The sequence below is a fragment of the Rhinopithecus roxellana genome, chromosome 21, assembly GCF_007565055.1.
Source record: "Rhinopithecus roxellana isolate Shanxi Qingling chromosome 21, ASM756505v1, whole genome shotgun sequence".
Classification (NCBI taxonomy): Eukaryota; Metazoa; Chordata; class Mammalia; order Primates; family Cercopithecidae; genus Rhinopithecus; species Rhinopithecus roxellana.
The window spans coordinates 29080275-29573154 of record NC_044569.1 but is presented as its reverse complement, the minus strand read 5'-3'; the positions used below and the strand labels follow the sequence as shown (position 1 = coordinate 29573154).

At 36.3% G+C, this 492880-nt stretch overlaps 1 protein-coding gene and 1 long non-coding RNA gene across 2 annotated transcripts; both read right to left on the bottom strand.

Annotated features, from left to right (window-relative positions):
- Nucleotides 1-13119: 13119 nt before the first annotated feature.
- On the bottom strand, nt 13120-449057 carry DOK6 (docking protein 6). Its single transcript, XM_030925729.1, has 8 exons — nt 448641-449057; nt 288381-288488; nt 256193-256307; nt 176982-177101; nt 157663-157852; nt 120881-121019; nt 103048-103165; nt 13120-20979 (listed from the first exon to the last, which is right to left on the bottom strand). The coding sequence occupies exons 1-8, from the start codon at nt 448704-448706 to the stop codon at nt 20840-20842; spliced, it is 996 nt and encodes a 331-aa protein (XP_030781589.1). The 5' UTR covers nt 448707-449057; the 3' UTR covers nt 13120-20839.
- LOC115895458 lies at nt 386055-387843 on the bottom strand. Its single transcript, XR_004055626.1, has 2 exons — nt 387630-387843; nt 386055-386189 (listed from the first exon to the last, which is right to left on the bottom strand). It is a non-coding gene; the product is annotated as an uncharacterized LOC115895458 (long non-coding RNA).
- Nucleotides 449058-492880: the final 43823 nt, after the last annotated feature.

Sequence of the window (492880 nt, the reverse complement as noted above, 5' to 3'; positions counted from 1 at the left end):
ACCACCTCAGCCTCCCAAAGAGCTGGGATTACAGGCGTGAACCACCGCGCCTGGCCTTGTTATTTGTATTTATAAGTGCATGTAGTGAAAAGGGTCAAAGGGCTGTACAGTTTTTTTTTTTTTCCAAAACATAGTAGTCCCTTGCCCTTCCTCATTTTCGTTACCTTGAGACAACAGATTTTACTACTTCTAACTCATTTTATTTTTCACTTTCTGGATAGCATGCTTATGACACTAATACATTTTTTCAATTTTAGACATTCATGATTCATTTATGTCTTCCTCTCCCCAAACTCACCACATAGAATACTCCTCTCATGTATCTTTCAGAAATACTTGTATTAAAATATGGTTATATCAATATTTGCTGTTTATTTCTTATGACCTTGCCAGCACTCTTAAACCACATGGTAAAAATGATTTTGCTTTCCCTCCTACATAACTTTTTTCCACTAGAGCTAACAATTGTCATTTTGAGGACTTACTTTTTCTGTATTTACCATAAATTGATCTGAAACTCCTCTGTGATGCAGCAGGAATTCTAGCAATTTCAACTTCCTGAGAAAGACTCCATTAGAAGCTTGACTTGGAGCTATAATGAGAGTCACACAATTGCCATCCTGGTGTCTCCCTTCATCCAGAAAAAGAAGAGGGAGGAATATATGAAACCTAGAATCCACTCTAAAAAATTTTCCAGAACAAAAGGACATGCATTTCCACATTGTAAACATTTAACAAGTGCCCATAACAAGGGAATAATAAGTCTACTATGTTTGTTTTTGTGTCTGTAAAAGTTGGGTTATGGTTGTAAGCATGAAAACAGATACTGACTGTTGAAGGAAAAAAAAAATACGAGGTCAGGAGTTGGAGACCAGCTTGGCCAATATGGTGAAACCCTGTCTTACTGAAAATAGAAAAATTAGCGGGGCTTGGTGGTGGGCGCCTGTAGTCCCAGCTACTTGGGAGGCTGAGGCAGAAGAATCACTTGAACCTGGGAGGCGGAGGTTGCAGTGAGCCGAGATTGCACCACTGCACTCCAGCCTGGGTGACAGAGCGAGACTCCGTCTCAAAAAAAAAAAAAAAAAAAAAAAAAAAAAAAGTTAAGTATTTGAAGATGGGGTGGCTCATAGAATTCCCAGGACACCCGATGGAGTAGGCTTGCAAAATAGAACGTGTCTCAACTCCAGTGGGAAACGAGGCAGGAAGCACAACTAACAATTTGGGCTTCAATACCCTCCCTAGAACACGCTGCAGCGAACCTGAGCAGCATCACTCCCCCATGCCCGGATGAGTCCTGAGCCCCCATTTTTATTCACTTGTTCCAAAATCTAGGTCTCTTAAATATATCTGGGAGGCAGCAGCTGGTATCTCCCCCTTCAGCTTCCATAGTGACAGCTAGGGTACAACTTACTTTCCAAACAGAACACGCTGTGACATTCCCTCCAAGCTCGCTGAAGCACTCGAACCGACAAATGTCCCTACTCGACCAGATGATAGTTTTCTTAAAGGCAGGGTTTAATGTACCCTTTTGTAAAGGTTTCAAGGCCCTATCTAATACCTGAGTTTATTCCAGATGTATCTAAATATATCCGAGGTTCTTTTAAAATGATGAAAAAACAAAAACAGTATATATCAATATTCTCAATTGGCAGTATTGCAATAATGGCCAATAGTTCATTTTTAATAACACTATTGACACTGCATTTGGATATCAGGGTTTACTAATCATCCGCATTCATACGTTGCATATTTTTCTAGACTTTAACTTTATTCAAATCTATTGATTTTTAAACCTGCAACTTATGCGTAGACACAGGTATACCTTTACAAAAACTATCAAATTTTTTGGTAACATACTACCTCCAAAATTTCAAGTAAGAAGTTGCTTTTTGTCCATTTTTAAATGGAAATCTGCTAATCAAAATGCCACAAAATTATACTGTGTTTCATTTGACCTATGGAAACCAATATAATTACAGGAAGAAAGCAGAGTCAATCTTCTACCTGTGGTCAAATAAGTGGAGGCCCTTTCTAGACTAAGTTCTCATGAGTTTAAAATACCAAGCATGAGTTCTCCAAATTCCTGAAAAGGAAGTCTTGTGTTGTATTGCCAAGTCAAATTTGTAAGACATAAAAATAAAACTTGAGAAGAAGCTATGATTAACTTACTTTCTTCATTCTTCAAAATTTACATAATCTCAGCTGATTTTATATTTTTATAAAATGCATTCTTAAGATATATCCATATTCAAGCATGTATTCATTACATCCTTTATGCCAGGTATCCAAAAGTACTTACAGTGACTAAGACCATTATTCCTTGATCAGCTGCATGAATAAGACTTTGAACTCTCCAGTATACTCTCGGTGGTACTAAGTTTTCTGAGTAACAGCTTTGGATGTGGCTTCAGTTGAGCTGATTTATCCCACACTTTATTTTTATCACATAGTGGCCCTCAGAAGCAAATTTCGATTTCTTTTTAGTTCACATAAAAATGTACAATGAAATGTAATGGCTCAGTAGCTTCTAGAGATATAGATTACCCTTCTAAACTTTCTGTAATTTTGCATGTCTATTTGATAATTCTTTCAATGGCTAAGGAATAGCTATCTTTTGTTTTTCTTTTTAAATATTTATTTGTTTGTTTATTTATTTATTTATTTTGAGACGGAGTCTCACTCTGTTGCCCAGGCTGGAGTGCAGTGGCATGATCTTGGCTCACTGCAACCTCTGCCTCCCGGGTTCAAGCAATTCTCCTGCCTCAGCCTCCCGAGTAATTGGGACTATAGGCATCTGCCACCACACCCGGCTAGTTTTTGTATTTTTGGTAGAGACAAGGTTTCACCATGTTGGCCAGGATGGTCTTGATCTCCTTACCTCGTGATTCACCCGCCACGGCCTCCCAAGGTGCTGGGATTGCAGGCGTGAGCCACCAGGCCCGGCCTTGAATAGCTATCTTTTATAAAGTTGAGCTATTGACAAAAATATGCTTTACTATGTGCTATAATTTTTAAGGCAATTTCTTATATGCTTGCTTTTTTTAAACAACAAGATGGTGGCAAGATAAATGTTATTATCCTGATTGACAATTGAGGAAAACTAGATCAGGAGAAACTGTGTGCCAAATCGTCCTACGGCAGTTTAAGATAGGAATTGTAATTCTCAGAATCTTTTTCTTTATGTTTCTGAGTTAGAATTGGCTGCAATGGAATTTGCATGAGATACGGAAGGTGGATGTGAAACATTAGAAATTACTCTTTGTAGGTCATTTTAGTCAATATGGTGATGGGCAGATGGAGAGGGCCTGGCATATCCCAGCTTGTCCTTTCTCTACTGCATGTCTGGATCATCTTCTGACTGACAGGGCTGCTATAGTCTTAGCTACTGCTGTCGGTTGGTTGCAGAATGGCAGAGGTAATAGCTGTCCAGTGGCAACAGCTCGCAGAGACCTCTTAGAAACTTCCCTTTCACATCCAAGTAACAAGATGCAAGGTCAGTGTGTTTACAAAAAGGAAAAGAAAAGTCTATTGGTTTTCTATATGCCAGAAATGAGCAATTCGGATTTGAAATTTAAAAAGCAATGATGCCATTTACCAGAGCACCAAAACCAGTGAGGAACTTCTGTATACGTTCAACCAAATGCATACAGGATCTGGATGCTTTATATCCGTTACTGTGCTCTGCTCACTAGTTTAGGACTTTTATGGATAGATCCTTTGGCGTTTTCACACAGATAATCATGTCTTCTGTGAATAAAGATACTTCCTTTTTTTTTTTTTCAATCTTTATACCTTTTATTTCTTTTCCTTGTCTTTATTGTAGTAGCTTGGACTTCCAGGAATAGAAGTGACAAGATAGTGCATTCCTGCTTTGTTTCTGCAGGAGAAGCACCCAGTTTTTCGATGTTAAGTACGATGTTAGCTGTGAGTGTTTTGTAGATGTTCTTGAACATCAAGTTGAAGAGCTCTCTATTTTTAGTTTGCTAAGCGTTTTTTTTTTTTTTTAAAGTTATGAATAGATGTTGGATTTTGTCAAATGCCATTTCTGCCTCTCAATGAATACAAGCATATGATTTTTCTTCTCTACATTGTTGATGTGGTGAATTACTGATTTTTTTAACGTTGAACCAGGCTTGTATAACTATACCAAATCCTGCTTAATCGTGGTCTATAATTATTTTTACACAGTACTGAATTTATGTTATTAATATTTTGTTGAGGATTTTTTCATCTAAGTTTATAAAAGATATTTATCTGTAGTTGTTTTTGAAATGTTTTTATTTGGCTTTGATATTAGATAATGCTGACCTCATAAAATGAGTTAGGAAGTGTTCCTTCTGCTTCTATTTTCTGGAAGACATTGTGAAGATTTGATATTTCTTTCTAAAATGTTTGGTAGCATTATACTATTTTTTGGAATGTTATCTGTTATAGATGCAATTTCTTTAATAGATACAGGACTATTCCATGTTTCTATTTCTCCTTGTATACATTTTGGTAGCTTTTGTTTTTTAAGGAGTTGGTTCGTTTCATCTAAGTTATCAAATTTGTTGTCATAGAGTTGTTCCTAATATTCTCTTATTAGCCTTTGACACGTATGGCATCAGTAATGAGGACCCCTTTTTCATTTCTGAAATTATCCAAGAAAACCTAACGATTCTGAAAGTATATATACTAACAAGAGTTTGAAGATACATGAGACAAAAACTATTTGTGTATTTTCTCATTTTACTTGGTTAGCCTTGCTTGAACTTATGAATTTTTTTTTATCGTTTCAAATAATTGGCTTTTGGTTTCATTGGTTTTTCTTTAGTTTTTGTTTGTTTTTGACGTCCTTGATTTCTGCTCTAAAATTTGTATTTTCTTTCATCTGCTTGCTTTAGATTTATGTTCATCTTCTTTGGTTTCTTAAGATGGAAGCCTAGATTATTGATTTTATACGTTGTTTTCCTTTCCAATAGTGGCACTTAATGCTATAAATTTCACTTTGTTCCACAAGTCTTGGTAAGCTCTATTTTTATTTTCATTTACTCCAAAATATTTTAAAATTTCTTTTGATATTTCTTCTTTGAGCCATGAATTATTTACAATGTGTTGTTTAATCTCTATATATTTTGGGATTTTTCTACTTTATATCTCTTACAGATTTCTAACTTAATTTCATCATGTTTTTAAAACATTCTTTGTATAATTTCTATTCTTTTAAATTTTTTCAGGTGTATTTTATGGCCCAGAATATGGTCTATCTTGCAGAATGTTTCATGTGATCTTAAGAAGAATGTTCGTTCTGTTGTTGTCATATTCTACAAATGTCCATTAAATCAAATTGATTGATAGCACTGTTCAGATCATCTGTATCCTTTCTGATTTTCTCTCTTCTTGATCTATCACATACTGATAGATCAAGTGATCAAGTCTTGTTAAAGACTGCAAGTATAATAGTGGATTTTTCTATTTCTCCTTGCAGTTTTGTTAGTTTTTGTCTCATGTATCTTGATACTCTTGTTAGTACAAATACTTTCAGAATAGTTAGGTTTTCTTGGAGAATTTACCCCTTTACCACATGTAATGTCCCTTTTATTCTTGATAATCTTTCATGTTCTGTCTACTTTTTCTGAAATTAACACCACTTTCAGCTTTTTAAAAAATTAACATTAGCATCTCACATCTTTCTCTATCCTTTTAATTTTAAATTATCTAAATATTTATATTTAATGTGCCTTTCTTATAGACAATGTATAGTTGCATCCATTTGTAAATTCACTACTTTTTTTTACGTATAAATGTTATGGATATATAATAGTTGTATATATTTGGGGGATACATGTGATGTTTTGATACCTGCATACAATGTGTAATGATCATATTGGGTAATTGTGATATCTATCACTTCTAACATTCATCTTTTTTGTGTGTTTAAATCCACCACTTCTAATTGGTACATTTAGATTATTCAAATTTAAGTGATTATCGACATAGTTGTATTAATATCTACTATATTTGTAACTTTTCTATTCTTGCACTTGTTCTTTTTTATCCTCACTTTTTCTGTGTTCTCTGATTTTAACTGGGGTTTTTATATGATTTAATTTTCTCTCTTGACATATCTTTCATTGGTCAACCTAGGTTTCTCTCCTTTCCCCCTTTTTTTTTTGGTATTTATTTTATTTAGTGTTGTCTGAGCTACCTGAGTTGGTGTCTATCACTAATTTTGGCAAGTTCTCAGATTATTACTTCTAACATTGTTTTGCTCCATTCTTTCTTCTTCTCCAATTATTCAGTAGTCTTGAATGTTCTGGGTTTTTCCCACTCTTTTGAATTTTAGTTTGAAAAGTTTCTATTGACCTAGCTTCAAAGTCATTGATTCTTCCTTCAGGGATTCCAAGTCAACTGATAATTGCATCAAAGATATCCTTCCTTTCTGTTACTATGTTTTTATTGCATTTCTTTTTTATTCCTTCTTAGTATTTCCATCTTTCTTCTTACATTATCCATCTGTTGCCTATTATTTTTCATGAGAGCTCTTAACGTATTAATGATAAATTCCATGTCTGATAATTCTGACACATGTATCATGTCTCTATCTGGTTCCAATAATTGCTTTATCTCTTCAGACCATGACTTTTCTTCCCTTTTGATGTTCTTTGAATTTTTCTTTTTGAATTTTTTGTTGCAAGCCAGATCTGGTGTGTTATGTAATAGGAACTGAGGTAAATAGGTCTTTAGCTTGCAGACTTACCTCAATCTGACTAACTATTAGACTGTGTTTAAAGTCTGTTATAACTGTAGGCGCTAAACTTCTTCAAATGCCTCTAGTGTCTCTGTTTTGTTTGTTTATATGTTTTTCCCCTTCTTGACTTCAGACTTCCCTAAGTGCTCCTCTTCGGAGAGACTTTCTGTCTTGCAACTCTTTCCTCTGCAATTCACTGTTATTCTATTGGAGCCCTGTTGGTGTAGTGCTAAGCTGTGGGAAAGGAGAGTGTTCTATAATCTTACAGGGAAATCTCAGTCTTTTAGTGGGTCTATGTCTGGGACATTCACAGAGCTTCTCCAGTGGTGTTGCTTGCTTATCCTCAACTCCCTTTCCTGGCTGCAGCATTCCCAATGTATTTCTTTGAAGGCCTGCCCCCTGTTGACTGGTTATTTACCCTCTTTCCTTAAGTGGAACAAGGAGACTTCAGGCGCTGGGAGGAAGTTCGGGAATTGTGTTTGGCAGAGTCCTTTCCATCTTTGTTACCAAGAAGGTTCATGGCTTATTTCACAATGGATGTCCCTCTCCATCTGTTGCCAGAGCCACGAGGAGATTTCTCTTGGGTCCTCATAATAAGAACCTTGGAGTTTCCTACAGGAAAAGCCCTTGAATGTGTAGAGTGCCTCAAGAGCACAGCCCCCATGGGTTTCTTGCTCACACTAGTCCACAAACAGATGCCAGGAATTCACCCAACTTACCATATAAAGCCTTTACCATATAAAGGCTCATATGACTAGTTTATGACTCCAGTGCTTTGACTCCAGATAAATGGCTATTGGTTGCCGTATCTCTCTGGATGTATCTGTATCTTCAGATTTTGGGATGGCAGTTTGCTCAGGACTTTGGTTCTCTAATAGGTCTAAGAAAAGTCATTGATTTTCAGCTTTCCAGCTTTGTCTTGTTATAAGCATGGCAGCAACATCTTCCATGCTCTTAACATGATGGCACTGAAGGCAGAAGTCAATCTCCATGTATAAACATTTTAACACATATGTTTTATCTTGATCTCTGACCTGTCTCTTTGCTCTGACTTTCTGATACTGCACGAGGGTTCCTGTTGCTGGACTCCATTCCATCTGACTTGCTCCCATCTAGGCTGCTCTTTGGCTCATCTTTATAAATCACATCCAGCCGACAAAATACTTAAATGAAAATGAAGCACATATTTATTTTTTAAATAAATACGAAATAAAGTATAGACATCGATCTGAAGATGAGTAGGAGATCGTACTGAGTTTCTCTGTTTATGCTTGGATCAACATCAGGCCTTATACAAATATTCAAGTCCAGAGGCAAAAGGTAATAAGGAAAATTTGTATCACAAGCCACGAGGAGATAACATGTCAAGTCTGCGCGATTGGAAATAAACTAAAGATGAACTGCTGGGGGTGCTCACTCGTCACAGAGCTCAGTCTACAGCACCAGATTTATAAGCTTTTTTGGGGGAAAATTCTGTTAAAATAAAATGAAATATGAGTCACAGGGTGGTGTTTCACTCATATGTGTTCAATATTAATTCATTTTAAGGTTTAGCTGCACAAAAGGTAAATGAGAATTAGAAGACTCCATGGTAAGAGAAGCCACAGAAGTAAAGCATTGTCCAGGGTTCTGTGTCTATATATTTAAATATTAGGCTTCTGAGAAAAAAACACAACAGGAAGACAGATGAACACAACAGAGGGCAGAAGGTCTATATGTCCTGAGGCCTTTTATGCAACATTTGTTAGTGGAATGTTTTTTAAGAATGTGTGAGAGAGTCATTTCAATGTGAAATAAAGACCTACGTCTACAGACTTGCCTCATAGTTTGTTCACTCCATATGGTCCTATGTAAATAGTGAAAAGCTTTTATAAATAGATCATTTAATAATCTCTTAAAGCTGAACCCCTTTTCTCTCTACATGTTAGTGGAAGTAGTGTTGAATATTTTCTATTAGTATAGATAAACAAATGAACAAACAAACCCACTATTGCCCAAAACAGGTTACTATCTTTCCCAGGTTAAGGAAAAGCTTAAATAATAACTGACCGGTAAGTATCACATGGCATTTAAGCTTCAGGAAGAATATTGGGTCTAGATAGAAACAAAAAAGTCAAATGCGATCTCTTTTACTAAATAGTCAATGGTAATGATCTGAACTACATGAGAGATCATAGTGTTCTTATATATTAAAAATAATGTCCCAAGCCCCATCCATAAGCTTAAGTTAAACACATGGTTAAAAATACCATCAAAATGTTATCATTTACAAGGTAAAACACCATAATGTAACATCTCTTGGAGTATAGTGTCTCTTAGATACCTATGTGTTTAACGTCTCATTAAAGAGTTAGACACTACAAATGTCACATGAAGGATGGAGTTACATTTTGTTCATGAATTTAGAGAACATTTTGTACTATGTGTAACATTGATTTTACCTGAGATATCAATTGTCACCCCAAATCAGTCTAAGTTGTGCATAGTCTTAAAAATGCAATGAACATTATCTCCCATTAAATGCCTACTCATCCCACTTACAAATTCTAAACTTAAAACAATTCAATTTTAGTTACATTTCCTAGTCAGATCTCTTGATGATCCACGCATTTTAGAATTTAGAATGCCATCCCTTTTCACTATTGAGAAAAAGGGTCTGATATGAGGAATGAGAAGGAGGGAGGGAGGAGAAGAGAGCTGAGTAGAACATTTTAAATCTATTTCTTGTAACATTTTTCTTTAGATTATTCTGATGAGAGTGAAGTGACTAGTTACAGTGAGTAAAATGGGTTATTTCTGAGTAGTGGTTTTAATAATCTATTTTTTTTGGGGGGAACATGAATTTCCAGCTCTATATTTGGCTCTTTGAAATGTACTTAGATTTGTTAAAAACCATAAGCCTCAAAAACAGCAGGTTACCTAAAAACAGCAGGTTATCTATAACTTTTAATAGATATTGGAACAAGAAAGGAATTTCTTAAGTCAAATGGTACTCAAAGGACAGTCATTAAGCAAGATTAGACTGAGTATACCTACCTCATGGCTTGAGGTGTACACTTCTTCTCTGGATGGTGAGCCAAATCTTACAGAAGGGACCAAATCTTACCCACTTTTGAATTCCCAGTAATTAGAACATTCAACTCATGCTTTTAAGATTGAATTTTGGAATAACATTTTCCCCCTTTGGCTTCTTCATAACCAAAGTTTGCAAATATTCGGAGAGTATTGAATATTTAGAATGGATCTCTGTAATTCACACATGAATAGAAAGTAACAATGAGGCCGGGAGTGGTGGCTCATGCCTGTAATACCAGCACTTTGGGAGGCCAAGGTGGGCGGATCACTTGAGGTCAGGAGTTCGAGACCAGCCTGGCCAACATGGTGAGACCCCCCCGTCTCTACTAAAAATACAAAAATATTAGCTGGGCATGGTGGCACTCGCCTGTAGTCCTAGCTACTTGGGAGGCTGAGGCAGGAGAATCGCTTGAACCTGGAAGGTGGAAATTGCAGTAAGCCGAGATCGTGCCCCTGCACTCTAGCCTAGGAGACTCCGTCTCAAAAAAAAAAAAAAAAAAAAAAAGACAATGAGTGTGTATTTGTCTTATATGCAAGTTTGTGTCAAGAGAGGAAAAAATAGAGGATATTTTAAAAATGAGGTTTAAAAAATGTATAGAACGCAAATAGCAACAGATATATTTGGAGTTATGTTAGATTTTGTTATCTAATAATTTGCTTTCTTTTTTTTCTTTTAAAGAGGATTTAAAACATTTATACATTTCAAAAAACAGAGACAATTTTGGAGTTATGTTAGACTGTGTGTCTAGTATTTTTTGTGATTAAAATGCAGCCTATTTGTGGGGTGGGGTGGGGTGGCTGCTGGGGAAGAGAAAGAGGAGAAGGAGGAGGAGGAAGAAGGAAAAAGTTCAGACATAGCTTTAAGAAAGGAATTCCGGGAGCTAGTGAGGATGGTCTCTCTTGCATTCCCTACTTCTATGCATTTTCATGTCTCCTACAGAAAGCCATATATGCATTTGCTGTCACAGCTCCACACTGACATTGATGCATATCAAATGGAATTAAAAGGAGTCCAGAGCAAAGATCAGGAGATGTTGCTTGTCCTCCACTCATGTTTTGGTGGTAGCAATTACTCAATAAGTAGTGATTAACTGGCTTTTGCGATCAGACGAAATCAGCAGGCTAATATTCTGAAGATACCTACATATTAGTGTAATTCATACTTCCGTGAATGTTTTGATATTCTATCCAGCTCTTGCTCAAACATTTATTTTAATAATTTACCATATGGATGCTAAAATTAGATAAATCTTTTAAAAATATATATTTTTTACTAAACTGGAAGTAAAAATAGTTGATGTTCTTTGTACATTACGAAAATAGCATAATTGCTATTGGGCTGTGCCTTGTGACATATATTTATTAAATACCTTCTTTGATGTTAGCTCTAAGCTTATATAAACCTTTACATTATTTCTAAAGACACTTTCCCAAGTAAATATAGTCTCTATGATTTTAATAGTGACAAAAAGGAAAAGAAAATTCATCAAGTTCATACCACCAATTCGTTATGAAGATGTGTCACTGAAAATTCATATTCAGAATATGCTGTATTTCATTCAGTATTGACAAAGAATGGGTGATTTCATCGTCATTGGCACTCCAGAACATTTTTCAAACTCTATTGCCTGCATAAAATGGAAAGGTCTCATACATTTTTCATTGCTTTCTTCAATTCATGAATTTGGCCAGACTTACCCACTGAAGGGCATTTTTTTTTTTTTTTTTTTTTTGAGAAGGAGTCTCGCTCTGTCGCCCAGGCTGGAGTGCAGTGGCCGGATCTCAGCTCACTGCAAGCTCCGCCTCCCGGGTTTACGCCATTCTCCTGCCTCAGCCTCCCGAGTAGCTGGGACTAAAAGCGCCCGCCACCGCGTGAAGGGCATTTTTAACAGTACTGACTGCTTGATTCCTTTTCTCTCACCCAGTTTGATTTCTCTGATATTATTGGAGCTTCACACTCTCTTTAAAAGCATTATTCTCTAAAAGGAAAAATGCTCATAACAAATTAATCTAATAAACCCATAAGAAATGCCCAGCTAATATTTAAAGGTTAAGTTTGAAAAATAGATTCTATAAGTGTATTTCTAGACAGGTCTAAATCTGAGTGACAAAGGCTACTTAATTATGGGCTGAAAAATAAAAGAAGCCATTGATAACATAACAGCATGATATGATAGTCATAGCTGCATGCATTTCACTTTTGAAGTTAAATTTTTACCAAATGATGTTCATTTTTTTCTTTTTTCTTTTCTTTTCTTTTTTTTTTTTGTTATTAGAGGGTGAGCAGAGTTCTGTAGGAAAAGCCATTGTCTAGCTGTGCGACATTATGCAAGCCACTTAAGCTCTCTGGATATCTTTTTTTTTTTTTTTTTCCTTGAAGGCTGAGTCTCACTCTGTCCCCCAGGCTGGAGTGCAGTGGCACGATCTCAGCTTACTGCAACCTCCGCCTCCCAGGTTCAAGCAATTCTCGTGCCTCAGCCTCCTGAGTAGCTGGGATTACAGGCATCTGCCACCAAGCCCAGCTAATTTTTGTATTTTTAGTAGAGACGGGGTTTCACCATGTTAGCCAGGCTGGTCTTGAACTCCTGACCTCAAGTGATCCACCCGCCTCAGCTTCCCAAAGTGTTGGGATTACAGATGTGAGCCACCGCACCCAGCCTGGATATCTGTGTTGGGATTACAGGTGTGAGCCACCGCACCCAGCCTGGATATCTATGTTGGGATTACAGGTGTGAGCCACCGCGCCCGGCCTGGATATCTATGTTGGGATTACAGGTGTGAGCCACCGCGCCCGGCCTGGATATCTATGTTGGGATTACAGGTGTGAGCCACCGCGCCCGGCCTGGATATCTATGTTGGGATTACAGGTGTGAGCCACCGCGCCCGGCCTGGCTATCTATGTTGGGATTACAGGTGTGAGCCACCGCGCCCGGCCTGGATATCTATGTTGGGATTACAGGTGTGAGCCACCGCGCCCGGCCTGGATATCTATGTTGGGGTTACAGGTGTGAGCCACCGCGCCCGGCCTGGATATCTATGTTGGGGTTACAGGTGTGAGCCACCGCGCCCAGCCTGGATATCTATGTTGGGGTTACAGGTGTGAGCCACTGCGCCCAGCCTGGATATCTATGTTGGGATTACAGGTGTGAGCCACCGCGCCCAGCCTGGATATCTAAAAGTGTTAATCTCTAGTGTCATTTTCAATATTAAATTCTACAATTCCTTCAAACCATAGTCAACCTAATAAAAATTCAGTTATATTAAAATACGGAGTTAGGAAAACACTGGAAATACATAATAAATTATCGGTAACCTTTCATTTAATAAAGGGCCTTCTTTCACTTTATTTTCAAAATAGCAAGCTAATAAGTGAAGGAATAAGTAACATTTTAAACATTAGCAGAATACGATTGTCAGAATTTTGTTTAATTACAGTTACATTTCATCACATGATAACAAAAATATAAGAAAACCAAGTAATATTACAGTGTTAGCTTTATTAAATAACTTGTGGGTAAAACCATCAATTTTGTTGTTCAAAATCTCAATCATGCAAAGTTGTGATGTAAAGTAGTAGTTTTGAACTGTTTTACCTTTAAGTGATGGAGCAAATTTTAATAGTGCACAACTTCATAGCAATATCATTCGTAAATTTTTTAGAATTATGAATAAGACATTGTTAACAATAGATTAGGTTTATTTATTGATGGTTAAGATAAAAACTATGACTTCAGAAGAAGATAATTCTTCAATTATGTATTTCATGTATTTTTACCAAGGGGAAAAATCACACAGACAGATTTAAAAATAATTTAATTTCCTAATTTTATTATTGCCTCATTATTATAATATTTTCTGTTCTGCCAGAAATTCACATTTCAGTTCCAGGGACAGCTGTTGCTTTGTATCTCATCCCAAAACATAGTTCAGCTAGTTTTTAAGTACAGATGTCCCCAAATTATCATTTATCTAGAATAGATTGTTACTAAAAATGAAGTACGCCAAATCATGTATTTTCCAACAGAAGCAAATTTATAATGGGTGTTTTTTTTTCTTAACAAGGGCCTAATGTCCAAAGTTATTTCTTATCGAAATGATCATAAACATTATATTGAACCAGCTACAAATGACATCCCTTATGATGTACAGTAGAAGACTTCACAAAGTATATATAAATTAATTAAATAAAGATTTACAAAAAGCAAATATATAACACATTATTTAATATATTTTAGAGATTCATAGGGATAAGGATTTTGCAGGATGGGGTAATTCTGTGTGGATCTATTAAGGAAAAGGTAACTTCAGTGGAACACACAGAGTGGGTCAAAAGCCAAAAATGTATGTGTGTGTGTGTGTGTGTATGTGTGAGTATGTGTGCGTGTGTGTCAGCATGCACTAAGGTTGGGGTGGAGGGGGCCTCTGCAGGTCTTGGAAAGTCTCCTGTCATCTGCAATAAAGATGGAACTGGCTTTTATGTCAGGGAGCAGCCTGAGTTGTTGATGTCCTTTAGGCACTGCTTGCTATAACTAAAGTAATACAGTATCTTACAACTGGAAAGAATCATACTCTGTTATCAGTTTTCACAACACAGTTGGAGCTCCCCCACTCTACCCACTGATACAGATATATATATTTTTATAAGAGTAAGCATTATTTCTTGAACTATGCACTGTACATGTGAATCTGAATTTGATTTCTAATTATTTCATATTGACTTATATTTTGTTAATTTCTGATGGATATTTAATATCAAGATACTACTATCATCTTGTTCTTTATTTTCCCTGGCTTTCAGTCCCTCTGTAAAATAGTTAATGATCTGGAACTACTTTCTCAACCATTTTCAGATGCTTTCTTTGAGAGAAATCCTGCAGTGACTTAAAAACATAAAATCATTATCTCAGTTTCCTTCTTTGCCTGACTTTGGGTTTCTGAATTTCGGACACCCGATAATAAGCAACTCTTTTGAGGCTGTGGGTCTCTTGAGGGAATTAATATAACAATTCAGTCCTAACATTAGCACAGCAACAGGCTGAGGGTGTAGATCTTGCTCCATTCGATGTTCAATTAAGTGCAGAAAGGGTTGATTTTATGCTCACAGTCTAAAATCATCCTAATAGCAGGAAAGAGTGAGGAACTTAATTGTTTCAACAGCTAACGTGGGCCCCAAATAATGATTAGAAATTTAAATCCATTCATTCTTCTGACAATTGGAATGTGGAGTTCAGACAACGAAACAGGCATGGAAGATAACTTTTAAAAAACTTACTAGTTAAACAGAATTGTAAGAGGGAATATTTCTATTACAAATGTATTTTTCCTCTCTCCTTCAAACATTAATATTTATAAGATGTTAAAATCTTAGGAGAAAAATGTCTGAAAATTACAAGTATAATGTGGTTTTCATATTATTTAGTAATTTTAACATATTTCTTATTTATCTAAACTTCAGTTAATTTAAATCATTGTCTACTGAAGTTTATCAGGAAAAACCTAATGTATAAGGTATTATAAAAAAAAGTAATTTCCCCAATTTTTGTTGATAATGGAAGCTTCTTGAGGCTCACATGAAAAAAATGTAGCCCTGATGTTATCAATTATGCAACAAAGTTGTGACAAATGCCATAAATAATGACACCATAAAGTGCTAGAAAGTGATAAAAATTCCAAAAATTATAATCAATTACTATGTGATTGTGATAACTTAGTAGGACTACTAAACACAAACACCTACTTAATGTTTTTTAGTTTGACTACCACTTTAGGATAAGATTGAATTTCAATGAACTGAATGACAATATACAAGTAAATAAAGTTTATACCAATCATTCATGAGCTACCGGAAATCTAATGAATTGCTCCATAACGCCTCTCTACTGGTAGAGTTGGTGATGGGTTCAGCAAGAGTAGAGGCGTCTGAAAATCTGGGAAAACACTTAAATGTACAAGGGTTTATTTATTTTGAGGCCATGTGGCATTTCTCAGCTCCCACTACGTCAAACTGGGAAACACCTTGGAGCCAGGAAACATTCCTAGACCAGGAGCCTGGAACTACGAGAAACGATTCTTGGCTCCTTCTTTGCCTTTAAACAAATTACAACATCCATGGGTTTCAGTTTTCTCCTGAGGGAAACACAAAGTGGGACTTTATTCTACATGACCTTTAAGGGTGCTTCTAGATCTAGCTAGCATTCCACCTGCCTGGAAAATGTGCCCAACTTCCACAAGACTCTATAAACTGTCTAGTGCCTCCTCTGCTGGTGTAATTGCACAAATGCTACAAGATTCACATCCTTGAGTAAGAAGGTGGGGATTTGTGGCAGATCCACAGAGAAAATGTGGGTAATCTTCCAAATGTGTTTATAGAGAACGCACACACGAGAGTGTTGATCTCGTTTCACAGATCCAGCCCTGCCCACCAGTCTCACCGACAATTTATGTTCATGATAAAATTCAAATGAGGTTGGCTATATAAAAGTGATTCTCATGTTCCTGAAGACACATTTGACTGTGGGGACTTGGCTACACATTCTTTCTTGTTAAACGTTTTGCACTAAGCCGAAAGACGCATCTTTGTGGGGAATGTAGTGTCTTCCTCTAGTGACATTAAGACATAAAGCAACAGATGTCCTCTGTAAGTTGCATACTTAGTATGAGGCGACGGGGAAGAAGGCCAAGTCCATGACACCGGCCTTGGGTTAGAATGTTAGAAAGGTAGAAACCAAGTGTTACTGTGGACATTTAATCGTATTCTTTATCATTTAACCTGAATTGTTGCCTTCATGACTAGTTGCCATCCTCCCTCTCTATTCTCTCCATGGGAAACTGCACTTCATAAATTTCATCGTCTGCAAACACACACTCCATAAATTTCATAAGCTGAATTTGTGTGGCATGTCACCCACTGTTACAGCTATTAATGCATATCCAGTGGCAAATTTTTATCGATTTTGAGAACGCTGTGTTTGGGAGATCATATAGTTAATGACTGATGAAGTAATTTGAAATATTTGAAATTGCAAGGTATTTACAGACATGAGCACAGGATTGGAGAAACATGTATAATTTTCACTTTGTGCAGTCTTCAATATAATATTTTAAAATAAAACACGAATTGTTAAAGCCCTAAATCTCAGTTCCATTAGGTGTATACTGCCCACTTACTGTGCTGTGTTATAATAATCAAAACTGGAATATAAGTTTTTAGGAGAATATCATTTCCTTAGCTTGTTTTCACTGCATCACTAATGGCCAATTTTATTAAATGGCTCAAATAATCTAGGGAGTAGGGTCCCCATGCTTTTTTTATGAAGTTTTCTGAGATACTGGCCAAACAAGGAGGGGCACACATCAATTTTTATGATGTGTTTTTAATATCTACAATAAAGATATGACATGCAATAAACTGGATCTGTAGAAACTACTACTAACAATGTAAAGTTATTTATCAGTCCACTGTTTCTATACTGAATAGACGGTATAAGAGGTTCACCATTTTATAGGTGATGAAAGATTTTCAAACCTAATTTCCCAATGAAGACAGAGAAGAATTGTGCAAGATACTAGGACTAGTTCTCTAGTTTCTATTTGGTGAAAAAGGTGAGGTTTATGTTTTATAAACATGTTTCCATCGATTTCACATGCTCTATCAAACAGCATCTTCCCTCAAATATAAATACATATTTCTTATTTTATTGATTTCAAATTGTGGCAGTGGCCAGAACCTATTGATTCATACATATTTGCAACCTGCATAAATAAATTAGTTCTGAGTGCTTATTGTTTGTTCAATAAGTAAGTGAAAGATGTGTTTTCTTTTCTACCTCTGCCCCCACCCCCCAGAATGGGAAACTATTGAATCAAAGTTGTTTTGTACTTTCCTGAATTTTAAGTGTAATGTCATGTGTCAGTCATGTGTACATTAATTAATATTATCAGAAGAAAAAATTGGGAACATATAAAGTAAGTCCCCTCATGTCATCTTTCCTCTAGGCTTTGTCTGTTTTCAGAACTGCTATTCCTTACACTGAGTTCCTTTATCATTGGTCTCTTCCAACCTGATGCAGAAATGGTGACCATCTATTTATCTGTACAAATCTGAATGGAATTCAAACTGAGTCACTTTCAGAAGGAGCCAAAAGTTATCTTTGGTTCATAGTAATTCCTCCCTCACATTGAAAAAGACACATATATTAAAGATATCATACAATTTCTGAAGGGAGAAATGACTTACAAAGTGTAGAGGCATCCCCAGTCAAAAACCTACGAACTCAAGCGAGTGGTGTACATATCCATGACCCTTCTGGTTGCTCCAGTGAAACTGATTTTATGAAGTGCCAGGAGACTGATACAGTGACTTTCCATCTTTGGTTCTGGTAGAAGATTTATCTGTTTGTTATTTTTATTACAATGAACACTGCTTCATGTCAAGTATATTAGGTTAATATAAGTTCTCCTGTCTGTTCATTTAGCAGTCTTGACTCAGCTACGAGTGTGAGTGTACTTGGAGGAGTATGCTAGAATTAAGCTCTAAGAATGTACCATGAGATAGATGACAGCATTATCCTCATTGTGATGAGATCTGGTTACAAACTTGGGAAGCAGATTTCTCTCACACCCTCTCTTTTTACGACATCATTTTCAGAATGAACTGGACCAAGGTTATGCCTGATCTTTGGTACTCCTTCAGTTACATTCATTGGTAATGATCAGAATCAAATGGAGTTCTTGAAGCAATTGCATGCAGGTATTTGTCTCCTAAGAAACAGATGCAAGAGCAGACTCTTCTAATTAGCAGAATCCCTCCCTGGACTCGCTGTTTGTGCTTCCAGCACATGAATAAAGCTGAGTTGTGAACCAGGACCCCTGAGGGCCGTTCCCCATAAGTCCCTTGTAGAAACTTGTGGTGTCTAAGCAACAGCTCAACTGAGTGAGCCGGCGAGAGGCTCGCTCTGAATGTGGCCCCACTAGGAACTGTGCTCAAATGATCTCAGCTGGGAGTTGCTCTGGTGTATTTGACTAAAGACATTTCAAAAGCAAATGCCATGTGCCAAAGAAACTCACAAGTGTTTAACCCCAAAAGCTATGATTTCAAGGAAGGCTGTACAGTTGTAGGAACCAGTCATCTGCTCCTCTGCTGTGTCAGCAAAATTCACAGTGCAGAGAACTTGGGTAATTTTCTTTTTATCCCTGAAAGCTTAGGATAATTATTTTTTGCAGCCGCATTAACTCTTATGATTAGTATCTTGATGGGGTTTTCATACCTAGTGGAGTGATTTGGAGAGCGTAGGTAGTTGCTGTAAGTGCACATTTATCTAGGAGGGATCCGGAACCACTTTTATTTGGTAGTAATTCACTGAAATGAATTGTCAGTCTGCAGTCAAGCTATAGATAGGGATGAAAAGACCACTCATCAGAGATCAGCAAAAAAGGTACCCTTTCAACAGACTAATTTGGATAGTTTAAAAATTTTTCCTATTAAGAAAAAAAAAAAAACAAAAAAAGCTGGGTTTTCATCTTGCGTGACCTGAGTTCACTGTTCTTTAAATCCTCCCTAGCGTATTTGAGAGATAACCATCTTAGGCACAAAGCGTCAGATGATTCAGGCAGGATAATTTTTATTTTTACTTGAGTTAACTCCAAAATTAAGGGCAAATATATCTTTGTTGACCTGAATTAGCCAAACTCTTTCAGTCTCTGTGGAAATCACTACCTCCCTTTAAACACTGTAGGTTTGTAATCAGTGTCAGGGATGATGAAAATTATATTTGATCCATTTCTTATAATCTCAGACAACCTGTGTCCAGTAAAAGAAAAAATAAAGCCCTGCAAGTTCTGGTTACACAGTAAATAATAAGCCCTCAGTGGTTTTCTGAGAACAGCATCTATGGCATTTTAAATATTGGTATCCACAATCCTGTGCCCATTTTGTTCTTCTCTTTATTGCAAAATAGCTGAGTTCTTTTTAGGTGTATTCTTTCTTTCCTAAAGAGCTTTTCATTTAGAACCTCTCTTTTCTCTCAAGGTTAAATGGAAGCTGATCAGTATTCACACGGAAACCTCCTCACGTAGCTCAGGTGGACGGCCAAAGGGAGTAACGCTGTCAACAACAAGGAAACACTCATCAGAAAGACAGTGTATGACATGACGTGTAGGACAGCTAGACTGGTTCTTTTGCTTCTGAATGTTCCCCTTCTCACATTTTTGCTTACACTTGTCATGGGAACCGACTGGATTACATATACTTTTGCTAATAAGAAGCCTTTTTTTTTACAGCACTATTTTTAAAATAGCTATTCAACAAAACAATCTTAATTTTAATGCACCAAATTATGGTTTTCAACAATTTAAGTGAGCATATCCTGTCACCCTCAGCACATGTTTGATATATACTTGTTATATATAGATGGATATAGCAATATCCATATTTGTCTACACACACACACACACACACACGCACACACACACGAGTAGAGCTACAGGGCCCTGCCTAATAGTGTGTTCTGAATTTCATGTTCCTTTAATTGTCACTGGGTTTATTTATATGCAGCTATGATGTCATTTGTAGAGCTTACTGTATTTGTCCCTGTCAAAACTTTAAAAGCCACAGAGCTTGTGGAGGGTCACCACTATGTCTAAGGACAGACCCTGTGCTCAGCTGGGAGGACTGCGCTGTGAGATGAGAGGTGCCCACCACCCAGGCATACCCCAGCGTGGGCAACTCTCCCCAGTGCTGAGGCTTCTGCTACTGTCAGACCCAAAGAATTTTGTTTATTTAAATAACTGTTCATACGATTTGGATTCCATTCATGTGAAACATAGATTCCCCCAAAGAAATTCAATAAATAAAGGACTTAGCCACTGAATCAAGGAAGCAGAACTCCAGTTTTTAACCTTCCAATGGAACTGGGGCTAGAGCAGACCCATTTCAATTTGTACTGCAATTGGTCTTCCAGGAGGCAGAGGGTGCAATGACCCCACAGACGGGTCCAGGACAGACTGTCTCTCTAGTCAGCAGCGGCTCTCTGTGTGTCATTGGATGAGGCTGGAGCTGTAGCTGAAGCCATAGCTGCTGGACCGCGACAACGGCTGCTGGGCCTCTTCGCTCTGTTCCGGGGCGTAGCTGGGAAATGTCTGTGCACGAGACATCTTTGAGGTACCAAACCCATGACCTAGAGAGGAAGAAAGGAGAGCTCTACTGAGAAACAGATTCAGAAGCACAAAAGATAGACTATCTATCTATCTATCTATCTATCTATCTATCTATCTATCTATCTATCTATCATCTATAATTCTATAATCACCTATCATCTATCTATATCAATCATCTATCATCTTTCTATCAGATGTCTATCAATCTCCGTTTTTAAGAACAATAAACAAGGCAGCAGCTTTCATATCCTCAATATTGAGCTCAAAATAAGTTGGTAAAAATTGAGCAATTTTGTTGCCTTGATTCTTGATGAGTTAAAATGTATTCAGAGCTCAATATTTCCTCCAAATGTACTTTGCCAAAAATTCTGGATGCCAGAGAGCTAGGTAGATTTTCTAGGGAATCTCAACCTTCTACTGTTCTTCAGCTTTTGAAATAAAAGCAGAAAAGCTTTTCCCCAGAAAAAGCTGTTTTTGATGGAGAGCCTATAAGCTGCTTTCTTTTCCTTTATGCTCAATTTCAGTATACACAAGAAAATTACACACTTTCTTAAAATCTCTGGGAACAGGCAAGCTGTGCTTTACCCTAACCAGTAACCATCAATTATCAGGAAAAGAGCTTTTACAATGATAGAGGTAGAGATTCTGACTTATCCCAGCGGGTGTGTGTCACCATCACTGAAATCACTTCATGATATGGTTAACCCAAACAATTAAGCTCAATGGTTACCAAAATGGCCTAAAAGTTAAATTCCACACAAAATACATTTAAAGAAAATTCTGTCTATGCTTTTGGTTGTTCAGCTGCACCCCTGCCATGAGAAATAGTCTATTGCAAACCAAAAACAGAAGTGATTACCGAAAACTTTTCAGAATGCTAACAAAGTACAGAGAAATGCATGCATGCATGCTAACTAAGGCTTCCGATGAACTTTCCAGTCGTTTCCTCATCTTTATTTATTTGTTTTTTTCCCCCTCATCCTTTTTAAGCCAGCAATTATTCTTCATACATGAGAATGATTTGTATCTAATGGATGAGCTTAGAGGGAGAAGAAAAATAGATGTAGTAAGTCACGCTCTTTCAGAGTTTCTGTTTTACCCAAAGAAGGGGCTGTGCTGAGTCTGATTTGTGTGTTATCCGATCGCTTGGACGAGGAACACAGAGAAGACAATCTGTTAACGCCGAGCACCGACCATCTCTGTGTCAGGCTCCTCAGGTGGCTCTGTCCTTGGCAATGTCACTCGCTTTAAGCCTGTTTTATTGCCAGGTGTGTTTGGCGACGTGGAAAATACTCTCTCAGTGTGGGAAGCTTGGTATGCAGGGAGGAAACGCAAATGAACTGGGTAGTAAAAGGCTAATTAAAACGGAACCACTTAACCACTTAGTGGTAGAAACACTTAAACGTCAAAATACTGGGAGAAAAATCTTGCATTTAAAAAAGTTATTTTAGATTCACAATGTCTTGGATTCTGTTGCTGTCCACATCAAGGAAAGCCCCCCAGGCTCACCAAGAGTGGATCAAAGAGAAGAGGGGCTTTTCCCTCGCACCTCCTGCCCCACACCCCTGGCTCTGCCGGAGCCAGTCCTCTGAGTTTCCAGAACTTTCTGCCCCACAGCACCTGGAGGCTCTACTAGTCCCTCCCTTCCCTCTCTCCCAGGATCCTGCCCTGCTCTCCTCGCCTGGCTTGCAGGCCTGAGGGTAGTGATGCTTCCTGCTGTTGCACATGCCCGCATTTTCTCATCGGTTCCCCCAGCTCTTTAAGCAGCCTCCTCCTCAAGTTCTTTTAATTTCAGCAAGACCCTGATGATATAGCGAAGGAAAAATGAAGCAGGACAGAGGAGGGGAGGAGTCAAGAGAATTAAAGGATGGGTTAAGGTAGTGATTAGGGAAGAAGCTGGGAGAGGGGTTAGGGGTGGGACCAGGGGAAGGGGCTAGGGAGAGACTGGGAGGAGTTATGGGATAGACTAGGGGAGGGGCTAAAGGAGGAGTTATGGGAGGGGCTAGGGAGAGACTAGGGGAGGGGCTAGGAGAAGAGTTAGAGAGAGACTAGGGGAGGAGCTAAGGAGATGAGACTGGGGAGAAGCTAGAGGAGGAATTAGGGAGAGACTGGAAGAGCTGGGGAGAGACTAGAGGAGGGACTAGAGGAGGGATACGGGAGGGGATGGGGAGGAGCTAGAGGAGGAGTTAGGGACAGAGTAGGAGTGGAGCTACGGAGAGACTAGGAGTGGAGTTAGGGGAGGAGTTAGGGGAGAATCTAGGGGTGAGGCTTGGGGAGGAGTTAGAGGGACTAAGGAAGGAGTTAAGGTAGGGGCTAGGGAAAGAGGAGCTAATGGAGGGGCTAGGGAAAGAAGCAGTCATGAAAATAACTAGGGGAGGGGCTGCAGGAGGAGTTAGGGGAGGAACTAGGCGATGAGTTAGGGGAGCAGCTAGTGAAGGGATTAGGGAAGGGGGAGGAGCAGGGGGAGACTCTAGAGGAGGGGCTAGGGGAGGGTTTAAGGGAGTGATTAGAGGTTAGAGGTAGGATCTCTGGAGCTAGAACACCAGGTATATATGTTGCCTCTGCTACTTCCTAGCCTGTAACCCATCTTAATGGAATTACTTCATCTCTTGGTTTCTCAGTTTCCTTGTCTAAAAATTCTGGATGATATAGTGGCACTTAGCTTCTATGATCCTTTTGAGTATTAAATCAATGAATTAATCCATGCTAAGTGCTACCATCATGTCATGGTGGTCTCCAAGCAGGATTGGTAACTAGGGAGGTCAGCAAAGGCTCCCTAAGGAGGTGGCATTCTGGCATGAAGAAATGACAAAGTTCTGATACACTAAGCTGATACGGGAAAAAGCACTTAAAAGTTTTGATGATTTTGTCTCATCTTACCATTGACTCTACATGATAATTCATAGTTTCTGTAATTGGAGATACTGGCATTTATCAGCATAAGACAGCTAGAAAGTCTAAAATTAAGATAATGCTCCTGGCCTTGGTTTTGTCCTGTTATTTTTTAAAAAAGTTTTAGACATATCTGAAAGAGAACAAATGCTGAAGCATCTTTAATTCACACTACTTGTGGGCTGAGAACTGAAGCTTAAGTTGAAAATTCAAAATAGACTTTGCCTATTAACACGGTTTTTTAAATCCTAGAATCTTAGATGTAAAAAGTCAATCATGCGATTAACAATCATCTATTAAAATAATTCAAGGCTCCACAGGAAAGACAAAGTATGGAAGCATGACTTCTAGAGTACACATGCTGTTCTGAACGATGGTCAAACACAGACAACAATAAACATCAAATCGAGAATCCATACAGCCAGTGCTATGCCGGGTCACAGAAGACAGCCAACGGGGCTTAGAAGAGCAAGTTATAAAACTGTACACATCACTTCAATCATCACAAATAGCTTCCCCTGCACGGTGTGCAAACTCCCCCACTACCATGGGCTTTTGAAACAGACAGACTTGAGTTCTTCCACGCCTTCTGGAGCCTCATTTTTTCTGCATGGGGAAAATATAGTTTCCCAAGGTATTTTCAGGATTTAAATGAAACAACATATAGAAGACACCTAGTATGACAGATATGCAATAAATGTTAATTTTTTTTTTCTGCCCTAAAGGGGTGATATTCTTGCACTTTTTTTTTGCTGAACACCTATGCTTTCTCCACCATCTCAATATGCTGTCCCTCACTGGTATGGTTCAAATTTGTCCTCCAAAGTTCATGTGTTGAGAGCTTAATTTTCAATGCAACAGTGTTGGGCACTGGGGCCTAATAAGAGGTAATTAGGTCATGAGGGCTCTATCATCATGAATATGTTAATTTCATTGCCACAGAAGTGGGTTATCACAGAAGTGGCTTTGCTATAAAAGTGAGTTCTGCTCCTTCTTGCTGTCTCATCCCGTCTTGCCCCTCAGCCTTCCACCAGAGGATGATGCAAGAAGAAGGACCTCACTAGATGTGGGCCCCTCAGTATTGGACTTCCCGGTCTCCAGAACTGTAATAAATACATTTCTTTTCTTATTAATTACCTAGTCTGTGGCATTCTGTTATAGCAACACAAAAAAGACTAAGACATTCACTATGACATACTTAGAATATTTTCCCCCTCAAGGTCAGCATCGCTTTCTTCACCTCTTCTGTGAAGAAGTTCTAGTCTAATTAGAATTTGAATTATGATTTTTCTTACTGCAACCATTTCTTTACAGATAATTCACAAATGATGCTATTTAATACATATTACAAAAATAGCATACCTCAATCAGTACTCTATACGTGAAGGTTTTGTAAATGCTGTCTGATTTTGGCAACAATGAGTATGAGAATAAAAGAGGGAAATAATTAAGCATTTTCAATGTTCATTTGAATTATGCCCCTAGGCAGTGTTGATGGAAGCAAAACAAAATAAAAATCAACTTTGTGGCTTAAATTAAAAACCTGATGCAACAGACTTGCTCATCACACTATACAAGGACTCTAGTTAAATGTTCCCTAAACTTTTCCTCCAGATCACCCACTAAAGACAAATAAGGCCAATATGTACCTTTGGAATCTGAGGGATGCTACAATTTAAAAGCAATAAAATTGCTAATGGTTATTGACTTATTTTAAAAGTCTTCTTACCTTTACTAATCTATTGTGTATTCATGTTTGTTTTAATAGAAAATACTATTTTCTACCCATATATCTAGGTAATGTTGACAATCTAGGGGGAAAAAAATATCACATTTATCTTGTAGTTCAAGTATACTCTGAAATGACACTCGTACCACCACACCCACCAGTTTCTCACTAGGGTATGTATACACGCCCTGGAAATGTAGTCCCATTCCATCAATAAGAAAATATATTGGCTACAGAGACCATTTAAAAAATTCGCTTCATTCTGCCAAAATTATATGACCCTCTCTCTAATTCCAGGAACTCAAGACTATCACACAATAAAAGCAAAACTACTCTAGTCTTAAAAAGAAGTTTCTCTGCTGTGTCATAAAAATCCAAACTAGTAATGAACTAGAAGGAGCACAAATTCAGTAGAAAACAACAATCAAATTGAAATGCAAAACCAAAGATTCACATTATGAATGGAAGAAAAAATGGAGACTGACAGCACATAGTGAATATCTTCTCCTTCCTGAGGAATTAAGAAATGTGTTGTTGCTTACACACAGTTACCAACAAGGGTTCCCTTTTGGCTAACCTCTGAATTTTTATCTTAATAACACTGATTTTATTCTTGATATACACTATGAAGGAAATTGTTTTTGTAGAAAGTCAGAAAGATCCCAAAGCATAAAACTTGCAGTATTAATTAGTAAAAGACAGTGGTCCTGGTAAAGCTATTTAATAGTTTGAATGTATGTGTTTTATTACTTTGTTAGAATCTGGGGGAGATAAAAGGGTATTGTCCCTATAAATAACAAAACAAAACAACAAACAATGTGTTAAATAAGTAACAAAGTCATCTGATGAGGACACAAGCAGCCCAGAGTCAAAGCATTAACAGTTGGGCCTAGATAGACACAGAGGAGACCCTGTCATCCTTTAACAAGTAGCTTCTAGTCATTAGAGGAAAAAGGAGCGGGCAGGCTGCAGACGTAAGCATGGATGGAGGGTGGAGGACAGAATGGAAGGAAGGACTTGCATACAGAAGACAGCCCATTTATTCCACGGGCTCTGACTGCAATGAGTTGGGGGCCAGAAGCTTCTTATGGTGATATGGTTAGGCTTTATGTCCTTACCCAAATCTCATCTTGAATTGTAATCCCCAGGTGTTGAGGGAGAGACTTGATAGGAGGTGACTGGATTGTGGGGTTCGTTTCCTCTATGCTGTTCTTGTGATAGTGGGTGAGTTCTCATGAGAGCTAATGGTTTTATAAGTGTTTGGCAAGTTCCTGTTTTGCTCATTTGCTCTCTCTTGACTGTGGTCATGGAAGACGTGACTCTTTCCCTTCCGCCATGATTGTAACTTTCCTGAGGCCTCCGCAGCCATGGAAAACTGTGAGTCAATTAAATCTCTTCTCTCTATAACTTACCCAGTCTTGGGTATGTCTTTATAGCATTGTGAAAATTGACTAATACATACAGAGTATCTAATAATTGGGCAGTTAAGTAAATGTGAAAACCAGACCGGAAGTAGAAGCAACCCAGGGCTCTCTACAATATCTTGTAATAAATAAACTTATTATTTAAATGTATATTTGTATATTTTTTATTAATCGATTACAGTTGCATATATTTTGAGAGAACACATGATGTTCTGAAACATGTATAGAATGTGTAATGATCAAGTCAGGGTAATTGGGATATTCATCATCTCAAACATTTATCTCTTTTTGTGTGGTGGAGTCCTTCTCTTCCAGCTATTTTGAAAAATACAATAAATTATTGTTAACTATAATATCTACTATATTATGGAATATTGAAACTTATTCCTTCTAACTGTATTTTTGCTTCCATTAACTAACTTCACTTCATCTCCTTTTCCCCCTTTCCCTTCCCAACCTCTAGAAACCACCATTCTACTCTCTATCTCCATGAGATCCACTTTTTCAGCTCTCACATATGAGTGAGAACTTGTATAGTTGTCTTTTTGTGCCTGGCTTATTTCACTTAACATAATGACCCTAGTTCCATCCATATCACTGGAAATGACAGGATCTCATTCTTTCTTATGGCTGAATAGCATTCCATCATGTATATGTACATTTTCTTTATCCATTCATCTGTTTATGGACATAGGTTGATTCTATATCTTGGCTATTGTAAATGGTGCTGCAATAAACATGGGAATGCAAATATCTCTTTGACATACTAATTTCCTTTCTTTTGGATATGTACCTAGAATGGGATTGCTGGATCATATGACAGTTCTACTTTTGTTTTTTTTTTGAGAAATCTCCATTTTATTTTCCATAATAGCTGTACTACTTAACATTCTCACCAACACTATGTGAGCGTTCCGCTTTTCCACATCTTTGACGGCATGTTATTTTTTGTCTTTTTGATAATAACAGTCTAAATGGGGTGAGATGATATCCCATTGTAGTTGTGATCTGCATTTCTCTAATGATTAGTTATGTTGAGCTTATATATATATATATATATATATATATATATATATATATATACATGTATCTGTTTGCCACTTGTATATCTTATTTTGAGAAATGTCTATTCAGGAGTTTGCTTATTGTTACATTTTGCTTTTTTTGCTACTGAGTTGTTTAAGTTATTTGTATATTCTGGTTATTAATTCTTACTCAAATCAATAGTTTAGGAATATCTTCTCCCATTCTTTAGGTCATCCCATTGATTTGTTAGCTTTTTTTCCCTTTGCTGTGCAGAAGCTTTTTAGCATGATATAATACCATGTGTCTATTTTGCTTTTGTTTCCTGTACTTTTGTGGTCTTACTCCCCAAAATCTTTGTCCAGACCAATGTCCTGTAGCATTTCCCCAATATTTTCTTTTAAGAGTCTCAAGTTTTAGGTATTAAATTTAAATCTTTACTCCATTTTGAGTTTTATATGTGGTGAAAGATGGGAATCTAGTTTAATTCTGTGTATAAATAACCATTTTCTTGGCACCATTTATTAAGCAGACTGTCCTTTCTTTAAGGTATGCTGTCTGCATCTTTGTTAAAAATGAGTTGGCTGTTAAGCGCGTGGATTTATGTCTGGGTTCTCAACTCTTTCCATTGTTCTGTGTTTCTGTTTTTTGCCAGTACCATGCTGTTTTTGTTACTATATCACTGTAGTTTAATTTGAAATTGGATAGTGTGATGTCTCCAGCTTTGTTCTTTTTGCTCAGGATATCTTTCGTTATTTGGGGTCTTTTGTGGTACCATGTGAATTTTAGAATTGTCTTTTCTACTTCTGTGAAGAATGTTATTGGTATTTTGATATGGATTGCTTCAAATCTGTAGATTGCTTTGGGTAGTATGGACATTTGAACAATATTTATTCTTCCAATCCATGAACATGGAATATCTTTCAATTTTTTTTTACTCTTCAATTTCTTTCATCAGTATTTTGTAGTGTTCCTTGTTGTAAAGATGTTTGACTTCTTTGATTAAATTTATTCTTAGGTATTATATTTGTATTAATAGCTGTTGTAAATGAAATTGTTTTCTTTATATTTCATAGCCATTGTGAATGAAATTGCTGTCTTTTTTTTTTTTTTTTTCAGATTGTTTGCTGTTCATGTATAGAAAAACTGCTGACAGGCCATATGAGTAATGAGATTGAAGGAGTAATAAAAGTCTTCCACCAACGAAAAGCCCAGGACCTAGTGGAATCACTGCTAACTTTTGCCTAATATGTAAAGAACTAATACCAGTTTTACTCAAACTATTTCAAAAAATTGAAGAGGAGATAATATTTCCAAACCTACTCTATGAGGCAAGTATGACTCTGATACTAAAACTAGATAAAGATAGAAAAAAAGAGAAAACTACAGGCCAATATCTCTGATGAACATAGATTCAAAAATTCTCAACAAAATAGTAGCAAATAGAATTAAACAACACATTAAAGACATCATTCACCTTAATCAAGTGGGATTCCTCCTCAGGATGCAAGGATGGTTTAACAAGCAATAAACATGGTACATTACATCAACAAAATCAAGGACTAAAACTAAAACTAGATGATCATTTTAATAGATGCTATAGAAGCACTTGATAAAATTCCACATCCCTTCATTATAAAAACCCTCAATGAATTGGGTGTAAAGGGAACATATCTCAACTGAATAAGGGCTATTTTTGACAAACCCACAGCGAATTTCATACAGAATGGGGAAAAATTGAAAGCCTTTCCACTAAGAACTGGAACAAAATAAGAATGCCCACTTTTACCACTTTTATTCAACATAGTACTAGAAGTCCTAGTCAGAGCAATTATGCAAAATAAAGAAATAAAGGGCATCCAAGTTGTAAAAGAAGTCAAAGTATCCTAGTTTGAAGGTGTTATGATCTTGTATTTAGAAAAATCTAAAGACTCCACCAAAAAACTCTTAGAGGTGATACATAAACTTACTAAAGTTGCAGGATACAAAATCAACATATATTAATTATGCTTAGAAATACTAGGACTTATTGCCAACATCTTTTCTATAAACTGTATCTGAATTTTATTCAATTTGTTTTCATTATAAGTCAAACCAGACTATTATGGTTATGGTTTGATCATTGTGCTCTCCTAGAGTGCTTCTGAAATTCCTCTGGAGATCTCAGGGTCTCAGCTTCGTGACCTTAAATAGATTTGTTGGGGGTGTTCAGGCTCATGTTCAGCACATTTGAGAAATGGGGACTGAAGATCAATGGTTTTAATCCATAAAGACAGTGATGTGGAAAAGCCATAATATAATAACCACTGTTCACTGAGCATATATTTCATGTAGATCCAGTACTAAGTACCTTAGAAATCATATTTTTAAAAATCCTCATATCAACTCTGTACAGTGAGATTGCATATTGTGACGGCTTTTATGTGTCAACAGGAATTGGTTAAAGAATGCCCAGATAGCTGGTGAAACATTATTTCTGAGTGTGTCTGTGTAGGTATTTGAGGGAAGGTTAGCATCTGAATCAGTAGACTAAGTAAAGAAAATCTGCCCTCACCAATATGGGCGGGCATCATCCAGTCCATTTGGATAGAACAGAAAAAGGAGGAATGGCACATTTTCTAACTGTTTGAACTGAAACGTCCATTTTCTTCTGCCCTCAGACATCAGAGCTCTGGGCCTTTGGACTACGGGATTTACACCATTGGCTTTCCTGGTTCTCAGGCCTTCAGACTCGGACTGTGTCACACTACTTCAGGTCTCCAGCTTGCAGATGGCAGATCATGGAACTTCTTGGCCTCCATAATAAGGTGAGCCAATTCCCATAATAGATTTCCTCTTATACATCTATATGTATCCTACTGGTTGTATTTCTCTGGAAAACCCTTACTCATACACATATCTTCGCTTTACATGTGGGAAAAAAATAAATTGGAAGCCTAGAGGTATTTAGCAATTTGCCTAGCACGACAGTGCAGAAGAAGTCAGACCTAGGTTTCCTGGAAACAGAAGCCAAAGCATTGCCTTTAACATGTTCTACGTTTCCTTATAGAAGCCCTTTAAACACATGGATCACTTTAGGATACAGCACAGTTTCAGAGAAGAAGTAATATTAATTTTCACAACTCAATGCATTAAGACTTGGTTCACGTACCTTCAAAATCATGAAGTGTGTTGCTGAAGAACAAAAAACAATTCAAACAAGTAAAGCTATGTCTTAGTCTGCTGGGGCTGCCATAATAAAACGCCACAGATTGGGTAGCTTCAGCTACAATTGTTTTCTTGAAGTTTTATAGGCAGGAAGTCCAAGATCAAGGTGTTGGCAGGGTTGCTTTCTTCTGAGGCCTCTTTCCTTGGTTTGCAGATGGCCATCTTCTTGTTGTGTCCTCACATGGCCTTTCCTCTGTGTGTGAGCATGTCAGTGTCCTAGTTTCTTTTTCTTATAAGAACACCAGTTGTATCAGATGAGGTTCTACCCATATGACCTCATTTTACCTTACTTATCTCTTTAAATATCTTATCTTTAAATACAGTCATATGTGGGTTTGGGGAGTCAACCTATGTATTTTTGGGGGGATAAAGTCAGTCTGTAACAAGATAAAAATCAAAATGAATCAGGAGACATTAATTCATGACATCTTTTCTTTTTCTAGGGATTTTTTTTCTTCCAGCTTCATTGAGGTATAATTGGTAACAAAAACTGAACATAATTAATGTAATACAACTTAGTGGGTTTGGACGTTGGAACAATTATTTTCTTGGCCTTTACTCTGGGAGGTATTTGCACTTGTTTGTGAAATTATATAATTTGGCTTAAAATTACATACAATGATTAAATATGACATTCAATTTCTGATTCTTCAAATTGTCAAAAAATTATTTTTTAATTTAATGGCTGTTATATGGCACTAGGTTTCTGATGTAAACTGTCAAACTGCATTGCACTAATTTACATTCCCACCTAACGGATATAAAAGTACTTTCTTTCTTAACATTAGAAAGATAAGAATATTATTAGATTTTTAAAAATCTTTTTTCCAAGTTGAATACAAAAAATTGCATTTCATTGTTTAGTTAATTTCTTTTTTTTCCTACATAAAGTATTTAATTTTTTGTGGTCAAATCTGTCTTTGTGTTTTCTAGGTTTTGTGTCTTGATAACAAGTCTTTCTTCACTGCAGTAATATTAAAATGTTTTCTCCTACTTTCTTCTTAATACTTTCATACATTTCTTCTAACTTTAGCTCTTTAATTCATTGGGAATTTATCATGGTTCTCACCATAAATTAAGGATTCCTGTATTGTGTAATGGCTAATAGTATAAACTCTAAAAAAAAAAACTTGGTTTGACTTCCAGCTCCACTACTTACTAGCTGGTGACATCCAGAAAGTTCTTTACTCTTTCCCTCAAGTTCCTCAGCTGTACAATGGCAATCAGGATAGTTTCTACTAATAGAATCATGTATTAAATGAGTTAGTACATAATGGTACAGAATAATAGTATATTACAATAGAGTTAGGTTTTATCCTGTTTAGAATTTTAAAAAACTGCTCTTTGTTTCCAGTGTTTTAGGCTTCATGATGAAAAGCTGTATTTTTTTTTTTTTAAATTAAGGAACCAAAGTCTCTTATTTCCAAGAAATATTTGGAATTATTAAAATAATTTCTTGTTAATTATTTCCTTCCATTTCTCCGTGTTCTCTCCCTCTTTTCCACCTCTATTCTCTTTTTCTGGATCATTTCTTAATTATATATTCAAGTGCTGTACTGATCTGGTGCTTTTCTAATCTTGTCTATTTTCACTCTCCTTTTTGCTGCTTTACTATGTGGGAGATTTGTGATTTCTTTAACCTCATCTGTGAGATTTACGGAATTAAAAAACATTCTATTACCCAAATGTTAATTTGTAAAGGCTTTTATTCCCCTTCTCCCTTCACTCCCTCCCTCTCCTTTCTCTAACATTCATACATTATATATATAATATATTATAAATATTATGTATACATACATTATATATATATTATATATATAATACATCAATGTATTGCTATTAATAATGGGACTTTCATCTCAAAGCTGTGGTTCTTTTTTGTTTATCTCGTAAGTGGACATGCAACTATTCTTTACTTATATCTTTAAAACTTAGATCGAAATATTTGAATGGGAAAACTGCATATCATTTAATGTTACGTAGTGCTCAGCCCACAGTTATAAAAAGACTGGTGGGTTAGCAACAATATCCAAACACTAAAAAATAGTGAATATAACGTAGTTTATAATAATTTGATTTGTCTTGAAGATGGTTTAATTGGATTCAAATGGAATTATATTTTAATAGCTATTTTATAAATTCTCCATAATAAAAATAGTCTTATATATCTTATTTTAGTCAATGAAGCATTTATTTGTTTCTGTTGCTTGCATTTAATTTCTCTTGTATTTTAATTATAGTAATTACCTAGTGAGATACTAATTTTCTACAACTGCGATCTCTTTGCAAGCTTAGGTGAATTCTTTATCATTAGCAAATAGATAATTCATTTGAATAATTATGAAGTTTATAAGCAATCTGTGACAGACAGTAAAATGGTAAATGTTAAAATGGCATAATCTAAGTGAAAACATTATATAAAGACGGGAGAATACATGAAATAAAAATTTACTAATGTTGATTAACAAGAGGAATGGGAAAATATTTCATAATGAAAAATTCAGGTATTTAGTTTTTAAACTATAAATATTTCATTGCTATTTTCAAAGGCTCAGTTCTAAACAATATTATATTGAAGTATCTTTGTTTTCATTTCTGAACATATTATTAGAGAGTTTTAATAATCAAGGAACTATTTAGGATGATGAAGTACAGTGTTCCCCGTTTAGATAGAGATCTGAACTCTAAAGTGAGCTATTTAAAGAAATTTACTGAAACATCACATTTATGTCCTATAAATCAATAACAAGAATAATACATATAAGTTTATAGTCCTTAAATGATATATTAAGAAAAAACTTGAAAATTTTGCTACAATTCTTTTCTAAAAATTTAAATGAATGCAAGAAAACACATTTTCATGAGAATGAGACGTCTCTGCACAATATATACTTAAAGATTTGTTACAAAAGAAATTTTGAATGTTACGTACATTTACAGAGGAGTCAGTATGCAGAAAGTTCAGACTACACATGAGAAACATCATGAAATTATTTAAAATTTACTATCAGGCATTCATATAATGTAGCACAATTTTATTCTGTGGTAGATATAAGGTTAAGCTTGCATTTAGTCCAAGGACTTCTGAAATGACTTCAACGAGATGTGTTAAAAAATTTGCTTAACTTGATAAGGATCTGAATTTTCATCTTACTTTCTAGAAGTTTAATATATAATTATCAAAATGAATTACTAAAGAAGAAGTTTGCCTAGGGCTTTTCTTTCTGATAACTGATTAGATTAATTTTTCAGAGATCTGGGAAGCATTCTGATCATCAGGAACAAAATTTTGACTTTTTATATTTGTAAATACCTCCCTTTGTCACTCTTATAAGGCTACAATGCTCACATGGTCATGGCTTTAAAATTTTTATGTTTCACCATTATGAATTAGGCCCAAATCCAAATGGCAAGTAGAAGCAGATGAGATTGGGAATGGAGAGGGAACCAGTCATGGAAAGTTTGTTATACTCTACCAAACAGATTGGATAATTTTTTCTAATAGGTGATAGGAAACTTTTGAATGATTTTAAGAAAGTGAGTGATTGGATCAGATTTATGGTTTGGAAGCTCACTCAATGGGACTACCAAGTAGCTGTTTTCAACTCTGTTTCCACCATACTATATCTGATGGGTAACAATTTATCCCTAGATCAAACATTTTTTTAATGCAAGACTAGTACAGAGATAAAAAGAAGCTTCTGGTTTTATTTGCGTTTCCCAAGATTTAGTAACAATTCTCCATTTTCTGCAGCAAATTAGTAATCCTCTAGCATCCAATAGGATAGCTGAGAATTGCGGACATAGATCTATGTAAGAATGGGGCCAGAAGGGTTGGGTATGGTAGGGAATTGAGAAAGTTTATTCTTACTGAGAAAAATCTATAATTATTTATTGCAGTTAAGATCATGATTCTAAGGTCTGAATTATACAGTGAATAAACCATGCAATAATTTCAGAGCCTAGAAATCTGAAATCTAAACAATTTTCTAGTTAGTAACACCTCCTGGACTGGATATTGCAATATATTTCTACTGTATTGTAACCATCCCAATAGAAAGTAAGAGATCTGAGATTCATGAAAATGGAGTCAAGATTGTAGGAGAAAGAAGGACTTTTCTTGACATTCCTAATGTTTTAGGAGAACACTTTTCTAGGTGGGTTTAGCAACTCTTATTAGCCATGGTACCACTCTACCAGCAGGCAACAATAAAAATTGTCATCTTAACCCCTTATTAGTCTTTAATTTTTAATTAATTGGAAGAATATATTTGAGATATATTTTTATAAATTATTTTTCATATTAAATACTAATGGTTTTGGCTAAAAAAAGTATGTTTAGAATAACTGCTACTTTACAATATTCTGGTCCATGTTCTGATGGAACCCTACAGGATAGGGAAAAGGCTGAGAGTATAGATGCCAAGGCCAGTCCTAGCACTTACCAGCTTACTTTGGGTCAAATATAATCACATATCAAGTAGCAGAGTGCTGGGCTCATGATAATACTGAAAGGTTAGTGAGCACTAACAGTGTCAGATTTACTTAATCTGTCAATTTACAATGTCAATTTACTTAATCTACCTGATAGGTCTATAGGAGAGGTGCTCTTATCCTCATTCTTAGATGAGGACACTGAAGTACACACACAGTAACGGTGGAACTCACGCTACCAGCTCAAAACTCTTCACTGACCCCCAAAGGTTAACACTGTCACATAGCACAGTGGTTGGGTGGTTGGGGAAAAGGACAATATTTTGCAAATAAAAGCATATTTTACAGGCAAAGGTGCAAGGCAAGCATCATGCTTTTTTTTTTTTAATGCCACACAGTTACAAGATTTTCAAGAGCACAGCATAATCTGAATTATTTGTATTTCGTATGTACTTGACTATGAGAATATTTTTTCCCAAACATTTGTTATCTCTTTATGTGTTACTTTTGTTTCATAATTGTGAAAGTCAGAAACATTAGTGTTTCTGTTTTGTTTTATGGGTAATAACCATTTAATAGAATAGAAAGTTAAATCTTGAATAGAAGTTATGATTGATAAACCATTTGCAATGTTCTTGGATTACATTGATGACAATGGGTTGGCTAATGTTCCTAAATTCACCCTGTGCTCTCACTACTGCAGTAGAAGATAAGAGTATTTTAATGCAAACCATGTATGTTTACATAATTAATAACACTGACTTAATGCAAATTGGTAAATCATATAAATTAAGTTTTTCTAAATCTTAACTACATCAAAGACAGAAACAGTTTATGTTTGTTTGAGTCTTTTTGTCTCTAAGCCTGCATGCAAGTCTCTATACCTCTATCAAATTTGAAAAAATAAGGAAATAGATAAGCATTAAATAACACTAGAAAGAAATTTAGGAAAATAGTTTGAATTATGAGATTTTTCTAAGTACAAAAGCAGTTGAAGTTGAAATGAATGGTCATTTGTAATTTTTCAAGACTAAGACTAAAAGAATCATACCCTGGGTATAACTTCTCTCAGTCTTAACTTCATTCAGTCCTGCAGAGCCTCAATTTAAAGTGGCTTTCTCTGGACAGAGTGGTACCAATCTCCTTTATTAGCTACCATTTGGGTGTTCATTAACACTTCAGCCTGGAATCAAAAGGGGTCATGACAGTGAATGGGTTTGAAGTGGTTCATAAACTATCTTTGTTAAAAAATTTAAAGGACACTGGGTGCAGTGGCTATCACTTGTAATCCTAGCACTTTGGGAGGCCAAGGTGGGAGGATCGCTTGAGCTCAGGAGTTTGAAACCAGCCTGGGCAACATGGTGAGACCTCATCTCTACAAAAAATACAAAAATTAGTTGACATGGTGGCATATGCCTTGGTCTCAGCTACTTGGGAAGCTCAGGCAGGAGGACTGCTTGAGCCCAGGAGGGGGTTGAGGCTATAGTGAGCTGAGATCACACCACTGCACTCCAGCCTGGGCAACAGAGGGAGAACCTGTCTCAAAAAAACTTTTTTTTTAAGAAAAATAACTAGTATAACAAGGCTGTCTGATGTAAGTTTCTGTTTGCTCTTCTTGGAACACACACCACACACAGCTCAGGTTGCTAGCATCATCTAATTGATTATAACTTTTGATCTTCAGTCACATAAGTTTCTGACTTGTGCAAATGTATTGTACTTTTAGAGTAAATGCTATTTTTTTTTGTAGACAGCTCTTTCCAAATATAAATTCTATGAAATGATCATAGAAGAACCTTGATAGAGATGAGTGAAGCAACTCAAATGGGTCTCATGGGAGACAAAAGTACAGAGTCATAGAAGGAAGGCACCAGGAAGATGCTGATATAAGAGAATGGAGAATACCCCTGCTTCACAATTAATTCCTTCGTCTTTAAAATACACACACACATACACACACACACCTCCTTCTCCTAAGGACTCTTTGTGGTTCGAAATGTGCTTCTCCAGCCTCAGCTTTCTAGTACCATCCTGACACCCTCTGCTCTAATGGCCCTCTTAGAAACTACACGCAGTTTCCAGAAAAAGTAGGTTCTCTGAGCTGTGGCTTGGGCTTCTTTCTTGACTAGGAAGGCTCGCCCTCACACTTAATTGAACTTCAACTCCTACCATGGTAATTACCATTTTTTTCTTTAAGAATTTATCTAGGGACCGGGCGCGGTGGCTCGCGCCTGTAATCCCAGCACTTTGGGAGGCCGAGACGGGCGGATCACGAGGTCAGGAGATCGAGACCATCCTGGCTAACACGGTGAAACCCCGTCTCTACTAAAAACTACAAAAAACTAGCCGGGCGACGTGGCGGCGCCTGTAGTCCCAGCTACCCGGGAGGCTGAGACAGGAGAATGGCGTGAACCCGGGAGGCGGAGCTTGCAGTGAGCTGAGATCCGGCCACAGCACTCCAGCCTGGGTGACAGAGCGAGACTCCGTCTCAAAAAAAAAAAAAAAAAAAAAAAAAAAAAGAATTTATCTAGGAAGCCTTACATGCTCTTCCCCACCATCCTGCCCAGCCTGAGTTGGAAGCCACTTCACTCTGTCTGTTAGCATCCTCTGCGTACCTCTATTTCATCTCTCATTTCCTTGCTTTTGTCGCTCCTCTATAAGATTATACTGAGTCGAGAAGAGGAAGCTTATTTACTTTTGTGTCTTTGGAGCCTTGTGAAATGCCAGGCACACAGCAGGTACTCAGTAAATATTAATGAATAAAACTATGAAAAATGGATGCAGCAGCTCACTCCGGTATACACAGAATGGAACACAAAATAAAGTACAGATGTCTCATCTTGCCCTGCACGTTTTTGATTGTTAATCATTACCTGTTGAATCAAAGTACTTTAATTATTTAGCCTGGTCCTGACATGGGGAAATGATAATCCTTTATAAAATAAAAATGTAAAAATACTATAAAGCTAAATGTGATTGTCAATGTATGCTATAGGTATAAGTGTGAGATAAGGAAATTACTATTTCTTTTTTAAAAACTTTCATAACTTTATTATAACCCACTGGTCCCAACAAGTATAACAATTTAAAGTATTTTTTAAAAATCTAAACCGATGTAGATTTAGAGAGAAAATGAAGAACGTTTACTGATAGACTGTTCTCCATGAGTCTTTTGCCTTTCTGCATGTGTTGTGAGCAAAGGCAATGACTACCTTGTTCTGGATTATCTTTCTGAGGATATGTCAAGAAACATAGGCCTTCAAAGGTCTTCCTCTGAAGCCAAAGGAAGATTTGTTTATTCCAGTACAAAAAAGATAATGTCTTTTTCTGGGGGAAATGTCAGGCTGGATTATTGCCTATTATAAAACATTGGGGCTCCCCAAACTTGTAGTTTCCCTCCTGTGATACAACTTACTTCATGTACAGGTGCCACCTGAACCTTTTTGCATCATCTTGTGGGAACTGGGATTCAGGAGACCATCAAAAAGGCTAATACTTTAGTTAATGCAATTGCTGTGAGTAATAAACTGCCCATTGTCTCTGACCCAGCAGTATCATGTCTTCTGCCAACATCCATGAAACTGTGGCAGGCTAATTTGTTAGTTTACAAGTAGGGTAAAAATTTCAGGCCCTTCACAGTTCTTGACAATGTCAATAAGTAGTGATATTTAACAATTCCCACGCTAAAGATGGAGCCTTCAAAATTTTTGCTGGATTTGACATTTACTCATTATTTAGTAAGACTCTGCTAAGTTTCAGTGCCATCCTTTCTTGATATGAAATACATATCAAGTCTTAATTAGATAATTTATGTTACAGTGACCAACTGGATAGTTTCATAGGGAGAGCTGAATAACCTTGTGATATATGAGAAAGAAAGAATGAATACAGACAATTTTTTTTTCGCTAGAGAAAAGAAAATTAGGTAAGTGGCCCTCTTACCAATAAAATTCACAGGACCGAATTAAACTATTAATCACAATTAATTTCCAGTAAAGATAGTTCAGTTACCTGAGAAGTGTTGTTTAAATTATTTCTCATAAGACACATAGAGTTTTGTTGTTGCTATTGTTTTGATGGCAATAGTCGTCAAAGGATTTTTTTTTTTTTTTAAATAGCATGCTGTCAACATAAATATGAAATGGAAAAAAATCAGAGAGCTCATGTGATTTTCACAGGGGAAAAATTACTTTAGGACAGACACAAAGAAGATAAAATGAATGACTCCTGTGGTTTTAGAATCAAGCTTTTATCCTGTTAGAGCCATTGTTAAAAAGAGTGAAGCGTGTTTTAATTCTGAATATAGAAAATTGTTCTCAAAGATTTGCTGCCCCATAAAATTGCTCCAAGAGACTACTCCTATACCACAATAGGGTACTTTTAAAGATGGAAAATAAAGAGATTACAGGGTAAATAGCCTATAATGATGTGTGTATTACTCATAACGGTGATGGTTAACATTCAGAGGATGATTCACTAGAGAATATATCTCTTATCAGAATTCTTTTGTTAAGAGAGCTTCTTTTTATTCCCTTCACTGCCGCCCCCATAACCAACAGTTTGAACTGAACCGAAAAGATGCAGACATAATGTATTTTAGGGAAATCTGTTACTGGCTGTTAGAATGTGCAACAGAAAGCAGAGAAATGTGGGCCCACATAGGAAGTATGATGCGGGGAGTATGAGCAGGAAGGCGAGACTCAGACATGCATGTCCTATCGGTAACTTTCAATTATTGACTTTTCTCAGGATTCTAGACCATTTTAACCACTATATATATAATTTTCATAGCATGGTTGACATGATTGTATTAACAAAAATATGACAATGTAATCCATGAATGGCCAATGAATATTTTTTTTAAATTTAATTTTTATTTTAATTTTTTTTAAATTTAATTTTTATTTTCAGGGGTTCATGTGCAGGTTTGTTACATACGTAAACTTTTGTCATGGAGAGGTTTGTTGTATAGATTATTTCATCACCCAAGTATATAGCCTAGTACCCATTAGTTATTCTTCCTGATCCCCTCCCTTCTCCCACCATCTATCCTTCTATAGGCCTCAGTGTCTGTTGTTCCCCTCTATGTGTCCATGTGTTCCCATCATTTAGCTCCCACTTACAAGTGAGAACATGCAGCATTTGGTTTTCTGTTCCTGCCTAAGTTTGCTAAGGATAATGGCCTCTAGCTCCATCCATGTTCCTGCAGAGGATAAAAATCTTACTCTTTTTGATGGCTGCATAGTATTCCATGGTGTATAGAGTATGTTATTTTGATATTTAGAAACTGTTGAGTGAATTAGCTTTTTAGTTTAATAAAAATACATTCTGATGATATTTTCATATTGATTCTGTATGTTTAAATTTATATGTTGATGTTGCTTTAAGTTTCTGGATGGGAAGATACATGATATAAAAATAGCAAGTTTAAGGCCAAATGTCTCTGTTACTCTTCATTCTTAGTATTAATCTCTGCACCCTGTGGAGATGATCCCATGCACAGAGGCAGCTTGATTCTTGCTTGAAGTCCACTGGTGTGTATTAGTAGAAAAAATGATTTGGGATTCTGCTTTTTGCTTTCTCCTGACAGTTGCTATTTTAGAGAGATTGATTAAGTTTGCATGTATAAAAATCTATGTAGCAGAAAATATAAGCATAACAATTTTTGTTCATTAAAGTATTTATGATTTGGGGTATTAGTGTAAGTACTAGTATAGGATACTAGGTAGTGGTAAGATCATGGCCTAAACATTATTCACAATAGCTAAGATAGGGAAACAACCTAATTGTCTGTTGACTGATGAATGAATGAAGAAAATGTAGTACACACTCACACTATATGAAAATATACACAAAATAGAATATTACTTAGCCTTAAAAAAGGAGGAAATCTTGCCATTTGCTAAAACAAGCCTGTCTAACCTGCAGCCCAGGACAGCTACGAATGCAGCCCAACACAAATTCATAAACTTTCTTAAACATCATGAGATTTTTTTTTTTTTACAATTTTTGTAAAGCTCATCAGTTATCGTTAGTGTTAGTGTATTTTATGTGTCACCCAAAACAATTTTTCTTCTTCCAAGGTGGCCCAGGGAAGCCAAAATATTGGACACCCCTGTGCTACAATCCAAATGAATCTGGAGGATATCGTGATCAGTGAAATAAACCTGACACAGAAGGACAAATACAGCATCATTCCACTTATATGAGGTATCTAAAATTATCAAACTCATAGAAAGAGGGTAAAATGATGCTTTTCAAGGTCTACGGGGAGGAGGAAGTGGGAAGTTGCTGTTCAACAGGTCTGAAGTTTCAGTTATGCAAGATGAGTAAGTTCTAGAGGTTCGTTGTACAACATTGTCCTTTTAGCACTGCATTGTTCACTTAAAGATTTCTCAAGAGGGTGGATCTCATGCTAAGTGTTCTTACCACAGTTAGAAAGCAAGAAGATGGCCTGAAATCCTATTAAATTTCTGGGACTGTACATGCTGGAATGAAAATGAATCCTGTGCAAGTTGCGTGAGTTCCCCTAGGAGAGATTTTCACATATTCTTGCAGCCAGGATAGCAGAATTGTGAGGAGCTGCTTGCTTGTTTGATGAGCAGCAAAACATTTTGGGTTTAAAAATGTGCATTAATGACATATTTTACTCTGGATTTTTTTTTCTTGATTGTATGCATACTCTTCATCCATTGAGAGAAACATATGCTAAAAGAGATGGCTACTGTCCTACGATTAAGATACTGATATGGATTAGATTGAGTGATACTGGTTAAAAGTAAGAAATATATGGAACTCAACAATAGAAAAAGAGTTTACTGTTATGGAGACGATACTGCCTAATACCCTTGTGTACTTGTGAGGATATTTCTAGGTTCTAGATGAAAAGTGAACATTCTCTGATAGCAAAAAATAATAATAGTAAAAACAGCACTCCTTTATATGTATGTAAAACTTTGGTTTTCTCTGTATTTTAAAAAATTTCTTCCACTTAACCCTTACAATAGCCCAATGGTAAGTATCCTGCAGGTTTTGCTGGCGATGGTGGGAGTCTTGTGTGATTATTGGTGGTTGTGCCAAATCCCAGGGCTATGACTGTGGCTTTTCTTGTTGCTTCTCAGGATCTAACTAGGAGGCCTTTATCATCTCTATGTGGCTCCAGTTTTTGGCTTGGGGCCTGGTAGCCTTCAGCAGTGTCATGGGACTGTATACAGGCTGTGGTGGTCTTTGGATGTATAAACTTAGTTAGGCTACAGCCCCAGTTATTCAATCAAATGCTCATGTAGGTGTTGCCCTGAAGGTATTTTGTAGGTGATTAAGGTTCATTATAAGGAAGATGATCTTAGGTCATTTGGGCGAGCCTGATTCTATCAGTTGGAAGTCCTGAAAAGCAGGCTGAGGATTTCCTGGTGAAGAAGAAATCCTTCAGGTGGACAGCAACTTCAGGCCATATCCTGGAATCCCAGCTTACACCTGCTGGAGGCCTGGTCCCTGGACTTCAGATTTGTCTAGTGTTACCCCACAATCACATACACCAGTTCTTTGAAATAAGCGCCTTAGTATTTATCTTCGATTGGTTCTGCTTCTTTGCCTGAACCCTGACTGGTGCACAGGAGTGTCCACTGTGAACAAACTCAGCCATCTCAGAGCACATCCCCCTCACCACTCCCTCCTGGTTGAGATGTCCCTAGATGTGAAGGAACCACACTGGAATGGGACGTGCAAATGAGAATGATTCTGGGAGAGCCCCTGCTGCCAAAATGCCCCCTGTTCGCAGGCCAGGGATGCTTTGTATCTTGGGGAAGTGTCAGGAGTCTGGTGGTTTTATAAGGTACTCAAAGTTCATGGGTTTTGAACTTGAAGGGGGCTCCTTCATTCCATAGGTATTTGTAGGAGAAGGAGGTGTACAGTGTATGTTTTGTTTGGAGTCCCAAGGAATCTTGAGTTTCTCAGTTCTTTAAGAAAGTCCAAACCTCAGAATTTTGATTTTGGCAAGCTTTCTTAGTTTAAATGGGCCTTTGCTTTAGTCTAGACATAAAATCCATAATTGGATTAAGGGTAGCCAGGCAGTTTCTCTGAGATGTTGCAGTTGGTGGTGAACTGGTCTCTGGATGCTCATGTTGCATCTAGCATGTGACTACTGGCATCTTGGACTATACTGTTGTTAGAGGATGACTCTGGACCTAATCACGTCCCTTCCAAAATGCGTATGTTGAAGCCTTCACTCACAATGTGACTGCACTTGAAGACAGGACTTTTAGGAAGTAAGTAAGGTTAAATGAAGTCACAAGGGTGGGTCCTAATGCTTTATAAGAAGGCAGAGAGAGAGAGAGAGAGAGAGAGAGAGAGAGAGAGAGAGAGAGAGAGAGAGAGAGAGAGAATACAGTTCTCTCTTTCCTCTCTCTCTCCATGCACACACACAAAGGAATGGCCCTGTAGGACACAGTGAGAAGGCGGCTGTCTGCAAGCCAGGAAGAGAGCTCTCAGACTTTCTGCTTTCAGAGCTGTGAGAAAATATATCTCTGTTGTTTACACCACCAGTCTGTGGTATTTTGCTATGACAACCTGAGTAGAGCAAGACAAAGACTGACTTTGGTAAATGTTAGAGATACCTCTTTTAGGGTCAAATAACCTTAAGGATTATTTTTATTATTTTCATTTTTTTAAATAAGAAGAAAAATGGACTTCTTTCACTAAATAAATTTAAACATCTGAAATGATCAACGGTACTGATCACAAACGAAGAGTCAATTCAAGATGTAAACATTTACCCAACAGCTGCCATAGTTGTGTAAAATGTTTCATGAAAGAATAAGAAAGAAATGAATGAATTGGGCTCCATACTCAAGGAACTAAAGCTTACTACTATCCAAGAATAGTCAAAAGATAATACCTCTAGCAGTTTAATTTGCACATCCTTTGGTGTTTATTGAAGCTATGTGTCTACTTACTACTTACATGGGCAAAAAGAAATGTGCGAGAATGCTGCTCTCCTCTTCACATTCAAGCACCAAATACAGAATATTTTCCTTTTGGGGTTTTCTTGAGGTTCCTACTGGTAGACATTACCACAATTTTTGCTAAGACCCTGTTGAAGTTTTTGCTGTTAAAATTTGCTATGGTTTTGACCTTTTCTTCTCCTCCTATGTCCTATTTACTTTGCATTCAATGGTCACGAACAGTTCCAACACCAGCGGTTCTGAAGTTAACCTCCAAGTCAAAGTCTAACATAGAGTGCAGGGTTCCCATGTAGACTGGTCTGGTTTAAATCCTAGTTTGCCTTTAATGAGAAATCACTGAAAGGCTCCAGGTTTTGTGTTTTTAAAATGGGATAATAATACCTACTTCATGGCTTAGGCTAAGTAAAAAGTATAGTATGTATTTACTCCTGTAAATGCTCCATACATAATATTTATGTTTATCATGGAGGAAGATATAATATTCCAAAGTAACAAATCTCCAAACTTTGGTCTGAAAACATAGTCTCTTTACTGCTAATCTGTTTTAAGGTTGTATGGTTAATTCACTAATTTGCTCATTGGGACTGTGGTCTATGTATAATGAGATGTGTGGTCACAACTGTCATTATGCACAGTTCCTGTTATTTGCAAGAGGAACATATTGCACAAGAGACATAAAAGGGTAAAGTCTATTGGCAGAGAAAAATATAGGAGCAGCTGCTGTCATTTCAATGTCCAGTAGATCAGGAGATTTGGAAAGGGGCCTGGCAATGCCGTAGGCCTTTCGTGTCTGGAATTTGATCCTTCAGTAACCCAAAATAGGAGCAGTGGGAGTGGGGAGGGCCTCCTAATGGATTTATGAGCCTATTTTATTTAAGTTTTGAAAATATCACTAAATGGAGGATGAATTGCTATGTTTGGTCTTTTTCTAACATTGTCATTTATTATCAATAGATTTGGCTTTGCTCCATTTCTCCTCTTAAGTCACAGTGTGTTATTTTTGGAAAACATAATCATGTCCACAGAAACTTGTGTTTTCCATAAATCCTAGAAGACATAAAATGTAGGATAGAAAGTGCAAGTGGATAGGCATGTAACTGGCAGGATTATCTTTATGTAAATATACTTTATCAATGAAACAGAAAGTAGGACCAAAACAAACAATTTTAAGCAAATATTAAAAGTCTCAAATGACACATATATGTTTGTATGTGTATATATATCTATACACACACATATATATATGCATGTATGTTGGTATGTATGTATCTACTATCTATATCTACCTGTCGGTCTATCTAGATAAAAAGATAAAATTGAATCCTATGAAATAACAGTTTTGTAGATCATACCTCTACTGTAAAATATAAGTAATTTCACACAGTTCAACTTAAAATACATAGACGGAATGAAGAATTACATGGTTACTATAAGACTTTCTCTTACCTGTTATTTCATTTGCATTTATTTAAATTATTTATTCCTGCAGCGTCATTCTTATGTGAAAGCATGATCTTAATATAAACAGACTTGCAGCACTAATCACATTAACACTGCAGATGTGTTTAACCTTATTCGCAGTCCCAAGTAATTACCACAATGCAAATTTTAGCACGTATCTCTATTGTATATTACTGCTTTGTATTTAATGTTTTTCCTCTCATGAGTTCCAAATCACAGAAGGAATGTACATTTGTCGCAACAAGTGAGATAATACAATATAAAGGTGAACAAAGGCAAAGTGAATCTTCCCTCCTTGTCCTCCCTTCCTTCTATGTCACCCCTGAAGTATCTCTACATCTCTATTTAGTTTTCCCTGAAGGGAATCTTATCTCACAGGAGGATGTGTGGCCCGCCTCCCTCCCTTCTTTCTTCCTTGTGCTGTCTTTCATTTCCCATTAACTGATTGCCTTGCTTTTCTTGGTGCAGTGTGTTGACTCCCCTGATTCACTGCATTGCAAGTTATCGTTCTGGGGGTAGGAATTAAAGGGAACAGAGCAGGCAGCTCATTACCCTTTCATTTCTATGGGTGTCAGATTTGACCACAATGACCTCAGAAAAAAAATACCAGAGAAGAGGGATTACCTCGCCACCTCTCCATCTTACCTTTTTTTTCTTATCTGGACACTCAAACCCTGCTAGTCCCATGACACCTGATATGGTTTGGCTCTGTGTACTCACCCAAATCTCATCTTGAATTGTAATCTCCATGTGTTGGGGGAGGGTCCTAGTGGAAAGTGCCGGAATCATGGGGGTGGACTTTCACCTTGCTATTCTCATAATAATGAGTTCTCATGAGACCTGGTGGTTTAAAAGTGCATGACACTTTCCCCTTGTGCTCTCTGTCTTTCCTGCCACCATGAGAAGACATAACTTGCTTCCTCCTCACCTTCCAACATGATTGTAAGTTTCCTGAGGCCTCCCAGTCATGCTTCCTGTTAATCCCATGGAACTGTGAGTCAACTAAACCTCTTTTCTTCATAAATAATCCAGTCTCAGATAGTTCTTTATAGTAGTGTGAGAATGGACTAATACAAGCACGAACCCTGTTGTGAACTGTGCAGGGGAAGGATCTAGATTGTGGGTTCCTTATGAGAATATAATGCCTGATGATCTGTCACTGACTCCCATCACCTCCAGATGGGACTAACTATTCACCTGAAGGGGCCTTGGCCTCAGATGACACACCTCACTCAGGGCCAACAGAGCCTGAAAAGTGCACACACATTTTGGTTGCACTGCAAATTTCTGATCAGGAATATCTGGTCTAGGCTACCTTTTTCATTTCTCTTTCGGGGTGGCTCTTGCTGCTGACTACTGGCCTCTGTATTTTCATTTGGTTTTTTCTGTATTGATTTTCTCAAGGTCACACACTCCAGGCCATGGGCTTTCTCTGACCCCCTCCCTGGGTTACTCTCCCATTCCTTCTCTGCTACCAGAGCCCTCCCTGTGTCAGACACCTGCCACTCCTGGTCTTCTTCTGCTGGTGGCTCCTCCCTTTGGCACTACATCCTCTTGGTGGCAGGTCACCTGCTTAATTGAGGTAGTAACATGTATGTATATTGCCTTCAAGTGTCATAATGTTTTCACATATAATTACTTCATTTAATTTTCAAAATAGCATTGAGAAATGAAAGAGTAAGACTTGTTCCTACTTAGCACTTGGAAAAACTGAACCTGAAGGAGTTTGCATGATTTTGCTAACGCCTTTGCTAGGATTCTTAGGTTCCAGTGAGGTCTAAAACCCAGATTGCCCAATTCGTAGTTTGTGTATTTGCTCCTGTTTACCATGCTCTAGATGTCCTCTGTGCTCTGCTTCATAGCTCTTCATAGCTTCTGAAACACCAAGATCCTTTTAAAGACAAAGGTTTCCTTAAGTTCCCCCCTCCCACCACTTAACCCCCAAGATGAAATCCAGCTTGCTTATTAAAAAAATTGCAATCTTTAGAGATTCTTTAACTTCCACCTAAAGAAAATGACCATCAAGGTTAGAGGGTTTCCCTTTCTCCTAATTTATTTATTTCTTGTTTTTAGCATAAACCATGCTTCTATTTGGGCCTCTCCAATCACACTGCACTAGATCAGTAAGCATAGAAACATTAGGGGCAACTTTTTTATACTCCCAGGGCACTACAGGACAACAATCTAGCCTTCTCACAGCATTTCATTAAATACTATTTTAAACATCCTAATAAGAACATACGTTCAACCTGGAAACTCCCACACAGTGACAACTTTCAATTAATTACATGTATGTTTTTCCCTTGGTATGATCCTTTTTCATTACTATGTAAAACAATGGCTGATAAGGGCACCTCGAACTTTGAAACTTCACAAGTCACTTAATGTCTCTTGGGCTTGAGTTTACTCATCTGTAAAATAAAATAGTGCCCTTGTGAGGTGCAAGTTTGGAAGTCAGGTACGCATGAAGTAGAGTCTTGACACTGTCTATCTGCATAAGATGAAGCTACCGTGTTCTAGTAATCAGGTGAAACGTGCTTGATGCTGTACTGGTATCTTGCAATTTTTTTTTTTTTTATGTGTCATGGTCATATGGTTAGGCTTTGTATCCCCACCCAAATCTCATCTTGAATTTTAATCCCCATAATCCCCACCCAGGAGAGACCAAGTGTAGGTAATTGAATCATGGGGGCATTCTCCCTCATGCTGTTCTCATGAAATCTGAAGGTTTTGTCAGGGTCTCTTTCCACTTTGCTCAGCATTGCTCCTTCCTGCTGCCTTGTGAAGAAGGTGCCTTGATTCCCCTTCACCTTCCACCATAATTTTAAGTTTCCTGAGGCCTCTCCAGCCATGCAGAACTGTGGGTCAATTAAACCTCTTTTTTAAAATAAATTACCCAATCTCAGGCTTTTAGCAGTGTGAGAACGAAGAACGTAGGATGCTTTGACTCATTAAGTCAGGATTATTCATGCTGGTTATTCAAACCAGGTAGTGTTGTCCTTCAACTGTGCATCCCCTTGAGAGGTAGGTTCTGGTAAGGAGCTGGCCATCACAGGACATCTGCAATTTGCCTTCAGATCCTCGGGAGCTGACAGCAGCCTGTTTGTTGCCACTGACAACTGTCTGATCTAGGAGATGTGACCATTCCTCAGTTTTGCATGGCAATTTGTTCTTAAAGATTTTTCAAACATATACTAAAAAATGATATAATTTATCATCACAAAAATGGGTGTTGGATGGTGGAGAGACAGTACAGTATTATCACTATATTCCCTATTACCTGGAACACACAGTACAGGGTAAAAGTATCTTGCAATTGAATTGAGTTAACCAAGATACAGGCTGAGAGTATGTAACTCTGGAACAACAAACATGAAATTATCTTTACAGAGAGGGTCTCTCTAAGGGACAACTCTAAGATTCTACCCTCTGTGCTTAATTTTCCCTTCACTCTGCTTTATTTGTCTTTATGGCATGAGCACTCTTTAACATTCTGTTAAATATATTCTTGTGTATATATATATTTATTAAATATATTCAAGTATGTATGTATTTATTAAATATATTATAGTCTGCATATTTTTTGTTTGTTGCCTGCCTCCTCTTTGCAAATGTATCTCCATGAAGGCAGACTTTGTATATCATATATATCACATAGAAGATGTTCACTAAAAATTTATTTTGTCTTGAGGCATAACAAAGTCAAGGTAACTTAAATGGCAGTGGGATATTCTTAGGGAAATCAGGAGATCTGAGGTTCCTTCTGACTTTACTGTCTAGTACCTCTGCATTCTTGTCACAAAACTGGAAAAAGTGAACAGTGTTGCCTGGAATTTAAACATATATCAGAATCACCCAAAGGGTTTGCAAAACACAGATTCTTGGGCTTTACCCATAGAATTTCTGGCTCAGGAGGTCTGGGGTGGCACTTACATTTCTTTTTATAAATTAATTCATTTTTAATTAACCAAAATTATATATATTGATTGTGTATAACATAGTGTTTTGAAATATATATATATTTCAATATATATATATATAAATGGAATGGTTAATTCAAGCTAATTAGTATATGCATTACCACATACTTAACATTTTTTATAGAGACAACTTAAAATCCACTCTTAGCAATTTTCAAGAATACATTTTTATTAACTAGTTATCATTTTGTACAATAGATCTCTTGAACTTGTTCCTCCTAGGTAACTGAAATTTTGTATCTTTTGACCAACCTCTCCCCAGTCCCTCAGCTCCCTGCCAGCCTCTAGTAACCACCACTGGACTCCATGTTTCTATGGGTTCAACTTTTTAAAATTCCATACGTGAGATCACATGGTATTTTTTTCCGCTCTGTGTCTGGCTTATTTCACTTAACATAATATTGTCCAGGTTCATCCATGTTTTAATACATGATGGATTTCCTTCTTTTTAAAGGCTGACTACTACTCTACTCGTTTGTGTGTATGTACCACATTTTCTTTATCCATTTATCTCTTGATGGACACTTAGCTTGATTCCCTATCTTAGCTACTGTGAATAATGCTATGGTAAGCATGACAGTATAGGTATATCTTTGATACACTGATTTCATTTCCTTTGGCTAAATACCCAATACTGGGATTGCTGGACCCTATGGTAGTTTTATTTTTACTTTTTTGAAGGACCTCTATACTGTTTTCCATAATGGCTTTACTAATTTACATTCCCATTAGCAGTTGTGCAAGGGGTTCCTTTTCTACATATTGTCACTAACACTTATTATTTTTTGTCTTTTTGACAATAACCATTGTGATATCTCATTGTGGCTTTTATTTGTTTTTCCTTGATAATTAGTGATGTTGAGCATTATTCATGTATCTTCTGGCCATTCTTCTTTTGAGAAGTGTCTATTCAGGTCCTTTGCCCATTAAAAAAAAAGATCAGGTTATTTGTTTTCTTGCTTTTCAGTTGTTTGAGTTCCTTATATACTTTGAAGATTAACTCCTTATCAGATGGATGGCTGCAAATATCTTCTACCATTCTGTAGGTTGTTTCTCCACACTGTTGATTGTTTCCTTTGCTGTACAGAAGCTTATTAGTTTGATGTAATCCCATTTGTCTATTTTCATTTTCATTTCCTGTGGTTTTTGAGTCATACAACATCAAAAAAACATCGTTGCATAGGTCAATATCATGGAGCTTTTCCTTTATGTGTTCTTCTAATAGTTTTACAGTTCCAGGTCTTACATTTAATTCTTTAATCCATTGTTAGTTGATTTTTGTGTATTATGTGAGATGTGTCTAAATTCATTCTTCTGCATGTGGATATAGTTTTCCCAACACCATTTACTGAAGAAACTGTTCTCGGCACTTTTGTCAAAAATCAATTGACCATAAATGTGTGCATTTATTTCTGAGCTCTCTATTCTATTCCATTGGTCTATGTGTCTGTTTTTACAATAGTGCCATATTGTTTTGAGTACTTAGCTTTGTAGTATATTTTGAAGTAAGGTAGTGTGATGCCTCCAGCTTTGTTCCTTTTGTTCAACATTACTTGGGCTATTCAGGATCTTCTGTGATTCCATCAGAATTTTAGAATTGTTTTTTCAATTTTATAAAAAATGTCATTGGAATTTTGATAGATATGGCATTGAGTCTGTAGATAGCTTTGAGTGGTACTGACACATTAATAATATTAATTCCTCCAATCCATAACCACGGGATATCTTTTCATTTATTTTCCTTCAATTTCTTTCATCAATGTTATATGGTTTTCTGTGTACAGGTCTTTTACCTCCTTGGTTGAATTTATTTTGAAGTATTTGATTTATTTAATTTTCTGTAGCCATTATGAATATGATTATTTTGTTGACTTCTTTTTTTTGTTAGTGTATAAAAACACTACTGACTTTTGTAAGCTGATTTTGTATCCTGCAACTTTACCGAATTCATTAGTTTTAACAGTTGTGTCTGTTTTGTGTGTGTGTGTGTGTGTGTGTGTGAAGTCTTAGGGTTTTCTGTATATAAGATCATGTTGTCTGCAAACAGGGACAATTTAACGTATTCCTTTTCAATTCGGATGCCCTTTATTTCTTTTTTCTTCCTGCTCGCTTTAGCTAGGCTTTTCCAGTACTATGTTACATAGAATTGGGGCATCCTTGTCTTGTTCCGTATCTTAGAGAAAAATTTTCAACTTTTCACTCTTGAGAATGATGTTAACTGTGGATTTGTCATAGATGGCCTTTCTTATGTTGAGGTACGTTCGTTGTATACCTAATTCATTGAGGTTTTTCTTTTTATCATGAAAGGATGTTGAATTTTGTCAAATGCTTTTTCTGCACCTATTGAGATGATTATATAATTTTTGTCCTTCATTCTGTTAATGTGGTATATTACATATGTTGTGAGTGTAAGATTTTCCTGTGTTGAACCACCCTTGAATCCCTGGGATAAGTCCCACTTGATCATGGTGAATGATCCTCTTAGTGTCCTTTGAATTCTGTTTGCTAGACTTCTGTTGAGGATTTTTGTATTTATGTTTATCAAAGATAAGGACTTGTAATTTACTTTTCTTGTAGGGTCTTTGGTTTTGATATCATGGTAATGCTGGCCTTGTAAAATAAGTTTGCACGTATTTTCTCTTCTTCGATGTTTTGGAAGAGTGACAGGAGTTTGAGAATGACTGGTGTTCTCTATTTTTTAAATGTTTGGCTGAGTTCAGTGGTGAAGGCATCGGGTCCTAGGCTTTTCACTGATAGGAGACTTTTATTACTGATTCAATCGTTTTTACTTGTTACTGTTCTGTTCAGATTTTCTATTTCTTCATGATTCAGTCTGGATAGATTGTATGTGTTTAGGAATTTTTCCATTTCTTCTAGGTTATCCAATTTGTGGGTATATAGTTGTTCTAACAGTGTCTTATGATTCCTTTGCATTACTGTGATGGTAATGTCATCAGTTGTGATATCTCCTCTTTCAGTTCTCATTTTATTTACTTGAGTCTTTTCTCTGTTTTTCTTAGTCTAGGTAAAAGTTTGTTGATTTTGTTTATCTTTCAAAAAAAAAAAAAAAAACAAAACCGAGTTTTATTTCTGTTGCTCTTTTCTATCGTTTTTCTTGTCTCTAATTCATTTACTTTGAGTCTGATCTTTATTCTTCCTTCCTTCTGCTAACGTTAGGGTTATTTTGTTGTTCTTTTTGTAGTTTGTTGAGGTGTAACATTAGGTCATTTGAAACAGTTCTTTTTTGGTGTAGGCATTTATTGGTATTAGCTAACCTTTGAACTGCTTTTGCTGCTCCTCATAAATTTTGGTATGCCGTGTCCCTTATTTGTCTCAAGGTATTTTTAAATTTCTCTTTTAATTTCTTCATAGATCCATTTGTTTTTCAAATCATGTTGCTTAATTTCCATATATTTGTGAATTTTCTAAAATTCCTCTTGTTATTAATTTATAGTTTTGTACCACTGTGGTCAGAAAAGAGACTTGACAGGATTTCAATCCTCTTCAATTTGTTCAGACTTGTTTTGAGGCCTAACATATGATCTAACATGGAATGGTCCATGTGTGCTTAGAAAAATGTATATTCTGTTGCTATTGTATGGAATGTTTTGTATTTGTCTGTTAGGTCCATTTGGTCTAAGGTATAGTTTAAGTCCAATGTTTCCTTATTGATTTTTTTTCTCTGGATGATCTATCCATTGCTAAAAGCAAGATATTGAAGTCTCTTATTCTTATTGTTTGAGTCTATCTCTCCCTTCAAGAATTTATTAATATTTGCTTTATATATTTAGGTGCTCCAATTTGGGTTGTACATATGTTTACAATTGTTGTATTCTCTTGATGAATTTACTCCATTGTCATTATATAATGATCTTATTTGTTTCATTTTACAGTTTTTGACTTAAAGTCTATTTTATATGACTTAAAGTCTATTCTATAAATGTATAGCTATCCCTGCTCTCTTTTGGTTTCTATTTGCATGGAATATGTTTTTCTATCATTTTACTTTCTATTTTACTTATCATTTCACATCTATGTGTGGTCTTAAAAATGAAGTGAGTCTCTTATAGGCAGCATACAGTTGGGTCTTTCTTTTTAATACCTTCAGCCATTCCATGTTTTTGATGGACAATTTTAATCCATTTTCATTCAAAGTAATTATTGATAAGCAAGGATGTACTACTGCCATTTTGCTATTTTTTTGTTGTTGTTTTGTAGATGATTTGCTTCGTTCTTCATCTCTTATGGTCTTCCTTTGTGATTACACGATTTTCTCCAGTGACATACTTTGATTTCTTACTTTCTATTTTCTGTGTATCTACTATAGGAGTTTTTTTTGCTTTATGGTTACTGTGAGACTTATATAAAACATCTTATAGTTATAACAGGTTATTTTAAGCTGATAACAGCTTGACTTTGATTGCATTAGAGAAACCTCCACACTGAGGACTTGCATTTCTAACAAGGTCCCAGGTGATGCTGATGATGCTAATTTAGGGTCCACACTCTAAGAACTACTGGCCTAGAACATTTATAAATTTCTATAGACTTTGACATTTTGTGATTGAGAGTAACAAATAGTGGTCACTATCAATAAACTGACGATAAAACTGTAACTTGGCATTTTAGATAATAAGCAACTAAGATATAGTTTGCCCATAATATATTCATCAGCATCTCCTGACAAGGTCTGTATAAAACTTGATGTAAATCCAATATTGATTCTACTTTCCATTTGAATACATGATGTACTTGATTGGATCGAGATTACATTTTAGAAATTTGTAGACATAACAGTCAATTAGCATGCAATCTGATTACTAAATGAGCTTGTCATTTAACATAATGATATTATATTATAACCTGCCCACTGGTGTGAGTCTCTGATTACCTAACCTTCCTTGTAAAATATTTATCCCTAAGGCTGATGATAATGGAACTATACTGATGGATAAATGAGATTTATACTGTATTTCTGTATCTTAGAAAATTAAACCAAAATGCATTTCTGGACCATCTAGTTTGTTTCTAGTCAGGACACAAGCTGCAAAATTTATTTTTCTTATCTATTATTCTGCTAGGTTCATGAGTTCTGAGGGAAATATTCCTATTTTCCTGCTTAATACATACAGGGTAAGCTCATTAATTACACTGAAATTAATGTGACATTTAGTGTAGATACTCTAAAATACATTTGCATTGAGTGTTTGACCTTTTACATTATTAAAAGTTAGAAAGTGCTAAAAATTTAACATACAGCACAAATCCAAAAATAGAATTAGCATGCTTCTGAACTTCTTTATATTTTGTTCAACTATCTTCCAATAAGAATTTCTTGGCAGCAAAACCATCTAAGAAAACATAAGTAAAACTAATTTCCTAAGCTATGTGGATACCATTAATGACATCATTTATTATACTAATTATAATAGAACAAGTAATTCTCTATGGCTGGGGCTCTACTAGACTGGAAGACTAAAAATGATCCCAGAAAAGAAAGAAATTTAGATGGATACAATAAAAATTTCAGTTTAAAACTTTGAAATGTGTCCAAGAAACTTTGAAGAAAAAACAAGAAAGCAAAAACCCTATACTTTCTCAAGTAGAAATTTAAATACACACATGTACTTCCCATATGCATACATAATCTTTGTTCCAAAAACCACAAAATTAATAATTAACATACATTGTTATAATAGACTTTACCTTCATAATAAAGTAAAAAACGGGTTTGAAAGGATAGGCACCATTCATATTACTTTTCTTAACAGCTTATTTATATACTTGTACCTCAAGAAGTTTCAGTTAAACATATAAACTTTTAGCCAGTATTTCAAGAAAATGTGTATTGCTTGTTAACTGACAGTTCTCAAACATTATCATACATATGTTTTACATTAGATCAGGAGTTTTTGGTGAGAAATCTGTTTGGAAATACTATGGTCTGTTTGATTTATTTTGTTTATTTCCCCACATGTGCATGAGAGGGTTCTTAACAGTGTTATGGTTTTATGGAACATCAAGTGAAGAACATCGAACTGTAGAAACAGGTTCAATCAAAATTATAGCACCGCCTACTTTGCAGTGTAATTATTTTATTTTTTATTACTTTGAGCACATCCAGAATACAGAAATATGTATTTTAAAAAGGATTACATCTATTTTATTTTGCATAGAATATTTAATCAATGTATCTCAGGTCATTATTTCTCATTACTCACTTCTTTCATAAAACCTCACAAGGGCCTTCAAGAGCACCTTCACACCCTGTCCCCCATCTCCACCCACTATAGAAGGACACAACATGTGAAATAAAACCAACCTATATGTGCTCATGAACTTTTACCCTTTGAGATAAAAACACTTTCTTCATGATGAGTTTAGTGTCTCAACAGTATGTTTGCCTCTGTTAGAGAATAAACCATAAATGCAGGAGTGTATTTCTTTATGTGCTGTGCAGTTCCTGATTTATTGATAGCTCTTAATCATAATAATCAGCAAGTTAGTGGGTTTCGAATCTCTCCTTCATAAGCCTCTGTTTTAGCCATGTAATTATTTAAATGTAGCTTGCTGGGAATTACTGCCTTTGCTTCCACAGTACAAGGACTCCACCTTACTCTCTGAGCAGAAATTTATTTTGACCTTTCCCCTGTTCATATTCCTTCACACGTTATTTATCCAACAGGGCATATACTCCCTTTGGTAGATACTTGTCACCAAAGTCAAAGTCAGAGAACATTTGACTACACAATAACAATACCAATTGGTAGTCTGTGTCAGTAACTGAGGCTGCAGAACAAGCATATGTGTTAATATGAAAACATTTGACTTAAGATTTTCTGAGAAAGCTTAAGTAGTCTTCTGGTTGAAGGCTGAACTGGTTTGGTCCTGAATCTCATCCTCTGGCATAATTCTGGCCATAGATTGAAGATAGAAATAACAATCACAAAAATCATTGTCCCAAATGTGTTAATGTGTTGATTCATAAACACAGATAAATAACAATTTTGTTAGTACATGCCACTGATTTTCTAGCCTACAGACTTAGAAAATATGGAGAGTTCATATAATGTGTATAATTTATCATAATGTCTCCTTAAAAAGTATCTCTGTTTCTAATTAAAATCAGAGTTAAAAGGAATAATTGACAATTGTATATATGTATATATTCTATTCTTACAGATTGTGAAAACTCTGCCATCACATAGTAAATTGAAGAATTAAACCACTTGTCAATATAATTGAAAGGAGATTTTCTAAACGTCAACAGCACAAACAAAATGTCTTCATTTTTCTGAGCAACTGACCTTCTTATAAATCATAAGCCCACTTTGGGATAATGAATTATAAAGTTAAAAGTCTTGTTTTTCATTGTCTCAGTGAAAACAACCTTCAGTGAGACTCCTCAAGTCATCTGAACCTAAATCTTTATTCACCAAGTTAAAACAACAGACAAACATGGTCTCCCCCAGTCATTTTTCTCTTTGTATTGCTCTCTTCTGGGAACCCAGACATTAACCTCAAACATTTGGTTTAGGGAAAATCAGTCCTCTTTCTGACATTTCTAGTTTGAATTACCTCTGTTTTCATTTGGCTGAATTGTTTTTGGTTTATATTTAACCCAAACTCATGTGAAATAGAGATATAAGGGAGAGGTTTTGTTAAATTAAACCAAAGTGACTTTCTATTTCTTCCTTCAACTTTTCTGCACTATACTTCTTCTACAGTAGGGGTCATAGCTATTTTTTAAAAATAAATCTCTGTTACTCATTAAATCTTCCCTTTGGAATTTCTTTCATTAGATTTATCAAGAGTAAATGAATTCTGTAAAATTGTGAGTCATGTTATTTCCTGCTTGGTGCATTTTTATACAGTTTTCTTGCATTTGACATATTAACTTCTTATTGCAGGTGGTTTTGCATTTTATTTACGAAGAATTTTCTCAATGTTGTACAAATGGATTTTCCTTTTTTCTTGCCTTACTATGTAGTGATTGGGAAACTATTATCAAATGTGTGTGATATTGCTAGGAATTATAATATTAACAAAAGAGCATTTCATAAAATTGTTATAATTACCAGATATACATGAAAATGTTTAGAAATTTTAATTCAACAACATAATTACTTTTACATTCAATAATTATTTAATAATATGGTAAAATGCTTCTGCAAAGTGTTAGGTGAAAATGGAGGATTTATAATCAGATAAATCAATACAAAAATAGTATATGTAACATCATAAAACCAACCAAATTTTTAATAATGGACTTTCAATCTATCTTTCATATATCTTTTAACAGCTACTAATGATCATTTCTTCCTTTTTTATTAAAGTTATTAGAAATAAGAGCTAAAGGAGATAGTTTCTTATAGCAATTCCTACTTTCTTTGGGTTAAATTTTTATAGAAAAATATTGTGATTTATCTTTTGTGTTGGTCAGTTTTCTATTGCTATAAAGACTACCTAGGACTAGGGCAATTTATTAAAAAGAAAAGAAGAGGTTTAGTTGGCTCACATTTCTGCAGGCTGTACAAGCATGGTGCCAGCATCTGTTCAGCTTCTGGTGAGGCCTCGGGAAGCTTTTAATCATAGAAGAAGGCCAAGGGAGAGCCAGCATATCACATGGTGAGAGAGAGAGAGCAAGACGAGGAGGCCTTGACAGACTCTTTGAAATAACCTGATTTCGTGTGAACTCACAGAGTGAGAACTCACTCATTATGGTGATGACAGCACCAGGACACTCATGAAGGATCCACCCCCATAATCCAAATATCTCCCACTAGACCCTCCTCCAACATTGGGGCTTGTATTTCAACATGAGATTTGGAGGGGACAAAACCTCCAAATCATAACATCTTGCATTTTTAATTTTAATAAGAAAGACATAATTCTTCTTTTTTTTTGAGACGGAGTCTCACTCTGTCGCCGGGGCTGGAGTGCAGTGGCCGGATCTCAGCTCACTGCAAGCTCCGCCTCCCGGGTTCACGCCATTCTCCTGCCTCAGCCTCCCGAGTAGCTGGGACTACAGGCGCCCGCCACCTCGTCTGGCTGTTTTTTTGTATTTTGTAGTAGAGACGGGGTTTCACAGTGTTAGCCAGGATGGTCTCGATCTCCTGACCTCGTGATCCGCCCGTCTCGGCCTCCCAAAGTGCTGGGATTACAGGCTTGAGCCACCGCGCCCGGCCCATAATTCTTTTTAGAAATTTGAGATAAGATTTATTTCCATAACAAGTACTGATGCTCTGTGACTTACTACAGGGTAACTTCTGGATAAGTCTGAGGATGTAACTCCATCATCAGTCAAGGAGCATACCGAATGCATGTGGCTTTCTTGCCATCATGTAGTTGAAAAATCGTTAAGTTGAACCATGATAAATCGGACACTATGTATATTTGTTGTGAGCACTCTTTACCAGGAGAAAAAAGACACAGTTCCTGTTCTCAGGGAGCTTGTGATTTACTGTAGAAAGAGATGATTGCACTGTTAAACACATATTCATATAAAACGTTATGTGCCTTATCATGGGAGGGTGGGGTTCAGATGATATGAGAGAACCCTTGGCATGGGTGGGCCATGGAGTGCATAGGGTGGAGGAAAAAGGGTTCCCAGAACTAGAGCATCATAAAAGGCCTCTGAAAGTGATGGTGTTAAAGAAGAGGACTGAAATTTGAATTTTTCCTCCTTCCTTTGCCAATGTTATTTATAATATGTATTGACAATAGCTAACAGAAATTGCTTCTTATATAAGCCTTACTTTCTTTTACTCAAAACTTTGCAAAAACAATTCTGATTACTTTTACCTGGAGCAGGGAAAAGGAGCCTGGGTTAGGTTGCCCAGGCAAGGGAAAAGCACATAAGATGGTTTTAATCTGAGAGAAAGAACAGTGACTTTTGGTAATTAAAACATCAGTATGGCTGACTTGGCAGCCCAGGTGGACCGTGAGAAGAGGTGGGAGAAAGGGGATGGAGTGAAAATACAGTCTATAGTGTAAAGGTCCTTAGAAGTCCTGGAAAGCAGTGCAGACTTTAACACAATGACCACAGGGAGTCATGACAATGGGACCGTAGCAGTCATTTCTACTAAGATCATGCTTGCCGCAATGCAACGGATGGATTGCAGCAGCCTGTAGAGAAGACGAGTTTGGGAAACCACTTATGTGGCTGTTTAAACAGTTTATGGAATCTGCCAATATTTGATGGCCTTGAAATTATCATTTAAAGATAGAACTATTTATTAAAAATTAATTAATGAATTTCAATTTTGGCACTTAATAGCAAAAGCAAGCAAGCAAAAAAAAAAAAAAGATCAAGAAACAACCTAGATGCCTGACAATCAGTGTTGGTTATATTAATTATGCTACAGACATGTGGACTAGAATACAATATGGCCATTATAAATGATGTTGTTTAAGAATATTCATGGGCCGGGCGCGGTGGCTCAAGCCTGTAATCCCAGCACTTTGGGAGGCCGAGACGGGCGGATCACGAGGTCAGGAGATCGAGACCATCCTGGCTAACACGGTGAAACCCCGTCTCTACTAAAAAATACAAAAAACTAGCCGGGCGAGGTGGCGGGCGCCTGTAGTCCCAGCTACCCGGGAGGCTGAGGCAGGAGAATGGCGTAAACCCGGGAGGCGGAGCTTGCAGTGAGCTGAGATCCGGCCACTGCACTCCAGCCCGGGAGATAGAGCGAGACTCCGTCTCAAAAAAAAAAAAAAAAAAAAAAAAAAAAAAAAAAAAAGAATATTCATGATTGGGGAAAATGCCCAAGACATGTTGCTAAGGAAAAGGCTGATTAAAAAGTAGTCTTAAAGCCATGAGTCACTGAAAAACAAACAAAAAAGCAAAACAACAACAACAAAACAAAAAAAACCCCATCAAACTAAACAAAAAGGCTGGGCACATGTTTATACCCAAATACCAATACAATTGTCTCTGGAGATATGAATGAATTTTAAAATAAAAAATTTCATTTTATCCTTGATGCTCTTTTCTTTTCCCAAATTTTCTTTGGTGGCCATACATTATTTTACTCAGAAATACATGTACTTTAAAATAAATCTGTTTGTTGTAACCATAAAATCATTAAAGAAACATTTCAGAAGTCATGTATCATGTTATTTGAAAAGAATGTAGTGTAGAGAAAAGTCACACATTTCTTGAAGAACAAAACACCATTCTCCTGCCTCAGCCGGCTGAGTAGCTGGGACTACAGGTGCCCGCCACCATGCCCGGCTAATTTTTTTTTGTATTTTTAGTAGAGAGGGGGTTTCACCGTGTTAGCCAGGATAGTCTTGATCTTCTGACTTCGTGATCTGCCTGCCTCAGCCTCCCAAAGGATAGTGGTAACATTTCTAATCTGTGCAGTGTCCAAACTGCTCAGTGGCTGATTCAGAGAGGCCAGGTTAAATAAGGGCACGTGATATGAACCACTGTAAAAATGATGTCCCGTGCTTTTCAGAGGTCACTTTCATAAGGAAGAAAATAGGTAGGGATGGCATTGGGAGTTATGCCTGATGTAAATGACGAGTTGATGGGTGCTGACGAGTTGATGGGTGCAGCACACCAACATGGCACAGGTATACATATGTAACAAACCCGCACGTTGTGCACATGTACCCTAGAACTTAAAGTATAATAAAAAGAAAACAACAACAAAAAAAGAAAAACAATCTATCTTTCTGAAACTATTATAGAATTGAAATAGAAAAAGTCTGAAGAAGACAAAATATTCACATGAACACTTTTCCCCCCAAATTATCAGTTCTGACAAAATAAAGTAACAAAGCTTTTTGTGTTAAAGCAATTGTATTACACATGTATACAGATAAAGTACATTGGATGAATCATGTTTAATAATAGCATTTAATATCTTTTCCAGAAGCATAATGGGCAATTTTTCCAGCATAAGCGATTTATGAAAAAAAGAACTAAACAGAAACAAAATAAATGCGGGATGATTTAGCTTCTTTGTTATAAGCAATTTGAAAATGTAATGGGGAAGAGGAGAAACTAATTGTAATACTGGAAAATTTTAAAGTCCCACTTAATGAGATGTCATTTGGTAAGCAGAGTATCTAAAGGAAAATATTAAAATACTCTGAAATTAGGTAAATCCATAGATTAGTGGCTTTATATTTCATTTACTGTTTCAGTGCAATAGAAAAAGTAAGCCAAATTGAATGGCTCCTATTTTTGTGTGTGTGTGTGTGTTTTTAATAGAACATAGGGAAATAAAGAAAAACTAAAAATAGTAAAAATAATTCCATAAAAATAAGCTGAACTGCAAATATTTCTTTCCTGCTGATTTCAATTTGTTGCCTTAAACTTGTATATACTGGGAACTGATTCCCAGCCCTTGAAAGACAGCTATGATAATTACTTTTATTTCCTTTTATATTAAAGTCAAATGGCTTGGAGAATCAAGTTGTGCGGTTAAGTTTAGAGGTTGCTCAGCTGATATCTGAGACTGAAGCCACTGAAGTGTGAGATAACCGTAATAAAATGGCTCGGTCATTGAGGGCACCCTAAAACTGATTGATTCTCAGAATAGAACCACACCTTAGATTTATTATGCTGTATCTTCCACAAATGGCTGAAGCAGTCTGATTACTTAAGACATTGATTCTGCATGATAAACCTATTACATTTATATCTCATGGCCAAAACTTGTTGTGGAAGTAGTTTTCTTTATAGCGCTTACTGACTTGCTGGGGGTATTTTATGATCTTGAATGCTTGTCAGGAAGATATTGGAGATAATCAAGCAATGCTGAAGAACTACATATACCTTTCTGTTTATACAGAGTTAATGCAGAAACATTTTATGCTTTTTTTTCACTTTTTTCCAAGAATGGACAATTTTAGTGATTTCAGAATGACAGGTGCTTTTCATAGGTGATTCTGTTAGTTTTTAGGTCAAAGACGAGTCAGGATTAATAATCTCATTTACAAAATGAGGTTAGGTGTTCCTAAATTTCAAATATTTAATCTTTTTTAGTTCGTCTTCAGCATATTGCTGCTGACGATAAACTTCTTAAAAAATAGGAACTTCTAATTTTGAAACATCTTAATGGATTATAGAAAAACCATCTGAAAACATTTAAAATGTCATGTGAAGTATTTCCTTTTAGCTCACAACTCCATTTTTTTTGCTTATAGGTAAGTATACTAGTAATAATAGTAATACTTGGTAAAATAATAGCAAAAGTGATGACAGTTAAGGCTGAATGTAAGTTTACTATGTACTAGGGTCCATGTTTTCAATAATTACATTAAATTCTGTTTAAAATCCAGTGACTTGCTCAAATGATTTTTAGTTCTGTTTTGTACATTAAGAAACAGACACAACATAGTTGTTAAGTGTCCTGCCTGCAGTTGTATTGCTAGTACTTGACAGAGGATTCCAGTGAAGTTGGTCTCATCTCAAAACCGTTCTCTCTGCTATGAAGGATAACAATAGGAATAAGTTGAAGTTAAAGAACAGATCATGAAGTGAAAATGCTTGTCTCTATAACATAAAAACTCGTAAATGGTAATAATAATAAAGAAAATTACAGAGAGAAAAATTACATAGAGGCAACAATCATTTTGTTGTTGTTGTTGTTGAGATGGAGTCTCGCTCTGTCCGCCAGGCTGGAGTGCAATGGTGCGATCTGGGCTCACTGCAAGCTCCGCCTCCTGGGTTCCCGCCATTCTCCTGCCTCAGCCTCCCGAGTAGCTGGGACTACAGGCGCCCGCCACCACACCCGGCTAATTTTTTGTATTTTTAGTAGAGATGGGGTTTCACCGTGTTAGCCAAGATGGTCTCGATCTCCTGACCTTGTGATCCGCCTGCCTCGGCCTCCCAAAGTGCTGGGATTACAGGCGTGAGCCACTGCGCCTGGCCAACAATCACTTTTTTTTAGCGCACTAGTACCTGCCTTAATATTTGATGAAAGAAAGAAGAAGAAGAAATGACTACAATATAAGGCTTAGTGATAGCACTATGAGGAAGTAAGAAAATATTACAACCTAAGAACTAGGGAGAATAAGCTCTATGCAATGTTATCTGTAATACCAAATAGAAAACAGTAAGTGCCAAATAAGAAAAGGAGGAAAAAAATGTCATGGCAATTCAAAAGAGGAAAAATTACATCTCATTGGTAAAACAGTGAGAAAGTCTTAATAAAATAAGTAGAAGACATCTGATTTGCAATAATACTTAGTTATGTCAAATTTATTCTGTATATTATTTTAAAAATTAGTAGACTAAAAATTGGACTGTTATTTTTCCTAGTGCTAGCAAAATAGAGGATTACTGCCTCTGCTTTGTTTATATTCTGCCTTAATGTATGAGCATATTTTGTAAAGGTTAATATAATCTCAAGATGTTAACTTCCTGAGGCAACACTCTAACAACTTTACAACTTCACATTTTTCACATTTAATATGCATTTTCAGTGGGTAAAATCATCTGACTACAGTGATGGCGGCATTTCATTCCCATAAAAAAGATATAACTCTTCTCAAAGAATCTTAGATGAGTTATATCTGAGCAATGCCAACACATAATTAAATTTAAAATCATTTCTATTCTTCCTTTCAGTTGGTGAGAAGCCCTATCATTTGGGGTAGGTTTTGTGCAGTTGTAAAGTATTGGTTTCTAATTATTTCCTGATAAATACAGGCCATTTCATCTATCAGGAGGTAAGTTAGTAATTGGAAATAATCGATTAATTTCAAAGAAATTACTAGACTGACAGATACAATTTCCAGAAAGAGTTATCACTATAGTCCAGCTTAGTCAGTTCATCAAAAATAAGCTCTTTTCAAGAATCTTACTAAAAGAAAACATTAAGTCAGACTCAGGATTTATTTAATCTAAACTTTACCCTCTTTTCAAGATACCAGCCTTAGGAGGAGCTATGTAACAGCAAATAACTTCAGTGTTCTAGGCTGCTCAAGAAACGAGCATATGAGAATCACAAGCCAATGCTGCACAGATTCCTGCAGCTGGCTTCACAGTGTGGGATCCTGACTGTGCCTCTTTTCTGGACATGTGTACTTTGTCTAGTATTTGTACACATGTGCTAATTTGACAGGTACACTTTCTAAATTCATTCATGATGGGGAATTGCCAGTGACTTTAATCTTTCCATAAACTTTATGTCATGAGAAAGACTGGTCTTTTTTTTGAAATCAATGTGTGCTATGTTTTGTGCACAGCACACTCTACTTTTAAGGATAGGTGTGTTAATGCCTATCAGAACTCTTACTGTCAAAGTACCATCAAAGATGGTGCAGTCTTATGTTCTTAGATGGCTGGCAAACAGGGGAAAGTGAATAGAAATTGCCATCTTGTGGCCAGCATGTATTAGGCTTATGTGTATTAATAAAAAGTTAATTAAAATGGAAGGAATGGGCAAGGAGGGCACTCTGCTCTTATCATTGCAGACAGATTCTTGATAACAGTTTCTCATTATGTGAAATGGCAGAATTGGGGATCAGAGAAATTATTTGTAAATGTGGATCCCAAAGCCTTCTTACAAAGCAAGCTAAGGCTCGTCTGTGAGTTTCCAAGACCCTTCTTTGGAATTTTCATCCTTTCTGTCACGCTGTTACTGAGCTCACATTGAAGCAACAGGAGTTGCTGGGATCCTTCTCTGCCTCATCCAGTAATTGGGACTCTGGCCACAGCCAGCTTTCCCTGCTCTGCCGCTGCCCAGATAATTGCTGTGACATTTCATTTCTCTCTTCTCTGAAAGAAACATCCAGGCAGAAAACTCATTCTTCTAGAAAGTGCCCCAGGCCCTCTGTTACAGGATGAGTACGGATCACAGTTCAGTGGCTGGCTGTTTCCCTGCATGGTCAAAGCTGCTTTCCACGGTTTGATTACTCAGAGGAAAAATAAACCTGAGCAGACCCATAGAGTTGTTTGTCTCTTCTTTCCCACTTGTTAGGAGGTGGTTAAAAGCAGATAAAACTTCTCCTTAAAGACCTTTACTTTGAGTGCTGCAAGACATTCCATTTATCCTGACTGCCAAATGCAGAAAATTCCCAAACGGGCTGTCGTTAAATCAATCAGTGTGTATAATGAACGAACTTTGTTATAAAGAAGGCCTGGCCCTCTGCCTAGCACACAGTTGGTGCTTAGTAAACATTTGTTAAATGAATACAGGCGTCAGAGAACTGGAACCTTTTTCTCACATTAAACAATGTTGTTCCAAGATCTTTGTCTTGATTTCTGCTTTCTCTGGCAACTGGGTTGTGCTGTCTTTCAATAGATTACTATTAAGTTTTGTAAGATGTTCCTACACACTGTTTCATAATTCAAAATATAAATATATTTTTAGCTCTATAGAAATAGCCTGATATCCTTCATCACATGTTTTTAAAGAATGAAAGATTTTTACGCCCCTTGTAAAACATATTCTGAATGAAAGAAATGGAAGGGCTAAGCATTTTAAAGCTTAAACAGCCTTTGCTACCAACTGATATATATCTTATATGAGAACTGTACAGCTCAGAGATGATCATCTACTTTTCTTGGTTGTTTAAGAGGTTAGTGAACAAACTGGGTTGAAAACTCAGGTGTTGTAACTCCAAGAATAATGGAGTTATTGTAAATGAAGTTATATCAGATGTCCCCAACCTTTTAGCACCGGGGACCAGTTTCATGGAAGACAATTTTTCCATGGATCAGGGTGGGGAATGGTTTCAGGATGATTCCAATGCATTACATTTATTTTGCACTTTATTTCTATTATTACATTGTAATATATAATGAAATTATTCTATGACTCACCATAATGTGGAATCAGTGGGAGCCCTGAGCTTGTTTTCCTGCAACTAGACAGTCCCATCTGGGGGTGATGGGAGACAGTGACAGATCATCAGGCATTAGATTCTCATAAGGAGCATGGAGCCTAAATCCCTCGCATGTGCAGTTCACAATAGGGTTCGTGCTCCTTTGAGAATCTCATGCCGCTGATCTGATAGGAGGTAGAGCTCAGGCAGGAATGTGAGTGATGGGGAGTGGCTGTAAATACAAATGAAGCTTCACTAGCTTGCCTGCTGCTCACCTGCTCTGTGGTCTGGTTTCTAACAGGCCATAAACCAGTATTGGTCCTTGGCCTGGTGATTGAGACCCCTGCTTTGCATCCTATCTGGAAGTAGAATATGATGAGTATGGTGATGGAGTGGAATCTTACTCAACTCATTTGGCATATCTGTTCTGAAATCCCATTCTGTGAAATAAGAGACATTGTCAATGTTCCCACTGCCAGTATTCCTAAGGCAAAGTACTACCTCATTTAATGAAACAGAAACAGTGGATTTTAGAGCTGAAAAACCATAATGGTAAAAAAAACATTTTTTGATGGAATTGAAAATAGGCATTCTTTTTACATTTAATTACTTTCTCCTTTCGCTAATGACATTAATGCAGACCTCTGGCAGGGTGCTTGCCCTAGAACAGTGCAAAAGGCAGATACTTCTGTAGAAAGCTAGCTACAAGGAATTTGAGTATTTGATAGAATTATGTATAATTGAATAGTACTGAGGATGGTTGGGAGGGAAGCTGTGAAGACGGGGCCCCAGTGACATGGAAAGTAGGCAGGATCCAAGTGATGACCACCATGAGACACATATCAGGATTATTTCATGAATTTACTGAGCAAAATGAAAAATTTCCATTCAGGGTGTTGGGAGAGTGGTCTGCCATTTATCACTATGAGTATTCATCTGAAGCTTCATAATTCTGTCAGAGATATTAAATAGAAACAAATAGGAAGAGGAGTATTTGGCTAAACTTAATGTCTATGATATCACAGCATCTCAACAAAACAAGAGAAGAGTCCTCAGTTTCGTTGAGTGTGGCTTTTACTTTAATATCCCCCTGGGATTTTGTCCTATAATTCTTGGTGTAGGGTTATTTTTCTTCAAGGAACAATGAAAATGCCATTTATTTTTCCCGTAGTGGTGATTTCTTTCTCTCCAGATGTGCAAAAGATGTTGGGAAATTGCTATCTCTCCTAAGAAATCTTTTCTCCCCAGTAGTGAAAAGAACTCTGAAAACTTGGGTTTAAATTCTGGCTCTATCACGTTCCAGTTATATGATTTAATGCAATGTTTCCTAAAAGTAAGAAAATTTTTACATTGAACCCTTTCCTCAGATCCCTAGGAGTCTTAAGTTCCCCTGTTTAAAAAAGATTGTATTTAAAATAAAACATCATTTTGTTATTGTGATATAGGTGTCCATGCAACCATAATTACACATGTAAAGTGGCCTGGAGTTGTGTGGAACTAAAGCAATGTCACTTTATGAAACTCTGGTGCAGTAATCAACTAGCTGGCCTTTCTGTCAACACCTTGGTCTCGCCATTAGCCAACACTTTCTTTATGTGTGGACCATCAGTTGGACACAAATTCCTTGGAGATAGGTAAAAATAGTATATGCCTAGGACAGTGCCTTGTGTTTGTAGATAACTATTTGTGGATGCTAATCTATATTGAATGGATATGTCTGTTTTTGTTACCGTTTCAAAAATTCTATAACCTGAAAATCATGGTCAAAGTCTGAAAACTCACCTGAGAACTATAAGTCAATCTACTGAGTTACTGTTCTCAGCTTTCAGCCTATGAAGCAGTATACAAATGATACAGTTTCTTGATCCTCTGGTACTATTTATTAAAAGTAGGACATTTAATACAATAAAAGAAAAATGATGCTGCAAGTAATTGTTTCTAATATTGGATATTTATTTATCTATTTCCTAGAAGATGACTGACTATAAAATTGAATACATTTTGTCACTAAGTTATTCTTCATTTTCAATGTCAGTCTTTGTTTCAATGGCTCATTACTAATTTTCAATGGAGACTATTATTTCTTGTTTTTCTATAATTTGCATCACTTTTTATTATCTCCTGAAGGACGATTTAGCAAATTGATCAAGGACAGCAAAACCTAGAAAAGCATGTAACATGTTGTAATTACAAGGTTCAAATGACTTTATTGTTCTTATTTTTGATGGGTGACATTCTCTTACATACTGGAATTTGGGTCACAGTAGCAATGCACCTAGTTAGAGCAATGAGACAAGAGAAAGAAATAAAGAGCAGCCAAATTCAAAAGGAATAAGTTAAATTATCCTTGTTTGCAGATGATATAATATACTATTTGGAAAAAACTAAGGACGCCACCAAAAAAACTATTAAAAAAATTTAGTAAAGTTGCAGGATACAAAATCAACATATGAAAATCAGTAGCATTTCTATATGTCAGCAGCAAACAATCTGAAAAAGGAATTAACCAAGGAGTGAAAGATCTTTACAACAAAAACTATAAAACACTGATGCAAGAAATTGAAGAGGGCACCAAAAAATGGAAAGATATTCCATGTTCATGGATTGGAATAATCCATATTGTTAAAATTTCCATATTACCTAGCAATCTACAGATTCAGTGAAATTCCTATCAGAATACCAATAACATTCTTCACAGAAACAGAAAAGACAGTAAAACTACAGAAGATACAGAATAGCCAAAGCTATCCTGAGCAAAAAGAACAAAACTGGAAGAATCACATTACTCGACTTCACATTATAATACACATCTATAGTAACCAAAACAGCACGGTAATAGCATAAAACAGACACATAGACCAATGGGAGAGTATAGGGGACCCATAAATAAATTCATACATCTATAGTGAATTCATTTTTGACAAAGGCACCAGGAACATGCATTGGAGAAAGGACCATCTCTTCAATAAATGGTGCTGGGAAAACCGAATATCTATATGTAGAAGAATAAAACTAGATCTTTATCTCTCAGCATATACAAAAACCAAATGAAAATGCATTAAAGACTTAAATCTAAGACCTGAAACTATGCAACTATTAAAAGAAAACATTGGAGACACAATCTAGGATATCGGACTGGGCAAATATTTCTTGAGTAATACCCCCACAAACACAGGCAACCCAAGCAAAAATGGACAAATGGGATCACACCAAGTTAAAAAGCTTCTACAACAAAGGAAACAATCAACAAAGTAAAGAGACAATTCATACAATGAGAAAAAATATCTGCAAACTCCCCATCCAATAAGGGATAATAACCAGAATATATAAGGAACCAAAAGTAGAGCTACCATATGATCCAGCAATCCACTAGGTATATTCCCAGACAAAAAGAAATCAGTGTATTGAAGAGATAGCTGAACTTCCATGTTTATTGCAGCTCTATTGACAATAACTCAGATTTAGAAGCAACCTAAGTGTCCATTAACAGGCAAATCGATAAAGACATATTCAGCTATAAAAAGAATGAGATCCTGTCATTCGCAACAACATGGATAGAATTTGAGGTCATCACTTAAACTGAAATAAACCAGGCGGCACAGAAAAACAAACTTTGCATGTTCTCACTTAGTTGTGGGAGCTAAAAATTAAAACAATTGACCTCATGGAGATAGAGAGTAGAATGGTGGTTACTAGAGGATGGGAAGGGTGGGGTGGGATGGTTAATGGGTACAGAAATATAGTTAGATGGAATAAATAAGACCTAGTATTTGATAGCACAACAGGATGGCTACAGTCAACAACAATTTATTTAAAAATAACTAGAAGACTATATTTGGATTGTTTGTAACATGAAGAAAAGATCAATATTTCAGGTAATTTACCCTGATGTGATTGTTCTGCATTGTATGCCCACATCAATATATCTCATGAATCCCATATATATATATATATATATATAGCTATGAACCCACAAAAATAAAATTTCTAAAAAGAAAAAAGCCCAATAGCAATGCAACCCTGCATTACTGCACATATTACTAAATATAGAAAACCAAGATCTTAATATTGTCTATATAGTATTTTAAGAATATAAATATTCTTATTTAGCATATGCTTTAGATTGCATAATTAATTATAAACACGTTCTAGACCTTATAATTTAGTGGTTCTCAGAAACACAACAATTTTTTTAAGTTATACTTTAAGTTCTGGGATACATGTGCAGAACCTGCAGGTTTGTTACAAAGTTATACATGTGCCATGGTGGTTTGCTGCACCCATCAACCCATCACAGGTTTTAAGCCCTGCATGCATTAGGTATTTCTCCTCATGCTATCCCTCCCCTTGCCCCCCAACCCATGACAGGCCCCGGTGTGTGATGTTCCCCTCCCTGTGTCCTTGTGTTCTTATTGTTCAACTCCCACTTATGAGTGAAACATGTGGTGAAACACAGCAGCTTTTAAATTTGCACAGGTGCCTGGTGCTTCTCCTGATGGATTAAGAGACATCCTCTCCTTTGACAAAACCTCTGGTCACAGATAATAGAGGACTTGGGGTTTGGTCTGTACCTCTTGTTCAACCCTGACGACCTTGGTCTTGTTACTCCATTGTAGCAACAAAGGGGAGTCAATAATGCCTTTTCAATAATGTGCATGTGAAGTCACAGGGGATGTAAAGTGTCTTTGTGTTTCAGAAATAGTGGAATATCACCACAGACTCACACTGCAGCCTTCCCTAATGTGCTTACTGTTGTGTAGGGGACTTAGTGGCAGAAAACTTGCTGGATAATCAAGTAAAGAAGAAAAAGTGTTCACAAATTTATTCTAAAGATGATATTCAAATAGTTCCAGCTGATATCTTAATGGTTAGCATGGACAGGTTTGGGAAAAAAACTAGGCTTAATATATTTAATCTGTTTGAGGTAGTTAATAAATTGATACAAATTTTGGCAAAAGAAATACTGCCAAAAATGTTTGTAAAAAGTTTCTTTTTAATGTCACCTTTGGGAACATAAACAATCTCAGCTTCTCAGTTGCTTACCACCCCAATAGAAAAAGGGGCAGAGTGCACAGCAGTTTGTGTTGTTGTAAAATACAGAGATAATAATTTCAGTTTCATTTGTTGAATTTCCTTTTTATTTTAATTACACACACACACACACAAACACACACGCATATACACACCTGACCCAATATAATGGATCATCCACTTTATAGTTGAGTTGGGAACATTTAGGGAGATTTACCAATATAATGCAAGCATTAATTTTTGATTTGGAAAGAATAAACTAGAATGAAATAAGAGTAAAAGGTCCTATAAGAGGTATTTAGTTTACTTGTAAAGCCAGATTTTAGATGCATATATACTATATATTATTTTATTTAACAAATATTTAATAATTTTTATAAAGCCTATTAATAAGTACTAATCACTGTGGAAGAAGAAATTTAGAATTAGGGAGACAAAATTGTACCAGCATCATTTTTCACAATTGTCACTTTGACTCATGGTTATGTTTGTAACTCAACTATATGGTCTTGGTTATTATTATTGGAAAGAATTTCTTACAAAGTAATAACAAAACATCATTTATCTTTAAAGAACCTCAATAAATGCCCGCTAATTTTCTGTTTTAAGGAACTGTTTATTGGGAATACCATCCTTGTTAAAACGAGTTGAAGTCATATACTCCATTGTATTATAATGAGTTGCATTATTTCTGTTCTTTGGTTATTCATGGGAAAACATTTCCATTATTTCATGAGATAGCCTTGCTGAAAGTGAAAACACAGGGCAGCTGGACCAATTTTTTATGCTCCTATAGCTATTTCTCACCAAGGAGTCTGTCTTCATTACCTGGTAGCGATTCTGTTACTGACATGGGTACGTTTAAGAGGCATTATGATTACAGTTTACACATTCTCATTACACTAATGCATATTGTTTTATGCCGAACACTTTTGCCAGTCTTCCAAATGATCAGTTAGGACGCCTTGGATAGCTTTACTCTCTGTTCGTTAAGTGCCAAGTTTAAACAGATCATATGCTTAACATTACCTTAATGCTGGAATCTCCACCTACTGCTTAATTGTTATGTGTTGCATATCATTGAAAACTTCCATTCTACACAATGAAAATGGAACAGAACCCTCTAATTTCTTCTCATTACAAAGAGCCCATTTATGCTTACAAATTGTGGCTGCATTCTACAGGAAGTCAGTCATCCCTCCGTGTTTGTGAACTACACAATTGTTTAAGTGAGTGAGAAGACGACTCAGGAGATTTCTAGATTCCTAATGACATTAACACACACAACTAGTAACGTGCCAGTTCTAGTACCTTGTTGGGTGTGTATCCTGCTTTGTGAGGAGAACTTTAGGGCCCCCAGTTTAATCCAGAAGAGACCTAGATTACCCTTGGTTATTTAATAATCCTTTAGGCACTTGGGAGTTGCCTTCTAGACAAAGTACAGATGTTTGGAGACTTGAGGATGCCATGCAAGAGTTCTCTGCCATTTAAAACCCTTGCCCCCCAGGTGGCTCCAGAAGGACATTGGAGGATTTCATAATATCTTAGAGCTGCTGGTAACTCAGCAACTTCTGCAGAAATACACTTGTAAGTGGTAGCACCTGTTGGGTATGGACACCCTCAAAAGTAAGCTAATTGCCGAGACCGAATGTATTTAGTCTAAAGTGCATGCAGGTAGAGCATGGAGGAGAAAGCAGACTAGTTAAAACCCTTTCGGTATGACAATAAAGATAGTTTGTCTTTTTGAGAACTCATTTGGGTCTTCTCCCAGGCCCTAGAGAAGCACATATTCCTTCCCTTCCTGTATCTGTCTTAGCTAAAAAGTTTGAAAACAGGTACTGTATCATATTAGAACCACTTTTCACTTTGAGGTAGTTTAGCAGTGTGCCCTAGATTTCTGTTTCTGGTTGTAATGGAATATCTAGGAATGAGCTGGCTTTACCTTTTGGTAGTAAACAATTAAATAAAACTGCATCAACATATAAAACAATTGATTTCATACACTGGACAATAGGTAGCACAAGACTGTGACCCTTGACAGAAGAAAAACAAATAAAATGACTTTCATGATTCTTTCTTATAATGTATTGATTCAATTTTCTCTTCCACTGTCAAAGAGATGAACCCAAGGTGATAATCTGAATGGAGGTCCACATGCCCCCTGTCTAAATACTTATGTTACAAATAAAGCGAACATACTGTAAAAGGAAATATGTTATATTGTCCTACTTTGACAAAGCCATGTAATTATGACCAAAAAAAAAAAAAAAGTGTACTGGATCTTAAGCTAGTTATACAAATATTTTCAGTTTGAGAAAATTCATCAAGTTTTGTTTTGTTTTGTTTTTTGAGACCAAGTCTCACTCTGTCGCCAGGCTGGAGTACAGTGGTGTGATCTCAGCTCACTGCAACCTCTGTCTCCTGGGTTCAAGCTATTCTCCTGCCTCAGCCTTCCAACTAGCTGGGTTTACAGGCGTGAACTACCATGCCTGTTTAATTCTTATATTTTTGATAGAGATGGGGTTTCACCATGTTGATCAGGCTGGTCTCAAACTCCTGACCTCAAGTGATCTGCCTGCCTCAGCCAGCCAAAGTGCTGGGATTACAGGCATGAGCCACCAAGCCTGGCCATCAAATTGTATACTTGGGATCTGTGGATTTTTGAATTAGGTCAAACAATTTGAAATTGCTGGTATTTAATCACTTTTGACCTACAAAATTAGAAATCACATGGTTCAACATAACATACCCACATGTATGAATTTTAAAGGACAAAATGTCTGCAAAGTGTCAAAATTTACTGTCTTTAATAATTGTGCATGTCTCAGTGTTTTACTGGTCATAGTGCAAAATGTTCCTTAGGTACCTTGTAGGGTGTGTATCCTGCTTTGTGAGGAGAACTTTAGGGCACCCAGTTTAATCCATTGTGCTAATGGACTACCTTCTGAGTGTTTTTGAAACCATACATTGTATGTCAAAGCCAGAAAATGAACACTTGCTACTGGTAGGAAATAACACTTCATTATGCATTATTCTTGTGTTTAAGTTCTGAGGAAAATTAATTGATCTCACCACTCAAATTTTCCCCATCACTTTCTGTAATATAACATTACCGTTATTTCAACTCTACATCAATCTCTTTTTTCCATAAGGCTGACTCTTTATACTAAAGATTATATTCAGAATAGGAATTAGGTTAAGCCACAAGTGACTCATTCATTGAAAGCTCAGACTTATAAAATAAAGGGAAGCAGTCTGTTTAACATATGAAATATGCTTGTATCAAAATACAATTTTTAAGATCAACACATATTTCAAAAATCAAATATAGGATTTTTTTGCTAGATTATTATCATGTGTTTTGGTTGTTTTCTGGGAATACAGGCCTCAGATTTCATATTAAGCGCAAGTCAATGAGTTTTTAGATGGTCTCAATGTTAAGTTTTGATTTATTCTTTCAAGCATGTGGAAACCATTAAAAAATAAATATAGGTGTTTTTTCCCTTTCCTCATAAGAGTATTTTAAATATCAAACACATACAACAGGAAAGCATAATTGATAAACAAAACCAAATACGCAAAAGTCTTTTACGTAGTATAACTTCCCCAATTCTATAATACTGAAGATATTTTAATTGGCATTAAGACTAGCTGAGTACGTGTGACTTAATTTGAAGGTCTAACTCTGAGAGAGCATTACCTTTCTAACAGAGAGGTAGAAGAGCATTTTAATCATATTTGATTAGCATTCACATTTAATAACTATATACCAAGAGTTTCCACAAAGTATTATGGTACATAAATCATAAGAAAGGAAGCAACTGAGAAATGAATAATGTAATGGATAATGTAATGTCAGGAATGAGGAAAGAAACATCAGAAATATGGCAACAAAGCACATTGAGATAAAAAGGCGGTAATCGAGTTTCAAATCAGGCAACGGAACAAAAAGAATTCTTGAGGTTGCTAGATCTGCATACCCATGGACTAATGGCAAATCTGTTCCTAAAAGAAGATTCCCAATAACTGGTACAATTTAGGGGAAAAAAATCTGCCCTGATTTAATGTCTTGATGCTCTTCCATATTTTTCACGTGAATATCCCTTTTTATTGCTAAACCACAGTGGCCTTGGCTGCAGAACGAGGGTCACGGGTTTTTATTAGAATTGAAACAGAGACCACCATAGTTATATAGTTTGAGGAGATAATTATAGATGTCTGGGCAAAACAGGACCAACAGAATTTCAAGACCCAGTGCATAAAAATGTTTTGCTGAACCAAATGTGTAATTGCAAACCTACATCTCAGAATTAAATTCTAGATTTGATGAATAAGATACTCAGTAAGACATCATCCAAATAATCTTTAATTTAGTGTCCAGCTCCAAACAGACAATCTTATCTTCTTTATCAATAGAACATTGCTGATGTGGGACTGTCATCACACACATAAGAGTTCTGAGAAATGGAAGCATTTGCTGAATTATGTGTCCTCTATGACAGCAATAATGGGAAAAGCAAGTCACCACAGACCGTCATTTGCCATCGCATTGAAAGGACACTGAGTGTACTTTAATTATAGCGTGTAACATGAGATTATGCTTCTCAGTTTAAAGTGTTGCCTTAGTGTTTATGGCATCGGGTTTTCAATTGCATTTTCAGCACCAGAATGGGTGACAAACAGTCTCTATGACTTTGAGATTTATAATGATAAAAACATAGTAAAGTCCATTTTACCTGCATTTCTTTAAGGTTAATGATCCATGACCAAGAAATGGAAAATCTGATGAATCTCTCATTAACTTTTCAAAAACACAGTGTGAAAATCTTATATAAAAACAAAAGTTATCTATCTTGTGGAAATAGATTTTTTTTTCTCCCTATGGAATAACTACATTGCCATATTTGATAAGGGCTTAGGAATAGCTTATGAATTAAATTAAACTAATGAAGTTTTTTGGATGGAATAAAATGTAGTCCAACATGAAGTGATGATGGATAGCCATTTTCACTTAATCTTAGGCAATTTTTAAAGAAATTAATCGCAATTTTACTTGTACAGTAAACTACAAGTGCATCATAACATTTAATATTAAATTGATAAAGTGTGTTCTTTTGATACTGTAATATGAGAATAATTTATTTATATATAAAAAACTCCATACAAAACCACGATGCTTTGTCTAGGGCAAAGCTAACAATTTAATTAAAGATAAGTCCATATTTCATGTCTAAGAATTATGGGATTCTTACTTTAGAATATAAATATTATTATGCCCACATATATTTATCATTTCTATATCAAAAATTAACCTGTAATCGGTTATGATGGTAATGATATTAACAAAAGGGTGGAAAATTTTTATTATTTTGTTTTATATTTTTGAGACAGAATCTTGTTGTGTCGCCCAGGCTGGAGTGCAGTGGCATAATGACAATTCACTGCAGCCTCTGCCTGGGCTTAAGTGATCCTCCCACCACTCAGCTTCCAGAGTAGCTGAGACTACAGGTGTGTGCTGCCACACTTGGCTAATTTTTTGTATTTTTTGGTAGAGATGGGGTTTATCCAGGTTGGTTCGAAACTCGTGGGCAGAAGTGATCAACAAGCCTCTGCCTCCCAAAGTGCTGGAATTACAGACATGAGCCACCACGCCCAGCCAAGGGCATAAAATCCTTAAATATCACTTGGTGAATATTTAATATTTTAAATATAAATTTAGAAACATGAATGCACTAAAATTTTATGCTTTTTGAAAAAGTAAATGATATTCATTGAAAATTATAAGAATCTTAAAGAAAAATTGAGTGTAGGCGTTCATATTTTTTACATAACTCTACAGATAAATCAAGTGCTTAAATATAAAACCAGAGTGTTGATTTGGATGGTTTTGATTATAAATAATTAAAAATACAAATACAAAGTGATTTTAAAAAATAAAGAGATAGCTTGAATTGTGTCTAGAAAATCCAGAGGTCATGTAGAACTCACAATTGGTTGATCTGGCCACTCAAGAATGCCATCAGCACCTGGATCATACTAGAACAATGCTGCTCAAAGCATGTAGTGTATAAAACACAAATGTAACATTACATTTACTGGTAGATACATTAAAAATGCAAAAAGGAAGAGATGGAATTAATTTTGATAACATCTTTTAACACAGTGTATCCAAAATATTATCAGTTCCACATGTAATCAGTATAAAAATTATGAGATGCATTTTTTCATGCTAAATCTTCAAATCTGGTGTGTGTATCTCTCTTATAGTATATCTCAATTTGGACTAATCACATCTCAAGTGTTCAACAGCCACATGTGGCAATGGTTATTATATTGGATGCACAGTGCTAGTGTTGGCTTCACTGTAGCGTGGTCACTCTTGTGGAAGGACGTTGGCTACAGCCACAGTAGGAGCTGTCTGCTCTCTCAGTTAAGCCTGGTGGGTGAGAAGTACTTTTGAACAAAAGGCTGAGATGCAAGTCTCTTTCATTGCCCGGGTCATGTCTATCCCTGAATCAATGGCTTTGATCAAGCAAACCAAATATACCAATTAAGCTCACTAGTGCGGCCACACCTGGAATTGAGGTGCTGTCAATTTCTTCCAAAGTTCATGGGTTACAGGGCACACACATGCTGGCTACTGAAATGAGAATCTGGAATCCACAGAGAGGGAAAAAGAGTATGGGTCACACTTCAGAGAGGATAGTAGGAGTGAATAGCAAGCTTGCGTTTTAAATCACATGTGACCTGTTTTGATATATTTTTAAAATAATAATTTTCTTGCAAGTTTTTTATTTTTTATTTTTATTTTTTTGAGACAGAGTCTCACTCTGTCACCCAGGCAGGAGTGCAGTGGCACAATCTCAGCTCACTGCAACCTCAGACTCCTGGGTTCAAGCGATTCTCCTGCCTCAGCCTCCCAAAGTGCTGGGATTACAGGTGTGAGCCACCACACTTGTCTTGCAAGAGTTTAATGAAACATAACTTGTTCTATTGTCTTGTGGAGCTAACTTCTAAGATAGTTTCTTCAGGAAGATGCATGAAGCTTTAGAAAATCTTAGAACACATATTCCAGATAGTTCTGGATTTAAAAAACTCTGGTCACTGACAGAAAAAAAAGGAACTTACTTTTCAAGACATCCACTCTTTCTGTAGTCTCTATAGCTAATCTTTCCACTTTTTTCACAGTAATTATTTTATTAACCATGGGCTGTAATAGAACTGCTGTATTTTTCATTCTTATTTATTAGTTGTCCTAAGCTAATTCTATATTACAAATATGAATTATGAACTGCCCAATTCCAGAAATAATTATTTTTGTTTAATGAAATATCTCTCTTTTGCTAGAAAATATATAATTTTACTTGTTTATAACCATAACACAGTTTTCTTTCAAACGTAAATATGAAGTCGAGTGCTCATCTGGATAAAAGATCACTTTTACCTTAATACATTTTTATTTGACAGGGAAAACGTCACAATTTTAGAAATTTAACTTCCAAATGATTCAATTTGCATAAATTGGTAAATGATTTCAATATCTGAAAATGTTAATTAAAATAACCAATATTATATAACCCTCATAACACCATTCTAAATCTACTTTGAAGCCTAGCTTTTCCATCTGTAGTTGAGACAATTACTCCTAGAATATAAAAATTTCCATGCAGATACGGTCTTTTCATAAGCTTTACCCACTATAGTTTCATTTTCTTGGCATATTCATATGTTTAGGTGATAAGTCATGTCATAAATAAATCATGATATCACTAACATTTATTTCTGATTACAGATAATATATTTACAATTAACACTAATGATAAAACTAGAGCTGGTTTATTCCAAGTCATGTACAGTTTTGCGTGTAGAAGTATCCATGAACAGGTGGTAAGTGATGACATACATAACCAAGGGAGCATTTCTTCAAGCAATCTAGGAATGTCATGGGAGAAAACATCAGTCAGGCTTACCAACTAGACACTCTTCACTCTTCCTTTGGCAAAAGCTTATTATTTTTATAGCACTATAGAAAAAATCCTTTTTTATTTAAGAGTGCAGATGAAGTCTAGAAAAAACTGTCTTCTGACAGTTTCCTCTGAAAAATTTAAAGGGAGACAAACAGATGATCAGTTGAATTTTGGAATCTATTTTCAGAGTGTTTTCTCTTGGTAGCTGAAATTGTTTGTGGGGATTGCAAAGACACAGTGTACACCATAATATTTCTGACAAATAGCCGTCTGTCATCCAGTGAACAGAGAAATCAGTGGGGATCTACAGGCTAAATTAAGAAATCCCATAGCTACTACACATGGCTCTACCGTAGAGAGGCCATAAATATCTACATCTTGGTGTCCATTGAAAAATAAAGAGAACAGAAACACAGAGCTTTCTTCGTCCTGCACACCTTCAGACACATATAACATGATCACATGATTTTCACTTAAAATCTCAGCTCAGTTTTGTAACTTGTCAATACCAAGGTCTCAATTGAATAATGAATACACTCGCATACATACCAGAAGATATTGATTGTTTAATGTTGTATTCCGTATGGAAAGACAGACTCTGTCCCTGAAAGCTTTATATTCTATATTACTGAAACATAACCTTCAAAGTTTCAATGTTTCTTTTTGTTTGTTTGCTTTCTGAGATGGAGTCTTGGTCTGTCACCCAGTCTGGAGTATGGTGGCACAATCTCTGCTCACTACAACCTCCGCCTCCAGGTTCAAGTGATTCTCCTGCCTCAGCCTCCAGAGTAGCTGGGACTACAGGCGCACACCACCATACACGGCTAATTTTCATATTTTCAGTAGAGACAGGGTTTCACCATGTTGGCCAGGCTGGTCTTGAACTCCTGACCTCAAGTGATCTGCCCACCTCAACCTTCCAAAGTGCTGGGATTACAGGTGTAAGCCACTGCGCCTAGCCAGTGTTTCAAATAGGACCTCAACCTCCCAAAGTGCTGGGATTACAGGCGTGAGCCACTGTGCCTAGCCAGTGTTTCAAATCGGAAAATATATGGCTATTTGGGGCAGGTAAATCCTGGGCATGAGATTTACTGAGGGAGACAATGCTGGAAAGAGCCTTTTCAACAGCACAAAAATGAGGTCACAGTAAGCAGCACCAAAAATATGAAGAAAAATCCTAAATTATCTTGATGACAGTGAGTATGTAATGCTTTTATTCTTTTGTATTTTAGAATTGTTTTTAAAACAATTATATTTTCAGAAGTTTTTGTTTTCTCAAATGTGAAGGTAGGACCATATTTTCATGCTCTATTATTTATATAATTATAGTTATTTGTACAATTCTAAATAAAATCTTTTCTTTTTCCAGTAATAACAGAATAAATAAGATACTGTGATTGAATTTGAGTTATTTTTTCATAAAACTGTGAAAACATGAAAAATATGGCAAATATAATTTATTCACAGTATAGAAAAGGATAATTCCAGGTTTGAAGGGCACCAGAGGTGTTGCATCTTTTGCCAAGAAAACCAATTAAAAGCCCCCTGCAGGCTGGGCGCGGTGGCTCACGCCTGTAATCCCAGCATTGGGAGGCCGAGGCGGGCGGATCGCGAGGTCAGGAGATCGAGACCATCCTGGCGAACACGATGAAACCCCGTCTCTACTAAAAATACAAAAAAATTAGCCGGGCGTGGTAGCGGGCGCCTGTAGTCCCAGCTTCTAGGGAGGCTGAGGCAGGAGAATGGCGTGAACCCGGGTGGCGGAGTTTGCAGTGAGCCGAGATCGCGCCACTGCACTCCAGCCTGGGCAACAGAGTGAGACTCCATCTCAAAAAATAAATAAATAAATAAATAAATAAAAATAAATTAAAAAAAAAAAGCCCCCTGCATATGAAGTCAAATGGACTATGATACAGTGGCAGATTAAGAACACAAAAATACACATGTGCACACACACATACACACACACACACACACACACACGGGGCAGAGAGAACTCTCCTATTGTTATGGCTAAATTATCTTTTAAGCACTCAATATTTTTTAATTTTTTCCTTACAAATCAAAAGAGTAGTAACTTGGGATACATATTCTTTCTATTTACAATTTCTATTACAACATAATTACAAGAATTTAATAAATAGCAAGCATAACAACACTGACATTTCTTGCCAGAAACATATTGTCGTTGTGTGTGTGTGTTTGTGTAGACTGTGCTCCATAAAGCTGTGTAGGACACTGTGCTCAGTAGGTACTTGGGGAATTGGAGATAGTCTCTGCTTTGATAATCCAGTGAGCGTGCAGGGACATATCTGGAGTAGGGTAATATTAATCCACTGTTATCTGGACCTCTGAGTACGTTTAGCCACATCACAAGTAGGGATTGTGAAAAAGGCATTGAGTGAAAGCAATGGTATAAAATGAGGGTAAAAATGGGAAAGTACATGACCATTTGGGACAGATAAGTCCTGGGCAACAGATTTATTGAGGAAGACAGTGCTGGAAAAAGCCCTTTCAACATCATGCAGATGAGGTCAGAATATGAAGCACCATAAATATCAAGAAAAATCTAGAAATTATCTTGATGGCAATAAGCATCTAATGCTTTCTTTTTTGTATTTGTATATTAAAATTGTTTTTTAAATTGCAAACGATAACCCGATTTTTGTAAAAGATTCAAATAGAGCAGAAGTGAGCCAGTAAAATTCTAACCACTCTGCTCCTTCCATCCCCATTCCACTCACTAGGAGGCTGGAGTTTGAAGTTCCATGTCTAAAAGCAAACAAGGCAAACATACTAACAACGGCAGTACTCTGCTATATTTTCAGAAGTCAGCAGTCACAATCCTTTAGGCTATCTCTTCAGATATTGACCTTCAGATTATTAAATAAAAATGGTTTTAAAAGCTGAGTTTTGAGTTTTAGGTATTACAGATTTTCTTCCTACTATGGAATATGAAGATTTAGTGGTCTGAACCACTCCCTTCCTTCCTCATACACACTTTCCTTCCTTTCATCCTCAGAATAAGTACATTTTAAAAGCAGTATTTAGTGTTTGCATTAGTATCACCAATCCAATTTTTATTTATAAGCCAGCCATGTAGTTTACAGTGGTTTCATGTCTGTTTTTCTCAAACATCTGAGTTAACTTCTGAGTGAATTGTTTATTGCCTTGTTTGTAAGCTTGCTTGTGTGCATGGTTTTATTCTGCTTTCTGCACTGCCTCGGTCTCTTCCAGGTTCCTTTTTATGCAATTTATTTGCTATGGCCTCTGTTTTTTATTTCATACTTTCCTCAAATATCTGGTGACCCCCTAAGTGGCTAACTCTCATGCATCTCAACCCATCTCGGCATCTGCTTCTCAGAGGACCTGAGTTAAGCCATAGGTCTTCCTTTATTTCAGGAAAGAATTCTATATACATCTTATATTCATTCTCTATTTCAGGAAAACCTACATGTTCAATTCCTTTATTTGATTTGTGCACAAACCCATATGTTTTCCCTCTCTCTGACTGAATTTCTTTGTTACTTTATTAATGCCTATTATTTTCTGAAGTTACTATAGTCTCTTTTCAGCTACAATTACTGGATTTCTAAGTGCTTATAAAAATTGTTTTATTTGTGTGAAGCATTTATCATTATTTTCAATTTACTTTGATGAGCGCTTTGTCTGCTTTATGTCCTTTCCATTGTCTTACCTGTTTTTGGATTTCTTGCAACTCTTTCAACCTGTTAAATCGGAGTGCCGATTTTCATGATTTCCTGAATGTATAGAGAAATATTTTTGAAATTTTGTTTCTTCTTCATTTTTCCCTTTGTTGATTTTCTCTTTTAAAATATCTTTATCATCTGCAAACAGATATCATGCTGAATCCTTTATGCTTTTTTTTTTTTTTTCAATGAAGGGGACAGTCCTATCTAGACCTAATACTTGTTCTGAAGTGTAGGGGTTGATGAGACGGAAGAGGTGGGAGATTGGGTAGAAGGTCATTTTGAATTAAATATTTCATCTCAGAATTCTCTGGCCAAACTGGGTAGTCCTTTGTGATGGTCCGTTAATGTGTATTGACAACCGAGTCAATTGTTGGGGTAAAAAAAACACTAAAGATGGCTGTCATTTTGCAGGCCTGGATAAAAGAGAGGTTGGTGGTGAGGTCAGGAACATTGTTATGGAGTTACAAGTGGAAGAGACAAAGTGCTTTGCTAAGCACTTTATGTATAAAGCCAAAGGATGTTTTTAGCATAAATAATAGGACTTGAGAATATCATACCTCTGATATAATTCATCAAAATTTTATTTCTATTAAATAAATCTGAAACTTTAAGAATAATTTATTTAAAGAAAATCTCCATTAATGCAGTAAGACATTTTTCTTAATATTAATGAAAATAATTATCTTAAGGAAAATGTGTTGACAAAAAAATTGATATGTAAGTGATAGTATGTCAAGGCTTTGAAGAAGTTAGTTTTACTTTTTTATCCTGTCTTTTTAAAGAACTATGATAATTAAAGTAGAAGTGAAGGAAACTGATGTCATGTCTAATATAGATTTCACATGCCTACATTTCTTTAGAATATATTGATACCTCTTGATGAATACTGAATTTTATCAAATATTTTTCTGTACCTGTATGGATCATCTCATAATTTTAGCTTCCATTTCCTAATATAAAACCATTTATTAATATTTTATTGTTAAAGTAGCCTTACCTTCTGGACTATATACAATTAGGTTGTGATGATGTCTTTAGGATTGATGTTTGTGACATTAGTTGATTTTATCCTATTTTTGTATCATCCTCATCTAACCTACATGGTTGAGTGCTTAACTTATTAATTTTCCATCCCTATTTTCTTCTAAATATGTGTAGTGAAGTCTATAAAATTTTCTCTACCAACTTAGCCACATCTCATAAATTTTGATGTAGTGTTTTCATTATCTTGTAGTTCCCATATTTAATAAGTTCCCTTACTGTGTTGTCTTTTATTAAAGATCTTATAGATGTGTTCTTAAATTTAAAAAGTATAGGCTTTTCGGCTTTTAATTATTGGTTTTTATTTGTATTGCATTATGATCTGAAAACATGAGCCCATGTTCTATAGGCTCTTGATTATTTTATACATGTTAAGATGTGTTTGCGGCATCTTATATTGTCAAATTTTGTTAATGTTCCCAGAATGTTTAAAAACAATGTGTATTCTCTGATTTTTGTTTTTGCTTAAGCTTGTTTTATGCTGTTTAATTTCTATTTCCTTAGAAACTTTTTTCATGCAGTCTAATATTTATAAAACGTACCTTTTTAAAAGTCTCATTATAATTGTCATGTTTTCAATTTTTTTGGTTGAATCATATGAAATGGTTGTTATTTAACAGTACTGACCTATGATTATGGCAATTTCAATTGGTTCCACTTAATAATTCTGTCCATTTTTATGTATGTGTACAATCTTAAAATATACTCAAGGGAATATTTTATCAAGAGTTCAGATATATTGCCTCTTGCTGATGAATCTTTTTTTTATAATGATAAAATGTAATGACCTTCTTTTCCCAAAACTTTGTGTTTTGCCTTGCCTTCAGTTTACTTTCAACTTTCCTGTATTGTAAACTTTAGATGTTTTCTGTTAGAAACAGCACAAAGCTGGGCTTTTAAAACTCAATCTAAGGTTTTATTCCTTCTCTTTTATAACAGACGAATGTCATCGTTTTTGTTTCTTTTGAGTCTACATATTTATATTTTCTCTCTCTTATTTTATAGTGTCCGTTATAATATTTACTTTTTTCTTTCTATATTTTCTCTACTTCTAATTACATTAATTTTTAAATTTCCCCTTTTCTCCTATTTACTTGTTTAGATGTATTTATAATCTTTTAGTAGTTTACTTAATGTGCCCGCTTGACCAAAAAGTAAAATCAAATGTACAATATAAAAGTATCCATACTTTTGTTTATTACCTTCCATTTCTTGTTACTGCTATCAACTATTTTAATTCTACCTTTTTTTTAAACATCTAAAACTTATTCTTTATTACTATTACTGTTATTAAAGTTAATGTATATTAGGTTTGGTCACATTTAACAGTATCTTTACTTCTTCTACTCCAATCCTTCTTTCTGAGTTCAAATTCATTTTCCATTAGTACATCATTTATTTTCTTTAGGGAATTTTTGTTTGGTAAACTCATCATTTTACAAAGATGAATCAATTTAGTCTTTATTCTTACATATTTCAGCGATAAGAGTTTTTAGTTATTTGAAGATGGTTTTCATTATTTTCTGGCTTTTATTGCATCTGGCCTCATTTCTTGAATGGTTATGAAATTCTTGGCCAACTAGAGACACCATTTCATCACTTCCTGTTCTATCTCATTGCTATTGAGATATCTGATGTCAATCTGGTTTGCTGTTCTTTTGTAGATTATCTGTCTTATCTCTCTGATTTTAAAATTTCCTTTTGCATTTAGAATTGGAGAGTAAAATTGCAATTTTACTCTCGTGTTTCAAAGTATGAATTGCTTTTTATTTTTTTCATGCTGGAACTCAATGTACTTCTTCAATTTGACAAGTCATACCATTTGTCTAGTCTGTAGAATTACCAGTTATTATATATTGACCTCATCCCCATTTGCTGTATCATCTCCTTTAGGAATGATTATTAAATCTGTATTCAATATTCATATTCTATTCTGTATGTTTAAAAATATTTTATATTTTCCACCTCTTTAATCTCTCTGTGTTGCATGCTGAATGATTTCCTCCTTTCCTATAACTCGTTCATTCTCTCTGCACTTGTGACTAAGTTACCACTTTCACAATTCAGTTTGTAACATTAAATTAACTGTGGTAAGAACACCTAACATGAGATCTACCCTCTTAACACATTTTTAAAAAAATTTTTATTTCCATAGGTTATCAGGGAACTAGTATTTGGTTATATGAGTAAGTTATTTAGTGGTGATCTGTGAGATTGTGGTGCACCCATCACCTGAGCAGTATACACTGAACCCAGTTTGTAGTCCTTTATCCCTCACCCCCTTCCCGTCCTTTCCCCGAGTCACCAAAGTCCACCAAAGTGTCATTCTTATACCTTTGCATCCTCATGCCTTAGCTCCCACTTATGAGTGAGAACATACGATGTTTGGTTTTCCATTCCTGAGTTACTTCACTTAGAATAAATCTCCAATCTCATCTGGGTTGCTGCAAATGCCATTAATTTATTCCTTTTTATGACTGAGTAGTATTACATTGTGTGTGTGTGTGTACATATACACACACACATACATATATATTACAGTTTCTTTATCCACTCATTGATTGATGGGCATTTGTGTTGGTTCCACATTTAATTGTAAATTGTGCTGCTATAAACGTGCATGTGCAAGTATCATTTCTTGTATAATGACTTCTTTTCCTCTGCGTAGGTACCCAGTAGTGGGATTGCTGGACCAAAGGGTAGTTCTATTTTTAGTTCTTTAAGGAGTCTCCAGACTGTTTTCTGTAGTGGTTGTATTAGTTTACATTCCCACCAGCAGTCTTAACACATTTTTAAGTATACAATGCAGCACTGTTAACTAAGGACAGATCTGTAAAATGTGTGCATCTTGCATAAGTGAAACTTTATACCTGTTCAACAGCAACTCCTCATTTCTCCCTCTCGCAGACCCTGACAAGCACATTCTGTTCTCTGCTTCTGTGAATTTGACTATTTCATATACTCCACATAAATTGAATTATGTAATATTTGTCCTTCTGTGAATGGCATATTTTACTTAGCATAACGTCCTCAAGGCTCATCCATGAGGTAGCATACGGCAGGATTTCTATCTTTTTTGAGGTTGAATAATATTCAATTGTATGTTTATACCACATTTTCTTTCTTCATTAATCTATCAACGAACGTTTGTTTCCCTAGCTTGGCTATTGTGAATACCACTGCAATGAACATGAAAGTGCTAATATAGCTTCGAGATCCTACTTTCTTTTTTTTTCTTTTTTCTTTTTTTTTTTGATAAATACACATAGGTGGAGTTGTGGATTTTACGTAGTTCTATTTTTAATTGTTTTGGGAATCTTCATACTATTTTCCATGGCAGCTGTACCATTTTGCATTCCCATCAATGGTGTACAAGAGTTCCAATTTCTCCACATCATCACCAATACTTTGTTTTTTGATTTTTAGATAATTAGCCATCCTAACAAGTGTGAAGGGATATCTCATTGTGATTTTGATTTGCATTTCCCTGCTGATTAGTGATGCTGAGTATCTGTTCATGTACTTATTAGCCATTTGTATGTCTTTGGAGAAACGTCTGTTCAAGTCCTTTGCTGTTTTAAAAATTAAGTTATTAGTGTGGGTTTTTTTTTTTTTCTGCTATTGAGTTGTAGGAGTTCCTTATATATTTTAGCAATTAATCCCCTATCAGATATATGGTTTGCAAATATTTTCTTCCATTCCATAGGTTGACTGCTTCCTCTGTTTATTGTTTTCTTTACTGTGCAGTTGATTTTTAGTTTGATAAAATCCCACTTACCCACTTTTGCTTTTGTTGTCTGTGCTTCTGGTGTCAGATCCATGAAACCATTGCCAGAATCACTGCCTGAAGCTTATCCCTGTAGGAGTTTTATGGTTGGTTTCAGGCCTTAAGCTTTGTCTTTAAACCATTTTGAGTTGGTTTTTGTGCATGGTGTAAGATAGGGGTCCAATTTCATTCTTTTGCATGTGGATATCCAGTTTTCCCAGAGAGAGACTATCCTTTTCCCATTGTGTCTTTTTGGCACTCTTGCTGAAGATCAGTTGGCTTTATAATGTTGCGATTTGTTTCTGGGCTCTCTATTATGTTCCATTAATCTATCTGGCTCTCTTTATGTTTTATTGTTTTAGGCATATTGCTTTAATTATTGGAGCTTTGTAATATACTTTGAAATCAGTGAGTGTGATCCTTCTAGCTCTGTTCTTTCTCAAGATTGTTGAGGCTATTTGAGGTCTTTTCTGGTGACACATGAATTTGTGAATTGTTCCTATTCCTATGAAAAATACCTTGGGATTTTGTTGGGAATTGCATTGTCTCTATGGATCCTTTAGAGTAGTACATGCATTTTAACAATATTGACTCAATTCGTCAATACAAGATGTCTTTCCACTTATTTGTATCTATTTTAATTTCTTTCCTCAATATTTGTTTTATTTTATTTTTTTAGAGATGGGGTCTCATTCTGTCACCCAGACTCGATTGCAATGGCACAATCATAGCTCACTGTAGTCTGGAACTCTGGGGCTCAAGTGATCCTCCCACCTCAGCCTCCCGAGTATCTGGGACTACAGGTGTTCCCCCAAAAAACATTTTTTTTTTTTTTCTTTACTGAGGTCTCAGTGTGTTGCCTAGAATGTTCTATATTTTCAGTGTATCAGTCTTTCATCTCCTTAATTAAATTTATTCCTAAGTGTTCCTTTATCTTTGCCATCATTTTGATATATTTCCTTTATAACATTCATCAAGGTCTGAAATTATCCTATATGTTATTTTCTTGACTTAATTTTTTTTGGTATCTACCTTCATGTAGGTAAATACCTAGTTTCTTTTCTTCATCTCTCTGTCTCCAGCTATCTAGAAATAGCACATAAAGCAATTCAATGCACAGGTGGTAAATGGATAAATAAATGAACAAATTAATAAATCTACTGTAGTTAGCTACATGCTTTTTTAAAAAATAAGATGGTAATGTACATAGAGATGGTGACCACGATGATTTTGTGCTCTGTAAATGAGATACATCCCCAGGATCTGACACAGCCCCATAGATTTTGATTGAAAAAAATCAATTCCACTCCTAGAAATGTTATTGTAAACAAAGATTATATACACTGTGCTTATTGCAACATTGTTTATAATAGTAAAAAGCAAAGGATAAGGTACAGCGTGCTAAACAACAGAGCAATGGTTAAATAGAGTTTGCAGTAGAATATTATGCAGCCTTTAATTGCCACTTAGACTTTGTTTCAATTCTACCAGAACACAAAAACATAGCAAGTAAGTGCATATGTAGTATGATCTTAATTTTACAAATACAACAAATATATATATGAATTTTATCTTGACCTATACTTTTATCTGTGTATCTATACTTATATTTAAAAATGTTAATATATGGCAGTGATGATTTTTACCTTTTTATTCACATATTTCTTCACATCTTGAAGAAACTGGCTATTTCTCAACTAGGCTGTATTTATTTTGAAATTGATAAATTTGACCATTAATTTCACTTAAATTTAACGTATTTATACCTTGGAATTCCATCAGATTTTCAGAAATCATACTGCCTTAACTTAAAAAGTTACTTTTCAATGGAAAGTACAGAAATTGTTTAAGGGTAATAAAGCTTGTCTAAGAAGACATTTACACTTTTGTTATGGAAGTCACATGAACTAACAACACAGAATAACAACAGGGAGGCTCCATATGTAAGCATTAATGCCTAAAGGAAAGAAAAGGAAATATGTAGGAGAGTGGAAAGTGTAAGAAATGGAAGGGATTTGCAACAGGAAAAGTGATTCTGAAATCTCCAAAATAAGACACTTCTAAAGAAGTTGAAATGAGGGAGGAACACATTTGAATGTGCTATAAAGCTTAGTTAAAAAGCTTGAAAAGTAATAATGAAAAGTAATGGCAACTCTCACGAGTTAAACCCATTAATTTACATATACGGTTCGCTTTAAATTGTTCCACAAAAAGAGCAAGGCTGTTATATGTGATTTTTAAAAGCAGTGCCCAAACTGTATACAAGTCATCTTTGGACGCCACGGACTTTACACAAATTGCTTAGATGGCTTCCATCTGGGTTGTCTCATGTAAAGCACATTTGAGAAGAGCTGTTGCCTGCTTTTCGGAAGAATCATTCTTGTAAACCCTGATTATACTTCAAAGAGAACGTCCCTGGGCAGAAGGGTAGAGATTATACACGTTTCACTTCTCTCTGTTTAAACTCTGTTACCTCAAGGTAGTTATGTAACTTTCCCATCTGAGTGACAATCTAGCTAGAAAATCAAGACTGCCTGCATTGATAATCCCACTCTTCGTCGTTTGGCAAGTTATTTTACCTTTCTGTGCCTTGGTTTTCTTATTTGTAAAATGGGGACAATAATAGCCCTTACCTTGGAGAGTTGTTGGGAAGATTAAATATCATGAAACTGTCAAGAGCTCAGTAAATATGAGCCCAGCTGACAATGACACTACCTCTCTCCATTTATAAAAACTCCACTCGTAACGATCTACCCTTTCAGGGGTTTGTGTGGTTTACATGAAATCATATTTGGATATCACCTAGCATAGTATCTTGTTCATAGAAGATTGCTCAATAAAATACCCTTCTTCCTATAAAAATTTTCAAACATATTATGCCTCCTCTCTTGCTATTCAGACCATGCAATCTGTTTGAAATCAGGTAAATGGTTCACTCCCACCCATTTACTGATTGGAAAAGTTAAATGAACATTGAATGGCTGTTAAATTCTGAGCAGGGGTGAGATCTCTGGCTACCTGACTCTTAGTGTCTCATTGCTTTCAGAAGGATGAATTCAAGTGCTGAGATCCAGGAAATAAGTAGATTAGGAAATTCACTATTGGGATTTTAAATTTTACATACATCAGTTTATTTGACATGCCTCTAAAGAAGCTGGGACATTAATGTAGAGACAGCCTCAGACAGTAAAACTGATTATGCTCTACAATTTGCTTTTTTGTTGTTGTTTTTGCACAAAATGTGGGATTTTGGTAAATGTAAGAACAATGCTAAATTATACTATCAAAAGTTTTGACAATTTAAAAAATATTTTAAAAAGAAATTTATAAATGGTAAATCATTCTCGAAGAAAAGTTTCAACTCATCAGGATGGTGTTTATCAGAGTTACAGATATAAGCACAGGGTGTTTCTTATTCAACAGCTTTTTTGAGCACATACAGAATCCTAAACTGGAAATGATAGAGCCATAGACAATGGATATTCTTCAAATATACACTAGAGAGGAAACTATTTGAAGAATATCCATTGTCTATGGCTCTATCATTTCCAGTTCTATCATTTCCAGCTCTATCATTTCTTTTACACTAGAGAGGAAACTTTCCATGTTTATTTGGAAGAATGAACTTTCCTGATGAATAAAAAAATAAGTACAGTTTTTGTCCTAGAGTTGTAATTGTCAGTAAGAAATATTGTTCTAAAATCATTTTACATATATGTAAAAGACATTGATAATGCTTACCATTAAACATATATGTAAAAGAAATACTATGTCACTGAGAGTTTGATATCAAACTTCTCTTTCTTGTATTATGAACAGTAAAACAAAAATAACACAAAAGTTCTAAACTCCCAACCAAACTAATATAATATAGCAATGGCAATCAAAAATTTCTAACAGCACTCCCAAACTATATTCTTCTTCCTAAATTAAATACAGGCATTGAACACACACACACACACACACACGCTTCAAATCTTAGCATAAATTCCTCTTACATAAACATATAACCATGTTCCTGAGTTTCAAAATATTGGGTGGTTTGAAGCTTGAAGCAACAAATTTTCAATGAGCATCTATTAATTGTTGGAGAGCTGACAGGTGCTAGACCTTTCAAAGAGGTACTTCACACCTGCCCACCACTGTGCTAGATGTGAAGGACATATTCAGGCTTAAATCAACATCAACTCTGCAGTTTATTCTCTGGCAAGTATAATTTTAAGGATGTTAATTTCCTGATGTTTCTTATCTTTTATTATCTTTCAATCATTATCAAGTCTCTGCCGTATTCTGCTTGGCAGGCAGAGGAAAATAAAGGAAAACTTTTTCAAAATACATGTATTGAACCTATAATTAGGGATGGAGAACATTTAGTTGAAGGGCCATAGACAGAGATGAGATTAAGAAAAATCAAACAAGAAATAGAGATCAAGGAGAAAAAAGGCAATTGAACATTTTTCCCTCTAGGTTCTTCTTTGTAGTTTATAATTTGTGAAGCTTGGCCTAATACATACATTTTTGAGGGAGTAATATGACAAGCCATATATGGTCAACCAGATGCTCCTCTCTTTCTCTGTGTATATATGTGTTTGTGTGTATATACATACACATGACAAAGACAGTTGAGCATCCATGTGTTAAAATCTGTCTGTATTAACATTTGTCTGTATTAATTAATCTGGTTGTATGGACATTTCCCTGAACTAATACTATGTACTGTTTACTCCCTTCTGAATAAAATCAAATATATATATGTAGAATTTATTTGACATGCCTTTAATATCTATTCCCCACAAAATCTGATTAATATAGAACTCAATATGTTACCTCTTTTACTTAAAAAATTCAGTAGGGGAAGCTTGATGGAGAAAAATACAGAGACTGAATAGACATTTTAATTTCCACCAAATTTGAATTAAAGAGAGTGAAGCAATTCATTTTAATAAAACCATTGGTGGATTATACTAATCCAATGTAACATCTGGAAACTCTTACTCTTTTATTTAGTAATTACTTGTACGTAACTGGTAAAAAGTGATTAAATGGCTGATTTGGTGTATTCGCACTGTGAATCCTCTTTGGATTTTAATTTGGGTGATGCAGAATAATTTGATTAGTAATGTAAATCTTGTTGCTAGCCTCTAGTCCAGCCAGTAGAAAGCACCGTAAGAGAGAATCGGTGTAGTATTAACTGGCTTGAGAAAGCTAGTCCACATTAGGAAAGAGGCTGGGGCCTCATGGAGGAAGAAAAGTCTCTGAAAGGCTTCCAGGCAGTTATGGTAAGCTAGTTAGTAAGAACTGATTTGGGGCGGGAGGGTAAGTAGTAGGGTGGGTGTGGATGAGTATGTTTGGGTGTGGGCATCTCCTCTGCACTGGGCTGAGCTGAATACAATCCTTCCATGAGTTCTGCAACCCTTGGGTTGGAAAAAGAGGCTCTAGTTTGCCTTAGGCTACCTGGACTGAGCCATATAAGGCATGGGAGAAGTGTTTTATCTGTTTAAGGTGCTATTCTTGTTCACACTCACTGATGAGAAGAAAAAACTTAAATGAAGACTTAAGACTGAATTTTTTTCCTTGTATTAAAAACTTAGAGTGAGAGTTAAGCTTAGGTTTAGTTTTTCTAAAACCTTAAAAACTAGAAACCATTTATTAAAGCTAGATTTTTTTTTTCTTTTGAGATAGACTTTCTTGCTCTGTCACCCAGGCTGGAGTGCAGTGGTGCAATCATGGCTCACTTCAACATCTGCCTCCTGGGTTCAAACTATTCTTGTGCCTCAGCCTCCTGAGTAGCTGGAATTACAGGTGTAAGCCACCATGCCTGGCTAATTTTTTTTGGTATTTTTAGTAGAGACGGGGTTTTGCCATGTTGGCCAGGCTGGTCTTGAACTCCTGGCCTCAAGTGATCTGCCTGCCTCAGCCTCCCAAAATGTGGGAAGTACAGGAGTTAGCCACCATGCCTGGCCTAAAGCTAGATTTTTATAGTCCTTAGAACCAAACAAATTTCCCCAAGCACAGTAAGAACTCTGTAATAATATTTCCAAGTCAACACTGGAATAAATAGGAGTAGGATAGCTTATCTGCCTCTGCCAGAAAAAGAAACTTCATAGTGAGAGTTTGGTTTACAGCGAACTCTTAAACAACACAGTATGGACTGCACGGGTCCATTTATATGTGGATTTTCTTCCATCTCTGCCACTCCTGAGACAAGAAGACCAGCCTCTCCTCTTCTTCCTCCTCCTCAACCTACTTAATTTAATGATCCACCTCCACTTAATGAATAGTAAATATATATTCTCCTCTTTATGATTTTCTTAATAACATTTTCTTTTCTCTAGGTTACTTTATTGTAAGAATACAGTATGTAATACGTGTAAAACAAAATGTGCATTAATTGATTAATTATATTATCAGAAAGGTTTCTGGTCAACAGCAGACTATTAGTTAAGTTTGGGGGTGTCAAAAGTTGTACATTGATTTTTTTAAATAAATAATTTCGACTTTTTTTTATTAGATTCAGTGGGTACATGTGCAGGGTTGTTAGCTGGGTATATTGCATGATGCTGAGGTTATGGTTACGACTGATCTCGTCACCCAGGTGGTGAACACAGTACCCAATAGTTAATTTCCAACCCTTGCCCTCCTCCTCCTTCAGTGTCTACTATGGCCATACTTGTGTCCATGTGTAACCCATGTTTAGCTCCCACTTATGAGTGAGAACATGCGGTATTTGGTTTTCTGTTCAATTTGCTTAGGCTAATGGCCTCTGGCTGTATCCATGTTGCTACAAAGGACCTGACTTCACTCTTTTTGATGGCTGTGTAGTATTCCATTGTGTATATGTACCACAATTTCTTTATCCAATCCACTGTTGATGGGCACCTAGGTTGATTTCATGTCTTTGCTATGGTATACACTGGTTTTAGCTGTGCAGGGGTGGGGTAGGCACCTCAACCCCCATGTTGTTCAAGGGTCAACTGTACTTTAATATATTAATAATAGTTAATAATTATTGAATGTTGACATCTTATGTTGATGATCTCATTTAATGAGATGAGAGATAATACTATCTTCTTTTAGAGATCAAGGAATAAGCTTAAAAAGGTTGAGTAAATTGCCCAAAAATCACGTCAGTCAGTAATGGTAAAGTTAATATTCAAACTCAGGTCTATTTGACTCCAAAATTCAAGATTTTAATCTCTATGGGTAACATCTTCAAGATAATTGAGCCCCAAAATTTGTTTGATAAAATCTTTCACAAAATTACTGCCTCACGATCCAGTGGAATAAGTAGGTTTATAAACAAACACATTCATATAATAAAGTTAGACACAAATGTCTCTGGGAGCATGGAAAAGGAGGTGATTAAGACTGCAGGATGTGAGGAACATTTCACAGTGGGGATATTTCATGCATTTTTTACTATGTCTGCTTTAGGGAATAACTGATTTATTTATCTCTAAAAACTGACATCCAGGGAGACATTTCCTGCCTTTGACTTACCTTTCTTAAGGTATGGGCATGCAATAAATGTTTATAAATAAGGTTTAATGGACAGAAGTGTTTCTTCTAGAAAGTGGCTCCTGTTTTAAGGGCTGTTGCCAAATGGCTACCAGGCTTCTTTTTACTTCTGTTGCAAATTTCTGTATTTTTAAAAACTAGCTACCAGAGGCTTTTTATTAGCTTTGTAACTTGAAATACAAAATAGAAAATCTCAACAGAAGCAATTTACATATAATGCAGTTTGAATGGACAGTAGAGAAGGACAGAAGGTCATTGCTGAGCAAAGAGGAAACAAAATCTTTGATTTACCTCCTTAATCTATGGCAGGACTCTATTTACCATTTTCTGAAGGTTATCTCTAATTCTAATTGCCTATTTCCATCCTGTCCTTCTGAGAAATTGAAGCCACAGACACCCTTTCCGTGAGTGTCAAATGCCTTCTGGTGATTAGGTATGCTTCCGTGCTGACATTGGTGGTCTGTAGCTTAATTACGGATATGTAGGGGCAAAGCTGGCTTTTGGATATTAATCAGTGTTACTGAAAGGAGAACTCCTAAAGCTACCACCTTTACAAATGGTATATCCAATTATTCTTGATTCAAAGAGTGTAGTTGTTCAAGTTGTTTTTTAAAAGAGGAGTCAAAGTATATTCCACATTATTTTGTGTGAAAATAAGGGATTATCATATGTATTAGTCCGTTCTCATGCTGCTATTACGAAATACCCGAAACTGAGTAATTTATAAAGAAAAGAGGTTTAATTGGCTCACAGTTCTGCATGGCTGGGAAGGCCTCAGGAAACTTACAATCACGGCGGAAGGGGAAGCAATCATGTCTTTCTTCACCTGGTGGCAGGAGGGAGAATTGGAGCGTGAAGGGGAAAAAGCCCCTTATAAAACCATCAGATCTCATGAGAACTCACTCTCACAAGAACAGCATAGGGGAACTGCCTCCATTACCTTAGGACCTCCCATGAGGTCCCTCCCCCAACATGTGGGTATTACAATTTAGATTACAATTCAAGATGAGATTTGGGTGGAGACACAGCCAGACCATATCATCATACATCAGAAAAAGTTCAGTCATCACATGCAGTCCCATAAACCTGCTCACTGGGCACTGTGTTCAGATCATATTCTTGACCCTCGTTCTCACCATTAGTTTATAGAAGAAGAAGATGAACTAATGCGAGGGAAAGGAGCAAGTGTAGAGAGACAGATTTTGAGCCATCATGTTAAAGGGGCAGATCTATAGCATTTCACAGTCCTTCCTGTGTTCATGAAAATAAAGACTACTAGTAGCAAGTATTTGTGCTCAGTCAAAATGATCCTAAAGCAAAAAGCAGAAATGCCAACAAAGACCTCACCTTGTGTAAGAAGGGCCTGGGGCTCACATGTGGGACTAGACACGATTCCTTTATATTCAAGAGAATTTTTCTCAGGTCTACCCTTATGGTGGAGGATGTGGTCCTGATGTCGCATATCTCCATGTATGCTTTATAATGCATTGCTAATTCATTTTAGAATTCAATAGGATTTACTGAGTGCCTGCAGTACACCTGGTACTGTCAATGGCTTTTACTGGTTTGATTTGTCATTTTCAATAAATGCTTTTGTCATCTTCACAAATCCTGACTTAAAAACCCTGCTATATAGGCTGTCATCTAAATATGTCTAATGGTGATTAAAAGTCAAGGTGTGAGCCCTAAAGTAAGTAAACTCAGTAATCTGATTTCCTTGTTTTTTTTTTTTTTTTTCTTTTTCTTTCTTTTTACTCCTTCCTGTGCCCCCCTCTTCAACCTCTCTGTTTCTTTTCTCTTTTTTTAATGAGTGTTCCTTGGGGCTTTCAAAACATTTCCTACTACATTTCCCAATGCCTTGGAAATACAACTGTATGAATATTAAAACAAATAGTATGTATTTACTTCTGAGTTGAGAGTTTAAAATCATGTTCATCCCTTTATGGTTTAGGTTTCCCTAAGTCTAGAGACAACGTCTCTAGTATGAGCACGATACAAACATTTTTTCATAAGTACAGAGGAAGTTAGAGAAGTATAAATAAAAAAATCACTTTCTAATACAAATCAACCATCCTTATGATAATCTGGCAAAAAAGAAAAGGAATGTCTGTTTACCACTTCTGCAAGAAGAGGTGGCATAACTCGACCTGCTGCAAACCACTTAGGGACAGAGATTTTTAAACAGTTTGCTGCCAAGTACTTAGAACAACATGTGCTTGTTAGAAGCTAATTATTCCCTTTTTCATTCTTCTGATTCCAGACTACTAGAATACAATGGGGAAATCACATTAACTTATTCTTTCAGAGCACCCTTCTGGGAGTAGCCTGGAAAGATTAGGCAGATTGTATTGGAGATTCTTATTCTCCAAAAATGAAGGTAGATGCAGGATCTCCGTCAGGATACGTCAGTCTTCAAGTGTGTATCTAGCAATGAATGAGAGAAATGAATACAGCAAAACTGAGCTAAGTCAAAGCTTTGAGGCTGACAGGCAACTGAAGTTATAGGTAAGTCCTACTATAGAATGAATTTGTTTTTACGTCATGCTTTTTAAAAAAATTGAGTACATGGGTTGCTTATTAATGAATCTTAATCTCTTAAACTTTAAATATATGAAAATTTCCCACTTTTGTTTTCTGAATGAGGTCTGCTAAATTTAATTCATATTGATCCCAGCTTCACCTAAAACATATTTGAAAATTCTAAAGATATATTTTCATACCTCAGTCCTACCTGTGGTTTACTTGACAATGATACATTCCCATCTTGCCAGACTTTTAATTTGATTTGGTAAAATCAGTGATGACAGTTGGCTGACGATATTGTCCTTTTTGTAAAGAAGAGGTAATGACACTTTAAGGAGCACAGCTGAAAAAGCGAGATTCAAAATAACTAGATTTTTAAAAAATTATTTTTTAACACAGGGTCTTGCTGTTTAGCCCAGGCTACAGTGCAGTGGTGTGATCATGGCTCACTGCAGCCTCAACTTCCCAGGCTCAGTGACCCTCCCATCTTAGCCTCTAGAGTAGCTAGGACTACAGGCGTGTGCCATCATACCCTGCAATATTCATTCATTCATTCATTCACTCATTCAGAGATGGAGCCTCACTATATTGCCAAGACTAGTCTCAAACTCCTGGGTTCAAGCAATCATTCTGCCAAATTGCGGGCTTGGCCCTCTACCAAGTTGAACCCTCTCCCCCTCCCCCTCTCCTTCTCTTTTCTGTTCTAAAGCTTTTTAATAAATGCTCACTTCTGCTCTGAAACTTGCCTAGGTCTCTCCTTCTGCCTTATGCCCCTCAGTAGAATTCTTTCTTCTGAGGAGGCAAGAACTGAGGCTGCTGTGGACCCATATGGATTCGCCATCGGTAACTTGGGTAACTCAGATATCTGCCACTGCTAACATATTTGGTCCACATGACTGATACCTTCCTAGTGGCCATTGGGCTCCAGACAATCCTTAGTGAGGAAAAGCATCCTCTCAATATTCAAGAGTCACCCTTCTAGAGGGGACCTCTGCACTGCCCATCGGTGGGACAAGACAGTGGTGAAATCCTGCCCTTGAATCTGGCTGGATACCACTTTCACCAACTGATGCAGCCAACTCAGCCCTGCCGGGTAGCAATGAGCCAAGATCCACCGAACCACGACCACCCCTCTGTCAGCAGGAAGAAGTTACAGACCTTCATCCATTTTGCCCCAAAGATTTGAGGTTTGGGACTCTTGACGTGAGTAATGTTACAGCAGGTAGCTAGTCATGTATGAACAGGGCAAGAGAGAGAAGCCCCCCTCCCAACATATACCAGGAGTGTTAGGCAACAATCAGCTGATGGTCAGGTAGTTGTTAACTGTTTTGCTAAAGTAATAATTGGTCACAGCCGGCCCCAGGGAAAGACACGCTCTTAATGGATAGAAAACACCTGAAACTGATCAGCAGCTTCCCAATAAGATTTCAGGAGGAGTAACAATTGATCACAGCCGGCACCAGGGAAAGGCACGCTCGTAATAGATAGAAAACACCTGAAACTGATCAGCAGTTTCCCAGTACGATTTCAGGAGGAGTAACAATTGATCACAGCCGGCACAAGGGAAAGGCACGTTCTTAATGGATAGAAAACACCTGAAACTGATCAGCAGCTTCCAATAAGATTTCAGGAGGAGTAACAATTGATCACAGTCGGCACCAGGGAAAGGCACGCTCTTAATGGACAGAAAACACCTGAAACTGATCAGCAGTTTCCCAGTACGATTTCAGGAGGAGTAATAATTGATCACAGTCGGCACCAGGGAAAAGCACGCTCTTAATAGACAGAAAACACTTGAAACTGATCAGCAGCTTCCAATAAGATTTCAGGAGGAGTAATAATTGATCACAGTCGGCACCAGGGAAAGGCACGGTCTTAATGGACAGAAAACACCTGAAACTGATCAGCAGTTTCCCAGTAAGATTTCAGGAGTAACAATTGGTCACAGCCAGCATCAGGGAAAGGCAGGCTCTTACTAGATAGAAAACACCTGAAATTGATCAGCAGCTTCCAATAAGATTTCAGGAGTAGGGAGAAGTAATGCAAGATCCCGGAAGTACACCAACGTATAAAACCCGAAGTCACGAGGTCAAGCTGCGCACTTGCTCTCTGGAGGCGCCTGCTTTGCTCTCTTCCAAGGTGAACTTTTCTTTTCCTTCCTTTTCCTTGCTGTTCTAAAGCTTTTTAATCAACTCTTACTTCTGTTCTGGGAAAGAAAAGTAAAACTTTCAAAGTGCTGGGATTACAGGGATAAGCCACCATACTCGGTGGATAACTAGATTTTTAAATGTAGTTTTGTGAAAAACGTACATGTTTATGGAAGGGTACTGAGGTTCTGAATTTCTCTTTTTAATTTCTTCCCTATTTTCAGTAGTTTTATTCTGCCCTGATTCTATTAGGGATTAGCACCTAGCCAAAAGAAAAAAACAAAAACAAAAACGTTGAGGCTCTCCTTGCTCTCTGTTTTGACTATTACAACAGAACGAAGGAAGAATAAAATGACCATTATCAAAGTATAGCAACTTTTTATCCATCTCTATTATGTGCCTGCCTACTGTCAATCGCCTATCCCCTTATCTGGATACTTAAATTTTTATATAACAGGGAGAGGTATACAGGGTGGTAAAATGTATTCTGAGAAGCACACAGTACAGAAAGTAAACCCACAGTGTAGTGAAATGTAACTTCCGTTGAATATATTTTATAAACATTTGACTTTAGTCAATGCATATTCTGTAAAAACTACAATCGCCACCAACCAACCAGAGAAGCATGAAATATTGAGATTAAACTAACTGAAAAGGCATGTCAAGCCCTTGACTTTGAAAGTTAATATCAGTGAGATAAAAGTATTTATTACGTCTATGCTATATGTAAATCAACATCTTCAAGAAGTCTCTGGCAATGTTTTAGGATATTTCAGTGCATTCTAATTTTTTATCGGATGCATAAGAAATTATTGCAGAAATTGTGTATCAGTCTAAATCTTAGCTCTGTCTTCAGAAAACGTTTTCTTCCTACTACTATGAAAGCAATAGTTTATTTTCTGGAATTATAGGCCAAACCCCTTGGCAAACTAGAGTTATCCATTACACTACTTCTGACCTATTTCCATGTTTTTTTGTATTAAGAGCATTAATCTCACTTTTTGCTTAGAAATTTGATAGTTTTTTCATTTAGACATCTTAGTTTTCAAGCGAATATCAATATTTACGCGTATGTTTAAAAACCTTATTACAAGCATATTTTCGAATTTTTCATCACAGAAATGGGCAAGGTTAATTTTGCATGATCATGACTCAGGCAATTTGAGTGTGTGGCTGCTGGCATCTGAAGAGGGAAAAGCAGGAGACGCTTGTCTTATTCTTGAAATTGCCAAACCAGTCCCCACTCATCGGCTTTTCTCATCCCTCTAATCCTTATTCTATTAAATATTTTCTCACAAATAACGAAGATACTGTTAAATACAGGCAGTCAAGTTGGCCCATAAGAGTCCCTTTAAAATATAACATGTAATTGCCTTCAGTAAGTGACTAAAATCATTCCAACTGCTTTGCCTTGTAGAGCACATATTTAACTATTAATGTCCATAATCGAACTCCGTTAGTCTAGTTCGGAAACCCTGGCAAGCAAATATTCCTATAAGAAGACATTACTTCAGTTTGTTTGCAACAAATTTTTTTGTCAAAACTTACAGCATTGTTAATAGTGAGCAAAAGCTAACGTGTGAAAAGTCTGAATGTCTAACTACCAGAGGGTCATAATTGGTCATTCTTTTCCCCAGATATTTATTGGATGCTTATTATATTCAAGCCTATGGTGCTCAATAAATGTTTATTGGATGAGTAAACGCTCTCGGCTGTGTGGGTTTCAGCCTTATTTTCTTAGTTTCTTGCTTCCTCCAGTGTTGGCCAGCTGTTAGTTGCTTGTAGTTAAATATTTTATTTGAAGGGTAAGATTCAGTTTAAAACAAAAGGGAAGGAACGGGAAGACAACTGCCGAAGCTGGGTTGTCTGCTGCTGTCAGAAATCTGCTAGCTATTAATTTGATTCATCTGGCAAGCTATTCTATGCTAGTTAATTGAGCATTTATCATTAGAAAAACTACAAAGGCAAAGTATCTACATGTGGCCCCTTCTACCCTGCATCCTCTCCAAATGGTTTCTATATTGAGGCTTTGACTAAACTTTAAGACTTTCATGGGTAGGTTTATGTACCAGTTCATGGCAGAGCCTTAAAGCCTGAAGCCAGCCTCCTGAACTGATATTGAATCCTTTCAAGGAAAAAGATGCGAAAAAAGATCCTTCATAAAACACAGCATGAAACAGACCTCCACGTTAGCTTTTAGCTTTTGATAATGTGCTCGGTATAATGTTTTAGTCAAGTTCTTGTGCCAAATTGGGTCCTTAGCCATTACAGTAATCTTTGGAATTTTTTTTTACCATGAGTGTAGGAAACGATAGCTTTTTAAAAGCCACTGTAAATCTCGGCTCCCACTGCGGCCAGTGACAGCTGATAAAGGGGAATGGGAGGAAAAGCAAGCAATGCAAATACAAAGCAATTTGCATGAGTCAGTCCACCTGGAGGAAGCTAATGGAGGCGCTGCTTTCCTACTTTAAGGTGACTTGCCTTGCAAACTGTAGATCTCACCAACGCTGTTCTGACGAGTGATGTGATGCCAGTACGCGCTGCGAGGAAGAGATACTGATTTGGATAATGTCATTGGTTCAGTCAAGCTTGTCTGAAGCTAAAAGAGAAAAGAAAATGTGTGTTAGGCCTTGTTTAAAACTGAAATCTGCTCTTTTAAATGTTCAGGGTTAAATGAGTGGCAGATGATAGAATCTGCTGTAGATACCTACACGGTCCCCTGTGTAAGGATAACTTTTAAAGTAAAAAATACTCAAAAATGTGAAAGGAATACTTGTAAACAATTCAATCTAACTCATTAAGAGAACACTAAGATGGTACGAATGATTCCAATGACTTGTAGCAATGGGGGAATGCTGGTAAACACTCAGGGCATGATCAATTGTAGTCACTCCGCCCAACACAGTTACTTAAATTTCTATGGACAAGAATTATTTGTATTACTCTCGGCTTTCTACAATTTAGAGTTGTAAAATAACTCAAAGGTGCCAGCCTCTTCAGAAGCAGAGACCCATGAAAGGTTTACAGAATACCTGTTATTTTTTACCCATTTCAATCTAAAAATTTTTCCTTACATGTCCTCCCAACCTTATACAATGGGTATTTTCTCAAATAGACCTTTATTCCTTGCTCCTGTGATAGAATCTTGTACATACTAAAAAGGTATTCTCTGAGAAACACTGACAAAATTGTGGCATGTTTATTCGAAACATTTTAAGGATAGCTGAGAAGATTCACACAAGATCACGTACTCAGCCACGTGATTAGTTCAAAGAAAAGTTTACATTGCGTTTTCAAGAAATAGCTTTGTTAATGCACAAGAAATTTCAAGTAACATGCAGAAATGGTTTTATTTAGCCTTCGCACACATGTCTCGGACCCAACCTGAGGAAATTGTTTACCTTTGACAGACAATGAGTAATCCTCTAATGAACAAAATCTCATTTTCTCTTGGATGCCTGACTCCTGGCAAAACAGAGTTGCAAAGATGATCTGTCAAATCTAAGCTTTGAGTGCCTTTCTGCTACTGTGGTGTGTACCTTCCACGGTGCTCCTGCACACTTCGTGCCCAGCCCTTGATGCTTGGATGAATCACATACTTCTACATCCAGCATTGGATTTGACTCTCGCCACCCTTCATAGAAGATGCTATCAGGAAAGTACCTGATATGACACAACAGGTCGTTCAAGGCCACAGAAAATTAAGAGGTTCTTACATTTTAATAGAAAGTGGAATTAAAGAGCTTGCACATATTTCATTTTACTTAGTGGTAAGACATTTCTGGAGCTGCTACGTCTTGTCACAAAAGTGCCATACTCAGTCTATTTAAAAGTCTGGCACTGTTGAGGTATCTTTTTTTAAAGATGGCTCCAAATGGTAACTTTGCAGCCATTCTTTGTTTTTCAAAATTTGGTAGACTTCAAAGTTTTCCTGCTTATTACATAAACAGGTGAACTATCCACATCCACATCCTGTGGTTGGTGTTTATAGGGGTGGGGTTCTAAGGAGACAAGCTTTTGGGTTATAGAGCAGTGCTTTCAGAATCTTTTGGGTGGTTTGGTAACAATAACAATGGCAGGAGACAGCCAAATGCCTAGGCAGATAAGAAAGTGTCCCCGGAGAACCTCAGACACACCCAGGTCATTGTACACAGGGGACTTGTCTAAACATGCCCACGGTGTTTAAAAAAAAAAAAAAAAATCTGTCCCTTAACACATGTGCAGTAAAGGAAATGAATGAATGTAGGGTGGCTCAGACTAAGGGGTTCACGTGCACACTGGAAAAAATGGGATGGAGACACCAGGAATTCACACCTTATGCAGGGGAGGAGGAGCCTGGCCCCTTCAGCTCCTGTGTGGTGGCCTGGTGCTCAATCTGAGGTGGGAGCTGGCTGGCGGGACAGCTCTTTGCTGAGGGCTCCCCTTTTGCTTAAATTCCACTTTCCTCACCCTTCAATGTGTTTGCATGCCTTAATTTTTCCTGGTTGTGAGACAACCTGGATTTAGCTGAACTAAGGAGCAAAAAAAAATCCTGCATCAGCAATAGACGCTTCCAGTTTTACCCTGGACCTAACAGTGGGCGGGGGGGACTCTGCAAGTAGGGCTATGCACATTGAAAACATGCATTACACCCTCATGGATGGAAGTCCACCACCATAAAGAACTAGAGGCGAGGCTCATTTTTATGAAAGCATTATTGGGAGAAAAGATAGGACTTCTAAAGTCAATTTCCCATATGAGGCATAAACTTAATTAAACACATAAATCTTCAATTCATGTCAGCAATGCCCATTAATAACAATTAATCCATAGATTCAGTCTCATATGAATCATGGTTCTGTCTACTGTCTACTCTTCCTTTTTCTAATATAATTTATTACTCAGCATACAGTAGATCACTGGTAAATTAATCTTTCCAAAATGTGATGAAAGTGCTTTTTCTATTTTTTTCTGGGAGACATTTTTCATCCCAAATGGTCAGTTTTTAAGCATCAGGAAAATACAGTTAGCATTTTTGTTTGCTGGAAATATAGCTGGAAGCCACTGGATAATTCTTCCACATGATTTCCTTCTGAATCTCCCTGTATTGTTTTACACCTCAAGTTTCTCTACTTTCCCTCTTCATTGTTTTCATGTTCTAGGATGCTTTTAATGATATTCTATTTATTCCTTAGGTTTCTCTCTATTCTACTTCCATAATTTATTGCTGAAAAATGGAAAATTTATGTTCAAAAAACTGGATTTTCTTGGGATCTTTGCGAGGGATACAAATCTAGTCTCCCGTTTCTCAGAATGTCTAGATGTTCCCCTGGATTTTAGAATAGAGTCCATTCCCCATGTGTACCTTTTGTATTGAGTACTGCTGTAGACTGAACCGTTTCTGCACAAATTCATATGTTAAAGCACTAACCCCCAAATGAGTGTATTTGAAGATAAGGCTTTTAAAAGAAGTTAATGAAAGTTAAAGGAGGACATAAGGGTGGGGACCCTAATCAAATAGGACTTGTGTCCTTAGATGAAGAGGAAGAGACCCAGGGACAAATATTTAGAGAAAAGGCCATTAAGGACACAGCAAGGAAGCACCCATCTAAAAGTCGAGAAGGCCTCAGGAGAAGCCAACCCTGCAGGCATCTTGATTTTTTGCACTTCCAGCCTCCAGAACTGTGAGAATTTTTTTGCTGTTCAACCCATCCAGTTTGTGGTATTTTGTTATAGCAAGCTGAGCAAACTAATATGAGTACTCTGTCATGGGGATTCTAAGTGGTGTAGAATCTGATTTTAACCAGCAATTTTTAATTTTATGAACTTTAAGCAATGTATTAGAAAGTGACCAGATTTGTGCAATGACTAAGACAGTATTTCAAGCACACTTGATGAAAAAAAATTTTTTTTTTTTTTTTTGAGATAGGGTCTCACTCGGTTGCCCAGGCTAGAGTGTGGTGCAATCTTGGCTCACTGCAACCTCTGCCTCCCAAGCTCAAGCAATTCTGCCACCTCAGCCTTGCGAGTAGCCTGGATTACAGGCGTAAAACTTCTTTTGATGACAGGCTTCAACAAGAGGACACACATCCTTAACTATTCAATTAAAACTCATCCTTAACTATTTTCATATTATAATAATGCTTCAATTAAAAGCATTAAGAAAAAGCTTAAAATGCTATAGTAATTTCTTAATTGAAAAAGCAATGCATCAATTTGACCAGGAGGAGTTTTAGGATCATAAAAGCATGTATAAAGCAATTTGTGTTTATATTGCACATTTATAAAAAGTTGAGATTTCTAAATGTATTAAGAAATTAAACAAGATGGATACAAGTGTTCGAAGTTTTCATTCCTTCTCTGCAAGGGTCTGCTGTATTTTTTTTTTTAAGTGGACTTAGTTTTAAAAAAAAAAATAGCTATACAAAATTCTGCAATCTTTGTGCCAGAATTCCCTTGGTATTTATAAGACTATTTCCTGCAGGCAATGCTTCTCCTTTTTGCATAGGTCAGGATTTAGAAAGAATGCTCTAGCATATATGCAGAAATCAACTAGATCAGGAAGCATTTAGTTGTTGATACACTTGCCATCACTTTTTGCCATTTTTGACTCTAACTCTGGCTTCCTTCTATTCTTCTGAAACGGCAGTCAGTTTTCTAGGATATGAGCAATGAATCGGGAGTTACTTAGCATCTGGCAAGAGCATAGAGATCACAGCTAAAGTAAGCCTGGAGAGCAGTTAAAACATTTGTGCTTTGAGAGGGACAACTGACATCTCATCACAAAGCTAACAGTCTAAGAAAATAAGCCCCAAAATGTACCATACGGAGACTGCATTTTTGATACCCTTGTTCGAATATAACACAGAATGAGAATTATGCTGTCCTCAAGGTAATGAGAAAAGACCCTTCTCCCCAACCAGAGAAGTTTAGATTTTAGAGGGCTCTCGGAGAGATAGAAACAAGAGTGGGTTCTTTGTGTTTTTCCCATTTAGGCAATATATAAATACTTTTATTTATAAATGAGATTCGTAGATGATATCAAAGATTCCAACTGTCATCTCTCCTCGCCTAAACTTCGGAAGATTCTTTTGAACACATTTCATTGAAAAAGTCATTTTTAGGAAACAATTTGTCCTGTCACTCTGGCTTTGCACTTTTGTTACTATATTTTCAACTGTTTGTACAGCAAACAGCCTCAGAAGATAGAAATGTCTTCCTCCAGGAAACAGATCTGTCCTCTGCCTGAACAGGACAGTACAGATCCTGTCTCCCTCCAAGGAAAAGGCTGGGCAGGGTTGCTAGTAGCCCCCTGATAAGATTGGGAGTTGCTAACTCAGATCCCTTGGCTGGGGCAACATGCAGCAGCATCCACCCTGGCTGCTCCACGTGACTCTAGGACCTAGGGACCAGGGAAACCTGTGGAAGCATGAAACTCAAGATGCTCACTGTGCCTCAGGAATCAAGTCCTGTCTGACTCAGGAGTTTTTTTTTTTCTGCCAACATCCATGAAACTAATAGGCAAGGGAAGCAGGGCTAGTAGCATCTTGCCTGCTTTTGCTAATCTGATTGTCTCTTCCTATCTCTTGAATCTAAATTACTGTATTAAATTTCCTCCATTGAACTGTCTATCATAGACTCCATTTACTTAAGTGGACCCTGAATAATACAAAGGACTGCCTTGCTGTGTCCCAAATTTATTTACTATATCCACACTGAAAGACATTAAGTTATTTCTGCTCTTTTGCAACTAAAACTTACAAATCTCAATACTAAATTTTGAGAAAAATTTTAGAAAACATTTAGGTTAGTATGCCATCTAGGGACTTTAGTTTACATATGTATAAGTAGAATTATGACTGTTTCCGCCAAAAGTCATCAATTCTCCTAAGGTTATTTGGTGTCTACATTTTAATACAAAAACCATCATTCTTTAGGATTTTTTTAATACATGTTTTTATAAGTCATATGTTGAATTTATATATTTGGGTTTTACTTTGGATAATGTTTCCATTTTTATATTAGAGCGACTTGCTTTCATTTATGTAAATTTATATTTTTCAGTTTTTCTTATTTTGTGCTTGTGCTAATTTCCACCTGCTGTTTTTCTTAGGTTGTCTTCTTGATCTTTTTACCTTCTCAAGTATTTTTAATTTTATTTAATAAAAGCATTTGCTTCTGGGTGAAGTAGAATAGAAAGTATTCTCTCCTAAAACTATATAATTGTAAATTGTAGCTCTATTTCCTTTTTTACATAAAGTTATTGCTTGTGTATATTAAGGTAATGATTTTGTGCTTTTTTTTTTTTTTTTTTTTTCTTTTTTGTAGAGACGAGATCTCACTATGTTGCCCACGCTGGTCTAGAACTCTGGTCTCAAGTAATTCTCCCACCTCGGTTTCCCAAAGCACTGCCATTAGAGGTGTGAGCCACTGCACTGGGGTGTTTGTGCAAATTTTTTTATTTAATGTTTTAATCAGAATATGCACTGAGTAGTTTCCATATATTAAAATTCAGTTTTCATTTTTAACTATATGGCCAATTTCTGTACATCTTATTAGGTACATGAAAAGATACATTGATATGGAATCTCTCTACTATATACACTCAAATATACACAAAGTAAACACTATTTGCTCTGCATTTTCTGCTCCATATATTTAATTTTTAATCTGTAGCGACATGAAAGTGTTAATTTCAAATGGACAGAAACATCCTGGTCATTTCCTCTTGTATCCTTAAGTACTTTTTAACTACTATAAATTGACAACTTATATATTTGTGGGGAACATATCATGAATACAAGTGAAATAATCTAACAACCATTCAAATACTTTTTTGTGATAACATTTGAAATTTATTAGCAATTTTGTAAATGTATAATACAGCATTACTAACTGTATTTGCCACAATAGAACCCTCAAAATCAAAATAAAACATACTCCTCCTGCCTATTACCCTTTTGACCGTCATCTCCCTGTTTGCCCCCAAGTCCCTAGCCTTTGTAGACACATCTCCACTTTCTACTTTTATGAGTTGATTGCTTTAGATTTGGTTTATAGGTGAGAACATGTGGTATTTGTCTTTTTGTGCCTGGCTTGTTTAACTTAGCATAATCTCCAATTCCATCTGTTGCTGCAAATGACCGTTTTCTTTTTTTAAGGCTAGGTTGCTGCAAAATGAGTCTTTTTTTTTTTTTTTTTAAGGCTCAATACTATTCCACTGTGTATGTATGCCACATTTCTTAATCCATTTGTTGATAAACACTTATGCTGATTCCATAAACTGACTATTGTGTAACATGCTGCAGTGAATACAGGAGAACTGAATCTCTTTGAACTGATTCAAATCATTTGGGTAAATACCTAGAAGTAGAATTGCTGGCCTATGGGGTAGTTTTATTTTTAAATGTCTGAGGAACCTCCATGCTGTTTTCCACGATGGTTGTACTTTGCATTTTCAGCAACAGTGTTCAGGGGTCCCGGTCTCCTTTTCTCCATGTCCTCACCAGCACTTGTTACCTTTCATCTTTTTATAATAGCCATTCTGACATGTGTGAAAATATCTCATTGTGGTTTTATTTGCATTCCCCTAATAGCAATGTACAGCATTTTTTATGAACCTTTGTAGCCATTTTGTCTTTTGAAAAATGTCTACTCATGTTCCTTGCCCATTTTTTAAGTACTATTTTATACATGACAATGGTGTTTAATTCACAGCTTTGTTTTATGGTTCTATAACTTACTGTCTCCTTCCTTAGCTATTTTATTAAACTCTCCTTTAAACGTTCTGCCCAGGCCTAACGTTCAACCTCACCTCCATCTTCTAGCCACTACCCTTCCAAATGAATAAGAATCTCCTGTATTTTCTCCTAGGAAGTCTGGACTTTCCTTTCAAGAAACTGTTGTTCATCATCTCTTAATATCTTCGTTTCATCTGCGCTTGGTCTAGTAATTATTGAGCATTTTTAACACATATATGTTCTCTATATAATGCCTTTTCCTCATTTTCAGCCAAATTCAAGTATTCTACATCTTATCTTTTTCTACATCTTATCTTTTATATCCCTTCAGTTACTTTACCCTGGTATTTGATCCAGAACTTTTTTTTTTTTTCCCAGATGGAGTCTCACTCCATTGCCAGGCAGGAGTGCAGTGGCACAATCTTGGTGGCTCACTGCAACCTCTGCCTCCCGGATTCAAGCGATTCTTCTGCCTCAGCCTCCCAGGTAGCTTGACTACAGGCACGCACCATCACACCTAGCTAATTTTTTTTTTTTTTGTATTTTTAGAAGAGACAGGGTTTCACCATGTTGACCCAGGATGGTGTCTCGATCTCTTGACCTCATGATCTACCTGCCTTGGCCTCCCAAAGTGCTGGGATTACAGGCGTGAGCCATCGCGCCTGGCCAACTCATTGATTTTTATCTACTTAAAATCCTCATAAAATTCCTGTAAGATAGGAAAAGGATGAAGTGTCCCTCTTTAAAATGAGAGGATGCTGAAGCTTTGAGATTAATCGACATTCCTAAGACCATATATTCTGTGGAAGCAAAACTGGAATCATGACTGTTCTATGCTTTTGTCCTTTTTTCACCATCAAGAGATTCTGTATAACATCTTGCCTCATCATTAAGTTCTGGGGTACACATGCAGGATGTGCAGGTTTGTTATATAGGTAAACGTGCCATGGTGGTTTGCTGCACCTATCAACCCATCACCTAGGTATTAAGCGTAGCTCGTTTTCCTAATGCTCTCCCTCTCTCCACCCCAACCCCCAACAGGCCCCAGTGTGTGGTGTTCCCCTCCCTGTGTCCATGTGTTCTCACTTACAAGCGGGAACCGAACAATGAGAACATGTGGTATTTGGTTTTCTGTTCCTGCATTAGTTTGCTGGGGATAATGGCTTCCAGCTCATCCCACGTCCATGGAAAGGACATAATCTCGTTTCTTTTTATGGCTGCATAGTATTTCATGGTATGTACGTACCATATTTTCTTCAGTTTATCATTGGTGGGCATTTGGGTTGATTCCATGTCTCGGCCATTGTGAACAGTGCTTCAGTGAACGTATGTATGCATGTATCTTTGTAATAGAATGATTTCTATTTCTTTGGGTATACACCCAGTAATGGGATGACTAGTCAAATGATATTTCTGGTTCTAGATCTTTGAGGAATTGCCACACCATCTTCCACAATGGTTGAACTAATTTACATTTCCACCAACAGTGTAAAAGTGTTCCTATTACTCCACAACCTTGCCAGCATCTGTTTGATTTCTGCCTTAATTTCATTATTTACCCAGAAATCATTCAGGAGCAGGTTGTTCAATTTCCATGTAGTTGTGTGGTTTTGAGTGAGTTTCTTAATCTTTGAGTTCTAATTTGATCGTACTGTGGTCTGAGATACTGTTATTTCAGTTCTTTTGCATCTGCTGTGTGATTTACTTCCAATTATGGGAAAAATTTTAGAGTAAGTGCCATATGGTGCCAAGAAGAATGCATATTTTGTTGTTTTGGGGGTGGGTCTGTCAGGTCCACTTGATCCAGAGCTGAGTTCAAGTCCTGAATAAGTTTGTCTCGATGATCTAATATTGATAATGGGGTATTAAATTCTCCCACTATTATTATCTGGGAATCTAAGTCTCTTTATGGGTCTCTAAGAACTGGTTTTATGAATCTGGGTGCTCCTGTATTGGGTGTATACATATTTAGAACAGTTAGCTCTTGTTAAATTGACCCCTTTACCATCAAGTAATGCCCTTTTTTGTCTTTTTTGAGCTTTGTTGGTTTAAAGTCTGTTTTGTGAGAAACTAGGATTGCAACCCATTCTTTTTTTTTTTTTTTTTCCGATTTGCTTGGTAAATTTTTCTCCACTTTTATTGAGTCTGTGTGTCTTTGCATGTAAGATTGTTCCCTCCCTTTAATCTGGGCTTCTTGGTGATTGCTTTGACTAGTATAACATATGGTAGGTGTGACATTGTCTGCTGTGGACAAGACTTCTAAGACCTTTATGACAGCTCCTCTTCCTCTCACTACTTCTGAGTCACCATGTAGGGCTGCATACATGTAAGACTGCTATGGAGTGAGGAAGCTTCAAGTAACTATGTGGACAAGTCATGCAATTCAAGGTTTAAAATCCTTCTTAGAAAACCACCAATTTTCTTACAGATGGGAAATCAATATGCAGAAAAATTCAAGAATTTGCTCAAGGTAAAATCTCAACTACAGAGCTCCCAATAGAAAACAGTTCTCTAGACTGAGTCCATTGCTCTTTAGACTTTGATGCTGATATCTTCTAGAAAAAGCTTCCTCCCTAATATTACAATGTGGACATTCCATCCTTATCCTTTGAGAAGACCTAAGTTACCAGGAAGGTGGGGCTGACAGATGTTGGGAATTTTATGAAGGTATTGACAACCCACACCTCTTCATGCTTTTACCAAAAATACGACCTAGGTAATCTTACTGTTTTTGAAATTTTTTCCTTTGTTGTTTGAGGCTTTTCTTCCCCCTGTGATGAACATTGATGCTAATTTGTGTTCACTTACATAAAATTCATTTGTATAAAAAAATGCTGACTTTCCTTTTGCTCTTTAGTGATTGCCTAAAAATTTAAAAATTGGATTAGCAGTTGAGACAAATCTGGATACAACTGAGAGAAGAAATTCAGCATTTATAAATTGACATTTATGAGCCATTCTCTATGTGCCTAGCCAATGTGCAAATTGGTCTCATATGTTATACCACTGAATATTCACAAATTGTCAACAAATATGCCATCTGAACTTTACAGACAAGGACAATGAGGTGCAGAGGGATAATATAATTTGTTCATGGTGACACAGCTAGTTGAGTGACTCTGAGGTTTCAGAATCCTGATATTCTTCCCTCTTCCCCATGACTCTCACTGTAAAAATTACTGGATCTCTCTCCTCCAGGATACAGATAAGAATGAGAATTACACCAATTTGGGTAAATTTCACAAAGCCAGAGCAGGAATGCGAGTGCCTGTTTCTCATGTTCAAGACAGAACACCGCAGTATGCATGGCAGAATCAGAAGGTAGTTAACAAACATGAGCTTTGCTTTCCACCAGCCTGTTATCGGGTATCCACGGCTGCCTCCTAATTGGACCTCGGGAAGGCACATATATTTTTTTAAGATTCAGTTTTTCCTTATCTTTAAACTGGAGTCAATGTAATCTATCTTAAGTGTTATAAATATTGTATAAGAGGTACTTAGGGAGTGAAAAGCATAGTGTTTGTCACATGTTAAGTGCTTGGTAAAGATTGCTGCATTGGAATTTCTACTCCTGCATAGAAGTGGCATAGACCAGAGGAGTCTACATGTGTATATGTGATCAAGACACAATTTTGTCCAAACTCTGAGGTATTAAAATAATGACAATTAAGACAGACATATTTTGATCTAAGCCTAATTACCAAATAGAAATACAACCCCACAAATGAAGGAGGAATAGCTGAATAATACAAGCAGATGGGGAAAAGTGGAACAGATGAGAGACAAGTGAGACAATAGTAGCAGAATGTGTCCATGTGTATGCATGTGTGCATTGTGTGTGTGTGTGTGTGTGTGTGTGTGTGTGTGTGCATTGTAAGCTGGGAAGAGATAGCCATAGCTTTCTCTGTATGATGAGAGTTAAGAAATGCCTCTAGGGTACATAGGGCCAGCACGTTCTCTGGTATGACTGACACAAGAGGGTGAAAAAATAAGAAATATTGTAAAGGTACAAGTGGCCAGAAAATACACGAAGTGACATGTGAAATGTACGTCAATTGTGAAAAGAAACGTTACACTGTTTAATCAGAAAATGCTGCATACAAGTGTTTCAGTTGAGAACGCTGAGCTTTATTCTTGGAAAAGGACTCCTGAAACCTCTGAAAACCGTATGAGAAGAGAGACGCCAGAGACCTTAAGCCAGCCATGCTTGGCACTCTGCACTCATTAAAACAGTCCTCTGAAGTTTGAAGGCTTATGGGCAATGGGCCTCTCACAGACTTGGTTTAATTTTCAACAAGGGACACCTCACACTTAATCTTCCATTTTATTTAAAATAAATGGAAAGGAATTAGAAGATAACTGCTAAGTCTACCAGAATGACAAATAAAAGGTAATATTTACATGGTCATTGAATTAAAGTTGCTAGATGTTATTTAATTGAACTTTGTAGGATATTGTTTTAAACCTGAAAAAATGGGTGTTATTGTATATTTCAAATCATGTATTGGCCAAGTGCGGTGGCTCTTGGGAGGCCGAACCGGGTAGATTGCCTGAGCTCAGGAGTTCGAGACCAGCCTGGGAAACATGGCAAAACACTCTCTACTAAAATACAAAAACATAGCCAGGAGTGGTGGCATGTGCCTGTAATTCCAGCTACTGGGGAGGCTGAGGCACAAGATTCGCTTGAAACCAGGAGGTAGAGGTTGCAGTGAGCCAAGATCACGTCACTGCACTCCACCTTGGGCAACAGAGTGAGACTGTCTCTAAATGAATGAATGAATAAATAAATAAATAAAACTACGTATGAACCAAAATACTTTCAGGAAGTCTGAAAATAAGCTGAGTTTGGGAATAACAGCAGAAACTGTCATTCACTTTCAACACCATTTCCGTCTGCAATCAGTAATGCATTTAACAACATGTATATTTTTAATCTCTATCTCTATTTCTATTTGTAAGTAGACACAGAGCTGCTCTTTGAATATAATGAATATGATAAATACACATAAAATGTTAAATTTCTTAGTGATTTAAAATCAAATTTTGGGTTTTTAAATTTAAAAAAGTATAAATATATAGAGGCTATCATTAAGTTCATAAAATTAATTTCCAGTATCTGCATGTACTGAAAGCTGGGATAAATTTTTAGTGATGGTTAAAACAGTTTTTCCCACTTAAAGCTAAACTGTTTCTTGCTAGCCATTTTATGAATTGGCTCATAATTAGTGAGCTTTTACTAAAGACCAGGTGGTGGTCTAACACTGTGAAGTACATATTATGATGTCGTTGTGCCTCACTCGGCACCTTTTAAAGTACAAGTAACTGAAGCACAGAAAATGTGACATGCCCAAGATCACATAGCTCCGTTGCAGTCTTTCCCTGGAATCAACCTCCTAAATCCTACTGTGTTCCTTCTACAAACTGTGTTTGTGTTCAGTGAACACATCCCAGGAACTGACACCTCTGCTCACATTCACTGGATGTGGTCTTCATTATCTTCCCAGGCAATGCTTATATCAACTTAGATTTTAGTGGCCTACATTTAAAAAATACTTTTATCGCATTGGTTCAAAGAAAAGATAATCTGAGTCATTGGGTTGTTATGTATGTTATAATGTCTGTATGTTGGATCATTTTGATGAACCTTTGAAATCTGTTACTTTCATTTAAGAGAACTATCCTTGTGCAGCTTTATATTGTTCGGTTCCAGCAATGCAAGTAAAAGAAACAAAATTGTATTTAACACAAATTGCAGTCTTTTGTGTTAGGCAATGATTTTTCATATACAGAATCAACTCTGATCTATTTGATTACATTTGAGAAGTACAAACATATCCATATATTCATGCATGAAAGCATTTTCTGAAATGACATCTAAATATCAAATTTTAAGGAAACAATAAATTTAAACAAAGAACGCTAGTCTAGTTTCTACTCATATCATGCAAGAGCACCACTGATTAGACAAATATGTTTCTTCTTGGGTGTGTATATGTGTGGGTTTTTTTTTTTTTTTTTTTAGATGGAGTTTCGCTATTGTTGCCCAGGCTGGAGTACAATGGTATGATCTCTGCTCACCACAACCTCTGCCTCCCAGGTTCAAATGATTCTGCTGTCTCAGCTTCCTGAGTAGCTGGGATTACAAGTGCCCATCATCACGCCCAGCTACCTTTTTGTATTTTTAGTAGAGACGGGTTTCGCCATGTTGGCCAGGCTTGTCTTGAACCCCTGACCTCAAGTGATCTGTCTACCTTGGCCTCCCAAAGTGCAGGGATTACAGGCGTGAGCCACCCCACCTGGCCATATGAGGTTTTTTTGTTGTTTAGACTAAATTTTCTTTAGTGTTCTGAAACTGAACAATAGTGAGTGAATTGATTAACTGGGATCACAGATTCATTTTCACATTTTCATTATCGACCATAATAATTCTAATTCAGCTTGTGCTGTTTCGTCACAATCCATGACTATCAGTAAAAAATATTTCACAAATAGGCAAGTGGTGTATTTCCTGGCAGAAAGCTGATCGCTGTCAGCAATCATAAAAGCTCTAATCTTAAGATTAATATTGATAATATTGAGTGATAAAATCATGAATAGAACACTGAATAATAACTTTACCTGTAGTTATTCATTTTTTTTTTTTTTTTTTTTTTTTTTTTTTTTTTTTTTTTTTTGAGACGGAGTTGCCCAGGCTGGAAGGCAATGGCGTTATCTCGGCTCACTGCAACTTCCACCTCCCCCTCCCGGGTTCAAGCAATTCTCTTGCCTCATCCTCTGGATTACAGGCACCCGCCACCACACCCGGCTAGTTATTGTCTTTTTAGTAGAGGCGGGGTTTCACCATGTTGGCCAGGCTGGTCTCGAACTCCTGACCTCAAGTGATGCGCCCACCTCGGCCTCCCAATGTTTTCTTTTCCTGTTCACCAGAGCTTAGGAAAACCACAGAATTGACAGCTCTGGAGGGCAGCCCATTTGGCAAGTCCCACTGATGATGTTTTTAAGGCATTAGACAAAGTCTTGATATCTTCCTGGCATTTCAACAGCACCCATGCTATTTGTCCTTACACTGTGTGCAGAGCTTTCCTGGTGAGCAGGAGATGGGGATTGCGGAACAGGAACATCCTAAATGCTGTTTTTTTTATACACTGAAATTCTCATTTTGTGAGGGTGTTTGTATACAAATGTTTTTAAATTACTTGCAATGTTATAGAAGATTGGAAATTACTGACAACCCCCCCACCACTAACACACTTCTTTTTGCTTACTTATTTGGATGTAGCAGAAAAAAGTTTTTCTCATTCTTGTCTTCTCAACTGCTCTTTACATGTGAGCATTTTATAATTGCTTTAAACATAAAAGGCACATTTTAAAAGAAAGCACCTTTTGTTTAATGTGCGTGCGTGTGTGTGTGTAAAACAGGTCAGTGAAAATCTAAAATTATTTCCAGTTGGGGCCTTGTCCATGATGATTTCAGCCTATACTCAACCTTAACAGCCTAAGTCACATGGATGCATTCATGATACCGTTTCTGATGAATGACTTCTATCACAAAGAATGTCAACTTTCTCTGATAATGTTGCACATGCACGTCAAACCAGCTGCAGATACTTTTGGCAATGGAATCCAAAGAACTCTGCTAGCTCTAAGAACAAGAATGATCTCTGTGAAATGGAAACATTTCTAGAGATGAACATACTCTGTTCAAATATCTAGCTTTAATTTTCTCAAATATTTGAAACACATTCCTCAAAAATAGTTCCAGTTTAATATGTATTACCTTAGCTTAATTCTTCCATGTATCTTAAAACTCTTTTATAGTAAGAAACGGTTGTTGAGACATTATTTCTCATTTGAGTTTGTTTATCCAACTTTTGAGTAACAATTTTGTTATTTTAAATAGCAAATGAAGAATTAGAGTAAACATTCTTTCATACTTGTTGAAAGTTTTTAAAAAAGTTTTCCGTGGCCAGGCATGGTACACCTGTATTCCGAGAACACTGGGAGGCCAAGGAAGTTGGATTGCTTGAACCCAGGAGTGCAACACTAGCCTGGGCAACATAGTAAGACCTCATCTCTATAAAAAACAAAAATTGGCTGGGAATAGTGGTGCAGGCCTGTGGTACCAGCCAGTTGGGGGCTGAGGCCAGAGGATCACTTCAGCCCAGGAGGTTGAGGCTGGCAGCGAGTTGTGTTCACACCACTGCACTCCGGCCTGGGTGACAGAGCGAGACCCTGTCTCAAACAGCAACAAAGAAAAGTTTTGTGCATGTAGAGGTGGTATCTTTAAAAAAAAAAAAAATCTGGAAGAAACTGGAAAACTTTGCTTTTGGTTGTAGTATTTTGGAGATTGAGGCATTTATCAACTTTTGAAGCAGCTTGCACTTGGAAAAGGATTAGTTCAGTTCAGTTTACTCTGAAGGACAAATGAGCCGTAGAGTAACTCTTACTAGCATTAACCTGCAGAGGAAAGCATAGTTGTGAAATTATTTCTGAATTTAAACCACTCTATTGACATGTATGCGCTGAGTGATAGTCTCTGGTTTTGTAATTTCTAGAAACATTTTTGCTGAGCCTGCTGTTTAAATGTTTGTTGCACTCTCTCTTCTGTCTGTCTCAGCACTGATGTCGGGTACCCACGTCTGTGGTGTACACCCTAGTTTTAGGCTGCCTGCGGTTACAGTGACTGGATCCCTTATCTCATCTCTGAGCCATTAACAGCAATTACTTGACTCCAGTCCTTTGACTTGCTTCTCAGTGGCACAGGACAATGAGGAACATACAACATCAACAAAAGTGAATTAAGTTTTGTTTAGCAAATATTTTGGCACAACATTGTTAGAAATACTTGAAAGTGTGAAGGATATTATGTAGCCATAATAGCAACTCTTGTTGTTTAATGTCAGTCCAACATCACCCTCATCCATAATGAACGCTTTCATGGTACTTCTATGTGCTTGGTCTGATTCTTAAGCACTTTATATCGATGAATGCACAGAAACCTAACAACCAAATGAGTAGACTATTACATGCCCTTGTTACAGATAAAGGAAAACCAGAGTTAAATAACTTGCCCAAGATTACACAGCCAGTAAGTGGTGGTGTTGGGATGCAAGCCCAGAGCCTCAATGGGGGTATTCTTCTTTATGGCAGATAATTACAGTATGTGAAAGAGCTCTTGGCATTTCCATCATTAAAATATAATTTAAATCACTCTATGAGCTTTTGCTTGCTTAAAACAACTATAAGAAGTACAGAGGTTAACTAATAGCAAGTGACATCATGGTTAACCCCATGGTTAATTTTGGTTGAAAACAAGCACCAGCAGATTGAAAATATGGGCTGATGATCAATATGCATGACTCTGAAATAATTTGAAATTTGATATATTCTTCCATGTGATTTTAGTCACTAGAAAAACATCACATTTAGATAATTGTTACAATGGTTTAAAGTTTACCCAAATCTTGCTTAGAAGATTGAAGTTTTACCAGCCCCCTCTCATGATTCTTCAGTCAATCCCACAGTCTCATCTTAATCATCCTACAAATACTCAAGCTACTCTTTCATTTCTATGGGAAGTCCAATGTCCTGTGCTGCCGTTTCCCTCCTGAGGTGTTAGGAAGGCTCTTTTTAACCATACCTCAGATGGAGAGAGAAATATAGGATTGAGAAAATTAGAAGTGCATTAAGAATAAAATAGGATCATTTAAGCTACTTCTATGTTTTCTTTTAAAACATTTTATTTTTATTTTATACTTAAATATTTCATAGAATTTTGGAGATAAAACAAATAGTAATATAAAACTTCATTGTCTTTAAATTAGAATAGACTTAGAGAATTATAGATGCTTCCCAAATACCACCTGTCCTTCTATAGATTAACTCAGATGCATCTTTATAAATCCTAGAGAAAAAATAATGCTCATCTCAAGATTATAATCAATAGTCATTTCATTGTTTGCTTTTCAAGCAAATTAGTGATAAAGCTTATTTTTCAGCTTGTCATATTAATAAAATTTACTACTTTTAGATTCTTTACTAGATGATTTTTTAGCTTGATCCTAAAACTGGACTATAGTTCCAGGACAAGATAAACAAATTATTCTGTTGTCAACTAGCATAAGCTCCTTCTGCAAACATTTTATTACATATACAGAAAAAGCTAGAAGTTTTAGAGCACATGGGATAAAAATAAAGATTAAAAAAAAAGTGGAACCCTTTCTGGTAAGAACTTAATTTTCCTAGTTATTTTGAGCCCATATTTAAATCTGATTATCCAACTGTATGTGGGGACATGCAGACAGCATTGCTTCTTATTTCATTATGCACTCCACTCTCTCTGACATCCAAGGCAACAGATCTTACATAGGTATATGCCAGAAGTGCAGGGCTCATACTTGGTGGCCACAAATAACTTCCTCTGTGACATATTGAGTAGGATATTAGAGAGGTGAGAAGGTAGGGTAAGCCCTCAGGATCCAGGGCAGGGTGAACACCCAGGCGCTGACATGAATGGCCCCACACATACATGGTGTACATCAGACCCCAGTGACATTCATTTCCAAGCTGACAGGTTACCAAGGAAGGGGCCTTACCCGGGCCTTCTGCTCCATTTCTAGCATTAATCTTTCATGTTGCTCAGCTATGGCCAATGTTGCAGAATGGACCTTCTGATAGATCATTTCTCCTTCCCTTGTTTGAAAAGTGAATAGTCCTTCTCCTGTGTCACACATTCTGTGAGAACAGAGATAGGGAAAGAGATGGGTCTCCATGTGTTCAAGTACGTAACAGTTTTCCACATAGACAAAACCCTTACCCTTGTGCCTCCTCCTCCTGACCTCCACAGGAGTTAGTGAGGCTGATCCTCAGCCATAAGCAAACGAACCAAAAAATGCATCTTTAAATGGTACATGCAAATGGAATTAAAAATAAAAATCCATGTATATTTGGATGTTTAAAAATGAAGCATTCACAACAGTATAAAGGAACAGAAAAAGTGATTTAGATAATGACAGTGGGTGCTTTCCAATATTTGAAGATTAAAAACAAATGAATTACAGTATTTTTATCTGCCATTATGATAAGACTATTATGATATATGGACAAACATGTATGAGTTATGTCATTTCTGACATAATAAAATTCTTATGTCAATTCAGGGAAAAATCAGAATGCAAATTTTTTTCAACTACCTAATTAGAATTACTTTTTAAAAACATTTTTATTGGGAAAATTCCACTGACATAGTTGTTATTCAATAGGATTATAGGTAAGTTTTATTAACAAAGGCTAACTCTAAAATGGAAAATACTTTAATATTTTAAGCTAGCTTTTAAAGTTTTCAGAAAGACCCACCCAATATCAATATGTTAATATTTGGATATTGGCTATTAACTGGATTTCTGTGTTGATTTTTCAGGTTACATCAAGTAATTTTTAAGTTATAACATAAAAATATTCATGAGGAAAACTTTGAGCACCAAAAAGATTTTAGATTCTTCTGATTCTCCAAGGAGTTTTCAATAGAAAAGAAATGTCTCAAGAGGCTCCCGACATTACAGAGGCTGCAACTGTGATCCCTTAGGGCCCTATAGAGCCAGCACTCAGCTTCTCTGAAAGAGATCTTAATAAAATTCGCACAGCGTGAAATGGAAAGTCTGGGGGAAAAATGAAGAGTTTTCACAAAGTGAAACAAATGAGCTTTTTTTGTTGATTCAGAGGAGTAAGGAGCATCAGCAACAAAACCATTGATAAGTAGCGAGTGCATCTTGAGGTTGAGCTTTTTCATCGTCATCTGAAAAACAGTGCTTATTAGCCTTTGGAAACGAGATAATGGAGACACAAATTGTTATTTCACAGAGTCATTAAGATGTAAAGGTCGGACGGGCGCGGTGGCTCAAGCCTGTAATCCCAGCACTTTGGGAGGCCGAGACAGGCGGATCACGAGGCCAGGAGATCTAGACCATCCTGGCTAACACGGTAAAACCCCGTCTCTACTAAAAACTACAAAAAACTAGCCGGGCGAGGTGGCGGCGCCTGTAGTCCCAGCTACCCGGGAGGCTGAGGCAGGAGAATGGCGTGAACCCGGGAGGCGGAGCTTGCAGTGAGCTGAGATCCGGCCACAGCACTCCAGCCTGGGTGACAGAGCGAGACTCCGTGTCAAAAAAAAAAAAAAAAAAAAAAGTAAAGGTCGAGTGCTTGTCCACTTCCTGGGATTTAACTCTGCCCTGCGCAGGAGCTTCCCCGTTTACAGGAGGCATTTTTGTCTCTGAAGTAAAAACTACTGTAAACTTCATCCTTTGATCATGAACTAAGGCATTTCAAACAGCACAAAAAGCAAAGAAACTTTAGGTAGAAGATGCTGTTTCTTCAGTGAAGGTCATGTTTATGATTTTTGTCAGCCATGTTGGAATAAATGGGTTAGGTGATATGGTTTGGCTCTGCGTCCCCACCCAAATCTCATCCCAAATTGTAATTCCCATGTGTCCAGGGAGGGACCTGTAATCCTCACATGTGGAGGGAGGGAAGTGATTGGGCGGTTTCTTCCATGCTGCTCTCCTGATAGTGAGTTCTCACGAGATACGATGGTTTTGTAAGTGTTTGGAAATTCCTCCTTTGCTCTTCTCTCTCCTCCCACCATGTGCTCTTCTCTCTCCTCCCACCATGTGAAGAAGGTCCTTGCTTCCTTTTCACCTTCCACCATGATTGTAAGTTTCCTGAGGCCTCCACAGCCATGTGTAACTAAGCCAATTAAACCTCCTTCCTTTGTAAATTTTACCCAGTCTTGGGTATTTCTTCATAGGAGTGTGAAAATGGACTAATACCCTAGGTTTCCCTTGTTTAAAATGTGTTCTTTTGGGGCTGTTAGGGAACAGATAGACTGTTTCATATCTGTCTAAACAGTCTTGTGGTAACAAGCCAATACTACAGAATATAATTAGGAGAAAGAGGAAACAATTTAGATGGCATTTGACTTGCTCCTCAAAGCATGGTCCACGGATCAGCAGCATCTGCCCCCTGGGAGCTTGTCCAGACCGTCAAATCTAAATGTGCATTTCACACACCCCCAGGTGACTCACATGCCCATTATATTTGATAATGACTCCAGAACCTTCTCCACAGGCCACCATTTCATTGAAGAGGAGTGGGAGATGACACGAGAGACCCACAGGAGGACACATTAGAAGGTGCATTTGCACAGCTTTTTGAAGACTGATATATTTCTTTTCAAAGGGCAAATGAACCCAAAGAACCATTTCCTTAACTTGGGAAAAGCTAAAACAGGTGTTAGTTACATTTCAACCCCCAACTCCCTTGCCGACAAGATGCACATTCCTCAATTGCATTTGTTTTGTGAAACGGAAAATATGGATGACATGTGTTTACCCTGACTTCAAACTAGAATTCTATTGATATCTGTAGACAGTTGCGAATGTAATCTCTTTATATCTAACAATGTCTTTGTACAAAATGAATTTTTTTTTTCTTATCTAAAATAGTGTTGGATAATCTCTAAGGTTTCTTTCAGCTCTGAGGAATATTCTAAGGCCTCACAAAAATTCTAAGAGGTAAATAGAACTGGTACATTTGTTTCCAGAATTTTCTTTGTTTTTGTTTGATATTGTGATAGGGATTTAATAACAATATAGGACTCAAAAGACTAGGGCACCAATTTCAACCACAATGTTCTAGCCTGTCATATAAATTTATCATATAATTTTCAAGTAGCTACTATAACCTAGGCACCATTTGGGGCCTGAGACTTGAATAGGAGGGAAAAATATATATGGCCTATTGCTTCTGAGGCTTTTGAGTAGTGGGGAAAGGCCAGCAAGAATCACAAACTTACTGTGATATGTGCTACCAGGGAGAAGTATATGGCCATGAGGATGACAATTGGGGATTAATCTGAGCCAGTTATTTTACCTATTAACTTCTTACCTATAAAATCACCAACAAGAATTTCAGTTCTTTTTAATTAAATGAAGTAATGTATGTGATAGTGAGCAGTAAAGGGTTAATGTAGCAGGCCCCAGTTGGTTATTCCAACCCTGCACATTCTTCATTTCTATTGGTTATTCCAACCCTGCACATTCTTCATTTCTATTTTTAGGATGGGCCTATGGCTGGCTTCTGGGATATGATCTCTGGGACCTTTTGGAATACTCTGCCTGTTTCTGTAAGTCCGAGACCTTGGGCCATGCTGCACCCAGTTGACCAGATACATTAATCCCAACAAAGGATAGCCCAGCAGGAATGCCTGTTTTCACTCTGATGCAGCCTGGAGCCTGAGTAGCGGAGTCAGTCCTGGGGGTGCTGCATGCCTACACGACTGACCCCCAATAAAAAAACCTTGGACATCGAGGCTCAAGGGAGCTTCTCTGGTTTACAGCACTGCATGTGTTGCCACACATCATTGCTGGGAGAATTAAGGGTGTTCCCATGCAACCCCACTGGGAGGGGCCTTGGAAGCTTTTGCCTGGACTCTCCTGGTCTTTATCCCTTGTGACTTTTCCCTTGGCTGATTTTAATCTTATTTCTCACTGTGGTGATACAAACTGTGAGCATAATGTGTTTTTCTGAGTCTTGTGAGTCTTCTAGAGGATTATCGAGCTGGAGGGTGGCCTTGGGAACCCTTCCATCTGACACTGCCAGCATGTGCTAAGGAGTCAATATGTTTTAATGTAGTAAGAATGTAAAATTCCTAGTCTTTTCCCTAAATGTCTGTCTGTCACTGTGGAATCTAAGAGAATATCCTCTTTATCCAGTCTCACCACTCACATCCAGAATCACTTGCAACAACAGTACTTGTCAGACTTACTCTGTTATGTTCTGGTAAATAAAAAATAACCAGGGATCATGTGGATGTATATATTTGAAGGAAAGTGAACTCCAAAGGGTGTTCCACTATTCATGGTTCTTAGTTGCCTTCAAGGGCAGAATCAGCCCTAACATGGTGCATGGAGGAATTTTCTGGAGAAAAAATTCCTAGCATTGAACTACTAGACCACACCCCTTTTTTCTTGTCTGTAACTCTCAAACTTGGCTCTCTATGAAGGCGTGACTTTGAAATGCCACTCTTTCTTCCCACATGATGTGTGAAATAAATTTATCAAGTCAAAAATTATGGAGACATTTTACTTAAAGTAAGTGTAGACACTTTAAGATAATTTTTTGTGGGTCTCTAGATAAAATTTTGCTGCAGATGAATTAGTTGACATCTGGCAGTTTTGTCCATCTTCACAGCTGTATGATTTCTTTCTCACTAAGTTTTACAATATTGTATACATATTTAATAACCAGATATTTAGTCTCCTTGAATGCAGAAATTTTAAACTCTCAGTAATGGGGTAGAGTAAGGAGCATGTTCCTAAAAAAAAAAAAAAAAAAAAAAAAACCCAGTGGTATTTCTGTTCAGTATTTAAAATTTAATGTTTAATTATAGAACATAATGAAATTCTTCAAAGCATAGCTTTTCCACAGAGCAGTTAAAACCAATTAACACTTTTATTCTGTTAAGTTTAATCTTTATTGTCATTTAACAATGCTAGAATTTTACTTTTTTTTTTTTTTTTTTTTTGCTGCTATGAAAAGATTGGTTACTCTGAGTCAGACTTTGATCTAAGAAATTGGGCAAAATGGACAAGCAGTTTGTAAAAAAACAGTACAGAAAAGTCAGTAAAGCAACAGTACAGAAAGTCAAGAAATAGACCCAGTTCATGTAACGGTTAAATATATGGTCAAAGTAGAGTCTCAAATCAGTTAGGGAAAGCCGACCTCTTCAACAAACTGTTGAATGGTAGCCATTTGGAAAAAAAAATTGTGAATCCATGTTTCTTCCTCCATTGATAGAAATTCCAGAGAAAGCAAATGGGGAAAAAAAAAGCACCACAAGAAAATATCAAAGAATTTCTATATGAACTCAGAAAGGAGAAGGGATGGATTTCAAGTGAGGATTCAAATAAAGTCACAGAAGAAAAGATAGATGAATCTGCCTGTGAAAATACTTTTTAAAAATAATAGAAATCATAAGATCATAAGACAAAAACAAGATGGAAACTCAAAACATTAATTTCTCATTTCATCTAGCAACATATTTTAGAAATTCAATTCAGTAGTAGTCATAATAAATAATAGTATTCAGTGAAGAATAAGTTACACTGTTTCAGGGTTTACACATATTAACTTTTTTAATGCTCAAAGAACTCTGAAAAAATTACGAAAAGTAACTTTCAGGTGAAAGTAATATGTAGTGTGCTAATTGTGTAAATGTGTGGGACAAAATTTCAGTTAAATAGGAATAAGTTCAAGAGATCTATTGTTCAATGTAGTGACTATAGTTAATAAAAATATATACTTTATAAAGAGGGTGGATAAGTGTTCTCACCATGGAAACTGATGACTATGTGAGGGTGATGCTTATGTTAACTAGCTAGATTTAATCATTCCGCATGTTTGTGTACTTCAAAATATCAGGTTGTACACAATAAATACAATTTTATATCAATGTAAAAAATGCATGGGAAGAATGTATATGCATCTTTGCATGTGCATACACTAAACTCCGGAAGCATGTACAAAAACTAAGTGTTAACTTATTGGGGGAAAAGTGAAATAGATGGGGTTTAAGTATAGAAGGAACATTTTCACTAATCTTTACATGAATGATAAAATAAGGAAAAGTTGTAGATTTACTTACAGTAAATTAAATTTTTATTTTCATAGAGCAAGATGTTGCCTCTATCACCCAGGCTGGCGTGCAGAGGCATGATTATAGCTCAGTGCAGCCTTGAACTCCTCGGCTCAAGTGATCTGCCCACCTCAGCCTCCTGAGTAGCTGGTAGTACAGGCTGACACCACCATGGTAACACATGCTTACTTCCCCTTGTGCCATGATTGTAAGTTTCCAGAGGCCTCCCAGCTATGTTTCCTGTTAAGCCTTGTTAAGAACTGTGAGTCAAGTAAACCTCTTTTCTTAAATTACCCAGTCTCGGATAATTCTTCATAGCGGTGTGAGAAAGGACTAATACATATGCCTATAAGGAAATCTTGGTTTTAGTCTGGGTTCTGCTGCCAACTAGCATTGTGAAATGCCATTTAACCCTCTCTAAAATTCAGCTTTTAAATGAAAGAGCTAACATAAACCATATCTAAGATACACATTCGTGCCCAAACTCTACAACTCCTCCACCTGTGTACTCTGTGATGACACGATTATAGTCACGTTTATTAAAATCTATCTTTTCACATCTTTTCAAAGTTTTCATTTTCCCTATTCTGTTTTTTTTTGTTTTTGTTTTTGTTTTTTTTTTTTCTTTAACTCAGTAAGACGACTAGTTGAGTCTCCCTGAACACTCTGGAGTTTGGCTTTAGTAAATATTAGAAAATATATACATATAAGGTGCTCTTCTATTTACCTTACTTTATGCCTCAAAAATTCAGAATTAAAAAAACCCAACATGTGAAGATGTGATGTAAGTCATAAGACCTTAATTACCTCAATATATGATCACAAATTATTACCATTATCCTTATTATATAGTTACATGTTAATAAGGATTTAATGGGAAAAAAATTTAAAGATTTACAGATGATTTTATATTTGCCCTGTATACATATCTCCTGGAGGCTTTATTGTAAAGATATCAGATATTCCCTGACAATTAGGAATTTTAATATTTTTAACTCCCAATGTTAATCACAAAAAGCACCTCATGTACACCTTAAATGTTGACCCAAGCAAATGAAAATTATCAGTCTAATGGCTACAGAAAAAGTATTGATTTTTATAGTTTCTGATATGAAAAAAAGAAAAATGAATTATAAAAGAAACATTGTTTTTGAATGGTCCCTTTGGTGCTAGTGTACTTTTCTGAATAGAGTAGATAAAAGTTAAATACAGAGAAGTGATACGTTCTTATGTTCCCAGCTGGTGTAGACTTGTTCCTATTTTAAACTTGTTTGAGGGATCTGAATGTATCACATGGAGCAGCTACTGATCTATACTCACACCTATTTTTGTGGTGAAGAGCTAATAACAAAAGAAGACAAGCAGAAACTTGAATTCTGTCATTTATGAAGTAGACTTTCCTTTTTACATGAATTTAACTGCCATGTTACGATTGGGACAGTTTTTAGTTTGTCCCAAATTTTAATAGTTATTTAGTCTCTGCGTTAGAGAAGAGTTATGCTTTTTTTCACCATTTTGAGGGGAACCTAAAAACAAGAATTATATTTCTTCAGAGCAAAAAGCATGTAATCAGGGTTTAAAATTATATTTGTATTCCTCTTTTGCTTTAAATATAGTGAAGATAATTTTTTTAATCATGTGAAAGATCCTTTCAGCATTTCAACTGACTATCGAAGACAAAGGACAAAGTATCATAGCCAAATAGAAAGTAAATGTAAGACTGGATTTGATTTGACTAAGGATTGACTTTTCTTCTCAGGTCATATTTATTCATTTGTCAACATATTTTTGGGCACCACCCACTTGTCTACTTGTCAGGTACTGTATTAGATTTTAGATTTTCAGAGATAACCATATTTTTTCAATGGAAGATGTAATATTTTTTAAAATCATATTTTTAAAAACATTACCATTATGAATTATATTCTCATATATATGCATTTAACTTTTTATTTAAAAACTGAGTAGATTATATAAACTTATATGGAGATTAAGAACTTGTGTTACAGTTTTCTCTAGAGATTTTTAGTTGACAGATCACTGATAAAGTACTATATTTTTTTAGTTGGCATTATCAAAACAAGCTACCCAGTAAAACCACAAAACACAAATCATTCTAAGATACTCAGAGCAAATACCGACTGGTATTATAAAAGATGTAGGCATATGTTTGATCTACTGAATTTTTTTTAATTTTTAACATTGTATTTTGATATATTTATTGTAGAGCTAGGGCCTCTCACTCAGGCTGGCCTCAGGAGATTCTCTCACCTTGGCCTCCCAAAGTGCTGAGATTACAGGTGTTAGCCATCACATCCTGCCTAAGGTACCAATTTTTAATTTCTTTTGAAATAGAAATAAAATTTACTAAAATGAACAAAATGAATCTATATAAGGTTTAAACATTAAAGAATTTCAAGTGCAATTACCTAGACGTTTTATAATTTCAAACATCAAATGTTCATTTCAGCTTACTGAATTTTCAACCTTAAATTTTTAACTTCATTTTAACACATTAAATTGTATTTCTTAAAATTTTCATTGAAAATGTTAGTGAATAGATAGCTTGAATCACCTTCAATGTAGATGCTAAGAAGCGTAGAGGACATATCTCCCTATCAAAAATAAAAGTAGCAATCAGTTTGTATTGTTCCTTGATATCTTTCATCTTCTTAGTTATACAGTGTTAGGCTCGTCATGGTTCATACTAATGAATTCTAGTTTAGGAATGGACCAATCACTTCTGTTTCTCCTGCTGAATTAAGTATAAATCTGTATTATAGTACTTCTAATATCTCATTATCTTTATTTTCACATTACTTTTTCCCAACTAGACTTATCACAAGTAGATAGGGAGGAAAAGAAAACCTATAGAGGCTGGCAACTCAGTCCATGAATGGGGATGTTGGTGTTTGAGACAGGGTGGTGGGTTTCCACCCAGGATCCTGTAGAAGTCAGAGCAGGCTGCTTGGTGGCTGGAAAAACAGGAGCATTCCTAACTGTTGGTTTGACTCCAGTTGTTTTAGCTTTTTTACTTGGCTGGATCTTATTATCTTCCCTCTTTTCCTTCCATATTGATTTATCCTTTCTCTAAGCTTTCTGAAAACCCTTGTCATATTTGTCCTTCCCATCATCTTAACACATGTTTATTTTGTTCTTATTTCTTCTTATGGCTTCCTTCTTTGACCTTTAAAGATTCTTCTTTTTGAAGGTCTTTATTAGATTTTACAATAAAACGTTGAGCCACTCCAATTTCTTAAATTTGAGAATGACGTCTTTTTACCTGTCTTATTTGTTTGCTTCCTAGATCCCATTTTTACATTTTCATTTGCCCTCATATTTGGGGGCACATATCCAGATTTGGTTATTTGAACAGATTGTGTGTGGGAATTTCCCTTGGCGGAGTGTATTTTTCACTTCGGTGACAGCCAATTCCTATTCTTCAGTTGGTTGGAATCTCAACCAACATGCACAGAGTTGCTCCTAATCCTCATTTCTTACTGGTACCCATCTACCTCATTTTGGGAATGGAATTGAGATAGTTTCCCACCTCCTGTTAGACTTCGTGATTCTAACTGTGAAAGAAAGAACAGTAAAGTCTGGTCAAGCTGATTTCAGTTAATGTTTTGAAAATAAAACCTTCACTTTTTGCTCAAGACAAACATGTTGGTAGAAAAGAACAATTGGGACAGCTACAATGAAGGCAAAATAATTTCTTAATTGATGCTAATTCAGGTAATGGTAAAAAAGCAGAAACAATACAAAACTTGAGTCCTTTAATAGAATAAAGAAAGAAATAACAAAGCCAGGTTTAAACCACAAAATACAGGATCTTTGGTTGAAGTGCATTGACCTGTATTTACTATTTGTATGTTGACTGTGTGTATGTGTCTGTGTATATGTATATATGTGCATTATATATGTATATGTGTGTATATAACATATGTATATGTATATTACTTTGGTCTGTTTCTCTAGAGGCTTCCTAATTAACACAGCATGTATATCTTTGTCTTCTGACTTCTCCAGCCCTCTTCTGAGCCCATGGAAATCTGATTCTGACCCTGGGGAGCTCAGGTGAGGGGTGAGTAGGATGAATGGGATGCATTGCAGGTGCTGTCCTTGATGCCACACAAATCATGGTGGTGCTTGAGAGATCAAATAATATAGAAAAAATGCATTTTAAATGAAGAATTTTCTTCTGTTTTTGTGTTTGCATCACTATAGACATTGCTCTTCAAGTTATCTTTCTCCTGAGATCCAGGTAGACTTTCATTCTCTGAACCAGCTTGTAGTTGAGAAGATAAGAAAAATGCTGGCCAGCAGATCCGAGGAGACTTTTTCTCTTCCACAAACAGCTGCAGACACAGCAGAACTTGGGTAAAGGAGGGCAGGAAGTTACTGTAGTGCAATGGCTTTACTTTATTTTTTTCCCAGTATACTAAGGACTTTTCTCCACTGAGAAATTATTGTGGACATTTTCCCCTAATTTGCCATGGAAAGTATTATTACAGCAAAAGAAATAGGAAGTCAACATTTCATTTCTGAGATTCGGAGTAAGATTTGAGTCACTAGCCAGGCAGACTTTGATGAATTTGTAAAAGCCAAATCTAGATGATTAGGTCAGCTTTGCTGTAAATCGGAGCTAGGCGGAGATTAGAATATGATTTAAGAGGCAACCTTGTTCCATCTGGACCTGGGTGACTGTGAGAAAAAAAGTTAGAAAGCATTGGGTGAGACTTAGATATCCCGATATCTGTTATCTGAGTGAACATTCTGGAGAATGCAGGAATGTGAAATAAATTGGTCTCTAGATAGGTGAGCTAAAGGCTACACTCCTGACTCCCCACTGCCTACAACTGGCTTCAGGGCATCCAAAAATTCCAATGTGGAGGACTGGAGTCAGGGAGCAGGGTGTGAGAAATCTAGGATCGAGGAAACTGGCCAGGATCAGGGGTTTCAGTGGAGAAGTGACAGCGCATCTGCAAAGCCCAAATCAGTTCAGTTATATTTATTACAGCAGATGCCAGCCTGGAACAGACCAGACCACATGAGGCTTGAATCAGGGGTTCCTTTTATTCCATAAGGTCATGTAAGATTTTTGTGTGTTTAAACATCAAACTACATAAAACTAGGAAGAAGGGACAGAAAATAGTATCACCAAGGTGAGTCATCTGAAAGGGGTGATTTGAAATAGCAAGCTATAATTACCCACTTCCCGGTGAGAAGGGGTTCCTGAGAAATATCCAATAAGAAACAAAGAATTCACACTTTCTTAACTGCATCAGGTTGTGTTAAATTCTTGAACCTGCTACAGTTGTAAAGCATCTGCAATTTCAAATAGGAAAACTTGCACTCCCTTGTCTATGAAAATTAATTGGCAAAGGGTTTCATTTATTGTGGTCTCACATTTATCTAGTCATCAGGCCAGATTTACAGTCTCTCCCTAAATTTGGGGAAAATATTTTTTCTAAGTTTTTGCCCACACATCTTTCTAATTCTTCCATGACTTCATTCCTGGCTTCTACAATCAGCTGGGGGTATGGAATGAACTAAATATATTTTATTTTGATTCATATTATCACTAAAGAGGCTCTTTTCATTGTCAGAAAGCCATACACAAAAAGCCAAAATTGTATTTTTAAATGTTGAGCATATAGAGTGATATGTGCCAGAACATGCTCCATTGACTTAGATTTCAATCACTTCAAAAAGCAGTCTGCCATGGCCTGAATGTTTGTATTCCCCCAAACTCATGTGTTGAAACCCTATTCTTGATGTGATGGTAGTGAGAGGTACGGCCTTTGGGAAGTAAATAGGTCATGAGGGCAGAGCTCTCATGAATGGGATTCGTGCCCTTATAAAAGAGACCCAGGCCCGGTGCAGTGGCTCATGCCTGTTAACCAAGCACTTTGGGAGGCCAAGGCAAGAGGATTGCTTGAGCCCAGTAGTTTGAGATTAGTCTGGACAATGGAGTGGGACCTTGTTGCTACAAAGAAATAACAAAACTTAGCCAGGCATGGCAGCATCCACCTGTAGCCCCAGCTACTTGGGAGGCTGAAGTGGGAAGATTGCTTGAGGTCAAGGCTGCAGTGAGCGACGATGGTGCCACTGCACTCCAGCCTGGTTGACAGAGTGAGACTTTTAAAAAAGATCACAAAACAAAACAAAAAGAAGCCCAAAGGAGCTTGTTTGCCCTTCTACCACGTGAGGACAAAGCATGAAATCACCACCTGGGGAGGAGTGGGCCTCCCACCAGACACCAAATCTGGTGGCATCTTGATCTTAGGCCTCTCAGCCTCAAGAACTGTGGCGGGGAGGGGTAAAATATATATACACACACACACAAAATATCTAATGTATATATACACACAGACACATACACATACATATGTGTCTGTGTGTATATATATGTGTGTGTGTATATATTATTTGTTTACAGGCCACCCCATTTATGGTATTTTATGATAGCAGTCCAAATGGGCTAAGAGTCCAACAATAAAGCGAGGTCACTAGGGCAAGGCATATTTAGGCACTGGGCTCCTTTCTGCTGTGGTCATTCACACGCGACATTGAGAGAGTTTGCATTTGGAGGCTAACAATATTCTCCCCCACGAGATTAATGCTTAGCCGGAAACTAGAGGAACGGTATGGGGTGAGAAAGAAAGTAGCAAATAAACAAAAGATTAAAGAACAAAAAGATGAATGGGAAAGGTCAGTAGTCAAATGGTGATAAAAATCAACAAGGATTGAGTCCAGAGTATGATTCAAACAAGAACATTATTCAGTGAACAAGCTAGTTATAATCTGAAGACAGTAAAAGGCCAAAGAAGGGGAGTGAAGATCCGAACTAGCAGAGGAAATGAAGTTAAACTTATAAAAATGATTTTCAAAGTCTTATCCTCATGGGATATTCTAGACATCCCTCTCCATGCTGCCCACACTTCTGGCTGGGTGTACCGACTGCATTTCCCTGATAACTTAAGCTGCTGGCTGGTGAGATAATCAAATTCTTCCCACTCAGTGATTTTTCATCTACAAGACACAGGAGTAACCACCAGCGAGAGAAGTTCGATTGTGAAAGAGAAGCAAAGGAAGATGATGTGTCCTTAGTGAGGGTGCACAGCCTCTTCCTCCATTGTTAGCTCTCCATTCGGTTTTGCCTGATGCAAGGCACACTTTTTCATATATTTAGATTCCATAGCTTTCTGATCATGGGTACTGAGTATTTTAAATACACTTTGGGGTGGGTAGGGTGGCTTACACCTGTAATCCCAGCACTTTGGGAGGCTGAGGCGGGCAGATCACCTGAGGTCAGGAGTTCGAGACCAGCTTGGCCAACATGGTGAAACTCTGTCTCTACTAAAAATACAAAAATTAGCTGGATGTAGTGGCTCACACCGATAGTCCCACCTACTCGGGAGGCTGAGGCATGAGAATTGCTTGAACCCGGGAGGCAGAGGCTGCAATGAGCCGAGATCGTGCCACTGCACTCTGGGCAGGGTGACAGAGTGTGAGACTCTGTCTCAATAAATACATATTTAAAAATTAATAAAAATAACACACTTTAGGTGATTTCTGCATATTTAAGTTCCAAACTACTACTTTTAGAGCAAGCCGAGGGTAGTTTCCTGTTCTTTCGAACATGAGGAAAGAACTAAGGGCTGCAGAAAGCTTTCTCACAGGACCCAATTCTCATTAGCTTGTTCTCATTCAACAAACGTTTATCCATCCCTTGTTGCATGCAAGGTACTCTGTCCAGCCAAGTATGTGACTGCAGGCTGACGGGTGGTGATCGGGAAAGCTGCCCGAATGAGTAAGATTCTGACGCTTCTTTGGAATAGTTTATCCTCTGTCTGCCACCTCCAGATCACCACATCTCCATGACTGGACCCAAATAGTCATTTCATATTTCCAAAAATACTTTGTTATTAACACCTTCAGGAGAATTCAGGGGCTCATGGTAGAAATGAATGAATCATGTACATAACTGAGAAGTATTTATACAGAAAGTTTTGGTTTTCTGGAAAGGGTAATTTCAGATGTTTAGAAGTAAGAGCCATTACAATGTTTTACAAGCCACTGGACTTCATAACATCAGAGTCCTGGTGGGTCAGGAGAAGGAAAGGAGACAGCACTCATCAGTAGCAGACAAGAGCAACTTAGCATTCCATATAATCTTGGAGAGAGCTGGTCTTAAGTGCCTCAGGTAGGTATTTTAACAACTGGATCCTCTCTGAACTCCAAACACCCGCTTCTTGAGCAGTGATGTAAGATGGGGGAGAAGACAAAATGAGCTGGCTGCCTCACTCCCTCTCCAGCTCCTGTCCCAGCTTGAGATGAAATTGTATTAAAGTGTAAAGAAGGTGGGGTATACTGGAATATCTTCTACTTTTCTCAACCCAGCACCAAGTGTTATAAAGAATGGGATAAAAATGCCATAAGGAAAGTTGTTGAGAGTAATTTACTCTTCTACCCTTGAGACCTAATGGAAATTCAAGCACTATATATTTTATTTTATTTTTCTTAATGGTCAAAGCCCTTGGCTGCATATTGTAAATACCTATCATGGATCAAAGCAATCTCGGTGAAAAATATTTCTTTCAGCTTTGCTAGTTGTTAAAGCTCCATGAAATGTTCATTTTCAATGCTATCTTCTCTATGAACAAAAGATTTGTCTGCTGCTAAGCAATATCTAAAGTAATATCTATAGGGTTTCATTTCTCCTTGTATGTAAGGATGAATTATAGAAACTCCATCACATAAGGTTTTGTATTGCTCTGTTGTCTATGATTTTAAGTACTTGAGCTACAAAATTATTTATATAATTCCCACTATTTTTTCCTTCCAGGGATTGATTACACATTTCAATTCCCAATGATAATCTCTCTTGCTGCTTTCATTAAGCATTCCTACAAAATGAAGGGGAAGATGGAATTAGCAAGGTAGAAAACGAGAGAATTAAAAAGCAAATCTCCTGTGTTTCTTTTCAATGAATATTATGTCAAGAAATAAGTAAAGGTTTTGAGACCAGGCTTACAAGGTTGCGGTGCACGAGAATGCACAGAGCAGTGGAAAGGATACCCTGCAAAGTTCAAACACTGCCTTCTGAAGGCAGGTGGCATCCTGGGGAGAAACACTGATGAGGAATCGACAGGCCCTGGGCTCAGCTTGGATGCCTTGGAAAAGTCACCTGACCTCCAAGTCTGTGGCTGCCCATCTCTAAAACTACTGCCTTTCACACCGTAGAGGGTTGCTATGAGGATCAAAATATGAACACCTTTTGAACACTGTCAGGCACCGTGAAATAAAAGATATTAACAGTGTGATTACGAGCAATGATTTCACAGGAGCCCTACACTGCCTAGAGAGCTAAAACATCCTCCTCTGCAAATATTTTCCTGCTGTGCTTTATAGTATCATTGGCCTCTGCCACCTTCCCCAGTGGTGTTGCATTTTCTATGTTTAGAGATGGTGTTTCCTGTTAGACTGGCCCACAATACCCCTGACAGGCCCAATCATACCCGAGTGTGTGTTCTATCGAACTAGCAATTGTCCCTATCAGAGAGTTTGCCTGTGAAAAATGGCTTCCCCTCGTAAAGTGGCAGCTTTCCACAGAGGAAATCTGCCCGTGCTTTCGCCAACACAGACAACACTGGAGAAGGGAAGAAAAATCGCTTTACTATTTCACTAGCTCATGTAAAGGTCATTTCTCAACCTGTTTCTTGTGCAGTGGAAGGTGTTGATTACATAGGTCTAGTAATGTTGCCTTTTTGAATTCATTCTTGTTCTCAGGGGCTGTGCTATCTTCCACCTAGACCAACTTTTATTACATTTAGTGCAGCAGAGCATGCAGGTGATGTAGTTAGAACTGTAGGTGAAATAACCCATTTCTATACCTATTGTCAGCTTTAGGCATATTTAATAGAAATGCAATATAAAAATATTTATAGTTGATTAGGATTGGAATAAATAAAGGCTTAGTTTCTGATTTTGGATTTGGCTGACTTTATTTTTCTCTGGGGTTCTTTTTAAAGCATTAATTTTCCTTAGCACAAAGAGTAAGAAAACAATTTCTTTTAGAGAATATTTCTAATTTCTTGAGTATTTTTGAATTATTGCAGGGTTCGTTTTAAACCAGTCTGACTAGTAGATAAAGGAAGGCTATCTATTTCCTCAGGATCCTGGGCTGTTATTTTCTATTTTGATGCTGATTATTTGTCAATATTTTAAATTAACATAAATATGACTGAATTTAACTTTAGAGATAAGTATTTTGCTGTTAATGCAAACACATGACAAAAAATCTAATTTACAATTTAAATTCCAGAGTTGAACAAAAGCATACTGGATTCAGTTTCCATAAACAGAGGTTTATGTTCAGGGTTGTGCGAATAATGATTTATGTGACCTTGACTGTGCCCTGATATCTAATCTCTGTCCTTCCTTGTTTTGTCTATCTGGGTGCTTTGCCCCGGGAAGCTGACCCTCTCTGAGACAGGCACCAAAATGATGGGCATTTTGGGGAGAGGAATATAGTAGCTGTCTCTAAAACTTGGTCATTAATGTCCTTCTAGTTCTAGATCAAAGGAAAAACGTGTCCAGGCTGAAACAGTAGGCTTACACTTAATGAGGATGTCCCCCACACCAATGAGGAGTTGCTAGGCTGTTTGAAAGCACTCATTTGAAGATAAGAATAATAACTTGGATAATACCCTCTCTTATAAATATGAACTAGAAGTTCAAAAGTGTAAATAGGAATAGTATTAGCATCCTTTTCCTCCCTGAAGAATCTATTAAGAATATCAAAGCTCTTCAAACAGTGATCAAAAGTGACACACAGACCCAAACATACGATTTCATTTTATAATATGGAATGAAGGTGTCCATTGAAAAGAGGTTTGAAATAACATCACATCTTTTTTGAAGGAAGTTTCAGTTTCCCATCAGTTATCATAATATTCCAAATCCATACGAACCCTAGAAGTGACCCTTTGCAGTCTAAATTTTCTCTTATTAATTAAGGCTTTTTGTTTAAAGACAGGTCAAACAGGTTTTATATGGTATATTCATAGTTTGCCTTACAGAGAATAAACTTTCAATGATCCTTTAGCTTCATTCTATTTTAAAAAGACAGCACTGTTTAAATTAAATTTTTTTAGGTTGTTTTTTGTAACTGGAAGAAAAATAATTTAGTGGTAAGTTTCTATAATTTCTGTTCTCATTAATAAATGTATGAAATATTATACTTTAAATAAATTCATAATGGTGCTTCTACTGCATTTTAAAAATTCCTTCCAAGGGAGACAGCTTATGATAAAACTAATATAATTAGCATTTTTTGATGGATGACTAGTGTCAAGACACAGAGAGGAAAATGCTTATTGCAGTTAAAGAATGCACCTGAATGTGTACTGCAAACAATAGCACAATGTGATTGAAGAAAATAAATTAAACTTATATTTTGTTTTCGACAACCAAAACATTGTTCCTATTTTTATAATTTACATTGTCATAAGCATATTTTTATGGAAAATCTGATGTTTATTTTTTGTTAAAGATCTATAGCCAGTTGCCTTGGAACCTCTGCTGAGTACTTCATCAAGCACCTGCTGTTTGAAGGAGGGAATGAGCCAGAATAAAGAAATTCTCACTCTTCAGGTAAATAGCTTAGGCTATGCATGTCTTCAAATAATTAAGCAAATATTTCTTGGGGCCTATAATGTGCCAGGAACACATATGCTAGTAGGAGAAAAGAACTTTCAGAGAAGGATGTTAGGTATATATTCTATAACATTTTATTGCAGGGAGCTCCTGACAACACAAAAAGGGAACCTTTTAATCTAACGTTTTGTATGTAATTATGGGTATGTGAGGATAACTACTTCTTTATGAACTGAAGAAGGCAAGACTTGGAATTTTTATGTAATCTTTGTGCTGCTGAACACAAACATTTAATAATAAAAATGATAAAGTCAAGATTTAACCTACAAATACCCTTTTTGGTGGGCTTTGTACATAAGGCATTTTAGTACAAAAGTACTAAACTGCATGTTTCCCTCATCTTTCAGTCAACTGCTGTGTGCTCTCACCCCAACTCTCAGCTTTTTGGGGGTTAGGGGCTTAGGGTCAGAGGTTTAATAGGCAACAGAAAGAGAAAGGAGAATGGCTGTCTCTCCTGTGAGAGAGAGGGGTTCCCAGATGGGTCTTCCCAACTTTTCCCTTCTCACTCGAAATTATTTTGGCTGCTTAGGGAATTTCAAATGCAAGAATAGGCGAATCCACCCCTTAACATCTCCAAGACTCAATGTGGTCTCCACAGATTCTCTGTTGCTGTCCTCATCAGCTGTTGGAATATGGAATCCTCCCATGGAAGGTTAAACAAGGCAACTTTCTAACTTATATAAGCAGGGCATTAACCCCATCGAAGAGTTACACTTCTTAAAGGTACCTACTTAGAAAACGCATTCCTCTATTAATATTTTTTTATTTTCTATATTCCGGTTCTTTGACATCTAAGGCCTTGATGCCACTGGAAGGACTCCCCCTACCACGGTTAGCCAAGTCCTAGAGATAGTAAATAACTCCCTGAAGGTGGGCTTATTCAAATGCAAACCAACCGATATGGAGCCCACACCCACCACCACTTCCGTCATCAGACTCTAACTGAGCCACTGTCTCTCTGCCCTGATCACCCCAGGGCCAAGCAGCAGCTTCTATGCTGCAGAGCCTGCTGAAATTTCCAAACTAAGGAATCCTATCCTTGCTTGCTTTGGCCTGCCAGTTACACAATGAAGGCTCTTAGCCAGTTTCCCTCTCTCTCTCTGCCTGTGACCAACCTCAGTACTTCTTTGTGGCCCCCCGGAGCCATGGCATGCTCCCTCCTCTTGGGAACAGGGTCACAAACTATATTTTCAAAGAAAATGATGTCCTTATCTATTGACCTCATCATGCCTAAATAATAATAAAACCTATTAAAACAATTATCCATGTGTTCTAGGCAACTTTTTATTTGTTTATAAGCACTTTTTAGGTGCAATATGAAATATATTTCCTCATTGTCTATCATTTTCGTATTTTTTGAAGTTTCTCAAAGCTTGTGTTTTGCCCAGTGAGAAATATAAATAGGCTTAATGAATACTTTCACACATTAATGTTTATATTACAAAAGCTTTTGTCATAAAAATAACATGTATAGAGATTAAGATCCAGAAATATATCTACATTGGGTCTTAGGAGTTTATGGAATAAAATGAATCAGTCTCGCCACCTGTGGTGCAGGAAGGGTGTGACAGAATTACTCTTTAGACCAGAATTCATGAGTTTATATAAAGCAATCAACTATGTTTAAAATTCTCAACTGGTGAGTGGGTAAAGGAATTATAGTATATTCTTACCACAATAAAACAGAATAAACTCCTATATGTGAAATGCCATGGAAGAATCTAAAAAGCATTACACTCGGTGAAAGTGGCCAGACATGCATTTAAATGACATTCTAGAACAAAGCAAGACTATGGGGATAGAAATGAAGTCAGTGTTACTCAGGTGCTACAGTGGAGTAGACGGCTTTGCTCACTTGGGTACCCATTTGGAAATTAGAAATAATTAAGAAATTACTTTTAGGAAAAGGAGCAGAATTTGAAACACCACTTCAGGGCATAAGAATGTTTTTTTTTTTTTTTTTTTTTAAAGCTAGTTTCTGATTATAAGTAACCAGAAGAAGACTTTTGTTTTTGTCAATTCTGCAGAGAATCTGTTATCTAAAACAACTATGAGCAACTACAGACACAGTCTGAGAATTTTCTGTAAAGGGCAATAAGGGTTCTGAAACAAAGGGACATTTTGAGTCAGATTAGCACAGGAAAAGCAGCGTGTACACAGTACAGAATTAAGAGAGCCTGTACAAATAAAGACACAAGAGAAAATAAAGCCCTAGCTATTTCAGGGGTTAAGGTTTTCATGATTTCCAAAATGAAGAGGAAACTGAAACACTTGTATTAGAACATCATTGCAACGTATTTATAGTTTGCCACTTATAATTATACTTAAAATAGTTGCATATTAAATTGCCTCATAGTTCTCATTGCATGGTGACATTCTCAACTAAGTTTTTCCTGTTGACTCCTCAAAGGACGGCTTTACAGAATAACATGGATTAAATGAGCCTCAAATTACAAATTCCCTCAATAATCCGGTAGATAGAAAAGAATACCGTCTCACCGTGGCCCTGCTTTATCTGGGGGAGGGTTCGATGCTGTACTCTGACCTCCATAAGAGATACAGGTCAGTATCTCAGCCTGCTTAACATGATTGGAGAAAATACCAATGACTCGATTTGAATAGATGTGGGATGCAGCTGCTGAAACGATGTTGCTAAGGCATTCCTTTTTCTTTTGATTAGACTTTACAAAAAAATAATTCCAGCAGAATAACAGATGGTTTTGTGTTCTAGCTCTCTGCTAAATGAACAGTTTTGCCAATTATCTTAATAGAGTAGTGATATAATGAATACAACCTCAGATGTAAACCAACCAATCCATAGGCCATACCCCAATCACTTCCTTCATCAGCTTCAAAAATCCCTAAGTGCACCAGTAGAATGGTTTCAGAGCCAGTAACAGGAAAGCAAATAGAAAGTCAAGGGGGACTTTCAATGCCAACAAGACCAATTCAGATCCTGATCTGACTTGTTTCAAATACAATCTCTTCACAGAGTAATGGAGCATGAGTCTGCCACACAGAACTTTAGAGACAGTCCTTTATTTCAAAGACTGTAAAGTTGGAAGAATTCATTCATCTGCAAAGTCAAATGTCAGAAGTTGTGTTTCCCACTCCTCATCAGGCTTGTGGTTAACAATGCACGTGACTGACAGTTCTATCATGCAACAGGGTGTGTGAGATGGCGAGAGCTGATGCCTCTACCGTCTGAAAAGTTGCTAGACCATATGCTACTTAGTTTAGCTTGTGTGCATCCTGCCCTGGGATCCGATTTCCACTTTATCTTTTAAAATATAAAACCCTGGTGCCCTTTAAGTTCCATTACTGTCTTAAAGTTTTAAAGAAGACATCCATGGGTCCAATTAATAATGTGGTTTCCATTTATGGTGTGCTTACGTTTTGCCAGGCACGTCATCATTTCTTTGTGTGCATCATCTCACTTAATTCTATAAACAACTGCATGGCCTGGGCAAAATTAATCTCGTTTTTAGATTAGGAAACTAATCCCTAAAGAGATGAAGTATCTTGCAGAATCTAGACCGATTTGGCTTGTAGATTTCATATTCTCATTCAAAGCACTTCCTTACATGGCCTTAATGTGACACATGTGTAACGTAATAGTGCACAGTCATATAGAAAGGATTTTTCATTCTAGAGCTTTTCCCTAGGTAATGAGTGTCTCATATTGTATTTATTATTAAAAAACCACATTAAATACATATATAAAGTAAGTTTCCATGATGATTTGTTTTCTGCATATACATATTATTCATACCAAATCTTTCTTGATTTGTGTATTGGAGTAATTCTGTGAGTCAATGAAAGCATAATCCAACTTACCTAAATGCTTTATTATAAATACATTCATCACATTTTGCACTGCATAGATGAAATACTTATATGAAAATATTGCTAAATGTTTAATGATCAAGGTGAATTGCCCTGCAAAATTTCCTTCTAAGTTTTTATTCAACTTCTGTGGTATATTGGTATTTTTAAAAATCTCTGCAACGTTTATTAGTTTTTTTCTTCTGAGGCAGATATATTGCTAAAAATTTATTTTTATGGCTTATTTATAAAAACATCAACAGCATAATTTCTGTTCTAAATTTATTTTACTTATTTCACATAAACCATTTTTGAGCATATTGGTGCGTGAGCAAATAAAAAGGGTGAAATTATTAAGAGAATTTACTAAATACCAAGTTACTGATATTTAGAAACAATCTAAATATAGAAACACATATAGAAACAATCGGGAGGCCTGGGACAAAGCAGAAGAGGTCTGGACTGTCCAGGCAGCTCCTAGGGCCCCACTTTTGCCTTTGGGTGTGCATTGTATGGCTCAGATTACACCAGGTCTGCACTAGTGCCCCCAGCAAGAAGTATGTCAGTTAGGAAATCTCTCTTTTATATCCCAGCTGTTTAGTTTGTCATTCTCCAGAAAGCTCTGCCTCCTAAATCCGGAAGCTGTAGGTCTATTTACCATAGGTAATCCTAAACTAGAAGCGTCCTGCTAAGAGCAGTCTGTATATAGGGGGTCATCTTTTTAGTCAAGTCAGTAATCTATTTACCAGCACTTACCAGTACTTTTACAAGGAGATGAGACTGCATCACCTCCTGTCCCGCTGGAGGTTCCCTTTAGTGGTACTTGAGACAGAAATGGTCATAGATTAGGTGTGTACCTTCCTCTAGCATGGTGGGACACATCCTTGAATCTATAATTTATTTTCACCACTTTTCTGGGAGTACTGATGAGGGTTAGAGCCAAGACTGGGAGCTTAATCCTATATGATTCAGCAGCCTCACATTTCAGGGTGATATACCATAACACCAATGCAGATCTACCACCTGGGAGTTTCATGGTTCCGCTTGAAAAGAAGGAGGTGTAAAAAAAAAAAAAAAAAAAAAAAAAAAAAAAAAAAAAAAAAAAAAAGGTATGATATAGAAATCCAGCACTCCCTTTGAGTAAGATAATTAAACAGCTATAAGAGTAAGCACGGTATGGATGCAAGTTTTGTGAGGCTGAAAGCTTATACAATTTTAGAGGCCATTTTACTTTAAAGAACAAAAATAATTGTCATGTACAAAATGACAAATATGATTACATGTGAACAGGGTGCAAGGTCACCTTTAACAGAGGACTCCTGAAGTCATAACTCATTAGTATTTCAGCAAATTCTGCCTGTACATAAGTAGGATATTTGTGCTAAGAGAGTTGCATTCTGTTGTTAGGAACCTCCTGGAATATACCTAACATAAATAAAAGAGATCTGGTTTGCAAGAAGCTTATTCAACAATCCATGCTACCTCCCACGGTATTAATTCTCTAATTCTATTTTGGTATAATGATGACAGAAATGAACATATCTGACTTTTTAGCTACCTGCATACTTCTAAACCTTTTCTTCCCTAATTCAACAAAAATCTTTATGAACTTCAGATTTCATTGAATAATTGTCACAAGTTCTACCTTTCATTTCTTTGTGCTTTTCCCACAACTGGATTAATCATTTTTAAAACAATAAAGAATGGCTTTCTCATTCAACTGGCTAGGGATAGACTGTGATCTGGGCATCCTGAATAGCTCTTAAATAATAGGAACTCAGTGATAATTTGTGAGAGAGTAACTGATACCCTTGAGACAATCCAGCATGCAAAAAATCTCCAAGTTTCTAAATTGTAGCTGTAATTTCAAGGTCAATCTCGTATATCTTGAAAGCAATATTTTCAAGTGTCTCTTCCACCTGTGTAATCAAATCAGTGAAAGATACACTTTTCTATTTAGCACTTCATTTACTGGGGATTTTGGAGAAGTGAGCTTCCAATGCACATTTTGGTTGTTGAGACAGAGTCTCACTCTGTCATCCAGGCTGGAGTGCAGTGGTGTGATCTCTGCTCACTGCAACCTCTGCCTCCCGGCTTCAAGAGATTCTCCTGCCTCAGCCTCCTAAGTAGCTGGGACTACCGATGCGTGCCCCCACTCCTGGCTAACTTGCGTAGTTTTAGTAGAGATGGGGGGTTCGCCATGTTGGCCAGGCTGGTCTCAAATTCCTGGCCTCAAGTGATCTGCCTGCCTCAGTCTCTCAAAGTGCTGGTATTACAGGCATGAGCTACTTTACCAGGCCTCAATGTACATTTATAGAAAGATAATCAGCATGTCCAGAGAGTTTGGTGGATTGTATACATTTATACACTATTTGTCTAGGTGTTCTTTCACCTGAAAATTAGTATTTTCCTATTTTACTCTGAGTTGTAAACTGTACCCTTCAAAATAAACACAATAATGTCCATTGCCTCTTTCATAATAGTTTCTTCACAGAATTGATTTTCTACATAAATGTGATTCAGAAAAGGTTAATTTTTTATGCCAGCATAGAGAATGATGAATAATCAATTGTCTGGTTTTTTTGAGTTTTTTAGGGTGACTCTATGGAAAAAGACAAGTACCTAAAACAGAAAACAAGTATGGGGCCTGCCACGAATGGTTTTGCCTATAGAATTCACGAAGTTTTAAAAGTCAGGAAAGTGTTTTTAATTCTGATACAAAGTGGTATTGTTTATTTTCCTAACTGACTTGACATCAGCCCTCCAAAGTAGGATAAAATTATTTGGCATTTTTAATGTATTATACAATTAAATAATTGAAACACATCAGGCAATAAATGGGCAAATAAACATGTGATGCCCTGAGGAGTCTTTGGACAAACAAATGTCAAAGGAAAATGGATTGTTCAGAATTTCAAGGAGTAAATATATTTTCATATTAAAGAATAGAGTAGCATTAGTTTTTCATATATATTAATTGGAATCCAAGTAGATGCTGATTGTCCAAAGAAATGATTCAGAAAATATACCAACTAATTGGTTTGCTTTTAATCAACATGAAAAGTAAAATTTAGTAAAAGTTCTACAAGTAACATAATTTTTAACAATGTATGAAAATTGCAGTGGTTTTTATCACAGATTTGCTAAGGATGATATCATTTGAATATCTGTTACCTTGTTCGTCATTAAAAGATTCCACTATCATCGGGATTGTATATCCAAAGGTAATGAATTCCATAGGTGCTAAGTGCCTACAAAATTTACTTGTAAATTAAAATATGTATTTGGAAACGGGTCTGAGGGAAAGCATATCATGGACTCAGGATCTCTGTGTATTTGTTTTCTTTGCTCCTCTAATAATATGAATTGGAGGTGTCTTATAAAGCCCATGTTCCAGGTGCCATATATTGAAAAGAAATTTGAAAGCTTTTTCTCATCTCTATTTGAAGGGTTGATTAACTCTTTCTCTGGAACTAGAGACCTAGCCTGAAGAGTAACAGCAGACAAACCAAAGCTAGAGGGTAGATCTAAGATCAGCAGCAAATATTGAGCTTTACGCTCCCATAACCTCTAGTGTCTCTGTATCTTCTATTAAGATATAGCCTTGCTTGGGTCAGGTGAAAGTACAGCTAGTTTTGAATAAACCAAGCTACCTATTTCATCTAAGTCAACTCTTCATGGTAAAATAAACGGAACAAAAAAATACCCAATTTCATTTGTAGTTTAATCGGTTTTTGTTCTCATGGCAGATTATCCTATGATGGACTGCCTTTAAGACAATTATGAATCAATGATCTACTTAGAAATATTAATGAAAAAAATATTGTCTGGAAGTTCTACACTTAACGCTAATTTTGTTCTACATTAGCACTAATTTTGCTTTTTGTAATTTAGTATCTCCTTGGGTCAAAAGATAATGTTTTCCCATCTATTAGTAATTGCTGTTGGAATCTCTACCACACAAATTAAGTTATTTGACCTCCAAACCAAAAGCTGAGATGTATTAGCAAAGCTATGTTATCACAAGAAGAACGTGTGTTTTTGCAGCACTGTGAGATTTGGATTGGTTTTACTATGTGTGTGCAAACTGACTTTGATTCTTGAGTTGTATTCCCTTCATTTGTGAGAAGCATAAGAATACCTATTTTGTAGGACTTTATGCTATAATGTATGTGAGAATTAGAAAAATGTTTGGAATATATTCAGTGTCCAAAAAGTTAGTTTTTTCCCCTTTAAAGTTTTGTTAAACCTCTTCTGATCTGCTTCATTTACAGTAATGGAAATTATTAAAAAGAGTAAGTTTATAATTTTTCTTTTCCTGAGACAGGGTCTCACTCTGTTGCCCAGGCTAGAGTGCAGTGGCATGAACATGGCTCAGTGCAGTTTCAAACTCCTGGGATCAGGTGATTCTCCCACCTCAGCCTCCAGAGTAGCTGGGACTAAAGGTGCACACCACCACGCCCAGCCAATTTTTTGTATTTTTAGTAGAGATGGCGTCTCACTATGTTGCCAAGGCTGCTCTTGGAACACGTAGAGCTCAAGCGATCTGGCAGCCTTGGCCTCCCAAAGTGCCGGGATTGTAGGCTTGAGCAATGGTGCCTAGCCAGTAGTTTAATTTTTTTTAATGTCAAGTGACCAGGAAGTTATAATAAGATGGTGAAAAATCTAAGCAAGTAAAATATTAGAAGGAAATATAAGAGCAAAAAATAGTTTTGAAAGAACAGATTTTACACAATTTGAATTTTATTTATAACAAGAAAAATCTTTTTTCTTTTTGCTAATGCTGAATAACCCAGATAATTTTAAATTCTTTAATTTTAGTAAAACATAAGACATTGTGAGTTAATTACCATGATCAAGTACATATGTGTCTGTAAAAGATAATAACGAATTTATAATCTCTGTCTAGAATTTATTCAACACCAAGGAAAAAACCTTGTAAATACAAGAGCAACTATAATTTTTGACCTTCCTCCTAGACTTTTGTTGTGAGAGGTTTAACATTTTCCCAACAAAACTAGATGACTTGAATCCACATGTATCAACTTATTTTTTAAAAAAACTATTGCAATAAAAAATGGGAAAAAAATTAATATTTGTGTCAGGAATAAGCTAATTTATTTGACTAAGAATGAAAAATATTTTCATTTATAAGGCATTTTGACAAGACTTTGGCTATTGAATTTAAAAATAATAATTTCAGGACTCCATTCCTTAGCACTCATTAGTAAGATTTCAAGCCTCAGGTTGTGAGGCTAACGCATGTGGTTATCACCACCATTAAAATAAGTGAAGCCAGAGTCAAACGATGGATGTTCTTGAAGGGCACATTAACTTGTTTTGAAAAGTCCCCTTAAAGAAGATTTCACGAAATGTCCTAAACAAGGACAAAGTAGTGATACTGGCAATCGCTCTCCCACAAAGAGATGCCCTGCTGTGCTTTCATACTTGGTTCATTGTTTGTAATCACTCTCCTGCAGCTCAAGCTACAAAATCATGCTTTGGTGTTTTAGCGTTTTTCATGAAAGAATGTTGATTTCTCCAAAGGAAAGGCTTCTTTTTGATTCCCTATATTGCCCTGTCCAGTGTTGTGCGTGTAAAAAAAAAAATAGGTGTTTGCCAAATTTAATCATCTCTTATACCTGTATTACAGCTTTCAAAGCCCTTGTATCAAAGCACTTTTTTTTTTTTTTTTTTTTTTTGGAGACAGAGTTTTGCTCTGTCACCCAGGCTGGAGTGCAACGGCGCGGTCTCGGTTCACTGCAACCTCTGCCTCCTGGGATCAAATGATTCTCCTGCCTCAGCCTCCCCAGTAGCTGGGACACTGGCACCCGCCACCATGCTCAGCTATGTTTTGTAGTTTTAATAGAGAAAGGGTTTCACCATGTTGGCCAGGCTGTTCTCGAACTCCTAACCTCGTGATGCCCCTGCCTTGGCCTCCAAAAGTGCTGGGATTACAGGCATGAGCCACCGCACCCGGCCTCAAAGCACATTATTTCATTTGATCCCCATATCAGCACTGAAGGTGGATATAGCAGAGTATATTTTTATCAGGTTCTCACGGATGAGGAAATCAAGCCTTGGAAAGGTTAATAGAAGATAACTGAAGGTGCAGGGAAAGTGCTGGCCCATGCAGAAGTAGAGTGATTCATTCTCCCATGTCGTTTCAAATCACGATTGCTCAGACTATACTGCCCTAGGTACAGTGCGCATTATAAATTATTAACCTAGTTAAAGGATTCATTATTAAAATATCCTCCACAAAGTCACCAGATAGACATATCTAAAATTTAAATCTATGTTTACTTGCTGCATTAAAAAACACTCCTTGCTGCCTATAAGATAAAGTCCAATTTATTTTCTGACATGACATAGAAAACACTCCTGCTTTCGAGCTTTATCTGACTTTCTAACAAACTCTCTGCCCATTTTATTCTTACTGTAATCTCCAGCAGCTAAAATCCGCTAAGAAGGAACCATCCATGCTCTGCCGGTGCTATGCATAGTGGAGAGTAACCTGACCCCTCTATCCTCATGCCAACCTCACACTTTACCTTGAAGTCCAATTCATTTTTTACGATTCGCTGTGCAAATCATCATCTTCAGGGAGCCTTTCCTGAGTCCCTACAATGAAATTTGGTGCCCGTTTATCTAGACAGGACTGTTCTCCAAATGTCTCATGCTCCTCTTCATTCCCTGCACCCAGCACAGTCTGGATACCTTATCACTAGTTCCCAAGAAAGGGCTACAAACAGAAGGGACAGAGTCATCTATTTTCTGATGTAAGTGTTGTCCTGATTGTCTAGGACAGTTGTCCAGAATCGGAGTGGGACTAGCATGAGCGAGAGATCAGTTTCAGTTGCATAAACCACTGAGACTTTGTTCATCACTTAAGTGTACTTGATCCTAATAGTGGTGCAGTGATAAGTGAATAAATAGCCCTAAAATATGGGGCACTGAAATAGTGGCTGGGCCAGGGATAAAGGAAGGTAGTAAGCAAGCTAGGAGAATGATATTTAGCAGTGAGATATTCGGTAAAGCTCTTGCCTCTTAGTAGAACTTGTGATAACTTGGTAGGCCGATTTCATGTCTTAAGAGTTTCCAGATTGTATGGACAAATGTGAAATTTAAAAATAAGAGGCTCTATTCTCCCTGTTGAAAATGGGCAATTATCCTTCCTGTTTCTTAGGGCATTTAACTTGAGAAAACTTTCGGTTGTAAGCACTTTCTCCTCTCTTTGAAATGTAAATTCTTCTGAAAACCAGATAGGTCTTTTGTTTAGCTTTAAGACCCTAAAATGCCTTTCTCAAGGACTCACGAACCATGCCTTTGACATGTAAATCTGAAGGGAGTGGCGCCCCCATCTCCTAGTTTCTGTGACAGAGGGTGCCTAATTTCAGGTGCTACTTCTCTCCAACTTGCAAAACTGTCTTTTGTCATAAAGATACAAGAAGTTTGTTTTTCCTCTGCATAAAGTCCAATTAGTCAACACAAATGGTTACCCCAATTGCAAGGATGAGGAATGTGTGACAAACGTTGCTGTCAAGTTCTCTTGCTTGTTTATCTTGAGAACCTGCATGTATTGAGTTGTACCTGGTTGGCTATATCCAAGGGTGGGATTCTCCTTCTGTCTGCAATTTCTTAGCAGAAATAATGGAGTGTGTGTGTGTGTGTGTTTATCACCTTTATGAAGATTTCTGCATTGGGAGATTTTGTTTTTAATTTTATTCCTCCAACAACATCTAGGGAAAGCAGTTAGATAACAAAATGTTAAGTGTTTGTTGACTGATAAGGTACTAAAAAGAAAGAGGCTCTTAGAAGGAAATTGAGAAGTTTCAAGCAAAAACGAAAGGCATTTGAAAAATTCAAAACTAAAATTGGTCTCTCTGTCTCTGAGACAGAGACATTTAATAAGTGTTTAAGTGACAAAAGCAAGTTAAAGCCGCCTCAAAGAAAACAGCAGATTAAGTGTAATCTCCACACCTGTTGCTAAAACTTTTCAATTAAGGTGTGTCCAGGTAAAAAGCAGCTCAAGGGTAGGATGCCCATTATAATCTGTTAATTAGATAAAAAGGACCCAGGGCAAAGAATTGAGTGAGTGCTGCCCCTACAAAAACCTGACAAAGTCAAGGCAGCTTTCAAATCAAAGACAGAGTTTTTGGGGAAGAAATAAACAAGCAAATCTGAGAAGTAGATCTCAGAAACCAAAACCAAAACCAAAACAAACCAAGAAAACACTTCCTTGGTACAAGTGATTGTCACTAAATATACAAGAAATCTAGTACTATTTTGACAAAGTTTTACAGGAAAAAAAGGCCCTAAATAAAAAATATTTGTAACTTGTTAAAATTCAGTAACCTTCAGATCTCTACTACAACTTCTCAGGGTAGAATGTGGGCTGAGAAACTTGCCACACTTCAAAGAGAAGATTTTCCCAATGTCCAGTTTGAATATGGACAAGAAGGATAATGACAAAGGAAAATGCTCCTGGTGGGCCGAGGGCAGAACCAAGTGGAACAGAGGATTGATACGTTCTTCTCAAAGAGGAGAATGAGGGCCCAGCCACATATCCTTGTTAATTCTGGATGAAGACCCTGAAGATATCTGGCAAGCAGCATTTCAGAATTACCAGGACCAGGTGCTGTTGCCTGCTTGCCTCCCAAACTTTCCCTTAGGAGTGTTTGCAGGGGTAGGCATCCCACCTGTCTTAAACCAGTGTTCCTTGGGCCAGTGTGGGTAGAGGGGAAAAAAATAACATCTTTTTCTGGATCATTCTTTTGGAACTATAAGAAGTCATACTGGCCGGGTGCGGTGGCTCACGCCTATAATCCCAGCACTTTGGGAGGCTGAGGTGGGCAGATCACGAGGTCAGGAGATCGAGACCATTCTGGCTAATAGGGCGAAACCCTGTCTCTACTAAAAATACAAAAAATTAGCTGGGCGTAGTGGTGGGCACCTGTAGTCCCAGCTACTCAGGAGGCTGAGGCAGGAGAATGGCGTGAACCCGGGAGGCTGAGCTTGCAGTGAGCCGCGATCGCGCCACCGCACTCCAGCCTGATGTACACACTGCTGCAAATTGCCTGCAGACTCTGGACTCTGAGCTATAATCAGTGGCTTGCTGGATTGCTTTCTGGGTTGTTTCCCTTAAGGAACAATTGAGTGTGTAGGAAGAAGAGAAAAAAGGGATCTTCGCTCATCAGAAGATATGACTGTGGCAGAGACAATATGCTTACCAAATATTCCACATACTCCTCTGCGTTTCCCCACTTGCCCCCTTGCAGACGGGGGGTGAGGGGGCTGTGGGAGGCCACCTTCTGGATGGTGGGCTATTAATAGAAATAACATGCATTGCCACTGTACTCAAGTATTTAAATGTTTTGTATTACTCAGCCCAGGCTGCCATAAGAAAAACATGACACAGAGTAGGTGACTTAAACAATGGAAATGAATTTTCTCTCTAGAGGCTGGAGTCTGAGATCAGGGTGCCAGCATGGTTGGGTTCTGTTGAGGGCTTTCTTCCTGGTTTGGAAATGGTCACCTTCTTGATCTGTTGCCCACATGGTCTTTCCTCCACATGGCAGAGAAGAGGGGCCGAGAGGTTTCTTCCTCCTCATAAAGCCACCGATCCTATCAGATTAGGACCCCACCCTTATTACCTCATTTAACTTTAATTCCATCTAAAAGGACCTATCATCTCTGGTTCTTGTCATAAAGATATAAGAAGTTTGGGGGTTCAGGCTTCAACGTGTGAATTTTGGGGAGAAACTGAGTCCATAGTATGCTTGTTGGAGGATGTTCCCACGTTCTTCCCCGGCTATGCGTGGCAATGAGGTGGGTTAGCATGAAGACGTCTCCGTCACAGGACGGCAGCAGCCTCGGTTTCTGAATCCAGGTGTTCTGGTGATCTGTCCAAGCCTGCATCAAGCATAGCTTGAGTGGGAAATAAACCTTTGTTGTATTGAGCTATTGAGATTTGGGGTTGAGATCATTAACGTTTTTAAAATGATCCAACTGAACCTATGTTCCTAATATATAACCCTCCTGGGATGTATTTTATTACAATTCCTATATTATATTGAAATGATTAGTTGATCTATCTTACCAAGTACACTATGTGCTCATTAAGGGTAGGGACTATGTTACCCATCTTTATTTCTCTAGTTCTTACCATAGTGTTCAATAAATGAAATAAAGTAGCCCAGAGAACAAATGAGGTTTCTGGTGCCACAAAAAGATTTAAATCATATCTAATTGCTACTCCATACTTTGTAATTAAAACTCAAAGTCCTCCATGAAAAAAATTTGCATCACGATTTATTCAATGTTTTTTAAAAAAATCGTAGATCTATATAAACCCTTGCTTTAATTCCAAAGAAAGAAATCTAAGACAAATTGTTTAGGAACCTAGTGCCTTTTCTTTCCATGTGTCTAATTTGGTAAATTTCTTGCTACGATAATACCAGTTCTGATTATTTTTTTCCCCTAGGAGAGAGCATTGATTAAATGACTTAGGAAATTGTTTTTATCGAGTAATGGAGACTCTGATCTTAGTTATTGCTCAATTAACTTTAAAGTTCGATACATTTTTATTGAACCCACACATACTTTAATGTGAATTGCTTTTTACTAATTGATCTATAGGAATCACAATGACAGTTTTGGTCACCTTTTAGGCTTCTTTTACTCTCATTCAGAAAGTTCCTAAACTTCATTCATAGTCATTAAATCAAGAATGATTTCTGGAATCAAGAAGATAGTCAAGAGAGATGTAAAGTTCTGGTTTGATCTCCTCCCGTGATTTGTGAAATGTCACCACATTCACTCCTAGGTTTCTGTAGAAGCACATGTTTTTACATTTCAGTATTTCTGAAATTGGGGTATATTTTGTTATGACATCGTCTATGGAATAGCAGCCTCCAAATGATGGCTGCCAGGTGGTGGCAGTGATGTGGCTGCTGTTGCCTGTGTGCACAGGCTCAGGATTTCCTGACTTCAGTTGAAGCCCTGTGCACTGTTGGTACTTCATGTCTTGTGTTTGACTATATTTTAGTTAATTGCAATTCTTCAGTGTTTCAGTCAAGAAATGTTTTAGCACCGTTGAAAAGAGAAACACGTGACCTTGTCTAAAAACTTACTGTGGACACCTTCTGGTAGATAAAGTTTGCACCAACAAGCATAGAAAACTTGCAGGACAGTTCTCAGTAGTTCAGAAGAAAATCTTAGTCACAGCAGTACACTCTTTTATGAAGAAATGTGTACCACTAACACTCTTGATGGCAAATCAAATGATATTTTGTAAAACAAAACAAAAAACCCAAGGGCATTGATAACTGTGGGTTAGTACAGAAAAGTTGGCGTTCATATGTGAGAATGTTTTGGAAATTTCTTAACTTAGACCTTATAGCTTATATAACAATCGTATGTATTATGTATTAATTATATTTGTATGCTTTTTTATCATATTTAAGAACGTTCTGCATTATCTTTCCTCTTAACCACTTGATTATGCATTAGAGAAAAGATTCTTTCTCTTTGCATCCCTGACCAACACAGGTTTAGGAATAAGTTAAGCCTACCTATGACATCACAGAATCCTTAATTGTATGACACATGACATTTGCTTCCACTAACCACCTTTTCATAATAACTATATAGAAATATTTAGTATTATTTCACATTTTTAATTGTTAAAAATTAGTAACCAGGTTTTTCCCAGGTTTCTAAATGGAAACAATATTATCAAAGTTAGTGAGACACATTTTAAACACCAATTTTGTACTAGTAAGCATCAGGCTGAATATGGGTGTTTGTTTTGAAAAATAATTCATACAGAAGATCAGGGGCTCACCTAAATTTTGGCCATGCAGGCATTTGAACTCATCTTGATTTTTACTTACAATATTTATGAGCTAATATGAAGTAAAAATATCAAGTCAGCAGTTAAATAAAGGAGTTTTGTCTTTCACAGGATAAAATTGTACATAATCATGAATCTTATCACTTTCTCTGAAGGTCTGTTATTTTTTGTCATTTTCTTGAGAAAATATGCTTGCATGGCAAATTGGTTGTTTTTACCTTTAAAATGCAAAGTTATGATTCTTATGGTAAAAGAGCAATTGCTCCAAGCTGATGTGAGACTATGAATACATCTAGGCGCCATGCTGTGCTGAGGACTATTACCATGGGGAGTTTCCTGGTCCTTGTTCTCCTTCTGCCCCACACTAGGTGAGTGCTCCTGGAGACTTATGACATATAATTATAATTACAGGGGTGACTGAAGGATGCTTCTCCAGAATAAATGATGTAGATCCATTCCTACTGTTCATGTCTACATTTCAGGTTTATAGTAGAATTTAACAATGCATTTGGAAAAAGTGTGTCAGTGAAAAAAGAATTTTGATATATCTAATTGTATTATTTTCACATGTAGTATTTGTACTAATACTACTATTAGTACATACAGTAGTATAAATAAATGGCTAAAATTTATACCAAATGACATGCCTTGGGCAATGAGCTAATAAAACCTAGAAAGTGTTGGCCTTTGGCCTTTGGCTTTGGTTTGCTAGGATGACTGGCCATGCCTTACCTGCCAATCTGCCCTCTAAATTGTCCCCAGTCTCATCACCAGTGACCCCATCAGTCCAGACCCAGGGAACACAAAGTCCCACTTTTATTTCTCTAGATAAAGTATGAACAAGACCTTCCCCCACTGGCTCCTTTTAACAAGAGCAAAATCATCTGGAATTTACAAAATAAATGCAAAAAATTATGGATAATTTCTCAGTCAGTTTCTCAGTCACTAAAGAGCAAATGACACCCAAAATTTAGAGAAGGAGAAAAACACAAATGAACTGTGTCCAAAGGACAGAACTCTAATCTCAAAGACAAAGAAACAACAGAGGGAAAAAAAGATACCAAATTCCTCTATCAAATAGAAAGATCTTAAAAAACTAATGTGGACAGGTATAAATGGAGTGAAAATTCTGAATAACCATTTAAATAAGAAAATGACTTATGTAAAATTTTGAGTGGCAGTCTATTGAAATGTTGTAACAGACAAAATGGTTAAATTGTTTTCCATAGAAACAGGAAGATAGGCGTATCTAGAAGGATCCAAGGGAGGGGATTCTAGAGGTAGTGCTGGTAAATGATACAAAAACAAAACCCTAACCCCAACAAAACCTCAACAACATCCAATTCATATATATATATGAATATACATATATAAATATATATGAATTTACATATATAGGAATTTATATGTATATGTAAAACTAACTGATATGGTTTGACTCTGTCCCCACCCAAATCTCATCTTGAATTGTAGCTCCCAAAATTCCCTCATGTTGTTGGAGTGACCCAGTGGGAGAGAATTGAATCATGGGGGCAGGTCCCCCCATACTGTTCTCGTGGTAGTGAATAAGTCTCATGAGATCTGATGGTTTTATCAGGGGAAACCCCTTTCGCTTGGCTCTCATTCTCTTGTCTTCTCTCATGTGAGACGTACCTTTCTCTTTCTGCCATGACTGTGAGGCGTCCTCAGTCACGTGGGACTGTGAGTCCATTAAACTTCTTTCTTTTGTGAATTGCCCAGTCTTTATCAGCAGTGTGAAAATGGACTAATACACTAACTTTGAAAGCCAGTAAAAACATAAGGTGCATCGGGCCGGGTGCGGTGGCTCATGCCTGTAAATCCCAGGCCCAGGCGAGTGGATCAGGAGGCCAGATCAAGACTATCCTGGCTAAGACGGTGAAACCCCGTATCTACTAAAAATACGAAAAATTAGCTGGGCGTGGTGGCGGGTGCCTGTAGTCCCAGCTACTCGGGAGGCTGAGGCAGGAGAATGGCGGGAACCCGGGAGGCGGAGCTTGCAGTGAGCTGAGATCGCGCCACTGCACTCCAGCCTGGGGGACAGAGTGATACTATGTCTCAAAAAAAAAAAAAACAAAAAACATCAGATTTTAGGTCAGTGAATCTCTAAAACATGTCAACTCATTTTCATAGTCATAATTTTAAAAATAATAAACATCTTAAAAATTCATTTTCTTATTAGAATTTATATTTCCCAATGGCTATCAGAATGTGATTACACTATTACACTCTCAATATCTAGGTAGACAGAAATAGTTGAACAAGCTCATACGTACTAAGTCAACACAGGATCTAATGCTTTTCAGAGAAATCAGTGTGGTAGAGACTTTAATATTACCTTAGTGCAAAAGGGCCCCAGACTGGTAAAATTACTCCAGCGCAGGTTTTTTTTTTTCTCCTTAAAATTTTAAGAGACATGGGACCTACCCTAGCTGGCTAGACAGATGATATTAGAATGTGACCTTGAGTAAATATTTAGTAGTATTATAAGAAGAAAGTTATAAACTTAAACATATTATATCAAATGCAATGAAACCTCACTATAATTGCCTTATAAGACCATGAATTCATTTTAAGAATGTGATAAATCATGTCCCCTGGGTGAAGATAGAAGCATTAAACATCTCCTTCTCATATAGAATCCCCAAACCTAAGTCTTATCTTGGATGTGTGACAATATCACAACGGGGTCATAGCATAAAGACAATGATTTGGTTGGTTGTATTTTATGTCTAAATCCGTGTTTATTAATGATTGTGAAGCAAGGATTCATTTCAGACGCTTATGGATTTCAACCATATGCTGTGATCAAGAAAGCAGCATATTTGCCTAAAAGCAATATTTAAATAATTTTATTTAAAACTTTAAAAAATATTGTTTGCTTATTGAAAAACACTCATAAAAACAAGGCAAGCAAGGACACGCTACATTTAATTTTATAGAGATCCTTTTGAATACAGGCACACCAAAAATATAGTATTGTAATAATCTTGCAAAAGATAATTACATTCTTAAAATAATTACAAGACCAGTTTGAGTTTGATGGTAGTGTAAGAGACTGAAATTATTTTGAATGGGGTAATTAGCCTGCCAAAAAATTAACAGAATTGTATTCATATTATTAAGACTCTGAAGAAATTATGTATTTGCTAACTTTTACCCTGAATGAAAACAGTGCTCACTGAGGGCAATGGATGGACAGAACTTTCTTTCAGGACTCCGTTATACAACTTCCCGCACTTGGTTGCTGCATTAGATCTTACCTTCCTGACTCAAATGTGAACCACGTTGAGTCCCGACCATATCTCCTCAGTGAGCTGAGAGGCCACATCACCAGTTTGACCTTGGCATTGTGGATATCCCAGAGATAGATATTTTCATGAGTGATCTGCATTGTGCATTCACCATAAATATCCAGATTTGGCGTAGGCATAAGATACACATTGAATCGCTCTGTGAAGAAACGAAGAATGGAGAAGATTAAGTGAAAAGAGGTGTGACTGTTGATGGCCGTATGATATTAATTTGTTTATCTACAGACTGTAGGAAACGTTACCACATCCCTTGGTGATATGGATAAACACTGTAGAACATTACATATTTCCAAATTTGAGACAAGGAGTTCATTACAATCTTCGGAATCATTAATTCACTCAGTCAACAACTTTTCATAGCATGTATTGTCTATGGTGATGATTAAGTAGTTAAATTGTACAATGGAAAAATAAGGGCAAAACTTAAGGGAGTCTCTGGCCAAATTGTGCTTATAGTCTGCTCCTTCACACAATCTAAGTGATTATCACAGATTGCAATTCCGGTGAGGAATATCTTATTTGCTCGACTTAGGCAAGATCTTACTGGAGTTTTACCTTTGTTGACGTGAAGTATTTAATGCACACTCAGACTGACTCACTACTTAAGCACTGCAAAAATAATTTAGTTTGAATCTCAAAACAAATTGTAGTCATGGTCAAATTTAGCATATGATAATTGCAGATATTCATTACAGTCTTCCGCAGAACTTAAGACATTGCTTTGGTAAGCAAAATAAAAATACTTAACTTTTTTCATTCCTGGATATCCTATGGTCAAAAATATGATTATTAGGCAATCATTCCAAGCCTTACTTTGTAATTGTGTATCTCAAAGGCTATTGCAAAGTTATGCTGCCTTTGATTCCCATTTAAATGCATTAAATAGATTTTATTTTGAAAAACTAGTTGTAAGTTCTAGGAAGTAAACTTGGTATGCCTTACAACATACTCTATAAAGCATCCCTACTTCCTAGCACCATATCCTTGGTTTACAGTAAGTGTCCAATAAATATTTGTTAACTGTATGAATGAAGTATATCTATGCCATGATGAATTAGGAGATGCAAGAATTGAAGAATTACAAAAAAAAGTCATGATAACAAAAAGTTTAAGAATTATTGGCAGATGTACCTCTGTGGGTTAGGACTTAATTGTGAATAGTGCTTTAAAGTCAGTGCTGTTGAATTATTTTGAGAGATGAAATACTACAGCTGCAGATGGAAAATGATTGATATGTTTAGGAATGTACTATTCATAATATAATCTTAAATGCTACATGTTTGCTGGTACTGAGCTGAGATTGTATAATAGATTATTTTCTATTTTACTTAGATATTTCACTTAGTAAGGATTCTCTGATGCCAAAAAAACAATATTCGGATTCCAAATTAACATAAGCATGATAGCTTAACATTTACTAGCCATAAAGACAATATTTATACTCATGTGTCTTGATATTTTGGACAACAGCTTATCTAGTAATTCAGTCTTTTAGATTGACCCATGAAACTAATATGTGTATGGATTTCACATTCATTTCTTAAGAAATGACAAATTGCAATCAATTATATGGCTGAAAGCTGAAGAAAGAACATTGCCTCATTAATTATCTGCAAGGAAAAGCCCAAAGATATACATATTCCCAATAGCTTAAAATTCTTAGGTGCAACCAACTAAAGTATTAACATTTAGCATTAAACACATCACTCACATTCCCATCATAATTCCCACGCCAATGGGATTAGTAGTAAATCAAAGGGGCATGATCTAATATAAAACTATAAATGAAACTTGGACCCAAAGGGTTTACACAGGAATATAGACAATGTCTGAACATCAATCTTCTTTTCTTTGGCCAGGAACCTTTTGATAAAGTTCAGCTCCTACATGTGGAATTAATCATGTGTCAGTGGCACCTGTTATGCATAGAGAAAATATTGTTACAGAAATGGAAAGCAAAACATTTCTTTACATTCTTTCCTTTCCATCAATTCCAGAGTCTGAATTAGCAACCAAAAAAAATTGCAAAAATGCCAATAAATAACATTTTTTCCAAAATATTGAAGTAAACATCCATTAACCAGTATTGTTGCTTATGGCTGTATTGACCCTTGATATTCATGCCCACAGTGTGATAGTTAAAAACAGAACGTTAAAAAAAAAAAAAAAAGGATCTTGACATTGAGTGTCCACCAAGTAGATGGTACATTAAACATGACCTGTAACAGTGGACCCAGAAGGACCATTACATTTTCACTGAAATGTTTGTGTGCTCAAATGTTAGCAGATAGAGCCTAGGAAAAATAAGCAAGGAGAGAGTATAAGCATCGCACCGGACACTGGAAAAAGCTGAAAAAAATCAAGTAAGTGAATTTAATAAGATTCACATGATACAGGGCTCTATGTATCTCTATCTCCATCTCCGTTTCTATCTCTATGTATATCATCAAGGCCCATTTTAAAAAAAAGTAATTGGACAACTTGCCCTAAGGGAGTTTTTCCAGGGCCATCTCTAGTCAATACAAGCAGGTGAAATTTACCTGTGGTGACCCTACCCTCTTGCCTGCCTTCTGCTTTCCCTGTCCTCATATACTTTTTAACCCAGCAACTCAAGTCAACCCTTCTTGTTATGGTTTAGAACCCTCCAATCTTCCTTTGGATGCTATTTCTTGCACTTTTGAAAGAAATTATACTAAGATATATTTTCGATTTTCAAGTATTCAAAATCTATTCTCTCCTAATGCCTAATTTCTAAGAATTTCAGATTCAATTAAAAAGTGAACAAATTTAATCCAGCAGAAAAACTAGGCACATAAAGATGAAGGCGGCACATTATGTTACCTAACTATACTTACCTGAATTCCATTATAATGAGGAAGGAAGCTTTCTGCCTTGACAATGAATGTATCATCGTATTCTCTTAGTAGCTTAATATACTTTGTTTTACTAAAACATTTGTTAAGGTTTTGCTAGAAAGACCATTTCAAAATGGAGTGGCTAAAATTGGCTCAATTAAAGTTATTTAAAAAAAATTTTTATCTTTGTGAAACGATTCTATCAAGCAGGCATTTTAAATCACTCTCTAATTATGCTGCTTTTTAAGAACCCACGTTTGGTTTTCATTTACTATACCATTGGTTTTTCAGACTTCAGTGTGCATTAAAATTACCTGGAGGCTTTGTTTAAACAGAATGCTGGGCGCCCTCCAGTCTTACCATTTCTGGTACAACAGGGCTGGATTGGAGTCAGATAACTTACAGTTTCCATTTATTCCCAAGAGATGTGGACACTGCTGCTTTGGGGACAACACTTTGAGAACTGTTGATTTGTGAAATTCACTTTAAAATATTGCTAGGGAAGTAGCAATATTAGAGAAACCATGAGGAATGACTTTGGAAAATGATGCCATGTACCAGCAGAACAAAACAGTACTTTTTTTTTTTCCAAAAGTGTTATCTAATATCTGCCCAAATAAATTAATCCCATCTAAACCGATTCGTGTCTGATTTTGTAAGAAAGTTCTTATGCTAATTGGAACAAAAGAAGAGACAGGAGCATAGGAAGAAAGGAGATATATGGAAAATGGTTTACAATTTATCAAGATATATGTATTCCATCTATTTGCCTTATCAGATGATTGACAACAACAATAAAACATTACTAAAGAAAACGAACACATTCCCAAATACCCAAAAGTACTGAAAAGGAGACTAATTGTCTAAATAATAATATCCTAAAACATAAATATTCTGATAATCTGTGAAGACTGCTGAATGTATGAAAAAACAAATTTTTGAAAAGGTTATGTAAAAACAAATATCAAATCAAAATGTATTCATTCATATAAGATTTTAAATTAGTTAAAAAGTCCCAAACACATTGCCCATGAATTTGTACATTGGTAAAATGTAGAGTCCCATATTAGCTAATATGTGAGAAAGTATAATTTTATTTTGAATGGTTAAAACAAAAAAAGGGTGGGATATTTATTAAATATTATAAATATATAATTATACTATAATAAAGTATACAAATAATTTTATTATAATAAATAATATAAATATTGCATCCAACAAAGATGCTAGTATTGAATCTGCAATTATGTTTGCAAGGGCATCTTTTTCACTAAAGCTGAATGATGAGAGGTCCAAAGCAATAGGCTATGCCCAGAGAAGTCCTGAGATACACGGGTAAGGCTGCAACTACAACAAGAGTCTAGACGGGGCTGCAAAACAAGGCTTAGATGAATTGAATAGATCAAGGTCTGGCAAGACAGGGTGACTGCACTCAGGGAAAAGGGGCAGCGAGGCTCCAGGTGGAGCGAGAGCGGACTGAATGGGTCATCAGTGCCAAGAACTGAAATCTTCCCTGTTAGCCAGTGAGTTTTTAAATAGATCTATTTTATACAGGAACAAATCCAAGTATAGTTGTGAGTCTGAGACTGGCAGGTGGAGGTAAGTGGGGCTCGCAGTTGCCTTGAGAAGCAAAGGATCAGAGACGGGGGTTTCTGACAAGAAGTAACACACAGAAAACAAACGGGTAACAAGTCCTTCAAACAACCCCTTGATAATTCCCTTTTGTAAGAATACAGATGGAAAACTATGTTTAATGGAGAACTGTACAGGAAAACAGACATATCTGTTCAGCAAAATTTCCCTTATGCTAGGTAGAAATATATAAATAAAAATAGGCTTTTGGAATTTATGTATTAAATAACTGCATCTGCACATGGTGAACAGTGTATTGTGACTGCATAGACATAAAATGGATTTTTGTATGTTAGAAGAAATTTGAAAAATGTCTACTGGAAGCCAATAGAGTCTTTTTTTTTTTTTTTTTTTTTTTTTTTCAAAGAAGTTTCAGTTGTTAGCTTGTTGCTGAACACTTTTATCCACTGTATTCTATTTCTTCCTCTACTCCAGAAGTCATGGGTTTGAAGGTTGGGTCAAAAGGAAACAATGGAACATGAAACAAAGTGTTACACTTAAATATTCAGAAACCAACAGATTCATAAATATTAACTCATTAGGTTTTCCAGAGAGGAGTTAAATCTAACATTATCTTCAGCTAAGTGATAAATGTGAACTCTTTATACTTTTACCTTCTCTTCCTGTTAAAAGCCAAAAATGGTTCAAAAGAAGAAACTGTACAAAAGGAAAGGCACTATTGATTTAGATCGTTGGTGACATAATGATTTAGGCTGTAAACAATTCCTTGTGTAAAACTGAACCTGTATCCCTCATGAGGCTTAAATATTTGTTAAAATTTATTAAAATATCTAGGCATTAAGTTAACTAACATAAATAAAAATCTTACATAAATGTATAGAGTAGATGTAAACTGGTTATATGATTTAAAATAGCTGTAAGTATTGGATAATTTGTTTACATATTTTTTTCATTCTGCTGTACTTTATACTCATGTATTGTTTTTCCCATAAGTATACATAACTAGAGTCACAGTCAAAACTTGAATGGCCCGGGCCTATCTGAGCGTAAACTGCAGATGTCAACCCTAAATAGGAGAATTTCACTTCATTGTTTCTATTAGCGAGTGATTCCATAAAGTTAAGACTCACTTCTATATACAACTAACCATTCAAAATAACTGTAAAGATTTAACTGAGATTCTCTGATGGCAGGAGTCCTCGAATTTGTTTCAAAATATCACATGATGAAAAACCCAATATTTATGGAAGACATTGTTTAGGTTCAATCTGTTACTGTAGCTAATTCATTAAAAGACCCAGATTTAGTAGGATGCAATTTAGGAAAATGGTTTTTCTTCCAACCCTGCTCTCAGACAACTATGAAATTTCCTCTCCTTGCCCCTGGCAGTATCTCAGGCAGAGATTAGTGCTTAATTCACTATCGCCCATAAGGATATTGTCAACTTCACGTCTCAGATGAGATGGCTGGTGTAATTTGATAATTTTAAAATCTCAAATGGAAGTTTCTCCTCTTTCAGGTCAAGTCCATTACTGAGAGTCCAGCAATGAGAATGAGAAAGATAGAGTATGCTTTTTCCTGCTTGTTCCATTACCGCCTTTCCATGGCAACTCCCCCTAACCCCCCGTTTCTTTTGCTTTTGACTTCTCCAGGGTAAGAATAATGAAAAGAAAAGAGGGTAAATTCCTTCTAAATAGTTGTTACTATTGAAAGTTCTTCTTTATTTTTAAATTCTTAATGACAAGATGTATTCAAATGCTATTTCTCTCTTTGGGGCATACGGTATGTTCCTAAGAACCATCCCCAAACCTCAGATGTCTCCCCTGCTCCCTGAAGGGGAGGTGCCTTGATTAGACATGGAGCCTACTACCCTTAGCTTCTATTTTCTGCGTTCCACCTTTATCTTTCTGCTGGAGCTCCTTCTCACAGACAAGAGTTGTCCTGGTGTGGGTCTTTTCACGATGAATCAAGCTTAGCTCACTGTAAGGTGTGCACTTGTCCCACCGAATGTGGCAGGGTATCTTGTCCAATTGCTGACCCATTCTCCTTGTTTGGCTATCACAGACAGCCTCAGACCCATCCTGCATCCTGATCTCAGGTTCACCATGGTGAAAATTGAAACCACTACTTCCCCAAACTCAGGTTCTTCCCCAAACTCTCTTGCACATTGCCCAGATACCAGCTGGGGCAGCACGACTTGATTCTGCAGTTCTACCAGCATGGGTGAGGTGAGAAGCCAGTCTCCCCTCCTGACAACCAAATTCTACAAGTAGTTCTCTTGCCCTTCCTCTTTCATGGGGCTTGAGAGGGGTAAATGCCCCCTCCTTTCTACTCTTCTCCTGTAAAAGACTTTCAAAGAATTATCTTCATGTCTCTCTCAACATTTCTTGGTTCTTTTCACCCACTATCCACAGCTCTGTGGCTGCAGTACAGAGAAAACAAAGTCCAAATATATATATATATATATATTTTAGATGGAGTTTTGCTCTTGTCGCCCAGGTTGGAGTGCAATGGTGCTATCTCATCTCACTGCAACCTCTGCCTACTGAGGTAGTGATTCTCCTGTCTTAGACTCCCTAGTAACTGTGATTACGGTCACCTGCCACCACGCCCAGCTAATTTTTGAATTTTTACTAGAGATGGGATGAGTTTCTCCATGTTGGCCAGGCTGGTCTCAGGTGATCCTCCTGCCTCAGCCTCCCAAAGTGCTGGGATTACAGGTGTGAGCCACTGTGCCCGGCCCAATTCTATATTCTTTAACACTTCTTACCTACCAATTAAAAATGGGTATGAAATTTTAGTAAGAATACAAAACTGCTAAATGGTATTTAGGCAAAAGACCAGAGACATTGGCCTAATATTAAGTGTTGATGAGTAAGTCCTCAAGAATCTGGTATTAGAAAAACTAATGCTTTATATTAGTTTTTCTAATATATATCTAATATCTAATAGATATAATAATTTATTATTGAGTTTCATATCAATTTGGAATCTAGATTCATCCCAGTGTTTCAACAGTGTGCTTTGTTTTTTTCTTAATAGTTATAGGAAATGCCTAATGGAACTAAATAGAGCCAGATATTACACAGAAGATGAGACATTTCAAGATCATTCTGTTCTTTATAATCTTATTTCCAAAATTTCTATAGCAGACGATTATTGCAGTGGTCACTCTTCAATTCTAGCAGCTTTAGAAGCTGAACCACACTGAAAAAGCAGATGTTTGCACATTTAGACCCATCCTTAGATCTGTATAATGCAATTAAACCTTGAATAAACAAAACATGGTTTGTGCTTGTCAAAATTTATAGAACTCTTCAGAAATTGTGACTCCATCTCCACCACAAAACTAAAATTCATCAAAATTTATTTTATTATGTAGAAACCAATAGATTTAGTGGCCAGGTACCATCTGCCCAGTATCGAGGATCACTGTGAATCGGAATGCTTGCATTTGTTGATCAATCAGCAGTACTTAAAAAAAAAAAAAAATCCACAGCATCTTTTTAAAATTCCCCAGAAATTTCTTTTTTGCTTTAAAACAATTGACTATTGCATGGATTTTATCTGCATTTCCAAGTATAGCATGTTCATGGCAGCAAATATGGTAAATTATTTTTAAAAATTAAACTGCCAAACCTTAGAGATTTGTTATACTGTATCTTAACATACAAAAAATTCACACAGTTACTACACTGAAAGTATTTAACCTTGTATATTGCACTTATAAGCATTTTCAGACACTATTAAATATTTTAAGGGGCCGAAAATTTTAAGAAATGCATAATATTACACTATATAGCTATGCCATAATTTATCTGTTAATGAATATTAAAAGTAAACCAATTTTCATCTAAATTAAGATGCAATAAAATAACCAATTTTTAGCGCAATTTGCTGAATAATTCAGTCCTTTTATATTGGTTCATAGAGTTTACTGTACTATATTCTTTATACATTTTAGATAATTTTTAATATCTTTGATTATTAACTTATATTGAGTACTAAAATCTGAATCACTGGAGCAAATACTATAAACTTATAAGAATCACACATTGCCAAATTGCTTTCCAGAAATTCCTTACCAATAAATATTCAAAATACATATAGAGTGAGTCATTGTAAATGTCTTTTGCCAGATTTATCAAAAATTACAGTCTACTGTTTTTCTTGATTGTGAGAATTCTGTATATTGGAAACTTTCCTGAAGATGTTTATGACAAATCATCTCAGATTTTCATTGGTTTTGTTTACATTACTTAGAAAACAATTTTATTTTCTTTAATTTTTGTAATAAGTCCTTCATTCTTGAAAGTGTGAACTATATTGTGAAATATAATGGAATGTCCATATCTTGCATATAATGTTCTGTTTTGACGAAGGCACAGCAAAGACATGCAACACTTCTGTCCCCACAGAAAGTTATCTTACTCCACTTTTCAGTTGTCCAGGTCCTCAGAACTACCACTGATCTGATTTCTAACACTGTTAGGTTAGTTTTGCTTATTCTCTGCAAGGTTCTTGTGGACTGATACCAGCACATCATGACTTGATTCCATCTGTCACTTTCCTTTTTAATTTTTTGATGGCATTTTCTTGATGAGCAATAGTTTGAGTTTTGATGAAGTTCAACATTTCTTTTTATAGTTTGTGCTTCCGGTGTTTTACATAAGAAATCTCTGTATATCTCTAAGTTGCATCCATCTTAAATTGATGTTTAACTGGTGTGCATAGGCGTTCAGGTTCATCATGTCACACAGATATCCAGTCATTCTAGAACAATTTATTTTCAGATGTTTTACTGTTCTCATTAAAATGACTAATACGTTTATGAAAAAGAGCGTTGTCCTTGCTTTGGGAGGCTGAGGTGGGTGGATCATCTGAGGTCAAGAGTTTGAGACCAGCCTGGCCAACATGGTGAAACCCTGTCTCTACTAAAAGTACAAAAATTTGACAGGTGTGATTGCGGGGGTGGGTGCCTGTAATCCCAGATGCTCAGGAGGCTGAGGCAGGAGAATCACTTGAACCCAGGAGGTGGAGGTTGCAGTGAACCGAGATTGTGCCACTGCACTCCAGCCTGGGCAACAGAGCGAGACTCTGACTCAAACAACAACAACAATCACCTATTTGTCCACATGTGTGTGTCTATTTCTTCTGTCTATTCTGTTCCCTGGATCTCTGTGTAGCCTTTGTCCTAACTGTTATAACTTATAGTAAGACCCGTAATTAGGAAAGACACCAGTTTCAACTTGGCTTTTCCTTTTCAAGATTATTTGGCTCGTGTTGGTCTTTTGCCTTCCAAATTCATCTAAAATTGACTTGTCAAGTACTAGAAAAAAACATGTCTAGTTTACTGGGATTATGTTGGATTTACAGATCAATCTGTGAAGACTGATATCTTAATGACATTGAGTGTTCCAATCATAAAAGTGGTTTATGATTCCATTTATCAAGACCTTTTAAAACTTCTCTCAGAAATATTTAGTTTCCAGTGTAGGGGCTTGGTGCATCCTTTGATAGTTTATCCCTCAGTATGTGATGGTTTTTCATGGATTTGTAAAAGGTATTTTAATATTTAATTTTATAATAGTTAATTGCATTATATAAAATATAAGTATATATTAAAAAATTTGAATACCAACTTGTTATCCTGCAACATCATTGAATTCATTTGTTAGCTGTAGTTACTTTCTGGTAGGATTTTAGGGTTTTCTGAGTACACAATCTAGATTATAATTTTTTGTAATTTTAGTTTATTTTCTTGTCATATTACATAGACTTTCAGCAAAATGTTGACTAGAAGTAATGAGAAAGATATCTTTGTCTTATTCCTAACCTTAAGAGAAAAACAGTCAGTACTTTACTCTCAAGCATGATCTTTACTGAGAGCTTTCCAATGATGTTCTTCATTTTGTTTCTTTTTGGTCCTAGGTTTTGTGGGTGGGTGTTTGAGAAAGAGTTGAGCTGTCACCCAGGCAGGAGTGCAATGGTGTGATTGCAGCTCACTGCAACCTCTGCCTCTTGGGCTCAAGCAATTCTCCTGCCTGAGCCTCTGGAATAGCTGGGACTACAAGTGCGTGCCACCACACCTGGCTAATTTTTGTATTGTTAGTAAAGATGGGTTTCACCATATTGGCCAGGCTCATCTCGAACTCCTGACCTCAAATTATGCACCCGCCTCAGCCTCTCAAAACGCTGAGATCACAGGGGCGAGGCACCATCGTGCCCGGCCTCTATTCCTTGGTTTCTGAGAGTTGATTTCATAAATGAATTTTGAATTTTATCAAATGCTTTTTACAGATGAATTATAATAATCACATAATTTTTCATCCTTCATGGATTAACATAAGGAAATATTTTGATGGATTTCTGGGATTATTTCATTATTGGGCTATGCCAACATTGGTCAGGGTGTATTATCTTTTTTGTATAATATTGGATTCAATTTCTTAATATTTTAAAAGCCATTTTAGGCTTAGGTTCATGAAAGATACTTGCCTGAAATTTCCTTTACTTGTATAAACTTGGTCTGGTTTCAGGTATCTGAGTTATAGTGACCTCATAAAATGAGTTGTGAAATGATCTCTCCTTTGTTTTCTGAATAGTTTTGCATAGCATTAGTATTATTTCTTATTTAAATGTCTGATATAATTTAACAACTATATGGAACTAAAGTTTATGTATAGGAAGTTGTAGAACAACATTATTTTTAAAAATGTTTATAGAGCTTTTTTGATTTCCTATTTCTCGAGTAAGATTGTGTAATTTGAAACCACTGAATGATAGGAAATTAGATTATTTTAACTCAATCTAAGAAAAACTGTTTAAATAAAAATAATTTATTCAAATTTGTTATTAAAGCTAGTGTCATATTATCTTGTTTTATTTATTATGTGTGGTTCCTGTTTCCTTTTTTATATTTTAATTATCTTCATCCAGTGAACTTTAGAGGTATAAATGACATGTTGCTTTATTTTCCAGAGCTATAAGATACTATTTTGATTTTTCCATTATGGCAGATGGAAAATTTAGGGCATTTCCTCCTCCCCCAAATCCCCCCTCAAATTTCTTTAATATTTATTGTAGTATAATCTGGGATTTGGGAATAATATTGTTGCTATTAAAGTCTTAATCTGTGCTCAAAGAAAAATGTAGAGCTTTATACAATATATTAAAGTGAAAAGCTACAAATTAGTTATTGAAATATCTATCTCAAGAAATTTGAAAAATAACCAGCAATGAAGCCCAAAACTGTAGAGCAAGTGAATTATTAGTAATAGTCAATGAGAACAAAAATGAATAGAATTAGACAATATATATACAAAGTTTGCCAGGGCTGTTATAGCAAAGTACCACAGACTGGGTGGCTCACTGTTCTGGAGACTGGAAGTCCAAGATGAAGGTGCCAGCAGGGTTGATTTTTTTTCTGAGGTGCCTCTCTTCAGCTTGTACTGGGCCATTTTCTTCCTGTATCTTTATATGGTTTTCCCTCTGTGTCTACCTGTGTTCAAATTTCCTCCTCTTACAAGAACACCAGTCATATTGGATTAGGGCTCACCTATATACTCTCCTTCTGCCTCAGTTACCTCTTTAAAGGTATAATAAGTACTATCACATTCTGAGGTACCCAGGGGTTAGGACTTCGACATATACATTTTGAGTGAAACAAAATTCAGCCCACAAAATACAGAAAAGAGGTTTAACACATACGCAAGCGTCTAGTGATGCCGACTAAGAAAAGCCACACATGACCAAAAGGAATGAATGCAAAGGTTGCCACCATACTATAAAAAGATGTTAAAATGATAATGCAAAGATACTAGGATGAAATTTTTGCCAGTAATTTTGAAACTTTTCAAGCAATGGGCAAAAATCAATGGTAGATTTTTTTTAAAGCTAATTATAATTGACAGTACGTTACCCCCAGTTTTCAAGCTTTCATGTATATATGAGCATCACTGGAATTGTTAAAATTGAAATGTCTGGGCTCCACCTCCCGATGTTTACTTTGTAGGTGTGGGTGAGCCCAAACTTCCCTTGTTTAATGCGCACCCGACGTGAATGTGATGGGGATGTTCACACACATCCTAGAGAAACTGACCTTCCTGCCAGGCACTGTGCTGCCTGCTTTCCAAGTCATATCTTATTTAGTCCCCGTAACAATCCTCTGAAATAAGGATTGTCATTATCCTCAATGTGCAGAGTAAGAAGCAGAGATTAAGAGAATTTTACTAATCTGACCAAGGCCGCATAGTATGTAAAAACTAGAATAGTATGATGACATACTAACTTTGTCAACTTTTTCTGACAGGGTATGTATTTGACTTTCCAGCTTCATACAATATTTTGTTTTAGTACAGCAGAAAAAAAAATGGACAATCAAAACACGTACACCAAAAAATGAAATGCCAATATTATATGTTGAATTTATAAAGACTATATTGTTTCTTTTTGTGTTAAATTGCATTAATTTTCTGTCAAAGGAGGACTCACTTATCCCATTTTTTTTTTTTGTTCAAAGTTCAATCCCTGAGCACCCTTACCTTTTCCTCTAGACCGAACTGAAAGCTGGCAGAACTGATGTAGTCACAGGAGTTGGCAGAGGAAAAGTGGTTGTCTTATCTCGTTTCTATGCACCTGTATGCCAAAAAAGTTCCTTGTCTCTGCTTTCCTGTGCCATGTCAGTTTCTGCTTCCAGGTAATATCTAGGGTCCAGTCTGCATCTAAGGAAAAGTTGAGCACCCTCTCCATGCCACACTCAGTTTTGAGAAAATTCAGGTTCTTTACTTTCTTAAATCTCTCTGGCTTCCAATAACATTGTCTGCTAATTGTCCTATGCCTTTCATTAAACCCAATAGGGAAAATCACATTCTAGTCTTCTTTTGAAGAAACCTCCAATTTATACGAGATGACATAAGCAAGTGTCACTACCCACTTGACCTCCCATGGAAAGAGGAAAGACAAGCGATCTATTTCTTTGTTTCCATAAAACTCTTCTTTTCCAAGCCACTCTTTTCATCTTGTTGCACATACCTGGGAGCAGTAATTCTGGATTCAGTATTCTCCCCTAAAAGCTTTTCCCCTTACATAGACATGAATGCTTTCAAAATCTGCATCTTTATCCTTACTGTGCGGAGGGGATGTTCCCAGGGCAAAAGAACCAGGATTGGTCCTTTGGTGCTTCAAGATATTTCTTCATGCATACATCTCCTTTATAACAGTACAGTTAGACACAGAAAAATGGATCATTTAGATTTGACATTGTGAGAAGAGAAGCACTACAAAACATCTTTTGCTTTCCTGAAGCATATATGGCAAAGTATAGGGAGAAATAAATATAGCTTTGACCTTTTTCTGGTGTAGTGTGTATTGAAGACCACGTGAGAAAAGTGGTGGTTGTAATTTGTATTTTTCAAATTATACGTGGTGTCTGTATAAATCAAATAATAAAAGTAAAATGGTACAACACAATGGCAGGCAAAATTGCTATGGTTACATTCAAGACTTTGTGTTGCATCCATTAGTGTCATCTTATTTCTTCTAGAGGGGCTGCTTCCGTAATCATTGCCTTGCAGCTTTCCCTGTGGATAATAACCTCTGTTGATTATATCAGCATTTGTAAATATGTGTTTCATGGAACACAAATCCCACAGAATATGAATACATGTTATGTGCAGAAGGAGGTACCTAGGTCACGTGAGTTTGGGAAATGTTGGGTTATACAAAGTTAAACAGATTTATTATAGGACTTCTCAACAGCTTTACTAATGTATATTGTGACTATCATGCTGGGCTGGTATTTGTTTCTTAGGGCTATTATAACAAAGTACCAACAACTGGTTGGCTTAAAATAACAAATATATCATCTCACAGTTCTGGAGGCTAGAAGTTTGTAATCAGAGTGCTGACAGGGCCATCCTCTCTCTGGCTGCTCAACAGAAGAATCCTTTCTGGCTTTTTCTAGCTTCTGGTGTTCATGGACAATGCTTGATGTTCCTTGGCTTGTGGACGCGTCATCATTCCAGCCACATGACCATCTTCTTGTGCATCTTCACATCATCTTCCCTCGTCCATATCTGTCTGAGTCCAAACCTCCCCTCTTTATAGTGACAGATGTCATTGGATTATGGCCAACCCTAATTACCTCATTTTAACTTGATTGCCTTTACAAAAAAACTATTTCCAAATAAATTCACATGCTAAGTTATGGAGGGTTAGGACTTCAACATATCTTTTTGGAAGGGATACAATTGTCATATAGTATCAAGTTCAAGCGACTGATTCCCTCGCTTCAGGGAGCAGATCATCATCATCAGAGTAATATTTTCAGGAACTCACTTTGGGCAAGGCTAGAGCGTATGAGTGGCAGTTTAGAAACTCAGACGTGGGTATGCTTGGGTGTTTTTCCTGGTGCAAGAGTTGGTTTTGCTCAGTGTCATCCCACAGACAAAATTATTACCCTGGAAAACTCTTTTGTTTGGTTATAAAGAATATACAAGTGAATAAGGTTCACCCCAGATCATTAAGATACTGGGGGGAAATCCTCAAAATAGAGGTTTATTGTTGCCATTGTTTTGTCATTAACTGGTTATTTTCCACATGAGTAAGGTCCTGCTAGTATTGGCTTTAATCATTGATGGACATTAAGAGTTTCAGACTTGCCTGATTGAGAAAGCTAATTTAGAGGAGTAAAAAATAATTATAAAAATAAAAGTGCAGGCTACTTTGATTAGAATTAATCTCATCTCTACCACAGTACTTTTGTTTTTATTTTGGCATATATTTTATTATACCTGAGATAGTAGATTGTGTCAATTTTTGTATCAGCTTTTCACTTCCTTTCCATATGTCATATATTCTAACTCCTGTTGTGAACTCATAGATGGGGTGTATTGTGCTTCTTGACTTTGGGCTTGGCAATAGGACTTGCCTTAGCCAGTGGAATGTTAGTGGACATGAAATACGCAAAGGCTTAAATTGTGTTGCAAATCTGGGCATACTATCATGCATTACTGTTATCTTTTATTTTGATAAGTGTGCTTTAGGAAGTTGCAAGTGTAAGGAGATTGAGAAACAGATGAAACAGACCCTGGCATTGTCTGCAGCTTGGAGCCAATCTCAGCACAACCCAGTCTAACTCAGCCCAACTTTAGCCTTTTTACCCGTGCCTGAACAATGAAGATCTGCTTATAGGTCTGTACTACTGAGATTTTTGAGGACCAAGTATGCACTTTTCTGTGGCAGTGTCATCTGAAGTCAGAACACATTTTCCTGTGTGTGTGTGTGTGATTGTGCACGTGTGCATGTGAACTTGTGTCCATGTCACTTTCCCTATACCATGTGAGATTCTGGGTCGATATGAAAACAGCTGACAGCAGTAGATAAAGATGATTACAGCAAAGAATTTAATCAATAACCACTTTTATCTCAGCAACACACATTATCTTTCACCTTTAAAAATTATTTGCATAAATGTCTCTTCTTAGCTAGTCTCAGGGTAAATAAGACCCGGCTGTCTGAAGAGGCAGGAAAACACGAGAGAGGAGAAGTAGCAATTTTGAATGTCAAAAAATGCTGTGATAAAGACTAAGCGGTGTGACTTTATTTAATGATAGAATACTGCAAGATCACCACAAACCACATTAATGTATTTAATTACAGCAATTCTGCACACATGCATATCTTAGCTCTTAGGGAAAAAAGTTCAAACTAATCCAAGCACATTACTGGCAAAATAATAAAATCATGTTTCTGATGAAGATTAAGTTATATAATTTAACAGTAAAATGTCTTAAAAAACTGAATCTATCGTGACAATTCTTTAATAAAAGATTATTCAATCTCTCTATATTAGTGACTTCAACCATGTATAAGGAAGTTAATGATTTTGTTTATTTTAAAAGATGTTATGCTTGAAGAGTCTAGAAGAGTGACTGAGAGTCAGTGAAATGACAGCTTTAAAAGTCAGTTATTTTTAAAGACTTTAGTTAGCTAAAATGCTTTCTCTACACATATAAGTAAAATAAGTGAGTATATTGTCTAAGAAATAGGTATCTACTCCAAGGCCTGGGTGGGAGGGTTCAAATTGACGGATGCGATATCTTAGTCTTTACCATGAGGTTTTATAACTTGTAATTTTTTGAGGGAGCATTCTAAATTGGAATTATCATAGGTGTGTGAGAAGCCTGTTGATTAGAAAGTGAGAAAATTGGGGTATATACCTAAGAAATTGTGCCAATCTCCATATGTATAGTTTTTTCTGTGTGTACACACTAGATTATTGAGCTAGCAAGAGTCGAGTCTGAGATCTTGATATTGCCTCAATGTTTATTCCTTTTATTATTCTCCTAAAGTGTTAATGCCAATTTTAAAGAGGTCTAGCTGGCTCTGAATAGGCAAGAGGAACAGAGAAAAGGTGTTATCATCAAAACTTACGGAAGCTCTTTAAAGAAGGGGGTGCAGACTTGACGAACCCTGAGCAATGGCTGTATCCATGGCCTTGGCAGTCAAATAAGGAGCTTCCTCCAAGGGGAAGGAATTACCCTTTTCCAGCTAAATAATTACTCATAGATTTGTTGACTATATTTTTAAAGCACATATATCCTTTTTTTTTTGAAGTTAGGATTCTTAAACATAATTAATCTAAGAAAAGCATTTATAGCATTGGTGATGTAATTTCAGTTCCACTGTAAAGTATATGCAGGAATTATTTTTTCTCTTTATTTTGACTGTGTGTGTGTGTTTTAAAGAAACGTGCTTTTGATGTAGCTTTGGCATTTTATTCTGTTTGTCCTATTCTAAAATAACCCTGTATTAAAATTTCTCTTTATGTTCTAGACAAATTACTTTGACCTTCTTATCAAAATAGAAATAAAATTATGAGAAACCAAAGAAGTACGTTGTACATTTGGATGGAAACCATATATATCTCCAGGTCTTCAAAGTAAAAAGCATACAGTCCATGTGGCTAGAGACACAGTATTTCTATTTATAAGCTTAATTTATTCACTTGTATCATATTTCCTTTATGTAGTACTTGACAAATTTTTATCAGAAAGAGGTTTTTCCTTTTCTTAAACTGTGAATGAAGAGCATCCATTTTAAGCAGCACGATTATGGAGCCTCTGTGCTTAGCACTACTCTCAGAAAACAAATTGGAGATGAAATTTGAGAGTGTGGGAGAGGAACTGGAATATAAATCTGAAGCTAAAGAGCTACAGAAATGATTTGGTGACTTTCTAAAAACTCAAATGGAAGCAATGTCTGGTACTTATATATGCTCATGAGCAATTAGCAGAAAAAAACTTTTTTCATTTTAGCAACAAATAAAAAATAGTACCACAATGGGCCATGAGCTAGCAATGGTTGTTGACAGTATTATTAGTAATAATGAGATTATAATCATCATGTGCTATCATGTGCTCTTTTACCTATGCTATCTAGTTTATGACCCACAGATAATTCAAGAATTTCTTTCTTTTTTCTTTCTTTGAGATATGGCCTCACTCTGTCACCCAGGCTAGACTACAGTGGCCCAATCTTGGCTCACTGCAACCTCCGCCTTCCAGGCTCAAGTGATCCTTCCACCTCAGCCTCCCGAATAGCTGGAACTACAGGCACACGCCACGTGGCCTGCTAATTTTTGTATTTTCTGTAGAGACAGGGTTTCACCATGTTGCCCAAGCTGGTCTTGAACTTCTGAGCTCAAGCAATCCACCCACCACTGCTTCCTAAAGTGCTGGGATTACAGGTGTGAGCCATTGCGCCCAGCCCAGAATTTCTTCTTAATAAATAGTGTCAAATTTCCTCAATATCCTTCAACCTTTCAAAAAACCGATCATCAAAACTTAGCAACACTAAAAAGTTTCTATTTTCACACTATTCGATCATCTGGTGGTGGTGATAATATTTTTAAAAATGACCTCACAATCAATGAATATTGACAGACTGAATAATATTACTTCAATTCTGTTATTTAGAGTTGCTAGTCATGAACATGCAGTATAAATCGTTATGAGACATTAGAAACTCTTGTTAAACTAGAGAACGGGATAGTAAGTAAACACCATTAGAAACCAACACCTCAGTTTTGTCAAACCCTGAGATTTTACTCACTGTACTTTCCTCCTTGTAATATTAGCCAAATGTCCTAAAAGCTACTGATAACCTGATAAGCCAAATCTGTTAATATAGACTCTAAATCTATAACAAGTCTCAAGAAACTGGAGGGATGCTAGCCATTCAAAAGCCTTCTGTAGAACAAGTTAACCTATTAGTTATTTATTGGGATAAAAGGCAAGGTCACAGACAAGAAGTTGGGAGACCTGGGTTTGTACCTTAGCATTTTCTCCAGTTGTTACACCAGTGTAGAAAAGTTCCTTAATAACTTGAACGTTCAGTTTATTTTAATATTATATTTATATATTTGAGACAGGATCTTACTCTGTTGTCCAGGCTAGAGTGCAGTGGTGTGATGTTGGCTCACTGCAACCTCCTCCTCCCAGGTTCAAGCAGTTCTCATGCTCTGGCCTCCCAAGAAACTGGGACTATAGGCACGAGCCACCACACCCAGTTAATTTTTGTATTTTTAGCAGATGAGGTTTTACCATGTTGCCCAGACTGGTCTCGAACTCCTGGTCTCAAGTGACGGGTCACCCTTGGGCTCCCAAAATGCAGGGATTACAGGTGTGTGCCACTACACTTGGCCTGTTTGATTTAAAAAATATGATTGGTCTAAAACATTTCTGAGCTCCTTTCCAGTTTCAAAGTTCTACAGTTACAAGGGTATTCTGAAGTGAAGGAAGGCAATCTCACACCTACCATTCTGTTCCCGCTGCACTCCTGCTGCCAGAAGGTCGGGCTCCCCAAGGCTGATGTCATTGAGCCTGGTCCCCAGACACTCCATGCAGAGGTGCTTGCACCACTCCTCGGCCTCCAGCTCTGAAAGTAACCACAACATCACCAGTCAAGCAATGCTCCCTAGGAATGATGGAAGAAGAATGTGCCCTTAACCATTTTCCCAGGTAACTGGCAAGAGTTAAGAACCTGCCTTTAAAAAACAACAAAATACTGTATCTAGGAAGTGAAAATAAGTCTCAAAAATTATTTCCCACTCTTTGACATTATATTTTTAAGTGGTTTATCTTATTTGTAGTACTTTACCTTATCTACAAATAATAGTCTGAGAATATTTGTTTCCTATATAGCATAGTTTAGATTGACTTTATTTGGGGAGGAAAATTTACTTAATAAATTAGCCAGGTTTAGTTACCTGGCTAACTTATATATACTACAAAACATCATGCTTTACATTATATATATACACACCACACATGCACACACGCACACACACATAATATATATATACACATACTTCAAAACATCATGCTTTACATGAGACATTTAATTTTATGTCAATGTAAAAAATTAATAAAAAATATATAAGTGAATAGTTGAAACAATATCAGGATAGATTAAACAAATGAACGTTTTCCTGAAAGTGACTTAGATTTATATGAGTTTGAAGATCTGATCCCCAAGTCATTGTGAATTGTAATGGATCATAAATTAGCTCTAGAATGTGATCATTTTTCTCTGTAAATGATACAAATTAGGCTATTATTTTTTTTAAAAAATTGGGGTAGAATCTTAAAAGTATGTCTTTGGAAAATTCCAATTACCTAAGACATTGATTAGATCATTGCTTTTTTGTTTGTTTGTTTTTAACTATGATTACTTCCCAATTTCTTTATAATCACATTTTCCTCTTGCTTAAAACATTATAATGTTATAGCAACACAAAATCCTGTCATATCTAAAGTTTTCACAGGCTTTCATAAACGTAAATGAATTTGACTTTGGTGTAAGCCCTGTGTGAGTGAGGTAGCCAAGGGTTAGGGTCATACCTGTACCTCAAATCATTGGTCAGCACCAAAACAGAATTGGAAATCAGCCAAGTCTTCCAGCTACTTTACTATGCAGAAATTTGAAAAGGGATCTCAGCTTTAATATTTTAGGCCAAGCTCAAATATCACTGTACAGAAATTGGATAAGAACTTTCCATTGACATCTGCCCAGAGAAGTTTCTGACTTCCATACAGCATAAATCTGTACTAGAACAGTTTAATACGGATTCTCTGTAAATCTCTTGTTGCTCTCTGTGGATGACACCTCACCCTTTGCCTTGGCATTTTAAACTCCCCATAAAAAGTTATCTGTGACAGATTGTCTTGACTTTAGGGATCTGAATACCAAAACTAGGCTCTCCTTGACGGTCAACACCATCAAATTTGGGTAATGTTTTCTTTCTGAGCTTAGTCACGTTGCCTTTGCAGCAACAATAAGTTGCATCAATGAGATGTGAAGACAAATTTGTCATTTATTTTTAGTTTTTTCAAGACCATGACATACTTTTAAAAATAAAGAAAAAAGAACATGCAGTTCCCCATGGGATCCTATTCTAATAAAAACAATAGTTCCAATGTTCCCATCATGAAAAGCATTTTTTTAATCTATGAAAGTACAGTTTGCATGTAGGAGGGACCATCCCCTCACTGGTATAAGGCACACTATCAAACCGTGTCAAGGATCAGGAAATTTTCAAGAGAGCCTGGCTCCCTCACTTGGGTGGAGTCAGAGGCCTGGGATATAGCTGTTCAGGCATTTCCTTAGGAACCCAGAAAATAATCCTTTCCAACCACAAGGCTGCCAATATAATAAATGCACCATTTGCTGAGGTGATGGCTTACTAAAAACAAAAATAAAAACCAAAAAAACAAAAAAGCTTTTTTCTTCTAGGAAGCAAATGCTAGACTTTAAAGAAAAATTTTATAGGCGCAACAAAAGCATATATTGAATGTAACTTTATTATATACATAAATATTTATAAAATGTATAAAAGATTTAAAAGATTTTCTAGCAATCAATGAAAATATTTTAGGTTAAACCAATTTACATGCTATGTATCAAGAAATGTTTGAAATTTCTGTCAAGGGAGGCACTATGATTATTGTTTTTCTTTTAAAATTTTTACTGTTTCAAATTTTTCACAAGACTCCACAATGTAAAAATAATGTAAAGTCACATGCAATTAAAATCTTTCCTACATTATTGTACATAACAGTATTTCCACTTCTCTACAGATGAAGATGAAAATATCTAATGTGCTATTTGGGGGTAAAAATTAGGTGCCAAAACACCTTAGTGCCAATGTTCTCCTTAGCAGTGAGTCAGTGCATGCCCAGACGTTTAAGAAATATATAATTCACTCCTCCTTTGTGTTAAGCCTTTTGTCCTAGGGTTTAATGAGACAAAGAAAGCAATCATACAGTAAAAGGCTTCTATGAAATTGGAGTGGACTCTTTCAAGCAGAACTAAATGCAGAATTTCTGTAAGTGCTGGAACAAAGAAGTCTCCATCAGAGCAATGAGAGGTATTCATGGGCTCCTACCAGCAGATAAAGACGTGTTTCGCAGACAGGGCTTCAGCATTTTAGTAGTGTAGTAGCATATAAGACTAGGAAGTGCAAGAATAACAAAAGTAGAGTACATACTGTCACACTAAAGACTGAACTGTGAACTATTTCAAAGAGAGGAAGAGAGATTCTTAGAATTCAGGGCTCATTCCTTTATCAAATATATTGTGAACTCTCTATATGCCAGGCACTGTGCTAGGAGGTTTTATGAAAAACACACCATTTCTGCTTTCAATAATCATAGTCTAGTGGGATGGGCAGGTGGGTTTAGTATATGGTGCTCTGGAAGGCTGTTAGCCTAGCTAGGCAGAAACTGAGGAACTATGCCAAAGGCTCAGCAGAGTGAAAGTATCAGGGCAAGCAGAGAGAAAATGATGATGTGTGTGTTAGTGAGCAAGTGTGAGTGTGTACAGCAGTGTGTAATGTGTAGGTGTTTGTGCACACAGCAGTTTTGATGTGTGTGTGAGTGCATATGTACTCATATGTTTGTGAGTGTATGAGTGTGCATTGGAGGAGTCTGGGAGGAGTGAGGAAGTTGCTTGAGGCAGAGAGGGAAAGACATTTGCAGGGTAGCAAGAGTGACATCCCGTAACAGCTGGGGATAGCTCTGAGTTCATGTAGAAAAATGTGAGAAACGGTATCAGTTCATTCTTTTCATGATTTTCTAGTATTTGGCTGAATTAGATCAGGCCTAAAACTTCACCTCGTAAGTATTAACCTTTGTACTCTGTATACTTGGAACTAACAGTTTTGCTGCAGATAAGTTGAATTTCTTTGACTTTCAGACAAAGCTTTGGTTTTATAAATCTGTTTTTGATAGTCACCACCTTTCAAATATTACAACTGTGCTTTTTAATTTTTCTTTCTCAGGCAAGCTCTATGTATTGAAGTCTTTTAGTCTTTTATTGCATGTTAATTTTTTCACCATTTAATTGGTGTTTTTCTCTAAATTATCTTTCACCTTTCATTTTCATATTTTTTTTTACAGAACTGAGATTCAATACAAATGTAATAATCTGAACCCACCCACTACATTTTAAAATGTTTATTTTCCCATAGACTTGAGTGCCTTTTGTAATTTGCTTTATCTTTCAAACTTTTTAGTCTACACATAATGTGTAACTAATTAAATTTCATTATGGGAGAATAAAGACATTAAAGTGTTCTATCAAGTTTTCTATTTTTCTCTTCATGATGAAGTGCTTTTTCATTAAGACGCCTTTTTCAGATAGCTTGCAGCTATGTTCAAATTTTTAATTGAGTAAATAACTTTTTCTCTGGACTAGAAACACAAATAATGTTTTCGTTATGTAGAGGATTAGTTAAATGAAGAAATTTGGTAATTTCCAAAAGGAAAATTGAAAGGCATTTGGGAATTCTAAGACAAATGGAGACTAGAGATTAAATTAAACGGTGAATTATGTGACAAATGGGTTGACTGATGGGACAGAAAATGATGGGAGTCCAAAACCAATTCAGTCCAAGACTGTGGCTCCTGCCTGTGTTTCAGTGTCTTTTCATTTCTCCTCAGAATTCTGGGGAAAGTATGGTGTCTTACAATACAGTGGCATGGGACTGATGCAGTGCTGTTTTTAATTCTCATTCGAAAGAATCAGAAAAGACGTATTTAAATAGAAGGCCTTTAATAAATGCCTATTGACTAAATAATTAGATTCAAGCTTTATTGCTTTCACTAAGTTTAGTCCTTAACATAATGACATTAAAGTTAAATGATCCAAAATGAACTATATTTGACAACAGTAAAAGTTTTCATCATATATATATATATATATATATATACAGCAAATATGCCATCAGCTCAAAATTACATAGCAGAATTAAAAATAGCACTGCATCAGTTTCATGTTATTTTATTAGAAGATGCAAGTAAGAGTTTTTGTGTTAAAATAATAAGTCATTGTATCTAGTTCCCACTGGAGTTAGCTTTTATTAATAATATTTGGAAAATGTAGACAAAATACTGTTGTCTTCAGCATAAGCACAAATTCTTAATTCTATCTAATTCTTATGTTCTGTGCAGATTTGCTATGATTTGATGATAAAGGTTGTTTTCATATTTATTAACATCTTAAATACAGGCTTTGCCATAAAGTGAAGAAAAATGTTTCCCTTACAGCCTTTCGCTTAGAGAATATAAACACTCTCCCTTATTGTCATTTAAAAGTTATGGAACTATTAAAATATAAGACATTTTGGTGATGCTTTCATTCTTAAACTGGCGTGAGTTTCTACTTAACTGGCCTTGCTGATGTTTTACGGACTTTTGCTTCCCCGCCCCCCCCCCCCCTTTTTTTTAGTAGTAGGAAGACAAGAAACCAGTTAAAACCCAAACCTAATCCCAGCACTTTGGGAGGCCGAGGCAGGCGGATCACTTGAGATCGGAGTTTGAGACCAGCCCGGCCAACATGGCGAAAGCCGTCTCTACTAAAAACATTAGCCGCGCGTAGTGATGTGCGCCTGTAATCCCAGCTACAGGCGTGAGGCAGGAGAATCGCTTGAACCCGGGAGGTGGAGGTTGTGGTGAGCCGAGATCGGGCCATTGCACTCCTGCCTGGGCAACAAGAGCGAAACTCCATCAAAACAAAACAAACAAAACCACCTGAACACTTGCTTCAGCAAAGATCAAAAGCATGCATCTCTGGTAGCCCTACAGGAACAAGCTTTTTCTGTTGAAGTCAGATTTGTAGAGCTGACCAATGTAGAGATGGGGGAACGATTAGTTTTCTAAGTAGGAAGTGCATTTATTTTCTTTCAGTGGAGTCCCCCTTATTTGCTCCTTTCCACAAAGTTTACTGATATCTAACAGTCCTTTAAAGTGTGGTTCAAATATGGCCTTCTTAGTTTAGCTCTTCAGACCCATGTTTAGATGTGACACCTTTCCTCTACATTTCCTGACACTATACAGAGTTTTATCATAGCTCCTGAATATCAGATGAGATTAGGTGCATTCAGGGTGGTACGGCCGCAGACGCCCCTAAGTATCAATGAGCTATTGTTCTGCCTTTCCCAGTCAACTTTAAGAAATTGGAGTGCAGGAAACATACTTAGTCTAGTCACCCTTTACCCTAGAACAGCATCTGGATATGGAAACCAATACATAAATATGGAACAATTAAGTATATATAATTTGCAATTTATTCCCAGAAATTCAAAACAAATTCTAAAGCCAAATGCAAATAATTTGGTGAGTAGTCTCTTGGAGGATATTTTGAGGTCTCTATTGTCTCCATTTAAGTGGAGTTATAAGTCTTGCTTAGCTAGATAAAATAGATCTTTAGATTAGAAAGAGAAACGGACCTGACATGGTTCTCTATTGAACTTAGGTAATGATAAAATATTATCTATTCAAAAATGGTTTCTTATTTTATTGGCTATTTTTTCTTTCCACCTCATTAGAAATATTTATGCAACCCGAAGCTTTTGCATAAACTCTTTTAGTTTTATTTGTGATCAGCACTTGATTAAATTTGTATTTTTTATATAGATGTGACAGTGAAATCTTAGAAAAGGTCAATTTAGAGCCAAGGAAATGTGTTACCACCTAAATGCATCTTTGATGCTGATAATCATAACTTGTTTTCCTTGATTTAACATCAGTTTGATATATCAACTTTCTGAACTCAATAGGAAAAACCTTATTCTGCTACTTTTATGAATTGAAGGAGTGAGGTTAGGCTTTCAAACATGGCCAAAGAGAAAATCGCCCCTACCTATTTTCCAAAGTAACAAATGACAAATAGCAGCAATTGATAGAACAATCAAATGTGCTGCTTTTTTGCCTGATGAGAATTCATTGTAAAATTCTTTAACATGGAGGTTAGTAAATGACACAAGAGCTTAGAACAATTCAGAGAAAACAAGAAAGAGCAGAAATGGACACCAGTAAATGATCTGAAAAGAATGGTGTAACGTGTGTGTGTGTGGAGGTGGGGGGCAAAGATGGGAACTGGAATTTTTTTTAAATTACGAGCTTAAAAAGGATCCTTTCCACCAACTTGGAAGCTCACCTTGAGGACGAATGCATTTCTGTGATGGAAAGCCAGCATTGGGGTAAATTTTTAATAGATGCCAATAGAAAATGTGATGTACAGGCCAGGTGTGGTAGCTCATGCCTGTAATTCCAGCACTTTGGGAGGCCAAGGTGGGAGGATCATGAGGTCAAGAGATTGAGACCATCCTAGCCAACATGGTGAAATCCTGTCTCTACTAAAAATACAAAAATTAACTGGGCATGGCGCCATGCACCTACCCAGCTACTTGGGAGGCTGAGGCAGGAGAATCCCTTGAACCCGGGAGGTGGAGGTTGCAGTGAGCCAAGATCACATCACTGCATGCCAGCCTGGTGACAGAGTGAGACTCCCTCTCAAAAAAAAAAAAAAAATTGACACACAAGTTTTTTAGGCTTCTCAAGAATATAATCCAGCAGACAACTTTTTGAGGAAGAGGTGCTATCAACACCCTTTATCTTAGTCATACTTTCCTAAGATCCCAAAGGCAATTGCTTTCTGTGCAACTCCCCTGAGGTGGTTGGCAGTTGAGAGAGAAACAGACAGGAAGAGCCGTGTACAGGAAATGGGTATCTAAACCGGAAGTCTGAAATCATACAGAGCTCTAAAACTGTTTCTCTATACACAGCCAAACTTGTTACAAAAACATTTTGACATTAGTCCCTATTGAACATGGAACTGAATTTGGCCAAACGACACCAACAAATCTGAAAGTGTATTTATCCCAGAGCTTCCTGAAAGGAAGGAAAATCAAGTTGATAACAATAAATAAATAAATGAATAAATAAGTTGAAAAAAATTAACTTGATTTTCTTCTGAGGAGGACCAGTGCTGGACTTCTGTCCTTCAGAACTATAAGATAATAAAATTTGTGGTGGTGCTTTCTGCTGCTGTGTGTGGCAATTTGTTATGTCAGTAATAAAACACCAAAACAAATATAAAGGCCAAATATTTTATTCCATTCTAATAGGAAAGGTTCCAAGCATGCAAGTTAATGGGATGTGATCTATGAAAACAATTAGAAATATATATAAGGAATATGGTGTGGTTAAATCTGCTTGAAGCTTAAGAAATTAAATAGGAATTTCCTGATTATTAACATGAAGGGGGGAAAAAAAAATCTCAAGGCAGATAATGCTGATCTGCCAAAAGCCAACTGAGAAGAAGAGCAGGAGGGTCAGATGGAGGGTTGGAGCAACCACCAGAAAGATGAGATTCACCAGTAACCTGAAAGTACTGAAAATGTATGAAGGAAGAGATTTCGAAGGACATTGGGTATAAAGGACGGGTGTTATATAAAAGGCCAAGCCTGTGATTTAAAAAAACACATTAGGTTTAGAGGAGCAAGTCTTCCAGTTGTATGGCTTACATCACGAAATACTATGCAGCCATAAAAGGAACAAAATAATGTCCTTTGTAGCAGCATGGATGCAGCTGGAGGCTAATATCCTAATAGAATTAATGCAGAAACAGATAACCAAATATTGCATGTTCTCACTTTTAAGTGGGAGCTAAACATGAAGTACACATGGACACTAAGGAGGGAACAACAGATGCCAGGGCCTACTTGAGGGTGGAGAGTGGGAGGAGGGAAAGGATCAAAAAATCACCTGTCAGGTACTTTGATTATTATCTGGGTGACAAAATAATCTGCAATTTACTCATGTAACCTGCACATGTACTCCCCCGAACCTAAAATAAAAGTTAAAGGGAAAAGAATAAAAGCAAAGAGAGAGGAAGAAACACCCTTTAGCAATTGGGCGGTAGAGAGAAAAAAAAAAAAAAAGTAGAAGATTTAGGGTCCTGGAAGTAAAATGGTGCCACAGTATCAGGGAACAGACAATCTATCACAGAAGGCAAGCAAACAAAACCCTACCATATTCCCTGGGCCTTATTAAAATGACAGAAGAGGGCAGTATGAAACTAGGACTTTTTTCATTGACTAAATACTTTTAATTACAAACTGTTAACTATTGAGTAGGCAGATGCTGTTTTAACCTTTTTTGTTCAAATATTTAATTTCATAAAGATTGAGATATAAATTTTATGTGTTTATCATGTACAACATGATGCTCTGAGTCACATACTTTGTGGAATGATCAAATCCAGCCACACAACAAACTAGGACTCTTATACATCATCCAATATCATAAAAATCAGCAAAGAAAAATAAAAGTCCATAGAGAACAACTGCAGAAATTCAAGACAAGAAAATTCACACAAATTCAAATAAATGAAGGAAATAAACTCCTACCACACCTCAATCCCCAATAACATAAAGCAGAAGAAAACTACGAGTACACTCCAAAAATAGTTTAATGTGCTCAATCATTGAGGGTGTAAAATACAAACTTGAATCGAAAATTCATAAACTAAGAATGGAAATGAACAAAAACTAAGAAAAATGAAAAGAATGGCATGAATTAGAAAAAGAAGTGTAAAAAGACAAACCTAGGAATGAAAAATAAAGTACAAGGTACATAAGGTAGAATAGTCAAATGAACACTCAGAGGCATTGAGTAAAATACGAAAATAAAGTTGTCACTAAAAAAGAAGTAAAAAGGGTCGAGGAGAAGCAGTGGAAATGGACACCAGGAGAAGAGGAATGGTAACTAGGATCAATATAGCAGTGGAGTGGGGAATGGTGGTGATGAGAATCATTCACATTTAGGATATATTCAGGAAAGCCTATGAGATTTGCAAACAGGGTATGAGGGAAGGAGAAATTAAAGATGAATACAAAATTTTTAGCCTTTACAACTGGAAAAATGGATTTATCATGTGGTGAGATGATGAAGACTATGAGAAAAGCAGATTTAGAGGAAAATAGCAAGAGCTCAGTTTTAAGAATAATTCTTAGATTCTTATTAGTTATTGAAGTGGATGGATGAAGAGGCAGTGCAATAGCTCCTGGTATTCAGGAGAGAAATTCAGATCGGACTTAGAAATGTGGGAGTCAACAGCATATTGATTCCATTTAAAGTCATGGAACCAAATGAGATCACCAAGAAGTCTGAGTAGGTAGAAAAAAAGACATTTAAGGGCTAAGACCTGAGATACTCCCACAATTCGTTATTTGGGAAACAGACAGGGAAGGCAACTAAGACATAACAGACATTTAAGGAAGAAGAAACCAGAAAAACGTGCAATATGCTGAAAGCCAAGAACAAAAAATGTTTCAAGGAGGGCAGAGTAGCCGACTTTTTCATGCTAGCAAAGCTCAAGTGAAATGAGGTCCAAAAATTGATCATTAACCTGGAGAGCATTAGCTACCTTAATAAGGAAAGTTTTGTTAGAAAGTTTTTGTTACCTTTTTCTTAAGGTAGCATTAGCTCTCTTATTGTCTTTGCTGGAAGACAAGACAGCTTGAATAGGTGCAAGAGAAAACAGGAGAGAAGAGAAACAGAAGTTGGAGTCAGTGCAGACAGTTAAATATAGACAACTCAATCTAGAAGTTATTTATTTTGTAATTTTTGTTTTAGGTCAAGAAAAATATCTGGCACAATAGCTGCAGAGGGAAGGGACATCAAGAATTCTGCTTGATGATGAGTTCTAGTAGCATAAAAAATATCAGGATGTGCGCAGGGGTGTGAGAAGGAGTTGGAAAGACCGTTATAAAGCCCAATATATTAGATTCTAGAGATGAAAGACACAGGAGAAAGAGCATGTAGCTGCCATGGACAGAGATAAAGGGCACGTTGAGATTAATTCTGACAGCCCCATGCTGATGCCATGCTGACAAGACTAAAAACTAAGGGGAGATTGGGATGAGGGGTCCTTCTGGGAGCACAGGATCCCTGGTGGCTCCTACTGACAGAGGTGGAGCCTGCAGATGGGCAGACTTATTTCCTTAAAAAGAAGTTATTTCCTCATGACTGCAGAGGAAAGCCTCCTTGAGTGGCCTCATGCTGAGTACACAGCCTGTGAATCCCTGCTGATGGCAGCCTGCAGGCAACTTTTGCCAAAGGTGACCCAGGGTTGTCAGTGGGCAGTTATTTCTTATTCAATCCATGTAACAAACCTTGGGGTCTTTTTTGATATCTGTCATCTAACTTCTTCCATTCCTTCATCTCACATCATCCGTTCCATTCAATGAACATGTTTTTGAGTCCCACTATGTGGAAAACACCATAAATGGGCCAATATAATAGCAAATAGCAACATGGTGCCTGCATCAGGCTGAATATCTGATGTCGATGATTAACAGCCATTCTGTAGACTCACTGTGTAATTGAGAAAAAAAAAGTTTTGTTGGGTTAAGACACTGAAATTTTGGGATTGTTTGTTATAGTTGCATGCCTAACATTTCCTGACTAATTTTTAAAAAGATTAAAAAAAGACAAGAGGTCAGCTGAGAAGGGTGATGCTATGTGTCACTGTCTTGGTGCTCAGTCAGCAAGGGAAAGGAACTGGGCATTGGATAGAGGCTGATCCATGGCATGTAGTAGGGAAATATTTGGCTAAAACACTACCTGTAGTAACTTGGGGAATGGATTAGAAAATATCCACCCTAGGAAAAGGAGTTGGAAGATAGAATATTAGCAAATTCATCAGCATATGTTAATACCCTGCCAAATACAGCCTGTGGCAACTAAGAAAAAGAATTGGTCAGTTTGCATGCAGGATCAAAAGGAAATAGAGTGTATTTAAAACTTGGTGCTTTTCAAGGTTGAAAAAGGCAACTGCTTCTCAACTCCAAGTCAATACCAATAAAATAAAAATGATAAGCTTTTGAGCGACATGCCCTTTCATAAAGCCTGTGAATGGTTGAAAGCATCTCAGAGTAAAGGTCTACCCAAAGGTGAAGCCCAATAGGCTTGCTTAATAGAGAAATGGTTCAGGGAAAAGAGAGCAAAGGGGTGGTTCTCCCACCAAAACCTAAGGGCATAAGGTCTGAGAGAGAAACAGCAGGAGGCTTAGGATTGAAGAGAAGTATTTCTAGAAAAAAAAATCAAACAAAACTGTGGGTGTAACTACTGGCCCATGGAACCAAGTAAAATCGAATAGATCACAAAACTGCAAAGTTTCAAAGAGTTATACTGCCAAAGAAATCCAAAACTTCTCTAAAACAGTCAATCACTTTTGGAGCTTATAAATCATCCTTGAGCTTCTAGGGCAGAAAGCATCTGAAGAGGTTTCTTAGCTCCTGAAGATGTCTACTTCCACGCTCGCTTCAGAGGTCGACTTAAGGCAGACAATGGAAAATTGGAAAACTTCCAGAAAATGACATCAATTCAGATAACAATGGACTGCTGACCCCCTCCCAGAGTGCAACATTACTACCTAATCAAATAATTAGGTACCTATAATTAGGTACAAATAATCAAATACCTCATTCCACACAGCAAGGAGGTTCTGAAACTGTTTATCCCATCTCATTTCACAAGTGTGCATTGGGTCATAGGTTTCTAGCTCATAAAGAGTCACATCTGGACTGGCTGTAGGGACAACTTTGCATTGCCCAGAATCCTGGAGTCATGACTAAATGAGACATTGAGTTAGTGTCTTTTGGGGAGGAGTGCATGTATTTTTTTTTTCTTTTCTTTTTTTGAGACTGAGTTCTTGTTCTGTCGCCCAGGCTGGAGGGCAGTGGCACGATCTCGGCTCACTGCAACCTCCACCTCCCGGGTTCAAGCGATTCTTCTGTCTCAGCCTCTGGTGTATCTGGGACTACAGGCATGTGCCAGCATGCACGGCTAAATTTTTTTTGTATTTATAGTAGAGACAGGGGTTTCACCATATTGGTCATGCTGGTCTCAAACTCCTGACCTCGTGATCCGCCCACCTTGGCCTCCCAAAGTGCTGGGATTATAGGCGTGAGCCATTGCGCCCAGCCACATCTTGTTTTTAGGAAGAAAACAGCGATGTTCAGTGAGCAGAAGCATGCTTGGTGGGATCCTTTGCACAGTTTCTTGTTCAGCTGGATTTAGAGCTGCTGCTTTTGGGCACATGGCAAGATGGCATTTTCTCCTCTTTGGATGCAGGTGCCTGGCACATTGTGGGTAGTCAGAGTATTTGTTGAGTGAATGAAAAGTAAGTGAAATATTTTTCATATGTTTCCCTTTAAATGCACACAGTCTGAGAAGCCCTGAGTGCCTACAGGGTGATATTGCTTGCAGTTAGTAACATGGGAGGAATATGATGAGTGTATCTTTGTTTATTTCCAACAAGATCGCTGCTAGTGGTTTAGACCATTACACAACTAGGAATTCGTTTTTTCCTTCCAGTTACACATCCATAAAAGAAGAAAGCATAAGAACCACTGATGTTGAAATACAAATAATTATTGAGGAACATAAAAAGTGTAATTATTCTGATAATTTGCATAAAGATCATTAAGATTTACATGTTCTAGTTATATGAAATTAAAAGCCAGTATCAAATGAGAACCTATAATAAATATTATATTCAGATTAATTTTCCATTCATTGGAAAGAAAGATCATATATATTTGTGGAAAAGCACTAATAGGTCTGAAAAATGATTTCTGAGTAATGATGAAATTTGTATCAAAACAACATACAGAAGCGTGAAAATAAACTGATTACTTTCAGTTTAAAACTACAAGAATTTCGAACATTAGATTCTGAAATTAACACAACCTTTTAATGCATTAGTACCTTTAAAATTTCAACCTGTGTCTTATATTAGCTTTGTACCCCAATCCAAACATCACATAGCATTTTATTTAAAGATGTATTTGTTGACTAGTCACCCTTAAAAAAAATTAATGGCTTATGAAATGAGATAAATTAGTGTATTTTATTTATTATGAATCAGATAAATTTTATTAAACTTTATAATATTGTTGAATGGGATTTGTCCTCTTGTGTTTGGAGCCCTCTAAAAGTACCACTTGAGAACAATAGGCACTAGGCACTAAATAGCCACACATTCCACAAACATTCTTTTTTTGTTTTTTGAATGTGCATACAGTTCACTTGGCAATTTTCTAAAAAATGCAATTCTGATTTTTTTTTTCTTATTACTATTTAAGTTCTAGGGTACATGTGCACAACATGCAGGTTTGTTACATACGTATACATGTGCCATGTTGGTGTGCTGCACCCATTAACTTGTCATTTACATTAGGTATCTCTCGTAATGCTATCCCTCCCCCCTCCTTCCACCCCACGACAGGCCCTGGTGTGTGATGTTCCCCTTCCTGTGTCCAAGTGTTCTCACTGTTCAGTTCCCACCTATGAGTGAGAACATGCAGTGTTTCGTTTTTTGTCCTTGCGTTAGTTTGCTGAGAATGATGGTTTCCAGCTTCGTCCATGTTCCTATAAAGGACACGAACTCATCCTTTTTTACGGCTGCATAGTATTCCATGGTGTATATGTACCACATTTTCTTATAGACCAATGGAACAGAACAGAGCCCTCAGAAATAATACCACACATCTGCAACATCTTTGATAAACCTGACAAAAACAAGAAATGGGAAAAGGATTCCCTATTTAATAAATGGTGCTGGGAAAACTGGCTAGCCATATGTAGAAAGCTGAAACTGGATCCCTTCCTTACACCTTATACAAAAATTAATTGAAGATTAATGATTAAAGACTTAAATGTTAAACCTAAAACCATAAACCCTAGAGGAAACCCTAGGCAATACCATTCAGGACATAGACATGGGCAAGGACTTCATGTCTAAAACACCAAAAGCAATGGCAACAAAAGCCAAAATTGACAAATGGGATCTAATTAAACTAAAGAGCTTCTGCACAGCAAAAGAAACTATCATCAGAGTGAAGATGCAACCTACAGAATGGGAGAAAATTTTTGCAATCTACTCATCTGACAAAGGGCTAATATCCAGAATCTGCAAATAACTCAAACAAATTTACAAGAAAAAATCAACCTCATCAAAAAGTGGGCAAAAGATACGAACAGACACTTCTCAAAAGAAGACATTTATGCAGCCAACAGACATGAAAAAATGCTCATCATCACTGACCATCAGAGAAATGCAAATCAAAACTACAATGAGATACCATCTCACACCAGTTAGAATGGCAATCGTTAAAAAGTCAGGAAACAACAGGTGCTGGAGAGGATGTGGAGAAATAGGAACACTTTTACATTGTTGGTGGGACTGTAAACTAGTTCAACCATTGTGGAAGACAATGGTTGTTCCTCAAGGATCTAGAACTAGAAATACCATTTGACCCAGCCATCCCATTACTGTACAAAGGATTATAAATCATGCTGCTATAAAGACACAGGCACACGTATGTTTATTGCGCCACTATTCACAATAGCAAAGACTTGGAACCAACTCAAATGTCCATCAATGATAGACTGGATTAACATTCCACAAACACTCTAAAAAGAACCACCAGAGTCACACAGTATCTAAAATTAGATTTGTGGATAGGCTTGTTGCCTTCATTGGTTGCTTTCAGTTGTTTCCAAAATATTGTTCAATATTCAATTTTATTAAAAGCTCCACTGTAGTTAATGCCAAACACAGTGCTGTGCCTAGGGTGGCAGGAAAGGATAACAAAACTCCCGGATTCTTCTTAGAACCATACATCTCCACAATTTCTTAGTTAACTTTTTTCCAATTAACAGTGTTCTCCAATGTGTCTGTATGATCATAATCAACCGTGGACCATTTAATTATTATCTGTCCTTGGGGCCCATTTTCATATTCCAGGTGGAGTTTAGGCTGAAGGGATTTTCTGTGATCGACTGACTTGTGATTTCTTTTTTTCCTCCTTTTAAGTTCATGGGTACATGTGCAGGTTTATTACATAGCTGTCATGGGGGTTTGTTGTACAGATTATTTCACCATCCAGGTATTAAGCCTAGTATTCTCTCCTTCCTCTCACCCTTCATCCTCAGATTTCTAATCCCTTTTTAGAAGATCTTAAACCTTACAAGTCAGGACCCTGAAGCAATGCAGAACTTGCAAAGAGGGGTGCCTGGAAAATTGCTTCAAAGTACAGTGTGGTTTAGGAATTTCCCTGGGACAAAGGAATTGGCCAGATCCATTCCAGTTCTTAACTATGTCCCTAACGTTGACACATTGTTCAGCAGATTCTGCAGGCAGGCTGTCTTTTAACTCCTTGACTTTGTTAATAACTGCACTATGTTTTAAGGGACTTGAGATTCAAAACATTTTCCATGAGATAAACAATTTTGGAATGACTTAGGATAGTTCAAAAAAAGGATCCTTTGGTTTACTTAATTGGCTTTGGAGCTAAGGTGAACACATGTCACCTTGAAGGCTGGATACATCCATTGCTTAAAGTCATTTGTCCCTAGTAACTATTTCTATGAAGGGAAACAAATTTAACTTGAAGATCAGTTTTACAGGAGAAAGTTTAGTAAAGCTAAACATCATTGTGGAGTTGGCAGTGGGACAGTGCTGCATTGGCATGGCACGAGAAATCAATCTTCAAATCATTTCCATTTTGCTCCTTTACAGATGAGCTTATTTTTTTTCTAAAGTGGAGATTTAAAAACTGACTTTAAAAGTCTCATTGGAAATCTATTACTGCACATTCATGCAAAATTTGCTTTGGTTCATTAAAATAGATCAATGTAAAACTGTATTCAAATATTTTTATTTGTTTAAAGGCAATATTCATCTACTAACAGAGGTTTTTAGACAAAAGTCCAAAGTGAACAAAAGGGAAAGAACCCAGGATTTGCAGCAAGTAGTATTAAGCTCCTGAGAACATAGAGTAAGAGAAAAACATTTTCAAAGAGCTTTCTTTATTAAAAATGGAGGTAAAGGGAGTAATAAATTACATCAGCAGCAAGCCTTCCAAAAGTAGCTGTGATAAGTGCACATCCTGATTAAAATGTGAAAGTCTCAAAACAGAACCACAGGAGGTACAACACAGAAGAGATAGACTATAAAGAGTAGCTTCTGGAGGCCGGGTGTGATGACTCACGCCTGTAATCCCAGCACTGTGGGAGGCCAGGGCAGGCAGATCACCTGAGGTCAGGAGTTTGAGACCAGCCTGGCTAACATGGCAAAACCCGATTTCTGCTAAAAATACAGAAATTAGCTGGGTGTGGTGGCAGGTGCCTGTAATCCCAGCTACTCAGGAGGCTAAGGCGGGAGAATCACTTGAACCCGGCAGGGGGAGGTTGTGGTGAGCTGAGATCTGCATCAACATATTGCTGGTGAGATTAAATTCTGAGTTTATTCAGAAGAACCAAGGTGAGAAATAGGTTAGTCTCCCCTTCTCTGACTACTGTTCGTTGCTGTGCTAGCCCAGAAGTACAGCTTTTCAGAGTGGACACACCTGGGTACAGTTCAGTGCTCCAACTCAGACAAGTAAGAAAACATCTGTAGCATGTCTACAGTGGGGGGGGGGGGGGGTGGCGTTGGTGACAGTCCACATTACATACATTACGTAAGCTTTCTACTTTTCCTTCACGTTGCAACTGTGTTTTTATTCAATTTAAAGAATTAATTCAGTAAATTAAAACTACATTTTAATGAAGAATTATCATACGTAGAAAGAACAAAACTGACCAGATTGAATCATGTTACATTTTTATCTTATCTGATAAGAATGATCTAACGTTCAGAGCTGCTATCCCAACAATTACACATAAAGGAATGTTAAATGGTTCCTACAGAGTATAATAGGAAGGAGGCTCCACCATTTCTCACACCTGACTGAGTTACTTATGCTTTCTGAATTTCAATTTCCTATCTAGGAGATGCCTCTAGACATAGTCTCTTCTTTTTGCTCCTTAATTAAGTGCTTATGCACATGCTATAAACTGAATGTTTGTGTCCTCCTAGAATTCATATGTGGAAACCTAACTCCCAAGGTGATGCTATTAAGATGTGGGTCTGTTGGGATGTCATTAGGTCATGAGGGCTCTGCCAGCAGGAATGGGATTAGTGTCTTTATAAAAGACCCGGAGATCCCTCCCTTGCCCTTTGCAGCATGTGAGGACACAGAATAAAGACAGTCACCTATGAACCAAGAAGTCTGTTGTCAACAGACGCTGCAGGTGCTGACACCTTCATCTTGGACATCCTAGCCTCCGGGACTGGGAGACATACATTTCTGTTGTTTATAAGCACCAAGGGTATGGTATTTTTGTTACAGCAGCCTGAATGAACTAAAACAGGATATAATTTGCTGAGTTTTGAGGTGTCACTCCTACTTCTTCAGACTTTCAGCATCTGCTGTCTCTTCAGTTGAATTTGTAATCGAAGCATAAGAAATACCAGGTATAGACCGGGCGTGGTGGCTCATGCCTGTAATCCTAGCACTTTGGGAGGCTGAGGTGGGCGGATCATGAGGTCAGGAGTTTGAGAACAGACTGGCCAACCTAGTGATACCCCGTCTCTACTAAAAATACAAAAATTAGCCGGGTGTGATTGCAGGCACCTGTAGTCCCAGCTACTTAGGAGGCTGAGGCAGGAGAATTGCTTGAACCTGGGAGAGGTGGAGGTTGCAGTGAGTTGAGATCGTGCCACTGCACTCCAGCCTGGTGACAGAGCGAGACTCCATCTCAAGAAAAAAAAGGTATAGATGTCATATGTCTTCTAAAGAAATAGGAAAAGGAATGTATTGCTCCTTGAGGTCGGTGTGAAAACTCCAAAATCTATCCAGTTTTGGTTATGGAAGTATCCCTTATAAAATGTTAACCCTGCTAAATCTGTCATTTCAGTTAGAAAAATGAAATTACTTTAGTGACTGTGTTAAGACCAATCTGAAAAAAAAGTCAGTATCCTCCACTAGCGCATACCATGATAAAAGAAACAATGAGAGAAAGTGGTTAGCCTCACTGAGACTTGTATTTTAGAGTTGAAATTCATAAGTTATTGGAAATTTTTCATTCATTAGCTTTTATTTGAATATACAAAGAGACACTTGCATCCTACTTTTCTTCAAAAGGTAACACATTTAGCAACTGATTGTTCATAACTCAGAACATTGACTTCAATCTATGCACATTGCAGGCCTCCATACAGAGGGTTTGTTTCAGACATACAGAAACTAGTTTGAAAAGCGGCCTTCAGGAAGAAAGTCAGGGCCCTGTTTGTCATGCATGGAAGCCACTTCCAAAGAGACCAGATGTTGCACTGAAACTGAGACAGAAGGTGCAGCAGAAGCCCCTCCTCTTATCGTAAAGCCAGGAAGACACCACCAAATATTTGCATCAATAGCGTGACCAGGTTTGTGATTTTCTTCTCATGAAACACCATGATTTCAGATGGCCATCTAATAATATATAAAATCTGGCATTTATTCAATGTTCAGAGTGACACTGTCCTAGCAAATAATTACAGGCACACTCAGATTAAAGTGCTTTTTAGCCACTTTCTAAGACATTCCAAAACAAATTAGGGCTGTAAAACACTGGTCAATGTACCTTCTCTCCGTCCTGATCCTCCACTCCAGTCACCGCATTTAACGACCTGTTTGCTCATGTCCCTAGTGCCCTTGACTTTATCTCAGCCTGTGTAATTAACCGGATTCAGCTGGCAAATGTGAGCAATGTTCAGTTTCTCAGGGGATTAATTCCTAAATACAAACAGAATGAAATATATGGTGGAGAAACATATAACATATTGTATTTGGATATCTTCAGTTTTGCAAAACCACAGCATGTGGCCTTCTTGTTACTGCTTTCTTCGTCACTTTTTCTAATGGACACTATTGTTTCAATATTTTGAACCGTTTGGAGGTATATGTAGACGGGCACAGCAGTGACTTTTGAAATCATTTCATGTAATAGGAAAGGCCAGAGAGCCAGGACAGCATCCTTTGACCATGAAGGTTAAATGCTGGAGCAGCAGAGAACATGCAGAGTTCAGGGTGCCAGAAGCCCCTGTCACCTGAAAGATTCAGTGGCAGCAAAGTCAGATGTAATGATTAAATGTTTACATTGCTCTACTATTTGATTGCAGGGTGTTAAAGAAGTTTTCGATTTGCCTGTATTTGATTTTAATGTGTTTTCAAATATTCGAAGTAGAAAAAATAACCTTGTTAAGGGAACTAGATCAAAAAAATTGTGTTGTAACTCTTAAGGGCTAGTCTTTACCATCTATAGGCTGAGAAGGGATTGTGTTTAATTATTATGTGCAGGCTTACCTTTACAGCTGGGCTAAGCTGCAGCCAGGAATATTGAGAGGAATGAGTTATTGGAAAACCAGCTACCAATTAATCTTTTTCCTCATTGAAAAAAGAGAGTTATATATGCAAAAATATATTTTGCATTTTGAGTCTCTCTATATTAGCTCGTGCTGTATTCTGGAATATTGAGAAAAAGACACAGAAAAAGATTCATTTCCGTTTACGAAATAGAGAAATACAGCGAGCTGCTACTGGCAGGTGTAAGTAGCAGAACTAAGGAAGCAGAGAGACCCCTTATTTCTGATCATGACAATGAGTGAATAAAAGCCAGTTCTTGGCTTTCATGTCTTTCCCATGCTGCTTTCAAATGGAATAAGCTTGTATAATAATAGCGATAGTAATAGTAGTAGTAATTATTGTCAACGTACTAAATATTACAACCATACTTATTTTAAAAATATTTACTGTGTGCCAGGTACTAGTCTAAGAGATTTACATTACATATATGAACTTATGTAAGACTCCCAACAACCCTATGAAATCGACACTATTAATTTCACAGTTTTGCAGATGATGTCACCAAGACCAAAGAATTTAAAGTGCATGTGAAGATTCAGGAGTCAAACCCAGCAATCCAGCCCACCCTATGCTCTTAATCTTAGTAAAAGATTCCAGGCCAGGCGTGGTGGCTCACGCTGGTAATCCCAGCACTCTGAGAGTCAAAGGTGGGAGGATCTCTTGAGGCCAGGAGTGCAAAACCAGCCTGGCCAATATAGCAAAACCCTGTCTCAACAAATGAAGAATTAAAAAGTCAGTTGGGCATGGTGGTGCCTCTAGTCCCAGCTCCTCAGGAGGCTGGGGTGGGAGGATCGCTTGAGCCCAGAAGATGGAGGCTACAGTGAGCCATGATTGTGCCACTGCATTCCAGCCTGGGCAATAGAGGGAGACCCCTCTCAAAAATGAACAAAAACAACAAAAACCCACCCCAAACCAACCAACCAAACAAACAAAAAACCCACCCACTCACCTACACACCAACCAACCAACAGAAAGGGTCCAGTTAATTTGTATCTTAGGTCTGGTAGAATGCAGACCTAATTCCAGAATTTATGAAACAGGTGAAAATCTCCTATCAAGTTCATGCATTTACTATTTCCTTCATTCGTTGGGCCAGTTTTCCCCTTGTAAAAGTTATCAGCACTTAATTTTCATTTTGAGACTATTTTGTTAGGTGTGTAAGAGTGAAGAATTATTAGCCTCTGTTTCCAATACATGATTTGACATCAAAAATCTCATTACATCAACTTTCTTTGGTTAGCTGTTGCCTGTTAGATTTTTCTGCATCAATCAACTTTTACTTAGATTATGCTGTGGTAAGAAATCGCCCTGCAATCTCAGAGGATTCCCATAACAAAATGCTTATTTCTTACTCCTGACCTTGTTGGATGTCAGTCAGCTTCACCTCTGCCCAGGTTCTCTCATTCTGGGACCAGGCTGAAGGGGTAGCTTCTATCCCAGTGTTAGGGCAAAGGGGATAAAAGCAAAGGCAGAGCCATGTCATGCAGTTAAAATTCAGATGTGGCACATGTCACTGTTCCAGGTTCCACTGACAGATGCAAGTTAATGGAAAGGGAGGTTTAATATTCTAACAGAGAAAGGCAGGCAAGCATGAGAAACAAGAACCCAACCCAACACATCGCACTCATCCTTCCCATCCTTTTACTTTCTATCACTGTGGATCCTCTATTTTATGTGCATTTATCTTGTAGAAAGTATATAACTAGGTTTTCAATTCAATTGTAGATATCTAAGAAAAACGTATGTATTCGCATTTACTCGGATTGTTATCGATCATTTCAGTTTGTGTTTTCTGCTTGCCATGAAGCCATGAATTTTCTTTTTTTCTTTCCTTTTTTTTTTTTTTTTTTTTCTTTTCTTTGAGACGGAGTCTTGCTCTGTCGCCCAGGCTGGAGTGCAGTGGCACAATCTCGGCTCACTGCAAGCTCCGCCTCCCGGGTTCCCGCCATTCTCCTGCCTCAGCCTCCCGAGTAGCTGGGACTACAGGCGCCCACCACCTCGCCCGGCTTATTTTTTGTATTTTTAGTAGAGACAAGGTTTCACCGTCTTAGCCAGGATGGTCTGGATCTCCGGACCTCGTGATCTGCCCGCCTCGGCCTCCCAAAGTGCTGGGATTACAGGCATGAGCGACCGCGCCTGGTCGATTTTTCTTTTTATCTGTCCTCCTCTCCTATCTTCTCTAACAGAGGACCTCAGGCTTTATTATGCATTAGAAATACCTGGAGGGTTGTTAAAGTGGTTTCTTGGACTCCAGCCCTGAATTTCTGATTCAGAAGATCTGGGGTGCAACCTGAGAAGTTGCATTCTAACAAGCTCCCAGGTATACTGATGCTGGTGGTCTGGAGCCCACATTCACTCTTCTGCAATTATCAATTGCATTGTCTTTATTTTCTCCCTTTTTCATGTATAAGAAAAAATACAATAATCTTAGAATGCTTTAATCAAATTTCCTCTTTTTACCATATCACTGTTACATCAATATTATTTTAAATTGAGCAAATTGTTGACTTATTTTTAATCAACATTTATTGAACTTATACTACGTGCTGGTGACAAACCTATGATGTAAGTGCTACTGTTATTTATATTTCCACAGAAAATGTATAGAAATGGAGGCACAGAGAGGTGGAGTAATTTTCTCTTTGTCACACAGCACAGCTGACTAGAACACCTACACTCTAAACCACTTTGTGATATTGTCTCATCGTGATCTGCATCTTCCTCCTTTCTGTTTTTACCTTCCTCTTCCTAAAGAATATATTTTTAGTGCTCCTTTCTGTAATGATCTAGGTTAATCAATTTCCTCTGCTTTTATATTTCTGAAAATATCTTTCTTGCTACCCTTACTATTCAATGTTAATTTATCTTGACTGTTGCTTTCTCCAGCATTACAAAATTTTTTTAGGGTATTTTGTCTTATTGTTGCTAATATTGAGTCATCTACTCATTCTGTCATTCCATTCTAACAGCAGTTTGATTTTTCTCTGGGGGTGCTTTTAAGATTTTTTGTTTTATATTTAATTTTACATATTCACCATCATGTGTCTATTTGTTGACTTGATGTAACTCTCAACACAAGTCTTTCTTCAATTCTGGAATTTTTTTTCAGCGATTACCATTTTGAATTTTGCCTCTTTCCTATTCACCATTGTTTCTTTCATTGCAAATCCTGTCAGACATATGTTGAACATATGGTGGACATTCTCATTGGTTCGTATCTTATGTCATATTTTATTTTTCATATTTTAGATTAAGGTTTTTATACCTTCCTATTTTGTGCTTTGTTCTTTTTCTTTCTTTCTTTTTTTGAGGGGTTGGAGGAAGGAGTCTCGCTCTGTCACCCAGGCTGGAGTGGAGTGGTGTGATCTCTGCTCACTGCCACCTCCACCTCCCGGGTTCAGGCAATTCTCCTGCCTCAGCATCCTGAGTAGCTGGGATTACAGGCACCCGCCTCCACACCGGCTAATTTTTGTATTTCTAGTAGAGACAGGGTTTCTCCATGTTGCCCAGGGTGGTCTGAAACTCCTGAGCTCGGGCGATCCACCCACTTCGACCTCCCAACATGCTGGGATTACAGGCGTGAGCCACCATGCCCGGCCTTTGTGCTGCATTCTTGATGATTTATTCAGATTCATCTTCAAAGTAACTAGAATCCTCTCGGATAGACTAATTTTATTTAATCCTTTCCATTTCAATGACATTTCAAAATATCTCAAAGTTCTACTGGTTTCTTTTACATATATTCTGTCTTTTATATTATGCCCTTCCAATATAATGTCTATTTTTTCTTGTATTTATTCATTTTAAATAAAATTGTTCTCTATTCTTGTAAAACTTCTCCCATTCTTTGCAGTTCTTAGGATGCTAATTTGCTTTTTTGTTTTGCACCTGGTGAATTTCCCTCTTTGTATTGATGTGGTTGGTGCTATTAAAGTCAGCTCATCTTCAGAAGGTTTTACGAGATTCCAGAATCTCGTAAACCTGGAATTCTTTTTGTTTAGTTTTGTTCTGGGACAGGGTCTCACTCTGTTGTCCAGGCTGGGGTGCAGTGGTGCAGTCATGGCTCACTGTAGCCTCAACCTCCCAGTCTCGGGCTATCCTCCTGCCTCAGGCTCCAGAGTAGCTGAGACTACAGGTGCACACCACCACACCCAGCTAATTTTCTGTATCTTTTGTAGAGATGGGGCTTTGCCATGTTGCTCAGACTGGTCTTGAACTCCTGGACTCAAGTGATCCACCCGTCTCCACCTCCCAAAGTACCGGGATTACAGGCGTGCACCACTGTGTCCAGTGAGCCTAGAATTATTTTAAAGGCTCTCAACAAACAGTAATCTTTTCCTCCGTCAAAGCCCTACAGCAGTCAGCAATCCTAAACAAGTTTGAGTTTAATATTAGCTCGGAATTCTTTTATTATGTAAGTAGTTCATATTGGGATAGGATATTCATAAGAGGGGCAAGCCTTCATTTAGATGACAATTCACCATTTTAACTCTGAGAGAGATGTGTCAGCCTTTTGAGGGTGAGTCAAATTTTGCTATTTCTTTTTTAAAGAAGAGAAGAGCCAGATTTTATGCAAAAAATTCAAGTCCAGAGCCCTGACTTCATGCCGACTCAATGTCAATGTCAAATTTCCTGCCACAGAGAAGTTTACAATTTCTGTGTGTGTGTGTGTGTGTGTGTGTGTGTGTGTGTGTGTGTGTGTGTGTGTGTGTGTGTATCCCTGTTCTCAAGTACATAGCAACCCGGATTTGTCTCTTGATGTCTTTTGTCATATTGGAAAAATTCTCTGCCAATTTCCATTCAAATATTTCCTTTACACAATCTTTTTTTTCTCTTAAACTTCTGGAACTCCAATTACAAATATGTTAGACATTTTCACTGCATCTTATCCATGATTTATTTATATATATTTTTGCTCTTCTGTGTTTAGTCTGTATATTTCTAGTGACCCATTTCTGTTTACTAACACACTCCTCAGCTGTTTTTAATCAATATCAAATCTTCATTACATTTTACTTTCATTTGTAGGATTGCAGAATTTTTGTTGGATTCATTTTTTAGAATTTTCAATTTAGAAGTTTCAATTCTCTGTTGAAGTTTTCCATCTTGTCATTCACATTTTGAGCATGTTAATCACAGCTATTTTGACTCTCATATTGGATAATCTGTGGCCCTGTTTCTATTAACCAGTTTTTCTTCTCTTGGAATGATGGGTGATATTTAGTTGAACGCTGGAATGTATGTTTGAAACATTATAGGGATAATGTGAGGATCTCAATGATGTTTATCTCTGTCCAGATGACAAAGATCTGAATGATGTTATCTTTATCAATTGGCTTTACTGCACGTGGTTAGAGACGTATCAATTTTCTCCAGTCTGGGACTCAGCTGATTCAAATCTGAGTTTCAGTTTTTGTAAGAACTAGTTTTTGCTCAGTTTGTCTTCATTTCTGGGGTGTAGCCCTTCAGAATCCCACTAGAAATGTGGGATGTTCACAGACGTCCCTCTTCCTTGGTGGATCCTGAAATCCGAATTTGACTCCCAATATCATGAGTCTATTGGAAGTTCTCTTAGCCACCACCTTCAGCCTGACTTCTCAGCTCCTTCGTGATTACCTACCAGATGGCAAGTACGTTGGAAAGCAGCACAGAGTCAAATGTCAGGCTCACTTCTCTGTGCTTCCTTCTCTCCAGGACCTCAGCTCCTCAAGTTCTGGCTGCCTCAGAAGTTAGCTAAAATCTTTTTTTTTTTGTCCCAGTCTCAGTCTCATAAGACTGCCTAAAACTATTCTCAGCTATCTGCCATAGCCTCTTCTTTCTGCGTGGGCTTGCAGCCTATGTTACTTACGAATTGGCAAATACTTTCAAGGTATAGACGGTCTTAAAGACTAGACTCACCTAAACATGTTGGCTTTCTACGTTGAATATTGACTTCTCTAAATCCAGTTGCTTTGCTGTTTCTTAGATACCTTCAAATAGATGCTTTTGAAAAATATCCATTATTTATACGTGTTTTTAACAGCAGTGTTGGTGTGATAAAAGTGAGTCCCCCATAGCCAGAAGTAGAATTCCATTGTGAATTTTTAAAAATAGACATCAGCCAGGCACGGTGGCTCACACCTGTAATCCCAGCACTTTGGGAGGCCAAAATGGGCAGACCACAAGGTCAGGAGATTGAGACCATTCTGGCTAACACAGTGAAACCCCGTCTCTACTAAAAAACACAAAAAATTAGCTGGGCGTTGTGGCAGGCGCCTGTAGTCCCAGCTACTCAGGAGGCTGAGGCAGGAGAAAGGTGTGAACACGGGAGGCAGAGCTTGCAGTGAGCTGAGATTGCACCACTGCACTCCAGCCTGGGCAACAGAGAGAGACTCCGTCTAAAAAAAATTAAAAAAAAAAAAAAAAATACAGACCTCACCCCCTTAGGGAATATATGTAGATCTGAAAATAACATAGACTGTCAGATAGTAGTTTATCCTTACTATTCTAAATTTATTTTTAATTTCTTGCAGCTAGAATAATCTCTATGATTTCTTCAACCTAGACTATGTAGTAAAAATAATACTTTTCTTTGTAGGGTGATGTTTCTCCCACCCGGTTTACTTAAGAGTGTATGTATGTCCGCTGCTTGAACCCTAAAAGCTGGGAAATGAGCCAAGGCCATGGTGCTCAGCGGAGGAGCAGGTGTCCCTGAGAACCCAAACATCCTAAAGTGTATCTGGGAACATACCAAGGAAAACAGTCTCATCACATGCAGCAGGCAAAGAGACACAGCATCAGCTTAAAAGCAGTTTAGAGGCATGTGGCGGGTGGATCTCTAGAGGTGTCCTGATGCTGCCCCAAAATGTCCTGTTTGTGAATCCTAATAAACTCATCTACTCCTCAAGCTGGAATTGCCCAAGGCATTCTTTGGTCTCTCAGTTTCTTCCCAGTTTTTGAGGGATGTTCTTCTGTATAGTCCTGGGATTTTCCCATCACACTCTTTGTAAAAAGAAGGGAGCCTGTGTGAGGCAACATCTCACATTCATATGAAATATTCATCTTTTAAAACCAAGAGTTAAAACGAATGTGAGCAAAATTAAAAATGGTTGATTCTAGAATTCAATAAATAGGTACTTCTTATATTATTTTTAGTGTCTTGTATAAAAAACAACTCCTATGAAAGTTATTTAATAATTCCCTTGTCATCCTAATCCTCTGTTTCATGGATTCACTTGAAAGCAAAATTACTCACACAATTGCTCCTTGATAATGAAAGAAGAACACCCTTAGTTTTCCACAAGCTGTGTGTAAATGCCTATGGGAGCCATTGCTGTCAGAAAAGAAGCCAGCGCACAGCAAGGTTAAAGCAGAGAGAACCACAAGGACACTAGCTGACCAAAGGCCATTCTCCCATTGCTCTTTTGGTTATCAAATCAATTCACTTTTAAGGCTAACTTAAATTAGTTTCCTTTTTAAAGTTTGTATCAAAAGGATTCTGAATAATCAAATGATATTAATATCATTTAACCAATGGAGGTCAGAGAGATGTTTATTAGCCTGCTTTGCAATGAGATAGTGCAGAAAAGAGATTAAAGGAGGTGATGGGGCCTGGCGCAGTGGCTCAGGCCTGTAATCATAGCACTTTGGGAGGCCAAGGTGGGTGGATCACTTGAGGTCAGGAGTTTGAGATCAGCTTGGCCAACATGGTGAAACCCCATCTCCACTCAAAATACAAAAGTTAGCTGGGTGTGGTGGTGCATGCCTGTAATCCAGCTATTCCAGAGGCTGAGGCAGGAGATTCGCTTGAACCCGGGAGAGAGATGGTTGTAGCGAGCCAATATCGCGCCACTGCACTCCAGCCTGGGCAATAAGGCAAGACTCTGTCTTAAAAAAGAAAAATAAAAAAAATAAAAAGGAGTCAGGGGCTGATGATGCAATGCAGGGCAGGGATTGGGTTCCCTAAGGAGGAGCCAAAAAGTCCAGCTGTGAAGGTGAGAAGATACAAGGGGTGTTTTAACGGAAAGCAGGGACAAGTTTTGGAAAAAAGTGCAGAAATTGGACTATATCTAAAATATCATGGGAAGGACCTAGTCTTGAGGGAGCCATTGGATTATGCATGGAATAAAAGGCAGAGAAGATTATTTGTGCTTCAAGGAGGTGGTATGATCAAAACTATAGGTGGAGGTATTGACGTTATTATGGTTCCCCTGTTATTACAGGAGGCTCAAGGGGAGAGGACGGGCACAGATGTCTGTATATTTCCTACTGGGAAGTATGCGATGATGGTGACTTCTATTTCCTCTGGAAAGTGGGAGAGAGGATCCTTTTGTTTACCAACAAGACACTTTCTACATCTTTCCACACAGTCTAAGTCTTTCAAAATGTTTACGTATAAATGTACGGCTGCAGCATATTCCATATCAAGATTGTTCATAAATTTTATTCACTGCCTTGATGAAGGGCATTTAGACGCTGCAATGAATAAAATATGGCTATTATACCAAAAAGAACAGTCGAAGAAAAAGTATGGGTATTTGGAAATTAGAAGCAGTAATAGCAGCAGGAAAAAAAATGAAGGAGTTGGAAGACAAATGTTTTCTTGTCTTGGATATATATTTTTAATTGTGGTAAGAACACTGGAAATGAGATCAGAGTTTGAAGTGTATGACGCAGTATTGTTCAAGGTAAGCACAAAATTGTGCAGAAGATCTCTAGAATTTATTCTTCTGGCATAACTGAAACTTTATACCTGTTGAACAGCAAGGGCCACCTCCCTTCATTGGATATGGTAGTTTTTGATCCATTTGAACCAAAATAGCTCTGAAAAGTTAGAAAACCAACTTAATTAAACTTGTGGAACAAGTTTCAGTTTTATTTCTTATGAAAGTATGCCAAGCAATATCTAGGCATTTCCTGCATATTCCTTCCTTTTTAAGACCCCATGCCTGGCATGGCTCATATGTGATAGGGAAGATGTCTAGAGCTTTGATCACTCTCTGTAGCAGATCCTCTAGGACAGAACCTTATGCCCGACTCAGGGCAGGAGGCATCTAGAACCCCTGGATGACTTCTCCTAGCTCTGAGACTGAAAGTCTCACTTAAGATTACTTTATAAAGTCTTCAACCCACAAAGCAGCAGTATTCCCTGTATCCTCTTTACAAATACAAAAAACAACCAACCATACTTTTTAAAAAAAAAAAAAATGATAATTTTATAGAAAATCTTAAAATTTTCACAAATTCTTGTTAGACATGCCACCTATCATACTGGCCTAAGAACAGCAGACAGTAGGCACAAAGTGTTAATCCCACTGGGTGACAAGGCAAGAAAAGTCTTGCCTTGTCCTTCCTTGGAAAGGAAAGTAACCCTGGTGATTTTTGGCAGTCTAAGCTCTATGTAAAGGACTCTGGAGGGAGGGGGTCCCATAAGAGTTGTATTTTAGGATCAGTGGGTCAAGTTTTATTTTTAAAAAATCATAATTATTGCAATTGCATAAGATTATTGCATAAGAGATTGCATAATTATTGAGATTGTAAGATATGACATCTTTTATATTTCATAAAGGTTTATATATTTGTTTTTATTCAGGTCTTGCACATTTCTCAAATATTTTACTATTAAAATCTTAGTAGAATTTTGTCATTAAAAATGTTTCTATTGCCTTTTCTAAATATGCAATGTTTCTTTGTCCTTGATTTCCGTGCATTGATCTTGTTGTATCAGGTCCTTTACTAATCTCATTAATTCAAATCCATTTTTAGTTGGTTTTATTTTGTGTTTTCCAATTATAAAGTCTGTTAGGATGCCACTATCTTTAAAAAGGAGTATGCAGAAAAAGTTCTTCATAGTAATATGAATTCTAGGAATATCTGTGGAAGCTGATAACTTAACATTCATTCATCCTAAAAGAAGCAGGCAAATCCCTGGCAGTGAAAGGGAGGCAACCCTAGGATCTGTCCCAAACTAAAATATCCCTGTTTTCATCATTAGCATGGATTCGTGGAAGTCTAGTCCGTGCAATGAAGGTTGTCATTTTTTAGATCTCTGACAAGGAGACTTGGTTTACATGGACATAAATTATTTCTTTGAGAAAGGAAGCTTTCACTGTAGAATAAATGGCTTTGAGAAAAGCTTTATTGTAACCATTAAAAAAAAAAAAGAATAGAATATAGCCTTCTTTCTGTAATTAGATGAGCCTTTTACATTTGATTTGTGATAGGTGTTAGAAAAAATACTAGCATCCCTTTCCTGCCTCAGGTTTGTGTGTGTTCTTGGGAATGGACGTATCCACAGACTCCTCCAATGGGAAGCTGTGTGGATGGTAAGAGAAGTCAAGAACACTTCTTTGCTACAAAATGATCAGGACGCAAGAATATGCCGTCTGGATGCTATGCTCTAATAATATCATATCTAGTGGGATTACGTGCTTCATAGTAGAAAACGTGTCTCTTTTTTTAGTATAAGATACAGCTCATGTTCTTGCTCTTAATTTATAGATGTTTAACGTAATGTACATCTGAAAATGGCCAGGGATTTGACCTTCTGCATAGGAGCTAGGAAATAAAAAAGAATTTACTACTGTTCCCAATTGCATGAACAGCTATTTTATTGCTGATGGGAACAGAGGGCCGTTCTGATTATTTTCTACAAATTCCACCTAGGCATAAGCAGAACATGCATTGGCACTTAGCCAAAGCAAACTGGAGTGCTCAGAACTGCTGAGTCCAGGGCAGTGATGTTCTACCTATCAATTAACAGAGGATATTTAGTACACTTCCTTTCACATCGCCATGTCCTCTAATTCCTAGTCCTTATGCTAGAGATACTAATAAGCCGTTTGATTATGATTTTAAAATTCCCAGTAAAGGTCATTCACATAAACTCTCAGTAACAGGATGGTGAATACATCATTTTCAATGGAAATGAGCAAATGGGTTTTAAAAAATATTTTAACTTTTATTTTTAGATTCAGGGATACCTAAAGCTAAAATACAATGTGACATTTGTTATACAGGTAAACTTGTGACTCAGGAGTTTGGTATACAGATTAGAAAATGGGCTTTTGTTTTGCTTTTGTTCAGACAAATACACTGTAACCTTGGTTTGTACCCAACTTACCAATAATATTCTGAAATTCAGCACAATAACATTTTGAATTGATTTCTTTTTAATAGTCACTTCAATAATTATAGTAAATAACTATAGGGAGCTAAAATATTAATGAAGACATGAATGTGGCTGTAGTTTCACTCTGTAGGTGCGTAACATAAAAAACAAAAGGTAAAATTTGAAAGTATTTTTCAACAAGAAAAGGAGAAGCAAGGACATGCCAGGCTTCATGATGATTATATGATAGCTAAACAAGTATTTGATAGGCTTCTAGTCACTGTAATCCTGTCCTAAAATAAAGCAGTATGTAAACAAATGAATAGATACATTCATTCTGGCTCTCCCTGGGCAGCTAAAACTGCAGCCTTCACTAGCAGGGTCCTATTTAACATTTCCGTGCCTGCGGGCAGAGAAAGGCATTTCTCTGCTTCTCATCCAGTTTGCTACATCACCACTTCTGTCCTCTGCCCCAGCCTGATGGAATGGAGTTGATCTATGGGATTTTCATTTTCAGAAAAGCCTTTAAGTAGGAGACATAAATTTCCAGATCACCAGAAGACTCTCTAGTGCTTTTCATTTCTCCTACTCCTACGTTCTGCTCAAAAGTTTATGGGGAGTCCAAGGAGTGTGGAGTGCTTGGGCAGAGTGGGGAATGGAATGTTCAAGAAACAAGGGCACAGTACATCACACATGCTTGCAACACAAGCCCTGATCCCTCTTTAAAGACTGAGTACCTTGTTTAGCCTGATGAAATCCATTTACTTTCAGATCTCTTGGCTGTTTGTTTGCATCTTCATGGACTTGAGGAGTCAAGTACTGGAAGTGACGTGCTTTGAACTAGCAGTTTAGAATCTGTGAGCTATAGGACTCCCAGAGTCCTGTAGGATAGTGATGGCTCTCTTATTTCTCCACACACCCGCCAACATCATACCCTTCAACCAAAAGAGCTAGTGAAACCACCGTAATTTGTATTTGTAGCATAACCAAGAAATAACAAACATATAAACTTCATTTCACAAGTACTTAAGAAAAAAATGAAACTAGAAGACCAGCTTTGGAGTACATAATGAAGAGAGGAGATAGATACATAGAATGGATAGATAGGATAGATGATAGATAGGATAGATAGGATAAATGGATAGGATAGGATGGATAGATAGATCGATAGAGAGATCGATAGATAGATAGATTGGATGGATGGATATTTAGATAGGTAGATAGATGATAGGACTGATAGACGAGATAGCTAGAAGATAGATAGGATGTATAGATAGCTAGATAGATTAGATAGCTAGCTAGATAGATACATGCATACATACATGGATACACAGACCATATTAAGAAAGGAGAGAGTGAAGGAGCATGCTTAGCAATGTGGTTCATTGATCAATTTACTCCCAGATAGAAGGGGCCCACTCTGAGGAAAAAATATCGATAATACGTTGAGACTTGATGGACAGAGCCTTCTTGACTGGGGAATCAAAAGGGAGAGTCTTGGAAGTGCACAGACCAAGAGGGGCCAGTATCATGAACACCCTGTCTCTATGCATAGACCAAGAGGGGCCAGTATCATGAACACCCTGTCTCTATGCATAGACCAAGAGGGGCCAGTATCATGAACACCCTGTCTCTATGCATAGACCAAGAGGGGCCAGTATCATGAACACCCTGTCTCTATGCATAGACCAGGAGAGGCCAGTATCATGAACACCCTGTCTCTATGCATAGACCAGGAGAGGCCAGTGTCATGAACACCCTGTCTCTATGCATAGACCAGGAGAGGCCAGTGTCATGAACACCCTGTCTCTATGCATAGACCAGGAGAGGCCAGTGTCATGAACACCCTGTCTCTATGCATAGACCAGGAGAGGCCAGTGTCATGAACACCCTGTCTCTATGCATAGACCAGGAGAGGCCAGTATCATGGACACCCTGTCTCTATGCATAGACCAGGAGAGGCCAGTGTCATGAACAACCTGTCTCTAGAGCAGAGGGACGCATCCTTTAGAGGTTTGGTGGTGAAGGAAAAGAAGGAAGCAAGTGGTGAAAAGTAATGTTCCTAAACAAGTAAAGATAATTAAAATTAGCAGAAATTAACCTACCAGCGCTTCTCTAGCAAATGGGCGCCATGAAAGAAATCCTCAAAAATTAAACCCAGGGAGCCACTCAAACTCTATATCCCTGAAGTGACCTTTCAGATTTTGAAAAACACAGTATTTAAAAATGAATAAAAATCAAAGTACTAACAGAAGAAAGTTTAAAAAGAGAATACATAACTGGTCAATTTTTTCCCTAAAATCAGAAATCAGAGGCAAACTGTGACATCATACTCATATCTGCATCAAATACTCTCAAACAAGCAACTGCAGACATAATGAAAGCAAACACCTGTCAAAATGTCAAAAACTTAGAAAAGATATGAAAAAATATAGATACAGATATACAAATAGAAAATGTAACTAAAATATGCATAATTGGAACACCGGAAGAAGAAAAAACAAAACTGTAAAACAAGACTAATATTTAAAACAATAACCCAAGAAAACTTGCTCAAAATTAAGGAACTGGAATCTACATTTGGAAGGGGGGTCTATTGTATACTGGGGGAATTTAAAAAATATCATTAATTCCTAGATATACTCTAGTAAAACTGCAGAGAATAAATACATATAATAAATACATATTCCTTTCAAATCCCAGGTAAAAAGACTAAGTCACTTACAATGGAAGAAAAGGTTGAAATCAGACTCCTCAATCACAAAATACAAAATAAGACAGTGGTGGAACATTCCAGAAGAATCGACAAAAGAATTAAGGGTCTTTAAACTCTAAATATCATAGAAATACATTTAAAAAGGAAAAACTCAGGAAATATTGTCTTTGTTTATCTCCTTGAGAAGTTCGTTTAACTACACACCTTCTGAGGAACAACTTGTTTTAGTTTTAGGATATTACAAGTAAAGCTACTATGAATAATTATTTACAGGTTTTCTTTTTTTTGTAGACCTTTTTTTTTCTGGGATAAAGGCTCAGGTGTGTCATTTTTGGGTTATATAGTAACTATGCATTTTTTTTTTTTTTAATATGAAGAAACCGCCTAGCTGTTTTTCAGACTATGTCTACAATTTTACATTCCCACTGGCATGTATTTTGCCCGGTAAGCCAAAGTGAAAATCTTTTTCTTTTAACAGATGAGCTTACTCCCTTAAAATCATGACTATGTCTGATACAACTGGTCCCAACTTCATTTTATTTATGTTTTATTCACTGTGTGTATTGTATTGAACATAGATGAATATTCAGAAAATTATGCTGAGTAAAAGAACACATGATTCTATGTATATAATATTCCTAATGGTGAAATTAGAGAGATGGAAAACAGGTTAGTGGTTGTCAGCAGTTGGGAAGATTGGGGGAGTGTGGTGCGTGCACCTCTCACAGGGTAGCATAAGCCAGTCTCTGTGGGGATGGGGCAGTTCTGTATCTAGACTGCAGCAGTGGTTGCACAGATCCACACACATGATAAATGGCATGGAATTATACACACACATCGTATCATATTAAATTCCTGGTTTTGGTGGTGGTCTACACTTATGTAAGAGGCCACCACTGGGGGTTGATATACAACACAAAGATTGCATATCTTTGAGCATCAAAGGTATACAAGAGCTCTCTCTACCATGTTTGAAATTTCCCTATGAATCTGTAATAATTTCTAAATAAAAAGTTAAAACATCTATTTTAATATTGGTCCTTTCAAAGCATTCATTTAATATCTTCTAAGAAAAGGAAATATACAGGAAAAATGGTGAAGGATCTGAGATTTGCTTTCCTTAGAAGCTAACAAGTCCACCTGTTACTCTTTCATAAATCCTGGCAGGTGACAAGACTCCTGGATCAGAGAAAAACTTTATTACTCAAGACCACAGCAATTAGCATGAGTATCAGCAGGTCTTGAATAGCTAAAACAATCTTGACAAAGAGTACTAAAGTGGGAGGAATCACTCTACCTAATAAAAAGGCTCACAATTTAGTTGCAGTAATCAAAATGGTGTGGTCTCAGCAGGGGACAGATACATAGATTAATGATTAGAATAGAGAACCCAGAATAGACCCACACCATTATGTCCTAACGATTTTTGACAAATGTGTCACAGTAGTTCAATGGAGGCATGGTAACCTTTTCATTAAATGGCACTGGTACAATTGGACATCCATAGGCAGGATAATCTTGACATAAACCTCACAGCTTACACAGCAATAAACTCAAAATGGATCATAAACTTAACAGTAAAATGAAAAACTGTAAAATGTATTTAAAAGTGGAAGAAAAAACTTTAGGAATTAAGAGTAGGCAACGAGTTCTTAGATTTGGCATTAAAAGAATGACTCATAAAAAGAAAAATTAATGAACTGGACCTCATACAAATTAAAAACTTTTGTGCTGTAAAAACCTATATGAAAAGGATGAAAATAGAAAATACAGGCTATAAACTAGGGGAAAATATTTGCAAATCACATATCTGACAAACAACAAATATCAAGAATTTATAAATAACTCTCCAACATCAATAGTTAAAATGAAACCAATATCCACCTAGAAAATGGGCAAAATACATGGAACAGACATTTGAATGAAGAGGATATATGGATGGCAAATAAGCACTTGAAAATATGCTCAATCACTTATCATCAAGGAAAGATAAATTAAGTCAAAAATTAAATGTCACCACATACCTATCCAGATTCCAAAAATAATACAATGGTGACAGCACTAAATGCTGGCAAGGGTGTGAAAACTGGACTCTACTAATAGATATCTGGTGGGAATGTCAAATGATACATTTTGGAAAACATTTTGGCACTTTCTTATAAAACTATATGAGCGTTTACCTTAAGAATCAGCAATTAACCCCTTGAGCATTTATCTTAGATAAATGAAAACGTGTCTGCATAAAACCTGCACATGAATATCTATAGCAGTGTTATTTCTCAAGGCCCCCAAATGGCCCCTAGATGTCCTTCAATAGGTAAATGATTAAATACATTGTGATGTAACCACAGCATGGAATGTTTAGCAATAAAATGGAATAAATTATTGATACATGTGTGGATCTGTCAGAAGGGAAGCACACAGAGAAAAAAACCAATTCCCAAAAGTTACACACTACCTGAGTCAATTTACGTAACACTTAAAACCACAGATTTTAGAAATGGAAGACATATGCCAAAGGTTAGGCGTGGGGTGGGATAGCATGAAGGTGAATGTGGTTCTAAAGGGCAACACAAGGACTCCCGGTGGAGTTGGAATTGTTCAGCATCTTGGCTGTGTTGTTTATACACAAACGGACCAGGTGATAAAAATGTATAGAACGTACACACAAATGAATAAAAGCAAAACTAGGAAAATCTGAATCAGATCAGTGGATTGCATCAATGTCAATACCCTGTTTAGGAGGATATTATACTATAGTTTTGCAAAATGTTACCGTTGGGCTCTCTCTTATTTCCTACAACTTCATATGAACGCACAACTACTTCAATAAAAACAGCAATAACCAAAGAAGAACAGTAATGGTTTACTACAGTGAATATAAAAAGAATCCATAGGGCCATACTGATACAAAGATCAGGAAACGAAGTATGTAAAGAGGAGCTTTTCCTCAACATGTATGTACTTTTTCTCTAAGACCACCTAAAAAGAGGAAAGTAATGATAGTCTCTATCTTGCAGTAATCAATGTGCCTTTTGATCTGTGCAAGGTTCATTAATAGGTACTTAATCTAGTGGGTTTAGGTTTCTGAGGAACAGAATATGACAAAAAGAAAGTTATGTTTACAATAAGGGAATGTGGCAAAATCTACCATATCCAAGTAACTGAAACTATCATTGTCCACAAGGGGACAAATTCACATTGGGTACCTTCTAATGTCAGGCTGTGAGAAATAGATACATGTAGACATTCTTGGAAAGATGTTTAACTTGAGGAAAAAAGTACAACCAATTCAGGTTGGAGGATATTATACGAGACAAGTTTCTAAACTCTTCCAGAATGTCAGTATTTTGAAATAAAAAAAAAAAAAAATGAAAAAAAGGCAGTTAGATAAATCTAAAAGGAGACGAAAGAGATATAACCAAATGCAATAAGTGTTTAAGTGTTTGTTTTGTTGTTTTAAGAGATGAAGTCTCATTATACCATGTTGCCTAAGTTGGCCCTGAACTTCTGGCCTCAGCCTCCAACGTAGCTGGGACTACAGGCATGTACCACCACCATGCCTAGCAAACAAGTGGTTCTTGACTGAAATCTGGAGCAAAAAAATAAAACAAAGTAAAATAAAAATCACTCTAGGTCAGTTGTGGAAGAAGGAAACACTGAATGTGCCTGTGTTCTTTTATCAGTATTAACTATGTTGGTTGTGATCATGGTATTGCATTTATGTAAGTGAAGGTTTTTTAATTAGAAGAGATGCTGAAATATATAGGGCAGGTATCATCATGTCTGCAACTCACTTTAAAGATCCAGTAAAGAAAAAAGTACAGTTAGGTGGACAGAGACATGGAGAGGAAAGAGAAATAAGTAAATATTATAAGTATTAACTGCTGAGTTCGAGTGTAAATGGGTTTTTACTGCTATTTCTTTGCGCTTTCTGTATTTGTAATTCTTTAAAATTAAAACAAATCCAGTGGTTATAAATGCTCTTAGCAAAATAAAAATGCACTGGCATCTTTGCTTTCAACAGTCTAAATGAAGGTGGCTGGAAGAGAGAGGAGGAAAGAACATGCAGTTTCACATCTCAGATAATTATTCTGCAGAATCTTTGTGTTTTCTATGCTGCTGCTTGTGCACAGCAAGATGGCTGTGGTAGCAGTTGGATGTTTGGGAAATATAGATCCTCTATCACCAGACAGTGTTATCACTAAGGAGCTAGTTGAAAATTGAAGTCAGGAGACCACATCCTAAAATCATAGTAATTCTGAGGCCGCATTCTCATTGCAGAGATTCTCAAGCAATGTAATTAGTATGGGCAGCTGATATCTAGCTCATAAGTCAAATAATGATGATATTAGGTGCAGGAAGAAACCACAGTGAAAACAAGCTAAAATTATTGTCATAGTTTAAGCATCTGCTTCTTTAAAAATGTAAATTCCTGGGCCCGGTTCCAGATTTAATGAATTAAAAAGTCCGTGGGTGGCACCAGAGTCTAAATTTTTATCCAATTTTTCCAATAACATTAATTAGCTAAGGTTTTGTAAGCAACTGGCATAAGGTGTTATTGCTATTGTTCAAAAATAAAAAATAAATCAGATTAAATTTTCCCATGAAATGTTTTGTAATCAGTTTAGTCAGTGATTAAGTGGAATTTTTTTGTGGAGCGGCATTAGCACTACTTCATATTTATTTTATCATTAGGTTGAGTTTTTTTTTTTTCTTTTCAGATGGAGTCTTGCTCTGTCACCAGGCTGGAGTGCAGTAGCATGATCTCACTGCAACCTCCGCCTCCCAGGTTCAAACGATACCCCTGCCTCCGCCTCCCAAGTAGCTGGGAATACAGGCACGTGTCACCACGCCCAGCTAATTTTTTGTATTTTAGTAGAGACGAGGTTTTACCACGTTGGCCAGGATGGTCTCGATCTCCTGATCTCGTGATCCTGCCCGCCTCAGCCTCCCAAAGTGCTGGGATTACAGGTGTGAGTCACTGCACCTGGCCTGTGTTTTATGACAGTAATCAGAAAGCACATTTTGAAGCAAGGGGAAGAGCATACTGTTACACTAATTTGTTACTGGGGGATGCTGCCATTGAAGAGTCCACTATTAAGCAATAAATACTCATATCATTTAATGAAAAGCATTCTGAAAGAGATCAGATTGCTCAATAGTTTTATTTTCTTATATGGTCTTGGAAAAAGAAAACATTTTTTAGTGTCTTGCTGGTCATACTAACAAGTAAAGAAGGGATCATGATCGTACAAAAACAGAAGCCCCTCTGGATCCAACTGCCCTGTCCCTTACTCTCCTTGGTCCTGTCTCTCCATGACCCCAAGGTTAGATGCTGCTGCTTCTGTCATTCAGCACAGGAGTTTAAGCTTCTGCAACAAGGAGGGTAGTTTTTCACTTGTTGCCAGCATGCAAAAAGGGACTAAGACACTTCTCTGAAGATTTGGAAACACAGACTCCAAATGGCTAAGCAAATTACCTAAGGGCATAGAACCACATGTTGCAAAGGGTACATCTTTCAGGCTTGCAAGCACTTTTTTTTAATACAATTGTACCTCTCATGAAATAAGAATGAGAGGAATACTACATTATCAGGGAAACAGGAAATTTTCAGAGATTTTGAGGACTGTGAGATTCTCTTTGAGATGTATTTTCAGAATATACTTTGAAAGACAGAGTTAACAAAGAGTGAAGAATACCAGATTAAGGCAATATTTGCACATGATTGTGAATTGCAAAGGGCTAGTAGGTCAGCTAAAGTATGCAGGCCATCCTGGGCAGTGTGGAGACATCACAAGCCTTTGTCTGTTTACTACAGCTGTGCTGCAGGTTAATCTGACATTTGTGGATGCAACAAATTGAGCAGAAAGACTGGAGTCAGGGAAACTGGTTAAAATGGTATCTAAGAAAGGGGCCTTAGCTCAAGTGCTCATGGTTACCTGGGGAAACAGGCAAGTGACCTCATCATCAATTAATAGAACCCTGATCCAGCTGTAACAATCAGAGGAGGACAAGGGACTTTGGGGAGATAATTCCACTTTTGCTTAGTTTTGGACCAGGAAAGAAATAGGAAACTAATAGGGTAGAGATACTAATTTTTATATTCCTCAGCCAATTAGTAATGCTATGTCTCATGCTCTGTTGACTTGCAAGTTTTATTTTTCTCTCCTTTCTCTTTCTGTCTTTCCTTCCCCTTATTTCCTGCCCACTCTTTCTTCTTTCCTTGTATTTATCAGTCACCTCTACACAATTTGATGCCGGGCTTTTGTTAGGCCCTAACTAGTATGGAATACAACAATACAGAAGGCATTCATTAGGATCCTGTAACACCTTACAAGAAGGCAGTGTACGAAAAGTATTAAAAGAACCATGAAAAGTCTGCACAAGGACTCAAAGAAGAGTTGACCAGGTTTTCAGAAAGCTATGAAAAGGAAAATTGGGAAAGACTTTATAGAGAAGGCAGGTGAGGACCCAGCTCTGCCAAATCCTCAGGAGCCCTCCCTTTCTCATTGGCCAAGTCCTCCTCCCTACAGAATCCCTCCATGGCCTTATCAAGTGTGGACTCTTGATTTGGATGTTTCGAGCTACAGAAGGGTCCTTCAGGGCTGTAAAGGGTTTTCTCTAAGAGAGCAGAGGATCGGAGGACACTTAAGAGATATTTTTTCAAGCTTTATTTTAAGACAGTGGAGAAGTAACTCTAAGAGTCTAGGATTCCGTTTGGATCGGGGATCATTGGAGAGATGGACACTCATAAAAAGCTTTTCCTTGGTTCATCTATTTTTCCTAACTTCTGCTATTATGCCTCTTTGACTTGGATCTTCTAGACTACAGGAAAAAGAACACAGAATTCGAGATTTAAAGTCTTCAGTTTCTGTCCCAATTCCATTTACCAGCTTTGTGATTTGAACCTGAATTTCTTCAGCTATAAAACAAGAAAAAAAAAAAAAAAAAAAAAAAAAGACCTACCTCCCAGGATTATAGACATCAAATGAGAAAAGGGTACTTTTTCAACTGTACAACATCATGTTATATTGGTTACTTTTAACTGCTTTATAAATCCCCACTTCTAACTAGCCATAATTTCTCTTGTGAGGTTATACTGTATGTATATATAAAAACAAGTATATTACATACAGTGTACATTAACATACATTTTCTTAAACAGGCATCAAATCCTTTAGAGAATGATTCTGGATCCTTCTTCAAGCTATTCCCATTGAAGAACCGCAAATGAACCAGGAATAAATCACTTAAGAGTTCATATAAGAACCAGTACCATAAACTAAAGCACAAGCCAATGATTTGATTCAAATTAATCTGTTCAACCAAACTGAAGCCAAATATTCAGTTACTTTGACTCAAACTTGATCTGGTACAAATTGGAAAATACTAAATACTTAAATCTGGAAATAAATACATGTGGTTTTCTAGTATTACAAAGAAAAGAGTTTGACAAACTTGTTCCTTCAAAAATCACCTGATGCATTTGAAAAGGACACAGATGTATGGGCCTGATCCTCAATCAGAATCAGAAAAGAGACAGTGGAATCGATATTTTACCTCATAGGCCAGATAATTCTTAGAAGCAGGCAAGTGTATAGCAAAGTGCTCTACAGGAAAAGTTGGCAAACTGTGGCTCACAGCCTGTGGCCTGTTTCTGTAAATAAAGTTTTATTAGAACAGTCATACCCATTTGTTACATATTGCCTATCACTGCTTCTGCACCACAACAACAAAGTTGAATAGTTTCAACAGGGACTTTATCACACACATAGACTAAAATGTTTACTATCTGACTCTTTACAGAAACAGTTTGCCAACTTCTGCTCTAAAGAAACATCAAAGGCAGTAGGAAGAATATTGATCAGGGAATTAGGAGCTCTGAGTTCTATCAAACAGCAGTGGGCCTAGAGTAAGATGCTCAACTTTTTGAAACCAAGGTATGTTATCAATAAATAGTTGAGGATGGGCATAATATAGATCTCCTATTCTTATCATAGAAATAAGAAGTTATTAAAAATAAAACTTAAAAGTTTGCCAACCGAAATGTCAAGGTCCTTTGATTTTTTTTGCTGAAAGTATTATTAAACTGCCAAAATAGATAACTCAACATTAATCAAAGGCTTTGAAAGGCAGCTATCTTCCCCTTTGCAGGGTTTAAGTAAAGAGGAGAATATTATAATTTTCTAAGTGGTAGAACTTGTCTTTTAAAACTTGCACATATGTGGAGAGATTTAAGTAAAATGGTTTTTTGGTGATAACATGTTTGTGACCCAATAGATTAGATATTATCTAAGGTCCTTTTCAACTCCAAAATGCTTTGAACACCAGTGCACCACATGAATACTTCAAAGTTATGATGACTTTTCTTTCTCCCTGAATGATGAAACAGGGATGAAACATTTGCAGGGGGAAAGGAGTGGAGATGGTATTAAAAACAAAGATAAAATGGAATTATGTAGACTCATACGTTTGGTAATCACTGAATTAAATAAGGATAAAAGTATCTTTTGATTGCCTTTTACTGTCTAAGGCCTTTAATATGTAAATGTGCCTGATGAATTTTCAAAAAAGGGGGACATGTTACATTGCATTTCCTAAACTCATATGACCGTGAAAATTTATTTTCCTGAACATCTCTTATGACCTCTTTGTCAATGAAAACACTGCTTTAAATAATAACAATCAGTGCGTTGTCGTTTAGGTAGGTTTAGGACAAGTGATAGACAATAATAACCCGGCTAAGACAGATCACAGGGTGCACAGAGCAGAGGCCCAGCTTGGGGAGCTCCCTGCTGATGGTTCTGGGTAATGGCCCAGGGTCCCAGAGTGCAGAGAGGGGTATGGTGGTGGGGAGAGGGTGCTGCCATTCAGGACTAAAAACAAAGTTCCTTTAAGGCATTTACGTACAGAATCATCCTATAAACACCATCTACTCCACCAAAGTCAACTTACCTAATTGACTTAGACCCTCACTTCCCAGGCTGCGTTTTGTCCTTTCATCCTTTTTTTGGTCTTTCAGCTGACTTTGAACTTCATTGAACCAGACTTCCTTTGCATAAATGCATGTACTCTACAGTACTGGAACCCAAAATGTGACTTATAATCATTCTATCTCTGGCAGCCCTGATCATAAGTTTAAGGCAAATACTGACAGTTGCAATGCAAGACGTAGCAGCTAGTAGAAGGGAGAGGGAACATAAGCAGGTCTTTGAAGACAGCAAATCAATGTTGCCCCAGAAAGCAGAGCCCAAGGCAAACAACTCTGGTCGCTAAGACTACTATTCTTTGCTATTGTCCTTCTGGGACATTCATGAGTGGAGTTATGGCAGAAATCAACTTTTGGCTAGTGTAGACTACCTTGTTAACTATCTGTGAGCCATGCCTGGATGGCTTCCTTTTTCTTTAGTAGTTCACTTCCTTTTCTTTAGTAGTTCACAGGGAATCCTCCATGAGGCCATATGCATGGATAGAAGAAAAGTGCCAGGGCATTAATTAATGACATGTGACAACGAAGTCTGTGCCACTTGTCCTCATAATATCTTGTGTCATCGGTACTGGTGAGGGCTTGATCCATTGTAAAGTGGACTGCTGCTACGTCCACCTCATTTTAAGATTTAGGTCAGTTTATCCAACTTACAAAGGGTGGCTTCTGTCACACAGGCTCTTGGTACCTGATGGTCCAATAATCAGTCCCCACTAGCACCAGAATCATGCTACAGGCAATTTGACAATGGAGGACAGTTCTCCATAAAAGGCATGAATGCCTTCCAAATCTCTAGGTGTCTGCATTACAGAATTCCTTCTGGGGCTTGCTGGAGACCTCTCCTCACCATTCTTCCATACCGCAGACAGCAGCAGCACTATCATCGCTGCTGTGTCAGACTTCCAGGGACCGGAAGCTTGCAGCACAGCCAGCACATGCTGAAGAGCCCTTTCTTACTCTGGACTCCACTGAAAACTGGGCAACCTTCTAAGTAAAGCAATAAATGCACTGAAAAACTATTGTGAAATATTATCATACATGTTGCTTCCAAAATTCAAAGAAACCCCCACCATTGCACCTCTTTCTTAGGGTTGGAGATGCTGAGTTTAACACTGAGTTCTCTGTCTGGGTAGGGAAGTCTAGGTGGCTACTGAGGATCCCAACACATCTCTTCTTCCACCTGCACCACATCTCAGTTAACCACAAGAGGAAGTGTTGGTAATTCTGATGCTACCACATGCCTAGAATTATCACCATGTGTTTACAACCAGAAATCAGATCCTCATTGCCGTCAGATAGGGGAGCAATCCAAATCCTAAAATCTGTCCTGAGGGTGTGTTGTCTAAAGCCATTCCTGGTTCCATGAAAGCATGAATAGTTAGAAAATGCAAAGCCCGAAGCAAAGGCATAAGTGGTACTACTTTATTACCTAGGACAATTACAATAGGAAGGAGAGGTCAGGAACAAGAAAGGGAAAGCCAAAATAATGATGTATTATTAAGCTTATATACCTCTCTGAGCAAAACATTCTCAGTCTTGCACAGTTGTCTTGTAAAATGCCACAAAACTGTGTGTCAAGCCAATCCATATGAGGAGAAAAAAAGAAGAGCAATATTAAATCTCTGGTTTCCACCTCTCGCACTAGAGAAAGGTTTATACTATGGCTCGTTAACATCCCTGCACTTTCTAGTTGTCCATGCATAAGTACCCATCTGGGTCACATGGAATTCTAAGCTCCGGTGTCAACAGGAAAGCCATGGAGCAGAAGTAAGAGCCACAGAGTGTGTGCACTGCACGTTTGCACCTGGATTGTGTCAACTGGAGCCCACCTGGGACTGGCAGATGTGGCGATAAATAGCATAAGAGACAGGTGTGCCTGGCTGTCTGCGGCAGGAAGAAGCCAGTGGACATGGAGAAAACTAACAAGGGGATTACTTGGGGAGGAGATTAAGCACATAGGTTGAAAGAGTTTACTGAGAAGGAAAGACATTTTAAGAAAGGGAAAAAAATTACAAAATACCAAGGATGTTTAATTTTACCAGTAATACGGTAAAGGAATCTGCTAACCAAAAAACTCTTACCCTGCCTTGTTTTTGCTCATTGTACTTATTATTTTCTGAAATTACCTATGTATTTGTTTACTTGCTTGTTGCCTGTCTCCCCCTCTAGAAAGTTCTCTCAGGGTCTGGGCTTTATTTCTCTTGTTCATTTCTCTAAGTTCAAGCAAAGAGTCAGCAGTCAATAAATAGTTATTGAATAAATAAATACTATCAAATACATTATTTCTGGTGAGTGAAAATTTCCTCCTCTCCTTACCCAGTATTCAGTTAACAGAAAAGGAATGAGTAGTAAAGATCATCTTATCTAATTCACTTGTTCGGCTTGTGAACTGGAAAACTTAAGTGACATGCTGAACTCACAACTTAGATTCTGAAGTTACTGGGACTAAAACTCAAGTATCTTGACAACTCTTGTTTTCTTAACATGGCAAAAAGCGTGATCAGTTTTTAAATGTCTCTGCTGGGGAGTAGGGTTACTTTAAAATGGTGTACAAAAGTGCACTAAAGTTTTAAAGTGTTCTAGAATCGTGTAAAGAGAAAATTTCATATGACCTTCATGATATGTAAGTGAAGAGGCATTATTATTTCCATCCCTAGAGACAATCCTAGGTACCTAGCTGGCTTACTGAAGACCATACTACCATTTGTACTGGACATGGTGCTGAATTCAAGTCAATTTCATCTTTAGAGATTTTATGTTTGGACTAATTTTGTAGAGGAGAGGATATGAAACCATTTTGTACTTTCTTTTTGGTCTGAAAGATAACTTTCTTATATTCCTCTAGTTATGATTAGATCAAAGTCACTGCTAAATTAATAGTCTTTTTTCATTTATGTTTTCTTATAAGACTTTCAATATTACTTTTCCATATTTATACTCTTCTTGTTCCTCTAAATCCTAAAACCATTGGTGAGCCAAGGAAAGGCCACTTTAAATTCCGTTTCCCTTACTCAGTACTTAGTACAAGACTTTTTTGTTTTGAGTTGAAATATTTGTTAAATGGTCTCACAATCATGTCTTCAACATATACTACTTATTGTGTCCACTAAGCATAGATTTTGCTAGAATTTGAGAGTAAAAATGGCACCCTGGCCATCACTGAGTAATTAGATGTTTTCCTCTTATTCAATAAGTAAACTTCTGTTTTATAAGCTAAAATATTTTTAGATAGGTCATACTTTGTATAAAATAGGCTTGAAAGGAAAACAAAATTGGAAATTTTTGATTAGATTTACTAAATTTAAAACTCCCATTCAATAAAAATGTGGTATATAATTTTAAACTATGGCCAAAATAACTCATAAGCTAGACCTTGGTTGCAAGATATGTACACTAAGAAGATACATGGAAACCCATAGGCAGAATATGTTCTGCAGGGTAAAACCAGCTACATTTTCAGAAAGCTTAGCTTTCTGGTTAACAGTATAGACTTTGCATAGGCGTTTTGACGTTTGAATTCTTGCTCTGTCACTAATGAGATGTATGAGCTTCAACAATTTCTTAGACTATCTTACCATGATTTTGTCATTTGTAAAATGGGTGTGAATATTTGCTGCATCTGATTATTGTGAAGAAAAATAAATTAATTCAAGTCTTACAGTCATACTGACAAGTAGAATATGCTTAATAATTATTAGCTATTGTTATTCTTGTGAGGACATTACATGCACTCTGGGAAGAAAACCATAAATTAAAACAATAGTTCTTGACAAATCAATGAAAGTCATAGATACATAAATGAGAAAAGAAGTCAGAGAATACATGGGCTCCATAAACTCCATGCATGGATCAGACATGGAGAAACTGATTCACAGCTATGAGCTTAGTAACTGCTGTTGAATAGAGGAGAGACTTGGATGCCATCAGTGTAAACTGTGTTTCCAGGACATACAAACTGAGGACTCGGGGAGGCCACAGAGGATGGTGTCTGATCACAGTGATTTCTATGAGTACTTATGTCTTACAAGTGATGTCAACACAAAGTGCCATCAGAAAGAAAATATTAGATTACTGTTGCTTCCTGAATTGGCTGGATTCTAATACTTTTGTCTTGCTCCAAATGCTGCTTTTTATATTTATTGCATAGGCATTTGTAGGATGTTTGCAGTTATAAATATATCAATACATGTTTATGAACAAAATATCGAAAAGTGGCTTACTGAAATTGTATATTTCTAAATATAGAAATATACCTAGGGAGACTTTACTTTCAATCATCTTGCTACCACTCAAGAGGACAGTACCTTCTGCTACAATCATCTTAGTTGTCAAAGGCCACCAGGTGACTTTAATATTTAAAATTTATACCTGTGTGAGGAGGTGGACCCAGGTTCCTTCCTATATACAGTATTCTGATACACTGATGTTATCTTCAAGATAACAGAATCCCTTAATCCTAGAATTTAGAAGTCTGTTTTAATATTTTAGAGGGAGAAAATACTGGAACTCAAGACTTGGAAAACTGTAAATAATAATTTTCAAATGAAAAACTCAGAACAAAATGGGAGAGCTATATATATATTAAAAACTAGAAAATGCATGAAATTATTCTTAAGACCCACACAGCAAGAAAACCTAAGTGTTGATTACACTGTATGTTACACTCAATTTCCCATTGTCAAAGGTTCTACCATCTATTTGCTGAGCCAGTATGTCTCCTAAGACAAATGAAGCAAATCTGGTTTGTTAGTGATGAAGTATGTACCAAGTTTTTATACTGTTTTTGCATGGTCATCAAGGGAAATACAAATGCATTTTATTAAATTACCAAACAGTGGTAAATATTTCTTAAATTTTAAGAATAAATATTTAGGATTTTTGACAATGGCATTTATTCAGTAGTCATGTGGTCAAGAAAATATATGAATATTTGAACGTTTAAGGCATACAATGAATCAAAACTTAGTCACACAACCAACAGAAAGATTTTCAAATAGTCCATGTGACTTGTAATAAAAAGAATTAGAGATGAAAGTAAGCAGGCTTACATAAACAAATGTATTTTCAGGAAAGAGGGTTCGTGAAATCTAGAGGATAGTGCTTGGATTTTCGGACACTGTCTAATGGATGCACACATGTCCATTTGTTAGCAGTAGTTTTCAAGTCAGATGGTTTTATATGTGAGCAATTTCTTTTCTTTTCTTTTTTTTCCCTTGAGACAGAGTCTCGCTCTGTGGCCCAGGCTGGAGTGCGGTGGCGCGATCTCAGCTCACTGCAAGCTCCGCCTCCCGGGTTCCCGCCATTCTCCTGCCTCAGCCCCGGAGTAGCTGGGACTACAGGCGCCGCCACCTCGCCCGACTAATTTTTTCGTAATTTTAGTAGAGACGGGGTTTCACCGTGTTAGCCAGGATGGTCTCGATCTCCTGACCTCATGATCCGCCGGCCTCGGCCTCCCAAAGTGCTGGGATTACAGGCGTGAGCCACCGCGCCCGGCCGAGCAATTTCTTTTTCCTGTGCATGTATTCACGGTATCAAACATCTAATATTGTGGAGAACATCTGAACAGTCTGCGACATGTTCTAGCTACAGTAATGTGCTCATACTGATCATTCCATTGGCAGGGTGAGTTTTTTCACTCAGTAATGATGAAAGAGCCCTAAAAGAGGGAAGATTGGATTGGTTGGTCTGTTTGCAGGATGATGTACTGTACATGACTCAGCTGGCCAAACTGAGGTTGAAGAGTGACAGATGGGTAAAATTGGAGTTTCCTGTTAGGTGCCATGAATTACCATGCTATTCACTGAAGGTCTCCTGGGCCCAGCTGGTCACACATTATCTGATGGTGTTTCAAATTCCACTTTCAAATTACTGTCTGGATTTTGTTGGTTGGTAATACTCGAATGAATCCAGCAGCTTCAAAAGACACTGGGTTTATAAATTATCAATTATATCATCTCCAAATCCCTAATGGAGTTGGGAGAACTTTCCCATATGAAGAGACAATTAGCAAACATGTCCTCTCAGATTGTCTACATTTTGTATATATCTCCTTGATGCCTGATCCAGGAGGAATACAGTAAAATATGCTGAAATACAAAAATGAGAACTGCTATTTTTTTTGAAGAAGACAGAGCTAAAAATACCTTATCTCTAGCTATGTATAGGAATAATATCCTGGCAAGTAAGCATCTCCTAATTCAACAAGAAATATAACAACTTGAATGCAAATTATTTAATAATTTGAGTGAACTCCTTCAGATTGCCAAGCTACTTCTCAGTTACTTGCATTTCTAAACTTGGCAAGTTACTTGGGGCACCTACTTTTTATAGCCTGAAGTAGCTATCTTAAGAAAATGCCTATAAATTTATACTTTTCTGAGTCAGACGAAAAATGTTCAGCAATACCAAAAGTATTTTACAGAAGCATTTCATGGGAATTCAGTAACAACTTGTATTATACAGTGCAATATATGCAGTCACAGTATAATTTGACCATTCAACAAAGAACGAATAAATCCAAACTAATGCCTGGGGCTTTGAAAATAGAAATGAATATAATGACGAATGCTTTGTGAAACTTGGGGCACATTTCTCAAGAAGAATTATGTATCTACACCCCCATTATTGTTTTGACTTTTTATAGCACTTTATATGGTAACAGCAACCTTCTTACTCTACACTCAGCCCCTTGGCTGTATTCTGACAGTCTATTTGTGTTCTGATTTCATGAATAATGAATGAATGAAAGCGAAGAAATATATAGCTTTCCTCACTCATGCAAAAAATTTTAAAGTGAAACACATTTTAACATAAATGCTACTAAATGTTAAAAAATCCAAGGGAATTGAAATGTGACAAGGGTGGGACATTCCTTTTTTCAATTCCAAGGAAGCATAGTATAATAAAAGGAACAATGGAATCAGAAAACCCATAACCAATTTTCCAGCTGGCTTTTGAAACATCACATGTAAAATGGTCAAGTTAGGTCTTTCTGGCCTTTCTTGGTTACTTGTTATTGGCATGTAGAGATATATGCCAGGTGACTCTGTGTACAGGGTAGGCTTATATAACCTCATAGGTTTTCACTATGAATTAATACATCGTTAAAAAAGAAAACTACCATCAAATGCAGAGTCAACTGTACATTACAGTTTCTGCTGGAAGTGTGCTGATGTGCTGAGGGTATGTTAAAGACCATAGGCGCATTGGGAGGCTGAGGCAGGTGGATCACCTGAGGCCAGGAGTTCGACACCAGCCTGGCCAACATGGCGAAACCCCGTCTCTACTAAAAATACAAAAAATTGGCACCTGTAATCCCAGATACATAAGAGGCTGAGGCAGGAGAATTGCCTGAACCCGGGAGGCAGAAGTTGCAGTGAGCTGAAATCGCATCACTGCACTCCAGCCTGGACAGACTCCATCTCAAAAAAAAAAAAAAAAGGCGGGGGGTGGGGGGCTGAAGGAGGGCTTGTGTTGGGAAGCAGAATCCTGATGACTTGCCCATCACTCTTGAAATGGGGGAGGAGTCAGTCCTTCAAGGTGGAAATGATCAGTCTGTTAAGATGGAAACAGTCCTTTGAGTTGTGATTAGAGATATAACATTAATTTCATTTTATTAACTAGTTCCTCAGTGTCAAGTCTCAATAATGTTATTATTCTACTTCTAAAGAAATTAACATTAGAAAACATTTATATTGCAAATTTCTCTTTCAATAAAAGTGCCAGATGCAGGAAGAGAGGAAGATGTTGGGGAAAAAGAGCCTGTCAGAATGCTGCTCTTTTAATTAGACACCATATGTGGGATGTGAAATATGTCAGTCATAAGTATAATTCATGGCCATTTAGTATGATAGAAAAAAATAAGCAACTATAATATTTGATATCTTATTCGAAACTTCGGCAAACCTCCATCTGAACTCTCATATACTGAGTAAATTCCCGAAACATTGCAACTTGCTGTGTCACTAAAGGTCTTCTGGATTGCTCCAGGGGTGCCCGGCTATCAACACCCAAACAAATGAACCTCTGCATAGATGTGAAGCTGCCTGAACTCTCTCGGAACAGCTGCCAGGTGAATTTGGCAGCAACCGTGATCCTCAAAGTGGCAGACCCCCAACATTCCCTCTGATGGGCTAGGAGACCTTAGAACATTTCAGCCTTTGTGACTAAATTAACACTTTTTGCTACTATATGATCATCTCTTCAGCCAGGGGCTAGGTGCTCTCTGTAACTTGGATGAGCTGGGCTCTTTTGATGAGCACTTAAACCTTTGATATTTGTGGCTTGCATATTGTTCCATCACCAGCTCCAGCTTACACGGCCTTCAGTTAACTCTTAAATGTACATGCATCCTACTCCAATCCATCCAAGAAGGCTTTCCTACAAGAAGGTGTGAATTACTCTCCTACTTAGATCTAGTTTTAAAGGCATTCCCAAGCTAACAAATGTAATAGTTTCTATATGCCTCTGAGACAGATATATATATAGATAGATATATAAAAGAATATATTCACCTTCCTTTATTATATATATATATATATATATGAGACACATATACATATGAGACACATATACATATGAGACACATATACATATGAGACACATATATATATGAGACAGAGTCTCACTCTGTCACTCAGGCTGAAGTGTAGTGGCGTGATCTCGGCTCACTGCAACTTCTGCCTCCCAGTTTCAAGAGATTCTTGTGCTTTAGCCCCCCAAGTAGCTGGGATTATAGGCATAGGCTACCAAATCCGGCTTTTATATTTTAGTAAATATGGGGTTTCACCAAGTTTGCCAGGCTGGTCTCAAACTCCTGGCCCCAAGTGATCTGCCTGCCTTGGCCTCCCAAAGTGCTGAGATTACAGGTGTGAGCCACCACACCCAGCCTCCCCAAACATTTGATGACACAGCAACCCTTTCTTCAATCCACCTATTTGCCTTGCAAAAAATGAATGGTTTACAGAAGACAATTTGGGGGAAACACTGTATGATAAAACAAATTTAATCAAATTTTATTTATAAAGAAGTAAAAGGTAAAAATTGGCTCTACAGGAATCATTTTAAGAAACCTTTTTTGTACATCATATATAAAATTCAATTAAAGGATAAAATGAGGATTTTATTTTTTCTATTTTATGCGTTTTATGAAGTGACATCTCTATATTTTACATACAAAGGTAAGTTGTGGATAATGATATTGAAAAAAAGAGTGCTATTCCAAAAGAGTCATTTCATTAAGTTATTAAGATTCCTACTTTTTCAGTCTCTTCATCTTCATACTTGATTGATTTGACATCCAGGACATTAGGGCTTTGAAGACCATAGAAAAGTTTAGGAAGGTGAAGCCGGGTGCCTGACACCTCTCTCCCCAGTCTTGGCAGATCCAGGCAGTCTAACTACAGAGGCCCCATCCCTTCGTTTCCTTGGAGCATTTACTTTAGAAAACTGGGAACTATAACTGCCTCTTTGAGACAGAAATCTTTTTAAAAGCTCTTGTCCTTTTGCATGCCAGGAAGGTCTTTCTCAAGGACATGGGAACCATCCCTTTGAAATACAGTAATCCAAGAAGACAGTACCACTGTTTCTCAGTTTCTGTGAGAGGGTAAGGGTCTAACTTCGATGAACATCTTGATCCAAAGTGGAAAACTACCTCCTGTCATGAAGATATGAGAAAATTTATTTTTCCTTTGGTTAAGACCAGTTTTTCCTGCCTCATTTTTCTTGGCAGCATTTATCAGGAAGTTATTAAACATTTTGCTCATTTGTTGTGCATATTTTAGCTTCTTCCTACTGGGTTATAGGCATTTAGCTTATAGCTTTTTGCCAGCATGGATTTTTCTTTGCTTGTTTGCAGCTGTATTCCTAATGTCTTGAATGAAACCTTTACAAGGTTGACTTTTAGTACGTATTGTTTCACTTGATGAATAAAGAAAGGAAGAAAGGTGAATATATTCTTTTCTCTGGTAATCATCATCAACAGAAGCAAATGTGAATGGACCGAGAGGGGGTTTGAAGTGGACAGGGGAGTGTGGGAAGGACACAGGCAGTGGTAACTTTCTCTGCTTGGGAATGGGCAGTGCTACCAGCCATTGTCTAAAGTCAGGGTGTCAGAGGCATCTTGGATATGAATTTTAATACAGAGTTCATCTTCACTTTGTCCAGGAGTATAGGAATAGGGCCATATTTTTGTATCTATTCCATATGTCAGAATTCCCTGGTTCTACCCATGAAAACAGACTTTATCAAGTGCCCTTTTAGTAACTTTATTTTCACTGAGATAATATTTATGCATTAAACCGCTGAAACAAAAAAAAAACAGGTTTCAGAATGATCAAGCCTGAGTTTATGAACATCTCTTCTCATAGTCTTCCAATATTTTATGTGAATATTGAGTCCTGGGCCTGGCCCAAAAGAGTGGTGCATACAATAAATAGTAAAAACGTTGCTGCTGCTACTGCTGACATGGGAAATACTTAATTGACTTGTGTATTTTCTGAAGCAATTAAGATACCTGCTTTTACAAACAGACTTCATACGACTTGAACACTTCTTGATTTGAACTTACACATGTGAACCTTACCATGTGAGCATGTGACTTTATATACCTTCAGAGAAAAGATAATATTTATCAATAATAGACATGATGAATATGACTGCAATGCTAGTTAGGTATAGGTGGTGCCTTATTATGTGTGTAGGCTACAGTAAAATACATCTTTAAAAGCAGAAGTCTCAGCCAAGGTAATTTCAGGGAAGTTACCCTCCCAAGGTGCACCACCAGAGAACCTAAGCAAACCATAGATTTATTTCCCTGACAAATTATGTAACAAACTTACTCTCTGGCCATAAACATGCTCCTCTTAGGGTGTTAACTCATGGAAATGCAATAAAACAACTCCAACCTATCACCTTAAATGCATTTTAATTTGGTCTTGACACTAATAAAGAGTTTACAGCATTCTTAGGTCACCTACTGCATTGCTTTATAGCCTTTTAAATGGCATTTTGAACATTTACCTATGTAGTAAGGACATAGAAGATGCTAGAAAAAATTAAGAGAACTAGTTTTCAGATCTTCACTAGAGTTGCCAAGTCAAGTTGTTCTAGAATGTGTTTCAACTTTCAATATATTTTCATAAATACTTTTATAGTGATAATTAATAAAAATAAAAAATTTTAGGTGATATTTAGTAGAGTGGGATGTACAGAAGCTTTAAAATAATGTTAATCTTCAAAATGTTTGGGAAAACATGTAAAGAAAAAAAGACCATATTTAATAGGTTTAGGTGTAACTCCTGCAGCATAAAGTAAAAGAACATACAAAACACGATCCTATACTTACAAATTATGAAGGAATTGGCTTCTAATATGTGTGATAAAATGATTCCAAAGCCAGGATTCATTACAAATTGAATAGTAAATAAAAATGGTATTGTTAAGTTAGAAAATAACCCCACACATGTAAGAATTCATTAATTAATTCAAAAACCTGGCTCCTAAAAAGAACCAGGAAGTAATACTCTCACGAAATACATCTCTGGCTAAGCTTTTGTTCAGTTAATTGCATGTTGTTTAGAGATCAAATGGGATGGTCAAATGATTAAAGTGACAGATTTTATATTTGTGAAAAATGACAATTTTTAGCAGCGAGACTATAATTGCTTTTTCCTTTACCTGATTACAGAAAAATACAATGTATTACTAGCTGGTTTTAATTTACAGAGGAACACAATTTGAAACATAAACGTAAACCTGCTAGCAGGTTTTATAGAAGTGGCTGCAAAATTTTGCTATATCTTAAAAATACTTTAGATATTTGCCATTTTTAACTGATAAGATAAAAATGATTATGATTTACTAAGTCTATTTGGCACAATCAGATGATAAGGTTGATTGATAATGAGGATGATGATGGTGATGATATGTTTTAAAACTAACCTTTTTATGGATGGGTTTTGGAAAGAAGAAAATTTTAGGGTCCAATAAATTAAATAATTTCTGAATTGTTTTTAGATTTATTAAACACTAGAACTCCCCCAAGTAATGAAAATATTGTTCATTGTTCCTTACTCTATGTCAAAAATCAATAGAAGAGGAAGTTGTGTGGAGCCATAATACTGGTAGTTACCATTCACTATGGTTTTAATCGGTGCCAAAAGCTTTGTCTATCATGTCTAATTGTTACCAGCACTATAAATTATTCCTTTCTGCACAGGAAAACATGACAACTGAAATGTATGCAGTATATCAGCTAGAAGGAGAGATTCTGGGTAATACTCCCTCAATTCACATCCTGGCTCTAGCACTTACTAATAATGTGATGATAACCTTTCTGTGTCTTTGTTTCATCTCCCCTAAAATGAAAATAATGGCATTATAAGAGTGTTGTGAGAATGATTATGAGTTTCAGATGAGTTCAAAGTTTAGGACACAGTAAGAGACACACAGTAGCATTCAATAAATATTAGTAAAAATCATTAGAAGAATTTACAAGTTTGCCCAGCATCATGTAGCTAACAGTTGGCTTGGTTAGATCCCTCTGTTTCCAGTGCCCTACACTGCTTTACTTTCTTAGAAGACAAACAATTTTTCTTGAAAATGTGATTATGAACATTATGAGCCAGTTTCATCCAGACAATATAGATGTTCAATAGTTATTTAGACTGAAGTTGAATTTTACCTTCTTTGTGAATTTTTAGGTAGACTTTATCATCTTTTTTTCATACACTGGAAAATTCTCTTGAATGTAATGGATGAAGTGTCCAAAAATGATTAACATAGTTTAAAAACAAAGTGTGGTGTATTAGTCTATTCTTGCAATGCTGTAAAGAACTACCCGAGACTGGGTAATCTATAAAGAAAAGAGCTTTAATCAGCTCATGGTTCTGTGAACTATACAGGCTTCTGCTTCTGGGGAAGCCTCATGAAACTTACAATAATGACAGAAGGTGAAGGGGAAGCCGGCATATAGTCACATGGCCAGCAGGAAAGAGAGAGAGAGAGAGAGTGAAGGGGGTAAGGGCTACACACTTGAACAACCAGATCTCCTGAGAACTCTACCATGAGAATAGTAAGGGAGAAGTCCACCCCCATAATTCAATCACGTCCCACTAGGCCCCTCCTCCAACACTGAGGATGACAAGTCAACATGAGATTTGGGTGGGGACACAGAGCTAAACCATATCATGTGGAAACAGTGAAATGGCAATTCCAACTCTAATGGGTTTATTTCCCTTCCAGATGATTCAGGAGTGATATTGGTAAACACAAGCAATTTACTTTTTTTCTTCCCAGTCAGTACAGTACAGAAAGATAAATCCTTATCTTTCTGAAAATTTCAAGATGATCAATAATTGTTTTAAAGTTTCACATTCATATGCCTTAGACAATAATAATATTATTGCACCTGCCCGTGGTTCAGATCTCTGAATCTCAATTTTCTTGGTGTCACTCTGCAATTTCCGTTCAACACCTTCAAGTTCTTCATCTAAGGAGGCCATGGTGACCTGTATTAAATCTAATTTTCTGCTGACATCTGCCTCACTATTTATAAACAAAGTAAGTACAATTTAGCAAACCACAGCTATGTTCTTAGAAGTACTACATTTAAAGACAGAAAAACATAGCTTGAAGCAAATGGCAACAATATACTGAAACAAAAAATCCCATTGCTTATCTCACAGCATTTCCAGTGTCACACTAAAGAAAAATGCTTTTGGCTGCAGACATTAAGAGGCAGCTTTGTGACATATTCTGCCTAAGAAATAATAGTTATCAAAACAATAAATACTGCAGATGTCAATGCGATGTGCTTCCACAATACAAAGCTTGAATTCACAGGAGACAAAGGTTATCAAACTGTGAACTTACATATAATTCCCTAGTTTCTATTTTCTCTCTTTATGGGGCTGGAGAAAGTAATAAAGATAAGGCAATGAGCTTATAAGCTAATAAGATGTGTGCCTGGAAAACACAATAAACAGAAAGGATTTCTTTGTAAAATTAAACAGGATTTCCTATGTGGTCTTTCTTAGCACAGCATCAGATACTTGGGGTATTACACATTTCTGGCATTTGAATCTGTAGAAACTGAAAATTCAAAAGGGAAATTAACACAAAATCTGTTACTATATGTACAATATTTGTAAGTAACAAAATTAGATTATTTCTTAAAATTAAATTCTCCCAAGAAGCAAGCACAAATAAATATATCAGAATTAACTTTTAATTACATTATTTTAAATACACTGTAAGATCATTTTCTTTTTCAAAACACCGCGATCAGCAACAATAAATGTTTTTTGTATGTCTTTTATTTGTAAGGCGCCATCTTTTATAATGAAGGAATTAACTATGTTCCAAAAGAAAGATATCCAAATAATCAAAGTTCACATCTCTCAGTTAAAGCTGTTTTCATAAAGTCCTGTTGAAATGCCCCTTGTCATTGCAGTGGACTCCACTGAGTGTCTCAATTTCAGCACTCTTTTAACTCCATCAAGATCACCAACCATTGTGGATCCCATCATCTTTTCAGTTCAGTCACCCCCATGGCCTCACTCCCCTCCTTATCCAGCTTTAACTCCTTGGTCAGCCATTAGAACCACTTCCTTTCAATTTCCTCAGTCCTCCCTCTTGTTTCCTCATATACATTTGGCAAAACAAAACAGCAAAATATATACATTCCTACAGATCCTGTATAATTGTAAAAGAGAAGGAGAAGGAAATATAAGAACATGGTATCAGTAATGAGAAGAGAAAGGGTATATGAATAAAAAGAAATTAAAATAATAAGGTATATAGTAATAATAGCTGACACCTGACAGAGCACTTACTAAGTCTCAGTAACAATTTTAGTACATTTTATAATTACCCTTTAAAAAATGTCAAGGCAAAGCCTTATGGAGATAAAGTCACTTTCTCCCAACCGTATCACTAGGACGTGGGGGGCCAGGATTTAAACCTAAAGTTGGTGCTAGGTGTATGATCTTGTCCAGTCCACTATACAAAGGAACCCTAAATTCAGGATGAAACAGTGTTCCAGAAAAATCATAATGCATTCAACCAGAATGCATTCAAGTAGATGTAGAATGCCTGAGTGACCATGAACTTTGTAAAAAGCACCCCTAAAAAATGCACTAGGCTAAGATGGCTTCAAAGCAACATCAAAATAATATTTTGTTATTTGAACTGCTGTAGTGCTTAAAAATAAACACTTTTGAAGTTCCTTGTACATAAAACACAACGTCCTGATGCTGAAACCTGACTAGGAAAGTACACAGCATTTACAGGCATGCCTCAATTATGAATATGATTGTGAAAAACCTACGTGTTTCAGAAAGTTGAATTTACAAGTACATTAAGAATAATGCTTAAGATTATCCATTGACAAAGAATCATATTTATTGTTAACTATTGTTTATCAAATGCCAGACACTGTACTTTTGATATTAAATCTTCATTTCAAACGCATGAGGTGTGATCGTCATGGTCCCATTCACAGAAGGGGAATCAGAGGTGCAGAGAGGGGTAACTAGAACTCAGTCTGGCTGCAGGATACGCTCTTACCCATGACTTTTCCTCTCAAATGGTTCAATATCAGGAAATGTGTTCATATTAATATACTTCATTCTATTAAATGCTTAAAGGAAAAGAACCATGTCATTATACTGATGGACACAAGCTTTGAGTGAAGTGACATATTTTAGCTATCAAAAAGATGGCCTGGTATAACTGTGAAATGATATAAAATAAATGAAGTAGGTGATATTTATCAAAGTGGAAGATGTTCACAAATACAATCTGGAGGAAAAAAATGGCAACTTGCCAAAGAATGGAGTCTAATACTCATTTATATAAATTTCCAAAAATGCAAAGCAATTTCAAAATACATATTACTATGCAAGTATAATCACAAGTGTCTACTAAAGAAACCATGCAAAGCATTATAATATAATTTTAGGGATTGATATCATTGTATTAAAAGCATACATCACATATTTATATTGTATTATATATTAAGGTGGTTGGTAGGTTCACAGGTGTTCGTAATATTATTTACATATGTTTTAATAATACATAAATCAACACATACTAATTAAACAACTTTTAGAATATAAAATATAAAGGAAACATCACTTACTATTACTTGATATTTTCTTACCGAGACACAATCATTGATATAAATTTTCAGTACCTCATGTTTTATGACAAGCTATATACTTGTGTGTATTTGTGTACATATGTGTGCATGTGTATGTTTACACACATGTTCACAACTCCAGGATAATTTTATGATGCACACTACCAATTGCATTTTTCACTTAATTTACAATGCACATCTTTTCAAGCCAAGAAATACAATTTATATCAGTTTTAATTGATGCAAATTATTTTGTATTTTACACCAATAACAAACTGGTGGACAATTAGTCCATTCATTTTCCTATTTTATATAAAGCCCTGCAACGAATTTGTCTGTTTTCTAACTTTTACCCAAGGTGCTTGTTTACTCACAATTTTGGTCATCATTCTGGCAAATCCACGTTAGAAGTTGCACATGGGAATTCTGAGAGGCATGTAGTGCCGATAGGTGAATTAACAATCCTGGGTCATTTTAGAGAAATTCCTTAGCATGGGTCTGGACACCCAGGATCATGAAGGTGGTGTGATGGCACGAAAATGTCAGCCGGGGCAGGTGTAGGATGGACCTAGTCACAGAGCCTGTCTTGGAAATGGCAGTCTAGTTATTTTGCGCTACTGGCATTTTGATTTGTTTTCTTCAATCAGTTCTTACTGAAAGCTTTCAATTCTGTCTGCTCAAGCTATAGAAGCCCCAGGCACTCTCTCCTGGTCCACAGTCACAGCCGTAAAAATGCATGCATATTGTGTTCCATATTCTTCTGGAGTGAGCCCAGGCTCCCAGGTCCTCTTTGGCTTTACTTGCTTTCTCTCCAGTCTACTCCTCTTGAAAATGTTCTGTCCATTTAGTTTTTTGTGGCATCTCTTTTCTTTCTTGTAAATGGAACTATGCATTTAAATGTTTGTTATATTTTACTTAGGACTTGTTTTTAGGCATTTTGTGTTGTGTGATTTTTTTTTTCTTTTAGTACATAATGACCTTATTTTTGGAGAAAGAAGTTCTGTATCACTTTGACAATCAGAAAAAAAAATCGTTATTTTTATTTAAAAAGAAATAATTTTCATTTGGACCACCTGTGTTCAAAACAAAGTCCAAAAAAAAAAAAAAAAAAAAGGCCAAACTTGATACGGTTTAGCTGTGTCCCCACCCACATCTCATCTTGAATTGTAGCTCCCATAATTCCCATGTGTTGTGGGAGGGAGCTGGTGGGAGATAATTGAATCACGAGGACAGTTCTCCCATACTGTTGTACTATTCTTATGGTAGTGACTAAGTCTCATGGGACCTGATGGTTTATATAAAGGGAAACCCCTTTCGCTTGGCCCTCATTCTCTCTTGTCTGCTGCCATGTAAAATGTGCCTTTCACTGCCATGATTGTGAGGCCTCCCCAGCCACGTGGAACCATGAGTTCATTAAACCTCTTTTTCTTTATAATTTACCCAGTCTCAGGTATGTCTTTATCAGCAGCATGAACACAGACTAATACAAAATTCTTAAACGCTTCTTAGCTGTTTCCACTCTTATGCCCCTGCCTCTGAAACTGCTTCTTTATAAAACACAGAGGAATTTCATCATTTCTTGTTTGCCTTTATACACAGCTTGCCTTTTTTCCATGCACCTACCTGTTGGAAGCCATTTAGTCCTCCACAAGTGACAATTTTTAAACTTGATTTGGAAGAGCTCTACATTAGTTTCCTAGCACTGCCTGTAAAAATGATCACAAACTGCGTGGTTTAGAGCAACAGAAATGTATTCTGTCACAGTTCTCTAGGATGGAATTTCTAAGCGCAGGAGTCAGCAGGGTTGGCTTCTTCTGGAGGGTTGAGGGAGAATCCCATGCCTCTCTCCTAGCTCATGCTGGTTGTTGGCAAGGCTTCACATTCCTTGGTTGTAGCTGCCTCTTTGCATCTCCATGTGGCTTTCTTTCCATGTCTCCTATGTGTTTCTGTATCCAAATCTTTCCCTCTTTTGTCTCAAAGATATCAGTCCTTGTATTTAGGGCTGACACTAAACTGATATGAACTCATCTTGACTTGATTACATCTAAAACACCTTACTTCTGCATAAGGTCACATTCACAGGTACTGGAGGTTAGGACCTGAACATGTATTTTGTGGGGACACAAATCAACCCACTACAAATTCTTTTTATCCTATCGCTCTGTCCTTTTCCTTAAGTCATACACTCAAGACAACTACAGATGCGCCGCATTACACTCCCCACCCTCCTCGTTTCCGTCCTTCCTCATTTAAGATCTGATCGGATGGCTCTTCTAGTCTTTCTCTTTCTTTCTTCGCTCGTTGATTTTTTTCTTTCTTTCTTTTCTTCTTTCTTTCTTTCTTTCTTTCTTGTTTTTATTTCTTTCTTTCTCTTTCTATTCTTGCTCTCTATGTTTTCCTATCGCTCAGTCTTTTTTCTCTTTTTCTTCTTTTTCTATCGCTCAGTCCTTCCTTCCTTCCTTCCTTCCTTCCTTCCTTCCTTCCTTCCTTCCTTCCTTCCTTCCTTCCTTCCTTCCTTCCTTCCTTTTCTTCCTTCCTTTTCTTTCTTTTCTTCCTTCCTTTTCCTTCTTTTCTTTGTCTCTGTCAGGCTGGAGTGAGGTGTACAATCACAGCTCACAGCAGCCTCGACCTCTTGGGCTCATTCTATCCTCCCACCTTGGCCTCCTAAAGTGTTGAAATTAAAGGCATGAGCCACCACTCCCAGCCTAAGGCTCTGTTTTCTGATACCAGAGCACATTGTATTTTAAAAACCTCTTCCTAATCTGTTTGTAGTGATTTTTTTTTTTTTTTTTTTTTTTTTTTTTTTTTTTTTTTTTACAAACATATGATACACAAGAGACAAGTTGGCAAAAAGTAAACTCAGTCCTGAGGTCTATTGTACTACTGGATATTAATTGTTTAGAACATTTTCTAGAAAGTTTAAATTTAAAAGTCTTGGATATTCTTGTTAGCTTATTAAGACAGATTGCTACTGTAAGAAATATATATAATATTTTTAAGTCCTCATTCAACACTTCAAATGAAAGGTTTTGTTTGTATATGCATAAAAATATTCAAACCATTTTTTTGCTACAAAGATTTCAAAATGTCTGGCACCCAATTATAGAGGTCTTAATTTCTTAAAAAAGCACAATTCTGTTTAACCGGGTATCATATGGTAAAACTTTGAAGTGAGAAGCAAGGTAATATGCTTTATGTAAATTCTGCAAATAAAGCAGAAGTATATTTTCTTAATGTACAAAAATAAGGAATGTCACAGATGGACATTTGGGTTGATTCCAAGTCTTTGCTATTATGAATAGTGCTGCAATAAACATACGTGTGCATGTGTCTTTGTAGTAGAATAATTTATAATCCTTTGGGTATATACCCAGTAGTGGGATGGCTGGGTCATATGGTACATCTAGTTCTAGATCCTTGAGGAATTGCCATACTGTTTTCCATAATGGTTGAACTAGTTTACAATCCTACCAACAGTGTAAAAGTGTTCCTATTTCTCCACATCCTCTCCAACAACTGTTGTTTCCTGACTTCTTAATGATGATTAAGCAAATGTGGCACATATACACCATGGAATACTATGCAGCCATTAAAAAGGATGAGTTTGCGTCCTTTGTAGGGACATGGATGCAGCTGGAAACCATCATTCTTAGCAAACTATCACAAGAAGAGAAAACCAAACACCGCATGTTCTCACTCACAGGTGGGAACTGAACAATGAGATCACTTGGACTCGGGAAGGGGAACATCACACACTGGGGCCTATCATGGGGAGGGGGGAGGAGGGAGGGATTGCCTTGGGGAGTTATACATGATATGAATGATGAATTGATGGGTGCTGACGAGTTGATGGGTACAGCACACCAACATGGCATAAGTATACATATGTAACAAACCTGCACGTTATGCACATGTACCCTAGAACTTAAAGTATAATAAAAAATAAAAATAAAAATAAAAATAAAAAAACAAAAATAAGAATGACAATGACAACTCCTCAACAACCATTTACCAGCTGATACTGTATGTTAATTGCTCATAAAATGTTTTTAAAAAAGGAGTTTCTAAATTCTTGCATATCTAGTAGTTCTAAAGTTACTTTCTGGAGCTTGGTTGACATAGAGAAAGGGCCAGCTAGGGCTTTGTTGTGTAAGGTGATGGGAAGGCCAGGCCTGGGCAGCCCAGCAATGAGCATGGCCTGGTGGAGGTGAGAGGTGCTGGGATGCCACACAGACACCGATGCAGAGCAGACAGTCATGAGTGGTAGCTCTTCCTACTCTTCATGAAGTTCAAAGACAGGGAAACAAAGCAGTACCAGTGTGATAGTAACACTCTACTGAAGCTGGGAACAGGAAGAGAAGCCTCTCAGGATATGTACTAGATTTCTGGATTTTATTCTTCTGCCATTAATTTCTAGAGTTCATCAGTGTTTAGTGAGCAATGATACCGGGATACATTAGTATTCTGTATATCACACTTAACTGTATTGTTTATCCTTAGTGTTTAGCAGCCAATTTTTTCTTTATCCCACTAGGAACTCATTCCTTTCTTATTTCCAATGTATCAAATCCAAGAACCTCTTTTAGAAAAAACGCATTAGCCACACTCATCCTAAATGAAAGCTGGTTCACCTTGGTTATGATTTTGGTGTCAAAGAGAAACTACTTTCAACTGAACACACCCATTTCACTGATATCCCATACACAGTAGAGGCTGGACACGGCAGGGCAGTTTAGTCACATCAAACTTTGCTCAAATCAGTTTTGTCTCTGGTTTGTTATGCCAATCTGACAATGCCATACCCAAATTTCACCAAAATAATGTAAGCTTTTGGTGGAGGTATGTGCAGCTTAAGGTTTGGTATTTTTCTTCAATGTGAAATTGTGAAGGGCATTAAAAATTTCAAGTCTCATTCCACTGACATTGCTATACAGCATTCCACTTTCTCTAAAGAATTAACTTCGAAATCTCAATACATTTCAGATAACATAAGGCCACTATATTCTGTTTTTAATGATTTCTTCCACATCTCTTAGCAGGATGGCTGAGAAGCAGATGGTTATAAACCAGCAATTCTATTCCACAGTGACTGAGTCAGCTAGAAATATAAGTTGTTCCAGCTTTATTCAAGTTGTCTTTTGTATTGAACAATCAGTAAACAGAAATGTTTCCCATTATCCCCAGAGTAATGGAATGTCCATAAAAGTGCTGGACTGACATCACTTGAAACTGAAGTATTATAGTTTGCCCACAGACCATATAACTCTAAGCAGCACTAGTGAATAATTTTTCTAATGTCATACCCTAAGTTGGCTTCTTAAATGCAATAAAATTGATTTTCTCCTTTGTCATGGATACATACCAGCTGTTATTTGGGGTTATATATACTATATTTGCAACAACTTAGTCATATTTGTCTATACCACTGATCTAACATCGATAAAAACTATTAGTTGTTTTACTATCTTACTTTTATTAAATCAGCTTTGTGGCCATAAAGATGAAAAGTTCTATAATCTGGGATGAGTACCTGAACTCTATACAACCTTTATATGAGGGACACTTCCTCTATTCTGAAGCAGAAAGTGAGCCCTTCTAATCCTAAATAATCTACACGCTTCAAAAGTATTTCCAAATACGGAAATAGAAATGCTTTAAAAAAAAAAAATCAAGTAAAAATATTTTTGGTGAAATAACATATACATATGTATGTGTGTGTGTGTATATATATATATTCTTATAATGTTAATGAATAGTAATTGGACTTTACGGTAGGCTCCATTCACCTATGTCTAAGTACAGATTATTTGTTTAGTGTCTATGGCTGTAACATAGATGCAAAACAAATTAATTTCTATTTACAGGTTCTATGCCACATATTGAAACCAATACAGGTTTTGTGATTGCATCTATTTGCTAACAGGGTAGATCTTAAGTATTCTTACATGCACAGGCACAAAGAAAAAAAGTGGTAATTACATGAAGTGACAGATATTTTAATTAGCTTTATTGTGGTGACCAATTTATGAAGCATATATATATTGAAACATCAAGTTGTATACCTTAAATAAACAGAATTTTTACTTGCTAATTATGCCACAGTAAACCTGAAAATGCTAATGGAAAGAAAGGTTTAACTGTATGCCTACTCCCTGTCATTTTGAATTCAAGGTTGATTTTTTTGAATTCAAGGATGATTTTTAACAGCATCTTTTCTAGATGACTTGTGGTAGGAAAGATTATGCCAAGTCTGAGAAGCAGAAAACGACAGACTCCTCTGGAAAAAAATTTTTAGAAAAATTAGTGATAATATTGTAAGATACAAATGTATTGCCTAACACAAATCACTATGCGGAAAAAGGTGCTACTTTAGTAAACAATGTTGTCTTTGAAATAAAGATACAGAATTTGAGAAATGAAATTTGAATAAACTGAAATGTGATAAATTGATAACCAGGTATTTCAGGCACGAGGTAATACTCAGAAAACTTAAAAATATTAATTATAAATATATGACTATATTGAGATTTGGGATTTACACAAATTCATTTTTACAATTTTTCATGTGGAAGAATTTATTCAATTGATACATATTCCATGACATATTTTGGATGGAAGAGCCTATAAAAATATCCTCATTATATTATGGAATACATTCAATGCTTCATATAACTATTTAGGAAATTAAACAGGTAATTCAGACTTAAAAATTTACTTGTCCTAAATTATTTGAAAGTAAGATTTTAGGTTTCATATGCTGACACAGTTATACTCTTTTTTTCCTCTTTTGTTTTTCTTAATGAAGGTAAGCAGAATCGATTAACCAAACTTTGGGTTTCTCTACGTCATCTCCTTTTTCATTTACTAGCCATTGCCTTGAGACTGGGACATACACAATAAAAGAAAGAAGGGCTCTCTTTTTAATGAATAGGCAAAACGTTGAATTTCTCATTGTATACAGAAATGCTTTACTTGCAGAGTTACTGCTGCAGGCCTGGTGTGCCATAACCAATTTTACACACACATGCACACACACACACACACACACATGCAGCACGCTGGTCGTTCACTCTCACATCACAAGCACAAAGCATATAGTCTTTAAAATTTGTTTTGAAAAAAGCAATAGGCAAGGCACCATGGCTCCTGCCTATAATCCCAGCACTTAGAGAGGCCAAGACGGGTGGATGGCTTGAGCTGAGGAGCTCGAGACCAGCCTGTGCGACATAACGAAACCCCATCTCTACAAAAAATACAAAAATTAGCCAGGCATGGTGGTACACAGCTGGAGTCCCAGCTACAGGTGGGAGGATTTACTGAGCCAGGGAGTTAGAGGCTGCAGTGAGCCATGATCATGCCACTACACTTCAGCCTGGGCAACAGAGCAAGACCCTGTCTCAAAAGAGAAAGAAAAGCAAAAAAGAAAGAATTATCCAAGAAATATACATTAAGATAAAACAAGTATACATTTTACTAATTCAGGTATTAATTAATAATTCAACACACTTTTATTAGCATGTGGTGTTAGGAATATAGGGGTGTAAGTAAGCCAATATGCACATATCCTCACTGAATTAAAATCTGGCAGAGTAGAGACACCTTGAACAGAGAGTGTCAAGCCCAGCTTTAGGGTGCTATGGGAGTGGGGAGCAAAGGCACTAAGCAGCGTGAGGGGGCACAGAGCAGGAGACCCTTACGCTGAAAATGGAAGGAGATGTAGGAGTCGGTTGGGTGAGGTGCTGGTGCCGGGCGGGGGTAGGCAGGGAAGCAGCTCATGCAAGGTCTCTATGTTAGAAAAGAGCAAGACATACATCTGCACCCTCGCACACATGCACCCTCGCATACATGCACCCTCGCATACAAATCTCTTCGTGCTCATAAACATGCACAAGCCACACAGGCACAGGTTGAGGATTATTTTTGGTTTTGTAGTTAGTTTCTTTTTACCATATTATAGGAAATAGCAATAGCCAGTTTTCTTGAAAACCTAAGGAAAACAAATTTTTCTGCAATTGTCTTCCCATCCTGGGTTTTTTTTTTTTTTTTTTTTTTTTTTAACTTAAATATACACTATAGACAACCTTAAGATCATAGACATATACCTAATTTACTTTTCGTTGATAATTTTACTGAGATGATTATAGACTCACAGGTATTTATGAGAAATGATAGAGACATCCTGTGCACGTTTTGTCCAGTTTCCCCCAGTGGTAACATTTTGCAAAAGAGCAGTATAATATGACAACCAGGGTGTTGACATTGATCGTCCACTGATCTTACTTCTGGTTTCCCAGTTTTACTCCTGTGTGTGTGTGTGTGTAAGTTTTATATAATTTATCACTTGTGGAGGCTTGTGTACGCATCACCACAATCAATGTTGCACAGTTCCAATACAAGCTCTGTTACTTTTTAGTGACCATACAGCCCTCCTGTCCCCACACTTCCAGCCCCATTGCTAACTTTTGGCAACTACTAATCTGTCTTCCATTTCTAAAATTTGTCATTGAAAAGATATGTAAACAGAATCACATGGTATCTAAAACATTTTGGGATGTGCTTTTTGTCACTTAGTGAAATCCCCTCCAGATTCACCCAGGTTGCTGCATATATTAAGAGTTCTTTTTTGTACTGGCGAAGAGTGTTTATGTCATGGTGTGAAGATACCAGTTTGTTGAGGGACATCTGAGTTCTTTCCAGTTTGGGGCTCTTACAAATAAAGCTAGTATAAACATTCAGGTACAGGGGTGTGTGTGTGTGTGTGTGTGTGTGTGTGTGTACTTGTTTCTTTTTCCTGGGATAAATGCCCAAGAGTGTAATTTCTAGGATGTACGTTAATTTCATGTTTAATTTTATGAGAAGCTGCCGAACAATTTTCCAAACTGACGGTACCGTTTTACATTTCCCAACAGCAACATATGAGAGATCTAGTTTTTCTGCATCCTCACAAGCACTTGGTGGCGTCGCTAATTTTTTAAAAATGTTAGTCATGCTGATAGGTACATCACTATGCGCTCATTGCAGTTTTAATTTGCATTTCCTGATGATTAACTTACTTAAAAATACTGAACACATTCATGCACAAATTCACATATGCGTAATTTCATGTGAATGCAATAAATAGTATACTTGATGTTTTGTTCATTTTATCTTCTTTCCTTTTTGTATTTTTCATTTTTATGGGTACATAATAGTTGTACTACCTTTTCTTTTTTGGTTGCCTTTTTTGTCCCTCTTCCTTTTCCGTTCACTTCACTATCATCCTCCCTTACCTAAGGCAGCAGTTGTTAAAACTGTCTTTTTCTCTTTGTTTCCCTTAAATATGTGATTACAGTTGCTCCTAAATATTCATAGGGGATTGGTTTAAGGACCCTCTTCCCTAACCCTCAAATACCGAAATCAATGAATGCTCAAATCTCTCACATAAAACGCTGCAGTGTTTGCATATAACCTCCCCAATACTTTAAAGTATATCCTGATTACTTATAATATGTAATACAATTTAAATGCTGTGTTAATCATTGTTATACTGTATTTCCTAATTTGTATTGTTTTTTGTTGATGTATTGTTATTTTTCTTTCGAAATATTTTCAATTCACCGTTGGCTGACTCCACAAATGCAGTATCCACAGATGGGGGCGGGGGGACTGTGTTCATTGTGTACTTCTTGGTTGGTTGCTTGGCATGAAGAACTAAGTTTGACTGAAATCTTTTCAAAGGATTTAATTAGAATTCTTTCTAGTGATTGCAAAATATTTCATGGAATAAGGACACACCATAAATGCTCAACTGTTTTATTGATAGGCATACATTTCCAATTTTTTTGCCATATACATAATGTATTTAATGTTCTTGAACCTATATCCTCATGTATTAGTGTATATGCTTATATGAGATATATTCCCAAAGAGGTTCATAGAATCAAGGGTATGCATGTTTATTTAATAGCAATTGCCAATTTTCTTGAAAACCTAGGGACAACAATTCATATACCTATCAGCCATTATGAGAATATACTTTTACCTACATTTTCATGGGAAATAAATGTGAGAATTCATTTTTCCCTTTTCTTAAAATTTTATTTTATTGTGATAAGAACACTTAACATGAGCTCTATCCTCTTAACAAATTTTTTAAAAGACAATACATTATTAATGAGTAGAGGTGCAATGTTGTAGAGCAGATCTCTAGAGCTTATTTACCTCGCTTAACTGAAACTTTATGCCCATTGGTTAGCCCCTACTTTCTGGTAACTACTATTTCATTCTTCGGGTTTACAAATTTGACTATTTTAGATACTTGACATAAGTGAAATCAGGCAGTATTTGTTTTTTTTTGTGACTGGCTTATTTCACTTAGCGTAATGCTCTCAAGATTCATCCATGTTGTTGCATATTGCAGAATTTCCTTTTTAAAGATTGAATACCACTCTATTGTATGTCTAGTCCACATTTTCTTAATCCACTCATCAACTGATCAACATTCAGATTGTTTCCATATGTTGGCTATTGTGAAAGTGCTGCAATAAACATAGGAGTGTTAACATCTCTTCAAGATCCAGGTTTTAATTCTTTTGATAAATACTCACAAATGGGATTGCCAGATCATATGGTAATTCTCCTTTTTAATGTTTTCAGGAACTTCCATACTGTTTTCTATAAGAGCTGCATCAATTTGCATTTCCATTGCTAATACACTAGGATTCCAATTTCTCCACATTTTTGCCGACACTTGTTGTCTTTTTATCTTTTATTTATTTTTTGTAATAGCCATCCTGGCAGGTTTGATTTACATTTTCATAATACTCATTATGATTTTGCTCTACATTTTTATAATGATTTGTTATGTTCAGAGCACCTTTCATACACCTGTTGACCATCTGTATGTCTTCTTTGGAAAGATGTTTATTCTGTTTTTGAATTGGATAATTTAGTTATTTGCTATTGAGATGTACACATGCCTAATATATTCTGGAAACTAACTGCTAATAAGGTAGTTTGCAAGTATTTTTCCCAACTGTAGATTGCCTTTTCATTCTGTTGATATCTTTCTTCACTGTTTAGAAGCTTTTTAGTTTGACACAATTTCCAGTCACCTATTTCTTTTGTTATCTGAGCTTTTTGTGTTATAGCCATGAAATCATTTTTCCAGACCAAGGAGATAAAAATGTCCCCTTTGTTTTCTTCTAAGAGTTTTACAATAGCACCATAAAAAATAAAATACTTAAGAAATAAACTTAACTAAAAGTTAAGTTTTTTTTTTTCTCTTTTTCTTTTTCTTTTTTTTTTTTTGAGATAGAGTCTTGCTCTGTTGCCCAGGCTGGAGTGCAGTGGTGCCATCTCAGCTCACCGCAATCTCCACCTCCCAGGTTCAAGCGATTCACCTGCCTCAGCCTCCTGAGTAGCTAGAATTATAGGCGCCTGCCACTGTGCCCAGCTAATTTTTGTATTTTTAGTAGAGACGGGGTTTCACCATGTTGGCCAGACTGGTCTCGAATTCCTGACCTCGGGATCCACCCGCCTCAGCCTCCCAAATTTGTATGCTTTAAAATACAAACATTTATGAAAGAAATTCAAAAAGATACAAACAAATGGAAAAACATCTATTGCTCATGGATTTGAAGAATTAATACCGGTAAAATGTCATCCTACCCAAAACAATCCACAGATTCAATGCAAACTGTATCAAAATTTCAATGACTTTTTTTTTCTTCTTTTACAAAAATAAAGAAAACATTCTATAATTCATATGGAACCACAAAAGACTGTGAATATCCAAATCAATCTCGAGAAACAGGAATAAAGCTGGAGGTATCACATTTCCTGATTTCAAATATATTATAAGGTTACCATAATCAAAACAGTGTAATACTGGTATGAAGGCAGACATACAGACCGATGGCCCAGAAATGAATCCACACATATACAGTCAACAGGGGTGCCAAGAACATATAGTGGGCAAAGGATAAGCTATTCAACAAATAGTGTTGGAAAACTGGAAATCCATGTAGAAAAAATGAAATTGGACCCTTATCTTACACTATATCCAAACATCAAATCAAAATAGATTAAAGGCTTAGTTATAAGATTTTAAATAAATTTATAACTTGAACTGAGGGTTCCTTTTAATCTTGGGTTTATTCTCATTATTATTTTGATTTTTTATATCTCTAACTATTTTACAATTTAAGTCTTCTTAAAAACAATTTTGCCATCTGTGTTTATAAAAATGTGAATTGCCTAGTCATAATCTTTGCATAACTGTAATTGTTAACATTTCCTCCTTGCCACTTTATAAGAGTTTTTTTCACATTGTAGTTTTTGACATTTTATCTGTTACCTGCATTTCCAAAATTATCCTAAAACTCTAATTTGTGTGGTGACTCTGCTTGTGAATCCTTTGCTGTAGGAGAGCTGTTTGATTTTTTAGGCTCAGATACATCAGTTGTGTTTTATAGTTTTGGAGCTTCTGTCTTTATAAAGAAGGTCTCTACCATCCCTAGATTAAGCATACAGTTTTCCAAATTTCTTTGAAATGTTTTTAGACTCTAACATATTGTCTTTTGGTTATTTATAGATATTATTCCATATAAATTTTAAATAATTTTCCCTAATCTAAAAGTAAAATTTTGTTGACATCCAAGTAGGAACTATATTAAAATGCACTATTAACATGGGAGAAGTTTATATTTTAATATTGTGTTTTGGGAGAAGTTTATATTTTAATATTGTGTTTTTATATCCAAGGAAACGATCTGTTTTATGTTTATAAATAAGGCTTGTTATTTTCCTTTATATAGCAATTAAATCCCTCCTGAATATTTACCTTTTTCCTGCTATTGTATATTACTGTAGCTTTTTGTTAATTTTTAAATTTAAAGTTAAAAATATATTAAAACAGAATAATATCAGATGTTACTATGCTGGCCTCATAAAATAAAGTAGATCATCTTCCTTTTTTATGAGTTTTAACGTTTCAAAGGCAACAAAGTAGATCAAGTGTGGCTACCAGGTAACTGCCCACTGCCCCTGGAGGTAAGGGGGTTGGCTTGTTTGCTGCTTGTTGCAATACCTGCTGGTTGTTTAAAAAGTGCCTAGTTTCTGGTTCTAGGTTCTGCAACTGTGACCCCCACTGCATGTGCAGGCATCCATCTGGGCTAATCACATTGCCTCTTTGGGACTTGGGGAAAAAAAATTCTTTTCGCTGACCCAGGAATCTTTTGTTATGTGCTGGGATTCATGAAAAGAGTAACACACAAAACCATCCGTGGTTAAATTTACTCCTAAGTATTTTATTTTGTAAACACAATTTAGATAGATAGACTTATTTTTAAAAATTTCCTTTTTGAAGGAGGCTGAGGCAGAGAATTGCTTGAACCTGGGAGGCGGAGGTTGCAGTGGGCCAAGATTGTGCGACTGCACTCCAGCAGCCTGGGCAACAGAGAGAGACTCCGTTTCAAAAAAGAAAGAAAAAAGCAAAAAGGAAAAAAAAATTCCTTTTTGAGTCATTTGTTGTCAGTGTACATAAGTGCCACTGATTTTTGTACGTTGATCTTGTATCCTGCATCTTCACTGAATTCGTTTATTTGCCCTAACAGTTTTTAAATGGAGCCCTTCGGGTTTCTACACATAGGATTGTGTCATCTGCAAACAGGGGTAATTCCAATTTGGACATCTTCTGTTTCTTTTTCCTGTCTAATTTCTCTGCGCAGGACTTCCAGTGCTATGTTCAATAGAAGTGGCAAGGGTGAGTATCCTTGCCTTGTACCAGATCTTTGAGAAAAAGCTTTCAGTTTTTCTTCATGGATTATGATGTTAGTTGTGGGCTTTTCACAAGTGGCCATTACTCTGTTGAAGTTTGTTCCTTTTATATGTATTTTATTGAGAGTTGTCTTTCTTTCCATATAATTTTAGAACTCCTCGGGCATTTTATTGATTGATTGATTGATTGATTGATTGAGATGGAGTTTTGTTCTTCTTGCCCAGGCTGCAGTGCAGTGGCGTGATCAGCTCACTGTAACCTCTACCTCCTGGGTTCCAGCATTATCCTGCCTCAGCCTCCCAAGTAGCTGGGACTACAGGTGTGTGCCACCATGCCCGGCTAATTTTTTGTATTTTAGTAGAGACGGGTTTCACTGTGTTGCCCGGGATGGTCTTGAACTCCTGACCTCAGGTAATGTGCCTGCCTCGGCCTCCCAAAATGCTGGGATTACAGGTGGTGAGCCACCGTACCCGGTAGGGATTTTTTAAATATAGACAATTATGTCGCCTTCAAAAAATGGGCAGTTATATTCATTGCTTTGCAATCTGTATGTCTTTTATTTCTCTTTCTTGCCTTACTGTGATAGCAGAGCTTCCAGAACTGTCTTGCACAGCATGGAGGACAGCAGGAAAGCTTTCTGTCTTCCCAGTCTATGGAAAAAGCATTGGTTTTTATCTTAAGTGTGATGTAGCCATAGGTTTCTGCAGATATTCTTTATCAAGTTGAGGAAGTTCCCATCTATTCTTTATCTTCTCATAGTTTTTATCATGCATATCTTTGAATATTGTCAAATACTTTCTGTGACAAATAATATAATAATATACTTTTTATTCTTTAGATTATTAGTGGGATTATTTTCAGAATATTGAAAATCATACTACCTTTTATTGTTGTTACATTTCGTTTTTAAAGTCATCCACCAGAAAAAAAAGTGATGTTTTAACTTTTATCCTGGACTTAGTAATAATTTGTGCTTAAGGAGAGACCTCAAGGAAAAGACAGCATATGACTGTCATCTATGTTAAGTGAATATATGTTTGGTAATTAACATCAGGACTCAGGTGAAAACTTGTGCAGGTGACCTAGTTGTTAAGAGCATGTGCTGAGGTTCAGAGTACCTCTGTTTCTTCTTTGGTTAAAGGGACAGGACAGTTTGCATGAGGCTGCAGGGAGGACTTTTTGCATTAATACATTTCCCACTCTTATTGCAGAACTATAGAAAGGTTTCAGTAAAACTACTGTTACTTTTTATCATTTTGTATGTTTAAGCTTTTAAAAATGACAAATACTTAATGCTGCAAAATGATTTGATCTCAGCTGATTCTGAAACACACACACACACACACACACACACACACACAAAGAGATCTCTCCCAACAGGGGGTCTCATAAAACTACAAGGAGTTTTTGAAATTTTCTATCCTGAGGCCATGGTTCAGACACTCTCTCCGACAAGGAGAAGTGACACTCTTATTAAACTAGAAAGTGGGTTTCTTCAGACTTCACCACTGCATAATGTAACCACATAACAAAACTGCACTTGTAGCCTCAAGTTTATACAAATAAAATGAAAGTGGATTTCTTGTTATCACTTGGCAATTCCTTTGAATATTTAATAATGTACACAATATCTATTTGACACAGCATTTTCTTGGAGAATAAAATTTTATTAACAGATATAAACTACTGTAGCTTAACATTTACCTAAAAATAATTTTCATTACAAAGTAATAAACTTTCTTGTTTATGATTTTCACGTTCTTTTTTATCCCGTTCAGCATGTGTCATGAAGTTGAGACAATTTAAAAAACTTGCCATTATTTCTCAAACACTTCAACTACTAGTTTCAAGCAGACTTAGATCTATACATAAAAAGTAGTTTTAAAAAAATAATACTTTCAAGTTGGTCATATTTAAAGTAGTTGAAAACCATTTGTTAGAAATTCAAATAAAAGCATTCTTCTATATTAACATTTGTGTCTAACTTCAGCCACGTTGTCAGGAAATTCTTCTCTGGGAAGTTAAAAACATTTTATCCTAATGAAGAGCCCTACATTTCCCAAAAATCTTATACGAACCATAAAACCAACATTAAGAAACCTTCACATTTCAGACTTTTGCGTGTGAAATTCAGACATGAGAAGAAAGTCTTTGTTAGCAAGAGGATTCTGTGTGTTCAAAAATTTTTATAAAACAGAATAGAACCTTGTCTTTTGTGGTTATACTAATCCTAGTTCCTTAATTAGTATGCCAAATAAGCCATTTTTCCCCACTGGTAATTGATAATGGGAAAGTTCAAAGTTAGAAATACAGAAAGTATCTGTTTATATTAAAAATAATTGCAGTGTTCAGTTTAAATTATGGATTCGAATTCTCAGTGTGATTTATTGAGACCACTACTTGTCATTTTCAATTAAGAATGCTATTAATGACCCTAATTTGATGCTTGTATTTTGAGATTATCCTAGTTAAAATAAAATTATGATCCTATTTCTTTGTAAATGTTTTTCACTGAGAATAAATTGTATAATAACTAAATATTCAAAATAGTTCCCCTAAAGTTAGGCTTCACAAATACATGCATTTTAATTTCAACGTTTTGACTCAACAGGAACCGAGTAAAGCTTTCTACAGATGTCTATATTTCAGGGTATCTAGAAATCTATGGAAGAGACTAACATGGTAGCAATAGCTGTGATGAGCAGATTCTGGTATAGGTTTTACATGATGTATAGACTGGTACCAAATGTCCACAGGGCACTCTGTAAGGCAGGATGGCAGAATTGTAGGGTTAGGGCCTCAGGGGTAGGTTTTTGCACTATGAAATCAGTATCAAAGGTAAGCCATCTTGTAACCTTTCCATTTGTCCTACAGATGTGTGGTAAGCTCACACAGTAGCATTTCAGAGAAAACCAAGTAGGGCCTCGATAATTATTTCAAAGTTAGTAATAAAACAGTATTCTAAAATGACCCTGAAGGGAGTGCTCAGTTCACTAAAAGAACATATGGTAGGCTCAGCCTTCTGCTGAATCACCTATATTGAAAGATGGGACCCTCACAATACAACTTTAAGTCTGGTTCTTCATTATTGTTCATGACACTAGGTAAACATCTAACATTTCCTCTCAAGCCACTGAACAGTGGCAATGATTTTAGTATTGTCATTTCCGTTGTTAAGAAATAATGAATATCACTTCATCATTCTGAAAGCATTCTCTAATAGGATGGTGTAAGAGTTTAGTTTTTCAAACAGCAGTTATTGTAAGATATAATTTTTCTTTACTAATTTTTAATATATCCTTGATAATGCACAGATTTCTATTATACTTGAATCTACTCTAGTTCATTGATATATTTTTATTGACTTCCACATTATTTTTAAACAAAAACATCTCATTTTGGTATAGTTTTAAAGAATATTGCAAAAGTAATACTGAGTTCCTATATAGCCTATACCTATCTTCTCCTATTAGTAACATCTTATATTAGTATGGTACATTTGTTAAAATTAATGAATTCGTATTGATAAAGTTTTACTAACTAATCACCAAAATTTATTAAATTTTCCTTAGATTTTACTTAGTGTCCTTTTTTGGTTTCAAGATCTCATCAAGATATCATATTACATTTATTCATCATGCCTTCTTAGCTCCCTCTTGGTTGGGACAGTTTTCCAGGCTTTCCTTGTTTGTAATGACCTTGAAAGTTTTGATCCATCCTGGGCAGGTATTTGCGGAATACAATACCTGTGGAATACAAATTTTGTGGAATACAAATACAAAATTTGTGGAATACAAATACCCATTCCTTCATCAGGATGTGTCTGATGTTATTCTCATGGGTTTATAGGTTGTTAGGATGAAGACCACAGAGGTAAAGTGCTATTTTTGATCACATCATATCAAGGGTAGATTCTATCAACATGATTTATCATTATTGATCTTCACTTTGGTCACCTGGATGAGGCAGTGTCTGTCAGTTTTCTCCACCATAAAGTTGTTTTCTCCTGTCCTTTTCTATCCTATTCTCCTAGAGACGAAGTCACTATGAACATCCCCCACTTAAAGCACAGGGAGCCATGCTCCACCTCCTGTGGATACAGCATCTACATAAATTATTTGTAATTTTCTGCATGGGATATTTTTCTGTACTCTTATGTATTTATTCATCAATCATTGCTAAAGCATGGACTCATAAATGTTCATTTATAATTTGGGTTATAATCCTTTGCTACTTTATTTTATCACTCAAATTGTTCCATCTTCGGCCATTGGGAACTCCTGTGTCCCTCAGACATACAGCAGCATTTTTGCGGTGCTTCCTTCCTTTCTGGCACTACAAGATGCTACAAGATGCTCTGGGCTCATCTTGTGTATTTCATGCCCCAGTTCTAGAATCTACCATTTCGCCAAGAAACACTGGTTTCTGTTACTAAAAACCAAGAAAGATCTGGATGCTGGATGTACTTGGGAGTTTTATTTTAAAATTCTAAATCTTTATGGCCTTTAAATAAAAATTTAAATGCTTTTGTTAAGGCAACCCAGTAGGGAGAATGTTTTGTTTGCACAGAGCCTTGTGTAATGATGAGGGGCTCTGACTGTAGCACCTGGTCAGGAGTAGGGCACTGCTCTATTATCACACTTACTGTCTGGAACACCCTGGTCTTCTGTTGTGCATAGGCCAACAAAGTTCAACAAATCATACTTCAAAATTTCCAGATAGTATATATAAACACAAGTACAGCTGAATTTCAATTATATGAGTTTCTGACTGAATAATATCAGTATGTTATACAGACTGACATTTATAAACTAAGAACTTGAGATGATGGGACACAGAACTCAGATGTACTATTCAAATAATACACCTTTTCTATTAAAATAATACACCTTTTCTATTAAAATGCTCTTAAGTATCAGGATGTAAACCAGAGCTTTGCTTTCAATTGGGCCATTGGTATATATTCTGTGATCTATGAGGGCAAGGACATTCAGGTGATGCCAGGATAAATGAGATAGAAAAGAGTCATGGAGAAGCAAAGATATTTAGACAAAATTTTAGGAATATATGTTTACTCTAACTTCCAAGAATATAGAAATTTGAAAAGGCATAATCCTATATGCTTTATAATATTCTCAAGCCTAGTTTATTTTAAAACCAATAGGAAGTTAAATGGAGAGTAGATTATAATGATGTAAATCAGAAAAGCCATCTGTATAAATACATAAAATTGCAATAAATGATTTTCTACTGTAATATGGGATTCAAGATTGTAATCAGAGGGAAAGGAGCAATATATTGAATGATTAAGTTATTAACTGAACATGAATTTTAGGTCAATATCTTTCCAAACACAACATAAATAAGATTTTCACATAAAGAAATATAACCAAATATCATTCTTTAACAAATCAATAGGCTCCAGTATTTCCTATACATTCACAATATTGCTCACTACAATTTGAAAATGTAAATGGGAAAATTAGAAATTTAAATATTAAACATTACCTTTTAGTTATTTTAAATACCAGTTTTAATATGAGAGACTAAGAGCCCAGAAGAAAACAAAGTGGTTTACCAGTTTTAAGACAGTGGACAGGAAGGCAGAAAAATCATTGGATGATATTATATTATTACCAGCAAGGCTGGGACAGGGTGTATTACAAAATGGGAATTTATATCAATTAACAGGCTTCTGTGCAACTCCAAAATGTCGATTTTAAATGATGAAATGAGGTCAGATTGCAAGTGAAGAGAAATATGTCAGGACAGATGGATAAAGGCATGCAAGAAAAGAGGAACACTGAGATAAATTCCAGTTCAGTTTAGCCATACTAAGATAAGGTCGGTGAGAGGTGTGAGCAATTTCAGTTAGGCAAAGGGACATTATCAGTTTTAGAATAAAATAACCTGGTATTAACGACATCCATAAACAAAGTATACAAAACTAGAGGGACCATTTTACTTTTTAAAAATACTGAATAAAATTTCCCCTAAAGACCTAATCATTAGTTTAAGTTCACATCTTGCAAACCCTTGGTACTTTCTGCTAACATCCATTATAAAACAAATGCACCACTGCATTGAGCAAAATCTTTAAAAAGTGATAAGCCAACTAATATATAACACACCATAGGGATTCCAATATGAAAAATACTGCAAGTTCAAACTATAAACTGCCTTGTGTCTCAATAATGTCAGAGTGCTTTATGAACCAAGATGCTAAAATTCAATCTGAAATGTATTTACTTGCAGTACTGACAATCCATGAAAGCAACAAATAGCTCAAAGTTCTGTTTTGTGCTGTCTGGGGACTGGGGCTTTGCTCTGCCATGCTTTTGCAAAGCACCCCGATTCCTGCCCTACCAAATGCCTAGAGACACACTGGGCAACAACCAGAATATTGGTCATATACCCGAACAATACCTGCCAGGTATTGTTTACTTAATTCTCAAAACTTGAATGGAAACCCCAACAGGCAGACCACCTGGGAGCCAAATCCAGACACAGACATGTAACAACAGGCACCAAAACATCGGTGGATATCAACATGTTGAGCTTCTGAATGAAGTCTTCTACAGCACATTCTCATTACAGTAGGCCATCCTGTTCAATAGTGTTTCTTAATCTACCTGGGCCACTGTCTCATAAGCAGCTCAATTTCCTCAAGGGGTAGATGGCCAGTAATAGCTTACCTGACTCACAGGCAAATGTCTTCGACGTTTCATCGTGAAAGATAATTGCCACCGCATGCTTCTTTGTCTCTCGGGGCAGTCTGGTTATATTTTTGATATTGTGCAGTTCAGTTACCTTGAAAGAAAAAATATTTTTAACTTAGTATACAGTATGTATGCTATATGTTGGAGTGCTGAAACAAAATAAGTTATCACAGTCTTACATGGATTTCCATTGAATATTTGTAATCATTTTAAATTGACTTTAGCCAAAAACAGTAAAGAACAAAACAAAATGTCTTCTATTATGCCCTTAACTTTGGTCACAGACTATATTGTTTGCTGCATTTTGAAATGATCTACATATTATGTAGAAGGGTTCTATGGACTTTGCGCTTTTATTAAAAGTATATACCTGGCAAATAATAGCAGTTGTGGTATACAGAGGATTCTCATTAAATATCTGCAGAATATTGGTTGTATTTAATATCTCCCCTCTCTTAATTCTCACCTATCATGCAAATTTCCTGTAGGCTTATGGTCCTGAGGTAACTGACATATGTCTGTCAACAAAGTGACTGGAAAGCAAGTGCATTGCTCCAAAAGTTATATTTTAGAGCAACAGACTTGCTCTCCAGAAAAATGCTCATAGTGTTCACAGACCCATATACCACTTCTCCCACCAAAGCCCATATAAGATTGATTGCACCCAGGTTAACAACTCTTTATTTATTGGGCAATTAATAAATATCTACTAGCCTTATGTATTTTGGATGTTGACTCCTTATTGGTACAAGTTCTGCTACAACTTGTGCATCTTTAATTTTCTCAACAGTCAACAGAAACAAATGTATATGTCCTCAACAACTCTGCAAACACAACATTGCAATAATATTCAATGAGTTAATTTTTAAAAATCTACTTTTCAAGGTGCTGAATTTTTTTCTTCTCATTTATAAGATTTCTTATTTCTAGATCCATACTGTTAACAGAAAGAAGACAGGATTAACTAGCATGGTAAACAGCAAATTAATATCCTCTTTTATGATAACCTATGATATTATATCTATCATTATATTATATAATAAATTCATTACCTTTTGACTATGCTTTAATTTCTCTTCTCCAAATGTAGAATTTTCACAGGATATAACTAGCTTTTTCAAGGCTATTTTGCTGATTAATGTTTTTATAAACACAATAATTAAACACATGCATATTTTTATACACATTTGCATATTATAGTTATATAATCTAATATATAATACAAATATCAATATTTAATATTCCTCAGGATCTATTTTTCTAAGAAAATATTTTATTATCTCTAACATTAAATGTGCTTAGTACTTAGCAAGCATTTATACCTCTATTTAACATGACACTATGTAAACTAGACTAAGATCCCCAATAAAAACACACGAAAAAACTAAAAATCACAGGCAAGGAATCTATAATGTGGATGGAAATGAGCAAGTAGATATGTTGGAATGGAGACTGCAGAGAGTGGCTGAAAGTCACTTGTCGAGGAAAATCACCCAAGTTACCAGGTATTTTTTAAAGTTACAGTTGATCATCTTTATTTGTGGTTTCTATATTTGTGAATTCACCTACTGCAAAAATGTATTTACAACCCCAAAATAAATATGCATGGCACATCTGTGGTCATTTGTAGACATGTGCATGTGCAGAGAGGTGAAAACTTTGAGTCTCCAGATGTGCACGCTTCCAGCTGAGGTTGAGCAGGTGATGCTGTGTCTTAATGTGTTCGTGGTCATACTGTAGACACATGTCATTTTCATGCTCTGCTTAGAGCTGTGGCTTTTGCATTTTTGTGATTTTTCTTGTTGGCTTCCCTTTTAAAAATGGCTCCCCAAGTGCAGTGCTAGCTGTCTAGTGTTCCTAAGTTAAAGAGGATACCCTTTATGGAGGGTGATACCCCTTATGGAGAAAACATATGTGTTAGATAAGCTTTATTCAGCATGAGTTACAGTGCTGTTTGCCCTAAGTTCATTGTTAGTAATCAGATATCTTTAAAGAGCAACAATAAAACAAGGTAATATAATGATTAGTTAACAAAAGTGTTGTGATTAGAGGTCATTAATTCATTCATGGTTTGCAACTCAATGTTTGCAGAGGTTTTATAGACCATAACTACAATGAATTATGAAACTCAACTATATGCCTTAGAGATTGTTTTAGGGTTTACCATAAATATTTTAACGTATCAGAATTAGCTTTAGATTGATATTAATTTTGTGCCAGTGAAATATAGAAATCTCATATCTACATAGCTTTTTCCCTTATTGCGATATTATTTTTATACATATTACATCTATTAATATAAATGTTACAAACCCAACATATTTATAATTTTAATTAATTTATATAATTTTTATCTTTTAAAGAAGCTGAGAGAAGAAAGGAGACCAAGTGTATATTTATTGCTTTTTTACATTAACATTTTCTTTATCATTTCTGGATCTTTTCTTTTGTTCCTATTGACTTGAGTTACTATCTGAAGTCATTTCCGTAGTCCAATACAGCTTTGCTCCCACCACCTCCTTTGTGTTGCTATTGGTAAATATACTAGAAATCTATGTTATAGGCCTAAAAGTACATTATATACATATTGTTTTACGTAATTGCCTTTTAAGTCAGTTTGGAGGGAAAAAATATGCATTTATATTTTCTTTTATAATTACCTTACTGATACTGTTTTTTGGTATGGTTGGGCTGGGATCACTTAGTATTTCTTGTAAGGCACATCTGTGAGTTTTAGTCTGTCTCACGATACCTTTATTTCATCTTATTTTTTGAAGAATACAAGATTCTTTGTGGATGTGGTTTTTTTCTTTTTTCTTTTTTCCCTTTAAGCACTTTGAATATACTTTCCACTGCCTTCCAGTCTACAGTGTTTTTAGTGAGAAGTCAGATGTTAATCTTATTGAGGTTCCTTTGTAAGTGAAGAGCAGTTTTTCTTTTGCTGCTTTCAAGATACTCCATTAGTCTTTGTCTTTCAGTATTTTTACTATGACATGCCTGATGGTATATCACTTTGCATTTATCCTACTTTGAGTTAATTGAGCTTCTGGATGTGGAATGACAGTGGTTTAATCAGGACTCTCTTTCACTCTTTCTTTCCATGACCACACCCAATTATTTAGTTCCACTACTTGCAGGCCGATGTCTTTATTTTTTAAAAAAATATCCTGTGGGCATATATCACTTCACATATTGGGCCAATCCAATTTGAGATCTTTTAAAGTGATAGTTCCTGAGGTCATTGTTTGACATTGGTGCTAAATCCAGATGGGCTCCTCCCAGCTGTCTATGTTCCAGGTCCTGTCCAGCAAACTTGCTGACCTACAGTTTAGCTTATATCTCTCATATACCTATCATTTTCTCCCAATTGCTTTTTATCACAACCTCTGTGCTTTTGTATAGTGTCCATATGCTTAAACTTTTCCACACCCTGTTGAAAATGAAGTCAGGTGTTTTTGGAAAGAGACTGAGAACTCTGTCTTATGTTCAGCTTTATTCTTCTGGGGCAAAAATCACTAAGCCTTGTGTCTTAGTTAGGGGTCTCTGGAGAAACAGAATCTTCAAAAGGTTCATAGAAAATGCATATTATGAAAAAAATGTATGGATTAAAATTTTTTTGCACCAAAATAAATTAATAATCTTATAACTCATAAATTCACATAAACTCATCAACTCTTGTTATAACATATCTAAGTAGACTCTAGTTTGAGGCACTAAGAAGGCTAAGACATCAGTTTGAAAAGGACTCCTATCAGAGCAACATGAATTCTGCTAAAATTGAAGCAAAGACAAACATCAAACTTAGGGCAAAGCTTGGGTGGAAGAATGATGAAATTATTGATGCTTCACAAAAAGTTTATGGGAAACAATGTCCAAAGAAATCAGCAGCTTACAAATAAATAAGTCAACTGAAGAAGAGACAAGATGATGTTGAAGATGAAGCCCTCAGTAGCAGATCACATCAATTTTTGAGGGAAAAAAATCATCTTGTTCTTGCCTTAATTAAGAAAGACCAACAATTAACGGCAGAACAATAGCCAAAACCACAGACATCTCAATTGGTTCAGCTTATACAAGTCTGACAGAAAAATTAAAGTTGAACAAATTTTCCACTCAACGGATGCCAAAACTGTTGTGCTTAGATTAGCTGCACAATTGTTTTTCTAATTCTGTGAAAAATGACATTGGTAATTTGATAGGGATTGCACTGAACCTGTAGATTGCTCTGGGTAGTATGGTCATTTTAACAATTAAGTTTTCCAATCCGTTAACATGGTGTGGCTTTGCATTTGTTCAATTCTTTCATTAGTGTTTTGCTGTTTTCCTTGTAGAGGTCTTTCACCTCCGTGGTTAATTTGTTTCTATTTTATTTTATTTTTTGAGATATTGTAAATGAGATCGCCTTCTTGATCTCTTTTTTAATGGTTCATTATTGGTGTGTAGAAATGCCACTTCTTTTTCTATGTTGATTTTGTACCCTGCAACTTTACTGAATTTATCAAATCTAAATCCACTTTGGTAGAGTCTTTAGGTTTTTCTTTTTCTATTTTTTTTTTTTTTTTAACATGTAAGAGACAGAGTATCACTATATTACTATATTATTCTTGAACTCCTGGCATCAAGTGATCCTCCTGCCTCGACCTCCCAAAGTGCTAGGATTGCAGGTGTGATCCACTGTGTGAGGCCAAAATATACATTTTTCAGAATATAAGATCATCTCATCTGCAAAGAGGGACAATTTGACTTCTTCTTTTCCAATCGGGATGCCTTTTATTTCTTTGCTTTTCTTTTTTCTTTTTTTTTTTTTTCCTGTTTGCTCTGGCTAGGACTTCTACTGCTATGTAGAATAGGAGGGGTGAAAGTAGGTTTTCTTTTGTTTTGTATCAGTTATGAGAGGAAAGGCTTTAGGTTAGAAATTAATGCATCTGTTATTTATATTTGTTTTCTCCCTACTTGTAATTATCTCATTTAAAATTATCTTAAAAAATTAAAATGTGGGCCGGGCGCGGTGGTTCAAGCCTGTAATCCCAGCACTTTGGGAGGCCGAGGCGGGCGGATCACGAGGTCAGGAGATCGAGACCATCCTGGCTAACACGGTGAAACCCTGTCTCTACTAAAAAGTACAAAAAAAAAACCTAGCTGGGCGAGGTGGCGGGCGCCTGTAGTCCCAGCTACTCGGGAGGCTGAGGCAGGAGAATGGCGTAAACCCGGGAGGCAGAGCTTGCAGTGAGCTGAGATCCGGCCACTGCACTCCAGCTTGGGCAACAGAGCCAGACTCCGTCACAAAAAAAAAAATTAAAATGTGTAATATGGGTGATTTTAAGTAAAATAGGTTTGCTTATATATATATATAAATACATATATTTGTATATGCAGGTATCTATGTGTGTGTGTATATGTGCATGTATGTATGTGTGTACATGTATGTGTATACAATTTGCTATCTGTCCATCTATCTGAAAATATTCATTTTCCCCTTCAGAAAAAATAAAAATAAAAACCAGTGTCTTATAGCTTCTGAGAATTAATACCCTGGAGAAAATAAGAAGATTTTTAAGAAAAGTGATTCACATATTGTATTTTAAGCACATTAAAGCGTGTTCTGAAATAAAGCTTAAATTTTAATGTTTAATGAATGGAATCAAGTGACTTTAAAACAAATTTCATTAAAACAAAATTGAAGTTATGTTTGAAAAGATATACTATTTTCAAATGCTACTAATTTTACCTGAACAAAGGATCTTCATGAAAATTATGTGTTGCTTAATAATTTACATCAAAAGGTAAACGCAAGAATGATACACTGTTAAACTACATTACATATAATAGGTAGCTGTACCATATTATGAAAACATTTATAAATCTGAGAATCTTTTCCAAAGGTTTTTACTTGCAAACATAAAAGAATATTAGAACAGATACTGTGATTTCTATTTTTTGTCCTCTTATAGTAAAAATTGACAAAATAAGCTAATGGGTAGCCTAGCAAAATGCAGCAAACCCCAGGGATTTTCTAACTTCAGTGCCTTAGGTAATCTGACAGATGATGTAGTTCAAAAGTGTTTGCTCTTCTGTAAAATGCAGACAGCTTCTTCAAGCCCACATAGTTTTTAGAATAATGCAAGGTTTTTCATTGTTGATCAACAATGTGATGTTACCCACTTCAGTGTGTACCCTAAGAAATTAAACAGATACCAGAAAAGAAAAATACTAATGAAGAGTATCAAATTCTACTTTTCTTTCTTTTCTTTTTTTTCTCTTAAGAGACAGGACCTTGTTCTGTGGCCCAGGCTGGCGTGAAGTGGTGAGATGATAGCTCACTGCAGCCTCAAACTCCTGGGTTCAAGCAATCCTCTTGCTTCAGCCTTCCAAGTAGCTAGGACTACAGGTGTGTGCCACCATGCCCAACTAATTTTTTTTTTAATTTAAATTTTTCATCATGGAATTTATTGATTTGGATGTGAACAACCTGAATGATTTTCAAATAATTTTTCCTTCAGTTCAGTTCAGTCAACTTCATATTTAAAATACTTAAGTTTAATGCTTTCATTAAACTTTAATCAGTACTTCATGCTTTTACAGCCATGTGAAAAATCAATTCAAAAGTACATATTAATTTTTTAATGATGCAATAATTTACTGATATTATTGAAAAGCTCAAGGATTTCACAATTTTAATAAATGTTGATAATTTTTTATATTACGTTGACAGGTTTTAGACTAATGAAAACATAATTTTAAAACATTTTATAATTATTTTAAAAGCTTTCTTTATGTAAGTAAATACAGAGTTTTTCATGGTAGTCAATCCATATAGTATTGACAGTAAAAAAAGAAATGAAGATAGGATATTCAAATATATTAGATCTTGTCCTAAATTTTCATGGTTTAAAATTTTTTTAAAAGTAGAATTTGGTTAGGCACAGTGGCATGATGGATTTCATGCTTGCAATCCCAGCACTCTTAGAGACCAAGGCTGGAAGATAGCTTGAGGCCAAGAGTTTAAGGCCAGACTGTGTAACAGAGAGAGACCCCATTTCTACAAAAAATTTATAGTTTTAATTAATATTGCAAATTCACCAAAACAGAGTGGAAATGAAAACAAGTAGTAAAGGCAGGTAACACAGAAGCATTATGATGAAAGGGTGTTTTCACGGACCACTCTGAGATCCACTATTCCATGTATAACCTCCTCCTGGACCCACAACATCTGTTCTGTCATGAAGTTTTGTCAATTCTACTTCTTGAACATTCTCCTACCTATTCCTTCCTCTTCACATTAATGACTCATTTAAACCCTCACTCTTTCTCTTTTGAAATAGTTTCATTATTTTCCCATCAGCCTACATGCTCCTCACCTTTCATTATCTTGATCACACTGTTTTCAGACTAATATTTCTTAACCATACATTTAATCATGCCCCTCAAGGACTTAAGCCTACTTAGTAGCATTTTAAAAAATGAAATTTTCACTCTTTAGCAAGAACTAGAAGGCTTTCCATGATTTAGTTGCTACCTGCACATCTAATCTCATCATCTTTTTCCAGCTCTCAACACAAGCTAAGTTCTAGCCATATATAACATCTTTCAATTGTCCTGAATAAAAAGCATGCTATTTAAAGGTTATGAAACTTTTCACAAAATAATCCACTTGGACTATCCTGATCTACGCATATTTCTATCAAATTAATAATCATTCTTCTAGACCAATGGGCACGTCTTCCCTGAGTGACTCATGCAGAGTTCATAATTCATTCTTGGACAGATCTTTTCTCTAGAACTTGGCAATTTGATCTAAACTCAGATGCCTATGGCTCATTATGAAATCTGTTTGTGTTCTTATGCAGGACACAGTAAGTAAAAATAGTTAATTTTCATTCATCAATGTCAATTACTTTGTTCTTTGCATATCTAGACTTCAACATAGGATATACTAACTTATTTGTGAGTTTTGACAGTGTGCTGTTACTGTGAAGACCACTAGGCATTTATTAAGTGATTATTCCTTTCATAGCCCATGGGAGAAGAAAAGACTGAAGAATAAGATTTATTCTCTTGGGGTATATGCTGTAAGAGGGAGGGCATATTTAGATATTTTAGGAGTTATAAATAGAAGAACAAACATCAGAGAGAAGCTTTGCTTCAATTTTAGTTCAAAAGGTTAAGAAGATTTTACTTGTTCCACCATTACTACCATTTAAGTGGAGGTATATGATATGGCCTTAAGGACTTAGCGATATTTTTTCCAGTTAAGCCCAAGTCTTTCAGTTATTTTATTTGCATGCTTGGTAACATTTGGAATACATAAATTGTATCTGTGCATTTTAAAAGCATCATGCTATTTATTTTATGCATCTTTTCTTTTAGCCTAACTGCAAATTAAGTGGAATATTACCACTTAATGAAGATCTTACTCACTACAATTGCATTTACACTATTTACTACATACATAAATAGGCAAAACCCCATATTTACTATAATTATTATTAGTTTTAATGTGCCTCTTTTCAGCTTGCATCGTGATAATTGAGATTAGATTATCTGCCCATTAAAGCACTAACATTCTTTCTTTAAACCTTTTTGAAAAGTGAAATTACTTTCTAGATTTTTTCAAGTAGAGTCAAATGAATTAGAACATACATTTTACTATTCTTTCTTAGTAATCTCACTAATAATTCTTATTAACCTGGGTATTTTACTAATCTTCTGTGGTTGTTTTAATTAAGTCAAAGATTTTACTTTTGAGAGTAAAATAGTACCTTTTAGGAGCAAGTTTAATAAAACTTCACTTTATTAGGATGGAAAATATTTATTTTCTACTAAGAAAAGAAAATGAAAAGTTTACTGCATTTTCATTATTACAATAAATGTAGGTTAATCTCTCTATGCTTGAATCCTAAACTTTCATAACAATTTAAATATTTGTATTACCTCATACATTATATGCTTCAATATCTGGATCATGAAATTTGCATAGAAATTTTACTATTGCTTTTTTCCAACTAATATCAATTTTCCAGCAGCTGCTTCCTTATATTTGCCTCCTGTTGCTGATAAAAATGAAAGTGTACAACGAAAGAAATCAATTTAATTCATTCTTAAAGCTACCTGTGACAGACATGTGCTCTGACACGATTCTTCCATAGCTCACCACTTGACTCTCCTAATTGTTTATTATTAATAATTACTAGCTTAAACTTTTACATCTTTGACATAAACCACGTTATGAAGTGCCTCATCTAAAAATGAATAATTATATCAATATAATTATAGCCATAATTATAATTAACCATAATACTCCATTGGCTGTCTACTCAACATCCAGCTCCAATTCCTTAATTCTTACCAGAACCTGATTTTGTTCCATTATTTGCCCCTCCAACAAGCAGCCCGTGTGTGTCCTGGTGGGAATCTCTCAGCCCTAGTATCTTGGTACAACTCATTCTAAGGGTCAAGTTTCCTTGCTTGTGATTAGTTTAGAAATGGGAATATCAGCCACATATGGCTAATGTGATGTGAATAGAAGTCTCCTAGTGGTAGCTTCATGATAAAACCAGCCTTCTTCTCTAGTGCTGCTGCCGCATTTGAATGTCATAACTAAGAAATGCTACAGCTGCCACTCTACTAGATTGAGGAGGATGAGGCAATCCTAAGATGGAAGAACACAGATAAAGGAAACAAAGACATGTTTTAATGGTTTAGCAAGAATTACTGAATCAAGCAACCTTGAAGCCAGTTTCTTTTTCTGCTGTAATATATAATAATGCACATTTGAAACTTGTGTGCACTGGGTTTCTGTTATTCGCACCCTCTAAACTTTCTAACTGATTAGCAAGCTTAGAGTGGAGCTTGCCTCATTTTACAAATGGCAAAATGGCTATCCTGATTTGGGTCTCTATCACACAGTTAAAGTCAGAGAGAGAATAAGGGCCAAGTTTCTTAGTTCTCAGGCTAGTACACTTTCCACCATTTCCTGCAACAGTCATTACTCTGAGAGTCATGTGATTTATCAATGGTAAACATCAGCTAAATAAGAAGTTATTACAGAGAAGGATTCAACTATAAAAGAGACTCAAATTGCAGGGATGACAAAAAGAAGCCCAGAAAAACCTCATTACCTTATTATGCCTAAGTTATGAGATTGTCTATTATATAACAGAAAGACAATCTATATTCAAGTCTGGGAAATACAGAAAATCACTATATAGAAATATAGGCACTGAAGTAGAAAATCTTTGCACTTCTCATGTGTGTGTGTTTAAATCTACCACATCTAATAATATGCTCCACTGACTCCAAAAACAAAAATTCACAAAACAACTCGGTCAGTTACAACATCACTCTTACTTTGAGAGTTGCAATCTTACTACACAGATATTATCAGATACTGTACAGCTACTATGACTTAGTAGATGGACAAACTTAAATCTCTTAATTATTACAATGGGTTGCACAGGGGCGCCTGAGAAGATATGTTCAAGTCCTTGTCCCTAGAACCTGTGTATGTGCCCTTAATTTGGAAAAAGGGTCTTTGTAGATGTAATTAAGTTAAGGACCTTGAGAGGACATCATTCTGAATTTAGTGTAGGCCTTAAATCTAACAACAAGTGTCTTTACAAGAGACGAGCAGAGGGAGATTTGAGACAAAGACACAGGGAGATGGCCCTGAGAAGATGGAGGCAGAGATAGAAGTTATGCTGTGCTGACCAAGGAAGACCTGGAACCACCGGATGCTGAACAAGGCGAGGAGACTCCCTTGGAAGCTTTGGGAGAGTGTGGCCCTGCAGACACCTTGATTTCTGACTTTTGGCATCCAGAACTATAAGAGAATAAATTTCTGTGTTTTTAAGCCACCAAGTTTTTGGTAATTTGTGAGGCCAGCCCCAGTGACTACAATGACACAGGATTATGAGAAGATAAGCAGTGTCATCTGTATCAGAGTTAGTTATACATGAACGTAAAATAGGACAACCACGAAAAGTTTCTATATAGCCCCATTTCTCCAGTAAGATATTTGTTTCCTTAAAAGCAATGGATACATCCCTGTTTATTCAGTGTCACCTAAAGGCATTAAATATGCTTTTCTTTTTTACTTATTTATTTTTGATTACTAAGAAGTGCACACAGCTCTCCAATGTGCTTCCCCCAGAGGCTGGACAGGTGATTGATGGCAGCCTGTGGGAGGTGAAGGTCCATTCGGGCAAGAGCTCCTTGTCAACGAGCCCTGTCAGTATCAGAGCCCCAGGAGGAAATGCAGGGAAAAGGCAGTAAAGCACAAAGCCTCTCTTTGGAAAAATAATTTATTGCTATCTGATGGGGGCCACAGCAAGCAGCATAGCTGACCTGTTACTGAGCTTGTGAGCTCTTCATCTGCCCTCTGGGGCTACCTCCTCTCCACTGGGAAACTAGCCAGTAGGGTCCGAGGACATCGCCTGCGCGAGAGGTCATTCAGAGGTTCATATGGGAAGTTCTGAATGTTTCAGAGGGTATGGCTTGCTCTGTTCTTTGTAACCAATCATATTTTATTTTATTTTTTCTGGTTTGGGTACATTAACAAGGAACAAAACAGTAGCACGGCAGAGGGCCTGCTATCAACCTGAAATCCTAGGCTGAATGACCCTGGAGAAGACAGCCAGTGGGTCCACTCTTCTCTGTAATAAAACTATGAGAAGTCTGCGGGTCGCCCTCCTCAAACAGATAAAACATGTATTTGTCAAAAAGCTCCTTTATACTCCTGTGGTCTATCATCAAAACTTGATTTTCACAAAGATCTCGAGAAAATACGTGGCTAATATTTAAGCAAGTCATTATGCTAGTTGTGGTTTCTGTAACTTTTCTCGTTGGCATTTCTGGAATCAAAACAGGGTTGTTTACTTGTTTAATAAGTTCGCTGTTTACTGCACACATCTGACAGCTGGGAAGATCTACCATGAGTCGACCAGGATTGCTGACCTACCATTACATGTAAGACAGAAAATACAGAAAGATCAAGTTCTGGTGGCATCAAAAAAACTGACAAGAGCTAGAGAGATCATTGCCTTAAAAATGGTGTTGCAGCTGTTCAAAAGATACAAGGCTATGATTAGGGACAGATGGCTGACATACATCAACTTTTAAAAGTGTCACAAGCTGGGTTCTAAGTGGAAATAAAAATGGAGAAGCTTAGGAGAAACTGCTTGCATGTGATGACATTGTATCAGTCTACAAATGGTATTCAAGTTCAAATCACAGACAACCCCTTCAACTTAGTTCTCAGGCAAGATTACACAGATGCTAAAAGCAGTACAGTGTATCCCTACACACAACCCTAAGTGGTTTTGGAAGCACATTGACATTTGTCCAGTACATTATATTGTCCAGTGGAAAAAAAAAAAAGACAAATTTAATCACAGGTGACAAAATTATCTGACAAGGAAGTTAAGCAGTAAACCTATCACTCTCATAAGAAAAGATATGGAAGATATGAAATAGAACAATGGTTAAGCAATTGTATATTATCTGTGTGGCCCTATATACACACACATCTACTATCAACAGCAAACAAAATAGACACTTTCCTTCTAGCACATTTGGAATATTTGTAAAAACTGAAAAGATGGTGATAAAAAAGTCTCAATAAATTCAAAAGAACAAAATTATACAAAATTATATCCTATCGCCATAATACAATGTCATTAAAATTTATTATAATAAGATAATTAAATATTCTACATATATAAAAATAGCAAATTTCTAAAAAACATGAGTTTAAAGGAAGTTATAAGTTAAATTACAAAACGTAATTATTTGTTAACAAAAATTGAATAGTATATATTAAAATTTAAGAAAGGAAAACATGTAGCTTTAAAAATATTTTTATGAACAAAACAGGTTGACAGCAAAGAATTTAGACACTCAACTGAAAATGTGATTTAAAATAAGGCAACAGAGCATTTCCATAAAGAAAGACATAGTGATAAGGGCAGAAATCAATGAAATGGAAAAAATATCTAAACAAAAGCTCCATTCGAAATGATTAATAAAAGAGACCTCTGGCAAGCTAGATGAAAGAACGTAGGAATAAATCAAGTACAGGATGAAAAGGGGAAACTGAACAAAGAAAAATCCAAATAGTAATAAACAGCTTCTAAACAACTATATATTAATTAACTTAAAACATCAAGTAAAAGGTTGTATATCTAGGAAAATACAAAATATCAAAATTGTCAGCAGAAAAATAGAAAACTTGAGTAAAACAATATATTCATTTTCCAAGAGCCCATTTCCAGATGGTTTCATAATTGAGTTTACCAAACTTTTAAGGGACAGTGAATTAATCTCTTCTCCAAGATAGTCCAGAAAAAAAAAAAAAAAAAAGCAAAAGCTGCTTAGCTATTTGAGTCTGGTTTAATGTTGATGCAAAAACCAGATATGGTCTGGGCGCGGTAGCTCACTCCTGTAATCCCAGCACTTTGGGAGGCCGAAGTGGGCGGATTGCTTGAGGTCAGGAGTTCAAGACCAGCCTGGCCAACATGGTGAAAACCCATCTCTACTGAAAAATACAAAAATTAGCCGGGCTGGTGACCACACCTGTAATCTCAGCTACTCAAGTGGCTGAGGCAGGAGAATCGCGAATTGCTTGAACCCAGAGGGGGAGGTTGCAGTGGCTGGAGGTTGTGCCACCGCATTCCAGCCTAGGTGACAGTGTAAGGCTCTATCTCAAACTAAACAACAACAAAAAACCCTAATTTGAAAAAAAGTAGAAAGAAAAGAAAAAAAACCCAGATATGAACAATGTTTAAAAATTATATGGTGATAACTGCTAAATTCATTTGATACTGTTTTAACAGTATTTTGATGGAGTCTTTAGAATTTTTTTTTTTTTTTTTTTTTTTTTTTTGAGACAGAGTCTGCCCAGGCCCAGTGCAGTGGTGCCATCTCGGCTCACTGCAAGCTCCGGCTCCCAGGTTCACGCCATTCTCCTGCCTCAGCCTCCCGAGTAGCTGGGACTACAGGCGCCTGCCACCCCGCCCGGCTAATTTTTTGTATTTTTTAGTAGAGATGGGGTTTCACCGTGTTAGCCAGGATGGTCTCGATCTCCTGAACTCGTGATCCGCCTGCCTCGGCCTCCCAAAGTGCTGGGATTACAGGCTTGAGCCACCGCGCCCGGCCAAAATATTAAAGGCAAAACTGTAAGGCCAATTGAATAATGTTTAAGATAACGCTTTTTTTTTTTTTTTTTTTTTTTTGTATAGATGGAATCTCACTATGTTGCCAGGCTGATCTTGAATTCCTGGCCTCAAGCTATTCTGCTGCCTCAGCCTCTTACAGGGCTGGGATTACAGATGTGCTTCACCACTCCCGGCCTACGATGATATCTTTGTTGTGTACGGGATGGGGAAGTATTTCTTAAAGAAAACTACGGCAGCTCAACCCATGAAACATTTGAGTATATCAAATTTTCAGGTTTCTGTTTAATGCAGGACTCCATACACAAAGTTAATGACAGATAATACAAGTGAGATGTTATTGCCAATGTGTAAAACTAAAGTGAGTCTAGTGCTTAAAACAGACAAGTTAACCTTATAAAGCAGCAAGAAAAATGTAGAAATTCCAGTAAAATACAAAACAGATGATACCAGTCAATTAATTCCTGGATTAATAAAACCTGAAAGCAACCATGCACCTGAAGAATATCTCAAACTCATTAAGAATTTAAAATGCTTGTTAAAACACTGTTGACCGTGACGTTACACCCATCAGATTGGGAAAAGTTAATGAGGGTAAGCATCAATGAGAATATGAGAATACAGAGATCCTCATGTACCAGGTGAATATGTAGAATGAGCGCCTCTTTAACAGCATCGAACTGCTGAACTATCACCAGTAACTATGTACTTCAAAGTTCTCATGTGGAACCAAAAAAGGTCCTGTTTGTTGAAATTAGTCCCCAGAGGACACTTTTAATGTAAAGGGTCAGCTAGTAAAAAATTTACGCTTTGTAGACCATAGGTCTTTGTTGGAGCTCAAACTCTTCCTTTGTAATGCATGAAGCAGCCACAGACAACATGTAAAGAAATGGGCCTGGCTGTGTTCTGATATAACTTTATTTACAAAAAACAGAGAGTAGACCAAATTGGTCCGTAGGCTATAGTTTGCCTACCTCAGGTCTCAATCACTGGTAATTGAGTTTTCTATGATTTAAAGCTATATAAGTTTCTAGCTGAATTTGTGAAAGCATAAATAAGCCTGAATATTATGAAATATGCCTAGATGCAATAAGTGTATAGGTGAACATCAGCTAAACATGATTGACAGTTAACTTGTAGATCTTACCTAGGGTTGATCTCATAATGATTTCAATTTAGAAAAAAGAATAAGGGGTATTATTGTCCATATCAGAAAACATAAAACCCTATTGATAGCTTCTATCAGACTTTAATTTATATCTCATTTGCCAGAAATGTACCTCCCTATCTGTAGGAAGTATAGAACAGTGATCATTCTGCTTTCTCAGTCTCGTTAGTAGAGATGGGAGAGAAAGTAATGTGTCACGAATGGGAGTTGAGTTAGCAACTAATTAAATTATATCCCATGACTGAATTGCCAAAACTGTATCATGTTTCACTTCAAATATGATGCCTATCGGTGTATACCTCCTACAGTCCATGAGGGAAATGTGGAGCTCTTAATTTTATCAGCCTAAAAAATTCCCTCCCATATGAAAGCTAAAGTAAAATTGTAATGGTAGCCACTAGAGTTAGATCACAATGCAGAACTTTAAAGGTATAGTCCCTGCTTCCTTAAAAAAAAAAATAGCCTAAAATGACTGTGTAAGCACGTCCATATGTTTTGAGTTGTTTTGAGTAGAGCTGTACTGTTACCAGTACCTTTCCATAAATTAGAGAAAATATTGTCACAAGGCTGGGAAGGCATGAATGATGAGCCACAGCAAACAAGTTATCAACCGCTGGGCCCTGCAAGGATGTCAAATGGGCACTGGTGGTGGGCAGAATTCTAAAACGTCCGCCAAGATGCCCCAACCCCTGCTGTGCATGCCCTAAATTAAGTTATGTCATATGACACTGTTTAAGAAAGAGTGGTTCCCAGGTCAATCAACAAATTAATGGATAAAGAAAATGTGCTGTATATACACGATGGAATACTATTCAGCCATAAACAAGAAATCAAGAAAGTAATTCTTAATTTATTAAGAATGAAAATCTGTCATTTGTGGCAACATGGATGAGCTTGGAGGAGATTAAGTGAAATAAGTTAGGTATAGAAAGATTAATGCCACACATTCTCACTGCATGGAGAAGCTAAAAAGTTGAGCTCATAACGAAGAGTAGAATTGTTGTTATTAGAGGCTGGGAAGGGTCGGGGGGTGGGGGAATATTGAGAAGTTGCTTTTTAAAAGGTATAAGATTACACCTAGAGAGGAGGAATAAGTTCTAGTGTTCTGGCACCGTAAGGTTACTGTAATTAACAACAATATATTATATTTTTTCAAATAGCTAGACAGATGGTTAACATTCTCAACACAAAGAAAAATAAATGTTCGAGGTGATGAATATGTGAATTACCCTGATTTGAATATTATACTTTGTACAAATGTATCAAAATATCACATTGTATCCCACAAATATGTACAATTATTATGTGTCAATTGAAAATAATAATAAAACTGAAAACAGAAACAGGAAATGAAAATGAAAGAAAGATTCCCCAGGCATGGCTGGCTTCATCATGGAAGCTTTCCAAAAGCAGAGTTTTCTCCAGTTGGTCACTGAAACGGAAGTCAGAGATCCAAAGCACGAGAAGGATTTGATGTGCACTGCTGACTTGGAGACGGAGAGAATTAGATTGCAATGGCCTCTAGTTGTTGAAAGCAGCTTGTTGTTGACAACCAGCAAGGAAACAGGAAGTCAGCTCTACAGCTATACGGAACTGAATCCTGTCAACAACAGAAGGGGCTTTGAAGCAGATTTTTCTCTATAGCCACTAGATGAGAACTCAGTCCACCTTGACATCTGCCTTCTGAAACCCTGAGACAGGCTGAATCAGGCTTTTAACCCCAGAAATGTGAAGTAAAAAAAATGGGTATTTTTGAGCACCTGAGTTTGTGATGATTTATTATGTAACAAAAGAAAACAGAAACTGTACTTCAATTATTGTTAGTATTTGAACTGCATAAAAGATTCAATTCTTTGGGATAATGGTGAGACGGACCAGATCAGTTTGCTTGGAAGATGGAACTGGAATGAAACATTAAAAAAGTTGACTTCTGGCTGGGTGCAGTGATTCACACCTGTAATCCCTGCAATTTGGGAGGTTGAGGCGGGCGGATCATGAGGTCAGGAGATCGAGATCATCCTAGCCAACATGGTGAAACCCCGTCTCCACTAAAAAAAAAAAAAAAGAAAAAAAAAGTACAAAAATTAGCTGGGCGTGGTGGTGGGCACCTGTAATCCCAGCTACTCGGGAGGCTGAGGCAGGAGAATCACTTGAACCAGGGAGCTGGAGGGTGCAGTGAACCAAGATCGTGCCACTGGACTCCAGCCTGGCGACAGAGCGAGACTGTCTCAAAAACAAACAAACAAAAAGTTGGCTTCTTTTGGCCTACCTTCGGAGACTTTGGCAAACCAGCTTAGGACTAGGAGAATAACATGATAGTTTCCAGCATAGGAGAATGTCAAATAGGAAGACAGTTTTCAGTATACCCAGGAAAACCTTTTATGAAAGAAAAACGATAAGAGAATTCCAGGCTATTGAAAATCCAGTTACATTTTAATATTATAGTATACTTGATAGCTAAATGTGATTAACTTGATTCAAAAAGTAGAAAAGGAAAACTATGGGGAAATAGTTGCATTTAAAAGTAAAACATTATAATCTATCTTTCTCTTCCTCAGTCCACTTCCAAATAAATGGGCCAGGGGAGGGGGGGAACCTTGTTTGCCTTCATATTGTGTGGGAGAAATGGAACCATTTCTTCAAGAGATCAATTTATGTGTGACAATATTCTGAGTAGAAAAATGAAACAGTTATGATCAAAACAAGTAATTTCACTGTCTCAAAGCCCCCAGTTCCCTAGTTAAGGACCTGCTCTCAAATAAAATTAGTTTGGTGTTTTTTTCTCAGTCTGCAAATTAAGATTCTTCAAAGGTCAATTAAAATCGTACTGTTGTTTTGCACTGAAGTAAATAAAGAGCTTTAAACATGTTAAAATACTATATAAATTTGAAATAAATATGAAGCCACATCATTATTTCAAAGGGATGCTAGATACGTATTTATAGTGAGGTGCAAAGTATTACTCAAGAATAAATTCTCACTGAAATACTGTTGAAATTGTAAGTTCTAAATAAATATGTATTTATAACTTAAAGTGTAATATATAACTTTCCATTAATGGTAGAAACAATTTATTCTCATTGGACATTCTGCAGTAAGCATTTGTACTGTTGCATCTGTCATATATTATGCAATTAGGCAGAATTTGTTGATAGATTAAAAAGAGAGAGTTTTAAAATTCAAAAATACACTGATGATACTCTGAAATAATGAAAATCATTGGATCTAAATCTGTGAATTAAATGCAAAGATGCTCCAGAAATGATGGAAATAATGTCATAACAGTGTTGCAGTAGTGAACATTCTTTCACACTATCTGATTTCCCATGTAAAATGATTTGTTTGAAATTGTCATCCAAATTTGTCTCAAAACTTGTCTAAAGTTGGTATGAATTATTTTCTTAATTTCAAAGATGCAAACTCTAAGGCAGAAATGACTTTTACAACAACACTTATTTTACATTTTACATATTATCTTACTCGCAATCACCTCTTCACTTTGTGTGCCATGATATTATTATTACTTGCTTTTACAAATAGGGAAATATATTGTTTAAATTATACTATGATTTTTCTTACATAGTACCATTATAGATGGTTGCTTTACAAAAGAAAAAATGGATAAATTTAAAAAGTGGAATAAAGACAGTAATTTTGCTAACATAAATTATGGTGCTATATACTCTAAGTCAATCCCAGATCAGTAATACAGGTATTTTTCTTTTTAAAAACATTTATTTATTTATTTTATTTTACTTTCAGTTCTGGGATACATGTGCAGAACGTGCAGTTTTGTTGCATAGGTACACATGTGCCACGGTGGTTTCCTAAGAGTCTGAATCATAACTGCTGTAGAGAAATGGGTAATAAACAGAAATCTGAATTACTGAGTGATCTGCTTTCCATGGCATTATTAAGCCACACAGAATAATTCTTATTGGTGATAGATATCTAAGATTTTGTAAAATTTTATTTGACTTTAGTTCACCTATTAAAAATCAAGTTTACCTCTAGCAGTTTCCTAGAATTTAGACATCACAACTCTACAGATTCCCTCCACCTGAAAGTCTTAACACCTAGTGCCTCTCACTAATCTCTGGTTTCAAGTTTTCCATTCATAACCAGACCATCCCTCTAGAGACACTCTACACAGATGGTGCATTAGGCTGTGGTCACATTCCCCACTCTTCATCCAACATAAACACGAACTTTTCATTTTCCATTTCTTTGAGTCTTCCCTGAGACACTTGCATGTGATAATATAAGTAAATAAATCAGTAAATGATTGTGAATTAAGGTGTCACTGTCCTAGAAACTGATACGTATATTAGTAAGTGCTTAATGTTCAAAAAACTGAGACCTCTTCCAGATAAGAGATTGAAGATGGATGAATACATTAATGAATAGATAAGATACCTTAATCTAAACAAATCATGATCACTTTGCGAACTTCCAGCAGGTATTTCAAGAAACACCAAGCCCTTTAACAGCTTTCACATCTCATCACATAAGTGCTCATCCAAGCATAGGGCCATTTCTTCTTGGAATCAAAATGAGGGTAGAGTGTCCAACAGAACATTATGCCCATGTGCCATTTCTGCATTTACCAATGCCTTTTCTTCTAGTTTTGAAGAAATAGTGTATTTATAGATGGCTGTGTTTCACAAGGATGACTTTTTTTTCCCCAACTGTCTCAGATGTTTGCTTTACCCAAAGATAAATACTGCCAATGCCAAACAAAGAGAATAAAGTGATGTTTTCACCGTTGGGTTATGTAACGGAATTTAGAAGTGAGATTGGTCCCAATACAAGCATTGCTTTTCTGGCATCATGCAGTTTTTATCCCTGGAACTTCACATCGTTCTATCTTCATTCATCCTTCTAAGGGATTTTATTTATATTTTCTTCCCTGTAGATAGAACTCATATTTATTTTATTAAAATGTCTATAAACTGCTTCTTTTTCATCTGCTTAGAAAATTAAGGAAAATTTATTAGCTGATTCTATGTAAATTGCTCTAGTTCAGTTTTCATTGAGGATAAATTTGTTTTGAATATCTGCTATGACAATTATATACAGCTACATTTTCAACCCTAATGCATTTTTAATAACTTCCTTCAGCAGCTAGTGATTTGAGTTTCAAATTTCTTTCTGACAAGAAGTTTCTAAAAAGTATATACCATTTTCTAGCAGTTTCATATAAAAATTGATTTATGCTGCAAGATCTCTCTCACAGTAAACATATCAAATGTCTAAATGATATACTCATAAGCTAATATACAAAAACTTCTGTGATATGGATGTTCCAGATAGGGCAGAACACAAAGTTAAAGTTGGTAAAGAAATAATTGTATCCTTAGCTTATTTTTTTCAGAAATCTCTCATTTAGGTTGCAAACATTTCATTCATTTGATTGATTATTTTAATTTATTGCTATTGAGTGTTATAGCAGATTTTAGGGTATATCAAAGTAACTGGTTAGTTACATGTTTACGATATTTAAACACTGACAAATAAAACAGTTTGAGAAATCCACACTAGTCTATCTCTCTAAGCCATCTTGATAATGAATATTTTTTCCTAATTCTGAAGATCCAATATTTGGACTGGCCATTAATTAGCTAAGAGAAAACAGATTTCGCATCTCGCCTTTCTCATAAAAGGAGCTTCCTTTATTTACCTGACCCTCAGAGGCAACTATGACGAAATTTACAACTTAGCCAATGTTCACTTCTGAAGAAAAAGGACTAATGAGTCTAGAAATAGAGCAAGCCATGAGGAATTATGGTTTAGTCCATGATTTTGTAAGAGCAAGAGTACACTGGAGCATAAAAATATTTAAAAACTTCTGTGATATTTTTTGCCTTGATGGCTGATTGTCTAGGCCTTGGACAAAGTAACACCATCTGATCCTGATGGTGACATTCAAGTCACCCACAGCCACCTGTCCTGTCCCACGGAGATACCCACAGCCTCCAATAATGTGCTTTCTCCTTCTCCTTTGTAAATATCAAAATTTTTAAAGTTTTCTCTTTGGTAAAATAAATATATTCCCTCTTTAGAATTATTACTATTTCCTTGGTATTGATAATTACTATAACCTTTGCGGTTTAGTCTTTTAACGTTTATTCCACTAACAGCTACTCATTTAAGTGGCACTCTTCGCAATTTTTAAAATCATTTCTTAGATTAGTTTTTTTTTTTTTCCTGTCAGGGATCAACTTTTTTTATTTGTAGCTCTCAATAATCTTAGAATTGAAATACCTGTGAAATACCACGGATGTTACTCTAAGGCTGATACCAAACCCCATGTCATTTAGAGAAAAGGGCTTATTACAAAGTTTAATTTTGCATTAAGAGTTAGGGTTAGGCTTAGGCTTAGGGTTCGGCCCCATCGGCGGGGGATGACCCACCCACTGCGATCCGGGCCCCCAGCGGCTGCGAGGCCACGCCCCCGGACATCCGGACCCCCAGCGGCCGCCAGGCCATGCCCCCCGCTTTTACAGATGGGCTTTGATATACACCCACCTTAACCTTAATTCTATTCAGTAGGTTTCCTGGACAATTTCACTACAATCTGTTGTACTTCTAATTGCTTAATGAAAATATATACCTGAATATACCATAGATGCCTCATACTATGCCAAGGATGACATTTTTCTTCACCAGTGAAACCTGCTCCTCCTCATATGGTAACTGTTTCTGTCCACCACCCTGTCTTGAAAAGATCAGTACTTTCATTCCTCTCTCTTCTATTTCCCCTATACATAGTAACCAAGTCTTTTAAAAAAGTTTTATTTGTATAAATTTAGGGAATACCTGTGCAGTTTTGCTACATGAAGATGCTGTGCAGTGGGGAAGCCTGGACTTTTCACCATGGCCTGGAGAGTGTACACTGTATCCAGTAAGTAATTAATTCTACTTGACTGTGCCTGGAAAATGTCACCTAAATCTATCTCCTCCTTTCCATTCACCTACCTTTCTCCATTCAGGACTCTGACATCTATTTTTGGGAAGTGGAAATATTATAATATTTAATTAACTAGTTTCTCTGTTACGTAGTGTATTGCCCTATCCATTGGCTGTGACACCACAAAAATGGATTTTTTCTGAAATACCTATTTGAGAATATGACGAAGCATTTTAACCCTTTCACAACTCCCCTATTGCCTAAAGATAGAAACTAAATTCGTAGTAAGCTATTTATACCCCGTTATTGCCCCATGCACTTCTTTTGGGCTCATCTTTCCCACTCTAGGCCTCCTTTCAGAGCCTTGCCAACACTAGATGACTCAAATTCTCTTCAAATTATCGTGCAATGTAGCTTTTCAGTACTTGTGGTCACATTTTTCTTCATATAATGCATTCCCCCCATTATTTTACTTGGTCAAAACTAATTAAACTTAAGAATTCCCTTAAGTGTCAAGTCCTTAGTAAAGTCTTAGTTGCCAGAAGCAGAATGAACTGTTCCTGTGTACTTTTAATATTGTACTCTGCATTTAATCATATTTCGTTATAGTTAGCTATTTATAAACCTTACTTCAGATTGTAAAATTTCAAAATAATAATGATAATAACTCTTAGTGTTGATTGACTCCTCCAAACATTCTTAAAATTTTTATATGTAGAACCTTATTCAAGTCTCCTACTGGTCCTAGAAGATTAGGACACTTACTGTCCCTACTGTACAAACAAGAAGAGTATCCTCTTCATTTTCTGAAACTTGGGGTCTGCGTTATCACTACACATAGTAGTCTCACAAAGATTTATATTACATTATATGATTATATTCATAATCATATTGCATTCATCATATATGAATTGGGCTTAATAGCAACTCCCCAATAAAGAAGGCAGATCTCTTTTCCTTTGTAGCACAGAGGCAACAACTTCTAGAGATAGATGTGCCCACATGTTACTTATCTCACTCAACAAGTGCATATATTTATATTGATGGCTTTTACCTTAATTTGAGCAATTCAGAGTTGCTTAATAGTAATATAATTTTGATGACTAGGAAGAGTAGATCATATTTGAATGATAAAGAGTGGCATTATAGAATAACAAAAGAATAGTGAAAGAGAATTTGAGGAAAACCAGATGTACATCCTAAGGGAAAACGAGAAACTGAAATTATAATCATTGACTAGTTAAGATACTGGAAAGAAGAGACATAGTAAGGTTGAGACAAAGACACAAGTCTTAGGTAATATTTACTAAAATAAAATCAAAATCAGAAAAGAGGCCTTGTATACACTCCAAAAAAACAAAAAGAAAATCTTAGAATTTTTGCTACTGATGAATCATGCCTATGTTATTTTTCCATGTCAGGATTGGTTGAACTTCGCTGTTTTGGTTCACAATCCATCACAGAAAAAAATAAAATAAAATTCCTGAAGGGAAACTTAAGTCACTGGGAAAGTGAATTAGCCTTTCCAATGTTATGAAAGGAAAGTTGTAATAATAAAAACTTTCACCTTCATAGCATTGCCAAAGAAGGTAAATTTTAGCTGTCATATCTCCTGAAGATAGTTACAAAAGAGCTTCAGGGAGCTTCAATTTAAAAAGTCTGTAGTTTTTAATTACAAGATAATTCCCTTAACTGTTCCTGTTCTCATTGTGCTCTTCATGCTGTTTTACCACTTGATTTTCACACATTGGAGGGAAAAATCACACACAGAGTGTGTGTGTTTCTGAAATATTGATCACAGTTTTCCAATATTAATTTTTATCCAACCTACTTATATCAATACCCATATTCTCTTCCAGTTTTTTTTTTTTTGTTAGAATTAATGAAGTATCCCAGGTTCTGTCAAAGAAAAAACCCTATAATTATGCACATAACCTTTCTCCTCATCACATTTCCTGCTTACTAGATCATTCCCATAGGCCTACAGGTGTGTTACCTGGAGGTAACATATATGTCATATTTGAAAACACACCTGCTACATGTTGTGGCTCAAAACTTCTTGAAAACGTTTGCTAAGTAGCTGACTCTTTCTCATCCGTCATTCTCTTATAGGCTCCTTCAAGTAAACTTAGTCCCCATATTTGAATGAAACAGCTTTTGTCAAAGTCATCAAGGACCTCCGTGTCGTAAATACAATGGTCTCTTTTCTTTCATATTACTTAATCTCTTGTTGGTGTTACCCATAATACCATTTGCTCATCTTTATAAGTAGTTTTCTCTTGGTTTCCAATGATCTACTCTTAATGTTATTTTTCACGTTTTACTGTTTTTTTTGTTTTTTTTTTTTTCCTAGACTTCTATTCTGTCCCTTTTTCCTTCACTAGTCTTCCAAACGTTGGATTGCTAATTCTTCTTTTTCTTCTCTGTCTTTTCCAAGGACATTTTATCCAGAACTATAGCATAAGGTACTATCAATATGCCAAAGATAACCAAAGGAACAACTTTAGCAGTGACATTTCCCTCACTTCAGCCTATAACTACTTACCTAATTGACTACTTGACATTTCAGTTTGAATGCCTAATAGACATTTGAAATTTAACATATATAAAGTAAAAGCTCGTGATTTTTACCCAAAGCCAGATCTTCTAGGCTCCCTCATCTCCATGAACTGCATCATCCTTGACATTGTTGCTCAAGCCCAAACCCCAGGATCATGCATGAGTTCTACCTTTCTTTCACACCAGACACTTAATTCATAAGTAAGTCCAACTTACACACCATATCCAAAATACTTACACACCATATCCAAAATACATCCTTTTACTCAAAAACAATGAAATTAGGTTTATTGCTATCTATTTTTGTTATCTTTCAGTTTAGAATATTTGCCTTTGTGATATCTACTTAGCCCTTTTCCATAATGCTCCTTGGCGTATGCTAATTTTCAAATATTTAGAGCTTTCTAGATAATACATTGTTATTAGTTTCTCATTTAAAACATCTATGGTCAAAGAACACAATACTTTTCAGTTTATTAAGACTTGTTAATATTCTTGAATGTGGTCTACTTTGTTGACCATAACATGTGCACTTGAAAGTAACCTGTATTCTATAGTTGTTTTGTGTATTGGTATAAAAGTATCAAGTCAAAGTGGTTGATTGTGTTAAGTTTGATCTCATGTCCTTGCTGATACATATATTTTTTTCTAGCTAGTCTATCATTTGGTGAGAAAGGGAGGGGGTTAAAATCTTCAATATAGTTGTGAAATTGTTTCTTTCTCCCTTTAAATCTGTCAAATTTGCTTCATGTATTTTTAAGTTCTGTAATTAGTTCCATAAAATTTGTGATTTTTATTTGTCCTGATGAATTGATACTGTTGTTATCATGAAATAACCTGTTTATCTTTGGTAATACTCTGTCTGGAAGTCTATTTCATCTGATTTAATACAGCCACTCCAAATTTCTTACGATTACTATTTTCATGGTCAATCATTTTTTCCATCCATTTGCATTCAGCCTATCTGTATATTTAATGTGCATTTTTTGTAGACAGCCTATTGTTAGGTTTTGATTTATTTCCATTCAAATAATTTTTCCTTTTTAATTGGAATGTTTACTAACACAATGTAATTATTCATGTGATTGACTTTAAATAAACTATTTTCTTCTTTGTTTACATTTTTGCATATTTTTGTTGTTTTACCTCTTTTCTCCTTTCTTATTTTCTTCTGGAATTTTTGAATGGTTTTTAAAATTCAGTTTTGGTTTATTCACTTTTGAGCTATATATTTTTACATTAATTTAAAAATATTATTCTAAGGATTACAGTAAACCCCTTAATTTTTCCAAGTCTACTTATACTTAATATTGTACCACTTTATGTAAACCATGAAAATCTTACAATGGTGTGAGTCCGTTTTACTCACCAACATCTTTACATTATATTGATCACATATATTACATATTCATACATTATAAATCATGTATACATATATAATGGCAAAGTTAGTATTTTATATTTACCTATATATTTATCATTCTTGATTCCCTTCATCTATTCCTGAAGAGTCAAGTCCTCTGGTATAATTGCTTTAACACTTTTGGAGTATAGATCTGAAGGAAATAAACAACTTTAGGTGCTTTTTCTTTTTAATCTGAAAGTGATTTTATCTCACCTTCACTTTGAAGGATATTTTTGCCAGACATAGAATTTTTGGCTGAAGATACGTTGTTTTTTTTTTTGTCACCCTAAAAGATGTTCCACAGCCTCTTCTGGCCTCCAGATCACTGGCCCCCAGTATGTCATGTCATTTTTCTCTGGCTGCTTTAAAGATTTTCTTTCTCTTTTATGAAAGACCTAGTAGGCATGATTCTTTTTCCAAACATCCTGCTTCAAGTTCACTGAATTTATTAAATCTGTGAATTCATGTCTTTCACCAAATTTGGGGATTTTATAGCCATTATCTTTTTCAAAAAATTTTCTGCCTCATTCTCTTCTTTCTTTGCAATGGGAATACTAACTAGGAAATTGTCCCTTAAGTCCTAGAAGCTGTTTTACTTCTTTGTTTTTTAAAAATTCTCTTTTTCATAGCCAGTGATTTTGTTGTTGTTGTATCTTCAAGTTCACTATTTCTTCTATTACTTTCTTCCTGCTATTAATCCTAACTAGTGAAATTTTAATTTTGGATGTCTCGTAGTTCTAAAATTTCCATTTAGGATTTCTCTTTTTTCTCCTTTTTGCAGGTGAATTTTGTTTTTGCTTTTTTAAAAACTATATTGTTTGACTTTTATTTTAGGTTAGGGGTGTATGTGTAGGTTTGTTATATAGGTAAACTTGTGACTGGGAGTTTGGTGCATAGATTATTTCATCACCCAGGTACTAAGCATAGTACTCAACAGTTTTTTTTTTTCCTGAAACTTCCTTCCATCCATCCTCCTCCTTCAAGTAAACCCCAGTGTCTGTTGTTCCTCTCACTCTGTCCATATGTTCTCATTATTTAGCTCTCACTTGTAAGTGAGAACAGGTGGTATATGGTTTTCTGTTCCTGCATTAGTTTGCTAAGGATAATGGACTCCAGTTCCATCCATGTTATATATGATACGTGTGCTTGTGCCTTTATGGTAGAACTACTTATATTTGATTTCTTTAAAAAATTTTTTTGTTTTTCTGTCAAAAATACTTTTTTTTTTTTAATTAAAGGAGTAATGATATTTTCATTCACTTCATCAAGCATAGGCATAGTAACTGTTTTAAAATCCCATTCTAATAATTCAGAATCTGAATCATATCAGGTTGAACATTTGCTGATTTTCTTTTCCTTTTAGATTGGACTCCATTTTCATAGTATTTTTTATCTTGAGGAATTTTGGATTTTATATTGGACATTGGAGTTGTCATGCGTAGCCTCTGGATTCTGTTCCATTTCTCTGAGATGGTTACTGTTTTGTTTCAGCAAGCAATTCCCTTGCTTAGACTGAACTGCCAAATGCTACACCTGTGGTGGGGTGTGGCTCAAACTTCAGTCAGATGCTTAAGCTTTAGTTGTGAGCTGCTTTCAATTTGCACTTCATAGCTGGTTCAAGGGTCAGCCACACTCGCATTCTGAGTTTATGTACATATTTATGAGCTCCCCTTCTCTAGCATTCTCTTTGGTGGAGTTTCTTCCTCCCTTTCTGGCAGCCTAGGTTTCTCCTGGTTTCTGAACGATGATGCCAAGTCTTTCTGTGGTTTTTTTAGTCAGCGGTTCCCAACCTGTTTGGCACCAGGGACAGGTTTCATGGTAGACAATTTTTCCATGGACCAGGGGGTTGGTGGGGGCTGGGGGACAGTTTAGGGATGATTCAAGCATATTATATTTATTGTGTACTTTATTTCTACTATTATTACATTGTAGTACATAATGAAATAATTATACAACTCACCATAATGTAGAATCAGTGGGAGCCCTGAGGTTGTTTTACAGCAACTAGATGGTCCCAACCGGGGGTGATGGGAGACAGTGACAGATCATCAGGCATTAGATTCTCATAAGGAGCCCACAGCCTGGATCCCTTTCATGTGTAGTTCACAATAGGGTTCGTGCTCCTATGAGAATCTAATGCCACCACTGATCTGACAGGAGGTGGAGCTCAGGTAGTAATGCCAGCCATGGGGAACAACTGTAAATAAACACAGATGAAGCTTTGGTCCCTTGTCTGCTGCTGCTCACCTCCTGCTATGCAGCCTGGTTTCTAACAGGCCACAGACCAGCACTGGTTCATGCCCTGGTTGTTGGGAACTGCTGGTTTTAGTCATCCCATTGCCATGGCCAATATTGCTTTGGTGTGACTACATCTGCCCCTAGCCTAAAGCTGCACCCAGAGAAAGGGAGAAGCTGTCATTCACTTGTTTCCAGACCTGACTTTCCCCCACAAATGACTTGCTTTTTTCAGGGACCCAGGGACTTGTTTGTTTTTGTATTTTGTCCAGTGTTAGATAAATGGATGTGCTTGGGTCAAGAACAGGCCGAGGTAAACAGCCTGCATAACTCAGCAGGATTGGAGTGCAGGCGCACAATTCCATGCATTATGTAAACACAGCTATGTGGCCATAACATGGGAAGGTTCATCACCTGGCTCGGAGCCACTATTGTTTGCAAAAGGTATAACTGCCCTGCTGACACTGTGCATATGGCATGCCCAGAGGAAGAAAGAGAGCCAGAGTAGTCTTTGCAAAATATGTTTGTTTTGCAGTCGATCACTGGGGAGTCAGGACACAGGTCGGGCTTGTACCCAGGCAGACAGTGAAGCTGCTGACTCTGTAAGGGAGAGCTGGTTGTCTGAAGGCAGGCAGCAGGGAGCCAGAAACCAGCTTGGGCTGAGAGGGAGAGAGTTACGCTGCTGACCCTGAAAGGGAGAGCCAGCCATGCAGCTGTGAGTGGGAGCAGCAGGAGCCACAGAGGCTGCTGAGAAGGTCACAGCTGGAGCAAGCAGCCGACATAAAGGTGGACAATGTAAGTAAGCTGCTGATGAGACAGACAGTGTGAGAAAGCTGCTGAATAAAGCCATGTGTCATCTACCTGTTGTTTCTTGAGTGTTCTTCCAGCTCCCTAACCCCAACCACTCACTCCCCTCGAATCTCAGCTGGGGCTTGAACATGACATCCAGAGTTTCTATATGTCATCTGTGGGAGAATTATACTGTCAGAGGATCACTGTTGTGTACAGGAAATGAAAACATAAAGTGGTATTTTAAGACTATAATGCCAGACCTGCGCTTAAAACCCTGTCGTTGACTCTCATCACTTATAGTTTAATTTAGTTTTTATGACCTCTTTTCCTACACTCCAGTCACAACAGATCTCTTTCAGATCCTTGATCACACTGAATTGTTTCTATCTCATTTTTATTGGTAATGGTTTTTAAATTTTTTTCTTTCTTCTTGGAGTTATCTTTCTTTATATCACTGAATTTGTTAAGGACTGACTTATTTTTTCAGTTGAGTCTTAGCCTACTCATATCTATAGCTGTTATCCATTAATTCTGTATTATATTATCCTATTTTTTTAAAAAAAAGATGCATTTATTACATATTTACATTGTTTTATGTTATTAAGAGGTGAAGATCAATGATAGACTAGAGCACCATCTTTCCAATACTGCATCCCCAGTGCATGGCCCAGTGCCACATTCATGGTAAGGGCTCCGTAAACACGTCTGATGGTAATAATGAATTGGAGTTCCATACCAGGCTAACGGATAGGCCATGTTTTGACAATTCACAGAATAACTCAAGGAATGAAGTTTGCCTTGAAATTCACAGCTCACAGTGGAAGCCAAATAATTTTTAATAAGGCAGTCTGTAAGATAAATAGGAGTTAGCGTTTTGTTTAGCTCTGAGCACTGCTGTGGAGTGCCCGTGATTGCCTCTGTAGGGTAAGGAGTGGGCAAGGTAGCAAAAAACAAGAGAATATAAAATAAGGAGTAAGGTCTGTTTCACATGCCTCCTAGAGATGACCCTTTTTCTTCATTTGGCTGACACATTACCACCACTGGTTTGGCCATTCAAATATCATCTTTGCAGAGAAGTTTTACCTAATTTCCAAATTAGGTAAAATGCTCTTTCTTCAGCAATCTGTGAATACTTCTTCACCTGTACCTGCTCTATTGAATTGAAGTTACCTGTGTATTTGTGTCTTTTCCACTAGAATGCAAGCTTTTTCGGGGCAAGACTGTGTCTCACGCATCTTTGAATCCCCAACCAGGAGTGGAATGCCTAGCATAGAGCAGACACTCCATGCCCATCTGTGTCCAAATTACCAATCCTTATAGTGAGGTTAGAGTACTAGAGTGTGTCTATTTTTTTTGGATAAAAGATAGCTGAGTCCAGACATAAGATAATAACGCTTCTTGACAATTTTTCCTGTTTCATTTATAAGTAAAAATAAAGCAAGCTGTACTGGCTAGAGAGTTCCAACTAGTATATGTCACTAACCAGCAGGCAGAAACTCTGACCAGGCATCCAAAGAAGATAGAATATGCTCAGCCCATCAAAATTTTACTCACAAACTAAATATCATGGGCTCACATTTTTACAACCGGCAGTTCCTCATTAAGTTAGGTTTAACACTATTGCCAAAGTCATAATCATAGTTATAACACAAACATACCAGTAAGACTTTAGAATTCAAATGCATATAATTAGATTGAGAAGTATTATACTGGCTGTTTTATGATAGCATATATCACATAATCTTTAGAGATATATAACAATTTTAAAATTCATCTACTCATGAGAAAACCAAACATCCATGAGCTAGTAAGTGATGGGACAGGAACTTTAACTTGTATTCTCTGGCAGTAATCTATATTAATATATGGAATACTTCAATGGGTATGGTAGCTCATGTCTGTAATCCCAGCACTTTGGGAAATCAAGGCAGGAGGATTGTTTGAGATCAAGAGTTTGAGACCAGCAACATAGCAAGACCAATGTCTATGTATATTTAAAATATTTTTAAAATTATATATATGTGTGTGTATATATATACATATATATATATAGAGAGAGAATGGTTCCTAGACAGTTTTACAAACTCAAATTTTAAATGGTTACTAGTTAATATTCATAACTAATAGTAATAAATACTAGTTATCAAATAATCTATTTTTCAAAAAGAAAGTAGAACAATATATTACATAAAGTAAAATTCCACAAATTCATTACGTTATCGAGGAAAACTTACTCCATGTATGACCAATGAGAAATTAAAATCTTTACCAAGCATTCTACCAGTAAGCAACACTGTTCTACAACTCTGAGTTTTGATCACGAATCCTTTGCATCACTATAAAATACCTAGCTGTGTTTTGATGTTATCATGAAAGATATACTTAGCATCATTTCGGGTTTGTGCTTTACATTCTTTTAATTATTAGGAAATTGATACTTTATTCCTACTGTTTATGCCTTATCTCTACACATCAGCATATTTGATGATCCTTTTTTTGTTAAGGAGTTTACAAAACAGCAAATGCAATATACATTAACAATATCGTTAGCACTGTTAAAGGCAGCCCCCTAAATTTTATCTAGCAAATATTGTTCACAGTTTACATCAAGTAACAAATGCATAATGAACCTGAATAGAGAGAAAATACCTACTCAGCACCTTAAAAAATGATTTGGTTGAGTTATGAGTCATCTCATTTTGCAAAGTAGCAATAAAAATGAGTCTTTGATTTTGCAGAGGTACCACTGGCATTTACAACAGATAATTAAAATAAAGGAGAAAAATAACTTTTGCATTTTATCAGAAAAGGGCATTTTTCCCAAGCCATTAATTTTTGCCACTGCAGATTTCATCTATCAAAGAAATACCTCCACAAGTCCTCAAGGGCCCAGTTATTCCCCAGGGACTCCCAGGACTGTGACTTACCTTATGAAAGTTTCTGAAATAAGCTGCCTTTTCATCTGGAAATTTTTCTAGCCTTCTGGGCCCTTTGCTAGAAGCCTTCTTGAAAACCAACCAGCATCGTCTGAAAATCTGAAAGCAAAGAAAAGAATCCCATTATTCATATTTTTACATGAGTTTATGACATCAGGAGTTTATTTATTCAATTCATCAATTTTTTAAGTGTACTTCACAGAGAGGAACTGTTTTTGATTGACAAGCATGTTCTTAATTAAGATTACAGTTTTTTAAAATATGATATTTCATGTAAAATAATTTTTTCTGAGAAGATTTTGTTTTGAGGTTTTCACTGTGCTGGCTGGCTTTAGTAGTCTTTAATATAACAAAATCATCTGGATATCAATATCATATAAATTACTTATCACCATCCTAGTGACAGACAATGTCTCCATCTTCCATGCTAGTGCAATGGCAGGTTAATAAAGTTAAGTGAAGCACTTACATAATATTAAATTTTCTATCTTTAAAAAAAATCACATTTGAAAATTTACTTATGTTATAGAACTTTAGATTTTTAAAAATGCAAGTTCATTAATGTGAAAGCAACAAGAAATATATTTTTATGAGCACATCTGTCTCACACTTTTTGACTTTTGTAATAGGGAATATTTACAAAATGCTTATGTGCAATAAATTAAATTTTATATACATATTTAATCCTCATAATGAAATGAGATAAAGATAAAATAGGCATTACTTTCATTTCAGGATAAAGTTTGTGCCAATGTCAGGATTTGAACACACAGTCTGAATCTTAAGCTTTGATTTAAAAAAAGCAAGACTACTAGTTATACTAACACAAACCATAATTTCTGAACCTTGCCTTGATTTTATAGGACTGATTACTATTGGACCTGTAGATTGTTCATTATCTACTTTCCACCATATCACACTCCCTCAACAGGTATGTTTGAAGACAAGGTAATAAAATAAATCTTTTTTTCCAGTAATTGAAGAAGTCTAAAAATGCAAATTGGCCACAACTTTTAAATTTCAAAGTTTAGTGTATTCTTTGCTGGTGGATAATTTCTTTACGCCCATAAGGAAGTCGATAGAAGGAAACTTCTGAAATCTAGATCACAATATTTCTCTTCTATGTCTTCATTTAAATTGCAAAGTTGTCACATTATGTTTGTTTTTTTTTTTTTTTTACAAATATAGTCCAGATAATATAATTCCTTTGAAGTGTGCATTGCTTATTATTCACTAGAAGAGTCTTTTCCATGTTAAAAGGCATTCTTGCAACTATCACATAAAGGCCTCTCATTATAAAAGTAGAACAACCAAGCATACACATACTTTGATTTTACTCTTTCTTTCTTACATCCTCTTCAGGAGCCTTGAAAAGCATGTGCAGGATAATCCTGAACTTCCTGCACACATGAACATGCCTCTCCTCTGCCTGGATCAAATGCCTCCTAACCATGCACCTGAAAATTATGAACTAAATTACTCCTTTAGAGCGCCTGGTGTTCTTTCTACATACAGCTCCTGCAATAATATTGCAGTTATGTGCTTATTTGGCCCCTCACTGAGCCTCACCCCCAGAGTGAAATGTATTTAAAAAAATAGATGATTAGAATATGATCAGCAAATGGTTTATTTAGCTTTAATTAACTTAATTCTACATAGATTTATTTAGTGCTGTAGAATTCTGCTTTTGAACTTAAATGAAGTAATTACATTTCAAGTGGTAACAGATTTTGGAAATGCAAACATCTAAGAAGAGACAGTTTGGTATAGTGGAAACTTAATAGAACTCTAGAATCAGACAGACATAGGTTTATATTATGGCCATGCCACTTATTAGCTGTGCAACCTTACACAAATTACTTAATGTCTTAGCTAATAAAGAAGAGTACCTCATGAAACAGAGGGAGGATTTACCAAGATGGGCTTATGTTCTAATACACAGAATACTCTCCACAAGGCTCAGCCATTTCTCAAGCTCCTTTTTCTTATAGAGTAGGTACAATTTTCTGCACAAGACAAAGCCATACGAAGGGACACTTTTTTCCTGATGATATACAATTCTAATAAATATTCAGCTTCAGAATATTCAGATGTAAATATTTTGCAACCAGAAAAATTAGAGCACCATATAATTTTTTTTAAAAAAATAGAAAGCATATTAATGATCTCCCAAGTACGGATAGTGAAACTACAAATATTGGACTTGGAATTCCAGCTCAGCCCCTTGCTGGAGCCACATAACTTTGGGCAAGGCATTTATCTCTCTGAGCTTGTGTCCTTAAGTTAGCTTGAAGACAATTAAGTGTTAAGTGTTAAAAAATTAAGTATATAAAGCTCATGCCGCAGTGTATAGAAGGTAGTCAATATACACAGGGTATTTTAATACAAAATGGATAAAATGCTCTTAGCAACAGACCTTGTTCAGCACACCTATAACCATTGTTGGTATTTACATGTACTGTAAAAATTATTGCTTGCATCAATATAGTTTTAAAGATTTCAAATGATTTTCACAATTATGAGAATTATGTTATATATAATATCAATAAAACCATTTATTCCATTGAATACACATATGAGTTCCTGCTATATTTCACAGTAGTTTGGAATATTTGTTAAGCAATATAACTATTTATATTGACATTCACTAATATACGACTGAAAAGAAAGGAACAAAAAATTGGCATCAAATTTGGTTTTCCTAAAATTGCTCTCTTCACCATATAGCATGAAACAATTTTTGGGCAGGATAAATCATTTCACTCAGTCTTTAGTACAATTCATACCTTTGAATTAGAATGCAGGATATTATATTGTAATGCTAAAAAACATAGTTTTTTAGTCACAAAAATTTAATTTTTAGTGCAGTTTCTGCTATTCATTAAACAACTTCACTTGCAGAAGTTAAATTAAGATCAATATACCTCATGAAGATGCTCTTTGAGGATTACAAGACATAGCCTGAAGAAAGCATCTAGCATGTAAATTTGAAAAGTAATCCACAAATTCTTACCTGAAACTCTTGGTTTCTGATACTGCCATGACTGAACTGCGTCCCCACAGAATTCATCTGCTGATGCCCTAACTCCCAAGGCGCTAGTATTTGGAGATGGGGACTTTGGGAAGTAAGTAGGGTTAGATGGTCATGAGGGTTGGGCTTTGATAATGGGATTAGTGCTCTTACAAGAAGACACAGGAGAGAACTTGCTTTCTCTTTCTTCTTACCCAGAAGAGGTCATGTGAACGCACAGTGAGACTATGGCCATGTGCAAGCCAGGAAGAAATCCTTCACCAGAACCCAACAGGGCTGGCACCCTCATCTCAAACTTGCAACCTCCAGAACTGTGAAAAAAATAGATTTCTGTGGTTCAAGCCACCATGTATATGATATTTTGTTACAGAAGCTGGAACTGACGTAAGATACTTTAAGATATCTTTTTTTAAAACTAGCAGTGATGGTAGGATAGTGCTGGTTGTGGTAGTTGGCAGAGTAAAAAAACAGTTATATGAATCTACGATTTGAGAGACTGCTAACAGAAAAAGAATATTATCTGCAAAGTGGGATGTATAGAGATTATCAATATTTGATCTTTTAGCTATTCATTAATGGATTTGGAGTCTTAATTGAGAAGTAAAATTGAGACTCAAATCCCTAGTAATATACTTGTTGTCTTTTTGTATAGAGCAATGCTTTCCCCTGTACTCTCTCTCACTTTGTTACTCATAGCTTGGGAACAATCTTGATGTTAAATGAAACCTTACAATATTTGTGGAAATATGTAAATACACATACTCGCTGACTGTAATTCCCCATCTGATGTTACCGTAGTTATTTTCTATTAAACAGTGAGCTAACATGAGCCAGAAGGCATAAGTATTTCTATTTAGGCACTCAATATTGTTTTAAAATAAACCTAATAGATAATAAGGAGGAAATAGATTTAATATTTTTGACAATATCTTCTCTCTTTGCTATTACATTAAGAAAGGCAACCACGCAGAGATAAGACTGATTTTTATAGATTCTATGGAGTAAACCATTTACCAAGTTGAGGTCCTTAAGTTATTATTATTTTTTTATCTTGTAATAAGTTTAGGTTTATAAACAGTTGTCAAAATGGTGGAGTTTCTGTATACTCTATACAGCTTCCTCTAATATTAGCATCATATATAGCAATGTAAATTTTCAAAACGAATGCACTAATATTGGTCAAATACCATTAACGAAAGATTCTGCTCAGATTTTGCCAGATTTTTCTCGTCCTGTTCTGTTTCAAGATCTAACACAGGATACCAAGTTGCATGTCGTTGTTCTGTCTCCTTAGTCTCCTCTGGTATGTGACACTTTGTTTTTCGTGACCTAAACAGTTTGGAAGTCTAATGGTTAGGTATGTTGTACAATGTTCTTCCTTTCTGTTTGTCTTAATTAAGTTACGTTTGATGTTTTAAAAGTCTAATAAAAATCTCATAATCAAATAATGAAAGCATACACTTTATTAGGGAATATGAATTCACCATGGCTATGGACTAGTTACATTTTGATCAGATTCTGGCTGAATTTAAACCTAAAGTAGCAAAAAAAAAAAAAAAAAAAAAAATGTAATAAATACAGAGTTCCATCTTCTACCCCTCTTTGGACACAGTTTTTCAAAGTATTTTGCTTTTTAATGGAGTAAAATAATAAAAAGGGCGCTGGTGTGGAGAATTTGCAAGTGTCATTCTGTGTCAACGTAAAATCAAATTAAGCATGAGTCAGCACACTAAAAGCCGCCTCCGTACCAGAAGTATAAAATAAGCAGAAGTACAAGGAGATCACCTTTTTGTACTCTTCATCAAACCAGATTTTATTAGTGCATTAGGATCTGCTTTAGGCCCCATAACTGATGCCTTATGTGAGAGTGCTGGAGACATTCCAGGACTGAACAGCAGAAATGACTGCCTGAGACCAGGAAATCACTCCTTGGAGAAAAAAGAATAATAAAGGAATAGGTTTTATTTTGCTTGTAAATGGAAGATACAAATTCTTTGAGTACATGAAAGAGCACTACATAAATGAAATGCGGTACCTTATTTTTATTTGCATCCCATGAGAATGGGATATAAATTAATGACCTCCATTAGCAGTAGGTGGGAGGAGATGGGGTAGTCTCTTCAGGTACTACCTGGCTCTTCAAGGGCATCTCAAGGTACAGAGACCATTTGGCTGGTTAACAACAGAACCTATTGCGTACAAGAAAACGTACCTTCCCAGTGTCTGTCTTATAGCAGATGACATTCCTGCCTTCCTCATCATTTCAGGATGCTGTACCACTTTATCCTGGGGGATTCACTGATTTCACTTTCTCATTCAGAACTCTCCTAAACATGCCAGGTATTTCATCATAACAGGCTCCTAGGTGCCCCTCCGATTCTCATACAGAAAATTCCATGTTGTTGCTAGGACTTCAGGAATTCCCAGGATCACAGCTGGTCCACACCTTCAGCTTTCCACTGTGTTAACCAGCCAGCCAGCATGCCATAATTAAATACCTTCTTAATCCCCTTCCACTTGATGAAAACCATTTTACTGCATAGCAAATCTCTTTTCCCTAGTTCTTTCTCCTTTTCAAGGTGATTTTACACAAAGGATATCCTCTTTCCATTTAAGACTCACTATGAAGTAGGTGGCAGATTTCTTGGCTTCAGTTCATAGCCATAATTACGTTATTTAGCTAGGACTCATTCACAAGCTCTGCCTTAACCAGAAGTTGAATTTAATGGGCCTATTTTATCGCAAACTGTTGACCTTATGAACCCTGCACTTCAAGTAGGATTTTTGGTTAGAAACTCGGAAGAATTTTCAATTACAGAAGTTGTCAAACCTGAGAGTCCACTGCTCTAAAGGGGGTGTTAGAAAGTTTGTTCCTTGAGATTTAAAAAATTATAGAAGGAAGTGTCATAGCTGGAGTGGCTAAGTTTGTGTTCCCTTCTGAGAGCAAGATACCATATGAATGACATCTTGGGGGATAAGATTTATTTATAATTGTGTATCACACGAACACATCAAGACAACAAATAAACAAATAAGCAAAGCTAATCCAGAAGAGTTATTTACAGGTTTACATTATGAGTAATTCCAGCTACTTGGTCTTAAGTGTTTGCCCTTTGACAAAATGTGTGTAGTACTACTGAAAGACACACTTGGTTTGTGTAAAAAAGTAGTCAATGCACAGGATTAACTTTAATGCACTGATGAGTTTAGCTATCTTTTCAATAGAAAAATGAGTTTTGCTCTATCTTAATACTAGCTTATATTTAATGGCTGTTAAATAGATAGATAGATCCACAGATAGATACACAGATAAATATAATGCTACAATCCCTCTTATTCATTCATTCATTTATTCAAAAAGTACTTGACAGTTCTACATTATGTGGATAAAGTAATAAAAAAGAATTTAAACAAATAAAATAATAACAAAAACCAAGTTTCTGCCCAGATGAAAACAAAGTTCCAGCTGCATGAAACTACCATTTCAATATGGTAGATGGGTGGACAGCAAATAAATAAGCACATTTGTAAATAGTTTTTTGTTTTTGTTTTTGTTTTGCTACGTGCTATGGAGAGAATTATGCACAAGGATGCAGAAGGGAACACTGGGTGTGGTGAGGAAAGGCTCAACCCCCAAGGAGACTTTTAGGAGCAGCATTAGAGAACATGAAAGAATGAGTGATGCAGACATCTGAGGAAAGAGCCTTTCAGTCAGAGAGAATTGCACACGCAAACACCCTGATGTGGGAGCTTCTGAACTGCTTCAAGAGCTGCAAGGGGCCAGTGTGGAGGGCAGGGAATCAGAACAAGGTGGCTGGAGTTCAGAGAGACGGGGACAAGTCAGGTCTAGAAGGGATCTTGGCTTTTACTCTCTGATGCCATTAAAAGCTCTAAGCAGTGAGAGAACACAATAGAACTTAAATCTTAACAAAAAGGAACTGATGTAACTATATTAATATCAAAGTCTACTTTAAGGCAAAATGTATTATTAGAGATGGAGACACTTTGGAATGATCAGAGGTTAATTCAACAGAATGTGTAAACTCTTCTGAATTTATATGCATTCATGAATGTAGCCTCAGAATTGTAAATCAGAATTGACAAAAACCGACAAGGCCAAGATAACGTGTTTTCTTTGTTTAAAATGTCAGTATCTGCTAGAATGATCATATACAAATCAGGAAAGATACACAGTATCTGAGCAAAAATTTTATCAAATTGATTAAATAGATCTCTGCAGAACGCAGTACCCAATGATTGCATAATACAAATTATTTTCAAGCTCACATGGAACATGAGAGAAACTGATTATATATTTGGTTACAAACCAGAAAATTCAAAGGATTCAAATAAGATTGAGTAACAAGATGGGAAGACTTGCCATATAGAATACCAAGACCAATTAGAAGATACAGTATTTAAGACACTGCAGAATCAGACAAATACAAATAGATCAGTGGAACAGAACCGTCAATAAACACATATATGGATATCTGATTTATGACCAAGGGAACACTTCAAAGCAATGGCAAATACTTTTTAATAAATAGCTCTGGGATAGTTGGATAAATATTTTGAAAACAAAGTGAAAATTGATCTTTTCCTGACATGATATCCCAAAATCAGTAGTAGGTGTATTCTTTTTTTCTTAATGTAAAAAAAGACTACACCTATTTAAAAAAACTGCTACAATGCCCACTCAACAGGACTTTTGATCTGTAAAGCATGTTACTTTTCTCCAAAATGGTGACACTTACATTTTCAGTCTTAGGAATCGGGTGAATCCTTAATGTTCATGTAAAAGTTCCAGTAATTAAAGCTTTTTGAAGAAAATATGTTAATTAGTATGTCAGTGATTTCAAAGTAGGGAAAAATAAGACACAAAACATTACTGTAAGAGAAAATAAGAACTGAAATATGAATATAAATTTTTATATATTAGGAAAGAATTATCAGAGAATCAAAAACCAAGGAATTGATTAGAAGACACTTGTCACATACATAACTGTCAAATAGGTACATATCCAGAATACATAAATAATCCAAAAGAAGACAGACAATCCAGTTTTAAAAACGGCAAGATACTTGAGCAGGTGCTTATAAAAAGGAGCTGTATAAATGGCCAATAGACTTATACAAAATGCTCAATCTCATTCGCACTTAGGAAAACCTGAAGTAAAAGCACAATGAGATATCAATTCATTTCCAACAAAATGGAGAAAAAAATAAAAATACTGATACTATCAAGTGTTGGTAAGGATATGGAGCAATGGAAGTCTCACACTCTACTGGAGAATGTGTGCACTGGATGACTTTGGGAGACACACACCCGAAATCTAGCAATTCTGCTAACAATTTACATAGACTCTAGCAATTCTACTCCTGGTTATGAACTCAACAGAAATATCTGTACATTACACAAGAAGAATGGCCATTATAGCATTATTCACATAAGTCTCAAATGCAGAAGTTGTGATTGATGTATACAGTTGAACACTAGGCAGCCATCAAAGAAATTCATGAATGATGGTTATGTACAACCTCACAGGCAAATCTCGAAAACATTATGTTGAAGAAAATAATCCAGACACAAAGAAAGCATGATGCAAGGCTTATTTCTATAAATTCCTCAAATTGCCAAAACTCAGCTACACTGTTCAAAGACGCATATTTAGGTGACTAGTGGATAAACAGTGAGAAAGTGGCTTCCATCGTAATCAGCACAGCGGTTCATTTAGTGGGAGGTCCTGGTGTGAATGGGAAGGAAATGTGTTAGGATTGGGGTTTCTTCTTGGCTACTAACAAAGTTCTGTTTCTTGATCTGGTTGGCATGTACACTAGTATTTGCTTTAAACTCTCCATTTAGTCATTTTAGTCTCCATTTGTGTCATTTTCTCCATGGGTGCCTTCATTACAAATTTTTTTTAAGTTTAAAAATATCACATGTTGAAGTTTATGCAGATGCTATGAGACCCACTTTGGTTTTCTCCTTATTTTTGCTCCCTATTTGTAAGAAAAAGTGATATAGGAACAGACAGAGACAGAGGAATTGATCCTTTGCTAGGATTTTCAAGGATAGCAGAAGGCAGTCCCTGCTACATGTGCTACAAAAGGTGTTACGACAAGCCACTCATGAGACTGAACTTTGTAAAGGAGCAGGTGGACATCAAACAGCTTTTGGTTAAGATGCAGGCATCCCAGAAGTACTGACATCCAAGGTGCTCAAGTTTCTAAGGAGCCCCAACATCTTTAGTTTATCTGTTAAAAGAAATAAGCAAATGACTGAATTTTCAACTGGAGTCTGGAGTGAATATGAAAGTGGTTGTTCTGGGGCTTCTGAAGGGACACAAGCTGGGATTCTACCTAGGAAAGGGTGTTAAATCCACACCTGTTGAGCAGGGAGACACTGTGCTGGGGGCTTCACATACAAGGTCGGGCAATCCTGGCCACAGCCCAGAAGAGTAAGTAGGTCTAATCCACTTAAGTCAAGTAATTTGGCAAAGATCACAAAACCAAGGGGTGCTACGAAAACTCTAATGCATTTGTTTGTCTGCAAAGCGTCTGTTTTCAGCCCAACTCTGTGGCCCGCCCTGTTTCCACATCATAATATCTCTAATCTAAACTGTGATGTACCAGAGGTGGTAATTAAGCATATACTTCAACAATGGATGCACAGACAGAAGGCCATGATTTATTTCTCTTTATTCTTGTGTGAAATAATGAACTTATTTTCAATACTTAGTCTTTAGAATAGACTTAGTGTATGCACAACTGTTACGGATTTCATTATAATTTGACTTTGTTCGCCGGTCAATGTTTTATTATCTTTCCTGGTAACCTATTAATTGACTTATGATCAGGCACAGCAATTATTTTCCCATCTGCAGCAACATAGGCATTCAAAATACATTTGGGATGAATAGGGATGAAGAAATTGATACTTTAAAATCACAATGTTAAATCTTAAAATATTATGGATTTTAATCTTAATTTTTATCTCCTCTTTTTGTTAAAATGACATATAATACCAAAAAGCCAATTAAAGAATATTTTAAAATTCCACTACTATCCAGAGAAAAATATTGCTAGCATTTTGATAAGACAGTCCTTCTAAAATTAGCACACCATATCTCTGTGCGTGCACGCGTGCACGCACACACACACACACACATTTTCTATATGAATACAGCTTTTCAGAGTTCCACTTTCATAATTCATTCATTCACCAAACATCTTATGAATATTTGCTATTTTCCAGGTACACTTCTGGTTGCTTAGTGTCAAGTAGTGAATGAAATGAACAAGAACACCTGCCATCCTTGTCTTCATGACATTCACCTCTCAGTACAGACACAAAGACAAAACAAAAAGTAACTGAATAACATGCAGATTATCATAAAGAACAACCAGTATGAAGAAAATTAAGAGAATGGGAAGAGGAAGTCCTGGAGGAAGTAATCCTCTTATTCACTTAGCAAATGTTCTGAACTTCATGCCTTATCAATAAATACACATGTATAATATCATTTTAATGGTAACTTATGGACATAGTTATGTATTAAATATTTCCAAACAGGTTCCTATGGAAAAACATTTATAAATACAAATTTTGTTGATATTGTCACTACAAAATATAGAACAAACATAGATAATATAAATTTATATGTTTAGTATAATTCTTGCTATGTTAAAATTCATCTTTAATATAGTATATTTAAGATGTTTACCTATTTATTAATATATTTCCAAATATCCTAAACCAAATTCTTAAAACATGGAGATTTATTTTTCCAAAACACCCTGAGCTCTGATATCTTGATTAATATATAAAAATCCCTAAGTATTTTTCTGCTTTACTTGTCCACAAGACAGTGAGTTTCTAAAGTGTAGAAAGTGTCCTTTTAATTTTTGTCCAGTAAATCCTCACTATGTTCCAGGAAAGTGATTTTTTTTAAATCCTCTCCTAATTTATATAACAATCATCCAACAGATAATTTGCTCAGCAAAATGTAGGTGAAATCTGCTTGCCTTTCTTGAACATGATTGGGCTTGCCTGAATAGCCAAGTATGTGAACTGGGGTAATGCATTGCACAATTATTTTTTATTTATGGGGACTTCAATACATTTTAGAACTGATTTTCGAAACACAGGAACATTAACAATCAATTTGGAAAATTCAAAATGTAAATACGTCTTTGGAAAGAGTGAAACATTAACAACAATACACATATTTTAAAATCAGACAGTTTTGCTAAGAGTGAAATTTTGGTGTTTGTTTCAATATATGAATTTCCTAAAAGCCACTGGCATAAGATGAAAAATAACAGTGATTTTCTTTATATAGCCACTGACGACTTGCCGTGACTTTAACTGTGTAGTGCTTCTAATCTACATACAGTCTGTACCTTTTTTATTGACATATCCTCCTGGATTTCGTGAGCAGAGGAACCTTAGTATTTTACACTGTATGTGTTCATTCTTTTTCCAATTATTGTTTGTATTTCAGATATTTATCAGACAGTATAAATATTACCTGCCCTACTTTTAAGTCAATGATTTATGACTACATGATAATCAAGATATTTATTAAATAAAAGGTAGTTGTTGAAAATTAAAACCCCTATATCTTGTTGATTGCAGAACACCACATTTCAAAAATACACAGCACTGTTTTCTTCAAACTGTGGAATCCAAATACAAAAATATTAAGCCAGTGATTATTAGATAGCCCAGGCACAAGCTTCACAATGTCTAAAATGTACTTGAAATATTACGCATAGATTTTTTGTACCTGTTTTATTTTCTCAGAGAAATGAATTTATAACTTCAACTCATTCTCAAAGGAATCATTTTCTGTCCATACACTAATTACTGTATCTTTACAACAGAAGAAAAGCATTCTTTAAAAATTCAACTTCATGCTTTCACTAATAATGTTTTTTTCCTTTCTACTGCTTTGATTAAATTAGTATATTTCTAAAAGTACAGAAAATGTTACTTCCTGTAAATAAGTTAAGATTTAAAAAAACTCCAGCCTGGGCAACATGGTGAAACCCTGTCTCTACTGAAAACACAAAAATTAGCTGGGCATGGTGGTGCATGCCCGTAATCCCAGTGACTCGGGAGGCTGAGGCAGGACAATCGCTTGTACCCCGGAGACAGAGGTTTCAGGGAGCCAAGATCGTGCCTCTGCACTCCACACTGGGTGAGGGAGTGAGACTCTGTCTCAAACAAAACAAAAACAGAAACAAGAAAACAAAACAAACAAATAGAAAAACTAAGAAAAGAAACTGTCAACATATATTAGGGAAAACAAAATAATGTAACTTGTTCTCATATACATGAAGTAAAATAACTCTTAGCTCTCTGCTGGGAGTGGTGGCTCACGCCTGTAATCCCAGCACTTTGGGAGGCCAAGGCAGGTGGATCAGGAGGTCAGAAGATCGAGACCATCCTGGCTAACATGGTGAAACCCCGTCTCTCCTAAAAATACAAAAAATTAGCCAGGCGTGGTGGCAGCGCCTGTAGTCCCAGCTACTCGGGAGGCCGAGGCAGGAGAATGGCGTGAACCCGGGAGGCAGAGCTTGCAGTGAGCCGAGATCGCGCCACTGCACTCCAGCCTGGGCAGACTCCATATCAAAAAAAAAAAAAAAAAAAAAAAAATTAAACTCTTAGCTCTCCAAATACTTCATAATTTTCTTCATATTTTTCTAAAGATGCTTTCTCAAACCGTGCTTAACACCATTCTATACTGATGTACATGCTGAGTAAAGCAGCCAAGGTTCCATGTATAAATGATTCTGCAAAATGCTGGATTAAACAAAGTTAAATTATTGTTTACTCAGGGAATCTCAAAGCATTTACAATGCATTGAGAGGGAGGAAACATATATATTGTTTCTCAAATTAATTAAATACAGCATCTTTGTTTTTATTCTATGTTTTGTTTTAGTTTTGCTTTATTTTTTTCCCATGGGTGCTTTTATCTTATCCAGAGTTGTTCAGTATTGGAAAGTATCAGAAATTTTCATCAGTGCTACTTTCCAGGAACATTTTCATATAGGCATTTTTTTTGTGTCTGAAAATGTATGGAAGGTTGTTGATTACATATACCTAAAAATTATGACTTTGTTTCTTAGTAATAGAATTTTGTAGATGTAGAAGAGGTTGAATTTTAAAACTTTATGTATTAAAGAAATAAGTAACCTTAGGTAATCTATGATTATTTTTTGTCAAAAATGCTTGTAAAATTTTGGATTGACTATGTTCAAATATTCTGAAAATGCAAGATGATTACACTTTATAAACTTAATAAAATTAACATTTCTAAAGTATGGCATGTAGGAAGTATATTAAAACTGGATATAGCTATTGTTGTACTCTTACTTATTAATATAGCTTTAAGAAATAGTAGCTATAGCATTAATTTCCTAGGCTAGATAGGCAAAAATAAATAAATAAATAAAAACTCTCCTCCATGTTTTCTTAGATAAATCTAATAAATAAGTTCATTCAAATAAAAAATGTACTTTGTTTCATTAAGCTCTACAGACTGAGTGCTTCAAGATCTGATTTCCTGATGGTAAAATGAGTGTCTATCTTGCATAGGCATCAATTTTCCTTAAGGATCCTCAAGTAAAGATCTTTAACAAACTCTCACTTCATTAACACACCACTTGATGAGTTGAGATACAAACTGCTTTATGGAAATTGACACCAAAAAGTGTGGATGCAACTACTATGCCCAAATTAAGCCATTCAATTTTTAAACATTAAATGCCTAATCAAGAACTAGGAAAGGACTGGATAAATGGGGTAATGGATTACGAACTTTAAAACTTAAGTTTCACAATAAGAATTTGTGGAGGGAGCAGAGAATCTGCAACAGCCCACCTCATGCATTTTCTCACTGTCTGATTATATCATTATGGTAGTAAGATTGCCTCATCCTACAACTACTAATTTAATAATAAAATGCATGTCTAATTTGCATAGGCATATCATACAACTTCCTTTAAATATGGCAGCTCCCATAAGAAATACTGTGGCTACAATAATGATATTCCACATTATACAGCATTTTTTCTGAAAAAAGTTTCATGCATTTTGGCAAATAGCTAAATGCATCTAAGAGGCAAGTCATTCATTAACATTTAAATCAGATTTATAACTCCAAGTAGCATCAACTTAAGGCATGTTAAGGTAGAAATTCTTAAGTAAACTGAAGCTTATACAATTTAAAATTCTTGAACAAAATGCTTAAGGTAATAAATAAAATCAAAATTTTAAAGCAGCCATATAGGTCAAGGAATATACCAGACTGGTTGAGTGACTGCGTATTTCAGGTTGGCTTGTATTCAATGTCTCAGTTTTTCAAGCTACAAGTCTCTAAGCTGTAAGATCTGCAGCTGTCATTAAAATATCTACAGTTCTATGGCTTTTATATGCTTAGCCAAACAGACTGTATGCTGCTACAATACATCCATCCACTATGGGTCTTCCTTTGTACAAAATTGCAAGCCAGGATATAGTTCACAGCCTGCTGAATTCTCTGAAATAAATGCAGTGGCTCTCTATAATGTAAAGCCCAAAATGTTTTTCTCCACCTGTGAATTTATTAGAAATACCTAAGAATATAAGAGCAACTGAAAAAGACAAGTCAACCATAAAAAGATGCCCCCTGTTCACAATAGCAAGATATAGAATCAACCTAAGTGTCCCTCAATGGACAACTGGATTAAAAAATATGATATATAGATACAATGGAATATTATTTAGCCGTAAAAAAAATCGTGTCATTTATAACAACATGGATGCAACTGGGTGTTATCATGTTAAATGAAATAATCCAGGAACAGAAAGACAAATACTGCATTCTCACTTCTATGTGGGAGCTAGAAAAGTGGATCTCATGGAAAGAGAGTAGAATGATGGTTACCAGAGGCTACGAAGGGAGTATGGATGAGGGGGCATGAAGAGAGGTTGGTTTTAACGAGTACAAACATACAGTTAGATAGAAGGAATAAGTTTTGATGTTAGATAGCAGAGTAGGGTGACTATAGCTAATAGCAATTAACATAGTTGGGATAACTGTCCGCTCCAAATCTCATGTTAAAATGTAATCTGCACTGTTGGAGGTGAGGCCTGCTGGGAGGTGATTGGATCATGGGGGTGGATTTGTCATGAATGGTTTAGTAACATCCTCTTGGTGCCATCCTTGTGATAGTGAATGAATTCTCCCCAGATCTCATTGTTTAAAAATGTGTGCCTGGCTGGACGCGGTGGCTCATGCCTGTAATCCCAGCACTTTGGGAGGCCGAGATGAACAGATCACGAGGTCAGGAGTTTGAGACCAGTCTGGCCAACATGGTGAAACCCCATCTCTACTAAAAATACAAAAATTACCAGGGCGTGGTGGTGCACACCTGTAATCCCTGCTACTCGGGAGGCTGAGGCAAGAGAATTACTTGAACACAGGAGGCGGAGGTTGCAGTGAGCCAAGATCACCCCATTGCACTCCAGCCTGGCAACAGAGTGAGACTCCGTCTCAAAAAACAAACAAACAAAAAAAGGATGTGCCCCCTGACCCAACTATCTCTCTGGTTCCCACTTTTTCCACCTGAAGACATGCCTGCTCCCACTTCACCTTCCACCATGAATCAAAGCTCCCTGACGCCTCCCCAGAAGCAGATGCTGTCATGTTTTCTGTACAGCCTGAAGAACTGTGAGCGAATTAAACCTCTTTTCTTATGAATTACCCAGTCTCAGGTATTTCTTTATAGTAATGTAAGAACAGCCTAACACAGCAATGTATGATATATTTCAAAACAGCTTGAAGAGAGGACTTAAAATGTTCCCAACAAATAGGAATGATAAATATTCAAGGTGATGGCTACTCCAAATACACTGACTTGATCATTATACATGCCATGCATGTAACAAAATATCACAGGTACCCCATGAATATGCAAAATATTATGTATCAATTAAAAAGCAGCCTCTGTTTTAAGAGACACCAAGCAGTCCAGTGATAAAAGGCAAAGAGCATATAACTTGGACTGTGAAATACAATTGTATTTTCTCAAATATTTACAAATCTAAATATATTTATTTTATAGGTAGTACCTCACAAACTGTAAGAACTCATCTCTCTGCTCAAAGGGTTGGTTTTATTTAAGTGTTTTAAAATGTTTTGTTGGTCATTCCGGGTTATGGAATCTATGACTGAAAACAGCAGAGGTAGAAAGTGAGAGGTTCAGGAAGAGATGACGTAGACACACGCCATCATTTTATGTATATGGCACTAGTCATTTATATTATTTATATTTAAAGTTTTATTTATACATACATGTATATGTATATATATATCTATTCTTCTCAATTTTAGTTTACACTTTTTTCTTTTTTTGAGATGGAGTTTCGCTCTTGCTGTCCAAGCTGGAGTGCAATGGCGTGATCGCGGCTCACCGCAACCTCAACCTCCTGGGCTCAAGTGATTCTTCTGCCTCAGCCTCCAGAGTAGCTGGGATTACAGGCATGCGCCACCATGCCTGGCTAATTTCATATGTTTATTAGAGACGGGGTTTCTTGATGTTGGCCAGGCTGGTCTCAAACTCCCGACTTCAAATGATTTGCCCGCCTTGGCCTCCCAAAGTGCTTGGATTATAGGCATGAGCCACCACGTAGTTTACATATTTATATAAATAATATACATGAATATATGCATCTATCCAGGTATAAACACCTAGCTATTTATAAATCATAGGACCAACATTTTTTAAAATTCTAGGTTTAGTTTCTTTTAGAGCATAAGCTCATTTTTATGAGAGAATGTACTTACCAACTTTGTAGCTTAAAAGATTTTGTCATTTGTAATTATATAATCCAAAATGTGAATACTGCCATCTATTTACAGTATACTGAAATACTGGAAAAAAATGCTTAAAGGGCAATATGTATATCTCAATTTATCTTATTTCATATAGTGGAAAACACCAAAATGAATGTTATAGTCTTTTCCAGTTTGATTATCTTGCTTTCTCTTCATATTAATAATCCAGGAAAACAATTGTAAAATTCATAATGGATTCAAAATGGGCAAATTATAATTCTAAATTTCTAACTAGTGGCAATTTTTGAGGAAGTCTTTCTTCTTCTTTATTTTTTTATTTTTATTTTTTGGTATTTCACTGAAGAGAAATAGTGATCTCTGCAGATTTTGCTACCAGATCATTAATGAAATACCAGGAGAAAATATACACATGGCTTAAATTTACAGACAGAAATGAAATGCTTCACCACAGCAGCAAGTTTTAGGTCAACAGTGTGAAACTGTCATCATTACAATAAGAAAACCAGTTGTCGAGTGCACCTGCCCTGCAGTACCCCAAGCAGAAGGACATTTTTGGAAACAATCACAACACTGGAAGGATACTTAAAATTACACCCAGCTTTCAGAGAGCTCAAAGCTGAAATGATGCAGAATAAATAGTCCTTTCTTTTAGCTCAAGAACTCTAGGAAAAAGCCATGTTTTCTGATATCATGGGTTGTAATTTTTTATTTTTATTTATTTATTTATTTATTTTGACAGAGTCTCACTCTGTCACCCAGGCTGGAGTGCAGTGGTGCGATCTCAGCTCGCTGCAACGTCCACCTCCCGGGTTCAGGTGATTCTCCTGCCTCAGCCTCCTGAGTAGCTGGGATTACAGGTGTGCACCACTACGCCCAGCTAGTTTTTTGTGTTTTTTCTAGAGATAAGGTTTCACCATGTTAGCCAGGATGGTCTCGATCTCCTGACCTCATGATCCTCTTGCCTCAGCCTCCCAAAGTGCTGGGATTACAGGCGTGAGCAACTGCACCTGGCCTGGACAACAGTTTTTAACTGACATCTTGACCAGTAAGTAAAAATAAAATGGACTAAATCAGAGTTCAAAGTATTTTTCCTTCAGTTTGCTTCGTTTCTCGATTTTCTAATTCCCTCCATTTGTTAACCATATTTTTAGTCACACAAATTTTGAATCTTGGTGTCACATTTGACTTCTCCCTTTCCTTTGCATAAAGTATCTCAAACTCTATAGGCATAATCCAAAAGGGAGAAGCCCCTCTGTTGTAGTAAAAATGACCTAAATAGAGCAAAAAGAGGATATCTAAAAAGGAAAATGAAGAATACAAATTTAAATGGCAGAGGACCTAAGAAATCATAGAGTTTTCATTTGATTCAGCAGAAAATAAAAGTCAATGGTTAGTTTTATTAAAGAGAGTGATATTATGAAAATAAAATTTAAAGACTGTTAGACCAGGAGAAGGAATAACAACGAATTTCAAAATAGAAAAATGCAATTCAGTGACTCGTTCATTAACACCAGAGAAGGGACTGCAACCTACCCAGTGTTAAAGATGGGGAGACAGTGGCTGGGTGCAGTGGCTCACGCCTGTAATCCCAGCACTTTGGGAGGCCAAGGCAGGTGAATCACTTGAAGTCAGGAGGTTGAGACCAGCCTGGCCAATATGGCAAAACCCGGATCTCCTAAAATACAAAAATTAGCCAGGCATGGTGGTATGAGCCTGTAATTTCAGCTATGGGGGAGGCGGAGGCAGGAGAAGCACTTGAACCCAAGGTTCAAGTGAGCCAAGTGAGCCAAGATTGCACCAGTGTATGACCTGGGCAACAGAGTGTGAGACCCTGTCTCAAAGAAACAAATACAACAACAACAACAAAAATTAAGAGAAACATTTAGAAGTTCACAATGACCTCTATATGAGTGAAGGAGAGAGAGGAGTTAAATATATATAAGGGTGCTCCTCTACTTCATTAATTTTTCAATAATTTATGATACAAATTTTTTAAATGTTAAGATCATGGTTTGGCTATCTCTATATGAGCTTAGTTTCCTAGACTCTTCCAAAGTACTGCACAATTTTTTGAGATCATTCATGAAGTTGTTAACCAACCTTTTTCCTAAATTGAAATTTATTAATGGTTTTCACCTTTTTAAAAGGCCCCATTTTTTTAAATGTGTTTGTCAAATTCTCAGTGATTAAGAAATAAAATACATTAATATTTCAGAAGGTTTTGTTTTCTCACGTCAGGTTATTGTTTTTCCAAGACCATGTTTTATTAGTTGATTCCATATCCAAGATAGAAAGCAATGATTTCTATATACATAAGAAGTTCAAAAAAATCACTTAGTTGTCTTTTATTTTTCGGACTACAAGTTCAAATTTCAGTTGCCATCTTGATTTTGAGAGTGTATGCTTATTTATTGGGTCTGAAGTATATTGATCTTTGGAGGTAGTAATTAAAAACAGTTGCCACTTGAACATAGGTTTGTACTGCATGGCTCCACTTACACAGGAATTTCAATAACTACACTTGGCCCTCTGTGTTGTGGGTTCCATATCCACAATGAAAGGCAGATGGAAAAACAAAGTATTTGTGGGACACGCATATGGAGAGACTGTTTGTATACACAGATTCTGCAGGGCTCACTGCAGAGCTTGAGTTATGTGCAGATTTTAATATAAGGGAGGGTTTGGGATGTCCCAGAACCAATTTCCAACATATACTATACTGAGAGATAACTATACATAAAAATTAGTTGCACACAGATGCTGTATTATCTCTGAGTAGGAAAAGTGTAGTCTGTTTGATTTAGTTGAGTATATAAATGGATACTGAGGGAAATTAATGATAATTAAGCTTTTATAAAGTTTATGATATAATCTATATGAATCTAGATTTTTAATACATATTTTGATAACATTAACTTTCATGAGATCTTTCTTATCTAAACTTTCCCAGAATATAAAACTGTAATATTAGTTGACTTATGAATCAAAAATATTTTTTAAAAAGTTAGTGGAAATGGTTCATATTTGAATGATTTCCTCATGATTATGTTTTCATGAATGTTCTCAAGTCCCTATAATATCAGAAACCCATAATTGCATTAAAAAATCCGGAACGATGTTCTGTAAGAGACCAGAGTACTTAACCATTGTATGGCATATTAATGGAAAATTCCCAGCACTGAGTACCACGCAACACAATACAGGTGAATACAGGTTTCCTATGATTGGAGCCAACCGGGAACAGGGAGGTAGGATGAGCACAGCAATTCAAAGCATAATTAATTAAAGGGCTCAGGAACACGTTTTGGTGAATCCTGACTTCCAACTGGCCAATCCCAGCACTGTACTCTGGCTGAACTCGCAAGAACTGTTCCACAAATAATCTGAGAGACCCAGTGAAAGATTGGAACCCCATAAAAAACAAGGAAGGTACCCTGTGCCCTGGGTGACATCAGGCTGCTGGCATAGTGAAGAGGTCTCCTGATCCAGACAGCAAAGACCTCATGCACCCTAAAGAAAGCCTATCCAGGCCTATAGATGAGCAGGAGGCATAGGTGAAAAAAGTGTAAAGGATGCTAGTGCTGGACATAACAAAGCTGATTGTATGTATAAATACATATACGGTGCTTTAATATAAATCTATGTATGTTTATATAGCTTAATAAATGTTATATAAAATTTATTTATAATTTAAATAAATAGCATTCCATATATACATGACATTTAGTTTTATGTGTCAGCTTGGAGGTTATTTTTGGTTGAGATTAACATGTGAATTAGTGAATTCTGAGGAAAGGGTTGCCCCTTCTGGTGTGGGCGGGCCTCATGCCTGAGTAGAACAGAAAAACCAGCCCCCCAAGCAAGAGGAAAATTCTCCAGCAGACAGCCTTTGCCTTCATCTGCACCGTCAGCTCTCCTGGGTCTCCAGTCTGCAAGCCCACACTGCAAATTTGGGTTTGCCATACACCATAATTGCATGAGCCAGTTCCTTGTAATAAATCTCTCTATATATTTATATATCTATAGATGAGCACATATATAGCAGATATATATCTATATAGATATCTTTATTATAATAATCTCTCTATATTAAATCTCTATATATAGTATATTATATATACTAAATTACTAGTATACTAGTATATAATATATATAGTATATATGATACTAGCATATCATGTTATATATACTAAAGAGTATATTATATATAGATGTAGATATATAGAGATTTATTATAAGGATATATGTATCTATATAGATACATATAGCTATAGAGAGATTTATTATAAGGAACTGGCTCATGCAATTCTGGTATATAGATATATAGATACATAGAGAGAGAGAAGTTCACATTTAAATTGGCATCCTTGTTTTGATGGTGTATGCTTATTTATGAAGTCTGAAGTATGTTGATACATGGAGGTAACTAAAAAACAGTTGACATTTGAACAACATAGGTTTGAACTGCATGGTCCACTTACATGGGAATTTTTTTCAATAACTACAGTTGGTCCTCTGTATTGTGGGTTCTGTATCCTCTCTTTGTGTTGTGTGTATATATATGTATAATTTATATATTATATATATTTATATATATACATAGAGATTTTTAATATAGAGATAATATGAAATATATAATATAAAGAGCAATAGATATGTATAATATACATATAATATACATAGTATAATGTGAGAGACTATTATATATATTACATATAATATTAAAATACAATTGACCCTTGAACAACATAAATTTGAATACGCTGTTCAAGGGTCAACTGTATTTTAATATTATATATAGTATCATATATTCAAGCATAGTTTTGCACATATAAATATAATGTGAGAGACTCAGCAGAAGATCAGTATATATATATGTGTGTGTGCGTGTGCACGTATATTTATACATACACAGAGACACCTCATTGCTTCTGTTTCTCTGGAGAACCCTAGTATAATATATACATACATACACATAAACTCATTCAATAAACAACCAGATAAATATGATATAATGAACAATATCAATATATTAACAATGAATAATTAATCATTAAATAAAATAGCATAAATAACAAATATAAATAATCAATCATGGGAATTATAAAGAAAAGGTTTGAAGGGTTGGTGTATCCTGCAAAAGATACCATAACCAAATTAATAGACATCCATCAAGCTAAGGAAAACTATTTGGGCAAACACACACACACACACACACACACACACACACACATTTACAAAAGGTTCACCTCCTTAATACATAAGGTGTTTCTATAGAGCAAGTGTAATATAAGAAGCAAGGAAATTCAAAGAAATAGGCAAAAATTTGATATGGCAACTCTTAGAAGAAAAAATATGACTAATGAATATATAAAATGGTACATATCTACATTAATAAGTAACAAATCACAAATTAAAATAATGCTTGGCTAAACATACTGGCAACAGATGAAAGAAAAGATCATCCATGTGTTCCAACTTTTCACATTTCGTGGTATAAAGTTCTCAGCAAGGTTTTCTAGCACGTTAGCGAAACTGCCTTCTGTATTGTCTGAGGTGCTCTCTTTACACGCCAGAGTCTTCAGCAGGCTTTCTCCCTTCCCAGCTTTTTGTAAGAATGACAAAGCTTTTTTAATTTCATTAATCTCCAAAGAACCAATTTATTTATTAACGAAGAATTCTACATTTTAGTTCTGTTGGTTGTTCCTATTGTATTCATTCCTGCTTTTTAAACATTAATTTTTTACATATTTTTATGTATCCTGACTTGCCTTATTAATAAACATTAAAGTATAAATGTCTTATTAATAAACATATAAAGTACAAATAATAAATAATTTTAAGACATATAGAAAAGTACAAAATTATAATAGGGAATACTACTTAGGACTTTTTATGTTTACCTTACATTTTTGCTCTTTTACAAAACAAAATATTACACAAATGATCAAAAACACCTTTATATCCACCACTTATTTTCCCTTTCCTCAACCGAAAAGAGTCACCATCCTAAAAGGTAATTTGCATCTTTCAAAGAAAGGACTACTATTTCTACTAGAATTTTATACCCTCATTAGCAAGATTTATTACTGTTTTTATATTGTACTTTTTGCATTAATAGTATAAAACATGATGTATACAATTTAACTTCTAAGATTGAGCTTTTTTCATGTTGATATGAATTATTAAATCTATTTTAGTTTCAAATCTGTTAACAGGTAGATGTATTGAAAACAGCTTTCCCGAATTTATAGCTTGACTTTTCACTTTTTTATAATTTCATTTTTCATGTAGAAGATTTAATTTTATTTTAGTGAAATGTGTCAGTTATTTCCTCTTTGAATTTCTTACTTCTAACTGCTTAAGAGGAATGATTCTCATCTTGAAGTAGTTACTGAAATATCTGAACTCTTCACTGACTCATTTTCTTGTTTATTGTTTCCCTTTTCAATATATTTTACTCTTTTCTGGCTTTGTAATGGAATAATACAATTTCTTAGATTGCCTCTCTTTTTCCCTCAGCAGCCTCTAAAACCTTTCCCACTCCATACAAATACATTTGGTCACCCACACATAGCTCTCTACCTTTCTTTTCATGTATGCTACTAAATCTAATAGAACCTCACTTAAAAAAATATGGTTCTAGTAGCTTCCCAGCTGATTTCCTGCCTTCAAGTTTGTTTTACTTCAATCCAATTTATAAACTATTGTCATATCAAATGTCCTAACACATAGATGTGGCCGTGTATTTCTTTGGATCAAAAAACAAAAACAAAACAAATATGAAACAAACAAAAACAACAAAGCTTTCAATGCTTTGCCATTTCCCATTGCTTATAAAAGAAAATTTGAATTCTAAAGCTTACCCTTCAAGAAACGTCATGAACTAACCCCAAAGTCATGTGGAACATTTGTCTCTTTCTCTATTAAATCCTCTCCTCAAATTGGACTGGTTTAGTCATTATTACCCCTTGAATATATTTGCTTCCATTTCTTTGCTTGCATTATTTCTTCCTGAAATTCCCTTATTTTTAGAAAGTACACGTTTTATAATGTTTTCCCTTATCATTTGTTCTTTGTTGTCTTTGAAATTAATCTCATCCACAAAACAACATAATTAGGCTACATTATTTTCATTTTGTTTCACATGAAGAAATCGAGGTGCAGAAATATTTTTTCAAAAGGTAGTAATGGAGATACAAGAATCAAGCCCTGAAAGTCTAGCTTCAGGGCTTGGATTTAGAATTACAAAATTATACTCCCTCATACATTATGCACTTGAATCTTAAGCAATATATTAATGTATTGGTTTAAAACTTGGGAAAACTTACAACATCAAGGAAAACAGGTTGACTTTCTTCAAGAATGAGAACTTGGACTTGGGGGGAAAAAAGAATGGAAAAAACAAAGAGGTGCAGTTGAAATGAGAGGTTGTATACGTTTGTCTGTTTCTTTCATCCTTGTTTCTTTGTGAAGTCACCTTTGTGTGGGAAAGGTCTTCTCTCTTTATCTTGCCTCAGACTTATCCCTTGTCACTTGTTCTCTGTTCACCTGCCTGAGAGTGAAGTGTATGCAAACTCCCTAAAAGAAAGTCCTTGTTCTCAAAGTGGAAACCAGTCTTGAAGGAGAATCACCCATTTATTCTGGCACACTGAAAATTTCAGCAGAATTGCAACTTTTCATGTCTGAAAGCCCAAGTGACAGCCAAAAATAAAAGTAAATCGAAAGGAGTGTAAAGAAAGAAAAAGGGTTTACAACTTACCTTCCTCCTTCTAAGACCTAGGGAATCTAAGGCCATTACGGGGTCTGTTTGGGATTAAACCAATGAAGAACTCTCTACTTCATGTACTTAGTTATCAATAGATTTTTGTCGCAAAGCAGACTCCTTTGAAAATACCCCTTTGGACAATCTTTCTATCCTTTCATTTGAAGAAGACAAATCGACTGCAATAATAAGTATGTTTTAAAATCAAGAGTAAAAGAAATGTCAAGATGTAAACTAAGTGATGTTTGAGACCACGGCACCTTGCAGCCTTAGGAACTAATCCACTCTGGGTGTATGAACAAAAGCTTTTCATCTCATTGCATGAACAAGTCATGAAAGCTTCAGAGGCTCAGAAGCCCGTGGAAGAAATAGCTTCAAGAATGACTGATTCCGGCCGGGCGCGGTGGCTCACGCCTGTAATCCCAGCACTTTGGGAGGCCGAGGCGGGCGGATCACGAGGTCAGGAGATCGAGACCATCCTGGCTAACACGGTGAAACCCCGTCTCTACTAAAAATGCAAAAAACTAGCCGGGCGAGGTGGCGGGCGCCTGTAGTCCCAGCTACTCGGGAGGCTGAGGCAGGAGAATGGCGGGAACCCGGGAGGCGGAGCTTGCAGTGAGCTCAGATCCGGCCACTGCACTCCAGCCTGGGCGACAGAGTGAGACTCCGTCTCAAAAAAAAAAAAAAAAAAAAAAAAAAAAAAAAAAAAAAAAAAACATACATATATATATATATAAAGAATGACTGATTTCAAATGTACTAAGCTCCCTTGAAACGAAACATCTTAAGCAATTGTTTTTACTCAGAAAAAAAAAAATCAATCTCTGAAACTACAAAATGTACAGTGTTTCTTTCCTACTTTATATTTTAATTTTTATTGTTCTTCCAAATTTAATTTTGTGTAGTGCTAAATAACTGGACTTGGAGGGCTTCTATACTTGTTTTAATATTATTTTAATTTTATGGTTTAACCTAACTTTTTCTCTTGGGTCAACATTTTGGTCATCACTTTCATAGGGTAGCAGCAACAATCTTGACTTTCAGTAATAATAACTAACATCTTAATTTCTTCTGTTTCCCACCATTGTAAAGTGACTTACAATATAGTTTAAGCCACACCCAAATCCATCAAGGCAGACAATATCATGATCCCTGCTTACAAAATGGGACAGTAAGGCAGAAAAGAGAAGTAGCTTAAAGTTTGGCATAATACTAAATTATTGTTATAGTTTGCTAAGTTGGTTTCCAATTTAAGCTTTCTCTTCTCCAAACTGTTCTGTAAACCACAATAATCATACTATTGCTTTTGTAATTTCATGGCACCTTTGAGAGCATCCAGTTGTCTAGCAGGTAAATTCTAACTGCCTAAATTCCACACACAAGGCCATCCACACCATCTTCATTCTGCCTTTCTGGACTAACTTCCACTTCTTTTTACTCAAACTAAGCTCTAGGGACTCACAACTACTTGCCAACTCCCTTTCTTTTTAAAATTATTTATGTATCTATTTATTTATGTTTAAGACAGAGTCTGTCACAGTCAGCTCCCTTTCTTTTGCTTTCCAGGTATCCTGATAGCTGGCCATTACTTTTTCCTATCAATACAGAGTATTCAAGGAAGGAATTGTTTGGCAGATCAAGCTTTACTGTTCATTGTAATGCCTATGGGTTCCATTTTCCTATGCTCTATTTGCCACAAACATGACCATTATCATACTCTGCTGTTTTTGTAAGTCAGCATATAGAAGTTTCATTTCTCCTGTGAGAGTGCATGGTTGTTGAAGGTAAAACTTTGTATGTCAAACAGCTTCTGGTACAATGTATTCCCATGGGAGGCATAAACTCATGCCTTAGATTCATAAAAGACCAGTATCAATTATTTCAAACCTAGATACATGCAATTATAAACCTTAATAACACTTTCATACCTATTTCCAATAAAATATGTCTCGTAAATGATTGGAAATGGTTGGATTTTTAAAATATATAATAATGTACTCAGTCTTTGTGGATAATATATATATATCATCAATGCACAGATCCCACCCACTGCTGCTCCTTTGCTTTAAGGCTTATATATTAAGCCATTATGAAAGGCATCAATTTCCCCATCACAAGCAAGTACATATTTCTACTTAGGAATTATTCCAGAGCATGAGAGCAAATTACAGTAGTCTGCAATTCTGATGGCTTAACTTACAATTCAAATTATACAGTAAATACATGTTGATGATGGGGGAACCTCATACTTACATTTGGGTAAAATAAAACTCAGTTGTTTTCAAGAAGCAAACAGTTTTGGGAAACAAAAGAATAAATAAACATACTAGTAAGTAAGTTCAGAAAAGTGTTATGATATGCATTTTATATATTATGATATATGCTAGTAGGATAACATACACACTCTTTTCTTCCTCCTCCACTCAAATTAGTGCAAGAATTAGCATTAAACTCAATAGTGAATTTCTACCAATGAGGATAACAACAAAGATTCTCTAACAGAACTATGATTTGTGTGGTAGAAATGCTAACCAATGCAATTACAAAAGAGAAAGAAATGAGAGAGAGAAATATTAGAAAGTAAGAGCTAAAATAACTTTAAGTGAAATGCTTATATGTTTAAAAACCCAACAGAATCAACTAGAATCTATACCAAAGCATAAGGTAATTAATTTCACTAAGTAGGAGTTAATAAAATTAATTATCAAAAGTTTATAATCTTGAATATACAAACCATAATCATTGAAGAAGTATAATGGAAGAAAAAACTTCATTTACAATGGCCACATAAATGTTAAGAAGTCTAGATATACACCCACAAAATGATTATTAGAAGACATTTCTGGAGGAAACAGATTATGATTTAATGCAAGGATCCACCAAGATTGTGGACAAAAGGTAAATTCTCCCATTAAATTTTGAACGCAATAAACGTTAAATCAGTCCCTTGGGACTAGACACATTATTTAACTACAGTAAAATAAGAAATAGCCAGTAAAACTCAGAAAAATAAACACAATGGTGGGAAGACCAAACATATATTAAAACATAATGCCTCAATAATTAAAACAGTATGGCAATGGCACATGAGTAATCAGAACAGAAAAGCAAAGAAAATCTGGAAAGAGGATATGATGATAAAGATGGCATCTCAAATCAATGCAGGATGGATAATGAACATTGATATGGTTAGATTCTGTGTCCCTACCCAAATCTCATCTTGAACTGTAATCCCCATAATCCCCACATGTTGATGGCAGGCCCTGGTGGGAGGTGACTGGATCTTGGGGGCAGTTTCCCCCACGCTGTTCTAAGGAGATCTGATGGTTTTATAAGCATTTGACAGCTTCTCCGACATGTGCATTCTTTCTCCCTCCTGCCGCCTTGTGAAAGATGGTGTCTGCTTCCCCTTTACCTTCTGCCATGATTGTAAATTTCCTGAGGCCTCCCCAGCCATGCAGAACTGTGTCAATTATACCTCTTTCCTTTATAAATTACCCAGTCCTGGATATGTATTTATAGTACTGAGAGAACAGACTAATACAAACATTTCATTTGAAAAATATATATCAAAATTGCATACATGTGACTTTGAACCATCATTTCCACATTCTAAAAGTAACAACTTAGACGCATCTGCATTCATAACAATGTTAAGTGCATAAGTTTTGTGTTATAGAATTTTTCATGTAGCAAAACCTGCAAAATAAAATTAGCCATTAAAAAGAATTTGTTAAATAAACAATGGTACATGCACTTACTGGAATAAGAAAGCTTTCTATATACTGACATGAAAATCTATCCAGGAACAGATGTATATCCTGGAGTCCCTGTGCTTGTAGTCCCAGCTACTCGGAAGGCTAAGACGGGAAGATCACTGTATGTGGGGAAAAAAAGCTATTTTTGTATGAGAAAGGATAATTAAAAATGTATAGTCACATTTTTTTGACCTGCATAAAGAAACTCTAGAATTACAAAAAATGAACTTAAAAAAATAAGTGTCCACTACAGAATTCTGGGGCAGAATCTATCAAAATGAAAGAAGGACACAAACTTTTCAATTCACAAATTACGGATAGTGATTTGCCTACCTGGTAATAAATACTAAATTTGATGAATGACAGATTAAATGCTTGACAGAGGTATTTGAGGTGTTATTTTTTTTAATTTATATTGACAACCACTGAAGAATTCATGATCATGTTTGTATTTCAGGATGGTTAATCCTGGCGGTGTAGTGTAGTTTGCTAAGAAAAAGCCTAAGGCAGGGATATCTCTTAGTTGACCTTAGTTCTATTATAATAACAGCTGATACTCATTACACAATTTCTGTTTATGTTTGAGAGAGCATATCCAAGCACTCTGTCCCTCAATTCTCACATCTGCTCTGTGTGAAAGCTACTCCTATTATTTCCACGTTAGAGATGAAGAAGCAGAGAGCAACTGAGACTTAGATAAACCATCCAATAGCCTAGGAGGATCAAGGGCCGTATTTGCAGGGGAGGTCGGAGAGGAAAAAGGGATCAAGAAAGAAGGAAGGAGGAGGAAGGTTGACATTTAAAGGGAAAGGAAGGGATGGGATTCTGAGGAAGACAATCAGAGGGGTGACCAGAGTGACTAGGGAGGAAGTATCCTGGTGAGCAAGGCAGTAGAAATAGAAAGGTTGGTGTAGTAAAGAGAAATGGAGGCCGAGGATGGTAGCTCACACCTCTGACCTCCTCACACCTCTGATAGCAGGACTTTGGGAGACCTAGACAGTCAGATCGCTTGAGCCTAGTGGTTGGAGGCCAGTATGGGCAATATAATGAGACTCCTATCTCTACCAAAAATACAAAAGTTAGCTGGGCATGGTGGTGGACGCCTGTAGTCCCAGCTACTTTGGAGGCTGAGGTGGAGGATCGCTTGAGCCCAGGAGTTCAAGGCTACAGGGAGCTGTGTTCACGTCACTGCACTCCAGCCTGGGTAACAGAGCAAGACCCTGTCTCAGAGAAAAAAAAACAAGAGAAATGGATCATCTAAGGCACCCAAACCTTTTTTAGTTATTCTTATTGGGAAAAATATTAACAATGAATAGCATGCTTTAAAAAATGACACTAAAAATTAGACCTCAAGTGGTCTCCCTAGTATTCAAAATACTACAGGGCTTGCTCTAAGACTTATTTTTCTTCTCACCCTTTTCATATTTATCTTTCAAGTAAGTTCTCATATTTCAGAATAATATTTCTATTCTCAAAATGCAGTTGTTCTGAACAAGAAGATAGATACATGAGAAAAGCGCCTATTTACCTTAGATTTCAATAAAAAAAAGATAGCCCTGTAACTTTACAATATTTTTAGCATGTCACAATCATAAAGCATCAAATTGAACATGACAGTTTTATTTTAAATCTCTGCTTGGATACAAGTCCTTTTTTAAAATCCTTCAATCATTCTTCTAGAAAAAAAAACCAGCAATACTAAAAGCTTTCTAAGGAGCTTATTTTTACTAGAAGCCATATTTCTGATACATCTTGGACATGTTGGACTGTTATGTCAATATACTTTTAAGACATAGTGTTATAAAAATCATATAAAAACAGAGATCATGTCCTCTGAAAAAGAGATTTTACTGGAATTTTGGCCAGGTACCTATTGATGATATCTTTGAAATATTTATGCTAGGCAAATATCACAAATGATTTCTTATTCAAAACCTTAAAATTGGAACTGGAGTAGAAGTTTGCATATTTGTGTAAAATTCATCTACTCATCTAGAAACAAAGGAATAATCCAACTCTTCTCAATATGTCTTTCTCATAGTAAGTGCTCAATAATTAGTTGAGTGTGTAGATTCCTAAATGCAATTCAATCATTTAAATAAATGTACATATGATACTTAATGTTTTCCCCTGTGCCTGGCACTGGGGAAAAGGATTCCAGCTTGAAGGAACTGGCAGTCTGGTGGGGCAGACCAGCATACAAATAAATCCAACTCACTGAAGAAAGGGCCATGATAACGATATTCTCAGGGTGCACTGAGACAAAGAGAAGCAAAGCAACTGACATAGCCTGTGGAAAAAAGCCTGAATGAAGGAACCCTACTTAAGGGAAGAGAAGACATGAGGGAGACTGAGTTAACCAGGCAATATCAGAGCCTGAAGGCAGAAGTGAGCCCAAGGTTCAAAAGTCTTTATAAAATCAAAGTGGAATATTCCTTGTGAATAATTTTATGTCTTACTTGAATAGGGTTTAAAACTTCTGTATTGGCCGGATGAGGTGGCTCACGCTTCTAATCCCAGTACCTCAGGAGGTTGAGGTGGGAGGATTGGTTGAGGCCAGGAGTTTCAGACTGACCCGGTCAACATAGCAAGACCTCATGTCTATTTTATAAAATAATAATAATAATAATGATAATAAATCTGTCGTGTATGTTAACGTGAACATTCTTGTGTCTGTATGATAATTTGGATTGATTTAATTCAAGATAATATTCAGTTGAGCCCTTGCTCTTTCAGTCACTAACCAGCTACATGATTTTCAGTCACTAACCAGCTACATGATTTTCAGTCACTAACCAGCTACATGATTTTCAGTCACTAACCAGCTACATGATTTTCAGTCACTAACCAGCTACATGATTTTCAGTCACTAACCAGCTACATGATTTTCAGTCACTAACCAGCTACATGATATCGGCCAGTTTACCAAACAACTTGGACTTTCTAACTCTCGCTTGTAAAATGAAGCAGGTGAACTAAATCACTGTTAAAAGTCCCTTTAAAACAAAAAATCTTGTGATATATTGTGGATATATCAATACATGTGACTACACAGGGCATATCTCTATCTTCTATTGTTTAAACTTAATAATTGAAAATATGCAACAATTTTTATTGAAGTGATGATGTTTAGACCAAGAATAAAAATTCAAACACATAGAAGTTTAGAAAAGATAGAAAGACATTCACAAAAGTTTCACCAACCAGAAATAACTACAATTATTAAAATAACCAAAATTCTTTATATATTCTTTATGTACATGGGTAAATGGATATTCAGAATTAATTTTATAAAGATAAGATACATTTAATCAAAACTATACTTGATAAATACAAAACATTCCCTTTTACTTTTCAGTTTTAACAATATATGTTTAGCAGTTTGTTTTATTAGTCATATTTTTACATATCAAATTCTATAGTATTTACCTTGCATTCCACTCATACTAAATTATCTGAATATTACTGGATTTAATATTTACCCAGTCATTTTTACTGTAGATTCTGTATTTCTGAGGTAATTATACATGTGTCAGTGGAACCTGATTTTATTGCCACCTTATTTGTTTCAAGAAGGGCTTGTAGGAATCCTTTGAGTTCTTTCTTATATCCTTGAAGAACAAGACCATATGCTTTCTTTACACTCAGGGACTATTTGGATTAAATTTCTTGGTAAATGCCTGATTATATGGGACCTTGTAGACAGTGTGCTAATTATGTGGACATTGAATCTGGCACTAGTCTTTTCCCTATGTCTCTCCATTTACTTTTTTTGCAGAATTTTAGATTTCATAATTGGTTTTCAAGAGTTCTTTTTAGCTGTTATAATCACAAAGGCCATTCATTTTTAGGAAGTTATACCTGTTACGTTGGTATTTGGCTGATAATTTGGCCAAGTATGATATTTTTTGCATAACATCTCCTGTGACTCAGAACTCTGTAGATTTTTTTTTATTTTCTGAAATCCAGTTTCATAATGCAGTTTGGGACTCCTATAAATCATCCTGTTCTAAGTCATTTTCTTCTCTGTTTGGAAACCTGAAAACTTTAGATATTTATATTTTTATAACCTAAGTAAAAACACTTAATAATAAAATATTAGAAGTAATACTCTTAAAAATCAGAAACATGATGACAATGTCCATTATCATGTATATACATGAATTGCATATATATATGAATCACATATATATATATTCAACTGTGTAGTGAAAATTCATAGCAAGTTCATTAACCAAGAAAAAAATTTTTTAAAATAGCGGTTGAAAAGGTTTTTTAAAACACCCCAAACCATAATTATTTATGGAAATTATATTGTCTACATAAAAATTGAAGCCCTAGCAAATTATTAGAATTACAGAGATTTCAGGAAGTTAGCCAACCGTAAGATGAATATGCAGTAATCAGTTGCTTTCCTATCTACCAGCAGCAAATATATAGAAAATGTAAGAGGAAATTATAAGTTTTACAATGACAGTGAAAGTGATAATATAAAGCTTGGAAATAAGTGTAAGAAAAACTATTAATACTATTATGGAGAAAATAAAAATTTTTTGAAAGACCTAAGGCAAGGAAGAGACATACACACAGCAGTGATTCACATTCATTCCCTCATACTAATCTATACATGCAATTTTAACCAAAACGCTTATAAGATCTCTCATGCAACTTTACAAAGCTAAAATTATAGCAGGTGCTAAAGAATGAGGGTGCACTGAGACACAGGGAAAGCACACTGATATAGCCTGAGGAGAAAAGCCTAAATGAAGGATCCTTGCTTAAGGGAAGAGAAGACATGAGTGAGACTGAGTTAACCAGGCAATATCAGAGCCAGAAAACAGAAGTGAGCCTGAGGTTCAAAAGTCTTTAGAAAATCAAAGTGGAACATTTCTTATGAATAATTGTGTGTCTTACATAATTTATCCAAGATGATCATAGCAGATGCTAAAGAAGAATGAGGAAGTTTTGCCTGTGGTATGAAGACATAATAAAAGTATAGGAATTAAGAATATGTTGATTTGATGCAAGGATAGATAAAGAAACAAGTGGAAACTATTATGGAGCTCATTTGCTGGCAAGCTCATACGTGGAGTGCTTATATATGACGGAGCTGGGATTTTAAATGGAGTGAGGGACCACTGAGAATACTGGCTATTCATATGGAAAAAAAACAAGGAATAAGTTTTACTCCTACCTCACACCATACAAAGAATCAGTTCCCATGCATAAATATTGTATACATGAATAACAACATTTTAAAAAATTTAGAAACAAATATAGAATAATAAGTGTATTACATTGGGCTTGAGAAGGAATTATTAGACGGAAAACAATTATATATCTAAAATATATACACGTATATACAGAAGACACCCATATAGCAAATGCATAGATAATTGTGAAGTTGTCAGCTTCTAAAACATTCAATTATCACTTTCATGCAATTGCAATTTCTTAACTCTAAATTCCTGTATAAGATGAACTATAGTATTTTTGTTAAATTACAGAAAAATGTTATTTTATGCAATAGAACCCATATCTATGAGACAAAGGTAGCATAGTCAAACAGATTTGCATTAAAACAGCCACTTAATAGCAGTGGGACTACAGGCAAGTTACTAGCCTTCTATTTAGCAGACTAAAAAATGGATTTTAAAACAGAGCTTCTAAGAGTTGTTGCAATTATTTAATGAGGTAATACGTGTAAATGTCCTTTTGTGCCAGTGCCTGAGACAAAATTAGCAGTCCAAAAAGGTTAATGTTATTGTCTGAAAGTACTGGAGGTCATGTAGGCAAGCATATCTGTCTTTTATGTATTTCTATTTATTGATCTATCTATCTATATCAAGAGAATGAATTGGAAAAGCTTTTCTTTAGAGAAAAAAAATATAAAATTAAACAAGTAGAACAAAAGATATAAATGATATTTAAAATCCAATGTAACAATTCTATGAAAGAATAAAAACTAAATCATTTAGAAATTATAAAAATGGTGATAATTTCCTGAATTTTCAAATCAAGGAGGAAATAATAAAAAAAGGAAAACAATACAATCTACTAAAACTTTAAACTTACAGCATTTAGAATTCATTATAGTGTAACTTAAGTTTAAGTACATAAGTTTTCTATTGGATAGTGAAATAAAAATAATAACTCTGTTCATATTTTATAGCTTATAATCTGAGTTTCCTATATTAGTCATTTAAATAAAACAACTACTGAAGTTCCTTTCCTGCAGTTGTCAGATTAATATTTATATTTGCACAATATGAATCATTTCATTTTTGTACTTTTCAGTGAGAGAATGCCTAGTACCTTCTCTTTGTTTAATTTGAAGAGAAAAATCTGTTGGCATAACATTAGACATGACTTATTCTGTATTATAGAGGACATGACAAGCCACAGTAAAAATAATTTTTGGGGGGATAATGAGAACACAATTAAAACGGCTGAAAAAGGAGAAAATCTGTCAGAACTAATTTTGAATTAATACTGGAGTTATATTATTAGTGAGCAATATTATACATAAATTCAGCTTGAGAATAAGTAGTTTACAATTTAAAATAAATTTGAAGCAGTTTCCATATCATGAAAAGAACTGTTTTGTTTCAGTAATTAATCTTTTTTTTCCTGGAGGTGCAAAGGATGTTGGGTTAGCATACCTAAATGTGGTATTTTTTAAGAAGATACTTCACTGATACTCCTTATTTCTTTTAGAGTATCACAAATTGTCATTTTTCAAAATGACTATCTCTGTTTGTTCCCAAAAAAAGAGACATTGAAATTGATGGTTTTCCATAAACCTGTTTTCTGAGAAAACAATGTTTACTTTGACAAAAATTTATCCACCACTGAAATTTCATTTCTAGAGCAGTTTTATTTCCATAAATATCTTTTTTTGTTTTCAGACAGGGTCTCGCTTTGTCACCCAGGCTAGAGTGCAGTGGCATGATCATGGCTCACTGCAGCCTCAACCTTCCAGGCTCAAGCAATTCTCCCAAGTTAGCCTCCTGAGGAGCTGGGATTGCATGTGAGGACCACCACGTCCAGCTACTTCTTAAAATTTTTTATAGGGACAGAGTCTCCCTATGTTGTCCAGGCTGGTCTCTAACTCCCGGCCTCAAGTGATCCTCCTGCTTTGGCCTCCCAAAATGCTGGGATTACAGGCAAGGGCCACCACACCCACCTTCTGTAAACATCTTAATGCTATTGGCAGTGAATATTAACTGAAAGAAAAATATTACCCAAGTTATTTAGAAAACCAATACCTAACTTGTTCAATTAGATTTTTGACTGGGTAAGTACACTCTGACCTGCAAATTGGCAGGGAAAATTTCTTTCACCTTTTTATAAAATAAGAAAATACCCCTTCTTTTATTAACAGATATTATCACATGTAGAATCATAAAAGTAGAAAGTCTTACTGTGTAGACTAAAAACGACACTGAGAGCTCTGCAAATGTTTGGTGATAAATGCTCTTCTTCCCCAGAATACTGACAGTAAAACCAGGAGAAGGGACCAGAGCTCTGTTCAAGTAGGCAAGAGGGCATATCTTAGCTCAGGCTGCCATAACCGAACACCATAGACTGTGTGGCTTAAACAACAGACATTTATTTCTCACAGTACTAGAAGCCAGAAAGTCCAAGGTCAAAGTGCGAGCAGATTGAGTTCTTAGTGAGGGCCTTCTTTCTGGCTTGCAGAAAGATGTCTTCTCACTGTGTCCTCACATGGTGGAGAGAATAAACGTTGGTGTTTCTTCCTACTTATTATTAGTGTCCTTCCTACTTCTAAGGACACTAATCCTACCATGGAGGCCCCACCCTCGTGACCTCGTCTAAACAAAATCACCTCCCAAAGACCCTATCTCCTAATACCATCACATTGCGGATTAGGGCTTCAACAAATGACTGTGGGGAATACACTCAGTCCCTAACAGGCCTCTTCAGCATTGTTAAATTTTAATAAAAATGTAGGAGATACCCTTTAAAAAGGAATATCTAAATGTTTCATGGTAATGGCAATATTTCATTGAGAATGAAAATATTACTGTGAAAAGAGGGCAAAAAGATACAAATAGGTAATGTCCAGTGCTTAAAATCTGAAACGGTGGAGTGATCTCATGAGAACAAAAGGAATGAGCATACAATCAGGAGGAAGGGAAGTAATTTTGTGAACTACAGGTTCTGTGTGTCTGGACTTGATGAGAGGTGCCTTTGGCTCTTAATGGCTGTTCATGTCCTTCATTTAAGGAATTCTCAAACCAGAAAACTAACCAGTGGCAGTGGACTCGCCCATTTATTTGTAAAATATCTCTTGGTAGTGGACTTATTTTTGTTTCATAAAGACTAGACAGTTACAATTATTGTTCAACTAGATTTTTGACTGGATAAGTGCATTCTGTCCAGCAAATTGGCAGGGAAAATTTCTACTTTCACTTTTTCATAAAATAAGAAAATATCCCTTCTTTCATTAAAATATATATGTTATATAATATATAAAAGTTATTATATAAAAATAGTTCATATAGGAATTGTTTCAACTTAGAGCTATATATAAAAACCCATCAAGAATGTTAATAGTATTTTTACTTTTTATTATGATTTTCCATTGAAAATATTCAAAGTGTACTTGAACAATTAATTTTTTAGTTAACTTTCAATAATCAGTGAGGCCTAATAGTCTAGCCTGAATCTCTCAGAAACTGCTAATGATGAAGGCAAGCTAGTGAACCAGTTATATGACAAACAATTTTTCTAGGGCAGTGGTTTTATAAGTGTAGCCCACAGATCAGTAGTTTCAGGATCACATAAGAACATGTTAATAAAAATTATATAAATCAGAATTTCTATGGGTAAGGTTCAGCAACATGTGTTTTTTTTTTGTTTGTTTTTATTTTTTTGCAATTTTTGTGGGTACAAAATAGGTGTATATATTTATGGAGTACATGAAATGTTTTGATACAGGTATGCAATGTGAAATAATCACATCATGGAAAATGGAGTATCCATCCCCTCAAGCATTTATCCTTTGTGTTAAAAGCAATCTAGTTATACTCTTTTAGTTATTATTGACTACAGTCACCCTGTTGTGCTACCAGATAGTAGGCCTTATTCATTCTCTCTATTTTGTGTGTACCTATTAACCATTCCCACCCCCTCCACCAAACTCAAAAATCAAGTTTATTATGAATATGCTTTATCAAGCCATCCAGCTGATTCTGGTGCACTTGGAATACACTGATTGAAGGATAGGTTTTCCACTAGGATAACTTCTGAAGAAGGATGGCATTAACATTCCCTTCAGCTTGACCAAGCTTCAGACTTCTTCTTGACTACAGGCTCCTAACCTCTCTTCTCTAGATAATTTACTTGGAAAACTTTCCATTGTAAATTCTTTCCCTGCCTTTTTGAGATGTAGATCTTCTTTCAGCCTCTGAACAGTTTTACAACACAAGAATGTCTTTCTCAAAGACCTGAGAATCATCCATTTGATATGCTATCAAGGAAGATAGCTCCCCTATCTCCCAGTATCTGTGAGAAGGTAGTACCAATTAGCAAACACATGGCCAAACGACACTGACAACCTTGCCCCTAATGTCCTCCAGGATTTTTCTATTACCTCACTTAAAAAACTTCTCAAAGTCCTTTTCAGGAAGACTGTGAGAAACTGGTGTTGAAACCAGCCTTTTTTTTTTTTTTTTCCATTGATACTTCTCATCTTTCTTGGTTTTCTTTGATACTTCTCATCTTTCTTGGTTCTCCAACCCTTGGTGAATCACTGAAAGCATATCTGCTATCCAGGCCCTGCTGACCACCACACTTTACCTGTTCAAAGTCAAAGCTACTTGATTCAGATAGATGTAGATGCCATTTTTGAGTGTGCAATATTACACAAACCAAAGCATACAGGGCATACAAAGTGTTTTTGCTTTAAGATGCAGCTAATGTCTGCCCAGTGTTTGCAATATAAAGTTCAACCAACAAACCTTTAGTTGATAACAAAAAAAAAAGATGTCCAGCAGTCAATATAGTGTGGTATTTAAAAGCAATGTGCTTTGGAATCAGAGACCTGAATCTACTGTTTAGTATTGGTATGATCTTGTTCAGTTCACTGCACCTTTTGGGCACCAGTTTAGTACTCTCTAAGGTGGTAATAATATTAATAATAACAATAATTTTGAGTGCTTTTTATATGATTATGCATAAACTCGTGTGTCCTCAAAACAACATTATGAGGAACCATAATAAGTCTAATTTGATAGATGAGGAATGGTGAACAGACTTGCCAGAAACAAGATATAGACTAAAGCCTTTCTGATTCCATATTTGTTATATTGAAGCTACAAAAATGAGATAATATATGTAAAGTGCCTAACATATCATTATTATACATTTAATACAATTTTGAAGAATTGTGTAGTATGAAATATAGGGGTACCAAAATTAAGTAATATTGAAGTTTAAGAATAAGAGTACTGTTCTGATTTGGATTGTCACTGAAGATTACATGGAGTAGGGCGACATTAATAGTTAACTTTAAAGGATTGCTGTGTTGGATTTTAATAACCTAAGTAGGAAAATAGGTCTTTTCAATTTAATAATAACTCGAGCAAAGATTTAAAGGAAGAAAATATAGGAGGCATTCAGTGCAGGGAGTATATTTATTATGTTATGGAGTGCCCATTATGCTATCTTGCAATTACTGTTTTACAGAGCAGAGGCTGAGACTCAGCAAACATTTGTATTCCTTTCCAAGTGGATGGCACAGTGCATTAAATAAACATTAAATGCATAAATAAATAAAGATTGCAGAGGTTGCAGACAGGGAACCCTTTTTGGAGAGTCCAGTTTGGATTCCACTGAACAATGAGTCAAAAATATGAGATGAAGATATAAAACAGTGCTGACTATGGGAATTTGAAAGAAGTAGCCAGAACAAAACCTCACAAAGCAATGAAAAGAATTCTTGGTTAGGTGGATGGGAGGGTGAGGGACAAAAGACATGTAAGAGGTGTTTCAATTTTTAAATAAAGACTGGAATAAAAATGATGATGCTTTCAATAATTCCTGGCACACCACTCCTATTCCGGTTATGCAGTAAATTACCTAATTAACTAAATAATTTCCCTTCATTGTAGGTAGTGAGGAGGACAGTCATGTGTACACACATATATGCACAAAGCACACACACAAAGAGAAAGGGAGAATAAGAGTACTAAACTAAGAAACCATATCCATTGCAAGGTCTGCCTACAAAAGGGATGGAATTCCAGAAATGCAGGTGACTTCCTTCAGGTGATTTATGCAGTTCTTGATCCCTCTTACACTGCTAGAGTCATGTTATTTTGCCCTGTGGACCTGTCAGGGCAAGGAAAATGCACTTCTGTTTTCTCCTTGTTTGGCAAAAGGTGAGACTGAGTAACAACATAAGCACAGCCAGTTGCTCTAAAGTGATGCTGTTTAAATAGTTTCCAACCAAGATAGATGTTGAGTAATATTACATATGACATGATTGTGCTAAAGATTAATTAATGAGGCCCAGATAGAGCTATGGCATGGATGATGGATACAGTCTATGGAGATACATTTTATTAAACCTTACATTTAAATAGAAAGCCTAAATAAGTACATGCTGAAATGCAGGACTATTTAGAGTTCCCTGGCACTGTTCAAATTGGCAAGATTAGAGCTTTCCTTAGGAGAAGTATTCTTACCAGCAATGAGTCAGGCCATACTTCAGGGAATCTCCTGGATAAATGCCAAACACAGAAATCAAAGTTCTCCCTGCACTAATTCACCCTTATTCTAAAGTGAAATAAGCTATTAAAACCTACTGGGGAGTTATGTACTTGCTTATTTCAAAAGTTGTTTTCCTCCTTTTACTAACTTTAATTACTTTAGAATATTTTAAGTCCTGAAGGCAATACGATTAGAGAATATAACTGTTATATTTATGACAATAATTGCATCTGATAGAACATGGGAAATAATGGAGGAATCTTTCTAGAGATATGGATAATTTACTTGATGCATCTTAGTTTCTGCATCTGAAGGTGAAGCACTTTTACTGGGAAGTAACCTTTATGATTATAACTAGGTTTAAAGTTCACCAACAGTGACCGTTATTTAGCTATATAAAGCAATCAAAATCAGTAGCTTTTATTAATATGAAGTTAAAACAACAAAAGCTCAGCATTCACCTTTTCTAAGTAGGCTCCCTTTTTACACAAATCAGTAGTTGCCAAATGAATTTCAGTGGAAAGTATGTATATTTAAGATGGAATGCAGAATGCAAGCAAATAATCTAATTGTATTATGATGTGGTTTGGCTGTGTCCCCGCCCAAATCTCATCTTGAATTGTAGTTCCCATAATCCCCACGTGTCCTGGGAGGGACCAAGTGGGAGGTGGTTGAATCATGGGGGCAGTTACTCCCATGCTGTTCTGATGAAAGTGAGTAAGTTCTCAGCAGAGCTGATGGTTTTAGAAGAGGCTTTTCCCCCTTTGCTTGGCACTTCTCTCTCCTGCTGCCATGTGAAGAGGAACATGTTTACTTCCCCTGCTGCTATGATTGTAAGTTTCCTGTGGCCTCCCCAGCCACTTAGAACTGTAAGTCAATTAAACCTCTTTCCTTTATAAATTACCCAGTCTCAGGTGTTTCTTTATAGCAGCGTGATAATGGACTAATACACATTACAAATAAACGAAACAACCTCAGTGAAGTGGGTGGAGGGTTGGGTGCTGAATTAAGTAAATTTGCAAATGAGGGGAGGCTGTAAGACTAAAGACAGAAATAATAATGCATATGTGCTGAATCTAATTGATAAAGTTGTTTTATACAAGAGTACATTAACAATGCTAAACCACTGTACATATGTACTGGAATAAAACAATTAAGCAAAGGGTGGTGGATGGTGGTGGGAGGTGGATTTCCCATTGTTCTTCTGAGCAGAAGGTTACAGATAAGCAAGGGAATGGGATTGAATAATCCATGTGATAATAAATGAGATATGGAAACAGAAGCAGGAACTCACATTTAGCTTAACATAGATACAGATGGTTCCATGTAAAAATATTTATGGATATATGTATATACATGGGTTAGTGAACATATTTCCTTGGTCTCTCGACACTTACTGTTCTTACTGAACATTCTCCAGAATACAACCACATGCTGGACCATAAAACAAATCTCAGTATGTATAAAAGAACTGAAATTACACTAAGTATGTTATAAGAGTACAATGGGATGAAATTAGAAATCATTAAGAAAAGAATGTGGCATATTTCTGTATGACCCAGAAATTTCACTCTCAGGGATATGTCTAAGAGAAATGAAAACATACGTACACACAAAAACTCGTACCTGAATGTTTGTAGTGACATTATTCATTCTAGCCAAAAAGTAGAAACAATTCACATGTCCATAATCTGATGAATGAATAATTAAAATGTAGGATATTCATGCAATGGAACATTATTTAGCAATATAATGAAATGCAATACTGATACATGCCACAATACTGATTAACTGAAAGCATAATTGATAGCATTATGCTAAGTGAAAGAAGTCAGTTATAAAAGCTGACATTTTGTATATTCCATTTACATGAAATGTCTGTAATAGACAAATAAACAGAAACCAGAAACCAGTAACCAGTGGCTGCCTAGGGTTAGGGGAGCATGAGGAGAAATGGAGAATGACGATTTCTTTTTATGGTGATGAAAATGTTCTAAGATTGATTGTAGTGGTGGATGCACAATTCTGTGAATCCACTAAAAACAACAGAATTGTATATATTAAATGGGTGAATTCTATAATATATGAATTATATTTTAATAAACCCAGAATAAAAATTTAATGAGGGATGTAGGAGTATGTATAGTTGTATTTTAAAATAATATATTTCTATAATACTGGCCTAATAATGAATAATTTTTAAATTGTATAGATCACTGCTTGTCAAACTTTACTGTGTGTTTCATGAGCCATACAAATACAGGTCACAGGTCAGATTTACACATGACTCAAAAGCCGAGAATAGTTGTAGCATTTTTAAATGGTTGGAAAAATTAAAGGATAGAATATTTCATGACAGGTGAAAGTTTCGATGTGCGTAAATAAACTTTCATTGGAGCACATTCACTTATGTATTGTCTGTGGCTGCTTTTATGCTACAGTGGCAAAGGTGAGTAGCTGCAAAATAGACTTTATGATTCACAAAGTCTAAAATATTCACTCCCTGGTCTTTTACAGAGAAGAAATTGCCAAATTTCCCATTCACAGGGAGTAGTTTAAAGCAGGGAAATGACAAGTATGTCTCAACCAAGGCAAGTGTACTAAAGATGAAGATGTTGGATTTAAGTCAAATAGGACAAGAGGATAATTATTCATTGATCTTTTCTCAGTCCTCTTATCATTGAGAGAATCATTTCTCTATATAACAATTACCACCTTCAATTTCTTTAGAGATTTCTCAAACCTTCAAGAAATGTGCAAAATTATTCATGACACATTTCAAAAATATTTATGTAGATTTTTAGGTTAAAAATTTAAAATATAAAGAAAAAATACAGGTTAAATTGAAATAAAGAAAATCTAAATTTTTAGAATATAATTGACATTTGAGGATAATGGTAACTATCAAAATTGCATTTTATTATGCATAATAAAGAAAAAATCTGAAGTATAATTACCTCTCAAAAGTATAAACAAAGATTACTTAGCGAAATCAAGTCATTTTCCATTTCTTACATAGTTTTAAAGAGTTACAAGACTTAGTCATTTCTACCTATCCTCCTAAAATGAATTATGAAATATAATATTGGTTGGATTAAATTCAGAAATATTTTTATATTCTACTTTATATACTAATACAAGATAAAAACTAATGTTTCTTTTTCCACTGAAAATCTTCATTTAATGTCAGTTTATTAAAAGAAAAAGCATTTCTCATCTCTCCAGTGAATTTGCAAGCATAGCAATTAAAGTCAACTGGTCCAGTAATTGGAAGGAATACATGATTGGAAAGAGAAAAACTCTCCCTATTTCTTTTCTATAAACAAATGAATCAAAATAATTGAATTAATTTCAATTTTCAAAAATCTGTTTAATAATTATAGGCTACTGGACGATTACTTGATTTGAAAAATTAGGTTGAAATCCTTCATAATCCACTTAATATTAATAAAATCATTATTCATTGTGACTTCAAAATAAATGGTTTTTCATTACATTTCTATTTCAAATGAACATTTTTAGTTGTTTATAAAATAAAAAACTAATGTCTCAGAATAGTCTGAATAGCTGACATAGATTTATTTCACATATTTGATTATTGTAATTGTCTAAACTAAACTCTAATTAGAACCTACTTAGCCAACTGAAAGTCACTACATGCTATTGTCCACACTCCTCTAGTTTGTTAAGCCACTGTACATACTACTGTGTTTAGGGAGTATGAGTACAATGAAAGTGACACTCTAATTTCAAAACAGGCTCAGTGTATTAACAAAACTTTAAATTGTATAAATCATATGAAAGTTGAAGAATGTTTAATAAGACACACTTTAACTACACTATAAAACATTTGAGAAGTATTGCCTATTTTATGTTTGGCTTGTGTAACTGAATAGAATGTTCAATTTTTAAATTTTCAATGATGAATTCACCATGTAACTTTAATTCTTATGCAAAATTGTCCAAATGGTCTAAAACAGTGACGGAACTACACAATTAACATGTTTCTAAAACACAAAATAAATACAAAGCATCTCATCCACTCCAGAATACAAAAGTCATTGGATAAAGCACACAGGCTTGGATAAAAATTTCCTGTAATAGAATTAGTTCTGCACCGGTACAGTTTTAGACATAACTCTTCACAATCCAATTGCTGAAAATCTGAGATGGAAGTTGAAAGAAAATTTGAGACTGTAAAAACACGAACTGGGAAGTAGAATTTAGCTTTTAGATCATGCTCTGAGAATGCATTTGCAGATGATGTTCATACATTCTCTGTAGGTCAAATTGTTGTAACCATTACTTTAAGTAAAAGAGATTTCATGGGGTTATCAGTATGACAGACATTATTGGTGCTGACAAAGCAATATTTTCTTGGCTCACTGCTACTTGAGCTAGACCTAAGCCGTTACAAAAACACATAAACAAAATAAATAACACCAAAGAGACAAGAAAACAACTTCCAAAAAAAAATTGTGTTTCTTTGGCAGGAGATCAATATCTACAGTGTTTGATAAAACCATTAAAGTGAAAATATTTTTAACCATTGAACAAACATTTGTTTTGAAGTAAAAAAGAAAACAAATGGATAAATCCAATATATGATTTCACATATGTATCTTATATTAAATCAGTTTGAGAGAGTTTGAATTTAGACTTGATTCTTCAGGTGATAAGGTAATTATTTTTAATCTGAAGTATATAGTATATCTATGTTTAATTATCTTTAAAAAACTGTTTAGAAACCACTTATGGAACATAAAACTTAAAATATGTCAGTATAAATAATCCAATCAAATATTTTAGTTTATTTGACTTTTTCTTATTCCTTATGCACATTTCACAAAATAATTTTTCTAGATCCAAATGTTGTATCTGTCTCTGTACGGCTTCCATTGTTCACTCTGTCATCCATGAAAGATGCAGAACTTTATTGAATCAATATTCATAAATATGGTTTTCCTGGATAATCTTTGGATGCAGAGAGATTTTGCATCACACACCACAAAGTGAGTCACTTGGTAATAAATTTAAATTACACATTTCTGATAACAAAACAGTTCCCCTGGTGAAGCTAGAAAATCTGCTTCCCTCTGGTCCCACTTTCTGGATCTTCCTTCCCAGCTTCTCTTTGTCTTTCTCTGGCAGGAAATAGCTATCCCTTAATGCTTCCGTTCTTCAGAGCACAGTCAACAACTGGCTCCCAGAAAAAGACACACTTTGATCACTAGAACCTACCCTCCTAAGAAAGAAGCAAGGAGATTGGAAAATACAGATATGCTTTTCTCCATCACATACTTAACTATAACTTGTTGGGTTTTGACTAGCTAGAAAAGAGTTCAATAATGTGGAACAGTAATCAATGTTCCACAAGGAGATATCACAAAAGTTGGACAGAATACTATTTGTAAATTATCCACGAGGAACACTTGTTTTAGCCAAACCTAGTTAGTTAACTAATACATCCAGAATGTAGAAGGATGGTTTAAAATGGTATTTCTCTGAGAAAGAATGATTTAGTTTTGTGAGTCTCTACTTTTTTGTCTTTTTCTTTAATTAATCATTAATTTGAAAATCAATACATGTATACTGAGTCTAAAGACAATCAAGACATTAGCCATCCATAAGTATGTAAAGACTCCATGTGCATAGATTTAATTTTTTTAGAAATGGCATACTCATTGCAAACATACACTCTGAATGCACCTTGTCTATAATGTCACTTATGCTACCAACTCTCTTCAGAAAAAAATGGATTCTATGTGGTTCTAGTTGAAGTCTATTAAGTTCCAAGTAAAGCTTTATTGTGTGTGGGGACCTCCAAAGTGGAAGTACTGATCCCTTTTGGCCACTTGCCATTTGTTTCCTACTAATGCAATGGCTAAGTCGTGTGTGTGTGTGTGTGTGTGTGTGTGTGTGTGTGTGTGTGTATGCGTGCGCGCATCTGTGATTGGTATTGAACCAACAATGTACTGTTAGTAAATGGCACACAAACATAAAGACATTGTGCAAAATTATCCCTCAGGTCCATTCTAAGGGATTCAGTTGATTTTATTGTCCTCACCTAAGTGTGTACAACACATAGACGAAAGAAAAATGCTGGAACCTTTAGTTATTTAGTAAAGAAGGATATTTTCATTATTTTGCTGAAGGTTCATATTTAAATCTAAATCAGGATGTTAATCTACACAGTTTGGGAGATTTTATTCTTTACATTAGAAATGTTTTTTTAAATTTTAATTGCCACATAATTGTACATATTTATGGGGTACAATATGATGTTTCATACACACTTAGTGTAACAAATCAAAATAATTAGCATATCCATCAACTGAAACATTTCTTTGTAGTGAGCACAATATTCAATACATTATTACCTATACTCACCCTACTGTGCAATAGGGTATCAGAACTTATTTCTCCTAATTGTAACTTTGTACTCATTAGAAATAATTGTATGTGCAAATAATGGACAGATATTCTACCCATAGATTCTCCACTCTATTTTCTACTAGAAGAATTAACGAACAACTTAATCCTCAAATCTATATTCTCCACTCATGGAAATTAAACACTGGTGTTTTTACTCATTGCCTTTTCTAAATGGACTTGAAATACTGTGTTGACTTAAAACTGAACCACCCTTTTGTAAAAGTTGCAAAGATGGAAATAAACTTTGATTCAAATTTTTTTTTTTAATGACTGTAAAATTTAAGGTATAGGATGCAGCATACTTTCTAAAAAACACTTCGGTTAAAATACTGCCAGAATGGTGTCATTTGATTTGATTGGTTCTTTATTCTCCTCGACTTTTAAAATACAGGAACCTTGATGATAGAGATTACAAATTATTTAAACTGTTTAACATACTATGACAAATAAATATATATTATTTAAAACATGCAACAGTAAAATAAGAAACTCAGATTCATGTTCCATAATCTATTCATAGAGATGCTAGATGTTTAAGAACAATTCTGTAATGTTTATAGATGGTTACATAAAATAGAAAAATCTGGAAAATCAGTTTGCAACTACAGTAATACCTCTCATATACAACAGATATTCTACCATGACAACCTGTTAAAGACTAGGCCTGTCTTTTAAGCAATCAGAATCTTTACTGTTATTACCATGACACTTTCCACATTTCATTAATTGCTTCCATATCCTACTCAGACAAACATGAACAGTTCAATTAAGAGGCCTCTCTTTTTATCACTATATCTCAAACTATTTACGTAGAGCCTAGAAGATTTCACAGATGTGAACAGAACTGAATTGAATTGAATTGAATTGAAAGAAAAATTTCAGGCTAATCCCACCCTCTTACCTAGCATAGGTTGTCTATGCTTGGGACCAGAAGTGCTTCAGATTTTGGATATTTTGAATTTTGGAATATTTGCACATACTGTACACGATGAGATATTTTGGGAATGAGACCCAAGTCCAAGCACAAACTTTTATTTATGTTTTATATTCATCATATACACATAGCCTGGAAGTAAATTTTAATAATTTTTTGCATGAAACAAACTGTGTGTCAATTACTTTAGTGTAGAATTTTCAACTTCTGGCATCATGTTGGTGCTCAAAAAGTTTTGAATTTTGGAGCATTTTTGATTTTAGATTTTTGGATTAGGAATGCTCTACCTGTATTCCAAAACAGCAGCAGAAAACATCTAAAACTATCAGTGATTCAAAGAAATAAGGGAAGTAAGATTAAAAAACATACATACTGACATACATACTATTCAAGTACATTTAATATCACACAAAGAGGACAACAGGATTTAATTACATTAGCTTGTATTACTAACACCTTACCCAAAATCCAATAGTGCACTATATATTTTTGACTAGGTCTAATATAAATTGTTTTAAATAAGCAAATATATTTTCTTTAAAAAGCATTATTTTTTAAACAGTCTTTGGGAACATCATTGAGGGTAACTAAAATTGCAAGCAACTATTAAGTGCATAAATTCTCTTTAATAATAATAAATGTCAAGTTTTTGATGGTGACTTGACATTAGAATTCAACGTGCTGAAAGTTATTTCCTCTGCACTGAAGAAAATACGGAGTTTTATTTTTCTTACTATTATTTAAAACTGAGCTGCTCAGGCTAGCAGTGTCTCAGATACATTTAGGCAATATTATTTTGTGTGGTAAAATAATCATGAACAATAACATTTCATTTTAAAATTGGAAATTAAAAATAAAAAACACTACATATTAAATGTATCTGACTTTTCTATTTCAATGCCAGTATAATATAATCATGAGTATTAATACCATTATTTCTCTTTATAGTCATGTTCTTATGCCATATTTCATACATGATTTACCAGTAATTATTTCAAACACTTCGAGATAAAATTTTGATAATTCTAAAAGTAATATGTCGTTACTGAAGATTCAGAAAAGTAAAACTGATAAAGCAATGTGTTTTAGTCTCTACTCCAAAGAAGCCCTTTAAAAAATTCAAGTACATTTTTCCAGATTGATTGTATTTATACATTTCTAATAATTATGGAACCCTTTTAATTTTCCTTTGACACCTAACATTTTGGCCAACATCTAAGTCTCTAGTCTTCATGTTCAATGTTTTATGATTCTATATAATTTATTTAGATATTTTCATGTTTGTGACATTTCATTTATTTTCTTCTTGTATGTTTGAATAATAAAAATAAAGCAGTGATGAACATTCTTCTTTCTGGATTATTGTCTTCTGCTTCTTTATTCTGATTATGTTAGTCTGACTAGTAAGTGGCTATGAGTATAATTTGGTTACTGATGTTTGTGTTTCATTCTTCACTATAAATTACTAAATTATCCTCCAAAAGTCTGTATCAGTATACACTCTTTCAAAATGTGTGATATTGTTCAAAACAATTTTCTATTCTAGAGATTCATGGCATAAATATTTGTGCAATAGTTGTCTCTGGTGCTCAGTACAAAATCTGTGCAGTGGAGCCAAAAAAACGAGTAATATTCCCATTCCTTTACTCATTAATTTTATTTTTAATATTTTCTCAGGAAAATTTCTGAAAGCCAACTACAATATGCTGTTGGTAAGTTTCTTCATTTCCTCTTGCAATTGACATGAAACACAGAGAGCGTAAGGAAGATTTTCCATGTCAAATACAGACTGACTAAGACAGATGCTAGCAGTAGAAGATAACTTTATGTACCTGACAATTTTTAAAACCACCATCAGGTTTGTCAATGGTAAGATTACCTGCCAACATATATTCCATTATATTCAGTGAAACGTCAATACATAATTTAAAGAGACTACACCAAGTCAATGTCTTCTATTGGATTCCTTCCATCATATGTTCCTTTTACATAGCATGATTTTAACTTTGATACATATTTTTAAGAAATGTTTTTAAAGACTTTTCTGTTTTTGTTTTCTCTTTAGCCAAAGAAATAATTCCATGGAAAGATTATCCACATATTATTCACCTTGCCAAATCTTTTTGCATATCCCACAGTTACCACCTCATATGATTTTGATATAAAAATTCTAAACTCAGTCGTTGACCTCAACTGTGATAAACTACTGATGTCTTCAGGCAAACATATTTGGTTATTAAATAATACATAAAAATACTTAAATTGCAATGCAATATATTTTGTAAGTAACCAAGGTATTTCCTTATAACTGACCATAAGAAGGTGGCTATTGAGGAAGTAAGATGAGAATAATAAGCAGATAAGAGAGGCAGACAAAAGAGGAGTTCAGCCCACACTAAGGGCACAGCACATTATAAAAAGAAAAGGAAAGAGCAGAAGGAAAAAGAAGAGAAGGAAGAGGAGGAAGAAGGAAAGGGAAGGATAAGTAGGAGAGAATTTTAGAAATTTTGGTATTCATGTCTTTACAATTTTACCAGTAGATTCCTTTAAAATTGTAATATTGTGGAAACAAGTTTTCAATTTATCAGACCAGCAAGTCTTTCCCAAAATTAAGCAGTTCTGAAAAGCATCCTAAGTAAATCTTGTAGTATTTATGACATATAATAATGACAGTCTGAATTATTAAGAGACTCACAGAAATGCAAAAATGGAAATTTGCCAGCGGCCAGCAGGCAAGCCACCAAGGGAAAGTTAAAAGCTATGCCTTTCCAGCTCATGTAGAAAGATGTAATTTGGCTAGGGGAGGCAGCTCTAGTGCTGTTAACATTTAATGTGTGAAAGTTGATGTAGAGAAAATCTAGCCTACAAGGTTAAGAGCACCTGCAAATATTAAATTGGGACAGAGGACAGCCCAGTTCCATATAATAAATGCTATTCCATGATTGATATCTGCACATCCATGTCATTTGCTGCTTGGAACACAGTATCTCTAAGAAACGGTTATGGGAAATAATATTTAAAAAAGAAAACCCCAAGCTGTATAGCACAACTCTTGAATACAGATTGTATACAATTCAAAGGCATCTCAAATGAAGTGCCCTAAGAATTAGGGACAGGGTCTTTGAATACTAAGTTAAAACTGAAAGTAATAATGAACAAAAACATATAACAGCAACACAGCTCAACTTCTAGCTACAATCAGTCAGCATACATACATACAAGAAATGACTCATTTAGAGAAACGGATTACAGAAGAGACTCCCATGGCTCTATATAGTTCAGTCAGTCATTCAACGAGAGCCTAGAATGTCTCAAGTTTAATGGCCAATGTCAATAATTTTCCTTATAAGTTTAAAAAAAAAGTTGCCAATTGAAGAGCTAATAATATGAATAAAATATAAAAAATACATAAGCAAAACAATGTTCCCCCCCCCCCCCGCCATGCAGAGGTCAGCTGGTCTCACATGGTCATATGGAGATCTAATTCACTCAGCCATTCTATCTATACAGTGAATATAAATGCATCCATCTACTGAAGCTTAATAATACCACTTGCTAATCTTGGCTTTTACTCTATTCTGACATAGGGGTCTTCAGATAGTATTTTAACATCTCATTTATTGACCAAGAATCTCCTATGGTTCATATCTGCAGACAGAACTGTGAGAAATAGAAAGATTCAAAAATTACAATCTCAATCTTCAAACTTTTGCTGTTTAAAATAATACAACTTCAAAATTCTTGTAGACGGAGAAAGAGGAGATAAGAAGCATAGTATTTTTAGGCCGGGCATGGTGGTTCAGGCCTGTAATCCCAACACTTTGGGAGGTCGAAGCAAGCTGATCACTTAAGACTACGAGTTTAAGACTAGCCTAGCAAATATGGTGGAATGCCCGTCTCTACTAACAAAAAAAAAAAATTAGCCTACTAAGGCAGGGGAATCACTAGAACCAGGGAGGCAGAGGTTGCAATGAGCCAAGATTGTGCCACTGCACTTCAGCCTGAGTGACAGAGTGAGACTTCGTCTCAAAAGGAAAAAAAAAAATATATAGTACTTTAATATGTGAAAATGTAGATTATCTAGTGCAGCCAAAATAACATTAAAGAAGATTAATATGATAGAATATTGTTCCATAATAAAAAGTCAATATACAAAACCCTTTGTCTTTAGACAAATGTTTGCCTAGTACATTTTAATGACCATCTCATTGTTTCTTGCATATAAAGTGTTTTGTTTATGTCTCTATGTCTTTGCATACACCCTCATCCAGAACACCTTCTTCTTGTCTTCACCTGGTGAAAGTTAAGACTCAGTTCACTTACTGTACAATGCTCTCCTCCTGTTCCCTCAGGCAGAGTTGGTTGTTCTCTCATTTTGTAATCAGATTTTATTCAAATCTAATTTGTACCACTAATTATTTGTATTCTAATTATGTGTTTGTGTTTCTGATATTCTCATTAAATAAGGTATAATTTTAAATTCTAAAAAAGGATCTTTTTAACTCCCAGAATATAGTACAATACCTAGAATGCAAAACATTCTCAGAGACAGCACACTTTGTAAAACAACCTGAGCCATTATAGGCACTCCTGGGTGCACCAGACACTCCAGGGTGATCAGACAAGGTCCCTGCTTTCAGTATGCTTGCAAATTTCTTACAAACTTCTCTGAAATAGAACTTAAATCATGTTGGAATTTACAAAGTTACAGAAAATTAAGAAATGATCAGCATTTTCTAAATAGTGAAATTAAAACAGTGAATATTGGTGGAAATGAATCTGTGGCCTAAAGAGTTTAAAAATGCATGATGATAAATCTGAGAAATTCAGAAGACCTATTTGCATGCTTGAAAATGCTGAAACATCCTCCAATTGTAACATTTACCAAACTTATTTTTCATACACTATGTGTACATGTATGCGTGTATTGTTATTCTATGAAGTTAGTGTTACACAACTTATTTTTTCCCTCTCAAATATACTGGCATAAAATAGTTACTCAACTAAAATGTGAGAGTGGATAGATTAGGAACCATATATCTTTTGACTTTCAAGTTACTTCTTCATAGTTTTCTCTAATTCATTTCCTGTTGTTTCTTTTTAGAAAGCTGTTTACTTTTTCAAGTCTATTCTATTTTTGTTTCTTTTGAGCTGTAGCAGAAAGAAATAATATTAAAAATAGCTTTATGTTTGTTAGTTCATGCTTGAATCCCTCATTTATTCAGTATGCCACTGGCTTTATGGTAATGACACTCTCAGGTGGCCCAGAAACAAAGGAAAATAAAGACAGATGATGACCAAGCAACAGTGAAAAGGAGGTTATCTAGTGAATACTGGAAAACACTGAAGCATACAGGCTGCTGAATTTATTATCATGTTCACCTTAGAACCAGGAGAAAATGTTTATAATTCCTTTCATATACATTAGAAAGGTTATCTCCCACAAACATATGGAAAAGTTTTCTTGGCTATAAATATTTACACAATGCCTTATTTAATCCTATGGTCTAAAAGAAGCCTAGGAAGAAATCATAGAACTCAATACACTACACAATTAAGCACTCTGGATAAATCATTCTGATATAAAAATGTTTGTCTCATCTCGTATGTTTTAAATATTATAGTGGAGATAGGTTAAACACTTAAATGGAAAGCTGTCATCATCTTAACATTAGCCAAGAGCTGATACATATGAATAGCTGATATAACTCATAGACGATTCACCATCAATAATTAAAAAAATTGTCCCCCGTGTCATCTGATTAACTGAGCAGAGCCTCTAATCAGTCTGAGGCTATGAACAGAAGACAACACTGAGTGAGCTGAATGGTGATGCCTGCAAAGCTCATAGCAAGCAACTGTTTCTTCAAAAAAATATATATGTGGAGAGCTCTAGTCATTAAGTGGTCTACAAAGTAGGAGGTAGCATGTTGTACGACAATATAGGCAAAGGCAACAGCCTAATTTTAAAATAAAAATAGATTCTTAAAAAAAAAACTTACCTGAATTTTTTTAGATGAAAGATGTGGGATAAATTAATATGCTTGCTGGTTAAATGACATTAATCATGATTTTGTTCCCAATATAAATAAATAAAACAACTACCTACTTGTTTATTGTTTAACAAAGCTGTCTATACAAATTACATGTACTCTATATTTTTTAATTTTAAAGTTCCTATATGAATCAGATGAGTTATTTATTACAATTCAGGATTCATTCAACTAGTTTGACTTTTAAACAATTTTTTTACAACACAATATCCTATTAAAATTTTCAAGAATGTTACTTTCTTCCACTTGGAAATTTGGCACAAAGAGGAGATTTGAAAACGGATATAGTACGTAAGGCAATTCTTGTTAATTTTTCAAGAGGATGGCAAAGGAGAAAAGTGTTCTTAAATGTCATCTTCATGTCTTCTTCCCTCCTTCTTTTTTCTTGTTTCCCTTTGTTTTGTTTTGTTTTGTTTTTTTTTTAACTCATGTACATTTTTATCTTATACTTGGTTCAATATTTTGACCTCAAAGTGATCAGTAAAAAAGTACTTGGAGAAATCAAAATGCATGCCTACAGGCTTCAAGTATTTACACGAAGAGGTAATCAAATAATTTCAAGAAAATTTCAAGAGAAAAAAATCTAAATGAAAAAGGATCTTACATCATTCATTTTGCATATATTGATTTTTAATTATTGTTACATAATATTTTAAAATATAAAATTAATAAGTTGCATGCATCAACAAGGAACTAAAATAAAACTTAACTAGAGGTCGTATGTATTTTAAACCTTAACAGATACCTAACATTTTATTAAATTTTAATCTGACAAATACTAACTTGAAATGCAAATTATAGTAACATTTTAATTATAAAGTGTATCTTCACTTATCTTTTCTTTGATAAAATTATAATGTTGCAGTTTTATAACACCAAGAAGCATGTTCATCCTTTGGCAAATACAAATGTATTGATTCACTGCTAAGCAATTTAGCTTAACTGAAATTTTTTTTATAATTACTGTCACACCACCTGTATATTGCTTTGTTGCTGAAGAATTTTACCTTAATGGGCAATTTTCCAAAAATCTCTCCTATTATGCAAGATTTTCATATAATAGAAAAGCTCCTCTATATTTTATCAGAGAGTGAAATCTAGTTTTCACAGGTAATTACAATTCACTACCAATATCAGGTTGGTTAGAAAACAAAGGCTTATGTTTTCCTTTAGAAACCACTTATTGCTGGAAATCCTCATTATCTGGAGTGACTGGAAGCTTCTCATAAGCAAACGATGGCAAGATGTATTAGGGTAGACTGTATGAGAGAGAGAGAGGAGAATGTGTGTGTGTGTGTGTGTGTGTGAGTATATGTGTGTGTGCACCCAAGCACATGCTCAAAGGCGTGTGTCTGAGTTCAGTATTAGCAGTCAGGCTAGAAACTTACATAGTTTAAGCGTTTTTGACCAAAGGATAGAAGCATAGTTTTCTATCGAAAACATGGCAACAATCATAAATCTTAAGAGTTAATTCTCCTTCTTTCTTATTTTTAATAACAATACGTGAACAGAAATGAGTACATTTATTGGTAAAATATAAAATATTGAACTAAAATGCATTATATTTAGTGAATGAGCTTTTATTGTCATTTTAATGATAGATACAAAAATGAAAAATAATCTCAAGATTAAATTCTATCTACTACACTATTTTCCCTCATATATTTAATAAAATCAGCTAATTGTGGTGTATAATAAAATAAAGTTAAAAATTTATCTAACATTCATCTCCAGTGATACATATTCACACTAATGAAATGTGACATCTGAAATGCCAGATTTTAAAGGAAACTGGAATAGCTGCAATCCACATACCAGTTTTTGTTGTTGTTAAAAGGTATAACCATTTTTTAAGGGAGAATAATCATAGAAACCATTGATTTAAACCAGTTCTCAATTATCTAAATGGGGCACTAAGTCACAGAGATATTAATTGACTTATCAACGACGATATCCACGCTTAACACCTGTAGGAAGGGCTAATATTCAGGATTCCTTCCCCCAACTGTTAAAAAACAACTATTTCTTGCTGGATTAAAAAGCAAAGCCTGGCCAGGCACGGTGGCTCACGCCTGTAATCCTAGCACTTTTGGAGGCCGAGGCAGATGAATCAACTAAGGTCAGGAGTTCAAGGCCAGCCTGGCCAACATGGCAAAACCCTGTCCCTACTGAAAACACAAAAATTACCTTGGCGTGGTGGTGGGCACCTGTAATCCCAGCTATTCAGGAGGCTGAGGCAGGAAAATTGCATGAACCCGCAAGGGGGAGGCTGCAGTGAGCTGAGATCGTGCCATTGCACTCCAGCCTGGGTGAGAGAGCGAGACGAGACTCCATCTCAAAAAGAAAAAAAGCAAAAGACTCAGGGGTTGGCTTGACCTAAATGCCCACATTTGAATAAAGTATGATGCTCAAGATAGCATTGATTGCATTGATTGACAAGGCTTGAGTAGGTTTCTTGTCTTTTTTTGTAAGAGAGAGACTGGAGGGAGTACTGAGACAAGTAGACTTACCTTCAAATATGGAATATAATTTCCACAAAAATAAAATATATTTTAAACCTAAGGATTGTGTGTGTGAGGTGCGTGTGTGTGTGTGTAGGGGGAGATGATGAACAGGAAAAGACAACTGAAATCCACTAGAAACACCATTATTGTGATCGTCAGGATCAACCCAAGCATCTGCTCAAACACAATCCAACTGATACTGTCAGTCCAATCTCCTTTACACTGTCCATTCACAACTACCAACCTGGCATATTTCTCATGCTTACCTAACAGTCTGATATGTGTTATTTTATATAATTTTAGTCTAATGAATACTTAATTTGGAATAAAAATTAAATGAGCCAGATTCTAGAAGAGATTCAGTGAAAGAACTATGGTTTCAATGGTGATAGTAAGGTATTCATATTTTACAATTAACAAGGCAAATGGTTTAATATTTTGCAGGACACATTGCTAACTATAAATTTAAATATGGGATGAGATTGGTCTGTAATAACCGTTAAGGAGATCAATAAATGAAAAATCTTGAATATATTAACAATGACAGTATGGACCCCTAATCCTATTCATTGCTACTATCTCCTGTGCTATAAAATAATCATAATATATTGGGAAAATGACAAAGTGCCTATGTGTAAAACAGGCTTCATCTCTTTTAATATCTGCGAATGAATGATAACATTGAAGTAAAGTTTTACAGATTTTGAAGATGTCTTACTCCTTGTTTTACCTGAGTACTTCAAATATTTACCCTTATTTCCTAGGCAAGTATTATAATTATTAGATCTTATCTCCCAAACGAGGTTCAGTTTTAGAGAGAGAGTTGACTACAGTGCTGCCTCTAAAATAATAACAATATTATGACTCTGTACCTTGTGCCTCATCTTATATACTGCATTCCAAACAAGGAATATTATGATACGTGAGAGCAATGTGCCAAGATACAAAAATATCAGATGATATAGGGGTTCAAGGTCTTGAAGAGCTATATAACTGTCAACAGATAATACTGTAATAATAGAGTGCATGGGATATGAGGGAAGTAATTTTTAATGTAAAGAAAACAACAGCAGAAACAGGAATCAATGTGTTTGCTCCAATCATCCTTCTATTCAAAATTCATTGCTTCTGTTAACAAGTTTCATTTTGTTTAATTTTATTTTCTTATAAATAAGACAGTGTTGCCAGAATTATTTGTATTCTTCCTCAGTTCAACCACTGAACTCCATCCATGACTTGGCAACATTTATAATTTCTTCCATATAATTGAGCCAAAGAGAAAGGCGAGAGGAGATCAAAGTTGAAGACAAAGATGACGAAGAAATGAGCAAAAATAAACAAACTTACACTAAAATACAAATTTTAAAATACTAAAGTTATTTTACTAAAGTTAGAATTGGCTATTAAACACATTTTTCCAAATGATTGACTAAACTGAATCTGACTTCCCTTTTCACAGCAGTTCAGAATCATAACATGTTTTATACATTTTAGTAAAGACAATTTCACTGTTGCTCATGATTTGTACTTCGGCCAATACACAGATATATAGATCATTTTGGATATGACGCAATGTATTCACGTTGGTAATGGCCATTCAGAAAATTATAGAAAAAATTAAAAACAACGGGCTGTTTGGTATTTAAATGTAGTAAGCTACACAACAAAACTCCAATTCATCTCATTTGGAATTTCAAAAAATACTTGGCATGAGTGTCTTAAAAGCAATTAGTAAAGAAGTTAATAAAATCAGTAGTTCATATTTACAAAAGCAAATTTATGGCATGAACAGTGAGTATTAAGATACCCTGTTAAGTGATTGAAGATGTTTTCATTACTTAATGGTTAATATTAACTAGAAGCAATATTGCATGATTCCAACAGCACCAAAAAGAATATACAAGTAATGAAGAATTAAACGCAATATCCAGCAGCTCCAATTCAGTGTAATAAACTTGTATTTCATTGCTTTCTGTGCTTAGTAAGAATGTTAGGATTCATTTGTTTCAAGAATACTCAAACTTTAGCCAAAATGACTTAAAAATAATAGCAAGTTTCTGAAACACAAATTAGAGCATTAGTTTCCTAGCAAAGTAGTGGTGTCAGGGTAAAAAGCTACATCTAATTGCCATTCTTCCGTTAGTCTTGTATGCTGCAACACTGATTTAATAAAACAGGACAGTTTGATCAAGTTGAACATTACTAGCAAAAAAATGCAGCTGTCACTGCTGTTTTGGCATAAAAGTTTGAAATAATGAATGCATTTCACATCCATTTGCTCTTGCATAAATACATAGCACCCTGAGAATCTCAAAAATGGCACAATTACAGTTTAGTTGTGCTCACCCTAGAATAAAAATATGTAGAGACAGTTTTATTTAAATGAGAGCTGTCAAATGTGCAGCTTAAATATTAAGTGAACAATTTATTTGGGAAAGTGTTATTGGGGGTAAGGAGAAATAAAAGTCTGAGATAGAAGTACAAATATCCTGGCTTTTTTTTTTTTTTTTTTTTTTTTTTTTTTTGAGACGGAGTCAGGCTCTGTCCCCCAGGCTGGAGTGCAGTGGCGCGATCTCAGCTCACTGCAAGCTCCACCTCCCGGGTTCACGCCATTCTCCTGCCTCAGCCTCCCGAGTAGCTGGGACTACAGGCGCCGCCACCACGCCAGGCTAATTTTTTCTATTTTTCAGTAGAGACGGGATTTCATCATGTTAGCCAGGATGGTCTTGATCTCCTGACCTCGTGATCCGCCCGCCACGGCCTCCCTAACTGCTGGGATTACAGGTGTGAGTCACCGCACCCAGCCATATCCTGGCTTTTAAAATTAATTTTGTGATTGTCAGCATAACATTTTGTTAAGACTTTGAAAGGTGGCTGAATTTCATATATGAATGAGGTTGAAGAAACATACAAAAGAATAAAAAGAATTAGGATTGTAAATTTTTCTGGGAACCAGGACTTGGTAGAGGAGTAGAAAAAAGGGTTCTCTGATGAAGGAAAGAATGTTTGGGACTCATAAGTACCACCAGGTGGATAGGGTGTGTCTTACCACTGGTGATGGTTATACTTGAGTAACTGTTGGAAATGTAATAGGATTGTTAAAATATATAATATTAGCTACACAAATGTGGAATCCACATCATTGTTCTGTCTATACCTTAGCAATATAAATAAGATTTTTATCAAAACATGTAATTTGTTTTTAAAAGCAACAACGATGCCATGACTAGTTTAACCATGGCAAAAGTGTTTCCTTTTCCTCCACAGTGGTCAAATAGCACCTATAGCTTTCCACAAGACTCTGTCTATATCACTCATTCTCATTTCTTTTTTCCTAACCATATCTGGATCTTATAGTTTGCAGTCATGAATTCCTGAGACGGACTGCATAAGTATCACGGCATGACCTTTTGAAAGAAAAAATATCTCTGCTACAGTATGCAATGATGCTGTAGATCTATAAATATACTTAGTGACAAACTTGACCCATTACGCCAATTTTAATAACCCTGTCTTTATTTCACTGCCTAGAACCGTGTAACCCAAACGCTATCAATCTCCACCTCCATCCTTACACTCACTACCTAATTGTTTCCATAATGTGACCTTTACATCTCCACTGAAGTCTGTGACTTTAAAAAACAAACTGAATTCTAATTAAAAACTTTCCAACAAAATTGGAAAGGTACAGATGATTTCACTGGAAAATTCCACTAAGTTGCAAGGAATAATAAAAATTCTATACTAACTACTGCACAAAACAGAGAGGAGGGGATATTTCTCAAGTAATTCCTTAAGGACAGCAGTTGCTGAGATTAGAGAAAAGCATCACAAGAGGAAAAAAATAAAGCCACAGACCAATGTACCTTATGACTATAGATGCAAAAACTCAATAAAATAGCAGCAAATATTACCGACAATAAACAAAATGCACAACCCATCATAACTAAGTGGAATTTCTTCCAGTAACCAAGGCTGGTTCAACATTGAAGGCTATATACAATTAAATTTACCATATCAAAAGATTATATAACGGAAAAACCCACAACTACTCATTGAAATAATGTTTGAAAATAATCAACATCCATTCATGAAAAAGAGACATTAGGAAGCTAAGACGAGAAGGAAAATCCCTCGATCTGACATACAGCCTCTATAAAAAACCTACAATTAACATCATACATAAAGGTGAAAGACTGAACGCTTTTCCCCTAAGACTGGGAAAAAGTCAAACATGTCTTCTCTTCCCTCTCCTCTTCAACATCATCCTAAGTGACCCACTGATAAATATAAATGCACAGATAAGTCCCAAATGCATCATGTTAAATATAAGAAGCCGAACTGGAAAGGTTATGTTCTGCCTCATTTCATTTCCTTGACACCTACAAAGGCAAAACTATAGAGGCAGTTAACAAATCATAGGTTGCCAGGGGTGAGGGATAAATGGTGGGTTCATAGCAAAAAGACATGAGGAAATTTGCGGGGAGTGATTAAATTGTTGTGTATTCTGATTCTTGTGGTGGTTAAATAACTGTACCCATTTCTAAGGCCTTACAAAATTTTACATTAAAAGTGGAAATTATATTGGATGTAAACATACCTTAATTTCTTTAAGAAAAAATGTCCTGTCCCTGAGTGACGGTGCTACTTTATATACTTTTAAAAAACAGAGTCTTTATAACTTCCATCTATTTGTCCATTAGAAGATAAATTGGGGAAAATAAATGTCAAAGATTGCTGAACCCAAAGAGTATTATGTTATTATCTTAACATAATATTTACATTCATTTGTTGCTAGAATTTACCAAGCACTGTGCTAAGACCTTTACATTCATTATTTCATGGAACTGTCACACTGATCCCATCAGTCATCTATAATTGCTTTTATCTTAATGTGAGAAAAAAAAGCATATGTGTTAAATGTCCAGAATTTTTTTATGAAGTTTTAACATTTTGTGTTTAATTTTGCTAGTATTTTGGTGAATTTATGTTGTTAGAAATAAGATTTTGTTTTGTTTGCTTACCTGCTGCTGAATAAAGAATGGGAGTATTGGCCCGGCATGGTGGCTCACGCCTGTAATCCCAGCACTTTGGGAGTCTGAGGAGGGTGGATCCCTGAGGTCAGAAGTTCAAGACAAGCCTGGCGAACATGGTGAACCCCGTGTCTACTAAAAATACAAAACTTAGCTTGGCGTGGTGGTAGGTGCCTATAGTCCCAGCTACTCAGGAGACTGAGGCAGGAGAATCGCTTGAACCTGGGAGGCGGAGGTTGCAGTGAGCCGAGATCAAGCCACTGCACTCCAGCCGGGGTGACAGAGCAAGACTCTGTTTCAAAAAAGAAAAAAAAAAAAAAAGAATAGGAGTATGACAGTACTAGAATTCAGTTCTACGTTTAATTCTGAAGCCATGATTTGTAACCACTCCACCATAGGCTTTTTCCCACAGCATTAGAAACTTCAAGGCTTCTACAGTACAGAGGAAACACGTCAATGGAATTAAATAGTAGTTACTGCAGCGGACTTGGTCAATTATATAAAAAGACTGATAGGTAAGGGAAGAAAAAACTCCACTTTTGCTTAACCACAGTCCCTTCAACATCATTATCTCCACCTCCAAGTTTAAGGTGACAAAAGAAGTTAGTTCTTACCTGACAAAAGGAAAACACTATCATCCCTACTTTTCAGTTAATATTTTAGTAGCATTTATTTTCATATGCATGATAGGATGTGACTGTGGACTGCGGGAACTAGAAAAGAGAACTTTTCTTTAGTCCTCCAGTGGAGTAGGAAGTCGTAAGATATAAACAATTACATGGATAAATGCAATCATAAACGTTACATGAAAATAAGTGCAGAGGGAACTATATGTAAGTAAAGAAGGAGAAGAATGGAGAGCTTCCAGTAGGAACTTTTAATTAGAGAAAGACATAGACAATGTCATCTTTAAAGTTGTCAACATTTTTCCTGTAACAAAATTGAGGTATTGGTAGAAAATAGGGAGAAATATTTAAATAGCTCTCGTGGAATCGCAAAAGCCCAAATCACAAGATTTCTGAATAACCTTTATAATTTCTCTTAATTATTCCTTTGTTTTTTTGATAGCATGTGGTAGGCTTAAGCCATTACAAAGTGGTTTTTCACATGTTAAACAAATGGAAAAAATGTCACTTTTATTGAAGAAAAAATATTTCTTTTTGCATGGACTGCTAACAACTATAAAGATACATTTTTATATTTGATTATTGCTCATCATATCCTTGTTCCATTTGTAATATTCATTGGATACAAAATGTTACCAGTACATATAATTTCCCAACTAACTATATAATGGCACACATTATATTTGCCTTAACTAGAGAAGCAGGCTCAGAAAAATATCAGGTACATGTTTGAATTCTATTTCCTCGTTAAGTTACTTCCATTAAAAATTGTGATTGTGAGGGAAGTGCTGATGCTTTTTTTTTTTAAAGGAGCTGTGGTGTTATCTTCTTGTTCATAGTTTGTAAGATAGAATAGGGGTAGTTGGGACAGTTCCAATTAAGATTTAGAGATTTAAACTTAATAGATCTTTGTTGACCTCACATATTTCTAAAATGACTTTTCTTTTATTTTAAATTACCTACTCATCTAGCTACATAGACAAAATGACAGTTCTCTATCTTAAACTTATCCCATTAACTCTCAGACTAGACAACTAGATTGGTAATTAGCTTAATATTTGACATGGAAACCCACAGTATTATAATTTTTCATCGTGAATCCATACAAAGATATAGCTGAGGATGCTCTTGTAAAAAATTATCCGAGTCATTCAGAATTCTCAATAGTTCTTTAGTTTGCAAAAGGTATTCCTTTTTTGAAACAATGTTTTAGACCTATGAATATAACATTTTCTTCTATTGTTCCAGAGAATAATGACTCTATTCATTTCTTTTTCTGTCCTTGAATAAGAAATATGTTGGTTTAAAATATTATTCAATATAAAATGACACATATGTCAAATAATAACTTATTTTTGTAACTGGAATTAATATTTTTTCTTCTTGCTCTAAAGTATTACATTTATATCAAGATGAGGGTGTATTAGCCAAAGCAAAAGATCTTATTTTTAAAGATAGCAGATACTGAACTGAAAAATAAATATTTGTGTTATTTTAAGACATTGTTTATCAATTTTACTGTTTTAAAGGCCATGATCTTAAATATTTTTGCCTTCTTTAATCTTACAATAAAGGAAAATTTAACCATACTTACTATTTACCACAATAGAAGATTATACCAGGCAATGAGAATGAGAACTTTATTAATTTAGGTGTTTTCTGCACTTTCTTACTTATTTCCTCCTCAATCTCTTTCAGGTAGATTTACGCTTTCACAGTAGCAGTGAACTCTCCCTGCCACAGAGAAACAACAGCTTCCATGCTGAAAATTCACTAGTCAATTATCCGCCTTAGTTCACTGGGTCTCTATGTCAACTGGAAAACATATGGTTATGCACAACACTTGGTTCCGGTTTAGAAAGTAATTATCTCTGCTTTAAGGTTTGATATTATTCCCAGAACTATATTTTTTGGTCTAATAAAAGAATGTCTCAGATTGAAATCTGTCACACATGTAGCTATTTATTATACAAATGTTTTCAGCATGCATACACACAATAAAATCATACAACCTATTTTGAAAAGGCAAGGACATTTCAGCTATCTGGTAACTGTAGTTTGCATGACAAGCTCATTTAAGAAAAAAACGTGACAATACTCTTAGGTCAAGATTTAGTTAATGCTAACACCAAGCAGAATCCTTTAAATTCACAGCCAGTCACAAGGCAATTTAGAGATAAATCTACCAGTTTCTTCCATAAGAGTGCACACTACAGAACCTTCTATATACTTATCCTATTAAGAGTATCTTTAAATAGTTTAGTTCCTCTAACATCTCTTGAAGACCACTAGTTTCCGCAATGAAAACTTATTCGTGGCCAGGCATGGTGGCTCACGCCTGTAACCCCAGCACTTTGGGAGGCCAAGGTGGGTGGATCATGAGGTCAGGAGATCGAGACCATCCTGGCTAACACGTTGAAACCCCGTCTGTACTAGAAATACAAAAAAATTAGCCGGGCATGGTGGCGGGCACCTGTAGTCCCAGCTACTCGGGAGGCTGAGGCAGGAGAATGGCTTGAACCCTGGGGGTGGAGCTTGCAATGAGCCGAGATGGCGCCATTGCACTCCAGCCTGGGCGACAGAGTGAGACTCCGTCTCAAAAAAAAAAAAAAAAAAAGAAAACTGATTTGTAATATTATCCATACTACTTCATAAAGAAGTATGTTGTTTGATACACATATATGGCCAGGTCAAGCACATGTGAATGCTTTTTTTAAGTGTGGGGTTCCTAATTGCACACTAAATAACATGGGATTTGAGGTTATGATAAGGCAACTGATCCACTCCTAGGATTGTAGCTTAAAGTAACCACCTCAGAATTTCACATGCTTGATACTTTACTAGTTTCTAACAAATTAAAGATACTGGAACAGCTTCTCTGCATTCAGCACTGCTGAGCATTTATTACTCGAAGCTCTATTCTCTTGGGACTCTTGACTCTAACCTCTTCTGAGAGTCTCTGTAATTCTGTAAAGATAAAACAAATTTTATCTTTGTTTTCTTGAATTATCTCTTCTTTCTCGACTTTTAATATACTAGAGGCCACTCTCATTCTGTTCTTGGCCCACAGTTTCTCTCTCCACAGTATTTCATTGAATTACCCTCTCCTGTTCCACGGTTTTCTTGGTTTCAGAGTCCTGAACCTTATCTGTTGAATATATTCTGCCAAATTTTTCAAAGACATTCAAATTCAACATTCTTCTAATAACAATAATTATCAAAACTTCTCTGATAAATGGTATTATTATTCTTTCAAGAAGCCAGCCAATTATGTAGCCTTTGACTTCATGTCTTACCAACAGTATCATGCACAATTTACCACCTTTAAAAAGTCAATCTAATTACATTGTTTAAGTTTAGTAAAACAAACTATTCTAATACTAAACAGAAGCAACTGTTCTGAAATAATAGCTCTCTTGACTCTTCTGAAGACATCAAGGAAGAAATATTATTCCATCGTTACAGATCAGTGTTCTAGGTGTCCTGTCTCTGTTTCCCACACAATCAATACAATAAAAATGTGATATAATAACAATGAAAGCTATGTCCTGTATTTTTTGTATTTATTAATATCTAGATTGATGTTCTAATATTCTAACCTTTATAAAGATGTATTTAAGGATCCAAAATAGGTATAAATCATCCCTGTGTCTCAGTGGGAAATTTAAAAAATTAATCATTACACCAACTGACATAAGTGTTTCATTTTAATCTTATGATGATGTTCATGGTTACAGACTTCACAGAAAAGCTAAAGAGGTTCCATGTGTCCCAACTGTAATTAGGCATTTTGCAACAATTATTATATGTTAATTAGGCAAATATAAAAACGCGGAGACTACTAAACTCCATTCATCTGACCCACAAGTGCGTGGAAACCTAAAACACATTGCGAGAGCAAAAACTCTCCGTGTGTGCTCTTGCTTGAGAAGAAAAGATATTGAACTGATGTTGGTCGTGGTGCTGGACTGATTAGACAACTCAAGCTGAGATTACACACTTACATGGAAAATACATTATTTGAGGATATTGGGTTCCAACATACAGTACTTGTTTTGGCAATAATATAACTTTTGAAAACTGTACTCTTTTATTCTGAGCTTGATTACGTAGTAAGCAACATACACAAACTAATTCACTAATCAGTTGTCAGTGGAGTCAAGTTAGCATGAACTCAGTATTGTTTGAGATCATTGGATAATGATAAATTTGAACATCCAAAACTCCGCCATAAAATGAGTTCTAAAAAAAAACAGAGTGTCCCAAGTGTAAAGTACTTTCTTTTGGTAGAAAATATGATGTTTTAGGTATTATATGAGAATGCTATTAACCATGATTATTTCAACTTATTTTTCCGTCTTTTATGTTGGTTCAGTACCCCATTTTCTAGAGTTGTTTTTCTCTCAAGGATCTCTTTCAAAAAAAGTAGAAGGGAATGCAACATTAACATACTCTAACACACACCCCAAACCAAATGTATGTTGGCATTTCAGATTTTACACATCAATTCCAAAATACACGTATTTAAAAATCACATTAGCTGGCTGGGCGCGGTGGCTCACGCCTGTAATCCCAGCACTTTAGGAGGCCGAGGCAAGCACATCACGAGGTCAGGAGATTGAGACCATCCTGGCAAACACGGTGAAACCCCGTCTCTACTAAAAATACAAAAAAATTAGCTGGTCGTGGTGGCAGGCACCTGTAGTCCCAGCTACTGGGGAGGCTGAGGCAGGAGAATGGTGTGAACCCAGGAGGTGGAGTTTGCAGTGAGCCGAGATCGCGCCACTGCACTCCAGCCTGGGTAACAGAGCGAGACTCCATTTCAAAAAAAAAAAATCACATTAGCTGTCTTAATGGTGACGGGTTTGTAAACAAAGTGGTTTGATAACTCACCTTACACAAACTCTAAAATACTAAATGATGATTTTATATTTGTCAAACTATACTGACTGAAATTAATTTACATTCCAGGGTGATTATAAGATTATATATTATTAATAAAGGTCAACAACACATCTATCTAGCCATTTATCTGTATCCACTAGTTGTTACCTATATTGCCAGTAACATATATGAATATTTAGTTAAATGATTGAACTTTCAGCAAAGTATTCATTCAATAAATATTTACTAATTGCCTTCTCTGTATCAGGCACTATGTCAGGTGCTGGGGCTACAGGCAGTGAACCCAGGAGGCAGAATCCTTGTTTTCATGGAGATTATATTTTAGAGGAGGTAAACATCCAATAGTGGCTACAGCTAAAAGGACATGTAAGGTAGAGTTAGGAAGCTGAGAGCCAGTATAATGGAGAGGTGGCCAGGGGAGACCTCATTGAGAAGGTGACATATGAAAGAGAATGGCAAAAATAAAGGAAACGAGTCAAGTCCTTGTCCATGGGGAAGAATGGGAAGGTTGAGGAGGGAGCAAGTACAAAATCTGAAATGTGGATATTTATTTGATGTGTCCAAGTAACTATAAAAACAGAGGCAGAGAATACCAGAAGATAAAGTCAATGCCTTGAAGCCCACAGTATGTATGTGGGTGGATAATAGTAGATTGACAGCAATTATGGGAAACCATTGGTGGGCCGTGAAGAAGGGCTTACACAATCTCATGTACCTGTATCGAGCATCATTCTGGCTGTTATATGGAGAAAACTGAGGCTGAAGTTGATGGGGTGATGTAAAGGGAAGCAAGGAAGTCAGACCGGTACTTATATTATCCATTTACATATTCTACATACACCACAATGATGCAGAAGTGCACTAGTGGCTTGCGCAAGTGGTGATGAAAAATGGTAGCATTCAGGATGTGTTGCACTGTACTTTCTTATGGGTAAGAATTAAAATGTGAGGGAAAGAGAGAAATTAGGAAGGACTCTAAGCCTTTCATCAAGAAAACCTAGAAGAATATAACTATAACTAATAAAAACGGAAGAGTGCAGAAAGAACAGGTTTAATGAAATGAAGAAAATGTAGAATTTGAACTTGTTAAGTTTGATCACCTGTTAGGCTTCTAAAAGGAGATGCATAGCAGGCTAGGACCAAAGAATCTGGAGTAGCAAGCCAAAGTCTGGGCTGCAGGTACAAACATCAGAATCATCAACCATTAGAAACTGATGACAGTAGGGAATTACATTTACATGAAATAGAGATAAAATCTACCTGCCAAATTACTGTTTTTAGAAGTCCTTAGCTTGTGTTTTGGGGAGTAAAATTTTAAAACAGAGAAAAGTCTGCCCTTTGTTGAAGTTAATCATTTTTGTATAAATTACTCATTTTACAAAAGAAAAGTAGATTTGATTAATTCTATCACACTAATTCTAGCCTATTTTCCACACTAAGGAATATTGTTTCCAGTCCACATCTATTGATTGATTTACTCAAGAGTTAAAAACAGTTTTCTATTTTTCAGGATAAAAAATTATTTTATAAACTAAACAAATAATCTTCTTAGCCCATCATATTTTTTTGTCCAATATTCATTATCTCACACACATATATATCCTTAAGCATAAATTGATAGAAATTTATTTCATCATTTATCCTATTTTTATTACATTTCTGTCACTGAAAATTATGCTCAGCAGAATGGCATTTACACACAGCATATACCACTGCAAAATGTAATCTTCAAAATTATTATAAAATAATAAACACATGAATCTATTATCTCAAAATGACTCAGTTGATAATCTCTATAGTTACAGAGCCTTTAAAACAAAGGAGATTTTTCAAATAATTACTTAGGCATTCTTGCCTAATAATTTAAATATTTTCTCTTTTATTTGTAAAATCAATGTAATAACTCACCCTGATACACAGGAAAATTTGTTTTCAGGCAGGCAACACACGTTCATTCAGCAGCTACTAGGTGCCAGGCACTATGTTTCCCACTGAAGTTGCATCTTTGCACAAGAGAGTGCCCCTGCCCTGTTCCATGACTGGAAGAATTACCATGAAGTACAAAATGCTTTGACTCTGAAAATAGTTATAAAAATCACCTTAAACAAATTCACCCCAAAATTATAATTTACCCCCCAGTATAGGCTAATTGTGACCTTTTAATTGTGGGGTAACTTACACACTAAGATGTCAGTTAAGACTCACTGAGAACACTCACATTTTCAATAAGCCACTGTCATCATATCTAATTATAAGTGAGCATATATAATTGAATTTTCCGAAATACAGAATTAGAGTCTTTAAAATATCATTTGGTATTCCTTATCATATCAAACTATTTGCATAAAAAATAAGAATGGCCCATCCCAACTCTATTCTTCAAAGAAAAAATCTTCTTGGTTTCTCACGATTTGTCTTTAGACATTATTAAAATAAACCTTTGTGGTTTCAAAGAAGAATCGTTCTATTTTGTTTCAATATGACAAAGTAAGTTGAAAATTTACAAACTTGTTATTATACTTTATTTTCTCTAATTAAAATTAAAATTTTATTTTATTTCATTAATTAAAATAAAATCAAATAATTTCATTTTACTATATCTAATTTTCTCAAAGTGAATGTTCTAAGTATTCTGACCTATGCACACAGTAAGATTAACATTCTTTAGGAGTCACACAAGCATTCATTTTGTGTGAGTGTGTCTGTGTGTGTGCGTGGAGAGAGAGAGATAAGTTTAATATTATTTTTCTTCAGTTTTTTTTTCTTTTTTTGGAGACAAGGTCTAGCTCTGTTGCCCATGCTGGAATGCAGTGGTGCAGTCATAGCTCACTGAAGCCTCAAACTGTGAGCGTCAAGTGATCCTCCAACCTCAGCTTCCCAATGTACTGAAATTACAAGCATGAGCAAGTATACCTGTTCAATATTCTTTTTTGAAGGCAAAGAATAAAGTAATACATCTCAAGTTTTAATTTTAACACTGTTATATATTTTAAAAAGCTTTTAAAATCAAGTTGATGTGCAACCTAAATTTCCCTAGAATCTGCAGATCAAGTAAGTAAAGTGAATATCCATTCATTGATTTTGCAATTCAACAAATACGTATTAAGTATCTTCTATTTCCAATAGGTGTTAGGCCCCCTCAGGGGAATAAGATGGACACAATGACTGTCAACTTGGAGTTTATAAACTAGTAACCATCCTTTCAGAGGGCAACCTGTGAGCAGAATAACCAGTGCTTGAGATGTCACCATTCCACAGATGAAGTCGGCCCCTATACCCAGTAACACTCCATTTCCAGCCACATGAAGGATTCTCCCTATTCAAGGATCCTGCTTGTGAAACATGGCATTGGGGTGGTGTGGGAGGGGGGTGTTTCCAGAGACTGGGGCTGGACACAGCATGCGTGTCATCAGACAACATTTGGTTCTTTCTCTAGCATGACCCTTTAGCTTGTCTATTAGAGTAATAGGGACTACTTAAAACTGCCATTCTAATGACTTTGCTCAAGTTTAAGAAATGTATTATTTCAGACAAATGCTGTTTAGAAGGTTTGATAATATTCTTACGTGTAGCTTTCCAGGCTATATTTTAGAAGGATTACATATTTAGCCTAATCTGCATTTTTTGTACTTACTGTCTTTATGGCATGCGTAGTCAAGACTAACTCAACCCTGTTTAATACAAAATGAGAAGGACAGTAATACCAACCTCATAAGGCTGTTTTAATAATTAATATCTTACTATTAGTGATATGCTTAGAACAATGCCTAGTACATTCTAGTGCAACAGTGTTAACTCATGGTTTTGCCTGTGTAAGTACTTGCTACTAAACATATCATTCCTGACTCCATATTATTTACAACCTGTATATTGCATCCAACAAATTTTCAATACATGTTCTGTGCCATAGAATGAGTTCTGGACACCTGAAAATCACTAAATATAATTCATGTTTTAAGATTCTCACATTCTATGTGGAAGCAGAGATTTAAAGTAACTACAATGTGATATGATATGTGTTATGATGGATGGATTCAGAGAATACCATGAGAAAATATGAAAAAGTCATCCTATCCATTACGGAGAGGATTATGAAGAATTTTCTGGTAATAATGTCATATGAAATGGGTTTAGAGGAATAAATGGAGATTAGCCAAGAGAAAAGATAGAAAAAACATTGTGTCCAAAAACATGGGTGTTAGAAAGCACCGTCCATTTGGGGAACTGTGTGAAATGTTAAGTGTATATATGGGTCCACTGAGAATACCCAAACGTGATAGTACTGATAGCAGTGGCGGCTGTCTAGAGCCACTGCTGCCATCACATCAGCTGCAGCCGGGAAGCGCCGCCGGGGCTTCCCCGTCCACAGACCTGGTGGTAGCCGGGACAAGTGGGAGCCCCACCCCTCTAGTTGGTGGGGTGGGAACTCCTGGGATGCAGCTGTAGCTGCCCAAGTCACGGCTGTGGATCCGGGCATCCCACTCCACAAAGCAGGCAGGATCCCTGCCCTCCTGGTCACAGCTACAGACACTCAGGTTGCGCCTGTGAACCCAGGCCCCCCCTCGTTGGCGGTGACGTCTCAAAGTGGGGAGCCTGGCAGCCGGCAGGAGACCTGCTCTCCTGGGGCAGCTGCAGATGCCCCAAGTCACAGCGGCGGTTCTATGCCTCTCAGTCCACAGAGCAGGCAGGAGCCCCACACCCCTGGATGCAGCTACAGCCACACACCCACGATGCACTGCAGAGTCGGGCATCTCCCCCTACAATCTCAGAAGTGTCTGCTTTTGCTGCCTGCCCTCTCTCCACTCCCGGCACCTGCTCCGATCTCAGAGCAAGGTTGGGGCTGAGCCCAGGTGCTGTCACAGTCTGGCTGGGTGTGTGCACACTTGGGGCAGTGGTGACAAACCAGCCCCTGCCCACATGGCCCCCTCTGGACTTTGGGTGCTGATGAGCATAGGAGGGAAGTTGAGGGGGTGTTACAGGTAGTTCAGTGCTGGCCTGCAGGCTCCTCTTGGCATGAACAGCCTGGGTGCCATGAATGGCAGCAGAGGCAGACAGGCTTCTGGGTAGAACGGGATGCCCATGGTGAGGCCCTACTTTCAGGTTGGGAAGGGCCTGAAGGCTGTAGGGACGGCTGCCAGTCCCATTGACAGGAGTTAAGAACTTGTGGTGCCTTTTCTGGGCCCGCCTACAGCCGCCCATGGACCAATCAGGGTGCACTTCCTCCCCTTTGAACGCCTATAGAAGCCGCAGGCTCAGCCAGAGCTGAGCAGCCATTGGGACAACCAGCGGCAGAGAGGAGCTACCCACTCTAGGGCCTCCTCTGAGGTATTCTGTCACTCAGTAAAGCTCCTCTTCACCTGGCTCACCCTCCACTCATCTGCATACTTCATTCTTCCTGGACGCAGGAAAAGAACTCCAGAAATGCGGAATGGCGGGGCTGAAAGAACTGTAACACAAACAGGGCTGAAACATGCCCCTGGCTCGCCACATTGAAGGTGAAGGGGAGAGGAGAGTTGTGGCTGTCTCCAGACCTCGGGGCTCCCCAAGGCAAAGCTGTGACTCCCTCTTTGGGGCTTTGCATTTCCTGGAGTCTCCAAGCTTCCACTGTGTTCCCTGAGGGCAGTTGTTGAAGCTGCATGTGGTGAACCTGGTCCAGTCACAGCCTTGCAGAGAGCAGGCACCTGTTCCAGCACCTGGAGGTGCCAACCGTGCTGCATCAGCCAACATGCCTGACTGTGCAGTTGCTGGACCCAGTGCTAGCTCCCTCACACACCCTTTGCTGCTCCACACCTGGTTCACACTTGGCAGGTGTGGGATCCAGGCCAGTAGTGTGAGCCGAGTAGAGCCTGCCAAGCTGAGCAGGTGGAATGAGTAGTCCCAAGAAAAACTCATACAAAGGTGCCAGTGGCCACAGAGGTTTTTGTCCAGAAAAGCATCACCCCAAGGATCCTGCAACAGCATGATTAAAGAATAAGTGCGTCAATGGCTGTGTAAGAAGATAAAGGTAATTATATCATTTAAGTCTTTGAGAAAAATGAGAAAGTAATAGACTGTGATTATACATTGCCCAATACCAATATATCTAACCAAGTCATTTAATTAATGAGTACAGGACGATGAGATAACACAATCAAGAAGAAATCATGGGAGGGAAGAATTTGAGGAAATAATTTATCAGTAATTCCAGAAATGAAAATGCCCTATTCTCCCTCATGCCTAACTATAGACAGTAATTGTTTTAAAACATAAGCTATTATGTAGTAAAACTTTTTAATTTTTATTTATTTATTTTTTTGAGACAGAGTCTCACTCTATATCACCCAGGCTGGAGTGCAGTGGCATGGTCTTGGCTCACTGCAACCTCTGTCTCCTGGGTTCAAGCAATTCTTGTGCCTCAGCCTCCCAAATAGCTGGGATTATGGGTGTGTGCTACCACACCTGGCTAATTTTTGTATTTTAGTAGAGATGGCGTTTCACCATGTTGACCACGCTGGTCTTGAACTCCTGACCTCAGATGATCTGCCCGCCTTGGCCTCCCAAACTTATAGGATTACAGGCATGAGCCACCAAGTCTAGCTTGGCAAATCTTTTTTAAAAATCTTAAGTGGGTTTAACTAGCGGTTAAGAAAGAAGCATTAATCTGAAAATTGTGCAAGACAAAAAATACTTTTATATTTGCCAAATTTATTGATATTAGAAGACAAAATATCTCATTTAGATTTTAGGTTTCAGTCATTTTATGTAGAACTTTAACATTCATGAAACAGACCCCAGGTTACTCTCCTTTGAAGTAAAATGGCATGTGTGAATATAATCGCTATCTGAATGCATGATTATGTGTTAATCTGCTTTCTTATGGTAATCATTTCACAATGTATATGCATATTATATCACCACATTGTACATCTTAAATATATACAATGTTATTTGTCAATGACTGCTCAATAAAGCTGGAATAAAATAAAATAAAATCATTATGGTGTGGCAAGAAAAAAGCCACAAAAAAATTTCCTATTTGTTGCTTGTAATTTTCTATTATTTGTAAATATATTCACAAATTTAGGAGATATCAAAATGCTTATATATAAATGGTTTCTAAAAGATAGGCATACTAATTTCATATATGTATCTCTATGATTTTGAAAAAAATGATAATTATTGAGTATTGCTCATATTTCAGATATTATCCTTAGTTGCCTTGTCTAGTGCAATGGTTCTCAAATTTTAGCAGGTATTAATGTCCCCTAGAGTGGCTAAAAAATCGGATTATGGTGTTTCACTCCCAGAGTTTGTGACTGAGCAGGTCTGGGTGAGGCTGAATATCTGAATTTCTAACAAGTTTTCAGGCAATGCTAGTGCTCTTGGTCTGGGAACCACACTATGAGAACGACAGTTATAATACATGGATATCCATGTCTTGGCCACTAAACACTGGGCATTGTTGGACAGGCTGTGTTTACCGCCCGTTTGAACCTCCCTTACTTCTTAGAAAAAAACTATACAATTAGCCATGCCAAACGTGTAAGTTTACAAAAGAGATTAAATAAGGTAATGTCTTTTAAAATACTTTATAATCTTTTAAAGTGCTACTCAAATATTAATATGAATATTGTGCTTCTATGTTGATATAGAGAGATTATAAACTTCACCTGGGAGGGTTTGGAAACATCTTAATATTGTTTGTGACTGTCATAGCATGACATCATCATGATGTTTATATAGATGTGATAGCTAATATTTTGAGGGCATTTGCTGTGACAATAAGTTTATATTTTCATTTAAGATTCTTAAATATAAGGCAGGTAGTATTACTATTCTCATTTAAAAAGGAAAAAGCACAGGTAGTAAATGATGGAGCTGGGTTTGAAGCTAAATAATCAAGAAAAGAAAACATTCGTTTTGAGTATTTCTTACACCATCCTTAAAAATCCAAAGCGATAACAAAGTCCACCAGTGGTGGAGTGGGTAAAGAAAATTTGGTCCATATACACCATGGAATACTATGCAGCCATAAAAGAGAATGAAATCATGTCCTTTGCAGCGACATGAATGCAGTTGGTGGTCATTATCCTGAGTGAATTAATGCACAAACAGAAAACCAAATTCTTCATATTCTAAGTTGGAGTTAAACATTGATTACACAGGGATGCAAAGAAGGGAACAATGTGAGGACGGAGGGTGAGGACTGAAAAACTACCTATCAGGTAGTTTGCTTGTTATCTGAATGACAAAGTAATCTGTACATCTAATCCCCGTGACAGGCAGTTTACTCATAGAACAAGCCTGCACATTTATGCCTTGAACCTAAAGTGAAAGTTAGAAAAATAAAATAAAATAAAATAAATTTTAAAAATAAATAAGGGATTTATTAGAATTGGAGCTTGCAGATACAGACTGTACAGTCTCTGCAGAAGCAGTATTGTATTTTGCTGTCTCATAAGGTGACATTTCACATTATTTTACATTGTGTATGATATCCATAAATTTAAAATTAACGATTGTATAGCACTCTGTTTTCATATAAACAGTATTGTGATTTTTATGGTTCCTAGTGTATATTTCAATAAGTCGATATGGTACATTAGTCTTTTTACATGCATTTTCTGCAAATAGGATAACAATTAGAATTGTAGATTCACTCTACTAATTTCTTCAGTTTTCTGTCTGCTGCTGGCATACAATTCGCTTCTCAAAAAGACAGATTTGGGAATGAACACTTTGTAACAGATATAGCCATAATAAAACTATCTGAGCTCTCAATTGGAAATACTTATATTTAATATTCTTTTGGTTCTCTGCACATTGATTGCCATTTACTCAGTGGTAATGTCTAGCCAGTTGGCAAAAAAACATGATTTATATATTTAGATAGCATAGTTAAGGAAAAAGATGATTTATATATTTAAGACAGCATGTTCAGAAACTTTCCTGGGCAATCTATTCTAAATGAATCCCAAGTCAGCAGATACAATAAACAATCTCCAAGGCCATAGTCTTGTGTCAAATAACAGCCTGCTAAATGACTATTGCAATTTGGAAAACCCTCAGTCATGCCTGGAATTATTCAGCACAGATTCTTGTTTCTTCCTTAGGAAACGCACTGCTAACAAGCTAAACATTTCGCAAATTTATGATCAGACTCATATCATACATAGGACATACAATACAAATGTGATGAGACAACATTTCAGAATCTGAAATTTAGCTCTAAGTACTTTTACTGATTTTTAGAAAACATTCTTTCAATGCCTAGAGCTATGTTACCTAGAAGGAATACAATGATGCATAAAAGAAACTATTTTATGTATACAAAGATGTATTTATTATATTAGAAAATGACAGGCAATATCATTCTTCAAAAGTTAGCTTTCTGCTGTGAAGGGCATTTTAACCAATCAAGATGGAAAAGTGCAAAAATTACACATTTCCTCTAGATAAGCCAGTAAAAGCATTTATTAATCATCTAAGTAAACTCCATAGATGTTCTGCACTGATAACATTGGTTAGTTAATTTAACCTATTTTCCTTTCATTATGTTTATTATTCCTATTAATAGATAACACTTACTGAATGTTTAGTATATACTATGCCATTGTAGATAATGTAGATAACACTTACTGAATGTTTAGTATATACCATGCCATTGTAGATAATGTAGAAAACACTTACTGAATGTTTAGTATATACCGTGCCATTGGTTAATGTTAATTAACTCCATCTGCTCCTCCACTGCCTGCAGCAAACGCTCAGGGACTGCGGCCTTCTGAGAGCATTCACAATGAGACGTGAGTCACTCTTGTGAAATTCATGACAGAAATAAGCACACGCACATATCACCCATATGCAAAATTCAACCCACTTGGAAATTAGCAGATCAAATTTGCTAAAGTTGAATATAAATCCCAATACAGCGGCCGGGCGCGGTGGCTCAAGCCTGTAATCCCAGCACTTTGGGAGGCCGAGACGGGCGGATCATGAGGTCAGGAGATCGAGACCATCCTGGCTAACACGGTGAAACCCCGTCTCTACTAAAAAAAATACAAAAATCTAGCCGGGCGAGATGGTGGGCGCCTGTAATCCCAGCTACTCGGGAGGCTGAGGCAGGAGAATGGTGTAAACCCGGGAGGTGGAGCTTGCAGTGAGCTGAGATCCGGCCACTGCACTCCAGCCCGAGCGACAGAGCGAGACTCCGTCTCAAAAACAAAACAAAACAAAACAAAACAAAACAAAACAAATGAATCCCAACACAAGGTTTAAATAAAAACACTTCACAATTTTATTACATTTATCTCAAAATGTTTTTATTTAATTAAAAAAATAAAACTAAATATAATTAGTTATATATATATTTTTTGCTTCTTTTAGTTGCACATAATGAAGGTAAATCAAATACTTGGGAAATTATGATATTAGTATGTAGACGGTCATAACTTTTGTCTTTGATCTTAAGATTTTAAGTGAATAGTTCGTATTACATTAATATAAAAGTATTTTCTAGCTTAAGTATATGCTAACAGGCATATATTAATGAATCAGATTTCCGTAAAAGGCATGTCATTTTACAAATTTATTAAAACTCCTTCTAAACTTGAAATATTTTTTCATAATTATTATCTTCAACTTTCCACAGTCCAGTGTTAAAGTTTTTTCTTTCTAAATTTTGAATATCCTATCAACCATGTATTTATATAACAATTCAAATTTAGCCAAATTGGTTCTTGCCTTTGTGAGGAATTGAGTTTGCCAGTTAAAACAATGTGGACTAGAGTTCCTCCTGATGGTGGCATGAGCTGTGACTGCTGTCTAATGATGTCCTTGTGAGGTCTGGCATTTCACCACTGGCAAGAGGTCAAAATCAATGCAAACAGAGCATTCACCCATTACAGCAAGAAGTTTGTTTTGCTTTTTTTTCTTTTTCTTCAGACATTCTTAAACTCTTAAAATAGAAAATATATCAAGACAATTCTTTTGCAAAATCTGATTCTCAAGCACTCTCAGATTATGAACAATTGGCATGTCTTGTGAATATGTAAAACTGTGACATGGCAGCCCACAATATTGCATTGAATATGGCAGAATTTGTCTAAAAACTGTATTTATGTAAAGATAAGGTTCTTTTTAAAAAAGTTTTGTCTCCAAAAAATATTCACCACTTCAAAACTGTTCTTCCTGATGTATTTTAAAGGAAATATATTGGAAAAAAATACTGCTGTTTTTTTCCATCATCTTCTAAAGAAATATTAACTTGTGTCAGCCAAGAAAATATCAACCTAAGATATACCAAATCGTGTATGACCAAAATTATAAAATTCATGAAAATCTGAACAGGGCTTTCCATATGCATTAGAAAGAGAAGGATAAGGAAAAACCTACAAATCTAAATTTTATTCTATAATTAACAAAAGGAACAGGATCCTAAATGAAGTAAAATAGTAATGCCAAGGGGAAGGGGGAAGCAAAAGTCAACACTAAAAGTTTAAAAACAGGACTTTTGGTTGTTTCATATTAATGACAAGAATAAAAGGATAATCCACTCACATCAAAGTATAAACCTGGAGAAAGTAAACCAGAGATGAGGTTCCCTCCAGCTCCTCACACACTGGGGGCAGATTTTGTCCCAGTTATCCTCAATGAAGCCTGTGATATTAGTGACCTCCTCAAATTTAGAAATGCCCCCTTTCAGTCTTTGATCTCAAATTTATGACCACTGGACTTATAAAATAGAGAAAGGCGAAAAATAGGTAATTTGAAAGACTGTAACAAGACATTGAAAAGTGAGGATGATACCCCTCCAACACACACACACACACACGCACACATCCTATCAGTGCCAAGGCTAATTGTAGACAGAAATTATTGAATCAGAGATGAAGACAGCAATTGACACCATACAGGTGCGTCTTCCCTTCACTCTCCTCCTTTCCCTGTCTTTCTATCCCAACAGGCCCTGACAGGAAAGGCAGCGTTGGGAAACTCACAACCCTCAAGTGGAACAGAAAGTAGATCATTAATAACATACAATAGAAAGAAGAAAGAAAGGGGGTGAAAAATAAGGAATGAAGAAAAATACAAAACATCAAACAGGAAAATAGGTGCATATAAACTGCAGATGGTATTTCTATAGCAAACACTCATAGAAATGCAAACTTTAAAATGAAACCAACGCTATTGTTAAAGTAAATTTCCTTAACACTGTTAGTTAAAAAGAAAAGTATACTGTGGTAAGTTTAGGATTTACCAATAAAAATTCCTTCAGCCTGGAGAGACCTAACCACCACATTTGTTGAGTAAAAATTAGTATTTCCAGACTTCTCTGTGTAAAGTTTCATTTGATAGATTTGAATAAAATAAAACATTCAACAAAATATCGGTGCAGCCACTGGTATTACAATTTGATCAAAAACACTAAATTTCAAGTTTGAGAAAGTACACAAAATAAGTTTCCAGAATACATTTTAGATCTCCATTCAGGATGGCAGATTTATGCCCCAGGCTGAAACAGTGAACTTCTGTGAGTATCACTGCACACAGAAGAAATAGGAAAAATTTAAAAATAGAAAACAAAAACCCACACTACTGTTTTAATTGGTCCTACTATCATTCTTACTGAGACTTTTCATGAATTTTAAAACTGTTTCTCCTAACGTTTTCTAAAGTACCTTCAGATTAAACAAAAACTAAACATGTATAATTTTTTCAACAGCTTGATCAGTTTATTTGTGCTAATTCACTCTTAATTATAAATATGTTCTTAGTAAAGCTAATGTTTAAAGATATCACTAAAGGAACAAGAAATGTGTATACTCTGCAAAAGAAGAATGTAGACATTATTACTTATAATATTAATGACTATAATAATGTTACATTACATATTAAAAAAGGAACTCAAACCTTTTAACCTATGAAATATCCTATTTTCCCTGCTTCATATGTGTTATTCATCCAAGAAGTGGTATTTATAGACCAAAAGAGAATGAGTAAATAATACTTATAGGAAGACCAGGTATATTTCCATAAATGAAACATATATTAATAAAAAAGCTTAGTTTCAGGGGATACTGGGATATATATGCACACACACACATATATATTTGGATACATACATATGGATATATATAGATAGATATGGATATACACACACACAAACATATAAGAGCCTTAAATGTCTGAAGTCTGCAACGAAAATTCTATTCAAAATGATTTGACTAAATTTTCTTCTTACCAGAATGGACAGGATATGTCTGTGTTAAAATTCCTTCTAGAAAACATTCTCTCAAAATTTCCTACCAATTAGTATTGCATTCTAGAGTCCCTTAGACATAAACATCATCTCTTCTCAAACTGAGTTGAATGTGTGAATGTTTAGCCTTCATTTTCTAATCTTAATCACTGAAATTTCTGAATTTCTAATGATAAGCAAATTTCTTTAAGGACATGTTAATTGAAAAACGTATGCGGTAGATGGAATTTTGTTAAAGGGTTTTATTGGTTAATTGCTTTTTTGCTTACCAACAATTATTTGACATATCAAGATAAAGAATTTCCATCTCTAAAATATTTATTTTTTCAGACTAGGAATTGTGGTAGGTTTTATTTACATCAGCTGCAGAAATCTCTCTCATCTCATGTTCTGCAATGTGGCCCTCCCCTCTCGTTAGGGGAGGAGTCTATTTCTCCACCTACTTGAATCTACGCAGCCCCTCTGAATTGCTGAGGCCAACAGTATATGACTCAATGAAGTGATCCCAGTCCCAGGCACACCACTTAACTGGATGCAGGGCTTCTGCTTCCTGTTTTTGAAGAGCCAACTGGCATATAAAAAGTGGCCTAAGACACAGGGAGAGGGCCTGGGGCTGGATGGAGCCTTCTCCATGAGACAGGGAGAGGGATAAACCCTGTTCTCTGTGAGTGGAGAAACCCACCATCTTGGACATAGCTCCTTCAGGCTCAGTCCCTTTTGCCAACACCCCATAGATCCATAAATCTGGGGTGGGACACCAGCAGAGTGCATTCCAGTCCTGGCAATAGTTGAGTAACATGAAATGTTTCCAGCCACTAACTTTTGGGGTTAACACATTAAAGCACAGATAAGCAAAACAAGCATTAAAGTGTCTGTCCTTATTTCTAATGACTTTCTATTATTTGAGGCTAACTTTATTTTCAGAGGCTATCCAGGGACGAAACTCTCATAGACGATGCCTTATGGGTTAATGTTTCAAGGCACACTGCTCCCTGCTGCATGCCTCTTTCCTAGTTGCCAAAAAGATTGTCACTAGGATTAAAGGAGCTTGTTAAGGTAAGAAAAGGTCTTGGCCAGTTATTAGCCAACATGCCGAAGGGAAAATGCAAAAAAAAATTTAAATCTGAATCTTTATCTGGTTGCCTAAATGATTAATTCTACCTCCTTACACACAATATTTATCTATAATAATAGATTGAGTTTACTTCTAAACATCTTTGTGATTGATGTATTAAAATCACACCTGAGAAAAATAAGAAAATTCTAATAGATACCAAATATAAAACTGTTTTCCTCAAAGGCCAGAGGCAGTATTATTTATTTATCAACTGGTTTTCTTCCATATTTAGAATTTTTATCCAGTGTAAGTTAAATTTTAAATAATGGAAACAAATGTGTTTCACAGGGGAAATAAACATCAACGACTCAAACAACACTATAGTCATTTCTGTCAATGATTTAGACTTTTCTGTCAAATATTTATGTAACATAGTTTAAATGAAAGTAAAAGCCCTGCATTTGGTATGAATGAGATGGCATTTTTCCAAAGGGTAATTCTCTTTAAGAGCTCATTCAAATCTATTATAAATGCTTTAATAAGATTTCATTATTTCAACTCTTTTGAGCCATGTTGCTGTGAGGTATTTTTACTGCCTGACACACATATTATTCTGCCTAAGAGTTTATAATTTTTATGATTTCTTTATTTACTGTGTTACACACAGTCATATACCACATAACAATGTTTTGGTCAATGATGGATTACATACATAACGGTGGTCCCATAAGATTATAATGCTGTATTTGTACTGTACATTTTCTATGTGTAGATACACAAATACCTATCACTCTGTTACAATTGCCTACAGTTTTCAGTACAGTAACATGCTGTACAGGTTGGTAGTGTAGGAGCAATAGGCTATCTCATATAGCCTGTGTGTGTAGTAGGCTCTGCCATCCAGGTTTTTGTAAGTGCACTCTGTTATGTCTGCGCAGTGATGAAATCACCTAACAACTCATTTCTTAGAATGTATCCCATTGTTAAGCAACACACAAGTGTATATGTTAAATTTTATAATATCTGCATTTACTATGATATATTGATCTCATAATATATATTACTATGAGATTATTAACTTACAAATATGTTTTCATTGGTTAAGATGTTGATTGGTATCATTTAATTATTCATGAATTTTTCATATTCATGAAAATTTTCATATTCATGAAAAATTTAACTTTCATGTATAAATATATAAAATAAAACTTAACAAATTAATTTTAAAACTAGAATTAGATGGTTAAAATACTCCAATATCAAGTAAATAAGATTCTTTTAATATTATGAAGCAGATATGTGGTCAAATGTTTCTTTATTTTTATTGTATATATTAAAGTTGTACAACAATATGTTCTGATATACACACACATAGTGAAATGATTACTACAGTCTAGCATTTGACCTATCCATCACCCCAAAGTTATTTTGTGTGTGTGTGTGTGTGTGTGTGTGTGTGTGTGTGTGTGTGTGTGGTAAAAGCACCTAACAACTATTCTTTTGTCAAACTTTCATTACACAATACAATATTTTTAACTATAGTAGTCCTCAAGCTGTACATTAGATCTCTAGATTTATTTATCATACATAATGATATTCATCACAAGTGGATTCAATTTTGAACAAGAGCCTTTCAAAGACATATGTTCTTATATTGTAATGACATTTCAAATAAGCTGGTTGTCAAGAACATCAAATTTCATTTTTTTACACTATAGACCTTAAAGTCAATTCAGTGACAAATCAAAGTGGTTTTCTGTAAAATACGATTGGTTTTCAAATGATTCTTCAGTAGGATAAACTTTTTAAATTTGTAACAAAACCTTCCTCATAATTGCAATGAATAAAGCAGGTGAGAATGTCATGTTTTTAGGGAACCAGAAGTTGAGACTGGCCATATTTCCGCCCACTTGATCTCTCCCTTTCCTGCTTAGAGAGTTCCTGAAGTACCTCTGTAGATGTTTAGGTTTCCAAGCACATCATTCTGAAAACACAGTACTAGTTCTGTGAAGATCACTGTCATAAATCAAAGCATTTTATGGAGTGAACAACGGGTTCAATAAAAAACTCATATCCCCAAAAGAAGTAATCTATACTTGCCCAATGCCTGAAAGAAAGTCATTGAGGACACACAGTCACCTAAGTACCAGTTGCAAAACGTTTTCAGTTCATAAGCAGAATCTAATCCCCAGCACCACTCATTTGGTGTGGTAGGGGCAGTGCACCACACATTCCATCTGCTCTCCGTATTTTCTAGCCCTCTGCATTTAGGAAGGGCCACATTGTGACTAATCTGTAACAGCAACCCAATGTCACCATTAGCTCAGTTAGCAGAAGGCCAGGTAAAATCATTAGCTCTGTTAGTAGAAGGTCAGGTAAAATCCTGCAGTCTCTTACTCTTCTGTGATGGCAAATAAGGAGCCACCTTCAAATGGTCTGGTCTCAACATAGTGGGACTTTGACCAGCTGGCTCTCAGGTAAACAAAAAAAAAGAACCCCCAGCCAAGGGAAAGGACTCCCAGCCAACTCAAGATTTTCATGTTACAAAGTTATTTTAACTTTTCAAAGAGAGGCGTGGTCTTCTCATCTACTACATTTTTCTATTCTTTGACCACTTGTGGACAATATGACACATAGATTGATAATCATCCATCTACCTTGTATAACTTTTCAAGCATGTACTGATGTACTAATTTATTTGAATCATTTATCTCTTCCTGCAAGTGCTGCACAAATTCTCTATCATTTAGATAGATAAATAGATGATAGCTAGATAGATGACTGATAGATTCAGACAGATACATAATGACTATAGACCTTGATAGAAAGTGAATAATTAAAAAAATTATAAAGCAGCTTTGAACAGTCATTGATCAATAAAACCATTATGGAGACACTTATTGAACCACATCTAAAACATGGAATGTGATCACTAAATGTTTATTGTAAATTAATGAGAAATAGTACTTGTGAGAAGATCTTGAGCTTGTGGAAAAAATATATATATATATATACACACATACACACATATACACATATTCTTTTTGCTTTTGTCATCATTTCATTCTAGAGGTAAAGAAAGAAAAGCAAGTTGGAGACTGTTCACGAAAATATTTCCAAAGGTTATATTATTAAATTTATTTTACTTTATAGTGGCAGAGGAGGTGAAGGAAGAGAAAAATTTAATGGATCTCATCCTGACTGTGTTTAGGGCAAGATATATTGTATATTTTACTTCTAAATTTTCAGTGAAATCAGAGAACATCTTGTCTAGTCATTTAAATCTGACCAGGTAATTTTTTTCATTCCTAGAACATTACCAATTTCTGTCTTCCTAAGACAGACAAAGCCAGTGAACCAACAGTCAACAAGGCCTTTCTTCACTCCTCTGAAGGGTCTTAGAACAAAATGGCACAAAAAAGGATTAAGCCTTCACTTCTTAGGCACAGACTTGGGGTCAGGGAACAATTAGGGGATTCAACGGCAGGATATCCTATGCCCTCTTGGCTTTATTCTGCTTCCATGGGTCAGAGTGAAATGGCCAGCTGAAAGAGGCAATGCCTCTTCAATGGTCTGGGGTAAAGGATCTTTTCTTCTTTTTTAATCTCCTATCTGTAAAGAGACTTCATAAAGCACACTAAAATAGATTTCTGAGAAAAACACATATATATGATATAGACAGCATTAAAAATACATAATTCGATCCAACAGATCTAAAATCATGACAAATTTCTAGCAAGGCTTTCAGTACGTCCTCTCACTTGCTGCCCTTGCTCGCCATGGAACCACTGGGAATCCAGGAGCATTGCTGTTACATCACCTGCTGAACAGCTGATTCCACACACCCCAATCCAAATCCCAAAGGGATGTGCAAACGATCTATTGTGAAGAGACAAGTGACCCTCACTATTAGTGGACCCCGTATTTGCAAATTCTCCCGCTCATTACAAAGCATTTGCAACCCCCCAATGAATACTCAGTGCACTTTCTCGGAAAGAGAAAGGGAGAAATCTGAGTCACCCACCGCACAAGTTTCCCAGTTGAAGCCCAGCAGACGACGCTCTTCCTTCCTCTTCCAGCTCTCAAGTGTCTTTCCTAGAGGTCTATTTATTAGTCATGATTTCCCTATTTTTGCACTTTTTCTTGGCGATTTCACCGTTTAAATGACTCCTAAGCACAGTGCTGAAGTGCTATCCAGGGCTCCTAAGCAGGAGAAGGCTGTGGTGCACCTTAAGGAGGAAATATGATTAGATAAGCTTAGCTCAGGCATGAGTTACAGTGCTGCTGGCCGTGAGTTCAATGTTAATGAATCAAGAACATGTATTACGTAAGATGTTTTTCAATAGAAACACACTCAAAACAAGTTTCTGTATTGATCCGTGGGTAAAAATGTTGTGACCTGAGGCTCTTAGAACCCAACTCTCTATTTCCTCCAGGAGCAATGGTTCAGTATTACTTGATGACAGACAAAGCTTAAAAGCCTTCTAGATTTTGCCATATTAGTTATTTGATTCATTGAACTAATACAAAATACAAACCCCGAAAATGTCTGAAAGTATTTTAGGACAGTGCTATAAAAGGAAGATAGTTTCTAAATTTAGGCTTTGTTCCCATCAGCAAAAATAAATCAACTGAGGATCTCTATACAGACATTTGAAGCTGAAACATTTATTTGGATTCCTTCTATAAAATAAACATCTCAGTTACTTAAAGCAAAGAAAGCATTGAGTCTTTTAGAGACATATACATATTACATAGAAACCAGTTGATCAAAATGCTTTCTAAGAATAACATTTCAGCCAGCCTCAGATTTTAGAGACCTATTGAACATTTAATTTTTTATGGAAAGACTCAGGCCTTAGGATTTATAAATTAAGTGAACAATAATTCAATATATATTAGGGTTACAATGATATCCATCAAGAGCAGGATCCCTCAACTTCTTGCTTTCTGAGGCAACAGATAAAGAAAACATTAGGATTAATCGTTAAACTGTTAAACATCTTTGCTAATTTAAAAAATAAAAATATGTAGATATTTAAGTTAGTCAAGCGAACAAACCCAGTTTGGCATATAGATTAATGAATGGAAAAATTATATTAATCACTAAAGGAAAGCAATTAATGACGGAGATGCCACAACCAGTATGAAAAAACCACAAAGACTAATGCATCTCTAACCCTTTTCATTTCTAAATTTTGTTTAGGCAAGCATGAGTAAAACCTGCATGCCTGCTAAGGCACTGTTGTAATTAAGCCAGTCTATTCTGCAAACTTATTATCACAATCTGGAGGGAAGACTTTCTTGAGCTTTGAACGGCACCTGCAGTTCACCGAGCAGAACGGAGTTACAAGGACTCCAGTGTTACAAGGGATCAGAAGAAAGCAGTAGCCAAGAAAAGCAAAGACTAGGAGAGGAAATCAGCAGACAAGTGAGTGCTTCATAGTCTGTCCCAATGCTATGAAAAGATAGATGCCCATTCCTTCCAAAGAGGCTGAAACAGCTTTCAAGAGAGTGGCTTTCTAAGATTACATTTTGTAAAAAGAATGAGTCTTCTGAGATAGATGGGGCCTCAAAACTCTACCATCAAATAACATTACTGTATCATTAAAGAACAGCAATTATTCCTTTGTGGCAATTGTGAATGACAGTTCATTTCTGATTTGGCTCTCAGCTTGACTGTTGTTGGTGTATAGGAATACTAGTTATTTCTGCACACTGATTTTTTGTATCCTGAGACTTTGTTGAAGTTTATTAGCTTAAGAAGCTTTTGGGCTGTGACTATGGGTGTTTTCTAGATATAGGTTCATGCAGGGACATGGGTAGAGCTGGAGGCCGTTATCCTTAGCAAACTAACAGAGGAACAGAAAACAAAATACTAAATTTTCTCACTTATAAGTGGGAGCTAAATGATGAGAACACATGGAAAACAATACACACTGGGGCCTATTGGGGGGTGGAGGGTGGGAGGAGGGAAAGTATCCGAAAATATACCTAATGGCTACTACGCTTAATACCTGGGTGATGAAATAATCTGTGTGCCACAAACCCCCATGACACATGTTTACCTATGTAGCAAACCTGCATTTGTACCCTTGAACTTAAAACTTAAACAAATAAAAATAATAAATAATTTTTAAAAGAACAGCATTTAGTGAATTACTGTATTTAAAGGTTCTTTTAAATTACAGAACTCATATTTCTTACATAACTTTTTTGACTTCCTCCTTTTTCATACAGTTTCTTATTTTGTAGAATAATTTTTATTACAGAGGCTCCTAGCTAGCAGAGATATACATAAGATACACAAACTAAAACTTCTAAAATGGATCATTTTTATGCTGCTACAAAATATTTGTTTTGTCATTTCCAATTTTACTATATATTCTCACTTTGGTAATGGGCTTAATGTTCCAAATTCCATGTGATACAAACATACATGAAGTTAATTTTTCTTCAATTCTTTCCCCAAAATTGCTGTAAGAAAATTGTCAGGTCCCATTCTATTTAACACTTGGATGAACCCCTCCCTAGTTTTGTGATAATTTTCCATTTGGAAGACTCATGCCAAGCCCAGTTTAAAATCACCATCACACATGTGACTGACATCTCAGCTCCTCTCTACTCTCAGATATGAACCTCAAGGGATGTGAACGAGAAAGGGCTTGGTCATTTCCATCCTTCTCTTCCAAGTGCCTGATGACAGAAGGTGTGTGCTGGTTTTGGCTGGGTCTCCCAATCCTCTACCAAAGTTTTACTCCTCTAGTGCTGAATTTATTTATTTCTTTATTTATTTGTCATTGCCCAGGCTGGAGTGTAGTGGCATGATCTTGGCTCACTGCAACCTCCACTTCCTGGGTTCAAGCAATTCTCCTGCCTCAGCCTCCCGAGTACCTGGGATTACAGGCATAAGCCACCACACCTGGGTAATTTTTGTATTTTTAGTAGAGACAGGGTTTTGCCATGTTGGCCAGGCTGGTCTTGAACTCCTGATCTCAGGTAATCCACCCACCTTGGCCCCGCAATGTGCTGGGATTACAGGCATGAGCCACCGTGCCTGGCCTGGCACTGAATTTAAAGAGAAGTGGGAGAAGGGCAAATATCTCTTTCTTTCACTTCTCACTTTAGAGGTAGAGATACTGGGCTTCTCTGGCCATCCAGTCATCTGAGGACCATGTGTGAGTTCTTCACACGATCATGTGAAAGTTCCTCCAGAGCCTTTCTTATGCACAGTTCCCTGACATGGGACATATTCTACCCATCTCCATTGCCTGAACAGTAAAACCTGCCCTCACCAATATCACATACCTGGATTATTGTTGTCCCTCAGCCTATAGATCTGTGCCTATTTTAAAATCGTCACGCTGTATCGTGACCTCAGTCATATCAAAGTCCTATCTCCATATCTCCGTCTCCATGTGTGTAAGACATTGCTCACTACATCAAGATGCCTTCAAATAGCAAAACACAGACAGATTATGCAATATCATTTTGTTCAACTGACAAACATATCTTAATTCAAAGAGATTAGATGCGTCACTAGGGGTAGGTAGTTTGATGTAAATTCAGAGAATATTAATTACAGAAGAAGACTACAGAAATATTTTAGAAGATCTTAAAATATATTAGGTATATTTTAGAAATATTTTAGATACTTTAGATACCTCATTTCTACAGATTAATTTAGTCAGGGATATGTAAGTAGCAAATACAAAATCTGGTTCTTGCCAATAGTATAGTCAAGATTCATATCTTGGACACTCATTTTATCATATCATAATGAGTGGCAAACTTTTCATCTCAAAAGTTAGATGACATTTGGGAAATAAAAAGAAACAGTTACCCACATGTATCATTTATTAGCTTTAATCTTTTAAATTATACACCAATAACGATATTTAAAATGATACAGAGTCCATAAGATATTTTTTAAAAACTAAAATTTATCATGCATCTTAAAGTTAAACTTGTTTTGAGTTATCACTACTACTAACTCGTATTTATTTTACCATTTCAAGCAGTGCATATTTGACTAATAAAAAGGCATTCAGTTTTGTTAATATGTCAACAAATAGGCTGTAACACCTCATTAGTTTAGATGCTGGAGAAATAAATGAGTTTTGAGTGTGCCAATTTACTAATAAGTTTGGAAATTGACTTGTTCCCTCTTGATTTGTGTCTAAATGTATTAACGCTTCTGATAATTAAATTAAAATCAGGTCCCTACCACACACTCACAAGAGACTAAACAGATGCAAAAGAAATGTTTAATCATATTAGTGGCATCTTTCATTCAAAGCACTTTATGAAATTTTAAGCAATTCACTCAATTATTTTTATATCTCAACTTAAAAGAGTATTAAATACCTTTTTTCTGCTCATGGGAAGAAATTATAATTCCATTCCAACTGAGACCACAGGTGACAAGGTGTATTTCTTTTTTGTGTGTGAAAATTTGCCAAAGTTAATGATTACCTGGAGAAGAATATTTTAAGTTATGTAATATTAACTTCTATTAATGAATTGGTTCCTTCCAAAGAGCTCATAATTAATCCTGTAAAAGTGTACTATGATGACCGTATTACCAAAAACACATCTGCAGCAAAGTAAAAGCTGAGGAAAAGGTTGCATTCCTGTAATCCTAGAATCCTGCAAAACATGCTTCTACATTTCATATAAAAGGGATATATTAACTGACTCAATATCCCTTTTATATCAAGGGCTAGGCATGGGAATCACATTCTTCCCTTACTCTAGCCCATACTGTAAAATGTATCACATGTTGCCAGCTTTTATACCAGCTCATGTTACTGTATCCTCCCTGGGTCACCTAAGAACTCTTCCTTGATTTTTATTCTCCTAACTTTTCACTGGAATCCTTCAGGGCTAAACTTGTTCACTATGAACTTAATATCTCCACTCCTCTCTTCCCTCTGGCATGTACCCTATTTCCTGGTTTATTCTATTTTAGTTTATAATAACCACTAGTTCCTGAGAATAGGCAACATGCATTTATCTTTTAGTTACAAGCTTCCTTACCACCCAACGCAAGCATTCTTCAGTGTGCTGAGCACTCAAAAAAACAGTTTAGCAAAAATGAAACTGACAAAATATCCAAATCAGATGTATACCAAAAGGTCTTAATTTATGTCTTATCTTAATTGAAATCTATACTATAATCTGGTAGTCTTTTTCTGTAACTGAAAACGTGTACTAAATTTGAGAACTATTAAGTGCAATTTTGTATCATAAATAGGATCCTGGTACAGAGAAAAAAAAAATCAGTGGCAAATGTGGCACACATACACCATGGAATACTATGCAGTCATAAAAAAGGATGAGTTTGCGTCCTTTGTAGGGACATGGATGCAGCTGGAAACCATCATTCTTAGCAAACTATCACAAGAAGAGAAAACCAAACACCGCATGTTCTCACTCATAGGTGGGAACTGAACAATGAGATCACTTGGACTCGGGAAGGGGAACATCACACACTGGGGCCTATCATGCGGAGGGGGGAGGGGGGAGGGATTGCATTGGGGAGTTATACATGATATAAATGATGAATTGATGGGTGCTGACGAGTTGATGTGTGCAGCACACCAACCTGGCACAAGTATACATATGTAACAAACCTGCACGTTATGCACATGTACCCTAGAACTTAAAGTATAATAAAAATAAATAAATAAATAAATAAATCAGTGGCAAAGCCCATGATATCCAAGTAAAGTGCGGAGTTTAGTTAATAGTAATGTACCAACATTAGTTTCTTAGTTTTAATAAATGTATCATGGTAATGGATGATGTTAACTTTAGAGGATACTGGATAAATAGTAAACTCTCTGTACAATCTTTGTGAATTTTCTGTGAATTAAAAGTTATTCCAATAAAAAATCATGAAATAAATGTGTATTATCAGAATCAGAAAACAACGCTAATCTTACAATGGCATATATTGAATTTGTTTCTCAAAGAAAATGATGAAATTGACTGAGCAGGCTGTAGTTAGGAAACTAGAACATTATTTTTTCCCATGTTTTTTAGATTAGGAAATAAAACAGTAAGTTTAAAGTGACTACTTTCTAATAATGATTTAAATAAAACAAAGGAGAGGAGAGAGGAAAAGGAAGGGGAGGGGAGGAGGAACCAAATTAGATAGGTGTCAGATTAGAAACTGAAGCCCTAAAACATGGATTTATGTTCAACGTGCAAGAAAATTCCTTAGATAAATGATGGCTGATATAATTTAACAAGCAAATGCCCTGTGCTAAAATAAGACTGCTAATCTAATTTTTAAACTATGCACGAAATATTGTTAAGTCTAGTGCTCAAAACAGCTGATTTGGAAAGCCTCTTCTCTCTTTCACCACACTGAGCTAATGGGAGTATAGAATAAACACACGCATATCCATGTATTTTGGGAAGTATAGATTAATTTATCAGTGCTATGAACATTCATACTTGAATGCTCAATTTAAGGTAATATTAGTGTAATTTTCTGTAGCTTAAAAGAAAGACAATATAGGTTTTCCTTACCATTTGTTCATGATAATACTTTTTTTAATTGCATTCACCACTGAAAAATTTTATGACAGATTCAGCCTAAATGAGATCAAAGCTAAAGGATCAAATACTATAGCAGTGTGCTTTTCACAGTTAGGTTTAAATAAACCAAATGTAGAAGGAAGATGACAGATATGAAAACATGATTTTAAGGTCAAATTCATGCTAATATGTAAGGTTATCTTGGCCGTTAAACTGATAAATGAATATTGATCATGCAGGAAAACACTTTAAAAGTTATCAATGTTCAAAAATTTTTCTTTGAAATTTCTATAGAGTCATAGTATACCTAACCAAAAACAAGAATTGGGTCATCTTTGAATTTTAAAACATGCATAGAGTAGCCTGTACTAAATATACATTAGCTTCTATTTAAATATAAAATGAATAATGTTTTAGAGAAATGGAGGAATAAATACTGTTTATTTGCATATCAGGACTTCATATTTTGGGGGGTTTTAGAAACTCAAGTCACAGCTATTGAAAAAAATGAATGGTACAGTTAGACTCCCTCTTGCTTTAAGCTTTCCATTGCTATGGCAAACAAAGAAATACAATTAGAGACATAGTTTTATTTGATCAAAAATACAAAACATACCCTTTTTGATCATGATGAAAGTTAAGGACCACTTGCTCCCAGGTGACATCCTAACTCACTGCAGCTTCCAATGGGACAAACTTGTCTCAGCAATCTGTGGAACGGATGCTTTGGGCTTAGAATGGATCTGAAAACTTGCTTCCACACTTGTGGGCTGATAGGCTCCCCCAAAAGATAAATGTTGTTCTAAAGTGTATTGCAAACTGCAAATATGTATTTCAAACAGCACTGTCACCACGGGATTGTCATATAAAGCACACAACAATATGCAGTCATCCATATACCAAATCTATATTTAAAAATAATACTATTTTTATGCTACAAGTAGCCTATTATATTTATAAATCAGTGATGGGGTTGTGCACAGCACTCACATAATGAAGACCTCAGGTAAAGCATATATCACCTGACTAATCCAAGTAATCTTTTACTGTGTACATAACCATGGGAACTATAAGTTCTACTGGTCCCTTTAGATTCCTTCACTCTCATTGTTCTCTGTCCTGCTGTCCTGGAGGCTGGTCTTCATGGATTGCTGGAGAACGTTCCATGCTTCCAATTGGGTTCTGACAAAAGAAAGTGCCAGCAAGAGATGAGAGAAAGCAAGGAGGAGTGCTGCTTATTCCCTCACTCCCTCTCTGCAGGCTGTAGTCGGCTCTGCTAATTGCTCCCTGCTATCTCTTCTCCTCAAGCCTGATTCCTGATGGGTGGCCCCTTTCTCAAGGTCAACTCCAATGAGAGTCACCAATCCCTTCTCTCCTCCTGTAGGCCTGGTGGTGGCAGAGGTCACCTCCTGCTTTCTCCTCCTTTTGGTTGCCCTAACCTGTCTATTAACTGCCTTGTCCAGAGTAAGGCTTCTCTAATCCCTCCTTCTGAGAACACCTTCTATTTCCTTCGGGAACCCTGGCTGATGAAGTGATGATTACGCGTGCCTTCCAAGAATCCCTCTGATTTCTCTTCCGCTCTTGAGAAAACAAAAACAAAATTCCTGAGTTCTCAGGCACTGACATTCAATACTAGACAAAGAGTTTAGAATACCTAGAAAATGTTTTACTCTTATGTATACTCTTCATGTAGAAAAAATTCACATATATCGGTACATCCAGAAAACAAAACCCATTCTTACATCCTAGGGAAAAATAATATATGATAAACTCACAAAAAAACTGCCTGTGAAGACTTTCATTTAGAATGTTGGGCAGCAAGTGAATTAACGCAGAAATAGAAAACCAAATACCCCATGTTCTCATTTGTAAGTAAGTGGAACCTCCACCACCCCTAGGCCTCATGGATATAAAGATGGCAACAACAGACACTGGGGACTACTGGAGTTGAGAAGGGGTAGGAAGGAGAGCGGCAAGGGTTGAAAAATGATTGGGTACTATGCTTACTGCCAGGGTGATGCAATCAATCAGACTCCAAACTTCAGCATCACACAGTATACCCAGGTAACAAACTTACACATGTGCCCCTTAAATCAAAAATAAAAGTTAAAACAATAAAAATAATTTAAAAAGTTAGATAGCTATGATAAGTACCTCATATTGTTTAATGTGTGTTTAGTAAAACTGGAAAGTTAACTTGTGTCTAATAGAATGAAATTTTTTTTTCTAGTGAAAGCAAGTAGGAATAGTTGTTGCATATTTACTGGAAGAGCTGATATATCTAAAGTGAACAATGACTTTTCAAGATATGTATGAACAAGATAGAAAGTGAACAATGAATTTTCAAGATACATAGCTTGGGATGATGGCGGGAAAAATAGAGCTTTCTTATTTCCAGGAACACAGTTCGAGGTAAAGGCAGGCCATCTAACTGAGGGTTCACATAGGAAAGTATGTTCAGCAATAGTTGGCAGTACCGAAAATGCTGAATTTCTCTCTGCAAAGGTTAAACTATTTGCCAATTCTGTGATATTTTTTTTTCCGATTTTTTGTTTCATACTTCTAATGTCAAATTACTTGACTTTTTGCAGTCTCATTATGGGAACATTTCTAAATACTAAGTGGGAATTTGTAATTAATATTAGTGCATTTCCACTGGATCCAATCCTAATGCTCAGTGTTACTGCATGCCCTTGGAAACTACTTATTCCTGATAAGATCAATACTTTTGTTTTTCCAACTTTACTCTGTGAAAGTAAGATTCCAATATTCTTCTCTACTGAACCACATTTTCTTTTTTCCACTATGGTGGAATATGTTATACAAATGCTTATTCTGTTGTGCTACAGTTGATTAAATTCCTAAAATACGTAACTGGTATTTATTAGCTACATCATCCCTTCAGGAGTGATTTAGTGAGTTTTGTTCTTGATATGTTAAAGTCAATGCAAAATGTACCCTTCTGGAACTCGGAAGTGAAATAATTGGTTCAGGTTTTATATTTTTTGTTATACAAAAACATAAATTTTTAAAATGAATAATTTTTAAGTATCTACCATGGATATATTATTGTTAAAACATTACGTTCTGTGACATTGTTTAATTTACTGCAAGTTTTTGCTATAGATAATTAAAATCACAGGCTGTAGGTCTTCTAAAGGGGCTATTTCCATTTGTTAACAAGAATTACAAACCTGAATTGATTTTTGTTTTGACAAGAATTATTCTAGCTCTGAATATACTGACTGTGAAATTTTGCATTGGGAAAACTTTTGAACTATTTTAGTTTTCCTATGGCCACAGATTTTCTTGCCAAAGCAGGCACTGGCGGTTCCCCAGGGAGTGGTATATAAGTTGGTTCAAAATCGAAAAATGGCATTATAAGAAGTTTCAACACATTTTCCAGTGAATGGTCCTTTGGAATACATTAAGCCATGTACAAACCGTATCAAAAGTCAAATGCAAATTGCTTATAGATAAAATTTTTATTTTAAAGATCTAAGCACATTTTCTGATGAGTCTCAAACGAACAATTCTTATTGATATTAGAACAAAGCAAGCAAGAGTTGCCCTATAACTGAAAAATTCAGCGTCAGGGTCATTCAATCTTTCAAAGCTCTTCTGCTTCTCCAATGTTTAGGGGGGCACGATGCTTTTATAATTGTTCACACATGATTTCAAGAAGGAAAGCAAAAAAGGAAAATGAAAGAGAGAGAGGAAGAATGGAAGGGGGATGGAGAAAAAGGGAGAAGAAAGGAGAGGAAAGAAGAAAGAGCAAAAAGCAGAGTGTGAGAGAAGGGGAGAGGGAGGAAAGAAGGAAGGAAGCCCCCCTTAACCAAGGACACACATAGAATAAAATCTATGTTAACATATGAGGGATTTAAAAATATTTTGCAATGTATTTTCATTTCCTAAACATTCTACTTTAATAAAGCTTCTTTCCATAATTTTTGGCTTCAACAGAAGGAAAGAAAGGTGTGACTGTGTCTGAAAGCTGACTTTCTTGAATTTTCACTGAGTCTTAAAAGCCTGTGTGCATGGGGGAAAGGTGTGCACTTCCAGTAGGGCTGTGAAAGAAAAACCCAGATAGGGTGGATAGGAAGCTAAAAGCAAGAGGGACAGCACAGAAGGAACGTATCCTGCTTCTATTTGTAATCGTAGGAGACAGTTTCCCTCCAGTGGATTCCATAGCAAGACATGTGGTCAAAGCCATTTAAAATCATTACATAGATTATTTGGTTGGGAAAGAACATGAAATAGTGGTCTTGAGTCTCTTTCCCTCAGCAACATTGTAACTATGGAAGGGATTCAAAAATCCCTGCATATGCCCTTGCAAGGACATGGGACTGGTCTGCCAGCAAGCCACTATGGTGAGGGTCTAGTTGTCCCCAGGGCATAGACTGACAGTGCTGGGTGCAAGACAGACTCCAGATAGAAAATACAGCTGATATGTAGGGATCTTCAATGGCTGCAAGAAATCAGGTGAGTCTGAGTTAACAGGGACCACTCTAACTAGTGGGGGAATACAAGGGAACATGATGTCACCATTGTGATTTTATAAATTGATGGGGCCTTTTAACATCTTTTTAATATTTAAATTTTCACTTAAAATTGTCTAAAAATCAGGGTTGCCATATTTAATAAATAAAAGTACAAATAAATTTTATTTGTATTTTTCAATATTTTCAAAAATTATTCATTGTTTACCTGAAATTCAAATTTAACAGTATTCCTATATTTTACTTGGCAAGCCTATTTATAATGAAACAGCAAGTATCAACTTCTCTCTCATCTTTGGAAGGCAGGGTTATACTAGTTTCATAAAATAAAAAATATTCATTTTTTTCCCAACCAAGTTGATACTTGTAACATTTTTATTTTACCGTATGAGCTAAACATAAAATATGTTTTTCTCTCTAACTTACATATTAGCACTGCTATGAAACAAGGGAAGCGAATGCCAGCAACTGTCCTTGAAGAGGTTTCAAATAGTATGAGATTTTTCACCACGGATAAAATCAGAACATACAACAACATGATATGAATGACCTATGTTTGAAATTCTTTGTTTCTTATAAAGAAGTTTTTGAATTGAATAACTTGTCTGCCTCTAGACCAGACTTTGTGACTAAGGACAAATGAAAAGAAGAATAAATGTTTCTTTAAAGAAATAATGAGATCCTACGCACGCGCGTGTGTGTGTGTCTATGTGTATGTATATATGTTTATTAAGTATGTATGCATGTCTGTGCGTGCTTGCGTATATGTGTGTGTGTTTTCAATTCTCCTGATGAGGGATTGGGAAGAAAGGCAAAGAAAAAGATTCTAGAAATAGTTGGAGAACTTCCTTTCTTGTGGGTGTCAGCGAGCACTAGGGATGAGCGGCCCAGAGACCTGGGAGGAGGAGGAAGCCACCTTCTAACTATTGCAACAATGAACAGATAACAACTCCAAGGCCCATGCAATCTAGGAGAGCCCAGGTAGTCGACTTAGCACAGAAATCTGAGACCCTAAACCAACAATATGATGTGCCACCTTTTCTTTTAAGGTCTGCAGGTTCCTGGGGAAATTCTCCTTATAAAGACACTCGGGAGAGTGGTACAGTGCGAGGAAGAAGGGAACCTCATTGTGTGCACAGTAACCTTACCTGGCCCAGCGCTCACACTCAGAATCTGGCCTGAAATACATTGGTAGGCCCACCTGTTTTTATTATATCTCTTTAACCTCAAGTGAAACAGGTATTTTAAGTAGTTTTCTGGCTTTTCCTAAATAAGAATTGGAGGGACTATTTCCTAGGTGAGGTTATGTCTCAGTTTTCTCATAAGTAAAATGGAAATATTTATATTACCTAACTAAAGGGTTGTTTGGGAAAATCATATGAGATAATGCATGATCACAGTCCCTGCTGAGGAGATAAATGTAAACTAGAACAGTAATACTACTACTTATAATTACTCCATAAACAATACTGTAAAGTAAGTAACTGTGCTAGGGGATAAGAAACCAGATTGCTTGAAACTTGAAATAAAAAAGATAGCAAAACAGAATTCATCACTGAGAGTAGAGGCAAACTGTATCAGGTGATTTGGAAGTTTCTCTATATTTCAGGCTCAGCCAAGAACAAGTCTCTATTTGAATAGAGCAAGCGACAGTTTTCCTGAAGCAAATGGCAATTCACTCACTTGCTCATTCGATATTTATTGATTAGACATCTCTTTCAACTGTAATATCACCAGAGCATCTTAAATGGTCTCCCTGATCCTCTTCTCTCTTCTCCCTGCAACCCCCACCCACTTGTAACACAGCAGCCAGATTGTTCTCTAAAGAAAAAAAAAAAACTCATAAATCAGAGACGGTCAAATCCCTGCTTAATACTGTCCAGTGTCTTCTCAGAGAACTGCAGATAAAATCCAAGCAGCGTGCCACGGCTTACAAAGCCCTAGTCAGTCAAGTCTCCCACTGACTTTTCCAAACATGTTATTCAATTCTACCCACCATATTCACTTCATTTTTGTTCCTCAAGTGCACCAAATGTCTCCCTAACCTCCAAAATCACTTATCTGATCCACCGGTGGCTCATCGCCTGGAGCCAGCAGGCGGCCTCCTCAGACAAGAGTCGCCCTTCATCTCCAAAATCACACTTTTTTTTTTTTTTTTTTTTGAGATGGAGTTGTGCTTTTGTTGCCCAGGCTGGAGTGCAATGGCACGATCTCAGCTCACTGCAACCTCTGCCTCCCAGGTTCAAGCGATTCTCCCACCTCAGCCTCCCGAGTAGCTGGAATTACAGGCATGCGCCACCACACCCGGCTAATTTTGTATTTGTAGTAAAGTCGGGGTTTCTCTATATTGGTCAGGCTGGTCTCGAACTCCCGACCTCAGGTGATCCACCCGCCTCGGCCTCCCAAAGTGCTGGGATTACAGGCACAAGTCACCGCGCCCGGCTGCACCACACTTCAAAAAATCCTTCTACAGCATTTATCTTCATCTATTTTTTGTTTACTGTTAAGTATTTACTCTGAGCCCCCTCCTCTAAAACGAAAACTTTAACAGGACCTGACTGCTTTATCCCCAGCACCTAACTCAAAGTCAACAACCACGTTTAATTAATGACAATTTCTTATGCTTTGTTCTCTGCTCGTTTACCAGCATCTTTTCCACACAACCTTCTGAAGACGGCTATATATATATTTCCCCCTCCTCCCCACCCACACACACCATTCAGGCCCCATGTTATTGCCTTTTCTCACAGTCTTGGATACTAAGCAGAGGGAGTTTCCAGGGTGGGGAAGAAAGGGGCAGGGTGGGGTGGGATCCACAATGAGTGAGTCTCATGGGGGTGAGATGGGCAGTGCTGGACCAACAAGTCCTAGAATAAATGACAGAGGGAGGGCCAGGGCATCCTCAGCTCTAAACAGGTGGGCCTGAGGGCCACTGGCACTGAAGGTGTTTGGTTCTCACCCACTCCAGCAGGGCCAGGCCAGAAAAGGAGAGAGTTTCCTGGCTCCAGCATCCCTATATCCAAGTCCTGCAAAGGGGTCTCTTGTTTGGCTATGAGATGAACAAAGATAGCTCAGAAGCTCCTAGCTTCCAGAGTTACGTGGGGCTGGGCCTGAGAAAAGCCGGGAGGTCAGCAAGGGTGAACGAAGGGAAGTCGTTGCTTTCTGGAAGACTAGCACCTCAGAGCCTGCTTAAACCGTTTTCCCGCCTGCTGACCCCTGGACTGGGGCCAGACTGGCACATGCCAAGGAATGGGTACACACCATTCCTCTTGTGAAGTTCACAAAATACAGATTGGTCAGCAGAGGGAAAAGATCATAATGCTGAGGTGGCAGTGGCCTGTTTTTTCAAAATTAATTTCCCCGTGGAGATGGGTGGAAAGTTGAAGTTGTAGTTGGTGCACGCTAAGGCTGGATACCCAGCGGGTAAGGAAGATCGGGCACTTGGTTCAAGTAGGCCCTGATGAGATAAGGTTGGAGCCCACGCTGAAGAGCACCCGAGCGAGCGGCCCAGACGCAGATGCCTTCCTGGGGAAGGGTCCGCACAAACAGTCCTTAAAGGCGCAGCTGCAGTAGCCAGTGGCACCGGATACAGTGGCGGCGCCTTTGCCGTGCTCCACCCGCCTCTGGCTCCTATCCAACCTCCTGGCCTCTAGTGTCCTGCCCTTTTGTATTTTCGGCCACGAAGTTCACGGCCTCCCCACAGCAGGGGATCACGGGGGCAGCAGCGCCCAGACTCTGGCAAAGGCAGCCTGTGCCGGCAGGAAGTAGACGAGCAGCACCAGGCCCCAGATGAGCACGCAGGGACCCATGATGTTTGTGACTTCCGGCAGATGATGAGCAAGTGGATGACGTCAGTCTCCCCTGGGGTGTCTGCGGCGCCACTTTGGTGGCGGCCGCCGATCACCCCCGGGGAAGGTTAAAGATTATACGAGTTTTCAAATAAAAACCACACACACACACACACACACACACACAAAACATAATTATCATCTCCATGAATTTTTAAATTACCTTTCCCTATCCTGCAGCGCAAACACACAGTTAAAATGATATGCATTTGATATAGTTTATTATTGAAGTGAAGGGTGAGAATAAAAAGCATTTAAACTTGTATAAATCTAATAATTACTAGTAATAAATAAAATAAGGTAAAATCTCCTTATTTTAAGAAATTATCAGTACTCAGCACACACTAAATATTTAAAAATCTGTATTTCTAGTTCTGACTCCTTGGGCGCTTACCCCACAGTTGCTGGTTGCCATTCCATGTCATTCTTCCTCTTTATGTTACTCTGAAGTCACTATCAGCAATATCAAAGTCATTCACTTCCTAAGCAAACCCGTGGTTCCTTCAGTAGCACCATCTTCATCCTCTCCCCTGACCTAGCATATCAGATAGAGAGGATATCATTTTCAAAATGTAATTCCTCGCACACCTCCTTTGTCCCAAATATCCAAGCAGTCATAAAATCAGGGTGCAGCTTACTCTGAAGTGTGTCACAATTTCCTCCTTCGCTTTTATTTTTAAAAATCTCCATTTTTATCCAGAGCTGTATCTCTCTGGTAGTATTCAAGTTTGTCTTTATATTCTAAATTCTTTCTGCTCTAGTCCATCTTCCATGCAGCCGCAATAAATTTTTCAAATCTATGACTACTACATACCTAATCTAAGTTTGCAACCTAAAATTGTATATATCTTATGAGATTGTATATCATATAAGATTGTCTATCATATGAGATATGAAATATTTTTAAGATCTTTCAACTTCTATTTCTCTATCCAGCCACATCCCTGCTTCTCATATCTCAGAAAATAGAGCACAGATAAACTGACAGACTATGTGGGAAATCTATATACCAAGCCATACACTCCTCAAGGATACAGACCCTGCCAATTACCTCACAGAGGACCTGTTGTATAGCAGGCAGTTGAATTTATAGTGTGTCTCATTGCGTTGAGCTAAACTGAATTTTATTTTTAATTTATATGGGTACATAATAGTTACACATATTTATGGGGCACATACGACATTTTGATACAAGCATATAACATGTAATGATCAAATTAAGGTAACTGGGCTACTTCCAAGTGTTTCAAATTCTAAGTGTGGCAGAATTTAATGGCAAAATCTGCTCAGTGACATGTTTCTATTTGTTAAATAAGAATTCATTATTTGTTTCCCGAAATACAGGGCTCTCCTTTACAGTATACAAAGAAAATAATTCCATTATAATGAGAAATATCAAATTGTCACCATATATAATGTCAGCTATGTATATTATATAAGCCAAAGAATGACACATGAACCATGATAATCACCTAAGGAGGATAAATGATGAATTAATAATGAGAAACACAGGAAGAAACAGTGTAATTCACATTTCATTTGAAAATATAATAACATAACTTCAAAATTAAATAATTGCCTATTGCATGGCATAGTGCTTTTCAAAACTGCAAGCTGTCTCTCCATGCTATTTACAATACAATTCAGGAGCTATCATAACCCCTTCAAGTCCCTTTGGAAACTGTGTTGTCACTTCTAATACAGATGTCACAACAATAATAATTGTAAATAGCAAGACTAACAGCTAATGCATAGTTCATAGTAATAAATGATACGGGAAACTGCATATTTACACAAACTCCTCAGTAATTATGGTAACAGTAAGTGACTATCTGGTGGCACACAAAAGGATAGGTTTCCTAAAAAGCACCTATTTTTTCATTACACAAGAGACGAGAAACCGTGATTTGATAATATCTAGGTCATTTTATAGAAAACATGCTAAATTATTATTTTTTGCAACATTATAAGCCAAATATAAATTAGTCAAATATAAATGAGGAAAGCAAGTTGTATTTCCTTGGATAACTATGAAATGAATCAGATAAACAAAGTCACTCATATTTTCATATATTATACTTCCTATAGTATAGGACTATATTCCTGATTCAAAATAATTCAAAATGAATCACCTCAAATTCCTGATTCAAAATAAATTCTTATTTTGTTCACTGTCAAATTTTTTATATGTGTTACAGTAAGCACTTGTTTTTTATTCCATTCATCTTTATCATTTAAAAATGGTCTATGATCTTTTATATGAATTGTCAGAAACTCCAGGAATTACTGTGTTTGCCACATGACCCCTTTAGGCAGCTATAATAGCATATGGTGTGTTTTCATAACTCATTCAGTCATTTCTTAATCTTATCTTCCTCTTTACTTCAAAACATTATTAAATAAGGCAGTGGCTAATATTTTGCCTGTATCATATTATGCAGACAGAATTGATCCTTACCAAAAATTTTACTAAGGTTAAAATGAGTCATTCAGATCTCTTTGACATTGCTACTTATTTATTACTTCCTAGGTGCTGAATGCCTTCACTATCTTTCCTCCTTCCTATTTAAGAAAAAAAAAAGTGAAAAAAAAATGAAAGAAAGTTACTATTTCTCCCAGTATCAATATAAAAGTAACTTAGATTATTCACCAGGAAAGAATATTTCATTGCAGACACAGAAGAAGGCGCCTTCTTTCCTTCCTTCCTTTCCTCCCTCCCTCCTTCCCTCCCTCTCACTTTTCCTTCTTTTTTTTTTCCCCTTGAGTCTTTGAGATTTTTCAGATTATATCACACACATCGCTAACTGATCACTGAATAAGTTGGAGATTCTCCCTTATGATCTCATGCAGCTTTCTTTCGTTTTTGAAAAATTTTTCAAAGACAAAAAATATATAAAATGTTATAGCAAGTTTAAATTGAACAGTTTGAATGCTCCTCAAAAAATTAAAACTAGAACTGCCATAAGATCCAGCAATCCCAATTCTAGATATATGTTCAGAGGAAATAAAAACACTATCTTGGGGAGAACTCTGCACTCCCATGTGCACTGCAGCATATTGACAGTAGCCAAGATATAAAATCAATCTTTGTGCTCATCGATGAAAGAATGGATAATGAAAATGCAGTGTAGATGTACAGTGGAATATTATTGATACTTAAAAAAGGAAGGAAATCCTGACATTTGTGACATCATGAACGAATGTGGAAAATACTATGCTAAGTGAAGTAAGGCAGGCACAGAGGGACAAATCCTGCATGATCTCACTCATATGTGGAACCTACAAAAATCAAACTCATAAATGCTTAACGTAGGATGGTGGTGGCCAAGGGCTGGAGGGAGGGGTGCAGGAATAGAATAATGTTTGTCAAAGGGTTCAAAATTTCAGCTAGACAGGATGAACAGGTTCACAAAATCTACTGTACAGCATGGTAACTATAGTTAATAATAATGTATACTTACAAAATGCTAACAGTGTGGATCTTAGATGTTCTCACAACAAAAAATGATAAGTATGTCAGGTGATAGTTAAGTCAGCTTGATTTAACTATTTCACAATGTATAAAGCATCATGTCATACACCATATATATAATTTTTATTTATCAACTATAAATTTTAAGGTATCAACTATACCTTAAAAATTTTAAGACAATAGAATAATTTTATTAGAAATTTTATTTTATATAGTTCTATCACATAAATACAAAAAGAATTCAATATATTCTTATGTAAATGAAAATACAAATTTATCCGTATCTGATTTCCATTATTTTATATTCTAAGAAAACTAAAGCTCCTTCAATTATGGATAGAAATCAAACATGCCATACAAGAAAATTAGTGAACTGACTTCCAGTTGTGTATGTATGTACAATCTTTCCCCCCATTATTGGGTTCAAAATATTTTAGATGTGAAGAACATGGAACTAAATTGAATGAACAAAGGTCTAACTTCTTTTGTTTATTAGTATTCAATAACCAATTACAATATGTAAAGATGCTACAAGGAGAGAGAAATAATTTTAAATAAAAGTTAATCTGGATTACATTTAAGGAGCGTTTACTTTGAAAAGTGTGATCTGAAATTTTAAAATAGAGGTTTTGTCTTTATTGTTTTTCTTGGAAACAGATCCTCCAAGCATTTCAACTGTCAATAGTTTCCTAGACTAATTTGAAGTGCCCTGATTAATATTATGTAATAATATTCTAGATCTTTAAATACATTCTGTAGTTTACATTGTTCATAATTAGGACTGGCTTTCTTCACAATTAGTGCAAATTGCAAACATTTTATTGACAAATACAAAATATCCACAGTGTTTTAGCTACAGAACTTTATAGATGATGTCAACACAATATTTTATAGATTATTTTCCCTCATTAATTTCGCAGGGCAAAAATCTTCACTGAACATCTCTGTCCTAGACTGAAGATGGTGAAATAAGAATGTCATTGTGCATTAACTTCCTGTGCTCATAATCTAATATAAAGTCCAATTAAATATCAAACTACTGTCACCAAATTTTCAGTAAATCTGAAGCTGAAGATGCAAAGAACATTGGGAAGAGGGCTCTGCCTAGAGACGAGGAAAGTGGACCCTAATAACTGAAATTTCAACAGCAAAACAAACATACCCATTCCATTGTTTACAATCTCCCAAGACAAGCTTTTGCCAAGAAATGTTTCTAGAAAATCCCACATCAGGATGTCAGTCCCACATCAGGATATGTGACAAATAACTGGAATTCACATTGATTAGATGATTTCTTTTTAGAAGTGAGTCTATCATTATGCAGACATGTTTATGAAAACAACACTCATGCTGTTAGGTCATTATACTCATTAAGTGTGCTACAATTATGTTTAAAGCCCAGGATAAACTGTGCACTTTAAAAATTGCCAAATCTTTACATGGTCCAGATCTTTACACTGTCAGGTCCAGAGTTCAGAATGCTGGAAACACAGGAGGGAGCAATTTAAGTCACAAAATATTGACAGAAGTCAATAGTAAATATCATTTTCAAATAAAAGTAGCAGTAATTACAGTTTAACTTCATTTGGTGTCAATGGAATGCTAAGCAGTAGCCTGACAAGACAGAAATAGTGCCATAAACTCTAAATAAGAGGACGCAATTGAGATTAACACGCACACATGCACATACATGCACACACACATTTGCACAGACACAGACACACACATGCACACTGAGACACACACACAAACATGCATTTACATACATATGCATGTACATACAGACACACATAGACACACACACATAGACACCCACACATGCACACATATTTACACGCAGATACACATGCGCGCGCACACACACACACACGACAAAAGTCAATGAAACAGTCTTGTAGCAGATAGAACTGGAAGTGATCTGTGGAGTTCTCTCTCGAGTGTCTTACTCAGAAATGAGTTAGCTTAATGTTTCAGTTAGTTTAATGGCAAAACTAGTGTTTACATAAAAGAAAACATCCCCAAGGGGAGAGGATATGGAAGAGGGGTCAGGAGAAGCCAACAATAAACAGCAGTATAGCAGATGTTGCTGTTCATCTCCAAATGCCAAGGGCTGATGAAGAGCACTCCCAAGGGCTCCCTCTGAAGGGAGAGGGAGAAACCGCTATGGTAGAATTTTGGTGTTCTCCCAAGATTGATGTGTGGAAATCCTAATCCCCACGGTGATGCTGTGGGGAGGAGAGGCCCTGGGGAGTTTATTAGGTAAAGAGGGCAGAGCCTTCATGATTAGGCTTGCTGCCCTTATAGGAGAGGCCTGAGAGAGACCCCTCATCCCTTCCACCATGGCGAGGAAACAGCCAAGGTGCCATCTATGAACCGGGAAGCAGGCCCTCACTAGACACCAGTCTTGGACATCCCAGCCTCCAGCACCATGAGAAACACGTTTCTGTTGTTCATAAGCAACCCAATTGATGTTACTTTGTTACAGCCATCCAAATGGACTAAGACAGTTACTAAATATGTTTCAAAATGCTTAGCCATAGACTAAATTCCAATTTCCTTTTAGTCTGTTAATACAGGCTGATCCGATGAAGGGTAATGAAAAGCAGGCAAAGTTGTCAGTCATCTCTTTGGGCTGAAAGAATTTAAAAGGCAGGACATTTCTTAATGGCTTGAGTTACTTGGGTACAGAGTTGAAAATAATTGCCCAAGCTCCCAAGAGAAACCACCTTTCCAATGCTTAAATGCTATTAATCTGGATTTGTTGAATTCTGTTCAGATTTGAGAGTTTCATAATCTTCTAGCAGAAGGATTAATCAGTTAATACCCTACATGAATTCTGTATAAAAACATTTTTTAAAGCCAAAGCAATTCACTGAAGCTTTTAATAAAAATAAAGACCAAAATCTAGCACAAACAGGACAGGGGCTTTCTATCATTTACAACAATGTGCTGAATAAATATGCCTTTAAATACCCATGACATTTAGAATTTTTAATACCAAAATTGAAAGAAGCAATAATGCAATCAAAATATTCATGAAAAGCTGATGTCTGAGGATACTTTTGTCAATATTCTTAACCTTCATAGCACAAGGAATAGTTTGAGGACACACACACACACACAGACATAGAAATATACTATACTTAATAGCCTATGCAAGAAGGCCAATAGCTACGATTTCATTTAATCAATGGTTAGTGAATAGCTTCCATCTGACAGGGCTCCTATAAGATTTTGAAAGCGTGTGGTTAAAAAAAATACACAGGACGCTTGATTTCATAAACCTTATGATAGAGGGAAATACAGACAAATAAATAGACAGTTATTATATGATCTAATCACTGGCATGAGAGCACATAGGGGAAATGTAACACACTTTGGAATTTCAAGGAAGATATCCAAAAAGAGATATCCTATCTACTTGAAAAATTATTAGCAACTAACCAGACAAGAGGATGAGAAATTGCAAGGGAATTTGTCTTCCTTTTGAAAATGCAAGGGAAAGTAATATGGACAAAAGGAAGAACAGGCATAAGCACCTACAAAGATCCTACAGGCCACAACAAGGATTAAGGCTTTTGAGCTGCATGGGAAGTTTTAAGAGAGAAGACAAATTGGAGTTTTACAAGATGACTTAATCCACAAGATAGAGAGGATCAAAGAAGATGATGAAGAACTGCACTGCCATTTCTATTTCAAATTCTTAAGACACATGTATACATACACAGGGACATATGAAGTCATTTCAAAAATTGGCTTAGCAAACAACAATAGGACTATGAGTGGAGGGGGATATGAGTTCAAAAATGTTTTTAATTTTAGGTTTAAAGAGAGTTTTGAAAAGATGTTTATAACAGCTGGAATAAAAGTGAGGTGAGATAAATAATATAAAGATTAGAGGAAAGCATAACATTAATAGATTAAATAGGGCCTCCAAGAGGGGATATGATTCAGAGAAAAGCTGGGACAAATTGAGACCAAATAGGGATATGTGCTCCACTGTAATCAGATGAGATGAATAAAGGGGAATTTATTTAATAGATGCCAGTAAGACTGCCAGGCACTTATCAGGAACTGAGGAGCCCCTGCCAGCTGTGCCCATGGTGGAGTGGGGGTGACATTATTTGCTTTGAGTGATGAGGAATATGGTAGGTCAGAAACTACAGGAAATAGAAGAGGCTTGAAAATAAGCAAAAATAAACTCCTAAAACCTAAAAGTAATTCTGGGAAGCATTTCTGAGTTCCACATAAGATTGCAAGTGCTTCTAATAAAATACATTTATAAGTTTGTGAGTGTGTTTCTGAGAAAGAGACAATGTGTGTGTGTTTCTGAAGTATATATGTTCATCAGAACCAAAAAAGAATGTGCTTGCTTTACAATACCACTACTACTATTAAAAATAATTAATAATAATGACAAAGATGTCAGTGTCATTCCACAAAATGTTCAGAACTTCCTAAGAGCAAGGCTCTGGGAAAGGCACTTTGGAAAATGTAACTCAGTTTAAGGCTTTTCTGTGCTTTCCTCAAACATGATACTATATTATTTTGCATGTGCACGCACACACACACACAGAAACAAGACAGGTTAAAAAGACCAAGTATGAAGCAGAAAGTGTTGCTGCTTTGACAGTTAAAAAGTGGGCATGATTTAAGTTAAGATGAGACTGCAGGAAAGGCGAAGGTAGGCTTTTAAATGATGATTATGAAAAATGAAAAGAGGGCAATACAATTATAAGGCAAGAAGCCACTATTTTAACAGATCTTTATGAGTTGAAAAGTAGTAGATTCAGTGGTTTTGTTGCAAAATAATAAAACACAAAAGTGATTATATAAATTTATCATACCAATGAGTTCCCCAGATATCAACAATTTGTTACAATTTCTTCAGTGTTCGTGAAAGGTTTGCATGACTTAATATTTAATTACTGTTTTGGGATGTTATATAGATATGGAAACAATAAATTCATGTATAAATACATTGTTTGAGTACATCTAACAGTTTTATATAAAGCATAAACTGACTGATATTATTTAGCTACAGCTGCATAAAACTTACTGATATTAACATACATCAATATATGTATAATATTTTATTGATATGATTGATGTATTAACATAAATATCTCCTTGTTATTGCATAATTACATCTGACCTATCACTGGTGATAAGTTTTATTACTTAAGTTGTGAATATCCTATTTTCTGTTTTTCACCCAATGATTGATGATGTTTGAGTGGTTCAATGACTGCTTTAGTAATTGTGAAAAATATGTCTTTCTATTTATATCAATCATTTTGCATTTTCACTTGTCATTCCTTAGTAATGAGGAATTTTCTCCTCTCCCTTATATCCTTTATATATTGTGCCAGAAGGTACGGAAGTGCTTAAACACTGACAAGGAAATGGCAAAAGGGCCCAGAAGTCAGTTTAAATGAGCTTTCATTGGCTACATTTGGAACAATTTAAGTATTAAAAGGACTAATGAGATACATTGTTTATGAATTAAATTTTGTAAAAGAGTTCCTAAATGCTATTAAAGAAATAAGAAAAATAATATTTAAACACAAATAACATAAGAAGGTAGTTTCTCCAGCAATTTTTACCCACACATATAACACCAAAATTGGGTTGCGTTATTTAGCAAATATCATCTGAAATGTACATTTTTTTATAAACTCTGTATATTCAAGCCAAACACCAAAAGTAACCGATATATTGCTTTCACATGTCTTTTGAGTTTTTCCCTAAATGAGAATTATGAAATATTATTTCTTGTGCTAAAAATAGTAAAGTTCTGAGTACAGTGACAAAAGCTTAGTGATGGTGACTATAAGTACAGAAACAGAAGGCAGTACTTCCTACAACAGTGACCATGGCAGTGAGTTTCATCGTTCTGAGCACAAGTCCTGGAAATATTACTGATTGGGATTTGCTTTTGTTTTAAAATGTGATGTTCCTCAACTCTAATAAGAGGCGAACATTGAATTATTTTAAAATTGAAATGCTAAGAACATTGACACATTTTAAATACTTGACAAAGATTGGTCGATAATTATTATTGATGGTATCAACTCCACAACATGAGGACCAACACATAGGGCCAGAAAAACTTGGAGAATAGATTTTAAATGAGAAACGAACATATAGTATTAACACATGCATGAGTCCTAGAAAGTATAAAAGGCTAATTTTAGGGGTTACTAAAGTGTAATTTATTGAGTTTGGAATATAATACATTATATGGCACCTTCACCCACACACACACAAAATATTTTTTTGAGATTTCTAACCTCCTTGGTTAGGTATTTCTAGGTATTTCTCCCTTCCTTCCTTCCTCCCTCCCTCCCTTTTTTTGCGGGGGGAGAGTTGTGGCGGGGAGTCTCACTCTGTCACCCAGGCAGGAGCACAGTGGTGTGATCTCAGCTCACTGCAACCTCCACCTCCCAGGTTCAAGCAATTCTCCTGCCTCAGCCTCCCAAGTAGCTGGTATTACAGGCACCTGCCACCACACTCGGCTAATTTTTTTTGTATTTTTAGTAAAGACTGGGTTTCAGCATGTTAGCCAAGCTGGTCTTGAACTCCTGACCTCAGGTGATTACCCCCACTGGCCGCCCAAAGTGCTGGGATTACAGGCATGAGCCATAGCTCCCAGCAGGTCTTTCACTTTCTTTTTGGATACTGTAAATGGGATTGTGTTCTTCATTTGATTCTCACTCTGGGCATTATTGGTGTATAGAAATGCTACTGATTTTTGGACATTGATTTTGTATCCTGAAACCTTGCTAAAATTGTTTATCAGATCTAGTAGCATTTTGACAGAATCTTTAGGGTTTTCTAAGTGTAGATATTGATAGTGAAGAGAAATAGTTTGACTTCATTTCATACTTGGATTCCTTGGATTCCTTTCCCTTGCCTGACTGCTCTGGCTAGGACTGCCAGCACTATGTTGCATAGGAGTGGTGACAGTGGGCATCCTTACTTTGTATCCTTGAAGGGAACGCTTCTAGCTTTTACCCGTTCAGTATGACATTGGCTTTGGGTTTGTCATACAAGACTGTTATTATTTTGAGATACGTTCATTTGATGCCTAGTCTGTTGAGGACTATTATCATGAAAGGATGCTGGATTTTATCAAAAGCTTTTTCTGTGTGTGTTGAGATGATGTATGTTTTTGCTTTTAATTCTTTTTATGTGGTGAATCACATTTGTTGATTTGCATATGTTGAACCAACCTTGCATCCCAGGAATAAAGCCTATTTGATTGTGGTGAATTACGTTTTTGTTTTGTTTTGTTTTGTTTTCATGGAGGTTTGCTCTTGTCGCCCAGGCTGGAGTGCAATGGCATGATCTTGGCTTGCTGCAACTTCTGCCTCACAGGTTCAGGCCATTCTTCTGCCTCAGCCTCCCAAGTAGCTGGGATTACAGGCACAAGCCACCACCCAGCAAATTTTTGTACTTTTAGTAGAGACAGCTTTCACCATGTTGGCCAGGCTGGTCTCAAACTCCTGACCTCAGGCGATCCATCCACCCTGACCTCCCAAAGTGCTGGGATTACAGGCGTGAGCCACTGCACCTGGCATGTGAATTAACTTTTTGATGTGCTGCTGGAGAACTACCAAATGCTGCTCAAATAAATCTGAGATGACACAAACGAATTGAGAAAGATTCCATGCTCATGGACTGAAATAAACAATATCATTAAAATGGCCATAGTATCCAAATAAATTGACAGATTCAATGCTATTCCTATCAAACCACCAATGACATTCCTATTAGAAATAAACTATTCTCAAATGCATAAGGAATGAACAGAGAGCCCAAACGGGCAAAGCAATCCTAAGTAAAAAGAACCAGACCTGAGGCATCACATCACCTGACTTCAAGCTATACTATAGGACTACAGTAACCAAAACAGCATACTACTGGGACAAAAACAGACATATAGACCAATGGAACATAATAGAAAACTCAGAAATAAAGCTGCACACCTACAGCATGACCAACAAAAACAAGCAATGGAGAAAGGACTCTCTTTTCAATTAATTGTGCTGGAATAACTGGCTAGCCATATGCAGAAGAAAGAAACTAGAAACTTATCTTTCACAATATACAAAAATTAACTCAAGATAAGTTAGAGATTTAAATGTAACATCTCAATGTCTAAAAATCCTAGAAGAAAACCTAGCAAATAACCTTCTTAATGTTGGTCTTGGCAAAGAATTTTTGGCTAAGTCCCCAAAAGCAATTGCAAGAAAACCAAAAATTGACAAGTAGGACCTAATTAAACTAAAGGACTTTACACAGTCAAAGAAACTATCAACATAGTAAATAGACAACCTACAGAATGGGAGAAAATTATTCACATACTATGCATCCAACAAAGGTCTAATATCCAGAATTTGTAAAGAACTTAAACAAATCAACAAGCAAAAAACAAATAACCTCATTAAAAATGGGCAAAGGACATGAACAGACACTTCTCAAAAGAATACATACAAGTGCCCAACAAACATGAAAAATGCTCATCATCACTAATCATCAGAGAAATGCAAATCAAAAACACAGTGAGATACCATTTCACACCAGTCAGAATGGCTATTACTAAGAAGTCAAAAAACAATGGATGCTGGCAAGACTTCGAGATGGATGCTGGCAAGATTTTCTTTCCCATTGAAAGGGAACACTTATACACTTAAAGAAAATGAGTTCAGCCAGTGTGGAGAGCAGTTTGGAGATTTCTCAAAGAACTTAAAATGGAGCTACCATTTGACCCAGCAATCCCATTCATGGTATATACCCAAGAGAATATAAATCATTCTACCATAAAGACACATATTATCATATGTTCACAGCAGCACTATTCATGATAGCAAAGACATGGACTCAATGTAGGTATCCATCAGCAGCAAGGTGGATACAGAAAATATGATACATATACACCATGGAATACTGCATAGCCATAAAAAAGAATGAAATCATGTCCTTTGCAGCAACACGGATGCAACTGGAGGCCATTATCCTAAGAGAATTAATGGAGGCACAGGAAGCCAAATACCACATGTTCTCACTTGTAAGTAGGAGCTAAACATTGACCACATATGAACATAAATATGGAAACAATAGACACTGCAGACTACTAGAGGGGAAAGGGAGTGAGGCATGGGTTGAAAAATTACCTATTGGATACTATGCTCACTACTGGGATGCAATATACTCATGTAACAATCCTGCATAGGTACCCCTTGTATAGAAAATAAAAGTTGAAATTTAGAAAAAAAAAGGCTTCATTTTTGACATAATTGCTGGAATAAAAACAACGTTTTGATATCATGAAAAAAGAGGGGTGTTTTGAGGTAGTAGATATGGTTCTTGACTACAACGGGTAAATACTAAATGTTTATTTTTATATGGCAGAAACAGATTTGTAATCTCGTATCACCTACATTTCAAACAAATTTGAAGTCTTTAATTCCTCTTTTAAATTATAATTTTTAATTTGGATACACTATAGTCAGTGCAAGTCTCTTTAGAGAACTGGCATTTCAAACAAGTTTATATTTTTGGGGGGGAAATAAGATTAATGTTGCCATTATTTGCATGGATTTTAAAAAGGTAAATGAGTCCAAATTGCCCATCATTTAGCTTTTTGAATATAAACGACAAGTTATTTGCCAATACAGCTGTAGGTAATTTTACTGAAGGAGAAGGACTGCCAATATTTTACATTTCACACTGTGGCATTTACCCCTAAAATGTTACATTCTTCTCATCTGCCATTAGTTAAAATCCTAAGCCTCTGTGTATCTTACTTCCCATCCCTATGTAAAAACAAACTGATACATTGATAAAATATCTCCAAACATACCATTGTAACTCCACACAATTCTAATGCATACGCCACATGTAATATCAGAGAAGGAGTGAAAGACAGAGAAACAAAAAAAAATGAGGTATTTTACAGAATTATTCACATATATTTCTGTTAAAAATAGTTGAGTCAGTGTTCACTTTATGTGTTAAAAACAAACACACACATGCAAAATAAACTTACAGATCCTTAGTGTATCAAAAGCTTTCTTCAGACTTAAGAAATAAAGTAGGTCAAGTGGCTTTTGACCTTGCAAGAATGCCTGTCATTTCTGCAATCCTGTGTGGCACTGCCATTACTGCTAGAAGCATACCTACTAGTTACTATTCTTTCTTTCATGATGTTCTGTGCTTTTACACATTAATGACTTTCAGCTTGGTTTTGTTTTGTTTTGTTTTGTTTTTGCTATAGCTATTCAGCAAAAGTACCTAAAGACGAATTCTAAACAAAGTTGAAAATGTTCCACAGCTATTTTCATACATGGTTATATATTTTCTAAGACCAATAAAGCCTTTGATATTAAATTAGTAGTTAGTGAAAAATTGCTTACTTCAAGTGCTAAGGTATTTTGATAATGTATGTTATCAAGATATAAACTTATTATCGAGCTATTTTCTTTCTTTGGTCTTGTTTATAGATTTATGTCAAAGTTCATAATTAAGAAAAGAAAAGCTCTGAATTCCTCAATTCTACATATTAGATCACATTTCTACAACACTGTAGCAAAAGTTTCTCATGTTGTATCTGCCATAAACTTGATTATTCTTAAGTGATAATGGAGACTACTGTTCATATATGTATTACATCAAAAGTAGACTTATCTTGCACCCAACTTTTTAGCAATAAACTCTTTGTGTAAATATACAGGAATAACATAAACTAGTAATTAAAGACCACAACTAACTAGACCAGAACTCAAGATTATCAATTACTAAAGAGAGCGAAAGATCTCTAGAATGATCATATATACAAATTAGTCTAATACAGTCCTGGTTATACCTTAATCCTAGCTTCCTGTCTTGTCAGCTCTTCTTTGTACTTTCAAAGTATCCAGATTGGGATGACACATTATTTGGTGAATCTCTACATAACATGCATTTTGATATATTCTACTTTTGAAAAATGTGGCAATTGAAATAAATATATTGCCACATTTGAAAGTGAAAATTGCCATATTTTTCAAATATATAAATGGCACTCAGTATTTGTAGAATGCATATTAAATGTCGCTTTTTATTGCACCTAACATTTATTTAGAAATATAACAATATTTCTTATTATTCAATGCTCCAAAAATTAATAATCTCTCATGAAGGACCAAGCATGGAATAATCAACTATTAAAAATCTATTTGGGGCTGAGCACGGTGGTTCACACCTGTAATCCCAGCACTTTGGGAGGCCGAGGCGAGTGGATCACCTGAGGTTAGGAATTTGAGACCAGCCTGACCAACATGGTGAAACCCCATCTCTACTAAAAATACAAAAACATTAGCCAGGCGTGGTGGTGCATGGTTGTAATCTCAGCTATTCAGAAGGCTGAGGCAGGAAAATCACTTGAACCCGGGAGGCAGAGGTTGCAGTGAGCTGAGAACGTGCCATTGGACTCCAGCCTGGGCAACAAGAGTGAAACTCTGTCTCAAAAATAAAAGTAAAAATAAAAATAAAAATAAAATCCATTTGGGATGGCATCACCCAAATGGCAGAGTAAGAAATGCCAGCCCAACCCTCATTGCACAAAAGCAACTACAACACCAGCAAAAAATCTCAGAGTCAACTTTTTTAGAATTCTTAAATCTAGTTAAACACTTAAAACAATCTGGTGAAAGTTTAATGAAGATAAAATTTGCTGCATCAGTGTAAGAAATCACTGTGACATTTTAAGTTGTCTGCCTACCATCTCCCACTTTCCAGATGAGTGATGGCGATGAAGACAGCAGCAGACCACACTCCTTGTTCAGGTTGCTAGTGCCAAAGACAGCAATACAATTGCTATTATCAAAGAATTGTGGCTGTGTTTTGACCTGTCTTTCAAAGCTCCCTGAATGACTAGCATGAGGGCTACAGTTAATTTGTCTGAACCAACACATTCTCAGGGCTGGGATAACATTTGTCAAAAGTATTTAAAGCCTGAGATAAGGAATATAACAGGTAATACAGCAAAACTCCAGGGAAGAAGAGGTTAGGAAAAGACATATGCCAACTTTTAAAAGATCTGTTTATACCAGAATATCAAGAAGACTAATTACATGCTCAGGGCTATACACATACTCTGATAAAAGCAGAAAATAACCTCAGCTTTCATCACTGGCTCACCTTCTGACTCCATGAAAATAGGAGGTGAAAGCTAAGGCAGGGCTGTAAATGGCCTGGCTGAGCACTGAAGGAATATAGAAGAAAGAAACGTATGAAGATTACAGTGGAGATGAATGAAATAAAGAACAGAGAATCAACAAAAGCTAAAATTGGCTCTTTGAAATAAATATAAATAATATCAACAAACTTTCAGATAGACTGACCACGAAAAAAAAGAGAGGACTCAAATTACTAAAATCTGGAATGAAAGTAGAAACATTACTACAGATCTTATATAAATAAGGAATATAAAAGATATTACCGCAAACATTTTGTAAGAGACGTGACCTCGCTGTGTCACCAAGGCTAGAGTGCAGTGACGCAATCATAGCTCACTGTAACCTTGGACTACTGGGCTCAAGTGATCCTCCCATATCAGCCTCCCAAAGCACTGGGTTTATAGACATGAGCCACTATGCCTAGCCAAGAAAACAGATTTTCAATATTCTCCAAAAAATACTACTAAGCTGAATCTAGCAGCATATTTAAAAATATATATACAATAACCAAGTGAGATTTATTTTAGAAATGAAAGAGTGGTTCAATATACGAAAGTCAACTAAAGTAACATGCCACAATAGACTGAAGGAAAAAAATATATATGATGACCTCGACTAATGCCAAAAAGAAAAAGCATCTGACAAAATCCCAAACAAACCGTTTCATGATAAGAACACTTAATAATCTAGGAAGAGAAGGGAATTTCCTCAACCTAATAAAAGGCACTTGTGAAAAGTTCATAACCAGCATTATACAAAACACTGAAAGAGTAGAAAACCTTCCCTCTAAGACCAGGAACAAGATAAGGATAAACACTTTAGCCACGACTATTCAATGTTGTACTAGTAGTAGTTCTTGTTAAGAAAAATAAATCAATGGTATTCAAACTGGAATGAAGTAAAATTATTTATATCTAGAGGTAAACCTAATAATATACATAGGTATTCTTTAAACCCCCCCCCCACACACACACATACACACAAATCTATGAAGCTAAAAAGTAAATTTATCAAAGTGGCAGAATACAAGATCAACACATAAAAAATCATTGCATTTCCATGCAGTAGTAATTAATAATATGAAAATGAAATAAGAAAATAACAAATCAAAAAGAATATAATACTTAGCAATACATTTAACCAACAATATGCAAGACTCGTATACTGAAACTAAAAAAAATTGCCAAAATAAATTAAAGCAGGCAGAAATAAATAGAAAGGCATTATATGTTCATCAACTCAAAGACTTCATAGTGTTTAGATAGCAACACCCCACTGCCACAAGTGATCTACAGAATGAATGTAATTTCTGTTAAAAAAAAAAAAAAAAAAAAAGGGAAAACCTGATCCAAAATTCATATGGAATTGTAAGTAGCCATAATAGTAAAAAATAAATTAGAGCAAACTTGGAGGACTCAAAGTTCTCAATTTCAAGAGCTACTTGGGAGGCTGAGGCAGGAGCATTTCTTGAACCCAGGAGGTGGAGGTTGCAGTGAGCTGAGATCGCACCATTGTACTCCAGCCTGGGTGACAGAGTGAGATTCTGTCTCAAAAAAAAAAAAAAAAAAAAAAAAAAAGGTTGATTTCATATTATCTTAACTTTGCCTCAATAATAACTTATATAAATTAAACACAAAAATAAAAACCAATATGGTATTTGGCACTGAGGAGACAGCAATAAAGACGGCAAATTCTTCCCACTGAAGTTTTCATCCAAGTAAACCTCAGAGGAACATTTACAAAACAGTCATAGCTCATGTGTGGGATTCGGTGGTTGGGAAATGCATTCTTGGAGAACAACCACAAATTGAATCAACTCCATATGGTGCCCTTTTTGTGCAGTTACTAAGGCAATGAGTTCCTGGAGTTATACATCCACAACTTTTCTTTAGTTCTCTTCAAATATTCAGCCATCATGAGATAATGCTACAATAGTTTCTTAAGCAACATTGCAAGTGAACGAGCCTAGGCTGCAATGATGAGTGCCATGCTCTCCAACACATCAAAGGGCTTTAAACATTCTAAACTGCCTACTGTACTTGATCCTCCATAAGCTCAGCCATTTCCTTGAAGTCATTTAAAGCCATCTTAAAACTTATATACTTTAATATCCTGTCTTATAACCTTCCCTGATTGCTTTACAAGTAGAGACAAATTATATATCATGTACACGTATATACATGCATATATCTGTATATGTATTAATGTATGTATATGTGTGTTGTGTATATTTATGATTATGTGTGTTTCCATACATTTATGTTTATAGAATGTGGTAAGCACAAGCATAGAGTGTACACAGCAGGTTAAGGGAGCACATAGACTTGACCTCCACTCTGAACCTGAGAACTATGATTACTACAGGAGGTGGTATCTGAGGATCTATCCTAACAAAATTCAGGAGCAGCAATACTATGGGTGTATATCTAAATACCACTATCAGCAACTCATTCAAACAAAACAGAGTCAAGGGCATGTAATTCCTTGTGGATAGAGCATTTAGTACAAGGGATAGAAAGTAACACAAGAAAATGCTGGAGATACAAGTAAGAGACTTGAAGTCTTACTTCAAGTAAGACCATTCAAGAGAATGGTCTTCAAGTCACGCTAAGGAGTTTAGACTGTCTTAAGCACAATCATATTAGAAAACAGAATTTGGAAACAAATGGAACAAAGATGGCAGTTTGCTACTCTCTTGTAGGCTACAAGAAAAACATATGGGTTCAAGTTTTCCCATGTAAGTTATTTACATGATTTAACTCACTGAATCATCACCTAGTAGCACTTTGCAGAACAGAAAACTGCAGAACAAAGAGAAGACAAATTTGCTGAGGTCACATTGCCAGAAATGCTGGAGCTGGGTTTCAACCTGAGATGGTCTCGCTCCACACACGTGACCACTGTGCTCTGGTGTTCTCACAAGGTCTCTTGAATCTGCCTCTAGTTTTTTGCTGAGAGAGGAGCTATGCATTCATCATGTAGTCAAATGTCATATTCAAACACTAAAATCTTTCTACTCATACAGAGCTATTTTCAAATTAACAATCTGGAACATCATGTTCAGAAATCTATAGATCCTATGTAAATGTAACTTTTTACTCTGAAAGAAATTAATTCAAGCTCTGAGTCTACTGACGCATTTGTTGTAAGGTAAATAGGCGTATTTGTATCTTTGGTATACCAAATAAAAAAAAATGAGTGATCTTCATTATTTTAGATAAAATGAGTGTGAAGCAACGTTTGTTTCCCTCCATTATTTGTACATAAATTAAACAAGCATGTATTGAGCATCTGCTAAGGGTCTGCTTTGTGCTGTTAGTATGCAGTGAGAAATAAATGATCCCTAATCTTACAGACCTCCCAGTAAGGTGGAGAAACACTAACAAAATATTCACACAGATATACAATGAAAGATGTGTAATGAAGTGTCTTCAAGACAATAAGCAACATGTTTAAGTACAGTCTAAGACAATAAGCAATATGTATAAAGTAGCAAGCAGAAATTCCATGTCTATTGTTGAAAATGATTTACAAAATAATATGGTTTGGCTCTGTGTCCCCATCCAAATCTCATCTTGAATTGTAATCCAAATTGTAATCCCCACTTGTTGGGGGAGGGGCCTTGTGGGAGGTGATTAGATCACAGGGGCAGTTCCCCTATGCTGTTCTCCTGACAGTGAGTGAGTTCTCACAATGTCTGATGGTTTTATAAGGGGCTTTTCCCCCTTTGCTCTGCACTTCTCATTCCTGCTGCTATGTGAAGAAGGATGTGTTTGCTTCCCCTTCTACCATGATTGTAAGTTTCCTGAGGCCTCCCCAGCCATGCTGAATTGTGAGACAATTAAATCTCTTTCCTTTATAAATTACTCAGTCTTGGGTTTGTCCTTATAGCAGTGTGAGATGGACTAATACACAAAGCATATTAAGAGTCTTTGAAGATCTTTAAAAATAAAAAGAACATAAAATAAGCTTTCAAATACTGAGCAAACTGACCCTATTTTTTAGAAGGGAGAATTAAGCAAGTCAAAAACAACATTAATGGTGAATTTAAAAAAACACACAAGGTAAAAGACAGACTGATGAATTATGCAGGATTGGTACACAATTTAGAATTATCCAAATCCTCTGACTACCTTGTTCTCTTACCTCTAGCTCTGCATGTTCTGGGGGAACCATATTTTAATCCCCAGCTTAAATGTTATCTCCTTTCTTAACGTATTTTTCTGAATTCTGCCTTCCTTCCAGCCTGAACGATTTTTTCTTTTCTCTCAATATCCAAAATGCCTTGTTTCCTCCTTGAGGCATTCATCACATTCTGTGTAACACTATGCACACTGGTGTTCTACCTGTACCACTGGGCCATCTCTTTTTATCATGAAACACCTATTGTGCTTTTCACAATACAACAGCTGTTGAATGAACAGTTATTCTGTGCATCCCCTGGCTGTTGACATTTCTATTATAAAAAAGAAGAATACATTTTCAGCTACATTTATGGCTATATTATCCAGTGCATGTTCTGGTGGGCTCAAAGAATATAATTATCTAATTCGGAAATATCTTGTAAGTGATTTATGCCACTCATGTTTGAATGAATCACTGGAGGTAGGTCCAGTATAGATTTGAAAGTTCTTGTTTACGGCCGGGCGCGGTGGCTCAAGCCTGTAATCCCAGCACTTTGGGAGGCCGAGACGGGTGGATCACGAGGTCAGGAGATCGAGACCATCCTGGCTAACACGGTGGAACCCCATCTCTACTAAAAATACAAAAAACTAGCCGGGCGAGGTGGCGGGCGCCTGTAGTCCCAGCTACTCCGGAGGCTGAGGCAGGAGAATGGCGTAAACCCGGAAGGCGGAGCTTGCAGTGAGCTCAGATCCGAGACTCCCTCTCAAAAAAAAAAAAAAAAAAAAAAAAGAAAGTTCTTGTTTACAAAAAATATACTTCAAAATAAGTAATTCATACTAAGTTGAGTAACAACAGATGTTATGTACAAAGTTTATTGCATTAAATTTATCTTCTCTAGTCTTCTAATGTTTTAAATTGCAAAAACATTTCAGAAAGTGTAAAATAATTGAGATCCTCAAAGGAAAATGTCTAGCTAAAAATATACACAACCTTTGTGAGAAAGATGGACAGAAAAGAAACAAATAATTATTGAATTTTAAAAATTAAGTACTCATAATATTTGTCATATTTTTATATTTGACAATAACAGTATATTCATGAAAACTGTAATAAAATGTTACTTTAACTTCATCTGGTATTCATGTAAGTAGTATTTTTACAGTGGTTGTTAGCTATAAGGACAGATTTAATCTGAATACAAAACCACACACACACACACACACAAGTTACTGGAAATTAAGTGGTATAGGGAATAGAGAATTAATTTGAAAAGTTTAATTTTAATATCTTTCTGATTTGTAATTTCAAATGCTTAAAATAGTCAACTAATTTTTAAATTACCCTACTGAAAATCAAATAGTAGGATTTGAAATACTTCAAGAAGCTGAGGAAATTCACTACCCACTCGCTCAGTACTTGTATTAAACCTTCAATAAGCCAATGTCAAGTAGTTTTTCTCTTCCAGGATCACAATTCTACATAAATCGAGCATTATTTTTTTTGTTTCACGTTCAACGTATCTCATAGTCAAAGAAATGTGTGTGTGTGTGTTTGTGTGTGTATAAAAGAACAAAAATCACAGAAGAAAAAGCAATTTGTGTAGAAAAGTGAGATACTGGAGAGAATGAAATTCTTCACAGACACAGTAAATGCTAGAGGACAGTGGAAAAAAGTCTACAAGGGTCTGAGTGAAACAGACTACAACCCAAGAAATACACTTGGGCTCAAGCTATCCTGCAAGTAAGAAAGCACCAGGCCGGCAGCAACAGAGAACAGACTCATAGCTACTCTGAATGCTTTCTTGAAAACAACTACAGATATAACTTGTTTTATTGTATGTAAATTCATGGTGCTTTGCAGATATTGCATTTTTTTACAAATTGAAATTCTGTGACAACCCTGTGTTAAGCGGGTCTGTCACCTCCATTGTTCCAACAACATGTGCTCACTTCATGTCTCTGTCACATTTTGGTAATTCTCAAAATATTTTAAACCATTTCATTATTATTATATCTGCCATGGTGATCTGTGATCAGTGATCTTTGATATCACTATTGTAATTGTTTTTTGGCACCACAAACCATACCCATATAAGATGCTAAAGTTAATAGACGAATATGTTGTGTGTGTGTTCTGATGTCACTGACCAGCTATTTCCCACTTCTCTCCCTCTTCTCAGACCTTCATATTCCCTGAGACAACAATATTGAAATTAGGCCAATGAATAACCCTACAATGGCCTCTAAGTGTTCAAGTGAAACAAAGAGTGGCACATCTCTTGCTTGAAATCAAAAGCTACAAATGATTAATAAATCATTAAGGTAAAAATAAACTCAGTGAGGAAGGCATGCTGAAAGCAGAGATAGCCCAAAAGCAACAGCTCTTGTGCCAAACAGTTATCCAAGTTGAGAATGCAAAAAGAAAAGTTTCTGAAGGAAATGAAAAGTGCTACTACAGTGAATGCATGAATCATAAGAAAGTGAAATAGCCTGGGTTGCTGCTATGGAGAAAGTTTGAGTGGTCTGGATAAAAGATTGAACCGGCCACAACATTCCCTTAAGCCAAAGCCTAATCCAGAACAAGGCTCTCACTCTAATAGAGGGGTGAGGAAGCTACAGAAGAGAAGTCTGAAACTAGCATAGGTTGGTTCATGAGGTTTAAGGAAAGAAGTCATCTCTCTAACATAAAAGTATAAGGTGAAGCAGCAAGTGCTGATGTAGGAGCTGCAGCGAGTTATCCGGAAGATCTAGCTAAGATCATTGATGAAGGTAGCTGTACTAAAAACATATTTTCAATGTCGATAAAACAGCCTTCTATTGGAAGAAGATGCCATTCAGGACTTTCATAGCTAGAAAGGAGAAGTCATTGCCTGACTTCAAAGTTTCAAAGGATTGGCTGGCTCTCCTGTTATAGGTTAACACAACTGGTGACTTTAAGTTGCAGCCAGTGCTCATTTACCTTTCCAAAAATCGTAGGGCCCTTAAAGGTTATGCTAAATCTACTCTGCCAGAACTCTATAAACAGGACAACAAAACCTGGATGACAGCACATCTGTTTACAGCATGGTTTACTGAATATTTTAAGCCTAATGTTGAGACCTACTGCTTAGAAAAAGAGATTCCTTTTGAAATATTAACAGTTCATTGACAATATACCTGGTTACCCAAGAGCTCTGATGGAAATGAGCAAGGAGGTGATTGTTGTTTTTGTTTTGTTTTTTGAGACTGGGTTTCACTCTGTTGCCCAGGCTGGAGTGCAGTGGTATGATCATGGCTCACTGCAGCCTCCATCTTCAAGGCTCCACAAATTCTCCCACCTCAGCCTCCCAAGTAGCTGGGACTACAGGCGTGTGCTACAACAGCCAGCTATTTTTTTTGTAGTTTTTGTAGAAACAAAGTTTCACCATGTTGCCCAGGCTGATCTTAAATACCTGGACTCATGCAATCCACCCACTTTGGCCTCCCAAATTGCTGGCATTACAGGTGTGACCATTATACCTGGTGATAATTGTCAACAACATTCATTCTGCCACCCGTGAGTCAAGGAGTCATTCAGAATTTTAAGTCTTATTATTTAAGAGATACATTTCATAAGTTTGTAAGCTGCCACAAATGGTGATTCCTCTGATGGAATTGGCCAAAGTAAGTTGAAAACCTTCTGGAAAGGATTCAGTATTTTAGATGAAGAACATTTCCGATTCATTGGAGGAGGTCAAAATATCCACAAACAGGAGTTGGAAAGAAGTTGATTTCAACTCTTATGGATGACTTTGAGGAGTTCAAGACTTCAGCAGAGGAAGGAACTGCAGACATGATAGAAATAGCAAGATAACTAGAATTAGAAGTGGAACCTAAAGATGTGACTGAATTGCTGAAATCTCAAGGTAAAACTTTAACAAATGAGAAGTTTCCTTTTTATGCATAAGCAAATAAAGTTTCTTAACACGGAATCTACTCACAATGAAGATGCTGTGAACGTGGTTGGCATGACAACGAAGGATTTAGACTATTACCTAAATTTTGTTTATCCCAATTGTGAGAGAAGTTCTACTATGGATAAAATGCTATCAAACATCATCACATGCCACAGAGAAATCTTTCATGAAAGGAAGACTCAATAGATGTGGCAAACTTACTGTTGTATTGTTTTTAAAAGTTGCCACACCCACCCCAACTTTCAGCAACCACCACCTTGATCTGTCAGCAGCCATCAACATTGAGGCAAGACCGTTCACCAGCAAAATATTACTACACACTGAAGTCTGAGATGATCATTGGCATTTTTAGCAATAAATTACTTTTTAATGAAGGAATTACATTGTTTTTCAGACATAATGATATTGACACTTAATAGTCTACAGTAGAGTGTGAACATGGCTTTTATATGCACCAGAAAACCTCCACATTTGTTTGACTCTTTTTATTTTGATATTTGCCTTACTATGGTAGTCTAGAACTGAACCAGTAACATTTCTAAGATATGCCTGAATGAACAATATTTCGAAGATATTTCCAAGATATGATAAAATCCAGATTATTCCTTTGGGTTATCCCCATCAAGCTGCCATTGACTTTCTTCACAGAATTAGAAAAAACTACTTTAAATTTCATATGGAACATAAAAAGAAGCTGTATAGCCAAGACAATCCTAAGCAAAAAGAACAAAGCTGGAGGCATCACGCTGACTTCAAACTATACTACAAGCCTACAGTAATCAAAACAGCCTGGTACCAGTACTGGTACCAAAACGGGTATATAGACCAATTGAACAGAACACAGGCCTCGCAAATAATGCTACACATTTACAAACATCTGATCTTTGGAAAACATGACAAAAACAAGCAATGGGGAAAGGATTCCCTATTTAATAAATGGTGTTGGGAAAAATGGCTAGCCATATGCAGAAGACTGAAACTGGACCCCTTTCTTATATCTTATACAAAAATTAACTCAAGATGGATTAAAAACTTAAACGTAAGACCTAAAACCATAAAAACCCTAGAAGAAAACCTAGGCAATACTACTGAGGACATAGGCATGGGCAAAGACTTCATGACTATAACACCAAAAGCAATGACAACAGAAACCAAAATTGACAAATGGAATCTAATTAAACTAAAGAGCTTCTGCGCAGCAAAAGAAACTATCATCAGAGTGAACAGGCAACCTACAGAATGGGAGAAAATTATTGCAATCTATCCATCTGACAAAGGGCTAATATCCAGAATCTACAAAGAACTTGAACAAATTTACAAGACAAGAACGTACAACCCTATCAAAAAGTGGGTGAAGGATATGAACAGACACTTCTCAAAAGAAGACATTTATGCAGGCAACAAACATAGAAAACAAGTTCATCATCACTGGTCAGTAGAGAAATGCAAATCAAAACCACAGTGAGACACCAACTCACGCCAGTCAGAATGGTGATCATTAAAAAGTCAGGAAACAATAGATGCTGGAGAGGATGTGGAGAAATAGGAATGCTTTTACACTGTTGGTGGGAGTATAAATTAGCTCAACCATTGGGAAGACAGTGTGGCAATTGCTCAAGGATCTAAAACCAGAAATACCATTTGACCCAGCCATTCCATTACTGGGTATATACCCGAGGGATTATAAATCATTCTACTATAAAGACACATGCATACATATGTTTATTGCAGCACCGTTCACAATAGCAAAGACTTGCAACCAAACCAAATGCCCATCAATGATAGACTGGATAAAGAAAATGTGGCACATATGCATCATGGAATACTATGCAGCCATAAAAAATGATGAGTTCATGTCCTCTGCAGGGACATGGATGAAGCTGAAAACCATCATTCTCAGCAACAGGAACAGAAAACCAAACAGTGCATGTTCTCACTCATAAGTGAGAGTTGAACAATGAGAACACATGGACACAGGAAGGGGAACATAACACACTGGGGCCTATTGGGGGATACAGGGCTAGGGGAGGGATAGCATTAGGAGAAATACCTAAAGTAGATGACTGGTTGAAGGGTGCAGCAAACCACCATGGCACAGTATACCTAGGTAACAAACCTGCACCTTCTGCACATGTATCCCAGAATTTAAAGTAAAAAAAAAAAAAAATCCAGATAATTTGTATATGTATCAAAACAAAGAACTCAAGAATAGAGAGGCTGCGGTGATGAATCACATAGATTTTAATATAGAACTAGGGTTTTAAATAGAGAACTAAGGTGTAAGAACTGTAATTATAAAACAGGACATAAATATTAAAAACCTTCAGTTAACATAGTACACAAAAATTAGAAAAGAAGGATTAAAAGTATATTACCTTTATCAGTTTTCATAGCAGGGAATAAAGGAATATTATCTGAAATTATATTAATTAGTATCTTTATATATCTAAAGAAAAGCACATATGATCCAAGAGAAACAGTGGATACATCTTAAAGGGATAAAAACGAAAGAGGGAGGGGAAAATATCACTGAAATATATATTTATGTATTTTCCTTGTAGCAAGTAATATGGATTATTTGAAAATAAAAACAATAAAAAATTGGAAATACTTTAGGCCAAAAAAGTAAGCAAATAAAAAGATTTTAAAAATATATTCATTAAGGTGAAAAATGATATTTAATGCTATTCTACAACTTGAACTTCTTACCACTTCAGCATCCATCCTGATTTTATTGTTCCAAAGTTCTACTTCAAGATCCACAGAATTAAGAAAGGTTTAAGGAATCCTTTTCCACTTGGTGTCGACAATCTAATGAAAAGGCCCCTTTCTGTCTCCCCTCAGAAGCACAGCAGTTATCTCTATTTTCATTATGGCTCTACAAGTTTCCGCACATTTGCCCGTTTACTAAATCAACCCACCAGCTCAATGCATTCTTAATAGAAAGACCCATATTTTATCTGTATTTACATTTCCAGTCGAGTGCACAGCTTAAATAAATATTTGATAAATGGATGATTAATAAAAGTCAGGATAGGGGGAGAGGGAGAAAACCTGAGCCTAATGACCGGCCAATGTGCAAACGCAAAGACTATTTTTTTGGCCTCAATCTGTGACATCTCTCAAGGCCCATCCCAGTTCCAGAGCTCAACCATGAAGCAGGCTAAGACGGCAGTTGCAACCTCATTGTGGATCAGGACCCCCTACACTAAGCTTACTTTTCCTTCCTTTTTTCCTTTTTTCCTTCCTTCCTTCCTTCCTTCCTTCCTTCCTTCCTTCCTTCCTTCCTTCCTTCCTTCCTTCCTTCCTTCCTTCCTTCCTTCCTTCCTTCCCTCTCTCCCTCCCTCCCTCCCTCCTTCCCTCCCTCCCTCTCTTTTCTTTTCTTTCTTTTTCTTCCCCCCCCGCCTTTTTTTTTTTTTTTTTTTTTTAAAGACAGAGTCTCGCTCTATTGCCAGACTGGAGTGCAGTGGCATGATCTTGGCTCACTGCAACCTCTGCCTCCCTGGTTCAAGCGATTCTCCTACTTCAGCCTCCCGAGTAGCTGGGATTACAGGTGGGTGCCACAATGCCTAGTTAATTTTTGTATTTTTAGTAGATACAGGGTTTCACCATGTCAGCCAGGATGGTCTCGATGCTCTGACCTCATGATCTGCCCACCTTGGCCTCCCAGAGTGCTGGGATTACAGGCCTCGTGAGCCACCGTGCCCAGCCACCTTTTCCATTGTCTTGTGTCTGTATTTCCCAGGAACAATCTGGTACATATGCCACATGCAAATCTCCATGTGCATCCTACATGTAGGGCACATGTTACTTCTTTCATTTATTTTTTGAGACTCATCACAGTCTGAAGGGGAATGACTTTCCCCATTTTTTTCAATGAGAAGTGAAAAGTGCAAAGTGTTTAATTAACTTGTCCAAGATCACATGGACAGCATGTGGCAGAAACATTAATCAAGAAAAATGCCGGCGGAGCCAGAAATCAATAGGTATTTGTGGAATGATAGAAAAATTGAAAACCATGTCTCAAACATCACTGTGACCGCGAGCCTTGCTTCGACGGGCTCCACAAGGAGTTCCAGACCCTTCTATTGCTTCCGCACCCAGTTGAACCTGACCTCACATAATTATGCTTGGAAGAGAAGTTAAAAATCAGCAAGAAACAGTTAAAATGCATGATAACAGATGGAACTGATTCTTCCTAGTGGAAAAAATCATGTGTGATCAGGACATTTTGCTGTAGTTGGGACTATAAAGTTAGTACATGTAGTTTTCTTTTTACATTAGCCATGCTTTGGGAAGACTTTATATAGTATACAGAAAATCTGTAGTGAAAAAGTACATAGGAATATATGTGACAAAATTCAAAATCTGAAATACATATTGTTCTTTCTATATTTGTGCTCTCTATTGAACTTCATGTCATAAAAGTGACTATATATTTAACCAGTTTCTCAGAGGAAACAGTCCACATTTCTTTCCAAACTACTTATATCCAGGTTTTTAGAAGGGAAGATAACTATTTTCTTTTTCTTTTTTTGCAATATATACAGATGACACAGACAGAGCAAAGCCTCTAAAACTGTGTGCACACTGAATCTCACTGTTCTGAATTCTTCCCTGCAATGTGGCTCAATGTATTACATTTTCAAGTACAGCATGAGACTTAGATGTATATGAGCTTTATCTCTATCTGGAATAATTTTTGGCTGTTATTTTGGTTAAATACATTTTTATTACATTATAGTTTACTTACAAAATCTGATACAATTTTTTAAAATGTAGCTCACTTAAAAGACATCCTTAATTTTCCTGCCATTTCTATTGCAATGTGTAGTCAAAACTATTATGCTTTTGCCATTCAACTTAACAATTAGATATTTTAACATATTACACTGATTCTCAGAAAAAAAATTTCAGGAAGAAAACTGAAATTTTCTTTCTAAGAGTGTTTTACTACTGTTTGTTCAAGCAAAAGCAGTGTTCAATTAGCACTAATAAATAAAATGCTAATAGATCTCCTAAAAATTGTGGATGTGTTCGAGTTCAATTTAAAATTTAATTATAACTTTATTAATATATAGACTTAAACTAGATTCAAATGTATTAGAGCACATAAAATTAAGCTTTTAAAATAAGACTAAATAAGGTAGAAGAGAGCTTCTGTTTTTAGCTATACCACAGTTTTCACAAACTGCCACTTCTATGACTTTGCAGTAATCAAAACCATCAAAACAAATAAATCACTGTGCTTTGAGGTCAAGCAGACACGTCCATAACCTCAAAGCCTTGATTTATGAACACGGAATGTGCCAGAAAATATAATGCACACACACTTTATCTTTAATAGTGAAATCCTAGGGGGCGACTCCTTAGCTTAATTCATTAATTTTATATGAGCACAACACAAATAAATGTTTCTTAATGAAATCTTTTTAAAACTGTATGAATTTGTATTTTAAATAAAATTGTATTTTCTTTCATTAATCACTTTTTCTTTTTTTGAAGGGGAGAATTTAAACTTGGAAACTTTGGAAACAAATTCCTATGCAGTAACACCACCAAATGTATCACTGTTGCCAGTAGTCATTATATAATTACTCAAACTGTGAAGAAGATTAATTGTACATATTGAAACCTTGTTGAAATACAGAAATATGCATATTCACTCCCTATCTTCTCTCAAAATAGCATTATGTTATCAGCAATCAGATTACAGGTTCATTCTTCACTCAGTTGATGGGAGGCTTGCACATTTTTTACACATATCAAAATAATTAGAATGGCAAAATTTTTCTTTTTTTTTTTTTTTCGAGACAGGGTCTATCTCTGGCCCAGGCTGGAATACAGTGGCATGATCTCAGTTCACTGCAGCCTTGACCTCCTGGGTTCAAGCAATCCTCCCACCTCAGCCTCCCAAGTAGCTGGGACTACAGATGCATACCACTACTCCTGGCTAAGGATTTAATTTTTTGTAGAGACAGGTTCTTGCCATGTTGCCCAGGCTGGTCTCCAACTCACAGGCTCAAGTAATCCTCATGCACTGGTCTTTTAAAGTGCTGGGAATACAGGCACTGGCCACCACACCCAGCCAAAATGATAAACTTCTTTAGTTTAATAATTTTTAGGGGAAAAAATCTAATTGTATACTATATTGTGAAATATCAATGTTTAATTGTAATCTCTTTTCAAATTTTCTTTTTATTTTTGGTTATTAAAACTTAACATAGGTTCCTATGGTTAAGTTGCAATTTTTAAAAGTGTAATGTTTAAATGCAGGATGCTAACTATTTTTAATACCTGTAAAACAAAAAATTAAGATAGATAATTATTCTGTGCTTATGTAAGATATTAACATAAGGGAATGCCAGATGAAGGGTATGTAGAATTCTCTGTACTATCTTTGTAGCTTTTATGTAAGCCTTAAATTATCTCAAATTAAAAAGTTACAAAATATATAGCTTTGACCCAACGATGCTACTTATAAGACTTTATCCATGGGATGGGGAGATTTCAACAGTAGGCAGTAATTAAACAAATTATGTATTCTGGAAATCTTACTCATTGAAAATTGTGTACACCTATATTTATGGTGAGAAATTAAAAATTAACTGGGACTGTAAAAATCAGCCCTGCCATTCTTGGGTTGGAATAAGACAGGTAACGCCAGATGCAAAGTTAACAGGAATCACCCTTTCTCCCAAAGATAAACTATTATGAAACCAAGGGCAGCATAAGGACTCTTTTATGAATGAGTGCTGTTTTTCTACTCGCTGAGAAACCTTGTTTGCTGTCAGAAACTTTGATGTTTGAAATTATGTAAAGAAGAATGAAACCTCCCACTCTTGCTTAGAGTCACTAAGTTACTTTGACTCAGAGAAGCTACAGCAACTGACAACTCAGGTGCAGAGATTCAGGTAAGGGGTTTCTGGACACAGCGGTCTGTAATTATCTCAACTCTGCAGTTTCCAAGGAAAAAGGACTCTCAGTTTACACTGCAGTCCAGAACTGATGTTAATCCCTTTAAATAGTCCTGCTTTGTGCCTGCTGAAAGTACCGTTTTACATACATTTCCCCTAAGCTCCATCACTCCTTACACACTGCAATAACTATCTCTTTTCCTTAGTTTGGTGAGAACTCCTAAAGTTTCTCTGCTGTGCAGTCTCCTTCATTAAACTGAGGTAATAAACCTCAGTTTATTTTGTCACAGTAGAGGCTGTCAACGGTGGGCTTATGTTGACTGAGCTAGGAAAACTGACATTGGAAACATGAATAATCTTCTTTTATTTTGAGACGAAGTCTCACTCTGTCACCAGGCTGGAGTGCAGTGGCACGATCTCAGCTCACCGCAACCTCCATCACCCGGGTTCAAGTGAGTCTCCTGCCTCAGCCTCCCGAGTAGCTGAGACTACAGGCGCCCGCCACCACTGCCCGGCTAATTTTGTATTTTCAGTGGAGACGGGGTTTCACCGTGTTAATCAGGATGGTCTCAAACTCCTGACCTTAGGTGATCACCAGCCTTGGCCTTCCGTAGTGCTGGGATTACAGGTGTGAGCCACTGCACCCGGCCAGTAATCTATTTTTAAGTGGGGAAAAGAAAATCCTATAAAGTATTACATATACTCTGCTATTTTTGCAAATAAAAATTATGTATATATTCCACTTAGGGAAAGAAAAAATTCTAGGTAGATTCATTCAAAGAATGAATAATGATACTAATCCTAATGAGGAAGCGGGGGAGATTTTGGGGAAGTCCAACGAGCTTCTTTATCTTTTCCTGTGTTGTGTGATTGCTATTTTAATAATGAGCAATTCATTTTTAGGATGAAAGACTTTTTTATATTTTGAAGAGAATAGTTCCTTGCTCTCAAAAAATAATAAAAAAGTGAAAGCAGAAAGAAATAACCTGTACCTTAAATCTGAATAAGCCAAAAATGACCTACTTCCCTTGTCATTAACTACAGTCCCTTTCTGAATGCTTAGACTGAAGATACAGGCATAATAAATATTCTAAAATTGGATGTTAAAAAGACGACAGTGTTGATGTAGACAACCTAAGACTTTTTAGAAATGGCTTTTTCTTCTCCTTTGTAATCAAGTCAATCCTAGACCTTCCAACACAGACAGATCTGATAGTTATAATTGTCCCTCTACAGATTAAAAGCTTTTTGATAATTAAGAGTTTTGGAGATCAATGATGCAAAATGCCCACTTAGAAATTTATTTCAGAAGCAGCTGCATAACCCTCTATACACTCAGATTGTTTTTATGGTTCACTTTCATAAAAGGGAAATTTCATTAGATAAAAATGGCTAATTTATCAGCATTTCATAATCAATAATAATCAATGTTTCATAATGATAATGAATAGTTTAACCAATTTATCTTTGGAAAAATTCCAGAGATAGGAGCAATGAATCTTATACTTTGCATCTAAATGAAAACAATAGTTTCTCTCTTTGTAACAGGTTTAAATTGTTATACTAGGCTTAGAAATGACAACTGTGAGAATGCAAAAATCATCACAAATTACAGACACTGCATTAGAGGTGGTATGGAAGAAAAGGAAGACCTTGAGTTGTATTAGTAAGATATATATATACACACACATATATATATATCCCTCAATATTTTCCTTATAGCAAAATCAACATAGATATAGATGTTGTTTGTAATAAATATAACTTTGATTGAATACATTGTGGTTTTCAACATATATTTAAGCATAAAATCTCAAGTACAAACAGGAATGTAAGAAACTATTTCCAATATATTTTTGATAGAAATATAAAATATCCATGTGCAGTAAATAAGGAAAAACCAATCATTTTTAAATTCTGGAATTTTAGATCATCTTAAAATTTAGTGAATTAAATCATTTTAGTATGCAGTTAAACAGGGCAGAGCCACATGTTCTCCAAAGAATATTTAAAGATTCTTAAATTAGAAGTTTTCATCACATCTTCAATTCACAGGAATATGTTCATGCTACTAAAATTCTCTTATAATTTACTTATATACATAAAGAAATCATAAGAGTCACAGGGGTAAATTTAAGCATATATTACAACAAAACTTTTGAAGCAAATGGATAGAACTAATTAAATCATTTCCTATAAAACACTGATTCCAAAGCCCTCAATTAATTACTTCTCCTGTAGCTGTTCTGAACAGGCAAGATTTCTTCTTATTCCAGACTGAAGTAGTCCACGCATTGTTAGGCCTTTCATCATGAGTACATTCATTTGTGAAAAGCAAGAGACACTAAAGCAACACTTTGATTTTGCAGATTTCTTTTCTACATATCACTGTAGGTGCCTATAAGGAAACACTAATAAACGTGAATGACAATTCCACAATTAAAGACAATGATTCTGACGATTATTCATCATTGGTGTAAAATATGGCACCACACTGACACTTCAGTATTTTGTTTGAGCAAGTCCTTTTATTTTTACTTTTTAAAAATTTATTAGAGTTTATAAAAGGAGAATAGAGAGGTTGTTGGAAAAAGCTGATTTGTTTTTGAACAGGTTAGACAATCCTAGTCAAGCTATTTGGATTTTATTATTTTTGGTATTTTATCCAGCAAGTGAGCTATCAGAGGCTTATATTCTAAATCACTCTCTCTTTGACCTACATAACCCAATAATTTTTCATGAGGAAGCTCTAGAGTCATCCTCTTAAGGATTAAGAATTAAACTTTATTGGGGCCCCAAATTTTTATTTTTATATTAATTATTTAATTTCTGTTTGAAACTCAAATTTCAGATAATAAGGAAGAAATCTTTCTTGAAAGGGCCATTGTAAGAATTTAAATCTCTGAGAATGGTTAGAATCATATCTGGCACCAAGTAAATGCTAAATCTATATCATGGAATGAATGAATGAAGACATAAACTATAGGATTTTAAATACATCTCCTTTAATTTATCAAATTTGTATACACAGCGGGCACAAAACAAAGAAGTGCAGATTACTATAGAAATAATCTATATGCCTGTATTTGATCATCTATTTTCCCTCTATATAAAAACCATATTCTCTATATTTTATAATTTAATTATTAGTACAGTACAATGAAGACAAAATTAAGATCATGAGGAACTATAAAGAAAGTAAAGTCACTTTAAAAGTAGGGTATTCCAGGCCAGGTGGGGTGGCTCACATCTGTAATACCAACACTTTGGGAGGCTGAGGCAGGCGGATCACCTGGGGACAGGAGTTCGAGACCAGCCTGGTCAACATGGTAAAACCCTATCTTTACTAAAAATACAAAAATTAGCTGGGTGTGGTGGTGGGTACTTGTAATCCCAGCTACTCAGGAGGCGGAGGCAGGAGAATTGCTTGAACCCAGGAGGCTGAGGTTGCAGTTAGCCGAGATCACGCCACTGTACTCCAGCCTGGGCGAGAAGAGTGAAATTCCATCTCAAAAAAAAAAAAAAAAAAAAAAAAAAAAAAAAAAGTAGGGTATTCCATGGTGTATATGCACCACATTTTCTTTATTTTTTTGTAATCAGTCTATCACTGATGGGCATTTAGGCTGATTCCATGTTTTTGCTGTTGTGAACAGTGCTGCAATGAACATACGTGTGCATGTATCTTTAAGATAGAATGATTTATATTCCTTTTGGCATATACCCAGTAATGGGATTGCTGGGTTGAATAGTATTTCTGTCCTTAGGTCTTTGAGGAATCACCACACTGTCTTCCACATGGCAGGAGTAATTTACACTCCCACCCACAGTGTATAAGCGCTCCTTTTTCTCCACAACCTTGCCAGCATCTGTAGCCACTCTGACTGGTGTCAGATGGCATTTTATTGTGGTTTTGATTTGCATTTCTCTAATGATCAGTGATGTTATGATTTTTTTCATATGATTGTTGGCATATGTATGTCTTCTTTTGAGAAGTATCTATTCCTGACCTTTGCCCACTTTTTTAGGGGGTAGTTTGTTTTTCCCTTGTAATTTTGTTTAAGTTCCTTATAGATGCTGGATATTAGACCTTTGTTGGAGTGCTACGCAGCCAGAGAGAGAGAGAGAGAGAGCATGTCTTTTGCAGGGATGTGGATGGAGCTAGAGGCCATTATCCTTAGCAAACTAACACAGGAACATACAACCAAATACCACGTTTTAGCTTATAAATTGAAGGTAAATAACGAGAACACATAGACACATAGAAGGAAACAACACACACTGGCACCTTTTGGAGGGTGCAAGATGGAAGGAGAGAGAGGATCAGGAAAAATAACTGATGGGCACTAGGCTTAATACTTGGGTGAGGAAATCAGCTGTACAACAAACCCCCATTACACAAATTTACCTACGTTACAAACCTGCACTTGTACCCCTGAAAACATGGCCCAACAATCTCAATGGCACCTGTAGGAGAAAAACGACCCTGGAGTGAAGCCAGATGCAATTTTTATATTCATATTCTTGTTGTGGAATGTTCCTAGCAAACGAGAAAACCAAGCCCCCCAGAGCCCTGCACTCAAGAGCTATACACATAGAACATGAGGATTAAGCTGCTGACTGTGTTTAAAAGGAAAAGATTACAAAGTGGAATAAATCAGAAAGCTACAAGAATTCAGAGGTCTCAAAGTTCAGCAAACCCTGGCTAGAGAAGTGTGACATGAGCTTAAGCTACAGAATAAACACCTAAACCAAACAAGCCACTAGAAAGAAACAAGAAAGTGAGGAAAATTCCAGAAATCCAAAAGAAAACTAGAACTAGAAGCCTGTCACAAAATATCTGGAAGAATTTTGTTTTCTGAAAATCTCAAGTATGTGATATTCAAATAAAAGCTCTTATTTATTAAAAAAAAAAGTTACAAAGAAATAAGTAGAGTACAAAAATGTAAACAACTGAATAAAAGGTAGGGTAACATCAGACTAGTAGGGATCAAGAATGACTAGGTGGAGAAAATAGTCAAAATGTGACACATATCATATTCTACAAAGTGAAAAAATGGGTATGAATGTTTGTTAAAACAATCGTTTTTGACACTTTTAAAATCACTTCACTGTATTGATTATCTAATTTTATAGATTTTCTTGTGTTTCTCAATTTATTATTTTTTAATGGCATACCCATGATCTACAGTGTTTAGTAATAGGGCCCGAAGTTTAGTCATTTATATCTTCCCTTAGAAAATTAGACCCGCAATGACTTTCACAGGTGATCTGAGTTTACCCCTTTGAGATCCCATTTCAACATTGGTAAATTAAGGTGAACCATGTAATGCCTGAAATGCATTTATAATTACGTTTCTAATTTTAAAAGTCAAAGAATTTTTTATTCAAATATTAGCAAAGTATTTGATGCAAGTTAATAAACAAATCCTAAAATGCAAATGACAAGGTAAAGGATTAGGAAGATCCTGGACAGCTTTGGAGAGGAAGGAAAATGTGTTTGGATATGGGGAGGAATAGCAATGTTCATTATACATAAATGAACAAGTCAGGCAGAATAAGGGAGCCCATGTATTACCTACACATATACAGAAATGTGGTATATGAAGAAGTAGCATTGAACATGAATGGGAAAGGGTAGATTATTTAACAAATTGTGATGAGAAAATTAGCTAAACATATGAAAAAAATTAACCTGATCATAATCTCTCACCAACCAATAACAATCCAGGTGAATGGATCACTTACATGTAAAAATTAAAATGTAAAACAATCAGAATAAAATGTAAGAGAGTATCTTTGTGATTTTAGGGCAGTGAAAAATTTCTCCAGAAATAAAAATAATATAAATACATATATCTAGCTCTATTATGCTAGTGTTAAAATAATCTTTAAGACAGTCTTGCCCACTCCTTAATATTTAGAGAAATATTTCAACTCAGTATACAGATAGTGAAATAGAGTCAAGGAATATAGGTAATCAGGAGATAAAATATAATGTTTACCAGTTTATATGATTTCTTTAATTTGAATGCAACATTTTCTCAGCATTTTAAATCAGAATACTCTGATTTAAAATTGCAAATATCTGATTAAAGATTGCTTTAAACTTGTATTTTTATTTTAAATTATTTCCTAAAAATTAAAAAATGATTGCTTTAATAATGATGCAATGAATAAAATAAAATATTTTATAAGACATTCAAATTTTCAATTAATATATTTTAGTGAGATCTTAAAAAAGTAAATATATCATTGTGGGATAATTGAGAACAAATTAATTTCATGAACATGTAAATATAAAGCAGGGAAAAAGGGTATATTAAGAGCCAAGAAAAGCACCATAAATAATTAAAAGGGGGAGAAGCAGAAACCACATAGTGTTTAGGACATCTAGAAAAAGTTTGTAAACGAGGCAGCTTTTTAAATGGTCTTAAGTGGCAGATAGCACTGTGACGAGCTGCGACAGTGGGAGAAGAAAAAAATTATTATATAAACATAAATATATATAATAATAAAACTGGAAGTGGGTACATTATCGATACATATTTACATAATGATACAATGCACATAAGGCTCAACTCTGACTACAACACAAAATTCTCTATTTTTGCTGCTCATGCTGACCCTTCCTTGCACGTTTTGGCCTGGCTTCTGTATAGTACTCCTGCTTCCAGTCCCGCTCACAATAATCTACACTGCGCATGCACAAATATTAGTGTGTTACTCTGACCTAACTAATGTGTCCTAATCTGGCACAATTTACACACAAGCGGCACTGAGGCATGACGGCAAGTATTCTGTGACCCCATGCCTTTGTCCTGCTCATGTTGCTCTATATGCCTGAGTAAATCCAGCACAATATTGAAAATACATATATGAAAACATGAAAAGTTGTGCATGTTTAACAAACTCATGCACAAGAATTTTAATAAACGGAGGAGAAAAACAGACTACCTACATGGGAACAAATAAATCCCAAACTCAAACCCTAAAATAAGGATTAATTGGACATTGATTAAAGATCTACGTGTAGATTAATTAGAACAGAATATTCTATCATTAGACTGGAAGATAGTAGCTTTATGTTGTTGTAGAGAGAGCCTTCTTGAGTAAGACAAAAAATTACAAGTCACAAAGAAATAAATTTGATTGTATTAAAATGTAAAATGTTAGTAAGACATAGAAGATTATAAGCAAGTTTAAAGGCAAGCTATAACACAAGCTATAACACAGCTGTATTGTGTATAACTGTAAATAACTAATATTTAAAATACAGACAGCATTATTGTACACCATTAAGAAAAGATGTTGCATAGAAAACTAATCAATAGACGTGAAGAAATAATTCAAAATTAAGAAAATCAATTGGTCAATAAACACATGAAAATATGTTCAAAGGGCAGAGAAATGCAAGTTTTACCCACTCATTTATCCAAGGGGCAAAAGTCTCACACTGTCACGGGTTGCTGAGAAGGCAGAACAAAAGGTTCTGGAATTTACTTGGCTGCATTTGGATACACCATCTGGCAAACTTGCAGGAGATGGTAAGTATGTGACCAACCTATGTCCAGCAAATCCACCTCTAAGCATAAAATCTAACCAAACTCTTGCACATTTGCAGTAAAATACAAATTGTAGGTATTTATCCAAAGCAATAGTATACATAAGTAAAAATGAATGAACTGCAACTCTATATCTCAAAACTAGTACATTTCAAAAACATAATCTTGAGCAAAAACAGGAAATCACATTCTGTACGATTCCAATTACATAAAGTTGAAGCTACCTAATGCAATAGCAAATATTATTTAAAGAAATATGAAAATCTAATAAATGTAGAAAAACTGTACATAGAATTATAAACACGAGTTTACTTCTGAAATAACTGTATTGGGATATACAACAGGCTTCAATTATACTCATTTTATTTCTTTTTAAAAATCTGAAACACGTATAGCAAATTAGGTTTTAAGAAAACTTTATGCGCTTTGTATGTTTGAAATACATCAAAACTGAAAAAATCTCACAATAGCAGTTGTTGCTGAGGATAAAAGTTTTCATTTCATTGGTTCTAGGCTTATAAATTAAAACAATTATGAGCAATCTGAAAACATCTAGTAAAGTGAACATATACACATTTTAAAAACCAGTATTTCTACTTCTATCCACATGCACTGGAGAAACATGTATATATGCAATCAAGGATAATTATGTTATGTGTTTGTTGAAGCACGGTTTGTAGTAGCAAAATCAGCAATACCTGTCCATGTCCATGAATAGAGGAAGAGTGATTAATGTATGCAGCAGAGGACGATACGATGGTTGAAGTGCACAGACTAGTCTTAGGTAGTAACACAGATAAATACCGAAGGCAACTCTTCAGTGTGAAAATGGCAAGATAGCAAAAGGTTCAAATGGGTCTTCAACTCCCAATATTTTTGTTGTTGTTGTTGTTTGTCGGTTTGTTTGTTGAGACAGGGTCTCAGTCTGTTGTCCACGCTGGAGTGCAATGGCACGATCTCAGCTCACTACAGCTTAGATCTCCCACACTCAAGTGATCCTCGCACCACAGTCTCCTGAGTTGGCTGGGCTACAGGTGTTCACCGCCATGCCTGGCTAATTTTTGTATTCTTAGTAGAGATGGGGTTTCACCATGTACCCAAGCTGGTCTCGAACTCCTGGGCTCAAGTGATCTTCCCACTTGAGTCTCCCAAAGTGCTGGGATTACATCCGTGAGCCACTGCGCCTGGCCACATTTTTCTATATTAAAAAATTTAAAGGAAAAAAATAACTTTCTAAAATATAGTAGTGTGCGCTTGGAGGTTTGTAATATGACTCTCTGAAATTTCCATCATGCTTGAAATACTATATTTAAAAATCTAAATGCAACCGGTAGATGTTGCAAATAGTTCTGAATTGCAAATTCAAGTTTAAATTATTAGTCTAGGTAATGAAAAAGTATGGGAAATTTTAAGAGGAATAATTATGTTTCAAACAGAAATTTTGAAAAACTAATCTAGCAGGAGTACAAGGATAATTGAGTGAGCAGTAAAAAGAACCATTAGTCAGTCACACCAACACTTGTGCCTTAAGTTAGACAAAGAGAATTTATCAACTGGAAAGAGACCACAGAAGGCAGAGACATTCTGAGGAAGCACCAATAAGATACAGCATTCAGTTGGATGTTCTCATTGAGATAAAGACAAGACAGTTTTGCCTTTGAGGTCTAATATTGAATAACTCTGAAAAGAGTGGCAGCGTTAATAGAAATGTCTACTTAATATGTGTTTCTACGTGACAAAGTAGCTGGTTCAGGAGGGAAGAGAATATATTCTATTTAGACTCACTGGCCTGGAGTAAAATATGAGTAGGAAGCAGAAAATATTTTACAAAAATTTGACTATGCCAATCTGGACACGGAAAGTGAGATTCAAGTATAAAAGGTTTATTTCAGAGAAGTCTTTTGAGAAGCACTACTAAAACTGTAGGGCTCAGGACTTGAGGAATTCTTTGGGAAAGAGGGTACGTTTTTTTAAAAGCAGAGCTCTTGTAGTGGTGGGTGGAGAGAGGGCATGAGGAGGAGGAGAATCCAGGGAAGGAGGTCCAGTGGGCTAGTTAGCAGGAGACCCACCTGTGTGGATTCCGGGCCCTCCAGACAGATGGGACGGTCAGGTATTAGAAGCAGAGGAAGGCTGGAAACTGTTAGGGTACACATGATGGAAGGTTCAGAAATTGAGGGCTTTCTAGGTGATTCTAGCTGAACTTCTGGTGGGTGATACAAACTGAAGGGAAACTGAAAGTTGTTTTGGTTTTGTTTTGCTTTGTTTTAATGACAGGGAAGAGCTAGTCAGATGACGGTGAGGAAGCCCAGTACTCTAGGTGAGGAAGCTGGGATGCCTCAACACAGAGTGTGGTCAAGACATCATCAGCCTGGTAACCCCACACCAGCTTCTATGTCTTTCTCACACATCAATCCATGCACACAATTTTGTCCAATGAATATGTTTAAAACCACATGTAATCAAGTAATTGCTCTGGATGAAAACATTGTACCTTTCCACTTTGACGGTATCAGATATAAAATTGTTTTCCCTGTGGCAAAAAAGAAGTCATCCCCAAAGAGGTGAAATTAAATGTAAAGATACTCCTTCATTACGGCAAGTCAAATTCGTATTTCTTGTTTAGAAATACCAATGTCAATAGGTGACATGGTATGGGGCTTACCATGCACCTGACATTTTGCAAATTTTATCTTATTTACATCTTTCAATAACCCTATGGGAGTTGGCCATTTGACACTTCACGCCCAATTTACAGATGAGGTATGGAGATGGAAAGTCAATGGCCTCAACCAAAATGTCTCTATTTCCAAAGTTCTTTGTCTGCACTACACTCTGGTGATATTCAGAAATTGGTACTCTTGAGCTGGAGCTTAAATAACGTCAACAATCTGAAGTACTGAGTTTTCCTGAAGTAGAATTCTGTGGAGAGTTGTTTCAGAGACAAAAACAATGTAGTCTTTGATAAGCTCCAGCTAAGTCATAGAATCACGTTATAAAAACCAACATCAATGCGAAGGAAGAAAAGCCATTTCAGACTCATACTGCTGCATATAGAATGTTTTTGTAAAGGGTTTTCCGGTTTTAAAATAAGTACAATTGAGAACCTCTCTTAATCTTTGAGTACATTTAAAGTGATGCATGCATCTTAGGGTTTCAAAGATGGTAGACTGCACATATAACCGGGAAAGTGAAAAGAGATCTGAGGAATCATTGGTGACATTACCTTTGAGATTAGTTGAGGCACTCATCAGGGACTGTGAACTGAAACAGATACAGTCAATAGTTTCAACTAAATTGGGGAAAAACTATATAAAATAGGAGCCTTAGAATTACTGTAGATTATACAGAAAAAGCATATCATGTGCTAACCTAGGGTGGCACACCAATCAGCATCCTCAGAGATACGCCAATCCCCTCTGGGGTAAGGGTGGAATACACTGTCATGAAATTGTGTGCAGTGGTTGAAACAGGTGTTCTGAGAAGGCGCTAGAAATCAGTGTAACAGATCTGAGCCTTCTGATTCAGTGTGTTATCTCAGCTTCCCTAACTTCATGGTCTTCCTGTATGAAAATGAAAATGATATCTGACCTGCCCACTGAACAGCACAGCTGTGTTAAAGGTGAACTGTGTTTGAAAAATTCATGAAAAATTCTTAAAAATTCTTTAAAAAGAATTAAAGAATTCATGCTGTTGGGATGATTCCTAATAGAACATTTCACTTGCTGTAAAAGTTGCTGCACAATTTTATTGTATATACTATTTGAAATTTCCTATTAAATATTAAAGATAAATATATACATAAAGAATAGTCAAAATAGTAACTGAAAAAATCACAGTATAACAAATACATCTAAAGACAATGCAGGACTAATTTTTTTTTTTATTTAGATGGTCTCTAAAATAAAATCTCTTCCCTCCGAAACAACAATGTACTTTGCTGTGTTTTCTGTATGTTTTAGTGGTTAAAAAGCTAAATTTTAGTATGGTCACAAAAAATTGTCAAAAAATAAATATAGTTGAAGTTATAAAATGTAGTTTGTAAAAATTAAACATGGAACAACACCTCTTAGGTAAGATATAAAATATATTCTGGCTGGCATATTTCCAATTACTGGCTTTACATTGCAATCGATTGATATTGTTGAAGCTAATTACAAAGGTGGATATTACAAAGTGCTTCTATGAAGGCGGTGCCAATATTCTTGTACATATCAATGAAAACCATAATGGTGCAGTTCTGAATGTAAACTTATTTAACAATATAACAAACGTTTATTGACTGCCCTCTTTTGTGCCAGGCTGGACTAGTCTGGTAAAGGGTCTTACATATCATTGTATCCTCCTGTCTATAGTAAATGCTGGGGTTGGTATTAATGCCATCTTTTTACTTCTTCATCCTTGGTGTATTTCCTATTAGCATATCCTTACTTAACACATATTAAACATATACTAACACATCCTTAATATTTGTAATTGAAGAAAAACCAACCAGATACATTACAGATTGTAACTGCAGAGCAAAACAATGATTTATTTCACCTTTGTTCCCGAGTCCTGGGTAAATCATGAATATCCAAATGTGTTAGGTGCTATTTCTTTAGGTGCTATTTAGGTGCTATTACTTTTCTTTTGAAAAGTAATTTTACTGTTTCCCCTTTACATTCTAGTCAGGTACTGACATTAAGCTGTCAGCAGAAAGCATAATGACTTAAACTTCTTGGATGCTTTCCTTGGGACTTTATTTATTTTTTATTCTGCACACTTTTATTGTCATTTAAAAGGGAGTTGTGACTAGTTGAAACCATGAGTATCAAGATAGTTATGTGCACACTTCGGATGGGTATGCAGTTCAGTGATCTCTCTTTTACTGCAGTTACAAATAGAATTTCATTGAAAAGGCATTGAACTTTATCTTCTAAGTAATGAAGCCTTCTAAAATTTAGTCAAGATGGCTCTAGAGCTCAACATCAAAGACACAGAAGTTTTGCACTGCTGTTTGTTTTTAAAGTCAATGGAGTGTTCAAACCACTTGGGTCCTAGTAATTAAGGTATTCTATGAGCAAGTGTAGCTTATATAAACCTCATTTCACAGAAAACACTAAACTACAACTGCCAAATGATTAACATTTATATTTTCCCCAATTCAAAAGAGAGGACCATAAAATGAAAAAGTCCCAGCTGATAAATGAAATATATGTACTTAGGCAAAAAAAGTTTTTTCCTCACTATTATTTCTTAGTTTACTATTACTCTCACATGAAATTTAAGAAGTAGCCATTTCTTGACTGGCATTAAATAAATATTCCCTTTATGTTTATTTTAAAGCTCTCAGGCTAGGCATAATGGCTTATGCTTGTAATCCCAGCACTTTGGGAGGCTGAGGCAGGAGGATTGCTTAAGGCTAGGAGTTCAAGACCAACATGGGCAACATAGCAAGACCCTATCTCCACACGCACAAAAAAAGAAATTAGCTGGGCAAAGTGGCACGTGCCTGTAGTCCCAGCTACTGGGGAGACTGAGTCAGGAAGATCACTTGAGCCCAGGAATTCAAGGTTATAGTGAATTATAGTGAATCATGATCACACTCACTGCACCCCAGCCTGGATAACACAGCAAGGCCCTATCTCTACAAAGGAAAGCTGTTCAATATTTAAATAAAAATTCTACTTTACATATTTCTCAGAATTTACTGAGAAAAGCTGTTATCATTCATCAGGCTTAGATGAAAATATAAAAATTATCAGATATTATAATAAAAGATCATCCATTTGCATTTGACTTAAAATGAAGTGAAATAATCCCAAAAGTCCAAAACAAACACCAAAAACTATCTAGACCATATGCAGAAGAATGAAACTGGACCCCTGTCTTTCAATATATACATAAATCAAATCAAAATGGATTAATGAAACTGGACCCCTGTCTGTCAATATATACATAAATCAAATCAAAATGGATTCATAACTTAAATAAGACCTAAAATTATGAAACTACTAGAAGAAAACATTAGGGAAATGCTCCAGGACACTGGTTTGAGCAAAGATTTCTTGAGTAAGGACTCAAAAGCAGACAACCAAAGCAAAAATGGGCAAATGGGATCACATCAAATTTAAAAACTTCTGCATAGCAAAGGAAACAATCAGCCAAATGAAGAGAAACCTACAAAATAGGAAAAAATATATGTGAAACTATTCAACTGACAAGGGATTAATAAGTGGAATATATAAATAACCCAAACAACTCAATAGCAATATAAACAAACAATCTGATTTAAAATGGGCAAAAGTTCTAAATAGACATTTCTCAAAAGAAGCCAAATAGTCAACAGGTATATGAAAAAAATGTTCAACATCACTACTCATTTGGGAAATGCAAATAGAAACCACAATGAGATATTATCTCACCCCATTTAGAATGGCTACTATAAAGAAGAAAGGAAATAATAAATGCTGGTGAAGATGCAAAGGAAAGAGAATGTTTGCACACCGTTGATAGAAATGAAAATTATTTCCATCTAAAATACAGTATGGAGGTTCCTCAAAATTTGAAAATAGAACTACCATATGATCCAGCAATCCCATCTCTGGGTATATATACAAAAGAAAGGAAATCAGTATATCAAAAAGATACATAACTGCCATGTTTATTGCAGCAGTATTCACAATAACCAAGATATGGTATTAACCTAAGTATTCATCAATAGATGAATGAAAAAAAATGTGGCATATATATACACAACGCAATGTTCTTCCTCCATTAAAAAAAAAAAAATGAAATCCTGTCATTTGCGGCAACATGGATGAAAATGGAGGTTGTTATGTTAAATTAAATAAGCCAGGCACAGGAAGACAAATGTCACGTCTCGCAACATGAGGGAGCTAAAAATATTGATCTCATGGACACAGTGGATAGAATGGTGGGTACCAGAGGCTAGGAAAAGTCATAGGTTGGTTAATTGGCACAAAAATACAGTTAGATAAAAGGTAAGACCTAGTGTTTGATAGCACAATAAGGTGACTATAGTAAAGTTAATAATTTATTGTATATTTCAAAAGAACTAGAAGAGGAGGGTTGAATGTTCTCAACACAAATAAATGAAAACTGTTTGAGGTGATGAATGTCCCAATCACCAAGATTTGATCATTATACATTGCATTATTGTATCAAAATATTACATGTATTCCATAAATATGGACAACAATTATGCATCCATAAACATAAAAAATTTAAAAATTAAAAATAGCATAATTGCCATAACATTCCAACAACCTAAAATCTTTTAGGAGACCAAAGACAAACATGCAAGCATGAAAACAATACATTCAAACAGTGCCAGGATTATATATACAACTACAAAGTGACCACATCATAGTCTGTATAAATGCAGTCCCTTGGATTTGTGCTGAGCACAGCCCTCGCAGCCTTATGTGGTGGGCCTAGGTGACAAATTATTCTCCATGAGCTCAGAGACAGTAGAAAACTTCTAGGTTGAGGATGATAGGTGATTCAGTCTGGAAGGAGTAAGATTTGAACGCGTTCTTAAATAGGTGAAATTTGTAAATGGGGCATACTGGGGTCTATAAATTATTAAGAACAGAAGACAGATGTTTCTCCCACTTTCTGCTGTATTTCTAGGAAGAACAGTGGGAGAGGATGTAAAGTCCTCACTTTGAAGGGAACAGTTCTCACTGTCTCCAAAAGAAAAGACATTTTTATGTTTTCACAGGTGGCAATGTGGAGACTCATTCCATTAAATCATACTTGTGTATTCATGTATTTATACAGATAGTCAAATTGTATGCAAAAACACAAATTAGCTTTTCTATGCCGTGGTGCCTTAAGTTTCAGAACAACTGTTGTCCTATTAAGACTGTTCGGCAAAAACATATTCATTCATTTAAAGGACATGTTTGTTCCTCGCTCCTTCCTTCCTTCCTTCCTTCCTTCCTTCCTTCCTTCCTTCCTTCCTTCCTTCCTTCCTTCCTTCTTTCCTTCTTCCCTCCCTCCCTCCTTCTCTCCCTCCCTCCCTTTCGAAAACATTGTCTAGAGATCTGGAAAGCAGAAGAAAATGGAGTAGCTACAAAAGACAGTATTGTTAAATGTGCCCTTAAGTATGAGTTAAATAAGCTAACTACATGATGGGTTTGTAAATGATAAGTATATTCACTGGAAATGTTTATATGAAGATAGAGCCAACCTAAAATCCCTTAAAATTCTGTAAGGCATAGATTAATCTTTTACATGTTTAGTAATCTTGCGATTTAATATATGAATCGTAAGGCTGGGGTAAATATTTTTGACCTCTCTTTTGTGACCCTCAAAATATGACTTTCTTTTTTAAGATTTTTCTTCCAAAATCAGAATTTATCTCATGAATGCATTGACCTTTAGGTGCTGAAAATGAAATAATGCATGCTTGCACAGATGTTTGCAACGAGTAAGCCAAAATGTTACATAATATGTCAATATGGCTATCTACATGAACTCACTGTATCAGACTGTGAGTTTAGCTACTGAAGTAAAACTGTGGTAAAACAAGTATCTGGTGCCTATCTTTAAGATAGTAATAATCATTTAAGATTCAGATTGGAAGGTGGGGGAGGGGGTCTCATAATTCAAATCATCACAGAATGATACCTTTCCCCTTTATCTGTTTTCTTGATGATATGCAGAAATTGACAGCCCATCTATCAAAATTTGGCCTTTCTCAATCTGAGTTTCATGAGAGAATTAAGACTTACAAAAAATGACTTGAGTCATTATTTTCCTCAATTTACAAGCATTGAACAGTTGCTACCATTTTCCATATAGGAAGGAAGTTAACTCATTACATACACTGGAAGACTCAAGGAATTAAGAGTTTCTTCCTTATGGAACCTCAGTTCAGAAGGGCTGCCAAGAAATAGGTTCCTTTTCAAAGGTCTGTCCCAGGAGGCTTTTGGTATTTGTCAATCAATTCTACCATTCGATGGGTGGAGCATCATAGACTAAGCACTGTTTTAGATCTTGTAAAATATTATTTTACTCAACAATGAGGTTGGTGTTCTTCTATCCAATGCATAATTAAGAAAAGTGAGACTTGAAGGTATTTGAAACTTTCTATATATTACACAATTCATAATTGACAAGTTATTAATTAAATCCCTCAATTGATTCTAAAAGAGTAAACTCTTTCCATTTTTCTACACTACTTCCACTATAATTGTGCCACAATGGAAGGCTTATCATGTTTGTAAAATGAGGCTAGGTTTTGATGCTCCCTCTTACATTTTCTAATTAGACTTTTAATTTTAAGATAACTGTTGTTACATATGCAGTTGTGAAAAACGGCACAGAACAACCCTACATGCTCTTTATCCAATTTTCCCCCATAGTAACTTCTTGTAAAATTACTGTCTCATTTCATAACCAAAATACTGACATTACTACAGTCAAGATACAGAATATTTCAACCATCAGAAGGATTCCCCATACTGTGCTTTTATAACCACTTCTACCTCACACACAAACACCATTCCCTCTCCCCTGTTCACAGCCTCTGGCTACCACTAACCTGTTCTTAATTTCTTAATTTATTATTATAAGAATGTTAATGGAATGACATTGCACAGTATATAATATTTGATGACTGGTGTTTTTACAGACACCCACCATAATTTTCTGAGATTTATTATTAGTTTGGTCCTTTGTTACTACTGTGTAGTATTGCATAATTTGGTGAACTACAGCTTGTTTAATCATTCACCTAACAATGGACATCTGGTTTATCTTCAGTTTATTACTATTTCAAATGAAGCAGCCATAAACATTCATGAATAGGTTTGTATGTGTGAAGTTTTCATTCCTCTGACATGAATGTCCAGGAGTGCAATTGTGAGGTCTCATTTTTGCCTACGTAGGTTGCTAAGAAATTGTCAAATTGTTTTCCAGAGTGTCTGAACCATTTTATATTCCCACCAGTAATGTATGAGTGATCCAGCTATCCAGCTTCTCTGGATTCTTGTCAGCATTTAGGGTTGTCACTTTTTCTTAGCCTTTCCAATAGGTGTGTAATGATATCTCTTGGTAGTTTTAATTTGCATCTTCCTAATGATTAATGATGTCAGACACCTGTTTATGTGCTTATTTGTATATATGTCAACTTTGGTGAAATGCATGTTTGTGTCCTTTGTCCGTCTTCTAGTTGAATTATGTTTTTAAAAAATTTTACTGTACAGTTTTTAGAGTGTTTTATACAAGTTTTTTTTTTTTTTTTAATCACAGATGTATAGTCCTTAAGTATTTTCTGCCAGTAAATAGCTTGTCTTTTCATCCTCTTAATAGGGTCTTTCATAGAGCAAAAGTTTTTAATTTCAATAGGACAAATTTGTCAATCTTTCCTTTTATGGAACATGATTTTGTTGTCAAGTCTAAGAATTCTGCCTAGTCCTAGATTTTCTTCTAATGATTTTCCAAAATTGTTATAGCTTTACGTTTTACATTTAAGTCTGTGATCTGTTTTGAGTTACAAGGTGTGAAGTTGATGTGACGCTTCCCTTAGTTTGCTCATGGATGTTCAATTACTCCAGTAACATTTGCTGAAAAGGCGTTCCTCTTTATCAAACTAGTTTTCCACCTTTGCCTAAAATATGTTATGTGTATTTGTGTGGGTCCCTATTTAAAACAAACTTTTTTCTTAATTATGTGATTTGGATGTACCCTTATATCAAAGCTCCTACAAATCCCCATGTGGGAACAGGATAATTCACTCATGATGCTCTAATGTCTAAGCTAGGAGTAAACAAAAGAGGAATTAATTCTATCTACTTATTGCTAAAGACAACTATTTAATATTCACTAATCTAAAACACGTATGATTTTAAAATATTTTTAAACTTAACCGAATCACTTCCAATAATGCTGTCTTATCAGTTATATGTATTAGTTGCAAGCAACAGAAGTTGACACTTGCTGATTTAGACAGAAAGGAATTTATTAAAGTTTTTATTATTTCAAAATAGGAATAGAGGACTGGAGAGCCAGGTTCAAGACTAAGCAATCATAAATATTCTCTAAAGTTACTAAAGTGGCTTAATGAGTATATTCACTTGAGACAACAGATGCAGTAATTTGCATTGTTCCTACTCTGTGTCATTACAGTGATCCAGTAGAAGTGACTACTCTGTCCTCCCCTGTGAAGATTCCTCCACTGAATTGCCTCTTTTGTCACTAACTCAAAGTCGGTCCTAGGTTCCTGTAATTTCTAAAAACCAGCTCATGATCTTGTGCTCTAGCTGCAAGGGAGATAAGCATTTTGGGCATTTCATCTTTTATGATGCAAGACCTTATTTACTACCTTCACCATTCATAATGTGGGAGTACTCTCCAAATATGGGAAAGAGACTCAAATTCCGGCTGAAATAAAGAAATGACAAATGGCTGATATAGACATTCATAGTGTTTATTTTTATTTTTATTTTTTACTTGTGGAGGCATACTTTAACTTATTTATCCTAGCTCTCTAGGGTTCAGGGGAAATATATGGTGATAAACAACTTGCATTAAAAATTATTCTGGTAAAATGTACTTCATTTATTCTAGAATCACTTGAGATAAAAACCAAGCCTGAAACAAATAATTCTCTTGCCCAGAAATCAATTAAAGTAGAATCTCTGGGAGTGGGTCTTGCCATTGCTGTTACCAAAACAAACAAAAGAGAAAAAAATAACCCTCAAAAGTAAAATAATTATTTTTCTTCACTGTCATTGTCACAAGCCATAGTGCTACAATGGAGGTAGATAACTTGTTTTGAGAATATTTCAAGTCAAAATCATCACAGGTAGAGGGTCTCACAATGAAGGAAAAGCTATAGCCAACTCTCCTGTCTCTCAGCGGAGTTCTGGAGGATCACATGACCTCTACCTCCACAAAAAGCAATTAACCACTGAGAAAGTTCCATTTCTGTAATTCAAGAAAGCTCACATGCTCATGATCACAAATGCTGCACATATACAAAAAGTATAGATATTTGAAGGCATTGAAAACTACCAAAGATAAAATTGATAACTTATAATAATTTTTAAATGAACCAAATGAGAATTCCAGACATGAAAATAAAAACATCAAAATTGATAGCAATGAATAGTTTTTAACAGTAGATTATTTGCAGCTGAATAGAAAATTAGCAAACTGAAAGAAATGCAAGAAAAAATATTGATCTTGAAGATTTGAGAGGCAAACAGATGAAAGAGTAAAAGCATAAAGACACTTTGAGATATGGTAGTAATTACTTGCCATATCTCTGCTTTCTTACATATGAGTAAGGACAAAGAGAAAGAACGGACAGAATTGATACTTGAGGAGGTAATGGTGGAGAATGTTTCAAAACTGATGAATGATATCAAGCCATAGAATCAAGAAGTCCTATAAACCTCAAGAAAGATGAACGGAATGAAAACTATATTTCTACGTGTCGTAACAAAACTCCTGAAAACCAAAGATAAAGAACATATTAAAAGCAGACAGAAGAAAAGAGACTAATCATTTTCAAAAGGCAAAAATAAGACTGCCAGATGGATTCTCAATGCAAACAATAGTAGGTGAAAGATTCATTTTTCCCAAGAGCTAGAAAAACAAAATACTTCTGTGGCAGTGGTTCTCCATCCTGGCTAGCCTGTAGAATCACCCAGTACCTTTCCTAGATACTGAAACTCACTTCTTGTTGGCTCCTTGCCAACAGTCCTATTTCACTACAATCTATTCTACACCCCAGCCTCAGGGGTTTTGTTAATTTGACAATGAATGTTTAACCCCTCTTGTAAAACCCATCAGCAATTTCCCAGCTTCTTAGAACTCTACAAGCACTCTTATTCTGGATCTTTTCTCATTACTCCACACCCATCTCATCTAGACACATATTGTTACCTGGTTATGTTGTGTCTTATGCATAGAACTTTTAACAAACCCTTCTTAATTCATGACTTGTCAGCTTTATGGTCACCTTCTCTAAAAACCACAAGGGTACCTACTATCTGCTTGGACTCGAGAGGTATGTGCTATATATTGCTTCAATTTTCTCTCTCCCCATCCATTCATCTATGCCCTACCTCTTCAAGTAGGAAACAAGGAAGAAAGAAAAGAACATAAAACATAAACCTCATAGATATCAGGAGCAAGGTGTTGCAAGGTAGCAGCTGTCTTTCACAGCCATGAGCTCAGGTTTATAAAGAATACAAAACTGACTCTGAGCTACTGGTTTTTTAAAATATAATCTCATGCACTGAATCTCCCATTGGGAAAATCATGATTGCATTGTTCAGAACTCAGTGAGTCTTAAATTAAGTACAATTTAAATAGCCATGGTATCTTAATTACTTAGATGAGAATACACAAATTAGACAATTGAAATCTTTTAAGAGCATCCACACTGCTGGTAGAAGCATCCGTCATGTATCAAGAGAGCCTGGAAAGCATGATCCAGAAGTCCTCAGAAAAGATGAACTCAAATTCCCTGCATTGTTTATGAAGTGAATTTCTGTGTGTCAAAAAAATTTTTTGTTGTATTCCTTCTGTGTTCACATTATAAAGCATTATAGACTGTCAGGAAATGAGGGTTACATAAAGGATTTAATGGATAATTAACTTTCTATTTCAGAGGTCTTCGCACTAACAACAGTGTAGTTAGCAATTTAGAGGAATCTAACGTGTTACATATTTTCTCTATTTCCTAAAAAAAATTACCATTTTATGGCAACAATTATCAACTCTGGTGTCACATTAAAAACACTTGAGGGAACTTTAAGGCAAACCCACACTCAACTCCAGGCCGGCCAATTCAGTGAGGAGAGCCTAGGCCGAAGGATCAAGCTCTGCAGGTCACTCCTATATGCAGTTGTCGTTGAGAGTGATTTTTTTTTTTAATAAAGGGATAGGTAATATAGATAATATAGATATAGACAAAGGGATAGGTAATATAGATAATTATCCGCTCAGGAAAGATAGCAATTCCATATGTATAGGTAGTAACATGCCATTTGGAAATACATACATATTCTATTGAATATATACATATTCAATATATAACACATATATGTATATATGTGTGTACATATATACACACAGACATAAACATGCTAAAGGATAGTGAGTAATCAGAAAAAAGCAATTCCATATTTACAATGGAAAAATCATTAGGAAAAAAGTACCACACACGTTTCTACATGTGTATTAGTCTATTCTCATGCTACTGTAAGAACATACCAGAGACTGGGTAATTTATAAAGGACAGAGGTTTAATTGACTCACAGTTCTGCACGGCTGGGGAGGCCTCAGGGAACCTACAGTCATGGTGGAAGGCACCTCTTCACAGGGCGGCAGGAGAAAGAATGAGTACCCAGTGAAGGGGGAAGCCCCTTATAAAACCATCAGATCTTGCGAGGACTCACCATCTCAAGAACAGCATGGGAGAAACCACTCCCGTGATTCAATGATCTCCCACCAGGTCCCTCCCATGGCACGTGGGGATTATGGGAGCTACAAATCAAGATGAGATTTTGGTGGGGACACAGCCAAAGCATATTAACATGTAATGCATTTTATGTACAAACGTACACATTTGAGTAAGAGGTTGGCTCTACAGGCAACTTAAAAAATTAATAGTTTTTTAATAAAGGAACATAATTTAAATACATCGATTTTGATTTAAGCCCTTTTAAAGCAACAAGCAACAAAAATAAGAAACAGACAAAATAATCCAGTTTCTTGAGTTGAGATCATGCTGTGGTGGAGTACTGTCAATGCTTGGGTATTTAGCTAATGCTGTTATACTATATGGTGCATGACTATGTCACCATATACTGCCTTTTGATTTGTCGGATCCCCATTAATCTGCATAGTGTTTATATTTAGGTTTTCTTTATATGAACTCATCTTTCATTAAGTTGATTTAAACATAATCTTTTATAAAGCCATGTTAAATAAAAATATAATCTTCCATAAATAAAGGTAATGCTAAAATAAATATATTTAACTATTTAAATAACTTTTAAAATTCTACCCAGACACTGTCAGCTAAATTTTGAAAGGTGCTCTATTTTTTTTCTTTGAAAGGAGAGGTTAGTGAATTTGTGTTTGGTATCAATGAAAATGAAATTATCAATTCAGTGTGGCCTCGACAAGTATCTACACAGTACTTCCTTATCATGACATAAATTCTCTCACTAAATAGCATTTTTATCTGCAATCTTAATAACTTAGCATTGAGTAAAGTGAATGATCATATCAGCTTTACACCAAGATACCAAAGAAAGCACGTTGACTTTAAAGGGTACACATGACTGTGTTGAACTTGTCTACATACACTCCAAAGTGGTAGCTGTTGTATAGTAGCTATTACACTGAACTTGAAGTTATAAACCTAGGTTTGTATACACAAACACACAAACCCAAGCTGTGTCTCAATAACTCCAGCTGATTTGCCTTTTGCATTCTAGTTTATGTACAGAATGGGGGTTAAAAATTGAATATACATTTAAAATCCTACCATAAGAATTATATAATATGTGTGATAAGTCTTTACAAGCTGTAAAAGGCACAATACATACAAAATGTAGTGAGATTATGTTACCATTATGAAGTCCCAAACTAAGCATTAATATGTCTTTGTTCCCAGTAATTTTACTGTTAAGCCAAAAATAAAAATTAACCAAGAATTGTTGCAAATAATTCAGGAAAATGGCAGACAAAATCTTTTGCCCATGTTGAAAGGTTACAACCGTCACTACTGATTGCAAATACCATGCAAACAGTAGTTTTCCTTATTCACTTCTGCTCTTGCTTATAGCAAAGTATCATTTCTTATTCTATCCAGTTTGACTGACAGGTACAATATTCTCATTGAGTAATAGTGTAACAATATAAAAATGAATTACTTAGAGGATAATACTGCTCTGTATCTTAAAATAAATCTAATGAGGATTTATGCAGAAAGTTAATGAAAATGTTCCCTAACTAGAATTTGTGGACTCTGTGGACGAAGTTACAAGACCTTGAAGAAAAACAGAAAATACTGTGACTAAAGTGAGGCACAAGTAATAAAACTGAGGCTAAAGAAATTATAGTATGGTCCCTTTTAATTATTTGATCTTATTTGATAGAAATTACGTCTTCCTCAAAACCAGCACTGCACTTCAAAATGTGTGAAATCTAGAGATTATCTCTAAATGGTGGGACTACAGATAACTTTAATTTTGTTTGTATTGCATGCCTTTTATCTTCTATAGTTTCTAAAATTGATATAAATAGAAACAGTCCAAAGATACAAATACTGAATTGTCCTACTCAACAGTATCTACATGGTTTATGATCCAAACAGGGCAATGCTAACTAATGAAAATACTTCAAAAAGATGACATTTACGTCAAATACATATGCTTCATAGTAAACTATTTTTTTTTTCTAGATGAAGTTTCGTTCTTGTTACCCAGACTGGAGTGCAGTGGTGTAATCTCAGGTCACTGCAACCTCTACCTCTTGGGTTCAAGCAATTCTCCTGCCTCAGCCTCCTGAGTAGCTGGAATTACAGGCACCAGCCTCCGTGCCCCGCTAATTTTTGTATTTTTAGTAGAGACGAGGTTTCACAACGTTGGCCAGGCTGCTCTCAAACTCCTGATCTCAGGTGATCTGCCAGCCTCGGCCTCCCAAAGTGTTGGGATTACAGGCATGAGCCACTGCACCTGGCCTAAACTAATTTTTTATTCCTTATTCTATTGTATAGTGATCCAAAATATTCACCATTATTGTGCATGTTTGAAAGACATTTACGGAAACTGGGAATGTAGATCGTACAAAGATACTTGACCACTGTAGCACTTCCCTGCTCACTAACCATTAATTTCAGTCATTTGAAAGATCTCTTTAAGTATTGAGTATTATCTTTGTTTTCTAAGAAAAGGAATGTCATTTTTAAAGTTCACCTTGCCAGCAGTCATCTGTAAATCTACCAAGATAAAAACTGAGACATGAATCTTGATAACTCTCTCTCATTTACCAGCCTCTCCCAAGGCCTTATACAGGCATAATAATTTAATAGCAAAGTTCAGCTACAATGTCCGTATTTGGTTTTTACTGTAAAAATTACCTTAATTTTCACTGTCTTTGGCTTAATTTTTAAAATTCAAAGGACATCAGACATGTTCATATGCAGACAGAGGCATGTTTTTAAAAGGAAAAAAAATACCAATAGAGATAGTAGTTTCTAAGCATACATCAGATGTCATACACACAAACAGGCAGCTGAAGATAACGTAAAATATAGGAATTAGATAGAAGATACTTAAGATCTTTTCTTACTGGAAAATTCTAAGAACTACATTATTTGCAGGAATATATATAGATACAGAAATAAATGGCAAATGTACACACAGCGTAAAGAATATGCATAATTGTCACATGAATAAAAATCTAGAATCCAATAGAGAGTTCAAATAATTGAAATTTTCACATGCTAAATTAGTATTTAATGAGAAATGATAACTATACAAATAATAAATAAACATAGATATCACAGATCCATTTCAGAAAACAATGTTCAGAATTCACAATATTCTAGACAAGTCAAGACTGAAACATATTCATTCTAATTTCTGCACCATAAATCCATAGATTGGGAATTCATATATGAAGTAATGATCCTGAAAGTTCTTCAGAACTTGTAAATGGTCAGAATGACTAAGTTATTTATATGTTTTATCTTAAATATATTTGTGCATCTAATTCTTGGCAAATTGGTAATGCATGCCATACAAGATATAATCTCTCTTTACAAACTAGTTTTTACAGACTTGGAGACCAAAGAAATTGTAAAATTGATCTAAAGGACAAAATATACAAATGCATATATGCACATCTCTATTTATTGAATTTTATTAGTTATTTTGAGACAGAGTTTCGCTTTGTCACCCAGGCTGGAGTGCAGAGACACGATCTCGGCTCACAGCAACTTCCACCTCCCGGGTTCAAGCAATTCTCGTGCCTCAGTCTCCTGAGTAACTGGGACTACAGGCGCACATCACCAGACCCCACTGACTTTTTGTAATTTTTAGTAGAGACAGGGTTTCACCATGTTGGCTCAGCCTCCCAAAATGCTAGGATTACAGGCGTGAGCCACCATGTCCAGCCCTTTGTATTTATTTTAATGAGTGAGCTTCTATAAAAGGGTAAATTTTCATAAATCTCTCTCATGAACAAATATTCTGAGGAAAGCTGTTGTGAGAGGAAAGGAAAACTCACAGTGTTTACAGAAAGGAGATCAGTTATCCTTAAGCCAGGAATGGAGTTGTCCTGAGGTTTTAATCAAGAAGGGAGAAAGGGCAAGAGGTAGGTAAATCCACAGTAAGTTGTTAAAACAAAAGAAAAATACACAAAAAGTGAAATTCTCAATAGGTGCTCAGTTCATAAAGTTAGTGCTCTTCAAAACTCCAAATCTGTTCCTCCACATTTCCCCGCTTCTCCTACAGCGAAGTTGGTGCAAAGTACAATGACTGGCCCGATGTACTCTGAGTAGCAATGATGCAGGGGTTATTTCTTATAAATAATTCAGGCTTAACACAATATGACTCTGTAATACACACACAAACACCAGTGTACACTGCCTCTTAAACTGTGGACACTCCAGGATAATTTGATCACATGTTGAGTGTGTACCTGAATATACAGATACACACACACACACACCACGCTATCCTGAGACACTCCTTCAGAACCCACATGTACCAATACCAATCTCTCACCTGAGTTTGAGTAAGAAATATAAAATGTCTGTAGAAGACACTATTTTGCCTGCATACAATGTGTCTGTGAATAGTCATGTTGATGTATCTGAATGAATTCCTGGAAAAAAAAATGATGTGAGGTCTGTGTCTAGAATAAGTCAAGGTATAGCATTCTAAAATTTGTACAGTGATGCTGATGACAATGACTGTGATGATGGTGATGATGGTGGTGGTGATGATGATAATGGTATCACTCCACAATGCTGCATCTATTTTTGATAACTTTGGGGTCAATACACAAAGTGTTGGATTATTAATGCTTTCAGTGATTGAGTTCTTAGTTTGCTATAAACCAAAAACCAACTGGATATTTTGCTATATATGCCTTGCTTACTAAATTTTACTTCTTTGCCCAAACAGTGGGTAAGAGACTGGACTCAAAAGGTTGCTAGCTTCCCCAGTGAGACACAGGGCAAGGGCCCTTTTGACCTCGTAAAACTGGAAGCCCCTCTGAAAGGCCTGACTTGCTACCTAGAGGACAAGAAATGCCTTACTGCCCTCATTCAAAATTGCACTAATCTGTGAGAAGCAAAGGGCACATTAGAACATTTCATCATAACTTATGTTTCATGTCAATAATTATCTTTGATGCAATTGGCCTCATATCTAGGCCTTTTTTTCTCCATTAGAATATCACAGACTTCGATTTTTGAAAGCAAGAGTCCTGTCCATAATAAATCAAACATCTATGCATGTTCAATTATAATTATTTGTATTTTGAAATTTAGTTTTGGACATAAATCATACAAACTCATCTTGTCGTTAGAGTTAAAAAAATATGTTATTTGGAAAAGTTCATACTTTCGAGTCCATAAAATTAGGAATAACTATTATTAACTATGCAAAGGAAATATTAATGTTTGGATAATTTCAATTTTTATGATTTGGGGTATGACTCTTTAAGGCACACATATTTGCTTAGAGTTTTACTCTAATATGCGACTCACTTAACTTAATAAGCGTTACAGAACCAGCCATGTGAAGTTTTGCCATTTAAATTCACTCTTCTGCATATTAGAATATTCTGAATAGAAAAGCATCTGACTTAAAAAAAAGTTCCCAAAATAGTCAAGGTGAATTTAGTATTTTGATTTAATTTAAAACAAAACTGTTTCAATATCTAACTTTGAAGTTTATGTTTCTCAGGTAGAAATGGAGGACAAAAGCAACTAATTTTTATATAAACACACTTTTTTTGTTTTCTATGAAGGTTGCACTTTACAAAGGCAAAGCTCTAAACGGTGAGCACAGCAAAAGAGGCTTTGTAAGTTTAAATATACGTTTGCACACATCGGTAGGCAGAAATGGTGTTCAAGATGACATTTCAAACACCGTGAATGCCAGTTACCCAAAAAGCATTCAATGCACTTTCCTTGGGCCCTGTGTTATAACTGGGTTACATACTCAGTTCTTACTGTGTGAAATCCTGGCAGGCTTGGATGGGGTCGGGGGGAATCCTATAGACTCCAGGGCCAAGTGCGCAGGAAGGGGATACTCAGGCTACATTCTTCAGTCTCATTTTCACATGCAGGTGACTCTGTGAACGCAGACACACATCTTGTGTGGGACTTAACTCATTCATTAGTTTATATAGTGTGAAGCATCAGACACAATCGCGATTTCAAGAAGAACAAAGGCCGAGAAAAATGAACAAGCATCGTGTCGTAAAGCAAAGGGCTTCAAAGGTCAAGCTAAGAAGATGACTCCCTTCCACCTCCAGCTCTGCACCTCCCTTGGCTGACAGCTGTGTGGTGACAGACTTGAGCATTGCGTCCCGGCTGCGAGGAACAACCAGACTCCTGGAGAACCGCAGCTTTTTCCGTGGGTTCGTTCTTATATCCCTGGAAAAGAATGAGGCGCTTTCTCCTACCCAAGAAAAGCCCTTGAAACCGGGCCGAGGATCTGACTCTGGCGCCTGCTCTCTTTCGCCTTGGTGGGACTCAGGGCAGCGCACGTTGGCTCCAGGCTGGAGAAAGGGGGGCGTTGCTGTCGCACTCGCTCTTGCAGCCTCCCAGTCTACTACAGAACTGCTGAAGTTCCAGAATGGGCCCCTGTTGTCCTTGGGGTACAGTCTGCATCGTTAATGTGAAACCCAGCAGAGGCAGCACCAAGAGTCAAGTCGGCCTTTGCCGTCTGTCCTCCTGTCCCCAACACCTGGCGCCGCCAACTCCCGACAAAGCGACTCCTGGTGCTTGGTGATCTGCCCTCTTTCGGGGATTCTACCGTACCTTTCTTCTACTCTCTAACACTACCCTTCTTTTGCTTTCTTTTTTACACAGAAATCAGCAAAGTTCTCCCCTATTTTTCCCCTTCTCCAAGTTGGAGGATTCTTCCAGTCATCAGGGAACACAGGGAAGGTTCTAGCTCAAGAGAAGGTTCTTCTCTTTTGCCCCGGGATGCAGGAGCCTGGTAGAACTGGAACTTGGAGGACAGTGAGGCAGACACAACCAGAGTCCGGAACACGGGCACTTTCTTTCCCAGACGAGTTTCCCCTCGCTCTTCCGGACCACCCCACCCGGGTCAGCCTCCCAGGTCACCCTACCTCGCGCGCTCCCTGGGGACCTCCTGCCCGTCCCTCCATCCTCCCCCTCGCGTCCCAAGTCTAGGCCGCTCCCGTCCAGGTGCCCGCCCCGCCTGTCCCGATGCCTCCCGTTGAGTCCCTCCTGCCGCCTCGTCTGGTCACTAGAATAGTTTTGAACCCTTGGGTTCTACTCTGTTTCCCTCCCAAACCAGGCAGCGTATCTTTCAAGAAGTAGGGAAAGGGCTCCATCAACTTTACCGGAGGAGTGTCTGCAGGCGGGCGCGGGGCACACACCTGCCTGCACGCGGGAGCGGGTCCCCGGGTCTGGGAGCACTCGCCGGGCGCGGGAGCCGCCCTCCGCCGCGGCGAAGGCGCCCTAAACTCGCTCGCTACAGCCGGCAGGGACGCGCGGCGCTGGGAAGGCATAAAACGGGAATTAAGAATTGAGCTTGGGAAGCGGGGACCAGAAAATGGTGATTCTAAACACACGCGAGCGTCGCCACACAGAGCAGTTCCACCTGAAAAGCGCACACTTTTGAGAACAGACCATCGTGGATAGCACCGCAAAGAAACCTCCTCCAAGGCACGTTCCTCGTCGGACGACAACCCCTTTCATCTACTGACTTCCCCGCACTGTCGAAGACAGCCCGGTGCACTCGAGAATGGGGACTCAGGCGCTCCCGGAGCCCGCAGGTCTGTCTGCAGAACCCCCCGGCAGGTGCGGGCCCTCACCTGGCCAAGCAACAGGGCCGGGTCCCTCTCTGCCCTGTACCCGCACAGGTCACCTCTCCCTGCCCCCCCAGGCAGCCAGCCGGGCCGAACGAGCGCAGGGGAAGGAGCAAGCCGAGCGAGCCACTCACCCCTAGCTTCCTGCTGCGGATTTTCACGTAGCCCTGCTTGACTATGTCGTTAAAGTTGGAGGCCATGGCCAGAGCGATCGGGCTCCTGCGCTCCGAGATCCGCTCTCCCGAGTCGAGAGCCGCCGTCCGCCGCCGGGTCTGCGCGGGTCTCGCATCCAGCCGGCCGCCGCCAGCAGCAGCGCCGCCGCCCGCTCCTTCCCGAGCTCCCGCCGGTGGGGACGCGGGGTCGCCTGCAGGGCCGCCGCGGACGGGGAACGGGGCCCGGCGACGTGAGCAGCACCAGCCCTCTGCGTTCCGGCGCTCACCTTCGCCCCCCGCCGCGAGCCCCGCGCCGCGGCCCGCGCAGCCGCCAGCTGCGGGCGCCCCCACCGCGCCGCCGCCCCCGGCAGCACCCACGGGCTGGCGCCTCGCTCGGCTGCGCACAGCTGGCCGGAGCGCACCACCGCGGCTCCCCAGCGCGGGGGGAGGGGGCGGGCGGGGGCGGGCTGATGCGCCGGCCCCGCTCCCTCCCCCTGGTCCGCGGGATGGCTGGGCTCCGAGACGCTCGCAAGAAGCGCTCCATCCCTCTCCGCGCGGGCGGGAGCGCCTCCAACGCGGCGCGCCCCGGGGCCCGCTCCCTACCCGGCTCCCGGGTCCCTCAGCGCTCCCCGGGCGCGAGATTCCTAAGGACACGGCGCCTCATTCCCGGGCTCTAAATCTCCACTCGCAAGCTGGGCACCGGGGAAAGGGCGGTGGGGACACTTCCAACGTGGAAGGCCAGCGGGAGCGAGACACTTGTTTATTTCATCGGCCTTGTTTACAGTACATTTTTATTCCCAAGCACACGCGGTCGTTCCAGGTCTTTGCCCCGTTAGGAAGTGTAAATCAATCGACGCCAAACCCTTCCTGGTGCACACAAAGAGACCAATCGTGCGCATGTGTCTAATCCTCCCGCAGCCTAGAAACAGGCAAGCGGGCGAGGCAGCCGGGCGCCGACGTCCTCTGCTGAAGGAGTGGAGAAGACCGACCCGAATGGTTGATTTATGCATGCGTTTTCGTTAACTAGGACTAAAAGTGGCTCCTGGCTCTTCTGGGAAAATGGAGAATGTGGTTGTTATCAATGGATGCCAATGACTTCTTGAAATGCTCAACTTGTACAAACAAAAAATGAAGAACTTTCGCCCCTTAATGTAGAAACACATGGTGTTTTAAAAGTAGGTTTTCCATTATTGTAAAGACATTTTAATTTTTAAGATTATATTTTTGTGAAAGATTCGAGGAAAAAGGGATATTGAATTTTGACTGGAGGCAATATATGGATTTTTACTATAGGCTAGAACATTTAGTACTTACGTGCTAAGGATGTTTCTAATTAGTAAAATGTATAAAGGTTGACAATTTTTAAGGTGACTCCTGCAAGAGTTATATTTAATCAAAAGATGATGTTTGTTTATTACAGTGAGCAGTATTTTTCCAGGTTCTCATTTGAAATTTCCTACCCCTATTTGAAACACAATAATACTAAGAAAGAAAGGAAACTGAACTTGAATGGGGTTGAGGGGAGAATGTAAAAACTTGAAGAACAAGGTAGCATGTCCCTCACTCCAACCAGACAGCATCCATGGGAGATTTTTGTCTCATACTTAGCAGAAGTCTCCATCTAGAGCCCATGTAAACCAGTGGAAATTCTTATTTGCTTTAACAGCACGCTATTCCTATTCATTTATTAATGTAGGCTAGCTATTTTTTTTTTTTAACAAAAAAACTTCCCACCGTTCAAAGTACCAGATGCTGGGGCAGATCAGATACTAAGAATAACATGGTAAAATCCTTTCTGCTGTCACTCTGGAATGGGCCCAAACTCTCACCTTCCCAGATAATTTGCATAAATTCCCTGGAATGGGCTCAAGCTCTGACCTTCTCAGAAAATTTGCATAAACTCTGATAACTCCTTGTAATTCTTTCCTCTGAATACCTGGCACAGCTTGTCTATTCCACCCACTTTTTACTATTTCATACACTGCATGGCCATTTTTTAAAAAATATAAAGACTGCTTTAGGTTTGTAAATGCTTTAAATAAGTTATTTTATTCAGCCCTCTTTGCAACCACATATGTTAAATGAAGAATACTTGCCAGTTACTAGATGAAATCGAGGCTCAGAGACATTCAGTTGCAGAGCCACAGGTTTCAAGATTGGTTTGAGGTCTCCAATGATTTCTATGACCACAGACTCCTCCTATTTATATAATCATCTGTTTTCACAAGTCAGTTATCAGTTCTTTGAAGTCAGGGATTAGTTTTGTCTCAGCGACAATCTTAGTGCTGACATAAATAACAGTCAGGTGTGATCACTAATCATGGCTTTTAATGATTATGTATGTGATTACTGTGCCGACACTCATGTTTATCAACGTCTTTGTAATACCCTAGCGTGATTTCAGTATTCTCATTTATCTTTTATTTTTAAATTGTTGTTACAGCAATTTTTATGTATGCGTGTCCCTCTCTTTATGATCTTTATTTGCCTCTTGAAAGCCCTAGATTATCTGTCATGTAAATATTCCCAATTCTGGATCTGGTTGCATAGCCTCGATTAAATATGTTCACCCAAGTCCCACCTTTCCTACTAATGTGACTTAGAAACTTACTTGCATTCTCCTTTTTTTTGCAAAATAATAAAAGATGCTGTATATATTCTACTGAATCGTACCAAAGGAACAAAACATCTAGCTGTCCCATTGATTGGAAGGTTAAAGTGTTGTCAACACTCATCTATACATTATAAAATCATAAAATATAAATTCTATGAAATTGTAGAATTATAAAATTCTCCACCAACCTTCCAACTAGTAGTTTTTGTGTCACTGATGATCATTGCTTAGATACATTACTTCATTAGGGATTGCAAAGTTGTGATCTTCTAATTTAACTTTATTCTTGAGTTTATGAGTATATACCCTCTTCTAAAAAAGAAACAAATAAACAAAAATACTTTCCCTCACAAATCAGAGAATTCCCCTGAAACAGACACCCTATAAGAAAGGCAGGCTTCATTCTTAACCATTATCATCCACGTTTTAGAAATCTTGAATGGGTTCTAGCAAACTCAAAATGAATCCCTGCTGCCTTTGGAATATCATTTCCAAAAATGTAGTTTTGTATATTTGATGTATTTCAGTACATCACAGTCATTGTTCTTTTTGGTGTTTGAACTATCCCATCTTCAATGAGAAGGAGCTGCTTCCATAGACATTTTTGCATTTTGAACAGGTAGCCATGAACTTTACTGGCCTGGCTGTGATCAATAGCAAGGTATCCCATGCTTATCTAATACATTTCCAACTTCAGACCTGGAATTCATTATTTCCTTTGGAACCTTAATTTGTTTTCATGAGAAATGAAATTCATTTCTTTTATTTATTTATTTATTTATTCTTTTTATTTATTTTTATTTTTATTTTAAAATATAAGGAAAGACATATATGGATACCTATTTTTGTCTTACAAAAAAAAAAAGCGTGCGATTCAACATTTTATTACTCCAGTAGGCAGCCTCTAAATTGGGCCCTAAGACTTGGTATCTGGCCCCATATAATTCCTCTTTCTCAGTGTGGGATGGACTTTCCCCTCCCCCCGCCCAGCTTCTAATGAATACAGCAGAAGTGATGGAGTGTTCTCCCTGAATTAAGTTATAAAAAGAATGTGGCTTCTTACATGCTGGGTCATCTCTATTGGAAAGCTTGCCCTGGAGGAAGCCAGCTACCACAATATGAACAATCCTATGGAGAGGCCCATGCAAATGAGCTTGGAGGGTGTCCATCTGAGGCTTTCCAAAAGCCATGCGAGTAAACTCAGAAATAGATCCGCCCAGTCACTTTAGATGACCACGCCCTGCAGTCACTGAGAGAGCCTGAGCCAAAACCAACCAGCTAGGCTGCTCCTAGTTGTTTTTCAACAAAGGAAACTTTAGTTATTTGTAAGTTAATAACTAAAATAGACTTTGGTATGTGGAAGTAGGGTGTTGTCTTAACGGAAAAAAAAAAAAAAAACCCTAAACTTTGAGAATGATTTTGGAATTTATGAGTGGCCTTGAGAAGAGTATTAGTAAAGACGGAAAGCATCTTTAACGTGCTGTTTGTAGCATTTTGGACTTTGAGGGCACTGAGTAAGCTCACATAACAAAGTGAAGAAAATATGATTGAAAATTGAAAGGAGTATTCTGGTTATTTAGTGGCAGGAAACTTAGTAACAGTGTTCCTTGCAGCTATGTGGAAACTAGAAAATGCATGTAATAAACTCCCTGATCTAGATAAGAAAATCTCCATCCAAAGTATTTGAAGTGCAACTGTTTCTTCTTTCCATTTAGTAAATTTTTGTTTGTTTGTTTAGATGGAATCTCACACTGTCATCCAGGCTGGCGAGTGCAGTAGCAAGGTCCTGGCTCACCGCAACCTCCGCCTCACAGGCTCAAGTGATTCTCCTGTCTCAGCCTCCCGAGTAGCTGGGACTACAGGCATGTGCCACCACACACTCGGCTAATTTTTGTATTTTTAGTAGAGACAGGGTTTCACCATGTTAGCCAGGCTGTTCTGGAACTCCTGGCCTCAGGTGATCTGTCCATGTCAGCCTCAGTGGCCTCCCAAAGTGCCGAGATTACAGGCTTGAGTCACTGTGCCTGGCCCCACTTAGTACAAATTGAGAGGAGAGAGATACACTGAGGGAAGGACTGTTGAACAGAAGGGAGTCAAGAACTGATGGTTTCGAATATTCTCACCTTCTCCAGATCAGAATGCTCAAATTAATAAACGGAAGCTGAACAAAGATCTCATCCTGGGCACTGACTGCCATGAGTATTTAGTGTAAAGACAATGTCAAGAATGTGACAATAAAATATGTTGTTTAAGATTTCAGAAAATCAATGATTTTATGGCCACACTCTTGGCTTTATCTTTACCCCACATTGTCATGGCATTGCTCTTGATTTGATCTAATAAAGAGAGTCACAGGAAACCCACAACATTCTTGAAAGATTTATTATGCTGAAGCATTGCCAGACAAAGATAATCTACAATGAGGAGAAGCACGTGGATTCCCAATATTCTACTAACAAGAAGCAAGCTGAGAGAACAGGTCAGGTGCAGAGACGTGCTACATTAAATAAATAAATAAATAAATATTACTCAGAGGGAGGAACGAAGAGCCTAGAAGGGAGAGCAAAAACCTTGGAGGATTATACCCTCACCCTGAGAACTAGTCCAGGAACTTCCAGCATTTCCCCATCTGGATTTCAGAATTATCATGGACCAGTAATTGTTTTCCTTCTCTTTTCTCCCTTTTTGAACAGGAATGTGTATGGTGGCTGTATTTTGCTTGTCCCACCATTGTTGGATATATGGTAGGCAGATAACTTGTCTCTTTAGTTTCAAAGGTTTGAAAAAAAGATCTACAGTTGAAAAACTGTGCCCAAGGCATTACACTTGAGAAGCCTCATTTCTGTTTCATATAACAAAATTTTGTACTTTGAGTTCAGACTGTAGTGAGTGAGAATCTGAAGGTCTTAAAAGGGGTTGGCATATTTTGCACATGAGGGACATGAAGCATTGAGGGTCAGGGGGCAGCCTGTGGGAGGCAGCTTTTAAGATAGGTCTACAACCTCCCATCTCCTTACAATCCCCTCTTTGCGTGTAGCTTGGACTACTGAATAAATTCTCAGTCTGGCAGAAGTGACAGGATGTCATTTTCAAGAATAAGTTATCAAAAGCATGCGAGTGTATTCCCTAGGTATGTCTTACTCTCCCCTTTTTTCCTTTCGTTTGCAAAATGAATATACTCCTTCCTTATGAATGTCATCTAAAAGTATTACTTAGTTCATGTTTCTAATTCAAAATACTGGAAATCTGAAAACACACTCTAGATCTTTTCTGGCACTCATTTTTAAGGAATTATGCTTTTTGAAAATGTATTTTAAGGATGTTTAGTTTACTGGGCAAGAGACTGAGTTAGGATACCCTTGGCATCCGTTTTCCCTTGTACCATGAGGTAATGGAAGATACAGCTTCTGAGTATGCCTTTTGAGACTTCCTGAAATTTACCTCCTCAGGTCCCTCACCCACGAATATCTCGATCTTCTCATAATGACAGATTTCTGTCCAGGTTCATTTTTATTCTAATGTCTAATAGTTTTCTCCTCAATGTGGGACTTCGTATTTCAGACTGCTAATCCTCAAGCAACTCCCATACACTTGCACCTCTATCTACAGTTTCCACACAACCACTTGAAGTTTGGGACATCTGAAGCCCAATCTTTTAAACTACTTTTTTTTTTTTTTTAATTAATTGTTCTCAGATTGGTCTACTTATTCCTTTAGTCTAAGTAGGAAATCTTCCTCTAGAAAGTGTATCACTGGAGATATATATATATATAAGTAATTATTAGGGCAGTAATAGATTGTTCTTCTCCTCTAGTTTCTCCTATACAACTACTTATCCCCCGAGATCCTTGTTGCTGTTGGTGATTAGCCATACCCACCCTGATTTTAGCTTCTGTGGCATATCTTGTCACTTAGTTAAATTAAGAAGTTCTATTAATGTTTTTCCTTTTCTATCCCAGTTGCTGTCTTTGTTTATTTGACAGGATTTAAGATATTCAAATTATTTTGCTACCCACACCAACACCATCTTACAGAGCACCCACTTCTATCTTTATAAGATATTGTATTTACGATTGAAGATTTTCATATAAATATTTAACCCACTTATTTAAACTTATTTGAGGGAAAACCGACATGACTACATTTCTGTTAATGTTTAATATACACTTCTTGAATAGATCTTTATTTAATATGAATAGCCCCTATATTGTCTACTAAAAATAAATACGTATTTGCTTTTGTTTTTGTACCTTCTATTCAGCTGAATAGAATAGTCGATTTTTATTATAGAACCACAAACTTTAGTCATTTATAATAATTACAATGTGGATTTCATATGCTTATAATGGTGGTTAACATCTGTCAATGCAAGTTCATTTCCCATCCCAATGTATGTATTATAATTGTTCTTTTCAAAATTTGTGATACCGAAGTTTTAGTTTATAAATCCCTCCCATGCTTTCCACACTCCCCCCATTTCCCATTGGACTTGCTTGCAATTATATGATTATTTATCACTAAAATTTGAGTAAATGCATATACTTCAAATTTTGCATTTTCCTATTTAGATTATGACTCTGCTTCCTCTTTTCATAAATCATACTACTTGGTAACATATTGCAGTTTTTTAAAATATGCATCATGTTTACATATTTCTTTTAAATTTATTCTTTGGCACATTTTTCGCTGTCATAAATAATATTGTTTCCTTTGTTAAACTTTATCACTGATGATAATATTGGATTATTGGAAATGCTCTTATAGAAGTCTCATGGAAAGCTCTTACTATTTAGAATTGATTTTAAATTGATTTTCTTGCATTTTTTGTTAAAATAAAAATAATTTTATCTCCTGTTCAGTATTTTTACTATAATATTTTTTATTTTTTTATTTGCAATGGATATAACTTCTGGAACAATGTGAAGTAACAGCTACTAACGCAACCATTCAATAACATTTTTGCTAAATAAGATTTTGAGGAGGGATTAAGGATTAAAATGTTAACTATTCAGATAAAATACTTCTTTTCAAGAAAGTCTTATTTTGTAAAGTACTTGTTAACCAAAATGTTTATTGATTTTTACCAAATGTGGGCCGACCGAGGTGGCTCATGCCTATAATCCCAGCACTTTGGGAGGCCAAGGCAGGCAGATCACGAGGTCAGGAGATTGAGACCATCCTGGCTAACACAGTGAAACCCCGTCTCTACTAAAAATACAAAAATAATTAGCCGGGCGTGGTGGCTCACGCCTGTAATCCCAGCGCTTTGGGAGGCCAAGGTGGGTGGATCATCAGGTCAGGAAATCGAGACCCGCCCCACGGGCTAACACGGTGAAACCGCGTCTCTACTAAAAATACAAATAATAAGCCGGCGAGGTGGCGGGCGCCTGTAGTCCCAGCTACCCGGGAGGCTGAGGCGGGAGAATAGCGGGAACCCGGGAGGCGGAGCTTGCAGTGAGCCGAGATCGCGCCACTGCACTCCAGCCTGGGCCATAGCGCAAGACTCCGTCTCAAAAAACAACAACAACAACAACAAAATTTACTGAATGTGTCTTTTGTATCTGTGAAAATCATAATATAATTTGTATCTTAAATTTGATAAACTAAGTACGTTAATGTATTTATTTGTGTTGACCATCTTCAATTCCTAAAATACAATTTGGTTAATCAAGATTAATAAGTAATGTATTCAATTTGATGGGATAAGTTACCTGTGATTAATGTAATTATAGTTGCCATGTAGTTAGTGTTCTGTGTATTTTGTAAAAAAGGAAATAGCAAATGGCATTCCTTTTGCTATACTCAGAAATATTTTAAATAAAAAATGATCTGGTCTTTAGAAGTTGGACAAAATTTTTGGCCCCATATACTTGACAAGTTAATTCTTTTATTGCTTTTAACTCATCTGAATTCAATGAGTCTTCCAAGTGTACAAAATTTTTTCTCTGCTAATTTTAGTGATTTATGTAATACAGAATTTTTAGGATTTTAAAATTAATTATTTCATGTTGTATACAGAATTTTAAATATCTCTTTGATGTTTACAGTAGTAATCTCGTTTCTAAAATTTTGTATTCCCTTTCTTCTTTCTTTCTGTCTTTTGATTTCTTTTGATTAGGTTTACTTTTTCTCGTTAATCAACTCATATTTTTATTATTTAATTGCATTTTTTCATTTGTCTTTTACATATACACACAGCTCTCCAAAATGTTTTATAAAATGTGTAACTAGTTTCCTGCTAAGTCTTTACTTAGATACAGCCCCCACTTCCTAGAGTCAAACACATTTTAACACAGGGGTCCCCAACCCCTGGGTCATGGACATCACACACAGAACATCTCTCTCCTACTTCCTTCAAATATATTTCTTTCACTTTCTTCATTTCCACTATTGTTTCACTGTGTATTATAGTCTTAATTGCGTTTACTCAAAATTTATATATTGAAGCCCTAATTCATGGTACCGTAAAATGTCACTGTATTTAAACAGGCAGTCAAGTTAAAAATGAGGTATTGGTGGGGAGAGGCGATCTAATTGAGTATGTCTGTTGTCCTCAGAAGAAGAGGAAGTTTGGAGATAGACAGGTAGAGGTAGAAGATGACGAGAAGATACAGGGAGAAGATGTCCGTCTACCAGCTGTGGAGAGAGACCTCAGAAGAACCTAACCCTGCTGATTCTTTGCTCTCAAGACTTCTAGCGTTCAGCGCATAAGAAAATAAATTTCTGTTGTTTGAGCCACCCAGTCTTTGGTACTTTTATATGGTGGCCCTAGCAAACTAATACACTATGCTACCTTAAATATTTTATGGCTGCAGAGGCCTTCACATATTTCTTTAAATTTATTTATTGATATTTAAATGTGATGTTTTACTGCCAACATAAGTAATGTTTTTGAAATATTTTCATTTTACTATATAGAAATACAGTTGATTTTATATATTGACCTTGCTATATTCATTTATTAGATCTAGTAGTAGATTTGCAAATTATTTTGAGTTTTCTACATATACAGTGATGTCATCTCTGAATAAACATAGTTTTACTTCTTCCTGCTCTGGTTAGGGTCTATTTAAAGTTTAATGGAATTGGTAAGATTGGATGTCCTCGCCTGTTCACTTACTTTGGGGCAATCTAATATTACATTAATTAAGATATTAACTTCATAAATAACTTTTGTTATGCAGAAATTTCTACTGCTGGTTTTTGGGTAGATTTTATATGAATAGAGGTTGAATTTTATCCAATAGGCAAATGTTTTGAGGAGGAGACAGTGTTCAAAGCACTTGCAAGTCTCCAGTTGGTTACTTAGGCCCCATGTCAGTTCCAAAAATTCCACTTGGTTTCTCATTTCCATACCTGTGGACCACCAATGGGAGTAACCTAAAAATTCTCAGTCTCCACTTAGAGCAATATAGCCAAATGTTCTTCGAATAGAAATGACTGCTTACACATGATGTCACCACTTTCTCTATGGCCTTAAACACTTACTCATCTGCTGTGTTTTCAAAGACCTGATGGATCTTTGACTCCTAAAAAACAATAAGACTATGAGGAAGTTGCATGCTACTCTTCAGAAATTTTTGACGTCACTTTTTAAACCATACTACATAACTTCAGAATTCAACACATTTCTTTAGAGGGGAAATTGTTCGAGTCCCTTCAAATGTCCAATTTTGTCAGTATCAGATAATTTTTCTCATTTGTTTTATGTGTTTTTTAGAAATATGTTATTGTAGGCCAGGTGTGGTGTCTCACGCCTCTGGTCCAGCAGTTTGGAAGGCCAAGGCAGGTGGATGGCCAGAGCACAGAAGTTCAAGACCAGCCTGGGCAACATGGTAAAACTCAGTCTCTGCGAAAAATACAAAATTAGCCAGGCATAGTGGCATGAGCCTGTGATCTCAGCTACTCAGGAGGCTGAGGTGGAAAAATCTCTTGAGCCCACTAAGTCGAGGCTGCAGAGAGCCAGGATCCCAGCCCTGTGCTCCAGTCTAGGTGACAAAACCCTGTCTCAAAAAGAAAAGATATACACACACACACACACACACATTCACATACACACATACACACACACATATATACACACACACATACACATATATATATAGTATAAAAGAGTCTTCCTTTTCATCGTTTTCTAGAGAGGTTATGATTTTCCTGGAACTTAACCTATGCTAAAGTAATTGGTAAATTCATAATAGATTTTTTGGCTTACACTATGAAAATGCAACCAATAAAAATCTCTATTTTTAAAAAATAAAGTTTTCATATGTGGACAAGTACTTAAGTGGTGAAGGTTCAACAATTAATTTTTTAAATTGAGTGTATATTTTCCTTATGTCCGTCTTGTTACAAGAAAGTTAAATTGAACTCTTTAAAACTTAATTTCTGTTTATTTTTCTTAGATTTCAATAGATTTTGCACACATATTTAACTGCACTTTTGTTTACTGCATCCAGATTTATGAATGTTATAGCTCCATCATATATTATGCCTTTTAAAGTCATTTAATAGCCTTTATAACTTTTGGTGCTCTTACCCTTCAAATATATACTCTTCCTGCTCCTTTATTATGTTTGTTATATGTCTCTTTTCCAAACTTTTTATTTTCATTATTTTAAGTGTGTTTATTTCAAACAAGTTTTACACTTTAACCCAACTTGACATTTTTTGACTTATGAGATAATTTAATTCACATAATTTATTTAATTCACAATTATAATAATAACTGCTAGATTTTATTCCTTTCATATATATTTTTATTATTGATTGAACTGTTTTTCACTTTTTTCAGTGTTTGTTGCATTGACATGTTTTTTACTTATTCATTTTTCTTCATTAATTTAGAACATCAAATGTAATTTTCTGTTCTAGAAATAAATCTTTTTTCTTGCCTCTTAGGCAAACATATATGATTAATCTACTGGATGCACTAATTAACTCTCCAAGCAAAACCATTTCCCCCACCAAGATATTCTATTTTTCCTTAAGTCCTAAAGAAATAATTTTAGAATAGTTTTATTTTCACTTTCTCTTTTTTCCTACCCCCAATAGAGATTTAGAATGTGGTTATTTCTCTTATCTATTCCTTTTCCCCAACTATAAGTTATTTTTTTTCCGAGATGAATTTTTTCATAATTTGTCCCTTAACTGACACTGTATGACAAATTTCCAGGCCCTTTTCCTACATTGTAATATGATATATTTATATATATATACACACATATTTATATATATACACACACGCGCGCACACACACACACATATACATACATATCTTAAGGTACTCAGCATATTTTTCTCTAAGTTTTACGTTCCTGTATTGTAGGTATTTGGGTGTTTCCTATGGTCTTCTGTGTCTGTTTTTGAACAGAGTCTGTCCTGAAATGGGTATGTGACGGACAGACTTTGGATTTTTGCATCCTCTTTAAACATCTTTCTCCCTGAAAATTGAATAACTTGTTGATTACAGTGTAGATTCCTGGGTTTCAGTCCTGTATCTCGGTGATTTGTATATGTTATTTCGTTGTCCTCAATCTACAGTGGTGCAGGTAGAAAAATGCAATGTTGATTGACTTTTCCTTAGTATGTAACTTTTTCTTTCTGCTTCGTATCTTGTAAATTTTTCCTTCATCCTTTAATTTCAGAAATATACCAACAGAGCCGTGTGTGCTTTCTAATTAAGACGCTCTGGAACTTAACAGTTTTATTAGTAATATTATAGAAATACTTTCTATTATTTGTATTATTTCTTCAATTTTTGCTGCTCATACATATATTATCCTATGTCTTTTTCTGGAACTTTTATTATATCCAGAACGCTTTTCGTTGTTTCCCCTTATTATTTTTTCTGTCTCCTTATGTCTTTGACTCTCTTCCCTGAGACATTTCTTGCACCTGATCTTTCAGATCATATGCTCAGATGTCAACAGTAATTCTGCTCTCTTAACTCATATTCTAAACATATACTTGGGAAATTATGTATATATCTCTTGAAAGTCTTTTGTCTGCATTAAGTTGTCACTTTAAGGTTCTCAGGTGCTCTTTGTATTATTTTATTGATACTCATTCATCTTCTCCATCAGTTGTGCTTCATGTGGTTTATTCTGATTGCTTTGCTGTATTTCATTGACTTCCGGACACTTCCACTTATTTTGACTGGCTCCTGTCTAGATGTTACAGATTAATAAATCGTGAGAATCTTGTCTTTCCCTTTGAGGTATGTATATGTCTCTGGACCACAACCTTTCTTGATCAGTGGCTTTCCAACCTTACGTTTTTGCTGTTTTTCCGACCTCAGAGGAGAGTGTGACAACCAGTTAATCTTTTTAGCCTATAATAGGAGAAAATTTCCGCCCTTGCGCCCGACTCTTAGCTCTTAGCCATTCGGCTCAGAAAATACAAGCTTGGGGCAGTAAGCAGCAAAAGAGAGAACCCCAAATCCTCTAGTTTTTCCTTTTGTTTTCCCCGTTTTTCTCTACAGGAACTTTAGAGCACATTGAATTTGAAGACCAGATTCTCTGCAACTGTGAGAAATTTTCTTTACTTATCTTAGTATTTTTTTTAATTCCTACTATTCGGAAGTTATACTTTTTAATTCCATTTTGTCACTTTTTTTAATCTATTGCTTTTTGCTTTCTAATTTGGGATATTTTCTGAACTGTTATATTTAATCCATCCCATTGTTTGATAATTTTACTTTTACTTTGGCCATGATACTTCTTATCAATCAGATCTTTTGTTGTTCTGATTTTTCCTCCAAGGAGCAGTCTGCATAGTCTTTTAGATGCAATTTTTTCCTTATTCTCTTCTTATTTTCAAAGTTCTCTTCTGCTGTTTGCATTATCTGTTTCATCTGATTCTGATATTTGTTCTTTAAACTTTGTCTTTCTAGTTCATGATTCATGCAATTTTCAGCTAATTAGTAACACTTGGTGGACATATTTTTTTTAAAAAAATTAAGGAATAGGAAAGCAGATTGGCAGATGTGCATGTGTGAGCAGCACTTACCTTTAAGATTAGAGCATGGGGAGCCATCCTTTATGTTGGCACCATTCCCAGTGAGAAATGAGGAGACCTTTACTCAGTCAGGAGCACTCACACTGGTTGGCTTCGTTCCTCCCATTTAGTTCAATGTTTTTAGAGATGAGCCCTCTGAATTTTTGCCCCTGGGTAAAATGCCAGATTGCCAGATTTCAGTGGAATAGGTTAGTAGGTGGGTGAGGCGATGACTGCCCTATGGAATCTTTCAATTATTTTCTATTCTATTTCCTTTTTCTACTATAGATTCTGTTCTAGCCTCTAACTCAAGCTTCTTAGGAATGGTGCCAAGCCAACTGACTTTCTTCTCCAATGCAACAACTTCCTTATTTATTTATTTATTTATTTATTTGTTTATTTATTTTTGAGGCGGAGTCTCGCTCTGTCGCCCGGACTGGAGTGCAGTGGCCAGATCTCAGCTCACTGCACGCCATTCTCCTGCCTCAGCCTCCCGAGTAGCTGGGACTACAGGCGCCCGCCACCTCGCCCGGCTAGTTTTTGTATTTTTAGTAGAGACGGGGTTTCACCGTGTTAGCCAGGATGGTCTCGATCTCCTGACCTCGTGATCCGCCCGTCTCGGCCTCCCAAAGTGCTGGGATTACAGGCTTGAGCCACCGCGCCCGGCCTATTTATTTATTTTTTTACTGCAACTTTATCTGCACTCCTTCACTCATCAACTCTTTTCCATCCACTTTCTTTGTTCTAGAGGTGCTCAGATAACATCTCTTGATGGCTCCCCTCCAGCTCTCTTCGCTATTGTGAATACCTACCTCCAAAATGTTTTTCTTTGTTCTCATTTTAGAAGAAAAAGGATGGAGATGACACAATAGTTCACCGTTTCAAAAAAGAGTATTTTTTTTCTATTTTTCTTTCCTGAATTTCTTTAAATTTATTGTTTTTACTATTTTGTCTTTTAAATTAGATGCTTAAATGACATTTATTTATTTAACTACCTATGTTTATTTTTTAGTTTATGTTTTGAAACAGGGTCTCACTGTCATCCAGGTTGCTGTGCAGTAGTGTGAGCATGGCTCACTGCAGCCTCCACTTCCCAGGCTCAAGTGATCCTCTCACCTCAGCCTTCCCAGTATCTGGGACGCTAGACTCTCATCACCACACCCAGCTAATTTTTGTATTATTTGTAGCGATGGGGTTTTGCCATTTAGCAGTCTGGTCTCGAACTCCTGGGCTCAAGCAATCCACCCACCTCAGCTTCCTAAATTGTGGGAATTACAGGCATGAGCTACTTTACTTGGCATGTTTGTTTGTTTTTACATGGTGAAACTATTTAAAGCTATGCACACTTTCTTCTGAGATCAGTTTAGTGCATATTCGCTCTATTGCATTGTTCTCATTATGATTACAGTAATTGATAAACAGATGTTAAGATTTTGATTTCTTTTTTGATTTGAGAGCTATTTAATAAACCTGAAAACTTCAGTCTTAGATGACACTTTGCTGTTAATTTCAATTTTTATTGCATTTTTGTCAGAGAATGAATTCTATTAAATTAAGCTAACCTATATCATTATAATCCTATAAAATGAATATTGATTGATATTTTCTCTTAGGAGAATATAGTTAACTTTTCAAAATATTTCCATGGGTTTATTTTGAGAAAACAAATTCTCAATAAGTGCACGTTGCAAATTGATCTTAATTACATTATTCATCATATATTGTCTTTATATCATCATATATTGTCTACCTTGACAAAAAAAGTTGAGTGTATTAACTTCAACTACTGTTTCTGACAATTTTTTTTTTTTTTTTTTTTTTTTTTTTTTTGAGACAGGAGTCTCGCTCTGTCGCCCAGGCAGGAGTGCAGTGGCCGGTTCTCAGCTCACTGCAAGCTCCGCCTCCCGGGTTCCCGCCATTCTCCTGCCTCAGCCTCCCACGTAGCTGGGACTACAGGCGCCGCCACCTCGCCCGGCTAGTTTTTTGTATATTTTTTTTTAGTAGAGACGGGGTTTCACCGTGTTAGCCAGGATGGTGTATGATCTCCTGACCTCGTGATCCTCCCGTCTCGGCCTCCCAAAGTGCTGGGATTACAGGCTTGAGCCACCGCGCCCGGCCTGTTTCTGACAATTTTTTTGTGTGTATTGCCACACAAATTTATCTCTAAGAATTTTCATGAGGAAGAGGACACAAACCTTGGCGTTTGAGATTGTATAACTTTGTTGAGCCTCACATATTTGTATTTAATGTAAGTAGTATTAATATTTCACAGTTGTCTGAGTACTATATATTTCCAAGACTATCATATATAATATTTACTCAATAAATGCCAGATATACTTTTATGCTTTTTTAAAATTTTGTTTTGCCATATACATTTTGATGCAATGATATTCAGTGCATAAAATTAGGTCTGTTTTATATACTTTAAAATATACACTTGTTAACAAAGTTACTGTGTTAACATGTTTTGCCTTGAGTTCTCCTTTGCTTGATATTTTTTAAGACTTTTTTCCCATTCGTACTTATAAAGAGGTATACGTTAATCTATTCTGTTTATTTTTATGTATGTGGATCACGTTCTTTTTGGTGCACTTGTTAAAGTTTTTTAAATTGTTGGATTTTTCTTATTAATCTAGTCCTAGAATCCTTTGTTTTTATGACTAGTATAATTATTTTTACTCCTATTTTCTACATCAATATTTTCTGTTTTCTTTCATATTATTTTCATGGTTATTTTTAATGCTTTGTTAGATGGTTAGGCAGGTGTTCTTTTTATCTTCATCAGTATTTTAGAAAATACAGTATCTTCCAAAATATTGAGGAATATTATATATAAAGATATATAATATATATGAATATATTATATATAAATATACACAATATATAAAGATATATGTATCTTCCAATGATATAAATATATGTGTGTGTATGTGTGTATATATATATATATAAAATAACTTACTGTTTCAAATATTTCAAAAGCATGTTGATATGTATTTTAATAATTGAAAGATAAACTGAAACACTAGCTTTGATTTTTCTCCTTCTTAAGCAAACTAAACACTCTTAAGATAGTGTTTAGCAAACTTTTACTTGCCCTCTCCATCTAAATAAACTTTAAAATATAACTTAGGGTAAATTGGTTATTTCCAACATATTTTTTTCTGTCAAAGATATATTTGACATTTTATTCAAATTTATGTTCTGATTTATTATTATAATTTAAATATAATAATTTTTTACTTATCATGGAAGAAAATATTTGTATCTCTTGTTTCTAGTTCCCATTAAAACAAACAAATAGGTTCAAGGTATTAAAAAGTAATGTTTAATTATAAAAAATAATTTGGAATTAAAAATCTATGTTAATTGGCATCCTCATTGATATGTAATATTGATTGACATACTTATAAGACGTGTCATTCAAGAGAAATAGAGTGATTTCATCAAATGGAATTCCAAAAATTTATTTCTTTTTAGGTAGAGATATATAATTTCATCAAACCGGTAGTTCGTGTTCAACCCTCTAGTAGTTTTTATTTTAATCCAGTGATTTGTCCATGTGAGATGGTATTTTGAGGTATAGCAGATATGAGAACCAAAATAAGGGAAAGTTCTTTTTCAGTTAGAAAGCAGATGCACAGGATCTCTTAGAACAGAAAACATGGACAGAGAATGATAGATGGGGAAACTCCTATCTTGGAGTCCCACAATGCCTGAGGGCTGACTTCACATTAGGACTTTGTAGACCCTGTATTTGCAGATCTGTCTTGTCCATGATAAACTTTTTAACACTCCTGTTCTGTCTCTCTGTCTCTAATAGCTTCTCTCTCTCTATATATATATATACACACACACACACATATATATGTGTGTGTGTGTGTATATATATATACATATATTTGGTGCTAACTCATACCTATGACACTCAGCTTCTTCTTTGGTTTTCAAAAACATCATCAATCTCTGCTGCTCACAGTTCATCTCTGAAACTTCTTTGTTGTAGAAATAACATGAACATCAGAACATGACAAAATATAACTTCCAAGAGCCTCAGCTTTTCCTAACTAATGAAAGTGAATATCAATAATTCAGAGATGTCTCTTGACATTAGGTGATATGATGTCCCTGCACAGTGCCCATATCCTAGATTATATAGAACAAATAATAGGTGTCCTCTTCTGTCTTAAAGAATTTTTTGTACACATTTATCCTCTCCAAATATCGTGGAACATTATATCTTAAATCGCAGGCAAAAAGTGTCCTACATATGTATCACAGCTACTCTCATTATTTTCCAAATCATACAATAGGTAAACTTTTATATAAGTAGCTTAGTTATTTTAATCGGATGATTAGTCCAAATGTGTATACATATCTGTATGTATGTGCACGCACACACACACACACCTGTATAACTTATTAATTACAGTCAAAATTGTTGCTCTAGTTTATTCATGGATATTTTCCTTTTGAGTCTTTTAATATTTTATACACAAGATTTACCAATGCTAGTGGAATAAATGCAGCTTTTAATATCATAGCTCATTATGGAGCTCCATTATGCTTAAAATGACCATGTATACAATTAGGAATCAGCTTGAAACTGAATAAAGGCTCTAGGATCTGAAATCACATGCTCTCATTTAGAATTTTGTTTCTGGAACCTACAAGCTCTGTAAACTTGGAAGGTTTGGAAAGTCATTTATCTTTTTTAGTCTTAGGTTTCTTTGGTAAAATTGAAGTGGGTATTCAATACAAATAAAATGTTCCATATAATTGGTATGAGGATCAAATGACAGGTGAATGAAATCAGTATAATCCTAAAGCACATTATAAATATAAAGTGCATTATCTATAATCTCAATTATTGCAAAGGATTTTAAAAATCTTTAGAATATAAAGAAAAAGAACGTTCACTTTGCTGAACTCTGCACTTAACTCTCTAACAACAGACACAGATACATATCACTGATATCTTCTTGTTCATGTGCAGAAATATATTAACACATCCAGTATGGAGTCCTGAACACAGGTAGCTGTGTAAAGAAATGAAAATAGGTATTGGATATAAGTATGCAAAAACCCTTTTTTGGGAGTATTTGCAACATGTCTTTCAAATGAAAGGAATATTGATTTTCAAGAAAGAGAAGAGCTATGGGAAGTTTATGCTTGAGCTTTAAAAAGACACTGGTAAGATCTTTGTTTTCCTCTGAGGATACCCCAAAATACACTAAGGCTCACTGACAGGCTAGCTGGCTTAACGCATCATAGAAGATTTTTAGGCAACTCCATGGTGTCCAGAGAAGACCCTGGGTCTGCCGTGACTCAAGGAAGAAATTTCTCACCAAGTTTTCACAAACCCCAGTGATTTGACAGTGTATTCCCTCTTCAATCCCCTCTTAATACCACAGCAATTCAAATAACTAGAAGAGAGCCAGAAAATGTGTCAGAGGTTATCTTGCTCATGTTTTCTAAATTTAAATATCAGTTGGAACAGATTTGTATCAGAACCCAGGGAAATATCCAGTGTTTAACATGTAATTTAGGCAAGGCAAGGAAAACAGAATAATTGGAAAATGTTTAAGAAAGTATCTGATCATTTAGAAATATTCTTCATTTATGCCATAATATATCAGATCTAAGGCACAAAATTCGGGAAAGAGCATTTTGCTTATTCCTATAGGTTCATGAAATACTTTATTTTGTGATGGCTGAAGAATCATTATTGAAGATATGGAACATGGCTGTGTATTAACATGATACAGTCCAAAGATACTCGTTCTTTCCAGATGGCAAATCTATATAATATTACAAAAAAATCTAACTATCATCTCTTGGGATCTCAGCTAAAATGACATATATTCTTGAGACAGTTTTTGACATCTCTATGTCTTCAGACAAAAATCAGCAATTTCTTATTTTGTATAATTAAGTAATTGTTATGATTGCATAGATGTATTTCTAATATAATCACTGACTGACACATCCAATGCAGTGTACTGGGCACCCTATTAGAATAGTCACAGTCTTCTATTTGCCTTTTCACATACAATTTACCATACTGACTTGAATATAAGTCCTTAACAAAATTTATAGAAAAAAATCAATGTGGTAACATTTTATAGAAAGGAGAATAAGCAATAAAAAAAAAGTATCAAATATGTCTATGAAATCCTGATAACAGCCAAAATGTTCTCCGGTTAAATATTAAACTTTAATTTATTATTTTCATGTGAAACTGGGATTTGACAAAGTTTGAAGTATAATGTGAATAGCAGGATTTGGCTTTCTGGTATATAGTTTAATGTAAAATACATGGATTCTACTCTGAGACCAGATGACTGTTACGAAGATTTTAATAAATATATCTATTTTCCTTGAGTTTTATTGATTTCATGACAAGAAATGTAAGTTTAAAAGGAGGGAGAGAAAAACAGATCTGATATATCTGTAATATTGGTAGAATCTAGGACATTTTGTCTGTTAAGGGATAAAATCAATAGAAGGAAGTTTCTGCAGTTTCTGGGACAGACTAATGTAAAGTGTATTAGGTACCATGTTCATGACTTTGGATAGTACAGCATTTAGGTCAGAGATAATGTGAACTTGAGATTCAAATCGAAGTATAAAACCACAATCACAGACATTACTAAATCCTGAGATCTAAAATATTGGCATGTAGATATGCACATTGTTCAAAAGGAACATGCCTGACCAAAAATGTGGTAGTTACTGATTCCCCTGTGAAGAAAAGCATCTAACTATACACACATTCACATACTTAATAATATAGGCGTGACAGAATACACTAGAAGAAGAGAGAAATGAAGAGACAGATGAGGAGTCAGAAAGAGATACAGACACAGAGAGACGGGGGAGAGAGAAAGGAGGAGCAAGAGGGAGGGAGACAGAGACTCTAAAGCTATTCCAGTCCAATGGGAAACAATAGATGACATGAACAGATGATGTGTCTCTGTTAACAGATTGTGATATGGCAGGCTATATTTTAAAAGATATGTTTGGATGAGTTTCTTTACCAAAGTAAGAATTATAATTATCTTCAAGTAAGTAAGTATTTGGAGTGACTATTTGAAAAACAGATGAGTTAGTTTGCTGAGAATGATGGTTTCCAGCTTCGTCCATGTCCCTGCAAAGGACATGAACTCATCCTTTTTTATGGCTGCAGAGTATTCCATGGTGTGTATGTGCAACATTTTCTTTATCCAGTCTATCATTGACGGGCATTTGGGTTGGTTCCAAGTCTTTGCTATTGGGGATAGTGCTGCAATAAACATACGTGTGCATGTGTCTTCATAGTAGAATGATTTATAATTTTTGTGGTCTTAGAGGATTAAATTGAGATAGATCAGTAGAAGTATAATGGGAGGATTTTTTCCCAATTTACTAGAGTGTACAGTTTGAGCTACTCAGAAACAGCCTATAATATCTCATAACATGGTATTTCTCTACCTCTAAAAGTTTCAGGAACAGACTTTCTGACTCTTTCTGCTGAATGTTGAGGAAGAAATGCATACATTTGTCAGGATGTTATTTTCGATGCCTTTAAGATGCTTACAGACCCATACATTTATGAATAACCTTACAAGAATCAAAGACATTTCACTTAGGTTTCTCAAATCTCTTTGATGGTCTTGTAACTTCATTTGTCTTATCCTTCATGTACCCTCATGAGCAAAGGTACGTTCTTCTCATAAGAGCTTTCTTTTCTCTCTGTAACCTCTTCATCCCCCTGCTGTTCTTCAGCTGATTCCTATCAACTCCATCTAATTCACCTCAAAATGCCCTAGCTTTCACTGTGTTGGAATAGATATCCTGTGATTGGTTGCCACCTTCATTAGCATGTCATGTCTCTCTCCTACTTCATCAGCGACCTTCACTTCCTCCCAAACCCACACCTCTTTCACTCCAGCCCTTTGCAATTTGATTTCTGACCCAGGAGTTCAATGAACTCTGTTTTTCCTAAGTCACAAATGACCTATTACTTTATTACTTTCAGTATTATAACCTGTTACTGATTAAGAAGTGGCAGGGAAGAAGATTCAGTATAATATTGGGAAGACATTTTTTTTTTTAATTAGTTAAATCCAGATGTAGAAGTGGTTGCATCATGAAGCAGTGATTTTTTAGTCACTGGTTTTCCCGGTCACGTGCACAAGTGCTCTTCCTCAACCTGTCTGCTTGCAGGAAGGGTTCTCCCCAACGACCGTGCTGGAGGATGCGTCACATAAGGAGCGCTAAAGGCAAACATCATGAACTCTTTCTTGCTAATTCAAGCATAATATAATCTACTGGAAAGATCTGGGGAGCTCATGGAATGCTGGGGGTCCTGGTGTTGGTTAGAAACCGAGGTGTGCGGGGAGTATGAAGAACAGCACTGTTCTAGCGCTCATAAGCCTCTGCTCATCAGAGGAAGGGTATTCACCCTTCCTTCGGTTTTAGCAACATTATTTCAAGAGTCGATATTTTGCTAGACATTGAGATTGCTATTGTGCTACAGCCTGTTTTGCCCAGTTTTAAGATCCGACCCCTTCAGCATCTATAAAGGCAGAGAAGCACTTTGATTTGCATATGATAGGAGACAGTTAATTCCATCACTGAGAACTGGCTTGCTATTATAAACGGTGCATGAATGGTGATCAGGAAAAACTGATAAATATCCACTTGGAAACAAAAAAGGTAATTTATAATCCTTTCCCAGTTAAATTTTAAGCTGAATAAAGGCTAAGTGTCACAAACATGGCTTTTAAATGACTTCTAATGGCCTTGGATCCTCTTGTAAGCCTCCTTAAATAGGTTAAAGATTGAAACCCTGTTTGTCAATTGCAGCGGTTTGGGGAACCACTGTGCCATCGCATCTGGTCTTTTGGGGAAAGCGTACCACAAATAATATTCATCACCGGTGTAAGGACTCCGCCTCTGTGTTTCAACTCTGGCTCTCTGCATTGACACTCAATTTATGTTTTTATTAATATGAGTGTCTCACCACCGACACTAAGACTGTCTTTGCCACAGGCCCAGGGTGACAGTCACACTGCTAATTCTCAGGTGATATCACACATTGCTAAAGCATAATATGTGGATGTCACACTACCCACTCCTCAGTGTCTCAGCAAGGACCTTGCGCGGCAGGCCCAGGTCTCTAACCAGCAGCCTTTGCCAGGAGCTCAAGCTACCCCTTCCAGTCTCAGGGTTTTTCTGCCTCTTCTTCCATTCCTTAGTTTTCCTGCCAATGACAGCTCCATCCACTCAACAGAGCAAGAAATGGACGGAACGTTACTTCCCTCAGGAAATGAGAAAGAGAAAGAAACGAAACTATCATGTCCTGAGTTCTCACCTTTTCCAGATACTTCACATATGCCTTTTTATTCAGTTATCCTTACAATGTCACAAGAAAACTATTATTATTACAAACTAATTCACAAAGCCAAATTTGGGTGAAGGGAACTAGGCCAAGGTCTCCGCTTGTCAATCTTGCTACACACTCTATGATTTCCCTTACGCCATCCTGGCTTTTTTTTTTTTTTTTTTTTGAGACCGAGTCTTGCTCTGTCACCAGGCTGTAGTGCAGTGGGGCGATCTTGGCTTACTGCAACCTCTGCCTCCCGCATTCAAGCAATTCCCCTGCCTCAGCCTCCCAAGTACCTGGGACTAAAGGCGTGTATCACCACGCCCAGCTAATTGTTTGTATTTTAGTAGAGAGGAGGTTTCACCACGTTGGCCAGGATGGGCTTGATCTCCTGACCTCATGATACGCCCACCTCGGCTTCCCAAAGTGCTGGGATTACAGGCATGAGTCACCATGCCCAGCTCCCACGCTGGCTCTCTGAGCACATTGTGGGGAAAGCGAGGGGCACTGGAGTTCCTACCACATGCTCTATATAGTCCAGAGCTCTTCAGAGGACAGATGTAAGGACAGGTCTATCTTTCCTTTTCTTTTGTTATGGTTCCTGTGATGAACCCTGAAGATAATTGAATCCACTAGACTCCTGTCTCACATGTAAAGGATACTTCCGTGTACCATCTTCAGCAGTGAGGACATGTTTAATTACATTGCAGTGCTTACTTACACCCTTCTTTTTCCCCTGAGAAATTATGAAGTCCATTGCCCTCTTCATAATTCTCACTGGATACAACCTCCTGGTAACACTTAATTGTTTCAAGCAAGTTTAATTTTTAATCATAAAAGCAACGTAAGTGTAACATTACTATTAGAAACCACAAAGAAAGACAGTGCATTAATGCATGTATATTTGGGAAAACTTCAGAGAAGCGGGAGTGACATCAATTGTGACACAGACATTCACTAATGTTGTCAACATTGTGTGATCAGAGCAGAGATTGGAAAAATGTTATTTCCAAGTTGTCAGATCTGACAATTGGAGAATCCAAGGTGTGGAAGTAGAACTGTAATGAACTAGGACAGTAAGACTAGCCAGTGATAGTGGTGATGGTGAAGGGAAGTATACAGACTTTCTTATTATATTTTCATGTTCTTTCTTGAATTTTAATACTTTTAAATGAACTATATGCCTTTTAATTGGCACCTGGAATACTCTGTCACATAATAAGGATTCCATAGACATTTATTGAATTGAACTTTATTCAATGACTAATGTAGAGGTATTCAACATTTAAACATTTGTATATGGATAATTCTTATAGTAGGGACATTAAATTATAGTGGAAAAAACCAGAGTGCTTTAATGTTGCTAAATATTTAAGTGTGCTCTGAAGGTTGTTTCTGAAAGCTCATTACTGCTTTCTTTAAGAGAGCAGTAAATTGTGAATGCATTTAGCCTTGTTCTTCCAAAGGAAAACATGATAAAAAGGAGTAAGGCATTCCAGCTTTCGGTATTATGATGAAAATCAGAATATTTCTTTTGGCTAGAGTCAATATAAAAATAAATTCCAAATGCCACCTTAATTTAAAGAAAGTTTCCACAGTATACTTTCTTACGCAACTCTGGCTCCATAATAAATGGAAGAGCCCTGTTAAGATAAAGAATACCACTTTGAGAGGCTGAGGCGGGCAGTGTGCCTGAGCTCAGGAGTTCGAGACCAGCCTGGGCAACACTGTGAAATCCCATTTCTACTAATATACAGAAATTAGCTGGGCATGGTGGCACGCATCTGTAATCCCAGCTACTCAGGAGGCTGAGGCAGGAGAATTGCTTGAATTCTCGGGAGGCAGAGGTTGCAGTGAGCCGAGATGGTGCCACTGCACTCCAGCCTGGTGACAGAGTGAGACTCCGTCTCTAAAAAAAAAAAAAAAGGAGAGAGAGAGAATGACTATAGAAATGAGTTTGAGGGGATGGAGTGGTGGGATGATACAGTTATTGAGCTGAGGATTCAGGAAAGGTCGTGAAAAAAAGGTCAGATCTTCCAGCAAAATGATGAAGTAGGTGTTCATACTCGCAACAGTATTCAAATTATGTGTCCTTTTCTAATCATATTTCCAATTGTCCTTGAAGCCATCCCAAATTTATCTAAAGCTTCTCACATCAAGGATCCACCAGAGAAAATGCCCCACCTCTTCACTAGAGGCAGTGGACGAAAACCAAGGTATTCACCATGGGACAATATGTAGGTATAGGAAATTCCTCATAAATAGCCTTTAAATTATGGGGTTGACATATTGAATGGCAAGCATTATTTCCTAATTGTGTTCATTTACGTTTACTATAAACACATATAAAAGCATTTATTTTCAAAGGGTAGGCATATGTGTCAAAGTCCTGAGACCAAGATTCAAGGGGAAAACTGAACTAACTTTGCATTCCACATCATCTTGAGCCTTTGAGATGTATACTATCGACCAAAGAATTTATGTTTTTAGAATAAGCTATTTTGAGTGCTTTCAAAGATTAACGGAGAAAATTAAGCTGAAGAAAATCTGGAGATGTTATAAAGGTATTATAAAGGAGATATTATAAAGATAACATAAAGATATTATAAAAGAGAAGTACAGGCAAATAAAGCATAATTGTAAATTTATTATAAAAATAATTAATGGCAAGAGAGGGAAGGGTATTATAGCACCACATTGCTAGATACACCTGTAGAGCTACAAAAGGTCGAAGTATTAGAAATAAGAAATGGAATCTAGGGAAGACAAGACCTGAGGCATTCTGGAGGGAGAGATGAGCTGATACAGGAGTCTTGGAATTTGAAATGAGCATAGAAACAGAGCAACCAAAGAGATACACTTTGAAAGTGCTGTACTTGTCGTGTTTTGAAATTTATAATCACAATGCTTTTAAGTATTTTGGGTCAGATTTTATGTAATACTTGAAAATTTAAAAGTTCATTCAATAATAATTCTCTTATAGTTGATGAGTATAAATATACAGAAAATCTGAATTAATTTTGAAACATTATATTAGCATGTAAAAACATGCAGAATATATTTTGAATGGAACATTACTTTCCATTGTTAAAGGCAAATGGCACTCTGATTGTGTAATACAAATATGATTATGTTAAACACAGGGTCACTTCAAGCATCCTATTATCTAACAGCCACTGCCTCTCTTTCCAGTTTATTCCAACAATCTCTTAGCCCTACCAGGACCCACGTTTTATATCTATCACCCTGTCAGTGACCCTTGCCCCACCCTCCTAATCCCACTCATATTCACATCTCCCCTTTGGGCACCCACCTTCAGTCCACGTTGACCCATTCTCTACTCTTTCCTGTCCTTTTGCCAGGGAGGGTCAATCTCTACAGGGAGGTTAACTTCTACTACTCGCTAGCTTATGGGTGGACTTAGCCAATGGTAATCCCAGCAGAACATAAAAAGAGAGTAGAGTGAAGTCAGATATTTATCTCCCAATTCACTTCCTGGGATGTCATGTTCAACTGTTTATACCCCTTGGGCAAAGGTCCCTGTTTCTCTCAAGCGCTGCAACTCTACTGGAACATAGATTCTGCTAATCTTTTCTTCTTCATTTTCCAAGGTTAGAGATAGAATTATTCTACTGCCACCAGTTACAGCATTATACTTTGAGGTTTTTTTTCTCTGTACCTACTTATTTTAAAATAGCTCCTTCAATAATACAGGTTGCCAGAAAATTCCGAACATATCTGTTTTCTGCCAGGACTCACTCTGCTTGCCACACACCTACCCAGCCGTAAACTGAATGTAAATCATTTTATACACTCCTACCTTTGCAGACTCTACTGAATGCAGCTTGCAAAAACACACAGTTATCCTGACTGGATGTGGCAGACTAATTAACTGGCCCTCAAAGATGTTCAATCCTAGTTGTAGGAATCTGTGAATGTGAGACATGGCAAAGGTAATTTGTAGGTGTAATTAAAGTTAGGGACCTTGAGGTGGAGAGATTTTTCTGACTAATCTGGGTGGGCCCAATCTAGTCATGTGAGTTTATAAAAGCAGAGAACCCTCCTAGTTGTGGTTAGGGAGATGCAAGGATGTAAATTGGACTTGACCATTTGCTTGTTTTGAAGATGGAGGAAAGAGGTGCAAGCTGAAGATGCTCGACTTGTAGAAACTGGGACTGGTTGGGACTGGTTGTCAAATTGCAGCCAGCAAGAAAACAAGGAACTCAGTCTTACAGCTGCAGCTAACTGAATTCTGCCAACAAATTCACTAATTAGGAAACAGATACTCCCCTAGAGCTTATAGAATGAAGCGCAGTCCTGCTGACACCTAGAATTTGATCAGACTTTAGTCTTCTGACCTATAGAATTGGAAAATAATAAATTTATGTTACATTAAATCACTATAATTGTGCTAATTTGTTATGGCAGCAATAGGAATCTGGATTGACTGTAAATTTGTAACTAGTAATTGAGTTTTAAGTGCTGTCCCAGGAATCCTACTGTATTATCCTACTCAAACTAGCACTCACCAGAGACAATTTATTGTGTTCTTTCTTCTCAAAATTCCGCATATTCTCTCTCATCCTCATATTCTTTCCATAAACTCATTTTCTGTAACACTGTGAAAAGAGAACCATTCAGAAGATAACTGGCAGAAGCTCCCTCTGCAGCACAGACCTTGCTGAAATCTAGCTCATTGGCTCTCCCCTCCTTCCTTTAACTGAGAAGGAGCTGCCCTTCTTCCCATCCGAGATCAAACTACTCTTTTGGGCAATAGGTCTCATTCTCTTTCACTTAGGAATGCAGTTCCTGACAATGGAACTCTCTCCTAGCATTGTTACTTTTTTCCCTTTATGTTATATAATTTTGATCAACACAAAAACTGACAGTAATAGACTTCATCTTTCACACACCTTTTCTTGAACTCATAGCCCCCTCAAGCTGCCATTTCGTTTCTCTGCTCTTGAAATTGAGCTCTACATTCTGCTTTTACTTTCTTTCTTCACAATCTCTTCTAAGCTCACTCATCAGCCCCGCCTTTGTTTATTTGCTTATTTATGAAAATGCTCGTGTCAAGTCACAAGCTTACTTACTAACTTAGGTATAAAATGTATAAAAGATATACATTTTTATACATTTGTTTTAAGGTTAAGGTACTCAATAGTTGTGGTCAGTTCTTCTTTGTCTTTTCTGATTTTCTTAATCTAATTGTTCTATCAACTGTCGAGAGAGGGGTGTTAAAACTTTCTGTTATCTTCCTTTCAAAATTCTGTCGATTTTTGCTTAATCTATTCTGCAGTTCTATTCTTAGGTACACATATATTTATAAATAGTTATAATAATTTAGTAACTTGTCCATTCTATCATTATGAAATTCTTTATCTCAGGTAACACACTTTATCTTGAAGTCCATTTTATGTGATATGAATATAGCTCCTCCAACCACTCTGGCCTTCTTACAATTATGGTTTGCATAAGACACTTTTTTTCCCCAGATATTTGCTTTCAATCTGTCTGTCTCATTTTATTCAATTGGTTTTGTAGGCAGCATATATCAGGCTCTTTTAATTCATTGTATCATTAACATTTCTGTAAGTACTAACATGGTTGGATTTAGTTTTACCGTTTTATTGACCACTTTCTGTTTTTCAAAACTTATTCTGCCTTTCCTGCCTTCCTTTACATTATTTGAATTTTTTTAGTGTTTCATCCTAATTTATTTGTTGTTTCTTTTGTTGAGAACTCTTCATATTATATTTGTCCAGTTGCTTTAGGGATTACAATATGCATAGTAACCTTTCACAGTTACATTTAGAATTAATAATTATCAGTTTATTAAAATGTAATAAATTATAACCATATAGTCTCTTATGGCCCCTCCCACTGACCTCTACATATAGCTTTTATAAATATCACATCTACACACATGGGAAGCCCCACAGACAAAGCTATAAGTTTTGTTATCAAAGCTCATGTATTTTTAAGGACTTACAAGAAGAAAGTAGACTTTCTTACTTGAGCACATATTTATCAATGCTGTTCTTTTTCCTCCATTGCTGAAGATATCCTTAGACCTCTGGTATAGCTTCCTTTCAGTCTGCAGATCTTTAGAATTTCTTGTGAGTGGGTCAGTTGGTTTCAAATTCTTTTTGTTTACCTTCATCTATAAATGTCTTTATTTTGCCTTAATTCCTAAAGTGTATTTTCATTAGATACAGAAATCTGGGTTAAAAGTGTTTTCCCCCGCCTTCCCTGAAAGCTACTGTCTCCTGGCCTCTGTGCTTTTTATGAAAAATTTGTCATCATTCTTACTGCAGTCACCCAGTTTAGAAAGTGCCATTTTTCTGTGGCTGCTTTTCAGATTTTTTCCCGTTATTTTTAGTTTTGGGAAATGTGAGTATAACGTATGCAGGGCTTAAAAAATTTTTTTTTGAGATTCACTGAGCAACTTGGATCAGTAGATGTATATTTCACTACTTTTGTTAAACTTTGGTTATTATTTCTTTATATAAGATTTTTGCCCAATTTCTTTCTGTTTTCCTTCTTTGTTAATGATGACACATTTACATCTTTTGATATTGTCCAACAGGCTCCCTGAGTCTCTTCATTTTCTGTGTTATGCAGTTTGCATAATTTCCATTGTACTATCTTCGAGTTCGTTGATTATTTTCTCTGCTAGTTCTGTTGTGCTATTGAGATCTATTAGAGACTTAAAAAATTTAGATATTATATTTTTTAGTTTTTAAAGTATTTTGTTTGTTGTAGTTTCAATTTTTCTGCTGAAAAGTCTTATTGTATTTTTAATTGTAAATGTGACAGTTTTGGGGAGTCTCACTCTGTCACCCAGGCTGTAGTTCAGTGGTGCAATCACAGCTCACTGAAACCTCCACTGCCTGGGCTCAAGAAATCTTCCTGCCTCAGCCTCCCAGGTAACTGGGACTACAAGCACATGCCACCATGCTTGGCTATTTTTTAAAAATTTTTTATTGTTTGTAGACATGGAGTTTTGTCATGTTGCCCAGGCTGGTCTCGAACTTCTGGGCTCACACAATTTGCCCACCTCAGCCTCCCAAAGTGCTGGGATTACAGGGTTGAGCCACCATGCCCAGCCAAATGTGGCATAGTTTGATAAGCTCTTTAATCTTGCTGTCACAATTTCAACATCTTTATTATTCATATTTGAAATCTGCTGATTGTCTCTTCCCTTGGGATTTGGTCATGTTTTTCTGGTTTTTGGTACGTTCTGTAATTTTGAGTTGTATCCTACACATTTGAATATTATGTTAAGATGATGCATTCTGTTAGAATCCTCTGGAAATGTTGATATTTCCGTTTTAGCCAGAAGCCAACCTGGTCAGATTTAGACCATAATTTCTGTCTTGCATTTTGTGGGTGGTATTTCAAATCTCTGGTCAGTTCTCAAAATGTTTGCTATTTAGTACATTCAAAAACAAAAATGTGAGACTTTGTGAGTGGTTTAAATCTCACTTCTACTAACTTTTGCTATTTTGGCTTGGGTTGTTCTGTACATGCATAATTCATGTGTTAATTTAATACTTGCCCTGAGGTTCAAATAATCATCACTTCTCAAAGCCTTCGTTGTGTTGATTTGTGTCTGTCTTATCTATGTGTAGCTTAAGGGTGAGACTGAGACTGGAGCATGTTCATATTCAGAATTAGAGTTTCCCTTCTTTGTTTCTTAGTGCTCTGGATTCTCCTATACTCTATGGAATGCAAGGTCTTTTTTTGCTGGTTTCTCTGACCAGACATGAGACTTCTCCTGAAGTTCTAGACATCACTACCAGCCTGCCACTATGCTAATGGGACCCACCTCTGGAGAACACTGTTGGGTAAAAACAAAAGCAAAAACAAAAAACCCTAACAAGAAATTTAACATCCATGCAATCGGTTCTCCAAATTCTGACTCCTCATCACAATTTGTTTTTGCTTACTTTTCAGAGTCTATAGGTAGTTGGAATTTTTCCTATTTGTTGATTGTATTTAGTTCTCATCAGTAGGAAGCAAAAACTCTAAAAGTTTTATACCAGTGTGTCAGAACTGAACATGGCATTGGTTACACGGTGATGGGATAGGAACAAGCATACATCTTTTTAGAAAGAAAAAGAGTCCACAATCTATGGCAGTTAGCAAACACTGCCTCCTTGTTGAATTCCCCCCAGCTTCCTCTTTTTTTGTTGTGTATGAATAACTCACTTGCCTGTTGTCTTCTTTAGACTCTGAGAGCCTCTTCCTTATCTGTGATCCTCAGTGGTCTAATCTGAAGTTCATGACAAAGATGCCACGTGGGTGCTGGTACAGAAATAGGGCAGAGGGTAATGTTAATAATTGAACAATCAATATTTATAAAAGTTTGTAATTTTGTGGCAATAAAACTTTAAGTTTTTGCAGGCTAACGTCTATTTTATTTTAGGAAACTCTACATCAAGTTAATCATATATGTAGTTCTTAAACCTGATGAATCCCCTCTCTTATTTACTGGGTTTTGTGTTTGCTCATCCTCTTCCCCTCAATTTAATGGTATGCATCTTGAGGTCATATGAAATAAGAGGCTAGGGCAAGAAGGAGACACTCTTAATTAGATTGGTACAATTGGGATGGCTTTTAGAATCATATCTCCTATTCCTTGGGTTGAACATACAGTTGGTTTTTCCAATTTTGTGACGCCGCAAATTACTGGATTCTCAGTCACTTTAAATGGATCCATACAAAAGAGAGAGCCTTTTTTAGCACAAGTATTTCCTTTTCATCTTTCTCGGTAACTGGCCAAGTCTCGCCTCAGCTTATCTCATGGTGTCTCGTTAAAAGCATCAGGAAGCAACCAACAGACATGAATATTCTAACTTTTCTGACATTTTAGCAATAGGCTTATTAGGCAAAGTTTTTACTCCCTAGTTCTCTATTTCAATTTTAACAATATCAGAAATTCATTGGAACTCTTCCCTTGTCCTCATATTCAATCATATATATGTCCAACATATTTTAATTTCTATTTACTTCTCAAAGGCAATAATAATTTCCTATCTCCCTATAACCATTTGGACAAGCTGTTTAGAAGAATGCTGACTGGAGGCAAAAGTCATTTAGAAAATAAATTATTTTTTGATAGACAAACTATATTCAAATAATAATAAGGGAATGACTATATACCATAAACATGTTGTCAGCTTGAAATAGATCTGCATTAGCCGTTTTCCAAGTCTAATATACAGGCTTATGAGATAGAAGAACGATGCATTCATTTGCCTAAAATATATTTCTAAGTCGATGGATTCTGTAATTTCTTTCATTTATATCTGAAAAGTGTCCAACAATGTCTTTCTCTAAGAGCTATGGAAATGAAGACAAATAGACTTTTCTCTTTAATCTCTTAGATACCGATATTGATTTATTAATTTAACAAATGCTTAGCCATGTGTATTGTGCGTCCTGCACTCACACTGGTCTCTATCCTGTGTATACACTGGGAACAGACAGCCTTGGAGGTTGGGTCTGACAGGAGGACGGACCCAGAAATGATTCAAAAGAAAACAACGGAAAATATAAAGACAAAGGAAAATCAGAGAAGTGCCATGATGTAAAATAAAAGCAAGATGTTTGACATGAGAACATAACACAGAGAAAGATTTATTTCAGACTGAGTTATAATAAACAGATTCCTCTAGGAAAGCCCTGGTAAATGCATTTCATTTTGTTTGTTTAGAGTAACTTAACATTTTATGCTTTATAGACATTTATTTTGTAATCCACTTATTAAAAACAAACATATGGTATATTATGCAGGTTAAATCATTATGAACTCATTTCAAAATATGTTCATGATCCGAATAACTGACAAAACTTATATTATCTTGCTGCTACCTTTGCCTTCCCAAAACCATCCCCTACAATTTACGTCAGAGTGCTTTTGTAATATTTTTAAAATTATGTCACTCCTCTGTTTAAAATCTTTCAATGCTTTTATATTGAATTTATAATCCACCTGAATTCCTCTCGTGGGCCTACAAAGTCTCTTACATAATTTGGGTTTATCTCCCTCTAATTATAACGCCCCCTCCCCCCGCCTTCCTCTGATATCTTGCCAGAGGAAATGAGATTAACTCTAACACTTGGAGAGAACAATGTGGCTGCATGTGACAAAACTGAAAATACACAGTCACTTTGACTCATTATGTTATGTATGAAAATGAAGAAATAATGAAACTGGTAATAAATGCTATGCGCAAAGATGTTTAATGCTAAAGTTCTTTGTTGTAGTGGAAATAAATTAATAAAACAGAAGACATCCTGAAAACAAGAAAATGTTCATTAGTTTGTGGAAGATGGTAGAGAATTATTCTAAGACCATTATTACCAGCTATTACAACATATTGGATATTGATTTCAGAATGCATTTGTATAGGTATCTGGGAATGTACTTGTCCAGTCAAAGGTCTAATGCTGGGCAGCATACTGGGATTGTCACACTGGAGATGAGAGAATGTCTGTCCAGCAGATCTACATCAACTAGAAACATAGTTTTCTCCCCATTTCCTATGGGCTTTCCTGCTAGCCAGCCTGAGTTTGAGCAAGTTGAGACAGTAGTATTCATACTACTCCGTTAAAATGTCGGTGAGCATAGTCTAGATGTGTTATGGATAAAGCAGGGCTAGCTGCTACTGAGGTCCAAGACCAGAAGGGAAGAGGAAGCAAAGTAGAAGAAAAGTTGTGGAGAGGAAGAAGGGTAAAGGAAGAGAGAAATCATAAGAAATAACTTGAGTCAGTAAAACAACATCCATTGAGTATAAAAGACATGCGTATGAGGAACAAAGTAGTTTTAAAATATACTGCTTGTTAAGAAGCTCAAAAGAGAAGAAAATAAGATATAGTTTACAATTCTTTGTATGGTAATTCATGTATAACCAAATGAAGCAGGATTATAGTTCAGAGCAAGCTTGTCCAACCTGTGGTCCATGGGCCAAGTGCGGCCCAGGATGGCTATTAATACAGTCCAATACAAATTCATAAACTTTCTTAAAACATTATGAGATGTTTTGCCATATTTTTTAGTTCATCAGCTATCATTAGCAGTAGTGAATTTTATGTGTGGTCCAAGACAATTCTTCTTCCAATATGTCCCAAGGAAGCCAAAAGACTGGGTACCCCTGGTTTGGAGGACGTGTGGATGGGAATAGATCATGTACAGGTCTGTAGTTAGCCCAGATATTAACTATGTTACCTGTAGACTTGTTCATTTCTTCAACAAATTTGAATATCTGTTACAAACTACTTTCATTTTGGGCATCCAGCTGGTGATTCTGACTGAAGGATTTACAACTTCAAATTTGATAATGTTTATAATGACAGTCTATGTATTAGGATTAAAATTAGAGTTTGGAAGATTGCCATAGCAACCCTGAATAAAAATAAAGGGCGGGGGAGGGGGCGTGTGGTAGAGCCTTATTTTTTGTGGGTTCAATATAGGAAATCAGATCAGAATTGTGACTCAGATACTGACTTCTGTGAGAGAATTCTCCATTGGCTTGCTCTGGAGGCTACAGGAAGCCTCTGGCAATATTTGTTCTGGCAATTTTCTAAAGCTGCAGCTGATTTTTAAGCTGAAAAGTTCAAATCTCTCTAGACTTTTCAAATGTCATCCTCCTCTCCGCTTACAGTTCTACCTCTATATTCCATAAGTGGGTTCAATGCAATTGTTAAAGAAATAGTCATTCTGTCCAGGGCTGTTTTCCAGAACTTCAAGATGAGGGATCACAAGTTTCTTTTTAATAAAAAAATATAGTATACACTAATAAGTTTTAAACAGTGAATTCTAGGCAAATAATAAAATAATCCAAACATAATTGTGTCACCATTTTCTTTTTTATGGCAAGCACTAACTTCCATTCTGAAACGAGCTTTTTTTCACTCAATACTTTGATTTAGGACTTATGCTTCTTAAAGGGGAAATACTTGGAAGACAATTGCATTGATATGGTGAAAACAAAGCAATAATATAATATATTTTAGATTATATATAGAATTATTATATTAGAATAATTATATAGAATTAATATAATTGAATCATATACAATTCCAACCAGTTGAGATTTTCTTCCACTAAATAGGAAGAGCAAAGTGTGTCTGGGGGCATCATTGATATAAAAGTATATTTACTCCAGGCTGTTAAGCCATTTCATAGCCACTGAGTGATCTTGGGAGGTACATAGCTGCCTGTGGACTTTGCCTCTGGCCTTGTCTGTGTCTGTTTCCAAGGCTAGTTGATGGCGGGACTTCATTTTTCTTTTCCAATCCAAGCTAATCTTCAATCTTTTAGTTTTGGACCAGTTTTACTCTTTCAATATAAATTATAAAATGAGAGTATATTGTTTTATAAATTGCTATGTGATAGAAGCAATGCATAGAGGAAAATAGATTGCATTAATTGCAAACTTTTAGAAAATATAATAAAATACAAATGAGAATTTAGCTCAATAAGTTTGAAATAGAATAACAAAATAAATACATAAATAAGTCAAATGGGAAAATTAATAGAGACAAACACAGATGTCAATTTTAAAAATGTAAAATTAACAACATATAAACAAAATTGGTAGACCAAAAGCAAGTTCTTGTAAAGTTCCTCCCCACAAGAAATCTCAAGGCTCTGAAAGTCTAAGTATAGTACAATGTAGATGATTGTCTAAGAAACTACTAATTTGCTCCAAGAAAAGACAGAACCTTTTTCTGTTATTTTGTCTCTTAGTGGCATTACTGAGTTATAATTGACATACCAAAAAAAAGTGCACATGTTTAATGAATATAATTTGATGAGTTTGTACATGTGCATGTACCCCTAAAATCCAACCACGATCTAATTAATAAACATATCCATTACCGCCAAAAGTTTATTTGTGTCCTTCTGTGTGTGTGTTTGTGTGTATGGTGAGATCACTTAACATGAGATCTGCCCTCTTAAAAAATTGTAAGTGCACAATCTCTTATTGTTAACTACATGCAGTATGTTTCACAGCCGACCTTTAGAAATCATTCATTTTTGCATAACTGAAACTTTATACCCTTTGAGCAACTCACCATTTCCTTTTGCCCCATCCCTTGGCAACAATGATGCTATTCTCTGCTTCCATGAGTGTGGCTTTTTTAGATACTTCACAGAAGTGGAATCATGCAGTATTTGTTCTGCCGTGACCGACTTATTTCATTCAGCCTAGTATCTTACAGGTCACACAAATTGTTACAAATGGTAGGATTTCTTTCTTGTATAAGGCCAAAAAGACAAAATTTCAAAAAGGCCGTATCTGTTAATGGAATTAAAAGGTAATCAAAGATAGACCTGAAAGCTACGGCAAGTCAAAGCATTTTGACCTTGACTTTATTGTTTCAAGAAGCCGTAGTTTCTGTCTAATGCTGCAGAACATAGAAACAAACAAAAGTAACAGTTTGATTTTATAGAGTGCTTATTATTTGTCTGGAACTTGTCTAAATAAATCTACTGTAACTTTTAATCCATTTGCTCCTCACATCTGAGGTGGAGTCAGACGGAGAGCAGGCTTCCGGGAGCAGGAGCGTCTCCCTAGACACAGAGGGCTTCTGCCTGCCGTCTTCCTCACCTGATCATTAATAGAGAGGAGAGAACTTGAGTGTGGATTTTGGGCTGCAGCCTCCTTCTCCTCTGCCAGGAGCTGCTTGCTATGCTTCCAAGAAGCCTGCAAGCGAGAGACCTCGCAACCTGATTCGTACTCTCAGACAACCTTCTTTGATTTAGCATCTTTTAGGAAAAAAATGAGATATTTTCTTTTATATTTATGTCATTTTTAAGTTTGTCCAGGATAGTGATAAAGAAGAAGGGTGTTCTTTTGGAGAAGCGTTTTGGAGACTCCCACCGTTACATACATTGGCTAGAACATTGACAAATGTTAAACATCTAGAGGGCCATGGTAGTCACGTGGGTGGCTTTGGGTATGGGCAGGAGTTGAACTCTGAGGTTGCAATCTCGAATTTCAGAGTAAGGCAGGGTATTTTGACCCAAACAATCTGTAGAGATTGATATTAGGTCAAGTGAGTATTTGGCATTGAGAAGTGGTCTTTCAACTGCTGTGTCCTAGATGAAATGATCTGAGTCAGCCATTTGCTTCCTGACCTGGACCTGTGATTGCAGTTAACCATGTTGTTTTGCTTTGTTTTGTTTTCCATGGGGTGAGGGGTGACCTCCTTTTCAGGACAACACACTATGTCCTCCCAAAGGGGACAGGCCACCAGAGAGGTGCTAGGGTTGGGCTTCCCAGCAGTCTTGTCAGTACCTATCAGAAGCTTAGTGTCTGCTGACCCAACAAGCAAACACTGTCCACATGTCAGAATATTATTAGCAAAGCAATGACCTCAGGGCAGAGCCCATTACATCCTGTTTCCATCTATGCTCAGTCTTATTTATGTGGTGGCTGTCCCTGCAAAACACAGACACACACAGGCATATGTACTACAGTGAAGTGTCTGGGGATTTGCTAATTATAGCAGTTCCAATTCCTCAGGTTTTCAAGATTTCAACTATGATCACGGATACAAAGATAATAGATTTTGTTAATACCTAAATAGAAAAGAATAAGGGCCCTTACAGTATTTCATTTTGGTATTAGAGAAACAATCTGAAAAAATTATGCAAATTGTGGGTACAAGTAGTTTGAGAAATATGCTTACTATCAGGACAAGAGGAGGGAAATAGTGTGAGCAATAGAAACAATGGAAAATATATTTAAGAGAGGGAAATTCCAGTGTAAATAGGTGGAGATCCTAAAATAAAGACAACAGATTTGCAGAGAAAAATCTGATGTGATATTGAAGGCCAGAAGAGATGATATAAATATGGGGAAAAGCCCCCATAACCAATTGCTCTTTTAGAGAAATTTAGCAAAATATGTGTTTTATTTATTAGAGGACAAAATCTTTACCTATGACCCACATAAACCTAAGGCTTATTTGTCCTCAAAGAAGACACATGGGAGTGGCTTTTCCCCAAATAATTCAGAACATCATTGAAAAGGGGCTTTACAACAGGGATTCCATAAGAAAACCAAATGAGGAACCACCCCTCAAACATTGTGACGGCTTTACCAAGTGATTACCAAAAATTCTCTGTGCAGGTCTGAGGGAGAAGTCCAGAAGTATGAGTGAAGAAGAGTCAAGGTCTTCTTAGGTAATTTCAGGAGAGTATAGCCACTGAAGCTAGGCCTATAGTTTCACCCTCAGCAAGTTGCCTACTATGCTAATAGAACTAATACTCTAAAGTACACACAAGGTGAAAAGGGGAGAAGGCAGGCAATGGCACATTGTGTTCCGACTTGGATAGATGACAGCATGAGGGCATTACCTAGCCCAGAGAAATGATGAAAACTAGATCGGTTTGAACAAAGGTTCACCACCCACAAGCATTTGAAAGAGCTGGAACCATTTTACTATCTGGACAAAATGTGAAAGAATATTTTGAGAAAACAAACTTATGGGGTACAAAATACACAAAAAGTTAAAGGAAAAAAAGTCTCCATTCTGGAAAAACAAATTATCCCACAATGTATAATGTAACAATACATCACAGTGTATCCCACAAACATATACAATTAAATTTGAAACAATCTACGTGTATTAGAGAGGGAAGGTGACTCAGTTAGAAATGTTTGTATTCATAGCGATCCAGCTGAACCTTCCTGAAAAGAATAAGGAAATGGCAGAGAAATTAAACATGAGAAGCACATTTCAGGACTGTAGAGGAAAAAAGTAGCAATGTAAAATAATGTGCTTTAAGGCTTGGAATATTGAAAAAGTGGATGAAAAGGACCATGTCTTAAAGGAAACAAGTAGGGGTATCAGTTCCTGTTAGGTTCCTTTTGGCACAGGTTTCAAAAGCATCAAATAGCAGCTCCAGATCAGAAGTCTGAAGGAGATTTTCCAACTGAAACAAGTAAAGGGATGAAAGAGAGCCAATTATTAACAGGCAGGTTTCACAGGCTTTAATTTATCCCATAATAAGAGGCAGTAGAATGAACCACTGTAGCCCAGGAATGAAAAAGCCTGCTCAGGAAAATAGTGGATGCTGTCTCAGAAAGATGATACAACATTTGAGCAGAAATAGGTGAGTTGGGATAAATAGCAATTACCACTTTTGATTATAAAGTAAAAAGTGCCACAAATATTACCTGTTCACTGATGCCCTTTTCTCTGGAACTTTCTTGACTTCCAAGAAACTAGAAGCATTTCAATGCCAGTGTATAAGACAGGACATAGATACACAAAATGAACCTTCCTTCAGACTTCATGATTGTATAGTGCCAAAAACACTGCTTTGCAGGGTTATTGCTTCCAAACAAATGCAAATTTATAGGGCATGGATTCTGAGTAACAGGAATGAACTGATTGTCATTTTGGCCAGGATAACTTCATGAAGATTATCTCTGCAGACCCCTCTTTCCTTCAGTTTCTGCTAGGGACTTTGGCAAAACTAAATACTTGGTTCTGGGAATGTAAACATACCCAGGAATATTGTTATCAAAGCTAATGATATATTTTTAAAACTTCTATAGTAATGGATGTGGTAAATTAATAATTTTATGTACTTTGTGGATGCTTTTTCAGTCAATAAAAGTGAAACTTGGCCAGGCACAGTGGTTCACACCTGTAATCCCAGCACTTTGGGAGGGCGAGGTGGGAGGATCGCTTGAGGTCAGGAGTTCAAGACCAGCTTAGGCAATATAGTAACACCCCATCTCTACAAAAATAAATAAATAAATAAAGTAAACAAAACAAGAAAAATTTAAACTCTTGAGAGGTTTGTTGCAGCTCTAATCTCTCAGGCCTTGTAGGATGCATATCCATTAGCATGAGAGATGCGAAAGCTGTCTCTGGCTGCTGCAAGGAACACTTTCAGGCAGTCATCAAAAATGCCTGTTAGTGAGATGAAATTGAGCAAGAAATTTGGGAGAATAATATTTTGACTTAATTATAACACAAGAATTTTAAATTGTAGATTTTAAACTTCTAAAAACAAGATAATTTATTTTAATTGCTTCAAACTTTCTATCTTTAGATTTTAACTTGAAAAAAGTTTAAATATTTAACCTTTAATTTCTTCCTGGAAATTTTTAAATTGCCTAGGATTAAAACTGGGGGAATATCTCAACTGACATTATTAATTAGAATTTATGTATTGTGTTTATGCATCTTATCTTACTGCTTACCCGTAAGCTCACAGTACTTTGTGACTGGACGTGAGTTTAATACAAGAAGGAATAGAATGGAAATGAGATGTCTGAGGAGCTGATTTTCAGAATGTATTTTTCTGATACATGTTAAAGACCTGAGAGGGGCTGTATTAGTCCATTTTCAGACTGCCAATAAATACATACCTGAGACTGGAAAGAAAAAGTGGTTTAATGGACTTACAGTTCCATGTGGCTGGGGAGGTCTCACAATCATGGCAGAAGGCAAGGAGGAGCAAGTCACATCTTACACGGATAGTGGCTGGCAAAGAGAGAGCTTCTGTAGGGAAACTCCCATTTTTACAACCATCAGATCTTGTGAGACTCATTCACTATCATGAGAACAGTGCAGGAAAGACTCATCTCCACAATTCAATCACCTCCCACCGGATTCCTCCCATGACATGTGGGAATTGCAGGGATTATAATTCAAGATGAGATTTAGGTGGGGACACAGCCAAACCATATCACCGGCTAAATCTAATCTCCCCAGAACAAGTCCCAAAAAGGCATCCACAGGACCAGGGCTGAGTTTAAGAGAAACAATTTAATGAATGTGAGATGGAGGCCAGGCTCTCTTCCAACCTCAGGAAGAACCACGTCCCTTTTTACAACAGGGAAATGGTTAGGCACGAAGAATTCCCAGAACAGAAATTGTCTCAGATATATGCTAACCTCAGTGTGACAGCAGAAACACTTTTTCTTGCTTTCACTTGTGGTTGTGAGGAGAGATTTTCACTAAATGACTTAAAGCCACTGCACATACTCTTTCCACCCACAGAGAGGTGGAGAAACTTAATCAACTGGGAAACTTGGGAAACATAATTAGGTGTGCATCATTCAATTACCACCCTTTTGTCCTTTAGAGCATTAGCTGCCCACAATGATGCCATATTTTCTTTTGCTGAAAAATGGCCGTTAAATGTGTTTAATTCTGAGGTTTACTTGTCATCTGTTTCTTCCCAAGATACACACTTCAACCGACCTTCAGTTATAAGTTGATGTTTTGACCTACATAGTGGTAATTTATTCTCAAACTGTTTAGAATCTGCTACAGAGGTGTGATCTTTATTCTAGGATATTTTATGGGAGGCTGTGAGCAGTAACTACTGCTATTCACATTTTAAAGAAGAAACAGAAACACAGCATTTAAATTATGGAGTGTAGATCTCACAGATGGTGAGTAGATGAACTGTGACTTGAATCCATGTAATCCTACTCTAGAGACTGAATTCTTAACAACTATGTTCTATTGCCCTGGTGGAAAGTTTGCTTTGTAATAATGTTGCCCAAAACAAACAAAAAGGAATAAAAGCCCAGTCCTCAAGGGGGGCATGATGGAACTATGTTGAACTGGCTGACCCTTCCTCCCCTTTCATGACAACTCTGATCTCTCTCATCTTCTGGCTAATCTTTGGTCAAGGCTTAGGGGTTGCTAAATGCAAGTGAAGCTTTGAGATCATTTCTGTGGGTTGCTTGGAAGAAGCTGGTATCATCCTTTTGTTCCTCTCTCTGCGGGATAAACAAATCTCTGGAGACTAGTATTGGAAGACACTGGGAAGGGAATAGAAAGTTACAGATCTTGGGAAGAGTTTTATCCACAATGATCTGTGTCATCAAAAATAAAGGAAGGTCAAGTTCAAGCCACTGTGTGTGTGTCTGATCGTTCTGGTCGTGAGGACACTGAGAAGACGGAGCTTATGGGAGCCAAGCCTGGGAAAATATAAACAGCCTGAGAATAGGAAGGGCTTCAAAATTTGGACAGATAGTCTGGTAACCCCTAGCTTACAGCCCCTGCCCAGAATCTTGTGTGGACTCCTACCACTGAGGAACTATTGCACTTAGGGTACTCTCTGGACTTCATCTTAATGGATTCCCAGAGAAATATAAGTTCTCTCAGATAGCCTGAGGGCAGAGCAGATTAAAGCTGCTGGAAGAAGTAAGCAGCTTGAGAAAAATAGTGAGAACGCCTAAAGAGATTTAAATGGAACCCACATACACACAAACATAATTTCTAGGGAGTAAAAAACAATTTCTGACTAAATAAGTGGCTGATAAGTTCAAGTATGGTCACTGTTTTCTTATGTTGTAAGCGTTTGGTAGATTAAATACAAACATTATTTAATAGGCAAGGTCGGGCACAGTAGCACATGCTTGAAATCCCAGCATTTTGGGAGGCTGAGGTGGGAGGATTATTGAGCTCAGGAGTTCGAGACTGGCCCGAGAAACATGGCAAAACCCCATCTCCACTATAAATAGAAAAAGTAGCCGGGCATGGTGGTGCACGTCTATAATACCAGCTGCTGGGGAGGCTGAGGCATGAAAATCACTTGAACCCAGGAGGCAGAGGTTTCAGTGAGCTGAGATGGCACCAATGCACTCCAGCCTGAGTGACAGAGCAAGACTTTGTCTCAAACAATAATAACAACAAAAGTCCTAAAGCACAGGCAAAAATATTGAAGAGATTGATATACACACAAATATGTATGTATACAAATACACATATCTATATATATATATCTACGTCTATCCATCTATTTATATATGCACACACATTTAAAATCAATAGAACAAAGAAACCCACAGGAAAAAAAAAGCTAGGTAATCTAGCATGTACTTTCTGGCAAAAAATAAAAAGTTTTATCTCAAGCATTGAGGTTTTCTTACCTCAGGCACTCTTTAAGTTGACCTCAGTCAAATACTTAGGGTTAGGCAGTTTACTTGGGTGGTGATCCCAGAAAGCTCAGGTGTGGGAGAAGAGAATGTGAGAAGGGGGTGAGGGATCTAGGGAGCCAACCAAGGGTATGTTATGGAGATGGTTACTCTTGTGGGCAACTTGAATGCCATCCTGGGGAACTCTCTTAAGAACCACGGAAAACGGGCCTCAGAATTATTCCTCCTGGGGTCAAAGAATCTGGGGCCTATGTGTTACATCTCACTGGTGAAAGATTACTCTTGAGGAGACAGCAAATTCCCTGCAGTTCCGGGAATTCCTGAGCTTGGGCTGATTAAGCTCAAGAGAAGCATAAGGATGCCGGTAACTGGGGTGGGAACTTGTGAGTTTCCCATGGCTATAGGCAAAGTCTGTGGGAGATCTCTGGGATACATAACAGGACATTAACTGTGTCTGGGGAAATATTGGTGGTCGCACTGAAGGTGCTTAAACTCAGATTTGAGATAAAAATTATTATCTGGCCAGGCACGGTGGCTCATGTCTAGAATCCCAGAACTTTGGGAGGCCGAGGCAGGCAGATCATGAGATCAGGAGATCAAGACCATCCTGGCTGACACTGTGAAACCCTGTCTCTAGTAAAAATGCAAAAAGTTAGCCAGGCATCGTGGCATGTGCCTGTAGTCCCAGCTACTCAGGAGGCTGAGACAGAAGAATTGCTTGAACCTGGGACGCAGAGGTTGCAGTGAGCCAGGATCATGCCACTGCACTCTTGCCTGGGTGACAGTGAGACTCCATCTCAAAAAAAAAAAAAAAAAAAAAGAAAAAAAGAAAAAAAAAGTTATTATCTTTTCACATTGAATGGAAATAAATCATAAAAAAGACGTCTGACATTTGGGTCCAACATGATGACAATGATGCTGATAGTAATGATAACGATGACCATTAGAGTGGTGAAATACTCATGTGGCATTTTTGTTGTGTCATGTACTCTTCTGAGCATTTTTCGTCTATGCTGATGTAACTCCTACAACAACCGAATGAAATAGTACTTGTATTATCCTGATTTTACAGATGAGCAAACTGGGGTAGAAGGAAGATAAGTAAGTATGTGTAACTTGCCCAAGATCACACCCCAAGAGTGGGAGGATCATAATCATGGCCCCAGGCAGCTGACTTCCAGAGTCCACACTGACACTACACTGCCCAATATGTTTGAGTCTTGCCAGTGTGAAAGAAAAAGTATCAGTGATACTTGTTAATGCACAGTAAGGAAGATTTTACTCAGGACCACACTATAGGTTCAAGG

Coding starts and splice junctions, on each gene's coding strand:
- DOK6 (XM_030925729.1), bottom strand. CDS start 448,706: ATGGCCTCCAACTTTAACGACATAGTCAAGCAGGGCTACGTGAAAATC. Junction 288,489..448,640: donor TCCGCAGCAGGAAGCTAGGG/GTGAGTGGCTCG, acceptor CTTTGCTTTCAG/ATTTTCAGACGATGCTGGTT. Junction 103,166..120,880: donor AAATGGAGCAGAAGGCCCGG/GTAAGGCCCCTT, acceptor TTTCTCTTTTAG/CTTCAGACAAGCTTGACTGA.